This window comes from Nomascus leucogenys, chromosome 15 (genome assembly GCF_006542625.1).
Source record: "Nomascus leucogenys isolate Asia chromosome 15, Asia_NLE_v1, whole genome shotgun sequence".
NCBI lineage: Eukaryota > Metazoa > Chordata > Mammalia > Primates > Hylobatidae > Nomascus > Nomascus leucogenys.
Window position 1 is genome coordinate 88,376,181 of NC_044395.1, and position 576,716 is coordinate 88,952,896.

Below are 576,716 nucleotides of genomic sequence, written 5' to 3' on the forward strand. Positions count from 1 at the left end.
TGGCAATTTTAGCACTTTGTCCTGAATTCGTTCAACAGCCTGAATTTGACTGTAGGAGGAAGTAAAAAGAACGCTATATGCGGTATGGAAATATCTCTCAGCTGCGTTTTCTCCACCCCACGGCATGCAGCCCACCTAGTGCAAGCATCTGCTGAAGCCCAAATTGTCATTCTGCTGGCTGTGTTTGCTGGGAAGACTGCCCCCATCCAGGACCAGTAATCATTGACAGGCAATATGGAGACCCTTGACGGGGGCTGGAAATAAACTGCCTTGGTGAAAAACAAACCAAACCTTAGCCATAAATTACTCTGACAATAGCAAGTGGAGAAAACCTGGTTCACATAAAGATCTGTTTGCCCCATGTTAGAGTGTCCCATCTTCCTGGGGCTAAACCCCTGGAGTGAGTCAACCACTCTTACCACGGGCAGACTTTCTGCTCTTTGAGTGCCTTTTCACTCTTCAAGTACATATTGGCTGAGACAGTGTGTACACTCCAAAGATAGAGCAAGCACTTTAATAATAGTAATAAGTTTGAGCAAAACACTTTTCTGTTTACAAAGTTCTTTCTCATTTATATATGTTCTCACTGTGGGGAGTAGGAAATAACTTGCAGTTGAGGACAGGATGTGATCAAGGTGTCTCTACTTCTCATCCACCATGTGATACCAAATTCCACTTTCACGAAGTTTTAGATCATTCGTCACTTGCTGCACAAAACAGTTGTGCAAAGCTGGTCAACTTAGAGAAATCCAAGCATCTTAATATCTGTAGCTCCAGGGCCGTGCTATCCAGTGCAATAGCCACTAGCCATCTGTGCCTGCTGAGCACTTGAAATGGGGCCAGGGTGAATTGAGAGGTGCTTGGAGGTATAAAATACATACCAGATTTTGAAGATTTAGCATGAAAAAAATTTAAATAATATATCCTTAATAGTTTTATATTGATTATTTTTCATATTGAAAAAAATAGTTTAGACATATTGAATTGAATAAAATATATTATTAAAATTAACCAAGTGTGGTGTTTCATGCCTGTAATCCCAATGCTTTGGGAGGCTGAGGTGGGAGGATTGCTTGAGGCTAGGTGGAAAAGACCAGCATAGACAACATAGTTAGACCCTGTCTCTACAAACAGCTAAAAAATCAGCTGAGTGTGATAATGTGCACCTATGATCCTAGCTACTTAGGAGGCTGAGGCAGGCAGATGGCTTGAGCCCAGGAGTTCAAGACTGCAGTGAGCTATCATCATGCCAATGCATTCCAGCCTGGGTCACAGAGTGAGACCCTGTTTCAAAATAAATAAATAAGGCTAATTTTACTGTTTCTTTTTATATTTTGAAATGTGACTACTAGACAACTTAAAGTTACATATGTGGCTTGCATGTATAGTATTGCTATTGAGCGGCACTTCTCTAAAGACCTGTCTGGAAGTGAGCTAGTTCTAGCCTCCTTAACTCCTCTTTAATTGTTAAAAAGACATGATTCTCCGCAGCATGATGGTGTTAGAATTGCTTTAAAAGGATCTAGGAAACAGATGGGCCTTGTCCAAATGAAGGCTTGACTGTTCTCGTTCCCTAGACTGGGAATGAACTCCAAGGCTCCGAGGGACAAAGGAGTGGACCCTTTTCCAGGGAAAGAGTCCCCTGTGAATGTCTCTGCCTTGAAAAAAAAAAAAAGCCATACATGAGATATTAAAGGCTCTTCATACCATCAAAGAAAAAGAAAATATGGCAGCCACATATGACCACAAGACTAAAATCTGAGTGAGCGAGGAAGTCAGCCAGCTCTGTGATCACCAGGACATCCAGGAACTGGTCTCTGGTCCAAGTTACCAGCTTAAGAAACATGCAACTGGGAAAACTAGGAAAAAGCCTTCCTCTGGACATCTTTATGTTACGACAACTCTCTTGGGCCAGCTCAGATGAGATCATTCATAAGCAGTCCTTGGCACTAGACCTTGTTTAATTCCATGGCTCCGTAGGTCTTCTTTCATAAACTGCTCTTTCTGTGTCTACCCATTCCCCAGTCAGAAGCCTTTAACACCTAACCTGGATCAAGTCCTCTACTCAGACCCTTCCTGCGGCTACCTGTTAGCCTCAAAGTAAAGGCCAAAGCTCTACACTGGCCCACAGACCCCACGTCACCTCCCTGACCTTGTGTCCTACTCCTCTCCTATGGCTCTTAACTCCTGGCTGCACCTCAGCCCTGGCTTTTCCCTCTGATGAGAACCTTCTCTCATATATCTACATGGCTAACTGCTTCATTTCCTTTAAACTTTGTTTAAATTTCACTTTCTTAGCAAGGCTTCCCTGAACACCTATTTAAAATTGCAACCTGACTCCACTGCACTTCCAATCTCCTTTACCTTCCTGTGTTTTTTTTCTTTTTCCATAGCACTTGTCATCTATAAGTGATACACTATAAAACTTACTTATTCATCTAATTGTTTGCTATTTCCCTTCACTAGAATATAAGTATCACAAGCGCAGTCTGTCTTTATCCATTTTGTTTATTGACATATCCTAAGAATCCAGAGCAGTGGGAGGTTCTCAACAAATTTTTTTTCTTTTTTTTCGAGATGGAGTCTCGCTCTTGTTGTCCAGGCTGGAGTGCAATGGTGCAATCTCGGCTCACTGCAACCCCCACCTCCGGGATTCAAGTGATTCTCCTGCCTCAGCCTGCCGAGTAGCTGGGATTACAGGCGTGTGCCACCATGCCTGGCTAATTTTTGTATTTTTAGTAGAGACAAGGTTTCACCATGTTAGTCAGGCTGGTCTTGAACTCCTGACCTCAAGTGATCCTCCCATCTTGGCCTCCCAAAGGGATTACAGGTGTGAGCCACGATGCCTGGCCTATTATTTTAATAAATGAAGGAAGTTCTATAATGTCTATCATCATTTTTAGTCATGTTATTACTTTCCCAGGCAAACATATATCACCTGGTGCTAGGAACACCCCAGTAGCATCACACATTATCTCTACGGCATGCACACTTTTCTCAGTCTCATTCAGCCAAGCCTGTTTCTATGCCTTCTTTCACAAATCTTCTAGATACTTGCTGCTATGGTTTGAATGTTTTTGTCTCTCCAAAATTCATATTGAAACTGAGTTTCCAGTGCAATGGGAATAAGAGGTGGGGCCTTTAGGAGATGATTAAGTCATGAGAGTTCTGCCCTCATGAATGGGATTAGTGCCTTACAAAAGGCATGAAAGTGGCTTTTTTGCCACTTCTGCCATGTGAGGACACAACATTCATCCTCTCTGCAGGACGCAAAAACAAGATGCTATCTTGGAAGAAGAGAGCAAGCCCTTACCAGACACCAAGTCTAGCAGTGCCTTGATCTTAGACTTCTCAGCCTCCAGAACTGAGAGATATAAATTTGTATTATACATAAATGACCCAGTCTAAGATATTTTGTTGTAGCAGCAGAAATGGATGAAGATGCTTGCCAACCAAAGTTAGTAATATGTAAACCTATGGCAAATGCTACAAATAGTTTATGAGGGGACGCTCTACAAGTCTCAGAAGTACAGCTCTTCTACTATGGAATATTTAGTTATAAACCTGCAGGTAATGGAGAATCATTGTAAGCTCTTTAGTAAGAGAGCAGTGTGATAAAAGTGATGCTTTAACTATTCTTTTCAATTCTTCAAGGCAATTTTCTCAGAATCAATTTAGGTAGTCATAAAACAAACCAGTTGGTTTACATTATCTCAGATGTTGCAGGAATGACTTCAATGAATTACAGTTTGTAATTCATTGTAAACATGAAGCACTTTTGCAAAGACCTTTACAAGGATCATCTATCTGAATGGCCTCTTCATGTCTTTCACAACATTTAAAACTTCTTTGTCTGGTCACTAATGAACTATAAAATAGCCTACATGATTTTTCCTACCTTAAAAAAATAGTAATTCTTTTTCTTCTGCAAATGAAAGATTTAGCATTTTTTTTTTAATCAGGGGATGGCAACAATACAATCTATTTATTTTATGCTTTAAGTGTCAGAAAAACTTAATTCAGTGCCCTATCATGGTATTGAACATATTACCTATATCTTGTAACATTCATTCTGCCGCTTCATTTGTGGGTTCTGTCTCCTTTTCATTACTAACTTAGTGGCCTCACAAAGTTTTAAAAGTGCATGGGGTTTAGATAATATTTTTTGGCAAAATTCTCAATCTTAATCGCAGGATGTTTTGTATTCTGCCCCCAGAGCATCTTTTGGGCTTTATGTTGGCTAAATCCTTATCTGTACTTGGTTCCGGGGCTGCTTTTAAACCAGCTAAATGAACTCATTCTTGAAACTCGTCTCACACTTTTCAGCCTCTGTGCCTTTATGCATGCTCTTCCCCCAACTGGAAACATTCTCTAACTCCTCTGCACTCATTCATATATCAAGCACCATTTTTTTTGAGAAAAAAAAGAAAAAAGAGCTAAGCTTCTTATTGTAAAATAATTTTAGATTTATAGAACATTTACAAAGATTATTCTTATATATCCTGTGCTCAGCTTCCCTCTAACATTAATATCTTACATAACATCTTACATTAATCAAAACTAAGAAAACAGAATAGAGAGCCCAAAATTAGATCCCTAGTTATAGGGAAATTTGTTATGCCCTATGTCAGTAATTCTAAGAAGCACCTTTGTTTTACCTTTGAAATATAAATCCATCTATAATTTTTTTAAAAAACTGAGAAAATAGCAACAGATCAATACCATCAACTAAACCACTTTATTAATATTTCTCCAGTTTTTCTACTAATGTCCTGTCCCAGAATATCAGAATGTATCAATAACCATGTGTCCCCAGTCTCCCAGTCTGGACAGTCTCTTGGTCTTTTCTTGTCTCTCACAACTTTGACCCTTTTGAAAGGTAGTGGTCAGGTATTTTTTACAATGTACTTCAATCTAGAAGTACCATGACTGATGTTCTCATGTTTAGAATGAAGTTGTGGATTGAGGGGGATGAATGCCACCTAGGCAAATGCCTTTCTCTTAGTGTCATTCAGCATGATGTCAATATGACTCCTTGCTGGTGATGTTAACCTTGATCTCTTGGTTAAGACGGTGTCTGTCAGTTTGTTACTGTGTTTTTTCTTCCCCATACTGTGTTCAGAGAAGCATGACACTAAGTCTAGCTTATACTCAAGGGAAGGAACATTAATTTCTACCACCTGGAGGGAGGAGTATCAAAGGATTTGTGGACATATGTTAAAACAACACAGTAATTAATAAATATTGGGGAGAAGATCCTTTGAGGCTACCAAGCATTATTTTAACTCTAAATCAAGTCCTTCTTCCTCCAGGCAGATATTCTAACAATAAAGATTTCCATCCTCTGATTTTCTCACACACAGTTTGTGTAATATATCCACAAATCTCTATCTTTGTTCATTCATCATGATCTACCTGGCAATCCATTCCCTTTTACATCATACTTGAATGACTACACCCAGAAATTTTAGGTAAATGCTTCCCCTCACTAATCAGGACACATCAAACCTGACTGTTAACCTCTCATTTCACAATTAATCATGTATATCCTGTGTGTGCGTGCGTGCGTGCACGCGCTTGTGTGTGTGTATAGTTATTCACATCTTGCATTCTATTTAGGTGTAAGAGTTGTCATGGATGTTGGAGTCAGCTAGACTTGCCTTTGAAACTCAGACCTGCTAAATATAGCTATGAGATATATTAAACAAGTCATTTTTGTATTTTCAAACCTAGATTTATTATACCTACAGATCGAGACTATTGTGAGGATTAAGTTAATTGATAGAGGCAAAGCTCCAGGATGAGCACCCAGCACGCAGAGGGAGCGTATTAACTGTGGTTTCTTTACCGTGACCAACCACACTTATATTCACAAACCTTGACCTGTCAATGTTTTCATTTATCTCCTGGAGCTATTGGTTTCCACTCTATAGTTTGTGGGGGCCTTAAGTGGTACTTGAGGAAAACAGATGGATGGGTCCCCAGGCCCATCTATCTTTGCATCTTTCATAATAGTCTGCTTTGATCTATTCTATATATTATTTTTAGCATAAGATTTTAGTTTGAAAAATGAGGTCTAAAACTTAATTTTTAAGAAATCTACACTACACATTTCTTAAGGTGAGAGAAAATTTCTTATGCTTTTTGTCATTCCCCAGTGCAGACCATAAAATTGTATATGAAATTGATGTCCAATAAATGTCCAACTAGTGATGGCACTAAAAGCTCCTTGTAGCTCTTAGTCTCGCAGCAGAATCTGAGGCATTTTTTCCACCTATTATGGTTATTCCAAATGACACCCGACTTGCCCCCTACACACGACTTGCCCCATCTACTCTTCTTATAAAGAAACCAATGCTGTAAATTGCTTTCTCATAGACCCAATAAATATGGGGCTTTTTGGAATGGATTAAAATATGTTATTGACTTTCTGAGTATATTCTAATGGCAGAGAAGTTGCTCTTGAAATCTTTTGGAAGTTTAGTAAGGTTCATAACGATTCTTGTATTTCTCTGCAGAGTTGGAGATTATATTTACACACACACATGCAAGTGCAGTGAGAAACATTCAAAAGTTTAAATACCAAATTTTAGTAGTATTTTTCAGTGGTAGAATTATGCATGCTTCTTATTTTTTCTTTTTTGTATATCTGCATTTCATAAGCTTTTTTGTTATAAAATTTAATCGAATGTATTTTACTGAGAAGCTACACGCAAAAAAAGGAGAGAGACAGAGAAAAACAAGGTGGGAGAGAGAAAAAGAGCAAGCGAGCAAGAGAGAGAGACAGAGGAAGAGAGAATGAAAAGGAGTAAATATTGAAATCTGCATTCAAATTTCTTAATAGATTTTCTCTGCAGTCATTCTTGAATTGTTCTTACCTGAAGAGCTTTGTGCTTCCATTTTCTGGTGACAATGCCATCTGTGGCTTCTCTGTATCTGTGGTAGAAACGCATGGTAAGTCGATGTCCATAGCGTGCCTCAAGGATTACAAAAGCCATTATCCAAAAGCAATTATGTTCTTAATGAACACTCCCCTGAAAAGGAGCAAACCTGAAGCCTGAGGCTATTGCATATTCTTATTTTTTAGATATTGTCATTTTTAAGACAATAGAGTCATAGAACTCTTGCACAGAGATTCAGAAAAGATAATATCTGTTCTACTCTACACCCCTAAGACACCTGAAGTTCAGAGAGGGGATGTGATTTACCCAGAATGATCCACCTCTTCCTATGAGAGCTCCTTCTCCACCTTTTCTTGGCTTCCTTGCTCAATGGCAACAGCTCTGTATTCTCAGTTTTCTCGTTAGTCAGTTTTTAGAAGCTGTATTTGTACTACATTATCCAGATAAATAGGACCAAAAGCAAAAATACCTTGGAAACAAAGCTGCATCTCATTTCTACTGCCATAGCTACTTTGCTTAATGACCTAAATACACCATCACTAGGTCAGGGTATTGTTTATTCAGGGAAGAGAGTGTTATTGAAAAGAAGTGAGCACCATCCACGCAGGGAAACATCGCTCTTAACACACTACCAGCGGAGATGTCAGGGGATGGGGAGAAAGGGAGTAGTAGAGTGCCGGATAGCAAGTTAGGAGAAATCAAGAGACTTTTCGTATTTAAGACACAGAAAGAAAAATTTGCAGTCTCCAATCTGCTTGGTTCACCCAGGCTATCAAGAGCAGGCCAAAGCCAAGGGGTCACCCATTGGGCTTTGCCCTTTTGAAATAAATCCCAACTGCATTGCTTTAACAGTCCAGGCCTGGGCTGCCAGACTTACACTGATTATTTTAACTGAAGCTTGTTGGTTTCCTACAGTTGCTATAACAAATTACCATGAACTGGATGGCTTAAGACAATGGAAATTTATTCTCTCACAGTTTTGATGGTTAGGAGTCCAAAATCCAGGTTTGGGGAGGGTTGATTTCTTCTGAGGGCACTGAGAAAGAACCTGTTCCATGCCCCTCTCCCAGCTTCTGGCTGTTGCCAACAATCCTTGGTATTCTTTGGCTTGTAGATGGATCATGCCAACCTCTGTCTCTGTCATCACATGGGTCTCCTCACGTCTGTCTGTCTGTGTCTCTCCTCTTCTTCTTCATTTTGTTTTGTTTTGAGACACTCTGTCGCCCAGGCTGGAGTGCAGTGGCGCGATATCTGCCCACCGCAACCTTTGTCTCCTGGGTTCAAGCGATTCTCCTACCTCAGCCTCCCAAGTAGCTGGGATTACAGGCGCGCACCACTGCACCTGGCTAATTTTTTGTATTTTTAGTACAGACAGTGTTTCACCATGTTGGCCAGGCTTGTCTTGAACTTCTGACCTCAGGTAGTCTGCCCGCCTTGGCCTCCCAAAGTGCTAGGATTACAGGCTTGAGACGCTGCACCCAGTCCTCTTCTTATAATAAGGACACCACTCATATTGGATTAAGGTCCCACCCTACCCCAGTATCACCTCATATTAATACTTATATTTGCAATTACCCTATTTTCCAACAAGGTTACCTCCTGAGGTCCTGAAGGTTAGGACTTCAACACATTTTCTTGGGGGACAAAATTCAGCCCATCACAGGGAGCAATGGGCTTAACTGAGCCATGGGCTTGCTTCCTTAATTGAGAAGAGGGTTGTGTCCAGTTGGAATGATCAAATGTGGCACTTTTGACATTGATTTGTGAGTCAGTGCTCCATGAGAAATAAGGAAAGGGCAGTAAAGGGAATGCTCAGGGCATTTAAGAGAAGGTAAGGATAAATCCATACTGGCTGAGCTGTGAGTCTGGGCAAAGCTAATGGTGGGAGCAGGTGAGCCACCTCCAGCAGTAGTTCCTGAGGCTCAGACACACCTCAAGAGGAGAGTTCGTTGCTGGAAGACCAAGTAGGCCCATGGAATGGAGGAACTTAAGTTCATCTGTGGAAATATTTAAATGGTTGGGATCAGCTGCCCTCAAGATTGATAAATCTAGCCTATGCCTGCCTGTTTGCCATTATCTTTTGAGAATTCTTGCAAATATATATGAAAGCCACCATGCTACCCTTCTTCCATGACTCATTAGAGCAAGGGTTGCAAGTGAAAAGACCTACAGGAACCAGGAAATAAGAGAAATGAGTGAAGTGGGCTGGGTATAGAATTCTGAAAGTCCATAGATTTTTAGTAATTTAATTGGTACTGGGCCTCAGTGCTAGGGAGGATTAAAGGAGTGTTAGAGATTGTATCAAACTGAAGAGCATATGCCCCGTCTGCAGAAAGAGCCACTTGGCTAGAACTGCCATGGGTAACTGTACACAATTGCAATTACCCTATTTCCCAAGCAACTGTGCACGAGGGCTGTGGCTATGGAGTCAAAAAAGCAAGTGAAATTCAGCTTGCTATCTTCTCACCAAGCTGTGACCCCACTGGCCTCCCTCAGCCCAGTGGGGCACCTTTTCTATAATTTGTGCAAAAGTGCAGTGTAGGCAGAGGGCAGCCCTGGCTCCAGTTCATTGTTCACAGTCTAGAATGTAGGCTCTGTATTTCTAGATGTTCGGATTTTTGAAAAGAAACTGGAAATATGCATCTTCATGTGTGATCTCCTAATTTTTAAGTGTTGGCACAAATGTTGAAACCCCCTGCACGGGTCAGTGAATCCATGCCATCAGGCTCTGTACTGCCACTATGTGAGTCTTTTGTGGTAGGAAAAGTGGGGGGGGTGGTGGCATAACACCAATATACAACCTTGTTGTTAGACGGCTACAGGTGAGGGTATTGATAACCCTTGCCTCCTAGAGAATTTCAGGATTAGTTACAGGAGCCCAGGGCCCAGTCAGCCCTAGCCTGACCTATCAAAGCAACCCCTTTTGAACATCTTCTGAGTGTGAATTTCTAGTGTGAATGTCTGTGAATTACTAGCTATATCACCTTGGGCAGCAAGTCATTTGACTTTTCTAAATATTCGTTTTGTTTCAGCATCAAAGAAAACTCTTTTGGAAACTTCTTACCATGATTAAATAAGATAAATCTATGACGCGCCAGGCATGGCTGTATATCCAATACAGCATTCGCTATTATTTTCAAGACTTGGCTTTGAGTGCACACTGGTACCTTCTTCACAAGGATGGGCTGCAGTTGCACTCTTATTCTTTTCCCAGTCAGATTATCCCCTTGAGAAACAAAGCCTAACAGTCCTACCAATGATCATTGCAACATTCACCTGTGGGGAACAGTAACCTTCATCATCACCTACTATTTACAAGCATGACATAAATAGTTATATTAAATAACATGAAGGGAACGTGAAGATGATCTGCATCAATTTCCTCATTTGCCAGATGAGAAAACAAAGCCTCACAGAGAAAAAATACTCATCCATTGCCACACAGCTAAATATTAACAGAACATGAAATGCAGTTTATATTTGTATTTTTGTTTTAACTTTGAGCTTGAAAGAAGTTTGTGCTTTTAACTGAAACTTTAAATATTGTAGATATTATTTCAAGCAACACTAATAAATGTGTTCTTAATTGATTTGACAGTGAAATACAAATTTTCCAATCTGAAATAAAATGTAAACATAAAAATATGTGGCCCAAACCCCACCCCTCATTCTCTACCCCATCTTTGAAGGAAATGGATTGTATTGGAAACATCTTGCATTGGGATGTAATAAAAGTTTATATTTAGCTTTTTTAAGTGGAGGGTTTGCTTTGATCTCTTTTGGGGGGAACCTGGGAACAATGTGCTTGTACCTTCCATATGGACATGTTGTGAGGATTAAATGATTGGTGCCTGGTACCTCATTAGTCCTCATTCCATGGTAGCTTTGATTCTCTTTCTTATTCCTGCACACTGTGCCCTATGCCCCATTCCTGGCCAGAAAAGGTATTATGGATGCTATACTTACACACTATGCTATGAGCATTTTGGGGCCAAATCAGTGTCTTTTATTTTGTTTAGATCTGGAAGCTAGTACAAGACATCACCATGAACACACTAAGTAAAAATTTATTAAATTTAATTGATTTATTATGCTGCATTCCACTGTAAGAATTCAGACTGTACTCAGAGCACAAATTCATTTACACATTTGTTTGTTCGTATGTTTATATCCCTACCACATGCTACAAAGGATTAAGACTACTCACACCAATAATATAAATATTAATCTCAAGAAACTCAAGTTGTTGTTGCTTAAATAAAAGGCCAGAATAAAACACTAGCACGTAATTTATGAAATAACTGCCTCCTTGCACTCTGAGGACTGGTATACTTACTGGGCTTCTCTCAGATGACAGCTCACACACTATATGATGGTTTAAAAGAAGGACTCATGGCCTGGAATCAGGGGACCCAGATCAGGAACTTTGAGCAAGTCAAAGTTCTTCAGGTCTACTTTGACACAACCAGGGTGATTCTTCACCAAATCTTCTCTAAGGTGCTTGGAAGAGCAGAAATTTCAGTGGTGGCTTGTTTTAAATGTTGCTCCGGTTCTCTTCTAGATAAAATAAATCTCATGACCAGCCCCTGTTGGACCAGCCAGTGGGGAATGCTCCCATGCTGACTCCATCACCCAGAGCAATGAGGATTCTTGTCAGCAGGTCTTTTCTCATAAAGAGATTTCAGACGGGAACCACTGCAGTGAAGCCAGGTGGAGGCATGAAGATGGGTGTGGCAAATGGCTCTGTGGGTGCCATAAGGGACAGGTGATGGCTGAGGACCAGGAACCACCTCTGATGCTAATAACCTATAAGCTCCTTCAGAAGCACAGACACAACCACTGAACTGGCTGATTTACCCTAAATTGATCAAAATTAAGTTACCTGTCACAAAGGGGAAGGAAGAGCCCTACATACACATTAAGTTCAGCTATAGGGAAGGTGAGCTTTTGTGCTCCTGAGCCTGTGGACTGAAATTTATACAAAGTGCATACAATTAGGTAGGTTTAATTTTTTTTTCTGATTTGTATAGACATAAGTTCATTATAAAAATTTTGTCCATCTTCAAAAAACCAAATACCGCATGTTCTCACTCATAGGTGGGAATTGAACAATGAGAACACACAGACACAGGAAGGGGAACATCACACACCCAGGCCTGTTGTGGGGTGGGGGGAGGGGGAAGGGATAGCATTAGGAGATATACCTAATGTTAAATGACGAGTTACTGGGTGCCGCACACCAACATGACACATGTATACGTATGTAACAAACCTGCACATTGTGCACATGTACCATAAAACTTAAAGTATAATAAAAAAAATTTTGTCCATCTTAATTGTAACACCTGTTTAGTGAAAAAACAATCTTTACCTTTATGTAGAACTGTATAATTTCAATTGTGTGTGTGTGTGTGTGTGTTTACTGTCTCATTTAGTCCTAATGATAACTTAGTACGATACGAATCTAGCCTTATATTATAGATGAGAAAACTAAGGCTTATACAGCATACGAAAATTAACTGGGATCACCAGCTACAAATGGGTGGAGCCAGAATTAGAACTCCTGTCTTCCAACTCTAGGGCTGCTGCCTTTTTCTTTTCTCCAGCTCAGTTATCTTCCTTATTATAGCTCTTTGTAAAATCACCTCTTGTCTCTTTTGCAGGGCAGATCATTTCTTTCTTAGTACAAATAAGAAAATAGATAGGAAAGGGCCTTGGGACCAGTGAAGGGAATCCCAAACATTACCATCTCTTTTGCACTGATATTCCCCAGATTTGAAGTTACGATTTTTTTCTTCTCTTAAGCAACTGATACCTGCCAGTTCTTTAGGATTTAGTCCCATAATTTATCCCACTCCACTTTTTACTCATTTACTCCAGGCTCTTTGCCCATTTCTCCCTCCTCAAGAGCCCATTGACTAAAGGATATCAGGTAACAAGATTGATGAAAAGTCCAGAGGCCACATCTGGGTCAATGAGCAGAGATCAGCAGATACCATTTCCCCTATAAAGGAATTTTAAACACATTCGTGACTCCAGTCTAAGTGGAAGAAACCTCATGTTTATCACTGGGACTCAGAATTCATTCATTTATTTATTTATCATGTGGTTATCATGTATTGAACGTCTACTTAGTGCTAGAAACCATTTTGGCACAGGGCATTTAAAAAGGAATAGGGCTTTAATCCTGTATTTACTGAGTTCTCTTTCAGTGTGAAAAAGTAAATCAAAAGATAATTGCATCTATAGGTGCAATAATAGAACCTGACCATCTGTGCCAAGGTCCGTAATTTATGTCAACTATTGCCATTATTATTGTAATCATAAGCATCATCAGTTGCATGGGTAGAGAGTTAGTATTGTCCTGAACATATGGAAAAGTCTTCAGCAGCAACACACGTTTGAACTGGGCCTTGAATTTTGTCAGGTAGTTGACAGCATATTGTATGATTTGCTTTTCTTGGTGGCAAATGACAAGTTAGGGGTCAAGTGTTGCTTTCTCCAGATTTTTTTTTAAATATGGTTAGTTAGAACCCATTCTCCTGCTTTTGGAAGCAATGGCTATTAAATATGGAAGCAATTATCAAAACACCTGCAAAGAAATTTCCACTGATCATTTAAAGATTTATATAATAAAATGACAAACGCCAAACATATTTTAATGTCAGGACCTTAATTTTAATGGCATAGACTGAGTAAAGCTGCTCAAAAGTCCAGCGCAGAATAACTAATCCTATTTAAGAACAATCAATCTTATTTGAGTGATGTTAAATGAAAGATCAGATATTTTAAGTCAGGGAACAACAGGAAGCTATAGCCAGGCAAAATAAGTAAAATGAACTTCTATAGAGATCATCTTTACATTATCACAATTTCAGAGGGTACCATCTTCTGTCTTTTGAATACATACTAAGAGTCAAGTGCACACATAAACCATGATCTATCTGTTGTCATCACCTACAAGCCTATCTCACAGTCTTTACTACCTCCACACACCTGAAGACTGTTGATAGTCTCTCATAATCCTGTAATCCTGTAAGACTTAACTCCTGACATTTGGCAACTGTTTACACAGAATCAGTGTTACTTCAACTCTCTGGCATGCCTACGGTATGGCAGTGGAATGGCCCAACACCTGAGGTCACTGGCTATGCATTTTAATTTTTATAAGAGACCCTGGCCTTTATCATTCTCACAGATAGAACTAAAAATGGATGAGCCTTCAAAGAGTCACCCAAAATTCCAGGCCCCAGGCACATACCAGAGTTTAACATTAAATTGACTGCAATCTAGTTCCCGCCAAAAACTTAGCTGAGAAAAATGGTATTCATGCAAGAAGCATAAGGGGCATAGTCTCCTTATCCCTCTAGGATCCATATATAAAATTACAAAAATAGCATTCATAAATGTGCCTATAAATGTCTTTGACAACTCAGCTCCATTTTCCCTCCTCGAGTCCATCCCATTTAATGAAGAGGTTGCAAGACTGAAAACTACATTTGTCAGAAACCTTGCTAGCAGAGGACTTGCTAGCAGATTATACCAAAGCACTAGTTTGCAAAGTTAAAAGGAGGGGAAAATAGTGGAAGGTATATTATTGTTTATCTGGCACTGGCAGATAATAGAGTCAGTGGGTTTTAAGACTCATGAAATGTTGTGTGGCTTCCAGGCATTTTGCTGTTAAGTGTTCACCTTGGTGTTGAAAACACTGTCAGAAATTTCCTATAATCCTTGCATTATCCTGGGACCCTGAACGCTAGAGGCAACAGGGGTTAAAGGCATGTGTTGTTCCTTCTTCTGGGAATGTTCTGCATTCAGACACACACATGGTTCACAGATTCATCTCATTCATGCTTCTGCTCAAATATCACTTTCTGATCACTCTTTAATAAAGTGCACTCTTTCATGTCACTTGATCCCCCACACCCTTTCCTATTCTTCTTCATTGTACATATTCACTTTTTATTTTTTCACATGTGGTTTATTTACTCATTGATCTTCTATTAGAATGTCAGCTCCAAAAAGCATGAACTTTGTTTTGTTCACTGTATTATTCTTGGAAGAGTGCCTACAACATTAAAGGTACGCAGTAAATGCTGGTTGAATGAATGAATGTCGAATACATGCACATATAATGAAGTATAGTTACGTGTTACTTAACAATGGAGATACGTGCTGAAAAATGCTTCATTAGGCAATTTTGTCATCGTGCGAACATCATGGCGTGTACTTACACAAACCTAGTTGGTACAGCCTACTACACACCCTAGGCTATATGATATAGCTTACTGCTCCTAGGCTACAAATCTCAACAGCATGTTACTGTACTGAATACTATGCACAGTTGTAACATATTGGTGAGTATTTGTGTATCTAAACATAGCAAACTTAGAAAAGGGACAGTAAAATTACAGTATTATAATCTTATGAGACTACTGTCATAATGCTGTCTGTTGTTGACCAAAAAGTTTTTATGCAGCACATAACTATAGTTAGTAATAGGTAACCTCTATAAGCCATCCTGTATGCTAGTACTATACTAAGTACTGACATACATCATCCCATCCAATTCTCCCAATAACTCTGTGGTAAAGGAGGCAATGAGGATTATCTCTCAGCATTTCATTCTCCTTGAGGCAGTGTTTCTATATTGGTTCAGGGGTAGAAGTGACAGAATCAAAGGGAAGCCCAGAATCTTTGTTTGATGGCTGGTGGAGAGACTTCTGTCTTCTGGATAAGAAGCAGAAAGCATGTGATACAGGATACTCCAGAAGCCATTTCACTACCACAAGCTGGATCAGTGTAAGGGTGAAATTAATAAGATTTCAAAGAAGGCAAAAGACAGAGAAATAACTTAGGCCTATGGTGACATCACTGAGCTGCTGCACCAAGCCTTGCCTGAAGCTCATCCTACTTCTTTCACTTATAAAAACCAATAAATTCCCTTTATTTAATCCAGCTTGAAGGATTTTGTTGTTGTTACTTGCAACTGAAAGCAACTTAACCAATCCAGGTAGATACTATTTAGTAACTGTGTGATCTAAAGCAAGTCATTGAACCTCTCTCTGCTTCTGTTCCCTCATTTGTAGAGTGAGGATAATAATACAACTTAGCTCTGGATTTGTTGTGGAGATTAAAAAATAATGTAGGTAAAAGCACCAAGCATAGTACCCAACACATAGCAAGACATTAGTACACGTGGGCTAACATTACATTAAGAAACTTCACAACAAAAGGAAGAATGGAGGACTGTAATTGCTTTAGGTGAGACATCTGACCATATTTACTCCCATGGCAACTTTTAGATGCCTCTGTTACCATGCATATGTATTTTGATATTTTGTTTAGCTGTCAACCTCCTGTGAGCTTCTAGAATCTAGAAGGCAAGACCATGTGTTAATGTTCTTTGCATTTGTCCCAGTGTCCAGCATTGTGTAAAGCATATGGCAGGTATTTCACTGAAGTTTCTTGAACTAAAGAATTAACTTGTAGAAAGCCTGAGAAGGAGAAGAATAAAGAGTTAAGTGTTGGAAAAAGCATAACTAATGGACTAAGTTTCAGGGGCAGGCAGAAGGAGAGGTGACCAGAGCCCAGGTGGAGAGATTAGCCTCAGAAAAGAGGAAGGTTAATAATAAGTGGGATGCAATCTCTGCCCCCAAATGACTGTCATCACATTTCTTTTAGAGCTATGCACACAGCCAGGCACTAAATATTTCCCAGTGACTATGACTACAGCAAGCCTTGCTAAAAACATTTGTAACAGAAAAAATATCACAGTGAACTTTCCTTCTCAGGGGCTGGGGCCAGTGAATTCATGTTTATGTTACAGATTAAACTGAAAATGACTTTTTAAAGAGATAATCATGATATGTCTTTAATATTAATCTTCACTGCGTCATCCAGTATTGTGAGAATGGAACAGCTTCAACAGAGAAGCGACAGAAGTTTCATAAGCTCCCAAGTTACATGAATAAAAATTGTAATAAATATCTTGACACTGCCTAGTAGTATTTTTAGAAATATTTCATTTTTTTTATTTACCATTAGGTGTGTTGGGGGGAACAGAGCATGTATTGTTACTCTTCTGGATTAATCATGGATCAAATCATTTGTAGTAAACCAAGTTCAGCAATACCATTGTTTCTGAATTAAGTAGCAGCAATAATGTTCCTGACACAGGGTTGTCCCTGGGGATACAGAGATAATTGAGGCATGACTCTGCCCTCATAAAAATTACACTTTTTCTTAACTCACATCCAGCTATTGATATAGCTGTTTCAAGCTATATCAGGTTTAAGGAGGAAGGAGGCAAATAAAAGATGGTAAGGTAGACTTGAGGATTCTGCTTTTTTTTTTTTTTTTTTTTTTTACAGTAGCAAGGCTTCTCCTGGGGCTAATCAAGATTGAGCCCAATCTTTCATATGCCTAGCTAACATTTTGCACTTTTGTGATTATCCAGTGCTCCCATGAAACCTTCCCAGGCTGCACTGGCGGGCATATGCTCCCCTTCTTGGAGATTTAAAATGTTATATAAGTAAAAAGCACAACAGAAACACCTGTAAACCACTTCTGAGCAAGTCTAAGGGGGCCAGGTGTGCAGACTGGTCCACAAGTTGTCTCAGTACCTTAATTTTTGTGCATTGGAAGATCTGTTTCTAATTTGGACTCTGTGCAGGAAGTGGTTTGTATTGCCACAGGTAATTTAGATGTTCTTTTCAACTTTTCCTGCAACTGCACCTTTCTTCCTTTCTACTCTCCTACCCCACAATTGCCAAAGCTCATGAAGAGAATAATGCTTTCATTAAAGAGAGAAAGCAGCAGCATGATGCATGGCCAGCACTTTGCAGAGCGAGATAGAAGAAATCAAGGTTTTGTAGGCTACACATCAGTGGATAAAGCCCTAGAAATTAAGGATGTACCATATGTACAAACTTTTGGGCAAATGCATCAGCAAAGCTTTAGACACAGTAGAAAGGTCCTAAAAGAAACAGCAGACACCCCAGCATTTGTGCCACACATGTGACTAGAGTAAGACATTCTTAAGGAAGACACAGACTGTCTCAGATAAGGGGTTGGTTATCATCACTTCCCTAATGATAGTGGAGTACATTTATTCAATGTTGACTATATATCACGTGCTATGTTAGTGCATTATGTACTCAATCCATACTTACTCCAACTTGATCCAAGACAACCCTTTAAAATCACTACAGTTACTATCTTAATTATATGAATAAAGATAATGAGACTCTCTATAGCGAAGATACAGAAACAACCTAAGTGTCCATCAGTGGATAACTGGATAAAGAAATTGTGAGATATGTGTATATACACACGCATACACACACACACATATATATACACAATTCAGTCTTTAAAAAGAATAAAATCATGTCTTTTGCAGCCACATGGATGAAACTGGAGGTCACTATCTTAAATGAAATAAGCCAGATAAAGTCAAATATCACATGTTCTCACTCATAAGTGAGTGCTAAAAATGTGTACACATGGATATAGAGAATGGAATTATGAACAGCGGAGACTCAGAAGAGGGCAGGGAAAGGCAGTGGATAATGAGAAAATACAGGGTGGAGGAAGGTAGTGGATAATGAGAAATTGCTTGATGGGTACAATGTATGTTACTCAGATGATGGATACCCAAGAAACCCTGACTTGACCACTATGCAATCTGTACTTGTAACACAATTTCACTTGTACCCTGTAAATTTATTCAAATTAAAAACAAATAGACTAAAAAAAAGACAAATAGACTCAAAAAAGTAACTGCCTAAGATTATCTGGCCAGAACTCAAAGGTAACTCTCTAACTGAGTTTGCTTGTGACCTCTATATTCAACTACTGTTTTATCAGGGAGGAACTGGAAACTAATAGAAAAATTCATCATTGACCCTTTATGATCAGTGGTGTGTATACAGCTTGTAGTTGCAAGTTGCATATAATGTTTTTATTCCCTAGCATGCATTTATTCATTCATTTAATTTTTTTTCTTTCATAAAATATAACTGTAAAATAATACCTGAAATACTCCTGGAGATAAAAGACAAACATAAAAATTTCAAGAAGTACCTGGAATACATACAAATTGGAACATTGCTTATTTGTGAAAGAATCAACTAGATATTCCAGAACTGAAAATGCAAGAATAAAAAGTAAGGACTTATAGGATGAATTTAGCAGCAGTAAAATGATAAAAAAAAATTTGGGGAGAAAGATACTTAAATATATAGAAGGTTTAGCATGCATTTAATTGGAGTCCCAGAAGGAGAAAAGGGAAAGGGCAGAGGTTATAAATTCTTTAATTGACGTTGAGTTGCATATTTATTTTTCATACTTTACCTTTTCTAAATAAAGATGTATCTTATAGTTGATAGCATATCACTTTTACTGAAGCTGGGCATCAGTTATCAATGATCATTCTTGTGCATGTTTGAATATCAAAAGGATAACCATGAAAATTTCCAGAATGGGAGGTCAGTTATTCGGAAGAAAATCTCAAGGACAATAATGGAGCACTCTCTTCACTTCCCTAGGAAACAAATGTTTGTGGGGAGGGAATGAAGGAGATCAATCAGAACTGTTTAACAATGTTCTCAAGGAGGTCAGTAGTAGGCTAGCTTTACATAATTTCAAAGCCAGATTGAGAGTCTATCACTATGGCTTTTTGTTCCTTTATGGAATCTTTGAGAAAATGCTATACACAGCCAGTAGTCAAAATGTGATTAGATTCTTAGTGGGAAAAAGTGTTAGGAATATCTATGTTGGTAATTGTTTTGCATATATTTTCCTTGTTGGGTATTGTGATGATGAATTTTATGTATCAACTTGGCTGGGCCACAGTGCCCACATATCAGGTCAAGTATTATTCTGTATGTTTCCATGGATGTATTTTTGGATGAGTCTTACATTTATTTATATCAGTAGACTCTGAGTAAACAAGTGCCCTCTATAATGTGGGTGGGCCTCATCCAATCCATTGAAGGCCTGAATGTAACAAAAGGCTGACCTCACCTAAGCAGGTGGGAATTATCCAGCAGACTGACGTTAGACTTCATGTGCAATATTGGTTCTTCTTGATTTCCCAACAGACTGCCTTTGGACTCGAACTGAAACTCTTTCCAGGGTTTCCAGCCTGCTAGCCTCCCCCATCAGATTTTGGACTGACTAAGCTTTCACAATCAGATGAGTCAATTCCTCAAAATAAATATATTTATTTCTGTATACACATCCTATTGGTTCTGTTTCTCTGGAGAACCCCAACGTATATAGATCTAAACAATGACATATAACACAATTTTGTCTTAGAAAAAGAGTTTCTGCAACAAGAATAAGATCCAAATTCTTAAGTGACAATGGTGTATGTTAGAGTTTATTTAATCAGCCATGAGTCTCTTCTATTTTTTTCTTGGATACGTGAATTAATCATGCAAGTTATAATTGACAGTGTTATGAACATGATGAAATAAGGTATTTAAAGAGATAATGATTGAAAAGTTCCCTGATAAAAGATCTCAATCTACAGATTTCAGATGTCCATTGAGTTTCAAGCATGATTTAAAAAGAAAGGGGAAAGAAAAGAAAGAAATCCACATCCAAATATAATGGAAGTGTAGAAATAGAAAGCCAAAAACAAAGGGAAAAAATATTAAAGACATTATCTTTAAAGGAGTAACAGTAATACTGACCCTGACTTCTCCTAATTAAAATCAGAGGAATGGATGTCATTAAGGCGCTAAAAGAAAACACTTGCCAACCTAGAATTTTATAGCCAATCAAATATTCATCAAACAAAGACAGTGCCAGCACGGTGGCTCAGGCATATAATCCCAACACTTTGGGAGGCCAAGGTGGGAGATTCACCTGAGCCTAGGAGTTTGAGACCAGCCTGGACAACATAGTGAGCCCTCATCTCTACAAAAAAAATTTTTTTAATTAGGTGGGTGTGGGTAGTCCCAGCTACTAGGGAGGCTGAAGGGGAAGGATTGCTTGAGCCCAAGAGATCAAGGCTGTAGTGAGCCATGATTGTGCCACTGCACCCCAGCCTGGGCTACAGCGTGAGACCCTGTCTCAAAAAAATAAAATAATAAAATAAAGCTGGGATAAGATAGTCTCCAGTAAATAAGTACTCATAAAATCCACAAGACAAACTGCTCTAAAGGGGATTTTTTAGGCCAAAAGAAAAGAGTACTTAGTGGCATCCAGAAGACACAGGAGGAATGGAAAGCAACCAAAATGTGAAATGATGGGAATAAAGCTACATCAACATTGTATAAAGATAACAATTTGTTTAATGTTAAAATGTAGAGCAAACATATATACACAAAAACATGTAAGTCAAGAGAAGGTAAATGAAGTGAAAGTGTGTAAAGGCCTTTGTATTGTCTGGGAGGAGGTAAAATTGCCAAGTACCATTAGATTTTGGTAAGTCAATTGCGCATATTATAATTTCTAGTGTAATTACTCACAGTAAAAGAAAGTATGCATTCAAACTAATAAAGAAAAATGTAACCAAAAAATTCAAAAGAATTTGACCAAGGGAGGAAAGGAAATATAATAATATAAATATAATAAAAACAAGACAAATAGCAAATATTAAACTACCTGAACTTGTTGCTTTATAAGAAAAAAATGGTCATACATTGCCAGTTTTATCTAACTCAACCTGTAGTAAGTAGATGTATCCCTAAATCTATGAGGAATAATAATACAGGTATCAGACTTCACATTGGCAACATTGGATGAGCCAGTGAAGCAATATCTTCAGAGTTCTGGGTGGAAAGAATGCTAAATTTGGAATTATTTAATCAGCCAAGCTACTAAGAGCCAAGTTGAGATATTTTTGGACAAAGAAGAACTTAATTGTCCAAAATTGTCTTATTTTCGGACAAATAAGAACTTAAGAAGTCTATGTCTACATACCCTCTACTGAAAAATTACCCAAGGAGATATAGTACCAAATAAAAAGCAAATCCAGTTACAGACTTGCTTTGTTTTATGACACTTCGCTTTATTGAGCTTCATAGATTGTATGCTTTTTACAAATTGAAGACCTGTGGCAAGCCTACGTTGAGCAAGTCCATTTTTCCAACAGCATATGCCCACTTCGTGTCTCTGTGTCACATGTTGGTAATTCTCGCTATATTTCAAAATTTTTCATCATTATCATATTTGTTATAATGATCTGTGATCAGTGATCTTTCATGTTACTACTGGAATTGTTTTGGGGCACAATGAATCTCACCCATATAAGATGGGGAACTTAATTCATAAATGTTTGTGTCCTAACTGCTCTACTGACCAGCTGTTTCCTGATCTCTCTCCTTCTCCTCAGGCCTCTCAATTCCCTGAGACACAACATTATTGAAATTAGGTCAATTAATAACCCTACAATCACTAATTTTTAAAGTGTTCAAGTGAAAGGAAGAGTTGCACATCTCTCACTTTAAATCAAAAGCTAGAAATGATGAAGTTTACCAAGAAGACATGTTGAAAGCTGGGATAGGCTTCGTGTGCCAAATAGCCATGTTGTGAATGTAAGAACAGTTATTGAAGAAAATTAAAAATGCTACTGCAGTGAACACATGAATCATAAAAAAAGCAAAACAACCTTACTGCTGACATAGAGAAAGTTTTAGTGGTTTGGATAGAAGATCAAACCAGCCACAACATTCCCTTAAGCAAAAGCCTAATCCAGAGCAAGTCCCTAGATTTCTTCAATTCTGTGAGGGCTGGGAGATAAGTGAGCAAGCTGCAGAAGAAAAGTTTGAAGGTAGCAGAGATTGGTTCACAAGGTTTAACAGAAGACTTCTCCAGAACATGTAAGTGCCAGGTGAAGCAGCAAGTGCTGATGGAGAAGCTACAGCAAGTTATGCAGAAGATATAGTTAAGATCATTAATAAAAGTGGCTATACCAAACAACAGATTTTCAGTGGTGACAAAACAGCCTTCCACTGGAAGAAGATGCCAGCTTTCACAGCTAGAGAGAAATCAATGCCTGGTTCCAAAGTTTCAAACAACAGGCTGACTCTCCCGTTAGGGGCTAATGCAGCTGGTGAGTTTTAAGCTCATTCACCATTCCAAAAATCTGTGGGCTCTTAAGAATTACGCTAAGTCTACTCTGCCTGTGCTCTATAGACGAAATAACAAAGCCTAGATGAGAGTGTACCTGTTTATAGCATAGTTTACTGAGTATTTTAAGCCCACTGTTGTGACCTACTGCTCAGAAAGATTCCTTTCAAAATACTACTGCTCATTGACAATGCACCTCATCACCCAAGATTGCTAATGGAGATGTACAAAGGGATTAATGTTGTTTTCATGTCTGTTTACACAACATTCAGTCTGCAGGCCATGAATCACGGAGTAATTTCAACTATCAAGTCTTCTTATGTAAGAAATACAGTTTGTAAGGCTATCGCTGCCATAAATGGTGATTCATCTGATGGATCTGGGCAAAGTAAATTGGAAAAACTTTGGAAAGGATTTACCATTCTAGATGCCACTGAGAACATTGGTAATTTTGGAGAGGAGGTAAAAATATCAACATTAATAGGAGTTTGAAGGAAGTTGCTTCCAACCTTCATGGGTGACCATGAAGGGTTCAAGACTTCAGTGAAGAAAGTAATTGCAGATATGGTGGACATGCAAGAGAAGTAAAATTAGAAGTGGAGCCTGAAGACGTGATGAATTGTTGCAATCTCATGATTAAACTTGAACAAATTGAGTTGCTTCTTATGGATAAACAAAAAAAGTGGTTTCTTGAGAAAGTTCACCATCTATTCCTTGTAAAGATATTGTTAACATTGTTGAAATGATAACAAGGAATTTAGAATATGATATAAACATAGCTGATAGAGCAGCAGCAGAGTCTGAGAGGATTGCCTCAAATTTTGAAACATCTACAGTGGGTAAAATGGAATCAAATAGCATCACATGCTGCAGAGAAATCTTCCATGAAAGAAAGAGTCAATTGATGTGACAAATTTCATTGCTGTCTTATTTTAAGAAATTGCCACAGCCACTCCAGCCTTCAGCAACTACCATCCTAATCAGTCAGCAGCCATCAACATCGAGGCAAGACCCTTCACCAGCAAGAAGACTATAACTCGCTCAAGTTTCAGATAATTGTTAGCATTTTTAGCAATAGTGCATTTTAAAATTAAGGCATGCCCACTGATTTTTAGACATAATGCTACTGTACTCTTAATAGACTAATAGGATAGTATAAACACAACTTTTATATGCACTGGGAAACAAAAAAGTCCATATGATGGCTTTAATGCTATATTTGCTTTATTGCAGTGCTCTGGAACTGAACCCAAAATATCTTGGACATATGCCTGTAATAGAGTAACATAACATACAGTAAACAGTGGCAGCTGGTTATAAACGGAAGAGTAAAAAAAGATATAAAAAGAAATTTAGAAACACGGCTTGGAAGATTCCTATCAAATGGCAAAGTTTTAATGTAGAGCATTGTTTCTCAATCAGGGACTATATTGTTTCCTGGAAAAATTTGATAATGTCTGATAACACCTTTGGTTTTTACAACTGGAGTGGAGATTGCTACTGACATCTAGTGAGTAGAGGCCTGGAATGCTGCTAAACATCCTACGGTGCATAGGACAGCCCTCCATAGCAAACAACAGTGGGGCCCAAAATGTTAATAGTGTCAAGATTGTGCAACTCTGATGTAAAGTACACATTTCCTTCATCTCAGACCAAACCATATTACTTAATTCTATATCAATGACTTGTACAAAATAATAATAATAATACTGAGAGTCTTCAGCAGAATTATGGAAAAGAATAGAACACTTATTACATAATAATGTAATTAAGAGAAATGGATGGTGAAGGGAGGAAAAAAATGAAAGGATGCGCAAGTCACCTGGGAATCTTGCTAACGTACAGATTTGATTCAGGAGATCTGGAATTAAGTCTGAGATTTTTGGATATCTTGCAAGCTTTCAGGTTTTTTTCCTTTCTTAAAACTTTTATTATTTTACTATTAGTCTTAGTGTTTTGAGATTTTACCAGGGAAGCCTCCACAACACCAACTTATTGATCACTTATTTTATGTTTTCTATCATTATTTTATTTGAAAATAATAATCATTAAACATGTGCCATTGGAGCTCCCTTTGCCAATTTTAAATTACTAGCAAGGAAGAAATAATACTTAAATAAGTCTACTTTGCTTCCTTATAATTGTTTTCCTTTCCCTTTAAAGACAAGTGAGAGCTTTTTGATTGCTTTGTATTTTAATTTTAATTTTATATTTATCTCTCCTCTAGTCAGAATACCTTTAAGGCCAGAGTTTTGCTCATATGGTTGTGTTGATATAAGACATTCATTCATTTATTAATTTTGTAACGGTTAGTGCTCACATAATAGGTGCCATATTCTATTAAGGGCTGGAAACCTAGTGGTAAATAAGTCACGCAGTCTGGTTGCAGGACTTTTGGGAAGGCATTTGCTTTCATGAGAAAATAAAAGATATAGCACTTCCTTTTTCTTCCTGACTTAAACAAAGGAAATGACCATAAAGACTTAGAGAATTGCAGAGAAAATATCCCTGAGTATCACTGAACTGTTGAGCAAATGTTAGCAATTGCCTATCTCTAGATTTCTAGTTATGTGAGCATGTCTTCACTTCTTAAGCTATTATATTTGAGTATGCTTTTCCTTGCAGCTGAAGGCATTTCTGACCAATACAAGAAATGCAAACATTAGGGAACTGGGTAATTCCCAACGACATTATCAAGCCCTTGTAAGAAAGTGTCAAAAGGCAAAATTACAACAAATTTAATTTAAATACTTCTATTGGCTTTATTTGTGATTCTAGAATTGGATAACATTTCAATTTGTAAAATAGAGTAAGTGTTGCAATGGGCTGAGCAGAAGAGTTTAGCATTATAGACAGAGAGGGGCTGAAGTAAGCAGAAACAAAGAACAAAGAGTGTATTAGTTACTTTTAGACAGAAGAATAGAAAAATAACTCATTAAATAACATCATGTTACTTTACACTACCTTTTTTGTGAATAAGGATTAAAGCAGAAGAAACTTCATTATTATGCTGATTAAAGATTTTAAACTGGTCTGTTTGGGAAATTGTTATTTCTCTCTTCTAATTACTAAGTCACATATCAAGTTAGTTCAGGTTTGGTGAAGTGGTACTTCAGCATAGCTGAGTCCATTTTTATTTTTAATCTGGTTTGGTGGGGCCTAGTACAGGAGCCAAGTCCAAAACAATGACCTCCTGTAATTTTTATATAACAAATCATTGATAGTACTGCATGGCAGATTTTATGTTAGGTATAAGTGTTAAATTGGGGGCAAGATATGTAATTTTTATTGCTTTCAAGAACAAAACTATAACCAATGGACCAAAGTCTCCGTGAGCCAGATTTGGATTTAATAGAAATCATAACTCTCTAACAATTATAATATTTCAGTAATGGAGTGTTTTACCTTCCAAAGACATTAGTTTCCTATCCATTAAAATTTTCAGAAAGAGGTAGGAATACCATAGAAGAGATTCCAGCACTACATGGAAGGTTAAGTGAGATGGAAAGAAACTCACAGTGTTTCTTTAACTGTAAGGTTCTAATATCAATTTTCAACAATTAGGGTCTGTGATACTGTGATAAGATATATATATTTGGTGCCTGTACCTATTTTTGTCACAGAGCCCCTAAAGCCCTTGGAATTTCTAAGTGATAAGAGAAGGGTGAATGGAGCATCATTTGTTATTCATAACAAGCTATTTTGACCCACACCTGGGTTATGTTAATGAGGTGATTCTGGAAAGCCCCTAGATAATCATGGGATGAAGGCTGGTTGCCAAGGGACCCAACCATGTAATTGAAGGGAAGGTAGAGAGCCTAGAGATTGACTTAAGCACCAATGGCCAATGATTTAATTAATCATGCCTACATAATGAAGCTTCCATAAAAACTCAAGAGAATGAAGTTTGGAGAGCTTCCATGTTGGTGAACAGGGTGGTTGTGCTGGGAGGGTGGTATACCTGAAGAGTACCTCAGAGCTCCACTTGCCTTCCCCATACCTCCTCTTGTTTGGGTGTTTCTGAGTTGTATCCTTTAAGACAAACACATTGTGAAAGTTATCAGATTAAAAATGGATTCATGTGTATTAAAAAAAATCCAAAAATTAGAGCCAGGGAAGGCTATGAAAAGAGGGTTCGTATACATAAATGTCTGATGATAAAAACTATCACAAATGATTGCAAAAACCACAACCTTGCATAAAGGCCGTCACAACCTTACACAAAAACTACTTCTGCAAGGACGTGTTTCTAGCAACTGGCTGTCTAACTTCAGACTGGTATCACTCTTTTTATTGATCTTTAGAGCCAAGGATAATTATCTGAATTACCTCAAAACCACTGTGTAATCTTGCTCATTTTTTCTTTAAAATCCTTTGCCTTTTTTACCTCCCTGAATATGCACATGGTTTACTATGGCACATGTATTCTCATCGCAATGCCGTATTCCCAAATAAATATCATTTTCTTTCAGAGAGCCTCTCTCTGGTTTTTTACATTGACACAAATGGTGTCAGAAGTGGGATCTGAAGAAGGATTATTATCAAAAGGAATTGTTAATATTTGGAACTGGTATGCAGTACTCATTTGAGCCCTTTCAGCTCCCTGCTTCCACAACTCACCTATTCTGCCATTGTGAGTCTTCTGTCAGGCCAAGCTTCCCTGTTTTTGTTAGAAGTGCCTTTGTTGTTGTTGTTGTTATTGTTGTTATAAGCCAACTGAAATGAAGAAACTTGCATTCTTTCTGGGATAATAAAATACTTTTTATCTTTCCTGGCAAGTCCTTTAGGGTATAAGGACAAGTGTTATTCTGGTTTGAGCACTCTGGATTCACATAATTTACATTCTATCTTTGAGGAGTGTCTTTCCTAGTGAATTTACTTTTAGTTCTTTCTGTGTGCCTAATTTAGTATTTTGCTTTTATTTTGGGTTGGTTATGTGTATCTGTAAATAATTTGTTTTTTTCCCTTACTTATTTCAAAATTTCTGAAAGCAAAAATAAATATTTTAAATGATGGGTGCAGGATGGCTAATTAAAAGTCACTGCCACGGCCACTACATTCTAAAACACTGGTCCAAAAGGATTTATAAAATTATCTTTGCTTTCAAGAGATTAACGAGAAATAGAATGGAATTCTCAAACATTAAGGCATGCCAAGGGTCTGTGGGACTCTAGCTGACTACATACTATGGCCTGCTCTCACGCACATTTTTAAACTGATGGGCAAATTACATCAAGAAAAACTCAAGGCTCGATTGGTCATTACTCAGACTCTCTAAAAATCTCCTGCAATTACAGAATTAATGTGTAGAGCCTTCCTAGCTCTCTCTATCCCTCTATTTTATTTTTCTGCCTACTTTGCTAACTTTTCTACTAGTGTTGAAATAAAACTCTCTGCTTATGGCTTCTCAGTCAAGACTTTTAAACAGTCTTAAAGGGCTTTCAAATTAATGTCTTACAAATTAAAACAGCTCTATTATAAACAACAATCTAGACACCTTTTTAAAATGTAAATTTAAGTAAACCTGTTAGTCAGGTTTGCCTAACAATTGCTTAGGATGACAGAACAGCTAATTGAAGGATTGATACTATAAAAGAAAATAACTAGATAAGTGCTTATAGAAGTTAAGATCACAGATGATCAAACAGGTCAAAACCTTGAGCTCACAGCAATAATATAAGTTATCTCTATCTATCATAAAAATTGCTTTGTCTGCCACACAGGAGCCAAAAATAAAACCAACCAAACAAAAAAATGACCCTGCTAAAATACTTCTCCATCTGCATTGATTAGTCAAGCAAATCCAACTAGCCAACAAAAAATAGATTTGTTACTAAAAGTTACGGCTCTTTAGAGATTTTATTTTCCTTATACAATTCAGCCAGTCCTAGCTAAAATGTAAATACTGAAAACTGAAACCTCCACTCATTTGAAACTGAAAAAAAAAGGTCTTTCAAAACCAAACCACAATGGAAAGTGCTTTACCCAGTTTTGGTCCATATCCTTCATTAGATTACCTATTGGGGTAAATAAAGGTTAGCCATGTGATATGGTTTGGCTGTGTCCCCAACCAAATCTCATCTTGAATTGTAGTTCCCACAATTCCCACATGTGGGAGGGACCTGGTGGGAGATAATTGAATCTTGGGAGTGGGTCTTTACTGTGAGTGCTGTTCTCGTGATAGTGAATAACTCTCACAAGATTTGATGGTTTTATAAGGGAGAATTTCCCTACACGAGCTCTCCCTTTGCCTGCTGCCATCCATGTAAGACATGACTTGCTCCTTCTTGCCTTCTGCCATGATTGTGAGGTCTCTCCAGCCATATGGAACTGTAAGTCCATTAAACTTCTCTTTTTCTTCCCAGTCTTGGGTATGTCTTTATCAGCAATGTGAAAATAGACTAATGCAGTCAATTGGTACCTAGGGTAGGGTGCTGCTGTAGATACCCAAAAATGTGGAAGCAACTTTGGAGCTGGGTAACATGCAGGGGGTGGAACAGTTTGGAGGGCTCAGAAGAAGATAAGAAAATGTGGGAAAGCTTGGAACTTCCTAGAGACTTGTTGAATGGTTTTGACCAAAATGCTAATAATAAGGACAATGAAATCCCGGCTGAGGTGGCCTCAAATGGAGATGAGGAACTCGTTGGGAACTGGAGTAGAGGTGACTCTTGCTATGTTTAGCAAAGAGACTGGTGGGATTTTGCCCCAGCCCTAGAGATTTGTGGAACTTTGAACTGGAGGGAGATGATTTAAGGTATCTGGTGGAAGAAATTTCTAAGAAGCAAGACATTCAAAATGTGACTTGGGTGCTGTTAAAAGCATGCAGTTTTAAAAGGGAAACAGCATAAAATTTCAGAAAACTTGCAACCTGACAATGAGATAGAAAAGAAAAACCCATCTTCTGAGGAGAAATTCAAGCTGGCTGCAGAAATCTGCATAAATAACAAAGAGTCAAGTGTTAATCACCAAGACAATGGGGAAAATGTCTCCAGGGCATGTCAGAGACCTTTGCAACAGCCCCTCCCATCATAGTCCCAGAAGCCTAAAAGAAAAAAATGGGTTCGTGGGCCAGGCCCAGTACCCCTCTGCTCTGTGCAGCCTAGGGACTTGGTTCCCTGCATCCCAGCTGCTCCAGCCATGGCTAAAAGGGGCCAAGAAACAGCTTGGATTGTTGCTTCAGAGGGTGCATGTCCCAAGCCTGGGCAGCTTCCACGTGGTGTTGAGCCTGTGGGTGCATGGAAGTCAAGAATTCAGGTTTGGGAACCTCCACCTAGATTTCAGAGGATATATGGAAAAGCCTGGATGCCCAGACAGGGTGGGGCCCTCATGGAGAACCTCTGCTAGGGCAGTACAAAAGAGAATTGTGGAGTTGGAGCCCCCACACAGAGTCCTTACTGGGAGCTGTGAGAAGAGGGCCACCATCCCCAAGACCCCAGAATGGTAGATCCACCGACAGCTTGCACTGTTCACCTGGAAAAGCAATAGACATTCAATGCCAGCTCATGAAAGCAGCCAGGTGGGGAGGCTGTACCCTGAAAAGCCACAAGGGCAGAGCCACCCGAGACCATGGGAACCAACTGCTTGCATCAGTGTGACCTGGATGCAAGACATGGAGTCAAACGAGATTGCTTTGGAGCTTTAAGATTTGACTGCCCTGCTTCATTTTGGACTTGCATGGGGCCTGCAGCCCCTTTCTTGGGCCAATTTCTCCATTTGGAATGGCTGTATTTACCCAATGCCTATACCCCATTGTATCTAGGAAGTAACTAAGTTGCTTTTAATTTTATAGGCTCATAGGCAGAAGGGACTTGCCTTGTCTCAGATGAGACATTGTACTGTGGACTTTTGAGTTACTGCTGAAATGAGTTAAGACTTTGGGGGACTGTTGGGAAGGCGTGATTGGTTTTGAAATATAAGGACATGAGATTTGGGAGGTGCTAGGGGCAGAATGATATGGTTTGGCTGTGTCCCCACCCAAATCTCATCTTGAATTGTAGCTCTCATAATTCCCACATGTTGTGGGAAGGACCTGGTGTAAGGTAATTGAATCTTGGGGGTGGGTCCTTTCCATGCTGTTGTCATGATAGTGAATAAGTCTCATGAGATCTGATGGTTATATAGGGGGAGTTTTCCTGCACAAGCTCTCCTTTTGCCTGCCACCATCCATGTAAGACATGACTTGTTCCTCCTTGCCTTCCTTTTCAGCCATGTGGAACTGAGAGTCCATTAAACCTCTTTTTCTTCCCAGTCTTGTGCATGTCTTTATCAGCAGCTTGAAAATGGAATGTTAACAGAAATATAATTTGTATCTAAATGTCTTTTATAAACAGGTGAGTTAGTATGTTTTACTGTGTCAAGACTAATATTCTAAATAAAAGCAATACTATTTTTGGGTGTGTACATGTGTTTAGGTATATTTATGCACATATACATGTATTAAGCTGTATGTTGTGACTACATGGTAAAAACTGTTACAGTCAACCAGAAATCCCTTAAGAAATTCTATTCAGATTGGCTTACATGCATTAGTGCTTATATAAACTATACAGTCATCAACCCAAATGGCTTTTTGTTCACATGACTTGAGTAAATCTTTAAAAAGCTGGTTTTTATATTGTTGGTAAAATAAAAATAAATGTCTTCAAAATAGCATACATTTTTGCCTGGGTTTACTCATCAGACAATTATATATTTGTCTCTTTTTAGGTGTCAAGGTTTGATACAAAGGTTATAAAACTATAAATTTAGTCTAACACTAAATGATCTTTGATTGTATAATTATTTGATGACTAAGGCTAATTTAATATTGTTGGTTTTTAACAAGAACAGGTATATCTTCTGAGTTACCAGAAAATATCCATATATTTTTTACTTAGGTAAACACCTGATATTCACAGGGTATAAAAATGGTTAAGAGGAAAATAACTTGAAATGTTGACTAACTTTGTCTAATATCTTAGGTTTCATAAGTAATCTAGTTATAATACTTAAAAATAAAGTAGGTAAATGTAAATGCAGTAACTATTTATAAATAAACTTTTCATGTAGTTTAAAACCTTAAATTATGTTATGTTTTATTGAGTGATAGATTAAATATCTGGGTAATTTCCAAATAAGATAAAAACTAAAATATATTACTGATAATAATGTTTGTTATTTAATCCTTAAAATTTTATAAAAAGACTAAATACATCACATTATGTGGTGTATTTATACATATAACAATTATGTTATGAGAAAACAGATTTCTAAAAGCTGTAAAATGGTTTTCATCTATCAGATACTGATAAGTGACAGTTCGAAATTGCTTGCTAAAAATTAAGTTGCTGAGAATTATAACTAATTATTATATATATAATTCTGTATATAAAGTGCACCAAACATGAGATGTTTTTACTGACAGAAAAATTATAAGAAAGGCATAAAAATGTATTCTTCATTAAGAAAAAATAATTTCATCTAATTCAGAGGTTATCTAAAGGTTGTTTAAAAATATAGATTTATGAAGGAAATAAATAAAGGTTGAAAGGAAAAAATAGGAGAAAAATATGTGAAGAAAGTTACAGGCATGAAAATGTATTTTTGGTAAGGAAGGTTAAAAAAAGAAATAATTTTGAATGAGAAAGAATCTTGTGTGATAAATTTTTGTCCTTAAGTAAATGATGATTTAAGAAAGAGGAAGACAGGACAAATAGAAAGTCTAAACATGTTGTCAAAGGTTTGAGCAAGTCATAATAAGGTTCATGAAGAATACTTTGGATAAAATGGATTTTGTGTGGGACCAAGTTGACTATAATTAGCACTCGTAACCTTGGACACACTCTTCCTGTGTCTGATTAAATTCAAGTATCTTTTTCATCAGTTTTGACTTCTGGTTTATCTAAATAGGCTTCCCAAAAGAAGAAGCAATCATATAAAAGGAGTTTCTTTGTTGTTTTTTTTAACTTTTCTTGGTAAATGGACTAAAAAATAACTTACGTTTTATCAGGATAATTTCCTGTGTTACATTTATTAGGTTTTTGATTACTTAGAAATAGTGAACTTTGAAAGGCTCAAGGTTTCTACATCCATGTACCTTTCTTTACTGCTTTTGAAGTCTTTCAATTATTATTCTGGTTAAATGAATGACTATTATTTCATAGTGATGTGCACTCTCACTTTAGTCAAATATTTTGAATGTTTTGATGTATTTGACAGCCTTCCCCAAGATAAACATTCTAAATTAAGTATTTTTGACCAAGGATTAACTTTGAGATTATCCACTTGGGCTCCTGTAGAGCATCAAAGAATATATCTCTCATCTTGTAGACATATTAAATTATTAGGCTTATTTGGTAAATTGTATGGGAAGCATTGTCAAATGATAAGTGATGCTGAATCTTTTTTCAGTTACATTTATGGGTATGTCCTAAAATTATATAAAACTTTCAGTAATCAACTATGTCATCAGTCTTATTCTGGATATGATGTTTTATGCCACAAAAAATAATTAATTTTTTTTGTCAATTACTGATTATAATGAATTTACATCAGATTTTCAACCATGGCTATTCTAAATTTTTGTCATCTACAGTTATTGCTTTAAATTCTTCTCTAAAGGCATTCGCAATTAAATTCCTGGAAGAGACTCTGAAAAGTATTCTAAAATACAGTTTTCTACTAACTTTAAGATCAGTGGACTAAATTAAGTTTTTTCAAAACTCTAATGAAGAAACTGATGGGTTCATAAAACTTCTAATCATGCTCAAGCAGAATAAAAAATAATTACATGAGAGTGAATAACTGATAATGTTTTATGTCATTTAATTGAAACATTGCTGGTCCTTACTTAAACACTTTGTTTCTCATATTTATGAAAAGTATACTTTTTAAAATAAAGATAGAAACATTTGATTTATATGCCTACTTGATTACTCTAAAATTTGAAAATTATTCCTGTGTATTCCTAGGTCAATATGGTTATTTGTATGTCTAATAATAATCTGCTCTCTCTTTATGGCAGGATACAACTGGTTATATTACCAAGGCTTTGCATAAAATACTATATTTGAGCATGTGTATAGAACACCTGGCTTCAAGGGTTCCCAGCCTTACAGTGAATAAATAAAAATTGTCACTTCTGTGTAGGCTCAGGAACTTTAAGACTGTAGCTAAAATTTAAAATCTGCCTTAGTTTGGATTCCTAACCTCAAAAAGTTTTAAAATCTGACATTCCTATGTGATCTATGTAGAGAGAAAAAGTTATGTTTTTAAAGAAAAGCTATAATACACCTTTTATTAGATTGCAGCTCTATATATTGTTTTCAAGTGTTTTTATCTACCTATAAACGAGACTAGATCCTTAAGCCTTCTATATTCCTCCAATAACACTTTTTCCCTGAAGTTACTCAAAATGGAAACTGCTCTGTTCATAAAGCCCTGCAAGCTAATACTAGATGAATTTTAACGAACAAGTCTTGTGTCTGATGTATGGGCCACACAAAAAGTTCACCAAACTGTCTGATGTCATACCAGAGACATTTAAACTACAAGTCAGGATGAGAAATTGATGTTTTCATGCTGTAGACAACTTTTTCCAAGACACCAAAACAAGACTATATATTGTAATAAAACTCTTACCCTTCTCAATGTCTACCTTTTCTACTTGGCAGGTTAACAGTCGTTTGATTTGTTCAATTGGTTGCCTTTAAGCAGAGGTTTTTGGCTCAAAAACATTATGCAAACTGAGATTGACATATTACTATTAATTTTACTTTGTATTTTCCCTTTTTAGACTTTATATTTGTTACTAGTTAAACTTTTGCAGAAGTACAACCCTTAACAAAATAATGCTGGGCCAGCACTTTGAAATTGATAGCAAAAGACAATGAAACAGGTAAAATTGAACTTATTAATGGACTCTAGGTAGACTTAGCCTCAGGACTACTCCCTTCAAAACTTTCATGTTGCTCAAATGTGGCTAAAAGGGTTTTGAAACTGAATCCAAGCTATCAATCACTCCCTCCGATGAGGGACTAGAATAACAAACTGCGATAGGTCCATCCTGGCCCCAAGGGACAATAAAAACCTAACTACAGATGATTGATCAGTGATGCTTTTGAAGAACGATATAGATCAAAAGGCAGAAATGTGAACATTGTCAGATCAAAATGGAATCACTTGTGTTAAAAACAAATCTTGACAAATAGAGCCAGGAAGTTTATAAAGTAAGGGTTTTTATGCATAAATGCTTGATAACCAAAACTATCACCAAGGACTGCCAAAACTGCAAACTTGCACAAAGGCCATCAAAATCTATTTTTTTAATACTTCAGTGAGGATATCTGCCCAACAACTGCATATCTAATTTCTGACCAGCATCACCTTTCTTATTGCTCCTTGTAGTCAAGGATAATTATCTCAAAACAATTATACAATTCTCTTCAATTGTTTTTAAACTTTTGTCTTCATCTACCTCCTTGAATATGTACATAGTTTATTATAACACACATATTCCCATTGCAATGCTCGGTTTCTGAATGTGTATCATTTTCCTTTAGAGATCTTTTGTTTGTTATTTAGATTGAAGATGTAAACATAATTAAAGTGTTTCTCTGAGTCCTATAAGTCTTGATAGCAAATTACCAAAACCAAAGAGGGGTCTTGGGAACCTCAATTTGTAGCCAAGTTGGACAGATGTATGGGTAACCTGGGGATCTTTACTTGCAATTGTTATATGAAGTGGGAAGTAGTCTTGTGGGACTAAGCCCCGTAACCTGTGGGATGTGCACTAACCTCAGGTAGTCAATGTGATAATTGAATTGTAGGATACTCAGTTGGTGCCCAGCGAGTTGGAGAATTGGTTAGTAAGAGCAAAACATCAACACATATGGTGTCAGAGTAAAGTTTTGAGAGTGTAGTGAAGTGTTGAGTATTTAGAATAGAGATAAGTTCTCCTTGGAGAGGAGAAAATAGTTTCCTTTAAAGGGCCAAAATCAAAAAGGCTTTAAATAAAAAAACTTCTTTAAAACTGTTAAATCCCAATTAAAATGATCAGAACACCCAATTCCTCAATTCTAATTGAGATTATTCAGGCCAGTTAGAGCTAATAGTAATTCCATGCAATTCCCATTCATAAAAATATTAATAAAACCTTTAATTTACATATAAAGTACGATTATTATTTTCTTTCTTTTATGGGCTTACTACAAAACCTAGATTTTTAAATATATTGACAGGGTAAATTTACACAGGACTAATAAAAGCTGCCTACTGGATGTGTTACATGAGTTTTAATTTAGCAAAGGAAAGAAATTCTTTACTTTTAGCTAAAAATACTATCTAAACAATTACAGTTATAACTCCAGGTAAATATTTCATAATGTTGACATTACATTAAAGTCCAATATGTTAAGATGTGATTTTTAAAAATTTTGACAAAAATTATAATTTAAAACAAAACAAAACAAAACAACTCAACGTTTAGGCCTACAATGAGAGGCTTGCCAAGAATGGCAGAACCACATATCCCTCCACCCGCACAAAGGGGAAATAGCATATACCTCTCAAATTATATGACTCACTCACTACCTGAGAGATATAGAACATATATCACTCACTACCTGAGAGATATAGAACATATGATCTAGGCCACTCTGGAGGAGTTAGAACATATTTTAAACGATAATTATAAGAAATGTCACTTTTAAAATTACTGTGGAAACAATATAAATTCACCATGCTATTTGTACAGCATTCGAATTGTTTTCCCCTAGATTAAGCAATTTGCTTCTCTCTGGCAAATGCCATGTGAACCATATTAGGGTCTCCCATTGCATTTCTTGAACACAGGCAAATATAGGACCAGGTACTGTGTTAGGTGCTGGCATATAAGGGTAAACAAATGCAATGTGATCCTGGATTTCATAGACCCTATTAGTGTTGTTGCCATGAACATCACACAACAAAAATGCAATGGAATATGACATTGCTGGTTTATTCTTTATAAGGGAAATACTTTCTTTACGGTTTTTCACATCCTAAGTAGAGCCAGGTTCACTCTCAAGAAATGCAAGCTTACCTATAAATAAGTCAATAGTTTCTGCCCAAAATTTATGGTTATATAAACCTATTGGACTATTGGTTCTGATTTTAGTTAAGTAAAATAAACATAGATGACATTTCCAAACTCTTTGTATGTAAGTTAATTTTATAATACAAAATATAAGTTTTCAAAGTCAGTGATTGTCTCTTGAATATTTACAATGGGTGTTTTTCTACTCAGCTTTTTGTTTTCTTCTAAGGTACATGTAGTTTCATCTTTGCATCAATGACTTCTTTTCATTTGAAATTTTTACCATTATGAATATTTCTTAATGTACAACTGTGGAGAGGCTAATTGACCCTTTCAAAAATAGACATGTTTTCATATAAAAGGTCCATTTTGCTACAGGTGGGTAACTAAAGCAACTGGCTTCAGCAATGTAACAGTCTGAAGACTTAATTATTCAGGCACAGGTTTTCTCTCTTTCCCCAACCCTACCACTTTTCTTTCTAATGCCACTTCCAACCGAAAAATATTTTAAATCCAAGCCACTTACATTGCTGAGTCATGCTAAGTTGTGCAATATTATGTTACATTCCATCTGGCATTAGTTAATATGATAGGATGTAGAATATTTAATTTTCATTTAAATATGTGTTTTAGGTATAGATATGTTTCAAGATGCTTCCTATAATTCAGAATTTATCTTGCAAATGTCTTTTACAGATAGCCTTTATTATGGCCACTAAGACTAAACATAAATAACATTCATTGTATTAAATGTGCTTTTCCCATCCGAATGTTACAAATTATTGGCATTCAACTGAAGAACTTGTTAAGTATATAAAATTTTGTGCCCGCTAGTATCTGGAATGTGCCATGAAGCAAGTTCTGTTTACAGACAAAGTCTGTAAGATATCCAAATACCACTGTGATATGTTTACAGTTTATAAGAGAATTAAATATCAAGTCCTTTTGGGTGTGCATTTCTAAATGAGCATTAAATGAATTGAAGGAAGAAACTAGAAAATTTTAATATCTGGCACATGTGAAATGAATGAATAATTGCATTCATCTCTTCTTCACAGCTTATTTTTGGTTGCTAAGGGACTCTCTAATGGTCATTAAGGTCATGACGGGATTAGTTTACTTTTATAAATGGATTTCATCTGGAAATGTCATTTCTTTGCAATCGACTATATCATCTCAGGTCTATGAGCAATGATGCTGAATTACAGACAGATGGAGAATTTTGAAAAGAGTTCCAACTAATTCTGACAGCCATCACTTCCCACCCCCCTTGGTTAAAAATTAACTTCCAATAGTGGGAAAAAGATGATGAAACCTACCCAATATCTACAAAAGATGTTAAATATCACGAATTTTTATCCATAATTTCTTTTTTTGGGAGGCAGAATGAGTCTATCTGAAGGGAGATATGAAGATTACTAAATAAAATCAAATTTCTTTACATTATACTGCCTGCCAAATTAAACTTATAAGCATGAGGAAGCAGCCTCCACAGAAAAATAATTGTTATAGGAGTCAAAACGTATTGTGTTAGTTACAAAGAAGTGCTAAAGTTCACCTGTACAGAGTTTATTTAGTTCAATTAGTTCTCAAGGCTTGTCCTTTAAATCTTCACATGAAAGGAAAGACAGCAATGGAACATTTCTTCAAGATCATCAAAGTACTTGAAGTATTTAAGGGAGTACCTTTGGCTGGCTGGGTACTACAAAGAGCCAGTTAGGGTTGTTCACTGCTTTAAAACAGACAAGATAACCAAAAGGGAGGACTCTCTCATTATAGGCATTGAAAGCAATATATAGGATCATGAACTTTTAGCCTTTAGCAGTGTAAGCACCAAATTACTTGAATGATTTATACTCTAGAGGGCAAGTATAAGGGGGCCTTTATCAAATTAATGGCCAACACGTGTATTTAGTGGAGTTAAACACTGATATTTAAAAAGTCCATGTGAAGGATGGCCAAGATACATAGGCTTGTGTTACTGTAATTACCAATAGATGGCCTATCTTTTCCTACCATGTATATCTCTTTTTGATACCTTCCATTTCCTCCTGGCTTTGCTGCTCATGTGCCAGTGATAGCCAGGCAGGGAAATGCAAGCCTTATTGATACCAATTTTTGGCTGTTTATTCAATTAAAAAAAAAAAAGCTTAGTAGAAAAAGAGGGAAGATTGGTTATAAGGGAAAATTGGTAGATTTTTATAAGACATATGAGTAAACAACAGTAATGTAAAAAATGTATGTTATAGTAGTGTAAAAATGTAAAAATATGGTAGGATTAATTGTGATAATAAAGATAGTTTGGGCTAGGATGAAAACTTGAGGACAGGTATTTAGTTGAAGGAGTCAGTGGAATTGAATAATGTAGTTAAGGATCATCTGTGCATAGGAAATAATTTAATTGAGAAACTCTGAAAATAATGTTCTAATTTTGAGATATACCTGTCTATACCTGTATCTATCAAGGAGGAGGGGCAGGCGAGGGAGTGAATATGAACATATTAGACTTCAAGCCATCATCACCCTAATATATAATATATAAATAATGTGATATATGTATATCACATTATTTATTTTTAAATTTTATTCCTATATATTTATTTGTAAGAAAGAATTTCAGTAACACAAAGGATAAACACTTGATTTGACAGATACATTTACCCTGATGTGATTATTATGCATTGTACGCCTGTATCTAAATATCTCATGTATCCCATAAATATATATACCTACCATGTATCCACTAATATTAAAAATAAAAAATTTAAAACAGAATTTTCATGTAACTTTTTTTTCCTTTTATTATTATTATTATACTTTTAAGTTTTAGGGTACATGTGCACAATGTGCAGGTTTGTTACATATGTATACATGTGTCATGTTGGTGTGCTGCACCCGTTAACTCGTCATTTAGCATTAGGTATATCTCCTAAAGCTGTCCCTCCCCCCTCCCCCCACCCCACAACATTCCCCAGAGTGTGATGTACCCTTTCCTGTGTCCATGTGTTCTCATTGTTCAATTCCCACCTATGAGTGAGAACATGTGGTGTTTGGTTTTTTGTCCTTGAGATAGTTGACTGAGAATGATGGTTTCCAGTTTCATCCATGTCCCTACAAAGGACATGAACTCATCATTTTTTATGGCTGCATAGTATCCCATGGTGTAGATGTGCCACATTTTCTTAATCCAGTCTATCGTTGTTGGATATTTGGGTTGGTTCCAAGTCTTTGCTATTGTGAATAGTGCCGCAATAAACATACGTGTGCATGTGTCTTTATAGCAGCATGATTTATAGTCCTTTGGGTATATACCCAGTAATGGGATGGCTGGGTCAAATGGTATTTCTAGTTCGAGATCCCTGAGGAATCGCCACACTGACTTCCACAATGGTTGAACTAGTTTACAGTCCCACCAACAGTGTCAAAGTGTTCCTATTTCTCCACATCCTCTCCAGCACCTGTTGTTTCCTGACTTCTTAATGATGGCCATTCTAACTGGTGTGAGATGGTATCTCACTGTGGTTTTGATTTGCATTTCTCTGATGGCCAGTGATGATGAGCATTTTTTCATGTGTTTTTTGGCTGCATAAATGTCTTCTTCTGAGAAGTGTCTGTTCATGTCCTTCACCCACTTGTTGATGGGGTTGTTTTTTTCTTTTAAATTTGTTTGAGTTCATTGTAGATTCTGGATATTAGCCCTTTGTCAGATGAGTAGGTTGCAAAAATTTTCTACTATTTTGTAGGTTGCCTGTTCACTCTGATGGTAGTTTCTTTTGCTGTGCAGAAGCTCTTTAGTTTAATTAGATCCCATTTGTCAATTTTGGCTTCTGTTGCCATTGCTTTTGGTGTTTCAGACATGAAGTCCTTGCCCATGCCTATGTCCTGAATGGTATTGCCTAGGTTTTCTTCTAGGGTTTTTATGGTTTTAGGTCTAACATGTAAGTCTTTAATCCATCTTGAATTAATTTTTGTATAAGGTGTAAGGAAGGGATCCAGTTTCAGCTTTCAACATATGGCTAGCCAGTTTTCCAAGCACCATTTATTAAATAGGGAATCCTTTGCCCATTTCTTGTTTTTGTCAGGTTTGTCAAAGATCAGATAGTTGTAAATATGTGGCATTATTTCTGAGGGCTCTGTTCTGTTCCATTGATCTATGTCTCTGTTTTGATACCAGTACCATGCTGTTTTGGTTACTGTAGCCTTGTAGTATAGTTTGAAGTCAGGTAGCGTGATGGCTCCAGCTTTGTTCTTTTGGCTTTGTTCTTGGCGATGCGGGCTCTTTTTTGGTTCCATATGAGCTTTAAAGTAGTTTGTTCCAATTCTGTGAAGAAAGTCATTGGTAGCTTGATGGGGATGGCATTGAATCTATAAATTACTTTGGGCAGTATGGCCATTTTCACGATTTTGATTCTTCCAACCCATGAGCATGGAATGTTCTTCCATTTGTTTGTATCCTCTTTTATTTCATTGAGCAGTGGTTTGTAGTTCTCCTTGAAGAGGTCCTTCACATCCCTTGTAAGTTGGATTCCTAGGTATTTTATTCTCTTTGAAGCAATTGTGAATGGGAGTTCACTCATGATTTGGCTGTTTGTCTGTTATTGGTATATAAGAAGGCTTGTGATTTTTGCACATTGATTTTGTATCCTGAGACTCTGCTGAAGTTGCCTATCAGCTTAAGGAGGTTTTGGGCTGAGACAACGGGGTTTTCTAGATATACAATCATGTCATCTGCAAACAGGGACAATTTGACTTCCTCTTTTCCTAATTGAATAGCCTTTATTTCCTTCCCTGCCTGATTGCCCTGGCCAGAACTTCCAACACTATGTTGAATAGGAGTGGTGAGAGAGGGCATCCCTGTCTTGTGCCAGTTTTCAAAGGGAATGCTTCCCATGATATTGGCTGTGGGTTTGTCATAGACAGCTCTTATTATTTTGAGATATGTCCCATCAACACCTAATTTATTGAGAGTTTTTAGCACGAAGGGCTGTTGAATTTTGTCAAAAGCTGTTTCGGCATCTATTGAGATAATCATGTGGTTTTTGTCTTTGGTTCTGTTTATATGCTGGATTACATTTATTGATTTGCGTATGTTGAACCAGCCTTGCATCCCAGGGATGAAGCCCACTTGATCATGGTGGATAAGCTTTTTGATATGCTGCTGGATTCGGTTTGCCAGTATTTTATTGAGGATTTTTGCATCAATGTTCATCAAGGATATTGGTCTGAAATTCTCTTTTTTGGTTGTGTCTCTGCCAGGCTTTGGTATCAGGATGATGCTGGCCTCATTAAATGAGTTAGGGAGGATTCCCTCTTTTTCTATTGATTGGAATAGTTTCAGAAGGAATGGTACCAGTTCCTCCTTTTACCTCTGGTAGAATTCGGCTGTGAATCCATCTGGTCCTGGACTTTTTTTGGTTGGTAAGCTATTGATTATTGCCACAATTTCAGAGCCTGTTATTGGTCTATTCAGAGATTCAACTTCTTCCTGGTTTAGTCTTGGGAGGGTGTATGTGTCGAGGAATTTATCCATTTCTTCTAGATTTTCTAGTTTATTTGCATAGAGGTGTTTGTAGTATTTTCTGATGGTAGTTTGTATTTCTGTGGGATTGGTGGTGATATCCCCTTTATCATTTTTTATTGTGTCTATTTGATTCTTCTCTCTTTTCTTCTTTATTAGTCTTGCTAGCAGTCTATCAATTTTGTAGGTCTTTTCAAAAAACCAGCTCCTGGATTCATTAATTTTTTGAAGGGTTTTTTGTGTCTCTATTTCCTTCAGTTCTGCTCCGATTTTAGTTATTTCTAGCCTTCTGCTAGCTTTTGAATGTGTTTGCTCTTGCTTTTCTAGTTCTTTTAATTGTGATGTTAGGGTGTCAATGTTGGATCTTTCCTGCTTTCTCTTGTGGGCATTTAGTGCTATAAATTTCCCTCTACACACTGCTTTGAATGTGTCCCAGAGTTTCTGGTATGTTGTGTCTTTGTTCTCTTCGGTTTCAAAGAACATCTTTATTTCTGCCTTCATTTCGTTATGTACCCAGTAGTCATTCAGGAGCAGGCTGTTCAGTTTCCATGTAGTTGAGCGGTTTTGAGTGAGTTTCTTAATCCTGAGTTCTAGTTTGATTGCACTGTGGTCTGAGAGACAGTTTGTTATAATTTCTGTTCTTTTACATTTGCTGAGGAGAGCTTTACTTCCAACTCTGTGGTCAATTTTGGAATAGGTGTGGTCTGGTGCTGAAAAAAATGTATATTCTGTTGATTTCGGGTGGAGAGTTCTGTAGACGTCTATTAAGTCTGCTTGTTGCAGAGCTGAGTTCAATTCCTGGGTATCCTTGTTAACTTTCTGTCTCGTTGATCTGTCTAATGTTGACAGTGGGGTGTTAAAGTCTGCCATTATTATTGTGTGGGAGTCTAAGTCTCTTTGTAGGTCACTCAGGACTAGCTTTATGAATCTGGGTGCTCCTGTATTGGGTGCTCCTATATTTAGGATAGTTAGCTCTTCTTGTTTGATTGATCCCTTTACCATTATGTAATGGCCTTCTTTGTCTCTTTTTATCTTTGTTGGTTTAAAGTCTATTTTATCAGAGACTAGGATTGGAACCCCTGCCTTTTTTTGTTTTCCGTTTGCTTGGTAGATCTTCCTCCATCCCTTTGAGTCTATGTGTGTCTCTGCATGTGAGATGGGTTTCCTGAATACAGCACACTGATGGGTCTTGACTCTTTATCCAATTTGCCAGTCTGTGTCTTTTAATTGGCGCATTTAGCCCATTTACATTTAAAGTTAATATTGTTATATGTGAATTTGATCCTGTCATTATGATGTTAGCTGGTTATTTTGCTCGTTAGTTGATGCAGTTTCTTACTAGCCTCGATGGCCTTTACAATTTGGCATGTTTTTGCAGTGGCTGGTACCAGTTGTTCCTTTCCATATTTACTGCTTCCTTCAGGAGCTGTTTTAGGGCAGGCCTGGTGGTGACAAAATCTCTCAGCATTTGCTTCTCTGTAAAGTATTTTATTTCTCTTTCACTTATGAAGCTTGGTTTGGCTGGATATGAAATTCTGGGTTGAAAATTCTTTTCTTTAAGAATGTTGAATATCAGCCCCCACTCTCTTCTGGCTTGTAGAGTTTCTGCTGAGAGGTCTGCTGTTAGTCTGATGGGCTTCCCTTTGTGGGTAACCCGACCTTTCTCTATGGCTGCCCTTAACATTTTTTCCTTCATTTCAACTTTGGTGAATCTGACAATTATGTGTCTTGGGGTTGCTCTTCTCGAGGAGTATCTTTGTGGCATTCTCTGTATTTCCTGAATATGAATTTTGGCCTGCCTTGCTAGATTGGGGAAGTTCTCCTGGATAATATCTTGCAGAGTGTTTTCCAACTTGGTTCCATTCTCCCCGTCACTTTCAGATACACCAATCAGACGTAGGTTTGGTCTTTTCACATAGTCCCATATTTCTTGGAGGCTTTGTTCATTTCTTTTTATTCTTTTTTCTCTAAACTTCCCTTCTCGCTTCATTTCATCTTCCATCACTGATACCCTTTCTTCCAGTTGATCGCATCGGCTACTGAGGCTTCTGTATTCTTCACGTAGTTCTTGAAACTTGGCTTTCAGCTCCATCAGCTCCTTTAAGCACTTCTCTGCATTGGTCATTTTAGTTATACATTCGTCTAATTTTTTTTCAAAGTTTTTAACTTCTTTGCTATTGTTTTGAATTTCCTCCTGTAGCTCGGAGTAGTTTGATCATCTGAAGCCTTCTTCTCTCAACTCGTCAAAGTCATTCTCTGTCCAGCTTTGTTCCGTTGCTGGTGAGGAACTGCGTTCCTTTGGAGGAGGAGAGGCGCTGTGCTTTTTAGAGTTTCCAGTTTTTCTGCTCTGTTTTCTCCCCATCTTTGTAGTTTTTTCTACTTTGGTCTTTGATGATGGTGATGTACAGATGGGTTTTTGGTGTGGGTGTCCTTTCTTTTTTTTTTTTTTTTTTGAGACGGAGTGTTGCGCTGTTGCCCAGGCTGGAGTGCAGTGGCACAGTCTCGGCTCACTGCAAGCTCCGCCTCCCAGGTTCACGCCATTCTCCTGCCTCAGCCTCTCCGAGTAGCTGGGACTACAGGTGCCCGCCACCACGCCTGGCTAATTTTTTGTATTTTTAGTACAGATGGGGTTTCACTGTGGTCTCCATCTCCTGACCTCGTGATCTGCCCGCCTCGGCCTCCCAAAGTGCTGGGATTACAAGCGTGAGCCACCACGCCCGGCCTGTCCTTTCTGTTTGTTAGTTTTCCTTCTAACAGACAGGACCCTCAGCCGCAGGTCTGTTGGAGTTTGCTAGAGGTCCACTCCAGACCCGGTTTGCCTGGGTGTCAGGGGTGGTGGCTGCAGAACAGCGGATTTTTGTGAACCACAATTTCAGCTGTCAGATCATTCCTCTGGAAGTTTTGTCTCAGAGGAGTACCCGGCTGAGTGAGGTGTCAGTCTGTCCCTACTGGGGGATGCTTCCCAGTTAGGCTGCTCGGGGGTCAGGGACCCACTTGAGGAGGCAGTCTGCCCGTTCTCAGATCTCCAGCTGTGTGCTGGGAGAACCACTACTCTCTTCAAAGCTGTCAGGCAGGGACATTTTAAGTCTGCAGAGGTTACTGCTGACTTTTTGTTTGTCTGTGCCCTGCCCCCAGAGTGGAGCCTACAGAGGCAGGCAGGCCTCCTTGAGCTGTGGTGGGCTCCACCCAGTTCCAGCTTCCTGGCTGCTTTGTTTACCTAATCAAGCCTGGGCAATGGGGGGCGCCCCTTCCCCAGCCTTGCTGCCGCCTTGCAGTTTGATCTCAGACTGCTGTGCTAGCAACCAGTGAGACTCCATGGGCGTAGGACCCTCCGAGCCAGGTGCGGGACACAATCTCCTGGTGTGCTGTTTTCCAAGCCCATTGGAAAAGCGCAGTATTAGGGTGGGAGTGACCCAATTTTCCAGGTGCCGTCTGTCACCCCTTTCTTTGACTAGGAAATGGAACTCCCCGACCCCTTGCGCTTCCCGAGTGAGACGATGCCTCGCCCTGCTTCAGCCTGGCTCGTCCACGGCATGCTAAACCGACTGTCCTGCACCCACTGTTTAGCACTCCCTAGTGAGATGAACCCGGTACCTCAGATGGAAATGCAGAAATCACCCATCTTCTGCATCACTCACACTGGGAGCTGTAGACCAGAGCTGTTCCTATTCGGCCATCTTGGCTCCACCCACCATCTATCACATTTATATATATATATATATATATCACATTTACTTTTTGTACTCTATTTTGTATACATATATATTGTAAGTCCTTGTCCTTTACACATTCCATAAACAATGAAATACAAAAATCCATAAAATAATAACATTCTTACAAAGCCATAAAAAATGATGAAATTATGTCTTTTGTAGCAACATGGATAAAACTGTAGGCCATTATCTTAAATGAAATGACTCAGAAACAGGAAGTCAAATACTGCAAGTTCTCCCTTATAAGTGGGAGCTAAATAATGTGTACACATGGGTATAGAGTGAGAAAGTATAAATAATGAAGACTCAGAGGGTGGAATGGGGGAGAGGAATGAGGGGCGAAAAATTACTTAATGGGCACAGTGTACATTATTTGGGTGATGGTAACGCTAAAAGCCCAGACATTACTATTGCACAGTATGTTTATGTAAGAAAACTATAGTTGTGTCCCTTAAATTTATACAAATAAAAAAATTTAAATGTGGCATATCTTTGAAAGGTCATATAGAATAGGTAAGCGTTTTCTGTTGGGAGGTTTGGAAAAAACGAATCTGTCACATCTCTTTTCTGGATTCAAAACCAATTGAGAAATAGACATAAATAAGATCTGGGATGGGCGTACTAACAAAATATAGGGCTTTCTACTACTTCTTCCCCAAGTTTAGATCTTGGTTCTTATCAAGCCAGACCCATGAAGAAACATGACCTACCCAATGTGCTTTGAACACAAATGAGCAAAAATGGAAATGATAAGAGAAGGACTGTGGGGCTCTTGGCTTGTGTACCTACACTGGCTGTTTACTGTATGGAAGTAAAAATTGGGAGAACAAAGGCCACGAGAAGGCAAAAAGAGATTTGAGAAAATGGAGCAAGAGGGTTGGCTACACATGAAATAGAGTAGTAATGCTCTATACTTTAACTCAACCCAATAGAGCAATGTGGAACGATGGATGATGGTATTTTACAGTTCCAGATTATATAAATCATTTCTTTTTTGGGAAGAGTGAATAAGAAAGTAAAGAAAGAAGATTCTTTATTTCTTCTCAGAGAAAGAGAGGAAATGTTACTTTCTATTTCATGGGTAAATGAAAGAATATATAAAGATGAAGAAAATTTTTATTCCTTACTCTGCTTTGTCATTTTTCTGATTGAATTATTTAAAACTTTTGGTTGCAATGGACAGAAAATAAAAGTGGCTCAAAACACAAAACTTGTACATGAATGTTTATAGCAATTTAATTTGTAATAGCCCCAAAATGGAAACAATCAAAATGTCCTAGAGTAGGTAAATCGTTAAACAAATTGTGGTATATTCGCACCACAGAATATTGTTAAGCAATAAAATGGAATGAACTATTAATATATGCATCAACTTGGATGAATCTAAAGGACATTAAGGTGATTGAAAAATAAAGCCAATTTCAAACGGTCATATACTATATTATTCCACTTATATAACATTCTCAAAATGACAACATTATAGAGATGGAGAACGGATTAGTGACTGCCAAAGGTAAGAATGGATAGGTTTGACTACAAAAGAGCAACAGGAAGGAGAACTTCGTGGTGATGGAATAATTCTGCATCTCAATTTTGGTGGTGGTTACATGAATATACACACGTGATGAAATAGCATAGAATGATTCACACATATTGCACTAATGTCAATTTCCTGGATTTGATATTATACTACAGTTACTTAAGAACAATTGGGAAAAACTAGGTGAAGTGTGTACAGGACGTCTCTGTACTATTTTTGCAACTTTGTTTGAATCTGTAATTAGCATAGAGTTAAAAATTTGGCTCAAGTGAAAAAGGGAATTACTTGGTTTATGCAATTTGGCAGTGCAGGGGTTGAATCTAGGTAGCTTCACACAAACCTGGATTCAGGAGCTCACACAATGTCATCTGGAGCTTTTTCTCTTTTTCCTTTTCTAGGTTCTGCTCACTTTTCTGTGTTGACTTAATTCTGTAGACAGCTTTCTCCATGAAGCTGTGGAAGACGCCAGAGATTAAGGCTTACGTGATTCTTATACCTTGTAACCTGGGACACAAAGTCTCTTACAATCTTAGGGAAGACTAAATTTTGGATCAGTCCTCTTGGAACCAATCACTGTTGTCAGGAAGACCTTTGATGATTATTACACTGATGGGCCTTAATGTGCTGGGGAAAAACAGGTGTGTTTGCATGTGTGTAAGTGGAGTGTGTATCTACATGTGTGTGTGTACACAGAGATAGCTCCATTGGGACCTCACTGAGGAAAGGAGTGGTTTCCCAAAGAAGTGAGATGTTTTAATCAAATTCAGGTTAAGTGGACCTGGCAAAATAGCAGATGTCTACTATACTACTCAAATATCAAAGTGTAGATATGAACAAATACTTGATACTCTAACTTGTAAAACATTTAAATATTACTATAATAAAACAAAGAATGTTTACAGGTTTAAATGTTACTTACTTTTGGAAAGAAAAGGCTAGAAAGACTGAACAAAATTTAGTAATTAACCAAAAGCCTAAAAGAAACATAGTTCAAGGATGAGTGGCAAAATGAATCTCAACATTGCACTCTAAGTGAAGATGGTAACAAAAAATCAGAAATTCACCATACTCTTTAAATTATATAGAAAACTAAGGTTTTATATGTAAAATAATTAGTAGTTGAAACAGGTTAAAGTTTTAGAAAAAAAGTACAGGCTCTCTAACATTGATCTAATAATTAAAAATACCCACATATGCATTCAAACTTAGAAAATACCTTTCATATAGGCCCAAAGCCCACTGTGATGATTATTAAGCTCAGTGGTAGATGGGGACGTTTTACTCAGTTGGGGTCATTTTAGGTAATACTCTGTAGCACAAGATGGTAAAGAGGTTATTGGTTGCCAGGGATGTACATTGAGTGAGAAGATTCTCTTCAAAGTGTAGGAGCAGAGCTAACTGAAGACTAATAAAACAGTTTGATCTTTCAGACTTAATTTGAGTAGATTAATATTTTTAACTTGATATGAAGAATTCAGGGGAACAGAGCACTTGGGAAAAAATAACATTTTGAAGTAGCATTTTGTATTGATTAAGAACTGTGTTGGAAGTTAAGAATCTACATTAACAATTGTTATTGGGAAGAACAGGAGGGGCTAAAAATTTTTAAAAAGACTTACAATGATTCTGAAATAACCACACTGAAGGAGATAATGGGAAAGGGATGTGTGCCAAGGGTGGTGATATTAGAAAGGATTTCCAGCATTTCATATTTGAGAAGTGGCTTGCAGAGGGGGAGATTATTCTGCAGGGATGAGAAATAAGGCTGAAGACATAGTATTTGTGTCCAAGGTCCTGATCATAGAACCATTTTCCTCTCATGTCTCTACTCTTCTTAATTATACAGGTACCTTTCACCTTCCATCTAGTTAAAAGTATAAGAATGCATATATATATATATTTAAATTATGACTTCTGAAAAAAATTGTCTTATCTCTCACTTGGGCACACACATATAGATACTCCCCTACTTTTAATGGGGTTATGTCCTGATAAACCCATCGTAAATTCAAAGTCTCATTAAGTCGAACTGTGTGGCTGACTGGGAGCTACGGCTTGCTGCTGCTGCCCAGCATTGTGAGAGAAACTGTACAACTATTCTGTTTTTCACTTTTAGTACAGTGTTAAATACATTACATGAGATATTCAGTGCTTTATTATAAAACAGCCTTTGTGTCAGATGATTTTGCTCAACTGTAGGCTAATATAAGTATTCTGAGCATGTTTAAGGTAGGCTGGGTTAAGCTATGTTTGGTAAGTTAGATACATTAAACGCATTTTTGACTCACAGTATTTTCAGCTTATTATGTGTTTATCAGGACATAACCCGAGGAACATCTGTATGTACATATAAATGACAGAAATACTTCAGAACTAAACTTCCCCAACAGGTCTTAACTTGAGGGACTAATCCCTATAGTGGCTGTTATGTAGAACTTGCCATTTGCAAGGATTGAGTGATTTGTTAAGATGATGTTCACTCAGATAAGCATGGACTATCTATCAATTACTACCTTTTGGGGGAAGTCATAGGAGGCGATAAGCTTAGTGATCTGCATATACGTTTCAAAAACAATTGCCCTGTGCTAATTCCTGAAACATATGTTTATACTTTGTCTTAATGTCCCAGTTGTGCCTTTAGACTTTGAAAATGGAGTCTTAACACAAAAAAATTCAGGATGTAAACCAGTGATTTTGTAACATATCTTACCTTGAGTGGTTAACAACTTATGAGTAAGTTGTGAATATGCAAAAAGCAATATATGTGTGAAATTTTGATTGTAAATGAAACAACATTTTTGAAAAATCAGTCCATAGGATTTGTGAATGCCTTCAGTAATACTAATGACTTTTCTAGATGTACTAATAACAATACTTTATTTTTGTTTAAATTTTTTTATTTTCTGAGATGGAATCTCGCTCTGTTGCCCAGGCTGGAGTACAGTGGCTCAATCTCCGCTCATTGTAACCTCTGTCTCCTGGGTACAAGCGATTCTCCTGCCTTAGCCGCCGGAGTAGCTGGGATTACATGTGCCTGCCACCACGCCTGGCTAATTTTTATATTTTTAGTAGAGACGAAGTTTCACCATGTTGGCCAGGCTGGTCTTGAACTCCTGACCTAAAGTGAACCACCTGCTTTGGCCTCCCAAAGTGCTGGGATTACAGGTGTGAGCCATTGCGCCCAGCCCATTTTTGTTTTTAATATAAACAAGGTGAGCTAGATATAATTTGTTTATAATTATAAAATGCATTGAATCAATCTCAAATCTGGATATAATTTACTGAACTTCACCCACAAATTAAAGCTAATTACCAGTCACAAGTGAACAGGTGACTCAAATTTGTTTTGTGTAGGAGAGATGCTTTTTGTATAGCCATCCATACGCAGTGTTGGCCACACTGTAAATAGAGGTATTTTATATCAACTTTAGTTCAAAAATCCCAATTCTGCTACTGTACAGCTGTGGAATTTTTGGCAAATTACTTAATTTTCCAAGCATCTTCTCCTTTTTCAATTAGAAAACTAAATATGTTATCTAGACATCATCATCTGAAATCCTCATGGCTAGGTGTTTTATAATTCAGTATTTTTTTTGTTTTAGAAATGCAATACAGTGCCTATACTGTATTTATATATAACACCCTCACCCCAGTGGGGTCTGGGCTAATACTCTATAACTGAACGTTAACATTTCTGCAGCAAAGCCTCTGAATGTTTGTACTAAGTAGGGTAAAGGCAATTAATAGGCTCATATTAGCAGAAGTCAGGTTCTACAGACAAAAATTATACAAAACATGATTTTCAAAATCTGTGGAGTTTTGGAATTGAATAAAAAGTTGTAGATCTGTAACGTTTACTTTGTAAAAAAATGTATTTAATTGATAAATAAAACATACATATTTATCATGTTCAACATGAAATGTAACATCTACTTTAAAAGTTTGTTTGAGGAATAAGTGAAAAATGCATTTAAAACATTTATCATATGATAAGAGCTCAAAAAAGTATGACTATTATTATGTGTTCATTCACAAATGTGGACTGAGGGCCCCTTTACAAATAAGGGGACACTTTATAAGACTTGTGGTTGGAAATTGTTCTCAGAGTAAGGTCAGACTATCCTATCTGATTCCAGAATTTGCAACTTCATTAACATCAAAGCTCTTGTTGAGCAGTTACTGTAGATATTTCCAAGTTATTTAAATATGAGTCAAAGCATAATATAAAACAAAATGCAGTTGTTATAAATATGAATCCCTCTTCAGCTTAACAATTATATATACATATACATGTGTATATATGTATAGTCAGTTCTGCTATATATATATACAGCATGTATATGTATATAGCATGTTTTCTGTAGATGCTTATATATGTATACATGTATACATATAAATGTAGTTTTGTGTATGTATACATGTATACATATAAATGTAGTTTTGCTGTATATATGTGTGTGTATAAATATATATTATATATATATATAGTTAGTTAGTTCTGCTGTAACTATTTTGAAAGTACAAATTTGCTCCTACGGCACTGGTACATTAGGGAACCATTTGAGCCTAGTGTGAGTTTTGTACCTGGTTACACAAGCTTTCATCTGGATGAAACATTAGGTGAACAGAAAGCTGCACTCAGTGGTATCAAGCTACATCAGAATATTCAAAATGAATATGCCTCATGACAGTGGGCCACAGCCATCCACATCTGGCATTATAAATTCCTGTCTGAATTCACATCACCCTCCTTCCATCATTTCCTAGTAACTCACAAGCTACAATCCTTTCACATCAACTTCCAAGCAAACTTTCCTTCTCAAGGCAAAGTGCCATATTTATCATAGTACTCATACATTTCTTAACCACTTAACATGTGTAAAATCAGGCCACTGTTTTTATTAGGCTCCTATCTTTCTTGTAATGTGTCAGTGACTAACCTTTTGAGTGTTGTGCTACTAACCCCATTTTTTCCCATAAACCTTGTGGTTTCATTGCACAACTTTGCACAGCACTTTGCGTTTTATGAACACATATGCCATGTTATAGCAGTGCTGTTGTTCATGATACTTGGTGTCTTGGCATGTAAGCAAAGTCAAGTATAACATCCAGGAACGTAAGAACATATTCTTCAACCAACTTTAAAAGGTTTGAAAGCATAATATAATCTTATTTTTAGAAATGTTACTCTGCAAAAAACAAAATTTGTTTTACTTAGGTTTTAATAAAAGTGAATGAGAAAGATTGGTAGAATTAGCATTAATATATTGAAAGTGATTATTTCAATATGGTAAATAAAATGACTCTCTTGAATATATTCCATTAAATCTCTACCATCATAACGTTCTAATTTCTGTCAATCTTATAGCCATTATTAATTTAGAACATTGTTATTCCAAGTATGTTCTTAGGGATAGCACTAGTTCTTTAATGAAAGGATTTTTTTAATATAAAGAAATACCACTTTTTTTAGATTCATAAGCAAGTATGCAGTGACTAAATGATGCTTTAAAATACTCCACCAAAGGAAAAAAATAAGAAAAAGAATACTCTGGACAAAATTTGATAATTGGATTGTTATAATAATGAGGGTTCATTATAGTATTCTCACACAATTTTTAAAAACTTCAGCGTTTTAAAGTAATTTGAAAATTACTGGGTTAAGTAAAACAAGATTATTGGTTATGAAACCTCAGGGGCTTATATTGTCAATGTGTACAATCAATCTCCCAGTATGCTGCATTTTCCACTCTTCTTTGACCCGGGAATCCGGGTCCTTGGCAGGGAATCCCAGGTAAGCTGTGTTCTGTGGAACATGCTTAACACACCATAATGTAGAAATAACAGTGACTATTCCAAAGTATTCTCAGAAATGCTGAACAGTGTAGCTCAAAAGAGACCGTTATCTACGTTTCTCTCGATATATTTACTATATAAAAATTGTTATCATAGCAGTATTATGAAATTCACACTTAAAAATTTTACAGATATGTCCATGATGGTTTTAAATGTGAATAAAAATGAAAAGTGCAAAACAATTTAACAAGTATGATCCTATTTTCATAAAAAATCCAAGAATATAGGAATATATATAAATATATAAATACATTATTTGTTATATATATATATAAAACAAAAGTAAATATCTAGTCATGGCACCTAAACTATTAGGTTGGCGCAAAAGTAATTGCGGTTTTTGCCATTACTTTCAATGGCAAAAACCGCAATTACTTTTGCGCCAACCTAATATTAACAGTGGTTACACCTGGGAAAGATATTAGTAGGAGGTGAGGAGGAAGCACATTTACTTCGTACCGTTCTGTATCATTTTTTAGAACAACACTTTTTTAAAAATAAAAATTAGTTATTTTAGTTAAAATAGATCTATGATGTTACCAACACAAAGATAAAGGTTTGAGGTGACGGATATGCTAAAATCCTGACTTGATCATTGCACATTGTATACATATATCAATATATCACATGTACCTCATATATGTACAATTATTATGTACCAGTTAAAAGTACATATATTAATTTATTAAGAATCAATTAAAAATTAAACTGTGGTGTTAGAAGTTAGGATAGCTGTTACCATTGAGGGAGGTGATGACTGTGAGAAGTTGTAAGAGAGTCTTCCGAGGTTCGGATAATTTTCTATTTCATCATTTGAGTGCTGGTTACATGGGCATGTTCACTTTGAAAATTCAGTTATATATTCACTTATGATTGATCTATTTTTTACATAAGGCTCACTTAAAAATGTTTTCACAGTGACTTATCAAATAGCATTCTTGTTTTAGTTTAAATGCACATAGTTAATAGCTTTCTTTTTCCAGACTCATTATGGTTTATTCCCCCTAACTTCCCTTTAATATAGTTATATGACAAAAGCCCCTTTTATTTTTATAGAAAGCCAAATCTCTACCAGATAAAAATGGTATATAAGAAAATCGCGCTCATACCTTTTAGTATAAGGAGGACCATGAGGTCTAGTCACTTATTAATCATGGTAGCCACTCATCACTATCTGGTAAAAAGGTTTCTTTTACCTAAAATTGAAAGGAATAGAGAGGTGAAAGTGATTGTTAAACAGGCAACACAACCAAAAACCAAATGTCGAAGGTACCAAAAAAAATGTGTTTATGATGGTTTTCTGTATAACAGATCCTGAATATGCTCTATAAATATGGAATCACCAGTGCCAGAGCTGAAACGGACCTCAAAGATTATTCTCACACTCTCTCACAGATTTTAAGTGGAAAAACTTGATTAGCTGAAAGGCTTAAAATATTTCAGCTTGCTTGCTTTGGTGTGAAGGGTCCTGTGCTGCATAAAATTAAAAGTGCATTTGGCCAAATATGTTACATTCAGCAAACAAACAGGACAGGCAAGGCAAGTAAACAGTGTGTAATTAAGTTGCAGCTCCATGTACTTCCTATAGCAGCAAGAATGACTGAAACATCTTTTCCCATTATCATTACGAGGCCTGTGGATTATTTTCAGACTTGGCTCTGGTGCCACAAATCTTGTTCTTATCTGAAATACAAATCTACAAAATTCACATTTTCTATAAAATAATAGTTTAGAACAGGGGTTCCCAACCGCGGTCTGTTAGGAACCAGGCTGCAGAGCAGGAGGTGAGTGGTAGGTGGCCGCTCCCATTGCTGGCATTACCACCTGAGCTCTGCCACGTATCAGATCAGCAGTGGCATTAGATTCTCACAGAAGTGTAAGCACTATTGTGAACTGTGCATGTGAGGGATCTAAGTTGTACACTCCCTATGAGAATGTAATGCCTGATGATCTGTGACTGTCTCCTATTACCCCAAGATGGGACCGTCTAGTTGCAAGAAGACAGGCTCAGAGCTCCCAATGATTCTACATTATGGTGAGTTATATAATTATTTAATTATATATGTAATAGATAATGTAATAATTATAGAAATAAAATGCACAATAAATGCAATGTGCTTGAGTCATCCTGAAACCACCTCCCACTCTCAGTCTGTGGTTTTGTCTTCCACAAAACCGGTCCCTGGTGCCAAAAAGGTTGGGGACCACTGGTTTAGAGTACGTAAGATGTAGTAATGAGACAAGAAAACAAAACACTTTAAAATCTACATCTTTAATATATCAAGTAGCAAGGAACAATATTTTATTTGTGATGACTACTCAAATAATATTTACAATGATTTTATGGGCACATATATTTACACTTGTACATTAAAGTATTTTTGAAAAGGAAAGTCATACATATGATTAAAATAATGTATCGAAACATAATAGAGAACCAAATACATCTTGGGCCATAATTTTACCACTTCTAAATTCTTATTTTTAAAAGATAATAAAGATAATTTAACTCACTACCATTTACTAAAATGTCCTAGTCAACTTGTTGTGGCATAGTAAAACTAAGCTGCCACCATGGTAACTTACACTCAGGGATTTTAAAAGGCAACAAATATTTAAAAAACTTAAAAGACAACCTTTTCTTTTGAAATTTTATTTTTTTAGAATACAAAAGAAGAAAACAAAGAGTTCCATTTTTCTGCTTGCTGAAAGTACTTGGGTAAACTTAGCTTTAAGATGAGTCTTCTTTCAAAGATTTTAAATATATTTTTGAAAGGGTACTGATAAACTTTGAAAAGCAGATTTGATCAACTTCATTTTGCTTGGTTTTGAAGTGATTTATCTTATATTTCCTTTTGAAATATTTCTTCCAAATTTTCTAACCATGCTTGGATTTATTTTACAGATGTTTCTTTTATGTTCTAGAGAAGAAATAAAAAGATGCATAAATATGGCATAAGTATCATTCAAAAAGTTTTCATCATTCAACTTATAAAAATTATAACCATAGAAAGAAAAATTTACTCTTGAAATTCATAGTTGTTAGTTAACATAATTTAAAATATAACAACAAAGAGACATTAATACCTTTGGTTTAAAAGCTGTTCAAATTCATACTGCAAACTAAAGTTTCAGTGAGTGCGTGCACACACACATACAGACGTCGGGTGAAGTCGTTGAATTAATTGCTATGTTCACTTTGTTTCTTTCTGACTAATAAAAGACCATTTCTACAAGCATTTCTTCATTTTCTTTGTTGTATCACCATTTTTTTTCTCATTCCTTGGATTATATTTCCCCAGGGATTTAAACTTCCATATTTTTCCAATTTTAAAATTATCTTTTGCATCTAGTACTTCCTAAAGGGCTGATCTTAATCCTATAGCTCTTTTTTCTTTTACTGCCACCTCTCAAGTTTGTTCTATTTATGCCCATTCTTCTGGTTCTTCATTAGCTTTCACCGTCATTTTCTACTCAACAAAGTGTTGTTACAACAGGGTGCCATTGACTTTTTTCAGGATCAGTTTAATTGCTTATCCACTTTCTTGGCCACATTAGGTTTTAGTTTTAGAAGGACATATTCGCTTAACACTATCTCTTATTTCTCTAACTGCTCAGTTAACAGGAGTTGCCTTTTTCCCTACTGATGGTCCTATGTTTCTTTATTTGTACATTGTTAGTTAGAAAACTGGTTTAATACATTCTGGAAGGCAGTCTCAATTCTCTTTTTCTGATGTGCATTTGGGCATTTTTCACTTGAACATTATAATGTATATAAAATATCTTTCCTTACAAACTAATACCTCTTTGGCAAGCATTGTGGTTTAGTATCATCTCTCACTTTTTTCCCCATAGTAGATATTTTTACTCACATCTCTTTATACATGAAATATTTGATGCTCTTGTATCTTCAGATAATAAGCATATTAGAAAAACCCAATTTCTATGATTTCAGAGTTTTTTTTTTTTTCTTTTTTTTTTTTTTTTTTGAGACAGAGTTTTGCTCAGTCGCCCAGGCTGGAGTGCAGTGGCGCGATCTTGGCTCACTGCAAGCTCCGCCTCCCGGGTTCACACCATTCTCCTGCCTCAGCCTCCCGAGTAGCTGGGACTACAGGCACCTGCCACCACGCTCGGCTAATTTTTTGTAATTTTTTTAGTAGAGATGGCGTTTCACCATGTTAGCCAGGATGGTCTCGATCTCCTGACGTCGTGATCCGCCCGCCTCGGCCTCCCAAAGTGCTGGGATTACAGGCGTGAGCCACCACGCCTGGCCAGTTTGAGAGTTTTTATAAATTTATTATTTGGCTATAGAATTATGATTCTTGAAGAACTTTTTCAGAAGATCAATGGGGCAGTACACATCTACACTAACTACAGATACACATTTTTAAGCATTATTAAATACAACATGTCAAACCAAATAATGAAGGTAAATTTTGTACTTTACTACCTTACTGTCTGATGTTTCAATTTGCTGTCTGACGCTTCAATTTCCATTGAACTTAAGGTAAACACTGGCTACTACAGGAAGCAAGCATTTGCCAATATAGGTTGACAATGAGGAATTTTATATTACTCTAATCAAAGGGCATTGACAGAAAAAAACTAACAATAGCTTTCATGTTATCCTTAGAAACATTATATCATGAGACACCTTTAAATTGCATCTGCTATAATTATCAGTTCCTGTAGAGAACAATCAAACTGTGTCTTACTGCTCTCTGTATTCATCACAGGACATGGTAAATGCCTAGTAAATAAATAGTTTCTGAATGAAGTCTTAGGAACTGTAGTATCAGAGAGACAGAGGTCTAGATGTTGGGGCCTGGAAACTGGCTGGCATGATATACCACTAGTTTAACTGAAGTGGTTTTGTTACCATGAACTCATGTCACTCCCATATATGGTTGATGGAATGTAGTATCTTTCATACTGATGGGAAAGATCCATCAGTATCTTTTCCAACTTGCCAGTGGGAGTTACAATATGATTGTAACTAGATACAGACTGGAATCTGTGTAGTAGTTACACATTGAGTTAGAGGCCAAATTATTCAAAATATTATGCTAAGAGAAAAATTTAAAGTGGGTATAGTTTATCTGTAAAATATACTTAATTAGTAACATTAAGTAATATATTTAGCCAATTATTTCAATTATTATGAGACAGTAGGGATAACTAAAAGGGTGTAGAATGTAGAGTTTTAAGATCTGCTTCTTGAGTTTTGGCTCTACCAATATAATAGCTGTGTGATCTTGGGTAAATTCTTTTCTGTTTTAAAGTTTCCTTATCTATAACATGTGGATAATCATACTTGTTCTACCACATAGTAAAGGTGATGAATAAAGGGAGATTCTTATGAAAACACAATAAAAAATGTAAAGTACTATATGTGTGTTACATAGTCACACCATTAAATATCAAATTAAAAGCTGAGACATACCCATTGTTGGTTTGTTTTCTTGTAAGTGCTTATCACTTGAATTATCTTGTCGAACACGTTTGGCAAATCCTGAATTTACGTCTGCAGTTAATGAACTGTTTGATGTAGAACTTGAGGGGAAAAGTTTTTAATTTAGTTAAGCATTTTTTTAATACCTCAAAGTTCTAATACATATTCTACATGCAACAGTGATTAAAGAAATAAAACACAAAAATATTAAGTTGTGAAATCTCACAGAAGTGGAGGTACTAAATACGTTTTTGGCCCACAGGGAAATTTAACTGTGTGTGATTTTAAATTGGATATTTTATATTTTCATTCAAATTGAATGTTATGATTGCAGGTGTATGTTACAATTCTGTAGCAGAAGATTCCAGGGTGCTTTGCTGGCAGATAAGCAAGCACTATTATTCAAAATGCAGAGATCAGTAGCACATAGTCACAAGAAGTTAAAAAAAAAAAAAAAAAAAAAAACTAAGCTCATGTTACAAATTTTGACCAAGAACCCTAATCTGAAAGGTATAAACAAGTGAGATTGTTTGAAAAACCTTGTTTTAAAATGAAAGCTGGGTAACAATAAAAATCTCTAATTATTACAATCACAGAAACTGAAATAAAAAGAATGACCTGTTTTCATTTGCTTTAGCTTCAAAAAATTTAATCAGTCTTACACTGCTGATGGTTCAAATTTCTTACTCAATTTGAGTTGACATATTAGTAAACACCTATTATGGCCTTGTGTTACAGGATATACAAATAAATAAGGCACAAAAATCCCTGTCCTAAAAACTTATAGAATAGACATACAGTGGAGATGAGAAAAAAATAAGATAAATACATAAAATAATATAACGTAAAGTAAAAATATAGTGCCAAGGTTTTCATAATACAAGGAGCTATAGATTCTTGAGTGTAGAGTAAGAAAGAATAATGGAAAATTTTGTGGATGCAATGAATTTGATCTGGGCCCTGAAAAACAGCAATCCTTCCTAGTCCTAAAGAGGATCAATTTTTAACAGGTAGGATTGGGGATTGGGTGGAAAAAGAACATCCTTCCATGCTGATTCAAACGACCTAAGTTTAGGGAAATTCTGGCTAATAAAGATACTATATAGTAATCCCCCTTATCGACGGTGGGGGGATATCTTCTAAGATCGCCAGTGGATGCCTGCAACTGAGGATAGTATCAAACTGCATATATATACTATGTATTCTCCTACACATATCTATGATAAAGTTTAAATTATAAATTAGGCACAGTAAGAGATTAACAATAATAATAAAATAGAGCAATTATAATTATAATTATTATAAGGTTATGTGAATGTGGTCTCTCTCTCTCTTAAAATATCTTATTGTACTGCAATCGCCTATTTTTGAACCGCAGTTGACCATGGGTAACTGAAACCACAGAAAGCAAAACTTGAATAAGGGGTGACTACTCAGTGGAAGTAATGAAAAAGACACAGTTTAAGAAGATAAAATCACAAACTTGTATGCACAAATAATATATCAACTACAGTAGTCCCCACTTCTTAAATGGTGATAAATTACTATGATTCTGTTTTGAATATTAAACACGCTTTTGTATATATCAGCTGTCCAAGACAGAAATTCTTTTTTGATCATTTGGTGATTTTATTTTTTCAAATATAAAGATCAATGTTATTAGTTACTTTTGATAAAACATTGTTTTTTCTTAAATTTATCCCAAAGTTGTCTTTATTATTTCATAGTATAATTATTCACTATGGCTAGTTCCAGGAGCCTACTTTTTACTCATAGCATGTTCTTTCTTGAAAATTGGGCTTTTGAATAAAGCTACTTGATTAGAACTCATATTTCTAGAAATCAAATCCAACCCTAACAAATTACGTATTTATATAAAAGTAAAATATACCCAAACATTTTTACGATTTAGTTAAATAGTCCACTGATGAAATGTTTAACATTTATGTCGTAGGTCATAAACTACAAAGACTTAAAACTGATATGAGTGCAAGTTCAAATTATGTTAAAGGCTATACTGAGAAATCCAAAGACACTTCCAGTTGTGCGCAAAATATATTCCTATAACTATAAATAAAGTTAAGAATTAACATTTTGCTCCCTTATATAGGTAGAAGGTTTCTACTCTTATACTATTTTAACTGAAATAATTTCTAGTTGAAATAATTAGACATCTTTCAAAACAAAATAAAAATGTATGACAAGTATGAAACTGCTTTGGGGTGCTCAGAAGATTGTGGACAAACAAAAAACCAATCAACCAAATAAATACAAAACAAACAATCCAAAACTCTGATTAATATAATTGAGAAGTAAAAGATAACATTATGTATGTATTATATTTAAATGCTTGATAGGCTAATGAATTTCATAAAATAGCCTGCTACAGAAATATTAAATAAATTGTTAAGATTAAAAATCTAATATTCTCAATTATTTAAACAAATCTGTTGGGTAGGTTTTGGAATATCCAGTGCTTTCGAACTCTAATGCTATTTTATGCAAAATAAATGAAATACATATATAGAGAGCTTCCCCTTCTTTATTTTTAAAACTATATTAGAATATATACACAACTAAATATGTATATAAAGCTGCTAAATGGAAAATACCACAGTTTATTACTCTGAAGCTCATGTAACTTTAATTGGGGAAAAGGAAGATTAAAAAAAGTAATCATGTACATTTCTAGCATTAATCTCTTTTAACCTTAGTTAATGGCAGGATCTAATTACTGGTACCAGAGGGAATGTAATAGAACAATTAATAGGCTATAAGAAATCAAGTTACTTTCTTTACATGTCCTTTAATATTATTTCACAATATTAGTTGTTCATGTGGAAGCCCTTTAACTTATCTAAAATCACTCCAAATACACAATTCACATACCTGGACATTTCCCGAAAAACCATTTGATTTTATAATAGCTGAGTGCACATTTAAAAATTATTCTTATCTATAAACATTTGCGACATCTTAGTAAACACAACATACTACCAGTGAAGGACAAGAAAACTCACTAAAATTAATTAATGGAACAAATGACAAAACTGACACTATGCAAATTAGTGATAAAAGTAGACGAAACATGATTGTGGTTAGCTAGGCTCACTCACAAAGTGACTGACTTCTGTATATAAACCAGAATAATTGTACAAATCAAATTTGTACCTTAGCAAATACAAAATTTTAAATGTCATAGATGAGACATTTAGGAAAAATCCATAAATTTTAAATTTACACATTCCAAGTCTCTGTTATACTTTGTTTAGGAGGGACAAAGACAGATATTAAACTCTCTTATGAGAAGATACTCTACGTAGCACAAATAAGTAGGCTACTTGTACATTCGTTTCCTTTACTTAAATGACAACAGGCTCCTGGTGGAAAATACATTTAAAAAGAGTCATTTTAAGGTCTTCTATAAACTTTTCTCTCCATAATCACAAAGCAAAGAAAAAGAGGTAGAGGAAGTCAGATCCATTTTATATTTATTCAGTATATTTGTCATTGCATTCAATTTATAGGATATAAAGAATGTATCATGAACTTCTAGTCATATAACTCAATATATTAAAGATTTTTCCCTGGCTCACACAGTGAAACCCCATCTCTACTAAAAATACAAAAAATTTGCCAGGCGAGGTGGCGGGGGCCTGTAGTCCCAGCTACTTGGGAGGCTGAGGCAGGAGAATGGTGTGAATGCCATGGGGCGGAGCCCGCAGTGAGCCAAGATTGCGCCACTGCACTCCAGCCTGGGCGACAGCCAGACTCCGTCTCAAAAAAAAAAAAAAAAAAAAAAGATTTTTCCTTATCTTTAGTTTTTCGTTGTTTTACTACTATATACCTAGGTATGTTTCTCTTTATATTAACCCTGCTTTTGGTTTGCAGTGCTTCTCAAATCCATGGTTTAATGTCTTTTGTTAGTTTTGAATAAATATTAGCCATCATCTCAAATATTATTTTTTCCTATTCTTTCTCTCATTCCCTTCTGAGACATTAAATACATGTATTCTAGACTTTTAAAAAATGTGTCTCATGTCTGTTTCACTTCTTCCCATATTTTTATCATACTGCACATCAGTTTGGATACTTTCCTACCAGTCCATCTTTCAGAAAAAATTCCAAAACCTGAACAGATGAATAATAAGTAACAAAATCAAAGTCGTAATAAAGTCTCCCAGCAAGGAAAGCTTGGAATTTGATGGCTTCACTGCTGATTTTTACCAAACATTTAAAAAAGAACCAATACCAATCTTACTCAAACTATTCTGAAAAACAGAGTTGGAAGGAATACTTCCAAAATCATTGTAAGAGGCCAGTATTACTCTGATACCAAAACCAGACAAGGACACATCAAAATAAGAAAACTCCAGGCCAATATCCCTGATGAACACATGCACAAATCCTTAACAAAATACTAGCAAACTGAATCCAATAACAAACCTGAAAGATCATTCATCACGGCCAAGTGGGATTTATCCCAGGGATGCAAGATGGTTCAACATATGCAAATTAACCAATGTGATATATCATATCAACAGAATGAAGAACAAAAACCATATGATCATTTCAGTTGATGCTGAAAAAGAATTTGATAAAATTCAACATCCCTTTATGATAAAAACTCTCACCAAGCAGACTTAATAGACATCTACAAAACCCTCAACCCAAAATCAACAGAATATACATTCTTTTCAGCACCACACTGCACTTTTTCCAAAACTGACCACAGAGTTGGAAGTAAAGCACTCCTCAGCAAATGTAAAAGAACAGAAATTAGAACAAACTGTCTCTCAGAACACAGTGCAATCAAACTAGAACTCAGGATTAAGAAACTCACTCAAAACCACTCAACTACGTGGAAACTGAACCTGCTCCTGAATGACTACTGGGTATAAAATGAAATGAAGGGAGAAATAAAGATGTTCTTTGAAACCAATGAGAACAAAGACACAACATACCAGAATCTCTGGGACACATTCAAAGCAGTGTGTAGAGGGAAATTTATAGCACTAAATGCCCACAAGAGAAAGCAGGAAAGACCTAAAATGGAAACCCCAACATCCCAGTTAAAAGATCTAGAGAAGCAAGAGCAAACACATTCAAAAGCTAGCAGAAGGCAAGAAATAACTAAGATCAGAGCAAAACTGAAGGAGATAGAGACACAAAAAACCCTTCAAAAAAATCAATGAATCCAGGAGCTGGTTTTTTGAAAAGATCAACAAAATTGATAGACTGCTAGCAAGACTAATAAAGAAGAAAAGAGAGAAGAATCAAATAGACACACACACACAAAAAAAGGGAATATCACCACCAATCCCACAGAAATACAAACTACCATCAGAGAATACTATAAACACCTCTACGCAAATAAACTAGAAAATCTAGAAGAAATGGATAAATTCCTGGACACATACACCCTCCCAAGACTAAACCAGGAAGAAATTGAATCTCTGAATAGACCAATAACAGGCTCTGAAATTGAGGCAATAATTAATAGCCTACCAACCAAAAAAATTCCACAACCAGACGGATTCACAGCCAAATTCTACCAGAGGTACAAAGAGGAGCTGGTACCATTTCTTCTGAAACTATTCCAATCGACAGAAAAAGAGGGAATCCTCCCTAACTCATTTTATGAGGCCAGCATCTTCCTGATACCAAAGCCTGGCAGAGACACAACAAAAAAGGACAATTTTAGACCAATATCCCTGAAGAACATTGATGCAAAAATCCTCAATAAAATACTGGCAAACCGAATCCAGCAGCACATCAAAAAGCTTATCCACGATGATCAAGTGGGCTTCATCCCTGGGATGCAAGGCTGGTTCAACATAATACAAATCAATAAACGTAATCCAGCATATAAACAGAACCAAAGACAAAAACCACATGATTATCTCAATAGACACAGACAAGGCCTTTCACAAAATTCAGCAGCCCTTTGTGCTAAAAACTCTCAATAAATTAGGTATTGATGGGACGTATCTCAAAATAATAAGAGCTATTTATGACAAACCCACAACCAATATCATACTGAATGGGCAAAAACTGGAAGCATTCCCTTTGAAAACGGGCACAAAACAAGGATGCCCTCTCTCACCACTCCTATTCAACATAGTGTTGGAAGTTCTGGCCAGGGCAATCAGGCAGGAGAAAGAAATAAAGAGTATTCAATTAGGAAAAGAGGAAGTCAAATTGTTCCCGTTTGCAGATGACATGATTGTGTATTTAGAAAACCCCATCCTCTCGGCCCAAAATCTCCTGAAGCTGATAAGCAACTTCAGCAAAGTCTCAGGATACAAAATCAATGTGCAAAAATCACAAGCATTCTTATACACCAATAACAGACAAACAGAGAGCCAAATCATAGGTGAACTCCCATTCACAATTGCTTCAAAGAGAATAAAATACTTAGGAATCCAACTTACAAGGGATGTGAGGGACCTCTTCAAGGAGAACTACAAACCACTGCTCAACGAAATAAAAGAAGACACAAACAAATGGAAGAACATTCCATGCTCATGGGTTGGAAGAGTCAATATCGTGAAAATGGCCATACTGCCCAAGCTAATTTATAGATTCAATGCCATCCCCATCAAGCTACCAATGACTTTCTTCACAGAATTGGAAAAAACTACTTTAAAGTTCATATGGAACCAAAAAAGAGCCTACATTGCCAATACAATCCTAAGGCAAAAGAACAAAGCTGGAGGCATCATGCTACCTGACTTCAAACTATACTACAAGGCTACAGTAACCAAAACAGCATGGTACTGGTACCAAAACAGAGATATAGACCAATGGAACAGAACAGAGCCCTCAGGAATAATACCACACATCTACAACCATCTGATCTTTGACAAACCTGACAAAAACAAGAAATGGGGAAAGGATTCCCTATTTAATAAATGGTGTTGGGAAAACTGGCTAGCCATATGTGGAAAGCTGAAACTGGATCCCTTCCTTATACCTTATACAAAAATTAATTCAGGATGGATTAAAGACTTAAATGTTAGACCTAAAACCATAAAAACCCCAGAAGAAAACCTAGGCAATACCATTCAGGACATAGGCATGGGCAAGGACTTCATGTCTAAAACACCAAAAGCAATGGCAACAAAAGCCAAAATTGACAAATGGGATCTAATTAAACTAAAGAGCTTCTGCACAGCAAAAGAAACTACCATCAGAGCGGACAGGCAATCTACAGAATGGGAGAAAATTTTTGCAATCTACTCATCTGACAAAGGGCTAATATCCAGAATCCACAAAGAACTCAAAGAAATTTACAAGAAAAAAACAAACAATCCCATCAAAAAGTGGGCGAACGATATGAACAGACACTTCTCAAAAGAAGATATTTATGCAGCCAAAAGACACGTGAAAAAATGCTCATCATCACTGGCCATCAGAGAAATGTAAATCAAAACCACAATGAAATACCATCTCACACCAGTTAGAATGGCGATCATTAAAAAGTCAGGAAAGAACAGGTGCTGGAGAGGATGTGGAGAAATAGGAACACTTTTACACTGTTGGTGGGACTGTAAACTAGTTCAACCATTGTGGAAGACAATGTGGCGATTCCTCAAGGATCTAGAACTAGAAATACCATTTGACCCAGCCATCTCATTACTGGGTATACACCCAAAGTATTATAAATTATGCTGCTATAAAGACATATGCACACGTACGTTTATTGCGGCACTATTCACAATAGCAAAGACTTGGAACCAACCCAAATGTCCATCAATGATAGACTGGATTAAGAAGATGTGGCACATATACACCATGGAATACTATGCAGCCATAAAAAAGGATGAGTTCATGTCCTTCGCAGGGACAGGATGAAGCTGGAAACCATCATTCTCAGCAAACTATTGCAAGGACAAAAAACCAAACACCGCATGTTCTCACTCATAGTGGTAACTGAACAAGGAGAACACATGTACACAGGAAGGGGAACATCACACACCAGGGCCTGTCGTGGGGTGGGGGGAGCAAGGAGGGAAAGCATTAGGAGATACACCCAATGTAAATGACGAGTTAATGGGTGCAGCATACCAACATGGCACATGTATACATATGTAACAAACCTGCACGTTGTGCACATGTACCCTAGAACTTAAAGCATAAAAAAAAAAAAACTCTCAAAAAACTGGGTATAGAAGGAACATATCTCAACACAATAAAAGCCATACATGACAGACCCACAGATACTATCCTGAATGCAGAAAATCTGAAATCCTTTTCTCTAAGTTGTGGAACATGACAAGGATGCCCACTTTCACCAGTATTTATTATTTAACATAGTACTGGAAGTCCTAAGTAGAGCAATCAGACAAGAGAAAGAAAAGAAAGAACACCAAATTGGAAAGGAAGAAGTCAAATTATCCTTGTTTGCAGATGACATGATCTTATCATATATTGGGAAAAACCTAGACTCCACCAAAAAACTATGAGAACCCAGAAACAAATTCAGTAGAGTTCCAGAATACAAAATCAATATACAAAAATCAGTAGCATATCTATATACAGTGAAATAATTTGAAAAAAAAAGTAATCCCCTTTACAAAAGCTAAAAATAAAATAAGTAGGAGTTAACCAAAGAAGTAAAAGAGCTCCATGATGAAAACTATAAAACATTGATGTAAGAAATTAAAGAGGATACAAAAAAATAGAAAGATATTCCATGTTCATGGATTGGAAGAATCAATATTGTTAAAATGTCAATGCTACTCACAGTGGTCCACAGAATCAATGCAATCCCTATCAAAATACCAATGACATTCTTCACAGAAATAGAAAAAACAATCCTAAAATTTATATGGAACCACAGAAGACCCAGAATAGCCAAAGCTATCCTGAGCAAAAAGATCAAAACTGGAGGAATCACATTACCTGACTTCAAATTACACTACAGAGCTACGGTAACCAAAACAGCACAGGACTGGCATAAAACCAGACACACAGACCAGTGGAACAGAATAGAGAGCCCCAAAATAAATCCATACATTTACAATAAACTCATTTTTAACAAAGTTGCCAAGAACATTCATTGGGGAAAAGATAGTCCCTTCAATAAACAGTGCTGGAAAAACTGTTTATCCATATGCAGAAGAATGAAGCTAGATCCTTATCTCTTGCAATATACAGAAATCAAATCAAAATGGATAAAAATTTAAATCTAATACCTCAAACTATGAAACTGCTAAAAGAAAACATTGGGGAAACTCTCCAGGACACTGGACTGGACAAAGATTTCTTGAGTAATACCCCACACAGGGAACCAAAGCAAAAATGGATAAATGGGATCACATCAAGTTAAAAAGCGTCTGTAAAGCAAAGGAAACAATAAAGTGAAGAGACAACCCACAGAATTAGAGAAAATACCTGCAAACTATCTATCTGACAAGGGATTAATAACCATAATACATAAGGAGCTCAAACAATTCTAGGAAAAAATCTAATGATCTGATTTTTAAAATGGACAAAAGAATAGACAGTTCTCAAAAGAAGACATATAAATGGCAAAGAAGCATATGAAAAGGTACTCAACATCACTGATTATCAGAAAAATGTAAATCAAAACTACAATGAGATATCATCTCACCCCCGTTAAAATGGCTTTTTTTCCAAAAGACAGGCAACAACAAACACTGGGAAGGATATGGAGAAAACGGAACACTTGTATACTGTTCATGCGGATGTAAATTAGTACAACCACTATAAAGAAAAGTTTGAAGAGTCCTCAAAAAACTAAAAATAGTTCTACCCTACGATCCAGCAATGCCCCTGCTAGATACATGCCAAAATGAAAGGAAATCAGTATATTGAAGAGATATCTGCACTACCATGTTTATTGCAACACTACTCACAATAGCCAAGATTTGGAAGCAACCTAAGTGCCAATCAACAGATGAATAAAGAAAATGTGGTACGTATATACAATGGAGTACCATTCAGCCATGAAATAAGAATGAGACCCTGTCATTTGCAACAGCATGGATGGAACTGACGGTAACTATGTTAAATGAAATAAGCCAGGTACAGAAAGATAAACTTGACATGTTCTCACTTATTTTGGGGAGCTAAAAAACAAACTGAACTCGTGGAGATAGAGAGTACAATGATGGTTACCAGAGGCTGGGAAGGGTTTTTTGGGAGATTGGGGAGGATGGTTAATTGGGGGGATGCTTAATCTAAATATAATGAATAAGATCTAGTATTTGATAGCACAACAGGGTAACTACAGTCAACAATAATGTATTGTACATTTAAAAAGTAACTAAGAGTATAATTAGATTGTTTATAATACAAAGGATAAATGGATGGATACTCCATTTACACTGATGTGATTATTACACATTGTATGCTTGTAACAAAATATCCCATGTGCCCCATAATATATACACCTACTACATACCCACAAAAATAAAAAATAAAAAACAAATCTATCTTTCAGTTCACTAATACTCTCTTCTGCTGTACCTAATCTGCTGAAGTGATTTATTGAGTTCTTCATCTCAGTAATTCTATATTTTCAGTTCTAGAATATCCATTTGATTAATTTTAATAGAATCCGGTTCTTTGGGGAAGTATCTATTTGTTGAAATTATTACGGTTAAAATTTCTAAATTCCTATTTGATAATCCGAATATCCGCCTCACATATGAATCACTGCTCCTATGATTTTTTTTTCTCTTAATTTTTAGTCATTTGGTCCTGTCTCCTGGCATACTTTGTAATTTTTGTTTAAGTGCCAAACATTGAAGCAGAGCAAAGATAAATCACCTTGATCCAATCAAGAATTAAGTTGGTCTAAGGTCTGTTTCAGACTTTCAAGAACTGGCCTATTACTAGGTTGCCCTACTCCTAGTGAAACACCCTTCAGGGATCTCAAATAAAATCCTGATGTGTTTAACAGGGCCTTTTCTTCATGGTGGTCCCTGAACTCCAATTTTTCTGTGAAAGCCTCATAAGAACATCAAAACTCTGCTTAATACTTTAGCCTCTTAGCAGCTACTTTCAGCTTGGTGTCTTAGCCTCTCATTCCACAAAGCTGAGAACTTGGCAAATACCTTGAGGACAAAAACTGTACAGAATAATTTTGTTTCCCTAGCTCAGAGTAAGACAGCTAATAGCTCTAAGTTTCCATTTTCTGTTCAGCCTCTATGCCTTATGCCACAAATTGGCAAATGCTAAATAAAAAACAGAGGCAGAGAAAGTCTGGCTGTCTATAGCATGTTTCTCTTTTCTCTGGGATCTCAGGCTCTCAATCCTGGCTATCATGGTTGTTCTACATTGCCTTCATGCAGCTGTTGGTTCTATTTTATGCACTTTTTACAACTGTTCTTGATGGGTAGCTTGGTCTGATACAAGCTACACTGTCTTAGGCAGAAATAAAAGTCTCTTCACTCATTATAAATTAGTCATATATCATAATCCATTAAAATAACATAATTCTATGATGGAAAAAATTTGGTAATGTTTAAAAAGGATAACGAAATAAGTAGAAATAACGAAATAAGTAAAAATTGTCACCCCAGAAAAGTTAAAATTAAGTAGTTTTTGACAGAAAACTTTTCAATTTATTTTTAAAAGTCTGAAATATGAAATATTTTATATACATATCAAGTGAAATACTTGAGTTTTTCAAGATCTCCCTTTGATAATATAAATCCAGTATCCCATTCAGAGCAATTTATCCTAAGTATGCTTAAACATGAATTGAGAGTCTAATTACAAAAAATAAAGAAGCAATAGAATATAATATAAAGATTATCTTATATAACTATAGAACCAAACCAGTTTATGTTTAATCATACCTTGTTAATTTCCGTTTCCTTTTGGCAGCAGTAGTCATTGCCATGTAGGATGGCACCATGCTTGGTACAGGCAGAGAATGCTTAGTTGAGAACGAAGAAGGGTCAAGCCTGTATATTAAATAGTGACAAATAAAAAATAATAATTTTGATTTAAACTATGAAGAGAAAAGGAAGCAAATGTGTCCATAATTAGAAAACCATTTGGTATTAATATATAAAGAAAAACATCCTGCTATACTGTAAAGATTCCGTTGCTTGCCCTGGGGTATTCTTTTCTCTTTATAACATAGGTAAAGTTGCTATCGAGAAATTTCTGCATTCCCAATGGCATAGAACAGTGAAGGTATTTTTCTTTCCATATTTAGATTGGGTATGATTATGCAGATAAAGTGAGAAGGATATGTTTGCTTGGATGACACACATTCAACCATATTTTAGGGGTATGACCATTTCAGAGTAAGTTGAGGTTTGCTAAACATCAATAGAAAGTGTGAAATTTCCTTCAGTGAAAATATTAATGAATAATAAACATGATAAGCCCCCAACAATAGCTTGTATAATCCAACTTCAGAGTAAGAAGAACGAACTAAATATATCTCAAGGTCTCTCCTAGACTAAAGAGGGTCAACTGACTTAAGATATCAAATTTAAGACTTTAAAATATTTTGTTAGTGAATTAATATTCAGAGAGAAAGATAATTAAAATTTTATGAAAGTAAAACAGACTGTTTTATAATCAAAACAGCACATTTGGTTTATGAAATAAACCTCAACTAATAGTTGAAAGTCTATGTTTAAAAAAAAAGAATTGGCAAATATTATTTTTTTGTACCGTTGTAAAATGTCTTTGTTATCATTTGGTAGTGATTCTTGTTCGGCTAATTTACACTTCAAGCTCTTGATGTCTTCACATATAGTAAATGTAGAGTCCAAGTCCTCCTGTCCACATTCTTTCCCTCTGTTATGAGGGATAGCTACTTCACACAACATTTTCAGAGAATTATCACTGCTTATGTTTGAGCTGATAGTCTGAAAACTTGTAGTAAATGATGATGGTTTCATTAAGGTTACTGTAGACAGATTTTGAAAAGCTTTTCTACAGTCTTCTGGTGTATACACAATAGGCTGAAGTTCTTTGCTAAGAGAATCATTGAGCTGCACACTTTGAGATGGTGGAGACTTTAGAGTATGCTGTCCTTTCAAGGGAGTTGGCATTAGTTTTCTCCGAGTTCTTTTTTGTGTAGGAATCTTAACCAGATTAGATCCACTTGAAGATGAGCCTATTCAAAAAAATAAAAAAAGACACTCGATAATGTTTCCTAGGTTTTTAAATAACCCTCATTACTTCTAAAACTAACAAACCCTAATAATAAGGTATTGTTATGCCAATTGATAAAAATTTGAAAAATATAAGTTAGAAAGGAATATATCATGGTTTACTGCTGAAAACTTTAAATAAAGACAAACTCATTATAAAGAAATTCTATAACAGAAAATGAATACATTGCTCATATCAATATTAATTCGTAGGTATAGCTCTCTTGAGATATTGGGTAATTAGGAAACAAATTACCAATCAATTCCAACAAAATTCACAATTTCTAGCTTTCATGTTTGATTTGGGTTTAAGATGAAAACAGTATTAAACTTTTATAGGCACAGAGGTTAACACTTGTTCCACTGTAAAATATTACCAGTTTATTACTTTTGTTTTGTCTTGTTTTTTAGATTTGCGGGTACATGTACAGGTTTGTTATATGAGTATACTGGGTGATGCTAGGGTTTGGGTGTCAGTGACCAGTTTATTACTAATTGAGTGGAAGTCTAGTCTAAATGAACAAGAATGGCAATAACCAGTAAAATTCTGGGTGAATGAAAGCATTGTTTCTGTTACAGTGTCAGGTATACAGAGTTGACCCTTGGTAGCTGCAGATTCCACATCTCTGGATTCAACCAACCAGAGACTGAAAATATTCACAAAACAAACAAACAAACCAAAACAATTAAAAAAATATACAGTATAACAACCATTTAATGGCATCTGTATTGTATTAGGTATTATAAGTAATCTAGAGATGATTTAAAGTACACAGAAGGATACATGTAAGCTATATACTATGCCATTTTATGTAAGGGACTTGAGTATCCATGGATTTTGGTATCTGGGAGGGTTCCTGGAATCAACTTGCCTGTCCCCAGGATATCGAGAGAAAACTGTAGTCAATTACACATTCTAGTTAACTGATTTGTCTCCTGTGTCATACATAACTCATAGGTTTGCAAAAATGAGATTTAATACTAAAGATAAATGAAATAATTCAAAGAGTTCAGAGTACTTTCACCCTCATCACTCTGGAGAAGTCAGTCTCCCAAATATCAAGAGGTCACCAAGTCTGATGATCTTTCTCAGCCTTATCTGGTAACTCCTGTAGCTTTTCAAAATTATATCTGTACTATTCTAACATCTGCGTTATTCTCTTCTTCCATCCAGTAAATGTACACATTTCCCTAAGGAGCTGTACTTGACCCTCTAGTTGTCTTGTTCTATACAGTTTCTCATATTTCTAATTATCCTTTTACCATTATTTTCTCTGTCACCTGGGTTCCAAATTACTAGTTTTTTTTTTTTACCTTTTCCCTTGCATTTTCCAATCTCTACCAATTCTGTCTCTTTTATGCTTATAGTTAAAACATAATTCTGTTCATGTCATCCTTCTGATTAAAGACTTTTTAGTGATCTTTAAATAGAAACAAAATATGCTGGTATTTTTAGTTGGGGAATTCTTGGTCCTTAGTCCAAAATTAAGAAACAAATTGTTTCATTAGAACTTATTACCACAATACTAGATTTAGTATTTAATGTTTAACATTTAAAAACACAAACATCTGGTAAACACCTTTTATTAATGTCCCAAATAATGACATATGTAACAATACACTTGACCAACTTCAGTGTGATTATCTTATATTTTTCAATTAACTTTTTTCTACTCTACCTACTTCATTCTGGTGAACTTCATGGTGTCTGACATGAAATACCTTTGCTTGGAGTGTACTGTCAATGGAAGAAACTATTACGCGTTATTTCCATTCATGCTGTCTAATCATGAAGTAAAATTCCCAGTTGATATTTACTTTACTATATAATACTAACTTAAAGAACACTGAAAGCAGAATAAGTGTTACGCATTTCAATAAAGCAATTCAAACTTTCAACCAAGTTAGAAAATACACTTAAACAATCAACAACAGTACAAGCACTATTCTTATTATATTAGTTGACAATATGCTCTGCTATGGCTAGGTTGACAATTACCCTCTAGGAAATAAAATTCAAAAACAGAACAAAAATATGATCCCTGTTCTACTAAGGAATTTTACTTTTCTGAGAACTAGATAAATGAGATCCAGATCTTAAAATAATTTTCCACTCCCTTTAACATGACATTTGTCAAATTTTCCATTACCAGATATTTTTATACTAATGCTGCAGTGTAAAGACAGTTACTTTTCTCCACTGTGCTGCTACCACCAATTTGGTGGCTATTAATAGCTGGAAGATTAACTTCTTTTCCCATGAGAGGCAGCAGGGGTATAGAGGATAGAAAACTACATGCAGGGTAGAGGACTGAATTGGGAGTCAGGAGACTTGGATTCTGTTTCTGGCTCCACCAACAGCTCACCAAGTGACCTTGGGCAACTCACTTAAGCAGTGTGGGCATTAATATCCCCTAGAAAAAAGAGGGTATTACCTTTTTATATATGAATAAGATTATATGATAAGCGTTCAAAGAAAGGCTCTAGAAATACAAATATGTTTCAACTGTTAATAGGGAGAGTTGTAATTTACTTTCCAATCATCAAAAACTAACTGTTATCTCTAAAACAATATATTTCAAACAATGCTTCACTTTCAGTTTATAAGATATCCAGTTTATCAAAGCTGATGATTAATATAAACCACAGGTATTATTGAAACTGGTATATATGTTATTTGCAAATGCAGACCTTATAATAACATTTCAAACTTTAAAATACAATGGAACATGAAATCTCAAGGGACAAGAATTATAGAGTCATTATTTTTTTAAATACATACTTAGAAGGTATAATCTCTGGGAGTGGCAATTGGGCAAATTCCCATCATGGTGGACCACACTTTCCCTACTGCTAGTAAAGAGTGATAAAAATCACAGTCTTCTGGTAGAACACTGAAGAAATATCCACGTGTGCTCTGGGATAATCTAAGCATACACCCGACATCAAATTTAGTATGATCAGACTGACTAACAATTTGTCAGTAAAAGGTATAATGGTGTTACAATAATATATCTTTAGCTATAATCCTGCTCTCCTGGCAGAGTATGATAAGCTGAAGGAATAGCATGGAGATGTGGTAGTTAATGTGGATTTACATACAATTGTTTTACTAGGCCTGGAAGAAGAGATGCTACAGACACACAACATGTATATGATGTAAATCTAAAGAGCTCTTTTCATTCTCTCAATTATTAAGTTCAGATAAAATAAAAGGGCAGAAGGCAGATGGTCAATTCAGAACTACTTAGGCTGATTAGTTGCTTAGAAAGCTTCAGGAGCTAACCAGAGCAAAAACAAAATTTAAAGGTTTAAATAAAAATTTAAGTCAATCTTCTGTAACTATAAACATAAAAGGATAACGACCCCACTTAATGAAAACTAAAAGAATAAACAACCAAATTTTACTCTGAATACAATTTTTAGAATATATAAATACAATTACATAATAAATAATTATTATCCTTTAGCTAAGTTAGGTAATAAAGAACTTTATGTGGGTATGGCAACTGGAGTGTTGAGTTGGGGGACCAGAAAGTTTAATAGGCTATAAGAACTGTTGGATATGTTAGGTCTATGTCTATAAAGGAGATCTGCTGTACTTTTCCATTACAGGAAAAGGGTGTACAGTAAATTTCCAGAAGAGCAGGCATGGGACAGTTGTAGTTTCCCCTGATTCAGCTTGGGAAAACACTATCTAACAATATTCCGTAATTCTTGTGCTTATAAAGTAGAAGTGATAAGAAGGAACTTGGAGGCAGATAATAATTCCTTTAGAAAGGTCCCATAAAATGAGAAAATGAATCACAAAGTTGCAGGCTGTGCCTTGCAGAACAAGAGACCATATAGATGATGATAGTCAATAAAATACCCTAGCAATGTGGGTGCTACACAGAAGGGAACAGCAAATTAAAAATGCATTGTTATAAGGCACGCTCTTGCAAACTGGAATAGGGAAGACTGGCAGTCACTTGAGAAGACATCTCTCTAGGGTCTCTCTAAGGAACTAGTCCAATGTATCATATACTTAAATATAAGAGGTAGTGGGTAGCAATGTATGTTTTGGTTTCTGAGTAATTTTACTATTTCTGCAACATCTCTTGGGACTTTAACTCCTCAACATATGTAAGTGTACTCCATTTCTATTACCTTGAATGATTATGACCCATGGGATGTAAGTGAATAGGACTTTTTGAAATTTATGTCCAAATAATAACAAGAAGCATAATGTCAAAAAATTTAAAAGAAAAAAATCACTACTACTATTTTAAATCCAGGATCAACATATGCTTTATTTATGAAAAAAAAGTTGTAGTCAGCTATGGTACAAAAGCAACAATCTAAAATGAGTACATCTGCATAAAAAGAATTCACTGTTCATCCATCCAATATTTATTAAGTACCTACCATACCATGCTAGGTACAGTGGTAAACAAGATAGTTAAGAATTTACATTTTTGAGGGGAGAAGGCAGATGACAATAAGCAAATAAAATAAATTAGGATGATAAATTAATTGTAAAGACAATAAAACAGAGAAATGGAATAGACAGTGATGAGAAATAGAAAGGATGTTTTAACTATGATGGCTAGAATGACAATTCTAAGGATGGCATATGTGATCTGAGACTTGAATGGCTAAGGAGGCAGTTCTATGAAGATGTGGGGGAAAAGGCAGAAAAAATAGCATGTGCAGAGATCCAATGGCAACAGTGAATTTGTTGAGCTTGAGGAAAAAAGGCTAGTTTGATTGAAGTGCTGTGAGTTAGAGGGACAGGCAGAATGAGAAGAGGCTGGAGAGATCAAAAGGAGCAACTTATGTTAGGATTTATGGACAAGACAAGGGTTTTCATTTATTCCAAGTGCAAAGGGAGATCTGTGGAGGGTTTCAAATATGGATATAATGTGATCTGATTGATGTTTAGGAAAAAGATTGATTTGCTTGCTGTGTGAAGAATGGTCAAGAGAAAAAACAGAAAAATCGGTAACAAGGCTATTGCTATAGCTTAAGCAAGAAATGACAGCTTGGGTAAGAGTGGTAGGAGCAGTGATGGAGAGATGTGAGAAGGGTATTATAATATCTATATATGCAATTAGCTGCCTTATAATAAAGAGTTCACAGAAAGTGGTATATATTAATTCTACATAAATTAAGAGAAATTGACAATGCTCCATAAAACCATGAACCATTTATGCATGTCATTCCCTCAACTTTGGCATTCTTTTTTTTTGACATCCCCTTCCCCCTACTCCCACTCATCAAGCTTGGGGTCCTGTCCTCTATTCAGGAGTTCTGATCCATGTAACTGTAGGAGTCTTGGAATCTGCATTTTTCCCTTTCTAGTTTGGATGTTCATAGAGACTTGAGGCAGCAGAAACTCTTTGGGGTTTGAGGCTGTGATTTCTTATTCAGGGGTGATGAGTGTTATTATTATGCTGAGGCAGGGGAAAGGAAAAAAGGAGTGAGGATAAGTAGGAAATGGTCCTAGAACAAAAGTAGCAGATAGAGACGGTATTGAAAATGAAATTCAGCTCCTAGGAAGTTGTACCAAGGGCAATTAATGGGTAAGATTTAAGTTGGTAGAATGATGTTAAAAACAGCACCTCTTTTTAGGTTAGGCACCCTACTTTCTCTGCATATTCATCTCTAGACACTCCCAAACAATTAAAACAGGTTTATGGACAGTTCCAGGCATAGACATACTATGTTTTCAGATACAAGGCCTAACTGCTCCTCTTATAATATTTTGTTAATATAGCATTCAGTTCTTTAAAAAGGAGCCAATGCATTTTGATCCATGTTTAAGGAAGCTTGAAAATGCAAAATGCAAACTTGTAATGAATGAGTTTTGATAAAAGAATATACATATTAGAATCTTTTCGATAGGGAAGGAATTTAGAAAGACACTGGCTGTTTGAAGAATTTCTCACTAGAAACAGTACTTGGTTGGCACACTTGAGAAATATCCATAGTACAAGGAGGCATTTGAAGGTTAACTGCAAAAGACATTTTTAACCAAAGTGAAAACCTGAATAGAGGCATCTAGCTCCCATTCAGATTCCCTTTAAAATGATCACATCATTAAAAAAGGGGTAAACTTGACCTAATGTTGGTAATGGGAAAACATTATCATCTGAGTGCCAGAACATTAGAGGACTTTCTGAAGAATATTGTATAGCTCAGACTCTTAAGGGAAGGCATGGAGAATGACTTACAGTAGTCCCTATCCTTTACCCTTCAGTGCTATCCCAAGGAGTTACGTAAAAGACACTGGCAGTTATCTGTAAAGGCCCTTAAATTAGAACCAGGGATGATGGGGTAGGTGGGAGTTGGGGAGAATGAGTGAGATACAGCTATGCAATATAGTAAAATGGCAACATCTGAACACTAAAAGTAGTGCTAAGAGGCTCTAAAATTCAGTCCTGGCTCAGTTGTTTCAGTGCAGAAAAAAAATACTAAAAAGTACCCAATGTTATCAGGCTTGTTCCCATCACTGGTGGCTATACCACACATGGATGAGATACTCTTGGGCAAAGGGGCAGATTTCTAGCTGAGACTACCTGTGGCTCTGGTTCCTTCCCTACATTCCCTGGGCTGTTGGATCAGTGGACAGGAATATATTTTTTCCCCTTAATTTTACAGGAAAAAGCATAATCATAATAAGCAAACAGAAAACTCACTGGACCTATAAAAAGAAAATGTAAAGAAATGACAGAACTGGCATACAAACTCAGACTTTTTGCTAATCCAGATGCCAAGTTCTTCACCACCACACAATACTGAGCTCCTACCACAGAAGTTAATTAAATCACTTAGGCAATGACTAAATAACTAAATGAACATAAACAACCACAATTACACTGATATTTAAAACCAAATTTTATAGATTATTTGATACGAAAAAATGTTCATTAATGAGGTAGTATACAGTATGATTCCAATTTTGATAAAACAAAATAAAAACAAATAAAAACAAATCGAAGCACACAAACCTCCTGAGCAAAAAAGGGGGGAAAAGTATTAGAAAACAGAGAAGGAAATATAATCTGATTTGTCAAAATGTTAACACAGGTTTATAGCTCACTGGGAAAATAATGAATTATTTTATTTTCCTTTTTATACATTTGATTATCTTATATAATAAATATAATCCTGCTCTGTAAAATAATAAATGACAAAAAAAAAGGGGGAATAATGTTTGGGGTGGTGGGTAGGAAGCCAATAAAAAATCAGCTCTTTCAAACCTCTGAAGATCTCAGGAACTGAAGGCATGAGGTTGTCTCTGAAAGCACAGGGTGGAGTTAAAACAGGAGAATTCTTGAAAGTCTGTACAAGGAAGTTGGATTCCCAGATCTCCCTTACCCCATTACCATCATCTACATTGCCAGGTAACTGCTCCTTTGTTACCCTATTAAAAGACATGAAGTTTTACTCTCTGGATAGGCTATAGACTGGGGCCAACATGCACAGCTGACATTAGGTGCATTAAATAAGTTCTTAATAATAAATGTATGCTGATTTTTCTCCCACTTCCCTATAATACTGGTAGCCAGGTCCATATACCCCCTAAATGGAAAATCAAAAAGTTCTTTGTAAATGAAACATAAAAATAAAAAAGACTGACATTTGTAGGTTCCCACAGATTGACTAGTTTTCTGGAGATAACTATAAAGCAGAGCTTTGTTTAATTAAGTCCAACCCTAGTTTTGTAATACTTACTCATTAATAGTTTAGGAAACATTTTTAAAATATTTATATGATGCTTTAAGGCATCCTATAAAAAACTGAAAATGTGCGTTTCAGGATAAAGTGGTGAGTGTTCTATTCATCTGTTCCTGCATTATGGCTAGAGATTCCCACTTCAAAAAGTTTGTTTACTGTAAGTCCAAAGACAGATTTAAAAAGGAAGTTAGACAAAAACATTTTGTTGAGACTGCCAAGTTTTAGAAGCCTCTCAAAAGACTTTTAAGTGTTAAAACAACTTTTAAAATTAACTGTAAATGCATGCACTGAAATCATGGATTAGATGGAGAAGAAATACAAATATTTTCATCATTAATAACCCAGATTCTAAAACAACATAACATGGATTACAACAGAAGTATATTAACGTTAGTATTATAGTTTTAAATTTGCTATTAATAAAACCACAGCTAAAAATAAAAACAAAAACAGTGAAATCATAATGAAAACATAATTAATTTGCATGACAAACTAAATCACATTTGCTAAGTGGTTATAAAAATTATAAATAAATATTTGGTGAGTGGTTAAGTGGTTAAAAAAGTAAACAAAGTTTGGATATTCATCTGCCATTCACTATCTCTCAAATGTGTAGGATTTTAAGACATACAATTGATGAATGGTAGTGTAATAAAAGCAATAAATTGGGCATTTTGATTTTGACAATAAAACATAGAATAATCTGATGAAGTACATAAAATAGATTTGAAAAAAGTTTGATAAACTGACTGCCTATACCTCAAGAGAAACATCTACAAATGTATTTATTGGTGGTATTGTTCTTTAAGTTACTTAAGTCTACCTATAAGCACAATCAATCTACTTCAGTATTTGCATCTTTCAAATATTTCAGTTCTCCAGGAAGTCTATCTCACAGATTTGGCTAAGGACTGTGAAACGTTTCCAGTAAAAAGCAGAAAAAAAGGAAAAAAAAAAAAAGAGAGATGCTTCATGTCTGTTTCCCTAAAATTAGTTTTAAGAAATGTCAGTATATTCTTACTTCTAATAGATATTTTTAATAATATTTTATTTATTTAATTATAAAATATTTTGTTAAGTAGGCTCTAAAATTAAATGTTACACATATTAACATATGCATAAATATAATGTGAAATTACATACTTTATATATATATTATATAACATACACATGTCACTTTTTACCTGATCCTGCTAAAATACATTAGCAAAACCAGAGAAGAAATAAGGTAGTGGTGTTGTAAGCGAGCTAATTCTTCATCTCTCATGATTAGAAGTTATAACATCTAAACACTAATGAATCAAGAAACAGCAGTATAGCATACTGTTTAAAAATACTGTAAATACTGTCTGGGTGTGGTGGCTCACGCCTGTAATCCCAGCACTTTGGGAGGCTGAGGCAGGTGGATCACCAGAGGTCAGGAGTTTAAGATCAGCCTGGTCAACGTGGTGAAACCCCTTCTCTACTAAAAATACAAAAAAATTAGCCGGGCACGGTGGCGGGAGCTTGTAATCCCAGCTACTTGGGAAGCTGAGGGAGGAGAATCGCTTGAACCTGGCATGCAGAGGTTGCAGTGAGCCGAGGTCATGCCATTGCGGTCCAGCCTGGGCAACAAGAGCAAAACTTTGTCTCAAAAAAAAAAAAAAGAAAAAATATTGTAAATATTGTAAGTTTGTTATATATAATCATCCAGCATATATTCCAATAGAAAACAGAAAAATCCCCAGTAATTTTATATCTTCCTAAGGATAGTTTTAAGAAATGTTGGAAATGTCCTTAAAACAGTTGTCAATGACAAGTCAAATCCAAATTATTTTAAATCAAATGCTTGGTTTTAGTCCATCACTACAAGAAAAAAGGAATAAACTTACACACAAATGTTTCCTAACAGCAAAAACTGAAAGGCTCAAGTAAGATAAAGCCTTACTTACTTTAACTATGACATTTCTATGTCATGGGAATTATATAGTTTAGCAATCTATATTTATTTTCCACTGAATCTCTACTTTAAAAGAGTGGTCCTAACTACTGGCCACCAGGAAAGTTACAATGGGGATCATCTTATACACACAACCAGAATTTAGTACTAGATTGTTTTAGTGTTTATTTAAACTTCATTATTTTATAATTTGTTGCTCACAGCAAGAAAATGACATGCTCAAAGTCATGATGGCAATTATATTTGTTGTTGCCAGAGTTGGAGTCATGTTTCTTATTTACCAGGTAGAAGTCAGGTAAAAAGTAATGCAAATAATACAGAGTTAATAACATATATAATAAACATAACGGAGACTTAAAAAAAAAACTTTCTTCACAGACTCAAAAATATGAATAGGAGGCAACATACTACTTCATTGCTCCCAAAATGAAATGCTATCTCCTATTATTACTGAAAAGAGAAAGTAGGCAAATAAAATATGAGTGTCTTCATAACTTAAAATTGGGTTACATAAAAATCAAAACCAACCATGAATAAGAGAGAAAAAAATACATGTAACACATTTGGCAAAGGATTTAGAGCCCGTGTATGTGTATGTATGTATGTCTATGTATATATGTGTATATAGGTTGGCTGGTCTGTCTCTGAGAGAAATAATTCTTACAAAATAAAATAGATAAGAGCAAAATAAGGCAAAGGAAGAGGCAGTTAATTCAGAACAAACTACAACTAGACAAAAAGCACATGAAAAAATGTTCACCTTCACCTTCACTACCCACTTACAATGGTAGACTACAGTTGTAATAGTTCTGGGGGTGGGGAATCTGACAATGCCTATCTAATGCCTTTAAAATATACATACTGTTTGATTAAGCTATTCTTCTTCTAGGGGCTTAGCCTAAGGAAATAATTAGGCAAGTTGCAAAATAAATACACATGCACAGACATTTAGTGGGGTGTTGCTTGTAACAATAAAGTGAAAACAAATTAAATGTTAATTAGCAGGAGATTAGGTAAATATAATATGCAGCTATTAAAAATGACTTAAATTCATATTTGTTGATAGCAAAATGTGTCTACAGCAAGTAGTTCAGTGAAAAAGAGACTGGTTATCAACTATATATATATATTAGATTTCATTGTTTTTGTTTTAAAAAAGCAAACCACAAATGTATGCTTAGAAAAAAAGTCCAGAAGGCTATTAAAACTAAATCCTAATATAAGTTAATAAAGCATATCTTGTTTCTTTTGGCTTGACTTTTTTCCAAATTAAAATAAACAAATATTTATTGCTAAGACAGTAACAAGGTTAAAACACTAGTGAAAGGAGTAAAAAACTTAAAAGCCATGGGAATACAAACAAATATATGCAGGCAAAGGAAAGATGATCCATTAAAAGGAAGATTTAATAAAGAAGGAAGTATCTGAATTGGACTCTCATTGTGGAGACAGATTTAGGCCAAGAAGTGGGATGGAGGTAGAGAAAACAAGCATTTGAAATTGATGGAAAAGCTTGGAAATTGCAGAGGCCAGAAACAGAAATCATGTTAACAGAAGGTTGGGGATACCAGGTGCTGGACAAAAGTATGCCTATAGCTTGACACTGGACTTGGAAAGCCTTTGAAGACTCTAAAGAGAGGTCTACACTTTATTAGGAAGATCACTTTGCTGGCAGTGTGAAGTGTAGACTGCAGTGGAAAGAGACAAGAGAAATTAAATCTAGTTTACATGTCACTATATTATTCATTTCTTATGTCAAATTTTCTAAAAATATTTTAAAATAAATTAAGAAACATCTTTTTCTCTCTGTTTTAAATAAATCTCTAAAACACAATTACTAAATGGCAATTCATGTGGTTTCTTAAGTAGAGGGGGCTTTATATTTATTTTTCAGCTTTTGGAAATATTTCACAGATGGTTCCTTTACATAAAATAAAGAGACTAGATAATTTATCACTAATGGGTTTAAAATCTCTCTCTTAAAAATGGGCAGGGCTTTTGGGGTCATCTTTTGATGTGCCATATCATGTGTTCTGAATGATTTTACCCAGAGGAACTAATTTATCAAAAGTTTAAGACTGTAAACATTAAAAGATTTACAGAGCTGTATGTTATTGTAAAGGAAGAATGCAGTATTTAGCAAACATGAGTCATAGGCTGCAAAGTAGGGTTCATGACAGGGAGATGTTGATGAATGGGATTAGATCTAATTGAGGTTTGGTACAAAACGATGGCAAGGATTCTTCCTTTGCAAGCAAGCACTCCTGTTAATATGTACGTGAGGAGAAATTCTGGGAAACCATGCTACATCAAAATTAGTTGGCAAAGTTCTAAAGTGAAATCAAATATTAATGTATGCATTTCAATAAACACTTCTAGGCTACAAATGATTGATACAATTAGTGTACTCATCATAAATCTGGATTCTTTTGAAAAGCCTTATGACTCATGGAATTCATAGTTGCAAATGATACAGGTAAATGAATTTTAACTATTTATAAGATATGTAAACTTATAAGATAAAGTACCATTAAATTAACCAAACTAATATAAGATAAGGTACCACTGAATTAACCAAACTAATAAACATTTTATAATACACTTATGAGACACTCTCATGGTTAGGGATGTATAATAGTTCCCTAATACATAGGGAACTATTGTACTAATACATAGGGAACTATTATAGTCCTTTAAATTAATCCAGCACTTTGAATAATAAATCAACCCATAACCTTTTGATATTTCTCTGTGGGAAATAGCAGGTATCATGTTTCTCTCTCAGTCTCATTTTCTCAGTATTTATACTTACCAAAGATGGAAAAGAAGGGACAATACAAAGAACCTTTTAATTCACATTAATATTTGCAGCTATAGATGAATAACTAAATACTGTCTTATGTACACAGGGACGATAAGTCAAACAAAATGTATTTAGGGCTACAAGCATGATTTCCATTGTTTCATGATTAAATTTTGTTGCCAAATGGAAAAAATATGGAAGATTTGGTTTATTAACATTTTGCTGCTTTATATTTGTTATATGAGAAATTAGTATAGAGATTTCCTATCTTTCAAATGAAATTTCCTTGTATTCAAGTAATTTTACGGGAAACTTAAGCTTATGTGTGAACTCTATATTCAATCAGAATATTGGTACTATATGAGACTGGTTCTCCTAGTATCTTTTATTGTACTTTAAGATAAAATCACTGACATTGGGTGCAAAATTTTAAAAAAGGAAAGGTTACAGACAGAAATATTACCAAATGTGAGTTTCCAGATGGATAATGAGGAAATCTTGACTTTTCATTTAATGTCAGAAATTTTATCAGTTCCATAAATAAATCTTGCTGTCAGCACCCGCGTCTTGCACTACACTCAGTGAGTGTGCTATCTGTTTTCCAGACCCCAAAATAGGTACATATTTTACTCTTAGTCAATACACTTGTAGTTTGGAGGTAAAGATTTCAAGTCAAATCAATATCTATTCAAAAATCAAGTCTAGTTATTAGAAAATAATTAAAATTCATAAAATTTACAAAATTAGTTTCTTCCTGCATAAGAATTTAGGCTTATTAATTTAAGAAAAGTAAAAAGTAGTCTATGTCACAAAAACACAAAATATTGTATCTAGGGATCTATTCAGTCAAATTTATAAAACACTTATGAAGAAAACTCTGAAACTTTGCTGAGGAACATACAAAAAGATATGAATACAGGGAGACAAACTATTCTAGAGTAAGAAGATTTGATATTGGAAATATGTGAAGTCAATTTATGAATTAAAAAAATTTCATTTCCTTGAAACTGGAAATTATTCTGATATTCATTTCCTAGACAAAGCAAAGGATATTTTTCAGACAAAGAATAATGAAGAGGGCTAGCATACTATACAAAAAAATACTATAAAGTATCACGTATTAAAATAATAACTACTGGCCCTAAGACAGACAAACAGGCGAAACAATACAGTAGAAATTAAGTAAACAGAATTATATATGACTACTTACTGTATAAAAAACACAGTTGCTGTAAGGATGCATTGCCAATATATCTATATAAGAATGCTAGTCTCCTTGGAAAAAATAAATTTAGATTCTTGCCTATCATTTAACACCAACATAAATTAGGAGAAAGTGGAAAGGAAAATTTAAAAACTTATGAATGGAAAGGCCTTTTGAGGAAAGATCCTGAAGGCACTGAGAGACAGAAAAAAGCTATTTTACTACATAAATGTTTTAACTTTCAGCATTAAAGAGGAAACCTCAAACAAAAGCAAGAATAAGTGGTAAATCTTGAAGGGTATAGTTATACTATGTATATTACAGGAAAAAGTTAATATCCCTGAGTGATTTCATCCTGTCCTGTGGCTTTAAATATCATCTAAATGTTAACAACTCTCAAATTTATATTTTAGCTTAGACTTCTCTCCCGAACTTCAGATTCTTAACTGCCTACATGATGTCTCCACTTGGATGTATCTTAGACAAATTTAACATGCCTAGAATTGAACTCCTAATTTTCTACAACCTCCACCCTGTATACCTGCTGAAGTCTTTCTTATCTCGCTGAAGGTGACTTAATTCTTTTAGATGCTAAGTTCCAAAATTTTAGATTCAATCTTAGGCATTTTTTCTCTCCTATTCCAAATCTAATTTTCTTGGAAATCTTGCTGGCTCTACCTTCAAAACATTTTAGAATCTGACCACTTCTCACCAGCTCCATTGCTATTATCCTGGTCTGAATAACCTCCATCTTTTGCTTGGGTTATTGTAGTAGCCTCCTCATGTTTCAGCCCTTGCCATAGTATAATCTATTCTCACCACAGCAGTCAGAGAGATCTTTTAAGAGCACAATTCAGATATGTTACATTTCTGCTCAGACCATGTCATGGCTCCTTGTTTTATTCAGAATAAAAGACTAATTAAGTCCTGATAGTAACCTGCAAGGCCCTATGTGATCTGCCTTCCTTCCCTGTATCTCTCTGATCTCCTCACTACTTTCATTCTCTTTTTCTTTGTACCAGTTATATATCCTCACCAGCCTTTGAATATGTCAGGCAAATACCTATGTTAGAGATTTTGCACTGTGATTATGTCCCTCTACCTAAAAGTTTCTTCTCCCAGATATTCATATAGCTAGTCCTGTGAAGTCCTTCATGTTTTATCAGTGAGATCCTCCCTGACCATGCTATTGAAAATAGCAATCTCTCTCCTCCCTGGCCACACTCTTGAACTCCCTTTATTTCTTTCTTATAGCATGTAGTACCTCCTAGCATTCTGTTTAATTTATTTACTATATTATTGTCTTTCTCTACTAGAAGTGAGCTCCTTGAGGGTGGTGAAGTTTGTTTCATACTTTGATCCCTATCATCAGACAAGTGCCTGAAATACTGCTGTAATTTAAACACTGTTGAATGAATGAAAAAAAACCCTACACTTAAGATCTTGTAAAAAAGTAATGATTGTTACAAAAGATGACTATATCAGAAAAATGTTCAAAGGATGGCTGGGCAATTCACAGAAAAAAGACTCTTCAATTAAAAAAACACACTCAACTATATTAGTAATGAATATGGAAAAAAGATAGTATTTATGACTACTGGCAAAGTATCAACAAGCATTGCCATTACTTTCAATTATGAAAACCACAATTACTTCTGCACCAACCTAAAAATTAGCAAAGACAAAAGTGGGAGAGAGTGTTCAAGACTAAAAAAGACTGCATAGGCATGAACCTTGTTTGGATCTTAATTCAAACAAATCATAGAAACAAATAATTTATGAGACAATGAGGGAAATTTGGACACATTAGATATTTGATGACATTTTTCTTTTATACACACTTGATGTAAATGGAAGAAATGATGTGCTGTCTGAGATCCACTTTTTTTGTTGTTTTGTTTTTTGAAATAAAATTTTATTTATTAACACTGAAATCTGAATGTTTTATAATTATCAGGTGTCACAAAATATTTTTCTTTCTAATTTTTTCCAGTCATATACAAATGTGAAAAAAAAAATCTTGGCACATGGGACATAAAAAATAGATAGTGAATCAGCTTTGGCCGGCAAGCTACAACTAAATGAATCCTAATCTTTTATTTTATTTTATTTATTTTTTAATTATACTTTAAGTTTTAGGATACATGTGCACAACATGCAGGTTAGTTACATATGTATACATGTGCCATGTTGGTGTGCTGCACCCATTAACTCATCATTTAACATTAGGTATACCTCCTAATGCTATCCCTCCCCCCTTCCCCCACCCCACAACAGGCCCCGGTGTGTGATGTTCCCCTTCCTGTGTCCAAGTGTTCTCCGAGATCTACTTTAAAATAATCTAGCATAAGAGCTGGGATGGAGGAAAGCAGATGGGTTTTCAAGACTAGACATGAGCTGATAAGTTTTAAAGTTAGGTGTTGGGCACATGGTACTTATAGTATTCTTTGTGCTTATATACATGTTTGTAATTGATTTACTAAAAGTAGAAATTAAAAATATTTTAACACCAAAAGCTGGTGAGGCAAAAAAAAAAAAAAAAGGCTCATTCATTTATACTGCTTGATGGGGGTTAAAATCACTCGAAGGAGGGTAGTTACTTGGCAATATATATTGCAAATTTTGCATAATGTGCATTTATCTTGAGCCAGAAATTTTACTTCTAAGAATTTATTGTAGGGATAATCAGATATGAGCGCAAAGATAAATATACATATTTGCTTACTAAAAAATTATTTGCAATAATAGTGAAAATTTATTAAACAACCCAAATGCCCAACAATAGAGTATAGGCTATATTCATTATAGTTAATCTCATCAGATTTTTTTTTTTTTTTTTTGAGACAGAGTCTTGCTTTGTTGCCTAGGCTGAAGTGCAATGGTGCAATCTCGGCTCACTGTAGCCTCAACTTCCCAAGCTCAAGTGATCCTCCCAGTTCAGCCTCCCAAGTAGCTAGGATTACAGGCATGGGCCACTATGCCTTGCCAAGTTTTGTATTTTTTGTAGAGACAGGGTTTCGCCATGTTGCTCAGGCTGGTCTTGAACTCCTGACTCAAGTGATCGGCCTGCCTCAGTCTCCCAAAATACTGGGATTGCAGGCGTAAGCCACTGTCCCTGGCCCAGATTCTTAAAAGCACTGCATGTGCGTGTATTTAAGTCAAAAGAATATAGTTAATCTAGTAAATACTTTTAAAGGTCCTTAAGGCACTTGAACTCACTTATAAACACCGTTCCTATTATTCCTCCTTGACACTTCATCATGTATACAACATACATAATTCATGAAATGGAAAATACATAATAAATAAATAGTTGATCTCCAAAATCATTTGAATGAAATAGTAAAGTAACAAACCAAGAACAAAACATTATAAAAACAAAACCCACCTTCTAATATGTTTTCAAGAGAAAATACGTAATTATAAAATGTAACATGGCTTCAAGTCTTTCCTTCAAAAATATTATGAGAAGGAATTAAGAGTCACGTAAATTCTTTTGTTTTATTGTTGACAAGTATAGTCTATGCAATTATACTGTATGTGAAATATGGATTTTTAAATAAGGAATAATAAGCATCATATAGCAGGTGGTCAGTATTCCTCAATCTTGGTGTTAAAATCCTATTTCCTTTCTAACATCTTGAGTACATTATAAAAAAAGAATCATGCCCAAAAGGTATGAGAGAATCTGAAAAAAACTTAACTTTTGCTTTCCAGAGATCACAACTAGGTCAGGTCTAATGCTTTATTAAAAGAAAAAGAATATATATGTGTATATACAATATATATGTTTTAAGATAATCTATCCAACGTCCCTATTTTCTTAACGTAAAGGTATAATATAGGGAACTTCTGCTAATAATAAAGATGGAGATAACTCAGACCAACCTTTCTTCTGAAGGCAACTGAAAGTCTGGACAAAACATAAAAAACATCTGTTTGAAGGCACTGGATTATTAATAAGATGGTGAAAAATTACAGGTGAGTATCAGGAGGAAGCTAGAGGCTCAGGAAAGTAATTTCTGCAATTTCAGCTAATTTCCCCTTGAGGTTGTTTGCTTATGCTGGAAGAGCTGGCAGAAAAGCATAGCAACAGTGTTAAGAGCTTTGTGCGAATAGGGTGCTGGAACTGGAATTTAGGATCTTTGTAAATCTTCCTTGCTTTGAGTTGGGACTCTGAACAGCTAGCTATACTGTAGAGGGCAAATCAGAAATAGGCAGGCCCTCAGGAAACTACCGTTTAGTATCAAGTTATCTCAGTCTCTGAAATAGGACTGAGGTGATTCTGAATTGCTAATGCTACCTGGAATCTGAAAGAAGGAACTGTAAATATTCTCTGAGATATTTAATATCATGATCAGATGCATCAAAATATTCTGCAAATAATTTTGCAAATACCTGACAGGCACGCAAAAAATTTGCATGCATATGAGGAATTAAGACCACATGCAAGAAAATCAGTCTAAACAGACCCAGTGGTTACTGACTTTGGAATTCTCAGATACAGACTTCAAATTATAGTTGTCTCTCAGTATCTGTGAGGGATAGGTTGCATGACCATATGAAAATTCATGGATGCTCACATCCTTTATATACAAAATAACACAGCATTTGCACACATCCTATACAATCCTCCCATATGCTTTAATAATCTCTAGATTACTTACAATACCTAATACTGTATATATATATACTATGTAAATAGTTATGATGTATTGTTTAGGGAATAATGACCAAAAAAGTCTATATGTTCAGTACAGATGAAACCATCCATTTTTTTCTTTTTTGATCAGTTGGTTGAATCCATGGATGCAGAACCCATGGATATGGATGGCTGACTGTAATTATACCCTTTGTGCTTAATAACAATTTTTGCAAAGATATGAAACTATAAAAAAGAATAAAATGGAAATTCCAGAATTGGAAATATAGCAACTGAAATAAAAAATTTTATGGATTTAAGGATCATTTGATAAAGCTGAAAAAAGAAAGGAAACTGCAAAATGTGAGAAACAAAATTATTCAGGGAGAGAAAAAAACATTAAAAGCAAAAGAGTAAAAGGCATAGACAATACAATGGGAAAGTGCCATGCAATATATTGGAGTCCCAGAAGTAGAGGAGACAGCAAAAGTGACAAAAGCAATAGGTGAGGAGATAATGGTTAAGAATTTTCCAAAACAAACAAAAGATAATGCAGAAACAAATTCAGAAAGTCAGGAACCCCCTTAAGAGAAGTAAAAATAAAGTCAACTAGGCATAATATAATAAAACTATTAAAAGCCAAAGACTGAGGAAATATTTCAATAAGCCAGAAGTCAGATTGTATTCAGAGGTGCAACACTTAACATAAAATCTGACTTCAACAGACTATTATTCTCTGTGAATAAGGTCTTACATATTATCCCTTCACTCCCAACTATTTGTCTACTTGTCTTAGGTGAGCTAAATGTGTGCTGGGACACATTTGAGCCAAATGTCCCAGGACACATTTAGCTCACATAAGAAAAATGGACTCTAGTTGGGAGTGACGGGCTAACAAACACCAGATCCCAAGAAAATTCCCCATAATGGAAAATATAGGCAGATTTGACTATATAAAAGTCCAATAAATTGATCAATTATTGCTCAACATATATATATATATATATATATATATAAAGCAGCACCAAATGAACAAAGAGTTATTAGATACGAAGTGCCAAGCAAAAGACCAAGCAAACAAAAAGCCCCTCAAACCCATAACAAAAAAACAAAAATTTCCACTAGTGCGAATGAGCAAAGGATACCTCACAGGGGATGAATTGGCCTCATCAATAATCTGAGAGTTACTCATTTTAAAAGACTATGCAGCCAGGTGCGGCGGCTCACGCCTGTAATCCCAGCACTTTGAGAGGCCGAGGTGGATGGATCACGAGGTCAGGAGATTGAGACCATCCTGGCTAACATGGTGAAACGCTGTCTCTACTAAAAATGCAAAAAATTAGCCAGGCATGATGGCGGGAACCTGTAGTCCCAGCTTCTTTGGAGGCTGAGGCAGGAGAATGGCGTGAACCCAGGAGACAGAGCTTGCAGTGAGCAGAGATCGCGCCACTGCACTCCAGCCTGGGTGATAGAGCGAGACCTGGTCTCAAAAAACAAAAACAAAAACAAAACAAAACAAAAAAGACTATGCATTATTATTATTGCTGTTGTTACTATTTTTGGTTTAGGTAAAGATGAAACAGGTACTCTCATGCGTACTAAGTACAGAAAAAAATTATGAAAAGCAGTTTAACATGACGCATTAAAAAAAATGATACGTCCTTTAACCCGGCAAATCAGCTTCTAGGATTCTGCTATGCACGCACAAATGTGAATACACAGATGTGTTCTCTGATGTACTGTTCACTAATAGAAAAAGGATTAATTAAATTATGGTTCATCTGTTCTCTGGATTCTCAAAAACAATAAAAAAATGAGGTAGATTCTTCATGTATGCACCCTAAAAATGTTCATAATAAACAAATAAAACCAATAAACATATAAACTAAACAAAAAAGTTGCAGGCCACTATGTGTAATGTACTAGCATTCACGTGAAACCTAACAAAAAGCTTTATGTAATACAAATACATTTGTATTACACACATACTGCAAAGATAAATATTTAACAGCATTTAATCTCTGAGATAGGGCATAAAATTGCGGTTCTGAGAAGAGTTGAAGGTGGCAGTCTACTTATGTTCTTCTACATTGTCTGAATTTTTTTCTTAACTAAGATTATATGTTAGCTTTGCAATTAAATGTCTCACACATAACTTTTATGAGAGAAAGAGAAATATCAAGTGATTTGTCAATAGAAAAATAGTAAACTCTACAGTGTTAGTTGATCTTAAGAACAGATTATTATTATAAAATATGATATGATTAATTATAATTTCCTGCCCTTAATAGAGGTTACATTTTAAAGAAGGATGGGAAGCAAAATTGTTCCATCAAAAATAGGTAAAAAGGGTTAGGCATAGCGGCTCATGCCTATAATCTCAGCAATTTGGGAGGCCAAGGGAGAGAACTGCTTGAGCCCAGGAGTTTGAGGTCAGCCTGGGTAACATAGTGATACTTTTGTTTCTACAGGAAAAAAAAAAAAAAAAAAAGCCAGGAGTGGTGGTGCATGCCTGTAATTCCTAGCTACTTGTGGGGCTGAAGTGCGAGGATTGCTAGAGCCCAGGAGGTGGAGGCTGCAGCAAGCTTTGATTGCGTCACTGCACTCCAGCCTGGACAACAGGGTGAGACCCTTCACAAAAAAAAAAAAAAAAAAAAAAAAAAGGAAAAGAAAAGAGGGTAAAATGATTTTTACTGCTAGAGTTATATAGAACATCAATGCATACTTGTTCTAGATCTTTGGAAGATACTGGTTAATTGAAATGACTATAAAGCTAATTTTCCCATTAATTTTCACAAAATAGCCAAACTATTAAAAATTAACTGTTCTATAGATTGATATACAAAGTTCTCTTTAGAAATAATGTTACTATTTACTTAAAACGAAAGTTATACTTACAACAAGGAATAGGCTGAACTGGTCCAAGTTGTGGAAAGGTCATAAGAACAGAAATCCCTGGTAGATCATTTTGCTTTGGTTGTTCAGCAGTTTGGTCAGCCCAAACTACCACTTTTTTCCTCTCTACCAAATGTTCGATCTCTTTGAAGTCAGACTCAAAAGCAGCATTTGACAGGCCAGCTTCTTTTAATGTGCAATATTGTTTTCTTAGGACTGGAAGTAAAGCATTCAATACTCTATATACAGAAGACGAGAAGAAAGGAGAGATAAATGACATTTTAAATACATTATTTTAGTTCTTTTATGTAACACCTAAAGTATTGGCATATCATTAAAATAATTTCCCATGTAGGAACTGAGTTCTAGTCTCAGATTATCTTTACTTGCTTCCATATGACCTTGGACAAGGCAAAAACTGAAGTTTTTCCTCTGTAATGTGAGGGACAGATAAATAGCCCCTACCTATAAGAGGAGATTGCTTGGAGGACTAAATGAGTTAAGAATATTTGTTTATTTATTTTTTAGAGACAGGGTCTCACTCTGTGGCCCAGGCTGGAGTGTAGTAGCATGATCATCTCATTGCAGCCTCGAACTCCTGGGCGCACTTGATCCTCCCGCCTTAGGCTCCCGAGTAGCTGGGACCACAGATGTGTGCCACTATACTGACTAATTTTTTTATTTTTTGGTAGAGATGGGGTCTTGCTATGTTGTCCAGGTTGGTCTCAAACACCTAGCCTCAAGAGATCTTCTTGCCTCCACCTCCCAAAGTGCTGAGATTACAGGGATGAGCCACTGTCCCTAGCTAAATGAATTAAACGTACATAAAAGCTTTTTGCAAAACATAATGTGATTTCCAAACCACAGATGTTGTTACTGCTACTAATTAGCACAAAATTGAAACGAAAAATTAATATACTACGTGAAATGATGAGACATATTTTAGGTATACAACATTAAAACACACACATACACAAACACACAACAAAATAACAAAACCTACCTCTCCTTTAAGTTAAATGACCTAAAGAAATGGCTTTTGGAATGGCACTTAAAGGGATTTTAAGGAGAAAAGTTGTGGATAAGGATGGGGAGTATAAATAATCGTTAGGGCACTGGATTCATGGCTTTAACTCAAAATCTCCCTTATTAGCAACAATTACAGCAGCACCGAATGTAATTTTTTGTGTATCAGACCTCTGTGTAACTGTTCACTGAAGAAATGTCACAGCTAAACAGTTATAAATTTATATACTCAATCAGTGGTTCCCAAATTTTCTATAAAGGAAGATGTCTAACAACATGAATGATCTTGAAATGATTCAGTCCTGGAATCCTGAGTCCATCAACAGATGATGTTCCAGTTGACTCATAACATCGAGGAGAAGAGAACCATTAGAAGTATGGATAGGGTAGTGGGAAAAGACTAATCAGGCATTAATTTTCATACACAAAGAAATACCACCTTTTAACCTGTGAGTCTTAAATATTTCAATAGCAGCACAAAAAATTGTGACCTTTTTCCTTTTGGTGGGGCTTGCTGGAGGGTGCTGCATTTAAGTCAAGTAGGTAACAAGTACAAGAAAAAGTTATTAATCAAAGTCAATTAAACAATTACTTATTTAGCGTTTACACTAATCAGGTACTGTGCAGGAAAGTTATCATAGTAGGTCTGACACTGCTAAGAAAGGCTTGGTTATAAGGTTGACACCTGGCTGGTATTTTAAAATATGGATTTTAGGAGGGTTCCCAGCATTTCCAGAACTCATATGACAAGAGTGGCTCACTGTGTTTAAACTGTTTGCACAAACAATGTGGTTTATGCTAAAACACCTTCTCTCCTTTTGAAAAGTCTGGAATTTTGACACATCCTGGCAGAAAGTACCTATGCAACCAGCTCCCAATAAAAACCTGGGGCATGGAACTCAAAAGAGCTTCCAAAGCAGACAACACTTCACATGTGCTGCCACAACTTTTTGCTGGAGGAATTGTGCACATTCTGTGTCATTCCACTGGAGGAAGACTCTTGAAACTTTGTGTCAGGGTTCCTGCTGACTTTGCCCCCTGTACCTTTTCCCTTTGCCGAATTTGCTTTGTAGCCTCTTGCTGAAATAAAGCACAGCTAAGAATACAACTATATGATGAGTCTTGTGAGTCCTCCTAATGAATCACTGAACCTGAAAGTAGTCCTAGGGACCTATAACACAGGAATTATATCATGTTATTTATTTTTATGTTTAATCTTTTCAAAAACTTTTTATGAAATGTATTATAATCTATTCATAACCTTTATATGAAATGTATTATAATCTATTTTTATATAAGAAAACTATGGCTTAGCAAAGCTAAATAATCAGCGTAAGGTTATATTGCTCATATAAGCTAGAATTCAAGATTGATTCCAAAACTCATCCTCTTTCTTCTATGCTACATTGCCTCTGTGATCCTCTGGTTCACCAGTTTTCTAAATTGTTGAGTTAGTCTTTTTTCCCCCATTTTAAGGTAAATGTTTATCTTAAGATAGTGTATTCATCTAGGGTCTGATATAGCAAATGTAATATGGTTAAAAGAAATTATTGTTTCTTGATGACTTCAGTTCTTGTAAGTGGTTTGAGTGTTAGTAAATGAATATTCAATATCTGCTCTAGGAATAGACACAGAAAGTATAAAGAGATTAGTCTGAACTTCCATCCAGATAAGAATAACTCCCTGAAGTTTTTCATTTTTCTTTTTTTAAAAAAGCTATACTAATATGATTTCCTCTAAATCAAGATAATTATCAGTTATTTGAGCATACTAGTAGAACATGAATAGATTCTTAGAGTAGCAGAAAGCACTTAAGAGAAATAAATTTCCCATTTGCATGGAACATCAAAGTGATGCCTAAGGAGTTGACTGACGTATCCAATGTGACAAAAAAAGATTAAGCCATACTTTTTTTTATTATGTTTTAAAAACTAAATGACTAATGTTACTACTCAGCTAGAAGAGAGAACATAAAAGGTCTGTTATAGCATCACATAAAAGTCAGGACACCTGATATTTAGCAACTTCACTGTAATGACAGCAAAAAATTCTGGAATTATGAATAATTAACAATTGCCTACTTAAAAATTCAAGTGATGTTAACAGCAATTGCTTCTAAGAGGAGAAATGGATGGCTAGAAGATAGAGGTAGAAGGCAGATATCTTTTCATTGTGTAGGTATTTATGAAATTTTGTATTACATAGCATATATTAAGTAAAAGTTACATACTTTTAAAGAAAAACACTTTCAAATTTATAAAGCAATGTAAAAAGTTTGTTGGAAGGAAATAACTCTCTTAATGTTTTCTGGTTCAGACAGACACTTAAAAATAATGTATCCTGTAACACATAAAACTCAACTTTCTGGCAGTGGAAAATTGAACTTCTGTGCTTCAGATATAGCGTTAAAATTGAAAAATAGGTAAATGTATGTACTTACGCCTCAGTCTGCCTGTGTTGCTGTTCCTGAAGACAAGCTAGATCCATCATATGTCTAATTTGTGCTTTCAAATCTTTGTTCTGGAGGTGCAAATGGTGAGAATGAAGATCTTTACTGAGTTCCTAGGGCAAACAATACAAAATGTACTTCAGATCACTCTAAGAATATTAAAATTAAATCCGTTTAGTAACACTTATTTTATAATGTTGCCAATAGTTTTAATTCTTTTTAGATATTAAATAATACGTTTAGAAACAATTTGAAAAATAAGAGTTCTGGAAAAGGTGGTCTATAATTTACAAGCAAGATAAGTCTTCATGTTTCCTCAGGAACTGAATGTTAGGAATTCAGAAGAAATTTTACTATGATGACAGCTTCTTGGTCTATCCAACTTGTTCACAATGTTGTAAAAATACATAAATATGACCTGTTTTTGCTTAAATGTCACTTCCTCAGAAAGGCTTTCCTTGAGCGTTGTATCTGGATGGACACTCTCCACCCCTCAATATTGTCATAGCATTGACTGTATTGATGAGTAACAATTTAATTGATGTATTCATTTATTTATAATTTCTCTGTTCATACTAGAACATACAGTTTACCACCAGGACAGGCACCGAGTCAGGTTAGTTCAGTGTTAAAGCCCCAGTGTACAAAGTCTTGAGTTGTGTGCAATAAAAATTTCTGTTTTTGCATGAAACAAAAGATCATATGGTTGATATCACCTTTGGTTGGATGATATGGTTAGAGCACTGGCGTATGAGTCATGTGATTTTAGAGATGGGCTTATAAGGCCTTGAAACAAATGCTACCTTAAGTTGAATATACAGCCTTTATGGAGATCAGTTTACTGGACTAAAATTTAAGAGCTGGATCAGATGATCTCTTCAGTCCTTTCCAGTTAGAAAATTAAATGATCATAATAGTGTGAACATGTTTGCCAAATATTCCATCTGCTCTCCTTTAAAAGAAAAATATCCTTTATATACATCCTCTCACAATCTCCTTTATCTTCTTGAATCTTTCTTCTTTTAAAGAGACAAGACTTGAGACCCACTCTTGATATGAGCTTCATCCTAGGCAAAAGTGTAAAAATGTTTTTTTGTAGGCTCCATTTTCCTAAGCCTCATCTGTCTAGGGCCAGGTGTCCTGTAATCTACCACCTAAAGTTACTTGTCTTTCCTTAAACCTACTAAACCTTATCTACAGAAAATATCAGCGAAGGGATTATACCAAAGTATAAATGGTGGTAATCTAGTAACATTCTCAGAAATTTTATTGGAAAAATTTCAGACAATACAATGAAAAAAATTTAAATTCTTTGGACATTTTGAATGGCTAAGACAGGAACCCCATATGCAGGGGAGCTATGCCTGGAAACTGGAAACTTCCTCCTAGGGACAATTCCCATAATCCATCTTAGCTTTAGTGAGTGGAAACAATGCAAAGTATTCTTCAGATTCTTTTAAAGAATATTAAGATTAAATCAATTTTAATAAAAAATAATTTTAATAAATCAAATTTAATAAAACTCCTTTCCAATCTGCAGTTGACCACTAATTTTCTAAAATGTCAAAGTTATTTTTCTCCTTTTAAAAAGTACTTCCAATGCCAGTTATTGAGACTATGACAGAGAACAATGTCACTCATCCTATTTGTCTGGATATATTAAAGTTAGGAGTTATTTATATAATTCATTATACTTCAAGAAATATAGCAAATGTTTTAGAAAAAAATTTATCTTTATGGAGGCAGGATGATATGGCTAGAGTCATGTGATTTTAGAGATGGGCTTAGCCTTGAAACAAATGTCACCTTAAGCCAAATATATGCCCTTTATGGAGATCAGTTTACTTGACTAAAATTTAAGAGCTGGATCAGATGATCTCTTCAGTTGTTTCTATTAATAGTTAGAAAATTGGATGATCATAATAGTGTGAACATGTTTGCCACATATTGCATCTTTTTTCCTTTAAAAAAATCTCTCCTTACAGCATTAGGAGAAATACCTAATGTAAATGATGAGTTGATGGGTGCAGCACACCAACATGGCACATGTATACCTAAGTAACAAACCTGCACATTGTGCTCATGTATCCTAAAACTTAAAGTATAAAGAAAAAAAAATCCCTCCTTTATATACATCCTCTGATAATCTTATTCCTTTATCTTCTTGAGTCATTCTTTTAAAGAGACAAGACTTGATTGTATAATTATATTAGTCAGTAATGGGTCTTTGGCTAGCCTGTTAACTTTGGAAAATCAAGTTTACAATTTGAGTCTTTCTTGACGTATTAATGACTAAATCTGATTGGAAGAACTTGGCTTATTTTGAGAACTATAAGTAGGCCAGTAATGGCTAAAGTATAGAGTATAATGAAAGGTGATATACAAGCCTTGAGAAGTATTCAGGTGCCAGACCATGCTAGGCTTGGTAAATCACAATGGAGAATTTATTCTAGGGAGAAGGCACTGAAGAACAACACGATCAGTTTTGCCTTTTAAAAACTCGCTTTGGTGGCAGTGGAGAGAATGAATTGCAGTAGAACATGAATGAAAGCAGAAAGACCAAACGTAGCAGTCCAATAATGGGGCATAGGAGTCTGAATTAGGAGAGCAGCAGAGGGACATAAAGAGAAGTGGACAGATTCAGAATATTGAAGAGTAAATAATGCAGGAGAATACAGAGAAAACAGCACCAATTTGAAAGTCAGAAGTTCTGGGTATTTGTCCAGAGTTGTGTGACCCTGGATAAGTCCCTTTATCGTAAAGTTACGTCTCAATTTGCTTATGTGTCCAGAGTTGTGTGACCCTGGATAAGTCCCTTTATCGTAAAGTTATGTCTCAATTTGCTTATGTAAAAAATAATGGCTTATAACTAGATAATTTTCTCAGCTATTTTTTCAGCTATAAATATCTGCACAAAAAAGAATTGAGGGTTAGATTTGGGTGATGGCAATGAAAATGGTTTTAATTTTATTTGTTCAAGTTATTTGTGATAAAATGCATAAAAATCAAAGATATAAAAATCAATTCCAGGTTCACATTCAGGTGTACAAAAGTTCTTCGTAAGAGAAATCTGGAAGACAGATTGCTAGAAAAATTAGATTTGACCATATTGAAAAAGTTTTAATTTATTAAAAATCCAGACAATATTAACTTCATAAACACTACTAAGTAGACAAAAAAGCAAACACAAAATAGCGATAATAATGATATCAGAAACAATACCATACCATTTTTAAAATTGGAAGCTTACGGTAATGTGGGATAGAAAAGGCAAACTAGTAAATTTCTACAATCGACTTTTTTGCCTGCTTAATACTTCATAAGTTCTTAGTACTTCTGTAGTTGGAATGTTGATTACATGGACAAACATATAATACAAGCATAATGTAAATTAAGTTAGGATCTTGAGAGGTGAAAATACTCTAGCAATATCATTTAAAACTTATATACACACACATATTTAAAATTTTTAATGAATATACTTAATGTCACTGAACCGTATATGTACACATGGTTAAGATGGTAAATTTTATGTTATATTTTACTACACACAAAAAATTGTTTCAAGACTCCTCATGAGAAAATTTTTGCCAACTATAAGGGGTAAATAATCCATGAGAATATCAGAGCCATAAGTAAACAAACAAATTAAGGAAACTTCAGTAGTTATTTTTAAATGAGGTCAAAGTTTAATACTAACCAAAAGACTTAGAGTTTTATGTAATTTAGAAAATGATAATCTTGAGAATATGACTGCTTTAGATATGCAGTCTCCAAATAAACAATTAAATAATAAGTGAAATAAACTGAAAAATACTGTCAACATTCCACACCTGCTACCAATCCAAGAGAATCAACTCTTGTGTATTAAATGAGAAACACTCATTTGGATAGGGTTATCCAGCTGTTTTCTTTGAAACGATTTTATCAACAACATAACCATATTTCAGAATTCCTACAGGCACTGTGATAGAGTCCGTTGCATTCTATGATGAGCCTCTATGGCTTTATATGGAATTTCAGAAGTTATATCCTCTGATCCTAGCCAACTTATATTATAGTTTATTAATGAATCTTGTCTTTTTTTTGCTTACTCCTTTTGAGTCATTATATCATCTTAAGATGGACACAATGTTTAAAAAATGGGCTATGGTTTCCTTCTGAAGTAGATAATCTTGTGTCAATGGAAGGGCTTTAGGAAATGCAGTGACTTCGGAAATATGCAAAATTGTATGAATTTGACCTCCCCAATCTCCCATCTGGGAGAAAATCTATACAGCTTTGAACAGATTCTCAAAGGCATCTATGATCCCCAAAAAGGTCAGAATCATTGTTCTGGAAGAGAAATTATATTATATTATATTATATTATCATTATATTATATTATATGATGCAGTTAACTCTGTTGTTAACTATGTACACTTTTCTTTGTACAACTTGCTTGGATGTTGATGTCTATGCTATTGTTGCTTAGAATAGTATTAAACTATTATTTATCATCCATTATTATTTGTTAAGTGTTGCCAGGCTTTGAATGTAGCACTCCACTTGAGCTCATAATATCTTAAATACATTTATAGATGACAAATTAAGATATTAATGTTAAATGCACTGTCCAAAGTCATATAATTATTATCAGAGTTGGTATTCAAAACAACTACTATATGCCAGAATTACCAAACACTCCAACTCCAAAGTCTATCTTTTTTCCAATGTTTACATTATTTTTGTGGGGAATATTTTAAAGTGCCTTACAGACTGTTATATTATTGCAAAATATTACTAGAATGTGCTGTATACTATATTTAATGTCCTAATCTACTTAACTAACTGACTGGTATGCTTTTATCAAGATATTTTGAGGTGCAGATTAAATTGTTGGCTCAATAAATATCCACACTACTGTCTTTGGTTTCCTTCTTAGGAAACAGGATATCTGCTGCTTGCTCCTTTCACTACTTTGAACTGTCATCATTAACTACTACTGCTAGTCTTTTCTCTCCAGTCATGTCTGAGCTTTCATGTTAAAAGAATAATCATTTACAGCCATTGCTAGCCCATCAGAGAATCCATTCCCCAGTCATAATGCATTGACTAATATCTTTGAATTATAAAAAATTAGTACTTTTGAACATTTAAAGATCTCTGGCATTTGTTGGTAAATATTGTATATTTTCTTTCACCTGTATTTTCCGTCTGGTGCCTTTCTAGGAATTCAAAGATTTTAGAAGTTTCCATATCAATTAGCTGACACAGAGTTACAGAATTTCAGAAGAGCATCACCAAAGTAGAGACTGTAGATATTTTTCCTTTTAGAAAAAGACTGAAAAGAAGTTGTTCTTTTAAACTATTAAGTATTTGGGTGAAAATTAGTTATTTCACAGCAGTTGCTCCTAGTTGCTCAGCCCATATTTACTTTCTTCTTCTTTCTTATTAAGAGATCTCCAATCCCATTACTGGGTATATACTCAAAGGATTATAAATTATTCTACTATAAAGACACATGCACACATAGGTTTATTGCAGTGCTATTTACAATAGTAAAGACTTGAAACCAACCCAAATGCCCATCAATGATAGACTGGATAAAGAAAAGGTATAATGCACATATACACCATGCAATACTATGCAGCCATAAAAAAAAATGAGTTCATGTCCTTTGGAGGGACATGGATGAAGCTGGAAGCCATCATTCTCAGCAAACTAACACAGGAACAGAAAACTAAACACTGCACATTCTCACTCATAAGTGGGAGTTGAACAATGAGAACACATGGACACAGGGAGGGGAACATCACATGCTGAAGGCTGTCGGGGGTAGGGGGCAAGGGGAGGGAGAGCATTAGGACAAATACCTAATGCATGCCGGGCTTAAAACATAGATGACGAGTTGACAGGTGCAGCAAACCACCACGGCACATCTATACCTATGTAACAAACCTGCACATTCTGCACATGTATCCCAGAACTTAAAGTTAAAAAAAAAAAAAGAAAGGAGCTCCAATACTGTTCAGAGTAAATTATGCAAAAAAAAATGGGAGGTCATCTTTTCAGAGTGTCTTCTATCTACAGATAGCCATGTGACATATTTCTAGCCAATACATTAGTCTGTTAGGAATTTTTGGAAACATCTTTGCTCTCCTGATATAGACATCCCTCCTCCTTTCTTTCCTCTTTTTCTGGCTTAGGTGTGTAAACTTGAGACCAGATATGAAACAGTAATATTACAATCATGAAATGACAAGCAGGATAATGACATTTTAAAGGTACTGCATTAGAAATGAACTGCATACTTCCAAGACTTATTGTGAAGGGAACAAAAAACAGCCCACACTAGTTAAGGCACTAAAGTTAGACTACTGCAACCTTGTAGCAGAACATAATTCTAATATGATACTGTCATTACCCATCACTACATTTTAAAAATAAAACCTTTTGCCATTCTAAGGTGGAATATCTTCAGATACACACACACACACACACACACACACACACACACACACACCCTTTCAAATCAACTTTCTTTAACCATAACACATTTAATGTTGACCTCATTTAAACTATTTTTGCATAAAATATCAAGATTTCAAACAAGTTACCTATATAATGAATCCTCAAGTGCAGTTTGAAATAGAATTATTTATTTTAACCCAAAAGCTACCTTATAAACGGATGCAATCACTTAGAAATAACATTTAAAAGTAAATTAAATCTCAGTTATGAGGCAATAATAGTTGTCTTATGAAAATCATTTACTCAATCAGAAAAAGAATACATTTTAGGAGCTCAGTTCCTACAAATTAAATCTGAACATAGAGATATTTGTACCTTTGGAATATGACCGTTTTGACTTAAGTGTCCCATTTCTTTTTCGACACGATGGAGCCAATTAGTATTCTCATCAAATTGCTTCAATTCCTCCTCCCTCCTTTTCTCCAGGTAGCAGCGACGAGTTTTCAACATTGCAAGTCTATGATCTCGTTTTCCAGTGGCCTGAAACACAATTCATTTAACAGTGAATCTAATTTTTATGATATTTGATGTGCATGATATTAGTAAACTAGTATATTTTCTTATGTGTACTATTGGAGTAAATTAAGTTAGGCTATATTTTTGTATTAAAGCTATTTCCCCCTTGAAATCTCAGAATACTACTGCTTGCAGGAAAATAGGAAATTGAGCTGTGAGTCATTTTTACAAAATTACAGGTTGAGAGTTTATGGCTTTAAGAAATACAATGATCAAATCAAAGACTATAACTTTTTTTTTTTTTTTTTGGCGTTAAAGTACAGTCCCTTCAGTATGTTTCATTTGAAAAGTTCATACAAGGTCAGATACATTCCACGATCTCCTTACTCAAAATCAAAGCAGATGCATATATTGCTCTTGTCTTTGATGTGAAGAAATAACGTGTTCTATTGCTCTGTGTTTGCCTATAAGGCCTCAAATTGGCTGATATAAATCATAGAAAAAGAGCTTATATCAGAGTGCTTATCAGTATCTGATCTTGCCTGTAGCTTGGTTCAGGAGCCATAATGAATATTCAAAATATTTTTGGTGTTTTACCTAGGCACAAATTGAAATTAAAATTAGTCTTTGATTTCTTACCCTAAGGGTCTTGCACATTATCATGAAAACAATGGGCCAGAACATCTTGACATCTCTGGGTTATTTGCCCATAGACACTAAAGTCAATAATTATCAGATAGGATGATAGGATAGGTAGACCTGAAACAATGGATCCCCAAAGGTTAGAATAAGCATTTGCAGCTGGTTCTGGGAGCAGGAAATGAAAAAAAGAAGAGCAGAAACTAGATTTGAATTTGGTCGAAGAACTCCCCCTCTTTGGGAGATAAGTATCTCTTAACTTTGACAAAAGATGTACTATTGAGACTTGGGCATATAATAGAAAAATATGGTTATCTTCATCTCGATAGAAGATATGAGCTTATAAATGATTTAAGGTCAGGCAAAGGTGGCTATCATGAAGTCATAACCAAATCTTAGATATTCTTAAAATTTTACTTACCTTCCCTTCACGGGAAATACAAGAGTCAGAGAGAAGCAGATTCCGTTTCAGGCTAGAGTCATAGATAAGGCAAAAATAGTTGATAGCCACTGTCATTCTCACTAAGGTTCCTGACTCTTTTTTATGGCTTCTCTGGTTAATTATAATATCCTAGTCTCTCTCTGTCACAGTAAGACAGTAACAAAAACAAATGTCTCAAAGAAACAAAAACCTGGATAGTCAAGAGAAAACAAAACAAAACGTAACCCATCAAACTGACCACAGCACTAGGAAGAGAATTGTGACAGAATGCTACAATGCAGGCTAGGATGGTGGCTCATGCCAGCAATTCTAGCACTTTGGGAGGCTGAGGCAGGAGGACTGCTTGAGGCCAGAAGGGCAAGACCACCCTAGACAATAAAGAGAGACCATATCTCCACACAAAAATTAAAAAATAAATTTAGGCTGGTTTCGTGGCATGTGCCTGTAGTTCCAGCTACTTGGTGGGGTGGAGTGGCTGATGTGGGAGCATCACTTGAGTCTGGGAGGTTGAGGCTGCAGTGCAGCAAGCCATGAATGCATGATTGTGCCACTGCACTCTAGCCTGGGCAACAAAGTGAGACTCTGTCAGCAAAAACTAAAAAAAGAATGCTATCATGCAAAGGTTACCCAAGCATGGTACAGGGACCCCTAAGGATTCCTGAGATCCTTTCAGAGAGTTCACAAGGTTAAAACCATCAAAACCATTTTTATAATATCAGTAAAATGTTATTAGTCTTTTTAAATTCTTGTTTGCTCATACAGTTAGTTGTACAGTAGTTTTCTAGAGGCTAAATGTGTAACATCGCAACAGAATAACAATTCAGCAGTTATGAGAATACAGCTGATATGAAAAGCCAGGCATTAAAGAAATTTGCAAACATGTAAAACAATGCCACTCTTCTATTTTCACTATTTTTGAGAAAATAAAATTATTTATGTAACCACACATAATTTTTATTATTTTATTATTTAATATTTAATTATTTATAATTTATTGCTATTTATTATATTTATTAATATAATTGTTATTTATTATTTATAATTATTTATTACTTAATATTTAATTATTTTAAAATGAATACATATATTTTTATAAATCTGAGTTTTAATTTCTAATATAGAAATATTGGTAGAGGGAATACATATAAACAAAAACTCTTTGAAGTCCTAAATAATTTTTAAAAGCGGAAAGGGGTACTGAAACTTGAAGTTTAGAGCCACTCTTATAACAGAAGGTGGGAGGTGTGACCTATTGACTTTTTCCTGCTATTCAGCAGGTGTAAAAATTTAGGCAAACAGATTTTAGTGGGTCTTCAGTTACTTTGTCTGAAAAATGAAGATGAAAATATTGTACCTAACTGAAGACAGGCAGCTAATTAAATCATCTTTATTTTGCTTTAGCATTTACAATCGTAGGGACTCTTAGAAACCAGGGCATGTGGGTCTGATGGCAGCAATATTTAATATCAGCAAATCCTAAATGAAAACCTCAAAAAGTCCATTTATGACTTTTTACTTCTAATGTCCATCAAATGTATCCTCTATGATGGTTCTCAGAGGACATTTTCCACCAGAATACTACTACCACCCATTGCTCTAAAATGGCAAGTAAGTGTTTGGGAATACATTCTAAAATATGCATGTTAAACCCTGACATTAGAGTGAAATGTTTCCCATTAAGTTTTAAAAAAGCTTTACATATTTCATCAACAAAATCTCCTGCATACCACAAAAGTCTTGTGAGAGAACAAACATAATTCTAAAATTTTAGTTGTTACTACTGCTTTGTGTAAAATAATTGCTAATATGGTAAATTCATATTTTTACATTAAAAATAATCTTACAGATTATTTTTATGGGGCCATAAAATTACCCAGGAGCTTCCCTGTAATAGTAATTTCAAAGTCCATACTCCAGAACTATTTATAGCTGAATCAATGTTATGAGATTCTTTCAGCACTTCTGATAACAAACCTCTTTTGGAGAGAATCCAAAACATATAAAATTCCTTGCCTTAGAAAAGCAGTTTACTCATACTACAGTTTGACACTTCTGTGTAAAAACAAAACAAATCAACCTCTAGATGTCTTCCTATGTTTTTCAGTGGGTTAACTACACCCAATAACTCAAGAGTTTTTATCTCCACTGCTTACCTAGTCTCATTAAGAATAGCTATAATAATTGGGAACCTGAGGATTGAAATGACCAAAAGTAAGAGATCAGAAAAGGCCATTGGGTAGAAAAAAGTCTAAGCTACTATGCAGAAAAATAAGGATGAAAACAGAAAAAAAAAAAAACCCATAAAAACAGTCAAACTCATTCTATTACTCTACGTCTTAATCTTTCTAGATAACCACATTCAAAATTCAATGGAGGAATTAAGATAGTAAAATAACAATTATCTAAATTACTTTGGGATTACAGAGTCCAAGCTCATTAATTATACTAAATAATAATATTCAAATGTTTAAACAATGGAACTCGAAGTTCTGATAATGCTACTCCCTTGCTTCAAAGACTGCATTTTGGCTACAAAAATAGATTTTACACTCCTAGCAACAAACAATTCCACAATCTATACCAATATCCTATCTTCCCAATCTATTGTTAATAATTCCTAATATGGCAAATATGTTTAACATCATGTGCCAACTCCAGTCCATTCATTGTGGTTCTGGCTACTTTCAAATTCTGAGAGAAGGTATGGCCACAGATCAGTGAAATTTGCTGTGGGTAAGGGAGTGGGAATTGGCACGAAGTTTTGAGTATAGTGATGCATTTCTACACATATTGTCCAACAAATGTGACCTGCTCTGGTCAAACTCGGCAGAGCAGGTCACATTTGTTGGACAATATGTATAGAAATACAAGGCCCAGTACAATCTCATCTTTCCATCAGGAAGCCTTTCTTAATAAAAATAGGAAGTCACTGTTTTCTTTTCTGAATAGCTATAGCATTTATAGTACTTAGAGTATAGCAGAGTGATTAAGAGTGCAGGCTCTGAAGCCAGACAGCTGGGGTTTAATATTGGTTCAGCCACATTAATTAGGTAAGTAACTCCAGACAACCTACTTGAGTTCTCAGTGCCTATGTTCCTCACAAATGGTGATAATATTAGATCTATTTCATAGGCTTGTTATAAATACTAAATTAATTAATCCATGCAAAAACTTTGAAAAATGTCTGGCAAATAGCATTCAATATCAGTGGTTTTTATTATTACTATTAATATGACAAACATATAGTGCCTTACCATTTTTATTATTTTTATTGCTCCAACTAGTATGTAAATAATTGAAGGACAAACACTTCTCTTTCTTTACCTCCATTGTGTCAAGCACAAAGGTTTTACATATAAATAAGTGTTCAATAAGAGTTTCGTTAAAGTCGAGATGTTAAGTCAGTATCAGCTTCCTATGGCTGCATTTCTTGCCTTTTGTCAAAAAGTAAATCTTAGATAACTGCACATTCAAATAATTGACACATATAATCTACACAAAACTGAGAAGAATTATTACCCATTGAAGATTACTATGTAATATAAGAAGTGCTAATAATTGAAATAAACCAGACATGGTGGTGGACACCTGTAGTCTCAGCTACTTGGGAGTCTGAGCTACTTGGGAGGTTTGTGTGAGCCATGGAGTGAGGCCTTATCTCCAAAAATAAAATAAAATAAATATAAAAAACAAAGAAAAGAAGAAAAACATCTTAAAAATTTGAAAGATATAATTCTTATATAATATGGTACTATTTCAGAATTCTGTTCAGCAACCATATGAAAGAAGTTCACAACAACAAATTGATAAATTAATCCAATGAGATATTGTTATTTGGAAGTCATTACATTTATTAAAGAATATTGGCAACAATTTGAAGTTCATGAAAGTGAAACTACAGATATAGCAGCAAGATATAAATTTGAAGAAATAAATTCAGTTTCCTTTCTGCCTTAAAAGAATGCGAGGAACATCTGAAATGCATCTCAAAACACAAAATTGAAAAGAAAATTTCATTAAGGCATAAAAAGCACACACTCAATAAATATATTACTAATTTTGATAATATAGTTTAATAGCTACTGACAAACTGGTATCAATGATACATTACTGAATGCTTTATGATTAATTTCCAGTACAGCATATCTTTCCCATTTCACAGGCTAACAAAAAACTAAAATGTTAGCTTTGAAAAGCACTCTTTAAAATTTGACAGCTTCAGGACATTAAGAAATGCAAAATTTTTCTATACAATTATTACTTCTGTGAAAGTAGGAAAAGAAGAAAACATGTTTGGGATGGTAGTTTGAGAGGAATGGGTTGTTACTTATAAGATAAAGCTTTTTAATAAGTAGTATTTGAATATCGTATGTCTATGTAATTAAACTACATAAAATACATAAAAATACAAATAAACTCATCACCAATGAATATCGAAACTGGGGAGACTTGTATTTCCAAAATATTTATTTTTCTGGTCTTTGGTGCTCCGTAGTTTCACACGTTTAGGTATATATTTATCTTATACTGCTTAGAACTCATGCTTCTTGAATTTACATCTTATTAGTCCCAGATGATTCTCAACCATAAATTTTTGCATATTGCTCTTTTTCACTATCTCCTTCTGAAACGCCTATTAGATGAATGTATGACTTTTCTTCTTGTTACATGAAGTCTATCCTTTATACAACAACATCTTGTCCACATGTGTTATCTTTATTCTGCATTTGGTGTAATTTTCTCAAATCTGTCTCCCAGTTCATGTAAAAAAGCATAAACATAAGAGCACAGGCTCTAGAACTGGCATGCTACAGATCAAATCAGAACTCAGCACCTATGAGCTGTGTCAACTTGGACAAAATGACTTGTATTTTGGTTTCCTCCTTGATTATTAGGATAATATTACTAAATATTTCATGGGGTTTTCTGAGAATTAAAAGAGTCAATATATGTAAAGTGCTTTAACATTTTCTGATATTGTATCAATAAGGTGAGTTTTTAATTTTAATGAATAAATCTTTAATTTCTGGAAGTTTCACGTGTTTTTTACCTCATATTTGAATGTTCTTTTTTTGTGGTGTCTTTATCTTTGATTCCTTTATCTTTGTTCATTCTTATATTTTCTATTAGATTGCTCTAGTATCTAAAGATTTGGGAGTTCTGTCATATTTGCTAAGAGTACTGAATCTTGTCTAGAGTGAATTATTTCTCCACGTGTTTTGTAATTTTGAAAGTTGAGTTCATTAGTGGCTAGAGTTGAGAATCTGTTTCTCTTAAGAGGCTGATTTTTGCATTGCTTCTGCCAGGTTTTCTAGTGGTATCATTGGTTTGATAATGTGCATTTTAATTGACCAACTTTAGGGGTTTTCTATACAAAATACATGGGTTGTAATAATTTAAACCTCAATCATTGTGAAAAGCACGCCTATAATGGTAGTGTTCAAATGACTTTTTTTCTTATCCCAGGCATGGTTACTTGGGGTAAGAAAAGCAACCATCCTTGCCAACAGTGATGGTTGGCAAGAATTTTTTTTTTCCTGGTGTACCCCTAGTATAAAGGATATAGACCTCTGAAATTTCAGGCTTTAGATAGGAGCTCTCATTTCTAACTCACCATCTCCTTTGCGTCTCTTATCTAAGTAGTGACATACATCAAAGTTAGAAGAGTGGGAGTGGTTTGTGTGTGGAAGGGAGAGGGCAGTATATTATTGTATTAAAAGAAATAGTAAAACTGATTAAATGTTTGGTCTGCTTTTCATTAGGCCCCTGCACTGGCACATCTAACAATTTCAATGATAAAACTCTTCTCTGACAACAAAAATCTCCTGTTGGTCTAAGTTATAAGCTACTGCCCGCATCCAGGATAGACTGCTTCTATTGCTCTAACTTTAGTAACTGGCTGTCCCTGAGTGGGTAAACTTCGTGTTAAAAGTTCCATAAGATGCCCAGAAAAACAACAGTTGTAACTGAGATTCTGTTGTTTTTGTTTATTTCCTTTTTGTTACTGACATCCAGGAATTAAAATTTCTTTCTTGTGCACTTAACTATGTATTTAAAAAAATGTTTGCTACATTTCCTCCAACATTTCCAGATGTTTGTAAAGAATGGATGAGTAAGTAGCCTTGACTATCAAATTTCTAGAGTTAGAAGCACCGCCACCAGGCCGGGCACAGTGGCTCACCCCTGTAATGCCAGCACTTTGGGAGGCTGAGGCAGGTGGATCACCTGAAGTCAGGAGTTCAAGACTAGCATGGCCAACATGGTGAAACACCATCTCTACTAAAAACACCAAAATTAGCTGGGCATAGCGGCGCATGCCTGTAATATCAGCTAGTTGGGAGGCTGAGGCAGGAGAATTGCTTGAATCTGGGAGGCAGAGGTTGCAGTGAGCTGAGGTCACGCCACTGCACTCCAGCCTGGGCAACAGAAGAAGAGTCTCCTTCTGAAAAAAAAAAAAAAAAAAAAAAAAAAAAAGCCCCCATGCTTTTATACTTTCTAAAATTTAATTATAAAATTGTTAATTACCTTTTCTACTTTGTCTTCAGAACACATCATTTCTATTTGTTTATGGCACTGTTGTTGGTAGAATGATTTAAGTTCATTTTCTTTAAGTAACATTTCCAACTTCAGATATTCTTGTCTAATTTCTTCTCGATTCTGGAACAAGCAGTTCAGGATTTCTTGAAACCTACCAAAATTAAAACACATTACAGAATCTCACTCATTTTGTAACAAATCATCAAAGTTTACTTAAGAGAAATGCATAAACAAAGGAATATATGTAATTCACAGAACTACATTCAATGATAAACAGCAAATAGGTAAAAATGACTATTTCCTATTATAAAACATGTTTAGAAAAAGTTATTAACTTTACTTCTACTACATTAGGTTTCTTTCTCACCCAAGGAAGATCATGTTGCTGAAAGATATGGGCATCATAAGGTGTGTGGTATTGCTAACATACTGCATTTTGTCTATGCTTACATTTATATGTAATCCAATTGCTTAGCAAAAATAAAATAATTTTTGTTTGTCGGAAAAGGATGATAACCTGGGCACGCACTATCCAAATTCACAAGGCCCTATTAGCAACACAGCATTATGTGTTGTTTTGGTGTTGGCTCACTGTGAAGGAATAAGCAGTAGGAGGCATAATCATATGGTGCCTCCATACCCCCCTAGGGAAAGTGACAGAGCCAGTTTTTAGCTTCAGAATTTGTTATAGTGAAAACAGACCATACGGTTAGGTACCCCCTACAGCCTGGCTAAGAATCAACTGACATTTCCAGGACTCAAAACATCCAAGTTTATAATGTGGTAAACCTAGAAAAGCTGCTGCAGTGTGCTTCTTCCTAAGGGCAATATAGGTCTAGAATATCAAAGATGAGGAGTTTGATTCAGATTTCCAAATGGCCATAGACTTCAAGCTGATTAAATTTTATGAAAACTCTGGATGGAACCTGCAATCCTGTATCCTTCTGGGTCAGTAGAACACTGGTCACAGCAATATTTTGATTTTTTAAAATATATTCATGGTTTTAAGTCATAGATCAGCTCTGAGCTACGGTAACAGTATAAACATTCATAACAGTGAAGACTTTAAAATAAAGTAAAATCAAGTACATGCATTTAAAAATAAATATTCTAAACTGGCCAGAATTTTAGATATACTCATAAGGATCAGCGGTAAAAACACTGCCAATTTACGTCAGTAGTTCTTAATGAAACTCTATTGGGAATGAATATAAGCCACAAAACACTGACTTTACTGCAGTTTTGTCAAACTGATAAATATTTCATAGGAAATATGTACAGACACTGTGATTTCATTGCATTATATTACACCAACGGTAATGCCAGTAAATGAATTGATAAGTTGTCTTTAGGTTATACTTAAAGATAATTTCTTAGTTTTTCTATAACTTTTTATTCAAGGACAAAGTTAATATTTGTCAATTTTGTGATCTAGACTTATTTTAGTTGGTGGTGTTCACTGATTAGGATGGAAGGAAGGGAATTAGTATCAAAGGTTTCTAGAGAGCTCCTTAAGAACACCAAAAAAAGCTATCATTTTAAAACTGAAAGAGTTCTAAGCAAACATTCAAGTTAAAAGTATCTGCACCAATATTTTTAGGTAATACATGAGTATTAAACTCCACAATTTTCTTGGTATAGTCATAAGTGAAGTTTTATAATTACTCTTTATAAAAGAACAATTGTGTTTTCTTTTTATGGTTTCCTTTTGAGAATTACCTTTCCAAATAGCTTTGATAGACAGAAAATACTGTAGATTCTTCCTTTTATCTGTTTAAACTTCATAAAAATGTTATTTAAGTTTTATAACAAAAGAGACTTTGAAAATTCATGGCATTAAAAAAGTCCCATGTAACAGTATGATAGATAAAATAAAAGATATTTCATACATTTATTTCAGAAGGCAGTAATTTTTAGGGGAAATAATAAAGGTTATTTGGTACATAATTTTATCATTACCTTCTTCATAAATACAAGTAAGTTACTTAACATATTGCTGGAATTAAAATCAAAACTTTTATTGTTGGTCAAAAGTCAGGTTGAAATATGAAAAACATCCAAATAAATACTTATTTCATAGCTCAGGCCCTTCCCTCCTGAAAGGAGGGCCTTACCAGAAAGAAAGGTTCAATGATTTAAAGCCATCAACTCCAGAAAAGTTTACTAATCTGTAAGGTTTTAATTGGTACAGTAGACTTGGTTAAGCAGTGCTGAGCAATTTTATGGAATCAGTTACTCTAAATTTGAGAAGCTGGTGAATTCTAATAGATACCCAATTACATGAGGACCGCTCCCACATTTAACTAACAAAATGAAATAACAACAACAACTAATAATACTATATCAGAGTTAAAAGTTTTCTTTGATGAGATGAAAAACCAGAAATCATTTTTACTTATTTCTTAAGCAATACTGTAAAATATTTTATGTAAAACTTCAACACACAAATGCAATTTAAAAAAATTGTAGCTGAACCAGGTCTGAAAGCCACTTTTGACTATAATCTTGTTTTCCTTATAGATACTGAGACACTTTCTACCAATTCTAGAGCTCCAAAACAGTATGAATAACCATTGGTTTAAGTTGTAGTTGGTTTCTCATACTAATAACAGATAACTGGCTCTGCAGAATGTTAAATAAGTTTACCTTTACTCAACTTCAATGAAAGTTGAACAGATTCCTTTACTACAGGTTTTCCCTTTAATAAGCTGATGTACTTTGGAAGTCTCCTAGATTCCTTATGGAGTAATTTCCAAACTTGTTTAATACAGGAATTCCTTATTGTCTTCCTAGAAGTACTCAAGATTAACATCTTGATCCAGTGTCTCAATGGGTCAATTTGGAAAACTGTCTTAGCTGCTTGAGGAAAAAGTACTTTTGCATACTGTATTACTAACTGCTTTCTTTTTAAAAATTTACCTGCTAAGAAGCTTAGTAGAAACCTCTCAAAATTCTGTATCAGTTTATATCACTGACAGATGTTCATTCAAATAATTACCAATTTAGGCTCAATAAGTAGATTAGTTAAGCTATAGAGAGTTAATAAAATGAAGAATAGATTTACATGAAATATATGAATAATGATTATGTCAGAAAAGAACAATATGAGAGCCACTAAAATTAAACCAAGTCTACAGGGTGACATAACTGGCTTTGTCTCCACTATCTTATACCTAAGTTCTGGTTCTCTTCAATATCTGTAAAATAAAAACTAAAATTACTTGATCTACAAAGTGTTAAATATAAAAAGAAATCACTGACTTCTTGAATTCAGTTGAGAATATATATACAGGCATATCTTGTTTTATTGTGCTTTGCAGACACTGTTTTTTTGTTTTTTTTTTTAACAAATGAAGGTTTGTGGCAATCTTGCCGCAAGCAAGTCTATAAGCATCATTTTTCCTACAGCAGGAGCTTACAGTGTCACATTTTGGCAATTCTTGAAATATTTTAAACTTTTTCATTATTACATATCTGTTATGGTGATTTGTGAACAACGATCTTTGATGTTACTATTGTAATTGCTTTAGAGTGTCACAAATTGTGCCCATATAAGACAGTAAACTTAATCAAGTGTTGTATGTGCTCTGACTGCTCCACTGACTGGCTATTTCCCTCCCTCTCCTCAGCCCTACCTATTCTTTGAAATACGTTGAAATTGGGCAAATTAATAACACTAAAAAGGCCTCTAAGTGTTCAAGTGAAAGGAAGAGTTAGTTGCATGTCTCTCATTTTAAATCAAAAGCTAGAAATTACTAAGCTTATAAGGAAGGCTTGTAGAAAGCCAAGATAGGCTAAAAGCTAGGTCTCTTGCACAAAACATTTAGCCAAGCTGTGAATGCAAAGGAAAAATTCTTGAAGGAAATTAAAAGTGCTACTCCAGTGAACACACACACTAAGAAAGTGCAACAGCCTTATTGCTGATACGAAAAAAGTTTCAATGGTCTGGATAGATTAAACTAGCCATAACATTTCTTTAAGTCAAAGCCTTATCCAGAGCAAGCCTTCTAAATCTGTTCAATTCTGCAAAGGCTGAGAGAGGTGAGGAAGTTGCAGAGGAAAACTCTGAAACTAGCAGGTGTTGGTTCATAAAGTTTAAGAAAAAAAGCCTTCTCTAGAACATAAAAGTCTAGGTGAAGCAGCAAGTGCTGATGTAGAAGTTGCAGCAAGTTATTGAGAAAATTTAGGTAAGATCACTGATGAAGGTGGCTACACTAAACCACAGATTTTCAAGATAGACAAAACAGCTTTTTATTGGAACAATATGCCATCTAGGACCTTCATATCTAGAGAGAAGTAAATACCTACTTTCAAAGCTTTAAAGAACAGGCTGAGTCTCTTGTCAGGGGCTTTTGCAGCTGGTGACTTTAAGTTGAAGTCAATGTTCATTTACCATTTACAAACATCCTAGGGTCCTTATGAAATATGCTAAATCTAACTCTGCTTGTGCTCTATAAATAGAACAACAAAGTCTAGACGACAGCACATTTGTTTACTTAATAATTTTAAGCCCACTGTTGAGACCTATTGCTCAGAAAAAAAGATTCCTTTCAAAATACTAATGCTCACTGACAATACACCTAGTCACTCAGGAGTTCTCATGGAGATGTACGAGAAGATTAATGTTGTTTTCATGTCTACTAACTCAACACCCACTCTGCAGCTGATGGATCATGGAATTTTGACTTTTGTGTCTTCTTATTTAGGAAATACATTTCGTAGGGCTATAGCTGCTATAGATACTTTCTTTCATGGATCATGCTTCTCTGACAGATCTAGGCAAAATAAATTGAAAAGCTTCTGAAAAGAATTCGCCATTGTAGATGCCATTAAGAACATTTGTGATATGTGTAAGGAGGTCAAAATACCAACATTAATAGGAATTTGGAGGAAGTTGATTCTAACCCTCATGGATAACTATGAGAGGTTCAAGATTTCAGTGAAGAAAGTAACTGCAGATGTGGTGGACATGAAAGAGAACTAGAATTAGAAGTGGAGCCTGAAGGCGTGACTAAATTGCTGCAATCTCATGATTAAACTTGAAGAAATGAAGAGCTGCTTCTATGGATAACCAAAGAAAACGGTTTCTTGAGAAAGTTTACCACCTACTCCTTATAAAGATGCTATCTACGTTGAAATAACAAAGGATTTAGAATATGATATAAATATAGCTGATAGAGCAGTGGCAAGGTTTGAAAAGATTGTCTCAAATTTTTAAAGAAGTTCTACCGTGGGTAAAATGCTATCAAAGAGCATCACACACTACAGATAAATCTTTCATGAAAGGACAAGTCAATCTATGCAGTAAACTTCATTGTTGCCTTATTTTCAGAAATTGTCACAGCCACTCCAACTTGCAGCAACCATTACTCTCACTAGTCAGACGTCATAAACATTGAGGGAAGATCTCCACCAGCAAAAAGATTATGACTTGCTGAAGGTTCAGATTATCATTAGCATGTTTTAGCAATAAAGTATGTCTAAAATTAAAGCAAGGTCATTATCTTTTCAGACATAATGCTATTGCACACTTAATAGACTATAGTGTAGTGTAAACATGATTTTTATATGCACTAGAAAACCAAAACATTTGTGAGACTCATTTTATTATGATATTTCGTTTATTGCAGTGGTCTGGAGAACTAAATCTGCAATATCTCTGAGTCAAGCCTGTTATGTATGTATGTATGTATGTGTGTATATATAAGATTATAAACATACATATGTATGTACATATAAAAGACATAACAAATGATAATTAACATAAAACACTTAGCAAAATTTTAAAACAATAAATTCCTCAAAATTAGATCTTAATGTAATGTTTACCTTTCGATTTCTTTTTCCTGAGGGTTTGAAATCATTAACTTTGCTTTGTCATTTTCATCAGCGAAGGCTTTCTGTTCTTCATAGGCTTTTAGTTTTTCTTTTAGCAATAAAATCTAGTAGAGAGAAATCACTAGTTAAAATACAAAAGAAGTCATTTACATGGCCATAGCCAAATTTAGCTGTAAAAAATAACTGAATTAACCAGATTTTAATTTTAATAGGAAAATACGTTAAATTTTTGGACAATTAAGATTATAAAATTATATAAATGAAGAACTGCGCAAGACTACCATAAAAATGTAAACAGACATACCTCTGCCTTCTGCTCATTACAGATCTTTACATATTGAGTTATATGATTATTGACATTAAGAACATTGCTCTTCAACTGTTGAAAGATAGAAATTATGATTGTTTATAGAGAGATAATAATCACAGAGATAAACACATGAATAAAATGACATTGTATTTTCATTGAGTTCCATGAATTCAGAATTTGTGATAATTATGCTCATGTTTAAAATCTATGACAAGAGGATCTGCTGAGCACATTAATAATGTAAATGAAATTATAAAGAAATTACTTTATTGAGAAAAGGTATTTATAAGCATGTAATCACAATATAATAAAATTCCCTACTTTCTTATTCCTTTGACTTCTAAGAAATGCAGAGATAGTTTTTCATGCTACCCTTTCAGGAATTCAGTTGGTTTTCACTGAGTTCTTACTATATTTTAACATTTTTATCATAATATGGGCCCCTTGACATTTATGGTATAGTAGAGAGGATATTAAACATATAAATCCAAATACTTGATATTGAGACCTTGCCTACTTCTCACTTAACCTGACTTAGAATTCGAACTGTTTGATGTTTGGGTTACTCATCTGTAAAATGGAGCTAAGAATTCATTCCTCAAGGGGCTAGTGTAAGGGCTACATGAAAATCATGTGTTACAAACCTTTCTGTATACCCATATAGTATGACCTTTTACAATTAATTATATAATGAGCCTGGGAACATTTTTCTTAAGATGACAATAACATGCTCATCTTCAGACACTTAAGGAGAGTGGCAGAGGGGAAAGGGAGAAGAGGAGGAGTCATCACAACAGCTTAACTCTAGGTTTTTTCCAACCCTGATATATTATAATTTTAAACATACATGTTTTGATATACATGTTTTGAAGTACACCACATCTTTGGCAAAAATACTAATGTAACCAATTATTATTATTATATTTCTGGAGAAATACAGAGATTGGTACATCAACACCATGAATGTGGACTATAAATTATGTAGAAAAGACTTTTTAAAAAATAACCTTTGTACCTATTTTACAGATGAAATAATAGGCTTGGAAAGATTAACTAACATATCCAAGATTTTCAGGTAGAAAGTTTTGGTTCTCAGCTAAAGCAGAGCATCATCCTGGGCTGCAACAAATGTGTTCAAGCTTTGACTGATTACTCCAAGGTGCCATCCAAATACAATATGCCATGACATCAAAGAGGTTAGGGAGAAAGCCACTCAAGTACCATAGTACCCAAAAGATCAAATAATTGTATCTATTTTATATATATAATCAAGGTGCTTTTTGGTTTAACTGTCTAAATTAATGTTCGACTATGCAGGTTAGCAAAGACCCTGCTAACCCTCAGCTGCCTAACTCATCATGTAGAAACATAACCCTAATTAATACTTTCATTAGAATTATAAAAATCATATGCAGCCAATACCTTCACAACAAAGGCAGAGTAAACAGACTTACAGAAGATTTAATGTCCTTTGCCCGGTTAGCATACTTAAGAGTGTTATATGTGTCATCGTAGAATACAGAGGAAGGACTAACAGCAGCTATCATTATAGTTTGACAGTTTCCTCCAAGAGAATCCTTTAACAAGCGAGTAAGCTTACTATTTCTGTAAGGGATATGCTGATTCTTTCTCTGAAAGCACAAAAAAAGAGATCTTATGTCATTTTCCACATTTAAATGCAAACCTGCTACCACTTTAGCACTTCACTGTGGGCGGAGGATTACCTAGGTGCCGAGGCAAGAGACTGAAGGCAGAAACTGATTCAGTATAATAAAAAAAATAGCTAGAATAAGAATAGTCATAATACAACTTAGATATAGAGATGATCATGGACAATTATCAATCATTATTATAAACATTATTAATCATTAGCTTTTAATATTACTCTTTGTTGCATTACGAATATAACCTAGGAATAACTGGTGGGTATAGGGTCAGGTGCTGAAAGGACATTGTGAGAAGTGATCTAGAAGGCAAGAGGTGAGCCTTCTATCATGCCTTCACAAGGGCCGCTTGAGGGCTCCTTGGTCAAGCGGTAATGCCAGTGTCTGGGAAGACACCCATTACTTAGCAGACCTCGAAAGGGAGTCTCCTTTCCTTGGAGAAGTCAGGGAACACTCTGCTCCACCAGCTTCCTGTGGAAGGCTGGATATTGTCCAGGCCTGCCCGCAGTCATCCGGAGGCCTAAACCCCTCCCTGTGGTGCTGTGCTTCAATGGTCATGCTCCTTGTCCACTTTCATGTTCCTCCTGTACTCCTGCTTCCTCTTTGAAGTTCATAGTAGACAGCAATAGAAGAAATAGTGAAAGTCTTAAAGTCTTTGATCTTTAAGTGCACAGAAGAAAACACTGATGTATGCGCCATCTCTCTCTCTGTTATCGGCTACCTAAGAGGGAAGGGTCCCCTGTCCTATGATCACGTGACTTGCTTCACCTTGTCAATCACTTAGAAGATTCACCCTCCTTACCCTGCCCCCTTGTCTTGTATGCAATAAATATCAGCGGGCCCAGCCGTTCAGGGACACTACCGGTCTCTGTGTCTTGATGGTAGTGGTCCCCTGGGGCCCAGCTGTTTTCTCTTTATCTCTTTGTCTTGTGTCTTTATTTATTACAATCTCTTGTCTCCGCACACGGGGAGAACTACCTGCCAAGTCCCGTAGGGCTTGACCCTACACTTCACTATAAGAACTTAAGCACTACCCAATTTTGTCCAGACTTATAATTGGTGATTGAGGTGATGACAAAGAATCTTACAGGATTATTCAGTGAATATATGAAACAAACATCATATTTAAAAATATCTCCATCTGAGTAAGTATGAACTTTAGTTCAAAATAAAATAATACATTAATATTGGTTCATTAGTTGTGATATATGTACCATATTAATATAAAAAATTAACAATAGGGAAAACCGGGTGTGGAGCATTTTTAACAAAATCTTTCTGTATCATCTTAGTAACTTTTCTGTAAATCTAAAACTATTTGAAAATGTCTATTTAAAAATATTTCCAATCATTGAAAAAAATTAAAACACAAAAGTAAACAGATGTCCTATACAAATATACTAGAGGAATAATAAGAACTCTGCATGGCTTAGAGCTACTTTTATCCTTAAATAACCACCTAATATCGATATGAAATAAATTATAATTACAATGTTACAGACATTTCTCCTGAAATCACTATAGAGTTCCAAAAGAACCTAATACTTCAAGATTTTCTTTTACCTAAAAAGAAAAAAGTAAAAGTAACAAATAAATTTTGTTAAGTTTTGTTTCTGATTTTGAAGTAACAAATAAATTTTCCAGAAAGTAGAACTTTTATATAAGAACAGATTCTTTACAATATTAAGCTAAAAGCAACCTAATGTTATTCAATGTAGATCTTTCATATTGCAGAAGAGGAAATTGAAGCTAAGCATAAAGCGAAATGATTTAACTAGGGTCACAAATCTAGTAGTTCAAAGAGCTAGAAATAGGTCCTAGTTCCCCCAATTCTCAGTAGCAATGTGCTTCCACCATAGCAGTCTTTCCCAAACAGTGTGAAATGTGCACTGCTGGTGCTATTTTAAGTGATTTTACATGTACAAGACATACATTAAACACTGACTCACAAATGACTCAATAGGAGTCATTATTAAAAAAATAAAGATTAGTTCACATGGCAAAATTCTTACGAATGGCTTAAGTTTACAAAATCTGTCTCTATATCATGCTGTCTGCTTACGAGTTTGAGATTTTAACTTAGAATATAAAAGACATCTTGCTTTTGCAATCTTCATGTGATTTCAGTAATCTGCCTTTTTTTAAAAAAGAACCTGCCCCAATTATTTTAATATACTTTATTCTAAATCAAAGGTAAAATTTTGAACAGTTTAACAAGCCAAAGCTTTTGTTTTAAAAAATTAAATTTAACTTTTAAATTATATTTTAAGTTCTGGGATACATGTGCAGAACGTGCAGGTTTCTTACATAGGTATACACGTGCCATGGTGGTTTGCTGCACTCATCAACCTGTAATCTACATTAGGTATTTCTCCTAATGCTATCCCTCCCCTAGCCTCCACACTCCCTGACAGGCCCCGCCTGGCGTGTGATGTTCCTCTCCCTGTGTCCATGTGTTCTCATTGTTCAACTCCCACTTATGAGTGAGAACCTGCTATGCAGTGTTTGGTTTTCTGTTCCTGTGTTAGTTTGCTGAGAATGATGGTTTCTAGCTTAATCCATGTGCCTGTAAAGGACATGAACTCATCCTTTTTCATGGCTGCATAGTATTGCGTGGTGTATATGTGCCACATTTTCTTTATCCAGTCTACCATTGATGGGCATTTGGGTTGGTTCTAGGTTTTTGCTACTGTAAATAGTGCTTCAATAAACATAGGTGTGCATGTGTCTTTCTAGTAATGATTTATAATTCTTTGGATGTATATACCCAGTAATGGGATGGCTGGGTCAAATGCTATTTCTGGTTCTAGATCCTTGAGGAATCGCCACACTGTCTTCCACAATGGTTCAACTAATTTACACTCCCACCAACAGTGTCAAAGTGTTCCTATTTCTCCACATCCTCTCCAGCATCTGTTGTTTCCTGACTTTTTAATGATTGCCATTCTAACTGGCATGAGATGGTATCTCACTGTGGTTTTGATTTGCATTTTTCTAATGACCAGTGATGAGCTTTTTGAATGGTTTAACAAGCTAAAGCTTTCAAGTACGGTTTAACTTAAATTGCCATATTATAACTTTTTAGAAAGGATGTCATTTTTACAAATATCCATGTTGTGAAATACACTGTGTTCTAGGTAAGCACTTCTGGCATACGGTATATGTAAACTATATTTAAATATACCCAAAAGCATCTAGTAAACATTATCTTATTAGGTAATTTCATGACATTTTATAACTTAAACACCTCTTAAAAAAAAAACCAACACTCTTTAATACTTAACCCTATTTTATAATATATAAAATACTAAACAACAGAATTTAGTTTTTTAAAAATATGGTTAGTTTGTCTTCATGCCAATTTAATCACCATGTTTGCTGTATAGTGATCACTGTAAAAATCAAGTTCAAAATAAGTGATGAGAATGTACCATAAAATATTAACTATCAATCTGGTATTCATTACTTTCCATTTAACCAATTCTGATTATAAAACTGGAAATTAAAAAAGAAATAAAAATCAGTTTAATACACTAGGTTTTCTGAGGTCTTTGATCTATATATTAACATTACTGATATACCCTTGAAATGTGATATATACCAGACGTTTAAAACAAAATCACATTAAATAATATCTTTCTTATCTATTTCAATATTTCAAACTATTTAACAAATAAACATATAATGCCTACCTTTGAATCTGCTAAGGCATTGATGACATTCCCAAGAGCTAAAAGTGATCTATTAATATTTGTGCCTTCTACAAATCGCGTCCCCTTAGCACCAGTAGTACTTGCTCGCTCAGATCCTGCCAGGTCAATGAGTGACATCTTGGCAATACGGACATTTTGGTTGATACTTGCTGTTTTGTCTTGCTGTCGCAAGTAAATCTTTTTGAAATTATGAAATAGAAAAAAATGAGGATAAGATTTAACAAAATTAAAAGGGAAATATATATTTTAATAGAGCACAAAATCAAAATTATTTTCATTTTAAAAAACAACTGAACAAGGTATAATCTAATTGATATTTAAGAGCACTAGAAGTAATCACTATAGCTGAGAAAAATATAAAAATGAAAAGACTTCTATATGTGTACCAGAGGAAAAATAACTCTTGACCTGATAGAAGATCAAAACTTCCATTTGTATTCTAGTACCCCTTGAACCAGAACATGGAATTATCAGAGGTGATGGTTAGAAACACAGGTCCTATAGAAATAATGTTCCTAAGAAAAAACCAAAGCTACTCGTTAGAATGCCTTGCATGTATCTAGAGATTGCCCCTCAAGAGAAGCTGAATTTGAATCTTGATCCAAACTGAAGAGTAAATTTATTCTAATCCCCCAAACTTGTATATGTCCTAATAATTAAAATATCATATATAAAAAAGGTAGTACAGTCTTGCATCACTTAACAACATAGCTACTTTCTGAGAATTGCACTGTTAGGTGATTTCCTCACTGTGAAAATATCATAAATCAAACAGGAGAGAAAATGATAAAATTCATAGATTTGGTAAACAGAATGTAGCAGACTGCTTTTGGGGTAATAAGTAGGAGCATACTCTAAAATAACAATAAAAAGTAAATACATAAACTGTAACACAGTCATTTATTACCAAGTCTCATGTACTGTACATAATTGTATGTACTATATTTTCATATGTCTGGCAGTGCAGGTTCGTTTATACCAACATCACCACAAACATTTGAGTAATGTGTTACGCCACGACATTATGATGAGTATGACATCACTAGATGAAGAGGAACTTTTCAGCTCTGTTGTAATCTTACGGGACCACTGTTGTATTTGTGGACTGTTGTTGACTGAAATGTCGTTATGCGGCACATGACTATACAGTAAAGTCTACTTGTCATTTTCAACTGCCTAGTAAAGCATAATTTATTCAAATATTTTCAGCTACTCTGTTAGAATTATCTGAACTACATTAGGTGGCAAACAAAAGATGAGGAAAGTAAGATATTACTTAATTATAAACCCATTTATTACATTTTTTTATAAAGCAGGATCTAAGATATTTCAGAGACATCTCAGTTTCACAGAGAAACATTTCTCTCAAGACTATTAATAGCCGAAGAGTTAGTTGTAAGAACAAAAAAGATTAATGAAATTTTTGTTGACTAGGGACTATATGAATGGTTTGATTGCCTTCAATATCAATTCTTTCAACTATAACAATTTATTTCTTGTAAGATGTATCTCAGATGGCATAATACTAAAAGAAGCTTTATATTATCATTTGGATATTAAAAGGACTTCTAGTCTTATAGAAACTATAAGAAATAATAGCTATTAACCTATGCTTTAGCTCTTTCTGGAACTGTATTCCTAAGATATACTGTGCCAACTGAATCATACTTCCTTAAGGAATGCGACTATTTATATGGTCCTTATGGTGAAATCTTTTAAAGATGAATCAGTATGTTCCCAAATTATTAGTTCTGTAAGTCTAGATTTATAGAAATAAATTTTACTGTGAATATAACATTATCTATTGGAAAGATTAAATATTTTCAGCAAAAACAAAACAACTTTTATTACTACAACTTTATCCTCATATATGTTTACAAAGGTAGAAATTTTGTATTTTTGTTTTAAGAATCTCAATTATAAATACTTTTGGTGACAGAAACTTCTCAAAGCTACAAAGTAAGGAAAGTACTGACAAGTGAAGTCTACAGACAGATTTTTTTCACATGTATGAAAATGACCATTCATGAATTTAGCTTCATTTATTTTAAATTCAATTTTAAGAGTGATAGTCTAGTGGCCTCTTACTTGGAAAACAGCATGAGAACGAGAAGATGTGGCATTCATATCAGTGGGATGTTGTGTCCTGTTTTTGTTTCCGTTATCCAATAAATGTAAAATTTCTTCTGAGGATTTGGGCTGGAGAAGTTTAAGTAGAAGAAAAATTTAAAAATCAGCAATATATCTTTAAATTTTTCAATAAATGTTCAAAAAACAGAAAGATTTAAAGGTAAAAGAAAATGTTTTCTATAAATTCAATCCTATTAAATACTGATTGTGTCTCATCTGCTTAGTATTGTGTGTGTTTATATGAAGAATAAAAGACAAAATCTAGTTTCTCAGGAGCAGAGTCTAGTCTCTATATTAAGTAGAATAATATGACATTAAATGTTCAAGCAGATTTTTGAAAGAAAAGCTCACTCATTGGGAGGCCGAGGCAGGCAGATTGCTTGAGCCCCGGAGTTCGAGACCAGCCTGAACAACATGGTAAAATCCGTTTTCTACCAAGAATACAAAAATTAGCCAGTCTCATAGCCCGGTCACAAAATATATACATACATACATACATACATACATACATACGTACATACATACATATGTAGATTAAAATTTAAAAATAAAATTTAAAAAATGTTTTTAAAAAGTTCACTATTTTAAAAGAAAACAAAATAAGACTAAAAATATACCCATATCATTTAAATTCTGTACCTCATTAGTTTTTTTTTTCTCAAACAGGATGGAAAGTAAGTGCATAGCTGGTGAAAATAGCTTAATAGTCACATTTGCTATTCTAACAGGGAAAAAGATGTTTATATACATACCTGGTGTAAAGTAAGTCCATGAACGACCACCCCTTTTTGGGTATCTTCCCGGACAGCAAGTGGCCCTGAATTTACTAAGAGGTCACGAATCTGTTCATTATATACCTTAAAATAAAAAGAATTGCTTTAGCATTGATGTAAAAAAAAAAATGGTGATTACATCACACATACACTGCTGATTTAAAGTTATTAGAATTTTATCCTAAAGACAAGCAGCACCTCACTTTTATTCACCTCATGCCTTTGATCTCATGTTGCCATTAATTTTCTATCATTCCAGGAAATTGAAGAGCTTGATTACCTAGGTTTGAAATTGAAACTTAAAGTTGGAGTCATTATACCCTCACTCATAATTCCTGCCTTGATGACTATGGTGAAACAGAGATAAGTAAGATACCTGAAGTGCATTTTCTTATTTTCAGGAAATATATGGAACACATGGTACTGGGAAACTCTGGGAGATGCAGGTTGTATGGAGATGGCATGGTTCTTACTGTGGAAGATATTTATTATTTCACAATGTCCAAGAAGTCCAAACTTTTTAAATTTTAGAGCTTAAATGTTACAGAAAATCCATACTCAAGGACAGGTGGTATTTGCTTCAATTATCCTTCAATTACATTAATTTTGACATATAATTACTAATAATAAATTTCAAAAGGAGACCCATTTGAATGATGAGGGAACTAAGACTCTGAGAGGTTAAATGATTTGTCCATGGTCATGAAGGTATTAGCAGAGTAGGAACTGGAGCCTAGACAGCTTCACTCTACTGCATCATACTGAATACATCTCTGTAGTTTATATCTACATTTTTTAAAAAGTAATTTTTATAAGTAACACACATTTCTATGTAGTACTGGTGACCTGATTTTATGAATTTATTAAAGGTATAAAGTTTATTACTTGCTAACCAAATGACAATCACAACTATTACTGACAAGATTTAAGAAAAAAAATAACAAAATTTAGTCTCTAAAAAATTATTTTGTGTTATTTCCTTCTGTGTTCTAATAAGTAGCTCATAGTGATAATTCATTGCTGGTACAATTCTCTACAATGAATGATAGGCATTAGAATGTAATAAACCCTTAAAAGTAGTAAAATGATAATATGAAGAAATATTTTTTAATCGTATCTTTTTGATGAGCAGCAGTCACTTCACTATTGCTTTCCCTTACCCACTTCAATCATAACAAATCAAAAATTAGAATAATTGCCCTCAAGCTGGTCTATGTATGACACTCACCAGGGAGCATTTAAAAAACACAGATGCCTCAGCCACACCCCAGACCTACTACATTAAAATATCCAAGTGTGAGGCCTAGGCCTATTTTTAAAAAGTTCTATAGGCAATTCTGGTGCACAGCTTGAGTAGAAAACCATATTATACACTGCTTTATCATTAATAATATGAAAGCAGATTAAAAGAAAAAATAAAAATAGTGAAAATAACCAAACTTCAAAATTCTCCCAGTTATAAAAAGGATCTAAGGAAAAAATAATGAATGCTGGCACCCTCTTTTCCTAATTGAGTTCAGAACAACTCTTTTCAGTTAACCAACCAAAGAAAATGAGTTTTACTTCTGTTTTATCTATAAGTTCTAATGAAGAAATTTTTAGCAACATATATGATTTTAATCAATCTTTGGAAGAAATTCTCAGTAGGGACCAAACTACAAGATGTTAATAAGAGATAAATTTTCTGGCACTATAAATAAATAGGCAATGAAATCAGGGTTTTCATATTTCTGTACTGGTTTCTGAAACACTATTTGAATGCAAAGTTAGAGTGCCTGCCACTTAGTTACCATTTGTTGACTATTAAGAGGGTAGAAGGCCTCAAAGAATGAAGGGGTATTTCAAAAGGACACAAGAGACAACATGAAGAAGCCTCAACTAGCTAAATCTTACACAATTGGAACGTACAAAAAATGATTACAGAAAGGGATTATAATCTATTGAATAAAGTAAAAATGCATGAGGCTGATATAATAAGGGGAAAACTCTTCCTTATAGTAGAAAGTCAATAAAGAAATGTACAAGAAATGATGGAATTTAAAAATCACCATCATCTACCATCATAATGGTAATTGATTCAGTCACCAATCATCAGTGGATACTAATACCAATAGATAAAAGTTTGAGGAGTAAGGAATATTTACATTGTCTACATACATAGTGCTTACTAATTATAAAAGGTAAAACAGTATCTTCAAAGTGGAGAAACTCTACAGACCACAGCATAATAAAACTGATCAAAGTTAACATTCCCAGTATGGGGAATAATCAACAGCTTAAGCCTTTTTTGATGCAGTAAGAAGTCAACATCACTTTGCTTGTGTTACTGTCAGTGCATAATCTGAATCTAATCATGGTAAATCCAAACTGAGGATTTTTATAGCAGTGTTATAAAAGACAAAAAATTACAGATTAAGGAGACTAAAGAGATATAGCAATACAATTTTACAATAAAGGGTATTAATGAAATAACTAGCAAAATCTCACTAAGATCTACAGATAATTATATTGTATCATTGCTAATTTCCTGATTTTGGTATCTGTTTAGCAGTTATTTTAAAAAAAGTCCTGTTTTTACAAGTCTGCAACCTAGCTCAGAAAGAAAGAAATGCATACACACACATAGAAAGCAAATGCAGTAAAATGTTAACATATGGGGGATCTGTATGAAGGGTATCTGGAAGTTCTTTGTACTATTGTTGCAACTTCTCTGTAAGTCTGAAATTTTGCCAAAGTAAAAAAAAAAAAAAAAAAAACAGAAAAAGATGCATAACAAATATTCAAGACAAGGAATTTTAATGATTTTATATATTCACCAGAACTCTTATATAATAAAATCATTTGAATGAATCATGTCAATGATTTCCCAAAACTATTGATTAATCTAAATTGCCAACTTACCTCCAGATATGAAACTGCAGTACTACATATTTTTTCTTCTTTAATCTCGTCCATGCATTTGTAAAGGTATAACATTGTTAGATACATCACTCCAGGTTCATCAGCTGATCCTAGCATAGTGTAGGTCTTCCCAGCACCAGTGGCACCATAGGCAAGTACTGAGTTTTTAAGAAAGGGATCAAAACTCTTTGTTATGACATATAACACTATTATATCTACTATCTAGTGTATAGTTCCATGTGGATATCCTGAACAGTATCTTTAAACCCTACAAATCCAAAATTATAGTCTTATCCTTAAAACCTGGGAATGTTACCACAAATGTACTCTTACTCCTATATTCTTTATTCTGATAAATGGTATCACTACCCCCGGCCCCCCACTCTAACAACTACTCTTTCAAAGCATCTTAAAATCTCCCTACAGATTAGTCTTCATCTTCCATCTTATTTATCCTTTGCAATTTGTAGTCATCTTTATGAAAAAGAAATTGGAATACGTTAAACCTTCTTAATTGTTCCAGGTTTACATAAGTTCAAATTCCTCACTTTGGAATATTATAAAGCACTCAGAGGGTGCCTGCTTATTTTGCCAGCCTACTGCTTCCTTGCTGTGATCTAGGGATACTTAATTATTCAGTACTCTCAGCATTTGCTGCTCCTTTCTACTCTGCTGTCTTTGTTCTGAGGAGTCCCTCTACTTGATCCAGCTGGAAAACTTCCACCTGCTTCTAAATGCTCAGCACAAATATCATTTTTCTCTGCCTTCCCTCATTGTCCTAGGCAGACACATCCACTCTTTCACTTCAGCCCTTAGTATATGCTGCATATCCACATCCCTCTCTTCTGGCATGTATCACACTGTATTTCCAATTGAGTGCTCCACCAAGGCAGAGGCCATGTATCCTTAGCACCTAACAAATCGCTTGCTACAAAGCAGGTACTTGAATAAATACCAGATAGATGCCATTTATAAGATTCCTTTTTAAATTTTTTTTTAGGTGAATTACTTTGTTTTCAAGATTCTATTCAGTACAAGAAAGTCATGTGTGTCTTCAAACATATAAAAAATCCACTCTGTGGGCCAGGCTCGGTGGCTCATCCCTACAATCCCAGTACTTTGGACAGCTAAGGTGGAAGGATTGCTTGAGCCCAGGAGTTTGAGACCAGCCTGGGCAACACAGTGAGACCCTGTATCCACAAAAATTTTCAAAAAATTAGCTGAGGGCAGTGGCTCATTCCTGTAGTCCAGCTATTCAGGAGGCTGAGATGGCAGGATTGCTTAAGCCCAGCAGGTTGAGGCTGCAGTGAGCTGTGATTGCACCAGCGTACTTCAGCCTGGGCAACACAGCAAGACTTCGTCAAAAAAAAAAAAAGAAAAAGGAAAAGAAAAAAATCCACTCTGTGAATTACATATGGTAAATACCCAATACAATAATCAGTTAAGGCAATAACTTCTCATATCATTACTGGTTGAAAATATTTTTATAAATCCAATCTGTCTGCTAAACCAAATGTTAACAAACCGCAAAAATACTTTTCAGTAGGATGAATTAATATGGTGTATATTTTACTTTGTTCTATTTTATGTAAGCTAGTATACAAGGAAGTTTTAAGATGGCTTATTCTTAAGCTTATTCTTACGCTGTCTTAAAGACAGCGTAAGAATATAAAGAAAGCCAAAAAGAAACCAAAAATTCAATAGTAGTTTGACAGAGAGTCTACTTTTTTTCTTAGAGTTAAGAAGATTTCAAAATCTCTAGAGACATATGAAGTTTCATGAATGAGGAAAAGAGTATCTTCTTAAAAATGGGAATCACAGCAGTCCCAATCAATAAAACACATTCCATCCTTACTTGACCAAGAGGGTATGTCTTCCATGATAAAACTGAAATCAATCAGGAAAAGATAGTGAAACATGTTATAGTTGTGAGCTATCTTGGGGAAAATGTCATAAATACTAATAATTACAAAAATAAGATACTAATAATGGTGTTTAGTGCCTGGTAAGCATTGAATAACTGGCCATTCTGCATCTTGGGTATCTCTCTCTCTCTCTTTTTTTTAAGGAAATCAACATGGCTTTCTTGAAAGGCCAAAAAAAGCACTAAAGACGCTTCTTGGGCTAACAATGGGCTAAAGGGCATGAGAGAATTAACATGGGATCTTAACACTTTTACCCCCTTTCCAATTTTTATTTTAGGTTTGGGGGTACAATGCAGGTTTGTTACATGGGTAAATTACATGCTGCGGGGTTTAGTGTACAGATTTTTTCATCACTCAGGTAAGGAGTGTAGTACCCCATAGGTAGTTTTTTGATCCTCAGTCTCCTATCCTTCACCAACTTGAACCTTTTTATTTCAGTGTGCCATGAAGAGAAACTGCTGCAAAGAAACTGTCAAATGTTCAGAAATGTCTGACTACTCTCCAGGAATAGATAATTACATAGGTAAGCTGTAGGAAAAGTTATAAATACAGATTATGAGAAAACTGATGTTAATTGCAACAAGCATGTGGTTTAATAACATGGGCAACTGAAAGTACAGATGTCTAGGGGCCACAGTAAGGCCCTGGAAGAGAAAGACTTATAAATGATATATAAGTTATATATGATAACTAAAATTTCAAAGAAAGTCTATATTTACGGTTCAAGTCTATTGAATTTCTTAAGAATTTTTAGCATACAAGCTCCTTAAATTTGATTATATTTAGAAGGGTCAAGTAGATGTCCCTCCTAATGCAAAAGTGAAATCGGATAGAGAAATTAAATCCCAAATTGAAACAAATACCTGTGCAATTATATCCATTCAAAAAACTACGAAGAATTGGCTTAGTAGTGTGTTCAAAAACTTCTGACTGAGTTGACGTTTCATCAAAAACAGCATCAAATACAAATTTAAGATCCTTATTTTGTCTCTTTATAACATTTTGATTTGTAGTTTTCTTTCCATGGAAAAAACTGACTTCTTCTTGTTTGGGATCAAAAACTAGGATATGTTTATCCACAACATGAACCACTTTATGAAATCCAGCTGCTTTTTCTTTAGTGTTTTCCGGACGTACACGAACTACTACTTTCATATGGTGGCACAGGTCTTCCTCAGTGACAGACATTGTTGATTATCTTGATTCCTATCTGTACAAATGCTTGAATACTTCTCTGAAATTAAAAAAGAAAATAAAGTTTTAATATCAGTTTTACTTTCATGCAAAACAACTGGCATGTAGTATTAATTCAAAAAAGATGTTAATAATTCTGTTTCACTCACTAGGTAAACACTGGGGGAAAATACATATATACATACGCACACACAACACACACACAAATATATGCACACATACACACATATGCACTTAAGTACCCTAAACCAAACAATTAAATGGCACATACATACACAAAACTATGACAAAAATCTCTTTACCTGAAATATTAGTAAGATATTTGGCTTAAACTCAAATACTATAGCTGAACCATATATAATCACAGATACGCTATCCTAAAACCCAGATTTGATTTTCACAAGCCCTCCAGCACTATTTTAGCTTAGGTCATGGGAATGAATAGAAAAGGATCTCAGAACCATATCAAGGTATGACTGGAGAGCCTTAGCTTGTGAACTATTTTTAGTAAAAGTGATCTTGGCTGCAAGCCCCTTGGCAGTGGAAAGTGATACATCCAGGCTGGTCTCTACCTGTATCTCAGAGGCCCATAGGGTTAAAAATAGTTCCAAGGATGCATTCAACTAACTAGCTCAGGTCTGAAGGTGATAAAGATGGCATAGACTCCTTGGTGTATTCAGAGATAGATCCTAGTCTCTGCTTTCTAACTGTATGCAAGTTTAAGGAATCAATGATAGCAGGTTTAAAAATTATGGCCTGATTTTATGACTGGTTCACATCCAAAGAGGAAAAGTAAACAAAGTAACAAAGATCAATAATTTGGAAGTCTCAACTACTCAGAAAATAATCTAGAATCTGAAGACCCAAAAACCAAAACAAACAAACAAACACCACAAAACAAAACACAACACCCCAAAACAACAAGATCTGAGTAAGGACCAAAAGGAGGTGAGAGACTTAGGACGATCCTGCAATCCCACTTCTGAGTATATATCCAAAGGAATTAAAATCAGTATGTTGAAGAGATATTTGCCCTGCCATGTTCGCTACAACATTATTCACAATAACTAAGATATATAAATAATCTAAGTGCCTATCAACAGATGAATAGATTGAAAAAATGTGGTGTATGCACTCAGTGGAATACTATTCAGCCTTAAAAAAGAATAAAATTCTGTGATTTATGACGACATGAATGAATCTAGAGGACATTATGTTAAGTAAAATAAGCCAGGCACAAAAAGACAAATATCACATGATCTCACTTATATGCAGAATCTAAAAATATGAACACAGAGGAGTAATGGTTACCAGAGACTGAGGAGGGTGGGGTGGGTGGTAAAAGGGGAAATGTTGGTCAAAGGGTACAAAGTTTCAGTTATACAAAAGGAATAGTTTTGGTGATCTATTGCACAGTAAGGTGACCAGGGTTAATTGCTAAGAGTACATTTTAAATGTTCTCACAACAAAAAAAGGGTATGTGAGGTGATGGATATGTTAATTAGCCTGATATGCTCATTCCACTATGTACACATGTATCAAAACATTACATTGTATCCTATAAACTTACACACTTTTTGTCATTTGTAAGTTAAAATAAAAGAGACAACAATAATAAATTCACCCAAAACAACATTTAAGTAAGGACTTGAAGGAGGTGAGGGAGTTAGTCATACAGGTATTGTAGGAAGTGTTTCCCCATAGAAAGAAAGACCCAGGGTGCTACTTTATATGTTGGCCAGAATGGAGTGAGCAAAGGGGACTGTAGTAAGACAGGAGATGAGAAATGGAGGCCATTAAAAGAACTTTGTCTTTTACTCTGAGTAAGACAAAGAACAACTGGAAGTCGTTTTGAGCACAGGAGTGACATAATCTATCACCCTCACTGCTATGTAGATAATATAATAGACTAGCCTATTGAAGTAATGTAGACAAGAGACAACTCTGTCAGCTCAGACTAGGGTAGTGGCAGCAGAGGTGGTAAGTGGTCAGATTATGGGTGTATTCTGAGGGTAAAGGTGACAGAATTTACTGACAGGTAGATGTAGAGTGAAAGAGAGAGACAGGATTGAAGAACAACTCCAAGGTTTTTGGCTTGAGAATTAGAAGGATAAAGTAGTCACCAACTGAGATGGAAATAAGAAGCAGGGCTTTTTTTGGCAGGGCAGGGAGTGGTGGGAGGCAGGGTCAGATCAGGAGTTCAGTTTTGGATAGCTTAAGTCTCAGAGTTTTGACAGACATCCAGGTGGAAATGTCAGGGCAGGTGGAAGTTAAGAAAATAAGAAAATAAAGGCTGTCCTCAGTCTTAATGCAGTATTAAGCTTTAAAAACTTTTGGGAAATCCTAAATAAAGGAGGAAACAGCGATCTATTGTGTTAAGTACTGCTAATAGTTTAAGTACTTACTGAGAATTAACCATGGGATTTAGCAACACAGAGGCCATCGAGAAAAGCAATTTTGGGGCGGTAGTGGGGGAAAAACCCGAAAGGAGAAGATCCAGAGACAAGGTATATGGAAAGGACTGTTCCAAAGGGAGGAGAAAAATGGTGTGAGTGAAAGGGGGGTGTCAAAAGATGTTTTGTTTGTATTTTTTTTAAATGGGAGAAATAGCAATATTAAAGCTGAAATATGTCACAAAACCACTCAGCCATGTACTTTTGGACAGAATTCAAGTAAGGACAGAATTCAAAGGAATCTAAAAGCAGTAGATGCTAGACATATCTTTGCCTTTTTAGGACTCTGTCTTTAGCCAAAAATAGAATACTGAAAAGGAAGGGATGGTCATTTGGATTCTAACAGTCAGGTCCCAGGTGAATTACTACTTTGTTTTCCATCCCTGAGCTTCTGTCTAGCCAAGTGTCACAAAGCACCTACACCTCACTTTTATGACCTTGGACAAATTACTTAACCCCATGAGTCTCAGGTTTCTATTTGTATAAAAGAGGTAATAATACCTCAATGCTTGTTGCAAAGGCTAAAAGAGGTAAGTATTAAGGTATTCAGTAAATATCAATTCTCTTCCTACCTGCCCCACTCCTGCTTCTTCTTGCCAAAGAGACTGAGTTCATCTTTGAGTTTTTCTCAATGAGCTTATGACTAGCACTTTGGGTAGGCCAATTCTTCCTTGCTTAGAACTGCCCTGTTATAGGGCATTTAGAACTGCCCTATTAGAGGATGTTTGGCATTTCTCTCCCCTGTCTATTAAAGGCCAGCAGTGTCCCATATTCCTTGTGATAACAAAAACTATCTCCTACACACATTTCTAAAAGCTTTTAGAAATATTCAACAATATTTTAACAGATATACTATTTTTAAATGATAGATTAAATATACATAAATGAAAGTGTTAACAAAGTAAACATAAAATACTAAGTGATTATTTCAAAATAAACCTTAGACTCTCAAGGCTGGAGGATATCCCTCCCTAATTAATTAGTTAATTAATTCATGACAACTATTACATGTTGGAGCCAGGCGCCTAGGTTAAAATCCCAGCTCTATGACGTACTGACTGTGATAGTGGATAAGTTACTTAACCTCCTTGTGGCTCAGCTTCCCCATCTGTAAAGTAAGACTAACAACAGTACCTACCTCATAAAGTTGTAAAGATTACACACTTAGAACAATACTTTGTACAGAGTATGAACTACAAGTGTTTGCTATTATTATTTACAGTGTATGAGGGAAACAGATATTAATAAAATATTGACACAAACATGTAAAGGTATAACTGTGACAAGTGCTATTATAGGGAAAAGGTTAACAGTGCTCTATAAGACTATAATGAGGGGATTATTTAAGTAACATTCCAGGGAGAAATTTGGACAATTACCTAAAGGAGTGAGGACTAAACTCTGATTTTTTATTTTGCCCAAATTCCTACCTAAGGGGTCTGGGGAGTCACGCCCTATAAATCATGGATTTTCATCAGATGCATTTTATTGGACCCCCGTATATTGTGACTTGCTTTTCAATCTGACTAAGGCATAACATTATGAGACAAAGAAAAAATATTTAACCCCCAAAATATATTTACTTGCCATGTCTTGAAATTGCCCTGCAAAGTCTCTTGTCAGAAAAATCCACATTCTATAGAGAATTCCCTTCCCTCTTTGTTTTCCTCTTTTCTTTGCAGCTCCAGTAGATAATCAACTAAAAGCCAGGCACCTTTTTGCTCTGAGGAGAAACATTTTACAACTTGCTCTCTCTCTCTGAAGTTTGCTGAGAGCTTCCTCCGAAAAATAAAACTTGGTCTCCACAATTATCTTTAACCTGAACATTCCTTTCTATCAATCCCAGGTCTTTAGACAAACTCAACCAATTGTCAACCAGAAAATGTTTAAATTAACCTATAGCCTGGAAGCCCCCACTTTGAGTTGTCCTGCCTTTCTGAACCAAACCAATGTATTTCTTAAATGTATTTGATTGATGTCTCATGCCTCTCTAAAATACATAAAACCATGCTGTACCCTGACCACCCTGGGCACATGCTCTCAGGACCTCCTGAGGGCTGTGTCATGGGCCATGGTCACTCATATTTGGCTCAGAATAAATCTCTTCAAATATTTTACAGAGTTTCACTCTTTTAGTCAACAGAGTTTAAGTATAATGTGAAATATAACTTTGTTTCACAACTAGTTGCATATTTTAACAAAGACACTGATGTTAATTTTTAAAGTATCATGTATTTCCCTACCTTTTAAAAACAAATATGTGGATAGAATTTTCTTAATAAAAATGCCTAAGGTCAACAGAATCATCAAATGTAAAAATTAATCTATGTTCAAATATACTTACATCTTCAGGAATTAATGAGATCGTTCCTACATTATTATGTGGTGCCTTCTTTGTTTTCCAGGATGGCTGACTAAAAGAAATGAGCATTTAGTTGATTCTGAATAAGGCACACAGAGAGTAAATTCTTTAACCATGTTTAATATGAAGTAGCAAAAGAAAAGCCTAAATATTGTTATCTGCACAAGAATGTGTGGATTCACAAATTCTTTTCAGCCAGCTGTTCAGAAGATAGTATTATAGCCTCTGATCAATTTTGTCACATCTACTCCTAAGTGGTATTTACTGAACAGAATCCAAAGAGCAAACTGGTAGGATTTCATTGGTGGAACTAAAACATGAAAGACAGATACTTCCAACATCATTGTTCATTATAATCAGGTTGAGCATTACAAATTTGAAAATCCAAAATCTAAAACTTTGTGAGCACCAACATGACACTGAAAGGAAATGCTCATTAGAGTATTTTGGATTTTCAGATTAGAGATCCTCAACCAGTAAGCACAATGCAAACATTAAAAAAAAAAAATTCCAAAATTCAAAAAAACTTCTGGTACCAAGCATTTTATATAATAGATACTAAACCTGAAGAATAATATTTGTCTACTCCAGAGAGAGTAGGTTATCAAAAAAGAAGAATGAAGGGGCTAAGGAAGGGGCTTCACTTGCTAATGTATAAAACAAAAGGGTTAGATTATATGATATGGAAGGTCTTTTTCTAGCTCCAAAATTTTATGATTATTATGCATGATTAGAAAAGGGTACAAGAGAATAAGAAACGACAGTTAATATATCCCTATTCTACGAGAGTCTAGTATATAGTAAATTTTCAAATATACCAATGAATGAATTAATAAACCATAAAAAATGCTCACAGACCCCAAAAAGCTATTTACTCATTTAGAGTAGAGGGAAACAGAAAATGTATATCTCCAAGAGAAACAACATATTAGAGTACAATAGTTGACAACAACAGGCAATCACAATGAGAACCCTGAGGCATCAAAAAGAAAAAAATAAGAAAGAAATAATGTTCCCAATTTCTAGTTTAGAAAATCAAAGAAATGGCAAGATCATGTTTTATTTTCATCATTGAGTGTGGTTAAAATACTTTATTACTTAGCAAAGCTAATATTCAATTTTCTGGAAGATTCATTTATGTAGAACAGCTCATGCCTCTGCAATGTTTAATGAGGTATTAAAATCTATTTATCCTGAAGACGTGCATGGTAATAAGCCAAGTTGAACAGGTCAATTTTTAACTTATAACATATGTAGCTATTGCTCATCCCAGATTAAAGATTCACCCCTAATTATATGCAAGTACAATAAATTTTATTTAATTCATTGATTGTATGCACTGATACTCTCTTCAAAAGCATTCAGATCATGATACGTATTGCATGTCATTTACCTGCTTCAAACTATCCAATGACTTCTCATCATAATAATAAAATACAAACTCCCTACCATGGCCTATAAATTCCACATATGGCCCTGTCTACCTCTCTGACAATGACTTCTGTTGCTGTCTCCCCACTTCATTATTCTGCTTCAGCTGCAATGACTTTCTTAGCATTCCTAAAACACTTCAGTCTTGTTTTGGCCTCCTAGCTTTTGTATTTTTGCTTACTGGCAGGCATTACCTCCAGATATTTGCAAATTGTAATCCCTCACTTCATTATTCAGGTCTCTGTTCAAATGCCACTTTACAGAGGCTTTCCCTAAAGAATCTATCCAAAATAGTGTCACCCTGCCTTTGCTTCTCCAATCCCTTACTAGGTTTATTTTTCTTCCTCGAATTTAGCACTAATTGGAAAGTATATATTATCTGGTTACATATTTATTGCTTGTTTTCTCTCTAGAATGTAAGCACTGTGAGAGCATGGAGTTCATCTGTACACCAGCACCTAGGACACTACTTGTCAAATATTTAGGACCCAATATATACTTGTTGAATAAATGAATGAATAAACCGGTAGAGTTTTAATAGACTTATAGCATGTTACCATTTGTATCTTAAAAAGATATATATGTACATGCATGGTCATTCCCAGAAGTGTACACAAGAAATTGATAATAGCACTTTCCACATAGAGGGGAAATATGAAGGTCTGAGTGAGAGACAGGTTTATTTTTCATTTCATACTCTTTTGTAATATTTAAATTTTAAACAAGGTCTAGGTATTTTTATTTCAAAACAGACAAACAACAATAAAACCACTATTAAAATTTACCTTAATTGCAACATTTAATTTAGTAACAATAAGTTATATTTTCTATTGAGCTCATATCCCACAAATAGAAATATACTAACAGTTGACATACTCTTATTAAATCCTCATAACAACCTATGACATAAACCCTGTACTGTCATTCCTATTTTTTTAAGGGAGAAAGTGTAGTACAGAGAAATTAACTGGCTAAAGTCACACAACTGAGGAAGCACATGACATGGGATTTGAACTCAGACTGACTGAATCTAAAGGCCAAGTACTTAATCACTACTCTCCCTGATGTAAATATATAACCCTCAGAAATTTTCTTATAGAAGTTAAAAATATATATATTGCTTACTTTTTTAGAAATTTTAAAACATTTAATTGGCAAAGATTGTATATAATCAAGATGTACCATGTGATGGTCTCATATTCTTATACACTATGTAATGATTACCACAATTAAATTAATATGCCTATCACCATTCATGCTGTACATTAAATGCCCTGAACTTATTTATCTTATAACTTAAAGTGTAACCTTTGACCAAAATCTCCCTATTTCCCCCAAAACTCAGCTTCTGGTACCACTCTCTTATATTTGCTTACTTTTGATAGAAACCTCAGGGCCTGGCACAGGGGCTCTTAAATGTTAAAATAAAACTGATTATGAGTTCTCTGTACTTGTCAGATATCACACAGTGGCCATTCTCCATAAGTATGCTTTTATATAACAGTGCTTAGATTAGGTTGATATGGTGATAATTATTAATGATGAACAACAATGCTTTTCATTTGAGTATGTACACTCTGTCTCATGCATTATAGTAAACGCTTGACATTCGTCATTGCATTCAATCCTTATAATAATCATGTAAGGTAGGTTGTAGTATTATTTCCATTTTACAAAAACAAAGACTTAGCCTTAGGATAAGCAACTTTTCCAAGATGATGTAACAAGTGGGGAACCAAATGTCAAATATAAGTCAATTAAGTCAAAGATTCACCCCTAATTTTATGAAAGTACTATAATAAATTTAATTCATTGATTGTATTCACTGATACTTTCATCAAAAGCATTCAGATCATGTGATGCATCACATGGCATTCACCTGCTCTAAAGTCTCCAATGACTTCTCACCAGAAGAATAAAACGCAAACTCCTTACTGGGTACAAATCCAAAGTCCATGTTCTTAACAGCTAGGTTCTACTGGAATCAGAAGAGAGTGCTTCCAAACAGTGATACAGAAGTAGAGTGACAGTTATGATATATTAAATACAAACTCAAACCTGAATTAGATTCAGATTCAACAAACACTGTATAGGACTGAAAACGATACTCAACACCATCATCTACAGACTTTATCCATCTTAAAGCTCTCTTTGGAATATCAGTCTTGGGGGCACTACTCCCACTAACTTACAACCATCAGGGAAGAATAAAAAGTTCAGCTGGAGGGAAGGCCGGCACTGACAGCTGAGCTATTTTTTTTTCCTCAGTTTTCACAGTTGTCAGCAAAAAAAAAAAAAAAAAAAAATCATTTTTATCGTGTCCCTTAATTGATTTGGGGTATTTCTATGATGGGACAAGATGAACTTTTAATATAAAAATATTATATATTTGTAAATACTTTTCAATAATAGAAGAGGAAGGGCTGGGTGCCCTGCCTCACACCTGTAATTCCTTCACTTTAGGAGGCCGAGGCCGGCAGATGGCTTGGGGTCAGGAGTTCGAGACCAGCCTGGCCAACATAGTGAATCCCCGTCTCTACCAAAGATACAAAAATTAGCCGAGTGTGATGGCAAATGCCTGTAATCCCAGCTACTCAGGAGGCTGAGGCACGAGAATTGCTTGAACCCGGGAGGTGGAGGTTGCAGTGAGCGGCGATCACGTCACTGCACTCCAGCTTGGACCACAGAGCGAGACTTTGTCTCAAATAAACGAATAAATAATAAAAGAGGAGATTAATTACTACTATTAAAGGCAGATAATCTTTTAAAATTTTTTTCTTTGTGATTGTGCTTTGTAGATAATCTTTGTTTATTGAAATAGTTCTCACAAAATATGAACTTAATAAGAAGCACTATCTAGTCATTGGATATCACATTCTCTAGCATCAAAGTTCATAAAAACCTTCCAAAAATGAAACATGAGGCTAGACGTGGTGGATTGACATTAACAATTAAAATCTGTAGAGTGCCTAAATTTCTACCTAATTATCCATAATCTAAACTATATATTATACCACAAAATCAGTCCATTCTGGTCAAATACTCTCTTCTCATACAATAAACAGCAGTCAGTCTTGGCTTCTCTGTAACTGAGCGACTAATGAGCTCCTAAAAAAAAAAAAAAGTCCTGCGGAAACCAAGAACAGACTATAGGACGGATTCTCAATGTTTACAGTTTAGTTTCATTTGCAGAGCATTTGCCAAACAGTATCTCTTCCGTACCTCATCTGATCCTCGGCAATCCCGTTAGGCAGTCAGAGCGGGTTTTATCTTGATGCTACCTACAGTTGGGGCTCAGGAGGGGTTCCCGATTGACCAGTGCAAGACCAACACTTAAAGCTCGTCAGACAAAAATTTTATGCAGTGATGAACAAAAGCTCCTCGTTTGATAGGTAAGCCCCGGGGTACGCTTATATGTGCCTCTGAAACCAACACTCCGAATTTGGAGTCCGGAAAAAAGCTGACACTACAAGGTGCTGGACAGTTAAAGTTCTCTGCCAAAGTCTGGGAAAGGGGCCAAGATGCCCTTTAAAACTTAAGACCTTCCTCTCAGAACTTAAGGAGATCCCTGCCCTTCCAGCTAAGCAGTCGAGGATTACGGTCAAGCAGAGCTGTGCTCTTCGCCGGTTCTCGAATCCCCTTTTCCTTTCACTTTCTCCCCAGGGACCCTGATCCCCCGCCCCTCAACGCTTCTGTGTTTGTCAAGAAGCCTACCTGGTCTTCTAGACCTGAAGCGGCAGGACCCTTCGTTCCCAGTTATATAGGTCACCAAAAGGAGTGTCCCAGAGTCAAGTTTTACCTTCATGTGCCTCTCACTCACTTCAGGCCCAGGCCAGGTTACCGCAACCACCTCACTTTAATGTCCGCCTCCTGGCGCTTCAGACTCAACCACAATATTCAAACCCAAGCCACTTTCCTCAGCGCTTCGTTTCATTGGCTGCCGCGCGCGTGATGTCATCACGTCGGACGCTGTCACGGCTTGCGGCAGCTTGGCGCCAAGTAGCTCAGCCTGGCGGCGCAGGGGAAGCTCTTTGCTTGCTCGTCACCGTGGCAACGCGCGCGGCCGTTTCCGGAGGCGGTGCCCAAAGTGGGCGGGGCTAGGCCAGAGCAGCTGGTGGGAGGCAGCCACTTGAGATCGTCAGGCCTCCTGTAGACCGGCGGGTGCCCGGTCCCAGAGTTAAGGGTGTGAGTGAGACTGGTGCGGGCAGGGGTTGGCCTATGCCCTCTGCTAGGGGGAGGGGTGGAGTTTGGGTGTGGATTAATGGGTTCTGGGTGTTTATTTTCTTTTCTTTGAGTAGTGAGGCCTCCAGGAAGTTGTAGGGACCTGTTTCTTCCAGACACATTAATATGGGCCAAAATGTGGGGTCTCTTCACCTGAATTAATTGGAGATCTTTTGGGTTGAGGCCTCAGGACTTCCAGGCCTACTCCCATTAGTACTGACTGTGAAACTATTTTCTGTTTGGTTACTTTTTACATTCTCTGTCTAATGATGGCATAACAAAATAAAGATTTTGGCTTGGTTTGTTATTAGGTGAAGTGATTTTTTTAAGTCCCAGGTTATAGATATTATTTCAGAATATACACTTTAAAAAGAGAGAAAATACCTGGAACAAATGGGAAATATATTTGCTAAAATAACTTTATTTGGCAGGGTGTTTTTAATAACAGTATCTGAATTTCATTGTTCTATATATTACTGTTATTGTATCCATTCATTTAGCAATTATTTAGATTTTAGACACACAATAGTATACAATAGAATCCAACTCTCTTCCCTCTTGGAGCTTATATTCTGTTGATTCAGTATCACTTTATAAATAGGATGACTCATACCCATGCAGAGTATTATAAATGCAACAATATATGGAAACCTCTGTATTATGGACATTTATTTCCTGTTGGGGAATATCGGGAGTATTGTGTACTGTATATGATGCATGTTATATTATTGTTTCTGATCGCTAGACAGAGGATCAATAAAGCTACTACTTATTTTTGGCTGTATTACGTGTATCTTAGCTAATGAAATGGTTATTTGTGTGCTGCTGGGCTTGGTAATAAAATCGAGATGTCTTTATTTCCAGTAAGAACTCATTGTATAGTACTTTACGTTTTGACTTCCCAGGTATTTTATTAGTCCCTTTACATGTGGTCTCTCATTTAATTCTCAAAACAGCCCATGAGACATAGGTAATATTATTTTCATTTTTCTGAGAGAGAACTGAAGTTTTCAGAAAATCCCTAACACAAAATTTTGTCTTGAACTATACAGGCAAGGCAATTCAGAATTGAGTCATTTGTCTCTGAAATACTTTCTGGACTGACATTAAGAGAATATCTTAATGCAGTCTGAAAATATGCATATTTTGCCAGTTGCTTGTAAAATTGCATGGATCATTGGTTAAGAATAGAAGTGTTTTAAAGTTTGTCTTTTGTGACACCCACATTGTATAAGGTTTATCAGTGCCACAGATGTTTTCACACCTAATCCAAGTACTTTAGATTTCAAATTCAGTGTTACACTTGCCATTTAACAGTGTTCAGATGATGAGGTCCATATTTTAAAGGAATTGTACATTTGGTTAAAGCAGAGAGATTTTGACATTACAATCAATCCCACTACTGTGCCATCTTGCTCATTGTAGTTTCTAAACACGCAGAGCTAATCAGAAAAAAATTCCCACTTTTAGTTAAAAATTGGAGTATAACTGCTGTGTTAACAGAACACAAGTTTAATATACTTTCATTGTAAACCGAAGAGTAGAGATAAGGATAAATGAAAAGTTAGATTTAAAGTTGCTTCAGACCAAAAAATAAAAATGGAAAAAGTAAAAGTGAATTTAAACATGGCAATAGTGAGGTCTTATTTATTTCCCCCAGGAAAGTCGTTTGGAAACCCCAGCGCCAACAGGACCCTTTGGCAGCTGAGGCTGGAAACAGCGGAACCAAAGGCAGACGGTCCTCAGTTGCTTGGGCGGACGTGGACCCAATCTGTCCGTCCTTGCAAGGTTCCCCCAGGGGCAGGACCTAGACGTGCGGCACGTTCAGGTTCTCCGGGACCGTAGTGGTAGTCGCTGGCCCAAGTTAGAGGCCAGCTGAGAAGTCTTCGTGCTTCAGGTGAGGAGAAGGGGACCGAGTCCCGGGAACTCTTTTTGGAAACCACCAAACCTTTGGGGGTACTCCACAGGGGTCACTGGATTCGTCCGGAGCAAAAGAAAAATACGCCCCTGATCCTCTCCCCCTCTTCAACACGCCTTCAACCTGGGTTTGGAAGTTTCCGACTAGTTTTTCCTCGTCAGAGCGTAATTCTTAGGCAAAACGGTGTATTTTTCTCTTTCCTTAGAACCCCTTTCACTTTCTCAGCGTTCGTGTGCCAGCCGCCACGTCGCGTTTTTGTCCTTAAAAATTACGTTTTCAAACAGGATTTCCCTGCAAGAGAATATTGACTGCAATGGTTATAATTGTTAGAGCCCTTGAGGGAGTATCCTTCATGGGCATCACTCACCTGTGTGTTTTCACAATTAAAAGAGTAATCTGGCCAATTTTGTGCTCTCAACAGCCAAAAGTGAACTTTGCTTGTAGAGAAAAGTTAAATGACTTAACTAGGAGATCACAGAGGCAGTTTTCCTGACGCCCTGCTTCCTTCCTTATGACCAGAGGGAACTTAATCTTAAATCATTTAGGATGGCTGGCTCCTAGCAGACTGCAGGAGAGCTCTAAGTTGTCTGGTAGGAAACTGGGCTCCAAAAGAGAAGAATATAATTTTCTTTAGAGCATGCCACACCCCCAGCTTCTATTTTTTAGGGGGGTATTGCAGGAAACAAGAGGCAAATGAACTATTTGTCACCCTTTCTCCAGGTTGACCCAAGTTGGCAGGCAATTAGTTCATAATAAAATATTCAGGCTTTGTGCCTTGACCATAGTTGAATAAACACATAGGAACTGAATGCAGTAGAAAAAAATTAAATGCAAGTGATAGCTTTTTTTGTTTGTTTGTTTTTCCCTCGCTACTCTGTGTTTTCCTGTATGGTTCTTATTCCTATATTAGAATTGATGATACTACTTTTCCTTTTAGTTATCAAAATCTAGACATATAGGGTAGGTTGTTCCAGAGTTCACTTTTTAGGCCTATACATTGTACATTCATTATTGGGAACCCCGCAGCATACTGTTATTTTATTTTATTTTTTTTTGAGACAGAGTCTTGCTCTGTCGCCCAGGCTGGAGTGCAGTGGCGCAATCTCGGCTCACTGCAAGCTCCGCCTCCCGGGTTCACGCCATTCTCCTGCCTCAGCCTCTCCGAGTAGCTGGGACTACAGGCGCCCGCCACCACGCCCGGCTGATTTTTTGTATTTTTTTTTAGTAGAGACGGGGTTTCACCGTGGTCTCGATCTCCTGACCTCGTGATCCGCCCGCCTCGGCCTTCCAAAGTGCTGGGATTACAAGCGTGAGCCACCGCGCCCGGCCTCATACTGTTATTTTTAAGTGGAGCAGAGCCAAGCCATAGGATGTCGGTTCCTTGATAAAATGAATCTAATTTATGAGATATTACAAATATATAGTCAATTTAATTGAAGTACTATTAAATTACATAAGTGGATTAAATAGTTCCAGTGGGCTATGTTTATAGCATGGAGATTGAGTTCAGGCTCTGGGGATAGACTGTGTTACAATTTTAGCTTTACGGCCCTCTAGCTGTGTGGCCTTTGGCAAATTACTTCTCTGTTTTCCCTATCTATAAAATGGGAATAATAATATTTCAAGAGTTGTGGTAAGGATTGAATGAGGTAGTGCATGTAGTGTGGTTATAATAGTAAGTGGTGCTTAGTAAATGCTAAATAAATGTTAGCTATTATTTTGTAAACTGTTAGAAACACTAAGTCAGAGAGTAGTTGAGCTTACTTTTGTATGCTTTCCAGAAACCTTAGGCATAGTTAATAATTTGGCTATTTCGTTGCTGCCAAGCAACCAAAAATCTACTTAGATCACTCATTTTTTTTCCCCCACATTTTTTCAGTGTCACATTTGCCACACAATTCTGCAGATTATGGCTTTGGTGAAGTTAACATATTATCCTCAAGGTAACATCTTGTTGATGTTACATCATATTTGTATTTCTTTGTGTTTTATTACATGTGATCAGCTTTTCAACGTTTTTAATTTTTGTTTATTGCAAAAGGAAAGACAGACATATTTAAGTGGGATTTATGCTTCTTGTAGTATTTTGAGAACATATGGTTTTTGGTGGGGACAGTCACACAGGGGAAATTTCCCAAAGTGAGGATTGATAACAATGCTAATTCTGTGGAGTCTGGAATTAATCCATTCATTCATTTTCTTCAGAAAACAATTTATTAAGCACTGATATGCATCTTATTTTGTGTATATGAAGGTGTCGGTCATATTCTTAAATAACTAATAACCTGTGAGGAAAAAATAGTGTTAATTGGATAGTGTCAAATGGTGTTTACTGTGGTAGTATCAAAAACTTTGCTTGAAACCAGCTGGGTATAAAATGCATGATGTTTTCAAAAGGTCTCCTGTTAATATATTTACATAAATCTTTTTTTCTTCTGCATTTTAAAGAGTTATGGATTGCTGAAGAAAATGGAGCACATATGGTAAATCCAAGGAATATATCAGTTATTTGTTTTTTGGGTGCCGAGGACAGATAATTAAAGGTAGACATGAAATACCGAAGTGTGCTCAGTTGAGTGTTTATACAGTCATAGTTTAAACTGATATACACTCCACTGATACAGGGTACAGGGAGATGAACTCATCAGACAATCAGACTGATAGACTGATTATCTTTTTTATTTTTTGGATGTGCATGCATAGTCTTTTCCCAGGGATAGTCTCCGAAGATGAGAATTTAGCATTGTGAGAAAAACAAATACAAGAGCTTGAAATAGAAGACCATCGGAATCTAAAATATGATACTTATAATCCGTTCAGTCATCCTGATTACTTTTCAAATAAACAGTTTTAATTCATTGAATCTACTTTTTAGCCTTAATTAAAATTCAAAAAAGTATAGTATATTTTCTAAAAATGTTGACCTAATAATCAATTTTCATATCCCTAATGGTTAAAATGTTAATGATATTAGAATGTATTAGGCTACATTAAAAATTGTATTTAAATTATGTTTAAATTATGTCTCTGGGTCCTCTTAGGTTCCTTGCTTTGTATATATAAGAAGGGTTTGTCACCTTTACTTGTTTAAGGTGTTAGGATCATGAGTCTTAACTTTTTTTTGATGTGCTAAATATTGCATATTAATTTGATTTTCCCCAAGTATTAGAACATTCTTTTAAAAAAGTCCAACTATCATATTTTAATTTTTTTTTCTAGATTTGTTTAACTACAAAATGCTTCGGTATGCATATTTTTGTAGAATGTGTAAAGAATGCCTTTCATGTTGGTTGGAATCTGGCATACCTAATTTAGGTGTCTGGCCAAAAAGAATACATACTACAGCAGGAAAATATAGAGAATATGAAGCCCGGGAACAAACGTATCAAACTCAAGCCCAGGAGTTACACAGATCTCAAGACAGAGATTTTGAAACTATGGCTAAATTACATATTCCAGTAATGGTGGATGAAGTTGTTCATTGTTTGTCACCACGAAAAGGACAGGTGAGTTGAATTTTTATTTTTTAACAAGTTTTTTGTTGAGATAAAATTCGCTTATTGTAATATTCATTATTTTAAGGTATTCAATTCAGTGGCCTTTTAGTATACAGATGAACCCCAACTGTTGATGGTTGATGCGAAAGTGATGCACATTCAGTAGAAATTGTACTTTTCAGTAACATACAACCATGCTTCTTTTAACTTTCAGGACAATATTCATATAAATTACATGAGATAGTCAATAACTTTATTATAAAATAGGCTCTGTGTTAGCTGATTTTGCCTAACTGTAGGGTAACGTAAGTGTTCTGAGCATTTTTAAGGTAGGTTAGGCTAAGCTGTGATGTTCGGTAGGTTAAGTACTTAAATGCATTTTTGATGCATGGTGTTTTCAACTAATGAAGGGTTTGTCAGGACATAACCCCCTTGTAAGTTGAGGAGAATTTGTATTCATAAGCTTATGACCACTGTTTAATTGAGGATTGTGTTTGTCACCCCAGTATGAAACCCCATTCCCATTAGTATTCACTCGCCATTGACATCCTTCCCCTAGCCCCTGACAACCACTAAGCTATTTTTTTGTCTCTATGAATTTGCTTATTCCAGACATTTCATTTAAATGGATTCATAGATATGTGGCATTTTTTATCTGCCTTCTTTTACTCAGCATGTTTTCAGGGTTCTTCCATGGCGTTGCATGTATCTGTACTTGGTTCCTTTTTATTGCTGAATCATTGCATTGTATGGATGTGCCACATTTTGTTTATCCATTAACCAAATGATGAGCATTTATATTGTTTCTGCTCTGTGGCTATTGTGAATAATGCTGCAATGAACATTTGTGTACAAGTTTTCTTTTCTTTTTTTTTTTTTTTGAAACAGTCTTGCTCTGTCACCCAAGCTGGAGTGCAGTGGTGCAGTGGTGTGATCTTGGCTCACTGCAACCTCCACCTCCTGGGTTCAAGCGATTCTCTTTCCTGAGCCTCCCAAGTAGCTGAGACTATAGGTGAACACTACTGTGGCCGGCTAATTTTTGTATTTTTAGTAGAGATGGGGTTTCACCCTGTTGGCCAGGCTGCATGAACTCCTGACCTCAGGTGATCCTCCTGCCTTGGCCTCCCAAAATGTTGGGATTACATGCGTGACCCACCATGCCCAGCCTTGTACAAGTTTTGGTATGGACATATGTTTTCAGTTCTCTTGGGTATATATATCTAGGGGTGGAATTCCTCTAGGCTTAACTTTTTGAGGCTGTGACAAACTGTTTCTCAGAGTTGATTGGTTTTGTCAAATGACAGTATTAAAAGAAAAAGAACATTACACTGGCTGAGTGGTTAGGGTATGAAAACTGAATCCAGTAGAGCTTCTTGAGAATTTTATTTCATAATCCTTTCAGGAATGGCTGGAGACAAAGATATGAATCTGAATTCCTGTTCCCTGTTTTCTAAACCTTGGTTTTCAACTACCCTGAAGTATTAGAGTTCCCCAGAGAAACAAAACCAACAGACAGTTGACCCTTGAACAATGTGGGAATTTGGGGTGTTGACCCCTACAGAGCTGAAAATCCATGTATAACTTTTGACTCTCCAAAAAATTACTAATAACCTACTATTGACCAGAAACCTTGCTGAAAACATAAACACATATTTCTTTTCTTCTTTTTCTTTTTCTTTTTTTTTTTGAGATGGAGTTTTGCTCTTGTTGCCCAGGCTGGAGTGCAGTGGCATGATCTCGGCTCACCGCAACCTCTGCTTCCTGGGTTCAATTGATTCTCCTGCCTCAGCCTCCCGAGTAGCTGGGATTACAGGCATGTACCACCACACCCGGCTAATTTTGTATTTTTAGTAGAGATGGGGTTTCTCTGTGTTGGTCAGGCTGGTCTCAAACTCCTGACCTCAGGTGATCCACCCGCCTTGGCCTCCCAAAGTGCCGGGATTACAAGTGTGAGCCAACATACCCTGCCATAAACACATATTTCATATGTTATGTGTGTTATATACTGTATTCTTACAATAAAGTAAGCTAGAGAAAACAAAATATTGTTAAGAGAATCATAAGGAAGATAAAATATATTTACTATTTATTAAGTGGAAGTAGGTCATCATAAAAGTCTTCATCCTTGTCTTCTTGTTAAGTAGACTGAGGAAGAGGAGGAGGGGTTGATCTTGCTGTTGCAAGGGTGGCAGAGGCTGAAGAAAATCCACAAATAGGTGGACTTTTGCAGTTCAAACGTGTGTTGTTCAAGGATAAATTTTGTGTGTGTGTGTGCGTGTATACTTATACACATATATATGTGTGTATATATATATACACATATATATGTGTGTATATATATATATACACATACACATATATATATGCATGTATACACACATACACACATACACACACACACACACACACACAACCCTACCGATTTTGGATTTACCAGTGCTCCACAATCTCCTAAGCCAATTCCTTAATATAAGTCTCTCTCTTTATAGAAAGAGAGGATTAAAGGATTACATAAGATCTTCTATTATGACCTTATATCATAATCTAGATATTTAATTTAGATTAAATTAAATAATTTCTTAGATTATTATTTAAAGTCATAATCTAAGACCTTCTTTAATCCTGCCAGAAAGACTATAAGTAAGGTAGGTGTGATCTCTTTAAAGCAATGTAAAAAATGTTAGTTGATATAATATTCAAAACGAAAAAGCTAGAAACTTTCTGATATGTATATTCATTCACAAGAGAAAAAAGTATTGTAGATTGTCTTCAGTTTTTAAAGATAATTTAATGCTTATATTTCTTAGTGTACTAACTTCAGAAATGTGATCCCTTATTCTAGAAGCTACTGTTTTTTATCTAAATCAGTTATTTTTATATCTTATCTTTCTTCTTTTTCCAACATATTGCTTAGTGGTTAAGAGCAAAGATTCTGGAACTGGACTGCCTAGGTTCTAAGCTCTTGTCTAGGAAACATGTGCATGTGTGCACACACCCAGCTTTTCTTTTTTCTAAAACGTTTTCATGTTGGATCAGGCAGTTTTCATGAACTAAATTTAAGCTATATGTATAAGGTGTACTACAGTGGCTGGATGTTGCTCATACAAAAGCCATCAGTGATATGATGTGGGTTGCTTCATAAATATATTATTTACCTTCTCCTCAGGCAGTATACACAGGCAAATTTACACACAGCATAAATCCAGCATTCTTTAAAAATTTTTTTTTAAATTTTAATTGTTCTAGAGAGAGTCTGTCTCTGTTGTTGAGGCTGAAGTATGGTGGTGTGATCATAACTCACTGTAGTCTGGAACTCCTGGGCTCAGGTGCTCCTTCCTGTCTCAGCCTCCTGAGTGGCTGGTCCTATAGGCGTGAGCTGCTGCACCCAGATAAACCCAGTATTCTTAAATGAATTTCTGTATATAAAGTATTTAGCTCAATGCTGTCATGTCGTGGGACTCCAAATATACATGAAAATGTAAATTAAAATATTGAATTGGATAAAACTTCTTGTTGAATGTGAGTGACTTCATCAAAATGAAATTCTCTTGGTGTTTTAAAAAAGATCCATAATGCAGGGATAACAATTAAAATCCATACGTAAGTGTGAGTTTTAAAAAATGTATATTGAAATATATGTGATATATTTTAGTGTGTGTATATATACATACATATATACACCTATATTACACCTATATATGTGTGCACGCGTGTGTGTGTGTGTGTGTGTGTGTGTGTATATATATATATATATATATATGAAAGGGTTGGGGCAGTTAGTAAAAATTGGAACCAAATTCAGTGGCTTGAACTTGATTGCTGAAACTAAAAACCAAAGCACATTGTAGTAATTTATTAAACCCTAGTAACAAAGCCAAATGCTTATTTTGCACTAAGCCATGGAATAGAAAAACAAACAAAAACAAATTGCACTACATCTTCTAGCAAATCAGTATTGTATCCAACTTTTTTCTAAAACCAAGTGGAATAAAATTAGATAATTCTATAACTTGACCTACACTGCTGTTTCATTCTGTTCAGGTACCTACAAATGTAATGTTGGTTTATTTTGGCATTTTCCTTTTTCTGATTTGAGTTGGGTTTTCCAGTAACTTTTTATAGGAAGTTTAATTTTATCAATGTTATTTCTAAAAACTTTCTTGTGAGGTACACTTAGAGACATTGTTATTTCTTACCTTTTCTGCTGTCTGGCAGACAGCTTTATTCACTATTCCCTTAATCTTCAAGTAATAAAGAACTGGTGACAGTCCTTGGACAGGAAAGGTCTTCATTTCATCCATAATCCATTATTTGCTTCTCTTCTTCCTGAGCCTTTTCCCCAAAATCATTTTCCTTTTCAAACTATGAGTATGAGTCATACACTCATTTGCATCAGTCACTTACTTACTTACTATTACCTTTTTCTGGATCACCTTCAATGATGAATTTACAGATGAAACTTTTTTTTGGTTTTTTTTTTTTTTTTTTGAGATGGAGTCTCGCTCTGTCGCCCAGGCTGGAGTGCAGTGGTGCAATCTCGGCTCACTGCGAGCTCCGCCTCGCAGGTTCACTCCATTCTCCAGATGAAACTTTTAATGTAACAGGAACTTTAAAAAATATCTGAATGTATTTAAAGTGAGGCGCAAGGCATTTTATAGTTCTTTTTTCTTTAATGCTTGAAAGGCGCTCACCTAAAGAAAGTAGTGATTTTGGGAATTTCTTCAGCATCATAGCTAGTTTACTACCTATGTAGTTTACTACAAATTTATTTTTCAAATACACTTAAAATATTTACTAGTTTTAATTATGAGAAAAATATCCTCTTTCTCTTGGAAGGTATTTAAAATTTTAATTGTTAAGGAGAAATTAAAGAAATTATAATTATTTATCCCTGCTTAGTTTGCATCATTTCATATTCTAGGTGAATAACTTTTTGTGAAAATGTATTATCCTAAGAACATTTTTTCTCCTGGAGATATTTTACTCTGGCCTAATAGATTAACTTTTTATTCTTGATTTCTGAAAACTGGAGAAAAAAAAGTTTGGTTATTTTCTAAATAACTAAATTCTGCTTAGTTTAAGATGGTAGCAGTTTGGAGAGTTTAGGAAACCTGATATTCTTGCCCCAGTAGTAGTGCTAATTTAGCTTGGTTCCTTGGGGCTTCTTTGAGTGTTATTATAAGGGTACAAGTACCCCACTAGTACAAGTAGCTGTGCAGTTTGGTCAATTAACTTTCCATGGTTGTGCCTCAGATTCCTCATCTGTAAAATGAGGAAATAGAACCTATCTCACTCCTGGTTACTGTGAGGATTAGATGAGTTAATATACATAAATTGTTTAGAATTATATCTTCCAAGTAGTTGAGCCCAATAAACATTAGCTGTTATTATGGGAATGGGAAGAGTTAAAGTTGTTAGCTAGATTAAAAAAGAAATTCAGGAGAAAAATGCAAGGGGAGAGCAAAGGTGGAACCAACCTGTCTGGAACTGAAAAAGTACTGTTTCCTCTTTCTGGAACTCTCCTCATCTTCATCCTTCAGGCCTGGAGTCAGGTTTTACCTTTTTATGGGAACTTTTCATGAGCCTCCACAGAAGACAGGTATCCCAATTACATATCATGTACTTTTTTTCATAGCAACTTAATAAGTCATAATTATAATTTTGATGAGATTATTTGTTCAGTATACACCTCTCTTAGTAGATTGCCCTCCAGGAAGCCATGGACATATTTGTCTTGCTTACTATTATATCTCTAGTGCTTAGCACAAGGCCTGTCACATGGTAGTTTTGTAATGATGTTTTAAGTGAATGAATAAAAGTCAAAGTAAACTAGAAGACAGATATGAGGCACCAATAAGAGGAATGTCCCATGGGTACTGAGGTAGCTTCTCTGGCTCAAGACTTTTATATAATTTCAGCATCAGTATGGCAGGCAAGGTCTGATCAAGTAACTGATCTGAAAAAACAGATACAAAGGCTGAGAAAATAAGCTGGCACCTAAACTGAAGCAAAATAGATTATGATGACAAATAGGTTAAATTTGCTAGGTTCGGTTTATAAATATTTCAAAGTAAGTATTTTACCTATTTTAAGTTATAATGTTTAGTATTACTTTTTATATTTATTAGATTTTCTATAGTTATGGTACTAGCTTTGATAATTTTCTTTATTAAATGCATTATGCTCTGTACAATGGAATTTTCTTAAGATCAGTAGCAGTATTTTACTTGTTTTATTTAAAAATCTTTGCAATCTTTAATGGAGAGTAGATATCAAAGAGAAAAATACTAAAACTGTATGTTTGCTTTCTTTAAATATTGGAGGCTGATGTCAGGAGTTTATTTTGTTTGACTCTAAATTGTTAAAGAGAAACTTTTCTAAGGGATAGGACCAATGGCATAGCACCTAGAGGGAGATACCTTTTTAAATTTTTTTTGAGATGGAGTCTCACTCTGTCGCCCAGGCTGGAGTGCAATGGGGCGATCTTGGCTCACTGCAAGCTCTGCCTCTTGAGTTCACACCATTCTCCTGCCTCAGCCTCCTGAGTAGCTGGAACTGCAGGCATCTGCCACCACACCTGGCTAATTTTTTTGTATTTTTAGTAGAGACAGGGTTTCACCTTGTTAGCCAGGATAGTCTCCATCTCCTGACCTCGTGATCTGCCCGCCTCAGCCTCCCAAAGTGCTGGGATTACAGGTGTGAGCCAGCGTGCCCGGCCTTTTTTTTTTTTTTCTCTTCTTAAGAAAAAACTTAAAATTTCAGATGGGATGGACTGTTAATGTTGTGTTTTCCCTCTGTTATTTTTTAAAATACAGATTTCTTTGAAGCAAATTTTATTTTACGTTGCATTCTTCCTTTGTTTGGAGAATGTTTTAAAAAATCATGTAGCACATTAAGTGGCCTTTGTATTAAAATATCTTCTGAAATGTGACACTGCCAGTGCTGTTCTGGTAAAAGTTTAACACCTGGCTCTCTGGGGGTAAAGGGTGGGATGTGAATTTAAAAAAAAACAAAAAAAACTCTGATTTTAGTATTTGCAAATTTCCATGGGGTACGTATTCCTGATGTCATGGAATGTAGATTTAGTCTCTGCGTATTTCTTCAACTTCTGTTTCCCTCTTCTTGAATTTTATATCAATCACAATGCAGTTTTCCATACACTTTATAGTATTTGATGCTTCTGTGCCCTTATACTTGCTCTTTTCCCTGTGACTTGTTGGTCTGAGAACATCTTGTTCATATTTCAGTATCTGGGTTTGTCAACTTACCCTTCTTAAAGTTTCTCTGCAAAGTTATTCACGCTTTCTTCTCTTCACTGCTTCAGAACCTTGTCCTTTTTTTCTCCTTTTTTCTTTTTTTAAATTTTTATGAGTACATAGCAGGTGTATATATTTATAGGGCACATGAGCTATCTCAACACAGGCATTCAATGTGTGACAGTCACGTCAGGGTAAATGGGTCATCTATCATCTCAAGCATTTATCATTTCTTTGTGCTCTGAACATTCCAATTATATTCTTTTAGTTATTTTAAAATGTACAATAAATTATTGTTGACTGTTACCCTGTTGTGCTTTTGAATAATCTTATTCATTCTACCTAACTATATTGAACCTTGTCCTTTTTAAAATTATGGAGTGTATTACACTGTATTATAATTATTTCTTCATTGTTATAGGTTGGAAACTTATTAAGAATAAAGACAATGTCTTTTTCTTCTTTGTTTCCCCAGCACCAGTATAGTGCTTGGCTCTTAGTGGGAGGGCAATAAATATTTATTTTAACTGTAGTTGAACTGATGATTTATTAGTGTTATCAGTTGATTTAACTTAATTGGCTTTTTTATTTATGCACTGGGACCTGAGGATAGTGCTGTCTCAGGGCCCTGTGCTATAGAAAAATTTGTTGCTTCATTTGTGTAATAGATTTAGAAAGAAGAAATTTTAACACTTCTAATACTTCTTAAAAGGGTTTCAAAATATTCTTAACCTGAACTCTCCAACATAGCTATTAATGGTTTATAACATAACTTGAGAATAACAACATATTATTAATATTATAATACAACATTTTAGAAGCAAATTACCTTTTTGAAGAAGACAGTTTATGTTTCATATTACTGTATGGTTTTTAGAAATAGACAATTGTTTTATGATGATATCTTAAGCAAAATGAATATTGTTACTTTATTTTACTGTTGAAGGTTCTATACTGAAGATTTTTTCTATGAAAACTTTTAAAGCATATCTTTGATATGTATTTAAAAATCTCATTAGTATTGGATTTTATGATTAGCTTTATTATATGTGATATTTTAAGAGTGGCATGTTTATCTGTTATTTGGGATAAATGTAGCATTTATAGGTAACTTGCACTGCCTGGCAATGTGATGAACATTTTGCATACTGTTGTTAAGGTATTTAAAATCTTTAGGGAGTCAAAGTAAATGCAGAACTACTAGACAACAATTAAATGTTGAATTCTTATATTTGATCATTTAATAAATTTTTATATAATATTTTAGTTATAAAAATTATAGTTTATTAAAACTCTAATGTGTATTAACTCCATCTTACTCACTCGAAGTATCAAGTTTAGAAATTCCTCTTAGAGAGTCTTGGTGTGAGGAGTATGGGAATATGAATCTCACAGGTAAATTTAGCATTTTTTTTAATGAGAATGTTTATGGATTATATTTTTTATAAAATCCTTGTTCATATCATATGTTATAAAAATGTGATGCAGAAAACTGATGCAGAAATGAGTTTTCTTGGTTATTGCTTCAAATCCTACTATATATGTGTATATATATATGTGTGTATATATGTGTATATATGTGTATGTGTGTGTGTATATATATACACACATATATGTTATATATATATACATGTGTATATATAGATACACATATATATGTGTGTATATATGTGTGTGTGTGTGTGTGTATATATATATATATATATATACACAGTCTTTTAGGTAAATGAGGTAGTTATGCCTAAAGTGTTACTTAATCTCTTTAACAGTTTTTTGGAGTTTTAGAAGTAAACATTATTTATAACTAAAATGAAAATAACATATTTTTTCATGCTTATTTTTTCCATAATGATGGGTTACCATTTAAAATATTGTTTATATATATATATATGTATATAGGTGTGTATATATACATTTATGTATAAATACAAGTAACTGTATAATTAGGTTTTCATATTCACATATAATAATTACAGTGTATATTGAATGTATAACATCTTTTTTTTTAAATTTGGCATTCATGAAAATATGCTTGTTTTTCTACCACTGAATTAATGCATTTTTATCACTATATAATTCTGTTTATTTGAATTGTGAAGCAAATTATTACTAGGACATCAAATAATTAAGACCAACAACTTATGCAATTATTTTTCCTATCCAGTGGCTTTAAATTATCTTTTTTCTAGTTGGTCTTTCTCATGGTCCCAAATTAATTCTTTGGTACTAAAATATAAGAATTAAGATAAAAAAAAATCAAGCTTCCAAGGTAATTAGAAATTAGTTTTTAAAATTAATCAAAAAATTATGGTTTCATAGTTGATAAAAATGATATGCTCTCATGTTTAAAAATCAGACATATGTGCTGAATCCAAATTTTAAATTTGCTTAAGAGCCATTCTTCTGGTTCAGGAAATAGACATGACCCAGGCAGAAAACAAGTTCATTGTATACGAGAAGCTCATAGAAAGATAAAGGAGAAACGAGTGAGGTTTTTCTGTTCCTAAAGCACATACACACGAGTCATCCTCGGTACTGGTTACTCTATAGGTCAGCATTAGTCCCTGATCAATAGTCTAATCATAGTTACTGCAAGAGTCTAGGCTCAGTGGCTCTGTCTTTTCCCATTGTTCCCCTAAGTCGCATGTTGTTTTATGAAGAGTGGTAGGAAGTGTACCTTGACCTTGTGAGTTCTCATAATATTTTATTTTACTCTTCTTCCACTACCTTCTCCTCATGTAACAAACTACTGAGCTGAGGTGTAAGTAGCATACATAAAATGTTATTTTATAATAAACCAAGTTGCAAGGCCTTATGGTGACTCATCTTATAATGTTCTGTAAACTCTCTTTTTTCCTTTGTGGTCAGTTGCTAGTAGTTGTCCCCTTTGGGTGAAACAAATATCATTTACCAGGAGGTAATATGCATTTAAATATTTTATTTTTCATGGTGAATATTGCTTTAGAAAGTATGTGCATTTTTTATAGCTACTTATTTTCGCTCTGTTGGTCTGTGTAAACTATTTGCTTTGTTCTTCAATGTTTGAGACGTCATTATATCAAATTACATGCTAATTTAGGCATATATTTTTTATCTTTGTCCTATTTGTTTGGCCTGTATCATCTGTAGTAGGTTTCTATATAATTAAATTTCAAGATAAAACTGAAATCTTTCTTTTGTTATGTATATTTTTCTTTCTGGCAAGCAAAAGAAGTAAACTGTGGATATTTAATATATTCATAAAGATGGAGAATTTCCCACTTGAGGCGAGTATGCACTGGGAAAAATATTAATAATAACAACATAGAGTTGTATAAGATTTTATTGTTTATGGAGCACTTTTATATATTATTGACTATGCTTTTCATTAATACTAATTTCAGTAGTGTTTTGTGCAAAGTATCGTGTCAGATATAGAAAGAAGGACAGGAAATGTCTCCAATGCATATGTTTTACTGGAACCATATAGTAATAAATGACATTTTTTGGACTTGAATGCTTCTAGCTAATAATCAGGTTATACAGTATGCTTTTTTCCCTCAAACCTAAGTGTTCCTACGTTCTAGTGGACACCCTAGAAGATCTTCAGAGCTTGTATCAGGCCCCTTAATCCCTTAGGACAGCTATTTGGCCTAACATTACTAGAGAGTAGATCACTAGCCCCTGAGCACTTGTGACTGTGCCCAAGCTCAGTCATTTGGAGCACATTATGCTGTTCTTGTCTTCATAACCCTCTGCAGAGGAGTGCAGACACGTCTAATTGGCTAGCTCCCTGAATTTTTCAGAGCTTGATCTCAGATTGATCTCTCACTCTTGCAAGGAAACCTTATATTTATAATTACAGTATCAGAAGATAAATTGCTCAAAGAAAGATACGGGATAAGCCGACTAGAGCCATTAAGTGACTGAGGCTTAGAAATGAGGATGGAGAGAAATGGTGGTGTCGAGGGAAATAAAAAAACTGTAAGAGGATGACTTGAAGAAACAGAGCGTTAATACTAAAAAGGAAAACAAAAACTCCATGAATTTCTGTCCTCTCTGTATGTTTTCCCTGCTTTCTCTAGCACTGAGGTACCATTAGTAGTCTCTTCTCTATAGCTTTAATATTACTCTTAACTTTGTAGCAGTAATATGAAAGAATTAAAACTGACCTCAGTTTTATACCCCCTTATTTTAAATGACCTATATAATGGTTACATGAATACTTTAATTTTTCTACCAGTATAGAATATCATTGCCAATATAGTTTCTTCTTTGAGCAATACATATGAAACCAACATTTTTTAGTAGAAAAACTTGATTTTTCTCCAATTTAAAATTACCGAAATAGTGAAGTACTTTTATGAATGAACATATAAGTAACTTCTCTTGCTAGGGCCTGTTTTAGAATTTAAATACAGACAGATTTTTCAGAAAATTGAGATAACTGTGAGAGAGGAATGTTTTATAATGTTTTCTTGTTTTTGTACTTATTTTTGTAACATCATGTTAGTAATAGAAACCATCCAGATTTTTCTAAAGTTATTAAGCTTTCCCCTGAGGAGTTTAAAGGCATGATTGGTAGCATATAAAATAAATACTTTTATTTCAAGATTTCTTTAGAGTAGGTATTAAAACTTCTTTGAGCAATTTATATCAGGGATATGTCAGTTTTGTTTAAGGTAAGTGTGCCTTCTGAAAGCCAGAAGTGAGTTGTGTAGTGTCAAATTCTCTATTTCTTGTGAAATCTGTGTATAGATTGACACTATTCTGGTTTGATTGTGCTGATGATATTATATCTGAGTCATATGCAATTGGATAAATGAGTATCCATCCAAAACTCTGAAATTTTGTTTCATTTTTTTTATTTCAGTGTATTCTATTCTGAATTTTGGAACCAAGCTAGCTGATTTTACATGTTTGATTTTATGATTACATATGGAAAAAAATCAAAACCAGAATGCTACAGGTCTCTCACACCTTTCACTGTACTTCTGTAATAAAGGGAATTAGAATAATTTATTGGTTAAATAAGGTAACTATAAACCAATTTTTAACAAATTTGATTTTGAGTTACGATGATTGCATATTCCAGGTACAACTTAAATCGCTGTAACTGTTTTGTTAAGTTCTTTTTTGGATAAAAAATCTTCTAAAATCTTATTTTTCTGAAATGTAAACTTACCTTATAGTATATGCATCTTAATTAAACTGTTCTTGATCGACTTAAGGTAGTAATTTTGAATATTTTTTGTTTCCGTATTCTACGCATCAGTGGAATTCTAAGTGACTTACTTCCTTATTTCTCCAAATCCGCACATGGCTATGTATTTTTGGGTGCCTTTATTTCTTTTCAGCTAGTGCTTATATCTTAGTATGCTCACTCCAGCAATTGAGTCTTCTTGACGAAATTTTCCAGTACATTTAATCTAAGCAAATTGGTGGGGTTTTCTTGGTGAAAGTAGGTAGCACATTAAATCAGAAAACCTGGAGTACTCATCCCACAGATATACACATGGCTGACTCTCTCACTCTGGTTGTTATTCAGATGATACCTTTTCAGGGATGCCTTCTCTGGCCACCCTGTCTGAAATTTCAACTGCCATCTTCAAATGTTTGGTATCCTCCTTCCTTGCTTGTTTGTTTTTTCCTTAGCACTTAACAGTGATATGCTATATATACCATTCTCTTTTTCCTCTTAACTGTCTGCCCATTGCTCCCCCAACTCCCTTCTCTACTGCCTTCCTCCATCGCAAGCTTCCTCCAAGCTTGAAAGGTTGGATTTTTGTCTGACTTTTACCACTGTATCCTAGGTGCTAAGAGCATTTGGCATGTAGAAGATACCCCAAAATATTTGTTGAAATAATTATTGAATGGAGGAATGAAAAGAAGGGTCCTAGAGAAAGAGACATTGAGGAGACAGATGTGGCAATGATTGAGTGAAGAGAGGCAAGGATAGGGAGAAATTAAAAAATGGCAGTGAGGTGTTATATCTGAGTTTTAGTGTGAAAATGAGACCATTCTCTCATTTATTCAGAAGATATCTGTTAAGTTTCTACTGTATATCAGGTGCAATGCATTTAGTACTGGATATGCAATATAGAACGAAATTAGACATGGTCTTAGCCCTTAAGGAGCTTACAATTTAGTGGTTGAAATGGGCATTTATCAAGTAATTATGCAAGTGAATATGAAATTTCCACTGCTGTGAAAGAGTATATAGTGCTCTTAGATCTCCGAACAGGAAGATTTAAAGTGGTAAGATTTTCTTGAGTGGGAAGTAATCATAAGGCCAAAGAATCTAGACAATTAAATAGGTTAAGAGGAGGGTAAAGAACATTTCAAAGAGGAAAGGGAGCATGTACAAAAGTTCTGTGCTGGGAGGGAGCTTGGTAAGAATGAAAGATTGTAAGCAAGCCACTGAGTGAGTGTGCTGAAAATGCAAAGAGGGAGATGGTGCAAGATGAGGCTGGAGAGGCAGGTGGAGGTGAGAGATGATTAAGCCTGCTTTTTAAAAAGATAATTCTCTTTACACTGTGGAGGATGGATTGGTCCAGATTAATTATGAGGCTTTTGTCCAGACAAAAGATAATGGGTGGTAATAGTTGAGACATTGGAGAAGAATGGGCAGGTTTGAGGGAGATTTAAGAGGTAAAAAGCATAGGACAAAGCCGACATTTATTAAATACTGTGTGAGTTCAGGCTGCTAGAACGACTAGGTTGCTTAAAAAAAATGGACTTTTTATTTCTCACGATTCTGGAGAAGGGAAGTCTGAGATCAAGGTGCCCACAGATCCAGTATCTGTTGAGGACCTAGGACTTGAAGAAAAAGATTGTTTTCTGGCACCATGAAGCTGGAGTGAAAAGTAAATTGTTTCTGATACTTTCAATACTTGGGCTATTTTCTTAATATTTATTCTTAACTTTTTCCTTGCTATTGTTTATAATATTTTATTTAAGTTCCAAAACACCCACTTGCTGATCCAGTGTATACACATTATTTTATTTCATTTAGAAACTTGTATCTGTAAAGTGACTTTAATTTATTTGAAAGAAGCATTTTACTGCTATTTTATGTAGAATAAGCATTACCACATAGAACCAATTAGTACTATTAAAACTATTAATCTATATAAAATTATATAAATTTTTCTGTGTAAAAATTTTATGTAAACTTTTATTTACATGAAAGTATACTAAAGAAATCACCCCGACAGTTAAAAGTTTGCCAGCTTGGTAACTATGACGTTATTCATCTTTGGTACATTATTTGAAATTTGCTGTTTCTTTTCATGTGTTTATAGCTTCATTGCCTTGGGCTAATATTCAACCTATTAGTTGACTTGTCACCATTCAGAGACTGGTAAATTAAGTGTCAGGCAACACCCACTTGAGTCTGAATGTGATTTCTTACTTGTATATTTTCATAGCTATTTTATGAATTATAATGCCTAATAGAAAAGAAGGAAGGATTTTCTTGCATGTAAATTTCCATTGAATGCTCTGTGGGCATTTTCATATGGCAACCGTTTTAGCCAAGACAGAAATTTTGTTTCCCTATTTATGTATTAATGGTGTTTTATAGGTTGGGTAAAAAATAAATGAAGGATAGAAAAAAAATTAATCAGAAATAACAGTATCATCTCTAGATTAATGCATGTTGCTGTTAGGTACTATATACTACATTCATATTCTATAAGAATGTTTAAAATAATCATATAAATAATAATTTAGCTTAAATCAATATAATGCTAGAAATTGAAAGTAGAGTTTGTATGAGAAAGACATTCAGGGAGTACAGTTTTGTAAATGTGTTATTATTTGCTGAAAATCAACATAAACTATGTATGTATGTTATATACATTTATTTTCAAGCTTCTTAAATATTGGACATGTTGTAGTTTATATAGTTTTTCCTCAAAATAATTTCAATGCTAGTGATGGAAACTTAAATTTTTTACAATGGACATTTTATATGAATCTTTCGCTGTGGTTTTATTTTGCAATGTTTTGCATAAAAGTTGAAAAGTGAGCAGAAACTATGCAATCACTATTTTTCCCTTTGTTGAATTCAGGGATATGGGATTTGCTGTAAAAGTGTGAGTAGGGAAACTAAATTCTATAAAATGAATTTTATGATCATTCACATTTAGTACTTAAGACTTTATTATTTAATTAGTCTTAGGTGATTTGGGATATTCTGACCATCAACTAAATTTTTTAGTCTAATCTAAAGTGGTACTAATGGCGTTTTAGGAGAGTACAAATACATTAAATTGACTATACTGTATAAATTAGCCTTCGATGGTTTTCCTCTTTGTTATGTTAATTTATTCTCATGACTCAGACTGGGGGATCCTTTTATTTTATTTTTTTAAAATTTCTAACTTTTTTGTTTACATGGGCCTTTTATTGCTGGATTTCTCAACTTGTCCTCATAGGACATAATGGAGAAAGTCCTCATAGGACATGATGGAGAAAGAAGCATGTTCTAATAACATATTCTCAAGGTTAGCTTACAAAGGTATTCCTCTGTCAAACACTTGAGGGGTCTTTTAGATGCTATTCATTTACACAGCAACTCAGTAGACTAGGTCAACATGTCAATGAATAAGTGGTTATCTTGAATATTTGAAATTGTTTAGATTTCCCCCCAATTTTCTTAACATTTTATATATTAATTTTGTGACATTGCAGAAGAAAAGCACACTCATACTTTGACGTTGGTTTTTGTACTTTTTCTTAAATATAAAACTTGGGGAAAAATCTTCAAATCATATAAAATTACTTGTTTTTTTTTTTGAGACAGAGTCTTGCTCTATTGCTGGAGTGCAGTGGCACAATCTTGGCTCACTGCAACCTCCTCCTCCCAGGTTCAAGAGATTCTCCCTCCTTAGTCTCCCGAGTAGCTGGGACTACAGGTGTGCAGCTCCACGCCTGGCTGATATTTGTGTTTTTAGTAGAGATGGGATTTCACTGTGTTGGCCAGGCTAATCTTGAACTCCTGACCTCAAGTGGTCTGCCGGTCTCCGCCTCCCAAAGTGCTGGGATTACAGGTGTGAGTCACTGCGCTCAGCCCCTTATAATTAGTTTTTAAATATGCTATAAAAGAACTTTAAAAAGCTGAATTCAATAAACATGTATTAAATGTTTTTTATGTATTTTGCATTGTGTTGGGGGATCTAGGGATTACCAAAATAGTGAGTGAATAAATGTGGAGGGGATAAACTATGCCCAGAAGATTTATTGTATAATTAAAGGCTTATTTTGTGGAATACCAGTATTAAGAAGACACTGAATACAATTTGATCACCTAAATCTATAATTGATGGAGAAAAAATTGTAGGGTACACAATTCATGGGGAAAAGAGAAGAGGGCTTTCATTTAAAGAGCATAGCAGGCTTGGCATGGTGGCTCACGCCTATAATCCCAGCCCTTTGGGAGGCTGTGATGGGAGGATCACTTGAGCTCAGGAGTTTGCGATTAGCCTGGGCAAGGTGGTGAAACCCCCATCTCTACAAAATAAAAAAAATAATGCTGTACGTGGTGGCGTACACTTGCAGTCCCAGTTATTCGAGAGGCTGAGGTTGGAGGATCACATGAGCCCTGGGGGTCAAGGCTGCAGTAAGCTGTGATCACACCACTACACTCCAGCCTGGGTGACAGAGTGAGACCTGGTCTCAAAAAACAAAAACCAACACACCTTCTTGGCAGCCTTGCATAAGGTGATATGTGTGAGGATGGATTTAAGTATCAGAGTTTATAATTCAATAGGTAGGATAGTTTGTATGCACATAACCATAATAGTCATACTATTTGAAAAAATAAGTTTTATAAGAAAGGCATGCTGTTCAAATTAGAGAAGGGAAAACACAAGCAGATGTGTACATATGAGGACTGGATCTTTTAAAGAACAGAATATTTAAAATTTCAGTTAGAATATGTTGAGCTGATGGAAAGGTCTAGCAACTGACTGAGAGAGGTGAAGGTCACTGGATTTGAGATGTACATATTGTCAAAGTATGAGACATTGTGTCAGTCTACATGTGCAGATGTTGCATTCACGGTTATTCTGTTTATAAGTACAAACACTTAAACTTGACCACTTAAATACGACATATGGCATTGCTAAATATGACTTGATTTTCTGAAGTAGAGAGCTATTCTTGGTTAAGTTTCTTTTGATTTATGCAATAGTTACATTTCTAGAAAATTCAGTGTATATTAATTAAATCATTGTAAAAAGTACTGTGTGATATGAAAAATGACATTTTGTTTTAGGCTGGGATAATTGTTGCTGCCCCCTCTCCTTCATGAATAGACACTGTAAGTCATGGAGAACTTGGATCAGTTTATTTTGTAGCATGTGCTGTGCATTTGTGCATTGCAGGATATCCATCATTCCTGTAGCTCACCCATTAAGTGCTAGTGGCATCCTCCAATTTTTTTTTAAATTACAGTCTAAACACATTTTCAGAATGCCCCCACTGAGCATTTCTGGGTTAGAGGAAAGAAGGCACAGAGCAATATGTGGATTAGACCCAAGGAGAAAGCTTCTGTTTTGCACAGTGACCAATATGATAGAGATCTGAAGCAGGGAATCACCTGGCAACAGAATTTGAAGTACGTTCCTGAAATAAAATTGTCGTGAGGCAAGGTGGTAAAGTTTTCTTACCATCTCAACCTCCTGTCCAAATTTAACTTCTTTCCTCACACCATCTCTAGCCCAGGTTTACCTGGTAGTCTGGTTATGTTAACACTGGTGGCCCCAGTGAGAATTCTTGACTGATTTTGGTGAAGTGTATAATTCAGCTTTGTATAATACTTTCTAACTAAATTAGCATTTTTCTTCCTTTCTAGTATACTTCCAAGCATTTTTTTTTTTTTTTTTTTGCCATTTGAAGGCAGTCACAAAAGATGCCTGATACTTCTCACGTAAATGTTTATTTCTCTATTTTTTTCTTGCTATTAGGTAAATGTGTTGCATAAAATGTAATCTTTGTATCTGTTTCATTGTGAACATAACCAAATGCACTAAAATGTATTGGAATCAGTGAAGATGATCATTGCAGTTTTATCTTTTGTTCAAATTGATAAACTTTTAATAGAGCCACCTTTGGCCAATTTTAACAGTTTTTGTTGTCTTGGAAGAATCATCTCATATGCAGCAGATTACTTCTAATGATCTGATAAATCAGAAGGATTACTTTCAAAAGATTAATGTTATAAAGCCTAGCCTTGTTGAGCTATTTAGTTGTTGTGCTTGTTCTAAATTTGGTGACCTTTGTAATGTGGAACAGTATTCTTCATTTTAAATAAAATCTAGAGTGATTAAAAAAATGATTATTTACCTGGGGCATTAAACCATGTCTGATGAGGTTTTTAGCTTCATTTGTGATGTAGAACCCATAGTGAAGATTAGAAGTAGTTCCTGAAGTATGCATACCTTGTGAAATATATGTCTAGTTTCAATATCTTTCCTAGGGGAAATGCCCATGCTCTGGAAATTACTGTGATTAGCATTAATTGTTATGCTTCTTGGATCTCCTTGCAAAGAAGCCAGACTTGTGAAAACGAACCTCTTTTTTTGCCCTGTAAAGGTCATAGCAACAGACATTGTCTTAAAATGGAATAGTATAGTGGTCTCTTGACTGATTTAAATGGTAATATGTAATGATATACAATCATATTGTATGGGTGATATGGGTGATATCTTTCATTAAGTTACATTTCTTTCATATTAAAATATATATAATTTGATGTGAGAAAAATTGAATATTTCATAAAATCCAATTTGTTCTTGTCCCTTAACCTTACCTTTAATATATTACTTATTCTGTATTTTAAACTGGTTGAAAATAATTTCTTCTCTTTTTTTATCATAATATTGAAAATGAATCAGTTAAATCAATTAATTAATTTCAGCTGCTTTTAAGTTTGTCTTGTGGAGGGTTTCTTCCATGAGATTTTCATAAACTATAACTGAGTTTATATTTACCCTACAGTGAATTTTTAAATTACCCTTTGAAAATTCACATTGGGGTAGCTTATGGTATTAATACATTTGAGGAGAATTATTTCCTCATCTTTGACATATGATATGGCTGCTTGTTGTTTTGTTTTCATTACCATAGATTCCTGAAAAGTTTGTGAATGCTGAATTTCAAAATCTTCTATTCCCACTGCATTATATTATAATCTTAGTATGTTTTATTTGAACTTAGAGTACTGAATTAATACTTATTTATAAAGTTGGTGTTTGTATTATTAACAAGAAGATACATTTTTTGAGTTTTAATTTTTATCTCCTTAGAAGGCAGTCCAAAAACATATTAGAATTATGATGCATAAGGAATTTAATTACAGCTTCTAAGTCTTACAAAATAAAAAGTATTAATTGGTGTTATTTGTTAAAATATGTCATAAAGAACAATATTCTAACTGGGGGTATTGCTTAAGAGCAATCTGATTTAAGAAAAAGACAAAAAGTAAGATCTTAGGGTATCATAATTTTGTAAATTTTTGTTTCTTGGAATATTTAGAAAAATTGATTTTAAAATGTCTCTTGGAATAGCTGGGCTAGAAATGGTGGTTCAAGGATGCAAGGAGATTGTAGAATCCTCTAAAGGGAATGTTTTTTACTACAATGGCAGGGAATAGATGCCTTATAGATGGGAGCTGTGACTCGTATTAAAAACCTTCAAGACAATTTCAGGCTTACTGTGGTCACTTTAGTCTAGGTCTTGGCATTTGATCAATTGAGGAAGATTTTGAAAAAAATGTATTTCTCTTAACACACTATGGTAGCCAATCTACAAGATGGGTTCCATTGATTATCACTGCCTAGTAATCATGCTCAAATGTAGTTCCTTGCTACACTGAATTAGGTTGACCAGTGTAATCCATAAGATACTGCAAAAATGATAGTGTGCGACTTCAAAGGGTAAGTCATAAAATAAATTTTGGCTTCTTCCATGCTGTCTTTTGGATTGCTTGCTCAAGGTGGGACAGCTACCATATCATTTGTATGCTTAAGCAGCCCATGGAGAGGCCTGTGTAGAGTGGAACTGAGGCTCATACCAACAATCAGCACCCAGTGGTTGAGCAGTCTTGGGAATATATCCTCTAGTCTTAACCAAGCCCGCAACCTTCTGAAAGAGACCCCAAGTTAGAATCACCTGGTTAAGCTGCTACTGAATTCTTGATCCATAGAAACCATGAGATAATGAATATTTATTTGGTTTAAGCCACTAAATTTTAGAGTAATTTTTTATGCAGGATACAGAAGTAATATACACAGAAGTAAAGGCAAAGTTTCAACTATGTTAACTGCTCTAAAGGAAAGGTATGCATTACTATACGAGTGACCAACAGACTTCTTTTTTAATACGGAGGTTTGGGAAAAGCTTGTGAGCTCAGATTCAAAGAACAGGAAAGACATTCCTAACGGAACAACATGTGAACTGGCCCTGTTGTTGATTCAAGATTTTTTTGCTGCTTAGCTCAGCAAGGTCCATGTTCTTGTCTCATGACCAGGAAGAAATAGCCACGTGAACATTGAAGAGCGAGTGAGTGGAGTAGAATTTATTAGGCGAAAAGGAAAGCTCTCAGCAAAAAGAGGGGTCCTGAAAGCAGGTTGCTGGTTGCCCACTTCACAGTTGAATAAAAGGGCTTTTTACATATATACTGATGGGCTGGGTTCCCTATTTGTATGAAGCGCAAATTCCTGGTAGCTCTACCCCGTTCCCCCTGTGCGTATGTGGGCTCTTAGTTGGCTGTGGACATATTTAGGCAAGGCCCCTGTGCAAGTTCCCTTATCTGCACAAAACATGGGTTGGAGGTTCTCCAGGGGTCCTTCCGGTACTGTCTGTCAAAAGCAAGCTGGCTAACTAACCCCTTTCATTCCCTCCTTCAGCAACTGCTGTTGCAAAAAAATGGACGATGACCTCTCTTAACTGCTTCCTGCTGACAGGGGGCGCTGTTTTGGAAAAGTGGCAGTTAGGGCTCCTCCTGAGGTCAGTTTAAGGGTCCTGGGAAGAATGGCATGTCCATGCATGGTTTCATTTGCATCACCATTTGAAGTTTAATGGCCTCCAAGCAAAAAGGAACAATTCGGGTTATTAGAAGACATATATCAAAATGAAACAAGGGGGTAAGGACCGCTCAAAAATCCCAAGGCTGCCAATGTGCTCAGATAGCTGGTAGCTAGCTATAGTTATACCTGCTAAGATTTGGGTGCGTGGGGCTTGGCTTTGGATAGTTCTCTTGGTTTTATTTTTCCAAACAAAGAAACCTCGAGTTATGGGCACCGTATTTACTCTTATCACATGGTAGGATTTGCAGGATAATTTTCCAGAACTAGAATATTGATCCAGATTTTTATCACCCATCCCTTTTGTTTCTTCTGAGCTACAGCCAGAGATCGCTGGTTGGTTCACAGGAATAAGCAGGGTTAGTTTAAAATGTAGGCAAAAACTTAAAAACAACTGATGCAATTAGAATTTAATGACAGTTGTATGATAAGTTTTGAAGCATAATTTTTCTTTCTCCAGTCCTCATTTTTGTCAAAAACAAATCATGATAGGACTGAGTTGTTGGCAAAATAAACTTTAATCCTATACTTGACCAGATTATTGGTGCAGCAAGAATAATTATTTTTCACATAGGCTTTTAAGTTGGCTTTAATGGAACTCTGTTCCACAAGGAATCTCAGATAAGACCTTTAAAAGCTGAGCCCAGTCATGGGTTTGTACCCTGAAATACCTATGAGTTTGGTAAATTCCTCCCTTTTAGAGGTCACAAGAACCTGGGGCTCCTGGGCCTGTTAGAAAGTGATATTCTTTACTCACCACAGGTTAGTAACCCTTTATGGGGACTGTGTAGACAAGGTATGAGACCAGATTTCCCAAGGGGCTTTTATTGGCTCTGCAAGCCATGCTTGATTCCTTAAAGGGAAGCAAACCCTTCCAGTCAAAACCTTGGTGAAACAACCGGTTTCTCCAGTCATGTCCTGTTGCAAAGGAAAATGAATTCTTATTGCATTGATGCAAATAACTATATTGCCGTAAGTTAAGAATACTCACAAATAGTTTCCAAATTCTGGAGATGCCAGGTGGAGAGAAACAAATATCCTCCAAATTTTGTTCACAGGAGTATACCTTACTCAATTATTAAAGGCTGTAATTAGCTCAAAATAAATTTCCTTGACTCTAAAAGCAAAACAAGGATCAGCAACATTTTAAGCACAAAAGGCTAAAAAGATTACTTCAGTTTTCTGTTAGTTCAGTCCATTCTGTTAACTCTTGTTCTACTTGATATTCATGAACCTTTCAGCTCTTCATGAGTCCTGTATGTTTCTCTCTATTCCAATGTCCCAATCTCCAAAGATATCAGAAACCTGCCTTTAAGAGCACCTGTCAAAGTACTATATCTGATTATAAGCCATCTTTTGAAAAGGATCAAAGCTAGACGACAATTGTCTGTGAATAACAAAATGTCCAGGGTAGTTACCTCAGAAATACGATTGACAAAGAAATTTGTTTTTTTCTGTAGTAATATGGTTTGGCTGTGTCCCCACCCAAATCTCACCTTGAATTGTAATAATCCCCCTTGTGTCAAGGGTGGGCCAGGTGGAGATAATTGAATCATCAGGGCGATTCTCCCTATACTGTTCTCACAGTAGTAAGTCTCACGAGATCTGATGGTTTTATAAATGGGAGTTCTGTTGGACAAGCTCTCTTGCCTGCTGCCATGTAAGATGTGCCTTTGCTTCTCCCTTGCCTTCTGCCATGATTGTGAGGGCTCCCCACCCATGTGGAACTGTGAGTCCATTAAACCTCTTTCCTTTATAAATTACCCAGTCTTGGGTATATCTTTATTAGCAGAATGAGAACAGACTAATACATGTGGTTTACAATAACATAATAACCTTAATTATGATTGATAGCATATACTCAGACATTAGAATGGTAGACATCCCATACGATTTTAAAACATATTAATATTATTCATTAAAATATAACCTGTGGAAGATTAAACATCACTTTGGCAGTCCCCCGTAACTAAACATGTCAAATAATCCTGTTTACCTCTCTCTTGGATGCTCTAGGGGTCCTCTAGCATCCAAAAGCTAGGGGTCAGGAAAGACAGTTTTTGAAGCTGAAGTCTGATTTTGGGAAACATGTTAAATATATATGTTAGAGGTTCAAAAGCATGTGATATTATGAAATAGAATTCCAGATTAGCATAAGTTCTTTAGTCAAAATGATGACTCAAAAATGAAAAAAAGGCAAAACCTTTCATTATCTTTTACTGTTACATGAAAATCTTGTTTAAGAGAGAAAAAGCCAGATTTCACCCTTACATTAGTCTACTATTAATGTCAACCCCAATTTTTTGTTTTAGTGGTACCTTATAGATAATTTTATCCAATCTTAGCCAGTTTGAGCATGACATGAGATTTTTGTAAACCTTTTATAACACTTCACAAATTTTTGTTAAGTAGCAGATCAGTGCCTTAAGAAAACCTCATTGTACTTTTATTTCAATGCACAATTTATGGAAAGACCATATAATACCTTTTTGAAGTTAATCAATATGATCTCATACAGAATTTCTTTTGGAAGATTAATTTTTACAAACCTTCCACTCTTTGTTTAAACCTTCAGCTTTATCTTATCTAATTCAAAACAATCCTTTAACCCTAGTCCAAAATTTACACTCCTATGCCTTCTGATAATCTTTTACTAAAAACACGTTTTACTTTCCTTACACACCTTGCAGGTGAATCTATTTTCAATAATCTCAATTATATGTTATAACAATAACTGTTAGCAATTTTTAATTTTAGTGTAAAGGCTGGTAAGTTGTTTTAATTATGTACTAGGTGCAGATAAAGTCTGACTCTTTCCAACATAGTTAAGGGCGTGGTTAATTCCATATGTCCTCAAGCCTTATCAAATTGTAAAGCAGGCAAGTCGAACAGTTCTTAAAAGCCAAAGAAGCAGTTTCTAACCTTCAAACATGTAGCAAACCTAGTATCTGACCCACATAATTCAGATCACGTATTTACATTTTGAAGACATTTGTATTTTACCAGTTGTCTTCAAAAATTTTTCTATTTCTCAAAGATTAAAGTCACTTGAACTAACAGGCATTACAGCTTTTATTTATTTATTTATTTTCAAAAAATATTTGATCTAAGCACTTATTTTTCTTTAGGCCAATCAATTAGAGCTATTTTTTATATAACCATCACACACATAACACATGTATGATTATACAGACACAGACAGAAGAAGATCCAGTAATTGTAAGATTCTTCATTTTTGAATCTCCTACTCAGATCATTGCCCTCAGGGTGGTGCCCTTCAAGAGCAGGGCTAGGAAAGCATGCAGTTTCTAGGGCCCAGTAAACAGGTATAGCTGGAAGACAAAAACAGATTTTGAGAGGAATCTATCCAATTTTAATTCCTGGAGTTCCATGTGGAAAACAGAAGGGATTTTTTTTTTTCCAAAATGGGGTTTGTGGCACCTTCTCTGTTTCTCCCCAGGTGTCCTAGGCTATCAGAAGTTATCTTGGGGCCTCTCATGTGTGCATTAATAGTAGCAAATGAAATGGAGAAAAATAACTCATTCGACTGAGAGAAAGTCCTTTTTCCAGAAAAACAAGATCCATGAAGTGTAAAACATAAAGGCCTTTTAAATATACATCTAGCTTGGATATCCACTTTAAATTAAGCTGAGTGCTTTTTCAGAAAATCCTTTTAAATCCCTTATTACCCTGCTTTAGCCATGCCAAGTGGCCAATATTTCTAGCTTTTGAACATTACCAAAAGTAACCTCGCAGGTGAAACCAACAAGCCTCAATTAAGGTTATGGCTTAACTGTGAGTGTACAAGGTATTTTCAAAGAAGTGGTAAGCACTTCCTACAAAATCTAGAATCTTTAAAGGTGGCTCAGAGAAAGAAAGATTTAAGAAAGGAAGCTAGAATTTGTTCACAGAGGGGAAGGGAATCAGCAAGTTCTAAAAGTCACACAGATACTAACCTCAAAGTACTCATTCCCTATGCCAAAATTTACCCCGGGCCGCCATTTTAAAATGGCAGCGGCCAAAAGAAAGTACTGCCACGTGGTTACAAGGTCAAGCTCCCAAGGACATAAAACAAAGTGGAAACCTGCAGCAATGTTTGTTACTGCCCAGTTTGCTTGTTGGCTTGAACAACAGGCTTGTGGGGTCCTAGGCTTGCATTCTATCCTAAGGTATTCCTCCTTATCATGGAACCATACAGAAAGACACAAAAAGCACACCAGATTGGCTACAGCCTAAGACTGGCCTCACAAATCCTTTTTTCCATTAATCCAGACTTTACAGAGGATACAAACAGTAATTTTATCATTTATTCAACCATTCTGCACAGGGAGAGGGAGGCCCGAAGTCCAACTGTTAAGAACTTTTACCCTTTTACCAGCATGTCAGACTTCTGAGTTTCCTTCCCCTGAGCTCACTTTTAAGCCAAGCAGTTTAAGGTTTGGGGAAACTAACTTTTCCTACTTTGGGGGATATATCTGAGGGGAGTGTCTGGTGGTATGGGGACACAATTACCCATCTGCGAAGAGAGGACAGAGTAAGGATTTTTTTTTTTCCCTCAAAGGAATCCCAGTGATTCAGGAGGCATTTGAGAGAAATACAGACTGAAGATGATTGGTTACTCAACTAGAAAGAGGGGAATAAGGCATCCCTAGTTTCTTTTTTCTCCCAGGGAATAACTGGATTATGTGAGGGAGAGAGAGAAGAGCCATCCTCACATCCCTGAGTCCCTGTAACCTTGGGAGGGTGTGGACCATGGGTGCCAATGTGGCTTTTCACCCTTGTTAACAGGGGGCCTAGGAGGTGGGAATTATCCACATTTACCCACATACTGCCTTTCCTCTGCTGTCAGTAACCTGTGAGTTTCCTAGACCTTGTCTGTGCCATGGATGCTAGCATAACCTCTATCCATGAAATGGGAGGGGTCCTAATTGGCAGGAATTAGTCATGCTAAGGTAAATCTGTGGTGCTGAGTCCTCCTCAAACAAGGGAGAGTAAAGAGTGTCTTGTGATTTGGGGTCCTGGCTTAATAAGATGTTTTCCAAAAGGAAAAAAAAAAAAAAAACTCTCGCATAGAAAAGCTCCCTGTTTTCGCAGGGCCATGTTAGAAAAGAAAAGAAAAAAACAGCTTAAATGTAGGATGGAGAAAATGCCTGAGGGAAAATCCTCTAGCTCTATGCAAATGGGTTCCTCCAACAGGGATAGAAATTTCAGGGAGAGAAACTCTTAATCATTGTTCCCTCCTTTGGCTAGGCCAGAGGTGGAAAGACTCTGTGGGCCCATGGCAGGAGGTGGTGGCTGCAGCTCATTCCTGCCCCATGTGGCTGTTGGATGCAGCATGTGCATGTGCAGACATGGCCATACACCCTAGCTGGGAGGGAAGCGGGGAGGATGGATGCCTCTGCTTGCCTTTCTGTTCCGAGCGTGTGCCTGTGGCCTTTGGGGTGGGGGTGTGAGATGTGCCTCTAAGAACAGACGGAAATCACATTGTTCTGAATGGCATTTCTGATGGCTGGGCTAAATGCTCACTCTACCTAGTAATATCTGCAGTTTGCAGCAACATCTTTAACATTATAAAAGAAGAGCTAAGTGCCATGATAATCCTGGAACACAAGAAGGAAAATACTGTAGAAAAGACTGGATTGGAATAAGGCTGACATTCCCAACCCTTGAGAGTGATAGGGGGTTTTTGGGGTACTCTCCAGCATCCTGTCCTCTGTGGCTGCGCCATTCATTCTTATTTGGCTCACCAGAGGTTTGGTGCTGCATCTGCCTTCAGAAAAAGTCTGAGGAGGAGAAGACTCAGAAATGAAAGCAAAAGGTTTCGGATCTGCAATTTACTCACCTGCCAGGTATTCTGGACAAGCCCCCAAAATGATGAAGGGTTTTTTGCTCCTTAGCTCAGCTAGGTCTGGGTTCTTGTTTCATGACTAGGAAGAAATAGACGTGTGGACATCAAAGAGTGAGTGGAGTAGAATTTATTAGGTGAAAAGGAAAGCTCTCAGCAAAAAGAGGGGTCCTGAAAGCAGGTTGCTGGTTGCCCCCTTCACAGTTGAATACAAGGGCATTTTACATACATGCTGATGGGGCTGTGTTCCCTACTTGTATGAGGTGTGAATTCCTTGTCAATTCACCCCATTTCCCCCATGGGCATGTGGGTGCTTAGTCTGCTGTGGGCATGTTTAGGCAAAGCTCCTGTTCGAGTTCCCTTATCTGGACCAAACAAAGGTGGGAGGTTCTCCAGGGACCCTTGCCTTACTGTATGCCTGAAGCTAGCTAACTCCTTTCATTATTATAGCCAAATAGGTTCTTCTTGCCCGATGCCCAGAAAGTTAATATGCTAAGAACAGCAGTAGTTGCAGCAGAGATAGTGTTTAGTCATAGCACTTTAACTGGGAGGAGGATGGGAGATATTTCTCAAATCTGCCTCTCTAAGAGTTTGGAGGCTAGGGTTTTTAGGGGTAATTTGGTGGGCAGAGCACTAGGGAATAGGTATTGCTGATAGATTGGGCATGAAATCATGGTATTGTCCAAACTGCCTTCATGTGCTGAGTCAGTATCTGGGTGCAGGTGTTATAGAACTAGTTGAGTCAGTTCCTTGGTATGAATCATGATCCTGTTGGTATCAGGTGGTATGGCCGAATGCACGAGTCTGAAAAATATATGAAAGATCAATCTTAGGTTTTGATAATAGTGCTCTTATCTAAAGGAGCACCTGGGGAAGACTTTGACTTTGGGAGACAGAGAGAGACAAAATCAGAGACAGGAGGATTGCTTAAGCCCAGAAGTTGGAGACCAGCCTTGGCAACATAGTGAAACCCCGTCTCTACAAAAAAATTAAAAAAAAAAAATTATTCTGGCATGGTGGCATACGGCTGTAGTCTCAGCTACTTGGGAGGCTGAGTTGGGAGGATCGCTTGATCTGGGATGTCAAGGCTGCAGTGAACTGAGATCCCACCACTGCACTCCAGCCTGGTTAACACACTGAAACCCTGTATCAAAACAAAACAAGACAAGACAAGACAAGACAAGAAAAGAAGAGACAAGAGACAAGACAAGACAAGACAAGAGAAGACAAGACAAGACAAGACAAATCTTGTGACTCCTAAATAGTAAGCAAGCTAGGGAACAATGGCTGGTTATTGCTTAATGATGCTTATAGCTTAACAGAATTCAGGTCCTTACCATAATTCTAACCTTGTGGCCTTTCATTATTTTCACAAAGGCAGTTTCCATCCTGAACAAAGAGGAGGTTAGTTTTAAGCAGGGACTATTATCATCCTTACTTTAAACTGTAAACTAAATTCCTCCAATAGTTAGCTTGGCCTACACGGAGGAATGAACATACAGACAGCTTATGAAGTTAGAAGTGAGGTGAAGTCAGCTATGTTAGATTTCTCTCAGTCACATTATTTGCAAAGGCAGTTTTACTGTTATGGGAAAAAGCAGGACACTTTTGAGAAACCAAACGTCAAAAGACAAAATGAAAACAAATTTAGTTTAAAGATGTTAATTGGCTTTATTTACGATTCTAGAATTGGACAACACTTAATTCCATAAAATAGAATGATTGTTACAGTGAGTGGACCAGAGGACACTGGTTTTATAGACAGAAAAGGGCCGAAGAAAAGAGAAACAAAGAACAAGAAGTGGATTGGTCACTTCAAAGTTACTTTTCTAGTAAGGCAAGAACAGGGAAACAGCACAATAAAAAAAAAACTATTAATATCAGGTTACTTAAGTTTACTTATTTTTGGGTAAGTGTTAAAGGAAGAAGGAACTTCATTATCTTGCTGCTGGCCTATTTTGGAAATTTGGCTATTATTTTTCTCTCCTGATTTATTGGAAAGTCAGATAACAACTTAGTTTTGATTTGGTGACTGGGAACTTTAATGCTTTGATTTTGATTTTTAGTCTAGTGTATTGGGGCCTAGTGCAGGAGCTTAGCCCAAAACAGTAGATTTCTATAATTTTTATTTAACGTGAAAGCCGTGTGGCTAAGTGTAGACAGCAAGGATGTATGGAAAAAGGTGAAGTTAAGGAGAACAGAAAATGCTAGGCCTTAGACCATGTTAAGAATATTTGGTCTTTAAAAGCTGTGGGAATTCATTGAAAATTCATTAAATTCATTTTGAGCAGAGGATGTGGGCTAACTAGATTTGATAGATATTTTGTAAAGAACATTCAGATTGCCTTGTGGAAAATAGATTAGAAGTGGTAGGCTGGGAGTGGGTTGTGCAACAGTAGATGAAAGAAGACCAGTTAGAAAGCAATTGTATTAAAGAGATGGTGATAGTTTAGATAGAGTGGTAACAGTTTAAATGGAGAGAGGTGGGCAGATATGAGGGGTTTTGAATATAAAATAAACAGAATCTGGTTAAGAGCTAGATATGGGAAGTGAAGAGAGGGAACTGTTAAGGTGGGTGTGTGGCCTTGTCGTAGGATGAACAAGGACCCTATTTTTTTTTTCCTTAATAGAAGATCACATATTTTTTTGGATGTTTTTAGATGCTTTTCAGACAGCCAGAATAGAGCTTCAAGAGTCAGATACACTGTTTTGGAGCTCAGATGTAATGCCTGAGCATGAGACAAAAATTTACCAGGTTTAATTCTTATTAAGTCATAACCCATGTGATACAGTCCTTGAGGAGTCTTATAGTCAAAAGAACACAGTCCATTAAAACAACAATTATTTAAAAACAATGCAAGTTCTTTATGCATTTCTCAAAACCATGAAGGGACTCTTAATTCCCAGCAGTACTCTCTAGTATTGCTCTTGTTCCCTTTCTCATCTTTTGTTTTCATCAAATGCAGCTGGTGTTCCATTCTTTTTTCAAAAACTACTGAAGAAGCTACCCCTCTACTCTCATCCAGGCTAGTTTTATTCTAATTCATCCTTCTTCTTTTGTACTTTGCTCTGTATTATTTACGTTGATGTAATGGTTCCTATTTTGACAACATAGGACCTTCCTTGCAATGGATAATAGGGAAAGAAGCTGGTAGCATAAAGCCAGATGTTCCTTTGATGCCTTAGGAAGAGGAAAGTCAGGGAACACTTATGGGAACAAAAACGCATTAATGATTTTTGTCATGTAACTGAATGATCAGCATGTAAGTAAAAACTAAAACCATGAGCCTAGATGAATTTTGGCTTGAGAAAAGATATCTTGATCCTTGAGTAGTTCCATCATTTAATGACTCGGTTTAGGAAGATGAGCATAGAGGAGACTGATTAGGATCTCTGTTGACATCTGACTGGAACTTCTGAGCTAACTCTTGCTTTAGGCTGCAGCCTAGGCCTGTGTTTCTTTGAAAAGCCTTTTTTGACTTTTCATTTCCAGGTTAGGTTCTGCTCCGGCAGGCACTGATTGCCTATTATGGTCCTTATCATTGCTATAATTATTTATTTAATTGCATGTGGTCCCCAATAGACTCTAACCTCTGGGAGGATGAGAGACAAGTTCATCATTTTAACCCCAGTAAGTGTAATCTTTTATGTAGTGGATTGCAATACGCATTTGTTTAATTAATTCAGGCAGGTATTCTCATTTGGCTCATTAGGTTTCATATGTGTATGTCAATATTTTCTACTTAGCTTACTGCCAAAATATATAGATCTGTTCTTTAGAAAACAACATAAAATAACTGTACTCCAGGTTCTTAAATCAGATTATGACTTTGACCTCTCTGTCACCTAATACCTATAAAAAGTTTGGGGGAAATAAAATTTATGAAAGACTGCAGTGTACTTGGACCATATAATTTTTGCACTCTTAGAATTACTCATACTCATGTTTCACTGTTATTCCATAGCTTATATAGAGAAATATTAAAAGTAATGCAACTTTGAAACTCATTATTGTGTTTACTCCAGAGATGGAGGAGGAAGTGGTGATTTACTGTCTTATCAGTTTATGAGGACTAATAGGAATTTTTTTCTTTTTTTTTTCAACTTTTATATATCTTTATTCTTCAAACTTTATGTCAGATTACAAATAAATAGTCCATACCATGTAGCTCTTTATGATATACATGTCTTCAGGCAGAAAACAGCAACAACCAAGAATACATCGGAAATGAACTCACAGTAAATAACCAATTTTAAGTAGAGAAAGGACATATGACATTTCAGTGTGGTCCAATATGTACACTGTTTAAAAGTGGATCCCCCTGTAAAACATCACAGATGTACATAATTCTTTTTTTTTTTTTTTTTTTTTGAGACGGAGCCTTGCTCTGTCACCCAGGTTGGAGTGCAGTGGCGCAATCTCGGCTCACTGCAAGCTCCGCCTCCTGGGTTCACGCCATTCTCCTGCCTCAGCCTCTCCGAGTAGCTGGGATTACAGGCGCCCGCCACCACGCCCGGCTAATTTTTTGTATTTTTAGTAGAGACGAGGTTTCACCGTGGTCTCGATCTCCTGACCTCGTGATCCACCCGCCTCGGCCTCCCAAAGTGCTGGGATTACAAGCATGAGCCACCGTGCCCGGCCACAGATGTACATAATTCTTATGGAAAAAAAGGACCCCACACATCAGAGATTTTTAAAAATTTTTTCAAAGTTGTATCACAGGGACTAGTTGTTTAAAAATGGCAAAATCTTGAGTATTTTAGCAGCAAACAAGTAAGTTATTCCAGGTTAATCTATTTTTAAACGTTGCTGAAAAAGTTGCAAGCTTTAGAGAACATTATAAATATCAAATCCACTACTGAAAAGCAAAGTAATATTTAGAAAGTAGATACTCCTTTCAGGTTTGTTCTGTGTCAGCAAAAACTTAATGAAGTTTCTGCTAAGAAGGATGTCAGTGGAGGAACGGTGGGAAAAAAATGGAGGTGGCCACCAGTCTTTGCTATAAGTTGCTAAACTTACTGGAACATGTAATGTTTATGAATTCTTCATACAGCTTAGCTTATTCCCAGTAAACAATAGTTCTTAAGAACCATTCTTTTAGATCTATATCCTGTTGTGAGATATTTGTATTAGATTTAGCAATTTGAAATTCCTTAAACTTTTCCTTGCCAAATATCTCCTGGTTAAACCAGTATTTCTTAGATGAGTCATAATTGGGTGGTTTTTTCATTGAACAATTTTTTCCTCTTGAAAGGGTAATTTTAGACGATATTATTTTTTAAGTCACTAAGATAGTTTTGCTTACAGAGAAATTTGTTTAAAAGGGGACTCTACTTAATTTCATGTTCTACTGTGGCATTTGACACCTGGCATCTGACATTTTAGGACTGAAAGGAATTATAGACTTCATATGAGAAAACAAATGAAACTAGATAGAGTATAAGCCTGCCTCATTAGATGGTTCAATCAGTGATCAGCTACATATTCATCTGACACTATTTCAAGTCACAATTGTCAGTATCTCTCCTTTGAAGCATTAACACTTTTTTCCTAGATACAATCTCTTTTTTTTAATCATCTGAAAGCAAACAATTATTCTAAGGACAAGGCATCAGAAACAAATTCTCTCCACCCACCGAGATTTTTTTTTCAAAGTGCAGTAGCAGGAAGGCTTATTTTGAATGACCAGTGTTTAGATATATATATGTGCGTGTGTCTAATTTTTGGTGGATATAGTGAATGATGCAACCATTTATGTTTCTCTCTCGTAGTGGTTTTTAGGAAACTCATTGGTAAGTTTTGTGGCCTGCTTATATTAAAGGATGTAAATATTTTATGTCCTTTCTTTTGAGTAACAGTCATACCACTGATTATACTTTTTTTTTTGGACACATTTTATTCAGATGGCAGTCTGATCACACATGATCCAAGAACACTGGAATAGTAAATCAAATATAATTAGATGTTGAAGACTTGTTGTCATACATTATAGGCAATGGTGCAATGCTTACTTATGATTGCTCCAATATAAAACCACATTTACACCTCAGTGGCCACTGAACCATTCAGCACAGCTTCCTTAACTGTCAGCTGTTAGAAGCTAGCAGTGTGAGCACTGTTGACTGTTTTTTTCAGGCTCTGAATAGCTGTCAGGATCTCAGTAGGAGTTGGAGGAGTTAGCTCAACTTTGGCTTAGTATCTAAATGTGGCCAATCTAGGCTTCAAATAAGTCACAGCAGTGTTCACCAGTGCTGGAGCCTCCTCCTCCAGGTTCCAGACAAATCAGACCATGGTTTTAGGATGAAAAATCCATGGCCCCAAATGGCTAGCTAATTATACTTTTAAAATTCCTCCTATCTTTATTGCTACCTTCATCTCTTTCATATTTCCATTTCTTAACTGTTTTACTTTCTGTACTAATTTACCTTTGTAAGTCATCTCAGAATTTTTTGAATTTAATTTTTTTTAAGTTTTTCATATGGCATGAAAAAATTACTTGTAGACATCTATAACATAATGGATCTCTTATTGGTAATTTGTTTGGGAACTGCTGACTTGGTACTAACTTTGATTTCTCTCACTGGATTCTTAGACTCTCCAGGATGTTAGGACTGGCTGTGGCCTGTGGAACACCTCGTCTTGTGCATTCTGTTTTCTGAATAAAGTGTCTTCTTTGTTTTCCCTGCAACGAGTGGTCTTTTGTTCCTCATTTCTGTGGTGCTTTACCCATTCTCCCAACCCAATGGCGTTTCAAAACTGTTTAAAATTAAAAAAAATTATTAATATAATTGCTTACATTATTACTCTGTGATTTAATAAACTGAGTTAGGTAAACTATATAATAAAAGTTGTCCTCTTTTTCATATTATGTTTTGTAATTTTTTTGAAGAATCATTTAAAGCTTTAGATTTATTCTAGAAAAGTCTGTAATTGAATTATACCATGATAAGCTAAATCTGAAAATTTAAGAAAGTTTCTGTGGGATAGATGTATGATGATTTTAGGCTTTTCTTCACATCTAAATTTTGTTTCCACTGCTATTTTAATGAGTTAGGAAATATGAGATATTTAAATATGGCTAGGTAAAGTTCATTGAACACTTTAATGTTGGTTATATTATTTATATCCTCTATATAGTTTAAAAAACAACTAGCATATCTTATAGATATATTTGCAAGATTGATTTTAAAATAATATATTTTCATTGTTTTGTTAACAAATCAAACTTTTCAAGCTATTTCTGACTGTTAAACCTTTCTGGAAAGTTGTTCCATATCCTTCCGGTCATCTAAATTTATCACAAGGTTTTAACTAGGAAGGTTGGTGAACCCTCTTTCCTTTTGATCTTGCATCCTGGCCAGTGCTTGGATATTTCTTGTGTAAGAAAAGTTTTGGTAGATGAGTCAGTGCACTGAGTCATAGGCAGCATGAAGCCTTTAGTGTTCTATACTAACTAATTGGAAACAGTTTCAAAATTAATTAAGGCACAGTTGTCAGCTCAGTGTTACTGATTGACATCCCACCAAAGTATTTTGTCTTTTGGCAACTTGCTTAATTGTTCTTTGGTATTTAGATTTTTGTTTTGCTTTATAGATTTTTAAAAATCTGTTGAATAGACCTGTAGTTACCATGCTGATTTTTATTTTTTAGACTCCTGTAATGAACCCTGTGTCATTGTGATTAATTTCTTCCTTGTTCGATGCCTTTTTTCCTCTTAAAAAATATTCAATACAATCTCTTTTCTTTTTATCTTGCTAATTTATCAGTCTATGAGAAAGTGTGTTATGCCTCACACAAACTAGTTCATAAGTAATAGCATATTGGTTTGTTCAATAATAGCCCACTATCCAATTAAACATTACGTTTTACTTAATAAAAAACAAATTAAGTGGCTTGCTTACATTCTTTTACATTGCATTAATTTGACTTTAATAAATTCATTAAAAATGACATTTTTAAAAGTCTTTTCCTTCATTAGGAAAGGTTCATTAGGTTCATTAGGTTCATATTTGTTTAAAATAAAGTATTTGAAAGAAAGTATTTCATTTATGTAAAGAATTTTGCAAAGAGGGATTGATTAGGTGTTCTTCATGTTTACAGAAGAATAAACAAAAGTAACTCAAGACCAGGAAGGTATTTTGGCTTAAGAGAGCAAGTATGTTCTGGCAAAATGATAAAATGCTAGAAAGGATTACTGAATACAAGAAGAAGAGAAGAGAACTCACATATTAAATACCTGATAGGTTTCAGGCACTTTATATATATTATTTTTCTAAATCCTTCCAGCATCTCTGAGATGGGAATTATTTACCTATAATCAAATGTGGATCTTGAAGCCTCAACGATATCTGTATAGTAAACACCTAAGGCAATCTACAGCAGCATTTTAGTGTGCTGTCTAGTGCCAGATTCAGGCGTTATGCTAAAGGAAAATTCAGGAGAAGCATTTGATCTAGTTAGAGAGTAGACAATCTTTAGGGCAGTAAGTGGATTACACATCTTTCAGTCATTCCTCTGAAATATTTCTTTTGAAGTTATTGATTGAAATTGAGACACATTTTATAATTGATGACATGTTATAATTTAATTGGCAGTACCTTTTCTTCATAGTATGTAAAGTTAATGCTGCATCTCATAATCAGTATAACCTTAGATTTGATAGAGTACAGTAGATGGTCAGTCTTTGATGGAATACAGTATATGATCTTTATCACTCCTTAGGAAATTTTAAGAACAACGGTAACCTATTGGTTTTTTGTTCATTATCCCTAAGTTCTGATGAGATGATCTTTGAAAAATTCTGTGGTCAAATGTGTTTTAAAAACACAGCATAATCTATCCTTCTCTTGGAGATATAAGAATTCTAGCAAAAAAACAACATTTTTACCTTTGTTTAACCCATTGTGCAAACTTATTTGATCATATATTTCCTCCACCCTGACAAACTCTTTTTTACTTACCTAGTTTTCAAAGGACATTATGAATGTGCCTGAGGAGTTTAATGCTCTATCTAACTTTGGGAAATGCTGGGTTTCTTGCTTTTTTACCTAAAATTGAGTATTACCAGTTAGAGTCTAAATCTTTCTGAGGGTCCACACAGTGTTCTCTTCAGTCTTCTTGTGTTTTTTTTTTTTTTTGAGACAGAGTCTCGATCTGTCGCCCAGGCTGGAGTGCAGTGGCGCAATCTCGGCTCACTGCAATCTCCGCCTCCCAGGTTCATGCCATTCTCCTGCCTCAGCCTCTCCGAGTAGCTGGGACTACAGGCGCCCGCCACCACGCCCGGCTAATTTTTTTGTATTTTTAGTAGAGACGGGGTTTCACTGTGGTCTCGATCTCCTGACCTCGCGATCCGCCCGCCTCGGCCTCCCAAAGTGCTGGGATTACAAGCGTGAGCCACCGCGCCCGGCCTCTCTTCAGTCTTCTTATCCAACCTCATTTTATTCATGTATATTTTGCTCATAGATTGGCCAGAACCACATTACCAATTTCTTATTCTTTTGTTTCAACTTTTACTTCTTGAGCCATATCTTGGTATATGGTTTTTCATTTGCTAGCAAATTGTGATATTTGAAATTTATTAACTGGATGTTTAGAGTTTCATTAAAGATTCTAAACAGAGAATTAATGGTCATGTATAAATTGGAAAGGAAAAAAATCAATTTTTCTGGCATTTTATGATACCTAAAAGTCAGGTTATGGTAGCCTTATTTCCATGTTACGCTGATTGCTTCAAAGGTACAACATTTTTCATCTACAAAGACTCTCTGAAGAGTAAATCCTATTCCCTGCTATTTTTCTTGTTTCTTTCTTCACTCCCTGGCCTTCACATCTTCTTCCTTCCCCACTTCCCTCTACCTTCTCTCAAAAATCTGGACTCAGCTTATTTACTGATTCTATGTTCTGTCAGCATTATTTAATTCTGTAACATTGGGTCATGCTTATTTCCAATTGTATTTTCCATCTTTATAATTTTGCTTCTCTAGCCCTACTTTTAGCACTTTACAAGAGAACTTGTCTAAGTCTTTGGCTTTTTATACCTAAGCTAGATGAGCTTCTATTTACCAATTTCCCTGATTGTCACAGTAGTTTATCACATTTAAGTCACCAAGGGATTGAGATAAACTGATTTTATTTCAACTTTTTCAAAATTCTTCCTTACCTATGGTATTTGTAGTCATGGTCTATGCTTGTGGTGGTCAGTCCTGTCAAGTAGTATTCTTGTTTGTTTTGTTCCTATCACTGTGCTAACCATCTTAGACTTTATGTATTCTGTGTTTTTAAACACTGATCTCAGTGAGGAAAAACCCATTAATTTATAACTTACTGCATTCATAGCATAATAATACTGCATTAAAAGGATGGGAAATAGAATAGAAATGTGGATTGGTACCACATTGTGTAGCAGTTTGACTGCCAAACTAAGACACTGCTAGGCTAAGGCAGCTTTTGAGAAAGGGAATAATACACTTTATTTTTCCTGTTCTGCCATGTAGTTAGCTTAAACACTTGAATTATTTCAAGTAGGAGCTTGATACTTTATCATCACATCTTCTGGACTTCAATTCATTTTCTGATTTTTTAGCCATTTCTACTTTGAAGAACCTATGTAATAGGATTTTTCTGATAATTAGAGCTTGTTCATAAAGTGTTTAACAAACAGTACTTGGCACAGACAGAGATGATAATATAATGACAAAAATACTGGATTATGGATGTAGCTGAAGTGTATGTGTGTTTGTGTGGCAGGGGTGAGTGGTGGGTGTTGAACTACCAAATGTGCTCTAATCTAGCCAAACTAGCCATGTATCAGATGTACCACACCAGGGCCATTCTTGCAGTTTACATTTTTTAGACTGGAAATCAAGAGACCTGGGTTCTTATCCCAACTCTGTGTTACTTTGCAGGTTACCTTTCCTTCTAGGCCATGGTACCTTCATAGATAAAATAATGAATTTGGATTAGGTAATTATTAGATTTAAAATATATGATTCTTTAGGGATAGGCAAGGAGTGGCTGAGGATCCATTAAGGAGAACATGTAAGTAGGATCATCTCTTTTATCTCATTGCACTGTTTCTGGTGGATTACCCAAAACCGAACTGGTATATGACTTCGGAATTCGTCTGCTTCCCATAGAAATTTATTTTCGATACAAAAAGGCCTATATAAAAAAGCACTATAACAAAACAGTACTTAAATTTTATTTAAAATATATTTGCATTTCTCAAATTGAGAGTCAATAAAGAAAATTCTGAGGCAAGAAAACATCTCTGAGATGCTTCGCAATTGGTAACACTCACTGAGACAACTGAGGAATTTAGAAAAATAAATTGAATAATATTTGATAAATTTACACTCTCAGCAAACTCAGGGCCCAATGTCGCTTCTTTGAATTTCAAATATAGAAACTATAGGCCTGCTATTACTCAGGGTACATCTCTTGGGCAGGCAGTCCTAAACTCCTGGTCAGATTAGGTTTGAAAGGTTTAATCAGTTCTTATCCACTGCACCCCAGCCCGCCAATCTCCTACAGTGCTCTTTTGTGTCTTATTGTCAACAGAGTGGGGCTAGATTTCCAAGATAACTTTCAATTTATTAGTTATACTACATTAGTATAGTATTGATCTTTTTTCACTTGGCTTTTGTGTTTCATTGGTTCTTTTGTTTTCTCTTTTCTGTTGCCTATTTTCTATATTCTTTCTTCTTCTTACTGCCTACTTAGGCCATGAAATTGAGGTGGATTTGTGTGAGAGATATTGAGGGAACAAAGGAATTGGACTGATAAAGCTTCACTAACACCTGTTCCTCAAACACACACACAAACTAACATTTATTATTTTGAATATGGAGAGAGAGGAGACAATGAGAAGAAAATTAAAAGGAGAGTAGGTGAGGATATTGAATTGGAAAAGATATTTTGAAAATACCTGTACTAACTTTAAAATGGGAGTGATTTTAAAAAATGAAAAATCCCTTTCCTTTATACACATATCGCCTGTGTGATAGAAAAAAAAAAACCTAAAATGTATATAATTTCATTCTAAAGGAAAGAACTTTGTTGCTCTTGCCTTCTAGTTATCAGTTTAGAAATCCTGCTCATTAGGGTTGGAATGTTAAAACCAAGAAAATCATTGCTGCCTATTCAAGAGTTGAGATTTAGCTTTACTTTTCTATGAGTCTTTATTTATCAAAGGTATTCTCAGGAGGCAATGATGAACCTGAAACTGTTCCAGCCTGTGCTGAAATACTCCCACACCATGTTGTTGGAATAGATTTAAGCACTGTTTGTAAACCCATGCCAGAAAGTTCGTCCCATTTGAAGTTTTTGCCGTCAGTTAGATTAAGAGGAGGAAATTCCCATCTATTCAGAGGCAACAGTGACCAAAAAAAAAAGAAAAGAAAAAAAAGGTAATAAGAAGAGTTTTCCGTGCTTTTTGTGATGAAAGGTTTTCATTGGGACGAATTGTTTTCACATGGTAAATATTTGGATCTGATGTTCAAAAGATGTATTTGGACCTAAATTAAAAACAAAGTTATAACTCTAAATATTATACTATATATAATTTACTTGTTTTGGTTGGTATTTGGATTTAAAACTATTAGCATACTTGACTGCTTAATATTCACCCCTCTCCTTTCTTTAAAACATCATATGCCCACCTTCTCATCTCTTACCATGCTGACTGCAAGAACCTCTTAACTGGCCACTTACTTTCAATATATCTTTTAATTTGCTGTTATATGGGTCCAACTTTAGATCTGATCACATCATTTTCTAGGGTAATGGTTTGCAAATTACTGGCAAAATGTACAAAGTTCCTTTACCACCAGGCCCATTTTACCTCTTCAACCTCCCCTTCTGCCAACATGCCCTACTTCCTACTTGATAACCATATGAGGTACATAATTTTCTTTTCAGGTCTCTGACTTTGCACATGCTTCTGTCCATTCTTTCTTCCATGATGACATTTATTACACTGTTCACTACCCTGTTTGCTCTTTCTTCCAGGATGGAGTTATTACACTTTTTGTAATTGTCTCTTAACTTGCCTGTTTCCTCTTTAAAACTATGGAGGGTTCATACCTACTTTATATATTTCTAGAATTTAGCACAGTACCTCATTCAATAACAGTTTATTGCATTACTGTCCCTCCTTCTGTATCTTGTAAATTTCTGAGTGTCTCAGCCCAACAAGGTTTAGAATCTTAAGTAGGCTTGTAGCTGTTCTTTAAGACCTGTCAATTTCCTGAGTGTTCCCCTCAAAAATTCTGTAATTTTTATACCCACTGTTACTGGTCCCACCCTCTTTCTTCAGATTTCAATAATCAAATACAGTTATTTGCCTCTGAAATAAAGAAGGTCAATTCCCAGCATGAGTGCCTAGTTTATTTATACTATATAACACTAGTTAGTGGATCTTGTATTTCTACTTTTATTTCCCAAGACTTTTAGACTTTCCCTTCTATCTCCTGGACCACACCTGCTACTTTATATACATTTTAGACAGGTGAACTGAGATTTGGAGGAGTGAAATGAGTTGCCCAAGATCATGGAGCTAGGAAGTGATATAATTAGTTTTATATGTCCTCAAACCTATGTGTGCTTTTTTTTAAAATTAATTGCAGCACACTGCTAACCTCATAAGCACTAGGCCTAAGCTGCTGTCTTAAATTATGTACTAATGTCCCTTATGTTGAATTCATTTCTCATTTCCAAATGGATGGTGAGAAGGAAGTAGCCTTTAGGATATAAATTTTTTCTTTTTAGTCAATTTTGATGAAAGGAATTTATGTATTTAGTGATAGCCATATGATGGTCACTAAATTTTGTTTTTTAAATATAGTTTGACAGAGAAAAAGGGAAAAAATGTTAGGAAACATTTCTTTTTTTTAACTCAGTCTTTGAGGGCCTTTTTATTTTTTTTGGTACATTGGAAAATAATTTTGAAAAAGTAAAATACAGCCATCTCTTAGTGTCCATGAGGGATTGGTTCCAGGATCCCCTTGGATACCAAAATCCAAAGATACTCAAGTCCCTTATATAAAATGATGTCGTATTTGTATATAACTGTTACAGGAAAGGGGTCCATATCCAGACCTCAAGAGAGGGTTCTTAGATCTAGTGCAAGAAAGAATTAGAAAGGAATAAAAGAATGGCTACTCTATAGGCAGAGCAGCCCTGAGGGCTGCAGTTTGGCTATTTTTATTGTTATTTCTTGATTATATCCTAAACAAGGGTAGATTATTCATGAGTTTTCTGGGAAAGGGGTGGGCAGTTCCCAGAACCGAGGGTTCCTCCCCTTTTTAGACCATATAGGGTAACTTCATGATGTTGCCATGGCATTTGCAAACTGTCATGGCGCTGGTGGGAGTGTTTTTTAGCATGCAAATATATTATAATTAGCATATAATGTGCAGTGAGGAGGACCAGCGGTCACTTTCATGGCCATCTTGGTTTTGGTGGGTTTGGGCCAGCTTCTTTACAGCACGTTGTTTTATCAGCATGGTCTTTGTGACTATATCTTGTGCCGACCTCCTATTTCATCCTGTGACTTACAATGTCTAACCTCCTGTGTCTCTGCCTTATTTTACCCAGCTCCTATTCAAGATGGTTTCACTCTGGTTCGAATACCTCTGACATAACTACACACATCCTCCCTTTAAATCATCTCTAGATTACGTAGAATATCTAATACAATGCCTCTCCATCCCCTTTATTTCAGTGGGATTCAGCATAGTACTCTCCATGCTGGCAAATTCAAGTTTTGGTTTTTGGAACTTTCTGGAATGTTTCTTTCTGAATATTTTTGATCCTTGGTTAGTTGAATCCATGGATGGGGAACCCATTAATACGGAAGGCTGACTGTATTCTAATGTGTGATTTACACAGTTGGGATTGGATAAATGGAGAGAGAGTGAATAGATAAAAGAAAAATTTGAGATACATGGGTAGATGAGCCCATGAAAATATTAGTCTGTTGTTTGCTTGTAAGAAAATAAAGAATTAGAAAACTTCATTTTACTGTTATACTTAAGTTTTGTTTGAGTGACCCAGTCTATTGAGTGGGCAAAGAATGTGCTTAGAACATGATGGAATTGGCATTTAGAAAATCCAGCAGATAAAATATTATACTCACTGACTCATGAAACAGAAACAATTAAGGTCCCAATTTAGCATTCTAAATTGTCCAGATTCTGGACAGAGGATCTAATTATTAGGCTCATTTTACAAATATCCATGTGGTAGAGTTGGAAGGATGAGCTAAGTGCAGAAATCGGTAGTGCTGGGAAAAGTTCTGGTTTAAAGTTTGAGCCTCTGTTAATCTCTATAAATTGACTCATTTACATTTTAATGTAAATTTCTAAATATCAATTGAAATAATGGAGCTGTTTGAATTTTCAAAGTGGGTTCTTACCTGATTTTTCTGTTATTGATTCTTTCATGGGTAACTCATAAGTCCAAAGTTTATCTTAATTTCAGCAGAGCTGGAAAGGAAATTAGGAGGTACAACTCGTAATTGAAGGGGAGATTCTAGCATAGTGGTTAACAACACAGGCTGTGGAGCCAGACTGCTTGAGGACAAATCCATGTTCTTTCTCTTTCTTGTTACTTGCTTTATGATCTTGGACAAGCCACTTGATTTCCCATTGTTTTGTTTTCTCATTTGTACAATGTGGATAGTATAATACCTACCTTATAGGGTAGTTAAGTTCTTGGTAAATCTTAACAATTTGTAGTTTCTGCCTTGCCATTAACGTGTTCTGTTATCTTTGGCAAGTCACTTTATATCTTTGGGCTTTGTTTATTAATTTTGTATGAGGGCATAAATAAGCTCTAGTTTACCTTCTAGTTCTAGAACTGATTTTAATAGAATAAAATGGCATATCACAGCTTATAGAATAAGTGTATGAAAAATATATACATTTTGTTATTAAATAAGTACTTGAATAAATAAAGTTGTAATGTCACAGGTATGTGACTTAGTACTGTGTCACTTTGGACAAGTTTGTTGGCTTCTTTAAGCTTTATTAGTTTTACCTATAAAATAGGATAATAATAACTCTCTCATAAAAGGATTGTGCTGATTTTAAGAAATGACACCTGCAAAATGTCAATTATAATGCCTGATTATATAGTATGTAGTTAATAATGCTACTGCCCTTAAATCCCTCTTACACAGGGTCTCTTTTTTTCTCAGTTCTCTCTCACAGAGGAATGTCTCTCTCATTTATACATTTGAATTTGTGCCATTCTCAGTATGGGATGATTTTAGCGTATGACTTAAGTGAATTTGTGAGACAAAACTGGGCAAGTTTTATCCAGTTCTTTGTGGAAGGAAGAGCCGTTAAGAAACTACAAAAGATAGCAGTTTCTCCTAATGGGATTTATTTTGGCAGGATCAGGATTGAGAATACAAGGAAAAGAGAATTAAGAAAGCAGATTAAAGGTAAGGTGTTCTCTAGATGTCTGCAGCATTAAGGTAGCATTTTATGGGAAAACTGGTCCCAGCTTCTTTCTATCTCATTCCTTTATTTTGTTAAGGTTTTTCTCTGGTTTAGGATTGTATTAGATCCAATAAATCCCCATTCATAATGATTTTTAGAATGTAATGCTCTCCAATAGGAATATGGCATTGGTTCTTTAACTGGTTTTGTTAGGCATTGAAGAAACTTTTCTAAGTTTCAGCATCTTCTTTTACAAGAGGTGGAGGAGAGAACGAGACTAAACTAGAGGATTTAAATGTTTTCCAGCTCTAAAATGTTATGGTTCCTATTATTAATCTAAGTATGTTGCTCTACACGTGCAATCAACCTTAGAAAATGCTACCTTTATTCCAACTAAACTGCCTTTAGAGCCAATTCTTGATCTGTCCAGGAACATGGACCTTATTACTTTACAGCCTCAATAATGCATCCTTTCTCTCTTTACTTTTAACTTTGTTAGAATTCACTGTCTTTTCCTTCCCACCTCTGCCAGGTTTCTGGAGTGCTCTGTTTGAATTAATGGCCTGTGGACCCTCTTAACAGAGATGAGAGGGAGAGGGTAGGGAGACCATATTGCATATAGGATCTGTAGGTTTGTGTGAAGGCCAAGGAAGAAAGGGCAATGCAGGGAAGAGGACAAGAGGTTAGGTCTTGGATAAAGACTGTGTGAGTTCAAATTCTGGCTTTTTTGTGTGCCTCAATTTCTTTGAGTATAATGAGGATAATAACTCCCATAGGACTGTATTAATGCGATTATGTATTTGGTAATGATCTTAGGACAATGCTTCATTCTTAGTAAGCATTAAATAAATGGTAGCTAGTATTAACAATTATTTTTTTAAAGGGTTTTTACTAAGAACCTTATAAGGATTACATCAGGAAGCAGGCTGTCCCTGTAAGATCACTTATACGCCATTTGAGACTAAGTACAGTAATTAATAGCGCGATCTTCATTTTGTGTGGTAAAGGTGACTTAGCAGAAACTAATACGACTGAAGTTGAAGACTGAATAAATGTAAATTTCTTCTTTAAGATCAATATTTTGCTTGGAAAGTTTTGTATATTCCCATGTGTGTCTAATGTGTTATTATTCTTTATACTTTAGAGCCTAAAATATACCCTAGGATGGGAAATAAGATTTGGAAGTCACCTCATAAAAAAATATCATTCATCCCTTGTCCTTTACAGAAGACATGATCCTGAAATGTACCCAGTTGAGGAAGAAGTAGGAGTTGAGGACCTGAAATCCCTATTAAGTCATATACAATTTGAGACATTTTCTATTTTTAAAACAACTTAAATGGTTAGAAATTTATTTTTCTATTCATGTCATAAATGTATTTCATGTTTTTGAGACTTCAACATAAATAGATTTCAGTGTGTTAAGAAAGTGTATATTTAGTTCAAAATGCCATAATTGTTCCTGACGGTAGATATTCAGTACAATGGAATCTCTGAAGCCTTTAAAAATGACCTTTTCAGATAGATAAATATCTTTACCTGTAAACATTTATGTCATTACTTTGTAGATGTTTTAAGTCACTTTTGTTTTTCTTCTGAAGTGTTAAAAATTACCAGTGGCTTTATTCCCAGGGAGAAGGGAAAGGGAATGAGATAACCAAACATGTGTACAAGGTAAATTTTTTAGATGATACAAACTCTAAAAATTATTATTTTTATGAGCTTTCAAATTTGCCTATAGAAAAATTTGTTTCATTTCTGTGTTACAAGATTATGTATATTAACTGAAAAACTTAAAAATGATAGTATAGATAATTATTTTATACTTTGGTAGCTTTACCAACAAATCCACTGGATCCACCCAGGAGATAATGGCCTTGAAACACAAATAAAGGCACAGAAAAATATCTTTGACAGCGAAAGATTGCAAAAAGAGACACTTTAAATTGTTTCTGAAAACATGCTTGTTTAATCTGTGATAGATATAAGATAAATGGTATTTAACCCTTATTCCTGAAATCATAAACTCTTTATTTTTTTATTTGCGAAAGGTCTTATGATTCTTACTTGCAGGCCGTGTGATGGCTAATACTGAGTGTCGACTTGATTGGATTGAAGGATACAAAGTATCCATCCTGGGAGAGATATTCCTTCTAAGGTGAAGGATAAGTTGCTGTATTTGGCCTCTCCTACATCCAAAAAAGAGGCACAATGCTTTGTAGGCCTATTTGCATTTTGAAGGCAACGCATTCCTCATTTGGGTGTGTTACTCTGGCCCATTTATTGAGTGACCTGAAAGGCTGCCAGTTTTGAGTGGGGTCCAGAACAACAGAAGGCTCTGCAACAGGCCCAGGCTGCTGTGTGTGCTGCTCTGCCACTTGGGCAATATGACCCAGCAGATCCAATGGTGCTTAAGGTGTCAGTGGCAGATAGGGATGCTGTTTGGAGCCTTTGGCGGGCCCCCCATAGGTGAATCACAGAGGAGGCCGCTAGGATTTTGGAGCAAGGCCCTGACATCTTCTGCAGATAACTACTCCCCTTTTGAGAGACAGCTCTTGGCCTGTTACTGGGCGTTGGTGGAAACTGAACATTTGATTATATGTCATCACCATGTGACCTGAACTGCCTATCACGAGCTGGGTACTTTCTGGCCCATCTAGCTATTAATTGGGTCGTGCACAGGAGCATTCAATCATCAAATGGAAGTGGTATCTGCGTGATCGGGCTGGAGCAGGTCCTGAAGGCACAAGTAATTTACATGAGGAAGTGGCGCAAATGCCCATGGTCCCCACTCCTGCCACCCAGCCTTCTCTCCCCAAGGCTGCACCGATGGCCTCCTGGGGAGTTACCTATGATGAGTTGACAGCAGAAGAGAAGACTAGAGCCTGGTTCACAGATAATTCTGCACGATACCGAGGCACCACCTGAAAGTGGACAGCTGCAGCACTACAGCCCTTTTCTAGGACATCCCTGAAGGATGGTGGTGAAGGGAAATCTTCCCAGTGGGCAGAACTTCAAGCAGTGCACCTGGTTGTGCACTTTGAAAGGAAGGAGAAATGACCAGATGTGCAATTATATACAGATTCACAGGCTGTAGCCAGTGGTTTGGCTGGATGGTCCGGGACTTGGAAGAAGCATGACTGGAAAATTGGTGATGAAGAAATTTGGCGAAGAGGTATGTGGATGGACCTCTTTAAGTGGTGAAAAACTGTGAAGATATTTGTATCTCATGTGAGTGGTCACCAGCGGGTGATCCCAGCAGAGGAGGATTTTAATAATCGGGTGGATAGGATGACCCATTCTGTGGACACCTTCAGCCTCTTTCCCCAGCCATTCCTGTTATCATGCAATGGGCCCATGAACAAAATGGCCATAGTGGCAGGGATGGAGTTTATGCATGGGCTCAGCAACATGGACTTCCACTCACCAAGGCTGACCTGGCAACGGCCACTGCTGAGTGCCCAGTTTATCAGCAGCAGAGACCAACATCAAGCCCTCGATATGGCACCATTCCTTGGTGTGATCAGCCAGCTACCTGGTGGCAGGTTGATTATATTGGACCTCTTCCATCATGGAACGGGCAGAGGTTTGTCCTCACTGGAATAGACACTTACTCCAGGTATGGGTTTGACTATCCTGCACACAATGCTTCTGCCAAGACTACCATCCATGGACTTACAGAATGCCTTACCCAACGTCATGGTATTCCACACGGCATTGCCTCTGACCAAGGCACTCACTTTATGGCTTAAGAAGTGCAGCAGTGGGCTCATGCTCATGGAATTTACTGGTCTTACCATCTTCCCTATCATCTTGAAGCAGCTGAATTGGTAGAATGGTGGAATGGCCTTTTGAAGTCACAATTACAATGCCAACAAGGTGACAATCCTTTGCAGGGCTGGGGCAGAGTTCTCCAGAAGGCTATGTATGCTCTGAGTCAGCATCCAATATATGGTACTGTTTCTCCCATAGCCGGGATTCACGGGTCCAAGAATCAAGGGATGGAAGTGGAAGTGGCACCACTTACCATCAACCCTAGTGATCCACTAGCAAAGTTTTTGCTTCCTGTTCCTGTGACATTACGTTCTGCTGGCACAGAGGTCTTAGTTCTAGAGGGAGGAATGCCGCCACCAGGAGACACAACAACAATTCCATTAAACTGGAACTTAAGATTGCTACCTGGACACTTTGGGTCCCTCCTACCTTTAAGTGAAGAGGCTAAGAAGGGAGATACTGTGTTGGCTGGGGTGATTGACCTGGACTATGAAGATGAAATCAGCCTACTACACTGCAACGGAGGTAAGGAAGAGTGTGCATGGAATACAGGAGATCCATTAGGGCATCTCTCAGTATTACCATGCCATGTGATTAAGGTCAATGGGAAATTACAGCAGCCCAATCCAGGCAGGACTACAAGTGATCCAGACCCTTCATGAATGAAGGTTTGAATCACTCCACCAGGAAAAAAGAAACACAACCTGCTGAGGTGCTTGCTGAAGGGAAAGGGAATACAGAATGGGTAGTAGAAGAAGGTAGTCATCAATACCAGCTATGACCATGTGACCAGCTGCAGAAATGAAGACTGTAATTGTCATGAGTCTTTCCCCTTTCTTTTGTTAAAAACATGTTTGTGCATGTATACACTTGTACTAAGAAAATATCATCATTTTATTTCCTTTCTCCTTTATCATGTGACATAAAATTTATTGACTTCACATCAGCATTTAAGTATTGTTAACTTTATGTAATAGTATTTGGGTTGGGGATTGGTGCATTTCCAGTTGTACGAAGAATAGTTGTATTATGTTAGGCATAATTATGACTTTATTATTGTCTTTATTTGAAGATTATGTATGATTTCAGGAGATGTGTATGGGTTCAAGTTGACAAGGTGTGGACTTGCTTTGGTTAATACTGAGTGTCAACTTGATTGGATTGAAGGATACAAAGTATTGATCCTAGGTATGTCTGTGAGAGTGTTGCCAAAGGAGATTAGCATTTGAGTCGGTAAGCTGGGGGAAGGGCATAATCTGGGTGGGCATAATCTCATCAGCTGCCAGCATGGCTAGAATAAAGGAGCAGGCAGAAAAATGTGAAAAGAGAGACTGGCCTAGCCTCCCAGCCTACATCTTTCTCCCATACTGGATGCTTCCTGACCTTGGACATCGGACTCCATGTTCTTCAGTTTTGGAACTCGAACTGAGTTCCATGCAATGTAATGGAATAGATACATATTCCATTAGTTATTGGATATTATTCCATTTGTTATTGGAATATATATATTCCATTAGTTCTGTTTCTTTAGAGAACCCTGACTAATACAAGCCTATTGTTTGGAAGTGATTAAGGAGGAATTGATGACACAATCCTTCTCTTAAGGGTATTATACTACTTTCAGAATTATTTATGTAAGACAATAGGATTCTACAACTAAAGACCTGGCTTAAGTTTCAGGATTAGGATTTTGGTAGAGCTTAATTTCTTCAAGAATGATTTCCTTGATATTCTTTATAAATACAAGTTCATGGTTAAATATCGATCTGCTGAGTTTATTTTTTGTGTGACCCTGGCTTCTTAAAGGCAATCTTGATTACTTTTTAAAAACATTGTAATACATTGGAGTTGGTATACTTAAATTTGCCAAAGAACTTGTGCCTATGATATCAATATGTGAGATTTTGCAATAATAACATATTATAGTTATTTGAAAATCTTAACGATAATGGTAACAATTACCATTGCTCTTTTTCTTGTATATAAACATACTATATAACCATAATAATAAAATAAACAAACCAATAGTAAAATTTTCCTCCCTTTAATAAGCCTAGCAAGACGATATAACTTATTTAGGTAGCTCTTCATTTAGTACATTGATTCTCAATCATATTAGACCCAACATCCTTTTTTTATAGTAAATATTTTGTAGGCGCCCCCTTACCTGGAAAATACAGTCGGAAATACACAGTAAAATATCAATATAATATACTAGCTATAATTGAAAGAAATAAAAGCAAAGTAAATCACATTAAGTATTAAGTATTACAGTATACAAATGAAAGATGACAGTGATATAGTCAGATGTTTGCACCTTCCTTTTTTTGTTTGTTTTTTGTTTTTTGAGACTGTGTCTTGCTCTCTTGCCCAGTCTGGAGTGCAGGGTTACAATCTCAGCTCACTGCCACTGCTGCCTCCCGGGTTCAGGTGATTCTCCTTACTCAGCCTCCCAAGTAGCTGGGATTACAGGTGCAGGCCACCACCCCAGCTAATTTTTGTTTTTTAGTAGAGATTAGGTTTCACTATGTTGGTTAGGCTGGGTCCAACTCCTGGCCTCAAGTGATCCACCTACCTTGGCCTGCTTGCACCTATGAATGTTTGGAGTTAAGAAAAGTAGGAAGATCATAAATCATTTCATACAAAAAGGGTACTAATTTGAAAGAACTGATGTACAAATGGACACTAGAATAAAAAGTGATGTTAGAATAAGTAATAACAGGTCACATTTATTAGTTTTTGATTTAAGCAAAAGGGAAATAATTTTAGCCAAAGAAGGAAAACCATGAGAAGACAAATTATATCCTGTCAAATTGAAGAAAATGAGTTGGGCCTTATTTTAATTGTAATATACTAATTGTCTAGGTTGTCACAAAGGGTGATATAATGAAAATCGAATAGAAAATATGACTTGTATTTTGAAAGTTTACATCCTGAAAAAAAGGAACATAGGATGAGTGATAATTTTGGGATAGTGAGTTCAGCCTGGGATCTTTTGAATTTGTGCTGTTGGCAAGGCACTGTTGATGGAAATACTAAGCAGGTGGTTGAAAATGAAAATTACAATTTCAGATAAGGTTATGTTATCAAGATTTAGTTTTGAGGGTCACTTGCAGAGCAGGAATTATTGAAGCCATTAGATTAGATGATACTGCAAATAAAGAGGATAATAGTAATCATAAAATTTAACATCATAACTGCTAACATTTGTTGATGTTTATTATATACCAGGCACTGTTCCTCTTTTTGACATATTTTTTCACATATTTCTCTCAAATCCTCTGTAAAATAAGTACCATTATTACCAACATATCCTTCTTGCAGATGAAACTGCTGACACACCAAGATGTTGCCATAGTTCAGACAACTAGCTAGTAGTAGAGTTTGGATAGAGGTTCAGGCAGTCTGACTCTAGAGCCTTCTTCCAGAGGAAGGATTTTTGAGGAGCTCATTAATTTTGGAGGCAACTGTAACAAGAAACAAATACCTGTTAGGTGAAAGAGTAAATTAGAGTGTACATTGTCTTGGAAGGCTAAGAAACAGAGTATGGTAGGTAGTATCACAGGTTTCAGAGCAGTTTAGAAAAGGCCACTAGATTTGATGATTAGCAACTTTTTGGGAAACGGTTATTCAATAATGTTGCAAAGCCCAAGAAAATGATCTAAGCATGTGTTTTCATGAGACTTTCTAGAAATTTTCAATATGCTTTTTATTTGTCCATTAGCTATTCTGGACTTTAATATACAAATGCTCCTTGACTGATGATGGGGTTACATTGTCATAAAACCATCATAAGTTGAAGATGTCATAAGTCAAAAATGTATTGAATATACTTAACCTACTGAGCATCATTGCTTAACCTAGCCTACCTTATACGTGCTCTGGACTCTTATATTAGACTATAGTTGGGCAAAATCATCGAACAAAGCCTGTTTCGTAATAGATAAATAAGTAAAATAAATTATAATATAATAAGTATTGATTATCATGTAATTTATTGAATGTGATGTGGGAGTGAAAAACAGAACGTTCTTCTGGGTATTCAAGGTATGGTTTTGACTGAATTTGTATAACTTTGACACCGTAGTAAACTTAAAAAATTGTAAGTCAAACATCATAAATTGGGGACTATCTGTATTCTATAAGATAGGTAGTATTTTGAGCTTAAGCAAACTTGGTGTAGATTGTTTTAATAAATTCTGTGTTATTCTCAAGGGAAATCTATCAGAAATAAGCAATCTAATTTTGGATTTGTTTGGGGCAATAGAATTTGTTGAAAACACCAAATGCAATGATTAGTTCTAGATGAAAAGGCAGATATTGCTGAAAAGTTTAATGTGAAAAGTGAAAAAAGTTTGATTTGTAATATGTAGTCAAGAAGAAGCAACTCATTCTTGGGTGTGATAGTGAGTGGAGAAATATTCATGTGGGTGTTTTGATGATTAATTAGTTGATTTGTGTAAAATGCTTGAAGAAAAAAAAAGTATGGCATAAATTCTAAATATTATTATTTTATTCCCAGAATTCTGTCAGGCTTCATGGTCTTTTTCCCATGTGCTCATCTTTCTGCACCTGTTGCCAGAACTTCATTCTACAGCAGCACTGCTTTTGCTGTCATTTGAAATCTGTTCCAAATTTTTCCTCTTGTAACTCTCTCCCCATGCTGTTACTTGGTTATCTAATTTTGCAAAGATCTTTCTAATAAGATGCTTCTTCTTACTGATCTCTCTCTCTCTCTCGCTCTCTCTCTCTCTCTCTCTGTGTTTGTCTGGATAATACACAATCAAATGTATTTCCTCACCTTCAATGACTTAGGTAAAATAATGTTATCTATTTAATTTTCCCCCAGAATCAATTGCCCCAAAATGGCTTATACCCTGAGAACTTAATATACTTTTTTTTTATATCTTTAACTAAAATTTAGTGAGCTATTTTTATTGTTGTTAATTTTTTAAGTCCTTTTTTTCTGTAGCCTGGAAGCTTTTTCTTTGATCATTAAAGTAGGAACCTCAATTTGAAAACTTGCCACAACTGAACATATCTCCCCTGTTGTATTAGAAAGCATTATAATTTTAATACAGTTTTCAAATTATGATTTATGTCTCTTTAGGAGAGATTCTGTTTGTTTTTTAAAGAACCAAGCCAAAATTTTTTCTTACTTCATAATTAATGGGATTACATTTATTTTTTAAGTTAAATATGAATTTTAGAGGTAATTGTAATTCAGAAGAAAATGCAAACATCAAAATATCACATGTATAGCTCTTTAAATATGAACATTAATTATCTTTGGAGATTGATTATTGCCAAAATAAAGTCGCTATATCTCTTTGGTACTTTATGTTAATATTTCACTTATTACATACGCAAACACAACGTATGCAGGAGCTCACACACATAACTGCTTATTTGTGAACAAAATGATTACTTAAAAACACACATTAGGAAGTGATGTTATCATAATGTGATCATTCTCCTGGGATGTCATAAAACAAGAAATACTGAACCATTGCCTTTAGTTTCAGGGTTTATTAAGTACCTTATGACCACTGTTTTAATTCACTATTGATACTGTAGAACGTATTTATTTAAAAGGAATATGTATGTTTCTGCTTGAAAGTGGGTGAAACTGACATTGTGCCATAATTTATAGGTTTTCCCTTATATTTAGCCATACATGATTTTCACTTTGGAAAATTAGTTTATAGTTATCTCAATTTTTTAAAAAAGTGTTATTTCTAATTGACCAATTATAGTAATATATATTTATGGAGTACAGTGTAATGTTTTGCTGCATATGTACAATACGGAATGATTAAATCAAGCCAATTAACATGTCACTTATTTTTTATGGTAAGACATTTGAAATTAACTCTTTTAGCTATTCTGAAATATACATTATTATACTTTAAGTTCTAGGGTACATGTGTACAACGTGCAGGTTTGTTACATATAACTTAGTCATCCTGCTATGCAGTAGTTCTCAGAGACTTATTCCTCCTGTCTTACTGAAACTTTGTACCCTTGGAGCAACATCTCCCCATTTCTTTCCCCCTCCTCAAGCCTCTGGTAACCACTGTTCTACTGTCTAACTCTATGAGTTACACTTTTTTAGATTCTACATATAAGTGGAATAATGCAGTATCTGGCTAATTTCACTTAGCATGATGTCCTCCCAGGTTCATCCCATGTTGTAACAAATGATAAAATTTTCTTCTTTTTAAAAGGCTGAATATTTTTCCATTATGTGTATGTACTACATTTTCTTTATGCATTTATCCATTGGTAGACGTTTAGGTTGATTCCATATCTTGGCTATTGCGGATAAAGCTGCAGTGAACATGGGAGTGCAGATATCTCTTTGATATATTGATTTCAGTTATCTTGTATCATCTAGAAGTGGATTGCTAGGGCATATAGTAGTTTATTTTTAGTTTTTTGAGGTATCCATATGGTTTTTCGTAATGGTTGTATTAATTTATCTTCCCACCAACAAAGGTCAAGATTATTTCCACATCCTCGAAAACACTTGTGATATTTTTTATCTTTTTGTTAATAGCCATTCTAACAGTTATAAGGTGATGTCTCACTGTAATTTGCATTTCCCTAATGATTAGTGATATTGAGCTTTTTTTCATGAACTTGTTAGCCATTTATATGTTTTCTTTTGAGAAATATCTGTTCATGTTCTTTGACCATTTTTTAATTGGTTTACTTGTTTTCTTGCTATTGAGTTTTTTGAGTTTCTTACATATTTTGGATGTTAACTCCTTATTAGAGTATGGTTTGCAAATATTTTCTCTCATCCTGGGTTGTTTCTTTACAACTAATTATTTCCTTTGCTGTGTAAAAACATTTTAGTTTGATACAATTACATTTGTCTATTTTTGTTTTTGTTGCCTACGCTTCAGGGTTGTATCAAAAAAAATTGCTTGGATCAATGTCGTGCAGCTTTTCCCATATGTTTTCTTCTAATAGTTTTTATATTTTCTGATAATGTATTTAAGTCTTCAGATTTTGACTTGATTTTTGCATATAGTCTCAGATAAAGATCCACTTTTATTCTTCTGTATGAAGATATCCAGTTTTTCCAACACCATTTGTTGAAGAGACTGTCTTTTCCCCATTGTGTGGTCTTGGCACCTTTGTCTAAAATGTGTGGGTTTATTTCTGGGCTTTCTATTCTGTTCCATTGGTTGATGTGTCTGTTTTTATTGCCAGTACCATACTGTTCTCATTACAATGGCTTTCTAATATGTTTTGAAATCTGGAATGTGATTCTTCCAGCTTTGTTATTTTTGCTCAAGATTGCTTTGGCCATTCAGGGTCTTCTGTGGTTACATATGAATTTAAGGATTGCATTTTTCATTTCTGTGTAAAAATGACACTGGAATTTTGATAGAGATTGTATTGTAAACTCAATGTTTTCTGAGTCTGGTGGTATACTTAACTAATCTGCGTTTTCTCTTTTCCCTCCTTGTACAAACACTAATCTTTGTGCTGATTATCTAATTCTCTGCTATTAGTGCCTGGATATGATGTAGGATTAGTTTCTGTGTTTTCAAAGATAATGTGAATTTATGGTTTCATTTGGTTAGTCTGGAAAGCAATGTAAGTACACAAGAAGTGTCATGGTAAAAGTAGAGTGAGGTACAGAATACAAATTTCCTAGCCTGTTTTATATCTTTGTAGCTTTCTTCTTGGTTATCATCCTCATTTTTGATATTATGAGCTATAATGTATAGTTTAAATTCTCAATTCTAGAGAACTTAGGTTCTGGTTCAGCATTCATTTGTGGTATTTTATTAAATTACTTTTAAGTGGTTCTGAAATCTTAGCCTGCGACTTCACAGTGAAAAAATGCTGAAACTGGCCAGGCATAGTGGCTTATGCCTGTAACCTCAGCACTTTGGGAGGCTGAGGTGGGCAGATCACCTGAGGTCAGGAGTTCAAGACCAGCCTGGCCAACATGGTGAAAACTGTCTCTACCAAAAAGGCAAAAATTAGCCAGGCATGGTAGTGAATGCCTGTTGTTCCAGCTACTCGGGAGCCTGCGGCAGGAGAATCACTTGAACGTGGGAGGCGGAAGCTGCATTGAGTCAAGATCGCACCACTGTACTCCAGCCTGTGTGACAGAGTGAGACTCCATCTCAAAAAAATAAATAAAAATACTGGAAATGAAAATGCATATTTCATCTATTCTTTCTATATCCGGCACTTCTGACCTAACCTTTTGATTGTATTTGTTATTCTTTTGTTCTTTTTTTTGTCCTTCTGAATTAGGAAGTTTGGTATTGATAGACACAGTCATTAAATAATGGAGCTTTCAGGAACTTTGAGTGATCTTTGCTTATTTAAACAAATGAATGTGGCTAATCATTACAGCGGGAGTTAGGATGGGTATATTTTGTGTGACTATGAGTTGGAACTCTTGGCTGTAACCGAGAAACTGACTCTGGCTGTCTTATGCAGAAAAGGAGTTTATTGAAGTAGTTTGGGCAGCTCTCAGAATCAGCAAGAACATGGGAGAACTAGATCTGAAAATGAGCAGAAATCAAAGAAAGCTCAGCAGTGGCAAACACAACCAGGGTTGTGCCACCAAATAGTCCACCTTGCGAATCTGTCACTGGTTCAGCTCTACTGGATTCTCAATCTTGTTGCTGCTGAATTCTCAACACTGTTACCACCGTAGTACTTTTTTCTCTATGCAGATAATTTTTTAACTGTCCCTGAGTCTTAGCAGCCCTCCAGGATTCAGTATTCCAGTTGGGAACATCTAATTATGTAAGTATAAGTTATTTGATGCTAAGGAATGAGAGCCTAATGGATCATCTAGTCCCTGGGGCTTAGATAAGATGAGATGGAGTAGCATTTCCTATCACAGAATCCCACAGTATGAGATTCACCTGTATATACTAGATTCATATCTAGTATATTGATACCAGATTCATATCTAGTATATTGATACCAGATTCATATCTAGTATATTGATACCAGATTCATATCTAGTATGTTGATACCAGATTCATATCTAGTATGTTGATACCAGATTCATATCTAGTATATTGATACCAGATTCATATCTAGTATATTGATACCAGATTCATATCTAGTATATTGATACCAGATTCATATCTAGTATATTGATACCAGATTCATATCTAGTATATTGATACCAGATTCATATCTAGTATATTGATACCAGATTCATATCTAGTATATTGATACCAGATTCATATCTAGTATATTGATACCAGATTCATATCTAGTATATTGATACTAGATTCATATCTAGTATATTGATACTAGATATGAAAAAATATATAAATTTATACTGTAATGACAACATCCTATCATCTTTCTCAGATGTTATTTCAACACCTTATCAACTTTATCATCTTCTTAGATTTTCTTTTATCCAACGTAAGTTAACTTTTTTATTGAAGTTCTTTCCTTGGTTTAATATTTAGCCTTTGAAGCGGTGGACAAAAATTGCATTGATTTTATAAAACCTTTTTATATTCCAAAAGACAAGAATGCACCAGTCCATTTTTTTTAGAATTAAAATTAGAAGATCAAAATGAAGATTATTTAAAACCTGTAATTCATTATTTTTATATACATTTAGGGGAAGATTCCTATACTGACATCAGTTTTTTACTTTCTTTTTCTTTCTCTTCCTCTGGTTTTCTTCCCTCCCATCCTGTATTAAGCCCTCTTTGTCTTTGTCCATATTTATTGAACACTTCTATATTCAGGCATGGATGTTTAAAAGAAAAAACAAGACAATGTCACCCTCATCCTCATCCTTGAGGAAGCTCACAGTCCAGTGTAGAATGATAGACAAGCATATGTAAACTAATTTCGTTAGCAAGTAAGCAATTACTGCTGCAATTGAGAAATAAAAAAAAACCTATAAAAATCAGAAATCTTTCTTAAATAGATCATATTGAGTAGGGTAAGTAATGAACATAATCTTGCATTCATTCTTGTTCTTTTAGAGCAAACGGAATCAGTAGTTTAAGTGATGGTTTTTTTTTTTTAAATTTAAGTTTTAGGGTACATGTGCACAACATGCAGGTTAGTTACATATGTATACAAGGGCCATGTTGTTGTGCTTCACCCATTAACTGGTCATTTAACATTACATATATCTCCTAATGCTATCCCTCCCCCCTCTCCACCCCCCACAACAAGCCCCTTGATGCTTTTTGTTAAGGAGAAATTTCAAAATACAGAAAAACAAACTGTAGTACAAATATTACCCATATTCTCATGTACCTGAATTATATAATATATAACATATTTGTGGAATGTTAGTGCATTCCACACCAAAAAATGGTATTTATCACACCATTTTAAAATTTACATGGAGAAGACATTACAACAGATAAAACAGCAGGTGGGAAAATGCTTACACTGAAAACAGAGGGCAATTCAGGGAAGCCAGAGTGTAAGAAGATGGAAGCAAGTGACTGGAGGCAGGTCAGGACCAGATTAGAATGACCTTTGGGCCACAGTAGGAATTTGGACTTTAACCTATAGGCAACAGGAAATCACTAAGGGTTTTGAAACAAGAGAGACATGCCTATAAGATGCTAAGATGATGTTTCACAAGGTAAAGTGGAGGTTAGACCAAAATGGAGTGAGACTGGTAGAGAAAACTGATTAATATGTATGTTTAATAATGTGGGTAAATGGTGGTGAGAGTTTAAATAAAGCAATCATCATTACTGTTGTGAGAGGGGCTAGATTTGACAGAGAAATCTGAATTCTGTATTGAAAAAACTAGATAGGGTTATTAGTGGACAAACAAATTCAGGAGCCGTGGCTGTTATAAGTACTTTGACAACTTCACACAATAAAGATTCTCCAGATATTTTTTATCTTGGTTGTTCAAATATTTGAAAGCTTTAGATTTAAAACTGATGTTATGATTTGAAGAATTTTGCTACTTTCATGTTTCTATAATATTTTAAAAATTATATTAGAAATTAAAAGCAAGTTGATATAGAAGAAAACGAGCATTAAAATGTTGATCTGGATCTATAGATCTGAAAGATGATGTACCAAAATTACTGGCTGTGGAATCACAGGAGGTGACTTCTGTTTTGTTTTTGAAATTCCTTAGTCATTTTCTTGAATGATGAACACTATTTTTTTAACATTAAAACTTGTTTTTAACATAGGAAACACTCCCGTTTCTTGAGCTATTTACCAGAGTTGTGAAACCTTATTTAGATAACTACATTAATCATAAATCTATGGCTATGTGAATAATATAAATAATTCAAAGTTAATATAAGCCTTTCTTTCACAAAACACTCGGTTTTCAAAACCTAATGCAAACTCCTACTAGATAAGAATAATTCTATTCTCTTACTTTTGCAGCAGTGTTGTTATTTTAAATAAAGTGATTTTGAAAACTTTTCCTAAAGCCTGAACACAAGCAAAATTTGTATTTGCTTATTTACTAATGATTTTCTTCTACTCTGATAACCCTGGTTGAGTGGGTGGTTGAGTAAGTATGCTCTGTTGTGGGGGTAGGATGTGGTTCCTGTTGGGCTTCTCTACTGAGTGACTAGGCTGACAGCTGGTTACTTTGTTTGGGAGATTCTAAATTTTAGTGACTGTAGGTCTTTTCTCTTCTGCTGATCAGATTTTCCAGAGAATTCTCTAATCTCTCACTAGAAGATAGCAATAGGCTGCTCAGAACCAAGTCGAGGAGGGTCCCTGTGATCCCAGAGCACAGGATGGGGACTTGTACTTACTTGCTTTCATTTCATTTTCTCTGACCTCTGCTGTGCCTGGTAACCTAGAACCTAGGTTTTCCTGGTTGGTTTCTCTAGATAATGAATTTCTTGTCTCTTAGGAAGCATGAGGAGAGGAAGAGGTTGGGGGTGAAACTGTTAGCGGAAAGGGGTCTCAATCCAGACCCCAAGAGAGGGTTCTTGGACCTTGTGCAAAAACAATTTGGGGTGAGTCCATAAAGTGAAAGCAAGTTTATTAAGAAAGTAAAGGAATACAAGAATGGCTACTCCATAGGCAGAGCAACAGCTTGGGCTGCTTGATTGATAATACTTATAGTTATTTCTTGAGTATATGATGAACTAGGGGTGTGTTATTCATGAGTTTTCTGGGAAAGAGGTGGGAAATTCCCAGAGCTGAGGGTTCATCTCCTTTTTAGATCATATAGGGTAATTTCCTGACGTTGCCATGGCATTTGTAAACTGTCATGGCGCTAGTGAGAGTGTCTTTTAGCATTCAAATGCATTATAAATTGTGTATAATGAGCAGTGAGGAGGACCAGAGGTCATTTTCATCGCTATCTTGGTTTTGGTCGGTTTTGGCCAGCTTCTTTTTTGCAACCTGTTTTATCAGCAATGTCTTTGTGACCTGTGTCTTGTGCTGACCTCCTGTCTCATCCTATGACTTACAATGCCTAACCTCCTGTGTTTCAGCCTTATTGTACCCAGCCCCTATTCAAGATGGAGTCGCTCTGGTTCAAACACCTCTGACAAAACTAATCCTTATGCAGAATTCCAACCATTACTGCTTTTCTATCCCATCTCTTCTGTCTTCTGGAGAAGCTGGCCACTACCTCAGCTCCCTTGGACTATTAGGTTTCCACTTATGTTCTGTTCCATCTTTGAGCACTTGTTGTCATCTCTCATCTTTGTTCTTGGGAATTTATACCTTTTTATATTTCTTTAAGCTTAAGTGGAGTTTTGGGAGTGAATATTAATTTTAAAATGAGAGAAAGATAAATAATGAATGGTAGTTGAAATATCATGCAGAGAACACTGAACTTGAGATCAAGTGACCTCAGATCAGTCTTAACTCTGTGACTTGTAGTGCGGCACTAGGTAAGTGGCCTGGCTTTTTAGAGCCTTTGTTTCTTATTTCCATGACAGAGGAATATTACCCATCAGATTAGGTTGTAGTGAGGCTCATAAGAGAGGATGTATATGAAAAGGTTTGCCAAATGTTCTTATATAATTTTTTAAAAACATAACTGGAAAGTGAGATAAAACAATTTGTCTTAATCGTAGGTAATTCTGACTTTATTTTAATCTCAGTTTTCAGTAATGAGAATGAACAGTTTTCTAAACATTTTAGGTGACATTTCGTTTTAACACATTTTTATCATTAGCAAACTAGCATCATTTTAGCAGTGCTAAATATAGTGATGTTATTGGGTTCCTATCAGAAAACCTCATATTCTTGAATGTTTACTTCTTTGATACTTTCATAATTTGAGTATTTATATATTTAAAAAATTTTTCAAATCTTTGTTTCCCCCGCCCGCCGCCTCTCTCTCTCTCTCTCTCTTTTTTTTTTTTCTTTTTTTAGGGACAGGGTATTCCTCTATCACCCAGACTGGACTACAGTGACACTGTGGCTCACCACAACCTCAATCTCCTGGGCTCAGGCGATCCTCCTGCTTCAGCCTCTTCAGTAGCTGGGACTACAGGCACATGCCACCATGCCCAGCTAAATTTCTTGAAAAATTTTTTTCTGAAGAGATAAGGTTCTACTGTGTTGCCTAGGCTGGCCTCAAACTTTTGGGCTGAAGCAGTTCTCCTGTCTCAGCCTTCCAAAGTGTTGGGATTACAGGTGTTAGCCACTTTACCTGGCCATGTTTTCTTAATTTTACTTCTACCATAATCAGACAAATTAATATTTCTGATTCAGGAATATGTGATTTTTTTTTCTTTCAAAACAAGACAAAATATGGCTTCACAAATTTTAGCACAATTTTAGCATAAAGCCCATTTAAATGAACTGGAGCTGATCTATAAAGACAGGATAAATAGATCAGTTCCCTTTTTCCTATTTTCTGGTAGCTTGTATTATTCCAGGCTTGATTAGTTTACTGAATGAAATTTCATTAATAGAGTCAATATATTTTTATTTAAAATAGTGCAACTTAGCTTCAAAAGCATCACAACAGCTGTAGCTCAGGTTGCTAATTTGATAATTAAAGCTCACTATTATTAAATTTTTACTTTTTTATTGCTTTAGAGATTGCTAATTTTCTTTACTTCATTCCTATGTTCTACCTTGTTATTGTTCCTAATAGCTTCCATTTATTATACCCTGTTTTAGCACTCTACTAACTGCCTTACATTCTGTTTTACATTGTGTCCTCACAGTCACCCAATACATATTAAATCTTCATTTTTGAGATACAGAAACTGATGCAAAGAAAGGTTGAATCAGTTTATTAGTTATCTCAGACGTTGCGTTAGGTACTAGTAGCCTGTGAGGGAGCTGAGAACAGTTTTTGTATTCTGATTTTCTAATATCAGGCCTATGTGTATTTCTCAAAAATGAATAGACAGAAAATAGCATACAGAGCTTTGAGCAAACTGTTCAAGGAAAGAAGAGCAAAGTATGGAGAGCTTAGAAGAATATCTCTCCTTTTGTTGGCCACTTTTTTTTGTTTTCCTTTCTTCTTTCACATTTCACTTTGGTATTTTAGGAGACTGTAGAAATTAATGAGTGATTGGGACAACTGATTTGAATATGAAGAATCTTAAAGACTTACGAAACTCTTATAAAGAGGTTTGATAGTAACTGATGAAAAATCTCTAGCATATTTTAACTTTTTTGATATTTTTTAAAAAAAGAGACAAAATTTTTAAATATGGATTTTGTTTTTTTGAACAGTTCAAGAATTAAAGAAAACTTGTAAAGATACTACAGAGTTCCCTAGGCTATAGTCTGAATATTTGTGTTCCCCACAAATTCATATGTTGCAATTCTTACCTCCAGTGTGATGGTATTAAGAGGTGGGACCTTTGGGAGGTGATTAGGGCATGAGGCTGAAGCAATCATAAAGGGGAACAGTACTCTCTAAGAGAATTCCTAGAGAGCTTGTTTGTCTCTTATACCAAGTGAAGATGCAGCAACAAGGCGCCATCTGTGAACCGGGAAAAAATCCTTCACCAGACATCAAATCTGCTGGTGTCTTGATCTTAGATTTCACAGCCTCTAGAACTGCGAGAAATAAATTTTTGTTGCTTATAAGCCACCCAGTTTATGGTAATTTGTTATAGCAACCCAAGAGTACTAAGACACGATATAACCTATACTCATTTTCTGCTGTTATTTAACATCTTACATTAGTATGGTGTATTTGTTATAATTATTGAACTAATATTGTTACACGATCATTAACTAAAATCTGTACTTTACTCATATTTCCTTAGCTTTTACCTAATGTTCTTTTCCTGTTCCAGGATCACATCCAGGATATCACACTACATTTAGTTGTCATGTCCCTTTAGCTTCCTCTTGGCTATGACAGTTTCTCAGACTTTGTTTTTGAAGACCTTGATGGTTTTGAGATGTATACAATCAGGTATTTTGTAGAATGCCTCTCTATTGGGTTAGCTTGATGTTTTTCTCGTGGTTAACTTAAGTTATGGGTTTCGGGGGAGGAAGACTACAGAGGTAAAGTGCCATTTTCATTATGTCATGTCAAGGGTATGTACTATCAATATGATTTATCATTGTTGATGTTGACCTCCATCACCTGACTGTGTTTACAGATTTCTCCATTGTAAAGTTACTCATTTTTTCCTTTTGCCATGCTTTGGGAGGAAGTCACTAAGCACAGTGCATACTTAAGGAGTAGGGAGTTACGCTGCCTTCATTGGGGGTGGAATATCTACATAATTTATTTGGAATTTTTCTACACCGGCAATTCATCTCTTCTCCATTTATTTGTTTGTCCAATCTTTTATTTATATCAGTATGGACTCATGGATATTTATTTATACTTAAGAAGGATTGTTTTTGCTTTATTGCGTTTTGATTTTGAATCATAGTTAGTGAGGTTTTCCCAGTACATTTTATTATAACCAAGGTTTTCCCACTACATTTTATTATAACCAAGGTTTATCTAATACTGCATTGTTTTATTTTCACCTTTAAATACTGACCCTATTTTGAATTTACTGTAATATGCAGCACTATTTCAAATTTATTATAATATATACAGCATGAAATAGGGACTCAAATATTAATTCTAGATATATTTTTTAAGATCTCTATTTTGGGCCGGGCACAGTGACTCATGCCTGTAATCTCAGCACTTTGGGAGGCCGAGGTGGACAGATCACGAGGTCAGGAGATCGAGACCATCCTGGCGAACACGGTGAAACCCCGTCTGTACTAAAAATACAAAAAAATTGGTCAGGCGTGGTGGCGGGCGCCTGTAGTCCCAGCTACTCAGGAGGCTGAGGCGGGAGAATGGCAGGAAACCGGGGGGTGGAGCTTGCAGTGAGCAGAGATCCCGCCACTGCACTCCATCCAGCCTGGGTGACAGAGCGAGATTCCATCTCAAAAAAAAAAAAAAAAATCTCTATTTTGAAATGTAAAACCATACATCTTTCTATGTATTGAAGATTTTCTTTGGAATTCTTTTTTTTTTAATTTAAATTTTATTTTTATTTTTATTATTATTTTTTATTATACTTTAAGTTTTAGGGTACATGTGCACAACGTGCAGGTTAGTTACATATGTATACATGTGCCATGCTGGTGTGCTGCACCCAGTAACTCATCATTTAACATTAGGTATATCTCCAAATGCTATCCCTCCCTGATCCCCCCACCCCACAACAGGCCCCGGTGTATGACGTTCCCCTTCCTGTGTCCATGTGTTCTCATTGTTCAGTTCCCACCTATGAGTGAGAACATGCGGTGTTTGGTTTTTTGTCCTTGCGATAGTTTGCTGAGAATGATGGTTCCCAGCTTTATCCATGTCCCTACAAAGGACATGAACTCATCTTTTTTATGGCTGCATAGTATTCCATGGTGTGTATGTGCCACATTTTCTTAATCCAGTCTATCATGGTTGGACATTTGGGTTGGTTCCAAGTCTTTGCTATTGTGAATAGTGCTGCAGTAAACATACGTGGGCATGTGTCTTTATAGCAGCATGATTTATAATCCTTTGGGTATATACCCAGTAATGGGATTGGTGGGTCAAATGGTATTTCTAGCTCTAGATCCCTGAGGAATAGCCACACTGAATTCCACAGTGGTTGAACTAGTTTACAGTCCCACGAATTCTTACAGGCATCAGTTAAAAATTGCCCACATGACTTCTTAACTTTCTTAAACCTGCATCTCCTCGTATCTCAGTAAATGGTATGAGCACATAATTTGCCAAAGTCAAAAATCTGAGTGTCACCTTCAGACTTCTTACTGCTTCCCCTGTTAAATCACCAATCCCTGTTGAACTTATCCAGAATTGTCTAAAATATATTTAGCTCTTGTTTGCTGCCATTGCCCTAATATTGGCCACTACTGTCATTTTCTTTGATCACTGTAATTCTGCTCTGCTCTTTATGCACAAGAGAAATTCGTGCCCTCAAGAATCTCATATATTGGTGTAAGAGATAGAAAATAAATGTGCAAATATATATATATATATGTATAGGCATATAATTTTTTAGGTGATGAGATGATACTATAATCAAAGTTGTAAATTTTGCTGCAGAGAGGTCAATTTAATATTAATAAGGAGTTTAGAAAGAGGAAAGAAGACTGAACATAAGATCAGTTAATAAATAAAAAGTAATGAATGCTGGAATAATGGCAGTGGTGGAAGGAAATAATAGATTTTTAAAAATAAATTAAAAATTTGTATTTTCGTATTTCACAAGAAATATATTAATTTTAGAAAATTTAAAAAATATAGATAGACTTGAAGAAGACAAAAAATTTCTCCTGTAATCCTGCTGTTAAACTGTTAATCTCTTGGCTTGTATCTTTCCAAGGTGCTGCTTGTGTTTATATAGTTTTTCTTTTCTTACAGAATTACAATCATACTATTTGTATTTTGTTGTATTTAGCAAAAGTTTTAAATGTCTTTTTCTCTAATGCAGTCATTAAAAGCCTCACTCTGGAACCATAGTGTCTGAGTCAGAATCCTTGCCTTATGATTTTTACTAGCTATGCCCTTGGACATGTTACTGTACTCCTCTGTGTGCCAGTTTCCTCATCTATAAAATTAGTACAGGAGTATAATAAGTGTTAAATCAGTTAATATTAGGAAATGTTTAGAATAGCACGTGGTACCTAGTAAGTATTTCCTATCATTACCATTCACTCCTCTGCATTATTAATTTTTATTGATTATATAGTATTGCATCATATGATATGCAGTCTCAGGAGACAGTATTATGTGTGGTCTTTGTGGCCAAGTGGACTTGGCTAACCTGTCAGTTATTACCTATCTGACCTTTAGCAGTTGACCTTAGCTCTGTGAGATTCAGTTGCCTTACATGTAAAATGGAATTATGATATCACTGTGTATGGTTCTTGTAAAAAAGAAAACATCCATATGAAATAACAACTTAGAAAACTGCCTGGCACGAAATACACACTTGATAAATACTACCTGTTATTCTTGTCAAAGTGGAATAGCTGGATAATGGACATCAAAAGTCTAAACTTTTCAATAATATTTTCAAAATTGAGAAGGCATAAGTTGATAAACTTTTTGCCTTTCTTTTATAAATATAATAATTCTTAGATGGATATACTAGAAGGACAGTTCTGTATGAATAAAAGCTGAATTCCCATGGTAGTAATTTCTTAGTCTTCCACATTGTTAATTTAAGATATTTGGTAAGTCCTTTTATAAATCAACACTGACAGTGTGTGAAAGAATATATATATTTGTAGTTTGAAGATACATAAACTTTGTGTTAAAATAGTAAAATGCAATATATGTTTTGTAAAGAAGGAATTAGCATCTGACATTTTATTGTGAATACAGATTTCCATCAGTGAATAACGCTTCCGATTGAAAAGATTTAGTAGAGTTAGATTTTTATTTTATTTATTTATTTATTTATTTTTTGTATTTTTATTCTCCTTTTATTTTATTTTATTTTATTATTATACTTTAGGTTTCAGGGTACATGTGCACAATGTGCAGGTTTGTTACATATGTATTCAGGTGCCATGTTGGTTTGCTGCACCCATTAACTCGTCATTTAGCATTAGGTAGTTAGATTTTTAAAAAAGTACTTGGCCTGAAATCAAGAAAAATGCTGGTTTCTTCAAAGATGATTGAAACAAATGTCTTCAAATTTGAAACAATTGCTGGCAAAGCAGATGTTTCATTTGAGACAAGTGTTTTAGGTTGTGTGAAGACTCCAAGTAAAATGTTTTCTATGGATGTAAAAAGCTATATTTAATATGAAATATGGCAATGTAGGCCTAACATTTAAGTTGTTTGGATTAGGTAAGAAAAAGTGATTTTATTGTGAAAATCAGAATATAGAACTCTGGGGATTGGAAAGTTTTATTACTTACATGATGAAACGAATTAGGAAAGTATTTGATGTTGAATGTTTTCTACATTTAATTTATTAATTTTCATGAATCTTTTGCCATTGGTTTCCTCATGTGATATAATGAAAGTGTTGGAGTCTGTTGGAAGTTAGATCTCCTAGAGTTTTTTTGGGTCCTTAGCAGGAGCATTTAATGTGAAATCCTGAAGAGAGGTCAATAGTTCTAGTTACTTCAGATAACTGAGTGGATGGATAGATAGATAGATGGATTAAAAACAAAAGTTTAATAACCCTTCATGAGTTTATTGTAAGGGTATGGGACGAAATTGAAGACATAAGTATAATCAAAGACAGTTACTCTTACTGTATTATTACATTGCTGATTTGGTTGGGACTTAAACACTTTTGATCTCAGGAAAAGAAGGAATATTTAACCCAAGTTACCTTCTTTTTACTTTCCATAGAGGTTAGAAGTGATTTGATGAGTGGCTGCCTAATTTGCATGAGTTATCATTTGCCTGCCCAGGAATTCTGCTGAGAAGTTTACAGGCAGCGTGGTTGTCTATTCAGGAATATGCCACTGTGAATACCCATACACATACACACATTCAGTACTCATAAGCCAGCATTCTTTTAGGTGGCAATATATCATTAACATTTTTATATTAGTAAACATAAGTAAACCAAACCTGTTTACTGGAGAATACTCTGCCATAAAAATGTATCAGTTATTTTAACAATTTGCTGCTATTAGAAAATTACTTTGTCTCCATTTTGGGTATTATCTGTAATGTTGCAATCAAAATTATTAACTCATGTAATTATTTCACTGGGATTAATTATTTGAGGTGCACCAAAGGTAATGTACATTTTATTGTGTTTGATATATGTTGCTAAATTGCCCTCCAGAAAATATCTACCAGTTGACATTCCGTAAGCAGTATTATCATTACTCTTTCCCTACAAGGCCAGATATTAATACTCTGTTTTTTGTTTTGGTCAAGAACACTATTTTTACATTTTAATGTGCTTTCCCTTAGTATATGTGAAGTGTAACATTTAATCATTCGTCTGTGCTACTTTTTAATAGTCCCATTTTTGAAAATTTAAGTGTTAATCTTTTTATTGTTTTGAATAAAAACTGAACATTATTTACATTAATACTTTCAAATCTTATTCATTGCGAATATTTTACCCAGTTTAAAAAGATTTATGTGTAAATTTTCCTTATAGGTTTCGTATATGTGTGTATTTCATAAATTCTCATTTTTATGAACCAATTTGATGATTTTTTTGACATCATCAAGAAAACAAGAAGTACAAATTGTTTTCAGACTAGGGTAGACTTTCTTTACTCCAGAACTATAATGATTGATACTCACTTGTATTTTCTTCTTGCACTTTGTTTTTATACTATTTGTAATCTGTTATTTTTACCCAATTTATGATAAAAGAAAACATTTCCCCTCTCTGATTTAAATAGAGAGAGAGAATGCACACACCTGTATGCACACATGGGTTTGTTGGAAATGTTTTAATTAGTGTTTTTAGTTCAGTTGCATTTAATATCGTCACTGATCAATGTGGGTTGATGTCTATAATCTTATGTTTTTCCCCCTATTTGTATGGCTTAAATACATATTATATTTACCCTCTGTTAATTTTTCATTATGCATTATTTTTTCTATAACTTTTTTATTAAATGAAGTCTAGAATGCATGTATAAAAATACAGACATTTTAAGTGTACCATTCTATGATTTTTTACAAATGGATACCCGCTTATAATTACTACTCAAATGAAGATATGTAACATCTCTCACTCAGAAAGACTGCCTCAAACATAACTACTTTTCTTACTCTGTCACTTTCTTTTCCTTGTTTTTGAATTTCATTCACATGAAATCATTCAAACTAATTTATGGCTGGCTTTCTGCATTCAACATGTTTATGATAGTCATCTATATTGTTGATGGGATTAGTAGTTCATTCTTTTTTAAAATTGCAGTAATCTATTATATGGCTATACAGAAATTTATTTGTCCATTCTCCTATTGATGGGCTTGTGGATATTTTCTAGTTTTGTTTATTATGAATAAAGCTCATGTGAACATCCTCATATCTATTTTTTGGGTGGTCATAGGCGCTCATTTTCCAGGAGCATATAGCTAATAGTAGAATTATTGATTCACTTTAGGAAATAGAGCCAAGCAGTGTTATGAAGTGGTTGAATCTCTTTACATTTGTATGAGCAGCATATGAGAGTTCCAGTTGTTTCACATATGCAATACTACTTAGCATTGACAATGTTTTTTAATGTTATCCTTTCTGGTGTATGGTATGTCATTGGTATTAATTTGTATTTACTTGATGAATGATGATATTAAGTACCCCCGAGAAACTCAAATGGTCTAAAGTTGGGATCTTTATTATCTCCTCATCCATACCTTCCACTTTTCAGTTAACAAAGCTATAATCCTAGTCAGTTATTAAACCAGGAATCTGTATTGTCTTGTCTGAGTACTATAGTAGACCATAATGTTTTGTAAGAGTATAAATTATGTTTTGTTGTTGAGTGAATGAATGAGCAAATGAACTCTTGACTCCTATGCATCCTTTTCAAATTGATGTGTTTTTATAATTTTATGTAACAGACATTTTAAAATGCTTTCTCTCTGATATCACTGCTATCACCTTAATCTTTGAACAATCCTGGATTCAGAAGTGAATTAAAAATAATCTGGCCAATTTTGTTGTGAACCTAAGGCTGTCTAAAAGATAGTCTGTTTTTATTTATTACTTTTTAAAAAATAATCTAAAACTGTAATTAGTTGTCTGCTTTTCCTTCCCTTTTGACTTGTTTGGTCTAGTCAATGAGAACTATTTTTAAATAAGGACTAGAACTAAGAAGGGCCTGAAACCTCTGTCGTTTAAGGATGCTAGTGTTTATCAGAAACATATTTAACAAACTATGGCAACCCTTTCTTTGTACTTCTCTTCCCTATTAGAGAATTAGTATGCAATTTCTTAGTAGTCTTGTTTTCTGAGATGACAAAAAGTGAGGTAGGAACAAGGTGATTTTTATAAGAAATACAAATGAAAAGAATAGTATATTTGGAATACCAATTTCCCCAGTCCTCTGGTACTGGTATTTTAATTTTTTTTTTGGTTTTCGACTGGTTGACTCTAGGACTTAAGTAAGAAAAATGGACTCTGACAACTGCCATTAAGTGTTTGTTATCAGTTTATTTTCAGTTATTGTTGGTAAAGAAAGTAAAAACATGAATAAATGAAATGTACATGCACATTAAATCTTTCTGATTTTTAGCTAGGTTTTGTTTTCTACTTCTCAACTCTGACAGTAGCCACTGAGAGGTAATAATATTGATTGATGCCAATTTGTTTTCTCTCCTTTCCTCTTTGTCCTGTGGAGCTAGAAAATAATGAAAAGTCAAAATAAATAATAAAAATATGTATGCCCAGAGGAATGAATAGTCGATTATAAAACATATGGTCTCCATACATATTTACACAGGGATATCAATGAGTCACAATAAATTTTAAGTAATTTTTTGCTAATACTAAAGATAATATGTTTATTTAATTTTTAATTTTTTTTTTTGTTTTTTAAGTTCTGGGGTACATGTGCAGAACGTGCAGGTTTGTTACATAGGTATATACGTGCCATGGTGGTTTGCGGTACTCATCAACCCGGCATCTACAATAGGTATTTCTCCTAATGCTATCCCTCCGCTAGTCTCTCACCCACTGACAGACCCCTGTGTGTGATGTTCCCCTCCCTGTTTGCTTGTGTTCTCATTGTTCAACTCCCACTTATGAGTGAGAACATGTGGTGTTTGGTTTTCTGTTCCTGTGTTAGTTTGCTGAGAATGATGGTTTCCAACTTCATCCACATCTCTGCAAAGGACATAAACTCATCATTTTTTAAGGCTGCATAGTATTCCATGGTGTATATGTGCCACATTTTCTTTATCCAGTCTATCATTGATGGACATTTGGGTGAGTTCCAGCCTTTGCTAACGTGAATAGTACCACAATAAACATACGTGTGCATGTGTCTTTATAGTAGAATGATTTATAATCCTTTGGTATATACCCAGTAATGGGATTACTAGGTCAAATGGTATTTCTAGTTCTAGATCCTTGAGGAATCATCATACTGTATTCGACAATGGTTGAACTCATTTACATTCCCACCAGCAGTGTAAAAGTATTCCTGTTTCTCCACATCCTCCCCAGCATCTGTTGTTTCCTGACTTTTTAATGATCGCCATTCTAACTGGTGTGAGATGGTATCTTGTGGTTTTGATTTGCATTACTCTAATGACCAGTGTTGATGAGCATGTTTTCATATGTTTGTTGGCTGCATAAATGTCTTCTTTTGAGAAGTGTCTGTTCATATCCTTTGCCCACGTTTTGATGGGGTTATTTGTTTTTTTCTTGTAAATTTGTTGAAGTTCTTTGTAGATTCTGGATATTAGTCATTTTTCAGATGGATAGATTGCAAAAATTTTCTCCCATTCTGTAGGCTGCCTGTCCACTCTGATAGTTTCTTTTGCTGTGCAGAAGCTCTTTATTATAATTTGACCCCATTTGCCAATTCTGGCTTTTGTTGCCATTGCTTTTGGTATTTTAGTCATGAAGTCTTTGCCCTTGCCTATGTCCTGAATGGTATTGCCCAGGTTTTCTTCTAAGATTTTTATGGTTTTAGGTCTTACATTTAAGTCTTTAATCCATCTTGAGTTGATTTTTGTATAAGGTGTAAGGAAGGGGTCCAGTTTCAGTTTTCTGCATAGGGCTAGCCTGTTTTCCCAACACCATTTATTAAATAGGGAATCTTTTCCCCATTTCTTGTTTTTGTCAGGTTTGTCAAAGATCAGATGGTTGTAGATGTGTGGTGTTATTTCTGAGGCCTCTGTTCTGTTTCATTGTTCTATATATGTGTTTTGGTAACAGTTCCATGCTGTTTTGGTTACTGTAGCCTTGTAGTATAGTTTGAAGTCAGGTAGCGTGATGCCTCCAGCTTTATTCTTTTTGCTTAGGATTGTCTTGGCTATGTGGGGTCTTATTTGGTTCCGTATGATGTTTGAATTGGTTTTTTCCAATTCCGTGAAGAAAGTCAGTGGTAGCTTGATGGGGATAGCACTGAATCTATAAATTACTTTGGGGAGTATGGCCATTTTTACAATATTGATTCTTCCTATTCACAAGCATGGAATGTTTTTCTATTTGTTTGTGTCCTCTCTTGTTTCCTTGAGCAGTGGTTTGTAGTTCTTCTTGAAGCGGTGCTTCACTTCCCTTGTAAGTTGTATTCCTAGGTATTTTACTCTCTTAGTAGCAATTGTGAATGGGAGTTCACTCAATATTTGGCTCTCTGTCTGTTATTGGTGTATAGAAGTGCTTGTGATTTTTGCACATTGATTTTGTATTGTGAGACTTTGCTGAAGTTGCTTATCAGCTTAAGGAAATTTTGAGCTGAGATGATGGGGTTTTCTAAATATACACTCATGTCATCTGCAAACAGAGACAACTTGACTGCCTCTTTTCCTATTTGAATACCCTTTGTTTCTTTCTCTTGCCTGATTGCTCTGGCCAGAACTTCCAATACTGTGTTGAATAGGAGTGGTGAGAGAGGGCATCCTTGTCTTGTGCTGGTTTTCAAAGGGAATGCTTACAATTTTTGCCCATTCCATATGATACTGGCTGTGCGTTTGTGGTAAATAGCTTGTATTATTTTGAGATACATCCCTTAGATACCTAGTTTATTGAGAGTTTTTAGCATGAAAGGCTGTTGAATTTTGTCTTAGGCATTTTCTGCATCTATTGAGATAATCGTGTGGTTTTTGTCATTGGTTCTGTTTATGTGATGGATTACGTTTATTATTTTACATATGTTGAACCAGCCTTGCATCCCAGGGATGAAGCCGACTTGATCGTGGTGAATAAGCTTTTTGATGTGCTGCTGGACTTGGTTTGCCATTTTTTTATTGAGGATTTTCGCATTGATGTTCATCAGGGATATTGGCCTGAAATTTTCTTTTTTTGTTGTGTCTCTGCCAGGTTTTGGTATCAGGATGATGCTGGCCTCATGAAATGAGTTAGGGAGGATTCCCTCTTTTTCTTTTGTTTGTAATAGTTTCAGAAGGAATGGTAACAGCTTCTCTTTGTACCTCTGGTAGAATTCAGCTGTGAATTCGTCTGGTCCTGGACTTTTTTGGTTGGTAGGCCGTTAATTACTGCCTCAATTTCAGAACTTGTTATTGGTCTATTCAGGGATTCGACTTCTTCCTGTTTTACTCTTGGGAGGGTGTGTGTGTCCAGGAATTTATCCATTTCTTCCAGATTTTCTAGTTTATTTGTGTAGGGGTATTTATGGTATTCTCTGATGGTAGTTTGTATATCTGTGGAATCAGTGGTGATATCCCTCGTATTATTTTTTATTGTGTCTATTTGATTCTTCTCTCTTTTCTTCTTTATTCATCTTGCCTAGTGGTCTGTTTTGTTGATCTTTTCAAAAAACCAGCTTCTGGATTCGTTGATTTTTTTTGAAGGGTTTTTTGTGTCTCTATCGCCTTCAGTTCTGCTCTGATCTTAGTTATTTCTTGTTTTCTGCTAGCTTTTGAAATTGCTTGCTATTGCTTCTCTAGTTCTTTTAATTGTGATGTTAGGGTGTCAATTTTAGATCTGTCCTGCTTTCTCTTGTGGGCATTTAATGCTATAAATTTCCCTCTACACACTGTTTTAAATGTGTCCCAGAGATTCTGGTATGTTGTGTCTTTGTTCTCACTGGTTTCAAAGAAGATCCTTATTTGTGCCTTCATTTCATTATTTACCCAGTAGTCATTCATGAGAGGGTTGTTCAGTTTGCATGTAGTTGTGCAGTTTTGAGTGAGTTTCTTATTCCTGAAGGATAACACATTTAAATACTTAGTATAGTACTTAGCTTACAATTATCAACAAGCATTATGTATTATTAGTATATATTGAAACAATTAAAATTAAAAAAATTATGATTGATTCAAGTTAATGCTATGTTAATATATCACTTCATAACTTGCAGATATGACCATATCTGTTCTTATGGGAAAGGAAAATGTTAAATAATAGGGACTAGTTAAAAATGAAAAATAGAGGATATTTTATATTCTCTACAGAGTAGGCCTCTAGGAGTATATGTGTGTTGTATGAAAGCTATTTGCTATTGCATGTATCCAAGGAAAATACCAGATCATTGAGAATGGTCTGATAGACAGTTCCTGAGTAACGGAAATATATTGAAAGTTTATTTTTAATTATGAGTCCCACCTAATCTACATTTTACATAATGTGTTGAATGTTAACATATATAAGAAAATGGATATTGCATTTTTAAAAATTATAAGGTTACTGTTTTATATAGAGTCTTTAACTGTTTTCTAATTTTGAAGTCAATCTACAGTGGTCCCTTAAATTATATATAAACTCTGTATAACCAGGGATCATATCTTTTCTATATTTGTTTAATATAATGTATGGTAGATAATTAGCTGTTCACTGATTGTTTTCTGGATTAAATTGAATCCCATTTTAAATAACTAAACACTAGAATTAAAAAGAAAGGCAGCTAGAGTACAGATTTTTTTAAACAATATTTAATTTTTCGTTAGACTGATTTGGGTTCAAATCCCAGCCCTGCTTCCTTAAAAGCTTGGGCAAATTGCTTTGTCTTGAGCCTTGGTTTCTGTGCCTGTGCTTATAAGTTATTATTAATATTTGGATGGATAATAAAGGTTATCTTTTAGAATAAATATATACAAATCGTCTTCAAAAGTTACTAGTATATTATAACTGTCAATTAGTAGCTGTTGCCATCAATTTTATTAGTGATAGTTCAGGATCAGCTTCAGTTCGAGGTGAAACAAAAGAAATATTGATTGTTCTTTAATCCACTTAGAAGTAAAATAATGGATTGATTATTTCCCCTTGATGGTTTTAGGTTTTAAATTGCTTTATCTTGTATTTTAAAGTCCCGGGCCAAAGCAAAGTGAATTATTCTAATCCTGTATGTTACTTATTTATTCACTTAATAAATATTTTTAGAGCTTTAATCATGTTTCAGGTCTTGTTTGCAGCCCTGAAGATGTAAGAGTTAACATGAAAATGTCTATGTTTTCATGGAGTTTCTGATCTATTTGGGGAGATATAATTAATATATAAATAAATATATAAATATACACACATATCTAATATATATACATATATTTTTAAAATATATGTGTGCATTCATTTTTATAAGTATATAGTGGAATCATGAGTCCTGTTTTAGCCATGTTAAGTTTTAGATGCATAGTAGAAATCCAAATAGAGAAATGTTAAACATAGTATCTTTGGGTTTGGGGGGTCTAACGAACAAATGAAAGGTTATGCCATAGAAACTGTTTAAAGTTATGGCCATGAAAGACAGTAATTCAGGGAACAAATCATCCACTTTAATAAATGCCATGGTCAAGTAAGATAAGAACTGTATTTTGCTTAAATAGAAGTCATTGCTGATTTTGTAAGATGTTTCAGGGAAGTGATTGAGTTTGAAAAGCTGATTGGAATGAGAAAATATTATAAGAACAGCAAGTATAGCCTACCTATATAATGGGATTTTGTGTATTATCAATATTTGCAAAATATTTTATAGTCAACAAAAAATGATTTATGTCTTTAGAATTTTTTTGTATATATCTTAATAATCTTTCTTTACAGCATTATTTATGATTTGTTTGGAGGGTTAATTTTATGACTTAGAATTTTATAGTTACAGTAAAAGTTATTTTACTGGTTAACCCCTTGGGATAAAAATAGGTTATTTCATAAAGCTTACTTGACTTAATTATAGATAACTATAAATGCCTAGTTTCTCATCATATACAAAAATATATAGTACTGTGTTATAGATGAAAATAGCGCAGGTTAAAGCGGGAAGGTAGTTTTAAAAACTTGATCATATTTAGTTTGATAATAATGCTATGTTAAATTTTTATTAAAATACAATATATTTGTTTCTTTAATAATTACCTTTTAATTTTACCGGCCACTATTGTAATATAACTTTTTTTTAAAAGAGGATGCTGTGGTTAAGTAAGTTTAATCTATGTTCATAATGTATCTGTTAATAGCAAGAGGATTCCTTGGATAGCATAGGATAGTGGAACCTGTGAAGATATGCACATATGAGTTAATCCTTATTTTTGTACTAAATCACTGTCAAACACATACCTTAATTGCCTTAATCAGATAATATAAAATAACTACAGTGTTAATATACTTGTAAAGAAACTTCTTAAAAATATAAAAGCAATGTTTTTCTTCATGAGCTTGATTAAACTGGAATAACCTTAAACAAATCTTTCCCGGAAACTTCTTTTTTTGTGTGTGTGTGTGTGTTTTTTTTTTTTTTTTAAATTACTGGTAATGTTTTATTTCTTAATATGGGTGGTTGTTACACAGCTGTTTGCATTACATTTTTTTTTTATTATACTTTAGGTTTTAGGGTACATGTGCACAATGTGCAGGTTTGTTACATATGTATCCATGTGCCATGTTGGTTTGCTGCACCCATTAACTCGTCATTTAGCATTAGGTATATCTCCTAATGCTGTCCCTCCCCACTGCCCCCACCCCACAACAGTCCCTGGAGTGTGATGTTCCCCTTCCTGTGTCCATGAGTTCTCATTGTTCAGTTCCCACCTATGAGTGAGAACATGTGGTGTTTGTTTTTTTGTCCTTGCGATAGTTTACTGAGAATGATGGTTTCCAGTTTCATCCATGTCCCTACAAAGGACATGAACTCATCCTTTTTTATGGCTGCATAGTATTCCATGGTGTATATGTGCCACATTTTCTTAATCCAGTCTATCGTTGTTGGACATTTGGGTTGGTTCCAAGTCTTTGCTATTGTGAATAGTGCCGCAATAAACATATGTGTGCATGTGTCTTTATAGCAGCATGATTTATAATCCTTTGGGTATATACCCAGTAATGGGATGGCTGGGTCAAATGGTATTTCTAGTCCTAGATCCCTGAGGAATTGCCACACTGACTTCCACAATGGTTGAACTAGTTTACAGTCCCACCGACAGTGTAAAAGTGTTCCTATTTCTCCACATCCTCTCCAGCACCTGTTGTTTCCTGACTTTTTAATGATTGCCATTCTAGCTGGTGTGAGATGGTATCTCCCTGTGGTTTTGATTTGCATTTCTCTGATGGCCAGTGATGATGAGCATTTTGTGTGTTTTTTGGCTGCATAAATGTCTTCTTTTGAGAAGTGTCTGTTCATGTCCTTGGCCCACTTTTTGATAGGGTTGTTTGTTTTTTTCTTGTAAATTTGTTTGAGTTCATTGTAGATTCTGGATATTAGCCCTTTGTCAGATGAGTAGGTTGCAAAAATTTTCTCCCATTCTGTAGGTTGCCTATTCACTCTGATGGTAGTTTCTTTTGCTGTGCAGCAGCTCTTTAGTTTAATTAGATCCTATTTGTCAATTTTGGCTTTTGTTGCCATTGGTTTTGGTGTTTTAGACATGAAGTCCTTGCCCACGCCTATGTCCTGAATGATATTGCCTTGGTTTTCTTCTAGGGTTTTTATGGTTTTAGGTCTAACATGTAAGTCTTTAATCCATCTTGAATTAATTTTTGTATAAGGTGTAAGGAAGGGATCCAGTTTCAGCTTTCTACATATGGCTAGCCAGTTTTCCCAGCACCATTTATTAAATAGGGAATCCTTTCCCCATTTCTTGTTTTTGTCAGGTTTGTCAAAGATCAGATAGTTGTAGATATGCGGCATTATTTCTGAGGGCTCTGTTGTGTTCCATTGATCTATGTCTCTGTTTTGGTACCAGTACCATGCTGTTTTGGTTACTGTAGCCATGTAGTATTAGAAGTAAATAATAGAAAGCTTCAAATTTCTGTGAGATATGATAGTTATTTAAAATTAAAAATTAGTAAATATAAAATTAACTAATTTTATCCAGTAATCCAGAGCTTGTTCTGAACAAAAGTAGGTGAGTTTGATAATTATCCCAGTGCTATGGCCTTCTGTGACTAAATAAATAAATCACAGCTGAGCTTTGAGTATCTTTGTTGTTAAGTTGCTAGAGAATTTTAGAATGTTTGAAAATTCGTCACTCATGAAGTGCTTAAATTCAACAGTAAGATTGTGCATTGGCATACCATATAGCTTTTAAAATGGATGAGGTAGACCTGGTAGGGGAGATATGTGATATTAATAATGTACAACTCAGGGTCATTAAGAAGGACTGAAAAAGGGAAAGCATATTGGACAGTACCTGGTACATAAGAACAGAATAAATGTTTGCGCTTTTTTTTTAACATGGACCGATGTCCATCTTATATTAAAATAATAGAAACATAGTCACCACATACTTGCAACACTAGACATATAGTATAATTTTATTTTGTTATATTTATAGGGAAAAATATATGTATGCATAAATGAATATATCTATGTTTGCTCATGTATAGAACAAGGTATGAAAAAGAAGCACATCTAAGTTTATTTTGGCAGGCTGGATGGAGGAGATGAAAATTACAATGAACTTTCCATTGTTATTTATTATTTGAAATGTTGCAAATGGTAACAACAAAAAGCATTTTGTAATTTCAAAAGAAAATACATTTTATTTTTAAGAAAATAAAAATTTTCTAATAAGTTTTCTAAAAAGTAAATTTTTAAAATGTATCTTCTGATATGAAAAGGTCTTTAGAGATTATAGTAGTTGAGAATATATTATTTAAATATGCAAGCATTGTTCTCTTGGACGTGTTTCACCACTAGCCATGTACTCTTAGAGGTTTCCCTCAACCCTGGCTCATGGCCAGTAGATCAGGTTGAAATTCTATTCATTGCCTTTCTTTCCACTAGTTTTTGTGGCATTTAAAAATATAGTGAATATCACATTACAAAATTTTATCCAATTAGCTTTTTAAATGGAAATACATTCTGGGACATATCATAGTTGAACCAGCCTATTTCTGACATTTCCTTCACCAAACTATACATGAATCACATATATTATTTGAAAAAAATTCAAACATATCAAAAAGTTATGTTAATACTCCGACAAAGTCTTAAACCAAGGCATATATAGTATTACATTTGTTATAATTCTTAACAATGAAAATTATGAAATAGCTTTGACTTTGTATTTAGATTTTTAAGAATGTAAAATGTCAAGTCAGATATTATTCATTTACTGAAATTTTATTGCTCTGAATGAAGAGTTAATGATGTAATTAATGATAATGAAGAAATGTTTTAAAAAATTGACTCATGTCCAAATGTTTACTTACTAGCTTATAATATTTTAAAATTTTTAACAGTAATTGTTGAATCTAAGTACTGAAGAAACAGGAAGGTATGTACTATCATTCAAAAATTGATATATATCATATCAGTTTCAAAGCTAATGTTAGAACTCACCTGAAGTAGTAATCATCTGCCTAGTTTTAGAGTTCTGCTGCCCTGCGTACACTCATTTAGCTAAACCATACCTTTTGGAACGTCTTTGGTAGCATAGTTTTATTATTATTTCCCCAAAGCCAATGTAAATGGTATAAATATAGGTGCCAGTTCTTCTGTTCTCTTCTTATACTGGAAAATGTCATTACGAACTCCTTTATGTGTAACATAATAATGTTTGTTTCCTAAAGGAAACTGATTATTCATTTAAATAGTGGCATAAAAATATGTAAGCCTATTTTTTAGTAATCCATTCATTCTAGATATCTTTTAATGTTTACATTTGTAAAATATCATTTACCGTAATGTGTTCAATGTGTAATGTAGGTATGTAGCTTATTTTGTTGTTTTATTTTCTAGAACACATTTGAACTTGCAATAAAGCAAAAACATATAATATTATAAACTGACTTAAATACTTTGCCAATAAATATGTTCTTGAATTTTCATTTCCTTCAGAAGCCCACAAGAAATATTAAATAGTGTTAATTCACAATTCCATGATTCATTTCTTTCTTTAACATACTGTTTTGAAATTTGGGCATATAAAAATTGGTACAAAGTCACTACTAATTTGAACTACAAAATGAGGTTTTTGTGTGTTGAATGTAATGACATTCTGTCTTATGTATCTTCATTTTTTATTTCCCAAAGAATTGAACAAAGCCTACAGAATGTTATAATAGATAAATATAGGATTATGTCTAAAGTCAGTATCAAATATTATTTTTGAAGAAAGATACCATGAAATACTGCCAACGATTTTAGCTAAAGCACTAATTGGAATAATGTAGTTTTATTTATAAACTTCGTGTAGCATTTTTTCAAATACCTACTTTGACAAAATGTGAACAAATCTGAATTTATCAGAGTCTCAATTAACCGTGGAGCAAATGGTAGTAAATAACACAGGCCAGTTTAAAACCCTCTTGACTCTGTGTGTACTTTATCAGTTGAAATTTACAACTGGTGAATAGTTACAAGAGTAAGCTTTCATGAGTGAATCATGTCCATCTGATGATTCCCTGTGGTGATTAGTTAGCCAATACAGTCAATCTCACATTTTGTAAAATTTCACTAGGAGCCATACAAGAGTATTTTATAATTTGTTCAAATAACATTGTAATCGAAATTTCAACAAAATGAAGGAGGCAAATTGATCACAATCAGCTGTGTTTTCATTGTGACAGTACTTAGTTATGAAGCCATTACTACAAAATTCATTGAAACAGTTTTCATATATATTTGCAATGCTATTGATTTATAATTTCTTTTTTTCAGGGCTCCTGCTAGAGTTCCATAGAGTGCTCTGTATTTTGAGTTAATGCTGTTGATCTGCTTTTAAGTAGTGATTATCCTTTATTGACTACTTTAATTTTTTCTTGATCAATAGTTGCTCAAAAGTTGATTTAGTGCTGTTTATTAGTAATGGTTTTAAGATTACTTCTCATAAAGAGAAATCTTTGGCTTCTAATTTCTCTTAATAGTTCTTTTCTTGCCTGTGACTATAACCATTTATTTAGAGAGGGGAAATGTATGGTGTCTTTTTGCATTTAGAATATAGATAAAATTCCTTACAATAACAAAGAGAATTTATATTTTTATAAATAATGAATAAAGGTCAACTATTATTTTCAGAAGTTGTAGGCAGAATCATTTCAAACATTTGTTAAGTTTTTGTCTACTCTTTGGATGTAAATTTCCAATTTACTTGACATGGTGTTAAGTTAAATGAGTTATTTCAAGACTACGTAACTCTATTAAGAGTGCAAAGAAGATCGTTCTTAATATATTCAGACATGTTTCTATCTTATTTTAGAATTATTTTAGAATTACAAATTATTTGAGTGTGAAGAGATTGTCATTTTGAAACTCCTGGCCTTATCATTGAGAAAATTAAGGTATAAATTTTACCTTCAGGCAAGATAAAGTGACTTGCCTGAAGTCATGTAGCCATATTATTAAATAAAAAGCTTAGTATAATGCTTATATATGAAGTGTTTAATAATTTTCTACTGAATTAGAAATGTATTGAAACATAGGTAAATTATAATGATAGATGAGGGAGACAGTGTTTAGTTAGAATTATAAATTAATACAAATTAAAATGTTAGCAAAATTAACTGATCTTTTAAAAACATTTGTAATCATGGAATAAGGCAATATTTTATGTACTTAGTTCATTTGCTTTAGTTATAACTTGTTCAACCAAAGTAACATGTGTAAACTGGCACTAATGAGCCTTATCCTAGGTTTCACTTACATTATACTGTATAATGAAGTTATAACACCAAGCCTACTGATAAGTTTGCTTGACAGCAGGGAGATACTGTGTATCTCGCAGAAGGCAAGTGATACTTCTTTCATATGATTATTATAAGGTTTGTATTTTAAAGTTATCCCTTTCTTATAAATTGTTTTTTAGAATTGAACTGGCATGAATGATTTTGCAATTTCCTGTAGAATTTCAGTATTGATGACAATACTTTTACTTAAAATTTTTGTCTAAAATTTAAAACCAAATATTAACTATATGTAAATTGAAGTTTGTGAAAGTTTTTTTTTCTTATAATATCTTTATCTGATTTGCGTATCAAGGTAATCTAAATTGCCCTTTCTTTCTCCTTGTTTTTACAGCTTTTTGTACTTTAGGATGTTCCTGAGAATTTAATAGTCAACTAAAATTGGAAGATTTAGAAAAATCCTGAAATAGAAGTTGAAGGGATTAAAATAAAAGATCTGAGTTTTATTTATGCTTTATATAAATGTAAAGAAATCTACCTTTTAAGGTTGCACCTTCCAAAAAGTTTTTTTTCAGTACAATGTGTAGTCAATGATAGTATCATTTCAATTTAAAAAATCTTTATATAAAACTGTACATGGATATAAATCTGTTGTATATTTTCAGGTTCTATGGTTAGTAATCTAGTGTCTAATTATGAACTCCAAGTGTTATAAGCAAGTGGCGATATATTATGGATGCGTTCTTTTGGCACAGAAGTATTTTAAGAAGTAACCAAAACTTCAAGTCTGAAATTAGATAAACTCCTGAAAGGCCAAGTTGATTTATTTTTAAGCCTATTGTGAAAACTAATAGTCAGAAAAGAGCTTAGCATTGTGTTCTGACTGTAAAATACCTAAAATAATTAACAGAAAGTGCTAGTTGTTTCTGCCTAATTTTCCCCCCTTAGCAAAGGTAATAAGAATTTTCTTAAACTGAGGTTAATATTTTAATAATTATTATTTTCCATCAGCCTGTTCCTGACCTCTGTTTGGTATACTCAGTGTTTATATATTTAAAGGCTTTTTAAAATAATGATTAACCAGATAATCTCAAGTTATTTGAGTTACTATGTTTTACATCAAACATAGGCAACTAAAGTTTCCTTTATGTCTATCTGTGTGTCTTCTCCTGATGAGGTTTTCATTCTGAGATCATGTCTTTGGTATCTTGTGATATCTCCTCCTAAGATTATGTCATATAATACTTGGTAGTTTGCATTATGAATGCAGAATTAATATTGTCTGACAATACATGATAACACATTCGAAAATATAAAACTTGATATATCAAAAAGATTTCCAGGCTTTAAGTGAATATCTACCTATTTTGTAATCTCATTTATTGCAACAATTCCAAAATAATTAATAGTTGATTTTGAATGTTGAACCAGCCTTGCATTCCTGGGATTAGCCCCACTTGGCCACAATGTAGTATTCCTTTTATATATTAATGCATTTGATTTCCTTTTTTTTTTTTTGCAGATTTTTACATCTATGTTCTGTGAAGGTTATTGATCTGTAATTTTCTTATAATGTGTTTGATTTGTGTATCAGAGTAATGCTGATCCCATACAATGAATTGGGAAATATTCACTCTACTATTTCTTGGAAGAGATTTTTGTTATAGTGGTTATACTTCTTCATTAAGTGTTAGAATTTATAGAATTCACTGTTGAAGCTATCTGGAACTGGACTTTTCTTTGTTAGATGGTTTTTAACCATCAACTCAATTTTAAAAATAGATATAGAGCTTTTTAGGATATCTCAATAGTAGAGGCCACTGTTATTAAATACCCTATAATCCACAGGACAGCCTTTGATAATAAAGAATTATCTGGCCCTAAATGTCAATAGTGCCAAGATTGAGAAATCCCAGATTAGCTGTTTCTTCTCTGAGTAAATTTTGATAATTTGTGTTTTACAAGGAATTTTTTCACTTCAGCTAAGTTGTTGACTTTGTGTGTGTAGATTTTTTCATAATATTCCATTATTCTTTTATTATCTGTACAATCTTAGTATTTTATCTTTTTCTTATGTCTGCTTATAATTAAAATCTTAGGCTTTCAGCATTACTATAAGAAGGCTAAACTTTTAGACTAATTACTAAATTCCAATGGATTTTAAGCCATTCTATCTCAGGAGAATACAACACTATACTTCTCATTGAATTTAGAAGTTTTCCTTCCATGACTCCAAATTCTTTAAAGGATATATTTATATAGATGTTTACCCTCTGTATTAGTCAGTTCTCGCACTGCTATAAAGAAATATCTGAGACTGGGTAATTTATAAAGAAAAGAAGTTCCATTGGCTCACAGTTCTGGAGGCTATACAGGAAGCATAGCTGGGGAGAACTCAGGAAACTTACAGTCATAGCAATAGGCTAAGGGCAAGCAGGCACATCTTACATTGCCGGAGCAGGAGGAAGAGAGAGAAGGTGGAGGTGCCAGACAGTTTTAAACAATCAGATCTTGTAAGAACTCTTATCATGAGAACATCGCTAGGGGGATGGTACTAAACCATTAGAAACCACTCCCATAATCCAATTGCCTCCCTCCAGGTTCTACCTCCAACACTGGGGATTACAATTCAACATGAGATTTGGGTGGGGACACAGATCCAAACCATATTACCTTCCACCCCCATTCCATAATTGATTATATACTGTTAGAACTGTGATCTCAACAAATTGGCATCTCCAAAGGTTTATCTCTATGTACTGAAAATCATATCATTAGCTATTTTCAGGATGACTCTGAGAAAAAAGAAATCCAGTATAAAAAATTGCTATAACTATATCCCATGTTCAAGTTTTTATGTTTCATTTCATTCAAATTGTATCACTCCCCTTGGCACAGGATCTCTAAAGAATATTGGCTGTAAATTAAATTCCTGACTCTTTAGTTTGACGTTTAAATCCTACACATTAACTATCCCTAATGTATTCTTTCTATATTTCTATTATAACATTGTTTCCTACTTGAATCTTTTTTCTTAGGGTTATCTATTTTGTTCAAGGTTGCCCACAATACCGGTTTGCAATCCCTTTATGTTTTATTTGATTCCTTCTCCCAGTCTCCAAAATAGCTCTGTCGTTTAACTTACTACATAGTGCCCTCTTTCAAGGACTTTATTTGCTTTGATGGTTGATTTCTTTTTTTTCTCTTTCTTTCCCTTTCTTTCTTTCTTTCTTTCTCTCTCTCTCTCTCTCTCTCTCCTCTCTCTCTCTCTTTCTTAATATATGGAGTTTTGCTCTTGTTGCCCATGCTGAAGTGCAATGGTGCGATCTCAGCTCACAGCAACCTCTACCTCCAGGGTTCAAGCAATTCTCCTGCCACAGCCTCCCGAGTAGCTGGGATTACAGGCGTCTGCCACCATGTCTGGCTAATTTTTTGTATTTTTAGTAGAGATGGAGTTTCACCATGTTGGTCAGGCTGGTCTCGAACTCCTGACCTCAGGTGATCCACCTGCCTTGGCCTCCCAAAGTGCTGGGATTACAAGCATGAGCCACCATGCCTGGCCATTTTCTTTCATTCTGTGGTTGAAACTATCAAGGTAACAGAACTATCATCAAGCATGATGACATATATAGATGAGTTTAACTTCATAGAAGACAAATACATTTTTTAATAAGGAAAATATATCTTTGTTGAAAAAGAAAAAAATAAAAGATTATTTCATTTTTAAATTTTTTGACCACTGTTAGAAAGAAAGATTAAAGAAAAATTATTTCACTAGCTTTAGAGGTACAAGTGGTTTTTGTCTACGTGGATGAATTGTATAGTGGTGAAGTCTCAGAGTTTAGTGTACCTATCACCCAGTGATAGGTGTACCTTGTGCCCCAGTAGGTTTTTTTTACAACACTCACCCCCCTCCTAACCTCCGTCTTCTGAGTTTCCAGTGTTCATTACACCACTCTGTCTGCCTTTATGCACCCATAGCTTAGCTCCCTTTATAAGGGAGAACATGGAGTATTTGGTTTTCCATTCTGGAGTTACTTTACTTAGAATAATGGTCTCCAATTCCATCCAAGTTGCTGCAAAAGCCATTTTTTTCTTCATTTTTTTTTTTTTTTGGTTGAGTTGTATTCCATGGTATATATACCACATTTTCTTTATCCACTCTTTGGTTGATGAGCATTTAGGTTGATTCCCTATCTTTGCAATTGCGAATTGTACTGCAATAAACATATGCATGTAGGTATCCTTTTTGCAGGTATTGTTTTGATACAATGATTTCTTTTCCTTTAGGTAGATACCCAGTAGTAGGATTGCTGAATTGAATGGTAGATGTACTTTTACTTCTTTGAGAAATCTCCATGCTGTTTTGCATAAGGGTTATACTAATTTACATTTCTACCAGCAGTGTATAAGTTTTCCCTTTTCCACACATTCATACTAGCATCTATTGTTTTTTGATTTTATAGTAATGCTGTTCTGGCTGAGGTAAGGTGGTATCCCATTGTGATTTTAATTTGCATTTCCCTGATGATTAGCGATGTTGAGCATTTTTTTCTGTTTGTTGGCCATTTGTATATCTTCTTTTGAGAAATAATCTATTCATGATATTTGCCTTCGTTTTAATGGGATTGTTTTTTTCTTGCTGATTTGTTTGAGTTCTGTGTGGATTCTGGATGTTAGTCCTTTGTTGGATGCATAGTTTGCACATATTTTCTCTCATTCTGTAGGTTGTCTGTTTACTCTGATGATTTTTTCTTTTGCTGCGCAGAAGCATTTTAATTTAGTTAGGTCTCATTTATTTATTTTTGCTTTTGTTGCATTTGCTTTTGGATTCTTCGTTATAAATTCTTTGCCTAGGCTGATGTCCAGAGGAATTTTTCTTAGGTTTTCTTCTAGAATTTTTATGGTTTCAGGTCTTAGATTTAAGTCTTTAATCTGTCTTGAGTTGGTCTGAAATGAAATAGGGATCCAGTTTCATTTTTCTACATGTGGCTTTCCAATTTTCACACCACCATTTCTTGAATAGGGTGCCACTTTCCGCAGTTTATGTTTTTGTCTGCTTAGTTGAAGATCAGTTGGTTGTTAAGTACTTGGCTTGATATCTGGATTCTCTATTCTGTTCTAGTGGTCTGTGTTTCTACTTTTACACCAATATCATGCTGTTTTGGTTACTATAGCCTTATAATATAATTGAAATTCAAGTAATGTGTTGCCTCTAGATATGTTCTTTTTGTTTAGGATTGCTTTGACTATTCGGGCTCTTTATTGGTTCCATATAAATTTTAGGATTTTTTTTCTAATTCTATGATGAATAACATTAGTATTTTGATAGCAATTGCATTTAATATATAGATTGCTTTGGGCAGTATGGTCAGGTTCATGATATTGATTCTTCCAATCCATGAACGTAGGATGTATTTCCATTTGTTTGTGTCATCTATGATTTCTTTCAGCAGTGTTTTGTAGTTCACCTTGTAGAGATATTTCACCTCCTTGGTTAATATATTAAGTTTCTTTGTTTTTGTTTTTTTTTTGTAGCTGTCGTAAAAGGGATTGAGTTCTTCATTTAATTCTCAGCTTATTGATGTACAGCAGTGCTGCTGATGTATATACATTGATTTTATAACCTGAGACTTTACTGAATTCATTTATCAAATCTAGGGGTTTTTTGAAGGATACTTTAGGTTTTTCTCTATATAAGATCATATCATTGGCAAACAAATATTTGATTCCCTCTTAAGAAAGACTTTTTTTTTTTTTTAAAGGAGAGGACTGACATAAGAACAAACAATTTTACTGTTAAAGTAATTAATTGATGTTAGTATGAATATTACTTCATTTAAGTCAACTGGCCACTTTGAAAGTTGCATAAAGTCTTTCTGGTCAGTAAAAAATTGAGATATTTCAAATGCCTGTTTCTAGCAATAAGTCAGAGTACTAATATAGTTAAATTGGCCTATTGTTCAATTCATTGTCCCTCCATGGAGTTGTTTACAAATTCCAAACTATGATTAGTGGTGTGATAAAATTTTAAAGAGCAATACTAAAGTCTTTAAAGTATTAGTATCCGAGAAAGAAAAGTAATAATATTTATATTTTGAAAATCTGTTTTTAAAGAGCATTTAAAAAATCATCTGTTAAGCTGTTTTTTTCAATTTGGGCTTGAATGAAAGTTAATTCAAAGTTGTTTTCTTAGTTTTAAGAAACGCAGCATAGCCATAGTTCAGATATACAATGGTAATTTTTATTGAATTTTAAGTTCTTCGAAATTTCTCCTGCTGGAAATGTATTGTCGAGACTCTCCTTTTTAAAAGACCTTCTGTCAACCAAAGTTTCTATTACTGTTTATTCAAATTAAGAAGCCATAAAATATCTTTTGTATTGCTAAATTACTTTAGGATTTAGCATAAATTTTTTTGGAATTTAAGCCTTTGTGAATAATTATTTTCTTGGTTAAAATCCATTTAATAATATTATTTATTTATATGACACTACTTTTTTCAGATTTCGTTCATGTATATTGTCTTATTTGCATATCCCAATTTCCTGGTGATGTGGACTAGGATGGTGTATTTATTTCCATTTACAAATGAGGAAACTGAGGCTCAGAGAAGTTAAGTAACTTGCCTAACAAGGATTTCCTGATGGTATAGTATAGCCTTTTCCATGTCTGAAACTTGTGCTATCTGAAGTCACATGTTTAAACATTTTCAGGAATATGTAAGTTTCTATTTCTCCCTGTAATATGCATGTATATACGTATATGTAATTGTACATGCATGCTTGCACATGCACACGTAGACACTCTGGGTTGTACACCAACACTTGTATGTATTGATCTGCTTTGATTTGTGTAAAATTAATGTTAGTTGGAGGCCAAGTCATAGAAAATTGTACCATCATTTATTTTAATTTAATTATTGCTTATGAGAAGAATTTAGTATTAGAACCATGTTGAAACTGCCATCACTAAAATGACTTGTGCCAAAAAAAATTTTTTTGAAAAGAGCATTTGCTGAACACATTGATTAAATAGCTCAGTATTTCTTTGTTTTCACATTGTTTTTCCAAATACTATAAACAATCTACATATTTAGTAATTCTTAAAAGAAAGTACCTCTCCAGCATTCTTAGTAGTTAGTATGTTCATTGGCGTTTGTCCAGTATGGGTTATGTGAATTTCTTGATAATGTAGATAAAAGCTATTTGTCTTTTTGAAAAAGACGCTGACAGATTGGCATTGTCTTGGACAGAGACCTCTGTGAAATTAGATTTTTGAGATTAGCTACTTGTGTTAATGTAGCCATTCTATCTGCAGATAGATTAAGTGACACATCTGTTGTGCGTGACTTGGACTATGATTAAATACATCCTATGTTACACATAAGAATGAAAGCTATTTATCACAAAGAATGATAAATACTCCAATTATTTAATGTAATTGAAGGACATACTTTAAAAGAAGAGAAAATAAATTTTACTTTTATGACAAGTAAAGATTTATTTTGTGAATAGGAAAGGATTTAAGCTACAATAGGAAACATTTGCAGAATTAGGCAGAATGAGTCATCATGGTAACACCAATACTTCTGATAAAATGGGAAGAGATATAAATTTATTGCAATGCATTAATTGTTTTATTTGTGGTAAAACTTTTATGTGCTTCTGAGAGTTTTTTCCCTTTTGTATAAGCCCATATAATAGTTACCAATAAAACAAAGTAAGTGTTAGCAGACAGATACTTGACAGAGCTTCACAAGACAATAATAAATCAAGGGGTTTGGTAGGAGAAATGTTTGTTAAAAAATGTTAGCTAACTATAAGGTTGGACTTCTGTGTTCAGAGTTACATGTTCTAATTTATTTCAGGTCTAACAAATATATCAAATGTGACAGATTTCTAGTTGTTGACATGTTAGACAGAAAACATGCAAAGCCTTAGAGAAGTCAGTGATATAGTCTTGAGTAATTCAGCACACAATGGTAGAACAATAGCTTGCCTTAGCAATTACAAACATTTCAGGGGCATTATGAACTCTTTTTAGTGATTTTTTTTTAATATCCAAATAAACTTGTCATACTAGCTCATCCCTCTCTTAACATTGACCTTACTAATTATGTCAAAGGAGCATCCCTCTGTTGTCAAATATGTGCCAGGTTTACCTTGTTTGGAGGTGCAATATTCCCAAAGGCTGAATCCCATGAATTGTATATATAGTGAAGGTAATTTAATTTATTTTTTTGTTTTTTACATGAACCAATGTTTTTGATTAGGATGATCTTTTAAAAGTATACTTAGAACTTAGTGTTTTTAAGCATCGTTAAAAACCAACCTTCTTGATCTTACTGTGGATTAATGCTGTTACAGTTAGCCCTCTTACATTAGTAGATATCAATTTTTCTTATATTTGTAGATTCTCTTCAAAATCTCTACCCAGCAATCCCTTCACTTCACTGTTCCATGTTTACTATAAATAATTATTCTATTCCCACATGAAATTCTTAAACCTCCTTAAGAGGTTTCTCTTAAAATGCCTGATTTTCTTTCTTAAAATGCCTATATTTTTTAACGCTCTTAATTTTCTCTCTTCTGGAGTAAGAATTTGCTTCTTGGCCAGTGTAACACTAATTGAGAGGTGGCAGCTGGGAAGGAGATATGGAAGGTAGGGAAAAAAATGCTTATTTCTGCGCCTATCTCTAATCGTGCTATCAAGTCATGTTTTTTGAAGTAAATGGCTCCAATATACTCATCTGTAAAATGGGATTACATTATCCATCTTGCAGGCTGTTGTAAGAATTAAATTAAATTGACTTTTTTTTTTTTTGAGATGGAGTCTTGCTCTTGTCGCCTAGGCTGGAGTGCAATGGCATGATCTCAGCTCACTGAAACCTCCTCCTCCCAGGATCAAGCAATTCTGCTGCCCCAGCCTCCCGAGTAGCTGGGATTACAGGCGCCCGCCACCATGCCTGGGTAATTTTTTGTATTTTTAATAGAGACGGGGTTTCACCATGTTGATCAGGCTGGTCTTGAACTCCTGACCTCAGGTGATCCACCTGCCTTGGCCTCCCAAAGTTGACTTTTTAAGGGGTTTATCATAGTGAGTGCTGGTGCATAGTAATTGCATAGTAAATTGTATCTGTTATCTTCCAAGTTATCCAGACGGCATGCTTTGTGATTATTTTTTATTTCACTTCTCCACTCACCACATCTAATTTATTCTAGTTATATGAAAAAGCAAAGTAGGTAATTGTGCAGGTGGGCAGGAGACAGAATTGTTTTTGAAATCCGTCTCTGCTATTCATTAGCTGTACCTCAAACAATTTACCAAACTTCCTAAACCTCCCTTTCTTTGTAAAATAGTGATGATAATAATAGTGACTTACCTCAGAGTACAGCTTTGAGAATTACTTAATTAACTGAAATGTGTATGTGTGTGTTTTTATGCCTGTGTATAAAATGAATGAATGGTACAGATAAAATATTTAGCATTATGCTTGTCATAAAATAAGCTTCAATAAATATAACATACATAGTCGTTATTATTACTCTTCATTCCTTTTGCCCATTCAGCCTGTTGTTTCTACTTAACTGGGTGCTTTACGCTAGTGGAAGCCTTCAGGTCATCACTATTTTCTCACACCCTACCAGCTGTCTAATATTGCGAGAAGTAAAATTTTTTTTTTGTCCTTAAAAAATTATTTTTATCTGTATTCCTAGGTATTTTATTCTCTTTGTAGTGACTGAGAATGGGAGTTCATTCATGATTTTGCTCTCTGCTTGTCTGTTGTCAGTGTAAAGGAATGCTTGTGATTTTTGCACATTGATTTTGTATCCTGATACTTTGCTGAAATTGCTTATCAGCTTGAGTTTTGGTGCTGGGATGATGGGGTTTTCTAAATATAAAGTCATGTCATCTTCAAACAGAGAAAAATTGATTTCTTCTCTTCCTACTTGAATCCCCTTTATTTCTTTCTCTTGCCTGATTTCCCTGCAGAACGTCCAATACTATGTTGAATAGGAGTGGTGAGAGAGGGCATCCTTATCTTGTTGTCTTGTACTGATTTTCAAAAGGAACGCTTCCAGCTTTTGCCCATTCAATATGATGTTGGCTGTGGGTTTGTCATAAATAGCTGTTATTATTTTGAGATACATTCCATCAATACAGTTTATTGAGAGTTTTTAACATGAAAGGATGTTAAATTTTATCAAAGGCCTTTCCTGCGTCTATTGAGATAATCATGTGGTTTTTGTCACTGGTTCTGTTTATGTGATGGATTATGTTTAACCAGCCTTGCATCCCAGGGATGAAGCCAACTTGATCGTGGTGGACAAGTTTTTTGATGTGCTGCTGGATTCAGTTTGCCAGTATTTTATTGAGGATTTTAGCATCGATGTTCATCAGGGATATTGGCCTGAAGTTTTCTTTTCCCTGCCCTGTTTTGATATCAGGATGATGCTGGCTTCATAAAATGAGTTAGGGAGGAGTCCCAACTTTTCAGTTGCTTATAATAGTTTCAGAAGGGATGGTACAAGCTCCTCTTTATACCTCTGGTAGAGTTTGACTATGAACCCATTTGGTCCTGGGCTTCTTTTGGTTGGTAGGCTGTTAATTACTGCCTCAATTTGGTTGGTCAACAGGCCAACAGGCAGTTGGTCTGTTCAGGGACTCGACTTCTTCCTGGTTTGGGCTTGGGAGGGTGTGTGTGTGTGTGTGTGTCCAGGAATTTATCCATTTCTTCTACACTTTCTAGTTTATTTGTGTAGAGGTGTTTATAGTATTCTCTGATGATAGTTTGTATTTCTCGGGGATCACTATATGAGATCAGAGACCATATCTACTTTGGCCTACTATTGTATTTCTAGTTTTTAGAACAATGCTGTGGATATATCAGGACTGTCATCATTGTTTGAGAATAAAATTTGACAAAGGTGGAACAAGGCAAAAAAGGGAGAGAAGACATGAGACATCTTGGCATGTTTGACAATTTCACATATTCTGTATGGCTAGAAAATATGTTGTAAAATTCATTTTTGAGAGTAGTGGGAGATGATATTGAAAAGAAATGCAAAGGCCAGAATATGAAGAATATTACCCATTATGCCTAGAAGTTTAGACTCTATCCTGTAGCTTTGGAGAGCCATTAAGGGGGTTTAAATGCAGATGTGACATGCTAAAATTTTATGTAAGATAGGATAGCCTGTTAACAGTGTGGTAAGAAAAATTAGAAGTGAGATTAGAGGAATCGGTATCAATTGTGGGCCTATTTCAATAGTAAAGCATGGGAATATGGGGGCCTAAATTAAAGTGGGGGTGGAAATATTCAAGACATGGTAAAATCAACAGGATTTGGTAACCAGTTGGGTTTGGAGTATATATGAGTGGGAAGATAGGATGAACTCTGAGTTCTACTTAGCATTCAAAGATCAATTGAATTGTGCCTTCCTCCAGTTTAGTCCATCTTGCCACTGACTGGAATACATTTCTGGTTTCTAACTCCTTATGGAATGCTATGTATATCTTTCTTACATTGCTGATTTTTTTTTTTAACTGGGCTTATAGCTGTTTGTTTGCATGTCTAAAGTCCCTCACAAGACTGGAAGGCCTATAATGTAATATCTACCTGTTAATCGTCTCTTCTATACTGAATGGTCGGTAAATATACAGTTGATTAATTAATGCCCAACATTTTAAATTACTTCCTGAAAAAAAATCCATATAGTTAAGCATGTGCTTGGCACATTTCAGTACTCCAAAATGAAACTAGTTGCAAATAGGTGAAGTTTAACTAAAATTTTTTCAAAAGCACTTTAATTCTAAAAATTCAAAATTAACAATTGCCAGAAAATATTCATAGGATGAAGTTTTAAAGTGAAGTCAGACCGTATTGTTTCCAAATTAAGATGGAAACTTACTATTAAAAATCTTCTGCAGATTGAAAATGATAAACAACATTAGGAAAATGAAATTTTAAGATCTGCCCTCATACAGTTTATGGCTAAAAATGTTTTCACATTCATTTTCGACAGTGTTGTTACGGTGTGAAAATTTCAATGATTAGGATGATTGGATTGAAAAAAATAAATAATTGTCTAGTCTCTGCAAGGTGATCTTGGGCAAATACCTTGATTTCTGTCAATCTCCAACTCCAGAGAGGAGTCTTAAAGGATATCAAATTTGAGAGGTATGAAAGTATAGAGCTGTGTATTCTTTAGAAAGGTGGAACAGTATGTACAATAAAGGAATTAAACGTGCATTATTTCCATGGGTCCTGATTGCTCTAACCACCTATGAGTCTATGATTTTAAAAATCATTTTTAAATTTCAAAATCAAATTGGAATCTATAACCTGTCAGTAAGTCAGTCTTCATCAGTAACTGGTACAGAGAATAGCTGGGCATTTATACTAAACCATATACAAATAATTGTCTTTTTTGGAGACTTAATTAGCAGGTTTGAATTAAAAGACTTAAAAAATTAGATTGGTAGAACACTGGTTGTTTTTAACTGTATTGGAGGAATCATTGTATAGGAACAATGTTTCCATACGTATCTTCATATTAAGAAAGAGAAAACTTTTTGAAGAAACAATTGTTTTTATTTCAATGTTATTTTATAATTTCAGTGGGGAAGTTTACCAGATGATGTGGAAAGGACATAGGATCTACATTTTACTATTAGCTTTGCCCCAACTAGCTACCAGGTAACCTCTCCAGGCCTTGATTTCCTCATAAGTAAAAGGAGAGATTGGAATAGTCTGTTATGTCCTTTTGACCTGTGAAATATGGTGTCTGTGTTTGTCCATATTTGAAGAACATTGGGGATAAAATGACATTTAGTTGTACTTGATTAAAAAGAACTAGCCTAAAATAAGAAAAGCTTGTTTTCTCATTTCAAATGTAAAGGAGAGTGATCAGCAAATAAAAACATAGTGCAAAAGAGTTAATAACAGATCATTATTTGTGTTCTAGGAGAGATCTATTCATTAATGAATCAACTGGCAATATTAGGAATACATTGATGTTAAATGACTCTAAAAAGTTGGACATCTTGAACTGAATTATAACTACTTTATATGATCCTGTGGTAATGAGTCTTATATTATGAAGAATGTTTCTAGACTCAAATGCACAAATGAAAATTGCTACCTTTAACATAGTTACCTCGGGAGGCTGAGCTCCTTTATTCATATCACATTACTTAGCACCTACTGTTTTGCACTGATGCTGCCATATTAAGTTGGAGGTAAAGTTGGGGGATTGTAGAAATCAGAAATCATTCTCCTCAAATGCTGGTTTGTATATTTTTTACTTTAATTCACTTTCATTTTGATTCTGAACCCCAATTATGTCTTACATTTTCTGTTCTATCAGTCTTGCCTTTTCTTCCTCTTTCTCTCTTCAGAAAGAGCAGAGAATTTAGTGTTGGCAAGACCTAGTTTAGAGTTCACTTCCCCTCACTTAGTAGTAATAGGATCTTAATCATGTCACATTTTCTCTCTGCACCTGAGTTTTCCTTTTTTTTTTTTTTTTTTTATTTTGGTAAAAATGGATATAATGCCAGTTGTCTAATTCCCTCACGGAGCATTTGTTAGACCAAGTAGGAAAACATCGATGCTTGGTAAACCATAAAGCAATATGCAGATACAGACTTCATGACTTAATAAGACACAGAGAGGTACGTGAAAGATCCCAGGTTTTAAGCACAAATTCATCTCTATTCAATTCCTGCATTTGCCACTTACTAGTTTAGTCCAGTTTTAGTTTGTAAAATGTGTATATAACATCTAATGACATCTCCTTCATGATTGTAATGATGATATAAGGTAATCTTTATAAATCTCTGTGAGATAAACAGGGGTACTTTTTATTCCCATTTATTCTTAGATGAAACAATTGAGGCTTAAAGAATTCAAGTGATTTGTTTACGGTTATACAGGTTGTCAGTGAAATAACCAGAATAAACAGTATTTAAAATGTGAGTTTTGTTTTATAGATAAATTATATCAGGTAATTTCAAAGAAGAAGTTCCATTTATGTTTGGAGCACAAAATATACATTTGAAATATATGTATAGATGAGATCCATAGAAGGGTTACTTTCAAACATTCAGATTTATTTGTTCTTGTGCATTTCTTTGTTAACCACAAAAATTGACCAGTTGCTTTTTTTATTTGCAACTCATACAGATTTTAAACTGTGGTCTTATGTTAGTGACCTAGAAGAAGGGGTAAACTAATTGACTCCCTTTTCAATTGTAGTGCTGGTTGGCTCATGAGGCCTAGATGTCACCATTACATGTGATGAACAATGAATATTAGAATTGTAAAAATGAGAGTTGATGGCTCCAATCACATATTAACTCAGGACATATGATGGGTTTCCCTTCTAGTTTCATAAATTCCATTTGTCTGCCACTTTTTGCTTTCTGTGTTACACTTGACTGGTAATAATAAATTTTTTTTGCCCCTGTGGAAACTTTGTTGATTGTCAGTACATCTACAAGGGCATAATCATCATATATTAAAAATAATCATGTAAATTATAATCACTCACATTTTTCAGAATATTGCTAATGATGATGATTTTTCTTTAAATATTGATTGGGACTTTCTTGTCTCAGAATAAGGTAATCATATCTAAATTGTTTTATTTAATCTACTTTTAGTTTAAATCCAGAGTTATAGCAAGGCTAGGTATTGATCCCATGACAAGGAAGTAGTTTATGATTTTGCCTGGGAAAAACTTCTTTGGTTAAATTATGTTGAACTTCTTAAAATTTTCAAATTGATGTGATGTATAGTGGAAGATTTTTACCAATTCATAGATGTATAAAATAAGTGACTGACAAAGGAAATTATTTGATCTTGAGATTTAAGTGTTTCTAAAAATAAAAAGTTATTTTTTAAAATGGTGAAAAATACATTTAGCCATGCCTTTTATGGTGATAGTGATAGAAGTACAAAGTTAAGTCACACTACAACATTTGTGTTAAAAAGCAATGCTTTTACATTTTCACCACATTTACATCTTTTTATATTTTATGTCCATCCTCCACTTTTGATCAGAAGATTTCCTCCATGTTATTCTTTCAATAGCAGGCTAACTTTTATGAGGACTTGATCAGTGGATGGGACTCAGCATGGTAGATAGGAGCCAAAAAACCAAAGCATAATTGTGTGCCCAGTTTCTGACCACTGTCCCTGAAATAAGTGGAAACATTCAGAGCAGGGAAATATATTCAAATCCGTGACAGGAATTTCCCTTCTTATGTACTATGCACATGAACTTTAAGAAAATTGTATGTTTAGATATTTTTAAATCTAGCCAATAGACTTATGTTATTTGTCATTGTAGTCAGTATTATTAGAGTAATTGTTTTTATTTTCATAACACCAATGAAGTTTACTGAAAGGTCCCATTAAACTAAGAGCATAACTTTGAGGGAATATGTGGAGAATGTCTTGACTTGCAAACTAGTCACAATCAACTAACTTGTACACACATATGTTTCTTATGATCCAGACTGTGACGTGACTATTCTCTTTAGAGTGTGGCCAAATAAAATAGCCAAGAAATCGATTCAGATTCAATTAACCATACTGTATATCTGGTATGAGCCAAGCATTGAGTGATATGTACTCAAGTACATCCTATCCTGTTGTCCTGGTAAAACTATTACTGGCAAATGTTTCACTCTTAAAAGTGTTTTGATTTACATGAGAAATTATATGTTACCTTAACAATTAGGCAGGTGGTGATGGTATCTTCTTTTCTTCTTCTTTTTTTTTTTAAATGCTAAAGACACTGGAATTTTGCGACTATAAGTAACTATCCCAAAGACATAGATACTTCGTGTCAAACCTAGAATTTACCCTAGGTGTTTTGACTTGAAAAGCATTTTTTTTTCTTCTTAGTTCATATTTGTTGTTTTATTATTACAGATATAATCTATAAGTTTGTCAGTTTTCCAGATTTTATCTGATTTGTCCTGGGCCTATTTATTATCAGGGATGTTTATTCTTTCTCTCTGTCTTTCTCTTCTTATCATTTTCATAGAAAGCATTAAGAGAAATTGAGATAAAATGAGCCACACTAATTGTAAGCCATCTCTAAATGAGAATTATTGAAAATGTTATTACCAGCTGGATGCTGGGAAGTGTTAAAGAGCTGGGGGCACAACAGTGTGACCAGTTTGACCTTATAGAGAGAAATATAAATTTGTCTTGAATTAGCCAGTCTGTGTCAGAGGTTATTTTACTGATAGTCTGATCAGTTCTTTTAGACTTATCACTCATAATTGAGCCAGATCTCACATGTAACAAATTCAACTATAGGCAAAACCATTGTAGTTATTTTTCTATTTACTATCAACTCTGAAAATCATTGTGTGCTTCTAGGAATTGAGATAGTTGTCAAGAATAAGTTTTGTTTATGCTAAGTTGTAATTTTCTTTTTCTATGTTTGCTAGATTTTTCTAGATATGACATTTGGTTCAGGAGGGCACACAAAAGCCATTCTACGGAAGGAGTCCGATATTGTTCTGTATGCCTTGGACAGAGACCCGACAGCTTATGCATTAGCTGAGCATCTTTCAGAGTTGTATCCGTAAGTAATACCCTTGCATATTTATTTGATTTTGGTTCTTAGTTTTACAGAGCTTGGTTTACCACCTTGGAATTTGTTCTGCTTTGCATGGGCTGTATTTTACTCCAGTAAATATTTTCTCCTTTTTTCCCCAAAGAGAATTAATGTAAGTGATGTTTTTAGTACCACTTAAAGTAATGCTATTTTCCATTTATCCTTTCTAAATCCATAAAAAGAAATACAAAAATGTCTTCCACCTACAAGATTGAAAATGTTTTGGAATCCATCCACAAATAATATTTTGACAATAACTCATAGTCAAAAAATAATTTTTAAACATTTTTATGAGTTTATTTCTAAGAATTTAGCAGAGTAAATAAGTGTGTGAGAATTCTGTAGAACTCATGATGACATATACATCAACATAATATACTTGTTTCCTTTGAATTTTCTGAAATTCACAAGTAAATCTAGAGTGATCCATCCTTCTATCAGAAAAAGTGATCTATAACTAAAGAACTTTATAAAAATATAAAATATTATATGAATGAGTGATAAAACCATCTGCCTTTAAAGAAACATTTTGAATTAGGGAGTAGAGTTTTCATGGTATGTTGTTTAAAGCCATCATTTTAAAAGAGAAGAATATCTTGGAGCTAAGATGGCTCTCTCCAAATACATAAAGGGCTGTTTTCAGGAATGGGAAATTGTTTTATTCTGTCATTCATCAGAGACTGGAGTCAAGAAAATAGATGGGAATTTGAGAGGTAATTTTGACTTGATGTGAACTGTAGTTCACATCAAAATTTGAAGTTTTGACTTGATGTGGACTAGAGTTTTTACTAGTTGTAGCTATTCAACAACGAAATGGTCTCTTTGGTGAAGTTCCAAAAGTATGACCATGGAAAAGTTTAATCAGACACTAAGAATAGAAAGTTTGATTCGTCATCTAGAATAGTATTTACAGCCTCTTTCTGGTCCCAAACTCTTTGCAAATCTAATGAATGTGATTAACTCTCCCCATAAAACTATAAATAAATACACATAAGCTTTTGTTTACAAGATCATAGGATTTATGGAGTCCCTGAAACCTACCATTTGACCCCAGATTATTTCATTTCTTCCAAGAATAATATGAAGATGTGGTTTAATGACATGGTACTAATTTTTAATATTTTAAATCTATCTGTTTTCTGCAGTGTAACTTAGGTACACCTTCTTTAAGAAGATGTTTTATTAGAGCATTCATGTTTGTGAAACGTTGTATGAGTTCACTTGGTTGTGATGTGAACATTCATGAAGTATAGGCCTCTTTTATACAGCAGTCCCTTTGTACCTGAGGAGAAGCGGATACCAAAATCCATGGATGCTCAATTCCCTTATATAAAATGGTGCAGTATTTGCATATAACCTACACACATCCTCCAATATACTTTAAATCATCTCTAAGTTACTTACCTAATACAAAGTAAATGCTGTTTAAACAGTTGTTATACTTTATTGTTTAGGGAATAGTGACAAGAAAAAAAAAGTTTTGTACATGTTCAGTACAGATGACCCTATCTTTTTTTATGATCTGCAGTTAGTTGAATCAACTGATGTGGAATCCAAAGATAAGGAGGGCCAGTCATACTTTACTGTCACAGAAAAACTGAATTCTCCTAAGTTATTGTTGTTTCTTAAGCAATGATTCCCAATCCAGTGATTTCAATGGCTCTTATTCCTTTAAACACCCCACTTTCTCAAATGTAGCTTAAAGTTTACAAATTTTACCATGTGTAATTTTTTTTTTAACCTAACAGGAACTATCAGGTGTATATTCTTTTCAGTTTGTAGATGTGGAAACTATTAGCCAGATAGATGAAGTGATTTGCTAAAAGGCATAAGCGACTTTATGGGGACAGACCTGGGACATGTATTCTAATCCCTAGCCTCATTTTATTAAATATTACTGCCTTCACTCAAATCTTGAGACTTTTATTATTTCATTGACAAAATGATTTCTTTGTCAAACATAATAAATTAGATAAGAACAAGGAAACAAATCAGAGTAAGCCAAGAAGAAGGAATTAGTACAGATAAAAGCTAGAATCAAGGAAACTATAAACAAAAAAAGAAGAAAAAAATGGAAAGGATAAAGAAATCACAAGAGCTCAGTCTTTGGAAATAGCAAAATCACTTTTGAGCCTGATTTCTAGAGAGAAAAAGTGTGATTAAGATTGAGAGGGAAGACCAACCATAGACACAAGATAAGTTCATCATAAGATAATAAAATGCAATTCTCTGGTAACTTGCAAAACCTAGATGAAATGAATGATATCCTAATAAAATATAAATTATTAAAACTTGATTAATAGTTAAAAAATTTGAATGTCATTACCATAACAGAAATTAGAAGGTAACTGAAGTATGTAGAAAAAAGCACCCTGACCAAATGGATTTGCATTATCTAATTCTTAAAAAAAAAAAAAAAAATAGGAAAAAGCAATGCCTTTTTTTTTTTTTTTTTTGAGACGGAGTCTAGCTCTTTCGCCCAGGCCGGACTGCAGTGGCGCTGTCTTGGCTCACTGCAAGGTCTGCCTACCGGGTTCACACCATTCTCCTGCCTCAGCCTACCGAGTAGCTGGGACTACAGGTACTTGTCACCGCGCCTGGCTAATTTTTTGTATTTTTAGTAGAGACAGGGTTTCATTGGTTAGCCAAGATGGTCTCGATCTCCTGACCTCATGATCCACCAGCCTCGGCCTCCCAAAATGCTGGGATTACAGGTGTGAGCCACCACGCCCGGCCAAAGCAATGCCTTTTACACTAATCCTGACCATGGTAAATTTGGAAAGTTATTTCAGTTAACATTATGGATTTAGCATAATTTTAATACCCATCTTTTTTTTATTGGAGACAGGTTTTCACTCTGTTGCCCAGGCTGGAGTGCAGTGATGCCATCATAGCTTACTGCAGCCTCTGCTTCCTGGGCTCAAGTGACCCTTCTGCCTCAGCCTCTCAAGTAGCTGGGATTACAGGTATGCACCTGTCTAATTTTTTATTTTTAGTAGAGATGAGGTCTCCCTGTGTTGCCCAGGTTGGTCTTGAACTCCTGAGCTCAAGTGATGATCCTACCTCAGCCTCCCAAAGGACTGGGATTATAGGTATGAGCCACCATGCCTGGCCTAATACCAAATCTTGATAGAGATAGTATAAAAAGGAAAAAAGTCTAAGTTTGCTGAAGTATAGAAATACAAAAATTGAAAAGGAAGTACTAGTATATCTAATTCACCTGTTATTTAATTAAAACAGTAATACCCGTGGCCTATTGAAGTTTATTTCATGAAGATGAGATGTTCCATGTCAGGTAGTTAATCAACGATAGGTTGATAAGCATGACAATAATCAGCTAGCTATTCTTATTTAAATTTCTGTTAAATATAAGGAAACTACTTCAATGTAAAATATTCTCAATCAAGGACAAGCAGTAATTATTTTCCTAAAATTTGAAATACTATAACTATTTAAGACAAAATTAGGATGTAAATAGGATTTAACTTCTATAAATAGTATTTCTCAATATTTTTTGAAGGTCTGACAAAGGCTAAAGGAAGGTTAGAATATTCTTCTTATAATGATTTACTGAATAGTTAAAAACCCCAATACTTATAAAATTCGTAAGATGATAAGATGTTTAGCTAAAAATTTAAAACTCTATTCAGAATAGAAGAACTCTAGGGACAACAAGGAAGTAAGCCCTTTCCTTTCCAGCATAAGGGTCACAGCTGATACCCCTATAACAAAGAGAGGTTGACAAGAGAAAAGAATAACAAATTTATTTGACATAGTTTTACGTGGCACAAGAGCCTTCAGAAAGAAGATGCAAAGATATAGACAGAACTATCCATTTTTTATGCTGAAATTCAATAAAGTATGGAGAGCATGTAGAACTATGATTGGACAAAAAGGATATATGGTCTAATGCTAACTGACTGAGTTGGGGGAACTCAATAAGGCTCTATGCAACATTCCTTTCTGCTGGGTATGAAGGTAGGACCCCTGTGGAATGAGGGTCTTAATTTCTTTATGGCCATTTATTCTATTACACAAAAAGAAGTGGGGGAAGTTAGAGTAATATTTTAGGCTTTGAAGCTGGCTTTGGAGAAAAAAGGTTCTGGTTTCTATGGGGAAGGTTAGAGTAATATTTTAGGCTTTAAAGCTGGCTTTGGAGGAAATGGGTTCTGGTTTCTATGACCCACGTTGGAGAAGAGGGATTCTAGTGTGGCTCGCCTCTGAGGAGAATGAGAGACAGCAGGGAAAGAGATGGTCAGAAGGTAACTTTGCTCCTAAGTCTGCTTCTTAGGCCTTCACTTGGGGCTATTGTTTTCTGAGCCCCAACAGTACCTAGAAAGGGAAATGGGAAAAAATATTCTATTCACAAAAGCACCTAAAATTGTATAAAATATTTAGTAATAAATTTAACCAAGCGCACACTTCCAAGTGAAAGAAAACTATAATTTTTTTGAAGGGCATACAAGAAGATTTGAACAAAAGGGAATACATATTTCTTTTGAAGTAGAGAGAATTAATATTATAAAAAGAGGATGGAGTGAAGAGGATCATACCTGCAACCCCACCACTTTGTGAGGCCAAAGCAGGAGGCTCTCTTGAGCCCAGGAGTTAAGAGACCAGTCCTGGCAACATAGTGAGATACCGTTTCTTACAGAGAAATGGTGGTGTGCACCTGTAGTCCCAGGTACTCAGGAAGTTGTGGTGGTACTTAGGAGGCTGAGATTGCAGTGGGCCGTAGTCACGACATTGCACTCGAACCTTGGTGACAGAGCAAGATCCTGTCTCAAGATGGATGGATGGATGGATGCATGCATGAAAGGATAGACAGATCAGAAAGAATACAAATAAAAAGTTAATGCTTCCAAAATTAATATATACGTGTATTCTACATGTAAATTACTTTGTTTTTTAAATTTGGATGATGTGATCCTTAGTTTGTATGGGACAAAAAGTGACGAGGTGTTTTTTGAATTAAAAAGTAAGAGGAAACCTGCCTTACTAGATATAAGATTGCACTATAAAATCACTGCAATGAATAAATACAATATTGATACAAGAATAGGCAAGTGGATTAATGGAGGAAATAATCCAAAAATTGATTCTGCTAAATAAAGGCATTTAACTGAAGATTAAAATACTTTAATTCATTGAGAAAATGGTGGATTATTAAAAAATGGTGCTGTTACAATGCCTGTCAGACTTGAAGAAAATAAAATAGACCCATTTTAAAATTTGGATTCAAGAATAAATTCTAGATGGTGTGAAAAAATTGTGAAAATTTGAATATACAAGTTCTATGAGAAAATTGGAGAGACTATATACACAATCTAGGAGTGAGAAACTTCTTTTTTTAAATTATACTTCAAGTTTTAGGGTACATGTGCACAACGTGCAGGTTTGTTACATATGTATACATGTGCCATGTTGGTGTGCTGCACCCATTAGCTCATCATTTTCATTAGGTATATCTCCTAATGCTATCCCTTCCCCCTCCCCTCACCCCACAACAGGCCCAGTGTATGATATTCCCCTTCCTGTGTCCAAGTGTTCTCATTGTTCAGTTTCCACCTGTGAGTGAGAACATGCGGTGTTTGGTTTTTCCTCCTTGCGATAGTTTGCTGAGAATGATGGTTTCCAGCTTCATCTATGTCCCCGCAAAGGACATGAACTCATCATTTTTTATGGCTGCATAGTATTCCATGGTGTGTATGTGCCACATTTTCTTAATCCAGTCTATCATTGGTGGACATTTGGGTTGGTTCCAAGTCTTTGCTATTGTGAATAGTGCCACAATAAACATACGTGTGCATGGGTCTTTATAGCAGCATGATTTATAATCCTTTGGGTGTATACGCAGTAATGGGATGGCTGGGTCAAATGGTATTTCTAGTTGTAGATCCCTGAGGAATCACCACACTGACTTCCACAATGGCTGAACTAGTTTACAGTCCCACCAACAGTGTAAAAGTGTTCCTATTTCTCCACATCCTCTCCAGCACCTGTTGTTTCCTGACTTTTTAATGATCGCCATTCTAACTGGTGTGAGATAGTATCTCATTGTGGTTTTGATTTGCATTCCTCTGATGGCCAGGGATGATGAGCATTTTTTCATGTGTCTTTGGGCTGCATAAATGTCTTCTTTTGAGAAGTGTCTGTTCATATTCTTCGCGCACTTGTTGAAGGGGTTGTTTGTTTTTTTCTTGTAAATTTGTTTGAGTTCATTGTAGATTCTGGATATTAGCCCTTTGTCAGATGAGTAGATAGCAAAAATTTTCTCCCATTCTGTAGGTTGCGTGTTCACTCTGATGGTAGTTTATTTTGCTGTGCAGAAACTCTTTAGTTTAATTAGATCCCATTTGTCAATTTTGGCTTTTGTTACCATTGCTTTTGGTGTTTTAGACATGAAGTCCTTACCCATGCCTATGTCCTGAATGGTATTGCCTAGGTTTTCTTTGAGGGTTTTTATGATTTTAGGTCTAACATGTAAGTCTTTAATCTATCTTGAATTAATTTTTGTATAAGGTGTAAGGAAGGGATCCAGTTTCAGCTTTCTACATATGGCTAGCCAGTTTTCCCAGCACCATTTATTAAATAGGGAATCCTTTCTCCATTTCTTGTTTTTGTCAAGTTTGTCAAAGATCAGATGGTTGTAGATATGTGGCATTATTTCTGAGGGCTCTGTTCTGTTCCGTTGGTCTATGTCTCTGTTTTGGTACCAGTATCATGCTGTTTTGGTTACTGTAGCCTTGTAGTATAGTTTGAAGTCAGGTAGCATGATGCCTTCAGCTTTGTTCTTTTGGCTTAGGGTTGACTTGGCAATGTGGGCTCTTTTTTGGTTCCATATGAACTTGAAAGTAGTTTTTTCCAATTCTGTGAAGAAAGTCATTGGTAGCTTGATGGGGATGGCATTGAATCTATAAATTACCTTGGACATTGTGGCCATTTTCACGATATTGATTCTTCCTACCCAGGAACATGGAATGTTTTTTCATATGTTTGTATCCTCTTTTATTTCGTTGAGCAGTGGTTTGTAGTTCTTCTTGAAGAGATCCTTCACATCCCTTGTAAGTTGGATTCCTAGGTATTTTATTCTCTTAGTAGCAGTTGTGAATGGGAGTTCACTCATGATTTGGTTGTTTGTCTGTTATTGGTGTATAAGAATGCTTGTGATTTTTGCACATTGATTTTGTATCCTGAGACTTTGCTGAAGTTACTCATCAGCTTCAGGAGATTCTGGGCTGAGACGATGGGGTTTTCTAAATACACAATCATGTCATCTGCAAACAGGGTCAATTTGACTTCCTGTTTTCCTAATTGAATACCATTTATTTCCTTCTCTTGCCTAATTGTCCTGGCCAGAACTTCCAACAGTATGTTGAATAGGAGTGGTGAGAGGAGGGCATCCCTGTCTTGTGCCAGTTTTCAAAGGGAATGCTTCCAGTTTTTGCCCATTCAGTATGATATTGGCTGTGGGTTTGTCATAAATAGCTCTTATTATTTTGAGATAACGTCCCATCAATACCTAATTTATTGAGAGTTTTTAGCATGAAGGGCTGTTGAATTTTGTCAAAGACCTTTTGTTCATCTATTGAGATAATCATGTGGTTTTTGTCGTTGGTTCTGTTTATATGCTGGATTACGTTTATTGATTTGTGTATGTTGAACCAGCCTTGCATCCCAGGGATGAAGCCCACTTGATCATGGTGGATAAGCTCTTTGATGTGTTGCTGGATTCAGATTGCCAGTATTTTACTGAGGATTTTTGCTTCGATGTTCATCAAGGATATTGGTCTAAAATTCTCTTTTTTTGTTGTGTCTCTGCCAGGCTTTGGTATCAGGATGATGCTGGCCTCACAAAATGAGTTAGGGAGGATTTCCTCTTTTTCTACTGATTGGAATAGTTTTAGAAGGAATGGTACCAGCTGCTCCTTGTGCCTCTGGTAGAATTCGGCTGTGAATCTGTCTAGTCCTGGACTTTTTTTGGTTGGTAAGCTATTAATTATTGCCTCAATTTCAGAGCCTGTTATTGGTCTATTCAGAGATTCAGCTTCTTCCTGGTTTAGTCTTGGGAGGATGTATGTGATAAGGAATTTATCCATTTCTTCTAGATTTTCTAGTTTATTTGCGTAGAGGTGTTTGTAGTATTCTCTGATGGTACTTTGTATTTCTGTGGGATCAGTGGGATATCCCCTTTATCATTTTTTATTGCGTCTATTTGATTATTCTCTCTTTTCTTCTTTATTAGTCTTGCTAGCGGTCTATCAATCTTGCTGACCTTTTCAAAAAACCAGCTCCTGGATTCATTGATTTTTTGAAGAGTTTTTTGTGTCTCTATCTCTTTCAGTTCTGCTCTGATCTTACTTATTTCTTGCCTTCTGCTAGCTTTTGAATGTGTTTGCTCTTGCTTCTCTAGTTCTTTTAATTGTGATGTTAGGGTTTCCATTTTAGATCTTTCCTGCTTTCTCTTGTGGGCATTTAGTGCTATAAATTTCCCTCTACACACTGCTTTGAATGTGTCCCAGAGATTCTGGTGTGTTGTGTCTTTGATCTTGTTGGTTTCAAAGAACATCTTTATTTCTCCCTTCATTTCGTTATGTATCCAGTAGTCATTCAGGAGCAGGTTGTTCAGTTTCCATGTATTTGAGAGGTTTTGAGTGAGTTTCTTAATCCTGAGTTCTAGTTTGATTACACTGTGTCCTGAGAGACAGTTTGTTCTAATTTCTGTTCTTTTACATTTGCTGAGGAGAGCTTTACTTCCAACTATGTGGTCAATTTTGGAATAAGTGTGATGTGGTGCTGAGAAGAATGTATATTCTGTTGATTTGGGGTGGAGAGTTCTGTAGATGTCTTTTAGGTCCGCTTGGTGCAGACCTGCGTTATAGCACTAAATGCCCATAAGAGAAAGCAGGAAAGATCTGCCTGGATATCCTTGTTAACTTTCTGTCTCATTGATCTGTCTAATGTTGACAGTGGGGTGTTGAAGTCTGCCATTATTATTGTGTGGGAATCTAAGTCTCTTTGTAGGTCTCTGAGGAGTTGCTTTATGAATCTGGGGCTCCTGTATTGGGTGCATATATATTTAGGATAGTTAGCTCTTCTTGTTGAATTGATCCCTTTGCCATTATGTAATGGCCTTCTTTGTCTCTTTTGATCTTTGTTGGTTTAAAGTCTGTTTTATCAGAGACTTGGATTGCAACCCCTGCCTTTTTTTGTTTTCCATTTGCTTGGTAGAACTTCCTCCATCCCTTTATTTTGAGCCTATGTGTGTCTCTGCACATGAGATGTTTCCTGAATACAGCACACTGATGGTTCTCGACTCTTTATCCAATTTGCCAGTCTGTGTCTTTTTATTGCAGCATTTAGCCCATTTACATTTAAGGTTAATATTGTTATGTGTGAATTAGATCCCATCAGTGTGATGTTAGTTGGTTATTTTGCTCATTGGTAGATGCAGTTTCTTCCTAGCCTCGATGGTCTTTACAATTTGGCATGTTTTTACAGTGGCTGGTACTGGTTGTTCCTTTCCATGTTTAGTGCTTCCTTCAGGAGCTCTTTTAGGGCAGGCCTGGTGGTGACAGAATCTCTCAGCATTTTCTTGTCTGTAAAGTATTTTATTTCTCCTTCACTTATGAAGCTCAGTTTGGCTGGATATGAAATTGTGGGTTGAAAATTCTTTAAGAATGTTGAATATTGGCCCCCACTCTCTTCTGGCTTGTAGAGTTTCTGCCGAGAAATCAGCTGTTAGTCTGATGGGCTTCCCTTTGTGGGTAACTAGACCTTTCTCTCTGGCTGCCATGAACATTTTTTCCTTCATTTCAACTTTGGTGAATCTGACAGTTATGTGTCTTGGAGTTGCTATTCTCGTGGAGTATCTTTGTGGCATTCTCCGTGTTTCCTGAATTTGAATGTTGGCCTGCCTTGCTGGATTGGGGAAGTTCTCCTGGATAATATCTTGTAGAGTGTTTTCCAACTTGGTTCCATTCTCCCCATCACTTTCAGGTACACCAATCAGATGTAGATTTGGTCTTTTCTCATAGTCCCATATTTCTTGGAAGGTTTGTTTGTTTCTTTTTATTCTTTTTTCTCTAAATTTGTCTTCTCGCTTCATTTCATTCATTTGATCTTCCATCACTGATGCCCTCTGTTGCAGTTGATTGAATTGGCTACTGAAGCTTGTGCATTTGTCACGTGGTTGTCATGCCATGGTTTTCAGCTCCATCAGTTCCTTTAAGGACTTCTCTGCATTGGTTATTCTAGTTAGCCATTTGTCTAATATTTTTTCAAAGTTTTTAACTTCTTTGCCATGGGTTTGTACTTCCTCCTTTAGCTCAGAGATGTTTGATCGTCTGAAGCCTTCTTCTCTTAACTCGTCAAAGTCATTCTCCGTATTCCATTGGTGGTGAGGAGCTGCGTTTCTTTGGAGGAGGATAGGTGCTCTGATTTTTAGAATTTTCCGTTTTTCTGCTCTGTTTTTTCCCCATCTTTGTGGTTTTATCTACCTTTGGTCTTTGATGATGGTGATGTACAGATGGGGTTTTGGTGTGGATGTCCTTTCTTTTTGTTAGTTTTCCTTCTAACAGTCAGGACCGTCAGCTGCAGGTCTTTTGGAGTTTGCTAGAGGTCCACTTCAGACCCTGTTTGCCTGGGTATCAGCAGCGGAGGCTGTAGAACAGCGAATATTGGTGAACAGCAAATGTTGCTGCCTGATCGTTCCTCTGGAAGTTTTGTCTCAGAGGGGTAGCCGGCCGTGTGAGGTGTTAGTCTGCCCCTACTGGTGGGTGCCTTCCAGTTGGGCTACTAGGGGTTCAGGGACCCACTTGAGGAGGCAGTCTGTCTGTTCTCAGATCTCAAGCTGCGTGCTGGGAGAACCACTACTGTCTTCCAAGCTGTCAGACAGGGATATTTAAGTCTGCAGAGGTTTCTGCTGCCTTTTGTTTGGCTATGCCCTGCCCCCAGAGGTGGAGTCTACAGAGGCAGGCAGGCCTCCTTTAGCTGCGGTTGGCTGCACCCAGTTCGAGCTTCCTGGACGCTTTGTTTACCTGCTGAAGCCTCAGCAATGGCGGGTGCCCCTCCCTGCCTCGCAGTTTGATCTCAGACTTCTGTGCTAGCAATGAGCGAGGCTCTGTGGGTGTAGGACCCTCTGAGCCAGGCCCAGGATATAATCTCCTGGTGTGCTGTTTGCTAAGACCGTCGGAAAAGTGCAGTATTAGGGTGGGAGTGACCTGATTTTCCAGGTGCTGTCTGTCACCCCTTTCCTTGGCTAGGAAAGGGTGTTCCCTGACCCCTTGCACTTCCAGGGTGAGGCGATGCCTCGCCCTGCTTCGGCTCATGCTCGGTGTGCTGCACCCACTGTCCTGCACCCACTGTCCGACAATCCCCAGTGAGATGAACCCAGTACCTCAGTTGGAAGTGCAGAAATCATCTGTCTTCTGCTTTGCTCACACTGGGTGCTGTAGACTGGAACTGTTCCTATTCAGCCAACTTGGAACCACCCTCTGAGAAACTTCTTAAGACTAGAAATCATAAATCTATAAAATAAATATGATTATGTAATTTTAGTAAACCCATGGCAAGAATAGTTTGGTAATTTCTAACAGCAAATTTGAAAAATAAATGTTAGTAATATAGAAGGTAGGAAAAAGATTGATATCTACTATATAGGATAATTTCTTACAAAACTAGAGAGAAGACAACAAAACATACAGAAAGGTGATTCATAGAAGATTAAACTGTGAAAAGATGCTCCAATTCAGTAGTAATAATGAGGGCAATCAAAATAATAATGGTATAATACTGAAAAACATAATTTTGCTAGTGAGGATATGCAGAAAAGGGTACTTTCATCTATTTTGGGTGGACATCTTTTAATATAAAACACATAATCTGCCCAGAATCTATTCCATCTGAGTAAAAGAATATCTAAGAAAACATGTTTTTACATTTCCTACAAACTTTATATATACATCGCTTGTGTGTATATAATCATGGAAAACTTGAAAAAGACAGGATTAACAATGGAGGGAGGTTCAGGGAAAGATAAAATAATGATTAAGAAAAACCCAGAGATTTTATGACTACATCTCTGCATATTTATGCAAAATAGAAAATTCAGAGTTATACTATATATATAATTTATTAATATCCACGTATGTAGTAATAAAATAAAGTATGCATGAGAAATAAAAACACAAATTTGTGTTTGTGAGTATTTCTGGGAATAATGGATCGATGGATAGTTGATTGAAAGGATGGATAGGTAGATTACATATATTCTTAAAAATATTTATGTAATTGCAACCTGTAGTAGGGCACAGAATGAAACATTTTGTCATTTTAAAGTAAACACGTTTTGAAGAAACAGTAATTTTTTTCTTTTATTTATTTTGCTGTTATTCTAAAAGAGGAGTTAAGTTTCTCTTAAAAAATCCCATGTCCTTTACTCTGTCAAAACTAAGTCAGAAATAGAAACTAACATTTTAACAGAAAACCGAGCAATTCATGGGAAGGCTGAGTTTCAGGCTAACCCATTTTAGCTCTTTAAGAAAAGATGACATGTCAGATCACCTGTTGTTTGAAGACTGAAACTTTTTGCTGTTGCCTCTGAAGACTGTATAAGAGGAAACACATTTAACTTGGAGCAGTGAGGTGTTGGTTGACTTTTTAACGTAGTGGAAGATGGATATTGGAAGACAATTTTAAAAATCAAAGTTTTTTATCTTCTGAATTTAGGAATAATACTATGTATACTAAGTTTAGAGAATATAGATATGTATACAGAAAATAAAAATCATTCCATCATTTCACTATAATTTTAAGTTGTTTCCAAAAATATAATGAACTCTTATTTTCAACATTTTATAAAAGAAGATATGCATACTGGGGTAAATTTATAATATAGAAATATAAACTCACCCGTAATTTTACCACTTTAGGTAATCAGGGTTAGTGATTTTGCGTTTTTCACTCCCATCTTTCTAATCGTCAGTATTTGATTATGTATACTCTTTCCTGTTTGAATTTTTTTTTGGACACTTTCACTTTTTGTACTTCTAAAATGTTAGAATATCATGGCAAAGTTTAAAATCCATTTTGGTTAATTGTATTAAATGCATAACTGCATTTGACATCTTTATTCTGTATCCCATTCCAGAAGCCTGATATATCTTTCCACTTATTCTGGTATTTTGTATTTCTTGGTGAATTTTTTTCTTAATTAAAATTAAAAAAATGCAGGAAAGTATTAAGAAAAAAATTAAAATAATTCATAGAACTAACAGCAACGTAAACAGGTTGGAATATTTCCTTCTAATTACTTTGGTTATCTATGCATATATGTTCATATATGACACATGGATATATATTTTGCTAAATGGATTCTACTTATATATTATCAGCACATTCCTCTTTCATTAGATTATTTTAAAACACACAATTGTATTGGTTGTAGGGTATTTTTATCATATAATTATAACTTATTAGAACCCTAATTCTTATATACTGTTACCTATATTCATATTGTTGATGATTTAATAAATAGTGAATATCTGTTTTGTTTTGCATAAACAAATCTGAGTGTGTTTTCTGTAAAAGGGTAATTATATCAGGATACACTGGTGTTATCTTGTTTTGTATTTTTAATTTTTGTGTTTTATTGAACTTTTATAATTTCTTATGTCCATCATATGTATTTGATTTTACCTCTTCACTAGTGATTTAGTGACATGCCTTTTATTTTTTTAATTTATTCATCACTGACTTTAGTATTTTTTAAGATAAAAAGTATTTAAACACTTTTTAAAGTATGCTTTTAAAATAATATTTATTGATTTACCACCATCATGTAAGGTGATAAAGTAATACTCCTTTATTTGTATTTTTTCTTCTGCTACCCTACTTCTTGGCTCTTTAAATACTATCTTGGGATTTAGATATTAATGTCTACTCTTACGATAATTGTTAGTTAGCATTTACAGTTTTGGCTGTATTATCTAAAATAATTCTTTATAGTTAGGCCATTTTAATTTATTTCAGTGAGCCTACTAGCCTTTTTATAATACTTTCAATTCCATTTTGCATTCCTTATGTGGGTTCATGTCTCAGTCAATTGATTACATCTTTAAGTAGTTTTTCTATAAATATGCAGAAAGGATACATCTGAGCTTTTGTTTACCTGAGAAAACAGTATTTCTCATGACTTGATAGAGTATACAGATATCACTCATTTTCTTCTGGTTGTAGTATTGTGGAGAAGTCTGAGGTCAACCCAGTTTTTTTTTTTTTTTTTTTTTTTTTTCTGTTTCTTGGAAGTCTGTTTCTCACTTGTTCTTTTCACCCCCAGGCTGGATGCTTATTAGATATAATTCTTTGAAAATTTTTGATATTTATAAATTATACTAAGAAATATTACTGATTGGTCACTTTTAGTTAATTTTCTGTCTACTCCATGCACAATTTTTGTCCCGTGGATCAGGTCTTTCATCTACAAAGATGACTTTTTGTTTGAGTAACCTCTCTACTCTTATTTCTATTTTCTATCCTTATGAGCCCTCATTATTTGTTGGTTAGATGTATATTATCTGTCCTGCATGTCTTTGATTTAATCTCTTAGTGTTTTCAGCTATTTACTGCAGTATTCTGCAAAATCTCTTTGAGATTATTCTCTGGGTTAAGGATTTTATTTTCTATAGTGTTGTTTATGGTTTTTACTGTCAATATTGTCCAAGTTTTAATTCAGCTAATTAGAAGTTATCTTTTCTTATATAATCTTTTCTTATTTAATTTGTTGACTTTCTCCTTTCTGCCAAATCCTTTTTATTTCTTCTTCTCTTGTCATTTTATTTATATGTTTTATTTGTGAACAGAGTATATACATCGAGGAGTAGGTTCCTCCTGGTGCTCTCTTGTGTCTCTGAGGCAATGGGTGTGAGTGGAACATTCTTAACCTTTTTCCTAACTCACTGCACTGCCTTGAATCAGGGTTCAGATTTACATTTGGTAAGAAGAGGTAGGTTTTCTGTATTCTGCCATATCCTTGGGGACTATTTTTAGTGATTTATACAATTTGAACTTCCATTGTTTTGTTTGTTTTCAGAAAAGATTAAACAAACAAATTATATTATTGTGGAGCAAAAAGAGGGAAGCCAGCTAACATAGTAATATAATTAGAGAGTTACAAAAATATTTTTTCATATGATATAATATCTTCTGAACTACCCACGTAGTCTTATTTTCTAGCACTTGAAGTTGATCATTTTCCTTTTCTTTATTTTAAGCCACCATTTTAAATTTTTGGTCAAATTTACACAGGAAGCCAGAGCAATGGCAAGTCTCGAACTCATAGCATCAGGTTTGCTGCTTGTATTCTTTCTACACCACTACAATATTATTCAAGAAGCAATTTAGTCACATTGTTGAACAGAGTCAAGACTGAAACCCAGGCATTTTGACCCTAAGGCCAGTGTAAAAATCTTATAAAAGAATACATGATCTTAAACAGCCCTATCTACCTAAAATTTAGACTTTTAGGATTAGATATGAGACACAGTTGTTATTAATCTTACTAACCTTGGGAGGTCAGTTCTGTCATACACTGTCAAAGTGAAAGAATTGTCACAAATATAAACAAGTATGAAAAAAGACAACTTGGAAAAATTAACTAGACCATTTTGAACTATTGATGATGATCTGTTATCTGTTCATTATTTTTGGTAACACAAACATTACTAAAACAGGATATTGTATTTTGCCCCATTTAATGTTATTAAATATAACTTTCGCTCAGGAGATGTTAGCCTTGTAAGCTGAAGCTGTTTGTTTGAGGAGGTAAAACTTGACTCTAGTCTACCAAACATAGTCCCGAGGCTTGAGGAATATATGTTTATTCCATAAACATGTATTATACTATCTACTTTTCAGGCAATCTGCTAGTTCTGACGGTTCCAGAGGGATTAAGACCTATAGTCTGTGCCTTCATAGAGTTTACAATGTAAGCAGAAATTAGACAGAAAACAGATAATTTTACAACTAATTACTTAATTAAAATTGTGATCATGGCTATGAATGAGTAGCGTATGATCTAAGGAATATGATATCAGGATCTAATCTAGTTTAGAACATCTAGGAAGACTTCCAGAGTATTTGAATTCAATTTAGAACCTGAAAGATCAATGATTGTTAGCTGGGTGAAGGAGGGAGGGCTGGTCTGGCAAGAGAGAGAATTGAAGTGTTGAAAGCAGAATATTCAAAGATCTTTGGCAGAAATGAGAATGGCGTATTGAAAGAACTGTAATGTGAATGGATGATAGAAAGGGAGAGGAATGGCCAGAGGGATAAGTTAGGGCTAGGCTATACAGGAACTTGTTAGGGATTTTGGACTTCATCTTAAGAACAAAGGGAAAGCACCAAAGTTTTTGAAACAGGGAACTGACATGATCATATTTGCACTTTTAAAAGAATAGTCTTCTTGTTTGTGTGAAGAATGGGTAGGAGGAGGGAAAAATTGGAAAGGATTCAGTGAGATCAATTAGAAGGCTAGGAATTGCTGCTGTATCTGAAAGCTGAGGATAGTTGGGCCTAGATTTTTGTTTCCTGATCATTCTATTAGAAATTCTACTTTGCTTTAATGATCTCTGGCTTCCCGTTTTAATGGTATTTTAAATAATTAAAACAATTTATTCCAAGATAAAAGTATGTTTTGTGTTTATAAGTGAAACTGAAGTTAATATTGTGACATTAAATTTTGTAAGACCCTCAAGAATTCCCATTCTTCTGACTTAGCCAGTATAAGGAAGGAGACAAGGAGTAAGTTCAGTCTTACCGTGTTCTCAAGTCCAGCAGTATATTTTTATTCTCACAGAAGACTTTCGGTAATTACCTTTTCCTCAGAATCTCCTCCCTTGTGTGTAATCAGTAAGGCTTTTTCATGTCTACCTCAAGGCTTATCTGCTTTAGTATCTGACTGCTCTTTTCCTTCTTTTCCATATAACTCTGGAACCAGACTGCTGAGCTTTTTTTTAACTTCAGCTCTGCTATTTACTCACTGTAAAACTTTGAATAGGTTACTTAACCACTCTGCTACTCAGTTTTCTCATCTTTAAAAATGGAAATAATAATAGTACATACTTCCTAGAAATGATAGGATTAGGCTTAGAACACTGTCTAGCATATCTTTTTAATGAGTCATGAAATCATTTTGTTGGGTCCTGATCAGACTTTAATGGAATGGAATAAGAATATCATAGTACATCATATGAAGTTAAATTAAGTGTTGTTTCTAATGAAAGCATTTTATGTATACATATATACATATACATACGTATGTATTGTAAGTTTCTGTGTGTATGTGACTGCAGTTAAACCTTATTGTTGACTATGTGTCTTGATCAAAATTTTTTGAAAACCACCATGCTATTTGACTACATTCCACATATATTGTTCATGTTGTATATTAAATGTTCATTGAAGACAAAAACTGTGTCTAACATGTCATATCCCTGCTTGGATATGTTATTTTTTAATTTTTAATTTTTTGCCAAAAACTTTGCAGACTTACAAGGTATCTGAAACTTCTTTATTTCTAGCTGGTTTCTCCCTCTTTGAACTCATCTGGATCTGGCTTATTTCAAATGTCCATCCCCACAGGTGAGAAAGTAGTTTAGATTTTAGAGTCAAACAGTCTTGATTTAGAGTGTTAGTTCTGCCTCTTTCTAGCTATGAGATTTTTAGATCGATGACTTAATCTAAGTCTATATTTTTATACCTTTAAAATGAGGTACTATTAATACCTACCTCATGGGATGTTATGAATATTAAATAAGTTTATGCAATTTGTTTATCATAAAATTGTTTAATAAATGTTATTTATAGTTGCTTTGTTAGAATTATGTAAGATAATATGTAGTTATATTAATTATTATTGTCATTATGCTAAGATTTTGGAAAGTTTCATTGGCATACACCAAGATGATGATTGGCAATTATTTCCTGTCTTTACCTGCTTGGTTCCTTAATATGCACAGATAGAACTGTTTTAAGATTTGAGGCCTGGGACACTGCATTCAACTTCCCTCACCTTGCAAAGTGCTCTGGCATCTGCCTTTTGCTATAGACTTTCTTCCCTTGTCAGTGTAAATACTGAAGGCTATACATGTGCAATGGTCTGAATATTGGTGTCTCCCCCAAATTCCTGTGTTGAAACCTAATAGTATTAAGAAGTGAGGCCTTTGGGGAAGTGATTAAGTTATGAGTGTTCTACCCTCACGAATGGAATTAATGCTCTTATAAAAGATTGCAGGGAGCTGCTTTGTCCTTCTGCCATGTGAGGACACAGCAAGAGGCTCACTTTTAAGCAGAGAACATGCCTTCACCAGACACTGAGTCTGCTGGCATTTTGATCTTGGACTTCCCAGCCTCTAGAACTATGAGAAATAAATTTCTGTTTCAATAAATTAACCAGTCTAAGATGTTTTGTTATAGCACCCTAAATGGACTGAGACAGCCTGTCACAATTACAGACACTGCTGCACTGAGCTGTATTATTGTCTTCTTTTAACCCCAGACTTATTTTTTATTGATTGTGATTTTTCCATCACTTCTTGACTTCAGATAAAAATAACTAATATCATACAAATGTCATCAACCAATCAGAAGTTCTTTCTTATCTGTCTTCTATTCTTTGACCCTCTCCTTCTATATTCATATGCTGCTGGCTTTCTGGAAGCTACTTTTTTCTCAGTAAAGAAGGTACAAGGTTTAATTTTTAGCCATTTCTTGTTCTGAAGCCCGAAAATTCTGCAAGGCTAAATCTTGAGTCCCCTTCATTACCTGTATATTTACATTCATTGTTGATTATTTAGCTTATTACTGACATGAGGAGACAAAATCTGTGTTTATTTTAAGTAAACTCTTTTTTTCTCTTTTGACAAATACAAATTTAAGTATAGACCTATGTATTATAATTAACACCCCTGCATCCATTCCTAAGTACTATTGTATATTTATTCTTAGAATATTTGGCTTATAAGTTTCAAAACCGATTCATGAAAGTCAACGTGTATATTTGAAATGCAAATGATATTTATATTATGATAACTATGAGAAAATGAATTACCTCTTCACAAACTTGAGATAATCCATTTTTATTGCCTACGTCATTTGAACATATCCATATGGTACAGGATAAGAATAGCAGCTTGTTCAGTACAAGAATGACTATACCTAGAAAGACTTCATTTTATCTTGGGTAAATAATACATATTTAGAGACATATTTTATTACATATGAGAAAATTTTAGTAGAACCCTTCATGTTTGGGCTTCTGAGTTATTAAAAGAGTGAAAACAATAGTTGTATTTTCTCTAAATCATCAACTAATTAAGTCAAATGAGTTTGCTATAATTACATGTATAATCCTCCTGTTCTCGACACCCCCCCATTTTTGCCTGATATTTAAAGTAAAACTGAGACAAACAGCTGCTGGATTGGATTATCTACTTTAGTATTTTATTCCTTTTTTCCTGAGAGAATACAATCTAAATTTAATGCACAATTCAATGTACATTTTAGTGCCTGCTGTGTATGGGGAAATAGACTTGGCATGGGGAATGCTCAGAAGCTCAAGATAAGGCCTCTGTACCACAAGATAAAGCTCATTATCTAATAGATAGACAAGTAAACCTCTATGAGATCAGGTAAGTAGATCTCCTGGCAGGGAAAATACCAAACATATTCTAAATTCAAACTTAAATTATTTGAGGAATATACATTCTTATTTTCTCTGTTAGCATTGTTACTCATTTAATTCAATTCCAGACACTGTTTTGGGGCAGATATTAAATCATATTCTGGTATTACAGCTGGATAAAAAGGTCAACATAATGCCTTCTTTATCAGGAAAGACAGATAATTAACAAGTATTTATTTAAGATAAGTGTCAGGACCCAAAAACATTAAATACCAAGGCAGTATGCTTTAAATAGCATGGAATAACTATGTTATTTAAATAAAATACCATTACAACCAATAATTACAAGAAGGAAGAGTACTCATTAGATAGGACACATTATGGACATTTCATAGGACAAATAAAATAATAAGATATTGCTGATTAAGATATCATTGATCAAGTTAAGTTAGCTATTTAAGGAATACTTCTGTAAAACAGGCTTTTTTTCCTATGGTAAAATTCTTACAGTTTTCAATGGTGCACCATTACTTTCATAATAAAGTTAAACTTTTCTGCTTACCGCAGGAGGCCATTGAGGATATGGCCTTTCTTTTCTCTAGATTCATCTCTTATAACTTTACAACAGTCTTCTCATACCCTCCTTGAAATCTAAACTACTTTCACATTAACTCACAATGTTGTGTCATACCTCTCTTCATGTCTATGTGCTGTTTATTTACCTAGTGTTATTCATCCTACTTATGTTTCAAGACTTAGCACTATTTTCTCTGCAAAATCATCCAGATACTTCCAATTTGATTTAAATTTTTCTCTTCTGTTCCTCAGCACACCTTGTGCTACCTTTATCCAAACTTTTCATCATTCTCTTGGTTTACTTCCATATGTTATATGCTCTTGAAGTATTGCTATATCTTAACAGACTTTGTACTTTTCAAAACTTTGTATAGTCCCTGGCACATAGTACATACTCAATATCATATGGATGGATGGCTAGATGAATAAATGGATGGATGATGATTTTTTCATTTTCTATATCAAATGTGTAAAATAGAAATTAGATATAATGGGCTGAGTTTATCTTAATTTGCATTTTACAATGTAAATAGAACCTTTCAAAATATCCAGACTACTCTTTAAAATACGTTATAAGTCTAGATCTAAGTTCTAGAGAGAATTGTGGATTAAACTGCAGATTCACTTCCTCAGGAAGTATTTGTGTAGAAATGTTAAGTGATAAACCCTGATTAGATATACCATATCCTATCTTCCAGTGGGCTCAAAATCCTTACTACTAGCTTTTACTGTGGAGAAACTAGTTTTCTCTACTATTTCCACTTGCAGTCCTGTGCCAAGGGAATCTCTATGGGAATTATATATATTATCACTAGAAAAAGATGTTTAGATACTCTATATTATAAATACATTTTATTTTTGAATAATACTAATCTATGTTCACTGAATCTAAAAAATTCATGTTTGGCATGCAAACTCCTATACATAAAAATTTTTTCTTTGAAAGAAAAAGTATAGTATATAATAGTTATTATACAATAAAGATATTAGGATTCATAGAATAATTTAAAAAGTACTTTTTATATGAACACTTTTATTTATTTTGTGTCTTCTAGCATTTTTCATATCAGCAAGTATATTAAAAGGAACATATTGTGTGCAATGTGTAGGCCCAGTGTAGGATTCTCTATACTAAAATTTTGCAATGATATTGGTTAATTGCTAGATTTCAGGCACCTTTCTAACCTCCTTTTTAGTGGGTGTGAAAGGGTTTATTTGTAAGAGATATTGCTACTGACAGAATTTTATCTTTTTCTCCTGGAGTCTCAACAGCTACTCCCATGTTAGAGGCATCCCCAGAAAGCTCGTCAAAGGATTTCCACCTACACTCTGAATATCTAACAGGGCTTGACCCATTTTTTTTTCTTTTATTAATATAGCAGCATACACATCATGAAGAAAAATAGAATAAGAGCTAGTCTAAGCTTGGAATTTCAAAAAGTTATCTACCTGTATGCAAGGAATTGAAGTGGACAACAAAATTAGCCTTTTTTTTTTTTAATTATGCCCTTAACAATCTTATCGCATTAAGGAATCACATCTAATTTCATGAATATAGTTTTATTTTGAGTGGCTTAAAATGTACATTTGTATTCTTAAATGCAGTGAATATAAATGCCAAATACGGAGTGCACTATAAATCAAGAATTCTCCTTTGTACTCAATTTTTAGGACATAATATACTGCTTAATAACATAGATAATAATTAAAAGAAGACCAAAGCTTTGTATAGTAATGCTAGTAGAATCCTTTGGAAGTAATCAGAATACTTATAAGACAGAATATGAAAATATATGTTTAAAGTAATTTTGCTTGTATAAATGATTACATTTCTTTGTTTTTGTAAACCATTAGCTTTTTTTGTTTTCCTTGTGTGACATCCAAATACTCATATATGGACTGTGGCTAATTTTTTTTTTTTAACTTAAAGGATAAAAGTCTCCCTGGAATATAACACTACATTCAGTTTTCCCTCTTAACTCTCTATTGTTGGGCAAGTTATTCCAAGCCTCAGTCACCTCATCTTCCTTATGGTGAGTGAGATATAAGTGATAAAATAATAATTATTTAAATAAATGCTAATTATTGTTACCATAACAGTTGTTTCTCCTGCTTTTATTAATTTGGAGTCAGTCACTCAGCTAACATCCAAGTATAAATACATGAGTGGTGAGGAATACTTCTCCTTTGTAGTTATGCCGTCAGTTGTCTATATTCACTGTTTTGAATTCCTCTCCCTCCATTCTTTCTTAGACTACCCCAGATAAGGCTTTCAACTGCCCCACCCCACAACTCTACCAAAACCCCTCTTGTCAGAGACTCCAGTGTGATATCCACAATGCCAAACTTAGTGGTTAGTTCTCATTTCTCTACTTAGATAAACACATAAGCCATCAGCGTCATGTGCCATAGTTGACTACTTCCTTATTCCTTCAAATGATTTTATTTGGATTTTTTTTTTTTTTCCTGTCTGTACTGTTCCTTCTCAAACTCTTCACGTGTGCCTTCTTTTGCCCTAATATTTCTTCTTCTTCAGGGCTCATTCTACAGGCCTCTTTTCTTTTTTTTTTTTTTAATTTAATTTTATTATTATTATACTTTAAGTTTTAGGGTACATGTGCACAATGTGCAGGCTTGTTACATATGTATACATGTGCCATGCTGGTGTGCTGCACCCACTAACTCGTCATTTAGCATTAGGTGTATCTCCTAATGCTATCCCTCCCTCCTCCCCACACCCCACAACTGTCCCCGGCATGTGATGTTCCCCGTCCTGTGTCCATGGGCTCTCTTTGTTCAGTTCCCACCTATGAGTGAGAACATGTGGTATTTGCTTTTTGTCCTTGCAATAGTTTACTGAGAATCATAATTTCCAGTTTCATCCATGTCCCTACAAAGGACATGAACTCATCATTTTTTATGGCTGCATAGTGTTCCATGGTGTATACGTGCCACATTTTCTTAATCCAGTCTATCGTTGTTGGACATTTGGGTTGGTTCCAAGTCTTTGCTATTGTGAATAGTGCCGCAATAAACATACGTGTGCATGTGTCTTTATAGTAGCATGATGTATAGTCCTTTGGGTATATACCCAGTAATGGGATGGCTGAGTCAAATGGCATTTCTAGTTCTAGATCCCTGAGAAATCGCCACACTGACTTCCACAATGGTTGAACTAGTTTACAATCCTACCAACAGTGTAAAAGTGTTCCTATTTCTCCACATCCTCTCTAGCACCTGTTGTTTCCTGACTTTTTAATGATGGCCATTCTAACTGGTGTGAGATGGTATCTCATTCTGGTTTTGATTTGCATTTCTCTGATGGCTGGTGATGATGAGCATTTTCTCATGTGTTTTTTGGCTGCATAAATGTCTTCTTTTGAGAAGTGTCTGTTCATATCCTTTGCCCACTTTTTGATGGGGTTGTTTGTTTTTTTCTTGTAGATTTGTTTGAGTTCACTGTAGATTCTGGATATTAGCCCTTGTCAGATGAGTAGGTTGCGAAAATTTTCTCCCATTCTGTAGGTTGCCTGTTCACTCTGATGGTAGTTTCTTTTGCTGTGCAGAAGCTCTTTAGTTTAATTAGATCCCATTTGTCAATTTTGGCTTTTGTTGCCATTGCTTTTGGTGTTTTAGACATGAAATCCTTGCCCATGCCTATGTCCTGAATGGTATTGCCTAGGTTTTCTTTGAGGGTTTTTATGGTTTTGGGTCTAACATGTAAGTCTTTAATCCATCTCGAATTAATTTTTGTATAAGGTGTAAGGAAGGGATCCATTTTCAGCTTTCTACATATGGCTAGCCAGTTTTCCTAGCACCATTTATTAAATAGGGAATCCTTTTCCCATTGCCTGTTTTTTTCAAGTTTGTCAAAGATCAGATAGTTGTAGATATGTGGCATTATTTCTGAGGGCTCTGTTCTGTTCCATTGATCTAGATCTCTATTTTGGTACCAGTACCATGCTGCTTTGGTTACTGTAGCCTTGTAGTATAGTTTGAAGTCAGGTAGTATGATGCCTCCAGCTTTGTTCTTTTGGCTTAGGATTGACTTGGCGATGCGGGCTCTTTCTTGGTTCTGTATGAACTTTAAAGTGGTTTTTTCCAATTCTGTGAAGAAAGTCATTGGTAGCTTGATGGGGATGGCATTGAATCTATAAATTACCTTGAGCAGTATGGCCATTTTCACAATATTGATTCTTCCAACCCATGAGCATGGAATGTTCTTCCATTTGTTTGTATCCTCTTTTATTTCATTGAGCAGTGGTTTGTAATTGTCCTTGAAGAGGTCCTTCACGTCCCTTGTAAGTTGGATTCCTAGGTATTTTATTCTCTTTGAAGCAATTGTGAATGGGAGTTCACTCATGATTTGGCTCTCTGTTTGTCTGTGATTGGTGTACAAGAATGCTTGTGATTTTTGTACATTGATTTTGTATCCTGAGACTTTACTGAAGTTGCTTATCAGCTTAAGGAGATCTTGGGCTGAGACAATGGGGTTTTCTAGATATACAATCATGTCATCTGCAAACAGGGACAATTTGACGTCCTCTTTTCCTAATTGAATACCCTTTATTTCCTTCTCCTGCCTGATTGCCCTGGCCAGAACTTCCAGCACTATGTTGAATAGGAGTGGTGAGAGAGGGCATCCCTGTCTTGTGCCAGTTTTCAAAGGGAATGCTTCCAGTTTTTGCCCATTCAGTATGATATTGCCTGTGGGTTTGTCATAGATAGCTCTTATTATTTTGAGATACGTCCCATCAATACCTAATTTATTGAGAATTTTTAGCATGAAGCGTTGTTGAATTTTGTCAAAGGCCTTTTCTGCATCTGTTGAGATAATCATGTGGTTTTTGTCTTTGGTTCTGTTTATATGCTGGATTACATTTATTGATTTGCGTATGTTGAACCAGCTTTGCATCCCAGGGATGAAGCCCACTTGATCATGGTGTATAAGCTTTTTGATGTGCTGCTGGATTCGGTTTGCCAGTATTTTATTGAGGATTTTTGCATCAATGTTCATCAAGGATATTGGTCTAAAATTCTGTTTTTTAGTTGTGTCTCTGCCAGGCTTTGGTATCAGGATGATGCTGGCCTCATAAAATGAGTTAGGGAGGATTCCCTCTTTTTCTATTGATTGGAATAGTTTCAGTTCCTCCTTGTACCTCTGGTAGAATTCGGTTGTGAATCTGTCTGGTCCTGGACATTTTTTGGTTGGTAAGATATTGATTATTGCCACAGTTTCAGAGCTTGTTATTGGTCTATTAAGAGATTCAACTTCTTCCTGGTTTAGTCTTGGGAGGGTGTATGTGTCAAGGAATTTATCCATTTCTTCTAGATTTTCTAGTTTATTTGCGTAGAAGTGTTTGTAGTATTCTCTGATGGTAGTTTGTATTTCTGTGGGGTCGGTGGTGATATCCCCTTTATCATTTTTTATTGTGTCTATTTGATTCTTCTCTCTTTTCTTCTTTATTAGTCTTGCTAGCGGTCTATCAATTTTGTTGATCTTTTCAAAAAACCAGCTCCTGGATTCATTAATTTTTTGAAGGGTTTTTTGTGTCTCTATTTCCTTCAGTTCTGCTCTGATTTTAGTTATTTCTTGCCTTCTGCTAGCTTTTGAATGTGTTTGCTCTTGCTTTTCTAGTTCTTTTAATTGTGATGTTAGGGTGTCAATTTTGGATCTTTCCTGCTTTCTCTTGTGGGCATTTAGTGCTATAAATTTCCCTCTACACACTGCTTTGAATGTGTCCCAGAGATTCTGGTATGTTGTGTCTTTGTTCTCGTTGGTTTCAAAGAACATCTTTATTTCTCCCTTCATTTCGTTATGTATCCAGTAGTCATTTAGGAGCAGGTTGTTCAGTTTCCATGTAGTTGAGTGGTTTTGAGTGAGTTTCTTAATCCTGAGTTCTAGTTTGATTGCACTGTGGTCTGAGAGACAGTTTGTTCTAATTTCTGTTCTTTTACATTTGCTGAGGAGAGCTTTACTTCCAACTATGTGGTCAATTTTGGAATAGGTTTGCTGTGGTGCTGAAAAGAATGTATATTCTGTTGATTTGGGGTGGAGAGTTCTGTATATGTCTATTAGGTCTGCTTGTTGCAGAGCTGAGTTCAATTCCTGGGTATCCTTGTTAACTTTCTGTCTCGTTGATCTGTCTAATGTTGACAGTGGGGTGTTAAAGTCTGCCATTATTATTGTGTGGGAATCTAAGTCTCTTTGTAGGTCTCTGAGGAGTTGCTTTATGAATCTGGGTGCTCCTGTATTGGGTGCATATATGTTTAGGATAGTTAGCTCTTCTTGTTGAATTGATCCCTTTGCCATTATGTAATGGCCTTCTTTGTCTCTTTTGATCTTTGTTGGTTTAAACCCTGTTTTATCAGATACTGGGATTGCAACCCCTGCGTTTTTTTGTTTTCCATTTGCTTGGTAAATCTTCCTCCATCCCTTTATTTTGAGCCCATGTGTGTCTCTGCACATGAGATGGGTTTCCTGAATACAGCACACTGATGGGTCTTGACTTTTTATCCAATTTGCCAGTTTGTGTCTTTTAATTGGAGCATTCAGCCCATTTACATTTAAAGTTAATATTGTTATGTTTGAATTTGATCCTGTCATTATGATGTTAGCTAGTTATTTTGCTCATTAGTTGATGCAGTTTCTTCCTAGCCTTGATGGTCTTTACAATTTGGCATGTTTTTACAGTGGCTGGTACTGGTTGTTCCTTTCCATGTTTAGTGCTTCCTTCAGGAGCTCTTTTAGGGCAGGCCTGGTGGTGACAAAATCTCTCAGCATTTGCTTGTCTGTAAAGTATTTTATTTCTCCTTCACTTATGAAGCTTAGTTTGGCTGGATATGAAATTCTGGGTTGAAAATTCTTTTCTTTAAGAATGTTGAATATTGGCCCTCACTCTTTTCTGGCTTGTAGAGTTTCTGCCAAGAGATCAGCTGTTAGTCTGATGGGCTTCCCTTTGTGGGTAACCCGACCTTTCTCTCTGGCTGCCCTTAACATTTTTTCCTTCATTTCAAGTTTAGTGAATCTGACAATTATGTGTCTTGGAGTTGCTCTTCTTGAGGAGTATCTTTGTGGCGTTCTCTGTATTTCCTGAATCTGACTGTTGGCCTGCCTTGCTAGATTGGGGATGTTCTCCTGGATAATATCCTGCAGAGTGTTTTGCAACTTGGTTCCATTCTCCCCGTGACCTTCAGTTACACCAATCAGACATAGATTTGGTCTTTTCACATAGTCCCATATTTCTTGGAGGCTTTGTTTGTTTCTTTTTATTCTTTTTTCTCTAAACTTCCTTTGTCGCTTCATTTCATTCATTTCATCTTCCATCACTGATAGCCTTTCTTCCAGTTGATCGCATCGGCTCCTGAGGCTTCTGTATTCTTCACGTAGTTCTCGAGCCTTGGCTTTCAGCTCCATCATCTCCTTTAAGCACTTCTCTGTATTGGTTATTCTAGTTATACATTTGTCTAATTTTTTTTCAAAGTGTTTAATTTCTTTGCCATTGGTTTGAATTTCCTCCTGTAGCTCAGAGTAGTTTGATCGTCTGAAGTCTTCTTCTCTCAACTCGTCAAAGTCATTCTCCATCCAGCTTTGTTCCGTTGCTGGTGAGGAACTGTGTTCCTTTGGAGGAGGGGAGGCGCTCCATTTTTGTAGAGTTTCCGGTTTTTCTGCTCTGTTTTTTCCTCATCTTTGTGGTTTTTTGTACTTTTGGTGTTTGATGATGGTGACATACAGAAGGGTTTTTGGTGTGGATGTCCTTTCTGTTTGTTAGTTTTCTTTCTAACAGACAGGACCCTCAGCTGCTGGTCTGTTGGAGTTTGCTAGAGGTGCACTCCAGACCCTGTTTGCCTGGGTATCAGCAGTGGTGGCTGCAGAACAGCGGATTTTCGTGAACTGCAAATGCTGCTGCCTGATTGTTCCTCTGGAATTTTTGTCTCAGAGGAGTACCCGGCAGTGTGAGGTGTCAGTCTGCCCCTTCTTGGGGGTACCTCCCAGTTAGGCTGCTCGGGGGTCAGGGTCCCACCTGAGGAGGCAGTCTGCCCATTCTCAGATCTCCAGCTGCATGCTGGGAGAACCACTACTCTCTTCAAAGCTGTCAGACAGGGACATTTAAGTCTGCAGAGGTTACTGCTGACTTTTTGTTTGTCTGTGCCTTGCCCCCAGAGGTGGAGCCTACAGAGGCAGGCAGGCCTCCTTGAGCTGTGGTGGGCTCCACCTGGTTTGAGCTTCCCAGCTGCTTTGTTTACCTGCTGAAGCCTCAGCAATGGCGGGTGCCCCTTCCCCAGCCTTGCTGCTGCCTTGCAGTTTGATCTTAGACTGCTGTGCTATTAATGAGCGAGACTCCGTGGGCATAGGACTCTCCGAGTCATGTGCGGGATATAATCTCTTGTGCCGTTTTTTAAGCCCATTGGAAAAGCACAGTATTAGGGTGGAAGTGACCCAATTTTCCAGGTGCTGTCTGTCACCCCTTTCTTTGACTAGGAAAGGGAACTCCCTGACCCCTTGTGCTTCCCGAGTGAGGCAATGCCTCGCCCTGCTTTGGCTCGCACACGGTGTGCTGCACCCACTGTCCTGCTCCCAGTGTCTGGCGCTCCCTTGTTAGATGAGCCCGGTACCTCAGATGGAAATGCAGAAATCACCCGTCTTCTGTGTCGCCCACGCTGGGAGCTGTAGACCGGAGCTGTTCCTATTTGGCCATCTTGGCTCCACCCTTCTACAGGCCTCTTTTGTATTTACACTCATTCCCTCAATAATCTTGCCTAGTTTCGGAACTTTGAAAACTACCTACACATTGATGACCCCAGATTTTTATCTTCAGCCTTATCCCATCCAACTGCTTAGCTGGCATTTCCACTTAGCTGGCTAATAGAAATCTCAGATCTAACATGTTTAAACAAAACTTTTGATCTTCTCCTTAAAACATTCTTTGCCCTGATTCCAGCCCATCTGCTAAGGGCAATTCTATTTTTCTATTTGCTCAGGCAAAATAAAATTCTTTTAATAACAAAAAAGAATACTAATCCTTTTTATATGCCAGTACAATTCTGTTGGAAATCCCATTAACTCTACCATCAAGGTGTATATGAAATCTGACCCCTACCTATCACCTTCGCATTACCATCCTGATCCAGGCCACCATCATCTCCTAATTGGAGTTTTGTCTTTTGACTTGTCTTCCAGCTTCTGCCATTAAAATACTTCTATAGTGTATTCTCAGCCCCAGGACAAGTTATCCTTTTTAAAAGCAAATTAGATCTTGTTTTTCCTCTGCTATGTTGACCCCTGTTTTTTTACTCTGTTCTAGCCCCACCAGCTTCCCAGCTACCTTGCTGTTCTTTAAGTACAACTAGCATGTTTGCACCTCCAAGCCATTTCCTCTTCCCAGATGTTCTGTGGCACATTCCTTCATTTCTTTCAAGTCTCTGCTCAAATGTCTTCTGTCAGACTTTTCTATATAAAGTATGAAATTTACAAGTCAACTGTAGTATTTTGTAATTCCCTACCCTTGCTTTATATTTTGTTCTACAACATTATCGTCCTTTGACATAGTACATATTTATTGTAAATAATAATTACTAGTTTATTGTCTATTTACCACAACTAGAATATAACTACCATGACAGTAGGAATATTTTTCCCTTACTGTTATAGATCTAATACCTATAACAGTTGCTGGCCATAATAGGGTTTCAATAAATATTTGCTGAAGGAGTAAAGGGATCAATCAAGCAACAAACATAGCAAGTAAAATAGAAGAGATGCCCATGGTCTATTGCATTATAAATGATGCAGTTGCAAATATTCTTTAAATAAAGCTGCCCTGTAATACTTGACTTTTCATGAGCTACTTCAGTTTCATTAAAACTAAGTAAATACATATAACACATTCATTCGTTCATTCAACTGTTAAGTATCATGTAAAGATCAGCTATACTTTGTTTGTAAATATTTGTTAAATGAGAAGAATGTACTTTAAGTTGGCAATGTTTTAATTTGTGCTAGGTTTCTGAAAATTTAACTTGAATCGGTCTTAACCAATTTCTTATCAGATGTTAAGAAAATTTAAAAAGATGGGAAACATAGATGATAGAGGAAAGGCATAGGGGATAGCCAAGTTTTTTGAATAGAGAAATATGAATTAAAAAATTGAATAATGGATAACCCTTTTAATCTTTTAATTGTCTGATGTGTTTCAAACTTTTTTTAAAAAGCCAAGTGGACTTATTGAAGAAGATTTGATTGTCAGAAAATAAAAGCTGTACTTTTAAAGAGCTTATATATTTCTGAAAATAATGATATACTCAGTATTTTCTTGAAGTACTGTTTTATTCTTGGAAAAACGTCATTTGCTCATTTATTTAGCATATATTTATTGAACACCTACAATGTGCCAGGTACTTTTCTCAGTGCTTGGGATAAATCAGTGAATAAATCAAAGAACCCTGCCACCATGGGAGTTAACTTCTAGCAAGGCAGATCCTATAATAAGCAGAATAGGTAAGTTGTCTAGTATGTAACAAAGTGATACTTACGATGAAAAACAACCAGAGGGCCAGGTGCAGTGGCTCATGACTATAATCCCAGCACTTTGGGAGGCCGAGGCAGGCAGATCGTGAGGTCAGGAGATCGAGACCATCCCGGCTAATAAGGTGAAACCCCATCTCTACTAAAAATACAAAAAAATTAGCCAGGCATGGTGGCGGGCGCCTGTAGCCCCAGCTACTCGGGAGGCTGAGGCAGGAGAATGGCGTGAACCCGGGAGGTGGAGCTTGCAGTGAGCCGAGATTGTGCCACTCCAGCCTGGGCGACAGAGTGAGACTCCGTCTCAAAAAAAAAAAAAAAAAAAAAAGAAGAAAAAAGAAAAACAACCAGAGAAAAGCAAAGGGGATTGGGAACATGGGGATTGTAGATAAAGCTTGTTACAGTTTTCCAAAGGATAAATAGGGTCTCAAGAATAAGACATTGGCAAAGACTTGGAAGAGGTAAGGCGTTAGAATGAGATGAATCTGAGAAGATAGCATTCAGGCAAAGGAAACGCCAGAGAAAGGTAAAAGCCTGAAAGTTATACCACATGTGCCTGTTGTTTTCAAGGGAAAGCAAAGATGCCCATATGGGTAGCGCATAATGAGCAAGAAGAGTAGTAAGAGAAAGAGATGATGTCAGAAGGCTAATGGGGAGTAGGGGAGGGTGGTAGTGCTCAGATGACAGATCATGCAAGAGCTTTTTAGGCCATTGAAGAACATTGGCTTTTATTCTAAGTGAAATGGGAAATCATTGCAGAGTTTTGAGTGAGTGACATTGTCTGACTTGTTTTAAAAGCATTATTCTGACTGCTATGTTGAGTACACTCTCAAGGAGCCTAGGGCAAAAGCAGGGAAGCTAGAAACAGGGGTCCATTAAAATATAAATAAAGGTCTCTGTTTAAGATTATAATATTGACTAAAATTTTGAGAATGTCAGAATCAGGTATTTGGTATTCGTATAGAAGTATACGTATTTTTGCATGTTATTAGCATATACTTATTTGTCAATCATTATTAAGTATTCGTTCATGTTAAAATTCTTCTGTTACTATATTTAGGCTTATTGATTTCTTCTCATACTTCATCTCTACTCTGGAATATGAGCTCAAAGACAGAAATGATGTCTTATTTTCTGCTATATTCTCAGTGCTCAAAGTTTGTTTCTTGAATTAAATTTAAAAAGCCCAAATGCATGGTTAGTATGCAAAAATTATTGAGCGTGAACTAAAGGGCAAATTCTAAATAGTAAAATTCAGTCAACGATAATTTAGAGAGCATCATTCCTAGAATGTAAAAATGCTCATTTTTCTAAAAGTAAGAAAATGATTGTATCCAATTATAAAGTCATATGGTAGTTTCCTTTATTCTGAGTTTATTATATATTGCTTTTCACTTTCATCAGTGTCTTTCCTTTGTTTTATGGACAGAACTCTTGTTTTTCCTTACTTGGGTTTCTATATCTATTTTAATTTTAAATGATAACAACAGTTTGAAGAATTAGGAAAGATGACCTTAAAGCCGATCTGACTAGTGATTTTCAAAGCATTCTCCATGAACCCTGGAGGAATGTTTTTCTGGTTGCACTAAGAGGGAAGGGTGTGCTAAGTGGTCAGGTAACTAAATCTCTCAGATCTAGCCCAGCCTTCTTCAAGAGTTGGTTAGTGGCAGAGACCAAATTTTTTACATTGTCTTCTAGACATCATATCGCTTTAATAATTTTGATGACATAAGTGTCCGTCATTGAGCAGTGTTCTTTTGAAAGGTGCTAACAGAGATTAAACTTTCTAGCCAGAACTGGCCCTATGTATTTTTATAATCTCCTTAATAATGAGAGACCTTATTGAGGGAAAAATATAATTCTGCCTGATAATTGGAGTGTAAAAAAAAAAACAGTGTGGAAGTAAAAATAGTATGTTTAAAAACTGGCATTCTAGAGGGACTTTTAGATGATTTTAAAGATAAATGCCAAAGAGGAGCTTAAAATAATGCAGAAACTTGTTGCCATCATTGATGTAAGTTTAACAGTCTCCCAGCAGCACTATTCCAAGCAGAGTATGAAGTCAGCTGTGGAAATATTGGTAAAATTAGAATTAGTCTCATGACTTCTTTTGGCCATATATTTTTCCTTAGCAATAGAAGTTTATGCAGTGTAATATTTGGTGAAATTAAAGTAGTCAAATGGATAGAATACTAAAACAAACAAACAAAAAAACATGTTTTTACTTCCCTGGATTTCTTGTGGCTGAAGGCCCCTTTATCTTCCTACCTGATTTAATAAAATGGTATGTATCATAGCTATTGGCATTTCAGCTACATTTTTGAGAGGAAAACTATTCTGTTTTATTTTTCTGTCTTTGCCAATGTTGTGGCATTCAAATACCTAAGCAAGATGTTAGTGTTAAAGTTTACTTCAAATTAAGAGTAGCATTCCAGGATCTCCAAGTACATTATGATAGCATTGTATAAAGTATATGACAAATCATCACTTTTACTGATCATTGAAAACTCATCTTAGCTATGCAAATCCTAATGTAATTCAATACGTATGTTTGAGGGAACATTGTTTCCTCGTGAGTCTTCCCCCGGAGAATGTCATATTCAAAGAAAAAATAAGAACTTTTCAATAAATCTTTGTTTTAGTTATCTTTGGCCACATAACTACTACAAAACACTGGTATAAAACAACCATTTTGTTATATTAATGATTTTGTGGGTCAGAAATTTGGGCAGGACACAACGAGGGATATTTCATTTTTGCTCTATAATGACTGATGCCTTAGCTGATTGGGTCAATTGGCTAGAATTGCTGGGACAGCTAGCTCAAAACAGATGTTTTTTAAAGTTCAAAAACAGGCAACCTAATAATATTATTTGAAGATTTATTCATAGATTGTAAAACAAAAACAAAAAACCAAGGACATACAACTAAAAAGCAAGGGAATTATTTGTGCAGAATTCTAGATCATGGTTTCATCCTGATGTTAGGCAAGGAAATCAGATTGCAGAATGTAAGGTCATTTTCTTTTTCTTTGCCTGGTAAGTGTATACAAGAGTATCCATTTAATTGTTATTCTTTAATCTCAAAAGAAACATTTATTGTAATTTTTGTCCTGACTTTTAAAAATTCTGCTTGAATTTTAACATGATATTATGTAGATAAGAGTTAATTTAACATTCATTTTGTATATTCTGTAGTATTTAAGTAGTTCCAATTTCAGCTACATAAGATTGGGTTTTTTTGTTTGTTTGTTTTTTTAATTTGTGTTTGTTGCCCCCAGTCTCTCAGGTCAATATAAATTCCTACGCGGTAACTCCTGATTTTCCAGTTCAGTTTGTTTTTGGTATGGCTCAGGAATCTGCATTTAAAAAAACTCCTACCGGTTATTTTGACATATATCCAGGTTTGAGAACTACTGTATCTATTATCCAAACCTTATACTTGTTAGGAAAAGTATTAGCAAGTGTCAGGAATATTCTGGGACAAAGGGATACTCTCTCAGTGAGAGGATTATATGCAGTGATTGAATAGTTGAGAAGCCGTAAACAGGGAGGCACAGTCAGAAGCCGCTACATTTCTGGGCTGGAGGGACTAGAGCTCAAGGACCTGGGTCACCTGGCTGGGGCTGAAGCTATGGAAAAGAAACTGAGAGGAATTAGTAGAGATATCTTGACTTTTCTCTTTTTCCTTTCTTCTGATATTTTGGTAATATCTTCTATTGGCTGACCTTGATAAAAATCTTCGTGCAGCCTGCAAGGTTTAATCCCTTGAAATCCAAAGCAGAGCAGGAAAAGGGTAGAAGATAGATCTGAAGACAGGCAGGTCTAGGACCTGAACTGATGTTCAGCTAGACAGACAATGTCTTAATTCTTAATTGATTTGCTTCTCATATATTGGGCTGTATCTGTTGGAAATCAAAAATGCAAAATGTTAAAAATTACAGACAATGGAGCTATACAACTTGTATTCAAAACCCAGCTCTACCCTTACTCACTGTGTGACTCTGGGAAAATTACTTAATCTCTATGCTTGTGTCCTCATTTGTAAAATGATGAGAATAATTATCTACCTCATCACTTAAAAACTGTGCACCAGGAAGACTAAGCAAATTCCTGTGGCCATAAAAGGATATTTGAAATTTTCAAGAGAAACAGTGATACCCAAAACCTGCTGTACACAGCCAAACTACTATTTCAAGGTGGTTAGTGGTTTCAACATTAGATCATGTGTTATTTCCTTCAGTGGTGTCATATCATTACAAAGCTTGATATTTTTAGTGATCATGAAAAAAAAAAGAGTATCACATGAAAATCAACGTAGAACAGTAAATAAGGTGATAGTATTCAACCTGATTTTCAAAATTGGAAAAGTTGTGCAGTGTCTAACAGGCATATATATACCTTTGGTAAGTATATTGGTCCATTCTCACATTGCTATTAATATAACAAATACCTGAGACTTGGTAATTTATGAAGAAAAGAGGTTTCATTGACTATCAGTTCCATAGGCTGTATAGGTAGCATGGCTGGGGATACCTCAGGAAACTTACAGTCATGGCAAAAGGTGAAGGGGAAGCAAGCTTGTCTTCACGTGGCTGGCAGGAAGAAGAGGGAGTGAAGAGGGAAGTGCTACACAGTTTCAGACAACCAAATCTCATGAGAACTCACTATCATGAGAACAGTAAGTGGGAAATCCATACCCCTGATCCAGTCACCTCCCACTAGACCACTCCCCTTACACATGGGGATTACAATTTAACATGAGATTTGGGTGGGGACATAGAGCCAAAACAAATCAGTAAGTAATTATGATTATGTAAGAATAAAATAAAAATATTATTTCTGGTGAGGCGGGGATGAAGAGAGGTTGATTAATGGATACAAATATACAACTATATAGAAGAAATAAAACAATGTTTGGAGCAATATTATGACTATAGTTAACAGTAATCTATTGTACACTTCAAAATAGCTAGAAGAAAATAATTTGAATGTTCCTAGCATAAAGAAAATATATTTAAGGAAATTGATAATTACCCTAATTTCATCTTACACATTATATGAATGTATTAAAATATCATATGTGTTTTGAAAATACGTGTATCTATTATGTGTCAATAAAAAATTATTTCTCCTTTTATTTGGTATGTGTTTCAAGTGACTGCTCCAAATTGTTAAGACATATGTACTTATTAGGCCCTAACTACATAATAAATGGAACTCTTAGATATTTATTTTGGCTTGGGGGTCATGTGAAAATATTACTGAGACATTAGGAGTGCACTGAGCGAGCAACTTTTGTACATCATAACATTGTCAGTAGAATTAACTGAGCTAATAAATGTTAAATAATTAGAAAAGTGCCTAGCAGGTAATAAGTGCTATGTAAGTGTTACCTATTATGGGCCAAAGTAAATGATCAATCGAATTGCAGTTCTAGCTACTATATTGCTATTACCATGACAACAAGGGAAAACTGTCCTGGGGCTTTTATGGGATTGGTATGGGATACCAAACAGTACTTCGTGCTCACATCTCCTACTAAGATATATTAGTGATACACATGGGTAATGTCTGTGAGCAAGGGTTACCATATTTGAGAACTGCACTGTCCAATATAGTAGCCACTAGCCACATGTGGCAGCTAGTTAAGTACTTGACATGTGACTCATATGACTGAGGAACTAAATTCTAAATTTTAATTTAAATATAAAACAATACTTGATTTAGTTATTGGAAAACTTTTAAGCATTTTTGAACAACTTTAGCATATAAATTGCCTCTTTCAACTGTATATTTTATGAAATATAAATGCTATGCTTAGTATTTCTAAATACTGTATTAGTATGTGTACTAGAATACTGTATTTCTATATGATATATACTAACTTGAATATTATAATATTTCTAAATACTGTATCAAGTATTTCTGATGAAATGTTGGTGTTTGAATTGAGATGTGCTGTAAATACACACGGATTTCAAATACTTAGTATAAATAAAGAATGTAAACAAATTTGTATGTATGAATATGTCCATCGTGGTATATCTGAATATAAAAATTATTAATGAGACATAAATTTGTTCATTTCTATAATTTTTCAGGAGGCAAAATTATTGAAAATTGAATAAACGAATTAAAAAGTTCTACATATTTGAAATTGTAGATATTGCCAAACCAATTTATAATAACAGTTTTAATTTTGTTTTGTGACTGATTTTCATAATTCCTTAGGACACAGATTTTGTTTATGAAAAGGAATCTTTCTGAAAAATGGAGGCATTTATGCCTACCTTTCACTGGTTTATGAAATGAATTCATACTTTAATGTCATAAATGTCAATTTGCATCTTTTGTAATTTGACCCAAAAATGAAGCTTCATATAAGTTCAAAACCTAAGAACACTTAAGATTGATCGGTAATTTAAACTGAGCTTCTTGTGGGGAATGAAAGTACCATATACAAATATGAACTAAAAACTCATTCTCTCGTTATTGGGTTGCTGATGTCTTTGTCCCATAATCAACTTTTAGAGATACAGTAGGTGGCTTAAAGGCAAAATGAGTTAACAATTAATAAGGCGTTACAAGATTTTTTGCATTATGTTTTATTTTCAAATCATTTACTAACAAGTCAATCAAGAGTTTAGGATCAACCATACAAATAATCAAAGGAAATTTGTTGAGCAGCTTATTTTAACCGACAATTGCTGGTTAAAATAAATCAAAATATGGCAGCTATAATATTGATTTTAAAGTTTTTAACTTGTCAAAATATGTCTTTGGGCTTTCAAATTCTTGGTAATTTGTATTTAGTTGAAGATAGCAATAAGAGTATTTGGGGGAAAAAACACTATTGGTTTATTCTGTAAATCTTATCATCCACTGGTTTAAAAACCTTCAGTGACTTCTCATACTTTTCAGGATGAAATTCAAAATCCTTTGTAACAGGTTGAAAGCCATTCATGATATGGTCCCTGTCTTTCTTTTCTTTGCATAGTTGCCTCTCATCCAGTATTCCTGCCATGGATGATGAGACCTCCTTATATTTCCACTTAATACTCACCTCAGGGAGACAAGGAAGCTCCATCAGAATTTCCCCTACTTGCATTTCTGCCTGTATACTTCCCAGCAAGGAAAGTTGGGGTAATTTTTGGCTGACCTAATTGGTTTCCCATCTGTCTACGATCACCATTCTGCCTTGCTTGTCATCCAGTATATGAAATCCCTTGTTCATAGATTTTGTCCGGTTTTATAGTTGATTCAGGCCAGTGGATAACTCTGCCCTCTGTTTCTCCATTTTGCCTGAAGTGAAAGATCCACCTCCCTTTAATTTTATTCCATTGTATTAGCCTTGTAAGTAAAAATATAACATCCATGCACATTTTAAACCACTTATTCTAAGCTATAATTTTTTTTAGAGAATGTACATTTATCTTTATTTTGGCATTTTATGGGTAGATAACTAATATTAGAGAAAGTCCCTATTTACTTTGCTTCTTTTATATTCCACAAAATGAAAGTTACTTTTAACGGTGTTTTACAATTTATTTTAGTTAATCTTTACAATAAACTTTTGTGATAGGTATTTTTATTTCTCCTATTTTATTATTAGAAAAAAAAGCATCACTAAGGTTAAGTAATTTATCTTCCAACATGCCACTCTCCCACAAAACTCAGTACCTCTAAGTTAATCTTGAACACAAATAATACTTTGATAATCTTTTTTTCAGACTGCTCTGTCTTCACCCTTTCTTTATTTCTCTCTTTTACTTTCTTCAGTTACACTGTATTAAACTCACCATTCTATGAAGCTATCTCCTACCAGAAAAGGGACCATTCTTTCCTAGAAATCTTATAATGCTTTATTATTTGACTAGATAAGTGAGACAATATGAGGTACTAGTCAAGAATTAAGCATGGACTCAGGATTTAGACTGACTGCCTCACAAGGTCACATGAGGAAACCTTAGGTTATTTATTTAATGTTTTCAAACTTGAGCTTTTGCATCTAAAAATGAGGATAACAGTGGTACCTATCTTCATAAGCATTTTCTGAGATTTGACAGAGATACTTATAAAGTACTTAGCTAAGAATTTTACATGTTACACATAGTACACATTCAAAAAATTAAGATAATTAATATAAGATAATGAAGACGATTATTGCTACTTTTACCTTATTTCATTACGTACTTAGCTAAAAATTGTAATATCCTCCTGTTTACTCCAGTGACTCCACCTGATACTATATTATAATACATAAATATATTGCTAAATTAGATTTTAGTTTCTGTGATGGGAAGGTTTATTCTACTTAAATATTGTATTTTCTTGTTGCCTTGTATTTTAAAGGAAGGGTCAGTAAGTATTCATGAATGGATAAGTCGTGTCTTTACATCACTAAAGAGTTAATACTTGTCAGTATGTGTATCGTGTTATATAATTTAGTTCTGTCACCCTATTACCCAGATAATGCTGTTTTGTGATCTTGTACTAATTTGCTACTACACTAAGGAGATTTTTTTTTTAATTGTAAGTTCAGAAGTACACGTGCAGGTTTGTTACATAGGTAAATTGCATGTCATGGAGGTTTGGCATATAGATTATTTCATCCCCCAGGCAATAAGCACAGTACCTGATAGGTAGTTTTTCTATCCACACCCTCCTCCTACCCCCCCACCCTCAAGTAGGCTGCAGTGTCTGTTGTTCCCTTATGTCCATGTGTACTCAGTGTTTAGCTCCCACTTAAAAGTAAGAACATGCGGTATTTGGTTTTCTATCCCTGCATTAGTTTGCTTAGGATAATGACCTCCAGCTCCATCCATGTTGCTGCAAAAGACACGATCTCATTTTTTTTATGGCTGCATAGTATTCCATGGTCTATATGTACCACATTGTCTTTATTCAGTGTACTATTGATGGGCATTTAGGTTGATTCCATGTCTTTGCTATTGTGAATAGTGCTGTGATGAACATAGTGTACATGTATCTTTATGATAGAATGATTTATTTTCCTTTGGGTATATACCCAATAATGAGATTGCTGTGTTGAATGATAATTCTAAGTTCTTTGAGAAATCACCAAACTCCTTTCCACAATGGCTAAACTAATTTACATTACCACCAGCAGTGTATAAGCATTTCCTTTTCTCTCCAACCTTACCAGCATCTGCTATTTTTGGACTTTTAAAAAATACCCTGGTGTGAGATGGTACCACATTATGGTTTCCATTTGCATTTCTCTAATATTTAGTGATGGTGAGCATTTTTTCATATGCTTTTAGCCACATGTATCTCTTCTTTTGAAAAATGTCTGTTCATGTAGGAGATGTTTTAGAAGTTACTCTCCTTTTTTTTTTTTAAATGATATTTTTCCTACATGTACTTCTTTCTCAGAGAAGTAGGCACAGAGTAGCCTATGTAACAGTCTAGAGGCAGTGTGCATGGCTGATTCAGCAAAATTAATTGTTGATTCAAAAGCCAAATCAACCTTAGTTGGTTCTCTTTGTCCAGAAAATCATCTTCAATTCTGTTTTTTACCTGCCAGAAAAAGCATCTTCTCTCTTGTTATCAGTGACCTTTGACTTGTCAGTAGCATTCAAAACTTTGCTATTTTTGCATCACTAATAAAATATATCAGGTCAACCACCTTGTCAATTTCAGCCCTTTTTCTTTTTCTCTATTTTCCTTGCATTATTTGTGGCTGGGGGTGTAAGAGAAGAATTTCAGGGATTTCTGCAGATATTTTGGTGAAAGGATAATTCTTAAATCAACACTATCAGAGCTGGATTTTTCTTCATCCTTTTAAACAAAGTTTTCCTTCAATCACCTTTGAAATATATCTTGTTTTTCTAAGGGTCTGTGACTTTCTAACCTCCCATTTGTTTCTCAGTAGCGCAGATCTCTGGTATTTCTATTAACTAGAGGAATATTTGAAGCAAATTTGAAGAGATGGCAAAATTACTCCCTTTTCATATTATTCTTCCACCCTACCAAATCTTATATTCTCAAGCAAAGGAATGAATGAGAATTATCCTTTTTTGGTCCTGCCTCCTTTTGCTAAACAAGAAACATGCTATTTTGACTAGAGTTTTGCTTCAAAGTTTACAAATAACCTTCTTAGCAGTAAATTTTATAAGTAAGAAAGCTGCTAACTTTAGGTTGAACATTCCTTTTTACTAACTCCAAATTCCTAAACATTTCCATCAAGAAATTGTTACAGGCTAATTTTATTTTTGGCTAGGTCATCAATTTTCTCATATAAATTAGTCGTTACTACAGGGCTCTGAGATTTCCATGCCATCCGGAAAGAATAAGACTTTTTTCATAAAAACTCACAAAGCCCCATTTGTCACATATACTAGGTAGTATGAAGTGCTCCAGAAATCAACATTAGCATTATGTTGCTAACCAATTTATTCAACACAGTAGTCTCTTGGTTCCTTGGCTTCCATAACTCTCTGAATTTTTCTTCCATTCTACCTTAGCCATCTACTCACATGATTATAATCTAGATCTCTAACATTTCACACTCTGGTCATCATTTGCTGTACCACTTGATCTCTTAAAAAAATAGGTCCACTATCCTTCAGCCCATGGGGACCTCCCACCTCTAGTCACTGCCCAGTGACTATAATTGTTTTTCACTCCATCATGGTGAGACACTTTGTAAGTACCCTTAACTTCCTTCCTTTTTCTTCCTCTGCTGTATTACTGGGCAAAACTGTCACATTTTGCTAAACCCACCTAACTCCATAATGTATACGTTCAGCTGAACATTACTAGAGAAAACCCTGTAATTGTACTGGCTGGACTAACTTCAAATTTGTTTCTACAAATTCATTTGCTCAATTGATATTTATTTGGCACCAACCATGTGCAAGGCATGCTCTCAATGTGAAGGTATATTAGTGAAAAACAACAAAAATGCCTTTGCCCTCATAGGGGATATACTCAAGTGGGAGGCAGACAATGAATGAAATATAAAATGTATGTGAAGTTATCAAAAAGTGCTAAGGAAAATATAAAGGAGGGAAAGGGAATAGGAAGTGTTGGTGGGAGGAGCGGGGAGGAATTGCAGTTTTAGCTAATAGGAAAGGCATCACAGATTTCAAAGAACATTTAGTACTGCCAGTAAATTGCCATTCCCATTCTCCTAGACAACCATTTCGTACTTGACTTTCTTTAAATCTGTAACTCCCTTATCTTATTTTTATTTCTCAGCTACCTACCTAGTTCACAGATGAAAGAGATACAATAAAACATTAACTGTCTCACATTTCTGCCATTAGTGCCACCATCCTACCTGTATCTGTAGGAGTTTATTATGTCTTCCCTTTAGTTGTAATGAAGTATCTCTTTTTTAAAGAAAATTTCTTCACTTAAGCACTGAATCCTATAGTCTTTTTCCTTTCTAGTGAACTTTGCTTCTAGAATTTTTCCCTGCCTGTGTTATCAGTCTCTCCCTGTCTATGGGAGCATCCTCATCAATAAACTAACATTTTTAATATCACAACCTTAAAAATGCTCTCAGGATCCCACATTCCTTTTCAGCTTGGCTTTATTTTTTCTTCTACTTTATAAAAAAAGCTCCTTAATAAAGTTGTCCACATCCACTCCCTCCAGTTCTTCACTTTCTATCCACTCCTGAAATCACTCCAATTGAGTTTTCATCCTCACTACTTTACTGAAATAACCACATTTTCCTTCTAGCTACAATGTTTTCCCTGGTCTTCTGTAGCTTCAGAGTCACTGGTTTCCCTCATTAACTCTACCTCTTGGTCTCCTCCTCCTCTAACAGACTTCTAATTTTGGAGTGCCTCCAGCCTTCGTCCTTGGCCTTTTTCACTGTCTACACTTCTGCAGAATATGATCCCATGGCTTCTGAGGTCATCTCTTGACTGATACCTTTATAATTTATATCCCCAGCCCTAACCTTTCCCCTAAGCTCCACTCAAGTTTAGTCTAATTAGCTACTTGAAATTGCTACTCAGCAGGCTGAAACCAAAAGATGTTTTCCTTTTCACCTCCATCCTCCATTTCCTATCTCAGTAATTGGCACTTTTTAGGTTGCTTAGGCCAAGAAAACAACAAGTCATTCTTTTGTTTGTTTAATTTTTGTGGATACATAGTAGGTGTATATATTTATGAAGGACATGAGATGTTTTAATACAGGTGTGCAATGTGAAATAAGCACATCATGGAGAATGGGGTATGCGTCCCCTCAGGCATTTATTCTTTGAGTGAAAATCAATCTAATTGTACTCTTTAAGTTATTTTAAAATATACAATTAAGTTATTGACTATAGTCACCCTGTTTTACTGTCAAATTCTAGGTCTTATAACTCTTTCTATTTTTTTTCTTTTGGATCTATTAACGATCCCCCTCATGGCCGCAACTCCCACCCCCACCTCCTACCCTCCCTCCCCCCACCAACTACCCTTCTCAGTCTCTGGTAACCATCCTTCTACTCTATATCTACATGAGTTCAATTGTTTTGATTTTTAGGTTCCACAATAAGTGAGAACATGTGATGTTCCTGGCTTATTTCAGTTAACGTAATGACCTCCAGTTCCATTCATGCTGTTGCAAATGACACAATCTCATTCATTCTTTTTTATGGCTAAATAGTACTCCATTGTGTATAAGTACCACATTTTCCTTATCCATTTATTTGTTGATGGACACTTGGTTGCTTCCAAATCTTGGCTTTTGTGAACAGTGCTACAACAAACATGGGAGTGCAGATATCTCTTCAATATACTGATTTCCTTTCTTTTGGGTATATACCCAGCAGTGAGATTGCTGGATTATATGGTAGCTCTATTTTTAGTTTTTTGAGGAACCTCCAAACTGTTCTCTATAGGGCTGTGCTACTTTACATTCCCACCAACAGTGTATGAGAGTTCCCTTTTCTTTACCTTCTCACCAGCATTTGTTATTACCTGTCTTTGGATATAAACCATTTCAACTGGAATGAGATGACATCTCATTGTAGTTTTGATTTGCACTTCTCTGATGATCACTGATGTTGAGCATCTTTTTATATGCCTGTTTGCTATTTGTATGTCTTCTTTTGTGAAATGACTATTCAGATCTTTTGCTCACTTTTTATATCGGATTATTAGATTTTTTTCCCCCATGAGTTATTCGAGCTCCTTATATATTCTGGTTGTTAATCCCTTGTCAGGTGGGTAGTTTGTAAAATATTTTCTCCCATTCTGTAGATGTCTCTTCACCTTATTGATTGTATGCTTTGCTGTGCAGAAGCTTTTTAACTTGATATGATCTCATTTGTCCATTTTTGCTTTGGTTGCCTTTGCTTGTGAGGTATTACTCAAGAAATCTTTGTCCAGTTCAGTGTCTTGGAGAGTCACTCAAATGTTTTCTTTTATTAGCTTCATAGTTTGAGGTCTTAGATTTAAGTCTTTAATTCATTTTGATTTGATTTTTGTGTATGGCAAGAGATAGGGGTCTTCATTATTCCGCAAATGGATATACAGTTTTCTAGCACCATTTATTGAAGACTCTCCTTTCCCCAGTATACTTCTTGGAACCTTTGTGTAAAATGAATTCACTGTTGATGTATAGATTTGTTTCTGGATTCTCTATTCTCTTCCATTGGCTTGTGTGTCTGTTTAGGCTGTTTCGGTTACTATTGTCTCTGTAGTGTAATTTGAAGTGAGGTAAGGGTGATTGCTTTAGTTTTGTTCTTTTTGCTCAGGATAGCTGTGGCTCTTCTAGGACGTTTCTGGTTCCATATAAATCTTAGGATTGTTTTTTTCTATTTCTGTGAAGAATGTCTTTGATATTTTGGCAAGGATTGCATCGAATCTGTAGATCACTTTGGGTACTGTGGGCATTTTAACAATATTCATTCTTCCATTCCATGAACATGGAATATCTTTCCATTTTTTGTGTGTCCTCTACAATTTCTTTCATCAGTGTTTTATAATTTTCTTTATAGAGATCTTTCACTACTTTGGTTAAATTAATTGCTAGGTATTTAGTTTTATTTATAGCTGTTATAAATTGGATTACTTTCTTGATTTCTTTTTCAGATAGTTTTCTGTTGACATATAGAAATGCTACTGATTTTTGTATGTTGATTTTGTAGAATGTGTTTATCAGTACTAATAGTTTTGTTGGGTGGAATCTTTAGGATTTTCTAAATATAAGATCATATCATCTGCAAACAAGGATAATTTGATTTCTTTCTAATTTGGATGCTCCTTGTTTCTTTCTTTTGTCTCACTACTCTATCTAGGACTTCCAGTACTGTGTTTAATAACTGTGGTGAAAGTAGTCATCCTTGTTGTGTTCCAGATCTTAGAGAAAATGCTTTCAGTTTTTCCCCATTCAGTATGATACTAGTTGTGGATCTATCATGTATGGTTTTTATTATGTTGAGATATGTTCCTTCAGTACCCAGTTTTTTAAAGGGTTTTTATTATAAAGGTATATTGAATTGTATCAAATGCTTTTCAGCATTGATTGAAATCATCATATAGCTTTTTTTTGAGATGGAGTTTCGCTCTTGTTGCCCAGGCTGGAGTGTAATGGCACGATCTCAGCACACCGCAACCTCCACCTCCTGGGTTCAAGTGATTCTCCTGCCTCAGCCTCCCAAGTGGCTGGGATTACAGGCATGTGCCACCACGCCCAGCTAATTTTGTATTTTTAGTAGAGATGGGTTTTCTCCATGTTGGTCAGGCTGGTCTCGAACTCCCAACCTCAGGTGATCCGCCTGCCTTGGCCTCCCAAAGTGCTGGGATTACAGGTATGAGCCACTGTGCCTGGCCAATTGATTTTCATATGTTTAATCATTCTTAAATCCCAGGGATAAATCCCACTTGATCATGATGAATTATCTTTTTAATGTATTGTTGAATTCATTTTGCTAGTGTTTTATTGAGACTTTTTGCATTAATATTTATCGGACATATTGGCCTGTAGTCGTTTTTGATGTGTCTTTCTCTTGTTTTGGTATCAGGGTAATACTAGCATCACACAGTGAGTTTGAAAGTATTCCCTTATCCTCTTTCTTAGAATAGTTTGAGTAGAATTTGCATTAGTTCTTCCTTAAATTATGTTTGGTAGAATTCAGCAGTGGAGCCATTGATAGGGTCTTAGGCTTTTTCTTTATTGGGAGACTTCTTTATTATGGTTTCAATCTCATTACTTGTTATTTGTCTTTTTGGATTTTGGATTTATTCCTGGTTCAATCTTGGTAGGTTATATGCATCTAGGAATTTATCCATTTCTTCTAGATTTTTCAATTTATTGTCATATAGTCGTTCATAGTAGCCACTAATGATGCTTTGGATTTCTGTTGTATCAGTTATAATGTCTCCTTTTTCATCTCTGATTTTATTTACTTGAATCTTCTCTCTTTTTTTAGTTAATCTGGCTGAAGATTTGTCTATTTATGTAACTTTTCAAAAATCCAACTTTTTATTTCATTGTTCTTTTATATTGTTTTCTTTATTTCAGTTTCATTTATTCCTAGTCTAATCTTTATTATTTATTTTCTTCCACTAATTTTGGGTTTGGTTTGTTCATGCTTTTCTAGTTCTCTAAGATACATCATTAGGTTATTTATTTGAAGTTTCTCCTCTTTTTTGATGTATGCATTTACAGCTATAAAATTCCCTCTTAGTACTGCTTTTGTTTTATCCCATAGGTTTTGTTATGTTGTGTTTCCGTTATAATTTGTTTCAAGAACTTTTCAGTTTCCTTGATTTCTTCATTGTCCCACTGGCCATTTAGGAGTATATTTTGTACTTTTCATGTATTTGTATAGTTTCCAAAATTAGACTAGTTTTATTCTTTTTCTTTCCGATTGAAGTACTCCCTTGGGCATTTCTTGTAGGATGGGTCTGATGTTCATGGAATCCTTTGGCTTTTGTTTATCTGAGAAAGTCTTTCTTCATGTATGAAGGATATTTTTACTGGATATACTCTTCTAGGATAAAAGATTTTTTTTCTTTCAGCACTTGAAATCTTCATGCCAGTCTTGCCTGGCTTGTAAGATTTTGACTGAAAAGTCTGCTGCTAGTTCTGTTGGAGCTCTATTGTATGTTTTTCACTTCTTTTCCTTTGCGGCTTTTAACATCCTTTTTAAAATCTTTGTCCTTTGGGAGTCTGATGATTAAATGCCTTGAGGTAGTCTTCTTTGGGTTAAATCTGTTTGGTGTTCTATAACTTTCTCGTACTTGAAAATTGATATCTTCCTCTAGATTTGGGAAGTTACCAGTTATTATCCCTCTGAATAAACCTTCTATCCTTATCTGTCTCTCTAGACCTTCTCTTTAAGGCCAGTAACTCTTAGATTTGCCCTTTGGGGCTATTTTCTACATCCTGTAGGCATGCTTCATGTTTTTTAATTCTTTTTTATTTTGTCTCCTGTGTATTATCAAATAGCCTGTCTTCAAGCTCACTAATTCTTTCTTCTGCTTGATCCATTCTGCTATTAACAGATTCTGATGCATTCTTCAGTATGCCAATTGCATTTTTCAGCTCCAGCATTTCTGCTTCTTTTTAATTATTTCAATCTCTTTATTAAATTTATTTGATAGAATTTGGAATTCCTTCTGTGTATTATCTTGAATTTCTTTGAGTTTCCTCAACATAGCTATTTTGAATTCTCTGTCTGAAAGGTCACATATTTCTAATTCTTCAGGATTGTTCCCTGGTGCTTTACTTCATTTGGTGAGGTCATGTTTTCCTGGATCATCTTGATACTTGTAGATGTTCTTCTGTGTTTGGTCATGGAAGAGTTATGTATTTATTATAGTTTTCACAGTCTGGGCTTGTTTGTACCCATCTTTCTTGGAAAGGCTTTCCAGATATTTGAACAGACTTGGAAGTTGTGATCTAAGCTATATCTGCTTAATGGGACACCGCATGCCCAGTAAAACTGGTTTTTGCTGGCTTGAAGAGGTACTGCCTTGATGGTCATGGACAAGATTCAGAAGAATTCTCTGGATTATTAGGCAGAGACTTTCACTCCCTCTGCTTACTTTCTTCCAAACAATGGGGTATCTCTCTCTGTTCTGAGCTACCTGGAGCTGGGGTTGGTGTGATATAAGCATCACTGTTGCCACCACCACTATGACTATGCTGGGTCAGACCTGAAGCCAGCACAGCACTGGATGTTGCCCAAGGCCTCCTATACTACTCCCTGTCTACTGCCTATGTTCACTTCAGGCCCTGAGGCTCTACAGTCAGCAGGTAGCAAAGCCACCCAGGCCTGTGTCCTTCTCTGCAGGGAAATGAGTTTCCTCTGGGTTGATCCAGAGGTGCTATCTAGGAGCCAGGGACTGTAGTAAAAAATCTTTAAAGTCTGTCTGGTGTTTTAGTGTACTGTAGCTGAGCTGGCACTCAAACCACAAGACACAGTTCTTCCTGCTATTTTCTCCCCTTTCCAAAGGCAGAGGAGCCTCACTCCGTGGCCACCACAACCATGGGCCCATGGGGAATACTGCCAGACTACCGCTGATATTCCCTTAAGGTGCAAGGGCTCTTTTGTCAGCTTGTGGTAAATGCTACCTGGCTTAGGACTCACCCTTTAGGGCAGTGGACTCCCCTTTGGCCCAGAGCAGATCCAGGAATGCTGTCCAAGAGCCAAATCCTAGCATGTGGGACCTTAAGAGCCTACTTGCTGCTCTGCCCTCCTGTGGCTAAGCTTGTACCTAGGGTGCAAGACAAAGTCCACTTTACTTTTATGTCTATTTTTCTCAAGCAGCAGGAGTCTAGCTCCATAGCCAACACAGCTGGGAATGTGCTGAGTCTCAGCTGAAGCCAGCAAGTCTCACAGTTTTATCCAGGTCCCTCCATGTAGTACCTGGGTATCACTGCTTGTTATTCAGGGACCAGTAACTCTCCAGTTAACAGGTGTGATGAGTCCTCCCATGACTGGGTCCTTGCCTAAGGCAGCGGGTTCCCTTCTGGCTTACACTGTGTCTAGAAATGTCATCCAAGAGCTAGAGCCTGGGAAGGTGGCCTTATGACTGACCAGTACCCTATCTTGCTGTGGCTAAGGTGGTTTCCAAGATGCAAGACAAAGCCTTTCCCATTTGTCCTGCCCTCTCCTCAAGCAGAAGGGACAGGTCTCCTTTAGCGTCATGAGGTATGTAGCCTAGGGTTAGGGGGGGATGATGCCAGCAGTCCCTTAGCCGCCCCGGCCTGTGTCTGAGTACATCATGTACCCCCCAAGTCCAGTGATTCTGGGCCCAGTTCAACACTAGGACATGCCTGGGAGTTGCAGTCCTTGTGGCACAGACTGCCTTTCAAGTTCATGTAGGGGCCCAGAGCACTTTATCCCTTGGTTGTGAGACTTGTGCATAGGTACTTAAGTTCTGTCCTGGCTATAGCTGGTTTAAATGCTCTCTCCATTGCACACGTCAGCTGAATTTGGTCTGGTTTCACTTTCTGCTATAAAAGGGCAGCATTGACTTCAGTGCCTCATAAATGCTGCACTTTCTTTCTCCCCTGAGCATAGAAACACTCTGCATACCACACCTCTACTGCAGGTGATTCAAGGCTGTTTTTCCTACCTCTTCAGTGCCTCTTTCAGTGATATGAAGTTAAAACCAGGTACTGTGAGTGCTCACCTGACTTTTGGTTCTTATGCAGGTGCTTTTCTTGTGTAGATAGTTAAATTGGTGCCCTTGCAGTAGGGGAACATCGGTAGAGCCTTCTATTCTGCCATCTTGCTCCACTTCCCCAACAAGTCCATCTTGACTCCTCTTCCTCACCAATACTTCTGATTACTTTAAAATATACTCCTTATACAGCCACTTCTCACCATCCCTACTGCTGTAAATTTAGTAAAACTACCATCATCTGTAGCCTGGCTTACTGCAAAAGTCTTCTAATTTTTCTGTCTGCCTCAGTTGGGCTTTGGCTATCTATTCAACCTCATCTTTCTCTAAGCTTCTTCTTGTTCACAGTGTTCCAAACATACTGTCCTTTCTGTACTAAGAACATATCAGTTTCATTTCCATATCAGGCACTTAGCTCTTGCTATTCCTTTTGCATAGAACATTCTTCCCTGTTTCATAGATGTCACTTTCTGGTCATTCAGGCTCAAACATTTCAGCCTTTAGCTAAGGGCTTTTTCTTCATACTGCTGCTGAAATGACCCCTTTTTTCACTTCCTCCACCCTCACTCTCCTCCATTTACCATATTTTATGTTCTCTATAATAGTTATCATTACCTGGAACTATCCTGTTTGTTTATGTCTTTCAATACTTATTACCTCTTTCCTCCCACTGGAATTACAGCTGTCAGGGGGAATAAGCCTGTTGTCTTATTTACTTCTTCCCTCTGTTTTCTGGGATATGGTAAGTGATCAACAACTATTTGTTGACTGATTGGTTCCCAGGGCAAACTAAAGACAGAAAAGATCTACTACCTCCAGTCTCTATACAGTTGAGCAGATAAATGCATTTGAAGAGGAAACTAAAAGTATTGTAGACACAGAAAACCTTTTCTAAGCAAAATAGCAAGATTTTTGTTAAAATAGGGAAGAATATGGGGGCTTTAGGATTATGAGAACACATGTTATGCAACTGGAGCCTTGAGGAATCATAGATGTTGTGCTGGCAGGCTCACTTCTTACCCAGGTATTAACAAAAGAATCTGAAATTTACTTTGATTGAGCCATAACCATAGGCTGTAGGGTAGGAATGGCAAGTAGACTATAGTTTGAGTTAAGGCCTGTTGATTGGTAGTTACTGTACCTGGGTTTTTTTTTTTTTTTTTTTTTTTGATGGTTTGTGGGCTTCGAAGGAAAACCTGCTGTAGATATGGGAAGCAGGGGTGGTAATATAAAAGTCATGTGTTTGTCTTTTATCATCTAGAATCCATAAACAAAATGGCATATTTCACACAGTTTCTTGATCAGAATATAGCATCTGAAGATTCCTTGAACTTTGAATCTCTGGCATTTTAATTTACTTTCTGGTAAAGCAGACTATAGTAAATCCCAATTAACCAAGACATGTGTTTTCTCTGGCTCAAAGAAATAAAGAAAAACACCAACCAAAACAAAACAAAATTACATTAGAAGCTACCTACTTTGAGAGCTTCTTTGGAGGTTTTAGCAGGGAAGCATAGCTACTCATATACCCTTGACTCTAGAATGATCCTCCTCTTTCAGGGAAAATTGTCCTCTTTGACTAAGTACACAGATCTAGGTGGGACACACATGGAACAGTGAGGGAGGAAGGGGACACCCACGTTGTCAGCCAGATCAGCTGAATCAACTCTGGTGATCAGTGGGTTGACATGTTGCAGCCAGATCATCCTCATGTTTCCTATTTTGTGTATTATAGCTCTTTAAAATAATTAAAATAGTATTTTAGTAGTAGTAGCAAAGTATTTTTCTTTAGTGTCACTCTCTGTGCTCATGATATGAGATAAATATTTTATATTTTATACCACCCTTAACTGAAGATAACTTTTGAAAGGAGCACATCAACTACAGTTTTTAATACTTCTTTTACGTTTTCTAGAGTCAGGAGTAAAAATAGTTGGCTATTATAATTACATCCATTTCTCCTATACACTGAAGACATTGACATCTGATGTGTGAATAGTAATAATAGCTACTATTTACTGACTGCATACTATGTGCTAATCAATGTTCTTAACACTTTGCAAGTGTTATTTAATCTTCATAATAAACTAACCACATAGAACACTATTGCTATCTATGTTTTTGTAGATGAAGAAACTAAGACATAAAGAGGTTCAGTAACTTATTCAGGTTGTAGAGAACTAATCTAAGCCAAGACAGTCTGGCTCTAAAGTCTACTCTTAAACCACTGTAATGTCTTGCCTTTTAGAAGAACACATAAGAAAGGCAGGCCATAAGAGAGCAGATTTAATACAAATCACTAAACCAGTGGATTTGTACATTTTTGTAAAAAAGAAGTCTTGACTGTTTACTATATTGTAGGAATGACCTAGTACTAGAAAGTTTTCTGATTTTGAATGGCTCACAGTCTACCAAGGGAAGATTAACATGTGAACTGACTATGCAATAACTGTAATTATACACAAAGATAGATATATATGTATATATACATATATATGACTACTGTGTAATAACTATACATACAGATATATATACTGTATAACTACACAGAGATTATATACGTGTATAGTATAACTGTGTAGTATATATATTATATATATGCTATATACACAGATATGTATTTTTATAGTCATAGTTACTACATAGTCTTATATATATGTGTATACATAAACATTTGCTTCACTGTGAAATAATGAAAGATGGCATAATTACTTCTGCTAGGGTGAAAAAATATTGTGTTTGAATTCACAGAGATGACATTTTCAGGACTGAGATGTAATAGAAATTCAAGACTAAAAATTTGTCTTCTCACTTTCTAGGTTAATCAGAGTTATTGGATCCTACTTGCCATATTCTTTAGAGAGAAATAACTTTTCATTAGGCAAGTATTTTTATATGATATGCCATCTTTCCTGAGCCAGAACAGTGTATCTGTATAGTAGCCCACACCTTCTCATTCAGATTAAGCACCTTCATATTTCTGGATCCTTTTCTTGCTATTGTGGCTTTTCATTGGTTGTAGAGAAGAAAGGCAGAGTCATCCAAATGTCCAGGTCTTCTTGGTCTCACATATATGAGGCTTCAAAACTACATCCACAAAGAGGAAACTAATGTACAATGTTTTTATAGATCTTGAGATTTTAATATTTTTAATGTTTATGAGTAGAGTACTTCAATCCATGTCTCTCTTTTTTAATTAGGTTATTTCCACTTTCTTCCATTTTAATCTCTTAAAAAATGATTTCCAAACGCTTTACTTCACCGACTTCTTGGTCAGTATATTTTTTTTAAATGTGGTGCTCTGAACTGAACATAGTATGTTCAGTAGAGTATATACAGTATGGTGACATTCTGTCTTCCTGTCCTCTGGAATTGAGCCTCCTATTAGTAAGAAATGGAGAAATGTCATTGATTCATTTTACATAGGATGTAACATCTTATTAGCTATAGCCACTTCTCTCAAGTTAGATGTAATAATATAAAATAAGACTCTCTTATCGTTCACATATTATTGGCATACCTTTTACCTTTTGGTCTTATAGGCATAGATAACATTGATGAAGTGTAATTTAGTTTTGTAGTCAAGGTGATAAAGACAAAAACTAAATCAGAGAGAAAATCGGTTAAATGTATATGTCTTTTTAAACTTCAGTTTTATTGAAACCTGAATATATGATTTGATTTATTTTTGTAGAGAATAGAATAAGAAGTTAGGTATCTGTGAATTTTGAAATATTATTATATAATTAATCATTCTCTATTGTAATTGCATTTCTTTCCATTAGAAAGATGTTTTTCGTCTTTCCATCCATAATGTCTTGCCCAGTTTCTGGAACTTCATAGATGTGCAACATTTTTCATGGACCTTTTTTGAATTAAGTAATTGTTCAAAAGCATATGTTTGAAGGTGTTCTGTCAGATTTAATGAAAACAATAATTTTTAATATAGTCTTTTTATATGTGTGAATATCTCTGATACTTGGCTTAGTTTTTATCTTTCTTTTTCCTTCATTCTGTTTTATTTACATATTAGATGTATGGTTGTATTCTGTCATATATTGCCCTTTACTATGAACGTAACTTATTATCCCCCCAAGATGATGGTAAGTGTTTTTAGGGCAAGGATCGTGTAATATGTCTTCTATGTATCTTCCATAGGGCTCAGCCCAATGCTACACATGTAGCATTTAACTTTGTACACCTGAATTGTATTCTCAGCTGTTTAACCACATAGAACCTTAAAATTTAGGCCTACACAGTTTTATGCCTGTCACACAGCTTGTTGACTCTCTGCCACCATAATCTCCGTTCAAATCTTGTGGTTCACATTGTGGAAAGAAAACTCTTTTAAAAACATGAAAGCATTTCGTTTGTCTTAATTCTCCAGTATAATATTTTGTATAAAATCACCGTAGACTATTTTGTATTTATGTTACTATTTATATTACAAATCACTTTTACTCCTTACCTGAATTAGTACTTACATTTGATAATCCTTATTGATATTTTACTATTTCCCCTACTGATTATGAGAAATTTCTGTGCTTTGACAATTAAGGCAATATAATTAGTAGTTGTCTGTTTTTTAAAATGTAATAATTAATCAAAAATCAAAGTAGAATGAGAACCCTACCTTAAAATATGTTTGTTTGTTTGTTTGTTTTGTAAAGAGCCTCACTTCACTGTCTTCCCAGATTCTATAGTTATGTGTCAGCTGATTATCAATCAATTTAAGGATCAGTTGTGATACAGGAATCCTGTGATGCAGAAGCCAAGAAAAATCATATTGTATCAAGATTTTCCCCTGGGTATTAGAGGATAAACATGTAAAACCTTATAGTGCCCTAGAATGCAATTTCCTTACTATATTCCTTTTTGTACCCTCTTCACAGCCCTTTCTAATGCAGACCTAATTTCTGAATAGAGTTGGTTCTTCCACAAATTAACGATTTGAGCTTTGACAAATTACCATTCCTTTCTGAATTTCTCTCCTTATCTATACAATGAAGAGTTACTTCGGCCATACAATCAAAGAGATCTTTTGTAATATTTAAGTTGTAAATGCTGACTATAGAAAGATATGATCATGCATAAGTGATCTATATGGGAGGAAATAATTTTTTTATTAATCTAAGAATTTATAGTATTGCTTCATATCATTAATAGCTATAATTTATTCATCACCTATATACAATTCTATATGATTGATGGTGGCCAAGGCAATTATAAAATATGGAATTAGCCCATCAGAGACTTTGTGAAATGATTCTGTGGTGTGATAAGAGTGTGTAAATGCAAATTACCAAAGATGGCTGATACCACAGAATACAAGGACAAAACACATAAAGTTTTAAATCTATAAATATAAGTTTAGAAACAAATCCTGTTTAGTGGATCATAGGGAGACTTGATCCTCATTCCCAACACACTTCTCCCGCCCTTTTTCCTTGTTTCTTTCCCTAAATTCACAAGGTCTCAGCTACTCAATTAAACTGGTAATCTATAGAATATGATGATGAAGCCTATGCCTTGCTAAAAGTAGATGCTCACTGGCATCATCATAGACAGGATAGAAAGAACTTTGAGAAAAGCATGAAAGAGTTGGTGAGAAAATGAAATTGTCAGTCCTTAGGCCTTCTCTTTATTACCTTTTACATGGAGTGTAGGTACACATGCATGAAAGCCCCAAATACAGTAGTATCTGGATGAGCATCTTAATGAATATTATTATTTTTATAATTAATAAATATTAAAACATACTTACATCACATCAGTCAATTTCATCAGCATTTCTTCCTCAGTATTAATATTGGAATTTCTTGGCTTTCTTTTCTTTCCTATCTAGATTCACACTCTTAGTGAAGTCATCAAGTTGAATGATTTCACGCACTGTCTTCATACAAATCTTTTCTCTTGACCTCCACACGTATATACCCAAATATCTTCTTGACATCTCCACATTTGATAAATATTGGATATCTAAAGAGATCTTAATTTGTTTTATTACACTTTAAATGTTAGGGTACATGTGCACAACGTGCAGGTTAGTTACATATGTATACATGTGCCATGTTGGTGTGCTGCACCCATCAACTCATTATTTAACATTAGGTATATCTCCTAATGCTATCCCCCCCTCCCCCAACCCACAATAGGCCACAGTGTCTGATGTTCCCCTTCCTGTGTCCATGTGTTCTCATTGTTCAATTCCCACCTATGAGTGAGTCAGGAAACAACAGGTGCTGTGGAGGATGTGGAGAAATAGGAACACTTTTACACTGTTGGTGGGACTGTAAACTAGTTCAACCATTGTGGAAGTCAGTGTGGCGATTCCTCAGGGATCTTGAACTAGAAATACCATTTGACCCAGCCATCCCCTTACTGGGTATATACCCAAAGGATTATAAATCATGCTGTTATAAAGACGCATGCACACGTATGTTTATTGCGGCACTATTCACAATAGCAAAGACTTGGAACCAACCCAAATGTCCAACAACGATAGACTGGATTAAGAAAATGTGGCACATATACACCATGGAATACTATGCAGCCATAAAAAATGATGAGTTCATGTCCTTTGTAGGGACATGGATGAAGCTGGAAACCATCATTCTCAGCAAACTATCACAAGGACAAGAGATCTTAATTTTAATGTGACTAAAACTGAACACCTGATTTTCACCTGAAACCTGCTTTACTTACCTACTGCTTTTCTCACATTTTCAGTTGCTCTGCCCAAAATCCTTATAGTCATCCTTGATTTCTCTTTTTTTCTCTCACTCTACATCCAGTCCATCAGAAGTCTTGTTGCCTCTAACTTCAAAATATATTATTAGGACATAGACTGTACCACCTCTACTGGTACCACGCTTGTGCCATCTACTTTCTCTTACCTGGATCGGTGCAACAGTCTCTTTCCCAGACAATTATGTCTCCTTAAACTATTCTCAACATGGCAGCCATTAATGATCCTTTCAAAACGTGTCAGATTATGCCACTCCTTTATTCAAAACTCTGTAGTGGTAACTGTTTTACAAAGAAGGAAGAATTGGCTGGGCACGGTGGCTCATGCCTGTAATCCCAGCACTTTGGGAGGCCGAGGTGGGTGGATCACTTGAGGTCAAGAGTTTGAGACCAGCCTGGCCAACATGGTGAAACCCCATTTCTACTAAAAATACAAAAATTACCCGAACGTGGTGGTGGACACTTGTAATCCCAGCTACTCAGGAGGCTGACACAGGAAAATTGCTTGAACCCAGGAGGCAGAGGTTGCAGTGAGCCAAGATCGCACCATTGCACTCCAGCCTGGGCAACTAGAATGAAACTCCGTCTCAAAAAAAAAAAAAAAAAAAAAAAAAAAAGTGAAGAATGTACAGTGGCTTCTAGGGCCCTACAGTGTCTAGCCTCTTCCTACTTCTTTGCCCCTTGTTCACTTTGGTATCTCTGGCTTCCTTGTTCAACTCCTCAAAATTGCCAGGCATGCCTCTGAATTAAGGTCAGTGCATTAGCTGTTTTTCTCTACCTGGGATGTTCTTCTCTCACTTTTTCTCCCCTTCCAGTATTTGCTGAGACATTACCTTCTCAATAAGGCATAGCTTACCACCTTATTAAAATCATAATTCTAGCACTACTGATCTCACTCTTCTCTACTTTATGTTACTTTGTATCTTTTGATATTACTTGTCCCTTACTAAACTCTATGATTTACTTATTTATAGTGTTTACTATGTCCCACTCCCATTAGAATATCAGTTCCATGAGGGTAGAACTCTGTTTTGTAGGCTGGTACAGTGCCTAGAATATTGCATGTTATAGGTTCTGTTCCACAGACTTCAAATATTATTTCATTTCATTGTCTTCTCTACATATACCAATGAAACAATATGACTCACAGAGGTTACCTAACTTGGCTGAAGTCAATATCTGGTAAAAGTGGAACTGAGATTTACACATATACATCTCCTGCTCCTTGCCTTCCTTATACAAAATATGTGAAAACAAGGGAAAAGAATAATGCATGATAATGCATGTATATGGATGAATTTTTATGATATTTTATAAACACCTTTATATAAATGTCTATATATAAGAATAAAATATTTTCTATTTTAGTATAGAAATAATAACTGTATAATACTAGAATTTAAATATTTTTACACAGAAATTGCTGTATTCATTGGCAACTTAAATATTGTTACCTTTTTTGATATTATTTAAGTAAGTATTGACAATGAAATGATTAGGAGTTTTTTCCTGCTTCACCTACACAAGTATAAGCTCTTTGTAGTTCATAGCAAGACACTGCTATAGAGAATCCATTATCATTCTGATTGTACATTGTGTTTGATGGAATTGTTCAAGCTGTGTAAGATCTAATTTGTACTCTCTTTAAGATAACACTGACTGTTTCAGTTAGCATTTTCATTATTATATATAGTATATAAATGGGGTACCTCTTTCGGGGCTTTTTCAACTTAACAGTTTCATGTCTAGTTTTAGGATAAGGTAGTACAATTGCTGTGTTTTTATTGTAAATTTATATGTTTATTTGAGAAATATCCTTTCTGAAAAATGATGGATATTCTTATATGAAATAACATAGACCATTTTTTACATTCTGTAGACTTTCTTATTGTCTCATGTCCCTGATTAGGATATTATTATATCTATCAGGGAAGATTTAGCAGTGTAAGAATCACTTTGTCTTGGGATATGTAAATATTCCTAATTTCACATTTGTGCTAACAGTGGATAACTCAGTTGTATACTGCTTTAGAACAAGAGAGAGTAAAATATCGTATTTTTCATTTGAAATTTAGAAAGCTAGGCATCTTAAACTACCAGGTACTATTTTGGTATAATCTATCACTTCCGTTAAATTTTATTGGATATAAATCATATTGTATCAGGTTGCATAGCGACAATATGTTTCACCAGGCATTCTATTTTTATAACTTTATTTAAAACTGACATGTAACTTGCTGTACCTGAAACCCCAAGTGAGCCAGTTATTGGAGTGTAACAAAGTTTTGACGTCAGAGTAGCTATTTATTCTACTAGAAACCATTAGCGATGCATTACCCTTTGGCACTGCTGTTTTTTGCAGAAACATGGTTAAAATTTTATGACTGATTTTGACCAATTAGATCTCTCTCCCTCTTAGAACTAAGCAATTATATATATAAAACACATGAATATATATGCATGTGCATATATGTAACTTGCACGTGCTTTATATCCTTAAAATGTGTAATACATTTAAATATAGGTTTATATATGCATATTTATTTTAACAAGTATACATATCAAGCTTTTTTAAAAGTTTCTTCTCAAAAACTGAGTGTCATAGTTTTATTCTTCTTTTTTTCACACCTGATGATTATTTTATGGAAATGAATTAACTGCATGTTGTTGTTGTTATTATGGATATGGATGTTGATTAGCTGCATAGTACTACCATGTTTGTTGGTATTAGTGCTTTTGTTATTATTTTAAAAGGGCCTCTTAACATTTATTTACTATCAGCATTAGATTCTTTGGGAATTCATAGGGGCAATACCATTTTGTACACATGTAATATAATCAGTTAAAGACAGGATTTTCTCCTGCTTAGCTTTGACTGCTTTTCCCCTGAAAATATTAAAATATGCGCTGTGCATCCATGCATGGAGTTAAAGTCCCTTGACTCCTGAGCCGGCCTAGTGCCAGCTTACATGCTCATCTCTGCCAGTGTATTTTAAATTGGATCTGATGGGACCACCATTTGGAATTAAGCAGAGGAAAATATTTTAGATTTGTATTTAGTAAGCTAGTTGTTCTTCAAACCCTGTATAAAAACATTGCCAAACTTGTGTTTATGGAATAACTAACGTCTGTCAGTTTAGGAGATGCCTGTGTATAAGGAGAGAATGTTAATTCTCTCAAATTCCTGAGTGACACCTTAAATTCAATAATTATTACTACTGTTATTGTTATGAATTATCTACTTAGTAATCCTCACATATTGTTGAATTATTTTTCTTTGGAAAATTCAAATTTTTATATAATTTTTAAAATATGGCATCTGATCATTATTTGCCATATCGGCATTTTTTGTATTTTGACTTATTTATTTATTTATTTATTTATTTATTTTTTATTATACTTTAGGTTTTCGCGTACATGTGCACAATGTGCAGGTTTGTTACATATGTATCCATGTGCCATGTTGATTTCCTGCACCCATTAACTCGTCATTTAGCATTAGGTATATCTCCTTATGCTGTCCCTCCCCCCTCCCCCAACCCCACAACCGTCCCCGGATTGTGATGTTCCCCTTCCTGTGTCCATGAGTTCTCATTGTTCAATTCCCACCTATGAGTGAGAACATGCAGTGTTTGATTTTTTGTCCTTGCGATAGTTTACTGAGAATGATGTTTTCCAGTTTCATCCATGTCCCTACAAAGGACATGAACTCATCCTTTTTTATGGCTGCATAGTATTCCATGGTGTATATGTGCCACATTTTCTTAATCCAGTCTATCGTTGTTGGACATTTGGGTTGGTTCCAAGTCTTTGCTATTGTGAATAGTGCCGCAATAAACATACGTATGCATGTGTCTTTATAGCAGCATGATTTATAGTCCTTTGGGTATATACCCAGTAATGGGATGGCTGGGTCAAATGGTATTTCTAGTTCTAGATCCCTGAGGAATCGCCACACTGACTTCCACAATGGTTGAACTAGTTTACAGTCCCACCAACAGTGTCAAAGTGTTCCTATTTCTCCACATCCTCTCCAGCACCTGTTGTTTCCTGATATTTTAATGATGGCCATTCTAACTGGTGTGAGATGGTATCTCACTGTGGTTTTGATTTGCATTTCTCTGATGGCCAGTGATGATGAGCATTTCTTCATGTGTTTTTTGGCTGCATAAATGTCTTCTTTTGAGAAGTGTCTGTTCATGTCCTTTGCCCACTTTTTGATGGGGTTGTTTGTTTTTTTCTTGTAAATTTGTTTGAGTTCATTGTAGATTCTGGATATTAGCCCTTTGTCAGATGAGTAGGTTGCAAAAATTTTCTCCCATTCTGTAGGTTGCCTGTTCACTCTGATGGTAGTTTCTTTTGCTGTGCAGAAGCTCTTTAGTTTAATGAGATCCCATTTGTCAATTTTGGCTTTTGTTGTCATTGCTTTTGGTGTTTACAAGAAAACCTAGGCAATACCATGCAGGACATAGGCGTGGGCAAGGACTTAATGTCTAAGACATATTTATTTTTAATTGACAAAAACTGCATATAGTTACCATGGACAACATGTTGTTTTGAAATATGTATACATTGTGGAATAGCTAAATCAGCTAATTAACATTATACATGAATTAGATAGGAGAACTCCATATTGGTAACTCCTTCGGCATGTTATAACCTTTTCCAGCTCCATCTTTTTCTCCTGAAACCTATCAAGAGCCTTGTGAGGTACAAAATATGTAGGATGAGTTCCAACTCTAAAAGTAGTATATTGCTTCCAGAACATTGTAATATTATGCAGTGATGAAGAAGAGAGGCATTGAAACAGAACAACTAGGGTTAGAATCTCAGCCTGCCACTACCGATAACAATAGACAGATTATTTCAACATTCTGAGTCAGTTATCTGATGTATAAAATAGGTGTAGTTGTAACTACCTGAATGATTTTTGTTTTTATAAGGATTCAATGAAATAAGCAGAAAGCCCTTAACTCAATGTCTGGCACATAGTAATAACTCAAATGGTAGCTATCAGTCATTTGTTGTATTAGACCTGGTAATTCTCCTTGTCTGCAGGGGTACTATGGCATAGTACTTAATAGTACAGGCTTTAGAATCATAATACCTGGGTTAGAATCCCAGCTGTACTATTTACTAGCTGTGTAACCTTCAAGAAGTCTCTTAACTTCTCTGCCTCAGTTTCTTCATCTGTAGAATAGGGGAATATAATATCACATATTTAATACATGTATCTGAAGATTATATGCATCAATACAAGGAAAGTGCTTAAAACAATGCCTGTCACATAGTAAGGGTTCAATAAATGTTAGCTATTATATCAAAAATCACTGAATGTGAGCTTCCTGTTATTTTAGAAATCTGTTAAGTCTAGCCCTGGCATTTTGTCATTATTAAACAGGCCCAACTGCAGAAAAGATTTCTCTGGTCACACAGCATTTCTGGACATTTTGACACCCCACCTAGCAATCCTACAAATACCCTTACAATAAATATTTATTATAAGGCTCATTTTAACACAAATTAACCCAAATAATTGACCCTAAATCTGAATGAATTCATTTAAATACTTGTGTAAAATCATGTGGTTTCAGATTTTGTTGTTGCTCTTTTTTAAGTTAAGATATGTGGTCCCTCCAGGAAACCTAGTTAAGTTGGCATGAGGCTAATCTGGTTAATTCTAATTTAATATTGACATTTGGTTGATACTAACATTCTCAAGCAAACAATAAAGTTTGTTATTAGGCAGATGATTGCTGTCTTATAATACCTGCTAGTGGCCTAACGATCCACACTGGTGACAAAAATACAAGATCTCTATAATTTCTTTTTATTTCCCACTGTCTTCTGCCCGCCCCCCCCCCCCCCCCCCCCCCCCGCCAAGGTTGGATGCTAAAACTAAATCAATCAATAGACTTTTTCTCCTGGCATGCCATTCTATCCTTTTAAAAGAATAAATATATAGGTCAAGAATTACTATACTAAAAGCCAAAATTGAAAATTGGGATCTAATTAAAGAGCTTCTGCACAGCAAAAGAAACTGTCATCAGAGTGAACAGGCAACCTACAGAATGAAAGAAAATTTTTGCAATCTATCCATCTGACAAAGGGCTAATATCCATAATCTACAAAGATCTTAAACAAATTTACAGAAAAAAACAACACCGTCAAAAAGTGGGCAAAGGATATGAACAGACACTTCTCAAAAGAAGACATTTACACGGTCAACAAACATGAAAAAAAGGTTATCATCACTGGTTGGTCATTAGAGAAATGCAAATCAAAACCACAGTGAGATACCGTTTCATGCCAGTTAGAATGGCGATCATTAAAAAAGTCAGGAAATAACATATGCTGGAGAGGATGTGGAAAAATAGGAATGCTTTTACACTGTTGGTGGGAATGTAAATTAGTTGAACCATTGTGGAAAACAGTGTGGCGATTCCTCAAGGATCTAGAACTGGAAATACCATTTGACCCAGCAATCCCATTACTGGGTATATACCCAAAGGATTATAAATTATTCTACTATAAAGACACACGCATACATATGTTTACTGCAGCACTGTTCACAACAGCAAATACTTGGAACCAACTCAAAAGCCCATCAGTGATAGACTGGGTAAAGAAAATGTGGCACATATACACCATGGAATACTATGGAGCCATAAAAGAGGATGAGTTCATGTCCTTTGCAGGGACATGGATGAAGCTGGAAAGCATCATTCTCAGCAAACTAACACAGGAACAGAAAACCAAACACCACATGCTCTCACTCACAAGTGGGATTTGAACAGTGAGAACACATGGACACAGGGCAGGGAACATCACCCACTGGTGCCTGCCGGGGGTGTGCGTTCAGGACAGGGATAGCATTAGGAGAAATGCCTAATGTAGATGACTGGTTGTTGGGTGCAGCAAACCACCATGGCACGTGTATACCTATGTAACAAACCTGCACATTCTGCACATGTATCCCAGAATTTAAAGTTTATTAATAAAATAAAAAAGAATTACTATATTAAGCAGTTGCTGAATCAGGTTCATCACAGAGGGGAGTGCAAACACATGCCCTGAATGAACCTCTTAAAGCTATCTATAGTAATACTTTGACTTCATGGTCTTAGAATTTACTTGATCTGAGTTTAATTCTTAACGTTACCACTACTAGCTGTGTGACCTTGAGCAACTTTTTTACTCCATCATTATCAAATATTTATTGAGCACTATTCTATACCCTATTACTAAGTAACCTAATAGAAAATTCTCTAAGCCAACGTTTCTATAATGATAAAAATGTTTACATTATATAATTTATAGGATTGTGATACAGGTCAAAATATGATCATCTCTGTTAAAGTATTCTGTGAATCATAAAGTTGTATACTAGTATTATTTGCTGTGAGCTTTATGAGAATAGGGACTATGTCTTCCTTTGTTACCTCATTATCTAACATAGTACCTGACACATAGAAGTATTCAGAAAATGTCTGCAGCAGACCGATTTTCTTCAAGATCTCAAAAGCATCCATTTGTATTTAGGATATTATTTCCAAAGTTAAGCTTAAAATACAGATGATTTATTCTTTTGATTTTGTAATGTATTCATATATAGTTTGAATTATGTGGAACATTCCTAAGGGACTTACTGCAAGAAAATGTGTTATTAGATAAAATCATTTTTATATGTGCCCTATTATCAGCAGGCCCTATTTTCTACAAGGTAATGTAGGGTTTGAATTAAAAGAAATTGTTACAAGTTTATTAAATCTACTATGGCCAACAACTGGTGCTATTTTTGTGCACCTAGAGCTGTAGTTAATCTTCAGATTTTTGAATAATTTATTTTAGGTGTCACATATATATATTGAGTGGCTAAAAATATATTTTGTACCTAAAATTAATAATAATTGAATTATAAAACCCACCTAATTGTCACAGTAGTCAACTACCTAAAATGTTTATAATTACTGGGACACTGTATATATTTATTAATGTTAGTAAATGGACTAAAGATATAAATTTCAGTACACTGGACCACATCTGAAAATATTTCATGGTGTGTATTTTATTAATATAGGAAGTGAAATCTTACAGACCAAAAAGGAATGCTGTATTAGGTAACATTAACTCAACAAAAAATCAGATTCTAAGTCTTATTCTTGCATTGCACTTGCAGATTTCAGTCTAATCACCAATCACCCTATTGAAAAATAATGGCAATTAAGATCTACATAAACTAAGCTAATGCCTGGTTGGGGAGATTATTTAGTACTAATATACACTTGCATATTCTTTTAAAATGAGAAATAATACACAATATTCACAGGAATAAAACTCAGCAAATGGAAGGCACAGAAAAACCCTTTCAGAGAGAGGTCACTACAATAGAATGTGGCTAAAAGAAATTTTCTTCTGAAACACACCCAGCTAATTAATTTGCGTTTACAGAAGGAATTACTTTTTCTTACTCTTACTGAACTTAAAAAAAGAAATGAAAATCCACTAAAACTCATACTACCAATTTTAAGTTTTAATGAACTTTTTTCAAAGATGTTAAAGGGTATATTTTTTTTTCCTTAGACTAAAACCATTAGCTATTTGCCATAATATTCTTCTTATGTAATAGCTACAGAGTTTTGAAGCTAATGAGAACCGCCACCAGGAAAAAAGGTTTGTCATAGTTTCTGTTCCTTCTCTGGATGCATCATTTCAGTCTTCTAGTACTTTTCAGCAGCATTGTCAGTGAGTATTCAAGGCTAAGGAAAGACATAGTATGTCTTCCTGGAGCGTCAATTTGACTTGCCAACAAGTAAATTAAACTTATTTTATATTAAAATGAATACATATATACAGTAGAATAAAAAATGTTCATTAATTTTAAAATTCAAACCCCAGACTACATGAGTTGTAATTTGGAACTAATGTATGGTTTCCTTATTTGAACAGCACTGCTAACTTCCATTATACATCTTCCTTTCATTTTTAGATACTTGGTTGTATGTAGTTTTGCTTTTTCTTTATTTCAGTTAAGTTTAAAGTGCCATTTTAAAGTCCATCCATCAATGGATACTAGGATAAGAGGGATAGCGTTAGGAGATATACCTAATGTAAATGACGAGTTGATGGGTGCAGCACACCAACATGGCACATGTATATATATGTAACAAACCTGCACGTTGTGCACATGTACCCTAGAACTTAAAGTATAATAAAATATATATATATATATATATATATATATATATATATAATTAAAGAATGCTAAAAGACTAAAAAAAAATAAAGGGAAGTTTATAGTAATATATGGCTTACATCAAACAATTAGAAAGCTTACAAACTGACAATCTAATAATGCACCTCAAGGAACTAGAAAAACAAGAACATACAAAATCCCTAAATAGTGGAAGAAAATATATAAAAAGATCAAACTGAAGCTAAATAAGAGACTAAAGAAACAATATAAAGGATCAATGAAACAAAAAGTTGGTTCCTCAAAAATATAAACAAAATTGATAAGCCACTAGTTCGACTAACCAAGAAAAAAAGACCCAAATAAACAAAACCAGAAATGAAAAAGGAGACATTACAACTTATAACACAAAATAAAAAAAAGATCATTAGAGACTTATGAACAACTTTATGCTTGCAAACTAGAAAACCTAGAAGAAATGGATAAATTCTGAGAAACATACAACCTGAGATTGAACAAGGAAGAAAAAGATATCCTGAACAGACCAGTTATGTGTAGCAAGGTTGAGACAATAATAAAAAGTTTCTCAACAAAGAAAAGCCCAGGACTATATGGATTCATGGCTGAATTCTGCCAATGCAGAGAAGTACTAGTACAAATTTCCCTGAAACTATTCCAAAAAATCAGAGGACATAATTCTCCCTAACTAATCCTACAAGATCAGAATCACCCTGACATCAAAACCAAAGATACCAAAAAAAAAAATAAAAAAAAAAGTCTACAGACCAGTAGCCCTGATTAGCATAGATGCAAAAATCCTTAACAAAATACTAGCAAATAATGCAAAACACATCAAAAAGATTCACCATGATTAAGTGAGATTTATACTTGGGATGCAAGAATGATTCAGTATACACTAATCAATAAACATAATACATCACATCAACAGAATGATGTACAAGAGCCATATATTAATCTCAATATACACAGAAACAACATTTAGTAAAATTCAACATCCCTTCATGATAAAACTCTCAAAAATCTAGGCATAGAAGGAACATTCCTTAAAATACTAAGTTGCCATGTATTATACACCCATAGCTAACATCATACTGAATAAAGAGAAGTTGAAAGTCTTTTCTCTAAGAACTGTTACAAGACAAAGATGCTCACATTCACCACTGCCTTTCAACATAGTACTGGAAGTCCTACCCAGAGTAAGGAGGCAAGACAAAGAAATAAGTCATCCAAATGGGAAAAAAGGAAGTCAAATTATTCCTCTTTGTTGATCATATCATTTTATATCTGGAACAAGCTAAAGACTCTGCCGGAAACCTTTTAGATTTAATAAATGAATTTAGTAGAGTTTCAGGATACAAAATTAGCATACAAAAGTCAGTAACACTTTTATACACCAGTAATGATCTAACTGAAAAAGAAATCAAGAAGGCATTTCCACTTACAATAGCTACAAAAATATAAATACTTAGGAATAAATTTAACCAAGGAGCCAAAAGATCCCTATAAGAAAAACTACAAAACACTCATGAAATAAATTGAAGATGACACAAACAAATTGATAAACATCCCATGTTCATGGATCTGAAGAACTAATATCATTACAATGACCATATTGCCCAAAGCAATCTACAGATTCACTACAATCTGTATCAAACACCAATGTCATTCTGCACAAATTAGAAAAAACAATTCTAAAACTCATATGCAACCAAAAAGAGCTTGAATAGCCAACGCAATCTTGAGCAAAAGGAACAAAGTTAGAGGCATCACATTACCTGACTTGAAAACATGTTACAAAACCAAAACAGCCTGGTATTGGTATAAAAATAGACACATAGATCAATGGAACAGAATAGAGAACTCAGAAATAAAGCCATATATTTACAGCCAGCTGATCTTTGACAAAGCTGTAGGAGAAAGTATACCCTGTTCAGTAAATGGTGATGGGAAAATTGGATAGCCACATGCAGAAGAATGAAACTGGACCCCTGTCTCTCTTCATATATAAAAATCAACTCAATATGAATTAAGTTAAACGTGAGAGCAGAAACTATTAAAAAGGCTAGAAGAAAACTCACCTGTACCTTGGTTTAGGCAAATAACTTATAACAAAGACCTCAAAAGTACAGGCAACAAACCCAAACATAAATAAATGGGAATTAAATTGAAAAGCTTCTGCACAGCAAAAGAAATAATCAATAGAGTGAAGAGAAAACCTATTGAATGGGAGAAAATATTTAACAACTATTCAGCCATTATGGAAAACAGTAAGGAGATTTCTTCAAAAACTACAAATAGAATTACCATTCAATCCAGCAATACCCCTGCTAGGTATCTACCTAATGAAAAGAAATTAGTATATCAAAGGGATACATGTACTAGCATATTTATCACAGTGCTATTCACAATAGCAAAGATATGGAATCAATCTAAGTGTTCATCAACAGATAAATGGATAAGGAAAATGTATGTGTATACATAATGAAATACTATTTGACCTTAAGAAAGAATGAAATTGGCCAGGCACGGTGGCTTACACCTGTAATCCCAGCACTTTGGGAGGCTGAAGCAGGCAGATTACCTGAAGTCAGGATTTCGAGACCAGCCTGGCCAACACTGTGAAACCCCATCTCTACTAAATATACAAAAATTAGCAGGGCATGGTGGCACACGCCTGTAATCCCAGCTACTTGGGAGGCTGAGGCAAGAGAATTGCTTGAGCCCGGGAGATGGGAGGTTGCAGTGAGCCACCACTGCACTCCAGCCTGGCTGACAGAGCAAGACTTGGTCTCAAAAAACAACAACGACAACAACAACAAAAACAGCAACAAAAAAAATGGAATCATGTCATTTGAAGTAACGTGGATGGAACTAGAGGTCCTTATCTTATTTGAAATAAGCTGGGCACATAAAGATAAATATTGTATGTTCTCACTTACATGTAGGAATTAAACATTTTGATCATATGGAGGTTGAGTGGAAAGATAACAGGGACTAGGAAAGGTGACTACGCTGGGGAGGAGAGAGGATGAAGAGAAGTGGGTTAAATGGTACAAACATGTAGTTGAAAGGAATAAATTCAGTGTTTGATTGCAGAATAAAATGAGTATAGTTTTAAAAAATGCACTCTGGTGCTGGACAGCCTAAATGCCCTGACTTGAGGATACGCATTATATACTTGTAACAAATTTCACATCTGCCCCATAAACTTGTACAAAAACAACAACCCAAAAAAGCCCTATGGGTATCTAGAAGGAGAAATTATCACCAAGCATTGTATAGGCCTTATATGAGAGAGAGAATTCGTGTGGGTGTCAGAAGCAGGCACACACTGGGGCAGTGGAATTTAAGCACAGAGGAAGTAGACATTTTTATGTGACAATTATGTGGAATATAGGATTCAGCATTTGAACATCATGTAAAAAGAATAAAATTAAATGTTAAGAAAATCAAGGGGTAAAGCAGTTCTCACCAAGGAAGTTTTCTTTTAAAAATTCTTTCTTATTCATTTTCTAATCTGTTTTATAATATTAAGTAAATAAATTCCCTGTGAGGGCCCAAGATTAATGAAACCTCTAGGCCTTGTATTTGAGAAAATCACATTTTTATTTGATATTTCTTTTAGCATCAGATATCTATCTCCTGAGGGTCTTGGCCTAAATCTAAGACCAAAAGAATTCTTCCATTTTAAAAATTTGTTATATATTCATTTAATAAACCTTCACTAAGTCTTACTATTCTTAGGCAATTACAAAAGCTCTCTTCAGTCCTCACCTCTCTCCTGTCTTCAGTACTGCATACTTGACTGCCTCATGGATCTTGCCATCTGGATGTCAACCTGATAATATCATCTTTTGTATAGGTAGTTGAATTTGGTTTGTACATATTTTGTTAATATCCATTACTTTGTTGTTTTATCCATGAGAGAGATTGGCCTTTAAGTTTGTTGTTGTTGTTTGAGATAGAGTCTTGCTGTGTCACCCAGGCTTGAGTGCAGTGGTACAATCTTGGCTCACTGCAACCTCCACTCCCCAGACCCATGTGATCTTCCCTCCTCAGCCTCTTTAGTAGCTGGGACCACAGGCACACACCACCATGCCTGGCTATTTTTTGTATTTTTGAAAGAGACAGAGTCTTGCCATGTTGCCCAGGATGGTTTCAAACTCCTGGGCTCAAACAGTGCTTCTGCCTCCGCCTCTCAAAGTGCCGGCAGTGCAGGCATGAGCCGCTGTGCCTAGCTGGCCTTAGTTTATCATGTAATGTCTTTCTTGAATTTTGTATCAGGGTTATGATGACCTGATGAATTGTATTTTGATAATAGTGTAACTCTACCATCTTTCCTTTGTTTAATATTTGCATGACATCTATTTCTGTCTTCTTACTTTCACCTTTTTTTGATACTAACATTTGAATAGTGTCATTTACAAGCAGCCTAAAATTTGATTGTTAAAATTCAATCTAACACTCCTTTATCTTTGAATTAGAGTATTTACTTCAGTAATACTTGGTGTAATTACTGATGTATTTGGGTTTAAATCTACCCACCATGTTTCTGTTTGTTCTCTATTTGTTCAACCTATTCTATGTTCCTTTTTCTCTCCTTTATTGCCTTTTAAAAATTAGTCCATTTCTTCGTCTGCTCTCTTATTTGTTATACATTATTTTATTAATCATTTTGACGTTACTTTGGTGATCACAACCTACATGATTGTCTTAGGAAAGACTAACATGGCCGGGCGCGGTGGTTAACGCCTGTAATCCCAGCACTTTGGGAGGCCGAGGCAGGCGGATCACAAGGTCAGGAGTTCAAGACCAGCCTGGCCAACATGGTGAAACCCTGTCTCTACTAAAGATACAAAAAATTAGCCAGGCATCGTGGCGTGTGCCTGTAATCCCAGCTACTCGGGAGGCTGAGGCAGGAGAATCGCTTGAACCCAGGAGGCGGAGGTTGCAGTGAGCCGACGTCACGCCATTGCACTCCAGCCTGAGCAACAGGGCGAGACTCTGTCTCAAAAACAAAACGAAAAAAAAAAAAAGGAAGGCTAACATAAATTAGTAATTTTACCTCTTCCAGGACATTGTAGTTGCAAGGACCTTGGATCATGTTAACTACATTAATTCTATTTTTTCCTTTTGTGCCACTAGCATATATTTTAATTCTACATATATATTGAACTCTCTCAAAATTATTATTTTGTACAGTCTGTATTAATATGTAATTACCATATACTTACACTTTCCATTGCTTTTTTTCCCATTTTTCCCATTCATTGCTTTGGTTGTATTTGTGATTATTTTCTTCTACCTGAAGAAAACTCTTTTTAATAGTTCTTTTAATATAGGTCTCCTGCAGGTGAACTAACTCAATTTTCTTTATCTGAGAATATCTCTATCTGCCTTTAATTTTTGATGGAAATTTGATTGTTAGCTATTTTTGTCTTCTGGCTTCGCTTATTTTAGTTCTGACTTGCTCTCTTGAGTGTAATGTATCTTTTTTCTTCTGGCTGTTCTTAGTAATTTTATTTCCTGTTGTCTTTTCAAATTTTACTATGATGGTCCTAGTTTTGCATTTTTGCTTTTGTATCTATGTTTATCTTCTTTGTAGTTTATGTGTTTCTTTAATCTGTGGTTTGAAATCTTGAATCATTTTGGAAGCTTTGCCATTGTTTTTAAATATTGCTTTTACTCCATTTTTTCTTTCCTCTTTTTTGGAATTCTGGTCATATGTATGTTAGGTTTGCTCACCATGTCTCTTATGCTCTTTTTTTTTTTGTATATTCCAAATTATTTCCAATCTCTTCCTCAGTCTGAATAGTTTCTAATGAACTGTGTTTCATGTCCCTAATTCTCTCTTTGGCTATCTGTGAGCTGCTCTTAAGCCCATCTAGAGAATTCTTAATTTTAATTATTATAATTTTCTGTTTTCCATTTGGTCTGATTTTTATTTTATTTAACTGTTTTCTATAGAGCCATTTCTGGGATAAAGTTATCTAGTTTGCCCTTTGTTTCCTTGAGTATATTAACCAGTCATTTTATAGTCCATTCTGATAACTCTATTCTGTATTCTGCATGTCTGTTTCTATAACATATTCCTTAAGCTTGGTATGTGTTCTTATCCTTGTGTCTGTCTAGGAATTTTTATTTTATTTCACACATTGTTTTTTAAAAAATTGTGGAGATAATTTGAGAGTCTTGAAGGTGTCTTCCTCCAGATACCACTTAATGTTGCTTTTGGCAGGCAATTCATCTGAGACTATGTTACCCTAATGCAATAAGGCTTGAATCAATTGGAAACTGAATTTCAGTACTTGTGTAATAATCTATTTTTTGTTGACCCTTCTAGTTTAATCCCAGTTTTAGCCCTTTAGAGCCTCATCTGAAATTCTGGGGCTATTTCCTGGTCATATCCACCTGGATGGGTCCTGAACTCTAATATTTGTCTCCTGTATCCTATGAAGCTGCCGAAAGTCCTCCTCAGTTTCTTCAGCTCTCAGCATCCACTTGCAAATAAGTAGGCCATTAGTGGAATATCTGCTCCAGTGTTGGACTCACCTGTTTTCACTTTTCTTTGTTCCCTCAAGTCTTAGCTGTTTTTATAACTCTCTGATTCCTTCAAATGGGTAATTATAATTGTCTTATCTAGCTTTTCTAGTTTTGTTCTGTGGAAGAGTTGGTCTGATCAAGTTAAACTGCTGTAAACAGAAATAGATGTTTCCAAATGTATTGATTTTTCTTGTTTCCTGGAATATAAGCTCTACAATCATGGGTACTTTATTTTCTTTGTATCTCAGATGACTAGAAAAGTGCCTGACATTTAGTAGAAGCTCAGTAAATATTTATTTGTTGTTTGTTTTTATAGTTGAGCACTGGACAGTCTTAACTCCTGAGATGAATAAGTCTGCAACTCAGTGGCCATGGGACTGTCTATTACATATGAGTGAGTGGTAAAGGTTTGGGACCTGCTAGATTGTTATTCCAGAGTGGGGAAAGATTACTCCACTGAATAAATTTTAAAAGGGTTACTGAGAGAGAGAAATATAATTGTGTTTTATTATTTCTAAAATATATTTTGTTAAAGTCAATGTGTGAGCTACAAATGAATGACTAAATCAGTTTTTAAAAAGTATTTCTTGAAGGGAAGGCAAGGAAGGACAATGGTTAGTAAAGATAATGCTTTCAAACTATTACTTGATGCTAACATGACTAGGTCTATATACACATTATCTTCTTACAGAACCCTGCTGCTAACATGCTACTTTCTCCCAGATTATCATGTATTCACCTTTGACAGACCCCTGTGCCACAGACTCCTATTTGGTCTCTACCCAGATTTATATTTCTGGCACTGGAACCTTGCCCTTTAGTCTGCTTAGGAGTTGTACTGTCAATCACCAACCGACACTGCGTGTTTCTCTCAATGCTTTTAAAAAGAAACTACCTTGTAACAATAAAAAGTCTCAATCAGCAGAAGGGAATCTAGGTTAGAGGGAAAAAAGTACACTTTCTCCTTCCTAATTACAAATTAACTCCTAAATATAAAAAGAGTATGATATATTGTTTATAAAAATGCTTCCTAGAATTTGTCTCTTTTCTGTATGCATTCTTTGCATGATGTCCATCAACACTTACCATCAAGAGGTGAAGTCTGTTACTATAGCCCTTGAATCTGAACTGAGCTATTTGACTTCCCTTGGCTAATAGGATATTAGAAAACAGGGCACAGTCAGAAACTTTAAAAGTTCTTGTGCATTGGGATTGCCCTACATTGCTACTTTTGAAACAAGACCACTCTTTCTTTGGAAAAACTTGGGCTAACCTGCTAAATGCTGGAGACATATGGTCCAGTCATCATCTTTACCTCAACCAACTTCCCAATGTGTAAGTGAGGCCATGTGGTACCAACTAGGCCTCAGTCAACCCACTGTCAAAAGAATCACCAAGCTGAGCCCAATTTAGATTGCTGACCCATAGAATCATAAGAAGCCATTACATTTTGTGGTAGTTTGTTACATAGCAAAAATTAAGTGATCCAGAGAGAATCATGACCATCATCATTAATCATTTTCATGGACCATTTTTATGTTTTTGCCAGTTGTGTATGTCTGCATTGTACATTTGTTGCATATTATGGTAGTATTCATTACTGTGCTTGAGATTAAAGATGTATAATTACTCAAAGCCTTTATTTAGTACTATTGGTTAGGCTGGAAGAGTGTTATATCCTAGGAGGATAAACGTAATAGATGTTTTTCTTCCTGTGCTGTCTCAGAAAGTTAGTTCCAAATTCAAAGTTTTTCTTGAAAATTTGTGAACAGATTTTATATTTTTAAATTGCTTTATCCAGCAGCCCTGATTTTACATAAATAAGTCTACTGTCTGTGAAACAAAATTATTTATTCCTGGACAGCAAAAGTACCCTTTTATATCAAGCACCTTAGAAACCATGGGAATTTTAGATTTCTGTAGCCAAGATGGATGAGCACTTATTAACTACAGGATGCCCAACCTTGTGAGTGGACTGATTTTTATAATTTGCGAAGCAATTTGTTCTTAACTCCTCTTATTAGATTGTATGCCGTTAGAAGAATGGTGAAGTTCCATGTTCCATGTTCAATTCTAATAAGTACACAGTGAGTGGTAGCTATTCTTATATCACCAGTCTCAGATATATACTAGAGCACCTTAGTCATTTATAGTAAAATGGGTTTATAACTTGTACTACAAGTGCAAATGACTTGCCAGTGTCGGGATTAACAATACTTATTACAGTCAGAGAACCTCAGAAATGGCTGCCTACAACCAAGGTATTGTTTGCATTCTACTGCTGCGTCCCTTGACTTTTACTGGGGTTGGATTGAGAAAGTGTTCTCATTTAGCAAGTGTTCTGGATCACAAGCAACATTCTACTTACATCCTGGAGAACATAGGATGATACTTTTCTATTACTTTTAACACTTGTAAAATGCACATTCAAAAATACTGAAAATTAAAGTTTGAAAGGAAAAAGGAAGAATGGAGGAAAAGAAGAAGTAAAGGAAAGAGGAGAGCAATGGAAGGGGAGTGGGTGAGGGAAAAGTGGGCATGTAATCTGCCTATCTAGGAAAATTAGCCTTAACGTAATTGCATATATGAGATAATGAGCAGAGTCTAAAGTTGTGGCTGAGTTTTCAACAGTTGGTCAGCAAACTTAATGGATGTTTCCTTTACTCAGAGAACAATTCAATTCTAGAAACATAACTGATGTAGCATCAGAAAACTCTGTCTTAAAGAGTTTTAAGACACATTTATTTTGTGGTGGTGCATCATTTTTTATATACTTTCATACTTGTACATTATAATGTTGAGCTTTATACCACAATGATTATTACATCTTTGTTATTTACTCATAGTGAGTTATGAAACTGTATGAATATTTTCTGTTAAACAGCTAAGCTTGAGGACATCCAAGAATGCAAACATCTTCTATAAGATCTTATGTTTATTTTTACAAGTACTTAGCTGTAAGCAGGATAATAACTATACTATCTAAGGAATTAAGACTGGACAGTAGTGATTTGTTACAGGCTTTTGCTGCAGTATGAAGAAGATTTCTGTTGTTGAAGATAATCCCTGAATCCTGAAAGGACTGTAGAAAATGCATAAGACAAAAATTGTACTTACATTTAAAAAAATAGCAAAACTACCCAAGTACAGTATGGAGGAAATAGGCTTAGCAGCAGTGTACATGAAAAAGACTAAAGGGATTTAGGCAGTATAAGTCAACAGTGTGAAATAAATTCTAAAACTAATTTCATCTTGAGCTTGAGCTCTATTAATATAACTAGAACAAGGGGAGCAAGGATTTACTTTTTTCTTGCTGATCATTATGGAATTCAGATCTAGGGACATAGGCAGACTGGAACACATTCAGAAAAGAGCAGCCAGCATGGAGAATATTTTTTTTTTATGTGGGGTATGGTTAAAGAAACAAAATATACATGGTGATATGGTTTGGCTCTATGTCTCCATCCAAATCTTACCTAAAATTGTAATCTCCATAATCTCCATTTGGCAAGGGCAGGACCAGGTGAAGGAATCCAGTCTTGTAGGTGGTTTCCCTCATGCTGTTCTGGTGATAGTGAGTGAGCTCTCGCAAGATCTGATGGTTTTATATGCAGCTGGCATCTCCCAGGCTTGCACTTACTCTGTCCTCCCTCCTGCCCTGTGAAGAAGGTGCCTGCTTCCCCTTTGCCTTCCACCATGATTATAAGTTCCCTTACAATCATGAGAACTGTGAGTCAACTAAATCTCTTTCCCTTATAAATTACCCAGACTCAAGCAGTTCTTTATAGCAATATGAGAATTAAGTAACATACATGGTTTAAAGCAAGTTTGTCCAACCCCCGGCCCAAAGACCACATGCAGCCCAGGATGGCTTTGAATGTGGCCTAACACAAATTTATAAACTTTCTTAAAACATTATGAGATGTTTTTGTGATTTTTTTTTTAGCTCATTAGTTATCCTTAGTGTTAGTGTATTGTATTTGTGACCCAAGGCTATTTTTCATCTTTCAGTGGCCCAGGGAAGCCAAAAGATTGGACACCCCTGCTTTGGAGTAAAGAAGACTTAAAGGGCATGATAGCTATAGTAGTTAGCATGTTTTCAATTACAAGTAAAATCATAACCCATCAAACTGTTTTAAGTAACAAAGATAATGTATGGGTTCTTATAACTTAAAACTTCAGGAGTACGTTCAGGTGAGGCTCAATTCAGTGGCCTGGTAAATCTTTCTCTCTACTTTGCTTTCTATAGTGTTGGCCAAAATTGGCTGCCACTGTCTCCTTCCTTGGGACAATTTAACTGCTGGTTTGCTAGCAATAATCAGAGCTGTGTGCTGCTTCTTTCATATCAAGCAAGTGTTAGAAAAACCTTCTTGCCCCAGGAGCTCAGTGGAAAAAAGAAGAATCTTCTTTCCCCTGACACCAGAAAGTATCTCTTGTATCTCACTTGCCAGAGTTGTGACTTGTGCCAATTTCTGAACCAATTATAGTGGGCCATTGGGATAATGTACACAAAGTAGTGTAGCTAATCAAAAATCTACCTCTTATGCAGAGATATTATGTCTATCAGGCTACTAGGAGAAACAGAATCAATAGGAAGTAGATAAATAAATATATATATATATATGATATCTTATTATATGAAGAAATTTATTTCAAGGAGTTAACTCACCTGATTGTGGGGTCTGACATATGTGAAATATGTAGGACAGGCCAGCAGGCTGGAAACTATCTGGTAGAAGCTGATATCGTGGTCTTGAGGCAGAATTTCTTCTTCCTCTGGGAAACTTCAGGCCTTTCAACTGATTGGATGAGACACATCTATATTATTAAGGATAATAGCGTTTAATTAAAGTCAGTTGATTGTAGGTATTACACATATTTACAAAACACCTTCATAGCAACACATAAGTTAGGGTTTGATTAAATAACTGGGCACTGTAGCTCAGCCAAGTTGACATATAAACTATCATGGATATGATCAATCTTTCCCAAAATATGTAACCGAAATTATGAGTTCCTTTTAGAATTGACAGATTGGAAACTAAGGTAGCCAACAAATACCCTTTACAGTAGCTAACAGTACAAGTATGAAAGGCTGCTCTGGGGTATAGGTTTTCAACTTGCTTGACATAGGGGAGTACTAGGGACAAAAGTTATAGAAATAGTGATAAAATAGCTATCAAGTAAAAAAGAAGTGTTTAACAAAACAGTAGTGAGTTCCTATTACTGAGAATGTTCAAACGTGAGCTAAGGACTGTGGTGTAAGACCCCAGATTAAGGCCTAGTTATTATGTGTTCCTTAACTTCTGGGGAAAGTAGTGTTTTGCTTAAGTGGAGTTCACTAGAAAACAGGCATAATTTTATTTTACTCATATTAATATCAAATAGTACCTGAGATATTATGTCTCAGGATTCTCCAGAGAAACAGAACCAGTAGTATGTACACATGCACACACACACACTATATCTATATGTGTGTGTACATATATATGTGTGTGTACATATATATGTACTTTCTACACTATATATATGTGTACTCTCCACACTATATATATATATGTACTCTCCACACTATATATATGTACTCTCACACACACACATTGTCTCTCTCTCTCTCTATATATATAAAACCCATATATATACCATATATATAAAACCCATATATATATACCATATATATAAAACCCATATATATATACCATATATATACCATATATATATAGAGAGAGAGAGAGAGAGAGACAATGTGTGTGTGTGTGTGTGTGTGTGTGTGTTCATGAGGCATTTTATTTGTAAATATGTATTACATCTCTAGAAAAAGAATCACAGGATTTTCCCTCTGTATGTTTTCTTCTTGCTTCTTCATGGTCCATGAGGCCAGCTGAGGTTGTCATTTCAATGAAACCAAACTGGCAGGATGGAAGCAGATTATTCTGCCATTTTTCTAGATCTTTGAGTTGTACATCAAATCTGGGGGTTGATCACTCCACACTTGTTTAGCCTGCCTGTGAGGTTCACAACAATTTTCCCAGCAATGTGATCATCAGTGATTTCAGATTCGCCCATGTAATCATGCTGCATCATCACAGTGAGAAACCGGACAATAACTTTGGAGCTCGGCCTAATAACAACCTCGTTTGCCTCTCTTTCTGGCATTGTTGATGTTCTTGAGAGCATCAGCCAGGACATCCAGGTGCACCATTGTGGTGGCGTGGAAGGAGCTATAATTTATATTTTTAATATATATATAAATTAATTTTTTCTCAGCCTAGCCACAAGTTTCTCTCCCCACTATATTCTTGCAGATAAGTTTACCTAGCCAAAAAACCCTTTTTATCAAAGCGATCAGGCATAATTTTTGCTTATCCCTCATTAGCAGGTTCAATTTCTGCCAGCTCAAGGGATTATCCAAACAAGCCAATCACATTCTTCTGGGAACCAGGGGGCAACCCAACTTCTTAAAATCTCCTTCTCACAGCCCCTGATTTTCCAGTCTCTTCCTGAGTGCAACCCCTATGTGACCCTGCATGGCAAGTAATGCCTTCTTCCCTTCGGCAGGGAGGGGAATATACGTGATTAATAAACTTTTGACTCAGAAGACTTGCATGCAGCCAATAAACATATGAAAAAAAGCTCAACATCACTGATCATTAGAGAAATGCAAATCAAAACCACAATGAGATACCACCTCAAACCATTCAGAATGGCTATTATTAAAAAGTCAAAGAATAACAGATGCTGGCGAGGTTGCAGAGAAAAAGAAATGCTTATACACTGTTAGTGGAAGTGTAAATTAGTTCAACTATTGAGGAAGACAGTGTAATGACTCCTCAAAGACCTAAAGTCAGAATACCATTCAACCCAGCAATGCCACCACTGGGTATATACCCAAAGGAGTATAAATTGTTGTATTATAAAGATACATGTGCACATATGTTCACTGCAGCACTATTCACAATAGCAAAACCATGGAATCAAACTAAATGCTCATCAATGGTAGACCAGATAAAGAAATGTGGTACATATACACCATGCAATACTAAGCAGCCATAAAACAGAATGAGAACATGGCCTTTGCAGGAACATGGATGGAGCTGTAGGCCATTATCCTTAGCAAACTAATGCAGGAACAGAAAACCAAATACCACATGCTAGTGGTTATAAGTGAGAATTAAATGATGACCACACATGGACACATAGAGGGGAACAACACACACTGGGGCCTACCAAAGTGGGGAAAGTGGGAGGAAGGAGAGGATCAGGAAAAATAGCTAATGGATACTAGGCTTAATACCTGGGTGATGAAATAACCTGTACAACAAACCCCCATGATACAAGTTTGCCTATATAACAAACCTGCACATGTACCCCTAAACTTAAAAGTTAAATAAAATAATTAAAATGAAACAAACTTTTGTTTCATCTGGCCAGTGTTGGGCCAAATGAAATCCTGTGTTTGGCTATATTCACAACCTTAGAATTGGAATCCCTCTCTCCCAATGGCATATACAGGAGGTAGTTAAAACAATGACTCTCCTTTCTGTCTACTTACACAGCAGTGATGTTGGATTGGGGAAAAATTCAAATATCAGTTATGTGATAGTAACAATTGACTTGTGAGTTGCCTTTCAATAGTAGTATTCTGTTATTTCTGTGTTTCCAATGCTAGTCTTAGCATTTTTATTTTCCAAATAAGAACAGGGCAATTTGTTCATTATTCTGTTAGTGGCATGCATCAGATTATTTTGTAAATTGTTTATACATCTTTTCCTGTCAGCTCAAAGTACAGAAAGTCATGCTTTATTAATCTTTATGTACACTCCAAATAACATAATGCCTAACCTATAGCAAATATTCAGTTACTTTCTCCAATGGAATTTTATTTAAAAGTTACTAATGAGCTGTGAAGTTCACCTTAAACAACATACCATATAAGTAAATATCATAAATGTAAATTGTCCAACACTGTTGAAATCCAAACTCACTCTACCCACCTTTAGACAGAGGGAATGACATCTTGAGAGTATTGCCCAATTTTCTCTTCTCATTCACCTTCCAAAATGCATGCTAGTTGCCTTAAGGCTTCTGAAGAACCCTAAAGGCAGCATCTCACTTGTAGGAAGAAGAATTAGTATAGCTGCAAGGTGATCCCAACTCCTGCCTGTCTGTTGGTTCTAAATGCTCCATTCACTTCAGAATCCCTGCTGAGAGATAATACATTGCTTCAGCAAGAAGGCATTTATTTTAGTCATAGTTTCATTCCTCAAGTTTATAGCTGCATGGCACCCTATTCTAATTTATAGGAAAAACATGGAGAAAGCTAAAATGATTGGTTTGAACATATTTGACATCATTTTATGATTTATATTATAGTATTGTATTTAATTGGCTTACTCGTTATTCTTTTGATAGAATGACATATGCTTTTTTCTCTACCCATAGATTTAAGAATTTTTAAAGAAAATATGAAAGACCTGGTTTGACATAGGAATTTTTCTAACTTATGAATATATTGTATCCCTTCACAAAGATATACAATAAATTGTGTTTATCAGCAGTAATAAAATTACATTAAACCAGCTCTGGTGTTTGAAACCCAAGATGTATAGTTTCCATATCCATGTCTTTATACAACACTAAGCACTCAGTAAATATATATCGGTTAAATCATGTAATAATAGAATGTGCTCCCTTCCATTGATCATAGACTTTAGAAAGACTTCAATCTAACAGGAGTGTTTTCTCTATCTCCTGGGTTTACTCACAGTAAACAAATCCGAGCTATGCTGGGCCAGTTCAGCCAGGCAGAAGCCTTATTAATGAAAGCTGGAGTGCAGCCAGGAACTTTTGATGGAGTTCTTATGGATCTTGGGTGTTCCTCCATGCAACTTGATACACCTGAAAGAGGTTTTTCCCTTCGGAAAGATGGCCCTTTGGACATGAGAATGGATGGTGGCAGGTGAGTATTCGTAAAGCATTTCTTCTCACGACAAGAAATCAATTTGTCAAAAACACTCTGCATTTAATTTTTTTAAGACTACAGAATTTCCATTACATGCCTGCACCTAATACTACCAATGCATAATAAATCAGTTTGTTTCATACTCATTATACATATCAGTATTTCTCTGGATTTGGGATTTTTAAGAAAAACAATTATTGCCTTTACACAAAATAGTGAAGAGGATAACTCATACTGAATATCTTTTTTACTTATACAATATGGGTTTTAGAGTGTTAACCAATATCAGGAGATATCACGTTACTGCAACAACAATTTCATTTTTATGCATGCCCAACTATGCCTCTTGTGAGAAGCAAAAAGAAGTACATATATTTAATGCATCCTGTTTTAGCATACAGAAAAAAAAAAAAAAGGCAAGATCCTAGAAGTCAGTAAGTGTGTTTTGTCCTGTCTTATGTGGTCACTTTGTTTGAACCTTCTCCAGAGAAACTGTAATTTATGATACGATATCAAACACAGTACTATAATAAGATATCTTTTACACCTCCTCTTCCTGGAAATACTAGCCTTTATTCTCCATTATTCAAATAGATTAAATAACACAAAAACAATCATATTCTAGGAAAGTATAGAAATAATTCTTTTCTTTTTTTTTTTTTTTTCTGAGACAGAGTCTCGTTCTGTCACCCAAGCTGGAGTGCAGTGACATGATCTCACACTGCAACCTCCACCTCCCAAGTTTAAGCAATTCTCATGCCTCAGCCTCCTGATTAGCTGGGATTACAGACGTGTACCACCATGCCCGTCTAATTATTTTTGTGTTAGTAGAGATGGAGTTTCACCATGTTGTCTGGGCTGGTCTCGAACTCCTGACCTCAAGTGATCCACTTGCCTTAGCCTCCCAAAATGCTGGGATTATAGGCATGAGCCACCATTACCGGCCAACAATTTCTTTATATTAATTGTCTAAATTAATGGTAAAAGCTTAGATTAGGACCTATGTCTATTCTCAATACTGACCTAGGGAATGGACAGCCTATACCTGTAAAACTTAACTGTGGTTTTTTCTCTCATATCATGCCCCACCACAAACTGCTTTGTTTTGTGGTAATTATTCACATATAGCCTTTTTCCCTATGTTGTGATATGACCTGTTAACTTGGCTCGTTACCTATAGTTGTGGGGACTCTGTTGTTCGAAAGTGTTATACCTTCTTTTGCACATGTTTTTGGCATTCACAGAATAAAGAATGTAATTATAAAAGAAAATAATAAAAGTCCTTTAAAAACAAGTAACTAATAGTAAAGATGAAATATAGTCTTATGTGTGGAGATGGAAGTGGTTGTGTAGAGGTAATAAAACATCAAGCCAATTTCTGAAATACAATGAACAAAACTTCTAGTTACTAGTAGTAAATCCCATATTGTTAATTTAAAGACTTATCAGCAAACTGTAGTTTGTGAATCAGGGTCCTGTGGTTTTCCCAAGAGCTTGAAAATAACATTGACATTGAGATTTTAAAATTAATACCTAATGGATGAAATTAGAGTTGAGTAAATATATCTTAAAATGTTGAATGGTGTTCAGGTAGATGGTATAGACTATAACTTAATCAAAGATTTTTTTTTTAGGAGAATACATTTATTTATTTTTATTATACTTGAAGTTTTAGGGTACATGTGGACAATGTGCAGGTTAGTTACATACGTATACATGTGCCATGGTGGTGTGCTGCACCCAGTAACTGGTCATTTAACATTAGGTATATCTCCTAATGCTGTCCCTCCCCCCTCCGTCCACCCCACAACAGGCCCCAGTGTGTGATGTTCCCCTTCCTGTGTCCATGTGTTCTCATTGTTCAATTCCCACCTATGAGTGAGAACATGTGGTGTTTGGTTTTTTGTCCTTGCGGTAGTTTGCTGAGAATGATGGTTTCCAGCTTCATCCATGTCCCTACAAAGGACATGAACTCATTCTTTTTTATGGCTGCATAGTATTCCATGGTGTATATGTGCCACATTTTCTTAATCCAGTCTATCATTGTTGGACATTTGGGTTGGTTCCAAGTCTTTGCTATTGTGAATAGTGCCGCAGTAAACATATGTGAGCATGTGTCTTTATAGCATTATTTATAATCCTTTGGGTATATACCCAGTAATGGGATGGCTGGGTCAAATGGTATTTCTACTTCTAGATCCCTGAGGAATCGCCACACTGACTTCCACAATGGTTGAACTAGTTTACAGTCCCACCAACAGTGTAAAACTGTTCCTATTTCTCCACATCCTCTCCAGCACCTGTTGTTTCCTGACTTTTTCATGATGGCCATTCTAACTGGTGTGAGATGGTATCTCATTGTGGTTTTGATTTGCATTTCTCTGATGGCCAGTGATAATGAGCATTTTTTCATGTGTCTTTTGGCTGCATAAATGTCTTCTTTTGAGAAGTGTCTGTTCATATCCTTCGCCCACTTTTTGATGAGGTTGTTTTTTTCTTGTAAATTTGTTTGAGTTCATTGTAGATTCTGGATATTAGCCCTTTGTCAGATGAGTAGATTGCAAAAATTTTCTCCCATTCTGTAGGTTGCCTGTTCACTCTGATGGTAGTTTCTTTTGCTGTGCAGCAGCTCTTTAGTTTAATTAGATCCCATTTGTCAATTTTGGCTTTTGTTGCCATTGCTTTTGGTGTTTTAGACATGAAGTCCTTACCCATGCCTATGTCCTGAATGGTATTGCCTAGGTTTTCTTCTAGGGTTTTTATGGTTTTAGGTCTAACATTAAGTCTTTAATCCATCTTGAATTAATTTTTGTATAAGGTGTAAGGAAGGGATCCAGTTTCAGCTTTCTACATATGGCTAGCCAATTTTCCCAGCACCATTTATTAAATAGGGAATCCTTTCTCCATTTCTTGTTTTTGTCAGATTTGTCAAAGATCAGATGGTTGTAGATATGTGGCATTATTTCTGAGTGCTCTGTTCTGTTCCATTGGTCTATATCTCTGTTTTGGTACCAGTACCATGCTGTTTTGGTTACTGTAGCCTTGTAGTATAGTTTGAAGTCAGGTAGCGTGATGCCTCCAGCTTTGTTCTTTTGGCTTAGGATTGTCTTGGCAATGCAGGCTCTTTTTTGGTTCCATATAAACTTTAAAGTAGTTTTTTCCAATTTTGTGAAGAAAGTCATTGGTAGCTTGATGGGGATGGCATTGAATCTATAAATTACCTTGGGCAGTATGGCCATTTTCACGATACTGATTCTTCCTACCCATGAGCATGGAATGTTCTTCCATGTGTTTGTATCCTCTTTTATTTCATTGAGCAGTGGTTTGTAGTTCTTCTTGAAGAGGTCCTTCACGTCCTTTGTAAGTTGAATTCCTTGGTATCTTATTCTCTTTGAAGTAATTGTGAATGGGGGTTCACTCATGATTTGGCTCTCTATTTGTCTGTTATTGGTGTATAAGAATGCTTGTGATTTTTGCACATTGATTTTGTATCCTGAGACTTTGCTGAAGTTGCTAATCAGCTTAAGGAGATTTTGGGCTGAGACAATGGGGTTTTCTAGATATACAATCGTGTCATCTGCAAACAGGGACAATTTGACTTCCTCTTTTCCTAACTGAATACCCTTTATTTCCTTCTCCTGCCTGATTGCCCTGGCCAGAACTTCCAACACTATGTTGAATAGGAGTGGTGAGAGAGGGCATCCCTGTCTTGTGCCAGTTTTCAAAGGGAATGCTTCCAGTTTTTTCCCATTCAGTATATTGGCTGTGGGTTTGTCATAAATAGCTCTTATAACAGCTCTGAAGAAAGTATGTGACATTTGAAAAGGGGGAGTTGATTCACATGAATTTATTGAAAAAGAAAAGTCATAGATTCAAACATGTGCAGTGCTAATCCAAGTTGTATATGTTTGCCTTGGCTCATCCAGGCCAAAAAATGTGGCCTGTTAATTCCTGAAGGGAGATGTATCCCTGTCATGAAGATGGATGCAAGAGGCTTCCTTAACCAGTCGCCATTTAACACTTGAGTCTTAAAACATAGTTTATTCTCTGCTGATTCCAATTTCAACAGCAGCTTTCGGATTATAGTAAGGTTTCCTATGTAGAAGCCATAGAAAGAAATTAATAGCTTCAAGAATTTGAGAGTCTAGTTCTGTTGGCAGTTATAGTCTTCACTAGAAGGTAATTAATTGTGTTTATATTTTCTTTCTAAGTTTAGTCACTGTAAGTCAGTGAACTCTGGAGGACTGACAAGATGAAATCTATTAGTTGGGGGGAAGCCCTTGGATCTTGACTCCTTGACCACATGAATGCCTATTCTGAAGCTGGCTAGCAGCCTGCCAAACCTTCTAGTGTTTCACCTTTTGTACTGTAGCACTATGGAAACTTCTATCATTGTTAATATAAGAGTAAAATAAAATTATGTGTATTGTCCAATTATTTATTTAGAGTACAATTATGTGTGTTGAACAAAATGCTTTTTAATTTTCTTATTTAAACATAGAAAAGCATAATTAAAAACTGCTACGTACATCCATACTCATCATAATATTATCTTGGTAAAGCTGGGCTGTATCCCATGGATAAATTTCTAAATTTCACGTCATTAACACAGTTCATTCAAATGCTCAGTGGTTTGAGCAGTTGAATTCACAAATAGGTCAGGTTTAGCAGGGATTTTTGTCACTTAAGCCACGAATTATGCCTTGCAAATTTATGAATGGGGAAGGTCTAAGGGACAGTGGCATGCATTGAGCATCTTTTATGTTCCAGGCATTGTATTTCTGTTTTACAGTTGTGTGCACCAATAATTATCCAAACCATTCCGTGAGTTAAGAATTGTTACTTTCATTTCACAGGTTAAAAATCGAGGCTCTAATAGGTTAAAAGTCTTACTCAATATGAGTAGCAAGGCCAGGATTCTAATCCAGATCAATTGAACTCTAAAAACCAGATCTTCATCCTCAAAGTTGAATAGGCAAAGCCTACTGAGATAGAAATAGGGCTACCTTATAAGACATTCATTGTTCTGTGAGTTTAATGGCAGACCGACATAAAAAAAATTATTGTAAGCTACTCGGGAGGCTGAGGCAGGAGAATCACTTGAATCCAGGAGGCGGAGGTTGCAATGAGCTGAGATCTGCCATTGCACTCCAGCCTGGGCAACAAGAGCGAAACTTTGTCTCAAAAAAAAAAAAAAAATTCTGAAAAGCGAGATTTGGACAAAAAAGAAAGACAAAGAGACATCAAGAGAGATGAAAGTCATGACAAATCAGGGGATAAGCCAAAGACAGCAAAAAGATTTTGTCCTGGAGGCACTAGCCTTAACAATGTATATTTTAGTACTTTTAAGGAGAGTTTCAGGTGTTTCTTGGCAACACCACTCTGGTTGGACTCTCAGTTCTTAAAGCTACCATACCCTTGTTACTTACAGATCCTCACAGTATGTTACCAACAATCAATCCAGCATATTGACTGTAAGAGCAGTAACTGTGCCATTAGCAAAGCTATTTTTCTAATATATAAAGTCATAATTAACTCATCACTTAGAATTCTTTGGCCCATTTCCCTAAGATAAACAGGAATGGTCTGACAGAGTAAACACTGTTTCTGACTATAATTTATTCTGTTTGACCAGAGGTTGGTATTTTTTATTCCTCCTCCACCTAAAATTACTATCTAGACTTGTTCAATACTGCTTATTGATTACCAGATTTTACCATATGGTGACCTTTGTTACAGAAGAATGACCAAATATTGTTAAACATTAGAATAATATGCATTATTGCCATTAAGGTTGTATGAGTTTTTGTGAGGGAAACTGACCAGCAGTATCTTTTTTTATAGATTTTCTAAGTTCAATTTGTGTCTCCACAGGTAATCAGTTATTTCACAGCCTCAGATTTAGTCAAGTTCTTGAGTTAGACTTGTTTAAATATTATCAGCAAACCTTGTATCTTCTATACTGCAAAAAACATTTAAGCAGTAATTTAAATTTTGAACAACTTAAGTCTAACCATTTTTCATTGTTTTAGTTTGAGAAAAATATACAGGAACAATAAAAATTTCTTTGTGAATTAAAGTTTAAGGTTAGTATTTTTAACTTCCTGCTGCCTTGACCTTGATGAATGTTACAAACCATCACCACTTGCCATAATGATGGGTCGTTGAAATAGGAAGTCTATTTCATTTGTTTAAGGTTTCAGTCTCTGACTTTAAAACCTCAGTTCTCCTAGAGTATGTGTGTATGTCTGACTTTATGTCTCAGTACTCAGAAGTTTCACCTCTTGTCAATGAAAACTGACGTCAGTGAACTAATTGGCTCTTCTTGTGCGTAGGTACCCTGACATGCCCACTGCTGCTGATGTTGTGAATGCTTTAGATCAACAGGCACTTGCATCTATCCTAAGAACATACGGGGAGGAGAAGCATGCCAAGAAAATCGCTTCAGCAATTGTTCAGGCACGCAGCATCTACCCCATCACCAGAACCCAGCAGCTTGCCAGCATTGTTGCAGGTAGCCTCATTAATTCTCAACGGTGTCTAAGAGAAAATTATATTTACGTGTGTGCATGTGTTTGTGTGTGTGCACGCATGCACATGTGTGTGTGCATTAATCCCCTAGACTCCCAGAGGGATTCATTTGTACTTGAAATCCAGGATAGAATCTTGCCTATCCTTCACTAATGTCAGCTTTCTTTTGCTTTTGCAAGCTTCTTCCCCAAAAAACCTCTCCCCCAAATACAATTTTTTTAAAAAATATACTATAGTTTGCTAATTTGTATAATAGTAGATTTTTATTTTACACAAGATAATTTATCATTTGTGCCTACCAAGGTGAAACACGGAATGATGAGTGAAAGGATTTCTTGATCCATCACAATGGTTGATAAGCACCCTGTATAAGATCTGACATTACTTCTCTTAGTTTCACATTTCTGCATTTTAATATTTTGGGCAAAAGGAGAATTGCATTGCCCAAATGCTAAAATAAAATCCAGTGACTCACATATCTATTCTAAACAACCAACTAACAAAGGGTATATGATGTATAGGTTATTCCACTTTGTGAATGCTAACTAAATCAGCCTGAGGGGCTTATTGAAACATTTCATCTTTTCTGCTATTTCGCTATTCACCACCATAAACCTCTTGAACCTAACTCTAGCTAGGAGGCGCTTTATTGTAACCTTTCTGTTTGAAGCCAAAGTTGTTTCACAGCTGTGTTCCGTGATGAAAGTTTTCCAAGGCAAAAATATAACTCTTGCAGTTATTTAACAGAATTCCAATGGTAAATTTTTCATCTTGTTGAACCATCTGAAACCCTGTATCATTTTTATTTACCAAATGTATTAAGATTTTTTTCAGTGGTTCCTATTAAATTACTTAAGTAAATTTTAAGAAGTTTTTAAAAAAGGAATATTTGTGTAACTTATAAATAGAACCTGATATTGGCTGTCTCTTAATATTACCCATAGTTTAAGAAGTAAAACTTAATTATAAATTCATTTAGATCATTACTATTTAGAGATCACATAGCAATTGTTTTATGATATAATTAAATAAGATGATATTCTACTTAGTTATTGTAATGAAATATAAACAGCTGACTAGCCTTTAGTTTTTTAAGCCACATATCTCAGGGCCCTTCAAACTTACCATTGAGATTTCTTTAGGCAAGTTTAAGAGCAGAATTCTTGTGGTTATATGAACATAAAATATTTCATGTTTTTCCCCCTAAAAAAGTGTTTATACCAGCATGCCGACATTAAAGTCATCCCCTGTCTGGTGTTCCTTTAACCACTCCGTACTCACTAACATGTCTCCACCGTATCCTTACTGTAATCATTTACCTATGTGTTATTTTCTGTCTCCCATATTGGAAAGAAAAGCAGTGAGAAGTGATATTTTTTATTTATAAGCAAATCTAAAATTGGTGCTGAAAATGAGAGGTTGGGGCTAGAGAGCATCCTAGAAATTGTCTAGTCAGAAAACCTCATCTGATTACTAAGGAAACTGAGGCTCAGGGAGGGTCAGTAGCTTGCAATAGTAATCTAGAATTCGGAAGCTCATGAATTTGAGGCGTAATTGGGAATCTGCCTTTAAGCTACCTTTTCTGTCTGTGCATCCTACTTTGTAAACTTGCGGAAAGAACACTGGCATAAAGTAGAAATTGTGTGAAGGTGTGCAATAGGAACAATTTAAGTACTTTCAGAAAGATTATGATATGAAAAACACATTAGAGCTATGAGAAATGATACAGTAAAAGTGAAAATATTCACATATGGTAAATAAAACCTCAATTTAGTAAATGCCATTGAAACATTGAGTTATCTGGAATTAGTGCATTTTTATGTCTTAAATATCAGTCTATAATAATACAACTTTATTATTGATAATATGAATTTTTGGAAAAGGGAAAAACAAAAATGTGTTTTCATTTTGTGCTCATTTATTCAAAAAATATTTTGAGAGAGGCTGCTTTATACTAGGCACTATCCTAAACACTAAAGGTAAAATAGGAGCTAATCAGATACAACCTCTGTGTTTACAAAGTTTATAGACTAATAGATTATACAGTCAGGGAACTGAGTGAAAACATCATATAATAATCTCTACTTACAGTGAAAATTCTCTTTCCTATTTATTGTAATCAAGAGTTATGATAGTATGTTCAATAGAAGATTTGATAAAAGCAGAGAATTATAGAACCTATAAAAATATACATATATTTGTATGCTTGTGTTTTAATTGCAGTTCCACAAAGTTCATTCTTAACAAACCACACCCATGACATATGTCCTATAAGTTCTGGTTATAGTTTTAGTAAAATGAAGTAAGACTTTAAAGGCATTTGCAAAGCCATCTGAATGAGAAGTTTTTTCTAGATTTTCATGATTTCATTTTAGTCTTTTATAATTGCCTCATTCATACCTAATTTGATTGAAGTTTTTTTAAGTGATTCACCCTTAACAAGAGTTTCCAAAGTTTCCAACTTAGTTTTCGTGGGAACTGCAGCTGTCTTTCCTTTTGCATTCATATTTCATCAGTTTATGTAACATGTAATTAAATTATGTAATAACAACAGTGAACATTCTGGGCTGTAAGTGCACACCTCTTTTGATGGGACTAGAACTGTATAGAAATACCAGAGAATCCAAAGAATAGAATCCTACCCTCACACAATTTGTTTAACAGAGAAAAGGGTTAAATCTGTCAAGTCCAATAAATCGAGGTACTACATAAAGAAAATATGAGACACAATTGGAAGGGCACAGGTTCCTGTATGGGTTTCCTAGGGCTGCTGTTACTAAGTACTACAAACTTTGTGCCTTAAAACAACAGTAATTTATTCTTTTACAGTTTTGGAGACTTGACGTCTGAAATCAAGATGTTAGAAGGGAACTAGGGGAGAATCCTTCCTTACTATTCCTAGCATCTGGCGGTTGCCAGCAATCCTTGGTGTTCCTTGGCTTGTCAATGTATCACTGTTTCTGCCTCCATAGTCACTTGGCATTCTCCCTAGACATCTGTCTTTGTGTCCAGATTTCCCTCTTCTTATAAGGACACCAGTCATGTTGGATTTAGGGCCCACACTTAATCCAGTATATCCTAATCTTAATTTGATTATATCTGCAAAGACCTTATTTCTAGGTCAGATCACATTTATAGGTTCTGGGTAGACATGAATTGTACTGCGTAGACATAAATTGTGGGGGACTCTATAAACCCAGTACAATTCCTAAGCAATATCTTTGTTTAACAAACATGTATTTTGGAAAGCTATAATATGCAATGACTTATATTTAAATGTGTTTTCTGATTCTGGTAAGTTCATACTAAATATGTTCAAAACTATCAAGCACTCTAGGAAATAGGCAGCACAGTTCCTGACACATATTAAAATCCATATTGATGGAAATATAAATCTCTTTCTTTGCTTTCCAAAAACTAATAATTCAGTAGGACAAGGAAGAACAACACACTTGGAATCACACACTCAGTGGGATCCTGTAAGTCACATGATTAAACTGTTAATTGTAAAATCTAAAGTTTGATGCCTTTTGCTAGTATAAATAACTACAGTTCCAGTACTCTTCCATATGATAGGAATTCCAAAAGACAGGTTCAAGGCTCCAAGTTGGAACAGAGCATTTACAGGCATTGTGAATTACTTTGCAAATTATCAAAGCAGTAATTTATAAGCAACTAAAAGAGAATTCCAAAAACAACCTGTAGGATTTCACTGTTCTTACTACCACACATGTTCATACATATACTATTCAGAACTACCAGCCATGAATCTTAATATAAATATTTAACACATATGCAGTGTTATATACAGTGTTCCCTCCAAAAATGATTCATAAATAACAAGTCCACATTTTATTAAACATAATGTTTACTCTAATGTTCTAGCTAAAGAGTTGGAGTTGTAAAATCTAAGAGATGAAAATGGCCTAAGGGGCTCATCTAATCTAGAACTAGAGTCTTCATCACCTCTAATAAATGATCATCTAGCTTTAGCCTCTTCATCTTCATCTCTCTTACTCCCCATTGTATTCCGGTGAAGACGAGCACATTTCAGCCTGAAGTTGCCAGTTCCATAAATATAATGCAGGCGTAGAGACTTTAGAAAGGATAGATTTCTTAGAATAAAAGCAAAACTCCTTTACATGGTTTGCAACTTCCTCCATGAACTGGCTCCTACCTGTCTTTTCATCTTCCCCTTTCCACATAATAGCCTTTGTTCCAGCCATATTGAAGTTCTTATAGTCTTTCCAGCACACCATAGTCATTCACCTGCAGGCCTTGGATGTCCTTCTGCCTGGAATATTGACCTTCCTGTTCTCTCACCTCCCTGCTCTACCCCTACCCTTTTCTCTGGCTAATTTCAGCTCATCCTTTAGAGCTCAGTTGAAATGCCACTTCCTCAAATTGTTTTTTCCAACTTTACTCAGATTAGTTGAGATGGTCTCCTATGTGCTGCCATTGCACTGCATTCCCTTGTCTGGCACTTATTATGCTATATCTTATTGCTTGCTTACTATTTAAATATTCCCTTAGATTTATATTGTGCAACACCATTGCCAACAGCCACATGTTGCTATAAAGCACTTGAAATGTAGTTACTCCACATTAAGAGGTGCCCTGAAACTAAAATATGCACCAGATTTTGAAGACTTAGTTTGAAAAAAATTGTAATATTACAAAAATAATTTTATCTTCATTACATGTTGAAATGGTAATATTTTAGATATATTAGGTCAAATATGGTATTAAAAGTAATATTTTGCTTTTTAAACGTGGCTATAGAAAAATTTTAAATAACATATTTCACATTACGTCTTTATTGGACAGTATTGTTCTAGACTATAAACACCAAGATTATGAGCCCTGCTGTGACTTTTGTACTAATCATTGTGTCCTAGCGTTTAGCCTAATGTTTGACACCTGAAAGGTACTTAGTAAATACATTTTTTAGATTTTTTTATTAAAAAACTTTTTTTAAGTGACAGGGTCTCCTTCTGTCGCCCAGGCTGGAATGCACTGGTGCAATCATAGTTGAAGGCTGCAGTGAGCTGTGAGGCTCAAGCTGTCCGCCTGACTCGCCTCCTGAGTAGCTGGGACTACAGGTGCCCAACATCACAGCAGGCTAATTTTTTTAATTTTTATCTTTAGAAATAGGGTCTCACTATGTTGCCCATGCTTGTCTCGAACTCTTGGCTTCAAGTGATCCCCAACCTCCTGGCTCAGCTTCCTGAGTACCTGGGATTAAAGGTGTAAGCAACTGCTCCTGGCAATACTTTTTCAATTTTAATTTATGCAGTTAACAAAATGCACATTCAATCAGAAAAGCTCTGCTTTTAGAATGTTTGGATTCAGTAAAATAACTTCAACATTAATTTTAAAAATTGATGTTCAGTCTTGTAGGTCACAAAAAGCAAACGTCCTCTTGTATGGTTTGGTTCTGTGTCTTCATCCAAACCTCATCTTGTAGCTCGCATAATTCCCATGTGTTGTGGGAGGGACCCACTGGGAGATGATTGAATCATGGGAACAGGTCTTTCCCGTGCTGTTCTTATGATAATGAATGGGTCTCATGAGACCTGAGACCCTAACACAAGCTCTCTTTGCCTGCTGCCGTCCACATAAGAGATGGCTTGCTCCTCCTTGCCTTCTGCCATGATTGTGAGGCCTCCCCAGCCATTTGGAACTGTAAAGTCCAATTAAACCTCTTTCTTTTGTAAATTGGTCAGTCTTGGGTATGTCTTTATCAGCAGCATGAAAACGACTAATACGTCCCCCACAACGTTAACACTGACATATGCAGGTAAGTTAGGAAAACTACATTGCCCTCTAGTACTTTATTCATCTTTGTAAGTTGAAATGATATTAATTCCCATCTTATTCTTTAAGAATGCTGTGAAGAATAATAATGCTTTGATAGAATATTTTTATTAATTAAAAATCCTTCATAATGATGAATGGCACATATAAAAATTATCAAGCTCTTCAGAAGAAAGAAAATTTATGCACTTAATTTTGAAAAAATGGCCGTGGTCTGGATTTTGCAGAATTAATATATTTGATGTATTGATGTTTTGCATAGTCTTAAAAATGAAATAGATTCTAGACATCCTTTTGAATAAAGAAATCTGTGTGTTTTCCTCAAGAGGCTGGCTGCCCATATTTTCTATTTGAGCTTTTTTGTATTCTAGCGCTCTTTTCATTCTCCAGTTACATCAAGGAAATTACCAGTTAAATGCTAACTAGTTTAATGAAAACATCTTTGTTCAAGTCCTGGTTCTTCAACTTGCTGTTTGTGTAAACTTGAATAATTCTAGACCTCATCTTTCTCATCTTAAAATGGAGGCAAATAATAGTTATGATAATAATCATTATTTTTCTTTAGTAAACATAACCATGCCAATTATGTTTTGCTTAAACCAATGTTGAAATTCACTTGTAGTCTCAGAGCTCATGTTAAAAATCAAAGAAGTATACCAGTCACTTTTCAGATCATTGAGATTTAGATTAAATAAAAATAAAATAATTGATAAAATAGATAATTGATCTCTAAACAATCAAAAGGTGACAGAAGGCTTATAATTATTTGAATGAGAGAAAGGAGGGGAAGAAACTTCTTAGATATTTGTGATTCATGTTGATTAAATGTATGGATTTATTCCTCTCCTGAAACTTTTGTGTAACCTTTATTCTGACTCATGAACTGGGTACATAGCCAGAGCTTAATGAATGCTTGTTGAATAAATAAATCAATAAAAGGATACGTACATTCCCAGCCAAAGTAAAAATAAAAATTCAAGGGAAAAAATATATACGTTCTTAGGTGTTACTGAGGATAAACTGTACTTTTTCCTTCACATTGAAGAGGGAGACAACCTGAGCATCAAAGTCTTCAGTGTAAATTAAAGCAGCTTGAGGAATAGGTGAGACTCTCCAGGACATGGAATAAAAAATTCTCAAGTTTTGTTTCTGGTTGTGCCTCTTATCTGTTCTGTGAACTTGAGTAAGTTCACTTATCTTCTCTGACCCTCATTTCCTCATCTGGAAAATAGGAATAACAAATCTTGCTATGACTCATAAATGACATTTATTATCTGTGAAATTTAAAGTGCAAATATTCTTGTAAGCATTTTTTTCTCCTCTGTATTCAGAGCTAAGGTAATTCAGACAGTAAAGGAATGCAGTAGTTGGAACTCTGAGTGTGGACTTCCATTTCCAATTCTATTTTCCTGTCCATAACCAAACAGTGTGATTTGTGATAGATTGATCACTTCATTCCAAGATGTTCTTCCCTTAAGAGTTATGTGACATGTAGGAAGAAGAATAATTGTCTTTTTCTGCACTGGGACACGTTAAGGTATATCTTTCCACAGTGGCATCAATGGCTCATGCCTCAACCTATATCTGAAACCATCATCTTTTTTCAGCATCATTTTGTTAATCCAGAGAGAACCTTCAAAATAAAAGATAATGATAAGATAAAATTTATGCCAGGCGCAGTGGCTCACTCTATACTCCAAGCACTTTGGGAGGCCAAAGCAAGCTGATCTTGAGTCCAGGAGTTCGAAACTGGCCTGCTCAACATGGTGAAACCCTGACTCTACTAAAAGTACAAAAATTAGCCAGGTGTGGTGGCGCATGCCTGCAGTCCCAGCTACTCAGGAGGCTGAGGCATGAGAATCACTTGAACCCGGGAGCTGGAGATTACAATGAGCTGAGATTGTGCCACTGCACTCCAGCCTGGGTGACAGAGTAAAACTCTGTCTCAAAAATAATAAAATAAAATAATAACATTTATTAAGAAATAATCATTATCTTTTAGTTGGAACATAAACTTACTCCTGATCAAGATAATTTGACATCCTTTTATATACCTAATGCTAAATGACGAGTTAATGGGTGCAGGAAATCAACATGGCACATGGATACATATGTAACAAATCTGCACATTGTGCACATGTACCCTAAAACCTAAAGTATAATTAAAAAAAAAAAACTAAAAAAAAAAAAAAAGACAGGGAAGCAAAATAAACTTTTTTAAGAAAAAAAAAAAACTTACATGTTGCTTCCTTCATTTTTCTCAAAAAGTACTCTTTATACTAACATTGCTGTGATTAAGAAATGGAAGGAAAAGCGTTAGAGTGTTCAGTTTTCACTCCGATGGAAAATGGTATGGTCAAACCTACAGTTGAATTTGGATGGCTCACCAATATATCATAGTTGTCATTGCCACTGCTATGAAAATTACAGTTATTCTTCTGTCATTTCAAATTTCTCGAATTCAATCTATTACACACTGTATGTATGGTGACATGCCAACTAAATTAGCAAATGACATTTTTTAAGTAAACTTATGTTTTATTTCTTATTTTAATAAGTAATCCTTTCAAAAGACATTCTGTACATGAACTCCAACTCAGAAGGGAATGGAATGTGGAAAAAAAGAAAGAAAACCTGAATAAATTTTCCTAAAAGAGTCTAGCTGTTCTCAGTTTGTAGCACCAAATGGGGAGCAGGGAATGTTCCAGTCCCAACTGACTGTAGCCCAACCCTAATTTAATGATACTAATAATGATAAATAATAATGCTAGCTAACACTTACTGAGCAAATACTTGGTATTATGTGAAATCATTTTCTTGTATTAACTCACTTAATCTTCACAGCAACCCATGAGGCTGGTACTGGTTTTATTCCCATGTTATGGATGAGGTAACTGAAGTATAAAAAGATTAGGTTACTTTCTTCTTGTCAACTAGAGCTAGGATTAGAAGCTAGTAATCTCATTTTACACTCTGCGCTCTTCATTATAACACTGTTCTAGATCCCTTTCTTATGATTAAGGTACAACAGTGTTGCTGGAGAATGCTGACAGCTCAGTCTTCAAGGATATCACATACTCCTAGCACTTTGTATCTTGTGATAAATACTGTAAATAATGGAGTCATGAACAAAAAGTTATGGGAACCCAGAAAAAAGAGAAATTTATTTTGGTATAGTGAGAGGTTAGACTTAATGAAGAGAGGGGTCAAGTAGAAGTTATAGACAAGGAGACCTTTGAGTTAGGCCTTTTAGGGGCAGAAGTGATGCCTATTTATGGAAGAGTTCCTGGTAACTAATAGAAACCCATGAATTGCAGACGTGAAAAGATGAATGAAAAATAAATGAAGAAATAGGTGGGATTTCAGGGGGCTGAGGAGAGTAGAAGACAGGCAATTCAGAGTCCGATTCTAGGACCTAATATAATTCCAAATTCCTGGAATTCCTCGTTGTCTTAGAATCCCCTTTCCTAAATGTGACCTTGAGCTGGGTCAGATTTTTGGGACAGTAATTTAGTGTAACCACGTACTCTAGATCTTCCTGATTCTGGATGAATTTTAGACTGCTTCTAGGGAAAAAGAGAAAAGAAAATGCATCCTGTTACCTCATTGCTCCATTTCTTGTTATTTTATACTTTTAGTACTTCTGCAAGTGAAAATTAGAGTGACCTGCTGTCATTGTATGTTTGACACATTAGCAGTTTTCACATTGATATTAATTTTGTGAATATATATATGACTAACCAGGCCATCTTTTCCTCCTTTTTATTTGCTAAAAATGAAGAAAGATTATTTGTTCCTATAACTAGTTATTCAGAAGCCTTAAGAATTTGGTGACAGACATTTATCTGAGCGATCCATTTCAGAATTTAAATCAGGCAGTCTTACATATTATTTGAACTATCTTGTTTTTGATATTTACATGGATTCAGATCTTGTCTAGGTGGCAGATACAATAACATGTTCTCTTTACTTCACCCAAAAATTTGAGAGAATCAACAGTATGCAGCTCTACTCCTTAAAGTAGTAGTGTCACACATCAGCTATTATATTTGTATGTTTCAGAATGTTCTTTGAAGACAAGCATATGCTTTCATTTTTTTTCTTTTTTTTTAATTTAATTTAATTTTATTATTATTATACTTTAAGTTTTAGGGTACATGTGCACAACGTGCAGGTTTGTTACATATGTATACATGTGCCATGTTGGTGTGCTGCACCCATTAACTCGTCATTTAGCATTAGGTATATCTCCTAATGCTATCCCTCCCCTCTCCCCCCACCCCATGACAGTCCCTGGTGTGTCATGTTCCCCTTTCTGTGTCCATGTGTTCTCATTGTTCAATTCCCACCTATGAGTGAGAACATGCAGTGTTTGGTTTGTTGTCCTTGTGATAGTTTGCTGAGAATGATGGTTTCCGGTTTCATCCATGTCCCTACAAAGGACATGAACTCATCAACCTAAATGTCCAACAACAATAGACTGGATTAAGAAAATGTGACACATATACACCATGGAATACTATGCAGCCATAAAAAATGCTTTCATTTTTAAAGTTTAAAATGTTCAAGTTATTTTAAAGAATGTCAAAGAGAGAGAATTCCCGATTTTAATGGATTGACAAAGATCAAAGATTACATTTTTGGGACTGGGGAATAATGGAAGAAAGAGTAGTTTTGATGTTTAAGCTTTGTTACTAAAAATGAAGAGTAATACTTCCAAATTATTATATATTGTATCTTTTGCTTTGTGGCTGAATTTGAAAAATTATGGAATATCTAGGAAATGTGTTTCTTAAAATTTTTAAAATAGGAATTTGTTAACTTTTAATATATTTTATATTTCTTATAACTCTTCAGTTTTGTCAAAAATATTAAGTTTCATCATTTCCCAAACATTTTAATTTATTGTATCACTGTAATCTTCAGATGACTGTATATTGCCTCAAATATTTCTAATCACTTGGAATCACTTCTACTGTATTATAAACTATAGAATAGATCACCTCTCTTTACATTTTTTTTGTGTGTGATAGCATATAACACATAGTAAACAACCAGAAATATTTGCTGACTTCTTACCTCTCCTAATACATAATTATTTATTTAATGACATTCTTATCAATTGGATTACAAGACTATATGAGGGGAAGGATTAGATGTGTCTTCTTTATTGGTGCATCATCAAAACTTGATATATTATTTGTCTTAAAATAGATGCTCAATCAATATTTCTTTAATGAATAAATGAATGGCGATTTTGTTCATAGTTTTGATGTTTATACAATGAGCTCGACTAGGGACAACTAGTAAAGAAGGCCTTTTAATCAACTAGTTTCTTCAGCATACAGGCATTTACTATTAGATAGACTCAGACCTACAAAAATAAGAGAAAATCTAATAATTGTCTTTGCACTTGTAGTATCTTTCTAATTCTCTTAAATGGTAAATCAGGCTAAATATTCCATAAAATACAGGGTCAGTCTTCTGTTATTTCAGTTTTCTCATTAGCAAAGTAGTGAATTTGACCTAGAAACACCTATTTCATACACGTATTATGTATCGACTTAACCATCAGGTATTTATTCTAAGTCTACTTTGTGCTGAGCACTGATGAAGATGAAGACAAAGGTTTTACTTTCTAAGAATTAACAAAAAATGATCTTTCCTAGTTACATAGCAGACGTCATAGTATTTATTTGGCTACATATATATGTTTACTGATTTCGTATAATATTTTCATGAATCCCATTAATTTCTGGGATTAATTTTCCTCCTACCCAAGTACATATTTTAAGATATTTTCAATGAAGATAAAGACACAGACAAGTTATTAGAGTATGTTGCTACATTTTGTATAACTATTTTTATTTTGTTCTCGCTTTCGAATGATGCTTAGTTGGGTATAGAATTGATAGGTTTATGATTATTTTCACTTAGTACTTTGCAGATATCATTTCACTATCTTTTGACATCTATTATGGCTAATGAAAAGTCTGCTTGTCTTTATTTTATAGTTATTCTTTCTGTTTCTCTGGTTACCTTTAAGATTTTGCTGTCATTCATATTTAATTATGTTGTGACTTTGTTTTTATTTGTCCTTCATGAAACAGAATGAGCTTCTTTAATATTTCTGTATTCCTGAAAATGTCAGACTTTATTTCTAGCCATATTTTTTTCCTCCCATTCTCTCTACTCCTTTGCAACACTTAGTTTCTTGTATTTCCCACGTCTTTCTATCTCTGTGTTATAATCTAGGTAAGATACTTTACTGGTTCACTCTTAAGGCTTATCTAATCTGCTGTGTAACCGATTTGTTAATTTTTTTAATTGACATACTTCCACTCATAGAATAGACTTCTCCCCAGGGTTGTAATTGATTATGTAGTGCTTCAAAGAACAGATAGTTCTTGAAATTAGCTATAACTGATCATAAGTTTCTTATTCTTCTTTAAAATCATTCAGTTATCTTATATGAGCCGGATGCACCTTATAATTTGTTTGTTTTAGTCATCTTTTGTTGACAGGGCTTTTTTAATGACAGTTATTATGGTATATCACCAAAGCATGATAACATTTAGTTTCCCCAAATCTCCAGGGGCAAGAAACCACTCTCTTTCCCCACTGTTTACCATATGTGAGGCTGCATTGAAATTTCTTCATCACTAAAGTGTCTCCCTTAGCAGGTTCATCAAATAGAAAGAAAGATTAGATAGATAGATAGATAGATAGATAGATAGATAGATAGATAGATAGATAGGCATGGATGGCAAGATGGATAGCCATTCTATCAATCAGCCAATAGATAGATTAATCATAGGTAGATTGATAGATACATAGATGGCTGTGGCTCAGACTTACATTTCCAAGCTGTACTCCCTCATTTGTAGTGGCCTGCTCTGTATGTCTGCCAAAATTTCACGTCAATACTTTAATGTCAAAATGTATAATGTTGAAATTTTCGTTATCTTCTCCACCAAAATCGTCTTCTCTTCCTGGCTTTGTTGTCCTTACAGTAATATCTGGCTTCCATTTGGTTGCTGCCAACTACCTGGTTGATCACACAAATCTCACTTTTGACTCATCACAAATCTCACTTTTGACACCCCACCACTGTTGACTGACAAACCTCCACTTTAAACTGTTCTTGGTTCCCAGCTAACTTGTTTTTTCTCTTGTTCTAAACCTGCACAACTGTGACTAACTCTAGTCCTGACCAACTTCTACTTCATCTCTGACTATTTAGTGCCTAATCCTATTACCTTTCATCTTTACTTTACTAACATGGGTACCTTTCACTTTGCATTTGTAATTATTACCATTGAGTAGTATTCTTTTCCATTGCTTTGGGGATCTTGAAGCACACCCCACAACCCATGATCCAGATTTTTATCACCATCCTCTAGCCAAGTCCAGTTTCCCTAAGTCTGTTTCCTCTTTTGCCAATAATTGACTATTAATCAAGACAAATAACTCTTTCTCTCTGGTTCTCGTTTATTTTCTTTCTTGTAAGGGATAAGTGTACTATTAGAACATTCAATCTCCTGTGTTTTATGATGCTACAACAGCATTTTCCTAGTCTCTGGGATGGAAACCTCAGAGATATCCCTGAGTCATTTTTTTCTGTGCCCCCGACACAAAATTTTTCATTTGATCACTTAAATTCTGTCCTGATGGTGGCTCTTAATTCAGTCATCTCTTGTAAATATCCATTACCATTGTTTGTCTGTTATTTAGACTATTACAATAGACTACTTAGAGGCTTACCCACGTCCACTTTTTCCACTCAGATCCATCTGCATTACACATATTTTGGAGTTTCTACCCAACCCATATCTTCTTCCCATTGAATTTCATAGACCTCCCCCCCCCCATCAACTACTGATACCTGGTAAAGAAACCTAGGCACCTATGTTTATACCAGTTTACTCCAGAAGCAACTAATTGGGGAGTCATGTAAATTAGATACTTCTCTCAAAATGTGAGCCAGAAAACTTAGAAACTATAAGTAGATGGTAATGGAAATTTCAGATTTGGGGACAGAATTGCCTCATTGTCAATCCAAAGCAAGGGGAAAGTCAGAGTTAGGAAAACTGGGAACCAAGAGCAGAATGAAGGCAATTAGTTTGAGGAAAGAATGAATGTCTAGAAAATGGAGGAAATGTTCAGAGATACACACACACACACACACACACACACACACACACACACACACAGGCATGCACCCATGAACATAGAACCAAACACAGACATGGAAAGAATGCTTGTCTGATTGCTTCTCAGTTCCTTAAAGGCCTAGTAATATTTCCTGCAGTTCGCTTTCTGTGATTCCTATGCCTCCTTTTAAATTTTTTTAGAATCTTAATTTGAGTGGGCTTTATTCCATTCCTTAATATCCAACCAATTCCCTAAGATATCACAGCTTTACTAATCACATCATTTACTTGCTCAAAACTTCCAATGACTCCAGTTATGGATGCATTTGATCCCAGACTCCTGAGCTTGATTTTTGAAGGCCTATTTTCTAGTCTGAGCTATTCTTTTTTCATATTTTCTGATATTATTCTACATTCTGGCTTAACTGTTCTGTCCGTTTCCCCTAAACATGTTGTACATTGTATTTCATGTATCTTTGATTGTGATATATCTTCCACCTGGAAAAAAATCTCTTTCTGTCTCTACCAGTTGAAACATTTTCATCTTTAAGACCTAGCTTAAATGCTGCTGCTGGTGGTGGTGGTGGTAGTGGTGGTGGTGGTGGTGGTGGTGGTGTGTGTGTGTGTGTCTGTGTGTGTGTGTGAGAGAGAGACAGAGAGAGAGGAAGAGAGATTCCATCCATTACTTCCCAAGTTGGGCATGGTCTTTGATTTAAACTAGCACAGCAGTTTGTTCATCTTTTATCTTCCTCTTGGCAATGTGGCATGGCAGGCTTTATACAATCAAAAAGAGCAGCAATTAAATATTTGTTTTGCTATTTAATGGTTATGTGACTTTGGAAAGTTATTTAATCCTTTCTCTTAGTGAGAGAAACAGGCAATAAATATTCAGATCATTCAAATAAATGTATAATTATCAATTGTGGAAATGTTATGAACAAATAGTACAGGGTACATGAGAAATTCATACTCACTTTCAAGATTCAGTTCATATATTATTACTTTAGATCCTGCCCTGAACTTTTCCTTCTTGTCATCCTCCTGAAGTTGCTTACTTTTTCATTATGTGTTCATATGCCTAACTAGCATTTGCTTCGTTATACTTTGTCTACCTTATGAACTGTGTGAGCTCTTCAAGGATAGAGCAACCATATGTAATTTACTTGAATACTTTACATCTCTTAGAACATGTGTTAAAGGAATCAATAGACTGCCCTAAAAAAGCAAGAATGGTTCACATAGATTTGAGCTGACTCTGTAATTTACTAGCTTTGTAAATTTATCTTCTCTGAGTCTATTTCTTCATCTGCAAAATATGAGTAGTAATAGCTACCTCAAATGATTCTTGGATAACTAAATCAGATAACATATTTTAGATGTCTAGAGATATCTGTTTATTTTTAACCTTTGTTGAATGAACACATAAGAATGAGTGAGTTAGTGGGTAATTTGAGTGAGTTGGACAGTGCTATACAAATTTCATTTATGGATTCATCAGAAAAGACTTCCTATACCAGTAGCAGCTACATTGCCCTTTGAAGGGATGGTTAAGGTGTCAGCAGGTAGAGATATCAGTGGCAGTCAAGGGACTGGGAACCTAAAGCTTAAGAAGCAGTGTAAGAAAGCTGAGACAGAGGAAAGCATTCCTTTTTCTGTTGAAGTTGTTATTCCCAGCTGCTACTTCATCCTCCCCACCCTTTTCTTCATCACATTGAAGAACTCTTAGGATGGGTGGCCAACTCATTTGAGGTACACCAGCAGCTCATTAGCCAGGTGACATGTTAGACCTCACACAATAAGCTGTAAGCTTGGAATTTGACAAGATAGTGTGCTTTATTATTAATTATAATTTAAGTTATGATTGTTGAATGGAGATTTCTGTTGCCCAATTATTGTTATTCATTAAACTGTTTTAGAGATCATTGTTATATATTGAATCTTATATATAGATTGTTATATATAGAATCTATATATATAGATGTTATATATAGAATTCATTGTTATATATAGAAATCATTGTTATATATTGAAGCTACTACATTTGCTTCCTAAAAAGAAGAAAAAATGTTGACAGTTATGCATAGTCTCCTGGAAAACATTAGTCTAGTGCCCTTTGGGCTTCAGGTGTCTATCTCAGAAGTTGTAGCTGTGAATGATAATCTACCAGGTAGGACCTAAAAGTTGTTGACTTTGTCTCTATACTCGTTTGATGAAAAATGGACTTTTCCATCAAACTACCAAGCCAATATGCTGTATTGTTTTATTGCTTTGTTCTTTTTTTCTTGTTGCGTTAGTCAATTTTGTGCTGCTATAACAGTATACCTGACACTGGGTAATTTATAATCAACAGAAATGTATTTGGTTCATGGTTCTGGAGGCTGGGAAGTCCAAAATCAAAGAGCAGCATCTAGTGAGTGCCTTCTTGCTATGTCATCTCCTGGCAGAAAGGCAGAAGGTCAAAAGAGCATGCATGCAGGAGAGGAAAGGGGGCCAAACTCATCCTCTTCTCAGGAGTTCACTTCCTCAAAAACTAACCCACTCCTGAGATAGTAGCATTCATGAGGACAGAGTCTCATGACCTGATCATCTCTTAAAGGTTTCATCTCTCAATACTGTTACGTTGGGCATTAAGTTTCAACACATGAACTTTGGGGAACACATTCCAACCATAGGACTTGTCTTTTTTTTTTTTTCTTTTTTTTTTAAGCCCCTTCACTCTCACTTTATTAGTCAGAGTTCATGTCTCTGTTTTCTATTGTATCACTGAGTAATAGAAAAATAAGTTACTTTTGGAGTCATACAAAAACCTAAGTTCAGATTCCATCTCTACCATTTACTAGCTTTGTGAACTTGAACAAATGACATGACTATTCTAAGCCTCTCTAAAATAGGATAATGGTTTCTAATTTATAAGATTATTGTAATGATTAGAAATTACCTTTTAAAACTACCTATGCTACTTCTGGGCACATGATAGGTACTTGACAAAAGAAAAACAATGTAAGAATTTACCTTGTCTAATTGTTGATAAAATCTACATCACAAACACATGCAAAAATAATTAAAACTTGTGATCATTGAGATCATGAATTCATAATCATAAAGATCATGAATTCATAAATATGAATTCATTATTAATAACGATTAATGAATTTATGATTCAGTAATTAAAATTCAAGATTATAAAGTACAGGATTTTTATTTTTCTATTATAAAAGTATCTTTGTTTATATGTCATGGAAAATTGTTAGGAAATTAAAAAAAAACCTTAAAAATCTGTCATACCATTGTACAACCATAACATAAATATGCTATCGCATGTTACTTTTATCTCTTTATTTATTCTCACATTTTTTGTGTTGGAGTATTGGATGTATATAGTTTTGGATTTCTTTACTTACTATTTTATTATATTACTTAAATTTTATGCCAATATACTAGATATCAGTAGAGATACCATAATTTATTAACTTACATATCATTAGATAGTTGGCCTCCAAGTGGGAGCTATTATTGAAAGCCATATAGTAAATAATTTGGGCATATTTAAGGGATTTTTTTTGGAAGGAGGGTATTTTCTAAGCTAAAGTCCCAAAGTGAGATTAATAGCACATATATGCCTTTAGCCCTTGAAACATGCTTTTCAAAATGTATACATGTCCTTCTAGAAACCAAAAGCCTTTACTGGGCACTATTTCTAGAGCAATTTAGTGGTATAGAGCAGGTAGGAAAATAAAAGTTGGAGGAGGAAGTTCAGTATTGAATTTGGATGTGAGTGAAAAAAGATATCTATAATTTATTATTTAATTAAAATCCATATGCTATTGGATGTCGGAGAATTTTATATGTCATCTTTAATTCAGTCAGATAGTCTATTGGTCTTTCAACAAGCCTGTTATGAGAAAAATGATGAAAACACATGACCTCTACCTTCTGGAAGCTTATATGTCAGTAGGACAGATAAATATTTTTTGAAGAACATTTGTAATATAATTGAGAAGTGTTCTATTGCAGGTAAGTATGCCACAGGAAGGCACGCAACTTTATCTTCAAGTGCTAGGATTGATTATGAGTATGTGCTGACCTCAAGAAAAAGGCAGCACTGTTAATCATCTGTGTGTTACCATCTTCCAACTCTGGGAAGTGCATATGGCCCAACTCTGGGATCAATAATGCATGCCCTGTAGAATATTCATAAAGGGTTCAAATAAAGTATTTTGTAATGAGTCTCAAATATACTAGAACCTCCTGCTTAGACTTCTGTGTCTGGCAAATAGGCCTCAATCACTCGTTAAATATCCAGTAATTAGGTATAATGGTGACCAGCTAAATAGGTAATGGGAATCATGATTCAATTTCAGGTATCCCATCTATGTTGAACAAATTAAGACATAGGTAGTTGATATGGTTTGGCTCTGTGTCCCCACTCAAATCTTATCTTGTAGCTCCCATAATTCCCATGTATTGTGGGAGGGAACCCAGTGGGAGATGACTGAATTATGGGGGCAGGTCTTTTCCATGCTGTTCTCCTGATAGTGAATGGGTCTCACAAGATCTGATGGTTTTAAAAAACGGGAGTTGCCCTGCACAAGTTCTCATTTTGCCTGCTGCAATCCATGTAAAATGTGACTTGCTCCTCATTGCCTTTTACCATGATTGTGAGGGTTCCGCAGCCGTGTGGAACTGTAAATCCAATTAAACCTCTTTCTTCTGTAATTGGCCCAGTCTCAGGTATGCCTTTATCAGCAGCATGAAAATGGACTAATACAATAAATTGGTACTGGGATTGGGGCATTGCTGAAAAGATACCCAAAAATGTGGAAGCCACTTTGGAACTAGGTAACAGGCAGAGGTTGGAACAGTTTGGAGAGCTCAGAAGAAGACAGGAAAATGTGGGAAAGTTTGGAACTTCCTAGAGCCTTGTTGAATGGCTTTGCCCAAAATGCTGATTGCGATATGGACAATAAAGTCCAGGCCAATGTGGTCTCTGTTGGAAATGAGGAACTTGTTGGGAACTGGAGCAAAGGTGACTCTGTTATGCTTTAGCAAAGAGACTGGCAGCATTTTGCCCCTGTCCTAGAGATTTGTGGAACTTCAAACCTGAAAGAGATGATTTAGGGTACCTGGGGGAAGAAATTTCTAAGGAGCAAAGCATTCAAGTGGTGGCTTGGGTGCTGTTAAGGGCATTCAGTTTTATAAGAGAAGCAGAGCATAAAAGTTTGGAAAATTTACAGCCTGACAATGCAATGGAAAAGAAAACCCCATTTTCTGAGGAGAAATCCAAGCTGACTGCAGGAATTTCCATAAGTAACGAGAAGCCAATCCCCAAGACCATGGGGAAAATGTCTCCAGGGCATGTCAGAGGTCTTCACAGCAGCCCCTTCCATCACTGGCCCAGAAGCCTAGGAGGAAAAGGTGGATTCATGGGCCAGGCCCAAGACTCCCCTGCTCTGTGCAGCCTAGGGACTTGGTACCCTGCATTCCAGCCACTCCAGCCATGGCTGAAAGGGGCCAAGTTATAGCTCAGGCTGTTGCTTCAGAGGGTGGAAGTCCCAAGCTTTGGCAGCTTCTATGTGGTGTCAAGCCTGTGGGTGCACAGAAGTCAAGAATTGGGGTTTGGGAACCTCTGCCTAGATTTCAGAAGATGTATGGAAACACCTGGATGCCCAGGCAGACGTTTGCTGCAGGGCTTGGGCCCTCATGGAGAACCTCTGCTAGAGCAGTGCGGCAGAGAAATGTGGGGCCCCCACACAGAGTTCCCACTGAGGCACCACTTAGTTGAGCTGTGAGAAGAGGGCCACCATCCTCCAGCCCGCAGAATGTTAGATCCACCCGACAGCTTGCATCATGCACCTGGAAAAGCCACAGATGCTCAGCTGTAGCCTGTGAAAGCAGCCAGGAGCAGGGCTATACCCTGCAAAGCCACAGGAGTGGAGCTGCCAAAGACCATGGGAACCCACTTCTTGCATCAGCATGACCTGGATGTGAGACATGGATTCAAAGGAGATCATTTTGGAGCTTTAACATTTGACCGCCCTACTGGATTTCGGATTTTCATGGGGCCTGTAGCCCGTTTGTTTTGGCCAATTTCTTCCATTTGGAATTGCTGTATTTACCCGTTGCCTATACTCCCATTGCAACTAGGAAGTAACTAACTTGCTTTTGATTTTACAGTCTCATAAACAGAAGGGACTTACTTGCCTTGTCTCGGATGAGACATTGGACTGTGGACTTTTGAGTTACTGCTGAAATAAGTTAAGAGTTTGGGGGACTGTTGGGAAGGCATGATTGGTTTTGAAATGTGAAGTTATGATATTTGGGAGGGGCCAGGGTGGAATGACATGGTTTGGCTCTGTGTCCCCACCCAAGTCTCATTTAATAACTCACATAATTCGATGTGTTGTGGGAAGGACCTGGTGGGAGATGACTGAATTATGGGGGTGGGTCTTTCCCGTTTGTTCTCCTGATAGTGAATGGATCTCATGAGATCTGATGGTTTTATAAAACAAGAGTTGCCCTGCACAAGCTCTCATTTTGCCTGCTGCAATCCGTGTAAGACGTGACTTACTCCTTCTTGCCTTCCACCATGATTGTGAAGCTTCCTCAGCCAAGTGGAACTGTAAGTCCAATTAAACCTTTTTCTTTTGTAAATTGCCCAGATTTGGGTATGTCTTTATCAGCAGCATGAAGATGGACTAATATAGTAGTATAGAATTAGTTTTATTGAAAAATAATTACGAAAAATTTCAGTTCTTTCCTTTAATTCTGGGCCATGTTTCTTATTTCATTTCAGCAGTTAATGTTCTTCATTACCTTTTTGTTCAAACTTATAACTTTATTTTTTTCCCTGTTGTATAAGTATTTGTAAATCTCAACCACCCATAGTGAGATCATGTTGTCATCAGACTTAACCTGGTAGGAGTTGAGTATTAGATGAGACTCTGAAGAAGTTTAAAAAGAACCTCACTGAGTAAAGCCAATTTTATCCAGAACCATTCAAGTTCACAGATTTTAATTAACAGTTTGAAATTTGTAATATTACTTGAATTTCAGATTGGTGAGAATTTAACACTATATTAAAGGAGCCCAGGCGAAAGGACATGAGTTGCATCACCGAGACTTATTAAATATGATGGAAATTCAACAGCCGAATGCCGGCAAACAGGTGCAAGAGCTGAATTAATATTTAAACCCTACCACTCAGGGGGAATTGCAGTGCATCACGTTGACAGCCACAGCACGTTGCTAATTTCATTCACAAGCTTAAAAATCTCAATACATTTAAACACGTGAATGTATTAAATTTTAAAAAGTGTAAGTAGCATAAGGGTATCCCAGAACTAAAAATTACAATTTCTCTCTGGGACTTCAAATCATTTATCTAGCCAGAAGCATGGTGCTTTTTATGAATGAAATATATCTTACTACTTTCACATACAAATTGTGTTCTATTATTATATGTAGTGCAGACTGTTACTAAGCAAGATTTTCTCTTACTGTATGTGAAATTCTTTGTGAGTCATAAGAAAACCAAGGATTCACTGATAGAGTTTCCAACTTCTGATATCATACATGAAACAGGGTTCTCAATCAGTGCTTCCAGTGATGCTAACTGGTAGAATATTTCTGGAGGTAAAGAAAAACAAAACTATAAATACACACAGAAGTTTTTTGGGGTGATATCATTAGAAGTGGTAAGTTGTAAGCTAAAAACTCAGCCAACTCCCAATTTGCATTTACCAGAAATTTACCTACTGTGGGTCGCTTGTTCATTTAAGAATTTGATGGAAGCAGTAGAGCATCTCCACATAAAATTGCATATACATGCAAAATCTTATGAAGATTTCAGGGAGTTCATGAATTTCCACATTCCGAATATTGTTTATGACAAATCTTGATCTTTGTCTGGGACTGGAAAGGTATCCCTTATTGAAAGGACTTTTTTCTTTGCCACCTACTGTGTACCAGGCCTTAAAACTGGGATTGGGGAAGTAAAGGAAAATAAGAAAAGATCTCTGGACCTTTTACAGCCTAGTGGAGGTTGGTAGACAAATAGTACAGAGGGGTAAATAATTTATATATATATATATATATATATAAAATTGCAAAACTGCCTGGAGAAGACAGCACATTAGTGAGTATTAATTGATGTAAAGTACAAGAAGAGGGAGACATTCTAGGCTGAAGGAACAGTATGTGCAGAAGCACAGAAATGAGAACAAGAAGCACTGTTCTTTCATTGCTAAAATACTGTGTAAGAAATGTATAACAACAAATGTATTTTAAAAGTTAGTCTTCTCTATCAACATTTCTTGAGCTTTAAATGAAACAAAAATATAAGAAGCTGGGCCTAATTTCCTAAGGTTTTAGCCATCTCAGCCTTTTATTACACTTGTATACAAGCCTGTTCTCATCTTGCTTAACTGGAGAATATTAAGCACTCATTTTTCAAATACGAAACAACTGGAAAAGGCTCCCTTCCTAGTAAGTGAGTCAAGAAAAGCCCATATGTACTGCATTGGATGAGTCTAGATTCTTAATCAAACACATGTAATCTGTACCTGCCCAAAAATCTTGACAATGGCAGCAGTAGCAACTGATTCTTTTTTAAACCCACTATCAAGAAAGCAGATGAAAAAGAGACAAATGTACAGTCAATAACCTGAGCTAACAATAGGTTATTTTCAATAGAACAAAAAGGACAAAAGCCAAAGGTATTCATTATCATTCCCAGGATAAGAGACCAGGGCAGTTGCCACCTTCACCAGATGTGCTGTCTTTAGGCCTGACAATACACATCTCCCCAAGGGAAATGTAGGGAGAAAGCCAAACTCTTGCAACTTGATGCATAGTGATTTGGCTTCCATTAAAACATCTCTCAGTAAAAGCCTGTTCAGGTTTAAAGATTCCACGCTCATTTTCTCCCAGAAAATGAGATCGTTGTATAAAACAGCAAACACGGAATTAGAGCTTCTGGAAATCACTCTAAGCCGTGTGATCTCATCTTAACTTCCTTAAATTCTGATCAGGAAAAAGATGAGATGGTGTGGTGAACATATCATCTTAAAATTGTTGCTTTGTTTTGAGCACCCATAAACAGCAAGAAGCTGAACAACATTCTTAGGACACTGAAAAAAATACACACATATATAAAATAAAATAAATAAAATAAGGTTTTTTTTTTTTTGAGAAAACTCATACTGATCTAGACTTCCTAGAATGTATCTGAGATGAACTAGTCAAATAAGACTACTTACAATCCCTGTGAACTTGAGAAGAGACATTTAACCCCTCAGTTTGGTACCTTTGAATGAAAATTAGAACATCTATTTCATACTTCTCAGCATTTTTGTATGAATTAAATATGTGGAACATGATTAAAACAAAATCTACCTCCAGTATTTTCCCAAGTGTGTTATACAGAAAATAAATACTGTGGAATGGTTATTAAAATTAAAACAGTTTCTTATCAAAAAGTTAGGAAATTCTGGGTAAACAAAGTTATACAGTTATCTTAAGAGCTTTACCATGTTAATGTGCATTGTGAATCCTGGAAAAAGGAGTGTAACATGTTGCATTTCCCAAACTTACTTGACAACAGATACACTGGTGTTTGGTTGGGGATTGAAGTTTGGAAAATGCTGTGCGATACGGGGTCAATGTTCTTCTGTCTTTCTTCTTCACTCTCATAAGAGCATGTATAATTCTTCTTTATAGCACTTAATCACAATATTTACATATCATTCTCTTCATTAGGTTTGAATTTCATGAGAGCAAGGACTATGTATTCAGAAATGTTTTAATCCCCAGTGTTTAGTACGTTGTGGGTAATAAATTTTTTTAGTCTGTACAATTTCTGGTAACCTCAGATGCAATTCAGTTGATAGGCAGACTAAATAAATAGTTTGTTTTTTTTTTTGAGCTGTGAAAACAAAGGGGGTGGTTTAAAATCACTCCAATATATTTTAGCCTTGTACAGCCGTGCTTAAAAAGTAAGGCTAGGCATGGTGGTTCATGGCTATAATCACAGCACTTTGGGCAGCCAAGGTAGGAGGAATAGCGCTTGAGCTCAGGAGTTCAAGACAAACCTAGGCAACATAGCGAGACCCTATCTCTACACAAAAATTTAAAAATTAACTGGGTGTGGTGGTGCTCACCTATAGTTCCAGCTATTCAGGGGGCTAAGATGGGAGGATCACTTGATCCCAGGGTTCAAGGCTGCATTGTGAGCTATGTCATGCCATTGCACTTCAGCTTGGGTGATAGTGAGACCCTGTGCCCCCAACCCCCCAGAAAAAATACCTGTGCAGAAAGGTGCTCCATGAAAACTAGGCACAGGAGTAAGAAAAGAATAGAGAAAAAACAAAAATGCATTCTTAAAATGCCCAAATACAAGTTGTGTATCTCAGGTGGCAAGAGAAATCTAGAAGTTTAATTATGGAAAATAAACTTCTAGCTAGATGGTTTAAATACAGCCTGGAAGGTTTAGGCTGATGAAATTTGGTCTCTTAAAATCCTTAGCATCAATTACTAAATAGGGTAAAACTAACATTTTTTTTAAAGACAATTTTTTTCTTACTTAAGTCATTGTAAGTCTCTATACTTTTAAAACATAAGTGCTACTTTGTAAATTTGAGAATGTTCCATTAATTTATACATTAGGAAAATTTTATACTTCATTTTGGATGCTGAAATCTTTTAGTCCAATACCTAACTTGAATAAGCATTACTCAGATGCTTCAGGGGTTTTCAATAGCCCTTTATCTTACCCATTCTCCATTAGTCCAGGCTGAAAGTAGAATAAGCTTGGCAGAACCTTTAAATTAACATATCAAATCCCCTTCCTACCTACTTCATTGTACAACTGAGAAGAATAAGTAACTGTGTTATGCCATTCATAAAATGACTACTTTATGCCCAGTATGCACTAAATGCGTCTGAACATTTTTTAACGTGATTTTCACAATAATCCTGTGAGAAGTGTTGTGATTTCATCCTAGAATGGAGAAACTCAGAAGTGTTTTACCCCACATCAAATAGACATAAGAAAAGTGAATGATCTAAAAATCGAACTTAGAGCCCTTTCTCTGAAGGTCAGCGACATTTCCATTACACAATGTTTTGTTAATAGAAGTATTGTCATTTTTTATGCTTTTTCATAGGAGTGATTAAAATGTATATGAATAAACATAGTGGTTGCATGTAACATAACCAAGACTTAAGTGAAGACAACTATTAAACTTTAATAACACACATATGAAATATTAATGGAAATACTATGTTTCCTGGATGCATTGCTTCAACATTATGATAATTAAATTTTACACAAATAAATTTACACATTTACTATAATTCTAATCAAAATTTTTATTTTTATATACTTTGATTCTAAATTTAATTGGAGCAATTAATACATTGGAATACCCAAGATAATTTTGAAAATATTGTTGAAAAGAAAGATGATTGTGGGCTGGTGGAGAAGATGATGGGGAGAAGGTTGCCCCACCTGATAGCAAAACTTACTGGAAAAGATATTTAATAATAATTAAAATAACCTGGTATTTGCAGAAAAATAGGAGAAATGCATCAATGGAACACAATTGAGAATCCAGAAGCAGATCCATCTGTATATAGAAATGTAGTATATGATCAAGAGGGTACTTCAAATGGGTACGAAAAGAATGTACTGTTTAATAAATAGGATAGATGACTATGTCATTTAAAAAAAAGTTAGATTTGAACCTCATATACTAAAAAACAAATTTTGTGTGGATTAAATATTCAAATGTAAGAAATAAAACCAGAAATATATCAAAAAATAGAGTTGATTATATGTATAATCTTAGAGTGGGGAAAGCCTTCCTAAATTTAATAAAACCGAAAACTACTTGAAAAAAAAAGTTTGTATAAAAATGTTTAATTTTTGAATGGCAGAAACTCTACAAAATTAAAAGACATTCACAAAGGTTCAGGAAAAAATATTTTCAACTATGTAAATAGTTGACAAAGGGTTAATATCCTTATTTTATAAATAGCTCTTCCAAATCAATAAAGCAGAGACCAATATCACATCAGGAAAATGGATAAAGGATTTGTTCAAGCAATTTCTAGCTGGAATCAACTGGCTATTAGATTTGAAAAGATGTCCAACCTTACTAATTGCCAAAGAAATGAAAATTAAAACAGCAGTAAGCTAAGATTTACCTACTATCAGACTAGTCAGGGTTAAAGAGTGATAGCGTCTAGTACTAGTAAGGATGTGAGGAGATGGACTCTCATATACTATTGATGGAAGTAAATTGGTATAATCTATATAGAGAGTATATTTAGAAATATTGATCCAATTTTAAGTGGACATAACTACCCTTTGACCTAACAACTCCAAGAGACATGCAAGATTCACATACAGTTGCAAATATTTTTCCCAGACTGTGACTGTCATTTTACTTTGTAGAGTTTTTCTGCTATGTAGAATTATAAAATGTGCAGTTCACATGTTTATTGCATCATTTTATTGTGATGGAAAAAATAAAAACCATCCTAAATGTTCCTGCTGTGGTGACAATGTGAGCTCCACCAGAGACCACTTCTATCTTATTTACTATTGTGTTTCCAGTTGGCTGGTACTTGACACTACAAACATTTGTTAAATGAACAAACAAAATGAATTATAATGCATTTATACAACTGAAATTATTTTATTTATTTATTTTGTTTTTCGAGACGGAGTCTTTCTCTGTCCCCCAGGCTGGAGTGCAGTGGCGCGATCTCGGCTCACCACAACCTCCACCTCCTGGGTTCACGCCATTCTCCTGCCTCAGCCTCCCAAGTGGCTGGGACTACAGGCGCCCACCAGCACGCCCAGCTAATTTTTTGTATTTTTAGTAGAGACGGGGTTTCACCATGTTAGCCACGATGGTCTCGATCTCCTGACTGCGTGATCCGCCCGCTTTGGCCTCCCAAAGTGCTGGGATTACAGGCTTGAGCCACCGCGCCCAGGCGAAATTATTTTTTAAAGATAAGTAAACTAAGTTGTAGATTATTTTACAGATGATTCTCTTCTTATAAGTATATGTATATATATGCACATACACACCTATATATATTTTTGTCATACATGTGTGAAGAAAAAAGGAAGTATACCTCTTGGTTGCCTCTTGAATTTAAAGAATTTAAAGAGTACTGACATTAACTATTGACTTCGTATACAAATGATAATATTTCCTTTGGCTTTTTTCTTCTTTTCTTTTTTTTTTTTTTAACAATGACTGTGTTTATAACTTGGAAGTACAAATGTAGTCATTCTTTCAATCCACCAACTGTTCTTGGTGCAAAGGGTTTATAGCAGCGAATACAGTCTCTGTTTTCCCTGAGTCTGTATTCTAGTGGAGGAGGACAGATGGTAAACAAATAAATATTTGTTTCTGATAAGGTGTCATGAAGAAAATTAAACCAGGTAAGGGGACTAGTGACATGGTGCTATTTTTCGTAAGCATAGTTAGAGACTGCCTTTTGAATTATGTAATATTTGAAAACAGACTTGAATGAAGTAGGGAGTAAGCCACTCAGGGCTATGAAGGTAGATCTTCTAAGTACAGGTCAAAGAACTTAGGCAGGACCATGCCAAGTTTCAGTTAAGAGCAAAGTCAGGGGATGTTGCAGGTGTTTGCATGATTAATTTTTGTATTTAAAAGGATCAGTCTGGCGGATGTGTGGAAAAGATGATGATGGCTTGGACTAGGGTCATAGTGGTAGAGCTGGTAAGAAGTGGTGGGGTTCTGGATATATCCCAGATATAGAGCCATCAGAATTTGCTGATGTGAGACGAAGAAAACAGAAAGGATGTAAAACTGTCAAGAGTCTTAAAATACACCACCATCAACAAACCTGACCTGGAATGTGAGAATGGAGAGCCTCTAATAAGGCAGAACTTGTAACAATTTTCTTTCACAGCTAGGGTCAATCCCTTATGCCATGAATTTTCTCAGCGTTACTGTGAGATAAGTAAGTGCCAAATAATGTCTCAAAATTGTATTGAAATTAGAACTTGTTCCCATACTGGGTTTAGTGCACACTTACTTTTTTTTTTTATTATTATTATACTTTAGGTTTTAGGGTACATGTGCACAATGCGCAGGTTTGTTACATATGTATCCATGTGCCATGTTGATTTCCTGCACCCATTAACTCGTCATTTACATTAGGTATATCTCCTAATGCTGTCCCTCCCCCCGCCCCCAACCCCACAGCAGTCCCCGGAGTGTGATGTTCCCCTTCCTGTGTCCATGAGTTCTCATTGTTCAATTCCCACCTATGAGTGAGAACATGCGGTGTTTGGTTTTTTGTCCTTGCGATAGTTGACTGAGAATGATGGTTTCCAGTTTCATCCATGTCCCTACAAAGGACATGAACTCATCATTTTTTATGGCTGCATAGTATTCCATGGTGTATATGTGCCACATTTTCTTAATCCAGTCTATCATTGTTGGACATTTGGGTTGGTTCCAAGTCTTTGCTATTGTGAATAGTGCCGCAATAAACATACGTGTGCATGTGTCTTTATAGCAGCATGATTTATAGTCCTTTGGGTATATACCCAGTAATGGTATGGCTGGGTCCATGGTATTTCTAGTTCTAGATCCCTGAGGAATCACCACACTGACTTCCACAATGGTTGAACTAGTTTACAGTCCCACCAACAGTGTAAAAGTGTTCCTATTTCTCCACATCCTCTCCAGCACCTGTTGTTTCCTGCTTTTTTAATGATGGCCATTCTAACTGGTGTGAGATGGTATCTCACTGTGGTTTTGATTTGCATTTCTCTGATGGCCAGTGATGATGAGCGTTCATGTGTTTTTTGGCTGCATAAATGTCTTCTTTTGAGAAGTGTCTGTTCATGTCCTTTGCCCACTTTTTGATGGGGTTGTTTGTTTTTTTCTTGTAAATTTGTTTGAGTTCATTGTAGATTCTGGATATTAGCCCTTTGTCAGATGAGTAGGTTGCAAAAATTTTCTCCCATTCTGTAGGTTGCCTGTTCACTCTGATGGTAGTTTCTTTTGCTGTGCAGAAGCTCTTTAGTGTAATTAGATCCCATTTGTCAATTTTGGCTTTTGTTGCCATTGCTTTTGGTGTTTTAGACATGAAGTCCTTGCCCACGCCTATGTCCTGAATGGTATTGCCTAGGTTTTCTTATAGGATTTTAATGGTTTTAGGTCTAACATTTCAGTCTTTAATCCATCTTGAATTAATTTTTGTATAAGGTGTAAGGAAGGGATCCATTTTCAGCTTTCTACATATGGCTAGCCAGTTTTCCCAGCACCATTTATTAAATAGGGAATCCTTTCCCCATTTCTTGTTTTTGTCAGGTTTGTCAAAGATCAGATAGCTGTAGATATGCGGCATCATTTCTGAGGGCTCTGTTGTGTTCCATTGATCTATGTCTCTGTTGTGGTACCAGTACCATGCTGTTTTGGTTACTGTAGCCTTGTAGTATAGTTTGAAGTCAGGTAGCATGATGCCTCCAGCTTTGTTCTTTTGGCTTAGGATTGACTTGGTGATGCGGGCTCTTTTTTGGTTCCATATGAACTTCAAAGTAGTTTTATCCAATTCTGTGAAGAAAGTCATTGGTAGCTTGATGGGGATGGCATTGAATCTATAAATTACCTTGGGCAGTATGGCCATTTTCACGATATTGATTCTTCCAACCCATGAGCATGGAATGTTCTTCCCTTTGTTTGTATCCTCTTTTATTTCATTGAGCAGTGGTTTGTAGTTCTCCTTGAAGAGGTCCCTCACATCCCTTGTAAGTTGGATTCCTAGGTATTTTATTCTCTTTGAAGCAATTGTGAATAGGAGTTCACTCATGATTTGGCTCTGTGTTTGTCTGTGACTGGTGTACAAGAATGCTTGTGAATTTTGTACATTGATTTTGTATCCTGAGACTTTGCTGAAGTTGCTAATCAGCTTAAGGAGATTTTGGACTGAGACAGTGGGGTTTTCTAGATATGCAATCATGTCATCTGCAAACAGGGACAATTTGACTTCCTCTTTTCCTAATTGAATACCCTTTATTTCCTTCTCCTGCCTGATTGCCCTGGCCAGAACTTCCAGCACTATGTTGACTAGGAGTGGTGAGAGAGGGCATCCCTGTCTTGTGCCAGTTTTCAGAGGGAATGCTTCCAGTTTTTGCCCATTCAGTATGATATTGGCTGTGGGTTTGTCATAGATAGCTCTTATTATTTTGAGATACGTCCCATCAATACCTAATTTATTGAGAGTTTTTAGCATGAAGGGTTGTTGAATTTTGTCAAAGGCCTTTTCTGCATCTATTGAGATAATCATGTGGTTTTTGTCTTTGGTTCTGTTTATATGCCGGATTACATTTATTGATTTGCATATGTTGAACCAGCCTTGCATCCCAGGGATGAAGCCCACTTGATTATGGTGGATAAGCTTTTTGATGTGCTGCTGGATTCGGTTTGCCAGTATTTTATTGAGGATTTTTGCATCAATGTTCATCAAGGATATTGGTCTGAAATTCTCTATTTTGGTTGTGTCTCTGCCAGGCTTTGGTATCAGGACGATGCTGGCTTCATAAAATGTGTTAGCGAGGATTCCCTCTTTTTCTATTGATTGGAATAGTTTCAGAAGGAATGGTACCAGTTCCTCCTTGTACCTCTGGTAGAATTCGGCTGTGAATCCATCAGGTCCTGGACTCTTTTTGGTTGGTAAGTTATTGATTATTGCCACAATTTCAGAACCTGTTATTGGTCTATTCAGAAATTCAACTTCTTCCTGGTTTAGTCTTGGGAGGGTGTATTTGTCGAGGAATTTATCCATTTCTTCTAGATTTTCTAGTTTATTTGCGTAGAGGTGTTTGTAGTATTCTCTGATTGTAGATTGTATTTCTGTGGGATTGGTGGTGATATCCCCTTTTTCATTTTTTATTGCATCTATTTGGTTCTTCTCTCTTTTCTTCTTCATTAGTCTTGCTAGCGGTCTATCAATTTTGTTGATCTTTTCAAAAAACCAGCTCCTGGATTCATTAATTTTTTGAAGGGTTTTTTGTGTCTCTATTTCCTTCAGTTCTGCTCTGATTTTAGTTATTTCTTGCCTTCTGCTAGCTTTCGAATGTGTTTGCTCTTGCTTTTCTAGTTCTTTTAATTGTGATGTTAGGGTGTCAATTTTGGATCTTTCCTGCTTTCTCTTGTGGGCATTTAGTGCTATAAATTTCCCTCTACACACTGCTTTGAACTTGTCCCAGAGATTCTTTTATGTTGTATCTTTGTTCTCGTTGGTTTCAAAGGCTTGCTTAGGTAAACGGAGCAGCCAGGAAGCTCGAACTGGGTGGAGCCCACCACAGCTCAAGGAGGCCTGCCTGCCTCTGTAGGCTCCACCCCTGGGGGCAGGGCACAGACAAACAAAAAGTCAGCAGGAACCTCCACAGACTTAAATGTCCCTGTCTGACTGACAGCTTTGAAGAGAGTAGTGGTTCTCCCAGCACGCAGCTGGAGATCTGAGAACGGACAGACTGCCCCCTAAAGTGGGTCCCTCACCCCTGAGCAGCCTAACTGGGAGGCACCCCCCCAGTAGGGACAGACTGACACCTCACTCAGCCAGGTACTCCTGAGACAAAACTTCCAGAGGAACTATCAGACAGCTGAATTTGTGGTCTCACGAAAATCCGCTGTTCTGCAGCCACTGCTGCTGACACCCAGCCAAACAGGGTCTGGAGTGGACCTCTAGTAAACTCCAACAGACCTGCAGCTGAGGGTCCTGTCTGGTAGAAGGAAAACTAACAAACAGAAAGGACATCCACACCACAAACCCATCTGTACATCACCATCATCAAAGACCAAAAGTAGATAAAACCACAAAGATGGGGAAAAAACAGAGAAGAAAAACTGGAAACTCTAAAAAGCAGAGCACCTCTCCTCCTTCAAAGGAACGCAGTTCCTCACCAGCAACGGAACAAAGCTGGATGGAGGATGACTTTGACGAGTTGAGAGAAGAAGGCTTCAGACGCTTACTTTTAAAAGTATATTTAACATGAAAACATCTTCTCATTAAATGTACATTAGCCTTTAATTTCCTTTTGTAGTGAGTTTTACTAACAAATTTTTCTATTTTAAAGTGTAAGGAGGAAAACAGTTCTGCTATTTTGAAGAATTGAGAAAATTTATGGTTTGGGATTTTATAGTTGTTAAGTGAAAAAAAGTTTACATAAAATTTTAACAATATTGTGCATTAATCTTTGGGGAAAAACTTGAACTTAAATAACTTAAGATATTGAGGATTTTTAAAACTTAAATTTCCAAGTTTTACCATTATATTATCATGTCTCATTTTTTTCTGCAAAAGAAATATGCAAAACGAAAGTTGACCTTGCACATTTCCCCTATGTCAGGTAACAAAGACTTCCAAGCTTGGATTTTCTGAGGTTAAAATTATTTGCAGGTGCTCCATTGCATGTACAAATAATTGATTAATTAATGATATTATCAATCATTATCAGGTATAATTAAGTGCATGCAATCAGTTGTATTGAGACAAGGAGATTGCTGGCAAATTTGAGAGTTCACTTGCTCCAACAAAAATCATGCTTTGGTTCCCATGATCACATTTAGCCAAAAAGTAGCATAGAGGACTGGACCCGTATTGTGACATTTGAAAAGTATTTTCATGATGCTTTTTGTGACTAAAATTGTGATGCTGCTCATTTAGTCACTTATTGATATGACTGAATATTATGCTCTTTATGGACCCACCCTGTCAGGTTCACGACTACACCAAATGTCATGTCGAGGTCTGAAGGGAGTGGGTGGATAAGTAGAAAGAACAATCAGGGCCGTAGGCAGGTGAAAGATGATTTTATTTAGCAGCAGCTCTTATCAACAGCTTTCTTATACTAGCTCTCTACACTGTTCGCCTTTATTTCAGCTGTTTGCTCCTGCCCTGTGGCTCCTGCTGCCCCCATGCCTGCAGCTGCATGGCTGACTCTCCCTTGGCTTCAGGGTCAGCAGCTTAACTCTTTCTCTGGGCATGAGCGAGCCGAGCTTTGTCCTGGCTCCCCTCTCTCTGTCTGCAAAGATACACAGCTCTGACTCTCTCTCCCTCTTTCTGTGGGTGGCTGCACCTGCACAGTGTCAGCAAGGCAATTATACCTTTTACAGACAATATTGGCATAGAGCCAAATGATGGCCTTCCCATGTTACGGCTACATGGCTGTGATAACAAGTGGAGTTATATGCCTTTGCTCTGAACTCACTGAGTCATGCAGGATGTAAACATCCTACCTCGGCCTATCCTTGACCAAAGCACAGCCGTGTTCCTTAAACTCCACCCACTAGGCTGAGGAAGACATAGGTCTTGGATACACAGGTTATACACATAAGCTTTGGGTACATAGGCGTGATAGACACACACAGGCTTTATACATAAGTTTTGGGCACATAGGTTTGATATACAGGCTTGGCACACAGGCCGTACACACCCGATGATGTGAATGAAACTGTACTAATGATCCTGGATTTTTATCCATTCATTCATCCATTTTTCTCATTTATCTATTCATTATCTTTTCAACAAACATTTATTGAGTGTTTTCTAAAGTAGTTTTTAATCTTGGCTGGATGTCAAAATCCTCTGTGAAGCTTTTTAAAAGTAGTGATTCCTGAGTAATAAACTCCTGAAACTAATTCAGTAGATCTGGAGTGGAGCCAGACATTTTTGTCAAAAGCACCACAAGTGACTGTGATGTACAGTCAGAATTAAGAATCACAAGCTTCTCTGTCAAGTACTAGGGATATGAGTGAAGGCGAAATAGTTCCTATTCACAAGGAGATCAGAGTCAAATGAGTGAGATAAACAAGTAAACGAGTAATTACAGAAGCATATGATAAGTGCTATACTAGGGGTAAGCACACCTCTTCTCATGTATATTGGTACTAGGTTAACAAAGTCCATTGATGGACTATAACACACAAAAAGGAGATTTTCTCTCATCAAACCTAATGACACAAATTGTGATTTTCCATCTTACCTACTCTATTCTTTAATCAAATGAATTAGCCATACTAGACTCTGTGGTGAAACTCAGGAGATGAAAAAGCAGAACAAGTTTCTATTTCTGATAACAGCATATGGGAGATGAGAAGGAGGTGAAGAAGAATTGCAAAACAGTGAGCTCCTCAAGGGCAGGGACCATTTTTCTGTCTTATTAATATTTTTCTCCCTGTGGCCTCATTCAGAGTCCAGCATAAGAGTAGGCATTGAATCTGTTAGTTTTTTTTTTATCTTGTGTTCTTGATTAAATCAGGAGCCAGCTGTTCTTACCTAGTTTGTGCATTCCTAAGATAACTCTGTTCCTTGTTCTCTGATCAGTGACTTTCACGAGAAAACCACTTTTGCTTCCTCAGAGGCATAGGACTTTTGTCTTTAAGCTTAATAATTCGTAGAACCTTGCTAATCCTTCGTGGTTGGATTATTTTTTCTTCTCCATGTGTCCCATTGCCAGTTGATGTTTTGTTCTTACTACTGTAATTTCCATTATCACATGCCATTTTATTTTAATTTTTGTATATTTTGAGACAGAGTCTCACTCTGTCATCCAGGCTGGAGTGCAGTGGTGCAATCATGGCTCACTGCAGTCTCAACCTCCCCAGACTCAGATGATCCTCCTGCCTCAGCCTCTGGAGTAGCTGGGACTACAGGCATGCACCACCGTGCCTGGCTAAATTGTAGGGGTTTTTTTGTTTTTGTTTTTTGTTTTTTTTTTAGAGACAGGGTTTCACCATGTTGCCCAGATTCGTCTTGAACTCCTGGGCTCAAGCCACTTGCCAGCCTTAGCCTCCCAAAGTGCTCCAAAACCCTTCCCTCCTAAAGGAATTACAAGCATGAGCCATCATGCCCGGCATCACATGCTATTTTGTATTCTTTTGTTTCTTTTTCATTTCATTTTACACGATCTGCTTTGACAGCCTTTCTTCCTAAAAATTACAGACATGAGGTACCAGTATAAAGGAAGGATAGCCCTGGAAGTTTAACCTTTCTAAAATAAGGGAAGATATGTGCCTTTGATCCCCCAGAGAAGTACCAAAAAAGCTCCACAAAACACATTGCTCATTGCAGACCTCTTGTCATCTCTTGGTCCCTAAAGATGGGACTTAGCGAGGTTGACAGGACCACATCTAGAAATATCTTCCAGGAAATCCATCAGACATAATCCAGGTCAGAATTCTCCAAACAAGAGTAAGAAGGCCCCAGAAGGAAAGCTTCATAGATTAAGGTTCCCCTATTATCTTTAAGACCATCTATTCCCAAATATAGCTGAAAGCTCTTTTGTCCATTCTGCATGACTTTATGACATTGGCAAGGCCAAAGTAGATCTTATAAAGAAAGGCTTGTCTGATTGCAGTGGTTTTAATTTGTCAGCTGCAGATTCATATATACTAGGCAATATACTTAATGTGAACATGATTTATATAAACTTGAAATTCTGTAATATAAAATACTAATAAATTATCACTTTGGGTGAATGCTTTGAAAATCTATTTCTTCAAATGAAAGGAATTAGGAATCTCATAGTTTCACAGCTAGCTAACTAAATGAATTATAAATTATGTCCATCTTTCTGCCACAGGAAAGTGCTATTTTAGCTAGTAAGCCAAAATGTCTAACAAACTTTAATGTCAAATTAACCAATGCTGTTGTTTATATTAGAACTACATGGTTATTTCAGACACTATTTTGTTATTTTTTTGGTTTTGTTATGAAACATTCCATTTTCATTAATTTTACAAAACATATTTACTGAAAATAGTATGCAAACATTTATTGAGCTTTCTGCCTATTATTTCATGAATTAAGAGATTCTGCATTAAAATGTCAATAAAGTTAAGCAGTTATGTTGAACCATCATTTTAATTTCTGCAAAATATTAGAGATAATGCTAAGAAATTTTTTTAAAAAATTATAGCAGAAATATCTTACAGTTCTTATTGATTTTTGTGCTCCATGAATGTTTACTTCCTATTTTACATGAAAATATATGTACATTAAAATGTATTTTATGTTACATTTCTTCTTTGAGAAAATGAGTTTCGAATTATGCAAAATTTTAATCATGCAAGGTCTTCAAGAATGCAACCTTTCTGACACTTCCTCTAAGTCCAGGCTCCAAAATATAAATAGTTGCATGTTTGTTCAGATTCTTAGAATACTCTGAAACACATTTCCCAGTGGCACAAACTCTTTATCAGGAAAATGGACGAATTGAATAGCAAATGGTAAGAAGCTGACCTTCCTTTTCAGTTTTGATATGACATCATGTTCCTGAGAGACCTGGTTGTTGGAAGATAAATCCCCTAGTGTCTAACATTCTCCAGACTTTTGGCAAAGTAATTTTTGTAGAGGAAAGAACCATCACACTGATTTGGTTTACTTTAAACCACCAGGTTCTCAGTTCTCTGATACATGTAAGATATTATTTCTCTCCGTCTCTGATCTAGTTCCAAAAGAATATTAATCTGCTATGCCTGATCTTTACTACTAGGTGTTGAGATTACTGAAATGTGAACTAAGGTGCCGGCCTTGTAGAATTAACTTTTTTTTAAGAAACATGCTAAGGAGATTAAAATGCCAAGATTGCAGTTATTTTCTGAGATCTTCATTAAGAACAAATCTGTACTAGAAACACTACTTCTCTATGGGATAATACTCTTCAGGAACATGGTTCAAAATCAAGGAAAAAATTTTGTATAAATCTATTGAACATTATACCTTAATATCGTGTTTGTATGCCAGTGGTTATAAGCTTAAGGAAAATTATATTTGTTGGTTTATTTAGAAATTAGTAATTTTTGCCTACCTCAATTATTGAAGTAGATGGGACATACCTGTTTTGATATGCATGTTTTAAAATATTATATAAATAATATACATGTATTCTGCAGTTTACTTCTTTTATATATTCTAGATACATGTCCCTTATTAGATGTATGATTTGCAAATCTTTTCCCATTCTTGGACTTGTCTTTCATTTCTCGATGGTGTCGTTTGAATGAGAAAGGTTTTTAATTTTGATGAAGTCCAGTTTATCTATTTTTTTCTTTTGTTGTTCACAATTTTGGTGTCATATCTAAGAATCTTTCGCAACATTCAAAGTCATTAAGATTTAGCCTTATGTTTTATTCTGAGAGTTTTATACTTTGTACTTTTACAGTTAGGTCTTTGATCCATTTTGAGTTTGTTTTTGTATATGATGTAAGAGTCTAATTACATTCTTTTACATGTGGCTATCCAATTGTCTAAGCATCATTTGTTCAAAAGGCTTTTCCCAATTGAATGGTCTTGGCACTCTTGTCAAAAATTAGTTGACTGTATAGGTATGGGTTTATTTCTTGACTCTCAATTACATTCTATTTTTCTCTATGTCTGTTGCTACGCCAGTACCACACTGTCTTATCATTGCTTTGTAGTAAGCTTTGAAATTCATGAATGTAAGTCCTGCTAGTTTATTCTTTTTTTTCTTTCAAGATTATTTGGGCTGATCCAAATGATCACGTGGCCTCATTTTATTTCAGCTTAAAGTATTTCCTTTCAATTTCTTGATGCAGACCTATTCACAGTGGATTGTCTCACTTTTTATTTCTTTTAAAATGTCTTTGAACCTTTATTTTTGAATAAATATCTTAGTAGACTTAGCCTTCTTGGTAAACAGAGTTTTCTTCTCAACATTGTTTATGTTATTCCACTATCTTCTGGCCTCCAGTGTGCTCATAAAAAATTAGCTGTTAATAATATTTTTGTTCTTCTTTATGTAATGAATTTTCTTTTCTGTTGGCATTTTTTTTGTTGTTACCTTTGGCCACAGTAGTTTTATGATGTGCCTATGTGCAGCCATTTTGTTTATTATATTTGTGCTTCATTGAGCATCTTTGAGTTAATGTTTTTCACCAAATTTGAGAAGGATTTTGTTATCATTTCTTTAAATATATGTCCACCATTTCTCTTTCTGTGCTCCTTGTTAAACTCCAATTATCCTTATGAGTTATGAAAGGTTTTTTTGCCACATAGTTTTAAACCTTGGAAGAATGTTCGGGAATAAGAGAGGGAAGTATGAATGAAATGCCACCACAATTTTCTAAGAAAACTTAGTTCACTAAATATGCACACAACTACACAATTCATTAGATTTACAGTGAAAAATATTAACGTTACCGGTCTTCTTTTCCTATCTTTACAAAATTTGTTCTAGGTGCATTTCCTCCCTCTGCTATTTATGCACGGAAAGACTTACTACAGCGGTCTACCCATATTGCCACCAAGACTTTCCAGGCTCTTCGCATATTTGTGAACAATGAGCTCAATGAACTCTACATGGGACTGAAGACAGCTCAGAAGTTTCTGAGACCTGGTGGTCGTCTTGTTGCCCTCTCCTTCCATTCACTAGAGGATCGCATCGTCAAAAGATTTTTGCTTGGAATAAGCATGACAGAAAGATTTAACCTAAGTGTTAGACAACAAGTGATGAAAACATCGCAATTGGGTTCAGATTACGAAAACACGGAAGAAGTCTCTGTGAGAAGAGCTCCTTTAATGTGGGAATTGATACACAAGAAGGTACTTAGTCCACAAGATCAGGATGTACAAGATAACCCCAGAGGGCGCTCAGCCAAGCTTAGAGCAGCTATCAAATTATAAGTTACCATCATCTTATTCTTCAAATGTTTTCTCACAATTTCTCTAATCTTTACTCATGTTATGTTCCTGAATGTCTTGGTATAGGTTTAAGTGTGGGACAGTCTGAAAATTGATAGCATTTAGCATTTTTTTTTCTCAAAAAGAAACTGTAGGAAATACATGACAGAGAAGGTTACACTCAGGGAGCAGCAGCACCTCCAGACTGGAAAAATGTGTTAATCTTTGCATCATATTGGACTCTTGAAAGGAAATCCTTCCTCTGGCCAGGAAATTTTAAAAAAAATAATACTATGTTGTGTTTATCTAAATACGTAAACTCAAGCTGCCAAAGAGAAAGATATTGTAATCATATCTGCATGTCCTAAATTTTGAATTTAGATATCCAATTTGCATCAGTCTTTCTGTGGCTCAAATAATGATGATTATGGAATGAATTTTAATGTCCTTACTTGTGAATAATTAGCTTTCTCAAATATAGGCTTTTTACAAGTTTTAAATTTTAAAATATTAGTTTAAGTGTGTGTTATACTGATAAAATTTCATCTTTCAAATCATAGTCTATTATTTTAAAGGGATTTTTCAGTATGATATGGGCCATTTTGTTCATATATCGCAAAGTAAAAATACAAAATCCTTACAGAGAATTGTTTCACAAAACTTGTATTTCATGTCAATTGTATTTATTTTAATAATAGCTCACAATGCCTTTAGTAAGTAATAAAGTCTCTTATTAGAATCTTGTATTTTTTAATTGAGCTAATCAAAATAACTCAGCCAAGTCTATTTGAAATAGAAAACTATCTACTTAATATAGTAAAATCAATGCTCCCTTAATGTTACAAAGATATGGTAACTGTAATATGGGTAAAAGCTTATTGAAGAAAAGAGTACTTGGTAGAAGATTCTTTAACAAATTAAGGAGATTGATTCATAATTCACATGTCAACTTTTTATAGTAATATGTACTTCTAATTTATTATTTATACTTGAATTGTGACCTGAAAGATGAGTTGGAGATAGTTAGTCAAAGGGCACATGGAGTATGGAAGGGGGCGTGTTGATTAACCATACATAGAAATAAATATTCTCTTAAATAGTTATCCTTGAAATTCTATTTATACTATTAATTTGCTCAGTGCACTTTTTTTAAATACAGAAAAAAAGATTCTCCATTATAGTTACAAATTTTAAGTTGGTGAATCCAAGTGAATGAAATAACAGCATAACTATATGGGCAAAATAGATAGAATTAAATACATGAATTTTCCTCAGACTTGTTTTATCTACCTCTGTAATACTTAACTTTAGTACCCAGGCTTGTTCACTACTTCTGCTTTACAGGCTTTATTTGAAACTGAACAGTCCTACAGGGAAATCAGAATTAGGAAAAAAATCTGGAGAACAATATGGTTGAAATAGAAACAAGAGAATGCACCTAGGTTAATTCCCCGAATCCTACTTGAACAATGTATAAATTTCTCTTTGCACATAATACATATTTGTGAATGAGACATATTCCCAAAAAATTCTTATCTCTGTATGTGATTGGAAAATAAAAGATCACATTTGTATATTCAACAATCTTTCACCTATTTCATAAGTCATTTTTTCATCCTGTATAGTATGGGAATTATTTTTTATATTAAATAGAAACAATGTACTGGGTTGAACGGTGTCTTCTTCAAAATTCATGTACTTCCTGGAGCCTCAGAATGTGACCTTATTTGGAAATACTGTGATTGTGGTTGTAAGTAGCTAAGATGAGGTCACACTGGAGCAGGGCAGGCCCTTAATCCAACATGACTGGTGTTCCTTATAAGAGAAGATAGAGCGGGCATGGTGGCTCAAGCCTGTAATCCCAGCACTGTGGGAGGCCAAGCCAGGCAAATTGCTTGAGGCTCAGGAGTTCAAGACCAGCCTGGCCAACATGGCGAAAACCCATCTCTACTAAAAATAAAATTAGCCAGGCGTGGTGCCTGTAATCTCAGCTACCCAGGAGTTTGAGGCACAAGAATCAGTTGAACCCGGGAGGTGGAGGTTGCGAGATCACACCACTGCACTCCAGTCTGAGCAACAGAACGAGACTCTGGCAAAAAAAAAAAAAAAAAAAAAAAAAAAGAAAGAGAAGATAGAGACACGGGAGAATGCCACATGAAGCTGGAGGCAGAGATTGGAGTGATACATTGTGTGAACCCTCAGAAGATAGGAAAAAAGCGTGGAATAGATTCTCCCTCAGAGTTCCAGTAGTTGCCAACCCTGCTAACATGGTTTTGCAGTTCTAGCATCCGGAACAGTGAGAATGTATTTCTGCTGTTTTAAGGTACCCAGTTCGTGGTAATTTGTTATAGCAATCCTAGGAAGCTAATACTCTGACAGAAAAAAATCTTGGATAATATGCATGAGAAAAATTCTTCAATAAACACAAAATTGGTTTCAAAATGTTTTCATGTAAAAATAAATTAACTTTTCTGTAATTAGACTGTGTTTTATAGTAATTCTTGCCTGCTTCTTAGTCTTTGTTGTAGGATGCATAATAAAATACATGAATGAGTTTTAAATGGTTAGCTTTGGAGAATGGTTTTGGGAAGTTCATACAGTACACAGAAATAAAAGCTAATGTTACTATGAATGTGCATTACTTTTCTAATAAAATGTTTCTGAATCTCTGTCTTGACTGCCTTCTATGAATCATTTTAACATAGTATCAATGTCATTGTGTAGTACATCAGTTCTTAACAGTCTTTAGTTCATTACTTAATAAATAAAATTTAATAACTACAATTTTTAGATAATATCCCTATTTTTATTTTATTTTTAAAATTGTATATTACTATATTCTTTGAAGTTTCTAGGGGTGTTCTTGAAAGACACTAATTATATCTATATGTCTTTTCTATTTCATGTAGTATATGGTATATTATTTGTGCTTAAATTCATTGTAGTAAACTATTTGTTGTGCTACAAGCAGTAGTTTATAAGAGAATACGGTATGCCTAAATGAACTAATATTTCTTAAAATTCACTTGCAAATATTTGAAAATCATATTTTCTTAAGTCCTTGCAGAGTATTACATACCACAGGTTTTTAAAATTTGTGTTTCTAATTTTTGTTTTTAAGAAGTAGAGATAATGAATCTGTACTGCAGACTTTTAAAAACTAATTTTACTTTCATTTGAAATCTGTCATTCAGAAAGTATGAGACAGTTCTTAATGGGACTTAATGGCTAAAAAAAGAGAAAAATATATGTATATATTTACTCAAGCATATATTAGAAGCTAACTATTTAGGAAGAAATAAAAAAGTACCTTTTTCACCACTCTCCCTCTTTTTAGATACCATCCCTTCTCCTTCTCTGTTCACATTGGTATGTAAATTTGAGGTGACATTAATTGTGTTTCAGTTTATCTCTGGAAAGAGAAATATTAGGTAATTTTGGCACATACCATGACAAACTAAGCCTTACATATTGGAATCTTTTTAATAGATTAAAAACTAAATTAAAAATTGCTTCTGGTTAAAATTTTGAAAAATTTATTTTACTGCAATTATTTTTCTATTTAGTTTTCATAATTGCTTCAGTATTCTAATTGATTTTTTTGTGTAGCAGCATTCTATAATAGACAGGGATAAGCATTTAAACATAAAGAGAATTTTGTGAGGTGCTTGATAAATATAAATTTGAAGCTCTGATCAAAGATATATTTTTCTCATAACCACAATGCCATATGTTTGATGTTGATTGAAGCATAGTTTGTAAAAATCAACCCTATATTCTAAAGAGGCTGGGTTGTATAACAAACACAGCTATTTTTATATTATTTTCTCAAATTTTATCTGTTTATAGCTACTATCTCCAACTAATGTTTGGTAACATAGGATGATCTGCAGGAATGCTAAGAGAAAGCTTACATATAAATTATTTTTTTAAAGTCTAGTTACAGCATAAAATTTTAAAAACATTTAAAATGAAGAATTGTACAACATACAATGGTCATAATTTATAATGCCTTTCACTGACTTTTTGACCACCTCGCATCCTTCTCTTATAATCTGCCCAAATTATTAGGCAATAAAGTAAAGAAAATTTAATATTTCAATATGCACAGCAGGAGATTGTGTCTTTGGTAATGTTACTTTAAATACTGAACAAGTTTTCTACCATTATCTGTTGTCCTATTAAATATATCATTCCTCAAATGTTAGAATACAAAGCTGAAATCAAACAAGAGGACATGCTCCACTTCTGATTCTTGAATAATTATTTCTGTTCGCTAAACCCCATCTTTATGCTTTGACCAATAATACTTCTCTGCCTTGCACAGGTGAAGATTTGTATTATTAAGCCATCAAATGATAGGATTCCTCATAATTTCACAAGGAAAGTATTATTATTCAAGTCTTATAGGTGCTAAGTTGAGGAGAAGACCGTATAGTATTGTGAATAACGCTATTGGCTGGGGACTCAGAAAACTGAGGGTTTGAATTCCGGGTCTGCATATAATAGCTGAATGTATGAACTTGGACATCCTATTTAATCTCTTGAATTCTCATTTGTTTCATTTTAAGATGTGAATATTATTGGTACTTTCTCATGTTGCTGTGAATCAAATAGAAGATAAATGTTTATGAACTGAAAGTTATAAGAATGAAATGAGTTAATGCACTGCTGTATTTTGGAGATGGTTTATTTGACCCCTCCAAATCTCATGTTGAAATTTAATCTCCAGTGTTAGAGGTGGTACCTTATAAATGATGTCCGGGGCATGGGGGAGAGTCCTTCATGAATGGCTTAATGCTGTCCTCATAGTAACAATTGTTTTTGCTATGTCAATTCCCAGAGAGCTGGTTGTTAAAAAGAGCCTGGTTCCTCCCTCTTCTCTCTCGCTTCCTGTCTTGCCTTGTGATTACACACCAGCTCCCCTTTGCCTTTGACCATAAGAGGATCCAACCTGAAGCCCTCACCAGCAGCTGATGGTGCCATGCTTCTTGTATGGCCTAGAAAACCGTAAGTGAAATAAACCTCTTTTCTTTATAAATTACCCAGCCTTGGGTAATTATTCTTTATAGAAATAAAAATGGACTGAGACATGCATGTAAAGCAGTTAGCACAATTCTGGACATATAGTAAACACTCAGTGAGTACATAGTGCTATTATTTTGCTGGAAAAGATTTACCAAAATCTAACTTACATTTATGGTTAAAGATGTCTTTTTTTTCCCCCTTCGTAGTTTTAAGTGCAGCATCTGCATCACTAGCAGCAGTTGATAGGGTTATAGTCTGTTTTATTATTTGGGAATTTCACTCCCATTTATTATTTATTAAACGTTCCAAGTATTTGCTACACCTTGACAGGGTATATAAAACACAGTCATTGCTCTTGTGGAGTTTCCATTTATAAGAAAAGATGGGATAAGAGGAACCAACTGCTGAAGTTATTTGGCATTCGTTCAGGTAAGATAAAGTATTTGCCCTCCTACACTTTCATATCAGTAAGTGGCCAACCTACAGAGTCTTTATAGTCAGATTCTCCAAAATACATATTGAGGGGGAAAAGGAAATGAGTAATTTGTGAGATATTAGATGGAAGACTGTTGCAGGACTATGAAAGAGTTTTCTAATTCTGCACTCTAAAGCCAGTGAGAAGAGGCCAATAAAAAGGACCAATAAAAGTGTGTTGCAGGTCTTAAAGGGAAAATAACTGGTGAAAGATAGGTGGACTACACTCATGCACCACTTAACATTTTAATCAACAATGGACTACATATACAATGGTGGCCCCATGAAATTATAATGGAGCTGAAAAATTCCTATCACGTTGTGACATCTTAACCATTGTAACATCTCAGGGCAACGTAATAGTCACATGTTTGTGATGATGCTGCTGTTAACCTGCACTGCCAGTCAGTACAATATATAATACTTGGTGACAAATGGCTATGTTTCTTTTTTATGTATTTACTATATTTTATCATTATTTTAGAGTGTACTCCTTGTACTTATTTTTTTAAAAACATTACTGTTAAACAACCTCAGGCAAGTCCTTCAAGAGGTATTCCAGAAGAAGGCATTGTTACCGTAGGAGATGACAGTTCTATGTACATAGAACTGAACACCTTCCAGTGGGACAAGATACAGAGGTAGAAGATAGTATTATTGATCTTCCTGACCCTATGTACGTCTAGGCTAATGTGTGCATTTGCGGCTTAGTTTTTAACTAAAAAGTTTTAAAAGTAAATTTAAAAATTAATACAAAAAATATAGAAAAAGGATATAAAGAAAATGTTTTCATACAGCATGTTTGTGTTTTAAGCTCTGTTATTACAAAAGAGTAAGAAAGTTAACAAGTTTATAAGGTAAAAAACTTACTTTAAGCTAAAATAGTTTATTATTGAAGAAATAAAATTTTTTATGTTTTAATTTTAATATTTTTTAAGAGACAGTCTCGCTGTGATGCCCAGGCTGGAGTGCAATGGTGGGATCATAGCTTGTTGCAGTCTTGAACTCCTGAGTTTTATAGAAATAAAATTTTTGTAGAAATAAAAATGGACTGAGACATGCATGTAAAGCAGTTACCAGGCCCAGTACCCTAATCAACAATCAAGCAGTCCTCCCACCTCAGCCTCCCAAAGTGCTAGGACTATAGGTGCAAGTCACCACACCCAGCCAGAAAAATATTTTTTATATATTTAGTGTAACCTAAGTATACAGTGTTTATAAAGTCTACAGTAGTGTATAGTAATGTCCTAGGCCTTAACATTCACAACTCACTGACTCAGAGCAACTTCCAGTCATACAAGCACTATTCATAGTAAGTGTACTTTTTTTAACCTTATATACAGTATTTTTAGTATTTTTACTGTATCTTTAATATGTTTAGATACACAAATACGATTGTATTACAATTGCCTACATTATCAATGCAGTAACATGCCATACAGGTTTGTGTAGGCTATATACCATTTAGCCTAGGTGTGTAGAAGACTATACTGTCTAGGTTTATGTAAGTACACTGTTGACACAATGATATCGCCTAATGACACATGTCTCAATGCCTGTACTTACACTTAGAGCTGATCTTTCCTTTTACAGACCCAGAAATAGATGTTATCAGAACTGGATACCTCTAATTCCCACCCCCTTAACTTTCATCTGGGCATTTATAAATCTCTTCCTTTATCCCTACTTTGTACACCTGTGTTTCAGCAGAAAGCTTATCTTTGCTTTTTTTTTTTTCCTGTCATCACCAAGACTTGGTTCAGTCAATTTTACTTGCACCTGCAGCCTTTAAGCCTTTCTTTGCTGGTCTCTTTCCCTCAGTCTGCAAATATTTTTAAAAGGGCCCCATGCTAAAAGCAAACCCTTGACTGTTTTTCTTACCAAAATACCACCTATTTTCTGTTTTCTTTCATAACTTGATTTCTTAAAGAATCTACACTGCCTCCAACTCCTCATCAATTTTTAAATTTATTCTAGGGTATTCTTTATAGAAATGTTCTCTTAATAGTTAATGTTGGTTTTTAGTTACCAGGCCCAACACCCTAATCACAATCTTTAGCTACCTGATCTCTACAAGATTTGATAGTGTTTATCCTTCCATAAAATATTTTTTTCCATTGCATCCTCCAAAATCAGTTTGTCTCTCTAACACTGATTGTTTCACAGAATCATCTTCTCTGTATTCCATAGCTATACGATGAATCATGTGAATTGTTTACAAGGTAGTTAGTCCTAGGAATGTGCATGTAATGAGGGTAATACTGTGAAATCCCTCCATGATCATCCACAGAGTGGATGAGAGATATCAAAACCATAATGAAAGAAACAGAGTTTGGAGTCTTCCTAGATTTAAATAAAAGAAACCTTTTATTATAGTGTACGTATTAAACCAGCAAGAATCAAGGTGTTAAAATTGACTTCAAATTAAAAACCAGGACTTCAGCTTTGGTAATGACAAGATAATTCAGGTTAACCATCCCACTTAAAACAACTAGAAACCCTGAACAAAATATTTTTTATGAGAAGTCTAGGTGAAAGCATCAGAGAGCTAATAAGGAATGAAAAAGATCTTGGAGCAGGAAAAAACATAGAGGTTAGATCAGCATTTGTAGCTGCCAATTGTGAGTTTCAGAAAAGGCAGCTGAGAAACTAAGAGGAACTTTTGATAGTCTTTTGGGAAGTACATGAAAATTTGAAACCAAACTGGACCTTGAAGGAATTGGAGCTCAGTTTTCAATCATCTTAGCCCTTGAAGTTGGATTAAATTGATCCTAGACGCTAGAGTCCCTAAGTGCCTTTCAAAAGCTATTTAAAATCTTTTGGGGAAAAAGTTCTAGTTCTAAAATAATTTCTATAATTATTTAATGTCTGTCACTAAATCAAAAAATGACCAGTCATGAAGAAACGTGATGTGATTTTTAAAAGGTGAAGAATACATATAATAAAAAAGATACCCATGAGGGATTCACACACAATGCTGTAAATATGTTCAGGGAAATTAAGAAGCTGAAAACTATAAAAGATAAAAATTCTAGAACTGAGAAGTATACTACTCAACTTTAAGAACTGCATGGATTGGTTTAAGAGCAGATTAGACACAACTAAAAATCATCAACTGAAAGATATTTCAGAAGGAAATATCTAGAGTAAAGCATAATGAGACATAAAGAAAATGCAAAAAAAAAAACTGTACAAAAGACATAAGAGTTACAATGAGAAGTCTAACTCAGGTGTAATTGGCCTCCCAAAAAGAGAGATGACCAAAATCAACAGCAACAATGTAGCAGAAGCCATATTTGGAGAGAAAGTGACAGAATTTCCCAAAACTGATGAAAGACATCAAACTACAGATCCAAGAAGCTCCCAGACTTTCTAGGAACAGCATAGTAAAACCTGCTGGAAATCAGTCAAAGAAAAAAAAGTCCTGTGAGTTGGAAGGAAAGAGGCATTCTCAAGGAATATAAGTCATATGAGCCATGAGGAGGAGAAAGCAAGGGGGAAAGGGGAATTATTTGATGATAAAATCCAGCAAATCAAGATGTGAAAAACAAAAAATCAGTAAGGGAGAAGTTGTCTGGTAAAAGGAACTGTGATAAGCTCAGAATCCATGTAAATATAGAACTAAGAGTAAACAATCATGAGAATTACGGTTACAAAACAAAATACACAAGGCTTGAAAATATAAAACTAACAGCTCACTTAAATTATTGAAGCTGAAGGGTCAGGAGATAGAGAAGTATATGTACACTAATTTGTTTTTAAGAAGCAAGGATTCAATTCTGTCAAAATGTTGGAATCATTTTTAAAAAATCATTTTAAAAATGATTCCAATATTTTTGTACATTTTATAATTTTGGTGACAAGGCATTTTTGTACTAAAAATCTAGATTCAGCAATCCATTACTCTCTAATTTCAGTTAAATTCAAATTAAATGTTATGCTTGTATTAATCAATAAGCTACATAGTCCAATGTGCCCCCTCTATAAAAATTTTTGCTGTTCTAAAAGAAACTATCATCAGAGTGAACAGGCAACCTACAGAATGAGAGAAAAGTTTTGCAATCTATCCATCTGGCAAAGGGCTAATATCCAGAATCTTCAGGGAACTTAAACAAATTTAGAAGAAAGACTGCTAGCAAGACTAATAAAGAAGAAAAGAGAGAAGAATCAAATAGATCCAATAAAAAATGCAAAAGGGGATATCACCACTGATCCCACAGAAATACAATCTACCATCAGAGAATACTACAAACACCTCTACGCAAATGAACTAGAAAATCTAGAAGAAATGGATAAATTCCTCGACAAATACACCCTCCCAAGACTAAACCAGGAAGAAGTTGAATCTCTGAATAGACCAATAACAGGCTCTAAAATTGTGGCAATAATCAATAGCTTACCAACCAAAAAGAGTGCAGGACCTCATGGATTCACAGCCGAATTCTACCAGAGGTACAAGGAGGAACTGGTACCATTCCTTCTGAAACTACTCCAATCAATAGAAAATGAGGGAATCCTCCCTAACACATTTTATGAGGCCAGCATGGTCCTGATACCAAAGCCTGGCAGAGACATAATCAAAAAAGAGAATTTCAGACCAATATCCTTGATGAACATTGATGCAAAAATCCTCAATAAAATACTGGCAAACCGAATCCAGCAGCACATCAAAAAGCTTATCCACCATAATCAAGTGGGCTTCATCCCTGGGATGCAAGGCTGGTTCAGCATAAGCAAATCAATAAATGTAATCCAGCATATAAACAGAACCAAAGATAAAAACCACATGATTATCTCAATAGATGCACAAAAGGCCTTTGACAAAATTCAACAACCCTTCATGCTAAAAAGTCTCAATAAATTAGGTATTGATGGGACGTATCTCAAAATAATAAGAGTTATCTATGACAAACCCACAGCCAATATCATACTGAATGGGCAAAAACAGGAAGCATTCCCTTTGAAAACTGGCACAAGACAGGGATGCCCTCTCTCACCACTCCTATTCAACATAGTGCTGGAAGTTCTGGCCAGGGCAATCAGGCAGGAGAAGGAAATAAAGGGTATTCAATTAGGGAAAGAGGAAGTCAAATTGTCCCTGTTTACAGATGACATGATTGTATATCTAGAAAACCCCATTGTCTCAGCCCAAAATCTCCTTAAGCTGATTAGCAAATTCAGCAAAGTCTCAGGATACAAAATCAATGTACAAAAATCACAAGCATTCTTGTACACCAATCACAGACAAATAGAAAGCTAAATCATGAGTGAACTCCCATTCACAATTGCTTCAAAGAGAATAAAATACCTAGGAATCCAACTTACAAGGGATGTGAGGGACCTCTTCAAGGAGAACTACAAACCACTGCTCAATGAAATAAAAGAGGATACAAACAAAGGGAAGAACATTCCATGCTCATGGGTTGGAAGAATCAATATCGTGAAAATGGCCATACTGCCCAAGGTAATTTATAGATTCAATGCCATCCCCATCAAGCTACCAATGACTTTCTTCACAGAATTGGAAAAAACCACTTTAAAGTTCATATGGAACCAAAAAAGAGCCCACATCGCCAAGTCAATCCTAAGCCAAAAGAACAAAGCTGGAGGCATCATGCTACCTGACTTCAAACTATACTACAAGGCTACAGTAACCAAAACAGCATGGTACTGTTACCACAACAGAGACATAGATCAATGGAACAGAACAGAGCCCTCAGAAATGATGCCGCGTATCTACAACTATCTGATCTTTGACAAACCTGACAAAAACAAGAAATGGGGAAAGGATTCCCTATTTAATAAATGGTGCTGGGAAAACTGGCTAGCTATATGTAGAAAGCTGAAAATGGATCCCTTCCTTACACCTTATACAAAAATTAATTCAAGATGAATTAAAGACTTACATGTTAGACCTAAAACCATAAAAACCCTAGAAGAAAGCCTAGGCAATACCATTCAGGACATAGACGTGGGCAAGTACTTCATGTGTAAAACACCAAAAGCAATGGCAACAAAAGCCAAAATTGACAAATGGGATCTAATTAAACTAAAGAGCTTCTGCACAGCAAAAGAAACTACCATCAGAGTGAACAGGCAACCCACAGAATGGGAGAAAATTTTTGCAACCTACTCATCTGACAAAGGGCTAATATCCAGAATCTAGAATGAACTCAATAAAATTTACAAGAAAAAAACGAACAACCCCATCAAAAAGTGGGCGAAGGACATGAACAGACACTTCTCAAAAGAAGACATTTATGCAGCCAAAAAACACATGAAAGAATGCTCATCATCACTGGCTATCAGAGAAATGCAAATCAAAACCACAATGAGATACCATCTCACACCAGTTAGAATGGCGATCATTAAAAAGTCAGGAAACAACAGGTGCTGGAGAGGATATGGAGAAATAGGAACACTTTTACACTGTTGGTGGGATTGTAAACTAGTTCGACTGTTGTGGAAGTCAGTGTGGCGATTCCTCAGGGATCTAGAACTAGAAATACCGTTTGACCCAGCCATCCCATTACTGGGTATATACCCAAAGGACTATAAATCATGCTGCTATAAAGACACATGCACACATATGTTTATTGTGGCACTATTTACAATAGCAAAGACTTGGAACCAACCCAAATATCCAACAACGATAGACTGGATTAAGAAAATGTGTCACATACACCATGGAATACTATGCAGCCATAAAAAATGATGAGTTCATGTCCTTTGTAGGGACTTGGATGAAAGTGGAAACCATCATTCTCTGTAAACTATCGCAAGGTCAAAAAACCAAACACTGCATGTTCTCACTCATAGGTGGGAATTGAACAATGAGAACTCATGGACAGAGGAAGGGGAACATCACACTCTGGGGACTGCTGTGGGTTGGGGGGAGGGGGGAGGGACAGCCTTAGGAGATATACCTAATGCTAAATGAGGAGTTAATGGGTGCAGCAAACCAACAGGGCACCTGGATACATATGTAACATACCTGCACATTGTGCACATGTACCCTACAACCTAAAGTATAATAATAAAAAAAAAAACAGTAAAAAGAAACAACCCCATCAAAAAATGGGCAAAAGATATGAACAGACACTTCTAAAAAGAAGATATTTATGTGGCCAACAAACATACTAAAAGAAACCTCATCATCACTGGTCATTAGAGAAATGCCAATCAAGACCACAATGAGATACCATCTCACACCAGCTAGAATGGTGATCATTAAAAAGTCAGGAAACAACAGATCTGGAGAGGATGTGGAGAAATAGGAACACTTTTACAGCATTGGGGGGAGTGTAAATTAGTTCAACTATTGTGGAAGACAGTGTTGTGATTCCTCAAGGATCTAGAACCAGAAATACCATTTGACCCAGCAATCCTGTCACTAGGTATATACCCAAAGGATTATAAATCATTCTACTATAAAGGCACATGCACATGTATGTTTATTGCAGCACTATTCACAATAGCAAAGACTTAAAACCAACCCAAATGCCCATCATTAATAGATTGGAGAAAGAAAATGTGGCACATATACACCAGGGAATACTATGCAGTCATAAAAAGTATGAGTTCATGTCCTTTGCAGGAACATGGATGAAGCTAGAAACCGTCATTCTCAGCAAACTAACACAGGAACAGAAAACCAAACACCACATGTTCTCACTCATAAGTAGGAGTTGAACAGTGAAAATACGTGGACACAGGGAGGGGAACATCACACATCAGGGCCTGTCGGAGGTTGGGAGGCTAGGGGAGGGATAGCATTAGGAGAAATACCTATTGTAGATGAATCGGTAATGGATGCAACAAACCACCATGGCACGTGTATACCTATGTGACCTGCACGTTCTACACATGTATCTCAAAACTTAAAGTATAATTTAAAAAAATTTGCTGTTCTATTTACTCTTCTGTCCTTAGTGATACATGAAAGATATTCTTTATTAATGATGTTTAATTCTAGGTGGAGGGATTTGGTATTTTAATCAGTCTTTGAAAATTTTTTCTGTTTTAAAATGTTTGTAATGAACATATATCCATTTTACAAAAGCAGTCTAGTTTCAATATTATTTTGAAAGAGCACAGATTTTGGAACCATCTTGCATATAAATTTATCTCTAAACCTCAGTTTACTCATCAGAAAAATGAGCATGTTAACACCTATTTTATAAGGTTGTTGTATTAAACATGAATATTTATATATACAAGAGTTAAATAGGGTATGCACAAAGTAGTATCTTTTTTGTTTTAGTTATAGTTGTACTAGTTTGTCAGATAGGCTAGAACAACATATCTCTACTTATCTGTAAAATGATGGAGTTTGTATTGGACATGTCAGTGTACTCTCCGCTTTTGGAGTGGACTCTTCTCTGTGTGGCCATTTTGCAGTCTTCCATGTCATTCCATGACCACCCTCTATCACCACACCATCACCCCAAATTTCTTGTTCCATTTCTATCACAGTTAATTGGCCCAGGGGTAGACTATGATGTAAACTAGGCTAATTCTGGCTACAGGTGACTGACTCAATCTAGATCTTTCCTATTTTAAAAACATTCACGAGAAAAGGGGATTTCTTGGGCCCACTTCAATGTCTGAAAGGTGTAAAACTTAAAACTCTCAGGGCCACGTTTTCACCATGTAAAAAAGAGTGACAACTTGCAGAAGGAAAATAAAAAGACAGGAGTTGGAGAGCTCTTTCCAGGAGCATTCACATTCTTCATCCGAGTTGTTTCAGAAGCCCAGGTGTATCTATGCCCTTCCCATGATTTAGTTGTGCACCCATTCTTGGATTCTATTTTTTTATTTTTATTTTTATATTTTTTTTGTGATACAGGGTCTCGCTCTATCACCCACGCTGGAGTGTACGGATGTGATCATGGTTCACTCAGCCTTAACCTCCCAGGTTCAAGTGGTCCGCCCATCTCAGCCTCCCGAGTAGCTGGGACCACAGGTGTGTGGCACCAGGCTGGGCTAATTTTTTTTTTTTTTTTTTTTTGTAGGGACAGGGTTTCTCTATGTTGCCCAGCCTGGTCTTAAATTCCTGGGCTCAAGTGATCCTCCCACCTTGGCCTCCCAAAGTCTTATAACTACGGGCATGAGCCACCACACCTGGCCCCATTCTTGGATTTTATAAGTCACGAAATTCCTCTGTCCTCTCTTCCCTGTTTTAAAAAATGGAATCAGTTTGGGTTGGATTTCTGTTATTTATAACCAAATCAATAACAGGTTTAGAATAGATGACTTTTAAGGCTTCTTTCATCTGAATATTAAGTTAAACTATGTTCTTCACCTTTACTTGATAACTGATTCACCTAAATGGGATTTTTCAGTATCTTAATAAAGCTTTGTGAAATTGTTTTGTATGCACAGTTGTACAATTCACATCCTAGTCTGTAATACAGTATGTTCTGTGACATATCTTTGTCATTAGCCTTACTAACCAACATTTGATAGTGTGCTTTTGAAAGAGATTGTTTGACTCCTACAACTTTCACTTAAGCATTGCAAACATCTTACATTCCTACACAGTGCTGATTGCTAAGAAAAAGAGAATACATCCTCTTCCTGAATTTATGTATATTCTTTATGATTCTGCTTTTCTCTTTTGGATGACATTGTACTTCTAACTGCAAAATTATTGTTTTCATACAAACCCCTTTGATGATGAAGAAAACCATGTTTAAATGCCGGCCAGATGTTTTTTCGTTTCCCATTGTATATATACATATATAATATTTTTTCATGGGGTAGGGAAGGTCAGGGAGAAGAAAAACAAAAACAAAAACTTATAGTGAACATTGAACCTATCTAGTTATTCTAGAATCTATCTTTGTTCCTTAGAAGAAATTCAACATTTGCCTTACAACCAGAAAATAAACATCAACTTCTAGAGAAAGCTATTGAATTTCAAAATCCCTTTGAAATGTCACATTAACCTGTTTAACTTTCAGTCAGTTCTTTAAAGTAGCAAACATTTCCTGATGACTCCCAGATCTATGACTGCTTATATTTCTCTAACTTAAAAGTTTGTTTCCTTCACTCACAAACGAGTTGTGGTGAATGACTCAGCACTGTTTGGGCCTGGGAAAAGTGTATCGCAGCTGCAGTCCTGTGTGCAGTGTTTGTTCAGATCAGTTCAATTTTTGAGCATTGAACAGGATCAAATGCTAAATCTAGTTGGTTTGACTAAAACTCTATACAGCTCTAGCCTTTTATTTAGCCTTCCAAATAAATTCTAATATTTAAAGTTGTATTTGTTCATAGATTGTCTTTTATTTTGAAATGTATAGAAATCAGGCAACAACCATTTATTATTTTACTCAACATCTATGGAGTGTCTATTTGCAAGGCACTGGGGGCAACAGAGTAAAAAAAAATGCTTCTTGTTCTTGAAGACCGCTGTTTAGTATAGGGTGAGACAGATATGTCAATTTTGTAAAGGTAGTAGATAAACAGGGAAAATTCTGTAATAGAAGGTAAGTACTATGACAGCCCAAAGAAATAAAGAAATGAATGAAGTTTTCTTCCAAAAAGAACTGGGTTTATAACATTCGTTTAAGGTGAGAACTACAAGAGTTTTTTTGCTGAATCATCAATAGCTTAATTTCCTGGGACATAATTCAACCAGGTGGCCTTTTCTTGTAATGTCGTTGATAGTCTACTTGTCTCACCCTTACTTTTTGTTATTCTTGTTCACCAATCGCCATGCACTTTGACTTCCATGATATAGTTTTCTCAAAATTCTCTCTGTAGGATGACCAAGCACCATTTAGGTCTCCATGACATATGAATGCACATATCCACATTATTAAGAATACTAATATTGAGAGACATGGATGACTACATAACAGTAATTATGAGATAATAACCTGTCTGAATGAGCCATATCTTCCTGGAATTAGTATTCTTAATATTTTTGAAGCCATGGTTCATGAACCTTTGAAAAATCTAATTAAAAGTACAGGCTCACTAATGACAACAGCACATGCACACTAATTTTGTTTATAATATCAAGAGGTTTATGAAAGCTCTTCAGTTCTATCATGGGCTCCAGTCCAATAATTCCTGTACTAGAGAAACTTCTCTCAATTCAAGTCACATTTCCCACATGTGACCCAGTGATATGTCAAAGGGTAAAGGCTGAGATTTCTGCCTTTGAACCTCATCTGGTTCTTTCATACCTGGGTGCTTCAAGCTCCATACACTGTCTTAGAGAATCTCAATTTTGTCATCAATTAACATGGCCAGTGTCCCTGCAAAGCTAAGCTGGACCCTCACAGAAATTTTGTGCTGGGCACAAAGAATGGAAGAGATGAAGTGATGTCTGAGGATTTGAACAGATTGAATATTCTAGACTAGTGCTGTCTAATACAAATATAATGCAAGCCACAAATTTTGGCCACATTGTAATTATACATGTTTGAGAAGCTACATTGAGAAAAGTAAAATGAAACAGGTGAAATTAATTTTAATAGTATAGTCTGTTTGATATATTCAAGGTTTTTTTACCATGTAATCAATATAAAAATGGAATGTTTTATATTCTTTTTTGTTCAAGAGTTCAATATCCAGTGTTTATTTTACACTTACAGCACATCTCAATTTGGACTACATTTTAAGAATTCAATCACTACAGATATCTCTGGCTTTCTTAAAGAAATAATCCACTTTTCGCCTTTTAAAAATAATTCCACTCCCCCACCATAAGTATCTGGCAATAAATGAATAGTTTATCTTTTCTTTTTTTGTTGTTGTCGTTGTTATCGTTGAGACAGCATTCCACTCTGTCACCCAGGCTGGAGTGCAATGACGCGATCTCGGCCTACTGCAACCTCCACCTCCCAGGTTCAGGCGTTTCTTGTGACAGCCTCCAGAGTAGCTGGGACTACAGGTATGCGCCACCACGCCCAGCTAATTTTTTGTATTTTTCGTAGAGACGGGGTTTCACCATGTTAGCCAGGCTGGTCTTGAACTTCTGACCTCAGCTGATCCACCCGCCTCTGTATCCCAAAGTGCTGGGATTACAGGTGTGATCCACCGCACCTTGCCTAGTTTATCTTTTCTAACTCAGGATAGTCATATGTATTATTTTGGGAAATACAATTCTAGCTTGAAGAAAAAGGAGTATAATACTTTGCTGCATCGCGCATGGAATAAGATGGAATCTGTGTTCTCTGAACTGCAATGCAGCAATCCTTACCTATGAAGAAGCTGCATCTTTTCATTCCTTTTCTCTAAAGGACCAGTGGATTTGGTGCACCTACAAGACAGCCTTTAAAATAAAATGACCAAAACAGACCTTTGTACTTACATCCAAAATCAAGCAGACTCATAGCAACATCCTTTAAAAATTGCTTCAGGCTGACCACACCAGGATTGCTTTTCAGATCAGAATTAAAAGATGGTGTCTATTCTGAGTAAATCAATGCATTCCTGACCAGGAACAAGTAATCACAGCATATATGAGGCCAGGAATGACATTTATAATGAAAGCTATTAAATTATTATTTTCTAAAACATAGAAATTCTTCACCTTCATCACACAAAAAATATTGCTGCACTATTCAGGTATAGTAGAGCATTTAACAGAGTAGTCTTGAAGACCAAATGTTAAAGCTATCACTCATATGCAGCAACTATTTTAAAGACACATCTTTAGCATGATTCCTCAGTTAAGCTACCTCCTGTATGCATCTCATTTTTGGAATAACAATTTTCTTGCCACTGAATGAAAATATGTTCTGAAATTTAGGCACCAGTTTTTTACCCAGTTAAATGCTCTGTTGTGTTTTTAAATGGCATCATTTGAAACAGGCACATTATCCTTTGAGGAAAGGGTACATTGTTAAGTTTTTTTGAATCTACACTGGGCATCTTGAATCTGTTTCTCGGAGTTTAAAAAAGTTCCCAATGCTAGCAGTTAATAAATGTAAATAAGATTTTTTAAAATGTGGCTACAATATTACAGTGTTAATTGCATTACTCACCAAAAATGCAATGAGTCATCTTTATAGGTGTTTCTTATGCAATTTGGAGGACTTATTAGGCACTTGATAAAGAAGGAAGATACTCCAAACCTGGTAAAATGAGTCTAGAAAGACCATTTCCTTTCTTTAATGGGGTTTAGAAAATTTGCAATTAAGAATAAGCTAAGGCAACTTGAAATTTTGTTATGGATTTATAGTCTTTCCAACTTCATCAGAATCGCAAGAAAATTTGTTGATTTCAATTGTTCCCAACCTTTTCAAACTCAAAAATACTTTTCTCTACAACAAAAACAATGTTTAAGAAGAAATGTGTCTTCCTACTAAATAGAAGTCAAATTTATTTTCCTATTTTTATTTAAGGCATATATAGTTACTAACCAGCATGTGTTTCGTGTACAACAACTTGTGTTCCATAATACATCAAGTAACTCCAGGGAAAAGAGAATGGTGTATTATTGAGGTTAGCCTCCACAGGTGCACCAAAGACTAAAAACAGAAGACTAACCACATTAAGGTGAAGCAAAATGATAGACTCTCCCAGATTAGATGTCCATGTTTACTAACCACAGATTGACAAATGTAGTCATGGCTCAGCTCAAAAATGTCTGTGACTCTTGTAACTAAGAGGAAATTGATACTTAAATAAGGACAAAGGTGAAATACGAAATACTTGCATTTAAACTCCTTCACATGTTTCCCTGGAATTTCCTTCACCTCTTCTTCTTCTAAAAGATGTGGTGGTAATGAGAATGTGCTTTGTTTCCCTTCTGTTACAGGGAGCATAATGGACCAAGGGTACCTGCTGCTGCACTTTGAAGTCCAGTCTTGTGTTGCCACTGAGGCCATGCCTACCAAGGGGTAGTTCCTACCAATGGTAAAGTGAGGTAGGAATAGTAAGGCAGCCCGATTCTTGGGAGAGAAGGGGACTACTGTCATTTACTTTGGCTGAAGGATTCATGAATGGTTTTGCTGAACATACGACCCAACCATCTTTACCTCTCATCTTCACTTGGAGTCAGACTTACATTACAATCTCATGGCTCTTCCAGCCCTCTCCAGCTCCTACCATATTTTCTTTCATCATGCATTTCTCCTAATAAACTCCTTCTGTATTCAATCCTGACTTGGCATCTGCTTCTCAGAGGACCTAGACTAACCCATCAACTCTAATGTCTTTTCCAATTCCTCCAGGATTAACCACTGAATTTCTGTGTACTCATTTTACTGTGCAAAATACAGAGGAAAGTGATCCTTCATAATTTGGCCCCAGCCTATCTCTCTGGCTGCAGCTACCATCTTTCTATGCTTTCTAGGCACCCAACTCACTATAGTACCCAGAATTCCACACCTTTGAAAATGCTGTCTCCTGTGCCTAGAATGACTTCCTCTCTAAGTTATGTGACAACTGCTTCATTTTGCAAGACCATATCTAAGTTATCTCCTTTAGTAAGCCTTTCCTAACATCTCTAAGCAGAATTTATACAGTGTCCTCTTCTTGCGCCGATACTTTAGCATTTTTGAAGATTGGCCAGTTGTGTTTCAACATATCCTTCAATTTGAGTTTGCCAGTGGTTCCTCATAACTAGACCCAGGTTATGAAGTTTGGTCTGACTGTCACACTTACTATTTTATTTTCATTACCATCCTATGAGATTGCACATGATATCTGTGTGTCCCATTACTGATGGTGTTTGTTAAAATCACTGAAGATTAAGAAACCAGGTTTCTCTACTTCTTGTTCCTTTTGTAATTAACAAATGTTTTGAATGGAGATACTTTGAGACTATGTAAAAATCTCTTTCTTTACCTCATTTTGACCTACTAGTTTTAGTATCTGTTGAAGTTTCTTGCTTGGGTTAATTATTATTATGATTATTGCCAAACGGCGAGTTTATAAAACAATATTCCTTCCACATTTATTGGAAGCTTTCTGCTGTAAGGAAGAGCTTACTCTTCTACCCATTTATTGAATTTCTTATTATTATTTTAAGACAGGGTCTTACCCGATCACTCAGACTGGAGTACAGTGGTGCAATCATGGCTTATTGTAGCCTCAGCCTCCTGGACTCAAGCAGTCTTCTCACCTCAGCCTTCCGAGTAGCAGGGACTACAGGTACATGCCACCATGCTCGGCTAGTTATTTAATTTTTTTGTAGAGAACAGAGTCTCACTATGTTGCCCAGGCTGGTCTCGAACTTCTGGACTCAAGCTACACTCCCTCCTCAGCCTCCCAAAGTGCTGGAATTACAGGCATGAGCCACCACTGCACTTGGTCTATCCATTTATGTATGTATGTATGTATGTATGTATGTATGTATGTATATATATCATTGGGGTACTAGATTATTCAATGGGTTATAATTTGTTCTTTTAGCATTATTTTAATGTTTCAATTGTACTTTGGCCACTGGGAGCCAGTTCCTTCAAGCTTACTTCTGTGTTCTTTTAATATGTCCGCATTCTTTGAGTATTTCCTTTCTTTCTATTATGAAAGGTGTTCCAGGCTCATCACATTCTCAGCCTCAGCCTTGGATTCAGTCATTTCTTCAAGGAGTCTTTGTTCATTTCAGTATTTCAAACAAAGATATGAGCATTAGGTGATAATTACTACTGGAGTACTATTACTCAGGCTGTTTCAGCAGATAGCTAGGAACCACATACATTTATATTTATGTCTATGTACCTCTATAACTAAAACTAATAGCTCACTCTAGTACCTTCAATTTTAATCCATTATTGGCTGGGTTTATTATTGTTTTATCTTTTCTTTAATTGTCACTCCCTTTCCAATAGTGAAAAACCTTGTTCTCATTATTCACAATATATTTATTATCTGCTCAATCTCCCTGGGTGTGGCTAATCTTCTGATAGTGCTGGGCCACCACACCCCTTGCAAGTGGACTTGCCTTGTGTTCAGATTAGCCTCCTCTGCACAGGTCTGCCTTCCTTATCTGGGCAGCCTACCTTTTCCGGCCTCACACAGGGCTGTTGACAATGGAAGGCAGGATACTAATATATTGTCTAAAGGAAAGGGAAGAGGAAGATGTACAGCTACTAATATGTCTTTATTCTTTTTTAATTGCTTACTATTTGTTTTAAAAAGAGAAAGCAAGTATCAGGTTTACAGCCTTCTATAAGGAGTGGTATCTAGAATTTAACAACACTATTTGCTTTAATTGTGAGTATGTTTAGTTACTTGATCTATTTATTTACCTTAAATATATTTTAATTGCAGAAAAAAATTAAATTATTTAATCTGCCGAGTTCTTAGGCATGTAATTCAATGAGTTTTAACAAGTATATTTACCACATTGAGATTTAGAACATTTTCATCTCCCCAGAAAGTCCTGGTCAATTTCCGTCTTTTGTGGGCAACTACTGTTCTGATTTGTATCAGAATTCCTTTTGCTTCCTTTGTAAATATTTTTAGAGAAAAGAAGTTAATAAAAAACTAAGATTACAAATGTTAACAATGATATAAGGAGTATAGAATTGCACAGAAGGTGTTGCATAAATGATGAGAGTTGGGCACAATGACTTGTTTCATGGATGTCTTGCAGAGTTTTTCTCTTTCCCTTAAAAATCTTTCTGTTGCTACAGTGGAGATAGCCACCTATATTAGACACGCTATTAGATAAAAGCTCTGGCCTTTCCTCTCTACTCTTTCCATATATACTTTTCTTTCAAGCACTATTTATATACCTTCTCTATGCTATGTGCTCTAGGGCCTGTAGACAAATAAGAAACAGTTCCTGTATCCAAAATAGAGATGGCCACCATAATCTGATCCATGGGAATATTTACAAATCTGGGCCACAAATTCTTGTTGCTTCCTTATGGATGATGGCTAAAATTCACAAATCCATTGATTTGCAAGAGGATAATTTTAGATGTATTTGAAGGAAATGAGAAAAAAGAAGAACAAAGAGGGTAGAATTCCTATTTCACAATTTGCATGTGGTTTTTAAATAAACAAAAATAGTTTTATTACAAAATTACATCTGGCATTAACAAAACAAAAAGGCCACCCATACTCTACAATTTAAGCATGTTAACTACTGAATCAATCCAAGTAAACTAAAACAGTTGTTCCTCTAATGGAAAAATCAAGTTATAAACAAAATTACTTTGAGTTGAGGACTTTTGGATAAGAGCCTGGTCTTTCTAAATTTTAATACACTCCTTCTTTTTCTCTACTTGGTTTTGACTTCTTGTCTTTTTATAGTCAAGCACCTGACCCCAAATAGGGAATTCATTTTGTACTGCAGTTAGCACATTGTGAAAAGGGATAAATTCAAAAATTGATGCTATCAAGCAATCAATAGGCATTCACTGACTGTCTGAGCACTATAAGACAAAAATCTCTGTCCCTAAGAGCTTCTGCTATATTTGGGGAAATAAATTACATGTAAACATTTGAATTTTGTGAAGCAGAAATGACAAACTCCCACATAGACATTCTTTACCTTAACTATTAAAATATATTTATGCTCAGTCACTGGTTACCAAGAAACTTTTCAGAGCAAGGATCTGTCACTCTCCCATATTGTACCTGGATTTGAGAAGTTTATCCAGTGAGAAAATAGAATGAGCTCCATTAATTTCTCCCTAGAGAGTAGGGCAATAGCAGCAGGGTCTACTTTACTTGTAAACCGAATGGAATTTGAGATAGACTGCTTAAAGCTATGAATTTTTAAAAATTATTATTTTTTTAAGATGGAATCTTGCTCTGTTGCCAGGCTGGAGTGAAGTGGCGCAATCTCAGCTCACTGCAGCCTTCACTTCCTGGGTCCAAGCTATTCTCTTGTCTCAGCCTCCTGAGTAGCTGGGACTACAGGCACGTGCCACCATGCCTGGCTAATTTTTGTGTTTTTAGTAGAAACGGGTTTCACCATGTTGCCCAGGCTGGTCTCAAACTCCTGAGCTCAGGCAATCCAGTCCGCCCACCTAAGCCTCCCAAAGTGCTAGGATTATAGGCGTGAGCCACTGCACCCAGCCCAAAGCTACGAATTTAGAAACAATTATTTATCAACATAAACAAGTAGCATAAACATCTGGAATCTTCGTTTTAGCTCCCTGACCCACATCTCTATACCAATATCTACCTCATTGAGCAGTCAATGAGTTAATTCATGTGAGAAAGTGTTGTATAAACCTTGCTATACTATCCAAGTGAAAGGTTGTATACAACTCCATGAGTCTGCACAGTTTGCTGCCTATGCCCTAGTGTGATACATGTATCTTTGCATTTGAGTATAAATTAAGTGTAAACTTAAGGCAATTTAAGTATGACAAGAACAACATTCACCAGTCATATGTAATGATGAAATAAGGTGTGGCAGGAAATTTACAACTGAGCAAAATCATAGGCAGTATTGACAGGTCTTAAATAAAGAAAGCTCATAGCTAGGAAGGCATTAAAGCCAAAGCTTGCAAGAGACTGTTTAAGTTTTATAAACTTAGCTAGGAGGTTCACTTTGCCTGAAACCATGAGGCAGATCATTTACCCATTCTGCCTTAATTTCCCCCAATAGGGTGTCATAGTTACAAACGTGAAAACTGGCACTGTAGAAAAAAAAATTGTGAGGCCAAGTGTATATAGTATAGGTATTGTGATTCTAGGTAATGTAACTTATTATTCTGTTTACCTTAAATCTACTTACTTTCTTTGCAGGTTGCACTGGAGAATCTAAACTCTTCTGGAGATGTCCCAAGGCCTAACCTGCACCTCTTCACAGCATAGGCAAGAAAATTCTATCTGACCTTTCTGCCGGGAGGAGGGAATGTTTAGGCAAAAATGAGTAACCTATGAAATCAGCCACCAGCATGGCTGTGTCACTGTGGTGCTCCCACAACAACTTGAAGCATTTTTCATATTAAACTTAATAGCTGACCTGTCTACCCCCTAGCCTGTGAGATCCTTCAGGGAAGGACTTTCCCTCATGTTTCACTCACCTCTATCACTCTGACAACTAGGGCAGGATAGTAGGGGAGACAATCAGTAAATATTTGTGGACCTGAATATGAGTAGAGGGCACTCAAGGAACAGCAAAGGCTTAGAAGTATCATAAACTTCATGTGTCCAGGAGGGAAAGAACAAAATTTAGTGCAGACATTTTTACATACTAAGTCAAATGTGAAACATTTTTCAAGCACAAAATGTTATATACATTCCTCTTCCTCTTCCCATCCCTAAGTTTCACCTTATTCCTGCTCCTTACCCTGTCTTTGGACTCTTCTATCTCAGAGTCTGATTTCTCCCAGTACCTCAGCCCTTCCTTTCCCTCTCCCCAATCTTCACCCCACCCTGAAGGGTCATGGATGTGTTGAGGTCAAGATGAGGTGAAGCTCATTGAGGGAGGAAAGATAATTGGGCATCCAGGCAACAGCAAAAACTGACAGCTCAATGGTTCAATGTTTACAGCAAAATGTCCCAGAATCAAAATGATCACATCAAAATATATATTCATAGAACAATGGCCTAGTTTATAATATCACTTGCATGATATGGAAAAGCAGGAGAAAAGGTTGAAGTGTTAAGAGATGGTCAGATATTAGTCTAGAAATTTTGTCAGGCATCAGTAGGGAAACAGAGAGGCTTTTGAGCAGTAAAATTAGAACATCACTATGAAAGCAGGATTTAAGTGTCATACAGCCATATTCAGCCTAGCTTAGAAAAGAAAAGCCCATATTCTGGGGCTCCAGTTAAAAGATTACTGCAGCTCTTCAGAGTAAGGTAATGTGAGGCCTAAAGGAGAAGAGCCCCAGAAGTATGAAAGGGGGTGATGACCAACTGGGCTTGGCAGATAGCAAAAGGCTCAAAAAGTTGACCCTAAGTTTTGGATCATAAATGCCTGGAAGAATATCTTACCTATTGACAAGGAGCCATTTTGAAGAGAAAAATGTTGTTTGAGAATATTAATTTTGAAATGATAAGAGATATCCAAGTGGAAATACACAGGAGGGCAGGAAGGCATCAAAATTTCGAAGGGTGTGCCACCAGACCTTGATTAATGTGTAAAATTTACTTAGCTCTAACAGAGGCCCATATGATTATGTCTGTTAGAGGAAGTGTCAAAACAAGAGTGCCTACCATGTGATAGACAGCAGGTAGCCAGTGAATGAGGGAAAGATGAGGTAAGAGGTATAATCTTTATGTAAAAATGGGGGGCTTAACTGGGATGCAAGAGATCTTTTCCTCATAAGTATGTAAGTGTAATAAGATGTCAAGCGATGTCTATCTTGTAATTGTGATTAAAGGCAATGGCTGAGAAGAACCTCATATTCTAAGAGAGAAGCTGGACATATCTCAGGACTTGCCAAAAGGCAGCAAAGAAATGAGACTACAGAACGTACCATTGGAACAGGAGCTGAGAGGGAAATAATGAGAGAGAGTAGGTTAACAGTGCATCTATGGGGCTAGGAAAGGTCCCAGCAGAACTCTAAAGGACCCACAAAAGCACTCCCATAGAGCACAAAATATCCTCAGAGCACACCAGAACTGGATAGCAATAGCACTCTTCATGGATGAACCCTTTTTCCCCTTTGCCTCTTCATTTCCCTGTCCCAACCTGGTGTTACCAAGAGTAACATATTGGGGGAGAGGAGAATAGTATGTTGCAGCAGTGAAGAAGTGGGCTTTATCAATTTCTTAACTGCTAATCTATAGAATTCTTGGTTCATGGCATACTAAGACGGAGAGGAACCTAACATTGTAGGAGAGATTGGATGTCGTTGTAGATTTATTTTTAATATTTGAAATGATTCTATTCTGTTATTAGTCAGATATGGCTAGAAAAGCTGTTGAATTGGTCTGAGAGTACAGAGAATAGAGATCTGGCAGAATGGCTTGAGGGCAGCAGTGGATGAAAAAAAACCCTGACTTTATTGTATCCTACTTAGTTCAGCTCATTCAACAACAGAAGCAAGAAAGGTCAGGGCAGTGAATATTTCTACTCACATAGTGACATAAAGCTTAAGGGAAATCGGTGAGTGGTGTAATAATTGGGTAAATTTCTTTTTTCAATTTACAAAAATTTTTAAATCAGTATTGAACTTTTAATCCCTTCGTGTATGTTTTAAGTTATGTCAAAGTATGTTGCCAACAAAAATGTCTAGAGAATCACTGTGGAAAGGAGTAGGAGACATGGAACTAGAAATGGGTGGGATACTGAGGCTAAGCAGTTTTTTAAAATCATCAGTACAGAGGTGAGTGAGAGGACCTTTCCCTTAACAAAGAAATAATGAGAGAGCAGGTGAAGAGTGCATCTCTGGGACTAGGAAAGGTCCCTACAGGAGAACTCTGAAGGACCCACAAAAGCACTCCCACAGAGCACAAAGTGTCCACATGTTCCTAGGTCACCCCCAAAGTACTTGCCTGCTACTACACAAAGACAAGGCTCAATGGCACCTTCTTCCTTTATCCCAACTTGAATTAACTGTTTTCAGCTACTACCTTTAGGTAGAAGTTAATCATTTAACCTTATCCCTAGGTCACTGTTCTAAAGGTGGCTCTTTTGAAAGACTTTGCAAAAATTCATACATTTCAATAAATGTTGAGGTTTTTCTAGGCCCAATCAATCCAAGAGCCTGGGGGAAAAATTTTATTTAAAGTATGTCAATTTGGAAATTTTTGTAGGTTAATAGTAGTTCTGCAAAGGCCAGGTCTTCTTGGTCTTTGGAGAAAATTCACCATTACATTAAATTCCCTACACCTCTGTTTCTTCATTGAAAGAAAGATGCATTAATACAATTGGCCCTGCGTATCCATGAATTCCATATCCATGTATTTAACCAACCACAGATTGAAAATATTTGGGAAATAATAAAATACACAAATTAAAAACAATACAGTATAACAAGTATTTCCATAGCATTTGCATTGTACTAGGCATTATAAATAATCTAGAGATTTAAAGCATAGAGGAAGATTTGCATAAGTTATATGCAGTACTACATTATTTAATATAAGGGACTTTAGCATTGTTGGATTTTGGTATTTGCCAGGGGAGGGGGTGGTGTTACTAGAACCAGTCCCCCAGGGATACCAAGGGACAACTGTACTTAACAAGTTTGTGGAAGGATTGAATAAAATAATGTATATCATTGCTACACGGTTTCAGATGATTTGGAGTCCCCATACCTTTCCAACTTTATCTTATACCATCTTTTTCCTTTGCTCATTATCCTCCTGGAACTTTAGCTGTCTTGCTCTTGGTCAGACACACAAAGCTATTTTCCACCTCAGGGCTGTTCCATGTGTTGTCTCTCTACATGTAATTTTTTGTTCCTAACCACTAGGCTACTAGGGAACATATAATTTTATGACTTCAGCTCTTTGCTCCCTCTTGTCTCTCAGCTCAAATGTTACCCTCTCAAAGAGGTCTTCCCTGGCCTTCTACCTAAAGTTGTCTTTGCTGGATATTTGGTATCTCATAACCTTGCTTATATCTCTCCTAACGTTGTTTTACGACCTAATTATTTTGTCCATTTATGTATTTGCTTCACTATTTCTGGTCTCCTCACACTGGATTTCAAGATCTTTGAGTTAAAAACTTTGTTGATCTTGTTTACCTACTGCTCAAGGTAGCTAGCACAGTGCCTGGCATTCAGTAGACACTCAATATTTGTCAAATGAGTGACATGAGCCTTCTCTGTATACAAGTATATGGGAAGGTTAGATTGAATATTTCAAAATAGTCAAGTTAAGAAATATGGGAGAAAAATTGTTCAAGCATATTTATATGGAGGCACAAAGCGGAGGCAAATGAAAACTCTCTGCAGGAAAGTTTCCAAAGGCCAGGGTTTGTTTAGAAAGAAAGCCAAGCCAGGCTCTCTTAACTGGGGCAGACAATAGCCTGGCATTCTCTGACCCCAAAGGTGACTCCTATCAAGGCGGTGGCATGAATTCTCATTTGGCAAAACATTTTCAGACCAGATGAACCATGCCAAACCGGAGGCCTGGAAACAAAAACACCATCTGAATTATGTCATTTCATAGGACAAGCTGAAATTATTTCACAGGTTAATACCATCGTTTCTTGGTATTTGGAGCTAAAACATCTTCAAGCCACAATTTTTCATTTTCAAATTAATCGGAGACCCATATGGCATCCTGGCTGAACCAGGATGTGCTCCTGGGAAGAAGAGGCATTACCTGGCTTGGCCCTGGCTGACACAGGCCCAGGTGTGCTGGCCTCAGGACTCATTTCTCGAGGAGACTGGGCACAGTTAGCTGCACACTTGGGCCTGACTCCATAGGCATATCCAGAACCTCACAGTTGCTATTAACATCCTGGCTCAGTACACACAGAACAGTTCTTTGAATTTTATTTCCTGGTCTTGGTAGGCAGAACATTTGCTTTTTACTTTGGAAGGGGTGTGTCACTTGTAAGGCTGATAGAGTAGACTGGAAGGACAGTATATTTTGGTTTACATGCAGTTCTTTGGCTTCACCACGTACAAATTCCAGGATCTTGGCAAAATACCTAACCTTGCTGAGTATCAGTTTTCTCCTTAATAAATGGAGAAGATATTACCAAATAGAATATTTCTGAAGATCCAATGAGATAGTACATGTGAATGTGCTTGACACATAAATATTTCCTTCTCCTCTCCCTTTCTTCTTTCTTTTCCACCTACTTTTCACATAAAAGAAAGTTCCTTTCTGATTACCAGGAGACAGCCTTGGGTAGTGGTCAGAAACTTTGGCTCTCAAGCCAAGTAAACTTTGGTTTATATCCCAAAGTTTTCTCTCCTAGCTTACAGACTTGAACAAGCCATTTAAACTCTTTGTACCTTCATTGTTTTCTCGGTCAAATAACCACAGTGATAATCCTACTTTATAAGCGTATTCTAAGAATCACATGATTTGAGGTGCCTGACTCATGGTAAGTGCTCAATAAATATCAACCATCTCAGTCCCCAACCTATTCCTTCACTGACTACCCAAAGACATGGAGGGAGACTTTAACAAAAGCAAACTACAAATTAGGAGTAAGTGGCTTTGATTTTCTGATCTAGTGCACAGAAATCTTCATTTCTTTAGGGATTGCCTTGGGTTTAGTGTATCCTCTCTCCAAGGCCCTGATCATTTTTTTGTAGTGATTCAAAAGAAATGAAAGAGCAATGAGAGAAGAACAATGTAATATGTTAAGTGTTATAGGCAGAATTTGGGTCTGTATGACCTTTTCTCTATCTGGTGTGACACTCAGGCAAATGTTAACATTATGTGGGAAAAGAGACTTCACAGATTTAAATAAGGTTACTACTAATCAGTGGGTGTTAAGATAGAGAGATTGAATGATTCCTTTCAAACAGAGGGGGAAATCTGTGATATTGAAAGCATGAGAAGGATTCTATCTACTGTTCTTAGCTTGAAGATGAAGGAGACCATGTTTCACAGACATAGAGACCTCAATTCTACAACCACAAGGAACTAAATTCTGTCAACAGCCAATGAGCCTCTAAGAGGATTCTGGCCCTGGCGAGACTGAGAACCACAGCCCTGGCTGGCACCTTGATTTTACCCCTGTGGTACCCTAAGTAAAGAATCCAGCCATGCTATGCTGGACTTCTGTCCTACTGAAACTGCAAAGTAATAAAGGGTCTTGTTTTTAAGCCATTAAGTTTGTGATAATCTGTTATTGGATCAATAGAAAACCAAATACACCACATTTGTAACTTTCCCTGAAGCACAAAATATAACAATGAAAAATTAAACAGAACAGAGAAGTGTCCCATGATGAATGTAGTACTTTGGATCTGAGGTAGACAGTGGAACACTTCTACCCAGAATCCCAGAGATCAGGATTTTGAACCTTCCCATTGCTCTTTGCTATCGCCTCCTCTGAACTCCCTCAATACCATTATGTAGTTTCATTGTGGTACTTTTCAGTCTCATAATTATTTATGTGATTATCTTCACAATGTATGAATGTCTTAAGGGGAGAGACTATGTGATTTACTTTTGTCTCTCCAAAACCTAGCACGGAATCTCACACAGTAAAGACACTCAAGATGTGTTTGTTAAATGAAACAGTGAATGAATATGTGAAAGGATAAATAAACCAAGACCCCAAAAGCTAAAATAAAGTATTTGTTGTATTTGTTAGGGTTACAGAGAAAATTTTAGTTTTAAATTTACATGCATAAATATTCTTTGTTGTTGTTGTTTTTCTCAACTTCTATTTTAGATTCAGAGGGTACATATGTAGGTTTGTGACAGGTGTATTGCAGGATGCTGAGGTTTAGGTTATGAAATGATCCTGTCACCCAGGTAGTGAGCATAGTACCCAATAGGTAGTTTTTTGGCACTTGCCCTCTTCACCCTCTCCCTACTCCAGTAGTCCCCGGTGTCTCTTGTTCCCATCTTTATGTCCATGTGTACCCAATGTTTACCTCTCACTTAGAAGTGAGAACACGTGGTATTTTTTTTTTGTTTCTGCATTAATTAGCTTAGGATAATGGTCTCCAGCCATACCCATGTTGCTGCAAATGGCATAATGTCATTATTTTTATGGCTACATAGTATTTCATGATGTATATGTACCATGTTTTCTTTATCCAATATACCATTGATGGGCACCTAGGTTGATGCCATGTCTAGGCAGAGCTGCAATGAACATATGAGTGCATGTATTTTTTTTGGTAGAACATTTTATTTTCCTTTGGGTATATACCTAGTAATGGGATTGCTGAGTTGAATAGTAGTTGTAATTTTAATTTTTTTAGAAATCTCCAAACTGCTTTTCACAGTGACTGAACTTATTTTCATTCCCACCAACAGTATATAATTGTTCCCTTTTCTCTGCTGCCTTGCCAACATCTGTTATTGGTGAGATGGTATCTTATGGCGGTTTTTATTTGCATTTCTCTGAGGATTAGTGACAATGAGCTGTTTTTCATACACTTGTGTGTCTTTCTACAAGAAATTCTTATATGCTGTGTTCTGTTTTGCAACTCACCAGAAACATGCCAAAATATGTTTTCTGTAAAATAATAACTCTGGTAAGGTTACCAGATCATTTACACTGTGATCTGAAATAACTTTAATTATATGAGTTGTTTATATGGATATTAACTTCTAAGCTGCATTAATATCATTTCACTTGAGTGGTTTTTGAGAGGTTCAAAACCGTTACTCTGATGCCTGTGTCCATTTACCTGCTGGGTACAAAACAAATTTGATTCTGGGTATGTAGTTAAAGGACTTAGAAAAGAAGCCCAATCCCTCAGGAGAGAGAATGGATTTCAAGAATCCAGCTCCTGAAATCATAGAGCTGGAAGGGGCCTTAAGAGAGTGTTTTGCCTTTAAGCGAGTAACTAAACCACATGATCAGGCTTCTTTAAAATCTCCGGGGATACAGACACTACACCATTCCTTCCTAGCTGATCTCCAGTGGTCAATTCATTCTTTCACTTGCCATTTGCCTTCTCTTAAAAGTGCTTTCCCAATAGACAAGTGTAAGATGGGCCTACCAGCCAAATTTGCACTGCATAATTCCACCACCTCACCTCTCATCCCACTCCACTCCCCGGCCATAGCAGATTGGAACAGGTTTAAAAACAGGGCCTAAGATGTGCCAAGCAGATTCTTCTTCCGAATCCTTCTTATAAGAATTGATACTTGGAACTGAGAGGCAGCTCCTTAGTTTGTCTTATAACCATACAATGTAAACCAAGGATCTATGAGATAGTCACTTCCCCTTGGAAGACAAGTAGTGGAGAAAGCTAGTCTGCAGAGGAATAGAATTAGTCAGAGCTACAGAAAGAAACTCAGGCTTGATTTTGAGAAGGAACACTACCTGGGTTCCAGAGGCTTTCTAGAATCTAGAAAGCCTGACTTCATGGTGCTTTCAGGATGTGTAAAGTGTCTCTTTATCCTTAGAAAATATCGCCAAACTGTTATTTCAGTTATTTGAGAACACCCTGCCTAATTTTCTGATACATAACAGAAATTTTATTTAAAACAAAGTGAACTTTGATTTCTCAAAAAAAAAAGAAAGAAAATATCTCCCTCTGCTTTTTACTCTTACTCTAGCTAGATTTGGTTTTTGTTATCTCTAAATGAGGAGTTCTAATAAATACACTACCTGAAATTTCTCCTTTTAATCACATAATTCTTTTCTGGGTAGGGGGAGGGGTATATAAGCCCTATAGTACTGCTGTTTATTAAATAAATATTTAATACTTAATATCAGTAAAAACTACCAAACCATTCATGGCTCCCAAGAGTTTGAGGTCCCGGAGCCTAGACATTTCCCCTGAACACAGGACTCCTCTAAAGAGTAGTCTTCGCTCTAGAGCTCCTCACTGGGTTAGACAAGCCTTTGTAAGACTGGAGTTAGTATCAGAGGCTCTCCCTGTGCAATTCTGCTTCTTTCTTATGTTTCTTATGTTTTACAGGTATTTTCCCCCAATAAACTACTTATTCTCCCAACTTCATCTCAGTGTCAGCTTCCTGGAAGACCCAAACAACGTGGATGGCCTTCAAAGAAAAATGAAGGGAGCATTTTCATTTATTTACTAAAATACATACTGACCCTCAATAATGGTAGGGCACTATCCTAAACACCAGTTGTATCAGCAAACAAAATATAGTTTATTTCCTTATGAAGCTTACAGCCAAGTAGAAATAGCATTAGACAAATAATTACACAATTGCAATTAAACAAACAGTCCTGACTGTGATATTAAGAAAAACACAAGGAAAAAGTAGAAGGAAAGGTATATCAGGAAGATCACATATCATAGTGCATTGTGTATCAGTGAAACATTAAAACCTACTGCTTTCTTTTTTTAAATTTCAACTTTTACTATAAATTAAAGGGTACAACATAAAAATTTGTTACATGGGTAAATTGTGTGACACTGAGGCTTTGGGTCCTAGTGATCCCATCACCCAGGCCATAAGCATAGTACCTAACAAGTGGTTCTTCAGCTCATGCCCCAATCCCTTTCTCCCCAACCTAGTGGACCCCAGTGTCTATTGTTCCCATCTTTATCATCATGTGTATTCAATGTTTAGCTCCCACTTATAAGTGACAACATGTGGTATTTGGCCCTCTGTTTTTGCATTAGGTCACTTAGAATAATGAATGGTCTTCAGCTTTATCCATATTGCACAATGGTCTCTAGCTTTATCTATATTACACAAGGGGCATGATTTTGTTCTTTTTCATGGCTGCGTAGTATTCCATGGTGTATATATACCACATTTTCTTTATCCAATCCACTGTTGATGGGCACTTACGTTGATTCCATGTCCTTGCTATTATGAATAGTGCTGCAAAAAACATATGGGTGCATGTGTCTTCATGATAGAATGAATTATTTTCCTTGGAGCATATATACCCACAAATGAACAGAGGTTCTATTTTAATTTCTTTGAGAGATTTTCAAACTGTTTTCCACAGTGGCTGAACTAGTTTCTATTCTCACCAATGTAGTATGAACTTTCCCTTTTCTTTGCAGCCTCACCAACATCTATTGCTGTTTGACTTTTTAATAATTGCCATTCTGACTGATGTGAGATAGTATCTAATCATGATTTTATTTCCAGCTCTCTGCTGAGTAGTGATGTTGCGCATTTTTTATATGTTTGTTGGCCACCTGTATGTCTTTGTATATCTTCTTCTTTTTTTTTTTTTTTTGAGACAGAGCCTCACCCTGTCACACAGGCTGGAGTGCAATGGTGCGATCTTAGCTCACTGCAACCTCCGCCTCCTGGATTCAAGCGATTATCCTGCCTCAGCCTCCCGGTGGCTTGTGCCACCAGGCCCAGCTAATTTTTTGTATCTTTAGTAGAGACAGGGTTTCACCATGTTTGCCAGGCTGGTCTTGAGCTCCTGATCCGTGATCCACCCACCTTGACCTCCCAAAGTGCAGGGATTACAGGCATGAGCCACTGCACCCAGCCTTCACTTGTATGTCTTCTTTTGAGAAGTGTCTGTTCATGTCCTTTGCCCTGTTTTTAATTTGATTGTTTGTTTTTACGTTGTTGCTTTAAGTTCTTTGTAGATTGTGGATATTAGATCTTTGCCAGATGCATAGTTTGCAAATATTTTCTTCCATTCTCTAGGTTGTCTGTTTTCTCTGTTGGTAATTTCTGTTGCTGTGCAGAAGCTCTTTAGTTTAGTTAGGTTCCATTTGTCAACTTTTGTTTTTGCTGCAATTGCTTTTGGGGACTTAGACATATCTTTGCCAAAGCCAATGTCAAGAAGTATATTCCCTAGGTTTTCTTCTATGATTTTTATAGTTTGAGGTTTTAGATTTAAAGCTTTAATCCATTTTGAGTTAATTTTCATATAGTGAGAGGTAGGAGTCCAGTTTTATTCTTCTGCATATGTCTAGCCAGTTATCCCAGTACCATTTATTGAATGGTAATTCGTTTCTCTATTGCTTGTTTTTGTTGATTTTGTCAAAGATCCAATGGCTTTAGGTCTGTGAGTTTACTTCTGGGTTCTCTATTCTGTTCCATTGGTCTGTGTGCCTGTTTTTGTATTAATACCATGCTGTTTTGATTACTGTAGGCTTCTAATATAGCTTACAGTCAGGCAATGTGATACCTCCAGCTTTGTTCTTTTTGCTTACGATTGCTTTGGCTATTTGGGCTCTATTTTGGTTATAAATAAACTTTACAATATATTTTTCTAATTCTGTGAAAAATGACATTGGTATTTTGTTAGGAATAGTGTTGAATCTGTAAATTACTTTGGACAGTGTGGCCATTTTAATTATATTGATTCTTCCAATCCATGAGCATGAAATATTTTTCTATTTGTTTCTGTCACTTCTGATTTCTTTCAGCAGTGTTTTGTAGTTCTTCTTGTAGAGGTCTTTTACTTCCTTGGTTAGATGGATTCCTAGATATTTCATTTTCCTCATAGCTATTGTAAATTGGATTGTTTTCTTGATTTGGCCCTCAGATAGAAATTATTGGTGTATAAAAATGCTACTGATTTTGGTATATTGATTTTGTATCCTGAACCTTTACTCAATTCATTTTTCAGATCCAGGAGCCTTTTAGCAGGGTCTTTAGGATTTTCTAGGTATAGAATCATATCATCAGCAAAGAGGGATATTTTGGCTTATTCTTTTTCTATTTGGATGCCTTTTATTTCTTTCTCTTGCCTGATTCCCCTGGCTAGGACTTCCAGTACTATGTTGAATAGGAGTGTTATGTAAAAGTAGGCATCTTTGTCTTGTTCCAGTTCTCAAGGCAAATGATTCCAGATTTTGCCCAGTCAGTATGATCTTGGACTTTGTCATAGATGGCTCTTATTATTTTGAGGTATATTCCTTCAATGCCTAATCTGTTGTAATCTGTTGAGGGTTTTGATCATGAAGGAAAGTTGAATTTTAAAGAAGACTTTTTCTGTGTCTATTTAGGTGATCTTATGGTTTTTGTTTTTGATGAGCTTTTGTGGTGAATCACATTTATTGATTTGTGTTTATTGAACCAACTTTGCATCCCAGAAATAAAGCCTACTTGATCATGGTGAATTAACTTTTTGATGTGCTGCTGGATTTGGCTTGCTAGTATTTTGTTGAGGATTTTTATACATCTATTTTCATCAGGGATATTGGCCTGAAGTTTTCTTTTTTCACTGTGTCTCTGCCATGTTGTGGTATCAGGATGATGCTGGCTTCGTAGAATGAGTTAGCGAGAAACTCTTTTTCCTTGATTTTTTGGAATAGTTTCAGTAGCATTGGTATCAGTTCTTTGTACATCTGGCAGAATTCAGCTGTAAATCCATCTAGTCCAGGGCTCTTTCTGATTGGTGGGTTTTTTATTACTGATTCAATTTCTGAACTTGCTATTGGCCTGTTCAGGTTTTCAGTTTCTTCCTGATTCAATCTTAGGAGGTTGTGTTTCTAAGAATGTATGCATGTCCTCTAGATTTTCTAATTTGTGTGCATAAAAGTGTTTATAATAGTCTCTGAAGATCATTTGTATTTCTGTGGGATTGGCTGAAATGTCATCTTTGTCATATCTGATTGCACTTATTTGAATCTTCTCTCTTTTTTTTCTTTAAACCTCCTGCTTTCTATGTTAATTACATTCCACATTTAGGACTCTGGGGCTGGAAATTGTGGGAATCCATTCATAAGTATAGGATGAGGAATACTTGAACTGCCATGATTGTATGTGAAAAAATGTATGAGGGATTTTTGAAAAAGCCGAAGTTTAACTTGAGCTAACTGCTTAGAAATAATAAAAAATGGGCCAGGCGCAGTGGCTCATTCCTGTAATCCCAGCACTTTGGGAGGCTAAGGCGGGCGGATCACGAGGCCAGGAGAGCGAGACCATCCTGGCTAACATGGTGAAACTCCTTCTCTACTGAAAATACAAAAAATTAGTCGGGTGTGGTGGCAGGTACCTGTAGTGCCAGCTACTCGGAAGGCTGAGGCAGGAGAAAGGCATGAACCCGGGAGGCGGAGCTTGCAGTGAGCTGAGATCATGCCACTGCACTCCAGCCTGGGTGACAAAGTGAGACTCTGTCTCAAAAAACAAACAAACAAATAAATAAATGAATAAATAAGTAAAGATCCCATTGTCAGGAGCACAATGAGTTAATTTCAGGCAGTAATTATTCCTTTCCACTTTGCACTGGTCATATATCATCTGGAATCTTGGGTTTAGTTCAGGGGTCCTTTTGTAAAAAAAAAAAAACAAATTTATTAAGAACAGGAGCAACTCAGTGACTCAGTGGAGGGCAAAAGAATGGAGAGAAGGCCTTGAATCCATATGGCAGAAGAGCTTATGGATGTTAATACAGAAGCAGACCAGAATATAGTGAGGCATTATATCCATCTTTAAATAAAATACTGCCCTGTGTAATTAACAATAAAAATAAAACCTCAAATAAGCTTGATTCTCATTTCTACTAAGGGTAGAACTGGGAGCAATGAGTAGAAACTATAAAGAAGCAGATTACAGCTCAATAAAGAAGAAAAAGTTCATTTTCTGAAGACTACAACTGCCATCAATTGAGTGAGCTCATTCAGGAAGCAGTGAGTCCTTTCACCCATAAGAAGAGAGGAACCCACCTAGTAGGGCTTCCTGCAAGTAGTATTTAATACTGCATTTTCAAAGACTAAAAAACATGGATATAAAATGTCTGTAGGAGCCTGTGAGAAAAGTCTGTATCATTTGAGGCTATATATAAGACAAGAGGAGGAATGAAGGTGGGGCTAAATTGGCGCAGCATGCTCTGCCAACCCATATTTAAATAGAGTTTATCTAAAAGCTCTATGTCAGAGCAAGATGGCAGAATAAAATGCCCCAGCCGTCATTCCTCCCCAGAGACCCTAACAACAATATATAGTCCAAAAGGTCTTTATGAGAACTCCACAAATCAGTTAAGAAGTCACAGTACCCCAAGCAAGCATAAAGCCAAGAATAGCTGTATTTAAATGGATAATAAAAGCCATTGCATTTCACCCATGATAACCCTTCCTTCCAAGCTAGCACAGCTAAGTGCTTAGTGTAATCAGGAAAAAAAAAAAAATGTCCAAATTGTGGCTTCTGTCTTAGGAAAGAGAAGACTGAAATGTAGTCCAATGTTTCAGCTTTTCAGGGGGCTGCCTGAGGGACTGGTTTCTGTCTCATCTGACTCAGAGTGTTGACAGGGACCTGGCATACTTTAGATGTCTAGGAGCCACTGAGAAAAAAAAAAAAAAAAGGAGAGCTAGGCAGCTTGTTGCTGCATCTTACAAACCTGCAGTACACAGACAGATACCGTGGGAAAAAAGATATTATGGGCTTCTAAAAAAGAAACCAGAAAACCTCTCTAATTAGGAAAGTAAATGCACAAGCTCAGAGAAAACACATTCCTGAAAATGTTTGAGAGGACCCTAGAACCTCTAGCCAGGCTGATTGGTGAATATCTTCCTCTTACAAGGGATGTGAAGGACCTTTTCAAGGAGAACTACAAACCACTGCTCAAGGAAATAAGGATACAAACAAATGGAAAAACATTCCATGCTCATGGATAGTAATATAAAGATTCAATGTTATCCCCATCAAGCTATCACTGACTTTCTTCATGGAATTGGAAAAAACTACTTTAAACGTCATATGGAACCAAAAAAGAGCCTGCATAGCCAAAACAATCCCGGGCAAGAAGGACAAAGTTGGAGGCATCATGCTACCTGACTTCAAACTATACTACAAGGCTACAGTAACCAAAATAGCATGCTACTGGTACCAAAATAGATACATAGACCAATAGAACAGAGGCCTAAGAAATAACACCACGCATCTACAACTATCTGATCTTTGAAAAACCTGACACAAACAAGTAATGGGGAAAAGATTCACTATTTAATAAATGGTGGGAAAACTGGCTAGCCATGTGCAGAAAACTGAAACTGGACCCCTTTTACAACTTACACAAAAATCAACTCAAGATGGATCAAAGACTTAAACGTAAGACCTAGGACCATAAAAATCCTAGAAGAAAACCTGGGCAATACCATTCAGGACATAGGCACGGGCAAAGATTTCATGTCTAAAAACACCAAAAGCAATGGCAACAAAAGCCAAAATTGACAAATGGGATTTAATTAATCTAAAGAGCTTCTGCACAGCCAAAAAAAAAAAAAAAAAAAAAAAAACTAAAATCAGGGTGAACAGGCAACCTACAGAATGAGAGAAAAGTTTTGTAATCTATCCATCTGACAAAGGGCTAATATCCAGAACCTACAAAGAACTTAAACAAATTTTCAAGAAAAAACAAACAACCCCATCAAAAACTGGGCAAAGGATATGAACAGACACTTCTCAAAAGAAGACATTTTTGCAGCCAACAGACATATGAAAAAAAGCTAATCATCACTGTTTATTAGAGAAATGCAAGTCAAAACCACAATGAGATACCATCTCATGCCAGTTAGAATGGTGATCATTAAAAAGTCAGGAAACAACAGATCCTGGAGAGGATGGGGAGAAATAGGAATGCTTTTACACTGTTGGTGGGAGTGTAAATTAGTTGAACCATTGTGGAAGACAGTGTGGCGATTCCTCAAGGATCTAGAACTAGAAATGCCATTTGACCCAGCAATCCCATTACTGGGTATAACCCAAAGAACTATAAATCATTCTACTATAAAGATGCATGCACATGTATGTTTTATTGCGGCACTATTCACAATAGCAAAGACTTGGAACCAACCCAAATGTCCATCAATAATAGACTGGATAAAGAAAATGTGGCACATATCCACCATGGAATACTATGCAGCCGTAAAAAATGATGAGTTCATGTCTTTTGCAGAGACATGGATGAAGCTGGAAACCATCATTCTCAGCAAACTACCACAAGAACAGAAAACCAAACACCGTATGTTCTCACTCATAAATGGGAGTTGAGCAATGAGAGCACATGGGCATAAGGAAGGGAACATCACACACCAGGGCTTGTCAGAGGGTGGGGAGCTAGGGGAGGGATAACATTAAGAGAAATACCTAATGTAAGTGACGAGTTGATGGGTGCAGCAAGCCACCATGGCACCTGTATACCTATGTAACAAAACTGCATATTCTGCACATGTACCCCAGAACTTAAAGCATAATTTAAAATAAATAAAAATTTATTAGAGAGGGCCAGGCGCAGTGGCTCATGCCTGTAATCCCAGCACTTTGGGAGGCTGAGGCGGGCGAGGTCAGGAGATCAAGACCCTCCTGGCTAACACGGTGAAACCCCATCTCTACTAAAAATACAAAAAATTAGCCAGGTGAGGTGGCGGGTGCCTGCAGTCCCAGCTACGCGGGAGGCTGAGGCAGGAGAATGGCATGAACCCGGGGGTGCGGAGCCTGCAGTGAGCCAAGATCACGCCACTGCATTCCAGCCTGGGCAACAGCGAGACTCCGTCTCAAAAAAAAAAAAAAAAAAAAAATTATTAGTGAGGTCCAGCAAAAACTTAAGCAGAAGGAAGAATCAGCAAACTCAAACACAGGTACTTTGTCATTAAGTCAAAAGCACAAAAAGAAAAAAGGATAAAGAAGAAAAAGAAAAGGGACTTGTGGGACACTATCAAGTGGACCAGTATTGCATTATAGAACGTATACATTGAGAACAGAGAGAGAATAGTGAGCTTATGTGAGGAAATAATGGTTGTAAACTTTCCAGGTATGCAAATATATATATATATATAGACATCCAAATTCAAGGAGCTCAAAGGACCCAACTAGGATAAATCAAAAGAAGTCCACCACAAGATACATTATAATCAAACCATCCAAAGGCAAAGACAATGAGAATCTTGAAAACAGAAAGAGAAAATTGACTTGTCATATACAAAGATGCTCCATAAATTATTAGTAGATTTCTCAGCAGAAACATTGGTAGTGGGGTTATATAATCAAGGTGCTGAAAGAAAACAACCTGCCAAACAAGAATACTATAACTGGCAAAAGTGTCTTTCAAAGATGAAGGAGAAATAAAGACCTTCCAAGATAGAAAAAAGCTGAGGGAGTTCATCAAAACTAGACCTGCCTTGCAAGAAATGCTACAGTCCTTCAAGTTGAAAAAAAAAAAAAGACATCAGACAGCAACACCAAGGCATAAGAGAAAAGTAAAGATCTCTGGTAAAGGTAAATATATCAACAAATACAGAATCCTGTAATACCATAATAGTAGTGCACGAATCACTTTTGAAAATTTTATTCCCTTATTAATACTTAATGTGTATACATATGTTGGAGGTACATGTAACGATTTAATAGATTCACTTAATTTATAAAGATCAAATCAGTGAAATTGCAATATTCATCACCTTAAATATTTGTCTTTATGCTAGAAACACTTGAATTATTTTCTTCTAGCTACTTTAAAATACAGAATAAGTTATTGTAAACTGTAGTTACATACTGATCTATCAAACACTAGGTCTTGTTTATCAAACTGTATGTTTCTACCCATTAATCAACCACACTTCATCCTTCCCATCTCCCCTACATTTCTTGGCCTTTTGTAACCACCAATCTATACTAAAGCTTTGGGAGATCCACTTAGCTCTCACATATGAGTGTGAACATGCAATATTTGTCTTTCTCTGCTTGGCTTATTTTATCTAGCATAATTATCTACGGTCCCATTCAAGTTGCTGCAAATGACAAGATTTTATTCTTTTTATGGCTGAATAATATTCCATGATGTCTCTATATCACATTTACTTTATTCTTCCATTAATGGACACTTACTTTGATTCTGTATTTTGGCTATTCTGAATAGTGCTGCAATAAATGTGTGAGTGCAGATATCTTTTTGATACATTGATTTCTTTTCTTTGAGATATATACCCAATAGTAGAATTGCTGTATCATACAATAGTTCTATTTTTGTTTTTTTGAGAAACATTCATACATTTTCCATAGTGACTGTGTTAATTTACATACTCACCAATGGTGTACTAGGGTTCCCTTTTCTCCACATCTTCATCAGCATACATTATTCCGTCTTTTTTATAGAAGCTGTTTTAACTAGTGTGAAATGAGATGTAATTGTCATTTTTATTTGCATTTCTCTGATAGTAAGTGATGCTGAACATTTTTATATACCTGTTGGTCATTGATAGGTCTTCTTTTGAAAAATGTCTATTGAATATCTTTTGCCCATTTTAAAATTAGATTATTTGTTTTCATGCTGTTGAGTTGTTTGAGCTCCTTATGTATTCTGGTTATTAATCCCTTGTCAGTTGAATAATTTGCAGTGTTTTTCCTCCCACTCTGTGCGTTGTCTCTTCACTTTATTGATTGTTTTCTTTGTTCTACAGAAGCTTTTAACCTGATGTAATCCTATTTATTTTTGATTTAGCTGCCTGTGCTTTTTAGGTCTTACATGAAAAGTCTTTGCTCAGACCAATGTTTTGGAGTGTTTCCCCAATATTTTCTTCTAATGGTTTCATAGTTGTGAGTCTTTAATCCATTTTGATTTGATTTTTGAGAAATAGGGGTCTTGTTTTATTCTTCTGCATATGGTTATCCAGTTTTCATAGCATCATTTGTTAAAGAGATTATCCTTTAACTGCTATATGTCCTTGGCACCTTTGTGAAAAATAAGTTGGCTATAAATGTATGGATTTACATCTGGGTTACCTATTCTATTCCTTTGGTCTATGTGTCTGTATTTATTCCAGTATCATGCTTATTTGTTTACCATAGCTTTGTAGCATATTTGGAAGTCAAGTAACATGATGCCTCTAGCTTTGTTATTTTTGATCAGTATTGCTTTGGCTATTTGTGCTCTTTTGCGGTTCCGTATACTTTTTAGGAATGTTTTCTTCTATTTCTGTGAAATGACATTGATATTTTAAAGATATTGCATTAAATCTGTATTAATTCTTCTAATTCATGAACATGGAATATTTTTCCATTTTATTGTGTCTTCCTCAATTTCCTTCATGAGTCATTTATAATTTACTTTGCATAGACCTTTCACTTCTTTGCTTAAATTAATTTCTAGGTAATTTATATCATTTGAAGCCATTGTACATGGGTTTGCTTCTTAATTTATTTTTCAGATTGTTCACTGTTGAGATATATAAATGCTACTGATTTTTGTGTATTGATTTTGTTTACTGCAACTTTACTGAATTTATCAGTTCTAACAATTTTTTGTTAGAGACTTTAGGTTTTTCTAAGTATAAAACTATGTTATTTTCATATAAGGATAATTTAACTTCCTCTTTTTCTATTTGAATGCCTTTTTTTCTTTCTCTCACCTAACTTTTCTGGTGAGAACTTACAGCATTATGTTGAATAAAAATGGTGAAAGTAGGCATTCTTATCGTATTCTGGATCTCAATGGAAATGCTTTCAAGAGTTCCCTGTTCAGTACAATGTTAGTTGTGAATCGGCCATATATGGCCTTTATTATTTTGAGGTATGTTCCTTTTCTGAGATTTTTATCATAAAGAGATACTGAATTTTATCAATACTTTTCCAGCACCTATTGAAATTATCATATGGTTTTTGTTCCTGGTTATGTTAATATGATGTATTATGTTAACTGATTTGCATATGTTGAACCCTTGTTGCATCCCTGGGAAGAATCTCACTTGATCATTATGAATGATCTAAAAAATCTATTGTTCAATTCAATTTTCTTGGTTTTGTTGAGGATTTTTGCAACTATATTCGTTAGTACATTGGCTAGTAGTTTTCTTTTTTTGTTGTGTTCTTATCTGGTGTTGGTATCAGGGTAATGCTGGTGTCTTAGAATAAGTTTGAAGTATTCCCTCCTCTTCAATTTTTTTTTTTAAGATTTTGAATAGAATTAGTATTAGTTCTTCTTTAAATATTTAGTAGAATTCAGGTGAAGCCATCAGGTCCTGGGCTTTTCTTTAATAAGAGACTTTTTATTACAACCTTTATCTCATTACTAGTTATTCATTTGGTGAGGTTTCCTATTTGTTCATAGGTCAATCCTGGTAAGTTGTATATGTCCAGGATTTTTCCATTTTTTCTAGGTTTTCTAATTCGTTAGCACATAATTGTTCATAATAGTCTCTAACGATACTTTGTGTTTCTGTGGTTCCAGTGGTTATGTCTCCATTTTGTTTCTGATTTTATTTATTTTTGGTGTACTCTTTTTTTCGTCCCTAAATGTTTGTTGATTTTATTTATCTTTTCAGAAAACCACCTTTAATTTTATTGATCTTCTGTATTGTTCATTTAGTCTAAATTATGTTTAATTCTGCTTTGATTTTTATTATTTATTTTCTTCCACCAATTTTGGGTTCAGTTCATTTTTGGTATTCTAGTTCCTTAAGGTGAATGATCTTATTTGAAGTCTTTCTGCTTTTTTCATATAGGTGTTTATTGCTATAAATGTCCCTCTTAGTACGTCATTTGCTTTATCCCATAGATTTTGGTCTATTGTATTTCAATTTTCATTTGTTTTAAGAAATATTTTAATTTTCTACTTAATTTCTTCATTGACCCATTGATCAGTCAGGAGCATGTTGTTTTATTTTCATGTGTTTGTGCAGTTTCCAAGATTCTTCTTATTATTAAATTCTAGTTTTATTCCATTCTTATCAGAAAAGATACTTTATATTACTACTACTTTTTATAACTTCTTTGAACTTGTTTTGAGGCCTACCACGTGGTCTATTCTGGAGAATGTTTCATGTACTGATGAAAATAATGTGATTCTATTGCAGTTGGGTGAAATATTCTGTAAATGTCAGTTAGGATTTCTTTGTTCTAGTGTGTAGTTTAACTCCAATATTTCTTTGTTGATGTTTTCTGTCTGGATGACCTGTCCCTTACTGAGAGTGGATTGTTGAACATTCTACTATTATTGTATTGCAGTCTGTCTCTTCCTTTAGATGTATTAATATTTGCCTTATATATTTGGGTGCTCCAGTGATGGTTGTGTAGATACTTATAATTGTCATTTTCTCTTGCAGAATTGGCTTTTTCATTATATAGTAACCTTTGTCACTTTTTACAGTCTTTATTATTCTAGTACATTTTGTCTGATATAAATATAGCTATTCCTGCTCTTTTTTTGGTTTATTTGCATAGAATATTTGTTCCCAGTCTTCATTTTTAGTCTATGTGTATCTTTATAAGTGAAATAGGTTTCTTCTAAGCAGCATATAGTTAGATCTTGTTCTTTATCCATTCAGCCACTTTGTGCTTTTTTTTTTTTTTTTGAGATGGAGTCTCACTCTTGCCCAGGCTGGAGTACAGTGGCACAATCGGCTCACTGCAAGCTCTGCTTCCTGGGTTCACACCATTCTCCTGCCTCAGCCTCCTGAGTAGCTGGGACTACGGGCACCTGCCACCACACCTGGCTAAGTTTTTTGTATTTTTAGTAGAGACGAGGTTTCACCATGTTAGCAAAGATGGTCTCAATCTCCTGACCTCGTGATCTGCCTGCCTCACCCTCCCAACACTTTATGCCTTTTAATTGGAGAATTGAGTCAATTTAGATTCATTGTTATTACTGATAATAACTTATTACTGCTATTTTGTTGCTTGCTTTCTGGTTGTTTTGTAACTCATATCTTCTTGTCTTTCTTTCTTACTGTCTTCATTTGTGGATAAGTATTTTCTCTAGCAGCATGTTTTAATTTGTTAATTTGTTGCTTTTTATGTTTAGTAAATCTATTATAGGTTTTTGCACTGTAATTGTGATGAGTCTTATTAAAAGCATCTTATTGATATAAAAAGTTATGTTTAAAATGTAACATATCTTAGATTAAAAAGAATGGAAATATACAAAGAAAAAACAAAAATAAAACTCTACACTTTAACTGTATTTCTCCACATTTTGACTTTCTGTCATCTTGATTTACATATTTTTAATTTGCCTCTTTCTTAATAAGTTCCTGTAGACGTAATTGTTGACAGATTTGCCTTTTGTGCTTCATACCATACTAGGGTTATGAGTGATTGCATACCTATTCCAATTACAGTATTATTCTGGTTTTGTCCATTGACTTAATTTTACCTGTAGGTTTTGTACCTTCAAATGTTTTCATTTTGTATGTTAGCATTTTTTTCTTTCACATATTGAATAATTCCATTTAGCCTTTCTTGTAAGACAGGTCTGTTGGTGAATTATCTCAGCTTTTGTTCGTCTTGGAGAAACGTTCTCTCGCCTTCACATTTGAAAGATAGCTTTGCTAGACATAGTATTATTAGATGGTAGTTCTTTTTTTTCATTTCAGCACTTTAAAAATGTCATTCCACTACCTTCTGACCTGTGAGGTTTCAGTTGAGAAGTCTGTTGTCATACAAATTGGAGTTTCATCATATCTCATTCACTTCTTTTCTCTTGTTACTCTTAGTGTCCCTTTTGTCTTTGATCTTTTTTGTTTTGAGACAGGGTCTTGGTCTGTCATCTAGGTGGAAGTCCAGTGGCATGTTCATAGCTCACTGAAGCCTTGAACTCCTAGGCTAAAGAAGTTAGCCTAGAGATCCTCCTTCCTCAGCCTCTCAAGTAGCTGTGACTATACGCATGTGCTTGGCTAATTTTTATTTTTTATTTTTGTAGGGATGGGGTCTTGTTATGCTGGCCAGGTTGGTCTTGAACTCCTGGCCTCAAGTGATCCTCCTATCTTAGCCTCCCAAGTTGCTGGCGTTACAAATATGAGCCACTGTGTTCAGTCCTTGTCTTTTACATATGAGAGTTTTATTATTATATGCTTTAGGATACTCTTATTTGGTTGATTCTCTTTGGTGTTCTCTGACTTTCTTGTACCTGGATATTTATTTCTTTGGCAAGTTTTGTAGTCTTTCTAATTATTTTTTTGAATAAGCTTTCTATTACTTGCTATTGCTCAACTCTTTCTTGTACACAAATAATTCTTAGCATTGGTCTTTCAAGGTGATTTTCTATATCTTATAGGCAATCTTTGTTCTTTTTCATTCTTTTTTCTTTTTTCTCCTCTGACTGTATTTTCAAATAGGCTGTCTTTGAGCTCACTGATTCTTTCCTCTGCTAGATTCATTCTTCTATTGAGAGCCTCAAATGAATGTTTAAGTTCAGCAAATGTATTTTTCGGTTCTAAGATTTGTGTTGGATTTTTTAAATTGTTTTAATCTCTTTGTTAAAATTTTCTAGTAAATTTCTGAATTGCTTTTCTGTGTTATCTTAGAAATCACTGAGCTTCCTTAAAACTGGTATTTTGAATTCTTGGTCAGATAATTCACATATCACTATCTCATTAGGGCAAATCACTGTTTCTTTGCTTTGTCTGCTTGGGAAGGTCAAATTTTATGGTTTCCTGTTTCCTTTTGTTTTTTGTGGATGTACATTTATGTCTTTGCATTGGAGGATTAGTTATTTATCCAAGTCTTCTCTGTCAGACTTGTTTTGATTTTTATTGGATATGTTTGCTTAGAGATTCTTTGCAGTTTACCTTTGGACCTTCTTTCTTTTGTTTACTTGGTGTTTTCCCCAATAGATCACCTCTTTAAGCCCAGGTTTACTTCAGTTCTAGTAAAAAATCAGAGTGTTGCCCATTCCAAATGTGTTGCCCATTCCAAAAAGTTGGCTAGGGGTTCTTGCTGAGGGAACATGTCAAGCAAACCGCTTACAGTGTGGTGCCACTGAACAGCCACTCTGATTTGGCGTGTCTTTGGGCAAGTTACAGAGCAGAGTTTCCAAGTCTGGGATGATAGTTCTGTGTCCACACTTTGTCTCTGGCTGTTCTCAGGGATATTTCTCCATTTAGGCACTTGTGATGCTTCCTGTAGGTGAGGTGAGGCAGGTATCCCACGAGAAAACCCAAAATGGCTGGGATGATGGTTGTCTTCCATGTTCTCACTTTTTTCATGTAGACCCTGTGAGTTAGGGGGAAATTTACCATGTGCTTGTTCCCAGCAGACTGAGGGAGGGGTATTGTGAATATGAAAGTTCACTTCTCGGGCTCAGTGGCTCATGCCTGAAATCCCAGCACTTTGGGAGGCTGAGCCAGGCAGATCACCTGAGGTGTGGAGTTCAAGACCAGCCTGACCAACATGGAGAAACCCCATCTCTACTAAAATTACAAAAACTTAACCAGGCATGGAGGCACATGCCTGTAATTCTAGCTACTTGGGAGACTGAGGCAGGAGAACTGCTTGAACCCAGGGGGCAGAGGTTGTAGTGAGCCAAGATAGTGCCACTGCACTGCAGCCTGGACAACAAGAGTGAAACTCTGTCTCAAAAAAAAAAAAAAAAAGTTCAATTATCTTATGCCTTCTTGGAGTTTTTGTACTTCTCTGTGGCCCTGGGTCCTGTCTCATCCTCACATTTGAATTCTGGGATATTGGTGATGGTGACAATCTTTTTTTTTTTTAACTTTTATTTTAGTTTCAGGGGTACATGTGCAAGTTTGTTATATGGGTAAACTGCATGTCATGGGAGTTTGGTGTACAGATTATTTTATCACTCAGGTAATAAGCATAGTACTCAAAAGGCAGTTTTTGATCCTCTCCCCCTTCCTACCTTTATCCCTCAGGTAGGCCCCAGTATCTGTTGTTGCCTTCTTTGTGTTCATGTGTCCTCATTGTTTAGCTCCCACTTATAAGTGAGAACATGCGATATTTTGTTTTCTATTACTGTGTTAGTTTGCTCAGAATAATAGCCTTAAGCTCCATCCATGTTGCTGCAAAGAAAATGATCTCATTATTTTTATGGCTGTGTAGTGTTCCATATTGAATATGTACTTTATTTTCTTTATTCAGTTTATCATTGATGGGCATTTAGGTTGATTCTACATCTTTGGTATTGTGAATAGTGCTGGAATAAACCTATATGTTTATGTGTCTTTTGGGTAGAATAGTTTATATTCCTTTGGGTATAGAACCAATAATAGTATTGCTGGGTTGAATGGTAATTCTATTTTAAGTTTTCTGAAGAATTGCCACACTGCTTTTTACAATGGCTGAACTAATTTACATTCCCACCAGCAGTGTGTAAGCATTCCTTTTTCTCCACAACCTCACCAGCATCTGTTATTTTTGACTTTTTAATAGTAGTCATTATGACTAGTGTGAGATAGTATCTCGTGGTTTTGATTTGCATTTCTCTAATGTTTAGTGATGTTGAGCATTTTTTCTTATGCTTTTTGGCCACGTGTATGTCTTCTTTTCAAAAGTGTCTGTTAGTGTCCTTTGACTACTTTTATTTTTATTATTTTTTTAACATTTATTTTAAGTTCAAGGATGCAAATGGAGGTTTGTTAGATAGGTAAACTCATGTCATGGGGATTGGTTATACAGATTATTTTGTCATCCAGTTACTAAGCTTAGTACCCATTAGTATTTTTCCTGATTCTCTCTCTTCTCCCTCCACCCTAAAGTAGGCCCCAGTGTCTGTTATTCCCTTCTATGTGTCCATGTGTTCTCATTGTTTAGCTCCCACTTATAAGTGTGAACATGTGTTATTTGGTTTTCTATCACTGTGTTAGTTTGCTAAGGATAATGACCTCCAGCTCCATCTATGTCCCTGCAGTGGATAAGATATTGTTCATTTTTATGGCTGCAAAGTATTCTGTGGTGTATATGTACCCCATTTTCTTTATTCAGTCCACCATTAATGGGTATTTTGGTTGATTCAATGTCTTTGCTGTTGTGTATAGTGTGTTAATAGTGCTGCATTAAACATATGCATGCAGATGTTTTTGTTTTTCTTTGTTTTTCTTTTTTTTTTTTGAGACAAAGTGTCACTCTGTCACCCAAGCTGGAGTGCAGTGGCATGATGTTGGCTTACTGCAACCTCTGCCTCCCAGGTTCAAGTGATTCTCATGCTTCAGCCTCCCAAGTAGCTGGGATTACAGGCATGCATCACCACACCTGGCTAATTTTTTTATTTTTAGTAGAGATGGGGTTTCACCATGTTGGCCAGGCTAGTCTCAAACTCCTGACCTCAGGTGATGCGTTTGCATTGGCCTCCAAAAGTGCTGTGGTTACAGGCATGAGCCACTACAACCAGCCACATGTGTCTTTATGATAGAATGATTTACATTCCTTTGGTATATACTCAGTAATGGGATTGCTGGATTGACTGGTAGTTCTGTTTTTAGGTCTTTGAGGAGTTGCCACACTGATTTCCACAATGGTTGAACTAATTTACACTCCCACCAACAGTGTATAAGCACTCCTTTTTCTTCCTAACCTTGCTAGCATCTGTTATTTTTTGATTTTTTAATAATTGCCATTTTGATGGGTGTGAGATGTTATGTCATTGTGGTTTAGATTTGCATTTCTCTAATGATTAGTAATGTTGAGCTTTTTTCATATGCTTGCTGGCCACATATATGTCTTCTTTTGAAAAGTATCTATTCATGTCCTTTGTTCACTTTTTAATGGGATTGTTTGATTGTTTCTTGTACATTTGTTTAAGTTCCTTAAAGAACCTGAATATTAGACTTTTGACAAGTTTATAGTTTGCAAATATTTTCTTCCATTATGTAGGTTGTCTGTTTACTCTGTTGATAGTTTCTTTTGCTGTGCAGAAGCTCTTTAGTTTAATTAGAGGCCATTTGTCAATTTTTGCTTTTGTTGCAATTGCGTTTGACATCTTTGTTATGAAATCTTTGCTCATTCCTATGTCCTGAATGGTATTACCTAGATTGTCTTCCAGGGTTGTATTCTTTTGGGTTTTACATTTAAGTCCTTAATGCATCTGAGTTGGTTTTTGTATATGGTGTAAGAAGAGATCCAGTTTCAACCTTCTGCATATAGCTAGCTAGTTATCCCAGCACAATTTGTTGAATAAGGAGTCTTTTTTCCATTGCTTGTTTTTTTTCAGCTTTGTCAAAGATTAGATGGTTGTAGATATGCAACCTTATTTCTGTGCTCTTTATTTTGTTCCATTGGTCTATGTGTTTGTTTTTGTACTAGTACCATGCTGTTTTGGTTACTATAGCCTTGTAGTATAGTTTCAAGTTGGGTAACATGAAGCTTCCAGCTTTGTTCTTTTTGCTTAGGATTGCCTTGGCTATTTGGACATTTTTTGAAAAGGTTCCCTGTGAATTTTAAAATAGTTGTTTCTAATTCTGCAAAGAATATTATTGGTAGTTTGATAGAAATAGCATCTGTAAATTTGTTCAGGCAGTATGGCCATTTTAACAATATTCATTCTTTCTAGGTGATGATAATCTTTGCATTGCATATTTGTTTTTAATTTTCTGTGTGTGTGTGAGGGGATAGGGAATGAGGCCAGTACTTCTATGCTGCCATTTTGGAACCAGAAGTCTCATAAATCACTTTTGATTTCTGTATAGAATATAAAAGATAAAAGCATAACAAATAGCTGTAATTGTAAAATTATGTTAATGGATACAAAATATATATAACAAACAAAGTATGGGGAAAATAAATGACAAGAGTTTTTGTATCTGATTGAAGTTGTTACCAGTTCTAAATAGATTATTATAACTATGAAATGTTTTATATAATCTCCGTGGTGACCACAAAATAAATACCTATAGAAGATATACACAGAAAACGAGAAAGGAATCAAGCATGTCACTACAAAAAATCAACAAAACACAAAGAAAGGCAGTAAGAGAGTAAAGAATGACAAAATAACAAGTTATACAAAAAGCAGTTTAAAATGGCAGTTTTAAATCTTTCCCTATTAGTAGTTACTTTAAATGTAAATAAATTAAATGCCCCAGGCTGAATGGATAAAAACAAAAACAAAATCCAACTATAAGCTGTGTACAAGAGATTCACTATAAACATTGGCAAAAGGATGAAAAATGATATTCCATGACAATGGTAATTAAAAGAGAACAGGGGTGATCATACTTACATCAGAAAAAAAATAGAATTTAAGTTAAAAATTGTTGCATGAGACAAAGAAAAACATTATATAATGATATAAAAATCAATTCACCAAGAAGTTATAACAATGATAAATACATACATATCTGACATCGGAACACCCAAATATATGAGCAAATATTGACAGAATTGAAAGGAGAAATAAATGATAACACATTAATATTAGGATACTCTACTTTCAGTAGTAGATAGAACAACCAGACAGATGCTTAATAAGGAAATAGAGGACGTGGACAGCATTATAGACCAACTGCACCTAACAGACACATATATAACACTGTACCCAACAGCAACACATTGTACATTCTTCTGTAATACACACAGAACATTCTCCAAAATAGATTACATGTTAGATAACAAGATCATTCTTAACAAATTTAACAAGATTGAAGTCATGCCAAATATCTTTTCCAACTATAAAGAAATAACACTAAAAATTAATAGCAAAAGAAAACCATGAAATTTACAAGTATGTGAAAATTAAGAACACTGTTGAAGAATCATTGGGTCAAAGAACATATAACAAGGGAATTCGAAAATATCTTGAGAAAAATGAAAATTAAAATATAGCATACTAAAACTTATAGGATCCAGCAAATGTGGTACTAAGAGCTCTGGAAGGCTATAGTCATAAACACTTACGTTAAAAAGGAGAAAGATCTTAAATCAACAACTTAACTTTATGCCTCAGAGAAATAGAAAAAGAACAAAATAAACCCAAAGTTAGCAGAAGAAATGAGCTAATAAATATTATAGTAGAAATAAATAAAATAGACAATATAAAAACAAGAGATAAAAATCCATGAAACTGGGTGCTGTTTTGTTGAAAAGAGCAACAAAATTGACAAACTCTTAGCTAGACAAAAGACGATCAAATAACAAACACCAGAAATGAAAGAGGAGTTATTACAACTAATGCCACAGAAATTAAAATAAAAGATCATGATATAATAGTATGAATAATTATACATCAAAAATTGGATAACCTAGAAGAAATGGATATATTTATGGAACCATACAAACTACCAAAACTGAATTATAAAAAAATAAAAAGCCCGAACAGACCTATAACTAGTAGGGAGATTAAATCAGTAATTAAAAACCTCCCAGCAAAGAAAAGCCCAGGACAAGATAGCTTTACTGGAGAATTCTGGAAAACATTTAAAGAAAAATCAACACCAGTGTTTCTGAAACTCTTTCAAAAAACTGAAGAGGAAGGAATGCTTTCAAACTCATTTTTTTGATGCCAGCATTACTCTGATACCAGAATCAGACAAAGATGCTATAAGAAAAGAAAACTACATACCAATAACCCTGAGGAATATTGGGACAAATTTCCTCAACAAAATACTAGCAAATACTTTAAAAGGATTCTACACCATAACCAAGTGGGATTTAGTCCTGCAATGCAAATATGGTTCAACAAATGAAAGTCAATTCAGGGTAACATACTGCATTAACAGAATGAAGGACAAAATTTACATTATCATCTCAATTAATGCAGAAAAAGTATTTGAGAAAACTCAACACACTTTTGTGATAAAAATACTAAACAAACTAGAAATAGGAATAAATTACCTCCACATAATAAATGCCATATGTAAACAACTCATAGCTAACATAATAGTGGTGAAAAACTAACATCTTTTCCTCTAGTGATCTTTTTCTCTAAGATCAGGAATAAGGCAAAGATGCTCATGCTCACTGCTTCTATTCAATACAGTGCTGGAAGTCTTAGCCAGAGCAGTTAACCAAGAAAAAGAAATAAAACTTATCCAAGTAGAAAAAAGAAGTGAAATTATCTCTATTTACAAATGTTGTAATCTTATATGTGGAAAACACTAAAGATTCCACATAAGAAAAACCTGTTAGAACTAATCAATGGATTCAAGAAAGTTGCATGATATAGAATCAACAGAAAAAAATCAATTGCATTTCTATACACGGAACAAGGCAAAAAGGAAATTAAGAAAATAATCGTACTTATAATACGATCAAAAGCATAAAACACGTAGGAATAAATTTAACCAAGGAAGCAAAATACTTTACACTGAAAACTACAAAACATTGCTGAAAGAAATAATAAAAAGAAACAAATAAATGTAAAGACATTCTGTGTTCATGGATTACAAGACAATATTGTTAAAATGTCCATAAGTATTCTACAGATTCAATGTAATCTCTATCAAAATCACAATGACACTTTTCTTTTTTTTATTATTATACTTTAACTTTTAGGGTACATGTGGTACATGTGCACAACCTGCAGGTTTGTTACATATGTATACATGTGCCATGGTGGTGTGCTGCACCCATAAACTCGTCATTTAACATTAGGTGTATCTCCTAATGCTATCCCTCCCCCCCTACCCCCACCCACAACAGGCCCCGGAGTGTGATGTTCCCCTTCCTGCGTCCATGTGTTCTCATTGTTCAATTCCCACCTATGAGTGAGAAAATGCAGTGTTTGGTTTTTTGTCCTTGGGATAGTTTGCTGAGAATGATGGTTTCCAGTTTCATCCATGTTCCTACAAAGGACATGAACTCATCCTTTTTTATGGCTGCGTAGTATTCCATGGTGTATATGTGCCACATTTTCTTAATCCAGTCCATCATTGTTGGACATTTGGGTTGGTTCCAAGTCTTTGCTATTGTGAATAGTGCCGCAATAAACATACGTGTGCATGTGTCTTTATAGCAGCATGATTTATAATCCTTTGGGTATATACCCAATAATGGGATGGCAGGGTCAAATGGTATTTCTAGTTCTAGATCCCTGAGGAATCGCCACACTGACTTCCACAATGGTTGAAGTAGTTTACAGTCCCACCAACAGTGTAAAAGTGTTCTTATTTCTCCACATCCTCTCCAGCACCTGTTGTTTCCTGACTTTTTAATGATCGCCATTCTAACTGGTATGAGATGATATCTCATTGTGGTTTTGATTTGCATTTCTCTGATGGCCAGTGATGATGAGCATTTTTTCATGTGTCAACAACCCTTCATGCTAAAAACTCTCAATAAATTAGGTATTGATGGGACGTATCTCAAAATAATAAGAGCTATCTATGACAAACCCACAGCCAATATCATACTGAATGGGCAAAAACTGGAAGCATTCCCTTTGAAAACGGGCACAAGACAGGGATGCCCTCTCTCACTACTCCTATTCAACATAGTGTTGGAAGTTCTGGCCAGGGCAATCAGGCAGGAGAAAGAAATAAAGGGTATTCAATTAGGAAAAGAAGAAGTCCAATTGGCCCTGTTTGCAGATGGCATGATTGTATATCTAGAAAACCCCATCATCTCAGCCCAAAATCTCCTTAAGCTGATAGACAACTTCAGCAAAGTCTCAAGATACAAAATCAATGTACAAAAATCACAAGCATTCTTATACACCAATAACAGACAAAGAGAGAGCCAAATCATGAGTGAACTTCCATTCACAATTGCTTCAAAGAGAATAAAATACCTAGGAATCCAACTTATAAGGGATGTGAAGGACCTCTTCAAGGAGAACTACAAACCACTGCTCAATGAAATAAAAGAGGATACAAACAAATGGAAGAACATTCCATGCTCATGGATAGGAAGAATCAATATCGTGAAAATGGCCATACTGCCCAAGGTAATTTATAGATTCAATGCCATCCCCATCAAGCTACCAATGACTTTCTTCACAAAATTGGAAAAAACTACTTTAAAGTTCATATGGAACCAAAAAAGAGCCCGCATCGCCAAGTCAATCCTAAGCCAAAAGAACAAAGCTGGAGGCATCACGCTATCTGACTTCAAACTATACTACAAGGCTACAGTAACCAAAACAGCATGGTACTGGTACCAAAACAGAGATATAGATCAATGGAACAGAACAGAGCCCTCAGAAATAATGCTACATATCTACAACTATTTGATCTTTGATAAACCTGACAAAAACAAGAAATGGGGAAAGGATTCCCTATTTAATAAGTGATGCTGGGAAAACTGGCTAGCCATATGTAGAAAGCTGAAACTGGATGCCTTCCTTACACCTTATACAAAAATTAATTCAAGATGGATTAAAGACTTAAATGTTAGACCTAAAACCATAAAAACCCTAGAAGAAAACCTAGGCAGTACTGTTCAGGACATAGGCATGGGTAAGGACTTCATGTCTAAAACACCAAAAGCATGGCAACAAAAGCCAAAATTGACAAATGGGATCTAATTAAACTAAAGAGCTTCTGCACAGCAAAAGAAACCACCATCAGAATGAACAGGCAACCTACAGAATAGGAGAAAATTTTTGCAATGTACTCATCTGACAAAGGGCTAATATCGAGAATCTACCTTGAACTCCAACAAATTAACAAGAAAAAAACAAACAGCCCCATCAACAAGTGGGCAAAGGATATGAACAGACACTTCTCAAAAGAAGACATTTATGCAGCCCAGAGACACATGAAAAAATGCTCATCATCACTGGCCATCAGAGAAATGCAAATCAAAACCACAATGAGATACCATCTCACACCAGTTAGAATGGCCATCATCAAAAAGTCAGGAAAAAACAGGTGCTGGAGAGGATGTGGAGAAATAGGAACATTTTTACAATGTTGGTGGGACTGTAAACTAGTTCAACCATTGTGGAAGTCAGTGTGGCAATTCCTCAGGGATCTAGAACTAGAAATACCATTTGACCCAGACATCCCATTACTGAGTATATACGCAAAGGATTATAAATCATGCTGCTATAAATACACATGCACACGTATATTTATTGCGTCACTATTCACAATAGTAAAGACTTGGAACCAACCCAAATGTCCATCAATGACGGACTGGATTAAGAAAATGTGACACATATAAACCATGGAATACTGTGCAGCCATAAAAAAGGATGAATTCATGTCCTTTGTAGGGACATGGATGAAACTGGAAACCATCATTCTCAGCAAACTATCACAAGGACAAAAAACCAAAACACCGCATATTCTCACTCATAGGTGGGAACTGAACAATGAGAACACTTGGACCAGGAATGGGAACATCACACACTGGGGCCTGTTGTGGGGTGGGGAGAGGGAGGAGGGATAGCATTAGGAGATATACCTAATTGTGCAGCACACCAACATGGCACATGTGTACCTATGTAACAAACCTGCAAGTTGTGCACATGTACCCTAGAACTTAAAGTATATTACAAAAATAAAAAAATTTAAAAAAGGATAAATGAAACAAAAATTTGGTTTTTAAAATAATAAACAAAAATTGATAAACCATAAAATGTTCCTATTTCTCCACATCCTCTTCAGCATCTGTTGTTTCCTGACTTTTTTAATGATCACCATTCTAGCTGGCATGAGATGGTATCTCATTGTGGTTTTGATTTACATTTCTCTAATGACCAGTGATGATGAGCTTTTTTTCATATGTCTGCTTGCCACATAGATGTCTTCTTTTGAGAAGTGTCTGTTCATATCCTTTGCCCACTTTTTGATGAGGTTGTTTTTTCTTGAAAATTTGTTTAAGTTCTTTGTAGTTTCTGGATATTAGCCCCTTGTCAGATGGATAGATTGTAAAAATTTTCTCCCATTCTGTAGGTTCCCTATTCACTCTGATGATAGTTTCTTTTGCTGTGCAGAAGCTGTTTAGTTTAATTAGATCCCACTGTCAATTTTGGCTTTTGTTGCCATTGCTTTTGGTGTTTTAGTCATGAAGTCTTTGCCCATGCCTATGTCCTCAATGGTATCGCCTAGGCTTTCTTCTAGGGTTTTTGTGGAGGACACAAACATGGAAAAACATTGCATGCTCATGTATAGAAAGAATCAATATTGTGAAAATGGACATACTGCCCAAAGCTATTTATAGATTCAATGCTATTCCCCTCAAGCTACCATTGACTTTCTTCACATAATTAGAAAAAAACTACTTTAAATTTCATATGGAACCCAAAAAGGGCCCATATAGCCAAGACCATCCTAAGCAAAAAGAACAAAGCTGAAGGCATCACACTACCTGACTTCAAACTATGCTACAAGCCTACAGTAACCAAAACAGCATGATACTGGTACCAAAACAGATATATAGACCAATGGAACAGAACAGACGCCTCAGAAATAATGCAGCACATCTGCAACCATCTGATCTTTGACAAACCTGACAAAAACAAGCAATGGGGAAGCGATTCCCTATTTAATAAATGGCGTTGGGAAAACCGGCCAGCCATTTGCAGAAAACTGAAACTGGACCCCTTCCTTACACCTTATACAAAAATTAACTCAAGATGGATTAAAGACTTAAATGTAAGACCTAAAACCATAAAAGCCCTAGAATTATTTTTCATGCATCAAGACTAAGGGAATTTCATTCTCTTTTACCTGTAGTGGCTACTGTTAGGGAAAATGAAACTCTCCTTTCATCCTCTGCAAAAAACTTCTGTATAAGACACACTCATATTTGCATAAGGTGTGATCATAAAGCAATGTGTCTAATTTTCAAGAGGGTTTTTAAACAATCATTTATCTTCATAGCACATATATTAGAATATTAGCTAATTTTTATAACCTCTAATTCTACAGTATAGTAGTGACATATACACACCTTATGCACACATAAGTGGTTAATACACATTCATTCGTTACATGCCTTTCTCCCTTAATATACAATTCCATATATTAAGATATAAAATCTTTCTAATCTACTATCAAAATGCATTTCCTTATTGATAATGAAATGCCAAAAATAAAATTTTAAAAAATCTTTATGTATAATTTGCACAAATATTGGGATGTGTAAATTCAAGTTAGGTATTTAGTCATTCCCAAAGTCCTTTTCTAAACTTTTCTTGGGTTAACATAATCAGGAAGAATGACAGATTGTCATGCTTCTCAAAGTATTTAGCAAGGGAGTACCTGAAGCCATAAAATAAATGTTTATATACCACAACATAGTATGTAATATTTGTATGAACTTTTAAGATAATAAGACTTTAAAGAAATTCTTGCAATTAACTGGATTTTCCTCATCTTAGATCACCCTTTCCTTCTCCCCCTCCTCACATTCTTCACCGTACTTAAGCAGTAAAGAAAGAGAAATCTTGCCTTACAGATTTGATTTGGGATCATAGATTTGGCCTTTTGTTTAAATGGTTACAATTTATTTATTCAGCCATCATTTACTGATCATCTACTATGTGTAGCATTTTATAAAGCAAATTTTCTCTTTTTTTTTTTCACTGTGGCAGTCATATACCATACAAGGCAGCTTCATTTGACTTCAGTCACGCAAGCTTCACTTTAAGCTTACACATTTGTTAAGCCTTTAAGAAAGCATGACTGCACTCAAAGTTATTAACATGGAGGGGAGATATGACACCTTGGACTGACCTCCCACTCAGATGTGAACCATAGGGATTGCTGAGTCCAGCACCTCAGATAAACATCAAGCTGCCTTCCTCTAATTAGTCCTTCTTCCAGCTGCTTTCTGAGCAAACAAAGGAGATCTGATGTGGATAAGTTGAGAAACAGTTTAAAACCGACTTGAATTTGTCAATGGAGTCTGAGTTCCCTCCATCCCTCACCCCACCTTAGGTCCAAAGGTTACATATTTTCCTGACATTTCTGCATTCAGCTTTCTTGCTCAGTGGGCTATACAGAACCTGAGGGGTTTACATTACCCACATGAATGGATAAAATCAAAGTTCCATCCACTACTGTGGGTGGGCTTGGTCAAGGGATTGAAAATGTTTGCTAAATTTAGATGGGTCTTGTAATGCTTCCTAACCACAACAATGTGTTTTCATAACATCGAAATTGGAAAAACAAGCAATTTCCCCCTAACCAGCCTCAATCACCATTGAATTGAACAAAATTGAAAACACTGAGGAGCAGTGACTTATTTGTCTTGTTAATCGCAAGATTTCCACTGGACAAAGAACATTAAGTCTATGTGGTGTACAAAAATTCGTGCGTGTGAACAGCTGTCAAGAAGAAGTCATTACCAATCTCTGTTTTAAAAATAGCCAGCAAGTTTTCATTAGAGCAAAAGATAGATTTGTACTTGGCATAATTCTTCCTAAAATAAATGACATGCCAGTGGCAAATGTTGTCACTTTAATTTTGTCAAAAATCTACTGATTTCAGTGGATGTGAGAGTGCCATGTTTGTGGTTTCAATGTAATAAAATGCCTAAGTTAGGGAATTGATTATCTTCATTATGAATATTATGACTTGCCTGGAGGAAGAATCAGCTGCCTATGGCTACTGTCCACAAATACCTGCCTGGGGTAATCACTTGGAGGGGACTTTACCCGTAGACTTCCATTAAGAAGTAAACTCTTAATCTGTTTTTTAGTAATCGTTACTCAGAATTTGTTTCATCATTTTAATTTTTTCAAATTCAGAGAACTTCTGGTCCTCTCTCATATGTGTGTGATTTATGTTTTTCTCCTTTTATTGACCATACTGTTTTTATCTCTGTGCTTTTAGTGAGTAATCATTTTAATGATTTCTGTCTCATGTATTTAACTTTTCTAATCCTTCTTCTTTTCAATGAGGACTGTAAGCAGCAATACCAGTGAAGACCATACTAGCCCACACACAGGGATAAATAACTGAATGCCTTCAGAATGCACAGCAGACCCGCATTTGGCCCTTGCTGAACTCCAGAGGGAAGCACTTATTTGGCTTTGATGAAGATCTCAATCCTCATTTGGCTAGTTAAGAGTGACTAAAAAATCCCACTACTCCTTTGTAATTCATAAGTTCTTGAGGCCAAATTACTTCAATAGCAAGATACTTCAAAGATAGCTCAGAGAAGTCACTCCTGCAACAACTTTATTTTACTTTCATTGTAATTCAAGGTCTCTATGAAAAATATTATAATTTTAAGCTACGAAAGTGTACCTTAATAAATGTACTTAGTGACTTATTTTTTTCCTTGTCAGTGAATGTAAAATTAACATAAAAACTCTCACCTAAAGCAAGCATTCAGTTCATGTGCATGAAGCCTTCTAAAACCTATCCAAGAGTGTTTTGATAGTTTCTAGAACTCTTATGAAATATTCTAGATAGGTCAAAAACGTTGTGAACAGAGTTGTTTCTATTACTCAGGTCTCTATGTTAGGGAATGTCACCATTATACAATAGCCAACTAAGCCAGAACCTGGAATGTTATTCTGCCTCCTTCCTTTCCCTCACCAGTGGCAACAAGTCAGTCCAACCTGTGGATTCTGCCTCCTAAATATCTCTCCAGTGCCTTTCCTTTCCTTAGCCTAGATTGCTGAAACAGTCTCCTAGCTGATCCCCTTGCTATCATTCAGCATTGGTTCTGTCTCATTCCTTCTCTGCTCTGTAGCCAAGCTAAGTCCAATCACTACTCCCTACCCAATTTATAGTCTCCAGTGCTTCTCTGACTTCAGGATAAAGAATCCTTAAATGTCACCCAAAATCCTTCTGGATCTACACCCTACTTACTACGTTTTCATTGTCTCTCACTACCACTCCCACCTTGAAATCTAGTGACACTCATCACTTGGAATTTCCCAAATATGGCTCTTGCTTCTGGACCCTTGCATCTGTCACTTTCAGAGGCAGAGCCATATTTAAATACTTAACTTTTTTTAATTTCAATTTTTTTAATTTTAAAATTTCTAACTTTTTAAAATTTCAATTTGTAGTCTAATTTTAGACTTAAGGGATACAGATGCAGTTTTGTTACATGAATATATTGCGTAGTGATGACATCTGGGCTTTTAGTGTAGCCATAGCCAAATAGTGTACATTGTACCCATTAAGTAATTTCTTATCCCTCACCCCCTCCCACCTTCTCAGCCTCCTGAGTCTCCAGTGTTTGTCATTCTACTCTCTGTGTCTTTATGTACATATTTTTTAGCTCCCACTTATAAGTGAAACATGATATTTGACTCTCTGTTTCTGAGTTATTTCACTCAGAAACAGAGTGGCCTCCAGTCCCATCCACCCAAAGGAAAAGAAATCATTGTTTCTGCCTGAAACATTCTTGCTCATAGCTCATCCATCTTCTGTTCATTGTTCAGGAGTCAATTTAAATGTTACTGCAAGATCTCTACTTTCAGTCATTTGACATTTCTGACAGCAGATGTATGGGGGGTTTTCCTGACATACCAAGCAATTCTCCAGTGGATTCTCCAGTGGACACTGGCTTGTGTGTTCTTTAATTCAATTCAAGTCTGACACTACCGACCTGGGCCCAATAGCATGGTAAGTGCTGGAATATGACTGAGTGTGAGTCCTGCTTTGGCCTCTTGCTGGCTCTGTGCTCCAGGATAAGTTACCTAACTTTTCTACTGTTTAGTTTCCTCGTCTGTAAACTTGTTAATAATAGTAATGACCTCAAAAGCTTTCTGAGGCACATACTAAATACTAAATCAGTATTAGCCATCATTGTCATCCACATTTTATCATCATCAGTGTCACACAATGATGTTCAGAGGTGTATGTATATGTGGGATTTCAATCTAGAATAGGGGTTAATAACTTGGGTCTTGGAGCTCAGGAGCATACAGAAAACAATATATGACCAAAATTAGTCAGGATTAGGTGGAATATTGCCCAGTTATCCCATGCATAGGTTTTCCCAGAAATCTTATCCATAAAAAACCACACACAATGAAACATGTCATAGATACTTTCATGACACAAGACAATTTCATAGAAATGTTTCTCTTTAAGGACTTCAGGAACATGACTAAGAAATGGGTTAATGTTGTTAGCTCATTTTTTGCCAATAATGGCAAAGCTGTTTTTGTAACATATCATTAGGACATTTTTCTTGCAAATTTTCTTTTTCCTCATGCAGGAGCAGGGGCTTGGGGAAGCAAAAAGAAGTAAAAATGACTCTAAATAGCTTCTTACTTTTTTTTTTTAAACCATGCTGATTTCTGTATCCTATGATTTCTGCTCTTATACATTCTGATGATGGGTAAATTACTGTAGCAATAACTTAGACCACTGTGTTAAACATAAGCTTTAGTTTGTGGCTTTTTTGTTCTTCATGTATTCCCTCAAAAACCCTAGAAAACATGACCATAGAGAAGGTCTACAGGAAAAAAACTAAAAAAAAAAAACCCATAAGCAATATTTTTTAATATTTTGAGAGATTAAAGATACATTTTGGAAGTTTATTAAAAGCTATGGAGTCTCTCTCCAGAAAAATAAATGTGCCCATATGAAAAGAAATTGTTACACACAGTTCCATGGGGTCCAAGGATCCTGATGTACTTCATTCTGTCTACTATAACAAAAAATTACCATAAATTGTTATTACTACTATAACAAAGTATACCCTAAATTGAATAGCTTATAAATAATAGATATGTATTACTCACAGTTCTAGAGGCTGGGAAATCCAAGATCTAGGATCCAGCAGATTTGTTGTCTGGTTAGGGCTTACTTCCTGGTTTATATGTGGCATCTTCTTGCTGTATCCTCACATGGTGGAAGGGGCAGGCAGCTCTCTGCGGCCGATTTTATAAGGGCATTCATCCCATTCATTAGGGTGGAGCTGTCATGGCCTAATCATCTCCCAATGGCCCCCACCTCCTAGCACCATCACATTAGTGATTAGGTTTCAACATATACATTTTGAGGGGATGCAAACATTCAGATTATAACAGACCCTTTGAAGCTTAGTATCCCCAGGTTAAACATCTCTATTGTGGAAGACAAATAAACCATAGGCCAACATCGCACTGCAAAGATAATGCAGAAAATGTAGATGAGCAAGGCCCCTGATCCTTGGAGTGCAAATGTCTGTCCAGGCAAGAGACAGGACAGAGGCACATTTATTTTTGTATTGCTAATAAGAAGTTGAATAATGATCTGTCTTCCTCTTGATAGCATCATTATTAAAAATACTGTGAATCTTAAGTAGAGATTATGATTATGTAAGAGCTTAATATTTGTAAGACCAATCATAGAAAGGCTGATTAGATCTTCTTCAAGCCCATAAATGATACCAAATAAGAATGATTTAAAAGTTTCTGAACATCTAGTTTAAATCATTCATTGAACAAACATTCATTATACAGCTACAGTGTGTGGACAAAAGCTCATGGAGCTTGGGCTAATGTTCTAAGCTCACAAAACTAGCTAATGGCAAAGCTGGCCACTTTGTCCTAACTCCTAGTCTAGGACTTTTTCACTATATTATGTGCCCTCCTCAAAAGCATGTCATGATGAGATTAAGTTCACAGTCTGCCAAATATTACTTTTATTTAGAGCTATGCACTAACAGGAATATAGATCAATCAGTGTTTTTAAAGAGATAAATAAGGAATTCAAATTAAAAGCAAGATTTCAAGACATGCAGTGCTTGCCGTATGATCATTAAACTTGATCTAACTTATTTTGACATGGTTTTCCCATTTGGCCTTAACTACAATTTACTTTTTCTCAATTCCATTCAGAGTAATTTTACTCAATCCTCTGTTCCACAGAACATTTTTTTCTCGAGGTACTTAGTGCACAGAAGTTTTTGTGGTCAAATAAATCTGGAAAAATTCCATATAGTATTCTCCTTTTGGTGTGTTCAAAAGCATGTAAGAACATTAAGGGCTCTGGGAAGACCTGCAGTAAAATGTAATAGCAACAAATTCTGTTTGACTCTAAAATCACTATACCTCAGAACACTTTTGAAATGTTAACATCTGTGAAAATCTCACATGATGAATATTCTGCAGCACATGCTATGTAGAACTCTGCTGTAGATTTACAAGAGTTTGGTCTAAGCTCCCATTTCAAATGATTGTTGGAAATACATAGCCACTATTTTGTGAAGGATTACTGCTTTGGCATACCCACCTCTCAAATTCAATTATGAAAACCATGCTAGCTTTTGTCAGGTTTGTTGAAGAAAGATCAGATGGTTGTAGGTGTGCAGTCTTATTTCTGAGATCTCTATTCTGTTCCATTGGTCTCTGTGTCTGTTTTTGTACTAGTACCATGCTGTTTTAATTAACGTAGACTTGTAGTATTGTTTGGAGTCAGGTAGCACAATGCCTCCAGTGTTGTCTTTTTGCTTAGGATTGTCTTGGCTATCTGGGCTCTTTTTTGATCCATATGAATTTTAAAATAGTTTTTTTCTAATTCTATGAAGAATGTCAATGGTAGTTTAATGGGAATAGCATTGAGTCTATAAATTACTTTGGGCAGTATGGCCATTTTCACAATATTTTCCATTTGTTTTTGTTCTCTCTTATTCCCTTGAGCAGTGGTTTGTAGTTCTTTTTGAAGAGGTTATTCATTTCCCTTGTTAGCTGTATTCCTAGGTATTTTATTCTCTTTGTAGCATTTGTGAATGGGAGTTCATTCTTGATTTGGCTCTCTGCTTGCCTGTTGTTGGCGCAAAGGAATGCTTGTGATTTTTGCACATTGATTTTGTATCCTGAGACTTTGCTGAAGTTGCTTATCAGCTTAAGAAGCTTTTGGTGTATATGTGCCGTATTTTCTTAATCCAGTATACATATGTAACAAACCTGCATGTTATGCACATGTACAGAAGAAGAAGAAGAAGAAGAAGAAGAAGAAGAAGAAGAAGAGAAAAGAAGAAGAAGAGGAAGAGGAAGAGGAAGAAGAAGAAGAAGAAGAAGAAGAGAAGAAGAAGAAGAAGCAGCTTCTTTACTGCCTATTTTCTTCAACAAACCTGACAAAAGCTAGCATGGTTTTCCTGGGCTGAGACGATGGGATCTTCTAGATGTAGGATTATGTCATCTGCAAATAGAGACAGTTTGACTTCATTTCTTCCTACTTGAATACGCTTTATTTCTTCCTCTTGCCTGATTGCCCTGGCCAGAACTTCCAATACTATGCTGAATAGGAATGGTGAGAGAGGGCATCCTTGTCTTATGCCAGTTTCCAGGGGGAATGGTTCCAGCTTTTGCCCATTCAGTATGATATTGGCTGCGGGTTTGTCATAAATGGCTCTTATTATTTTGAGGTATGTCCCATCAATACATAACTTATTGAGAGTTTTTAGCATGAAGGAATGTTGAATTTTATCAAAGACCTTTTCTGTGTCTATTGAAATAATCAGATGGCTTTTGTCTTTGGTTCTGTTTATGTGATGAATTATGTTTATTGATTTGCATATGTTGAACCAGCCTTGCATCCTGGGGATGAAGCCACCTCGATCGTGGTCGATAAGCTTTTGATGTGCTTCTGGATTCAGTTTGCCAGTATTATATTGAGGATTTTTGCATTGATGTTCATCAGGGAAACTGGACTCCTTCCTTACACCTTATACAAAAAATCACTCAAGATGGATTAAAGACTTAAAAGTAAAACCCAAAACTATAAAAACCCTGGAAGAAAATCTAGGCAATACCATTCAGGACATAGGCATGGGCAGATATCATAATGAAAACATCAAAAGTATTTGCAACAAAAGCAAAAACTGACAAATGGGATCTAATTAAACCAAAGAGCTTCTGCACAGCAGAAGAAACTATCTTCAGAGTGAATGGACAACCTGTGGAATGGGAGAAAATTTTTGCAATTTATCCTTCTGACAAAGGTCTAATATCTAGCATCTAGAAGGAGCTTAAACAAATTTGCAAGAAAAAAACCAAACAACCCCTTTAAAAAGTGGGCGAAGGACATGAACAGAAACTTATCAAAAGAAGACATTTATGTGGCCAAAAAGAATATGAATAAAAGCTCAACATCACTAATCATTCGAGAAATGCAAATCAAAACCACAATGAGATACCCATGCCAGTGAGAATGGCGATTATTAAAAAGTAAAGAAACAATGGATGTTGGTGAGGCTGTGCAGAAATAGGAATGCTTTTACACTGTTGGTGGGAATGTAAATTAGTTCTACCACTGTGGAAGACGTTGTGTTGATTCCTGAAAGATCTAGAACCAGAAATATCATCTGACCCAGCAATCCCATTACTGCATATATATCCAAAAGAATATAAATCATTCTATTATAAAGATAAATGCATGCATAAATTCACTGCAGCACTATTTACAATAGCAAAGACATGAAATCACACAAATGCCCATAAATGATAGACTAGATAAAGAAAATGGGGCACATATACACCATGGAATACTATGCAGCGATAAGAAGGAACAAAATTGTGTCCTTTGCAGGGACATGGATGGAGCTTGGAAGCCATTATCTTCAGCAGACTAATTCAGGAACAGAACACCAAACACCACATTTTCTCACTTATAAGTGGGAGCTGAACTATGAGAACACATGGAAACAGGTAGGGGAACAATACACACTGGGGCCTGTTGGTGCAGGGGGTGGGGTGGGGGAACATCATGATAAATAGCCAATGCATGCAGGGCTTAATACTTCGGTGATGAGTTGATAGGTACAGCACACCACCATGGCACACGTTTAACTAAATAACAAACCTGCACGTCCTACAGATGAATCCCAGAATGTAAAATATAATTACATTAAATTAAAAAAAAAAAACAAGAAAACCATGCTAGCTAAAACCACCTCTGTTTCTATTTCAAGCTTTTCTCTCTCAATTATACTGGCTTGATGTCCTGTCAGGTTAACTCTATTCACAACCTTCACTCCACCATTTCCACTTCAGAAATCATTATAAGGAAATAATCATGTATAAGAACAATTTTTAAATGTATTAATTATAAAAAATAATAATAATTGGAAAAGACATAACATTTAATAATAGGGGAATGGATAAATAAATGATCATATGGTAAAATGTCATATAGCTATCAAAATCACATTTTTCAAAGACTACTTAATGATGTGGAAAAGCCCATGTAATATTTTACTGACATATATAATATACAACATTATATTGAAAGCATCATTTCAATTTTATAATATAAATGTGGTTTTCAAACACATGCACAAACATACACACACATATACATGTATATCACATCTTGAAGTAAATACCTTAAATTGATCAGGTATGTATCTCTGAGAAAACTAAATTTTTCCTTTATATTTTTAAGTATTTTTAAAGAAAACTTTACCACACCCTCTTTCAACAATAACACAAAATTAACATGGAAATACTGGACTTGAATTACACTTTAGGCCAAATGGGCCTAACAAACATGTAGAATTTTTCATCCAACAGCAGCAGAATATGCGTTCTTTTTTAGTACATATGGAACATTCTCCAGAATAGATCATGTTTTAGGCCACAAAACAATTTTTATTTTAAGAATATTTAAATTGGGCTGGGCGCAATGGCTCACGCCTGTAATCCCAGCACTTTGGGAGGCTGAGGTGGGTGGATCACGAGGTCAGGAGATCGAGACCATCCTGGCTAACATGGTGAAACCCCGTCTCTACTAAAAATACAAAAAATTAGCCTGGCGTGGTGGCAGGCGCCTGTAGTCCCCGCTACTCGGGAGGCTGAGGGAGGAGAATGGCGTGAACCTGGGAGGTGGAGCTTGCAGTGAGCCAAGATTGCGCCACTGCACTCCAGCCTGGGAGACGGAGCAAGACTCTGTCTCAAAAAAAAAAAAGAATATTTATGTCATATCTAATATGGTTTCTGATTACAATATTATGAACTGGAAATTAATAACAGAAGAAATATTGGAAAATTCACAAATATGTGGAAATTAAGCAACATGCTCTTGAACAACAAATGGATCAAAGCAGGAACCAAAAGGCAAATTTTAAAGTATCAAGACAGATGACAATGGAAACACAGCATATCAAAATTGTGTTTGGGATGCAGCAAAAGCAGTCTAAGAGGGAAGTTTATAGCAATACACTCCTACATTAAAAAAGAAGAAAGACCTCAAATAAATAGCCTTATGTTACACCTCATTATAGAGGAGCTAGAAAAAGAAAAACTGACTTACCCCAAAGTTAGCAGAAGGAAGGACATAAAAATCAGAACAGAAATAATAGAAAATAGAAAAATAATAGAAAACAAATTAACGAAACCAAGAGTTGGTTTTTCGAAAAAGTAAAATCAACAAAACCCTAGCTAGACTAAGGAAAAGAGAGAACACTCAATAAAATCAGAAATGAAAATGGAGACATTACAGATACATGAGAAATACAAAGAATCATAAAGGACTATTATGAAAAACTATGCCAATGAATAAGATAACCCAGAGACAATGGATAAATTCCTTAAAAATGTAACTTCTCAAGATTCAATCGGGAAGAAATAGAAAGCTTGAACATATCAATAACAAATAAAGAGATTGAAGAAGTAACTAAAAACCTTCCAACAAAGAAAAGCCCAGGACCAGATGGATTCACTACTGATCTCTGCCAAACATACAAAGAAGAATGATTACCAATAATTTTTAAACTCTTTCAAAAAATAGAGCTAGAAGTAATACCTCATACTTCTAAACACATTTTGATGAGGCCAGCATCACCTTGATACCTAAGCTAGACAGACATTGCAAGAAAAGAAAAACACGTGGCCAATATCTCTAATGATCATTGATGCAAAAATTCTGAATAAAATAGTAGCAAACTGAATTCAACAACACATTAAAGAGACTATACATCATGACCATGTGGGATTTATCCCTGGCCTGCAAGACTGATTTAACATATGCAAATCAATCAATGTGATACATCACACCAACAGAATAAAAAGTATAAACACTTGATCATCTCAATTGACTCAGAAAAAATATTAATATTTGACAACATTCAGCATTCTTTCTTGATAAAAACTCAACAGTTTAGGTATAGAAAGAATATTTCTAACATAATAAAGGCCATTAAGAAAAACTAAGAGCTAACATGATAATCAACAGGGAAAAATGGAAAGCTTTTCCACTAAGATCAGATACAAGACAGGGATGCCTGCTTTCACCACTTCCATTCAACATAGTACTGGAAATACTAGCAAGAAAAATTATGCAGGAAAAAGAAATAAAAGGTATGCAAATTGGAAAAGCAGAAGTAAAATTGTCTTTATTTTCAGATAAGATGATTCTATAGTTAGAAAACCCCAAAGATTCCATAAAAACCTGTGAGAACTAATAAATGATTTTAGTAAAGTTACAGGGTACAAAATCAACATACAAATATCAACATACAAATATCAACATACAAATAGCGTTTCTATACATACAAACAACGTTGCTAAAGAAAAAATTTTAAATTCTGTTTACAATAGCTTCGAAAATAGCCAGGAATAAATTTAACCAAGGAGGTGAAAGATCTGTACACTGAACACCATAAAACACTAATGAAAGAAATTGAACACAAATAAATGGAAAGGTATATCAATGTTCATGAATAAGAAGAATTAATATTGTTAATATGTTCATACTACTCAAAGCAATATACAGATTTAACATAATCCCCATCAAAATTCTAATGGTGTTCTTCACAGAAAAAGAAAAAATTCTAAAATTCATATGGGACTACAAAAAATCACCAATAGCCAAATAAACACAAAAAAAGGTTGGAGGCATCACATCTTGATTTAAAATTATGTTACAAAGCTATAGTAATCAAAATAGCATAGTACTGGCATAAAAACAGAAAAATAGACCAAGGGAACACAAAATAGAAAGCCCAGAAATAAATTCAAACATATGTGGACAACTAATTTTCAACAAGGGCATCAAGAGGTCACGAAGGGGAAACAATTGTCTCTTTAATAAATAATGTTGGGAAAACTGTATTTCTACATGTGAAAGAATGAAATTCAACCTTTATATCATACACAGAAATCAACTCAAAATGGATGGATAAAAGACCTAAATAAATGTAAGACTTGAAGCTCTAAAATTCCTAGAAGAAAACATAGGAGAAAAGCTCCTTGACCTTGGCCTTGACAATGATTTTTTCTTTAATATCACACTAAAAGCTCAGGTACCAAACAAATAAGTAAATAAATAATGGGACTACATTAAACTAAAAATCCGCACAGCAGAGACCACAATCAACAAAATGAAAAAGAAACCTTCTGAACTGGAAAATAAAAATTGCAAGCCACCTATCTGATGAGGGGTTAATATCCAAAATTTGTAAAGAACTTTTACAATTTAACTGCAGGAAAACAAATAACCTGATTTTAAAATGGCCAAAGGACCTGAACAGACATTTCCCTAAAGAAGACATGAAGATGGCCAGCAGGTATGTGAAAAGGTACTCTGCAGCACTAATCACGAGGGAAATGCAGATTAAAACCACTATGAGGTATCACCTCACACCTGTAAGGGTGGCTATTGTCAAAAAGATTAGGGATAAGAAATGTTAATGAGGGTATGGAGAAAGTGGAACTGTAATATATTGCTGGTAGTAATGTAGATCGGTATAGCTATTACGGAAAACTGTAGGGAGTTTTCCAAAGAAATTAAAAATAAAACTACCTTATGACTCAGCAGTCTGTCTTCTGGGTATATACCCCAAGGAGATGAAATTACCACCTCATAAGGATGTCTACATGCCCATGATTATTGCAGCATTATTTACAATAGTCAAAATATGGAAATGAATGCCTAGAACAGATGAATGGATAAAGAAAATGTTTTCTATATATATATATATATATATATATGAAAATGTTATATATATATAGAAAATGTTATATATATGTGAAAATGTTATATATATGAAAATGTTTTATATATATATATATATGGGAGAGACAGAGAGAGAGAGAGAAAGAGACCAAACGAGAGAGAGCTCGCTCACATTTTCTGTTATGGTGATATATAATTAAGGTGATACATACATCACTTTCCATAATATCAGAATATATATGGAATAATGGAAGGTTATTCAGCCTTAAAAAAGGAGATTCTGACATTTGCCACAATGTGGCTGGAACTGGAAGACATTACACTAAGTGAAATAAACCAAGCCCAGAAAGAAAAATATTGCATGACTTCACTGATATGTGGAATATATTAAAAAGAGAGCTTAGAAGCACAGGGACACAGAATGAAACATTGGTACCGTGGGTGGAGGTCAGAGGGGAGGAGATGGGGAGATTTAGTTCAAAGAATATACAATAGCTGATGCATAGAATGAACAAGTCTGGAGAGCTAAAGTACGACATGAGGACTCAAATTAAAAAATTGTATGGTATTAGAGATCTTGTTAAATGAGTAAATTTTAACTGCTCATGTCACATATACAATAGTAACTATGTGAAATGATATATATATTAATAGGCTTCACTATAGTAACCATTATACTATCTATATGTATCTATGTATCTATATGCATACAATATAATACATCCCATAATATCATTCGTAAACTTCAACTATACACAATAAAATTCATTAAAAGTTTTTTTTTAGAACAAATGTTTTCCTTTTAAGACAAAAAAATACTACTAAGTAAATGGTTTTCCATCTTTGTCTCAAACTGGAATACCCATTTATACCCATTTAATACCATTTATATATGGGCTCAGTTAGCCATCATATCTATTTCATCAAAACAGATATTTAGTAGTTTTTCTTCTTTGCCTCCTAATTACCATTCTTACTTCCTCATTTAATTTTAGCTTCCCTGAAAGTGATATTATTCCTTCCCTAAATTTGTTTAAAATTCCTTTTTACAAACTAAACTTTGGACTAAGATATTTCATAAACTGATTTTGGAAAGACACATTTCCACTTAAAAAAAGATTTATATTCATTTCCTGCGAGATATAATTTTACAGGTAAAACAAAATAATGTATAGGCAAATCTTCACAGTTGTTTCTCCACATAGAAAACACTCTTATTGAAATAAAAGGATGAAATGGGTCTCACGTTCTAATACTAATGACTTCTGAATTGGTGAACATGTGCACTGCCCCTTTTCTCCTGACTCTAGAAATGGTCATTTTCATGGAAGAGAAAGGGTTGGTCAGATGGATTTGAAGGAATAGGGGGCAATGTCTCTTAGCTATTCTAATGAACATCTTAATGTGGCTCATGCTAGACAATAAACCTACTGGCCTAATATCAGAATTTAAAATAGGCTAGTGACTATCAGTGCACTCAGTACTCACTTAGATACTTTGTTTCAACTAGAGAGAAAAAATTTTTAAAAAGACAGTCGAATCTCTGGATTCTTATTCTTTTCCGTGGTCCCTCTAATCTAGTCTTGCTGTGGCAGATTTTCTAGAATTTATGTTCCATATCATGTAGTGCAGAGTTTCTTAACATTCCTATTTGTGCACTAATAGTTATATGCATTGTTTCAAAGTTCAAGGCGTTATATTATCCGTCAGTCTAACCAAGAAAGTGGAAATCACTTTAAGACTTTTCAACAGAGTGAATTTTATTCAGAGAAATTATTATACAGGTGATGAAGTTGGTGAGGATCAAAGAGGGAATGTTAAGGCAAACCAAAGTTAAACAGCAGCAACCACAGTTATATGCTGGAAAGATAAAAAATGTAGGCAGTGTTACTGCTCAGGAGCAGGGGTCACCTGATGGAACCTGGAGCTAAGACAAACTTGCCAAGCAATGAAAGCAAGGAGCAGGAAACATACAGGGGAAGCAACTTCTGAGAAGGTACTTCTTAATGCAAACAGGCAGAAAGAGAAATACCCTAATTTCTCTTTCCCAACCTCTTCAATCTCCTGCCAGTGCCTCCCTTTGTTAAAACTCAATTAGGAGACAGCTTATCTGGGATGCTGGGAAATATAAACTGCAAGCCTCCGTTCTTCGCCCCACTCTATGATAGAGACCTGATCTGAAGAGGGGCAAGGAATAAAGCCAACGCACCCAAGCTCCCAGCCACAGCATCTATGGCAATATTAATTGTTTCAAAGTTTAAAGCATTTTCTCAGAGGTTCTATGTAGTTTCAACTATTTGATGCCATGGTTCAATGGTTCTACAATTTCAATTTTTTGTTTAGTCATTTATTTTTTGTTATTGAGAACTTCACGGAACTATCTGGTGAGGAAAATAGGAAACTAGACAAATCTTTTGAAAATAGAAATTATCTAATGCAGTTCTTGCTGGTATCATCATAGATACTTAGGCATTTAATTGAAAGATGCCATCAAAATGACTTTTGAAGTGTTTACTTTTCCAAGATTATAAGCCACAGAAAGCTCATCTTCCTGCTAGCATAGATTACTATTGTAGTAGATTCTTAATCTGAAAAATATAATGAAAAGAAAATACATTATGTTGTGAAAGCTATTTGAAGCTTGCATTGCTGTAGGACTAACTATAGAAGATTCCTTAAGATTCAGAAAATCAAGAGAACCCAAGAGGAACTTAAATGCTTGAATCCTTATCTCTGCTATTGTGGATCATGTCATTGGGCACTCCAGAAAATGAATATGTTTTGAAGTGGATGAAGTATATGATTAAATCCCAGAGTAGGGTGAGTATGACATAATAATGTTTGACAAGTTCTTGAAGACTTTAAATAGCAAGCAAGGGAGAAATGGTTTTCTGTAGTATGTAGAGTTAGAACTTGCAGTGCCAAAATGGAATTGGCGAATGGAAACATCTGAATGACTTTCTAGAAATATTTTCTAATGGAGTCATAGTTAGGACAGTAGATTTGGTTATCCAGGGGGAAGTATCTAGAGCAGTTTTTGAAGGAAATAAAAGAAAAGGTATCTGAGAACACACTGCAGGGAATATAGCTATGAATCCAGCTATTATTAGCTATTTTCTTAGTTCCAGCATTAGAAATGGAAATGTTACATTTGCACAGTGCTTTTCAATGAAGAATATGTATACACATTATCTTATTCAATCCTCAGGTGAGAAAATAGTTTCAGAGAGGTTAAAAATGACTTGTTCAAAGTGGCACAACTGGTGAGTGTTAGAGCTAGGTCTCCAACCTACACTCTCATTCAACCTTCAGTACTCTTTCTACTATAGTACAGAGCCTTGGAAATGGGAAGAGTCACTCACAACAAATAGAAGCTATAGTTGATACTGGAAGAGTTTATTTGATGAATTCTACATCAATTCCTTGAGCTGATATAGACTTAGGTATAAGAAAAGGACAATAGCATCTCCTTCTAAACATCTAGGGAGCTGTAGTAGCCAGGATTCTTGATGTTAGAAAATAGAATCCATGTTAGGTAGCTTAGGCAGAACGGGGTTTATTATAGGGTACAAGATAGCTTACAGAATTTACAGGAGGGAAAAAGAACTAAGCAATCTTACTTGTAAAATTTGTGGGGCCTGAGATAAAAGTACAAGTAGAGACACACATAACGTATGTCTAAATACTTAAAAGTTAAATCTAATCTTCAAATCGTTAAATAAAATATTTACTATTCTCCTTTGAGAAATGTACCTCTGAAATTACCTGGAAAGTCCAGATTGACTTTACAACAGACTTCTCTGGGTTTCTCACCCAAGTGTAGTGCCTTGGGGAAAGCATAGCCTCAGCTCCCAACCCAGGTTCCCGGCCCTTCTCTGCCCGTCTCTGGCTTCATTCTGTGCTGCAAGCACCTCGTGTGCCTGTGTGTGGAGAATACAGCCCACGTGTTCAAGCTCTATCTATACCCCTGGCAACAAGTTGCCCTGTGGTCACTGTCAGATCTAATGGTGCCCACACTGGTGGAGTGGGACACTCTGAGAAAAATGGTCCCAGGAAAGAGACCCACACAGACCCTGGAAGCAAGCTCAGGGCCATTTGGGTAAAGAATATGGGTCCATGTTTCCCGGGGCACCATCTGGGGCTAGAGCTCCAATTAAGTATGTCCCCTTAGTCTCACATACTCCTCACTCCATGTAAAGGTTCTGAAGTCAGTGAGGAACCTCTAACATGTTGGGTCCAGAACAGGAGCCTCTCTTGCCTGTATCTAAGAGTGAAACCGAGTATAGGTGAATTGCCCATTCAGAAATAATTCAGCCCAGTAAATTGCCCAAGCATCATAAGGGATTTGTTAAAAATAAATCTGGCTGCCACAGATATTTTGCTCTTTTGTAGCTCTGATACCAGAGACTGGACTGTCAAACTTTGCTCCCAGCTGCCTCAGGAAAAACAAACTCTTCTGACCCTGTGTTTGCCAGGAGTTCCAATCTCTTCCTGCAAGGCCACCATCTCTTGATGGAACCTAAAACAGGGTAGAAACTTAGCTGAAAATGCAGTTTGGTCTTTACAGCTTCTATTACTTAGGTAGACAAATCAGATGTAGATTGAAATGTGTGACCACAGGAAACCCAAACCTCTGTAACATCTTTGGAAAGAATCATTTATTGAGATAAAAATAGAAACAACTTGGATACTACTGCTTTACCTCCCCACCCATGCCATCTGTAATAAAACCACCACTGTGGATTTATTAATCACAGATATTTGGAGAACCCTGTTATAAATGATTCTGAGGCTATGTCTGGCCTTAGTGAGGAAAAGCACTTTCTTGATTTTTTTATATCTTCCGTGGTTATGGGAGAGAACAGTGATGTTGTACATGCCGTCTCTGGAGGCAGGACTATGTCTTAGACTTCTGTAAAAGACATAAAAAGCATTCTGTCCAGCAGAATTCTTATCTCAAGTTTGCTCTGATTTTGGTGACCCTAATTTTTCCATTGTTAGTATTTGCAAAAAGAATAATGCAAAATAAAATATCACTTATGGTAGTCTTTGCTCCATATTTTAAGTCCCAATCTATTTATTGTCTTTGTCTTCCAGGTTCAATAGTTCAGTAATATTGGAAGGTAATTATTTAATTTCTTGAGAATCTGGCTCAAGGGACTCGAAGATAAATCGAAACACAAAAAGCTCAGATTGTTAGGTTAGAAGAATGTCTTCTTAAGTGGTCGGCTGAAATCTGATTTAAACTTTGTCAGTGCACATGCTAACATATGTTACATATGATTAGCCGTAGGCAGTAGCATAGATAAGTCTGGAGTCATATGTTTGAGGTTGGAGTGGCAGTGTGTAATTTTTCTTGGAGGGGGTGGCAGATTTATCTACCTAATTTTGTTAAACTTAGGATAGTATTAGCATAATGCCTTTGTGTTTCCTGAGTGTGGCTCCCTGGCCACTGAGGGGCAGGTGGCTGAGGATTAAAATTGGAACATGACCAATGTACAGTCAAATGTCAACTATCTATCTGGAACATTAAGGAAATGAGTTGTTCTGGTTACAAAGTTCATATGTATAAAAATAGGTTCATCTAAACTATTTTTGGCAAACATCTTTGAAAATATATATATACTTCCCTGCTTTATTAAATAGAACATTCTAATTTGATCTTGTCTTGATGACTCAATCATAAATTATTCTAACAGGCTTTAATAGAGCCTATTGAGTGCAGGGCTCTGTGTTTGAACCTGTGGGGGATCTGGTTTGGAGTTCTGGTATCAACTTTTCAGAGCTTTTCTGTCCTCTTCATCAACTCTCAGGCTGCCAGCTGTCAGTCTTTGATACTGCCAGCTGTCACTCTTTGATACTGCCAGTGTATGTCTCTCTGATGACCTGCTGCCTCTGGGATTCCTTGAACTGGGAAACCAGACAATCACGCTCGTTAAACTTGTGCCTAAAATACAAGCAAATTGACTCCAACTGTTACCTCCAGGAGCGTTCCTGTGAGAAAGGTCCACGAGCTTTATTATAGCACCTTTGCCTGATCAGTGGCCCATTTTACTTTCTTTCTTTATGTCTCAGTAAAATGGGATTGCTGGATTACTGAGTTTCATGTAGGTGAAGTGCTTCTTTTCAGTGGGTCTATTTTGAAGAGGGATGATAGAATATTGACTAGAGGTTGGATGCCATAGTTAGATGGGGCTAATGAAAAACCTAGCCAGAGATAGAGCAAGATGGCTCAATAGAAGCCTCTGCCAATTGTCCTCTCTGCAGGAACACCAAATTTAACAACTGTCTATACAAAATAGCACCTTCATAAGCACTAAAAATCAGGTGAACAATCACAGTACCTGGTTTTAGCTTTATGTTGCTGAAAGAGGCATTGAAAAGGGTAGAAAAGACAGTTCTGAATTGTCAACACCACCCCTCCCCCATCCTCCTGCAGTAGCTACATGGTGCAGAGAGATAATCTATGGCAAATAGGGCAGGCAAAGTGCAGTGAATGTGGGACTTTGCATTGGAACTCAGTGCTGCCAACATCACGCAGAACTCAGCCAAGACATACGGAAAGAACATTTAGACCAGCCCTAGCCAGAGGGAAATCACCCATCCCAGTGGTCAGAACTTAAGTTTCAGCAAGCCTTGCCACTGTGGATTAAAGTGTTCTGGGGGATTCTAAATAAACTTGAAAGGCAGTTTAGGCCAAAAAGGACTGCAACTCCTAGGCAAGTCCTAGTGCTGTGCTTTGCCAATGGACTTGGGGGGAGCATGCAACCTGGTGAGACACCAGCCAAGGTAGCTAAAGAACTGCTTGTATCATCTGCTGATTGTAGAGCCCTAGAGCCTTGAGTGAACGTACGCAATAGCCAAGTAGTGATTACAGCAAGCGTTGGGCAATACCCAGTGCTATGACAGTTTCAGGTCTGACCCAGTGCAGTCCCAGTGGTGATGACCACAGGAGCAGTCACCTGTGTGACGTCTCCCCCAGCTCCAGGCAGCTCAGCACAGAGAGAAAGAGAGAGAGACTGTTTGGGAAAAAGTAAGGGAAGAGAGCAAGAGTCTCTGCCTAGTAATCTATAAAATTCTTCCAGATTTTGTCCAAGACCACCAAGGAGGTACCTCTACAAGTCTACAAGAACCACAGTGCTACTGAGCATACGGTGCCCCCTAATACAGATATGGCTGCAGTGACCAAAAACATAGATCACAACACTCAAGTACCTTTGAATACCTGGAAAGCCTTCCCAAGAAAGACAGATACAAACAAGTCCAGACCGTGAAGACTACCATAAATACACAACTCTTCAATGCCCAGATACTGACAAACATCCCCAAGCATCAATATCATCCAGGAAAACATGACCTCACCAAATGAACTAAACAAGGTGTGAGAGGCCAATCCTGGAGAGACAGAGGTAGGTGAACTTTCAGACAGATAATTCAAAATAGTTATGTTGAGGAAACTCAAAGAAACCCCAGATAACACAGAGAAGGAATTCAGAATATTATCAGATAAATTTAACAAAGAAATTGAAATAATTAAAAGGAATCAAGCAGAAATTCTGGAATTTAAAATGCAATTGACATATTGAAGAATGTATCAAAGTTTATTAATAGTAGAATTGATCAAACAGAAGAGAGAATTAGTGAGCATGAAGACAGGCTATTCAAAAATACACAGTCAGAAGAGACAAGGAAAAAAGAATAAAAGAGAATGAAGACCATCTACAAGATCTAGAAAATATAGCCCACAAGGGATAAATCTAAGAGTTATTGGCCTTAAAGAAAAGATAGAGAAAGAGACAAAGGTAGAAAGTTTATTTAAAGAGACACTAACAGAGAACTTTCCAAACCTAGAGAAATATATCAATATTCAAGTACAAGAAAGTTAAAATATATACGCACCAACACTGGAACACCCAGATATATAAAACAAATACCATTAGAGCTAAAGAGAGAGCTATACCCCCAATACAATAATAACTACACAATTCATCACCCCACTTTCAGCATTGGACATATCTTCCAGACAGAAAATCAACAAAGAAACATTGGACTTAATCTGCACTGTAGATCATTGGACTTTATCCAATGACTGTAGAATACACATTCTTTCCCTTAACAAATGGATCATTGTCTAGGATGGACCTTATGTTAGTCCACAAAACAAGTCTTAAAACATTCAAAATATTAAAGTAATATTAAGTATCTTCTCTGACCACAATCGAATAAAACTAGCAATCAATAATGAGGAATTTTGGAAACTGTACAAATACATGGACATTAAACGATATGCTCCTGAATAACCGGTAGGTCAATGAAGAGATTAATAAGAAAACTGAAAATTTTTTTTGAAACAAATCATAATGGAAACACAACATTCCAAAAACTATGGGATACAGCAAAAGTGGTACTAACAGTGAAGTTTATAGCTATAAGTGCCTACATCAAAAAAGAAGAAAAACTTCAAATAACCCAGCAATGCATCCTAAAGAACTAGGAAAGCAAGAGCAAACCAAATCCAAAGTTAGAAGAAATTACAAAGATCAGAGCAGAAATAAATGAAATTGAAATGAAGAAACAATAGAAAAGATAAACTAAAACTTGTTTTTTTTGAAAAAGATAAACAAAATTGACAATCTTTTAGCCAGATTAGCTAAGAAACAAAGAGAGAAGACCCCAAAAAATCAGAGATGAAAAGGGAGACATTTAACCTATACTGCAGAAATTCAAATTGATAGTCAAATTAGAGACTACTTGAGCAACGATATGTGAATAAATTGGTAAACCTAGAAGAAATGAATAAATTTCTAGATACACACGGCCTACCAAGATTGAACCATGAAGAAATCCAACACCGGAACAAAGCAATAGCAAGTAATAAGATCAAGACCGTAATAAAAAACATCTCCCAGGAGAAAAAAGCCTAGGTCTTGGTGGATTCACTGCTGAATTTTACCAAACATTTAAAGAAGAACTAATATCAATCCTACCCAAACTATTATGAAAAATAGAGGTGGAAGTAATACTTCCAGACTCATTCTATGAGGCCAGTATTACCCTGCTACCAAAACCAAAGACACACCAAAAAAAGAAAACTATAGGTCAATATCTCTGATGCATATTAATACAAAAATCATCAACAGTATACAAGCAAACTGAATTCAACAACACATCAAAAAGATCATTCATCATGACCAAGTGGGATTTATCCCAGGGATGCAAAAATCAACATATGCAAAGGTATCAGTGTCATATGGCATATCAACAGAATGGAGGACAAAAACCATATGATCATTTCAATTGATGCTGAAAAAGCATTTGAAAAAATTTAACATCTGCATGATAAAAACCCTAAAAAATGGCATAGACATAATAAAAACCATATATGACAGACTCACAACTGGTATCACAACAAATGGGAAAAAAACGGAAACGCTTTCCTCTAAGATCTTGAACATGACAAGGATGCCCACCTTCACTACTGTTATTCAACATAGTACTGTAAGTCCTAGCTAGACCAATCAGACAAGAGAAAGAAATAAAGGGCATCCAAATTGGAAAGGAATAAGTCCAGTTATCCTTTTATGCTAATGATATGATCTTATATTTGGAATACCCTATAGACCCAACCGAAAAACTACTATTACTAATAAACACATTCAGTAAAGTTGCAGGATACAAAATCAGCATACAAAAATCAGTAGCATTTTTATATGCCAACAGCAATCTGAAAAAGAAATCAAGACAGTAATTCCATTTACAGTAGCTATATATAAAATTAAATAACTAGGAATTCATTTAACAAAAGAAGTAAAATATTTCTGCAATGAAAACTATAAAACATTGATAAAAGAAATGGAAGAGGATACAAAAAAATGGAAGCTATTACATGTTTATGGATTGGAAGAATCAATATTGTTAAAATGTCCATACTACCCAATGCAATATATAGATTTAATGCAATCTCTATCAAAATACCAATGACATTCTTCACAGAAATAGAAAAAAAAGTCCTAAAATTTATGTGGAACTACAAAAGACCCAGATATCCAAAACTATCCTGAGCAAAAAGAATAATACTGGAGGAGTTATGTTGCTTCACTTCAAATTACACTACAGAGCTATAGTAACAAAAACAGCATGGTACTGGATAAACACAGACACTTAGACCAAAGAAATGAACAGAATAGAGAACTCAGAAACAAATATGTACATATATCTACGGTGAACTCATTTTCCACAAAGGTGCCAAGAACATACATTGGGAAAAGGACAGTCTGTGTAATACATGATGCTGTGAAAACTGGATATTTATATGCAGAAGAATCAAATTAAACCTCTATCCCTTGCCATATACAAAAATAAAATCAAAATGGATTAAAAACTTAAATCAAAGACCACAAACTATGAAACTGCTAATAGAAAACATTGGAGAAACTCTTCAGAACATTGACTACACAAGAATTTCTTGAGTAGTACCCCACAAGGACAGGCAACCAAAGCAAAAATGGACAAATGGGATCATATCAAGCTAAAATGTTTCTTCATAGCAAAGGAAACAATCAACAAAGTACCGAAAACAGCCCATAGAATGGGAGAAAATGTTTACAACTACCCATCTACCAAGGGGTTAATAAATGGAGTCTATAAGGAGCTCAAACAAACTCTACAGGGGAAAAAAAAAAACAATAATCTAAGTTTTAAAATGGGCAGAAGATATGAATAGACATTTCTTAAAAGAAGACATACAAATGGCAAACAGGTATATAAAAATGTTCAACATCACTTATCAGAGAAACACAAATCAAAATGATAATGACATCTCAATTCATCTCAGTTAAAATAACTTTTATCCAAAACACAGTCAATAATAAATGCTTTCAAGGATGTAGAGAAAAGAGAACCCTTATACACTGTTGTTGAAATGTAAATTAGTACAACCACTATGGAGAACATTTTGGAAGTTCCTCAAAGAACTAAAAACAGAGCTATCACATGATCCATCAATCCCACTGCTAGGTAGATACCCCCCCAAAAAAGAAAATCAATGCATTGAATGAAGAGATACCTGCACCCCCATGTTTATTGCAGCACTACTCACAATAGCCAAGATTTGGAAACAACCTAAGTATCCATCAACAGACAAATGAATAAAGAAAATATAGCATATTTACACAATGGAGTATTGTTCAACCATAAAAAATAATGAGACCCTGTCATTTGCAACAACATGGATAGACTGGAGGTTATTATGTTAAGTGAAATAATCCAAGAACAGAAAGACAAACTTCACATTTTCTCACTTATTTTGGGAAGCTAAGAATTAAAACAATTGAACTCATGGAGATAGAGAGTAGAAGGATGGTTACCATAGGCTGGGAAGGGTAGCAGGGGAATGGAGAGTAGTGGGGATAGTTAAAGGGGCCAAAAAAATAGAAAGAATGAGTAAGACCTAGTATTTGATAGCACAACAGGATGACTGTAGTCAATAATTTAACTGTGCATTTTAATATAATTAAAAGTGTAATTGAATTGTTTGTAACACAAAAGATAAATGCGTGAGGTGATGGATACCTCATGCACTCTGATGTGATTATTACACATTGCATGCTTATATCAAAATATCCCATATACCCCATAAACATATACTCCTATTATGTACTCATAAAACTTTAAAAAAAAAACAAAGAAACAAACAAAAAAAACCAAAGAAACAAACAAAAAAACCCCATAAAACCTAGCCATATGCTTTGCATTTTTAGAGTCCTTTATACTGTTCAATATGTTCTCCCTACTGACATCTGCATTTGTCATTTTGGTATGATGTTAATGTTCCATCATTTTTATAGATGTAATGACTGAAAAATTTTCTTAAACTAGTCTTGCTAATAAGTAAAAATGTCTTAATTTCATCCTACAGAAAAGTAAAAATGTCTAGCGTGTTGCTTGTTTTCTTTTTTCTGAACATTTGCCCTTTCTGTTTCTAGGCTGCACATGTTCTTGCGAAAAAGATCTAAAAGCATCACCTTTTGCTTTGTCTGCTGGTGCTTAAGGTGAGTCACTATTATAGGCCCCTCTCTCCCACTTAGTTTTCTGCATGGAGGATAACCTGAGGTAAAAGGGTAGAGAAGGCAGATACATATGACAAAGACAGGTAGGAGGGAAGCAAAGAGGGGCATCGGTTCGATGCAACAGTTAGAGTTGTCTACACATAATCCCTTCAGAAAAGCATTAGGATGGGCTCTTCAAAGCTGTTTGGTTCTTGTCAGTTACAGAACTTTTATATTCTATGAGTACCTGGATTGTTAAAACATGTGTGATGGTGAAGAAGGTGACCCCTACCAACCTGTGCCTTAAATGGGCTTGTTTAGTGTTGGGAGAGAGCCATTAGGTCACACACAGAAAAAATGTGCCCTCTTTCAATTCTTCCACCAACAGATGTGGAAGGTATGATTTATCACATAAGGCCAAGACTTTTTACATGGCTGGTATGACACCAGATATTCCAGACTTCCTCTGTGTCCCTTTTTCTCTGCATCGAGCTTCAACTTGTGGTACCACTACAGGGATGTGGGAAAAGCAGAAAACATATGTTTACAATTACCATAATAGCAGTGGTTGGTTGTAGAAGACTTCTTGAAACTATAGCAAGTTCCTTGCTGGGATGGGAGCATGAGTCCATACAGAGCATGGAAATAACCCACCGTTAAATGAAAACCATTCATTGTTTTTATAAGATCATTTTCCTGCTGGTAGACTTGGCCTCTGGTGGTATCTTCTGGGCTCTAGTTCCTATCAGAAGACCTCAGGCAGATGGGCTGTAGGAACAATAAAACCTACTTAAATCTTTTTCATGAAGTAGGAAGAGCAAGAATTGGTTTTCTGTCCATCAATCCATCCCTCCATCTATTCACCCATCCATCTATTCATTCTTTCCACACAGAAGTCAAAGTAATGTTTCCAAAACACACATCTGGTCATATTACTGCCTTCTTTAAATCCTTTCCTAGTTTTGCCGTCAAGGTGAAGTCCAGACTCCTTGCATAATCATAATCAGGCCTCTGTCCAGTTCTCTAGTGACATCTCTTGTTTGATTTCTCACATCGTTTTATATACTCTAAACTTCTGTCATGCAGGGTATCCTTCAGTAACTTCAAAGAATTATGTTCCTTTTTGCCTTTGGAGCTTTGAACAAATTGTTCTTTCCCCTTCCTCTCCATCCTTTGCTTTTATGACCTTTAATCGTTCATCACTTCACCTAAGCGGCCTCACCTTCGGGGAGTATTCGGTTCCTGTGCTAAGTGCTCGCATAGCACCCTCTAGCCTCCTATCAGTGTTGTAAGTATTTCTACCTTTAATGTATCATATATGCATTATACTTTAAGCTCCTTAAAGGCATAGATGGTAGCTATATATATTTTTTGTTGTTGAGACACTAATAGCTAGCACAGAGTCTGCCACATAAGACTTCAGCAAATATTTTTTGTATAAAATTGTATGACCAAGATTGGCAATATAGCTTTAAGATTGGGTTTTGTTGACAAGCTATTTGAATCTGTATTCCAGCTTCACTATTTGCACAATGCATGACTTTGGGCAATTTATTCATTTTTTTAATTTTAAGTTCAGGAGTACATGTGCAGGATGTCCAGGTTTGTTACACAGGTAATGTGTACCATGGTGGTTTGCTGCACAGTTCATCCCATCACCTAGGTATTCAGCCCAGCATTAGCTATTCTTCCTAATGCTCTTCCTCCTCCCCACCCACACTCTGACAGGCCCCCAGTGTGTGTTGTTCTGCCTCATATTTCCATGTGTTCTCATAGTTCAGCTCCCACTTATAAGTGAGAACATGCATTATTTGATTTTCTGACCCTGTGTTAGTTTGTTGAGGATAATGCCTTCCAGCTCCATCCATGTCCCTGCAAAGGACATGATCTCGTTCCTTCTTATGGTTACGTAGTATTGTATATGTACCACATTTTCTTTTTTTTTTTTTTTTGCTTTGTTTTTTTCCTGAATAGAGCTAGCTGGTTCTTTTGCTATTTTATATTCTATCTTTTCTTCTGTTTTCTATCCCCGAACTCAGTGCTTCTCAAATTTTCGTGTGCACAAGAGTTATCTACGGATTTTGTTAAAGTGCAGGTTCTGATTCAGTAGGTCTGGGGTGGGGCCTGAAAGTCTGTATTTTTATTTTTATTTTTATTTTCCCTAATTTATTTATTTATTTATTTATTTTTATTATTGTACTTTAAGTTTTAGGGTACATGTGCACAATGTGCAGGTTTGTTACACACATATACATGTGCCATGTTGGTGTGCTGCACCCATTAACTCGTCATTTAGCATTAGGTGTATCTCCTAATGCTATCCCTCCCGCCTCCCCCTACCCCACAACAGTCCCCGGAGTGTGATGTTCCCCTTCCTGTGTCCATGTGTTCTCATTGTTCAATTCGACCTATGAGTGAGAACATGCAGTGTTTGGTTTTTTGTCCTTGTGATAGTTTACTGAGAATGATGATTTCCAGTTTCATCCATGTCCCTACAAAGGACATGAACTCATCCTTTTTTTATGGCTGCATACTATTCCATGGTGTATATGTGCCACATTTTCTTAATTCAGTCTATCGTTGTTGGACATTTGGGTTGGTTCCAAGTCTTTGCTATTGTGAATAGTGCCGCAATAAACATACGTGTGCATGTGTCTTTATAGCAGCATGATTTATAGTCCTTTGGGTATATACCCAATAATGGGATGGCAGGGTCAAATGGTGTTTCTAGTTCTAGATCCCTGAGGAATCACCACACTGACTTCCCCAATGGTTGAACTAGTTTACAGTCCCACCAACAGTGAAAAGTGTTTCTATTTCTCCATATCCTCTCCAGCACCTGTTGTTTTCTGACTTTTTAATGATGGCTATTCTAACTGGTGTGAGATGGTATCTCATTGTGGTTTTGATTTGCATTTCTCTGATGGCCAGTGATGATGAGCATTTTTTCATGTGTTCTTTGGCTGCATAAATGTCTTCTTTTGAGAAGTGTCTGTTCATGTCCTTTGCCCACTTTTTGATGGGGTTGTTTGTTTTTTTCTTGTAAATTTGTTTGAGTTCATTGTAGATTCTGGATATTAGCCCTTTGTCAGATGAGTAGTTTGTGAAAATTTTCTCCCATTTTTTAGGTTTCCTGTTCATTCTGATGGTAGTTTTTTTTTACTGTGCAGAAGCTCTTTAGTTTAATTAGATCCCATTTGTCAATTTTGGCTTTTGTTGCCATTGCTTTTGGTGTTTTAGACATGAAGTCCTTGCCCATGCCTATGTCCTGAATGGTCATGCCTAGGTTTTCTTCTAGGGCTTTTATGGTTTTAGGTCTAACCTGTAAGTCTTTAATCCATCTTGAATTAATTTTTGTATAAGGTGTAAGGAAGGGATCCAGTTTCAGCTTTCTAAATATGGCTAGTGAGTTTTCCCAGCACCATTTATTAAATAGGGAATACTTTCCCCATTGCTGTTTTTGTCAGGTTTTTCAAAGATCAGATAGTTGTAGATATGCAGCGTTATTTCTGAGGGCTCTGTTCTGTTCCATTGATCTATATCTCTGTTTTGGTACCAGTACCATGCTGTTTTGGTTACTGTAGCCTTGTAGTATAGTTTGAAGTCAGGTAGCGTGATGCCTCCAGCTTTGTTCTTTGGGGTTAGGATTGACTTGGCAACGTGAGCTCTTTTTTGATTCCACATGAACTTTAAAGTAGTTTTTTCCAATTCTGTGAAGAAAGTCATTGGTAGCTTGATGGGGATGGCATTGAACCTACAAATTACCTTGGGCAGTATGGCCATTTTCACAATATTGATTCTTCCAACCCATGAGCATGGAATGTTCTTCCATTTGTTTGTATCCTCTTTTATTTCATTGAGTAGTGGTTTATAGTTCTCCTTGAAGAGGTCCTTCACGTCCCTTGTAAGTTGGATTCCTAGGTATTTTATTCTCTTTGAAGCAATTGTGAATGGGAGTTCACTCATCATGTGGCTCTCTGTTTGTCTGTTATGGGTGTATAAGAATGCTTGTGATTTTTGTACATTGATTTTGTATCCTGAGACTTTGCTGAAGTTGCTTATCAGCTTAAGGAGATTTTGGGCTGAGACAATGGGGTTTTCTAGATATGCAATCATGTCATCTGCAAACAGGGACAATTTGACTTCCTCTTTTCCTAACTGAATACCCTTTATTTCCTTCTCCTGCCTAATTGCCCTGGCCAGAACTTCCAACACTATGTTGAATAGGAGTGGTGAGAGAGGGCATCCCTGTCTTGTGCCAGTTTTCAAAGGGAATGCTTCCAGTTTTTGCCCATCCAGTATGATATTGCCTGTGGGTTTGTCATAGATAGCTCTTATTATTTTGAGATACGTCCCATCAATACCTAATTTATTGAGAGTTTTTAGCATGAAGGGCTGTTGAATTTTGTCAAAGGCCTTTTCTGCATCTATTGAGATAATCATGTGGTTTTTGTCTTTGGTTCTGTTTATATGCTGGAATACATTTATTGATTTGTGTATATTGAACCAGCCTTGCATCCCAGGGATGAAGCCCACTTGATCATGGTGGATAAGCTTTTTGATGTGCTGCTGGATTTGGTTTGCCAGTATTTTATTGAGGATTTTTGCATCAATGTTCATCAAGAATATTGGTCTAAAATTCACTTTTTTGGTTGTGTCTCTGCCCGGCTTTGGTATTAGGATGATGCTGGCCTCATAAAATGAGTTAGGGAGGATTCCCTCTTTTTCTATTGATTGGAATAGTTTCAGAAGGAATGGTACCAATTCCTCCTTGTACCTCTGGTAGAATTCAGCTGTGAATCCATCTGGTCCTGGACTCTTTTTGGTTGGTAACCTATTGATTATTGCCACAATTTCAGAGCCTGTTATTGGTGCATTCAGAGATTCAACTTTTTCCTGGTTTAGTCTTGGGAGGGTGTATGTGTCCAGGAATTTATCCATTTCTTCTAGATTTTCTAGCTTGTTTGCGTAGAGGTGTTTGTAGTATTCTCTGATGGTAGTTTGTATTTCTGTAGTATCGGTGGTGACATCCCCTTTATCATTTTTTATTGCATCTATTTGATTCTTCTCTCTTTTCTTCTTTATTAGTCTTGCTAGCGGTCTATCAATTTTGTTGATCTTTTCAGAAAACCAGCTCCTGGATTCATTAATTTTTTGAAGGGTTTTTTGTGTGTCTATTTCCTTCAGTTCTGCTCTGATTTTAGTTATTTCTTGCCTTCTGCTAGCTGTTGAATGTGTTTGCTCTTGCTTCTCTAGTTCTTTTAATTGTGATGTTAGGGTGTCAATTTTGGATCTTTCCTGCTTTCTCTTGTGGGCATTTAGTGCTATAAATTTCCCTCTACACACTGCTTTGAATGTGTCCCAGAGATTCTGGTATGTTGTGTCTTTGTTCTCGTTGGTTTCAAAGAACATCTTTATTTCTCCCTTCATTTCGTTACATAGCCAGTAGTCATTCAGGAGCAGGTTGTTCAGTTTCCATTTAGTTGAGTGGTTTTGAGTGAGTTTCTTAATCCTGAGTTCTAGTTTGATTGCACTGTGGTCTGAAAGACAGTTTGTTATAATTTCTGTTCTTTTACATTTGCTGAGGAGAGCTTTACTTCCAACTCTGTGGTCAATTTTGGAATAGGTGTGGTCTGGTGCTGAAAAAAATATATATTCTGTTGATTTGGGGTGGAGAGTTCTGTAGATGTCTATTAGGTCTGCTTGTTGCAGAGCTGAGTTCAATTCCTGGATATCCTTGTTAACTTTCTGTCTCGTTGATCTGTCTAATGTTGACAGTGGGGTGTTAAAGTCTGCCATTATTATTGTATGGGAGTCTAAGTCTCTTTGTAGGTCACTCAGGACTTGCTTTATAAATCTGGGTGCTCCTGTATTGGTTTATTGGGTGCATATATATTTAGGATAGTTAGCTCTTCTTGTTGAATTGATCCCTTTACCATTATGTAATGGCCTTCTTTGTCTCTTTTGATCTTTGTTGGTTTAAACTCTGTTTTATCGTAGACTAGGATTGCAACCCCTGCCTTTTTTTGTTTTCCATTTGCTGGTAGATCTTCCTCCATCCCTTTATTTTGAGCCTATATGTGTCTCTGCATGTGAGATGGGTTTCCTGACTACAGCACACTGATGGATCTGGACTCTTTATCCAATTTGCCAGTCTGTGTCTTTTAATTGGAGCATTTAGTCCACTTACATTTAAAGTTAATTTTGTTATGTGTGAATTTGATCCTGTCATTATGATGTTAGCTGGTTATTTTGCTCGTTAGTTGATGCAGTTTATTGCTAGCCTCGATGATCTTTACAATTTGGCATGATTTTGCAGTGGCTGGTACCGGTTGTTCCTTTCCATGTTTAGTGCTTCCTTCAGGAGCTCTTTTAGGGCAGGCCTGGTGGTGACAAAATCTCTCAGCATTTGCTTGTCTGTGAAGTATTTTATTTCTCCTTCACTTATGAAGCTTAGTTTGGCTGGATATGAAATTCTGGGTTGAAAATTCTTTTCTTTGAGAATGTTGAATATCGGCCCCCACTCTCTTCTGGCTTGTAGAGTTTCTGCTGAGAGATCAGCTGTTAGTCTGATGGGCTTCCCTTTGTGGGTAACCCGACCTTTCTCTCTGGCTGCCCTTAACATTTTTTCCTTCATTTCAACTTTGGTGAATCTGACAATTATGTGTCTTGGAGTTGCTCTTCTCAAGGAGTATCTTTGTGGCGTACTCTGTATTTCCTGAATCTGACTGTTAGCTTGCCTTGCTAGATTGGGGAAGTTCTCCTGGATAATATCCTGCAGAGTCTTTTCCAACTTGGTTCCATTCTCCCCGTCACTTTCAGGTACACCAATCAGACGTAGATTTGGTCTTTTCACATAGTCCCATATTTCTTGGAGGCTTTGTTCATTTCTTTTTATTGTTTTTTCTCTAGACTTCCCTTCTCACTTCATTTCATTCATTTCATCTTCCATCACTGATACCCTTTGTTCCAGTTGATTGCATCAGCTCCTGAGGCTTCTGCATTCTTCACATAGTTCTCAAGCCTTGGCTTTCAGCTCTATCAGCTCCTTTAAGCACTTCTCTGTATTGGTTATTCTAGTTATACATTCGTCTAATTCTTTTTCAAAGTTTTTAACTTCTTTGCCTTTGGCTTGAATTTCCTCCTGTAGCTCGGAGTAGTTTGATCATCTGAAGCCTTCTTCTCTCAACTCATCAAAGTCATTCTCTGTCCAGCTTTGTTCCATTGCTGGTGAGGAACTGCATTCCTTTGGAGGAGGAGAGGCGCTCTGCTTTTTAGAGTTTCCAGTTTTTCTGCTCTGTTTTTTCCCCATCTTTGTGGTTTTATCTACTTTTGGTCTTTGATGATGGTGATGTACAGATGTTTTTTTGGTGTGGATGTCCTTTCTGTTTGTTAGTTTTCCTTCTAACAGAAAGGACCCTCAGCTGCAGGTCTGTTGGAATTTGCTAGAGGTCCACTCTAGATGCTGTTTGCCTGGGTGTCAGGAGCGGTGGCTGCAGAACAGCAGATTTTTGTGAACCGCGAATGCTGCTGCCTGATCGTTCCTTTGGAAGTTTTGTCTCAGAGGAGTACCCGGCCATGTGAGGTGTCAGTCTGCCCCTACTGGGGGGTGCCTCCCAGTTAGGCTTCTCAGGGGTCAGGGACCCACTTGAGGAGGCAGTCTGCCTGTTCTCAGATCTCCAGCTGCATGCTGGGAGAACCACTACTCTCTTCAAAGCTGTCAGACAGGGACATTTAAGTCTGCAGAGGTCACTGCTGTCTTTTTGTTTGTCTGTGCCCTGCCCCCAGAGGTGGCGCCTACAGAGGCAGGCAGGCCTCCTTGATCTGTGGTGGGCTCCACCCAGTTTGAGCTTCCTGGCTGCTTTGTTTACCTAATCAAGCCTGGGCAATGGGGGGCACCCCTCCCCCAGCCTGGCTGCGGCCTTGCGGTTTAATCTCAGACTGCTGTGCTAGCAATCAGTGTGACTCCGTGGGCGTAGGACCCTCCGAGCCAGATGCGGGATATAATCTCCTGGTGTGCTGTTTTTTAAGTCTGCTGGAAAAGTGTGGTATTAGGGTGGGACTGACCCAATTTTCCAGGTGGTGTCTGTCACCCCTTTCTTTGACTAGGAAAGGGAACTCCCTGACCCCTTGTGCTTCCTGAGTGAGGCAATGCCTTGTCCTGCTTTGGCTCGTGCACAGTGTGCTGCACCCACTGTCCTGTGCCCACTGTCTGGCACTCGCTAGTGAGATGAACCCAGTACCTCAGATGGAAATGCAGAAATCACCCGTCTTCTGCATCGCTCATGCTGGGAGCTGTAGACCGGAGCTGTTCCTATTCGGCCATCTTGGCTCCACCCACCACATTTTCTTTATCCAGTCTGTCATTGATGGGTGTTTAGTTTGATTCCATATCTTTGTTATTGTGAATAGTGCTGCATGTATCTTTATAATAGAATGATTTATATTCCTTTCAGTATATACCCAGTAATGGGATTGCTGGGTCGAATGGTATTTCTGCCACTATGTCTTTGAGGAATCGCCACACTGTCTTCCACAAGGGTTGAACTAGTTTACATTCCCACCAAAAGTGTAAAAGCATCATGTTTTCTCTGTAACCTTGCAGCATCCTTTTTTTTTTTTTGGCTTTTTAGTAGTAGTCATTCTGTCTGGTGTGAGATGGTATCTCATTGTGGTTTTGATTTGCATTTCTCTAATGATCAGTGCTGTTGAGCTTTTTTCATATTGTTATTGGCTGAATGTATGTCCTCTGTTGAGAAGTGTCTGTTCATGTCCTTTGCCCACTTTTTAATGGTGTTGTTTATTTTTTTTTCTTGTAAATGTGTTTCACTTCCTTGTAGATGCTGGATGTTAGACCTTTGTTAGATGGAGTGATTGAAAAAATTTTTTCCCATTCTGTAGGTTGACAGTTCAGTCTGATGGTAGGTTTTTTTTTCTGTGTAGAAGCTCTTTAATTAGATCCCATTTGTCAATTTTTGCTTTTGTTGCAATTGCTTTTGATGTTTTCGTCATGAAGTCTTTGCCCATGCCTATGTCCTGAATGATATTGCCTAGATTTTCTTCCAGGGCTTTTATAGTTTCCAGTTTTACGTTTAAGTCTTTAATCCATCTTGAGTTGATTTTTGTATGTTGTGTAAGGAAGTAGTTCAATTTCAGTTTTCTTCATATGGCCAGCCAGTTCTCCAAGCACCATTTATTAAATAGGGAATTATTTCCCCATTGTTTGTTTTTATCAGGTTGTCAGTGATCAGATGGTTGTAGGTGTGTGGTCTTATTTCTGGGTTCTCTATTCTGTTCCCTTAGTCTATTCTTGAACCAGTACCATACTGTTTTGATTACTGTAGCCTTGTAGTATAGTTTGAAATCAGGTAGTGTGATGCCTCCAGCTTTGTTCTTTTTGCTTAGGATTGTCTTGGCTCTCTGGGCTTTTTTTGGTTCCATATGAATATTAAAATAGTTTTTTCCAATTCTGTGAAGAGTTTCAATGGTAGTTTAATGGGAATAGCATTGCATCTACAAATTACTTTGGGCAGTATGGCCATTGTCACCATATTGATTCTTCTTATCCATGAGCATGGAATGTTTTTCCATTTGTTTGTGTCCTCTCTGACTTCTTTGAGCAGTGGTTTGTAGTTCTTCTTGAAGAGGTCCTTCACTTCCCTTGTTAGCTGTATTCCTAGGTGTTTTATTCTTCTTGTGGCAATTGTGAATGGGAGTTTATTCATGATTTGGCTGTCAGCTTGCCTGTTGTTGTTGTATGGGAATGCTAGCTGATTTTGAATATACTGATTTTGTATCCGGAGACTTTGCTGAAGTTGCTTATTGGCCTAAGAAGCTTTTGGGCTGAGAGGATGGGATCATGTCATCTGCAAACAAAGATAGTTTGACTTCCTGTCTTTCTATTATAATACCTTTATTTCTTTCTCTTGCCTGATTGCCCTGGCCAGAACATCCAATACTACGTTGAAAAGGAGTGATGAGAGAGGGCATCCTTGTCTTGTGCTGGTTTTCCAGCTTTTGGGCAATTTATTTCATGTGCTTGGGCCTCAACTTTCTTTCTATTAAGTAGGAATAATAGTACAATAATTAATTGCTTAATGACAGGGATACATTTCTAGAAATGTGTCACTAGGTAATTTTGTACAAACATTATAGAGTGTACTTACACAAACCTAGATGTATAGCCTACTACACACTCAGGCTATATAGTATAGCCTATTGCTCCTAAGCTATAAACCTATATAGCAGGTTACTGTACTGAATACTGTAAGCAATTATAACACAATCATAAGTATGTGTGTATCTACACATAGCTAGACATGGAAAAGGTACAGTAAAAATATGATATTATGGTCTTTTGGGACTACTGCCATATGTGGTCTATTGAAAACCAAAATGCTATTTGGTGCATAATTGTATATACAATCCTAGGATGTGGTTAAATGAGATAACTCATGTCAAGCACTTAGACTAGTGTCTAGCACATATAATACACTTAGTTCTATGTGGTTATAATTGTCTTCTACATGCAGAGCTCTAGATGTAAACCCATGGTGGAATTTAAAAATATGTAATCTACAGTCATTTCAGGGACTGGCTTAATTTCTGTAAACCTCATAAATGGCTCCCTGAGACAAGCTGGGTACTAACACTAACATGGACTCTGGGAGGCACTTTGCTCTATATCTGGCATAGGGGCTCAAGAACATCATTCTGACTGCTCATATGGCACATTCTCCTTGACCTAGTCCAACTTCTCCAAATTCCTGAGCTTAAATAACTTCTAGAGTTTCTGTCTTGTTCTCTCCTGTCTTTATTTCTTTCCCAGGACTCTGGTACTTCTGGAGCCTGCATCTGTCACCGGCAGATCCCCTTCTTATAACCTGATACCTGGCATCCTATTCCTAAAGCCCAGGCCCTGCTGGAGCCATGCTAATTCTCTGGTGCTGACCACCTATTCATATTACCTTTATCTGGAAGACTCATCACCATGTTCTCCCTGCCTGACTTTTTAACCCCCTATTATACTGCCTGCCTGACTGGACTGCTGCTGCCTCTCTCCTGCATGGTAACCAAGCTCTGCTGGCCCACCTAGAGTATAGCTGGGTCAGCCTCTTATTACTTATCCTACCCTATTTTGTGTAATAAGTTTCTCAGTCTGAGTCTCTCTTCTCAATTTTATTTTGCCATCACCCAAACTCCTGTTTAAGGCATCCCTGCTTACAAGAAACTGCAATGTCTTGGGGGAGATAATGCATGTCCTTAGATGACAATTAAAGAAGATCGAAAGTCAGGAGTAACTTGAAATATTGGTAAAAAGTGCCTTCTTATAAAACCTTGACGAGTAAACAGGAATTAGACAGGGGAAAGATAATGCTTTTATTTGGTGAAATCTATACTCACACTCCAGGAAAGAGGCAGACTAACAGCTAATTGGACAACAAGCAAATTGTGTCTCCACAGGGTGCCCATCATAGGATTCTTAACTCTCTCCCAGATTCTATTAGGAATGGAGGAATCCTTCCATTAACACCAGAGTATGTAACTAAGGGTGAAGAAAAGAGTTCAACTTTCCACTGCAAAACCTTCTGTGACTTGAACTCCATCTCATGGAGAATATCTTTGTGTGCCATGCAAGGAGTTATAATGGGGTTAACCAAATTCTTAGTCAAACCTTATAGTCTGACATGGACAAAAATGGTACAGATAGTTATTGAGGATGGAAAAGAATAAAGACACTGAGCTGGAAAAGAAAAGGCAACTTGCTGCTATTTTAACTGTTTTATATTGTCTTCATGATATTATGGTAGTTCAATCAAAGTTAGGTATATCTCTTTCTTTTTAAGGAATTAAGTAAAATAATCAATAATTATGGCTGTAATCATTCAACTAAGTCTACTTACGTACACATGATTGGAAATGGCCATTCATGTTTATTACTCTTTTCTCTCCTTAGAAAAATGTATTGGAGGAAAGAGAAGTTTCTTCTTCAATATTGTCCATTGAAGGCAAGAGGGGTGAATGCTGTCTTTCAGTCAGTGATCTGACAGTTCTGTTTGCCCGATAATAGAAAAATGAGAAAGAGTTTTAGTATTAGACAAATCTAAGTTTGTACCTCTCCACCATTTTTTTGCAGAAGGATCTTTCTCTCACTGAACTTCATCTGTAAAATGGAAATAATAATATTGAACTCATAGTGTTTCCATGAAGATTAAATTAGGAATTCCATTGTCATGGGTATGGCAGAGTGAGTAGTACACGTAGGGACATAATCAATGAATTCTCAGCTGTTCTTGTTAATTAGGGGAGGTATTATGGAAGCAGGTGTGCCCTGGGAAGAATGCTTTATAGCATGGCCTTGTTTGACCATAACCTAGTGAAGCATTCTTTCTTAGCAACAAACTCCCAGAGCACTGGCTCATTTTGGTAACCTCCTTTTTTTCTTTCTTTCTTTCTTTTTTTTTTTTTTTTTGCCTTTTGCCTCTAGATATACAAAGGTCATTCTTATCTGTATAAATAACCTATTTTCCTTTATATCAAAGATGCCAAAAACCTATATTCACTTAATTTCTTTTTCAAATGTCATCTTGTTAATTTCTTCCTGAACACATGGAGGAACTGTCAGTCTATTACTGCCATAATAAAATCCAAAGTTTCCTTGCCTTCCCCTTGCAGGACTTCTCTCAGGTTTGTTTTTGTTTTTTTTTTGTTTTTTTTTTGGCTCTGTCATTAGTACTATTTTTCTCTTACTCATTTGTTGTCAATTTATCCTTTTATTCATTTACTTCTCATTTCTTCATTCATTAACTCAACAAATATGTATTGTATATACCATAACAAACCTGAGTTGACACTGGGGAGCTAGCAAGTAGCAAGTATCCCAATAAGAGAGGAAGAATAGGGTAGTGTTTAAGAATGAGTGCTTTCAAGTCAGAGGAAGACCTCTGTTTGAACTTTGACTCCATTGTGTTTTAGCTGGCTGACCATGGGCAAATCACTTCAAGTTCCCTAGACTTCAGTTTCTCATGTGTAAAATGGGAATAATACCAGTTCCTCTTTTCCAAGAATATTGTAAAAAGTAAACAGGACAATTAATGAAGGCAAATTTCCTAGTACACTGCCTGACATGTAATAAGAATATACAGTCAATAAGTTTTAGATTTGATGATGATGATGATGATGACGATTATCTTTAATTATTTGGTTCGTCATGGAGCTTAGACTTTAGTAGAGACGTCACATAAGTTTCCATGGAGCTATTGAAGGTTTTTAAGTAGATTAATGACTAGGTTGTGATGACCTTTGATGCCTCCTTTTTCACATTTCCCCATCTACAACTAGACCCTACAACTAGTTGGGTTGTCCTTGATACATCTCATAGATCAATCCTTTCTTCTCCAATACCACTGAGAATCCCCCCCATTCATCTAAAGTGTAATTTTTAATTGAAGCATTATCTAATTATCAAATGTAATTAAACTAGACTCCTTCCTAAGTGAAGGATGCTCTCCTTGGGCATCGTTCTGCATTTAAGAGGCTGAACTGGTCTATGATGGTGATCTGCTTTGGCTGTTTCCCCACCCAAATCTCATCTTGAATTGTAGTTTCCATAATCCCCACATGTCATGGGGAGGAACTAGGTGGAGATAATTGAATCATGGGAGCAGTTTTTTCCATCCTGTTCTTGTGATAGTGAGTTAGTTCTCATGAGATCTGATGGTTTTATAAGGGGCTTCCCCCTTCACTTGGCTCTCATTCTTCTCCTTCCTGCCATCACATGAAGAAGGACGTGTTTACTTCCCCTTCCACCATGACTGTAAGTATCCTAAGGTCTGCCCATCCATGCTGAACTGTGAGTCAATTAAACCTCTTTCCTTTATAAATTACCTAGTCTCAGTTATGTCTTTATTAGCAGTGTGAGAATAAACTAAGGCAGATGGCATAATCACATCTCTGACCAAGGCTGTTTTCAACGGTTCAGACACTGACTTGTTGAATTCTCATATTGGTAGTCACCTCCGTGCTATTCTTTCTATCTGTTTGTAAATTTAGAGATGTCCATCTAGCTGAGATTTTATGAATATCACTAAAAGATGAGTCTATTAATGAGGGAATATCCTTCAAATTTGCCTCCAGCTTCTTTAAAAGGAACTCTACTACTGAGATGGTAAATGGATTTCATCACACATGCTGTCTGTATCAGTTCACTCTTGCTGTGTGACATAAACTTAGTGGTCATTATTTCTTGTGGGTCTACTATCCGGCTGAAAGATTCTGCTGATCTAGGATAGGCTCAGCTCATTTTGCCATCTTGGGCATCTGCAGTCAGCTGGCAAGTTGACTAGGGATGGTTTAGTCTAGTATAGGTTCAGCTAGAACAACTTGGCTCTCTTCTATGTGTCTTTCGTTCCCTTCAGCAGGCTAGCCTGGTAGGTTCTCATGGTAGTGGCAGGAATCAAAGAGAGAAGGCAGAAATGCACGAGCAAATTTTCAAGGCTCTGCTGGTTTCAAGTTTTTCTCACTCATCCAAACAAGTCATCTGTTTAAGCCTAGAGTTAGAGTGTGACAGTAATACCAAAGGGGAAAGATATAGCAGTTATGAAAACCTGTGTCCCCTTATTCACTCAATCTGCCATAGTCTGCCTTCTGGGCACAATTACTAACATGCTTGCCCACATTAAATATATTCCTCCTTTCCCAGGACCCTCCAAAATCTCTTCAAGTTGGGGCATCCTACTTGAAGTCCAGGGCACTGTGACTCATTACAGGCTCATTACATGCTCCTCTTGATCCAAAAAGTTATGTACTGGCAAAAAAGTATTTGCTCTAAACATACTCAACATAGAATGGTGAAATGAGGACAGAATAACCTATGTAAGTATTCTCATTTAGAAAGGGGATGAATTGATACTACACAGCAGTCACTGGTCCATGGCAACTCTGAACTCTTTCTGGGCAGATACTTTCCATTTACCCTACTCTGGAGATGGGAAATGTTCTTTGATTCTTTCTGCTTTCTGGGAATGCTCCTCAGTCTATTGTTCTCCATGGCTCTTGGCATGTCTCTTCCACTTTTCTTGCCCACTTCAGAAGAGAATATTGGAAAATATTCTTGCTTCCTGCCTATAGAAAATTAGGGACAGAGATGTCTTTCTACAAGTGTGAGACACCTCTATAGAGTCTCAATTCTTTTTTCCTCCAGGCTGGCAAAATGTTGCCAATCTAGCTGAATTAAAAACATTGTGAATTCCTATGAATATGGTTGGATTCTACTTCATGAGATAAAAGTCACACCTTTACTATTCTTCTAAGCCCTTTTGTGTCGTAGAGAAACTCTGATAGACTTTGCCTGAATTCCTTCACAGATCTTCAAAAAGGATCTTATAGCCATGCCTGTGATTTTGTCTTTGTCCCCAAGCTAAAATTTGTTTTGAGAGTTATATTGTTCCCATGAGGGGCTAGAGATAAAAAACAGTTTTATGTCCCTCCCAGAAAATCATGGACTCCATATTTTCTCTATGTTCTCCTTGTAGAATAGCTAGTCTTTTCTTTAGAATATCTCTTTCTTGTAGCAGTGTATCAAATACAGTCAATAAGAGCCAGTTGGCACTTTCAACATCCTGCATGGAAATCTCATTGCTTAAATCCAAAAGTTCATTAGTACATTTAAAATTTTCTTAGTTATAACAGGTGACAGTCTTAACAGTGGTTTCACCATTATATGAAATGGATCACCATTTCTCCAGTCTCCTTTAACAGCTTCCTCACCATTCTTCTAGCTTCTGCCAACTTTTCTGACCCAAAGCCAATGTCACATCTTTTAAGTTTTAGTTATGACAGAACCGAAGTGCAACACCAAATTCTTTATCAGTTTGCTATTGTGCATTATAAACCACTCCAAAACTTAGTGGCTTAAAATAACAACTGTATATTATTTTTCACAAGTCTATGGATTTATAGAAGATTTTGCAGATCTGAGCTAAGCCAAATGCATCAGTGCTCATGCATCTGTGGTCAGCTGGCAGATCCACTAGCACCTGGCTAATCCAAGGTTGCCTTGATTGGAAAATTTCAGCCCTCCTGCATATATCTCTGACATTGAGTGGCTTTTTTTGGAAATGCTTGCATGGAATATTGTTTTTAAATATTCAGAGGCTGTATATAGGCCCAGCAGAAAAGGCTACTCTGTTAATTAGTGATTTTGGTCATGGGCGAGGGAGATAGAAAAGGTAGCACATATGCCATGTGCTCACTATTTCTCTCTTGTTCCCTAGGTTTTCAAGGGTAGAAATCAGAGATCTCATTTTATACGCTCAGTGTGATAGTTAATATTGAGTGTCAACTTGACTGGATTGAAGGAGGCAAAGTATTGTTCCTGGGTGTGTCTGTGGGGATGTTGTGAAAGGAGAATAACATTTGAGTCAGTGGACTGGGAGAGGCAGACCCACCCTCAGTCTGGGTGGGCACCATCTAATCAGTTGCCAGCATGGCTAGAATAAAGCAGGCAGAAGAAGGAGGGTGAAGCTGACTTGCGGAATCTTCCAGCCTTCATCTTTCTCCCATGCTAGATGCTTCCTGCCCTTGAACGTCGGACTCCAAGTTCTTCAGCTTTTGGACCCTTGGACTTAACACCAGTGGTTTGCCAGGGGCTTTCAGGCCTTCTGCCACAGACTGAGGGCTGCACTATCAGCTTCCCTACTTTTGAGGTTTGGGGACTCAGACTGAGCCACTATTGGTTTCCTTGCTCCTCATCTTGCAGATGGCCTATCGTGGGACTTCACCTTGTGATCATGGGAGTCGATTCTCCTTAATAAACTCCCTTTCATATATACATATATCCTATTAGTTCTTTCCCTCTAGAGAACCCTAATACACTCACCTAGCATGATGCCTGACAAATATTAGGTGCTTAATAGATATTTTGCATAAATAATTGAATAAATAAATGGAAAAGGAAGATGCACATATAGGGATGCAACATGGACCAAATTTTTAGCCAGATATCCTTCAACTGGTTAGATGTTTTTCTCCTCAGTTTTAAACACACCCTATACAGCACTTGTCTTGTTACACTTTCTCAAATACTATATGGGCATACTTGCTTTTGCCCTTGTGATTTCAGCAGATGAATATGCTCTTTTCATACCTGAATGTCAAAATTTGCCTCAATTTACGGTTTTGCTTAAATCTCTCCTTTTCAGTCAACCTGAGTCAGAAGCAATCTCATTTTGTACTTGATCATTTTATTTTGCCTAGTACTAGAATGAATCATTTCTAGCTGGGTCTCTGACACCCCAGCTAGATTGAAAACTGCTAGAGGACATGGTTTACACATCATTTGTCTAAACATTCTTCACAGTGCCCAGCCAAGTTTCTTCCAAATGATGTGTTTAGTTACATTTGTTGAATGAATAAATGAATGAATCCGTGAATAAATGAACCAAATTTCTACCAAACAAGGGCAGGGACTTTGTCTATCCTGTTTATCGTTAGCTGTCAGTTCAGTGCCTTGTACGTGGTAGGTGCTCAGTAAATATTTACTGAATAAAAAAAGAATCATTGAATAGCTAAATGAATTAATGAACAAAGTGGGGGAAAAAGCAAATGCAGACTTATTATTCCTATTTTAAGAAATTACACTTTACATTATATTAGAAAATAATTTCATGATTGATTTTAATTGTAATTCCTTAGAACAGCCCAGGAACTCAATTCTATTATTATCTTTGTTTTCATTCTTTCTCAAAGACCTTTTCTCAGGCAGTGAGAAATAGAAATTGTACACTATTCTCTCCAGGAGCTTCATTTATAAAGTGAACTATTTCAGAGTTTATAACAAGGCATATGGGCTGTTAGAGTCTTTTCAGGCCACGTAGGACTGGGCTTGTCCTTGTAGGCAGAAACAGCGAGTGCCTGTGTCCTACATCGGGTTGTCTGGTAGATCTTAAAGTCCTTCCTTTGGTCCCAAATATTTTCTGTCTTGCTGGGACATATTCCCTGTGCTTGAGAGATTTAGAGCTCAGTGAAGTGGTTATCAGACTTTATCATCTGACTGAATCCCACTTCCCACCCTCTGAGCATTCAAGTTTAGTTGGCCTGGGGCCGAGTCCCAGGAAACTGTATTTTATCAACCACCCCACTCCCAAGATTCTGATATTGGTGGTCTACAGACCACACTTTTTTTTTATTTTTCCTTTTTTTTCTTTTTCTTTTTTTTTTTTTTTTGGAGACGGAGTCTCGCTCTATCGCACAGACTGGAGTGCAGTGGCATGACCTTGGCTCACTGCAACCTCCGCCTCCCAGGTTCAAGCAATTTTCCTGCCTCAGCCTCCTGAGTAGCTGGGATTACAGGTGCATGCCACCATGCCCAGCTAATTTTTGTATTTTAGTAGAGACGGGGTTTCACCATGTTGGCCAGGCTGGTCTCGAACCCCTGACTTCAGGTGATCCACCCGCCTTGGCCTCCCAAAGTGCCGGGATTACAGGTGTGAGCCACCGTGCCCAGCCAGACCATATTTTTAAAAGCATTAATTGTGTGTGTATGTGAAGAATGCAAAAAAAAAAAACGTGCTATAAGTGCTGTGATGGATGTCTGTGTAAGATCCAGCAGAGGCAGAAAAGTAGAAGCTGTTACCCTTTGCTAGGGATCTCTGGATTTTTGTTCAGCCTTAGATGAGCATTTTCTCTTTTGCAATAACTTGTAACAATTTTAGAATTCATAGAGGGAACAATTGAAGTCCTAAATGGACTAGGATATGTGTGGAGGTTGACAATTTTGTTATGGCTACTTCTTTCCTAGAAAAATCCCAGGAGGGTGCCCATTGTGTGTTACATAGTTCTGGGAATATCTCCACTAACCTTCCTGCTAGCAAAAGAATAATAAACGCTCACTATGCTGAGCATGTACCCAGGATGAAGACAGCAGAAATGAAAGGGTTACACAGGACAAATGTGCTTCATGAGATCTCAAGAAAATTCTGTTTCCAAGTCAAGCAGTCAATGCAATTTAGAATACTCAAATTTTGTCTGTTGAATATCTTGTCTCATCATGTACCTAAACTTGGACTTGATGGTGCAGTTTTACTTAGAGCTCTATATTTGTCTTCCCTCATTATCCCTGTGGGTGGGCCCAATGCAGGGTGGAGGAGAAAAGGTACTCTGTGAGTACTAAATAATCCTACTAACATCACATAGCCTTGAGTCACTGGAGATGTGTTTTATAAGTCCTGTTAAGTTTGATCTCTTTTACTCCTACTGCAATTATCTGTTGGAATTTTATAGGACTGTGGACATACCGAAGGGAGGGATTTAATTGTTAAGTACTTTCAGCCTAATTGGTTCTCAATTGGAGGAGATGCCTTGGGTCTGGAAACTTGCCACATGTTAGCAGAGCATGTAGGTTCATTGCTCACCTGTGGAGTTGACAGATACAAGAAAATGTTCTGACTTGGCATCAATTTTGGCATTTAGTTGGCTTAACTGTCTTCAAGGCTGCTCCTAGGACTTTTTATTTGTCAGCTGTTCCTGTGTTGGGTAGACATGGAGGCTTTTACCAAGTCTCTTAGCTACCTGGGCTAAGACCCTGACTGTGGCAATTTGCATGAGGCAGGAGGGAGTACGGCTGTATTGGTGGTCCCCATAGAAAGCCATGACTGGGGAACTGATCAATGTCGTTTTCAACCTGTATTTTATTGTATCTTCTTGCATGCCCAATTAAACCAGTGAACAAGTTATTCATGTTATTAAATATAGAGGGAACTAAGACCTAGAGGAGAAATGGTTAAATAGTTGTACATCTATATGATATCTAGTACACAATCATTACAATCATGACTTTGAATATTATTTAATAATCTAAAAATTGCTTACTATGAATTATTAAGTAGTGATATCTGTAGCATTTAAGTTTTTGCCACAAAAGAAAAAAATTCTGAGTGGCATTTTTGTCAGGAAAAAAAGTAAAATAAATCTCTTAAATCTTTATATAAATTAAGTTTAAAGATTCTGGATTCAGACTGGCCTTGTTTAAAAGCCTGGGTAACTTTCTCAAAGCCACCTAATTGCTGCATGATTTAAAAAAGCTGATTAACCTTATTATGACTATTTTTAAATTTATAAAATGGGAATAATGTTCATAGCACTTACTCCATAGACTTATTTCAACTATTTAAGATGCTTATCTATCTAAAGCGCTCAATTCATTGCCTGGTACACAACTAAAGGTTGATAAATGTCATTATATGTGCACACATAAATTCAAACACACACATAGGTACACACACAAACATACATTTATATGCCTTGTTGAAACATTTTCTGTCTTGATAATCAATTTTTCTTTCTCCCCCAGCCCTCTGCCATTAATACTAAGCAATGAGGGGAGGAAAGGTGCCATCAAGAATTGCACTGTCCAGTCCCATAGCCACTACCCATAGGTGGCCATCAGGCAATTGAAATATGGCCAGCCCAAACTGAGATGTGCTGTTAAGTATAAAATTCACATTGGATTTTGAAGACTATAGAAACAATTTTTTTGTGTGGGGGTGGGGCAGGGGGCATTCTGGTTGGCTTTTACTGATGACACTACTTTTATTTTTTTGTAGTTGTAGGGTTTATATAATAATGTGGTACATTACCAAAAATTTTATTGAACAGTATGAAAAACATGGGAAATGTCTAATTTTTTTTTCCTGCAACCTTTGCCTCTTGGGTTCAAGCAATCCTCCTGCCTCAGCCTCCTGAGCAGCTGAGGCTACAAGCACGTGCCCAGCTAATTTTTGTATTTTTTTAGTAGAGACGGGGTTTCACCATGTTGGCCAGGCCGGTCTCGATATTCTGATAGATTAGGTTAAATATGTTATTAAATAATAATCACAATTTTTGGGGAAAGGCAAAGACACAGACCCTCTGTGACAACATTGTATGGAATATTCTTCCCAAAGTAATTAGGTTTGAAGCCACTCTAGTACTTCTCTTCTGTTTCCTACTCCTGAATTTTAAGTTGTACCTTCCTGATGTTTCTGTTTGGATTCTACTGTCACCTTAAACTCATCATATCCTAAAATGTATTTTTATTTTCTTCACAGCTGTATTATATTTCTGATTTTCCTGTTTCAGTTCTATTCTCACTGTCCTTACAACCTTACTTCAATTTCCTGAACGGACAACAATAGATTTTCATCCGAGGCCTCTCCCATCACTTGATTCCATTTGTATTCATTTTGCCAACCGAATCCAAACTAATCTTGCTAAAACACCACTTATTTTTAAAAAAGTGGAAAACCTTCAATGGCACTCATTTTTCCATAAGATAAAACCCATGCCATTTATCTTGGTACTTGGGGCCCTTCCAATCAACCCAGATTATCATTCTCGTCTTCTCTCTAATTTCTTGGTCTAGGTTTTCATTCTAGAAAATGCTAATTACTTGCTAGCCTTCAAACATAACTTATGGAGTTGATAAAAAGTGTTCCAAGATGCTTTTTACACAGGAAAAGAAGTAGATTTTGCAGGTTGAGTGTAGGAAGAAGAGATTTAAATTTTGGACATATGGAAGTTGATATGCCTTTTAGATAAGTTAAAATTTTCTTTTCAACTAACTTACCTGAGGAAGACAAGAGGCTCTTGTTATAATGGGTTTGAGAAAGGGGAAGAGGTATAGAAAAAGAAGACTGGAGAATCATTGGACTGTTCCTCAAGTTACAAGCTTCTGATTGCATTCCAAAATGCACTGACTATAGAAAGATGATGTTTCAGATTTAGAGTTATTTGGGAATTTACTCTGGGCTATTTTTCCAGGAAGGAAGGAGGCTTTGATGTCTACCTTCAAAGGGTATATTTCCTGAAGGGTGATGGAGATAAATGGAATTGCCTATGGCCTCAAATTGAATTATTTCTGAGGCCTTGCACTTGTGAAACTCTTTATGGTTTCTAAATAGTTTTTTTTTTTTTTTCCTGATCATTAGCTCATGGCATTATCTCAAGACCATGAGTGACATATGATAGACAATATTATTGCCATTTTGGAGAACACGTATACGCAGAATTTAGCCGACTTTTTCAATAACACAAAGCTACATTTTGATATTACCTTCCAGTGTTGATTTCCATGTTATTTATATTGCTTTACATTGCAAAATGCAAAAATCACTCCTTGCCTGAACTGTTCAGTCTTGACCTGTGAAGTAGATGTTTCCTGGTTTATCTTTAAGAATTAGCTTTTCACTCGCAGAGGTGAGTTTCCCCTGGGAAATCCATGGCAAAATTTTCATTATGTACACTATTCAAATATTATTTACATTGGTTTTTGGTTGAGGGAAAAAATAATATCCTGCTAATTCTTACCTTTACAATTCAAAGAAGTTTGACATATGCAGTAATCCAACCTCCATTTCTAAATGTTTATTTTTTATTATAAAAGTAATGAATGTTCATTATAGTAATATTGGAGAATGCAGAAATATGAAAAATGAACTTATTTTTATTTTTATTGAACTATAATTTGCATGCAGTGAAATGCACTGATCCTAAGTGTAAAGTTTGATGAGTTTTAAAAAGTGTTCACAACTGTGTAACTCATACACTAGTCAAGATATAGAACATTGCCATCACCCTGACATCACTTTTCTATCTGTCTCCATCTGCCTTTCTCACTCTAGGCAACCTCTGTTCTTATTTTTATTAGGAAAGTGGAATTAAAAAAAGTACTGAAGTCCCACCACTCAACAATCAATCACTGCTTAACCTAGCAGCATCTTTTGACATCACTGATCATTCCCTTTGTAATTCCATACCTTGGCTTGGCTTCTAAGGCACAGCCTTCTCTCATTATTCTGCTCACCCTCCTGGCTGCTACTTCTCTGGGTCCTTTGCTGAGTTCTCCCTATCTTTCCACCTCTAATTGAACAGGGTCAGCATTTGGCCCTCTTCTGTTCCCTATCTGTATGCTCTTCATAGTGATATCATCAAGTCAGATGGCTTTCAGTGCCATCTCCAAGTAGCCAGTTCCCAAGTTGATACCCATAACTCTCATCTCTCCCTTGAACTTGAGTACTATATCCAATAGCTTCCTCACATTCTCACATGAATGTCTAACAGACCAGACCTCTAAGACAACACACTCCAAGTCCAAGCCGTGATGTTTACACCCAAAACCTGCTCCTCCTTAGGGTCCTCATCTCAGAAAATGACATCTCCAGTTGCTTAGGCCAAAAGATATGATGGCATCCTTGACTCCACTCTTTCTTTCATAACATGTGACAAACCCATTAGGAAATACTGTCCACTCCACTTCAGAGTATATAGAGAATCTGACAGATTCTTAGTGATTCCCATGCTAACATTTGAATCCAATCCACCTTCATCATTGTTCCCCTGGACTAATGTAGTAGTTTTATAAGTGGTTGGTCTGCCACCCTGTAATTTATTCTCCATGCAGCAGGTAGACACAATCTTTTAAAACATTAAAGTTTTCTCCAAAGCTGCAATCATTCTTTATATTTAACTTTACATTTTGCTTTTTTTCCACTCAATTCCATGTCATTTCAATTTTTCATGTCATTACAAACTATAAACATAATTTTCAATGGCTGAATTACCATTACATGGGGAGATACACCATGATTTGTTTATACAACTCATTATCATTGGACATTATTATTTTAACTATTGTTAATAACACTGTAAAGAATATCATGGTTCACAAAGTTGCTCAACCCTTATACTTATAATATTGGATCCATAGCCGGGAATTGCTCAGTTAAAAGGTATAGACATTTGGAGGCTGTGTAACTATATACTGTCAAGTTGCTTTTCAAATGGAATGGATCAGTGTATACTCCCACTAGTAGTACTAACAACAAAATCATTTATATTTTTTCCTAAATAGATTGAATTTTATTTACAACTTTAAGAAAGTATAAATAAAAGATTAATCCAACATGGTTTATATTTATTGGAATTTAATAAAATATATTACATAAATTAGTTTAGAGTCCATTTGCTATTGTTAATTATAAGTTAGTGCAGACAGTACTACTCAACTCTAAGCCCACAGAATTGGGATGCCATATAGTAAAGTTGCTGAGGTTTGGAAACAAAGTTTGATTAATGGCTTAATCACTTGGTAGCCATGAATTTGAGCAAATCACTTGCCATTTTTGAGCCTCCATGTTTTCATCTATGAAATAGGGCTAATAAAAGCTGCCTTGCAGAAATGTTGCAAAGATTAAGTGAGATAATGTTCATAAATCACTTAGCATCAGGGTGGCTCTTATAAATAATAGTTTCTATCCTCCCTTCCAAAGTTATCTCTTGTCCTAGGTTTACATTCTCACCCTAGCCTACGTGGAAATAAACTGTAAGCAAGCCATTTCTCCTGTGGCTTTCTGAACTCCTGTGAATATAAGAGTTTCTTATTTTGCTTTGTTCAGTGCAAGATAGACAGTGTCATTTCAGGATGTGAACAGCATCAGGTGGGGCTTGCTGTATGAGGACTGGGACTGAGGAGCTGGCTGGAGTCTTGGTCCTGAGAGGATGGGGTTAGAGAGGGGAAGGGGCAAACAGGAGAGACAAGCTGAGGGGCAGAACTGTGACAGCTCCAGAGATGAGGATAAAGTGGAAAGCAGGAGTCTGAGGCTGGCTAAGATGAATGCTATTCCTAGTGGTGAGGAACAGATGAGAAGGCAGGAATCCTGAAGCAACACACGTAAGTCAGCGTACCAACATTAACGCCCACTTTTAAAAACTCTTTTCTTTGAAATCATTTCTAATGTATAGAAAACTTGTAAGAATAGTGCAAAGAACTTCTGTAGACTCTTTTTCAGATTAACCAGTTTTAAACATTTTGTCATATTTGTCTCATCTCTGTGTGTGTATGTGTGTGTGTTTACTACTTAATGCCTTAGTTTCTTTTTTAAGAAGAAAGATTTTCTCCTATATAAACACAATATAATTATCAAATTCAGGAAACTGGACATTGATACAACACTTTAATCTATAGTCCACATTCTAATTTTATTAATTGTTTCAATAATGCCTTCTATTACATTTTGTAATCCAATCTTGGATTGTGCAGGGTATTTAGTGTTCATGTCCCTTTAGTCTCCTTTAAACAGGAATATGTCTTGTCCTTACTTGGTTTTACATGATATTGACATTTTTGAAGATTATAAACTAGTTATTATATTTCATTATTTTTTTGAGACAGAGTCTCACTCTGTCACCTAGGCTGGAGTGCAGTGGCATGATCGCGACTCACTGCAGCCTCAACCTCCTGGGCTCAAGCAATCCTCCCACTTAAACCTCTCAAGTAGCTGGGACTAGCGGCATGTGTCACCATGCCTGGCTAATGTTTTATATTTTTTGTAGAGATGAGGTTTTGCCATGTTGCCCAGGCTGGTCTCAGACTCCTGGGCTCAAGCAATCTTCCTGCCTGGGCTCCCAAAGTCCTGGGATTATAGGCTTGAACCCCCGTGCCTGGCCTGGCCTGTTATTTTGTATTATGTCCCTGAATTTGGATTTTGTAGAGCTCATGTTTTAAATCTGCTTTTGAATAACATGTCTCTTTCAAGAGATTGCAGTTAGACTCTCTGTCCAGATTGAGCTGGGCTCAAGAATTCTCGATATAGCAGGATGTGTGGAGCATCTGTAACCACTGGACATAAAGCAGCTAGTGAATGCAGGGGGTGAAGGCCATAGGGTGGGGTGGAGACCCTTGTACCTGAGCCAGGGTGTAAGCTCCCATCAGTGGACTGGCAGGGAGCTTGAGGGGTCACCAAGGCCATCTGCTTGGACTTCAGCAGAAATGCACCTTTCTACTCTTCCAGATGTGCCAGTTTATTTTTAAAGCCCTCCAGGGAATGTAATTCTGTGTGTAGCTTCCACACTGGTGCTCTCGCCTTGCTGTGTGAAGTTTTCTCTGTTGATCACTAACTTCCTCAAGGAGCAGATCTTACATGTTTTTCTCATCCTGTTTTCCAGAAGGGCTGTCTGTGAGGCGTGAGCCCTTCATTCTGTATAGAGAATTATATTTTATCACTCGCCCTCAGGTTTCTTTTCTTTAGGTTAGGCTAAAGAAAAAAAACCTTACACATACAGGGTAAAGTATTGTTACCTGTTTGCTAACAACAATGTATTATCATATCAATAACTACGCATCATCATAGCAATAACTCATTTCATTTTAGCATTGGACTTATTTTCCATAGACCTGACTATCAAGGGGACATGTTACAACATTTTTCTAGTCATCTTTTTTCTTTTTTATTATAAAATAATGAATGTTTATTGTAAAGTACAAATTCAAAAATTATAGATGAGTTAAAAAAAGAAGAAAATTTCTTCTCCTTTCTTCTTCCATACCGCTAATTACATTCGCCAAACTGAACCACTATTTATAGTTTTTATGTCTGCAATTCCAGATATTTTTCTATAGAAATACAAGAATACATACACACATATATATACACACACAAACACACACACACTATAAAAATTAAAATGGGATCATATATATGTATTTAAATTTGATGTTGTTTTCTGAGTTTAAAAATAATATACATTCTTTGTGGAAAATATAAAAAGAGCACAAAAGAGATTATTTAAAAAACACCCATAATTCCACCACTCACCTCTTCAATGTTAGGATATTTTCTTAGACTTCTTTTTAATATATGTGTATTACCATATAGTCTCTTTAATGTTGTTCTCTTCCTTGATTAACTTTGAGCATCTTAGGCTGTTTAATGTTTTTCTTCTTAATTTGGGCCCAACTGAATGTAATTCTCTCATGAGATTAGGTTATGAAAGGCAGTAGAGAAACAACAGACTGGCAGAGTCAAGAGACCAGGCATGCAGAAATATTTCCAGGAAGCAATAGATGTCCTAAAAGGGAACACAGCATCTATTACCCATAAACCACTCAATGAACAGGGCTTCTGATAGCATTAAGACAGTGTCTTCTATGTCTAAGGCCAGATTCCTCATTTGTTACTAATTCATCACTGTGGGGAGTCCTGGTAATAAAGTATTGAATAACAAAAACATGAACCTTGATCTCCTTTTTTTTTCCCCACAGTTTAGTGGGTTTTTCTTTTTTTGTGCCACAGAAACCAATGGCTGAATCTCATTATTTTGTGAGCTACCTTGATTTTGAGATTTTATTTCTTTTCTTGTTTTACATTGTGAGTCTTAGGATGCAAAACTTACCATGAATAATTTTTCAAATCAGTTCTTCTTGATGCATTCAAAACTTTAGAGAATGGCTGTTATGTACTGTCTTGCTGAAAAATTGTTCAGATTCATAATATCTCAGGGGGAGGGAGACTATAAATGCCTTGCTTTAGGGGTTAGGATGGCCATATCAATTTCTCTTATTTACACATGCCCACCCCTTCATGTGGACTGAAGCACAGTGCCCAGTATTCTGAGACAATTCAGAGAAAAAGAGGGTAAATAGTAATGTTCTTCACATAACTCATATCCTTTAAGTATAGTGAATCTTGGAATTTGTGTCATAGATCACACCTTGGATCATAGTCCTGCCTCCACTCTGTCCCCATGCCCCTTTCTGCTCATCAGGCTTGGGATCTGAGTGCCCAAATGATAACAGGATTGCAGCAGCCTCATAACTACTCTCTTTTCTCATCCTTCTCACTTTCATCACAGAATAGGGTTTCTGCATGGGTCCTCTCTTCTTATCTCTGGCTGGTCACTCCATTTAACATGGTAGAGCCACCTCTTATACTCTACCTGTTGGGCATAGACCCTGAGATTTTCCCAGTATTTGTTGGTATCTTTATTCTGTTCTCTTATGCCTTGGGCAGGGTTCCTGCTGCATGAATAGATCTCTGGTGACTACATCCACCTTCAGTTAGCTTCCTGAATTCTTTTCAGCCAACAAATATTTATTGAGTGCTCATTATGTGCCAGGTGTTATTCTAGGTTTCTAGGATACGCGAGTGAACAAAGGGATAAAGATCTTGCTTCTCATGGGTCTTGCATTCTAGTGGATGCTTCAGGAATGAGAGATTGCTATGTTTGGGCTGGGACCATCATGCCCCATCAGACACCAAGCAGTTCTCGCAGCTGCTTGCTCTGGGGTTAACATTGGTAGTTTCCACCAATCTCATCTTGCTTTTATTTTTCTCTGATTTTGTATTCTACATTTTTTCACGTGCTTTCTCTCTAAACCTACCTAAGTTATGGCAGATGTTGAATTTATAGAATATTTTCTTCCTCAATATGCTCATCCCTTCTTCTGAAAGTTCCTGTGGGCCAAAATGATCCAAGTGCATATTTGCATTTGACAAAACCAGCCAGTTCCCCCACACCCCCACCACCATTTTTTGGGTCAGTTAATAGATGGCAAAAGCTCCAGGTCATTGAAAATAAATGTATAATATTTATTATGCTTGTTAGAGGTAGAGGTTAAGATCATGACACAGTGAGAAAATAGTTTTTGTGCCTGTGGAAATAATTTGCATTTGGGAGGGTTGGGGTGGCCAAAACCTTCTGAAGTAAAATGCCTTAAAATATGGAGCCTCAGAAACTAGTGTTGAGAATAAACTTCAGTTCTCTTTGGGGGTTGTCTGAGATGCCCTGTGCTTGTTTGTGCTGTTTGTATTTTCTTTCTTCTGTGTGGTTCTGGGATCATTGCGCTATTTTAGCTCTTACTTAGCCATACTCCCTGTTGAGATGCTAAAATATCCTGAAAGTGGCAGTGCTAAAGTTTTGCATGCCCAGGAGGTAGATAGTGCAGGGTTGATTTGTAATGACACTTTACTGTAGAGTAAATTTTTAGCTGTAATGATATTTTGGGCTGTTTGATCCCACCAGATTTGAAGAAGTTTGAATTACCTTAAATAACTAGAACACAGACACTCCTATGTTACTCCTGAGACATGCTCACTAAAGCATGGAAATTAATTCAGATATGCATTCAAGCTTCATTTAATTTTAATCTAAGGGTTTATAGAATTATTTACTGATATTTGGGAAATGAAAGGTATTCCATGAGGAAAGTCTGACTGAGAGTGGCAACAAGAGCAAATCCATAGTTTAATGTTTATGAACCTTCTGCCTTGGTTAAGGAAACCATAGCAATTAACGATGGCTGCATATTCTTTGATTGTCTTCTCATATAGAAATGGTATCTATTTCTCCACTCTCAAGTCACAGGCTAGCCTGTGACTACTTTGACCTATAGAATACAGTGGAAATGATGCTTCAGTTCTAGACATAGCTTTTAAGTGACCTGAAGGTTTTGCTTCTTCATCTTGGAGCCATGAGCTGCTGTGTAAGAAGTCTGACTACCTTTCTAGAGGGGCAATGTGGAAAAACACTGACACAGGATGAAAAGGGAGAAGAGCCCAGCTGAGACCAGCCTTCCAGCTGTTCCTGCCAAGGCACAGCAAAGTGAATGAAAAAGTCAGTTTGAAAATGATCATCCAGTCCCATTTACCCCAGCTTATGTCACATGGTCTAGTGATATACCACCCAGTTGAGACTTTCCCAAATTCTTGATCCATAAAATTGAGAGCAAAATAAAATGGTTGTTTTAAATTGCTATATTTTGGGCAGTAATCAGTAAAAGAAATGGAAATTTTTGTTTGAATTCAAGGTTCAACGTTTTAGAAATAAGATTTTATTTATTTATTCATCTGTCAACCTACTCATCCACCAAACAACTTACCAGGAGTTCATTATATTTCCAATGACACTGGACTAAGCCGACGGAGGTCTTAGCTTTACCCTGATTTAGCATCAAATTATGAAGTATTATTCAAGAAATGAAACTCTCTTTTAACATTTTTGTTTACATTTATTTCGAACACACTGAGGACCTACCATGTTCCAGGCAGTGTATAAAGTGTTGAAGAAACAATGGTGACTAAAACAACGTCCTCATGAGGCTTATTTACAATGGGGAAATACAAAATAAATTTTCTTCTTCTATTCTGTAAAATATGATAATACTAATCTCACAGGACTTTTGTGAAGACTAAATGATATAATGAATATAAAAGCCTTTTGTATGTATCCTTTAAAAAGGTAAAAACTTACTGAATGTTGATGGTAGTAGCGGTAGCAGAAGAGCGGAGTTAAAGCAGATATTTAACACTCAGAGTGAAAATACAGTATGTGTAAGTCAAAAGTAACCACCTATAGCAAGAGTTATTAATCTGGATTTAGTTTTGGGCTCCTTATTGGACTTTAGTGGATCCAGTAAACTTTTGAAATGATAAGCCAGAAGTTGTGTGGATATGTATATGCACAATATATTTTGTATTAGAAACTCAATGTTTTCATTGGATTTTCAAAGGCAATAGTAATCCTGAAAGGTAAAGAACCATTGCTCTATAGAATAAAGGCAACTGTAATGTATTAAACATGTTGTAGGAGCCAACTACCTATTCAGTATTTTCATTATACTAATTTAATCTATATAATCCTTGTGAGGGGAGGACTCTCATCACCATTGTACAGATTAAAAACCAAGGCTCAAACAGGTTAAGCAACTTATCCAAGTTTAGTAAATGATGGGCTTGGGATTCCAGGTCAGCTATGTTTGACTCCAAAGGTCTTTCTGCTGCACCATATGTATCAGTCAGGATTCTTAGTTGAAAGCTACAATACTCAATTATGCTCATTTAAACAAAAAGGAAACTGCACTGGGGTGACACCACAGCTCAAAAAACTTATGGGAAGAGCGGAGAACCAAAATCACGTCCCAGACTACCACAGTGTCTGAGGAATGGGTACTTTAGCTTACACTGCCAACATCAATTGGAGATTAACAGGAGAGAAAAGGAAAGGAAAATTTATTTGAAACAGAAAATACAGGCCGGGCTCGTTGGCTCATGCCTATAATCCTAGCACTTTGGGAGGCTGAGGCAGGCGGATCACGAGGTCAGGAGATCAAGACTATCTTGGCTGACATGGTGAAACCCCGTCTCTACTAAAAATACAAAAAATTAGCCAGGCATGGTGGCAGGCACCTGTAGTCTCAGCTACTCAGGAGGCTGAGGCGGGATATTGGCATGAACCTGGGAGGCAGAGCTTGCAGTGAGTCAAGATCACACCACTGCACTCCACCCTGGGCAACAGAGCGAGACTCCGTCTCAAAAAAAAAAAAAAAAGTAAGAGAAAAAGAAAATACAGTGTGTATATTAGTGAATAGATTTGGCATGGTAAATAAGGAAATACAGCTAGCTTATAGTTCTTATTTCTGCTTTAGGCCATGCACCTTAGTTGGTGTTTCTGATGGCTTCCCTTCACTGCTCACCCTATTATGCAGCTTCTGCTGGTGAGGTTAGCCAAGATCCCTTCATTCTGGAAAGACTGAACCTCCTGATGGTTATGGGTTATGACAGCCTTCCAGAAAAGTTATTGCCTTACGTTACAGTGACAGAAGGTAGCCCAGGAGAGCTCTTGGTTTTGGTTTGTTTGTTCTTCCAAACTCCCATCTGCCCCCATAATGTAGACTGAATAGTCAGGTCAGTGGCTTCAGCCAGCCCTGTAAGCCTATGAGCCTGTTAGTGGTTAGTTGGTATAATGAAGAGCCTGGAATAACCACTTAGCTGTCTTAGCTTCTGGCTGAGTGGAAGTGTTTTGGGGGACCCTGGTAGACATATTCCACCTTTGAATATAGAAAACTTTAAGCAAGTAGTGTCCAAAGTCAAGGGGAAAGAAAGCAAACATTTTGTGGAGAGAGCCGTTTGGAATAATAGGGAAGGGTGCCTTTCTACTTTCACACCTTGGTTTCAGCACCTGTCTTCAGCCTGAAAGAAACATTATATTCTGGTTACTTGTCCAATATCATTTGCTACATTCCTCAGGATATCACCCCAACCTCACAATGTGATTTTCTTCCAGCTGATGTTATAAATGGTCTGCAGTTTCCCATTCCTTGATTCTGTAAAATCAATTGCTTTTGGGTGATATTTAATGAGAGCAACAAAATTCAAGGTCAACTGTATCTTAATTTATATACATGAAGTGGTTTACTTGGTGAGAAACAATGCTGTATGCGATACATAACAGGGTGTAAACATTAAGTAAGATCACATGGTGGTGATGTTTGCAGACATAAGGTAGATAGGAAAAGCAAATCTAGAAGACATGTCTACTTTAGAAAGAAAAAAAATCACATCATCTTTATGTAACCCAGGCACTCACTGGGATCTAGGGTTATGATGCCATGTCAGAGATTCAATTTTGTCCCTGCTACAGGATCCAGGCCAGACAGTGAGGGATAGTCCATATTGTTGAGCCTATGCATAGCCTCCATCACTGCCCCCGTTGAGTGCTTTATTGTTGAGCACTTTGAGTAGCCACTGGAGTGTTTGGGAAAGCAGAACAATTGATATCCCCAAAGTTGTTTGTCTTATCCTTTTGTTTATCAAGAGCTGATTCTGTAGTGGAGCTTTTTGGTGAATGTTGATGTGAAACACAAATGTTATACTTGTGGCTGATTCTGAAAAGTCCATTCATTAACCTCTTTACTAAATCACATTGTCATAGATTCTCTAATCTTGCTCCTTAGAAGCCATTTTCCACCTGGCCAACCTGCTGAACCCTGCTCATGATACAGTATGGATCCCTACATCATGCCACACCTCCTCAAAGTAAACAATGAGATGTTTTTTCTTTTTAATACCAAAATTTCCCTACTCTACTCCTTTACAGAGCCAAGGCAAAGCACTTATGACTGCTGCCAGAATATTGTGTATGTAGCAACTTCTGTAAACCAGGCCTAAGTTTTTTCCTACTCAGTCAGTAAACTCATCACAGAGACTAGCATCCTCTGGCTCTGCCTGCCACCTTCCATAAAAGAAATCCACCTGGATTGTAGTTACCAGGTTCCAAGAGCCAAATACATTTGCTCCAATGAAGACACCACACTTCAGAGAGCAACAGCAAATGGAAACAATAGCTGATACATTTTTCTTAACCTCCTATCAGTCTTTAAGTATCACTTCTCTTCTTCTCTGCCAGACACTTGAGTTAGATGACAATGTGTTAAAAAAATCTTTATTCCTGTATATTTGATGATAGCACTAATCTGTAACTTTCCTCCAAGGATGTGGTATTACTTTAGATTTACTTATTTTCAGTAGAGCATGTGTTTCTACTGGGCCTTTCTACCATGTATTTCTGTGAGGATTCTGATAGTTGACATCACTTCTAAGTACGTCATCAAGAACTCGGAAAATAACCACAAGATGGCTTTTGGATCTCTCTCTATGCTTATTCATGGGAATGGTTTTTGGTCAAAATTCCATTAATATCCTCACCGTCATTAACTTTCACTATGTGTGAGTACTACAGTTGACTCTGGGATTCAAGGATTAGTGTTAACACAGATCCAATGTTAGACCACTCCTGAAAAATCTGTTTGTTGTTTGGTTGGTTGGTTGTTTTCCTTTCCCCATTGCAACTTTAATTGGCATAGATCCCATGGGAAGGTATAGGAAGAAGAGTCACACTTAAGTACATAATTTTAATCATACTGTAGGGTCTTTTATTGAGAATATCTAGACTTTTCTTCGTTCAGTGATTCTGGAGGAGTAAACTGAGAATTTGATGAGGGGATCTTACTCTATTGTGATGCCCCAAGTAAATCCTCTGATTGATGGACTTGGAATTGTTTCATTATATCACTCAAGTAGAATTTGTTTAGTTCTATTTCAGACCCAGGAAACCCTGATCAATTAGCCAATACCAAAGATTTCTCTAAGTGTGAGTCATTCCAATTAATCCTCCAGCTTGACTGGTATTATGGTGACCACATAAAAACTGAATCTAACTTTTAATGGCCACTTGACATCTGCCACCCTCAGGATCTTGGAATTAAGGAGTCCATTTCCACTGAAGTATCTCCCAACAACATCTCTGACTTATAGAAAACAACTGCAAAAGTAATCTTCAGCTGTACTGATATGCTTCTAATCAGTGTATTTCTTAATAGTCTTGTTAATAGAAGTCCTTTTGAGGCCTCTTGGGAGACATGTTTAGGGTTTTGTGTATGAGTCACATAGAAAACACCCTTTTCAATGTTTCAGGTCCGGTGTCTTAGGATTACTTTCTCTACATTATACCAGAAATTTAAGCTATCCTAAGTCATTTAGCATGGGCCACTAATGAGAGTCCAGGTTTCCGTCTACTCATCAAACCAATATTTAGAACCTCTCTTGGTTGTTGGAGTTAACATACTTAACATAGAGTCTTTGGTAAATGCGCTTATATCAACATATTCAGATTGAACAACAATTATCTTCTTTCCTTCTTCTTAAACATATCTCATATTTTCACCAACATAAACTAGCCATATATGGAAATCATCTTGTTGAATAAGCTTTATTCTCTGGAATTTGATTTTGTAATTTCCTTCACTGGGGCACACTGGAATATGACTCTAAAGGTTTGGAAAGCACAAGGGATGGGGAGGGGCTTGGAGTGGAGGATGAGGAAGATTGCCTGTCCCTTGCAAGGTAGCTCTCAGGTGGTGTCATTAGAATGCCTTAAAATGAGGCAGAGACTGGCTTAAGAGACAGAAGAGGTGGTATTTGTTTAGGAAATAGTGGTTCAGTGGGAATCGGAGTTCCAAGGTACTCGAGTCCCCTGAATCTTCCCATATGTATCCATTTGGATTTTCATCATGCATCACTTCCTGGTCAGTGTTCTAATTCATACAAGAGTACTGGCAAGGTAATGGACTCAATTGACTGTATATATAACTCAATAACAAATAGGATCAGCTTCTTTTTTTTTTTTTTCAGTGAAGCAGCAAGACAGAGATTATTTTAGCCCATGGTATCAATTTATCAATCTTTGGGAAGTAGCCACTTTATCCCAACAATATTGAATGTTTCATGCCCTTCGTGTTGTTCCATGAGATAGTAATTAGTTCCCTGAAATCTTCCTTTCAATGGAAAATTTATTCCACATTACCATAGACAATGCATTAAGGCCATTTTGTCCCTGTGTATTGCAACTGTAAAAACCTGTCCTATAATTTTAGCTGATTTTTAAAAATTTCATTCAGCCCTATTCAGGCCAGAGAACCAATCCTAGATTTTACCCACTTCTAGCATGGCACATTGTATTTTCCAGAGATGGTTGTAAAAATATCTAATATTCTAACACATTCCTTTTGCAATGTGACCTGCTATTACAGTCTGCCCTTCTCCCTGTGAAACTGGACTAGCCATGGTGATACTACATGGTTTCTTATTTATTTTTATTTATTTTATTTCATTTTTTTGAGACGGAGCCTCGCTCTGTCACCCGGGCTGGAGTGCACTGGAACTATCTCGGCTCACTGCAAGCTTCACCTCCCGGGTTCATGCCATTCTCCTGCCTCAGCCTCCCAAGTAGCTGGGACTACAGGTGCCCGCCACCACGCCCAGCTAATTTTTTGTATTTTTAGTAGAGATGGGGTTTCACTGTGTTAGCCAGGATGGTCTCAATCTCCTGACCTCGTGATCCACCCGCCTCAGCCTCCCAAAGTGCTGGGATTACAGGCATGAGCCACTGCACCTGGCCTATTTATTTATTTATTTAAAGACAAGGTCCCACTCTATCATGCCGGCTGGTGTGCAGTGGCATGATCATAGTTCACTATAGCCTCAAACTCCTGGGCTCAAGTGTTCCTTCAACCTCAGCCTCCTGAGGAGCTGGGACTACAGGTGCATGTACAAAAAAAATTTTTGTATATTTTTAAAGAATTTTACATTTTTTACATTTAAAAAAATTTTTTTTAAAAATTTTTGTAGAGATGGGGTCTCACTATGCTGCCCAGGCTAGTCTCAAACTCATGGTTTCAAGTGATCCTTCTGTCTCTGGCCCAAAGGACTGAGATTACAGGCATTGACTGCCATGTCCCACTGCTACTGCACGGTTCCTCCTGCTTGGTCAGAAGCAGCACTTGAGTTTCTCTTTCAGTCTCTTGACCGATATTTTGCTCAGGATGCTACCTCTTGTATCATAGCCCCCAGGGTTGTTTGTTTGTTTGTTTTTGTTTTGTTTTGAGACAGATCTCACTCTGTCATCTAGGCTGGAGTGTGGTGGCGTGATCTCAGCTCTCTGTAACCTCCTCCTCCTGGGTTCCAGCATTTTTCCTGCCTCAGTCCCCGAGTAGCTGGGACTACAGGCGCACGCCACCATGCCCTGTTAATTTTTGTAATTTTTAATAGAGATGGGGCTTCACCGTATTGGCCAGGCTGGTCTCGAACTCCTGACCTCATGATCCGCCTGCCTTGGCCTCCCAAAGTGCTGGGATTACAGGCATGAGCCACCGCACCTGGCCACAGCCCTCATGTTTTAAGAAGCTCAAGCCACATACAAAGACCACATGTGTGTAATCTAGTAGGCAGTCCCAACTAATCCCAGCCTTTGAGTTATCCCAACCTAAGCACCAGATATGTGGATGAAGAAGCCTCCAGATGATTCTAACCTGCAAGACCTGATTAAGTCTAAAACATGTGATTCTTCCTATGTGAAGCCTCAGACACTCTGGAACAGAGACAAACCATCCTTGCTGTACCCTATCTGAATTCTTGGCCCACAGAATCTGTGAGCATAATGAAATGATGGTTGTTTTATGCCATTGAATTTGGGTTGATTTATTACACAGCAATAAATACCTGGAACACTAGATAATGTTACTGCAACTAATTCTTGGCACTCATTTTTTGTATCAAAGTTCTTGGGTTCTAAGTTGTAAGAAGACTGCCTCTGGATGTTTTAAGCATAGAAGGAATTCATTGAAAGGGTATTGCACATATGTGCAATGTAAGCCCAACATGCAAATGGGTTTGATAGAGTGTTTAGAAAAGACTTAAATAGATTTCATCCTTATGTTTGTCTAATCCTCCTACTTCAATGCAGCATTATATGTTGTTTTTGTTGTTGTTGTTTTTTAAAAAAATCCTCTAAGTCATCTTTAAGCACCTATGAGAAGATCATGACAATACTGTTTATATTATCATAATCCTTAAGCACTCTATAATTTATACAGAACTAGCACAAATTTTAGCCATTTATATTTTGATCCACTCAAGCAGTCTGAAAGGTTGATAGGGCAAAAATTTCTACCCCCTTTTAAGTGAGGAAACTGAAGCTTTTAGATGCTACATGACTTCATCGAAAACTCACATGGCACATAAGGGCTCTGATTCCCCCACATGTAGCATTCTTATCTTCTGGATGTCCTATAGGACTCAACTGCCACAGCCACCTGCAGAGCTGAGGTCATCAGGCCGTCATCAGGGTACTCTGCCCTTCTTAGGTGCTGTAAGGAGGAGATCACTTATTACACAGGCCTACGGACTGGGCATTGTTGCATAATTGCCAAGAGATAGGCAAGAGTTGTGCTGAATAATCATAACATAATCTGATGACAATGAAGTGAGGTGAGCTGGTGGCAGGATAAGGATTTGTACTTAGACCTAATGTCATTTTTAGCTCACAGTTTTTGCGACTATGTATGTCAATTATGCTAGAGTTCTAGAGTGTTGTAGTTGGAATACAGGAATGTTGCAAAGCTCCCCCTCAGGGCATCCCACAACTGGCAAGACCTCACCCTGTAGGGGCAGAAGGACATCACCACCCCTGAGTGTATGTTATCTTTCATGAGGAGATGAGGTGACTTTCGAGGATGTGCCCAGAAAAACCTCTCCAGTCTAATATTCTCTGGTAGCCTTTGCAGAAAAATACATCTTTTGTCTTTGTTGATATATACTGTAACTGGTACATTTTTATGGAGCCTCATCTTCAGTTTTCTGTAGTATTCTATAGGATTTAGTACAGATTGTAGAAATGGACAAATGGCCTTGTTTTTCTATTCTTTTTTCTTCCACATAAAATCACAGCTACCATTTGTTATTTTCTAAATACTAGGGGGTTGTGATATATAATTTATATAATTATATTATTAACCTCTATCATAACTCTGTGATAACTGGGACTTAGATATCCATAAAACTTGCCCAATATTTTATAGCTCCCAAGTAGCTTAGGAAAGATTTGAACCTAGTATTCTCTTCCTCCAAAGCCTGGAGATCTTAACACCACTGCTCTGAGAGATAATAATGCATCTCTTTCAAGTCAAAATTATAGGAGAGTTCATGGCACAATGTGCTATCTTCATGAAGCTGCTGTTTCTCACCTGCCTAGGGCCTTACTGCAGAAACATGTGTCACCATGTGGAAATCCTGGACTACTCTTCCACTTGGGTCCACAAGGTGATTGCCTATACTACTTTTACCTGATGCTATTCAGAACAACACATAGCCCACATCTATCCAGAGGGTATTCCCTTCCATTTGTGTGGCCATCCATGGCTACATAAATATATTTCTCTTTCTCTTATACCACTGTAGTTGCAGGACATTTGGAGGATTATTGTTGAAGAAAGGAAGAATGTCCATTGGTAGAATGAAAATTCAACTGGAATGTTCAGAAATTTATTCTTTTATGTAGTCACTTTTTGTTCTCCCTAAGACTGGGATCTTTTTAATCAACCTGACATGTTCATATACCTCCTCCCAATGATCCAGCACCATTGAAATGCTCCTATCTTCATTCTCAGTCTATCATTTTCTGTCTTGGTCTCTACCTTGGCTGTTTATCTCTAACTTTTTCTTCTACTGTGTCCTTATATCCTGACATCAGGAGAAATGGAAATGTCTTCCATATCTTTTGGTATTTCCTATCCAAAATGGTAATTCAGCAAGCAAATTAATTGCAGCTGAGTAATTAGTATACTTTTATAAAGTTCATGTATATTAGCTGATATATAACTACATGTTGTGTATTGGGCTAAGTCTCTTACAATATCATTTTCAGTCTTCAGAAGCCTCTATGGAGTGGGATATTTCAATCTAAATTCTATAGATGAAGATAAACTGATGCCCAGTGGATTTAAATATTATACAAAGTCCCACAGGCAAAAATATGACAGCCAGGAAGAAACAGTATCAGGAGCAGAAACTGTCTTTCTAAAGCCTATGCCTTTTTCATAGTGCCATCTTACCTTTTAATTTCAGGGCCGGTAAAATAATGTGTAGCAATTCCTTATTTATTATCCCACCATCATTGCTGAAATGCTATCTTCTTTTGGAATCAAGTTACTCCTGTGATCAATTTTAGGAGTTGGGAAATTGTATAGGTTGAAAGATCCCTTAAATGAATGTTACCCCAAAGAGAAAAGCTCTTTAAAGCTGTTGGAATCTGGGCTGAAAAAACCAATTTCTATCTATGCTCATGTTAGAAAGGCTTAACCTAGAATAGCTTTTTGAGTGAAATCATTGACCTCATTTTTCTTCTTTTTCCCTTAAACAGAACCAGTTGGAGATAAGTGTATGTTTGTCCCTTGTCATTTATTGTTGGTGTCCACAACAGTTTTATGGATCAGCTGTTTTTATGCTCTTATGTGTATGTAGAGAAATTTCTTGTGGTTTCTGTTGATGTTAATTTCTGGATACCATGATTGCTTACTGGCATGGTGAAGATGAGTGAAATTCTCTCTAGTACTGTGAGGCCCATTTACTTATGTGTTTTTGAAGTGTTTTTAGTGAACTTTGGAGATAGCAAATTTATTTTCCCATAATAAGCAAGGTTTAAATAAACACATTTTTATCATTTTATTTTATTTAAATAGGATAAATTATTTATCATTAAAATAATACTTTATTATTATTTTGTAACATTTACCAATTGGAGGCTTCTCCCTCACTAGACTGTGAGTTTTCAAATGTGAGACTGTATCTCTATATCCACAATCCTTTATAAATTGGCACCGTCTTACTTGTAATGGACATTTGTCATTTTTCTTACCAATATCTGTTTCTACCTACTTGAGTAATCAGAAACAAATTTGATTTGAAAAATCTGACTTTCCTCCATTGTTACAGCTTGATAGGACTCTTATCAAGGGACTGTGTTCTCCCCAAGCCAGGAGGTATCCAAATTGGGCCTAGCACAGAACTGGATGATCTGTATTACAACACTTAACTTTTGGCTTCCTTTAATATTATGAAAATAAAAGGAAAATATATGTTATAATTAACCAGACATTTACCTTGCCCTCAGCAACAACCTTCTGTGGCTTTATTTTGGAAGTGAGTAATCATCAACTCATCTAATAAACATTGGAATATCTACTATATATTGGGAACTGTGACTGGTATATGCTCCCTGCTCTCAAGGAGCTCAGAGTATAGTAGGGAGAAGTAGATCAAAGATAAATTACACATCACATGGAGATGTGTTTACAACACTGTAGGGGCTCAGAAGAGTGAGGGGCTAAATATTTGAAAAGAATAAACAAGGGTAGAGAAGATTTTCCTGGAAGACAAAGAGGATTAGGTTTCCTAGTCAAGAGGTGCAGCAGGCTCCTCTAAAGTAGGAGGATCCTCTAAAGTAGGAGGAACAAAAAGTATTTGGATAACTTGGAAAAGTTCACAGTAGTAATCTTTTGGAGTAGAATGTGAGAGAAAGAGGAGGTAGATTGGGAGTAGATAGAATTATTACGTGCTTTGTGCACCAAGGTCAGGAATTTAGAATTCATTTCATAGGCAGAGGGGTTAAGATGCAGAGATTCAAGTCAAGTGAAGAAGATTATTTTCCTTGTTTTCCCAAGAAGTGGGACAGATAATACCAAAGAAATATTTATTAACACTCTGATCAGTCAGGAAGGGCAGCAGGTGAGATAGGGTTGGCATCATTAGATAAGACAAAGATGAATTCAATTCCATTTATTTCTCCCACGTTTTGATTAGCATTTTTCTTCCCTAATTAAAGTTAATTCATTGGAGCAATTGACAAGTGGGGCTTTGTATCAGTCTTCTTAGGAAAGTAGATAGGACGTCTGGCATTTTCTTCTTTATATTTTGTTTTTATTGAATAGCCCACTAGTGATTTATCATGAGGAACCAAACTGTATCCATCTCTAGAATTTCCTAAGAAATTGCATCCTTGTCCTTTATTCACATTAGCAACTTTATTAAGGATTTCGTGTTTTTTTCTTCTTCCACATGGTCTCAAGAGTGGAGGGAAGTCTTGTCTGTTATACAATGTAGCTCATTGCATAATGGGTCATTGTATATTTCTGAAAAGATAGAGGCCAAGGGAGTTTGGAAGGAAACAAAAAATGGCATTGAAATGTGATGTGTCAGTGGAAAAGGGAGAGGCAGAGAATTACAGAAAAAAAGAGATGTGGGGCAACTATTTTTGCTTTCTACTTCTCATCAGTTATTAATTCTAAACTCTATAAAGCATTAACAGTATGCAATTTTCCTTTTTTGTGTAAGTTTATGGAGTACAAGAGAAGATTTGTGACATGTATATATTATGTAGTGATCAAGTCAGGGTATTCAGGGTGTCCATCACTCAAGGACAACACATTTTTGTTAAGTAAAATGGAAACAATTTTTAAAAGACATACAGGATTAGAAATTTTAGGACATATACACATAAATAAAATGAGATCCTCTTTTGAGAAAAAATTCTTTATTCTCTGTAGATGTGATTCAGTTCATTCAATTCAACAAATATTTGTTGAACTTTGCCTGGGTGCCCTTGAGGATTTCAGCATTTCCTGGAAGCATTGAACAATGTGACTCACTATCCATGATACCATGTTGTAAGTCAGAAAGATGTATACAGTGCTATGAGTACATAAAGACAAGGATGCTTAATTTTACCTGTTAGGGCCAGAGAAGGGCTTGACATAGAAATACTTCCATATCTGACCTAATACTTTAATAATGAATTTGAATTTTCCAGAAATGAAGAAAGGATGTTATGGGAATAAGGAAGAGTATGGGCAAATGCAAGAAGAATGGAAGTGTAGGGCATGCTATGGAAACTGTTCAGCTTCTTACGGTCCTGGAATCTAGGAGGTGTGAGAAAAAGAGGACTGGGAGGAGACTGGAAGGTAGTGTATCACTTAGAATTCTCTGGTTACAAGCAACAGAAACTGATGAAATAGGCCAACTGCACACACACATACACACACATCTGCAAGCACACATGCTTACACACACACATACACACACACACACACACACACAATGTATTGTAAGAACTTGGTGCTACTCGGAATTATAGGAAATACTGAAGAGCCAGGATACAAAAAAGACAGGAAGTGGGCCCTGAGAAACTGACGGTGGTCTCTTCAGGCAGCCTCATGGGATGAATTATGTTCAGTGAGTTCCTTTAAACACCAAAGACCAGTGGGATAGCATCTGAATGGTCCAACTTGGACACCTGTTGGCTTAGAGAGAACAAAATCCCTTGATAGAGAGTCCTATCAAGCTGTAACAATGGGAGAAACGGTTCCCAAATCAAACTTGGTTGCTGTTACCCAAATAGTTAGGAATAGTTATTGGTAAGGAAAATAACAAATGTCCATTACAAGTAAGATAGTGCCAATTTATGAAGGGTTCTATATGTAAGCTGAGACTTTTGAAACGTATTTTAGAGGCAGAATCAACAAGACTTCATGGCCCATTGTTTGTTGGGGGAATGACAAGGGAGAAGTCCAAGAAAATGACAGAATTTTTTCTCAGATGGATACGTGGATAATGAAACCTGTAACTGAGATAGGTGTTAGAGGAGGGTGACAAGTCTATTATGAAAAGCTAGACATATATTTAAGGTGAAGATGTATCACAGATATGTAAACATAGTTTTAAAATACATATATATCACATCTACCTACAAATAAGTCTGAAAATTTCCAGAACAATTCCATGCAGTTTTATTAAACATACGGTAATCCATACATGTCTTATCCAAAAAGTACTGGTCAAGAGCCTCTCTTATTTAGAGTACCACCCAAAAAAAATGAAGTCAAAAGGACCTCTGCATGTCAAAATGGGTATCATAGAACCCATGCTACGAAAACATTTTAGTCACAAGAAATCCCCTCAAGATCTCTCAGGGACAAATTTTACTTTAGAATGATTATAATAATTATAAGTAACTACTTAGCTTATAGAAGATTAGGAGCAGCAAATTATAAATGAATGTGAAAGTGGGACGTGCTTATAACTGCTTAAAATAATAACCTCGTATTAAAGAAAGAGAAAATACAAAGTTTCGAAGATTGAAGGGCTTTAAGGCATATGATTCTGAAACTGCATAGCATGAGGAAAGCATTCTTATGCAGGTAAAGACTCCATGAGGCCACTGTATTTATCAGGATAGGATAGGTTATACTGTATTAACAAGCAATACCAAAATCCCAGGGACTTAGTAGCACAGAAGATGATTTCTTGTGCAAAGACTACCTCTGGTCTCGGTGGCTCCTGTGGGTTACTAAACTCCACATGGAAGCTCATTAATTTATACTACTGCATATGTAACACCTGATTCTCAACATGTTCATCACTGAATGTCATGGCAGGGGAAAAGTAACGTGTACTTCTACCACTGGGTGGAACTAAACACAACCCTGTCAGAGTGAAGGCAAGTGTAATCCTTCCTTGTGTCAGAAACAAAGTAAAGCTAGAGATGAGTGGGCATAGGAAGCTTTCCTGCAGTCATTCCTGTGCTATGACCTAGGGTGATGATTTAACTTTACAACAATGCTGGCGTCATCTCAGCAAAGTTGAATCATGTTTGATTACATTTTACCTTAGAAGAAAGGAAAGAATATAAAGTGTTTATTTCACTTCATTTGTGGTAAGATGCAGAAAGCCTTAGTTCATGTAACACTATCATCATGTGTTCACATAAGGCCTTCTAATGCATTCTACAAAAGTTTCTACTAATAATGGTGAAAATAGCTAAAAAAAAATATCATATGAATGGGAAGTCTTCCATTACCTAGTACAGGGGCTGGCAAACTTTTTCTGAAAAGAGCCAAATAGTAAATATTTTTGGCTTTGTGGGCCATACGGTCTCTGTTCCAACTACGCAACTTGCCTAGAGCAGTGTGGAAAGCAGTCACAGAGAGTATGTAAATAAATGAGTGTGGTTGTGTTCCAGTAAAATGTGATTTAGAAAAATGTATGGCAGGCTGAATTTGACCCAAGGGTCATAGTTTATCATCTCCAATCTAGAAAATTCACTTGCGGTCATCTCTGTAGAAACCCTAGGGCTCTCCAGGGAACCTTTTGAAAACTGTGAAACAGATGATATGTGAATCCTTCCTAAATCTATCTTTCTGCTCCAGCCAAAATAGGCTATTTTCTGTTCCTCAAATGCTGTTGTATGCCTGTGCTTTATCTGCGTTCTATGCTTCTAAGTTCTTCTCCTTCTTTGGGGACCAGATTAAGTTCTACTACCTCTTTCAGGGTTCCCTAAAGGCTCTGATCACCAATGAGAACTATTTCCTCTAAACTCCAATCTACCTGGCTCAGATGTCTCTTTGCCTTATACAAAAAGATAAGTGCTATATTTCCTGCTGAATTTGAAGTTAGGCAAGAACAATGTCTTGGATTTAATTTAATTTCCTAACACAAAAGAGATGTCCCTTAGTCTTCCTTCTAATCACGTACAAGCTTCTTGGAAGATCTGGTCACACTCACTCTTTCTATTTCCTTTTCTGCCTACTCATCTTTTTAGTATGATCTAGATCCTACCTTCACCATTACCCTAAGCCTCCTCTTAACACATGGCCAAGGAACTTGTGCTTGCCAATTTCTCATTGGCATTTTCTTATGAGAAGTCGCCCATTTGCTCTTTCCTCATTCAGATAAGAAAGATTCAGTCTTTCAACGGTAATGACCACTTCCCTCTGAAATACACTCTTTCTTTTACTTCCTTGGTACCACACTCTCTTGAGTTTTTTTCTTCTTTCATTCATTCTTTCTCAGTCTCCTTGCTCCTCTTACCGTTCTTGTCCTTTCAATGTTGGTGATCTTACAGGGGTCCTATGTCTTCTCTTTTTATTTTGTACATTTTTCTTGAGCAATATTATGACCTTTATTTCTTCAAATGACTTCCATATCCTGATGACCTCCAAATCTATTTTTCTTGCCTAGTTTCCCTTCTGACTTCCACACCTATAAACTAACTGCTTCTGAGACATCTCCACTTCGATAACTTAGAAGCCTCTCATACTCAATATCTCTAAGGCTAAAACCCAAACCTGCTCTGTATCCTATCTTTTCTTTTTAGTGAATGGAGCCACCATCTAATGGTTGCCAAATCAGAAACTTAGCAAGCAGGTGTTTTGCCTCTATCCCCCAGCCCCAGATGCCTCAGATCATTTGTGTGCCTCTCTTGACTCACTACTCATCTGTTTCTCTCCTGATTTATCCTGCACTACAGCAAGATTCTCCTATTGACATTTTGGGCTAGATAATTCTTTGTTGTGGGGGCGCTCCTGTGCATTGTAGGATGTTTGGCAGCAACTACAAGCCAGTATCACCCACTCTCCACACTTGTAACCAAAAATAAATATTTCCAGGCATTGCCAAATGTCTTCTAAGAGGGCAAAATAGCCCCCAGTTGAGAATCACTGTTTTCAAACATCTTTACTCATTGATTATAGCTATATGGTAGGTATATGTTAATTCTTTCTTCCCCTTCTCTACTGTATTAATTACAACTTTTTATTGCATGACACAGAAACTTAGCTTGAGCTATCTTCAATTGAAGTTGGGGGGATGTTAAGGAACTCAAGAATATGAATTTGGCTGGGTCTCAGGAACAGCCGGGCCAACAACATTGTTGGCCAAACACCATTTTGGGTCAGACATCGACACCTGAATCAATCAGCTGTGATTAGTATCAGAAGGCAGGATCCCGCATGGGAGTTTCTGCAGGAATCAGGTAGATAGGTTTCTGCAGGAATAGGTAGAGTTTCTGCAGGAATCAGGTAGACGAATGGCCAAATTGGAAGACTGTTTTTTAAAGAAGATGCCTGGCAGATATATAATAGGTTTCCACCAAAACTTTTCATAAGATAAACCCACAATAAAAGAAATTCAGTTAATAAAGAGTTTGAAAGCAGGATAGCTTCTTCGAGTGGAGAAAACTGTTTCCTTAAGTTGAATATTGGGGCCCAGCCCATCAGGCATCAGTTAACAAGAGAAGCACAGAGACCATGGCCACACCACAGCTCAGCCCATTCCACAAGATGTGTGGGAAGTGTTAGCGCAGTTCTCACAGGCAAGAAAGCCTTGTCTCCAGTAACTATATAATTCTGTGTTCCAAAGCCAGTGTCAACCCCAGCCTCACTCCTTCCATCCGGCTAAGGTGCTGTGGCTCCCTCGGTACATTATGCAGTGCCTGATTGTCTACATATTTGCAGCAACTCCACAGTCTCATTTACCCTCAGCTATTTGCAAATTGTTACTCCTCTGCTCTGCCACAGGCTAGTTTATCCTTTTAGGAGGGCTGGTGTGGGGAATGCATGCCATTGGAGGTGGTCAAAACAGAAGCATCTAGGCTCCATGGTTTGGATACTGACAAAACAGGCTTTTGTCTGGGCAACACATGTGGAGCCTTTAGTCTGCTGGGGAGGAGGGAGTTCAGAAAACTACCACAGCACACATACTTTCTGTGCTAGGAAAGTTTCTTTTGTTTGTTTGTTTTAAACCTGAAGTCCTTTTTGGGAAACGTGCACATGAATTCTGGTGGCCTGGCCTGAAGTATCCCTTTCCCAGATTCTGGCATGCTGCCTTTCGGGATCTCCCTATATACCGTTTTAAATGATCATTAGCACAGTGTCATTGGTTATTTCAGTTGCTGCAGAGGGCATCTCATGGAGGAGGCACTGTGGAAAAGTTGAAATGTGACTGGACTCATATGAACCATCTAGACTTCTCCCTCTGGTCATGGTGGCTTCTTATAATGGTAGGGGTAGAGGGGCGGAGGATAAGGGGACCCGGGTAGTGGCAACAGAAGGATTTGAGAAAAGAATTTTGGTGTTTCAGTAACATTTTTATTCTCAGCCTAAACAAAGATCAAGCTGCATAACACCTCCGTAGGCAACTCCCACCCAGCTGACTCAGGAAGAGCTCAGCTCCCAGGCCTTCAACAAGAGGCTCCAAACTGCCTCCTACTCCACTCTGCATGTATCTAATCTCCCTCCCGTGCAGCTACTGCTGTCTAACTTATTCTCAACTGTTCACATTCCATTAGGTATTTGCCCCATTGTCAGGAAGTCCTCCTCAACACGCTCCTTGCATCTCTCTCCTACAGAAACCACAGAGGGCTCTGTAGCTACCTTGCCCTCTTCCCTCCCATTTTCCACTTGGATTTGGCTTCACCCACTCAGATACTGAGTGTCTTCTCTGTACCAAGTGCCATAGTAGGGACCAGGCACAAAATGGTGAAACAGATAAATTGGAAGAATTGTTCCAATGGAGAGTGAAGAGGAAGAAAGATAATAAACAAGTAAATAAATTAGCTTTTTTGGGTGCAATATGCACAATGAAGGAAATAAAGAGGATAATAAGCTATAGAGCCATGGGAGATATTTTAGTAGCATGGCCAAGGAGGAGAAGGAACCAGAGATATGAATTTCCCTTCCAAAATATATTTATTTGTTGCACTTCACCATTCTAAATAAATCAAGATCTAGGAAATGGTTATTTTGCTACTGGACTGTCTAGCTGGCAGATTATGCATGAACCACCCCACAAATGCTTGAACATAACAATCTAAGCATAAAACTTAAACCACATCTCAGCCATTTTGTTCCAATGCTGCTGACATCCTCGTGCATCTTAACGGTGACACACCCCAAGTGACTTGTTTTCCAGTCCTGCTGCGGACTCTAATTGGCTCTAGGAAGTTCGGATAAGCCCTCAGCCTTCTTTTATCTTAATTTCTTAGTCTGTAAAATGAGGAAATTAAACTACATGTTTTATTAGGATCTTTTTCTAGTCACAAATTCTATAATTGAGATATTTCCCTCACAAGTTGAGGGTAACTCCCAGGAAAGAGCACCAGGGATAAAAACACGGTGAGGAGAAATGAAGAGATGGTAGTGCATTCGTGAAAAAACAATTTTATTCCCCAGAGAAGCTACAAGCATGCAAATTTGGGACAGCAAAGCATGTCAGGCCACCTAATTTAACTGGTTTATCAACTACATTTTGATATAATGTTGTCTTAGTCTAGTGCATGTCTTTTTAAGAGACCAAGGGATTGTTCATAAATCTGTGAAGAAATTCTATTTCTATGCAAAATAGTATTATTTAATAATATATACAGTCATAAATTGCCAAAGCACTTGAATTTCTCTAGGTGCCTCTAGTGTAGGTTTCTTGGAGTGTGAGAAAGGATTATTATGAACCTTTGCAAATAACTCCCTGAGTCCCAAAGTCAGCAAAGGGAGCTTCATGACAGGGGCATTCATACAGGCCATGGTCTTAGCACACAATTTACATGTGATTCCAGGGCTCTACCTCACTTAATTGTCTTTGTATCTTAATGTCTTTTGATCAATAAATGCTTCATGGTTGAATGAAAGATTGAATCCCAGGCGGCACTCAGTTGGAGCTCTATTTTATGTTGCAGAGACAAGACCAATTTTGGGGGGCATAGATAGAAAATTGGACTGAGAATTGATTTTAATTTTTTCTATTTTGTACACATAATGTAACCTTTTCAAAAGCTCCAGGGCCTTTTAAAAGATTTTAAAAGAATGATGTAGCAAACATCATTTTCCAAATTTATTCATGGGTTTAGTGATTTATTTAGTCATTTGTGTGCGTATGTGTGATCTTGCATTTTTAGTGCCATGTGACACAACTTTTGGGCAATAATATTTTAGATGTTATTTGGTTTGGTCAGTTTCTGATAACTGGCTTCCATCTTGGAGTCTCTAGCTTTTAACTTAATACTTACACCGTATTTGTGTCACTTCTGATTGACCTTTTTTCCCCCAGTTATGATCGACAAGTAAGAGTTGTATATATTTAAGGTATACAATGTAATGCATTTATACATGTGTACATTGTGAAGTTATTATCAAAATAAAGCTAATTAACATATCCATTCCATCTGCACACATAGTAATCTTTTTTTGTTGTATGGTGAGAACACTTGAGATTTCTCTTAGTAAATTTCAAGTATGCAATATATTATTATTAATTGTAGTCACCATGCACTTGATCTAGAGTTAGGAGCCATGGATTTGAATGCTGACTCCACCACTACTGGACTACTGGTTGTGTGCCCTTGGGACAGTTATTTAACTTTTATGTGCTTCAGATTCTTCATCTGTAAAATGGGGATAATAATGATAAATGCCTCTTCATTATTATAAAGATTTAATGAGTTAATGTTTGCAGAGCTGTTACAAGAATGTCTACACATAATAAACACTATGTTTGCTACAATTCCTATTATTATTAGAGAAAGTATGATGATGTGCATTGATACACACAAAATTCATGAAATGAGATTCATTTAGAGAGAAAGGGAGGCAAACAGGACATGGTAATGTAACATAGGGGTTTTCAATTTATATGTAATATTTTACTTTCTGAAAAAAGAGAAAAGGTCTATAGCCTCTGTTAAAACATATTAGTGTTTACTAATTTTAAATGTCAGGCTTATGAATATATTCATGAATATATTCTAACTTACCTGTTAAACTCTATTTTTTAATTGAAAAGTCATGTACAAACTTCAAAAAAACAACAAAAGCAAGAAAAGAAAAAAACCTCAGAATCACAATGTAGACTCTCTTATCAGAGAAATGGAAAGTAATTAGTGGTAGCAAGCCATTGGTAATAATGTTCAAGGGAAAAACAAACTTTGTATTGTTAACAAGTTTTAGAATCATAAAAATTTCATCAATACATTTGCAGTGAATCCTTTTTCTTCCTTATTCAGTCCTCTTACCCCCTTATACTGGGGACTGCATGTATTGGAGATTGCTAGTTGTAATCTTTTTACATAGTAATAGAAGTTTTAGTTGAGCACAAGTCCATCAATAAAGACTATATTTACCTGACCCTCCTGTGGCCAGATGTGGTAAAGTGACTCAGTTATAGTGAACTGAATGTGAGCAGAAGTTATATGTGTGACTTTTATGTCCTGCCCTTGAAGAGAAGAAACACATCCTTCCTTTCCCTTTCTCCCCCTTCCTACTTAAGGGGATGTGACTCTGATGAACGGAGCTGCAGCAGCCATTTTAACAGAAGAGATAGAACCTTTGTATTATATTAATAATGGCAGAGCAATAAGATAAATGAATTCTGGGTTCCTGATGCCTTCAAGGAAGAGAAGTGCTATCTTTTTTGAACTTATATGTGAAACAGAAATGGCTTTATTATTTATGCCATTTTTAATTTTTGGAAACTGAAGTGGTATCTTAGCTAATATAAGCACTCCCATTTAACTCCAGCACAACTAACATGTTCAGCTACTTGAACCAGTAAGATTCCTTTTTGTTACTTGAGATCATACATGTTTGTTTTTGACATTTTCCATGAAAAATTCCTGTATAATGCAGGGCTGATGTGATGTAACATCTGGAGTCAGCATCCCTCATTTTAAGATAATTTATTCTTACTATCTACTTTGGTTTAACCACAATCCCCCTACCCCATCACCTCATTTTCCCCGTGCTGATTTTAGTGGCCTAAAACAACAACAACTTCTTCTTACCTCTGATATTTCTGTGGATTCAGTCAGCTCAGCTGGATAGTTCTCACTTGGCTTTTTTCATCTGCTACAGACATCACCTGGGGCTAGAGCCATCAGAAGAACCAACAAGGCTGGACATCCTAGTTGGGTCTTTTCCCACAAGTTGGTGACTTCTTTTCTCAACAGGTCAGACTTGTTATATAAGGCTGATTTCCTCCAGAGTAAGCACACTAGCAACCAAGGTGGAAACTGCAAGACTTCTGACCCAGCCTCCTAAGTCATACAGCATTCCTTGCACTGTGTTTCACTGGTTTCAGGCAAATCAAAATCCCAACCGGATTCAAGGGGAAAGGATCTCATGAACACATGGATATTGAAAGGTGTGGTTCATTGTGGGACATCTTTAAACACTGGCTGCTACAAATTTTCTTTTTTCCATTTTTCTTCTCAGGAAATTCCAGTTCCTTTTTGTGATCTGAATCAATAGAATAACTCATCATTACTCGGAGTTGCGAGGCAAGATTTAGACACAAGTGGTTGAAAGAACTTCTGTGATTTGTATGCTTCCAATTGTAGCCCTCTCTTTATGTGGGGGTTATGGCCTTCCAGCTCCCCCATCATGCAAGGTTGCTTTTCTGCTAAATCTTTTGTCATCTCTGGAACAGAACATAACACATTCTGAACCAAGGTCTAGATATAATGCAAGCTTCTCTGAGGGTGTGCTAGATATTTCTTTATAACCCCACCCCTGTAGATTTTAACATTGTTGTTTTTAGAAAAAAAAAATATTTCCAGCTGGTAGATTATAAATCTCCTGGTACAGTTGAAAAAAAATTGTCCTTGATCATAGAAAAAGAACTGGCTGGATTCTATGCTAATCAGAGCAGACATCATTCTCTGTGGGGGGAAAAACTCTCTCAATGAACCACTTTGAGGTGAAAGCTATTTGAATGATTTTTCTGAATGACGCAAGGTTTAGCTCAGGAGAGGCAGATCAAATCTGGTGAAAGAGACTAAGATGTTGAAAAAGACTAAAATGTCCAGCTGAGATTCCTGCTAGTCACAGGTTTGCAATAGAAACTTTGAGAAAATATGGTCTTTTTGAAGTACAAGTTCTGCAAGGAAACTAAAGCCATTTAAATTGAGACAGTGAATAAAAGAAATAGTCCCCATAATTAGCACATGGAGATGTTAACTAGAACTTGATAATAGAATTGTTATAAGTCTTTGCTCTCCTATTTACTTTGAATATTTCATACTAGAGGCCAAGCATGCCTGGAAGTTCACCACTGATAGATATCAGTTTGGGGGCTTATTTGCTTCCAAAGCACTTAATAAAGTAGTCATCAATCTCCTAATAAAACTGTAATTTACCCAATGTGAATCCCTATCTTTTAGGGGCTCAGGAAGGCCACCTTCATGTTGGATTTCAAGGGGCATGCTGCGTCAGGTATTCTACCTATGGTATTACAGGGCTAGGGAAGTTATCTGGGGTACTTCTAAAGTAGATTCCATGAAGAAATTCAAAAGACAGACTCCCAGAGGCATCAGAGGCAAACATCTAGTCCAACAGGGCTAAGAACAAGAATAAATGAATATGTGGATTGGACTTTATATTAATCTATATCAGGCCTGTAATGATAATAATAAAAATTACACAGAGAAAGACCTCTGGAAGACTAGCTGGGGAAATAATCTCAAGGAGAGATTGGATGTCACTTTCAAGGTTAAAAAGCCAAGAGGGTATTGCAGATATTAAATAGGAGGTAAAACAAAAATCATGGCAACTGCCAATAAAATGAAATAAGTTTTCATGTGGATGAAAGAAACAATAAACAAGAAATTCTTTGTGATGCTATTCCTGACATGAACCTTAGAGAATTCTAGAGACTGAGCACTCAGTAGAAAATGTAATTCCTTGCTTGAATGTCTGCTTTTCCCTTTAGAATTTGAGTTCCAAGAGGACTAGGTCTAGGTCTGTTTATCTAGAAGATCAGAGTCTGGTACTTCATAGGTTCTTACTAAATGTAGAGGAATAAATGGATAAAGGAGGCAGGCCAGCTAACAAGGTTCCTCTGAGACTAAATTAGGAAACAGCATGTAGTGCTAGTGGAGGAGAGTGGTGTGATTGACATTCAACAGCTGAGATGGTTTTCAATACTCATGGCTGTGTGTAACATAGACAGTACTGTTTAAAGTATGGGTTACCTAGGAATTTTATTCCATTTAATATTTTAATAGGCTTTTCTGGAGAGAATATTGGTCCTGAATTTCAGTATTCCCAGGAGTGCCTGGAAAATGGTGGTATGCCACCAACAAGTGTGGTAAAATTAATCACCTGAGAGAATACAGTTAAAATTGCAGGGTCATAGGTCCTGCACATAAAACAAATCCTGACTAATTACAGCTTCATGTTTCTAGGATGAGCAAGTCTAATGATGTTGTTTTTGTCCCCCAGTTAAGGCATACTTATTACATGTCTAACCTGTCTCAGCTGCAGAGATGAATAGTTGTCAGATGTGTGGCCATGCTTGGCTCCTACATTCATGCTGGATGTGGATACATTCATGTTACAAGAAGTCATGACTCTTTTCTCTTGAGAGCTCAGAAAAGTTCACAGAATCCCCCTCACTGCAATTTTTGGAGCAGCAACTATGGGCCAATCAGAATTGGGACTCAGGATGCCCCAGGCATAGAATCTGAGCTCCGCAGGAGATAAAGAATGGCATTCCGGCTTCTCCACAATTTTGCATTTGCTTCACCAACCTTATCTTTCTCCTTGGCCTGACCCTCACACTCATCTAATGCTAAAGACCATCTGCAGACTCTAACCTCGAGGGGTGTTTTCCTTTCATCTCTGTCTGCTTGGTAATAACCTATGTTTTCTTCAGGGCCCAACTTCTTTGCACCACTTCATCTGAAGTTTTTATGCCACACCCTTTCCTTTTCCCCATTCCCATACCCCAGGGCAGAATTGATATTTCCTCTTCATGCTTCTATTCTACTTCTGTGAAAGAGTCTAGAGTATGTCACTTGTTTCCCTATCTATTCTCCCAGTAGCAGTGAGCACCAAGGCAGCTACTGCCACATCTTGTACATGGAGAGATGCACACAAATACACATGTATATACATACTTATAGATGTATAAGTATATACAAGTATAAATGTAAATATTTATAAATCTATCCTTAATAACAGAAAATATTTATTACAAATATTTAATACATATTAAATATGTCTATATAACAGAAAATATTTATTATAAATATTTATATCCATTTTTCTCATGCTGGCCTCCCCCCTTGTGATAAATACACACTAATTTAAGGTGTCCACGTTTAATTCTCCTTTCTTTAATCCAAGAAATAATGATAATGCCTCTCTGTAAAATAGGTCACTAACACTATTGTTGAAAAATATGAGCAAGCCCCCTCAAAATGCTATAGAAATAAATAGATATTCATGAATTTGGATATATATGTGTTCATGAGAAAGTAGGCTCCTAAAAACAGCTGAAGGTGACCCAAGCAGCAAAATCCAGCTTTTTTTGAGAGAATATTCACAAACAGCCGGACAGTCTTAAAGTGGATGGCAGGTTACTAAGAAATGAAACTGAAAAGACTCCTGGTCTAATCTGTAGGTATGCAAGGATGATGTAGCCTAATAAGGCCCCACACCAAAAGAAGAGCGGATGGTGCAAAAGTTTAGACAAACATCACATTTTTGTGACAAATGTCCATATTTGGTTTGAAAATGCTGTTAACACAAATATTCCCTACATGTGGGATTTGACCAGATAATGAAGGGTGGACTCTACATAATCCAAGTGAGGGTGAATGGTGTGTTGTGTCAATACTATATTAAACTCCCGTGCAGTCACTAATGGTGGAACTTGGTCATTGACCCTCCTGGGTCTCAGGATAAGTGCCCTATGTTTAACACATGGAGGCCATAAAGGCAACCTGACTTGCTGGTGATACAGGTGATCAAGAAGCAGAGGTCCTCAATCCTCTCTCTCTCTTATTTAATCAGATCGTTTTGATAGCCATAGGTGATTATTTGAACTGGATCTGGGTAAGCAAGATGCCTACAGGTCAGTTAAGCAGTTGTACTCACATGGGCAAGAGTTGATTTGAACAAAGGCTCTGGAAGGTGTAGAGGGAAGGTAAACCCATTAGAAAGAAGCTATGGAAGGCTAGAGGCCCTATTAGGGACTGAGGTTCTCACAGTGCGTGGAAACCATGAAGCTAAGCTCACAGCCAAGCTTCATGTTGGTAATTCATGTTGATACTCTAAATGATCAAATGAAAATTGCATGATCCTCTTCACCAACTTGGTGGTGTGAAGTCACTTCTTTTTCTTTTTTAATATTCAGGTAGCATAGAATTATTCTGAGATTTCCCTCCATCTATTGTCCAAGATTTCTGCTTACTTAGATCAAAGAGTCCAGCCCTATTTCTAAACTTCAGGAAAATAGAAAACTAGCAAATGATTCGTCCGGTCATGGTCTCATGGTGTGGCTGTTGAAAAATGGTTTTCATGGTTTGACACATCCTGGTACTCTGGTTCAGTGTTGCCATTGGTGGTCCAGATCTTCTACAGGCTGTAGTCACTCTTCAAGAGTAAATTTCTTCACTGCCTCTAGTGTTATGTTCTGTTCAGAGTGTTACCTTTTGAGGCTCCCAAGGTTGCAATTCTCTAGTTGAGATTTTCTTCTACTTATAGCATTCCCCTGAGCTAGGGAACCTGAGTGGTCCAAAGGGAATTGCAACCTTAATCGTGTGTTTTTCCAAAACCAACCTTCCAGCTCACCCTCAGTTACCCTCTTTTTACATTTAATAAAACTTATTTCCACAGAATTGAAGAATTTGCCTGTCCAAAAGTGGCTGAGCAATGGCAAATTTGGGGGCCTGCCTCTCAATCAGACCAGTGACTGTCCCTTCCTCCTGCTACCACCTAGGCTGCCTGCAGTCCTCTGTGGCATGCACACTTTTTGGGAAACAGTGATCTTCAGCTGAGCTTAATGCACAGCACCCTGTCATGATACCTTCATCTGACTTCTGTTTGCCTCCGCAGAACCAGGCTTGCTAGGGGTAGTAGACAAAGAACAGAAAATGAATAATTTATATTTGACTCTCTCACAGAGGCTCCCCACTGGGTTGCTTTCTAGGAAAAATATTCCTGGCTTGCAGTCTCAGCATGAGAGTATGTGCCAAGCCCAGCCCATTGTCCCCCTCTTCACACTGTCTGAGATATTAACCAGACAGAAATATCAGGCTGCTGGGTTTGATTATTGCCTCTTTATTTTGGTCCCTGGGAAGAGGGAATGCTTTCTATCATTTATGGGTAAAACCTCATTTTTCTGAGTGTTGAGTTGTTGTTGAAATGACTCAGATGGTAGATAAGGCAATAGTGGTGACTCTAACAAGACCACCAGAATTCTTATGTGGTATTGTTGATGAGTTTCCTTTCTGAGCTTGGCTGCGAGGTATTTGTGTTCATCTTCCTTGCATGCCAATTTCCATTTGTCTGAATTATGTACTGAGAGTTGAGACGGACCTTAGAGGCTTATTTATTCTGTTTTATTCCTTCCTATGTTCTAAGCAGGTTAATCAAGATGTCCTCGTTCTTTCCTAAGAGAAACTATATTTCCTACAGACCATGTAGAAGGGCAAGCCCTGGAATGCTGTGTTGTTACCACAGGACCCAGGATCCTACCGTGGTTACATGTTGGTATCAGATGTGAGGATCTGACTTCAGGCACACCTTAAGCTAACCAGTGATCTATGATGTAGCTTTAGTGCTAAAAGTTCAACCAATGACTCTTAGGGGATAATCAGTTACCTTTCTGTACTGCACTTCTTAGTACTGTAGAACAAATCATATTGTGAGCAGTGGGATCATAGAGAAGGACCATAATAGACATGAGTGAGCAAAGTTGTGAGTAATTTAAAACTATGAAGCAGCAGAAATTACTAATAAATTGAGAATGGGGTTGAAAAAGAAGTCAAGTAGTAATAGGAGAAGCAAGAGACAGAAAGAGAAACAGGAAGAGAGGGTAGCATAGTGCTTAGCCACGTTAATGGGAGTCTGCCTGTGACTAAAATCCCCAGACTTGTGCTGTTGAGGTCTAGAGCTTCAAGAAATACAGAATAACTTTTTGTTCCAGTTTCTTTAGGTATGGTCATATTGCAATTTCTTTTCTTTTCTTTTTTTGAGACGGTGTCTCACCCAGGCTAGAGAGCAGTGGCACGATCTTGGCTCACTGCAACTCTGCCTCCTGTGTTCATGCAATTCTCCTGCCTCAGTCTCCCAAGTAGCTGGGACTACAGGTGTGCACCACCATGCCTGGCTAATTTTTGTATTTTTTTTAGTAGAGATGGGGTTTTGCCATGTTGGCTAGGCTAGTTTCGAACTCCTGACTTCAGGTAATCCACCCCCTAGGCCTCCCAAAGTGCTGGGCATATTGCAATTTCTATTCTTGAATATCTGGCAAATTATTTATTGTAAGAATAACTGTATTGCCACAACTATCCTTACAACAAACATGAGTCAGCCTGAATGGAACTCTGTCTTGCAACTAACATAAAATAGCCTTCTTCATTTCCAACCTCATCCAATATAAGGATTTCCCTTATAGCATCCCTGGAAAAAAATCTATACACTGTCTATTTAAAGACCCAAAGATTGGGTATTTTATATTATAAGAATGCTCATTTCATTTTAAATAATTTTATACAGTCAATCTTGAGGCTGTTATCAACTTATCCAGCCCTTCCATTGTTTTTAGTGTTCATCTTGAGCCATTCATTAACTTTGAATTCTTCTTCAATACTTATTTGTTTTTTAACTTAAAATTTTTCTGTATGGTATTTTTGAGCATTAAGCTCAAGTTACTGCTAGCCTTTAATTTTCCTTTCCATTTTAGAATGCATCCTCTGAGAACTGATTCTATGTAGATGTGGTTCCTACATGTTGGTGGTCTCTGTTGGCCACATACTACCACCAGATCCTAAGTTCTCTTTTCTTTTTTTTTTATTATTATTATTATACTTTAGGTTTCAGGGTACATGTGCACAATGTGCAGGTTTGTTACATATATATCCATGTGCCATGTTGTTTTGCTGCACCCATTAACTCGTCATTTAGCATTAGGTATATCTCCTAATGCTGTCCCTCTCCCCTCCCCCCACCCCACAACAGTCCCTGGAGTGTGATGTTCCCCTTCCTGTGTCCATGAGTTCTCATTGTTCAATTCCCACCTATCAGTGAGAACACGCGGTGTTTGGTTTTTTGTCCTTGCGATAGTTTACTGAGAATGATGGTTTCTAGTTTCATCCATGTCCCTACAAAGGACATGAACTCATCATTTTTTATAGCTGCATAGTATTCCATGGTGTATATGTGCCACATTTTCTTAATCCAGTCTATCGTTGTTGGACATTTGGGTTGGTTCCAACTCTTTGCTATTGTGAATAATGCCGCAATAAACATACGTGTGCATGTGTCTTTATAGCAGCATGATTTATAGTCCTTTGGGTATATACCCAGTAATGGGATGGCTGGGTCAAATGGTATTTCTAGTTCTAGATCCCTGAGGAATCGCCACACTGACTTCCACAATGGTTGAACTAGTTTACAGTCCCACCAACAGTGTAAAAGTGTTCCTATTTCTCCACGTCCTCTCCAGCACCTGTTGTTTCTTGACTTTTTAATGATGGCCATTCAAACTGGTGTGAGATGGTATCTCACTGTGGTTTTGATTTGCATTTCTCTGATGGCCAGTGATGATGAGCAGTTTTGCATGTGTTTTTTGGCTGCATAAATGTCTTCTTTTGAGAAGTGTCTGTTCATGTCCTTTGCCCACTTTTTGATGGGGTTGTTTGTTTTTATCTTGTAAATTTGTTTGAGTTCATTGTAGATTCTGGATATTAGCCCTTTGTCAGATGAGTAGGTTGCGAAAATTTTCTCCCATTTTGTAGGTTGCCTATTCACTCTGATAGTAGTTTCTTTTGCTGTGCAGAAGCTCTTTAGTTTAATTAGATCCCATTTGTCAATTTTGGCTTTTGTTGCCATTGCTTTTGGTGTTTTAGACATGAAGTCCTTGCCCATGCCTATGTCCTGAATGGTATTGCGTAGGTTTTCTTCAAGGGTTTTTATGGTTTTAGGTATAACATTGAAGTCTTTAATCCATCTTGAATTAATTTTTGTATAAGGTGTAAGGAAGGGATCCAGTTTCAGCTTTCTACATATGGCTAGCCAGTTTTCCCAGCACCATTTATTAAATAGGGAATCCTTTCCCCATTTCTTGTTTTTGTCAGTTTTGTCAAAGATCAGATAGTTGTAGATATGCGGCATCATTTCTGAGGGCTGTGTTCTGTTCCATTGATCTATGTCTCTGTTGTGGTACCAGTACCATGCTGTTTTGGTTACTGTAGCCTTGTAGTATAGTTTGAAGTCAGGTAGCGTGATGCCTCCAGCTTTGTTCTTTTGGCTTAGGATTGGCTTGGCGATGGGGGCTCTTTTTTGGTTCCATATGAACTTTAAAGTAGTTTTTTCCAATTCTGTGAAGAAAGTCATTGGTAGCTTGATGGGGATGGCATTGAATCTATAAATTACTTTGGGAAGTATGGCCATTTTCACGATATTGATTCTTCCAACCCATGAGCATGGAATGTTCTTCCACTTGTTTGTATCCTCTTTTATTTCATTGAGCAGTGGTTTGTAGTTCTCCTTGAAGAGGTCCTTCACATCCCTTGTAAGTTGGATTCCTAGGTATTTTATTCTCTTTGAATCAATTGTGAATGGGAGTTCACTCATGATTTGGCTCTCTGTTTCTCTGTGATTGGTGTACAAGAATGCTTGTGAATTTTGTACATTGATTTTGTATCCTGAGACTTTGCTGAAGTTGCTAATCAGCTTAAGGAGATTTTGGGCTGAGACAATGGGGTTTTCTAGATATACAATCATGTCATCTGCAAACAGGGACAATTTGACTTCCTCTTTTCCTAATTGAATACCCTTTATTTCCTTCTCCTGCCTGATTGCCCTGGCCAGAACTTCCAACACTATGTTGAATAGGAGTGGTGAGAGAGGGCATCCCTGTCTTGTGCCAGTTTTCAAAGGGAATGCTACCAGTTTTTGCCCATTCAGTATGATATTGGCTGTGGGTTTGTCATAGATAACTCTTATTATTTTGAGATACGTCCCATCAATACCTAATTTATTGAGAGTTTTTAGCATGAAGGGTTGTTGAGTTTTGTCAAAGGCCTTTTCTGCATCTATTGAGATAATCATGTGGTTTTTATCTTTGGTTCTGTTTATATGCTGGATTACATTTATTGATTTTCATATGTTGAACCAGCCTTGCATCCCAGGGATGAAGCCCACTTGATTATGGTGGATAAGCTTTTTGATGTGCTGCTGGATTCGGTTTGCCAGTATTTTATTGAGGATTTTTGCATCAATGTTCATCAAGGATATTGGTCTGAAATTCTCTTTTTTGGTTATGTCTCTGCCAGCCTTTGGTATCAGGACAATGCTGGCCTCATAAAATGTGTTAGGGAGGATTCCCTCTTTTTCTATCGATTGGAATAGTTTCAGAAGGAATGGTACCAGTTCCTCCTTGTACCTCTGTACAAGAATTTGGCTGTGAATCCATCAGGTCCTGGACTCTTTTTGGTTGGTAAGTTATTGATTATTGCCACAATTTCAGAGCCTGTTATTGGTCTATTCAGAGATTCAACTTCTTCCTGGTTTAGTCTTGGGAGGGTGTATGTGTCGAGGAATTTATCCATTTCTTCTAGATTTTCTAGTTTATTTGCATAGAGGTGTTTGTAGTATTCTCTGATGGTAGATTGTATTTCTGTGGGATCGGTGGTGATATGCCCTTTTTCATTTTTTATTGCATCTATTTGATTCTTCTCTCTTTTCTTCTTTATTAGTCTTGATAGTGGTCTTTCTTCTAAATTTGTTTAAGTTCCTTGAAGATTCTGGATATTAGCCCTTTGCCAGATGGATAGATTGCAAAACTTTTCTCTCTGTCGGTTGCCTGTTCACTCTGATGATAGTTTCTTTTAGAACAGCAAAAATTTTTATAGAGAGGGCACATTGGACTATGTAGCTTATTGATTAATAGAAGCAAAACATTTAATTTGAATTTAACTGAAATTAGAGAGTAATGGATTGCTGAATCTAGATTTTTAGTACAAAAATGCCTTGTCACCAAAATTATAAAATGTGCAAAAATATTGGAATCGTTTTTAAAATGATTTTTTAAAAATGATTCCAACATTTTGACAGAATTGAATCCTTGCTTCTTAAAAACAAATTAGTGTACGTATACTTCTCTATCTCCTGACCCTTCAGCTTCATAATTTCAGTGAGTTGTTAGTTTTATATTTTCAAGCCTTGTGTATTTTGTTTTGTAACCATAATTCTCATGATTGTTTACTCTTAGTTCTATATTTACATGGATTCCGAGCTTATCACAGTTCCTTTTACCAGACAACTTCTCCCTTACTGATTTTTTGTTTTTCACATCTTGATTTGCTTGATTTTATCATCAAATAGTTCCCCTTTCCCCCCTGCTTTCTCCTCCTCATGGCTCATGTGACTTACATTCCTTGAGAATGCCTCTTTCCTTTCAACTCACAGGACATTTTTTTCTTCGACTTTGATTTCCAGCAGGTTTTACTATGCTGTTCCTAGAAAGTCTGGGAGCTTCTTGGATCTGTAGTTTGATGTCTTTCATCAGTTTTAGGAAATTCTGTCACTTTCTCTCCAAATATGGCTTCTGCTACATTGTTGCTGTTGATTTTGGTCATCTCTCTTTTTGGGAGGCCAATTACACCTGAGTTAGACTTCTCATTGTAACTCTTATGTCTTTTGTACAGTTTTTTTTTTTGCATTTTCTTTATGTCTCATTATGCTTTACTCTAGATATTTCCTTCTGAAATATCTTTTAGTTGATGACTTTTAGTTGTGTCTAATCTGCTCTTAAACCAATCCATGCAGTTCTTAAAGTTGAGTACTATACTTCTCAGTTCTAGAATTTTTATCTTTTATAGTTTTCAGCTTTTTAATTTGTCCTTTAAGCCCTTCTCACCATTGGTTATTCTAGTTATCCATTCGTCTAATTTTTTTTTCAAAGTTTTTAACTTCTTTGCTATTGTTTTGAATTTCCTGCCGTAGCTCAGAGTAGTTTGATCATATGAAGCCTTCTTCTCTCAGCTCGTCAAAGTCATTCTCCGTCCAGCTTTGTTCTGTTGCTGGTGAGGAACTGCGTTCCTTTGGAGGAGGAGAGGTGCTCTGCTTTTTAGAGTTTCCAGTTTTTCTGCTCTGTTTTTTCCCCATCTTTGTGGTTTTATCTACTTTTGGTCTTTGATGATGGTGATGTACAGATGGGTTTTTGGTGTGGATGTCCTTTCTGTTTGTTAGTTTTCCTTCTACCAGACAGGACCCTCAACTGCAGGTCTGTTGGAATTTACTAGAGGTCCACTCCAGACCCTGTTTGGCTGGGTGTCAGCAGCAGTGGCTGCAGAACAGCAGATTTTCGTGAGACCACAAATTCAGCTGTCTGATAGTTCCTCTGGAAATTTTGTCTCAGAGGAGTACCTGGCCGAGTGAGGTGTCAGTCTGTCCCTAGTGGGGGGTGCCTCCCAGTTAGGCTGCTTGGGGGTCAGGGACCCACTTTAGGGGGCAGTCTGTCCGTTCTCAGATCTCCAGCTGCGTGCTGGGAGAACCACTACTCTCTTCAAAGCTGTCAGACAGGGACATTTAAGTCTGCAGAGGTTCCTGCTGACTTTTTGTTTGTCTGTGCCCTGCCCCCAGAGGTGGAGCCTATAGAGGCAGGCAGGCCTCTTTGAGCTGTGGTGGGCTCCACCCAGTTCGAGCTTACTGGCTGCTTTGTTTACCTAAGCAAGCCTGGGCAATGGCGGGCACCCCTCCCCCAGCCTCGCTGCCACCTTGTAATTTGATCTCAGACTGCTGTGCTAGCAATCAGTGAGACTCTGTGGGCATAGGACCCTCCAAGCCAGGTGTGGGACAGAATCTCCTGGTGTGCCGTTTTCCAAGCCTGTTGGAAAAGCGCAGTATTAGGGTGGGACTGACCCGATATTCCAGGTGCCATCTGTTACCCCTTTCTTTGACTAGGAAAGGGAACTCCCTGACCCCTTGTGCTTCCCAAGTGAGGCAATGCCTCGCCCTGCTTTGGCTCACGCACATGCGCTGCACCAACTGTCCTGCACCCACTGTTTGGCACTCCCTATTGAGATGAACCCGGTAACTCAAATGGAAATGCAGAAATCACCCGTCTTCTGTGTCGCACACGCTTGGAGCTGTAGACTGAAGCTGTTCCTATTCGGCCATCTTGGCTCCACCCCCAAGTTCTCTTTTCAAAATTGTTTTATCCTGTATCTATCTATTAGCATGGCCAAACTCTCTTATACCCCAGCTATAAAAGTTTATTTTATATTTTATTTTGTTATTTTAGACCTATGTCCATGATCTTAAAACTTTAGTCTGACTTAAAAATGGACCATCTGGAAGAATCTGGAACCTCTAGTTATTAAATAAGCTGTAAACCCTAAGGAGATACCATGTGAAGGAGGAAATTTCCTCTTATCTTGGTAAAAATGTTGACCATGCTGTTTTTATGAATTCAAGCTCTGTTTATATTCTAAAGCTATGAATGTAAAGACCATTCACAGAGATGGTGATTATGAGTCTATGCCTACCATGACTTGGTGCCTTTAAATTAGACAATTTATCACCCCATCACTCAGATAATAGACAACAGAGGACAAATATTAGGTGAGTCTGTGGCCTCAATCATGGTGATTATCTCACCTCTCTTGCATGGATTCTGTCTGTATTGTTTGTATCTACTAAATTTCAGTGTTACCTTCCTTCAGAGCCTCTTGTCTTTATCTACAATTTTTTTATGTCTCAAATATGCGAGCAGATTTGGTATCCCCGCTTTTGTTGCTTGGGATGCCTGGGAACATCTCATGCATTCTTTGGCTTGCTTTGCTCCTGGATGCTCAGGGTAACCACCTGGCATTCATTCACCTCCCCTTTCTCCAGAAGCAAAAAACATGAAGCAGTAAGCAACAGTGCCAACTTAAAGAAAGATCAATATGCTATTATTGTTATTTTACAAATGATCTTCTAATTTTTGGGAAGTTCCAAGGGGCCTTAAGTGACCTGGAATGGAAAGGAGTTTTGGTGTTGATATTTTTTTGACTTGTAATAAGCTTAAATTCCATTAGCTTCTAGGAAGCAGAAAACAACATGGCACCTGCCAAGGGAGGCCACATGGTTAAGGTGCAGATTGAGTATGAAAACAACAGAGAGATGTATTTGGCAGGCATTCTTACTACTACTATAAAAATGTAAACTTGTACTTTGAAAACTCTAGTTTTTTGCTTATTTCTCTTTGTGTGTGTGTGTGTGTGTGTGTGTGTGTTTGCTTTTGTAATGTTATAAAATTCCAGCCATGATCAGTTGAACTAAGAATAAAGGAAAGGGTTGTTGCTATTTTGTTTTATCTATTGATTCTTTAAATAAATATTTATTGAGTGCCTACTATATGTCATGACTATGTCAGATGCTAGTGTTAACAGAATGAATAAGAAAGATAGAAGCCCTGCCCTTGTGAAACTTTCAGTCCACAAATGTTTTGTAGGACAAGTTGAGGAAGAAGGACAGATACCCAAAAGAGTAATGTAAAAGTGACCAAATCCAAAGAGAGAAGTGACAACTTAGGGACTAAAAACTAAGAGATCTTTGTATGGTTCCCATTGGCTTTTTTTTCTATAAGAGTTGTCTCTCTGAAGAGCCCTAGTATTTGGGCCCTGAGAAGATGTTATTCCAAGTCATACTCTTATATTCTTGAACTTTGCCTGCTTTGCATACAAAAGGTTTTGTAGTAATCTTGATATAGAGTCCATCCAGCTTGCCTGTAGTCTCTTTTCCTATTTTGAGTTCCATCTTCATCAGCCTCAAATAGTGATAAATGATATGGCCTTACAGTATTCTCTTTCTTATTTGTAACTAGTCTTACTTGGCAAGTTCCTCTTTCTGAAGAACATAACCAGCGATGTGGCAATAAATGTTTAATCATCAGCTGTATCAAAAAAAGTGTGTGTATATTTGGATATAAATATGTACATGTTTATAAGTTTATTAAACATTTTACTAACATAAAGTATGTGCACTACACAGAATATGCAATACTCTTTATTGTAAATGACATTTAGTGGATTAAATCTAACAAAGTGCTTTCGTTGATTTTTGCTGAACCCTTTTATCCTCACCTTACCTATTGTTATTGATGAATGAGTGTAGTTCCAACATGAATATTGCTTGGTATTTTCATCTACATTAACTATTAAGATGAAAGTGAAAAAATGAAAATATGCTGGAATTTTACTCATTTGTCAGTGTTGTATGTAGCTTGTTTGCTGAATTAGATAAAAAATTCAGAATACTGGAAGATTATTTCCTCAAACAGTTACAGACATGACATGTTTTTAAAGTATAATCTGCATTATTAACATTTTCTTCATCGTATTCTTAAGTATGTATACTCAACAAAGCAATACAGCAAACACTGATTTGTAGCATTTGCCATTTTCTATGTTGTAAATACTCCCACTGTGACTGATTTTAAGCTACCAACACAACGTTACTGAATGCAAAATTGGAAAGGGATGTGCCTTAGTGTACCATTATATAGTATTTCCATCTTACAGATACAATAGATATAAATAACCTTAAGAGCATGTATTTATTGAAGAGTATTTATTGATGTTGTTTTTAATGTTTCTTGTTAAACTATAAATCTATATAATAAAATTTTTATTAATGGCTGTGTTTAACAATCGGCTCACCAATACCTGGAAATGTAATGACAGCTCTCATAAGCAGTACAAGCTGGCTCTAGCTGACTACTTCAAGTTGCCCTTTGGTTTTAGCGGTGCTCCTGGCTCTTAATCCTGGTGAGCAGAATGAATTAGAGAACTACAGTCAGGGGTAAGGCCTTGCAATCATATATTATTGTTTCACATCTTCATTCCTCTATTGAGATATTAAGGTTTTAGAATTCCAATTTGTAAGCTATTCGTAATTCTAATTTGAAGGCTATGTAGAGAGACTTTGAATGTGCTTTCTTGGCAGTAAGCTTTTCACCTTGCAACAGTTTCAGACAGAAGGAAAAGACACTGGATTCAATTTGCACACTCCTACCCCCCTGTTGCATAGATCTTGGCTCCTGAGGAGATCTTTGAAGCCTTGTCCCTTTAATGGGACAGAAAAGGAGTCATAGCATATGGGGAGAGCAAGGTTTACCTGATCAAGAAGGTAATGTTTAGGCAGGAAGAAGAGAGAGAAAGAATAAGGTATTATTTTCTAATATTAGAAATGTTATGTTTTCGTAATTTCAATCTACTTGAAAATGCATGACTAAGGAATGCACTAATAATCAGGTAGTTCTGAGGAGGAAGTGTTACATTATTGATACAATTGTAACCCTGATGTCACTAAAGTTACCTCCCACTCTGAACTTCAGAAAAATTTATTTAGTCCCCCTAACTCATATCCATGTGGAAAATTGCTCCAGAAGGAATGCAGTCTTGTTGACACTTTGATATTAACCCAGTGAAACCCATTTTGGACTTCTGACCTCCAGAACTACAGGACAATAGAAGTGTTTTAAGCCGCTGAATTTGTGGTAGTTTGTTACAGCCCATAGGAAACAAATACATCTTCTTGTCCTTCTGCAGGGACTTTATGTGTAGGCTTCCCATGAACACAAAAGCCGGCAAGAGTCTGTCGATGGGGCCATTTCCCAATCGTTCCAGTTGTGGGGGCACACTCAACGTCCCTGCAAAGGGATTCAGTCTCCATCTCTGGGTTTGGTGACTTCAGCTGACTTTTCCTCTCTGATTTCCAACCCATCCAATGGGAGGGGTAGCTTTTCTTGGCAGCTAGGCATAGTATCCCCCCAAGTCACTGAAGTGGCCAGCAGGATCACATCCCATCCTGGCCCAGAGGTACCCGAGCAAAAGCCTGACAGTGGAGGGAGTTTCTTCAAAGCTGCAGCTCAGGCTGCTCAGCACTGCCTGTGTGACAGTTCCAGTAGAGGGGTGTGTCACACAGCCATTATCCAGTCACATCCTAAGTGCAGCCCACTGGGCTCAAATACCACTTTGGGAAGCAACAAATAATTTTCTGTTATTGGCGAGGGTTGCTACAAGTTTCCTCATGATTTTTGGCACTTGTTTCCACAGCCCATTGCTGTTACAAAATGAAAACCCAGCATTAAATGTTTAATTCTGAAATATATTTTCTCAAGAGGCGTTCATTTGAGCTCCCTGGATTTTGAACGTTTTTTTCCCACCCTTGTCTGCAAACTCTCTTAGCCCTAGGCACCCCTGCTGCAGGCCATTGAAGGATGAAGAATAAAATGATGGCTTTCAAGGGTGGGTAATCACTGGTCTCAAGCACTCTGTCAAATAGCATCATCAGCAGAAGGCAAGTGGGGAAGCTGTCTTCACTTCTCTAATGACTGGAGGCTGTAGCTACTACTTGTAATCAGGAGCCCTAGCCTTTTCCTGCATACTGGATAGGAGTTACCACTTAAGCAATTTATAGCCAACTCATTATGCCTATTTGGGGATTGAAAAGCATATTTTGGTAACATTCATATCATGTTTGAAATTGCAGTTCGTTTACTTCCTAGCTGTAGATCTTAGGCAAGATATCTCTTAGGAGCCTCCGAGTCCTTATCTGTTATATGGGGTGATATCTTCCTTGTAGGGTTCTTCTGAAAATCACAGATGGTGTGTGATGTAAAGTGCTTAGCACAGTACTTGGCACAGAACTGAGTAGTTGCTCAGGAAATCCTAATTCTCGTTATTAGTAAATATTAAAACAAGTTCTGTATTTACAGTTCCTTCTTCCATTGTGTATTAGCTTTTTAGCTCCACTTACCAGATGAGGAAGGTAAAGCTCAGATATTTTAGTGACTTGGTTAGTAGATAATGTGCCACTGACCAGAGCCAGTTTGTCTGGCTCAGGGCTACATGCAAAGTGTGGCTCAGCATCACCTGGGAGCTTGCTAGAGATGCAAATTTCTTGGGCCTATCTACGGAGTCAGCATCTTTCAGGATGAAACCCAGGAATCTGCTGTAGCAAATTCTCCAGGTAATTTGTGGGCACACCAAACTTCAAGTAGCACTGTTTGAACTACGATTCAGAGAGCTCTCATCAATGTACCATGCTGCCATCTCAGCCCCAACTTCAAACTAAGGCATCCTCCGGATGATGGGATAAGGCTGACCACTGTGGGACACAATCTGGATCAGCCTCTCTCCTCTTCTTCCGTTTTTCCTGCCCCCACATAACCATACTCCAGTGAACGTGAAAAAAAAATGCTGCTAACCAGTCCCAAACCAGGAACTGTATTTTTTAATAGAAAAAAGCACTAATAGGAATTTCTTTGCTTGATTTAACACCACAAAAGAGAGACATGCTGCGGCAATGCATTGGGCATAATGGGAGGTATGCACTTTGAGCTCACTACATGTTGCCTGGCATTTGACAAGATGACAGAAGACAGCCAGTGTATCTGGTGGGTGGCAATGGCGGGAAAAACTGTTGACTCATGGACCTGATGTCGGATATTTAGATGATAATTAATGTTCATAGCTCCATCTGCTTATTTCATCAAACCTCAGAGACTTCCTTTGGCCTCGACATTAAGACCAATAACTTTGGAGGTTTGTAATACTGGTCAAGAGCCTGAGCTGTAAGCCAGGCAGACTTGGATTTGAATCTTTTTTTTTCTTTGCAGCTAGCTACATGATCCTGGACCCAGGGTTTATTTTTGAGTCTCAATGTCTTCATCTCTTTAAAGGAAGGATCTGCAAACTTTCTCTGTGAAGTTCCAGATTGTAAATATTTTTGTCTTTGTGGGCCATATAGCCTGTGTCTCAACTAATCAACTCTGCCATTGTAGCATGAGCATAGCCATGGGCAATATGTCAATAAATGGTATGGCTGTGTGCTAATAAAATGTTACTTATAAAAACAGGCAGTGGGCTGGATTTGCACTGCAACTGGTAGTTTTCTAAGGTAGTTTTCACAGTTCTAAGGTACTGAAACCCTGCCCTAAGAGGAGGTGCTAATAGTGTTTCTTTTTAGATTTATTATGAAGATTAATGTGATAACATAATGTGTACACCTAGTACCTAGTGTAAAGTAGTTATTAAACAATTGGTATTATTATTTTTATAAGCTGTATCCAAATGGCATATTAATATATATTTAAAAATAGAGAGTGAGATGGTAGGACTGACAACTTGAGTAAAAACAAGATTCTACATCTTGTTTTTAATGACCTATTCCTCCATATTAGGAGCTAGAAGATATATATGCATTTAGAACAAAGCAAAAATTGTATAATAACAGTGATGGTGATGATAATAATAACAACAATAGCACATATTAAGTACTTCTCTAAATCTGGAATTATTCTAGGTTCTTTACTTTTATTCCTTATTCAGTTCTCACAAACAATCCTGTTAAGGTCTGTACTATTTTCAGCTTACTTTTATTACAAAGAAATCAAGGCATAGAAGTTGAGTAATTTGTCCAAGATAACACAGCTCTAAATTGCAGGACTGGAATATGGACGTAGGCAGTCTGGTTTCAGAGCCAACTCTCCTAACCACTGGGTGACAGTGCCTCCCTAAATGCAACACTGCCCTGATGACACCCGATGAGTCCTGTGGAGAAGAAATGCTCCAGTGGATGCCCAGCCTACATGGCTTTCAACCCTGGACTGCCTATGGTATGCTGTTGTTTGGGATTTCCATGTCCTTTGTTGCCTTGCCCCTCCTTTTCTCCATTGCAGTCTCTATATAGGCCATCTAGTCTGATGTTCCTCTGGGTGATCTGCTTTTGGCTCTGCATCATAGCTCTATCTCCCCAACATCCTAGATCTATCTCCCTTGGTTTCAAAACATCCTAGGTGCTCTGGTAATGATCTTGACAACCTTTATGCTGGCTCCTACCAACTCATTCATTTCTTTTTCACCTGCTCTTCTTATTGGGAATGCGATCGTTTTGAGTAGAGCTGTGGGAGACGCAGAAGGTGAGACTCGACTCCAGGGCATCAACTACAATTTCCCGAAGATAACTGGCAAAGGGTTTCTAAACAGTCTGGCTGTCCCACACCGGGGTTTAATGGCCTACTTTCTATTGCTGTTGGTCACATGCCTCAGCTTAGAGCTGTGCCTGCTCATGAGTCAGGTATATCTGATGGCTTCTCTATCTCTTCCAGACAAATAAAGGGCTAAACTGAGGCCTGGAGAGGAATTATTCTTGAATTATTTTCAGATTCTCCCTTGCTATGATGCTAAGTTCCTGGTAATGAAGTTTTTCCTGATCTGTGACATCCCACAATCCAAAATTAAGTTTTCCACACACACACACACACACACCCCCACAGAGCCATAGCTGGCATAGGCATTCTTGTTTCAGCTGTTCATTTGAAGGAAAGTAAGACTAACTGTGTCTAACTTATTGAATGCAAGAAAAGAAAAGAAAAATAGCTTAATTATAATGTCAGGATGCTGGATAATAATAATGATAATAACTATATTTACAAAGTTCACTATGTGCCAGGCACTGTTCTAAGTCACAGTTCTAAGGTACTGAAAGTCTTTTCTTACTAATGACAAATTCATTAGTCAAGATCAAGTGCGACTCAGCATTAAGAACATAAAAACCAAATGGCTAAGAAGAGGGAACATTCAGAAATTCAAGCTAGTTACCGGGATGAGTATGGAAACATTAAAGTGAGGGGCAGAGAGAGAAGAGGCAGGGACATAATAAATCATATTGTTGGAAGATCAGATACATCCTGGGCAAGTATTGGGGTGAGCAGGTTATGGGGAGGAGAGAGAGTAGATAGTAGAAAAGATAAAACGTTACTGAGAACTTAATATGTGATATGCATTTCCTACACAAAATTTCATTTAATTCACCCCTTACAACAGTGTCTTAACCATCTCAGGTTGCCATAACAAAATACATACTGGGTGGCTTAAACAACAGGTACTTATTTCTCATAATTCTGGAGGACAGTCCAAGATCACAGTGCAGGCTGATTCAGTTCCCAGAGAGGGCTCTTTCTGGCTTGCACATGGCTGCTTTCTTGCTTATGTCCTCAGATGGCCTTTCTTCCATGCATGTGCATGTAGAGAGAGATCTGTCTTCCTCTTCTTTTTATAAGGCCACTAAACCTACCAATTAGGACCCGACTCTTATGAATTCATTTAACCTTAAATGTCCTCTAAAAGTCCTGCCTCCAAATATAGACACATTGGGGTTAGGGCTTCAACACATGAATTCTGGGGAGACACAATTTAGTCCATAGCTAGCACTATGAGAAGGGGAGTATCAATTTTAGTTGATAGATGAGAAAGTTAACACTTAGAGATGGTAATAAACTTGTCCATGGCTGCAAATCTAGGATATGGATGGGAAAGCCAGGTTCAAACCCAGAAGCTGTGATTCCTGGGCTTTCCTCCATCTTAGGCCACTTCACTCATCGGGGGATGGTACCGGAAAGTCTGTGGGAGCCTTCGGTAGTCCTGGGGACCAAGTGAGACCTCTTGGATCAGGCTCTTATGTTAATCTTTCCCAGCTGGACACAGGAAAAAAGAATGTGTTTTTTCCTTTTTTTTTTTTTCTCTGCCTCTCTTAGATGATTGGGTAAAGCAGATGTTCTGTCCATTTCTAGAGAAATTGGCAGGCCCTGGAGATACTGAGTGGACTTCTATGATTTTCTACTGTCTGTGCCAATGAGACTGAGTCTTTCAATGTTTCTGTTTAGCCTGATGCTGCCAGGAGTGTTAATAAAACCTGCGCCTCTCTAGTGGCAGTGGTGGCCATCTGCCCTTTAGGCCATCTATGTAGTTGCCCAGAAGTAACCTCTCATTGTCTGTGGCAATAAATCCAAGCTGGGAGCCTGTCTGACAGAAAGGACTTTTACCTCCTCAACTGTCTTCCTAATGTATCTTCAGAGTGTCATTTCGCCATGCCAGGATATTGTAGCTGATAACTTCTTTATCCATTCAGCCTGGAAGAATGCATGTGGACACTGTTCACCTTGTCAGGAAGAATCAGTTCTTCCATTAGAAAAGGAAGAAAAGAAAGCACCAGGTGAGGTCAGCCATGGCCACATTTTTTCAGTGCTAGGTGTGGACAGGCAGGCATGAAAACTAAGAATAGATCTCCTGCAAACCGACCTTTAAAAAGGTACACATAAAATGCAAATTAAGAAAAAAAATACAGTGCCATTTTCTCTTTATTAGATTGGCAAAGGTTTTTTTTTTTTAAGATGTCCAAATATTCAGCTTTGGTGAGGTTGCAGTGAAATCTCATTACATTTATTTGCACAGCCTTTCTGGGGGGCAATTTGGCATCATGTTTCAAAAATCTAAAAGGCACATACCTTCTGAAAGGAGCACATCCACTTTTAGAAATGTATTCTAAGAGAATCATGCATCTTCACAAATATTTTGCTATGAGGACATTCATCTCAGCCTTTATAATTCTGAAAATTAAAATAACTAAAAGCTAATAATAGCATAGTTAAGTAATTTATGGTTCATTAATACCATGAAATAATATCTAGACATAAAGAATCTGACATATTAAGTAATTGTTGACCTAGAAAGATACTTATGATATATTTTAAATTAAAAAACAGGTTACAAGTTAGCATATACACTGTGATTTATTGTACATACTATATGTATTAGATATTTAAAGTCCAGAAAGTTATATACTTCAGTTGTTCAATGGTATATAGGCATATGATCACAGTTTTTCATTGCCTTCCTATATTTCTATTACATTTCTCCTATAATAAAGTCTCATTTTTCTTTTTTTATTTTATTATTATTATACTTTAAGTTTTGGGTACATGTGCACAATGTGCAGGTTTGTTACATATGTATACATGTGCCATGTTGGTGTGCTGCACCCATTTAAAGTCTCATTTTTCTAATAAAAAGTGTTTATTTTAAACTTTTTAAAAAGTTTTATTTTAAACTGTAAAAAGAAACAATTGCTTAGAAGGTATAAAGGACCACAGATGTAGATACAGAATCTAGCCCAATCTACTGCCTTATCACCATCTACCTCTGTCTTAGCTCCTATTTCTTCTCTCAGACACTAGCTCCTTTCCTTGGCCATCTGTGGCGCTACAATGTTGAATTGCATGAAGTATTAGAAATGTTTTCATGAATCTATAGTTTGGAAGTAAGAAGGAGCAAACATTTACTAAATGGAGGGAACCACAAAACAGAAAAACTTTTTGTATTTGTATCACAAAAAGCCAAAATTTGTAACTTCTTTGGGTACAATAGAGAATTATAGCTAGCATCAGAACTCTAACTAGTGTCTCCACTGAGGACAGGACAATAAGAAATTCTGTAAATTAGATTTCTACTTTGACTAGTAGTTCCATAATTATTGTTTATTTATACAACAGTTTCCAACTCAGCAATGAAAATATGCTTATTTAACTCATATTTTTGAAATGAATTATATTTCCCTGCTGGAACAAGTCTGAAAATATTTTGCAGTAACAAGACCAATTAAAGCAAAATTACTCTATTTTAAAATTTTGGCTTTGAGAATAGAAGTTTAAAATTAAGCACACTTCATGAGCTAACTTACAGTATTGTGATCTCAAACCAAGGAATAACAAATTCTTAAAATCCTGTTGCTGGTTTTTTTCTATTCTTATATTTATTTAAAACCATTTCTGTGTTTCTAAAGAATAACACAACTCAGTTTTATAATAAGAGTGTTGTGCTGTTTCCTATCACTTGTACTTTCTCATCTGGAATTAATTTAAATGAATATCAGCTTAGTGCTGCATAGGATCTAATCTATTTACCACCCACTAAAGTTAACTGGACTAATTTCATTATGTCATCATTGACACTACATTGCTTATCCTAGTGAAAAGTTGAATTCTCAATTCTGAGATGGTCTCTGGGATGTGCAAATTGAAGATGTAGCTCTGCTCTGCCCAGCTTGGCTGGATTTTGTGTTGTGACGTAACTGTAATTTGTATTGAATAATTCCTGTCCCTTCTGTTTCTGGTCCTTTAAATCAGTCAGATACACCCAGATACCTCAACTGATTCTAAATAAGCCTGACCCCACAATACTTTTTTTTGTGAACATTCCTAGACCTGCTGTTCCTACTTCCTCTTTATTCCATCTCTTGCTTCTGAATCCCAACTCTAATCCTCTGGGTCTTAGGTCTTAGCATTTATAGTTGGTGGTGGATCAAACACCAAGCAGACCTTCACTAAGAGATGTTAATGTTAATAAGTTTAGAGGTAGCAACTATGTGTTATGGCTGCAACCCTCTCTTCTTTTACCTTACCCACAGTAGACATTGCTAATCATCATGGCACTTTTCCTTCTGAGCCTTAATGCAGTCTCTCAATGGAGCTCTTCAAGCAATCACTACCAATTCAATGGGTGAGATGCGTGTGACAAAATCTACTTGCCATTTCTGGGCTGATGCTCCTAGCTCCTCTTGCTTTGGACAGCTGCTGGTATAATATCCTCTCTAAAGCCTTTAGAGACCAGTCCAGCACAGGCCACATGTTTGGTGCCCCAGCCCCTTCCTATGCAGGGGATATCTTTGATTAATTGAACTTGTGATTCTAAAACAATAGATTCTTTATTCAACAATTCTTTCTTCAAAAGCTTCCTTGGTACTTCAGAGCATGACTTGTTAAATAAAATTGTCAGCTGTTGTAGGATGCACTCCTTCACTCCCAAATCCATTCAGCATTCACCTGTTATCGACAGGACATGTCAACCAAATACAGTGCTGGCATAATGGGGAACACACATAAACAGGACGTAGTTACTATCTTCAAAGAGTATAAATCCATAGAAGGGAATCTAAAACTTATCACAATATGAAGCAGAACAAGCCATGTGCCTTAGAAAGGGAGACTGAGTGCTATGGAAGCTCAGAGAGAGAGAGAGAGAGAGAGAGAGAGAGAGAGAGAGAGAGAATCATTTTCCACTCATTGTTGGAGAAGTTTCTCATGAGAACGGTAGCAATTAAGGTGCACACTGGCTCTTCTACTAGGTATGTAACCTTGGACATGTTATTTCACCTCTCTAAGCCTCAGGTTCATCAATTATAATGTGAGAATAATATTAGTCACTTTGAAAAGAATTTCAGCAAGGATTAGATGAAGAAAATGAAGAGAAATTCAAGCTGGCACACTGTAAGTGTTCAATAAATGCTAATTCTGTGAGCGCCCCTGGACTTAGACCATGAGAAGAAAGAAAAGTAAACTTCTCTTTACTGGTCACCCTGTGCAGCTGACCCTGTTCCTGCGTCTTCCTCCGTCACTGCATGGTCTCCCTTCAGAAGCATTTACAGTGGTGCTGGTGGTAGGGGTAGAAGAGGAATAGAAGGAGAGGGAAGAAGGGGAGGAAGCAGAAGAAAGTTACAGTGGATAAGGAGCGAGGAAGATCAGTTTTCTTGAAGAACTTTACTTATCTTTTCAGTAGTTGAGGTGTCATAGCTGAGAAAGATTTTTGAAAGGGGTTCTGCAATCTGGTCCATGGAAAGAGATGTTAACTTCTCTTGCATTCTCACCTGGCATTGCCAGGGATGATGGTAGAATTGTTCTCATCCTAAACCCCAAGAAGCCTCTCAGTGAACATTCATCTGCACCCAATGATCATGATAGCTAAATGTTACTTGTAGCTGTAGACCCTCAGATTCATTCTTACATTGATTTTTCCCCAAATCCATCTCTTAATAATGCTCTCAGACTGGATGACCTACTGTTGGCCTCACATATTTTGCAAGAATAATATAAAGCTCCAATGCCATGGAAACACGTTTGGTGGCTTAATTCAGTAGATCACAATTTTGGCTGCAAATTAAAATCACTGGCAAAGCAGGGTCTCCTCCCCCTGAGATTTTGATTGAATTTATCTAGGGTGAGATCTTGGCCTCAGTCATTTTTAAAGCTCCCCAGGTGATTCTTAATGTGCAGTTAGGGTCGAGCACCACTAATTTAATTGAATACATTTTGAGAGGAAAACCTCAGTCTTAATTTGCCTATTAACTGTAATATATAAAAAAAGAGAAACATTGAAGGAAATTAAAGGGGAAAAAATAGTCCTTATCTGTTGGAGACAAATGTTAGCCTTTTAAAATAGCTAGGCTAAAAAGGCAACATTCATGACAAGACTATGCATAAATAGACATTTTTGTCAAAAGGTTTGGCTGATTATTTGGGGCATTGTATAAAGATAGAGACACTCCAAGGGTTTGAAACTGGTCCCAGGATTAGAAATTTGGAAGGATTTTGTGTTGAATTATGAAATAAAAACACTGTCTAAGTTTAGCAAAAGTAATTTCCCAATGAGTTATTGCTCAATATTATCTTTACACATTAAATCTTGGCATCCCTAAAAGGGAAATTGAAGAGCTTTGTGGACTTTTTAATATATAGGACTGGCCCTGGATATACCCATAGGCAAGACAGCTGAGACTTGCCTTAAAAGGAGCTGGGAAAGCAGATCGGCTATCTGTTTGGACCCTATAATTTTACCAAGGACATAGAGTGGAAGGAGTTGCATAAGAGTACAAAGCTGCAGTCCAGCTTTGACCAACTAGTCCATTTATTCATATTGCTGAATTAAATATTTAATGCTTATTGAATGCCCATTTCATTCTTGATTCTAGAAGGAGCCCCCTTATTGAAACTGAGGGACAGGGTAGGAGCTTGAGCACAAGAAATAGAGAAAAAAATCCAGGTAGTAACTAGGACCCTCACTCATTCTTACATCCCACAGAGCTTTTATTGGTCATGTCAGGTGCATGGTCTAGGCAGAGCCAATAGCAAAATTGGTGATGCTAAGTCACCTGGGCTATTAACTCTGCTGATAAACAGGGATGGGATTCAGCACTAGCAGTTGCAACAATAGAGGGGCAGAATATGGCAGGTCACTCTTGTGTATAGTCAGGAAGTACTTCTGACTCATCCTTAATGAAATCAAATCCATGGGTAAAACATCTCCAACCTTTTCCCAAAGTAAGACATAGCCAGGTAACCTCCTCTGGAAAGATTACCAGATATAATACAGAACATCAATTAAATGTGAATTTCAGATAGACAACAAATACCTTTTAAATTATAAATGTGTCCTATTTTGGCCCAAAATAGTTATATTAGAGAAAAGTATTTACTATGTTATTGAAATTCAAATTTAACTGGATGCCTTCTATTTTAATTTTTTAAACTCCCTGAACTCCCTTTCCCCCATAATCTACCTTAGTTTCCTTTCTTCTGTGTTCACATGGGACTTAGCACCTGGTATCACTATTAGCTATTAAAACTTTCCCTACCCCCTTTGCATTGTATAAGGTACAGGCCTTTAGGAGCCTGGCACAAGTAAGCTGTCAGGAAAAGTTAATTGAGTGGAATGACGACGGCAACAAATATGTCTGAGCACAAAAGTGTGGCTAGTTTAGAACAAGATTTTTTTGCTATCAGAGAAGCAATTCTGTATGCAGCTGACACTGGTGTTACATGAAAACATTTCTAGGGCTAGTCTAAGCTTTGTAATTGAGAACCACCCTCTCCATTCTAGCTTTCTAGAAGCAAAGTGAAGCAGTTTGTGGTGTCTTCCTGCCCCATGGAGGGTCTGGGATTGGATTGTTAGACCAGCAGAGTTGACAGGCACATCTTGTGGCAGGTGCTTCTTTTACTGCTGTTGAAATGTCCAAAGTTTCTCTCTGCCTGCTGTACTTCAAAGCTGAAAACCATTGAATCAGGTCCTGTGGGGGGTGGTGAGTGCATAGGTTTCCTTTGACTTTGTATTCTTGCTGTGTGGAAATGTCAGAAATTGATAAATTTTAGAAAAGGCAACTGGAGCCACACACACACACACACACACGCACAAACAACATTGAATGCTGACTTATTCCTATTGTCATGAGCAATTCGTGATTCGCCTGCATGTTGATACCTCCTGGAAAGCCTATGTCATGTCTCTATTTGTAATTTTTGGAAATCAATTCCAACTTTTCACTTTATGAGTGAAAGTACAGCATTTGTAGAGTTGACTAGCATTATCTGCAGAAAAATATAACAAAATGCTAGTATCTTATGTAAGTATACACTGGAATAATTTAAGGTATGTGAAGCACCTAGCATGGTGTCTAGCCTCAGGAAATGATAGCTGAAGATCAGTAAGGATTTTTCAGATAAATCAGGTACATAATGAAGTAGGAATACTATTTGGTTGAGTAGCTCAGACATACATAGTTGGTGTAAGGCAAAACCAGGACTGGAACTCAGTTTTCCTGATTTTTAATCCCATAAGGGTCCCATGTCAACAGTGGTAGATCATGAATATCCTGGGTGATTCTGGAGTCTTTGTTGTAAACAAGAGGAATTTGTTCAAAAATCATTCTTGTAAATTCACAAGCACAGACCTTCAGGTGTGGTAGTGCTCAGGACACAGGCATCTCCTCATTCTCCTCTGCATTCCAGATCTGACAAATCACGCCCATCGCTCTCTTTTTCTTAACATCCAATGCGAAGGAAAGCCAGGAAATCAGCTGGTCCTGGACCCCAGGGTTTTTATTGTTAAGTTTGGGAGTCTTAAGGACAGAATCAGGAGTGAGCCTCCCTGTGCTTAGTTCATCATATGGCCTCTGTTCTGTCATGTCTCATCTTAACTGTTGGGCCTGAAGACTAAGAATGGAGCATCAATAATTAAAGGTACAATCATAGCTGAAGCTTCCGTTAGTTATTTTTCTCCAACCCTGACATTTTATGAGTCAACAAAGCCAAAGCCATCAATATGAAGCAGACTATTTTTAGCAGTTTCTTAACCAGTGTGCTCTAGCTTTAAATTAAACATCGACGCTGGTTATTATTAAAATTCTGAAAATTCTGGGCAGAGAGGATCCCATGTTAGTACAGTAAACACTGGGCTTTCATTACCTTGTTTTGAAAAACGTCAATTCACTTGCTGTTCCCTCCAAATACAACTGCATAAAACTAATAGATTGTGGATTTTCTAAGGATTAGTTGTTCAAGGTCAGAATCTGAATGTATGGATTTAGTTTGCATGGTTGAATATTACTCCAGACTTCAACCTTTTTAGATTTGCAATATCTTAGCAGTGACATTATCTTGTTATCATTTGATTCTATAAGTTTGTCCCATTCTCTGCTCATCAACCACAAAAATATGGCAATAAATTTTCTTAAAATAAATGACTGCTTTTGCTTTGATAATTTTGCTACATATTTTGCAATATGAGAGAACTAGGACAGCCTCGTTGGCATGAAACTAGGATTAGAAATCAATTACATTGGCATGATATAGTGGAAAGAACACTGGCCTTGGAGCCAGAAGACCCGGTTTCTGTCACTTACTAGCTGTGTGTCCTTGGACAAATGATTTAGTATATTTAGCAAATACACAACATTTAGCAAACAAATTAGGACGAAAGATGTCTCATTTTTTAATTGAAGGAAGCTGGGTGAGAGCAGTAATGTTCAAACTCAGTTCTCCGCGCTCATTGAGATGCTTCAGGGCACCCACAGAGCAGGGAGAGAAGGCCATGCAACAGGGGTCGATCTCTCCACCACCCCCACTTTAATTATCTACTGTCATTTGTATTACCTCTTGAGCTGTTAAAGATTTTTCCCAAGAAAGAAAAGTCTGACTGCTAAGAAAGTTTCAAAACCACTGGACAATATACTTTTCAATCTTTCTTTTGGTTCTACAATTCTATCCCCATTCAGTGTAGTATGGTAAGTAGGAGTGTAGGTGCTGGGGTCATATGGCTCAAGTTCAAATCCTGCCTCAAGCCCTTACTGTGTATCTTGAGCAAGTCGCTTTACCTCTCTGTGCTTTATCATCTTATCTCAGAAGATAACATCTCTCTGAGATGGAGAATGGTATGGTTTGGCTGTGCCCCACCCAAATCACATCTTCAGTTGTAGCTCCCATAATCCCCATGGTTCATGGGAGGGACCCAGTGAGAGGTAATTGTATCATGGGGGTGGGTCTTTCCCATTCTGTTCTCATGATAATGAGTATGTCTTATGAGATCTGATAGTTTTATAAAGGGCAGTTCCCCTGCACATGCCCTCTTGCCTGCCACCATGTAAGATGTGACTTTGCTCCTCATTCACCTTCAGTGATTGTGAGGCCTCCCCAGCCATGTGGAACTGGGAGTCAATTAAGCCTCTTTCCTTTATAAATTACCTAGTCTCAGGTATGTCTTTATTAGCAGCGTGAGGACAGACTAATACAGAGAAAATAATGGTTCTTGCTTCATACGGTTTTGTGATAACTAAACGAATTCATATGTATAAAACACTTCATGCAGTACCTGGCACAGAGTCAGTGCTGAACTAATATCGGTTATTATTTTAAGTTCATTTATTCATCAAATATCTATTGTGCATCTATTACACCAGTTATTGTGTTAAATTTCAGAGACTCAAAGTGAAAACAACATTGTTCAACCCTCATGAACATCAGAGGCTAATAGGAAATATAAACCATAGAGACAGCCAAGTAACAGTGCTTGTAAAGCCATATGGTAACTTGTGCTTAAGTTCTGAGGGAGGTGAAAATACAGGCAGAGGGATGAGCTGATGCAAAAGAGGCAACAACTCATGAAAGGTCTTTGAGAATCTCTTGGTAGGTTAGAAGGGCTGGAGGACGGGCCAGAGGATGACAGAAAGGGAAAAAGAAAGAAAAGGACAGACCTTGACAGATCAAGAAAAGGTTTGATCTTCAATAATGAGAATCGAGCTAATTTGCAAGCTCTCCCCTATTAAAGATGCTGAGCATGCTTGTAAGGGGAGTGTCCACTACCATCTCGGCCCCTCCCTTACATCGTGCTTGGCTTTCCTATCCAACTGTGAGGAATTATAATGTACTTCCTCTTGCCAAGCCAGGGCTTGAAAGTTTATGTTTGCTTATATGTTTCAGTTATTCATATAACTCTGAGATTTCAGACATTTTCCAAACAAATCCATGGGAAAAATGAGAGGGTGGAAGAAAAGCAAAAAGACCCATAGTCTTTCCTAATAACATTTAAACCCAAATAAGCCATCTTTCTGAAAGCCAAGTGAAGCCGTTGAACCAGAATCTCTGCTGTTTTTTGATAGAAAAAAACTCAGGCAAAATTCAGGCCTAAAGAAGAGACTATGCTGGAAAGCTCAGAGAAAAGGAAAAATACATTTAGGGATGAAAAGATCCATGTTGAGAAATGAACCCAAATACAGCAGCACTTTCTTTCCTTTGGACCCTGCTTGTCTTTCTTCATGGCTAACCGAATTCTTCAGATACCCTGAATGCATGGGGGTCCGTTTCAAATTTTTTTTTAGTGTTATCTAGTGATGCGGCATAATCATTGATCCTGGCACAAATAGACTGTCAATAATATGCTGCAAAAATAAATGATTAATGAGTGTATTAATCTGTTCTCACACTGCTAATAAAGACATACCTGAGACTGGGTAATTTATAAAAGAAAAAGGTTTAATGGACTCACATTTCCACGTAGCTGGAGAGGCCTCACAATCATGGCAGAAGGCGAATTAGAAGCAAAGTTATGTCTTACATGGTGGCAGGCAAGAAAGCTTGTGCAGGGGAACTCCCATTTTTAAAACCATCAGATTCCATGAGACTTACTGACTACCATGAGAACAGTATGTGGGAACCACCCCCATGATTACCTCCATGTGGCCCCGTCCTGGACACCTGGGGATTATTACAATTCAAGGTGAGATTTGGGTGCGGACACAGACAAACCATATCAATGAGTGAGTGAAAGATGGAGGGAAACACAGGTGAATATCTTAAAAGCTATTTGAACCACCATAAAGTTTACAGGTTTTGCAAGGACAGAGGTTGTGGCTTCTTCTGCCATTTGGGGCCACCAGAGAGGTTTTATGGACACATGATCAGTGCCCTGCTGGGGATCTGTGGGACTCAGTGAATATTTCAATGTCTTGGTTTGTTTCCTTTCTAGCTTAATAGTTTCTACAGAAAAACAGCACTAAAGGAAACCCAATAGACTCTATGTGTGCCAGTAAATAACAATGTAAGTATGAACTTGAGGCTCAGCCAGTCCCCTGACTCTAGGCAGCCTTTAACTTTGTCTGTGATGTATGCAATCTGTACGGTCCTTTCAGAAAATTCAAGTCTTTCCAAAATATCAGCCTGCATCACTAAAACTGCAAAACCTTTTCCAGTCTTTCCTAGCCAAATACCGTTGAACCTTCCCCTTCTCTTTCTTGACTGAAATTCTTTTTCTTTATGTCAACTCAAGGGAGCCAGTGCCAGGCACCGCATTCAGGTTTGGCATTGAGCTGGACATTGAGGCTAGTACAAAGGAAGCTGAAGACTCCATCTGTGCCCTTCAGGATTTTGTAACCTGGTTTAGGGATAAAGGAGACTGACTTAACAACTGGGGAATAGTTAGCAGGCACTATGATAAAGGGCTAAATCATGTTTCAGAGTTCAGAGAAAGGACAAATTGTCATGGAATGGAGTGAAATGTTACTCACTTTTTCTTTAGCTTTGTATCTACAAGAAACCTTCTCCTGTTGACTCCAGTGCTTGCAAATACTAGTGTTTGCTTCATGCACAAATATTCTTAAATCTAATGATGTAGTGCTACAACATAAATTCTCAATCTTCATGGAAACTGTAATACAAGCCTATGTGTTGAGGCAAAAGGAGCTTAATTTCCATCGGTGCTCCAAAATGGGAAAGAATGACATTCTACACACTTTGAATACTCTTCTATATATATTCCTTTTTAAAGAAAAAGAATAAATTCAGATGCTTTTTCTGTGGTTGTATGTGTCTCCTTGGCTTATAAGTCTTTTGAATGCAGGGGTGTCTTATTCTGTTTATGCTGCTATAACAGAATACCACAGACTGGGTAACTAATAAACCACAGAAATTTATTTCTCACAATTCTAGAGGCTGGGAAGTCCATATCAAGTCACTGCAGGCTTTGTGCCTAATGAGGGCTTGGTGCTTGCTTCCAAGATGGCATCCTCCAGAGCAGACAGACAATGTGTCCTCACATGGCAGAAGAGCAAGAGAGGCAAAGTCTCTCTCTCTGAAACCTCTCTTATAGGGGTATTAAGGCTGGATGCGGTGACTCACACCTGTAATCCCAGCACTTTGGGAGGCTGAGGCAGGCAGATCTCTCGAGGCCAGGAGATCAAGACCAGCCAATATGGTGAAATCCCATCTCTACTAAAAATACAAAAAGTAGCCATGCGTGATGGTGCATGACTTTAATTCCAGCTACTTGGGAGGCTGAGGCATGAGAATCACTTGAACCTGGGAGGCGGAGGTTGCAGTGAGCCAAAATTGCACCACTGTACTCCAGCCTGGACAACAGAGTGAGACTCTTTCAAAAAAAAAAAACAGGAGGGGTGGATGCCAACTCATTCAGGAAGGCGTAGCTGTCGTGACTTAATCACTTCCCCCAAAGTTCCCATCTCTTAATACCACCACAATGGGGATTACATTTCAACACGTGAATTCTGGGGGACATTTCAGATTGTAACTGGAGTGCAGTGGTGCAATCTGGGCTCACTGCAAGCTCCGCCTCCTGGTTTCATGCCATTCTCCTGCCTCAGCCTCCCGAGTAGGTAGGACTACAGGCACCCACCACTGTGCCCGGCTAATTTTTTGTATTTTTAGTAGAGACGGGGTTTCACTGTGTTAGCCAGGATGGCCTCAATCTCCTGACCTCGTGATCCGCCCACCTCAGCCTCCCAAAGTGCTGGGATTACAGGCGTGAGCCACCGTGCCCGGCCTCCAAATTCTTATACTCAGGGATCTAACAGAGAAGCTCAATAGCATTTTCTGAATTATTTATATATCCAGAAAAACTAAGCAACTATCTTTGTAATTGTAAAAGTAACAATTCCTCAAATCTCCCTCCTACCCCTATTTGTCCTTTCCTTTTGCACTGACCTGACTAAAATTCCCCTTATTTAGAGATTCATCGCTTTATGTAAGCACTGCCTACTTCCCAGTGTCCTTTGATTAAAGGCAATAGTTCCTGGACTAATGTCTATGAAATAGTTATCATCCAATTATTAATTATTTCAGATTTTTCATGATACGGTAAGGTCCCTACAAGCAAAGGACACTCGTTAATACCTAGATATTGTTCATGGCACATCTTGCCTTAAAGTTTTTACTGTATTTCTCAACTTTTGTCTGGCGTTTCCTACTTTTTATTCCTTTTCTTATGATTTTGTATCCCAGATTGTAGGAGGGAGAAGAGAATATTCAGAATGGTAGAAAAGCAGGGTCTAGAGCTTGACTGCTTTGTTTTATTAATACATCTTAACTCTGCTGTATGATCATGGACAAGCTATTGAACTTGTCTATTCCTGTCTTACAGTGTTGGTGTGAGGAGTAAATGAAATCTAGTTATGATAGGCCTTGCCTTATCTACCTCTGGCTTTCTGCCTTGCCTCAGGTTCAGGGGTCTACCTCAGGGGTCTGCTGGTCTCAAGCAGACCTGCCCCTTGGACCTTTGCCTAGTATAACTGATGTTCTCCTCAACCTGTTTTTTAGGTAGAGTGTTCCCAAGATCACAAAGGGTAATGATGCTTGAGGGCTGTTTCAGACATTTAGCGTGTGTGTACATACATGCACACACACTCATACAATAATTGTCATTATAACATCCAGGTATGACACTTCCATCCACTTTTTCTCTAAGAATAAGAAGTCCTTTGTAACTATGCAAATGGCATGGTTTCTAACCTAAATAAATATATTAGATATGCTTAAGAAACAGCTATAAAGCAGACATATTGTTCCATTAGTTCTCTTTATTCCTAGATGATACTGGTCATTTCAATTTCTGTACAAAGATCTAATACCAATCAAAATTGTAGCCAATCTGAGATTCTTTCCATGGCTTGAAGTTTGGTAACTTAATCATCTCTTCCCAACTTGTCAGTACTTAACAAAAATATTTCTGAGAGTGACTGCTGAATAAGTGACCAGAGATCATTTTGAGTTATGGCCTCTCAGTCTGGAGAAATCATAAAATGATCACAAAGAAAGACACTGTTGGGCATTTCAGAGGTCAGGAACTGTAAGTACAGGGACTCTCAAAAATTTCAGTGTCCAAGTTTCTTGGGTGGCTCAAACCCAGGGACTGGGTTAGACCTTCAACAGTCATATAAGAAAAAATAAGAAGAGAGGTGTGTTCAATCAGATTCTGACAGCCTGCCAAACTGGAATCTAACTTTGCTGATGCATGTGGTATTCTGGGTAGAGCAATTGTCCTTTTAATTAAAAGTAATAACTTTTTCTGTTGTTTGTTTAAAGGGCAGGTGGTTGGAATTGCTATTTTTTTTGTCTGTGGCAAATCCATAATATATGGGTCTGGACGGGAGGAAATAATCAAACACCAAGACGAAGTCCTGATCCCTTAGGAATAGAGGCCCATGACATAGAAACTCCTGTAGTGGCCATGAACCGATACACACAATGACTAAATGGTGGGCTTAGGATTCACATCCAGGGCTGTACTACCTGGAGACTGTCCTCTTACTACTGTGCTGCATTGCCTTATTCTGATCTTGGTTTCAGAGTTGAGAGTGACTTCGATCAGCTTCCAATCCAAGCACTTCATTTTAAAGTGGGGGAAGACCCTGCACAAGAAATGCCTATTTACATGAATGAAAATCTCACTTCGTAAAATGCCTATTCCACATCTGTTGAGGTGAACCTTGATTAAGAACAGGCTTGAGGGTGGTCCCACTGCATTGGCAGGTAGGGTTTTCACAATTTCTCCTGTATTCTGCTCTCTTCAAGTGAGTTTGATCCTGTGCATATGCAATGTGAGCAATATTTTTCCAATCTCTTTTTTTTTTTTTTTTTGAGACAGAATCTCGCTCTGCCACCCAGGCTGGAGTGCAGTGGCGTGATCTTGGCTCACTGCAACCCAGGTTCAAGCAATTCTCCTGCCTCAGCCTCCCAAATAGCTGGGACTATAGGCATTCACCACCAAGCCTAGCTAATTTTTATATTTTTAGTAGAGAGGGGGTTTCACCATGTTGGCCAGGCTGGTCTTGAACTCCTGACCTCAAGTGATTCACTCTCCTTGGCCCCCCAAAGTGTTGGAATTACAGGTGTCAGCCACCGCACCCAGCTTTGAATGCTTTTAATGTGTTCTTCTCTTTTGATTTTCAGTGTATATGACTGTTTCCTCAGTAAGCCCAAGTACTGTATCTATCGCATTTCAGCAGGAATGAAAAGAAAAATAGCATTTAGGTTCTGACACCCCATTAGGATTTTTAAAAGCTGCAACAATTTTATGTTCTTCAAGCCCAAGTTTGTTAAGAGGAACTAATATACTAAATATCTTTTATTCTCATATTCCCACTATCCTGCCTTTTAATATATTGAGAGCCTTGGCTGGCAGGCTTGATTGTGTAGTTTCAGTAATAGACATCCTAAATAGACAGCAAGAGCAGAGTGGTAATACTCATATCAGCAAGAGACATTTGGGGTGGAAACAGTAGATGGGCAGCTATGTGCCCTACTACCTTTAGAATTGCATATCAGAGGGAGGAAGAATGTTTGGTGATTTAAAGAAAACGCTGAGGGCTGAGAGATTTTTGCTCCCTCTTTGCTACTTAAGATTCTAGAAGATCATTTCCTTATAGGTAATCTACCCAATGCAAAACTTGGCATCCCAGTATGGTTAAGTGGAAAGAAAGCATGAGTGTAGCCCTTCAGAACCACCCTTATCTCCCATGAAGACTTTATCATATGCTCTTGGGACAGGATGCAGAGGTTACTTGAGATTTTATCTGAGGAGTTTGCCAGAAAAGATTCCTGGCATTAAATAAAAGTGGTTCTGTAGTTGATGACTGCAAGGAGGTTACAATTGGCTTTTGGTGGCGCTTTCACCATCATCTACAGTCACACCATCTGGGAAGATACCAGATTATGACAGACAAGGAGAGAAGAGATCATGAGTTTTGCCAGCTGCAAACTTCATCCTGGAATGTCAACAGAACTCTCAGGAGTATGACCAGTCTCATGTCAGTGGTCATTAGTCCAGGGAGCAATCCATATCACCCACTGTGCAGTAGATATGAGCAAGAACCCTGAGAGTACCATGTGCACTCAAGAACCTAGGCTCGGCCAGGCACAGTGGCTCACACCTGTAATCCCAGCATTTTGGGAGGCCGAGGCAGGCGGATCACGAGGTCAGGAGATCAAGACTATCCTGGCTATGTGGTGAACCCCGTCTCTATTAAAAATACAAAAAAAAAATTAGCCAGGCATGGTAGCAGGTGCCTGTAGTCCCAGCTACTCGGGAGGCTGAGGCAGGAGAATGGCATGAATCCGGGAGGCGGAGCTTGCAGGGAGCAGAGATCTCGCCACTGCGCTTCAGCCTGGGGAACAGAGCAAGACTCCATCTCAAAAAAAAAAAAAAAAAAAAAAAGCTCTTCCACAAGGGCACAGAAGCCATACACCCCCTTATGTCCAGCTATCTTCTTGGAGAGGAGTTAAATGAGGCGAGAGAAATTTGAAAGATTAAGAATTTTATTCAAATAGAGACTGGTAATTCACTAAAAAAGGTTTTTAATCAGGGACCAGCAAACCTTTTCTACAAAGAGCTAGAGAGCAAATATTGTAGGCTTTATGAGCTGTATGGACTCTACTGCAACTATTCAATTCTACCCTTGTAGCATGGAAGAAGCCATAAGCAATATGTAAATGAGCAGGTGAATATGGTCTAACAAAACTTTATACACACAAACCCATGGTGGGTTTTTAGGTCCTAGTTTGCCACCTTCAGGTTTACATTACTGAATCAGACTAAATTTCCTGGATTCAACTAAAGATAATTTTCTCCTACTATCCAAAAGGGTAGCAGCTTTGAAGAAAGATGAAATAAAAAGTGGAAAAAACTGACATTTTCCTTGCATATTTTTATAAGATATGAATACAATGTTGGTTATTTGCACATTGAGAAGGGAAAAGCAATCTTAGCATAAAAAGAAATAATTTTTTTTCCCTTTCTCTGAAGGCTTGTGACCACTGGGATGTTGAGGGTTGTGAGGAGTGGATACCTGCAAGGTAAGCTCAGGGTATGTGATGGAATTGGGGGACGTGAAAAAGAGCAGAACTTATGGGTCTTCTGTTCTCTTTGCTAGGAGCTCTGGAAATAAAGGAAAGTAGGGTTTGGCGAGGGCAATCACTTCGAATAGTAGTCATAATTATGATAATGATAATGATAAAATAACAATTACCACTATAATATCAGTCAAAACAGGTCAAGTTATGCTGTAGTGACTCTGAAATCTCAATGGCTTCAAGTAAAAATGGTTTATTTCTCACTCACTCTCCATGTCTGCCAAGAGTCAGCTGGGGGCTCTCCTCCACATTGTCCTTGAACGTCTCCCAGAACGCAGGCATTAGATGGGTCACTATCTGAAGCAGCATCAGTTGCAGTGGTGTACAGTATTGGTAAAGTACAAACTGCCTTTAAAGATTCCCGTGGAAATGACACACCTCACTTGTGCTCACATTTTATTTGCCCATAGTAGTCATATGACTAAGCCTGACCCCAGTGGGGTGTAAAAGTATGATCCTTCCCCAGGGAGGAACAGTAATTGTTAGTGAAAGGTAAATCAATACACTTTGACCACTATTTCCAGGTAAGGACATAATGAACATTGTGCTAAACATAGCTAACTTTATTCTTACTCAGAAACCGTGTAAGATAGACACTATTCTCAACATTTTGCTGGTGATAAAATTGAGGATTGTGGAAACTGAGTAACTCATTTTACCTAGCTAGCAGATAATAAAGATTCAAACCCAGGCTGGGTGTGGTGGCTCACGCCTGTAATCCCAGCACTTTGGGAGGCCGAGGCAGGTGGATCACCAGGTCAGGAGTTTGAGACCAGCCTGACCAACATGGTAAAACGTCTCTACTAAAAATATAAAAATTAGCCAGGCGTGGTGGCACGCGCCTAAAATCCCAGCTACGCTGAGGGCTGAGGCAGGAGAATTGCTTGAACCCAGGAGGCGGAGGTTGCAGTGAGCCGAGATCATGCCACTGCACTCCAGCCTGGGTGACAGAACAAGACTCCATCTCGAGGGGAAAAAAAAAAGATTCAAACCCGGGTAGGCCAGATTCTATAGCTCATATTCATAAATATCAATTATACTGTCCTGATAATTTATGATGTATTAACTAGATTAAGAACTGCAAATTTAGGCTGGGTGTGGTGGCTCACACCTGTAATCCCAGCACTTTTGGAGTCCAAGGCAGGTGGATCACCTGAGGTCAGGAGTTCAAAACCAGCCTGGCCAACATGGTGAAACATCGTCTCTACTAAAAAATACAAAAAATTAGCTGGGTGTGGTGGCAGGCACCTGTAATCCCAGCTACTTAGGAGGCTGAGGTAGAAGAATCTCTTGAACTCAGGAGGCAGAGGTTGCAGTGAGCCGAGATCACTCCATTGCACTCCAGCTTGGGCGACAAGAGTGAAACTCTGTCTCAAAAAAAAAAAAAAAAAAAAAAAAAAAGAGAGAGAGAGAAGGAGAAAAGAAAAAAAATTGCATACTTAAATGTTCAGGGACCAGGCAGGTAATATAAATGCATGAAGCATGTTGAACATAATACAACTTGAGCTAGTAGGATTGGGGCAAACTACATAGCCTATGCTATTCCTAAAAGGAGCAGTTGTAATTCATTTTAAGATAATTGTTGCCACGAAGAAATATGTCCAATGGGCCCATTATTGTCAGGTCTCCAGAATTTTTAAAAAGCCAATAGAAATCTGGATTTTCATGCATAATCTCCTAATTTCAAAATGTTAAAGAAAATCCAAGATTTTTTTTTAAATATATGGGCTAAATAAAATAAACCTATGGGGCAAACAAGGCCAAGCGTTTGCAATCGCTTAACTAAGTCTTCAACCGGCTTGTTGGGAAACAAGTAAACTGAGAAAAACCTACTCAGATTATTAGGTAATGCCCATGGCTACAGCAGCACAGCCAGCATGGCAAAAGCTAAATTACTGAATTCAAATAATTGTCATCGTGATGCACATATGTTAAGGGCATGGTTGTATGCACACATTTTTATTTTGAACTCATTCGAATGTTTAAACAGCCACAGAGCAATTTTCCTTTGCAAGCTGCTGGCACGTAACATGCACCAATTCTTTCTTTCTCTGGCTAGTATACAGCTGTCATTATTCACTGGGGAGCCTTGCTTAGGAGGCAGTGGTTCAGTGCCCTTCAGTTCAGTTTATGCTGCACCACCAGACTAAGCAGCCTTGTAGTTTGACATGCGTTAATTACAACTGAACAACTCGTAGGGCCATTCCAAGTCTTAGTTAAAGCTGGTTGCATTGGCTTCTGGCATAAAGAGCCAGGACTGGACCTGGTGGGAAGCTGGCAGGACATGGCTTTTCCTGGAAAGGTGAAAACTGGAATTTTTGAAGGAACTGGGAAAAAGTGTAACTCGGTGTGTGTGTGTATGTGTGTTTTTTTTAACCTAGAGATTCGGGTATATTTTTCTTGAGTGAAGATCTATCACTTTCATGAAATTCTCAAATACTTTCATGAAATTCTCAAATAGGTTTGCCACCTCCAAAATACTCACCAACAAACTTTTCAGGCTGGAAACTCATCAAGTAGCTGGTGGAAGTATCTCCAGACCATCTTCTAAGCATTCCAAGCAGGAGGATTTACTGACACTGATGTGTAAACATGGGTCATAGTTTCCTGCTGCTTTTCTTTACCTGGAATGTTCTTTCTGGTCAGCTCTGTGTAGCTAATTATCTCCCCCCGTTAAAACAAACAAACAAGCAAATCCATAAACCATTTCCCAATCCTCACAGGATGTTTTTAGTTTTTCTGAGAACATTTTCTTCATAGCTCTCTGAAGACATTTATATTCTGCCTCTTGGTAATTGTTTGTATATGTGTGCCTATGTATTATATCATTTCTTAATAGAATAATAAACTTGATGAGGGTAGCAGAAATGTCTTATTCATCTGGAAATCACTGGTAGTTGCTGGTACATGTTGGATACTTAATTTAGTATCTGCCATCTTGAATTTCACTGTTTGGGTGGATCCATAACTCAGCTGATATGATCTGTAAATTATTGTCGGTTCCTGGCCTATAAAAAGTTGAATGACTGTGTAATGACGATGGATTGAGTGTTAGTATGCTCCTAGGGTTTCCTTGAAGGGACACTGGGAAAGAGAGTGCACACTTCTGTGCCTAACCCTTTGCAAGTTCCCAGCTGTAAAGGCAAGGTATAGTTAAGGAAATGATTTTCTTTCACTCTGGTAGACTCCTCTTGCCCTGTAAGTTTGTGAGAGCCCTCATTTTGCTTCCTCATACTCAAGCCCATCTAAATCATAAACTCAGTCTTGGTCTGGCTTCCTTCCCCCACTACCTTTTGGAGTTTAGTAGATTAATGGAATAAACAAATGAAAATGAGTTATCAGCGTGTACTCTCCCCTTGCCTCTGTTATCCAAATGACATGGGGTCTCTCTCCCTGGGAGGCTGCATTGCTTTTGATTTGAAGTTGTTTCCACTAACCGTGTTGGCCCAGTCTTTACTATGACTTAGTCCCTATTTTGATATTTCCTGTGATGTAACAGAATAATCATAGACTTTGAAATTAGACAAACCTGATTTTGAATTTCAATGTCATTGCTTACTAGCCTTATGAACTTGGTTGCTGAAATCTTCATTTTATTACTTGGAAAACAAACTTTTAAAATAATACCTATTTTTTCAAACTGATTAAAAAGATTAAATGAATCCATAATGTAAATGGCATAAAATAAGCACTCAAAGAGTGGTAACTATTATTATACATATTCTTTCCTATAAAAGATTCCTCGTTCAATATTTATGCCTAACCCAAACTTTGGTCTTAGGGTATATCTTGACATATAAAACATCTTACTTGAGATTATGTATTCTGTATGACTTCCTAGTTGTAAGTGTGACCTGTATCCCTTTTTCTGTGTTCAAAGTGTCAAAATCATGGGGTTTATTGGTACCTGAATTGCTAACCAATCTCAGTCCCTTTTTTTTTTTTTTTTTTGAGACAGAGTCTCACTCTGTTGCCCAGGATGGAGTGCAGTGGCGCAATCTTGGCTCATTGCAACCTCTGCCTCCTGGGCTCAAGTGATCCTCCCACCTTAGCCTCTCAAGTAGTTGAGACTACAGGCACGCGCCACCATGCCTGGCTAATTTTTGTATTTTTAATAGAGATGGGGTTTCACTATGTTAGACAGGCTGGTCTCAAACTCCTGACCTCAAGTGATCTGCCTACCTCAGCCTCCCAAAGTGCTGGAATTATAGGCCTGAGCCACTGGGCCTGGCCCTCAGTCTTCCTAACACAGTGTTTGAGCAGCCATTACCAATCAGTCAGCACATGCATTGCTGACTTCTAAATTTCTACATTAATTAGACCTTACCACTTGTAATAGTCCATTCTTGCATTGCCATGAAGAGCTACCTGAGGCGTAATTGATTCAAAGTTCTGCAGGCTGTACAGGAAGCATGGCTGGGAGGTCTCAGCAAACTTACAATCATGATGGAAGGCGAAGGTGAAGCAGGCCTGTTTTACATGGCTGGAAAAGGAGGAAGAGAGAGTGAAGGGGGTGGTGCTACACACTTTTAAACAACCAGATCTCCTAAGAACTCACTATCACAAGAACAGCAAAGGGAAAATCCAACCCCCATAATCCCATCACCTCCCACCAGGCCCCTCCTCCAACACAGGGGATTACAATTCGACCTGAGATTTTGGCAGGGTAACAAATCCAAACTATGTCATCACTTTAGACCTTACCACTTCCCTCAACTCCAGACGCATATCCAGCCATCTACATGGCTTCCCTTCTTTGATTCAACGGACTTCTTAAACTTAATGCTTCCAGTACAGAAACCTCGATTTTCATTTTCAAAAAATCTCCTCTACTCTTTCTCATCTCAGAAATGGGACCATAATTTTTTCAGATGTGCTTAGTTCCCAGTCCTGGAAATAATCTTGGAATTACTCTGTTTTCTTCATATCTAATCAATTGGTCCTGTTATTTTCTTCTCTAACAACTTCTTGTCCCTCAAACTGCTGCTTCTCAAGTCCCTGAGACCATCACACCTTTCCTGGATTATCATAAACTCTTCACCACATTGCGCCTTTACCCCATTCCAGTTCTCCTCATTCTATTTTTCATAAAGAAATTGGAGTGATATTTTTAAATGTAAATCAGGTCACCCAACTTACCATCTCAAAACCTCCCAGTGGTTTCCCAGCCCATTATAAAAGATCTGAAATCCTCATCATGTCCCCTAAAGTGACATGTACTCTTGTGTCTGCCTAATTTCTAACATAATTTTTTCCCCTGTCCTGTACTACAGTTGTAAAATGCTTGTTCTTCTGCTTTTAAAACACTTCAAACTTATTTCCTGCTCAGAGCCCTGCCTCTACCCTTATCAGCCAGTCCCTCTTCAGTCCTTATTTTTTTTTCATAGCATTTATCACCGCATGGAATGTTTTTTGGTCAGTTTTTGTTTTCTCCTTCCTGTCAGTAGTATGTAAAGCCTACTGGAATTTATAGGAGGGACAGGTTGTTGTCAATTTTATTGCTGTAACTAACATCTAGAGCGGAATCTGTTATATAATAGCTGCTTAACAAATACTTTTCAGTAGGTGAATGAATGACTGCATGAATGTATCTATCCATCATCTCTATTTTAGAATCATCACTGTTAACTATAATTCTGTTCTTATCCAACTACCTACTTATCCATCCACCCAAAGAAGATTTATTGGCACCAATTTTGTGCCCCATTGATAGTCTAATTAGAGAAACAAAATCTACCACCAAGTACCAGGCAGAAGCATATTTTCACTTTGTATAAACTGATGTTTCCACATCTCTATGGGATCTTTTTGTCCCTTAGTCACTTCTATTCATGGCCACCAACTAATAGGCTCTCTCTTAATTCTTCCAATGCCTACTTGGTTTAATTCTGTATAATCATCAGGTTGCTCTGGCTTTGAGGGATGCTGATTTAAGAATGGGCTACCAATACCTCTTTTGTCTGCAATCATTTGGTATTTAAGGATTATTTCTTGCCAAAAAAAAATTGTTAAACCAAAAAGGCAAGGGACATCATTTAGGGACAAGACCAAAGTACCTGGTCCTGATTTGGTAAATCAAATGAGTTGGCATGAGGCCAAGATGGGCATGGCATAGTAATGTTAACCTACAGACTGACCAACATTGTGCATAAGGGAGCCAGTTTTCATGTTTCTAGACCATGATATCTTCTGTCTAAATTTCCTTGGCCTCCTTTTTTTGACTAGGTAGTGTCCCCCTTTTCATCGATGATAATGTTAAAAGGCCTCTGTGGCACAGGTTTGCAATTTCTATGCTTTCTTGATGTTGAAAGCATCATAGAGTTAAAATCAGACTGCAGCTGTTGCTTGTTAGTACCATAACTTTACCATATGTTCTAAGGTTTGTGAAATGGAGAATAAATCCCTTGGAGCTGGAGATTTTCAAACTCTTGGCTTTCAGTGTAAACATAAAGTATTCTACTTTTGAAAGAACTGTGAATGTCCGAAGCATTTTGACAAAATCATCTTTGATCTCAGGAAGCCAGCATAGTGCTTAGCACAAACTCAATGTGTAATTGATGTATGATGAGTGAGGTCTTTCTAACTTTTTCAACAACTGCCAAGTCCTGGAATGGGTTTAATATTAACCTGCTTTCCTCTTGTTGCACTGAGTAAATCCTTTATTTAAAAAAATAAAAATAAAAAATAAAAAAAAAGCAAAGACTTATCTTTTGGATGCAACTTTTTTTGCCTTTACATCCCGGACATAGAATAATAAGATGGAAGATTCTTGGGCAGAAAAGCAGGAGACCTTGTTTCTGCTTCAGTATGGGCTGATAACTGAGTTGTGAACTTGTGTAAGTTGTTTTACCTCTCTGGGCTTTTGCTTCTTTATTTGTAAAATGAAGGGCTCAAATTGGATCTCCTAAGAGCTCTTCCATGTTTCACATTCTGTGAGTTTCTTGCTTAGACACCCCCAACCTTATGTCTAAGCATGCTAAGGGAGAGTGTGTTATGGGGAGCTCATTGCATTTCAGGTGTTTTCCTCCATATTGAATTAAATCCCTCATTTGTCTCTGCTTTGTACCTCCCGCAACTTTATTTTAGGTTGTAGAGTTGGCTGCCAGGTATTATTTTTTTTTCTATTCTTCTTGAACTAAGTAGTAAAAGAATTACTATGACAACGGAGTAATTTTCCTGGATGGCCACCTTCAATTTGCTTAAGTAGATATTAGGATTGCAACATGTTTCATTAGCTCTGAGGCCCTTGGGATATAACACTGAAGTGCTATGCAGGCCAGAGCTTCAGGTTAAGCCCATTGAAACCTGTGTCTATTGACTGTGTAGAGATGACATTTTCCTTACAGGGCCTGTGTCTTAGTTGTTTGGACTTGATAAGTATCAAAATAAATTACTAAAGGAAATTATAAGAAGATCTGCTACTTTAGCTAACAAAAAAAGAAATGGAATAAAAACTTTAAGCACAGTACTAGATACCATAAATCAGAAAGTAAATAGCCAAGATATTAAAAAATATGTTTTGCATCTGTTTGTTTATTTTCCTTTGATGTAAAAGAGGAAAATAGACCTTTATCTAAATTAAAGATTAGATTCCCTAAAGCAGTATATTAAGCAGATGGAAATTATATGTAGCTAATGTCCAATAGTGAGAAAATGGAGTGAGTTTGGTCATTTGAGTAAAATACCAATTCTGATTAATAATCATATGAGTAATAAACATTAATATTTATAATAGTAGTATCAGTGAACAATTTTGAATGCTATGTGTCAGACATTATGTTTATAATTACCACATGAAGTATATGTTATTATTATTATTCCAGTTTTACAGGTTAAAAAAATGGAGGTTTAGAGAGGTTGATGACCTGCCCAAAATCATGTTAAGTATGCAAACTGAGTAGCTGATTTGGGATTATCTCATCCTCACATCTTATACTTAGACTTAATCTATACTTGCATACTCTAAACATACCATACTATTGCCCAAATCATTGCAAATGATGCAATTAAAAGCTGGAGAAGGTTTCAGGGTGCATAATCTCAGCCTTCCTCAAGTACTAAGCCTGTGTTAAGTGTGGGTCTGTCTGGGCGCTAATTTGGAAATGACAAGTTGGACAGGCTGGGGTCAGTGCATGTTACAACCCTGGGATAATTTTATGAGACACACTGGAGGGCTTCTGAAGGGAGGCTAGTGATGTATCATAGGACTTCTCAAGGTTTTTTTACAATTAAAGAGAACCCAGGAAGGCCACCTATTGTTAATATTTTAAAAGTACTGGGAAATAAACTATATACACATGCACACACTCATATACACACATTCTCTATTCAATGAGAGGATGGTATAGTTGACCCTTGACCAACACGGTGTTGGGGGTGCTGACCCCCTGCGTAGTAGAAAATCCATGTTTAAATTTTGACTGTCCCCAAAACTTAACTACTAATAGCCTGGTGTTGACCTGAAGTCTTACTGATAACATAAACAGTTTATTAACATGTATTTTGTATGTCACATGTATTATATATACTGTATTTTTACAATAATGTAAGCTAGATAAAAGAATATGTTATTAAGAGAATCATAAGGAAGAGAAAATGAGTTTACTGTTGTGTCCGGAATTGGTGGGTTCTTGGTCTCACTGACTTCAAGGATGAAGCCGCGGACCCTCACGGTGAGTGTTACAGTTCTTAAAGGCGGCGTGTCCGGAGTTTGTTCCTTCTGATGTTCGGATGTGTTCGGAGTTTCTTCCTTCTGGTGGGGTTGGTGGTCTCGCCGGCTCAGGAGTGAAGCTGCGGACCTTTGAGGTGAGTGTTACAGCTCTTAAGGTGGCGCATCTGGAGTTATTCGTTCCTCCCGGTGGGTTCGTGGTCTCGCTGGCCTTAGGAGTAAAGCTGCATACCTTCGCAGTGAGTGTTACAGCTCATTAAGACAGTGTGGACCCAAAGAGTGAGCAGCAGCAAGATTTATTGCAAAGAGCAAAAGAACAAAGCTGCCGCAATGTGGAAGAGGACCCGAATGGGTTGCCACTGCTGGCTCCAGCAGCCTGCTTTTATTCTCTTATCTGGCCCCACCCACATCCTGCTGATTGGTCCATTTTATAGAGAGGGGAAGTGGTCTGTTTTGACAGGGCACTGATTGGTGCGTTTACAATCCCTGAGCTAGACACCAAGGTTCTCCACATCCCCCCTAGATTAGCTAGATACAGAGTGTCGATTGGTGTCCTAATTGTTACTTTCAAACATATTTATTTCCATTGTTCTGGGCCCTGTTTTACCTATAAAGAACTAAGAGGCAATCCTTTCATTGTGAGAGGGGTGGGCATCCACCCTGGAGCTCTGGATCACTCACTGCTTCACTTCTTACCTGTTTACCTTTAAAAATAACAGCTTTCTGTCCAGCCTTTCTGGATGCTGAAGCACATTTAGAGCTCTCAGAGAAGGGACTCCTTTCCCTTTTTAGCAACTTCTCTTGTTTGTATCAATGCCTTATTTCTATATTTCACTCCTTGCCGCTCTTTCCATTCTCAACTGTCATTGCCATTTACTTTGGCAATAAATAAGGAATGAAAGGCGAAACAAAACAGCCCGCCACGGTTACTGACAATGATGTGTGTAGGGAATTTTTCAGAAACCTCAGAGAGGAGACTCCAGTGGTTTCTCAGCCCACAAGTTTCAGCTGCACGGGGAACAATGGCCCTTCTGCCTTCAAACGACAAGATGAGGCATGGGCCTTGTTTTTCCTTTTTCTTCCAAGCTTCAAACTTGAGCAAACAATCTTTACTTAACCCACATGGAAAACTTGCAAACAGAAACACATTCCTCCTCTCCTATTAGTGCTGGGATGAAAAGCAAACTTCAAATTAGTTAACGTTCATGTCGTTAAGTGGTTCCCTATTGACTGGGAGAAAGTAGTTGGGGAGCTGACTTGGAGAGGGGCTACTGCTGGCAGGCCAATAGCAAAATGAAAGCCAAAATCACTCAGATTGCAGGAGAAAGGTTTAAAAAAAAAAGCATAAAGAAATTATCTAGGCAGTACAGGACCTCATCTCTGTTGGATGCTAGAGACCCCCCTCCACATGACACATCTGGGTGGCACTGTGAGAAAGAAAGACTTTTGGGAAGGAACTATCCTGGTTGTTATCATGGTCCGTGAATATTTATGGAGCAGCCCTTAATAGGAGTGCCTGGCGCCACCACACAGTTTTATTGTTTGGCAGATTGAAAACCAGCTCCAAGCTCACTCCTGGGTCCTCTGAAAAGAATGTCTGGATTTCCAGCAGCAAGGTGCTGCGTCATTCCTGTTGGAAGACATAACCCTCTTGTTACATGGGCAGGAATGTCTATAACCATAATCTGATAATTGAAACAGTTTGGGAACTGAACAGCCCCTACAGCAAGGGTCTTCAGAAAGTGTCAGCTGTTTGCCTAGGGGTTAGCCATGTCATCCTCAAACTGGTGGTGAAGTAAGTAAGGAAATTTCAGGGTAACACTATCCTGGTAGTTAAGAAAAACAAACAAAAAGGACATACCAATTATTTTGAACAATTTGAAAATTGTCTTAAAAGTCCTAAGTTAGAGGCAACCTTTGGCTTAGTGCAATATCAGAAGCCCCCCAGAAGGGCTTCTGTGAATCACCACACTCACCCTGAAATATCACTGTTAAGTAATGAATATTGTAAGGGTTTTAACTATGAGGCTATGGGGTGTCCATGGATGTACATCAGAGGGATATATAACTGAGTACAGAAGCTTGCTGAAATTCTGGGAACATTTCATATATGTATCTGTGAATGTATGTGTATGCATATTTGTTTGTTTGCGTATTTCTCAGGGAGGAAAGTCATTGCTTTTATCAGATCCTAAAGGATTTTTCTAAGTCTTAAATACTGAAAACCACAATTGAATTTTAGAGTAGAGATGGACATCAGAAATATTTGACCCAGTCCTTTTTCAAATTGCTTTGCTGTGCTGAAACTTTTGTGTGGATGAAATTCACCTGAGATGCTTGTTTAAATGCACCTTCCTGAGCCCTACCTCTAGACAGGCTGATTTAGCAGATTTTGGAGTGGGGTCCAGAATTCTGCTTTTTAAAGAACTTCAAGAGGCTGGGAGTGGTGGCTCACACCTGTAATCCCAGCACTTTGGGAGGCCGAGGCGGGCAGATCACGAGGTCAGGAGATCGAGACCATCCTGGCTAACATGGTGAAACCCTGTCTCTACTAAAAATACAAAAAATTAGCCGGGCGTGGTTGCGGGTGCCTGTGGTCCTAGCTACTCAGGAGGCTGAGGCAGGAGAATGGGGTGAACTCGGGAGGCAGAGTTTGCAGTAAGCTGAGATCATGCAACTGCACTCCAGCCTGGGCGACAGAGCGAGGCTCCTTCTCAAAAAAAAAAAAAAAGAAGAACCTCACAGATCGTGAGCCACATGCATGAATCAAAGGTCCTACTGTGAAAGGGGAGTAAATTTAAGACATACTGGGAAGTGTGATGGTCAAGCGCACAGGGTTGGTAGAAATCATCTTCAAACTAGAGCAGCTGTACTTTTTTTCTCCTTCACATATTGAGCTCCCATGTAATATTCTATTTTGCAGAAAGGCTAAAAAACTAGCATAGACATCACTGACATAATTCAACCACCTTCTTGTTATAGAAGAGGAATCTGAGGCCAAAGAAGTAAAGTGACACTGTCAAGGTCACATTAGCTTTTAGTGATAGGGGACAAACAAGAACCCAAGCCCCTGAGTGTTTGTCCAGGCATTTTCCAACATGGCTGATTCTCCTTAAAGCTACACACTGTAGTTAAAGCACCAGTTTTTAGCATATCATTGGGGAAGGAAGACAGGAAGTATTTAAACTTTTTTACTCAGTCACCTAAAGAAGCCTTCCTGGCCAGATGTGGTAGGTCACGCCTATAATCCTAGCACTTTGGGAAGCTGGGGCAGGTGGATTGCTTGAGCCCAGGAATTAATGACTGGCCTGGGCAACATGGTGAGACCTCGTCTCCACAAATAGGAAAAGTGAGCCTGGAGTAGTGGTGCATACCTGTATTCCCAGCTACTCAGGAGGCTGAGGTGGGAGGATCACCTGAGCCTGGGAAGGTCCAGGCTACAGTGAGCCGTGATCAGGCCACTGCACTCCAGCCTGAGGAACAGAGTAAGACCTCATCTTAAAATAGAAAAAGAAAAAAAAGGAGTCAGGGGCCTAGGAATGTTTAAACTAGAAGGGAACTGGGTAATCAAGAAGACCTGGGTGAGGCTGCCCTGGGAGCCTGATAGAAACAACAAAGGCATCTGCACCATGCAATGAAAACAGCTTCATCACTTTGTCTGGTGCCAGCCTTGCCACCCAAGAGATATTACCTTCAAGAAGGTCCCAAGAAAATAACTTACGGTTAGGCCACCCTGGGAGTTCTTTTATTCATCTATAAATATGAGTCTTTTCTTTGGTTTCAGGATTATCTGGTAATTAATGGCTTCAAGGTGATTCTTCAGATTTGACTAGAATTTCTAGCATGCTATAAAATTTCAGGTTAGTTTAATAGGGGGCAGGAAAATACACCATTCTTCACAGAGTTTAGAGCTGTATTCATTTAGGAAGATGAATTTCAAAAGTTTTCAAAGCCCAGTTAAAATAAATTTGGGTGGTGATATCAATTAACTAGGCTAACAGGAGTTGTAAAACCAGTCTGAAAATGTTTTCCAACCTCTTTCAAGATTTCTGATGCTGCTGGATTCTGACTTATGAAAACAGTTTATTTTCTTTGTTCTCTCTTTCCATTTTGGGCCTTGGCCAGTTTTCAGAACTAAGAATTTCAAGGCTGGTTTACAAAACTATCAAACTTCTTTTTTTTTTTTTTTAACTTCAGGAACTGTTAACATGGAATATGCAGGGATGCATGTTCCAGGATGCAAATAATCAACTCCTTTAAAAAAATCCAGAATTGTATTTTATACAGTTTTGTATAATGACTATTGATATTCAGAACTACAACCTGAGGTCCTGTACAATCCTGATGTGGCTAAGTCATCAATGGAAGATTCCATTCTAATCAGCCCTTATTTAGTGCCAAGTATATCTTACTGGGTTTTATTGTGTCTTGGAGGTCCAGGCATGGACATGTCCAGTCAGTTCTGACATGTCAGGGCCTGTCCGAAGGCCTGAAGGGATGGGCCCTCTAGTGCACTATTTCTATGAGTAAACAAGGTAATTGGGAAAAGAAAAGCCAAAAGAGCATTATATCATCTGCAGCAGGATTTCTCCTTTATGGGAGAGTTGGGTGTATAAGTTTGAGAGGTAGATGAGGCTATTAGAGAAGAAAGACTGTTGGCTTTATCTTGAAGAAGTCATATGAAGTTATTCCTTCTGGGGCAGTGCCAGAGGTTTAGGAAGGTAGGGCCATGTGCTGGATATTTGATGTTTGTGGCCTCTCCAGATTCACTTCCTATTTTTCCCCTCCCTGCTGTAAACTCCAGAGCTGACCTTGGGCTCCCTCATGCTCCACTTCTGGTTGGGTCTGCTTAAGGCATTTCTAGAAGACTAGTAGGAGAAAGCAGAGTAGGGTCAGGGTATTATTATCCTGGTTCCTTCCATGTCCTAGTCTGGGAGTTTCTCTCAAGTATAGGCCATAGCTCTTCAGTATCTTTCTTTGCCCCACTCTTGCTGTCTCTCCAGGATCCCACTGGCTCCCTTCTTTGCCTCTTCAGTCCTGGAGGTGATCCTCTGTTACTCACCTTGGGGGTAATGTGCTGTTTCTTGTAGTTTCCTTATATGCTGTCCACAACTCTGGCAAGAATCCTTTTACTAAACTTGCCTTAATTTTTCCAATTTGAGTGTGCCATCTGTTTTCTGTTGGGACCCTGACTAATACAGGTGTGTAGTAATGAGGCAGTGAGATGAATGCTGTATCATTAAAAATTTGATCAGAAACTGAGCACACACAATAGGAAAGCTCTGTGCCTTAATATAAACAGGAGAATCTGGGGGACGTTAGGCCCTGGGCCCAGCCCTCCCTTCACTCTAAATAGAAGTATTGACCTTAGAGTGAAGTCTAAAATTGATATATGTATATGAGCAGTGTATTAGTCAGGATACTCCAGAAAAACCGAACCAGTAGGATGCATGTATACAGTATATAGAAAGATTTATTTGAAGAAATTGATTGACATAATTATGGAGGCTGACAAGTGCAAAATCTGCAAAATGGCCCAGCAGGCTGGAGACCTGAAGAAGAGCCGACTCTACAGTTCAAGTCCAAAGGTTGTCTCCTGCAGCATTTCCTCTTGCTTGGGGGAGGTTAGTCTTTTGTTCTATCCAGGCCTTCAGCTGATTAGAGGAAGCCCATCAGCATCACAGAGGATAACTTACTTTATTCGAAGTCCACCAATTTAAATATTAGTCTCATCCAAAAACACCCTTACAGAAAAATCCCAGAATAATATATCTGGGTGCCACATATCCAGACACTATGGCCCAATCAAGTTGACACATAAAATTCACCATCACAAGAAGGCAGAAGGAGCCTCAGGAACCAACACAATCAGGAAAAGCTGGGCTCTGGAGACTACATGACCGTCTCACTTCTTCACCATGGGTTACAAGGGCAGAACCAATTGCCACTACTTGAATTAAGCAGAGTAAACATGAGACCGTGGGATCAGGAGGAAAGCTACATATGTGTCTGGCAAAGAATAACTTGCTAGGCTAGGTCTATATCAAGGACCAAATCATCATTTGTTTATTCACCCACTTTTATATTATTTTATTCATTTATTTAAAACATTTTTATTGAAAAAGTACTAAATGCCAAGAACTTTGCAAGGTTCAGAAAACTAGCAACTTTGCTAAGGATACAAACCGCATCCATTGTATTCAATGGATGCGGTTCTTGCCTTTATGGAGTATACTGATTTAGAGGCAAGACGGATTATAAACCAATAGTTGTTTAAATAATTACTTTATTATAATTCTAATAAGTGGCATTTAAAAAAGGGTATGGTACAATGAGAGGATATAACTAGTTAAAATAGCAGGCACTGAGAGCTATCATCAAACCTATTCCCTTGTGCTGTTGGACCACATAAGTTATCTGTATTTTCCATCCCAAATACAAACACATTTTCAGTTGGATACGACAATATAATTGAATTATAATCAATAAAATGTGAGCAAAAATAATATGTCATTACATAGTCTAGCCTATAAAATTCTCCCTTATACAATATTCTGTATTCTTTTTGCTTTGACTTGAAACATATGAACATGATGACATTTGAATCTATGTGTTAAAAATGGCAGAACGACATATTGGAAGCAGATTGGCTCTCTGAAACACCACACAGAAGTCACCTACCAAACACCAGCATTGGACTATTACATGTGGAAAATAAATTTATATTGGCTTTAGCCACAGTGATGCTGATATTTGCTCATTATGAAGCTAGAATTGCAATAATTAATACAGAAACTAATTCTGAAGTTATGATTCAACATAAACTTGAAATGAGGTACTATCTACATATAACAAACATTTAAAATATGTGACATTGGCCTATCAGTAGTAAGTTAGGCAGCCATAAAACTCTTAAAGGTTGGATAAATGAAGGCCCATTCTATGAATTTGACCAAATATTTGCTAAAGTTATTGACTATGAAAACTTGAAGGCAGAAAATGGGCCTATTGAGCCTGTGGTTTCAGTTATTAATGGATGGGTGATTTTGTATCCCAGGACACATATGACAATGCCTGGAGATATTTTTGTTTGTCATGACTAAGGTGGGGTGGTGCTATAAGCACAGAGTGGGTGGAGGCCAAGGATGCTGACAAACATCCCACAATGCACAGGATAGATCCCTAAAATTCTGGAATTAGCCTGATCTAACATGTCAATGGTGTTGGGGTTGATAAATTATATTCTGGGGGATACAGTTAGAAAAACTCAGAATAATCACAAATTGGTTTTCATTTCCACCTTTTACCAAGATGTTACTAGGAAAATAAAGCTAAATCCAGAAATAACTGGATAGTTGCCAGACAGAGAATATTGAAAATTTTTGATTTTTTAAAAAGTCCCAGTTCAAGACCACGAACCATAATAGATGAAATCTAAAGAGGTTTTGAGTAACCGTGAGTCATGTAGATAGAGCTCTGGAAGTACAGATTAGATTAAAGGTATGTGGCCTTCCCACCCAAGTCTATGATTTAACTGGTCTCAAGATACCATCTATTAATGTGAAAGAGATTGCCTTGGAAGATAGAAAGCAAATACCTAAATTGGGCTTGAGAATTTTATCTAGGAAATAACCTTGGGCATAGTCAGTAGAACGTGGAACTGATTAGTAACTAGATTAAAAGCCTACCAAGGAGCCCAACAAGTATTTGAGGGAAAGGTATTGTCAAAGACATTTTCTTTGTTAGAGCATTCGTATTGCCTCGATGAGTAATTACTTAGTGTGAAGGGTTTAATAAAGTGTCTGTGGAAATTGCATTTAAACTGAGTCCTCAAAAATGGAATAATCAGCAAGGTAAAGGAGTAAAACATTGTGTAGTTCCTGAAGTTAGGAACTGAATGAGAGCCAATATATTTGAGATACAATAAATTGAAGGGAGCCTAATGAGAGATAAGGATGTTAGGTAAGGACAAGAACATACAGGGCTTAAAGGTTATGTGTCCAGAATTGGTGGGTTCTTGGTCTCACTGACTTCAAGAATGAAGCCGCGGACCCTCGCGGTGAGTATTACAGTTCTTAAAGGCGGCGTGTCTGGAGTTGGTTCCTTCTGATGTTCGAATGTGTTCGGAGTTTCTTTCTTCTGGTGGGTTCGTGGTCTCACTGGCTTAGAAGTGAAGCTGCAGACCTTCGTGGTGAGTGTTACAGCTCTTAAGGCGGTGCGTCTGGAGTTGTTTGTTCCTCCTGGTGGGTTCGTGGTCTCGCTGGCTTCAGGAGTGAAACTTCAGACCTTCGCTGTGAGTGTTACAGCTCATAAAGGCAGTGTGGATCCAAAGAGTGAGCAGGAGCAAGATTTATTGCAAAGAGCGAAAGAACAAAGCTTCCACAGTGTGGAAGGGGACCCCAGCCACTTGCCACTGCTGCCTTAGGCAGTCTGCTTTTATTCTCTTATCTGGCCCCACCCACATCCTGCTGATTGGTCCATTTTACAGAGAGCCGATTGGTCTGTTTTACAGAGAGCTGATTGGTCTATTTTGACAGGATGCTGAATGGTGCATTTACAATCCCTGAGCTAGACACAAAAGTTCTCCATGTCCCTGCTAGATTAGCTAGATACAGAGTGCTGATTGGTGTATTTACAAACCCTGAGCTAGACACAGAGTGCTGATTGGTGCATTTACAAACCTTCAGCTAGAAACAGAGTGCCGATTGGTGTATTCACAACCCTTAGCTAGACATAAATGTTCTCCAAGTCCCCACCAGATACCAGATCAGCTAGACACAGAGCGCTGATTGGTGCATTTACAAACCTTGAGTTAGACACAGAGTGCTGATTGGTGCATTTACAAACCTTGAGCTAGATACAGAGTGCTGATTGGTGTATTCACAATCCCTTAGCTAGACATAAAGATTCTCCAAGTCCCCACTAGATTCAGGAGCCCAGCTGGCTTCATCCAGTGGATCCTACACCAGGGCCACAGGTGGAGCTGCCTGCCAGTCCCACGCCATGTGCCCGCACTCCTCAGCCCTTGGGCGGTGGATGGGACAGAGCGCTGTGGAGCAGGGGGCGGTGCTCGTCGGGGAGGCTAAGGCCACACAGGAGCCCATGGTGGAGAGGTGAGGAGGCTCAGGCATGGTGGGCTGCAGGTCCTGAGTCCTGCCCCAAGGGGAGGCAGCTAAGGCCCTGTGAGAAATCAAGCACAGCGCTGGTGGGCCGGCACTGCTGGGGGAACCGGCGCACCCTCCGCAGCTGCTGGCCCGGGTGCTAAGCCCCTCACTGCCTGGGGCTGCTCCAAGTGCAGGGCCCGCCAAGTGCACGCCCATCCGGAACACTAGCTGGCCTGCAAGCACCATGCGCAGCCCTGGTTCCCACCTGCACCTCTCCCTCCATACCTCCTGGCAAGCTGAGGGAGCCGGCTCCAGCCTCAACCAGCCCAGAGAGGGGCCCCCACAGCACAGTGGCAGGCTGAAGGGCTCCCCAAGCATGGCCAGAGCGGATGCCGAGGCCAAGGAGGTGCCAAGAGTGAGCAAGGGCTGCGAGGGCTGCCAGCAAGCTGTCACCTCTGTTATAGAGAGAATTTGGGTAGCTTGTGTCTTTCTAGAAATTTCTTCATTTCATCCAGGTAACCTAATTTGTTGGCATACAATTGCTCATAGCATTTCTTTATAATTATTTTAATTTTTCTTTCAGCAGTTTGAATATGTCATCCCACTGCCTTTGGCCTTCATAGCTTCTGGTGAGTAATCAGCTGTTAGCCTTACTGAGAGTCCCTGTTACATGAGTCACTTTTCTTTTGCTATTTTCAAGATTCTCTGTCTTTGACACAGTCCCAGAAAAAGGAAGAATTACATGATGACACATGGAGACAACGACGTTTTGTAGCCAAGGGGAGAGATTCAGAAGAAGCAAAGCCTGCTGATATCTTGATCTTGGGGTCTAACCTCCAGAACGGTGATAAAATAAATGTCTGTTATTTAAACCATTCAGTCTGTGATATTGGTGACAACAGTCTAAGCAGACTAATGCAAGCCCTGACGCAGACTTTATGCAATTTAATTCTCTTTTTTCAGTCATGATTTTCTCCTCTGTAATAAGCTCTAATTATCAGTGATGAAAATTAAATGTGTAAATGTGTACATTATTGTTTAAAGACAAGCAAAGAAAACCAACACCCTTGTTTTTGTTTAATGGATCTACCTATTTTTAGGAAATGTTTAAGCAGATGCAGATTTTTTTTAACAAAATAAAATACTATCCTTTTCTCAGCCCTTTTAAAAAATACATACCTTTTTCTGAGGAGACATTTTCACTTGGTTGAATGATGTTTAATCCAGCTTTGCAAATAGCTCTTCACCCAGAATATTGCTGAAGGTTTGTGCAAATAGCAAAGAACACTTGATTTACTTTACTATCTTAGTTGGAAAACAAATTTAGTTAGTTACGTTACCTTTTGTTGTGTTGATTTGAACCATTATGCTTTGACTCATAGTTTTTCTTATAAGGCACATTGGGTAAAGAAAGTAGCACGGAGTTGAATCCCACCCAGCCCTGTTACTAAATGGCTTTGTTATCTTGGGTTAGCTAACTGGCTTTTCTGAGTTTGTTAGCTACTTTGTAATATGACATTAATTTTATCTCACTTGACCACTCATTTATAATTTAATAAATAAATGGGCATTGAGTACCCCCTGCATGCCAGGCACAGTACTAGATGCTGGTGACTCAATGGACATCAAAACCAGCCACAGTCAGTATCCTTGTGGAGCATTAATACAGTGAGAGTATAGATATTTATCAAAGAACTATAAAAATAAATACACAATTGCAACTTTGCTATCTCCTAGAGGAAAGAGGCATGGTGCTTTGAAAGCATATCATAGAGGGATTTGACTTAATCAAGGAGGTATTTAAAAGCCTCCCCAAGGAAGTGATAATTGAACGAAGATCTGACAAAAGAAGTAGGTGCTAACTAGGACTGAGAGGATTAAAAACAAGGCAACAGATAGGAAATATGCTACCATTTTCTTACTAACATTACTGTTATTTAATAGAGACCTTCTTAGCGTTTTTATCTCATCAGTGAAGTGACACTTTGTCTTATGACAATTCCAGGTCTGGCATTATTTCATAATTCCTTGCCTGGAATAAATCTTTTCAAACTTGAAGATGATATACGCACAAAAATTCTGATTCTCAAAGTAATTGCCAACTGTGGCATCCATGGGAAGAATTTGTAAAAAAATGACTCAGTGTAAATCATGATTATTTTACATTTTTCTTAATTTTGTACCTATTTTCCATTCTCTGCCTATATTATATAATAACTTTTATATCAACTATATTTCCCATGTTAAACCTGAATTATGAAATTCTTTCTGCATCTTATCTCATGTATTGGAAAGAAAGTTAATTCTTTTCAGCTTAATCTTACCCAGTACAAAGCCCTTGTAATAATGTACTTTATTTTTGAAGGCTTCTGACCAGTAAACTGCATACTTCAAAAAGGGACTATCTAAGCCCAGTAGGCACCACTCAGCACCAAACCAGCCGATTCCCTAATACTAAGCAATTATGTAAGGACTGTCCAAACATAATAAAACAGCATTTCTCCCTCAGGGGAGGACTTAAAGGAATAGTCACCTCTTCCTACTCCTTTCATATAACATTGCTGCTTTCCCATCTGAACCAAGACTAAGTCAGCATGATTGGTTAAGCACTTCTTACTGAGAACAAACTGAACCCAGATGTGAACTGGGGAAGGCAGGCCGATTTTGCTTTTGGTCTTTGCAGTGCCAACGGTCCAATTTTTTTCAAAGCTTTACAGTACCTGGCACTTTGGGCCATGTTGTAAAGATTAGGCTTATGAATGTTTATTAGTCATTCTCTGATAATTACTTTACCACGATTTTCCAAGTGGACAAAAACCTTATTTTTTCCTTATTTGTGGTATGTGTGTTTGTATTACATAGATACTAAATATTGAAAGCTAGATTTCAGATCATTCTATGTTGGCTTAACTGAACACTCTTTAAAATAGAGGAAATGCTGAGACTTTTAACTGGTGAGCCATTCTGAAGCAGAAATATTGTGATGCATCTTTTAATCTGTCTAATTTTGAAATGTATGAACAAAAATGCCCCTGTAGAGAAACAAAATGGCATGAGGCAAATGTTTGACATGTAATAGTAATATAACTGGAATGAGGTAGAATCCTTACCTCAGGTGTAATGGCTTAAATGTAGCAATTTCTAGGGTCCATGAATGGAGTGGGTTCATAATCCTAAAATGTTCAGGAAGGATGAAGACATAGGTGGAAATCTGCTTACGTTGAGAAGAGAAAGACTTTAAGATCAATAAACAGCACTTAGTTGAAACCACTAATGAGGTATACAACATGTCTCAGAAATCACAAGTTTATTTTGCTTTTGTGAGAAGTCAGAATAACTTGTGGCTGAGGCTGTCAACACACTAGACCACAGCCTTGTGGCAGCCTCTGGTTTTTCTAGTGCTTAAGAAGTGTCAAGTTCCAAGAGAAGGGCAGAAGTTCTGTCATCTGAAGCATGCAGTTCATCAGCTTCATACTGGAAAACAACTTGAGATGTATCATTTTAAAGCACAAAGGGTGTAACTTTATGAAAATCAATTTCTTGTTATTCTTCCATACTCTCCATACACCCACTTTTTAAAGAAAAATATGCCCTTTTGCAAAGCTGGTACTTGAAAATGTGGAACACAGAAATTCACCCTGATCTCTCCCTTTCCCCCCACTTCTTTCATGAATTGAGGAATACACTTGTCCAGATTCTTTTGGTGTATATAGCAGGGGGTCGGGGGGTTAGGAATATGGGAGCAGTGGAAATAAAGTGAAATAAAAAATTGATTTGTATTGCCGTGTTTGGAGTTTAGTGAAGACTCGATTAGTCCTGGGGGTTCTTTCATTTCTCCAACTCCTCAAATTGCCATAATCCTTAGCTCTATACTTGGAACAATATGAGTGCCCTCTGGTGGACAAAATGTCATTTAAATTTTTGTATATATTGACTGAACATGGGTAAGTATGGAGAAAATAAGTCTTATGTTTCAAATGTCCTCATTGAACTTCTGAAATCCATAAAAAATTAGTTTCTGATGTTCAAGGGTTGCGACAGCAGAAAGTAGTTCCATAAAATAAGGGGATAAAAGGCAAGCTGGAGTGGGTACTCCTGGTCCTATTTGCTACCAAAGTAGTGTCTTGGAACTATACATAATTGGGAAGCTGAAGAGGAACTCAAATGTCTAAGGGGAAGGCCAATAACTCTACTTCTTGGCCATCTATGCAAAGATTAGAAATGCTCTCATTAAGAAGGAGACATTAATGAAACAACATAAGCACAGGCAAAGCCTCTAAAGATCTATGCCTGTTGACATTTGGTGGTTAAAATTCTTAAAGAGAGAGAGAGAGAGAGAAACCACAAAGGTTGTATAACCGATTACATGCCCAAATAATGCAAAAGACATAAAACAATGCAGGCCTTTGCAGTAAAGACTTATAAAGCATGATTTCCCATTTATTCAGACTCTATCTTCTCTGTTGGAGAATAACATATTAAAGGCTGAATGCAGACTATCTGGTTATTTTAAATCTCCTTCAATTTTTGACTTACTAAAAGGATAGCAATCTGATTTAAATTACCAAATTGGCAAAGCTCTAGAATTATGGGCAGCGGTGTGCTGACAAATGTATAACAACTGTTTCCAAACAAGAAAGCCCTGCTTGGTAATATCTGCCAATTTCCATGGTGTAAGTAATATCATCATGGTTGATTTAAAGCTACCAACATAACATCACTGAACTTATCATTCTAAAGACATGCTCACAATTGACTTTCAGAAACTGCTACCGGGCAGCTCTAGAATGCCACTAAATAAGAGATTTAGAATTTTTTTTCTGTAACTTTCATAGTTTGGACCATGAAGATATATTATTTTTGTAATAACGAAAGAAAAACTCAAAGGTTATTTTAAAAATTGGTCCCAACTGAAGAAATTATTTCTAACAAAAATTGTTTAATACAGTCTACAATGTTTCAAAACTTACTATGTCTCTCTTAAAAACTCTGTAACGTAGATAAAATAGATATCTGTACTACTTCTTGACAGGGAAGGAATATGAAGTCTAAGGGGGTTTAAGCAACTTATAGAACTAGTCCTATAATTCTAGTTTTATTTAGCTGTTTATGTATTTCCCTGTTTTACATACTAAATGGCAAATTCACAACTGAAATTGCTGCTTTCTAACTGCGTTTGTACTTTTCATTCAACTGTCGTGTTTGCTTTAAGCAGAAAAGGATTATCTGAAGCTATCTCTTCAAGAAACTTCTGATTTTATAAAGCAATTGATTACTATATAATCTGATGCTATCACTGCTATACTCTAAAATGATGACAAAAACCACCATCCATCCCAGCTCCCATGGACCTAGAAAACAAGAGGAAGGTATGATTATATTTTCTACACTATCTTTTCCTTTGTATCATGCTTTTATTAATTCAACCAATGTTGATAAAATCCTTGATAGCTCTAATTTCTGCCAATCATCCTTATATCCTTGAACTTAAGGAACTCATGTGCCTAGGTTTAGTATCTTCAAGACCACCCCAAACCACTGAGCCATGTGAAAATCAGAAGTTTAGGACAGTGAAAGGAGAACAGATTTGTGAATCAGGAATATCTTTATTTGAATATTGCTTCGGATACTTTCTGTGTGACTTTCAGCAAGTCACTGAATCTCTCTGATCCTGTTTCCTTTTCTGAAAATAATAATGCCTACCTCACAGTAAAGTTGAGTACACTAAGTTAGATGGTATTGATTAAATGCTTATTAAAATACATGACATATTGTGAACACTTGAAAAATGGTAGTAGTCGTGGTAATATTTCACAATTAATTGTTATTAAATTAAAATTTAGTAATAATTGAAATGCTTAGCTTCCTTCCAGTATTGCATAATATTAGTTTCCAGGTAAACAGATAATCAAATAACAAATAGCAATAGACACAGAGAATCCTGCATATCTTTTTAACCCCCCAAAACCAATTTACATCGAGCAATCTAAATGGTTTTATATTGTGTCTATGTATATTAGCATTCATTTACCTATTTCCATGGCTATCTTATCTTTCTTTCATAGATGAAAATACCACATTGGGTAAATGCAGCACTGCCTCCATGGAGATGAAGCTGTTTTAGAAAAACGTTAATTTTTTGCTCTTATAGCCCATGTCAACTATATTGTTGCGTGTCTTTCTCTATCTAACTACCTACCATCATCATCAGCATCAGCTATGTAATCTGTATCCATCCATTTGTTGGATAAAACCATCCCCATGATGTCTGAACTTTCAGGGACTTATATTTTTGAATTACTGATTAACTCAAACTAATTGATTAAACACTTGGATTTTGGTGGATCACTTTTTGTTCCCTATGTTGATGAGATCAGCAACCAGTCTTGATCAAGGTGTATATTTTAAGAAATGAATACCAAGAAAGCAAAGCAAGTGAACATTTTTATTCCATAGCTATACCAGGGATTGTGCTTTTTCCCTGATTTTGGAAATTTCCTATTTGTGTGTGCATGCATGGTGTGAGTATACATGTGTGTCTGTGGGTATAAATATGTTTAAAAAATAAAATTTGTATTTATTGCTTCATAAAAGCTTTTGTTTTAATCTAATAATACGTAAAGATCATTTCTTCCTGCCTTTCAATATTCCTCCGTGATTTCATTCTTAGTGATGGTATGCCAGTGTCTGGTGGGGAGAGACCATGATTTATTTGACTAATTAACTTGTGTTGAACATTCACAGTATTTCCCATTTTTACTATTTAAACATGATGAGATGTGTATCCTTGTTCTTGATTATGAATTGGTGCTTGGTTTTAAATTTATGACTTAGAGGTAGAAGTATTCAAGGCTGCTCCAATCTCCTGATGTCTTCTCTCAGGCACAGGATTCAGATCTTACAGCTACGCTGCTGTTGAATTTGGTGATCTTAAAAGGTTGCTTGGCACATCCTTTCCCGAAGAGCCAACAGCAAGAAAGGTAAGGGAATAAGTGTTGCTTTGACAGCTGGCTCCTTTGTTGTAACTAGAGTATATCTTACAGGGAGAAACAATACCACAAAATAGGGTTTACTTTATTCCTTGGTGGTTATTTTCCTGTCAGCATCCTTGGAGAAATCCACTTCTTTTCCTGTCTAAGTGATGGGGTCCCCTGCAGGAAACAAAACTGCTCACATGGAGGAGAAGTACATAGTCAAGGCAGCCTTACCAGGAACCGAAAACCCAAACCAGGAACTAGAAAGCAAAACCCTTCTTCCCACAATGCCCCTCCAATGCCTTCTACTGACAAAGCTTAACAATGGCACGCAAAGGAAACATTTAAAAGGCCTAGATACATGTTTGCAGAACAGGCAATGATGAATTTAGAGCTGAAGCAATAAATAGATACCTAGAACAATCACTTACAATGTATACACTGTGCACACAATAAAAGCATTCCAAGTATAAAATTATAATACATTTTTTCTCAAGTGTCTTCATAAAAACCCCTTTAAGGAGACATTCAGTGATGTAATATTGTGATGTAAATAACACTGTCTTCAACAAAATCCATGTAGAAAAGATGACTGTATTGTATTTATGTATATGTGTGTGTAGGTATATATATATATTTCTTATAGTACCTTTCTCAATATGCTCATACCAGTTCATCTACAATGAAATTATTCAATGGAAGTCTTATTCACATGTTTCAACTAAAGAATCTTAATTGATTATTGCCTGAGGTAGACATTATCTAAGTCTGATTGAATTTTACCAATCATGTGATCAACAAGCCTGGTGTCTGTCAACAAGGATTGTGGCTTCACAGTTAATTGTATTTCTAGTATCAAAGAATAGAGCAACATAATGGAGCACAAAACAGGAGTAGTCAGAAGCACAAAACCATTAAAAGAAATATAGCCATGATGGACAAAAAAAAACTTTTAGGAAAAGCTTAAAAGTCCCTCAGTTCTGAGCTGTCAGAGTCTACCAGTATTAAAAGCGACATCACATAATGAGTGGCAAGTTTTCCACTTGTCTTTTATGGCAGAGCAAGAAAACTTTATATTAAATGGACAAATAGTAAATACTTTTGCCTACTCAACTCTGCTGTTACAGCTCAAAGGCAGCCACAGACAACACGTAAACAAGTGAGTATACCTATGCCACAGGAAACCTTAATTAATTTGCTATAGGTTGTTGAGTCCTGCTTTTTAGGTAAAAGATACTATACAACTGTGTTTTCTTGTAGGGGAGTGGGTCTCATCTTTTCCTTGCCAATGTAGGAGCATGCCAACTTGTTCATTGATTTTGAACAGAGGTCAGCATACTTCTTCAGTAGAGGGTTAGGTACTAAATGTTTTATCACTTGTGAGCCTCCTATTGTCTCTGTCACTTTTTCTTTTTCTTTTCCTTCTCCTCTATCTTCTTCCTTACAACTCTTTAAAAATATAAAGTACTTTCTCAGCTTTCAGACATTGTAAGACAAGCCATAGTCTATAGTTCTGTAACCTCTGATCTAGAAGAGTAGTTTCAAAACTTTTTTTGTGTTAAATACTAGAGATTTGGGTGGCACACTTCAAGGGGCTAAATTGAACCTACAGTTTTTTGATTTCTCCTCAGCATAGTGTGGCTATCTGAGCAGAATTTGTTTACTGCCCTGAACTTACTGTCTTACATATTTACAATTCAAGGCTTTCTCATGCTCCAGTAAACACCAAATCTTTCTTTGGTCCCAGCTTGACAATATGTATCTTTTTTCTTTCATTCCTTGCAAATGATATGCCATCCTATAGTACATTGTGTGGCCCAATTAGCTTAGCATTTTGTCATAGACTTTGCCTTAAAAGCATTTATTCTCTGTTTTAAAAAAACCTTTTTATGTATTGAAAAAGTCTGGTAGCATGACTTTGAACAGTCTGCAGTATACACCTTTTTTCCCCATTAGGGTGTGGCAGTATTTGAACTATGTGAGCTGCTTACACATGTTGCCTTTACTGTCTGTGTCTGTGGGAAGTTGCACTAGGATAATTTGTATTTCCAGGCAATGTTTAACAGAGCATGGAAAGGAAAAGTTCTGAAAGTTGTTTCTATGCCCATCTAACACATTAGTGTGGGAAGAGCTGATAAGAAAGAGGATTGAGGGCTATTTAGAGGCTCTTGTGATACCAGACTCAAACCATATTCTCCTTAGATGCAAAGAATTCTTTTTTCTTGTGTCAGACTGAGTGTTAAGAGGCAAATGAAAACTAAATAAGAATTCACAAGTTAAGAGTTTCTATTATCACTTGACTTCTTACTGTCAGTGCACACTTGGAACAACTTACCATCCCCCATATTCATTTCTTCATATATGAAATTGCAATTAAAACCCTCTACTTTATTATGATGATTAAGTAAGATAATGTGTACATAGCAAAACACTATTTGTACAAAAACTAATACTACTTATGAAACACCCATCCTGTGCCAGGCATTTCATGACACTCCTCTCCCATATAAAAAACATGTATTTCCCAAAGTCTCATTTCCTTAAGATTCTGATGGAGCCAAGGTCATATCTAGTAATTTATTGTGGAGGATGTACATATGTGGTATATGTGTGAGATGTTAAATATTAACATCTCTTAAACTATCTCTCTCAAATCATATATTTTCACTTGAAAGGAGACCTAGAAGTTTTTGTTAATAAACACCCGTTGAACAGAATTGATTATATTCAGTACATAGAACACTATCATCAATCATTGGAAGGCATTTCTTTTGAGACAGATTCTTCCATATATTTATTTGGATATACAGTAATGCCCCGTTATCTGAAGCAGATACCTTCCAAGACCCCCAGTGGATGCTGGAAACCATGGATAGTACCAAGACATATTATATATAGTGTTTTTTTGTTGTAGTAACCAGATGACTACTCAATGACCAATGAGCGGGTAGCCCATACAACGTGGATGTGCTGGAAAAAGGGATGATTCATGTCCAGGTGAGACAATGCAATATTTCATCATGCTACTCAGAGTGGCACACAATTTAAAACTTATTAATTGTTTATTTCTGGAATTTTCCATTTAATATTTTCAGTTCCTGGTTGACTGTGGGTAACTGAGACTGCAGGGAATAAAACCATGAATAAAGGGGGACTACTGTATATTTGTCTTTGAAAAATATATCTTACCTTGTGAATGAATTTTTTAAACACAAAAATTGTATTGTTATAAATTTAATTCTGATTATTTCTTTCTTATATTTGAACTTAGATATATTTTTGCTTATATGTTAAAATGTATCATTATTTCTATGGGCCATATTAAATAACAGATGAGTACATGACATGTTATTCATTTGTTCCCCTTCTTGGTAGACACATGGGATAACTTGAACTCTTTACTACTAAACAATGTGGCAGTGATTATCCACAGAGGTAGACTATCACTGTTCATCAATATTAATTGGGTCTTCTTGGGGAGGACAATATTTTTCTGCTATGTTGGACTTAGACTTGGTCACATGAGTTATTTTGGTTGATTAAAAGTGAACAGAAGTGACAAATGTCACTTCTAGGTGGAGGTATGTGTAGCATGTACTTTGTTTTTGCATCTGCAGATGGCTTTTCACCTGGAACCAACAATGTTCCAGATAATTCCTGTTCTGTTAGCCTGGGTCCTGAGTTCAAGGTGATTCCTATGATCAAAGCCACCCTGTCACACAGTGTTGTGCAAATAGTATACATGAGAAATAAACCTTTGCTAATAGAAGTCAATAAGATTTGGGAAGTGCTTGTTACTGCAGCAAATTCTATCCTGTTGTGAATAGAAACTGATGTCATGATTAGACAAGACTTTCAAGTTCCTCCGTCTGAGGGAGATTGGAAGGCATTTTGTTTATAGAAAGAAGAATGAACCCAGTATTTGTGACCATAGTTCACAAAGGTGAATGATGATGGTCATTAGGACTGTTCAAAAATGTCAGTTTCCTCACTCTAGATATAGGATAGGATCACATTTGCTATCCCATTTGGACATGATCTTTTGTGAAACTTTGTGCAAATTTCTTTCGCTTGTATACTCAGGAACTGTACACATTGTTCTTCATAGTGGATATACCAGTTTACCCTCCCCGTAGCAGATCGGCAATTCTTCTGATTTGGGACATTCTCAGCAATACTTTACATATCCATCGTTCCAAATGTTTTCAATCTTGTGGGTATAAATTGGTATATAATTATTGCTTTGTTCAGGATTCTTCTGAGTGCTATAGAGACTGAATGCCTGTTCACTTATCTTAACTCTGAATCACATACAAACTGTGCAAGTTTAAATTTTGACCATTTGAGCGTTGTGTTTTCTGTCCTCTTTTTTTGGTGGGTTCTAGGGAGTTCGTCGTATACTTCAGATGTTAAATTCTTGTCAGATTTTGATGTTGCAAATATCTTGTCCCAGTCTGCCACTCATCTGTTGACTTTGACAGTGATGTTCACTAAACAGAGATCTTTAATTTTTAGGAAAATTCATTAGTTTTTCTGCTCATGGCTTTTGATTTTTGAGTCTTTTTAAAGAAACTTTTTCCTATCGTCAAAGTAACAAAAATAATTTTCTACCTCAGTTTTTATCATTTTATAATTTTTCCTTTCCCATTTAGGCATTTAATCCATTTGGAGTTGAATTTTGATGTATAATACGAAGTGGGAAATATAGCATTTTTTATTGACATCATTATCTAAATAATTCATGCATCAGTCAGTGATCTTTGATGCCATCTCTACCATAGGGTAGGGTCTCACACAAATGAATCTGTTTCTAAGTTTTCTACCATGTTTCATTCATCTACTTGTTGACTCTATATCACAACCACACTGTTGATTACTGTGATTTATTAATTATTGTTTTATTAATGGATGTTTATTTTTTATTTAAAAATTTTAGGATAAACTTGTTGAAGTCCTCAGTGTTGTTTAGATGGGAACTACATTAAATTTATGTAGTCATTTGGTTTAAAGTTAACAAGTTTACAGTGCTGTTATCTCCTCCAAGAATGAAGTATGTTTCTTTGTTTATTCAAGTTTTATGGGGAGAGAGATGAGTCATTTTAAAACATTTAAAATTTTTCTCCATAAAGGTCTTGGTCACTTCTATTAGTTTAATTCCTACATGTGTTTGTTTTTTCATTGCCATGTTATTTACTGGTTATCACTGATAAGACAGATGCCACTCATTTTGGGGAACTGATCTTGTCTCTGGCTACTTTGGTCAAATCTTATAAATTCTAATGGTTTACTATGGATTTTCTTGTTGTCTCCCTGACCCTCATGGAAATGTACTATTTGTCCTGTTTTTACAAATAGATCGGGTGCGGTGGCTCATGTGGTTGGGCATGGTGGCTTGCACCTGTAATCCCAGCACTTTGGGAGACAGAGGCAGGTGGATCACTTGAAGCCAGGAGTTTGAGACCAGCCTGGCCAACATGGTGAAACCCTGTCTCTACTAAAAATACAAAAATTAGCTGCCAAGCATGGTGGTGCAAGCCTGTAATCCCAGCTACATGGAAGGCTAAGGCAGTAGAATCGTTTGAACAGGGGAGGCAGAGGTTGCAGTGAGCAGAGATGGTGCCACTGTACTCCAGCTTGGGCGACAGAGTGAAGCCCTGGCTCAAAAAAATAAGTAAGTAAAAATAAAAATAAATAAAAAATTAAAAATAGTAACAACACTGTGTCTTCCTTTCCAATATGTTTATCTTTCTCTCTCTCTTTCTCCTTCCATCTCTATCTCTGTTTCTCTCCTTCTCTTTCTCTCTCTCTCTCTCTTTCTCTCTCTCTCTCCCTCCCTCCCTCCCTCCCTGTCATCTTATTGTGTTGATCAGGACCTCTGGTATCATGTCAAACAACTGAAATGATAGCACACATCTTTTTCTTCTTCCTAACTTAAAAAAATATACATTTAAGAATTTATCATTATGGCTTTGCCCTAGGTTCTTGGTAGGCTATTATTATCCTTATTATTGTTTAAATCAAATTAATAGTTTCTTTCTATTTCTTCTTTCTACGAATTTTTTAAAAAACAAAATGTATTAATTTTATCAAGTACTTTTTCTGCATCTCTTAAAGTGACCATATGAACTGTCTTCTGTAGTGCTAATATAGTAAATTACATTGTTTGTTTGATACTGAGCCATCCAGGAGTCTCTAAAATAAGTCTTGTCATAATTTTTTAAATATGCTATTAAATTTTGTTAGTTTTCCCAGGGTTTTTTTTTTTGTATCTATTATATAAGTAAAATTGACTTACGTTTTTGTCCTTATTATGAACTTCTCTGGTTTTAATATAGAGGTGAAACTGGCTTTTAAAATGAGTTAGCTAACTTTTATTGCTTTTACATTTTCTGGAACAACATATGGTGGTTATCTGTTTTTATATTGTTTGTTACACTCACCCCATGCAACTATCCAGGCCTAAAATGTCTTAGGTGGTAGTGGGAGGGTTGGTAGAGAAGGAAGTTTTTACTATCTTTTTTTTTAATGATTTGGCATATTCATGGGTTCTATTTCTTTTAATGCTTATTTTGACTTTTTGTATGTTTTTCAATAAATTTATTAATTTCATCTAGATTTTTAAAAATATAATTCAATATGGTTGTTGAGTGGTTTATAGTTTTTTCATGATGCTAAGAAAATCTCTGTTATTTTTATGCTTATTTCTTCTTTCTCAATTGCTTATTTATGTTCTTCAGAAGCTCTACAAGGTTCTTCTCACTGCACTAGTTCTTGATTGGGGATATTTGTTATGCTATGATATAATCTGACCCTCCCCAGCTGTGCTTTCCGAAATATACCCCACAGCCTCTTCCCGGAGGACACTTTAACTCGGCAGGTAGGCCTTCTGAGTAAGATGGTTCACACTCAGCTACTTTCCATACTGTTCACTTGATTTATGGGACAGTCATACATGTCTATTATACAACCTTGTTCACTTACTGTTACCCCCTATCATTACAACAGACTGTCTCTTTCAACATCCTAGTTGTTTTCTTTCTGTCATATTTCTTGTTTCCCAATTAATGTATTCAGAGCTATACATTTTCTTCTATGTACTGCTCTAGCTACATTTCACAGATTTTTGCATATAGTGCTTTCATTAAGTTCTGCTCAAATTGTTTTAAAATTTCTGTCATGATTTTTCCTTTACCAAAGAATAAGTTAGTGATATTTATCTTTTATATAAAATCACTTGTTATTAATTTTCAATTTTATTACATCCTGGTAATTCACAGAAATATGATCTGTGTGATGTTGGTTCTAGCCATCATAACTGAGTGATTGACTCTAACATATACATTTCAGGCACCATAGCAGGGGACAAGGGGAAAAAGATCTCAGGGGAAATCTGCATATGCTGCTGACTCTATTGCCCATACTGGAAGGGCATAATTAATTAGAAAGCTAGAAATCAAACTTTCTCCATGTGGAAGGATAGGAAATCTGAGGCTTACAAGAGCAGCAGGACTAGAGAATAGGAAATGAAAGGTTCATCACAATAGTCCTTTCACCATCATAATCTTTTTATTTTGGGAATAAATATTGAATATATTTTATATTCAAGACAATACAATGGGTTTTGGGGAGATTTTGGTGAAATCTGTAGTTAGGACAGTGACAGAGACTGGCTAGGTACTCACCAAACACATTTTCTCTTCTTTCTGGGTGCACTGCTAGTTTATCCTCCCAGCTCACCCTTCCTGAGGTAAGGACATGTGACCACTTCTCATGAATGGAATGTGGGAAGAAATGTGTGTCACTCCTAGGCCAAGGTTCCTGAGTGGGTACAGTCTTCTCTGTGCCCCTTGTTCTTGCTACTACTCAGATTCAGAGGGTCCTTTGGAGTAGTCCAAGAAGATGGCACAGCCACTTGAGGGGAAACCTGGAATCCTAAATAACAGGGAAACCTGGAGTCTCCTTCCCCCCAGCGCCATCCCCACTGAGTCACACTGAATTATGATATGAGCCACAAATAAATCTTTATTTTATTAAGCCACTGAAATTATGGGGTTATTTAGCACAGTAGCTACCAAGACAAATATAGAAAATTACAATACAAATTGGAAAGTGAGATGTAACATGTGAGAGATGGGGAGAGCTTCTGTTCCTTTGAGGTAATCAAAGAAGATTTTATTGGAGGAGGTAATAACTGAGCCAGATATATTTTTAAATTAGATAAGACATAGATAATTAGAAATGGGAGAGGCAGAGAGTTGGTAACTGTTTCAGAGGCAGAAATGAAAGAATGAAGGGGGAATTGGGAGGTGTGAATAGATCATATATTATATGTTAGTTTGGATGGCAAGAATGTTATGTGATAGGAGGGATGTAAGAAGTAAGGGTGGAGAGATAGAATGCTGAATTCCAATTTTAGTCCCTAGGATTTTTTTTTTACTAGAAGAGTAAAGAAGAAATAGCTTGGAAAGATGTTTGAGATGACCGATTTAGATATGAGCTCAATGATATCCCCTTGTTACAATAAAACCCCTAATCATAACAGTGCCTAATAATAGGGTAGAAGACACAGGGAAAAAGTACAAGATGAGACTAGAGGGGTGGTGGGAGCTAGATCATGGCACCAAATTCAGGAGAGCAGATTTTCTTCTTAGTTCCATGGGGTACATTGGATGGTTTCATGCAGAGGAATGCTGTGAATGTCATGACCCTGAT

The 576,716-nt window shown here is 36.2% G+C and overlaps 2 protein-coding genes and 1 pseudogene across 3 annotated transcripts; 1 reads left to right on the forward strand and 2 right to left on the reverse strand.

Moving 5' to 3' along the window:
- Nucleotides 1-55,921: 55,921 nt before the first annotated feature.
- Nucleotides 55,922-142,142, reverse strand: KIF18A (kinesin family member 18A). The gene is made up of 17 exons (XM_003254357.3): nt 142,032-142,142; nt 131,656-132,026; nt 128,868-129,025; nt 125,946-126,050; nt 125,152-125,262; nt 123,043-123,240; nt 119,141-119,317; nt 117,681-117,755; nt 117,368-117,480; nt 111,527-111,689; nt 103,780-103,944; nt 96,943-97,064; nt 93,480-93,715; nt 71,787-72,234; nt 70,955-71,062; nt 59,112-59,221; nt 55,922-56,589 (listed from the first exon to the last, which is right to left on the reverse strand). The coding sequence occupies exons 2-17, from the start codon at nt 131,978-131,980 to the stop codon at nt 56,507-56,509; spliced, it is 2,697 nt and encodes an 898-aa protein (XP_003254405.1). The 5' UTR covers nt 131,981-132,026; nt 142,032-142,142; the 3' UTR covers nt 55,922-56,506.
- A 145-nt stretch (nt 142,143-142,287) lies between these two features.
- METTL15 (methyltransferase like 15) lies at nt 142,288-374,708 on the forward strand. 2 transcript variants are annotated; one of them, XM_030829119.1, is made up of 7 exons: nt 142,288-142,415; nt 144,114-144,350; nt 147,591-147,877; nt 245,817-245,953; nt 326,645-326,836; nt 333,175-333,353; nt 371,597-374,708. In XM_030829119.1, exons 3-7 carry the CDS (start codon nt 147,608-147,610, stop codon nt 372,040-372,042), a joined length of 1,224 nt encoding a protein of 407 aa, XP_030684979.1. In that variant the 5' UTR covers nt 142,288-142,415; nt 144,114-144,350; nt 147,591-147,607; the 3' UTR covers nt 372,043-374,708. The 2 variants fall into 2 exon arrangements, with proteins under 2 accessions (XP_030684979.1, XP_030684980.1); XM_030829120.1 differs by having other exon boundaries at nt 333,219-333,353.
- Nucleotides 181,022-181,333, reverse strand: LOC115838583 (annotated as a pseudogene).
- Nucleotides 374,709-576,716: the final 202,008 nt, after the last annotated feature.

Bases quoted from the DNA above. Each gene is read 5' to 3' on its own strand.
- KIF18A (XM_003254357.3), bottom strand. From the start codon at position 131,980: ATGTCTGTCACTGAGGAAGACCTGTGCCACCATATGAAAGTAGTAGTT. The intron at 117,756-119,140 runs GTAAGTCTGTTT...ATCTTTCAACAG, and splicing joins CAAAGGACATTAAATCTTCT to TTGAAGAGCAATGTTCTTAA. The intron at 71,063-71,786 runs GTACAAAAAAAT...TTTAATATACAG, and splicing joins AACAAAGACATTTTACAACG to GCTTGACCCTTCTTCGTTCT.
- METTL15 (XM_030829119.1), top strand. From the start codon at position 147,608: ATGCTTCGGTATGCATATTTTTGTAGAATGTGTAAAGAATGCCTTTCA. The intron at 326,837-333,174 runs GTGAGTATTCGT...TCTTGTGCGTAG, and splicing joins ATGAGAATGGATGGTGGCAG to GTACCCTGACATGCCCACTG. The intron at 333,354-371,596 runs GTAGCCTCATTA...AATTTGTTCTAG, and splicing joins GCTTGCCAGCATTGTTGCAG to GTGCATTTCCTCCCTCTGCT.